Raw genomic sequence first — 543,401 nt, forward strand, 5'->3', positions numbered from 1 at the left:
AGCCTCCCTTCCCTGCGTTTTGGTTGTCAGTGAGGTGTGATAGTAGTAGAAGTGGAAACCAAGAGAGGGTGTGTGTGTGTGGGAGAGAAGAAAGCAAAAGCAAAAGAAAGGAAGCAATGGGTGTACGGGAATTGCAATCCAAAGTAGAAGTGTGCATTGTGTGGGAGCTCGGAATTCTATGGACGATAATACATGATAACAGTGCCGATGGCGCTGTTGTGAGAGTGCATACATGAAGCGTTCTTCTGTTTCGGGAAGCAGAAGAGAGGGGGCAGCCTTAGCTTTATGAGCTGTCCCTCCTCGCCTCCTCGGTGAAACAGCAGATGAGGAGGAGAGGGAGGATTAAAGAAGGGAGGTGGTGTGGTGGTGGACGGCGAAGAGGCCACCACCATCAGATTCCTCGCTTTGCCTCTCACATGACCTCAATCATGCTCTGAAATAATAATAATAAATATACATACATATATGCACGTATCATCTCCTGCCACCACATAGATTACAGTTTAGAACATGCTAAGTATAATATTATGATCGACGAGGAAGATCTTCTCTGTTTTTTTCTTTCCTGAGAACTGAATGGTACGGCGAGATGGAAGAGAAACGAGCACAACACAGGCAGCAGAGATCCAAGCCTGCTACTGTTTTCCTGCCCCTCTCTTTTGTTCCTTTGGATTGCCATGCAAATCCACCTCAAGTGCACGCATCCCACCATAGGATGCAGTTAATTCCTTTCATTCCGTACCATCCATTTTATGGTGAATGCACATTAGCATTCATCGCCCCTCTCTTACGCAAACTATTCACCCCATTCGAGATTCGGTAAAGGATAGATGTTAAGAAAATGTTTCGCTCATACGTAAGAATATTCTCTCCGACTAAATCGACTATAAAATGCCTTTGCTAGAAATGAATGATCACCTTTGACCTCGGTCTTCTTATGGGTTGACTATGGAATAAGCGTTTGAGAGCGATCGAGTTTTCTTTTTGGTCACGTAAGACTTGTTATATCAAATCATCATCGACATCTGCCACGTTACCAGTGAATCTTGTGAGCTTCTGAGGTCTTCCTCCGACCTTAGGCATCTGCCGTGTTGTTCAGATACCTACCAGAGACGTCGCCGAGGATCATGGACGACAACCTCTGCAACTCGTGCCCATCCTCACCCTCCTTGTTCATGCATCATGGATGGATCCCAGCTTGCAGCTTTCCACTCGAAAGATGGCACGAAAGGTACAACAAGTTTTAACTCGAAATTTAGACTGACGGACAACATTTTAAGAGATTACGACAACGAGCTTAGTCCCTGAAAAAGTGGTGCCAGAAGAATCATCATTCGACATGAACTCAGCTTTCCGGTGGATTACATTAAGGCGTGGGTTGTGAATTCTGATCTGAAATCCGAACGAGAATATCTTTTGCTTTTTGGATGCAGAGAGGCTAACTCTCCAGCTTTACCTGTGCCCATCCTCAACACAGACCCACAATATTCTAATTAATACCCTGTGGTGCCCGGTCCTCCGATAAGAAGAAGATGATCGGTGATAGTGCTAATTCGTGACGATGTAAGGCGGATTCATCGACAGGCAAATGCCGATGGATGATGATCGACAGCTCAGTCTCCCACTAATGATTTGCTATGTGACGTAGAAAAGAGCACACAAAATTTTGACTTAAAACATGCTTCCGGTCAAGAGTCCAAACTGGGTTACACTGCCGGTTGACTTCCTGCGTCGTAGCGATCGAGAAACCGATCCTCCTCCTCTCTATTCGGCTTAATCTCCGAATCATGTTTGTCTCTGAGTACAGTCGAATGCAGAAAACACACGTATCAGCTACCGAAAGAATGCGAAATAAGTTTGGGCTGCACATACAATCCAATCCTGGAAAGGCTCTGCTGTCATCATCGTTGATTTGATAGTGGAATCTTGGAACGCTGGCGTTGCTCGGAAGGAGCCTTCACGGCAGGGATATCTGGACAGGGCGTGACGGCCTGTGGGGTTGATGGGATGAGTGAGCTTTTCCTTTGTTTACTGAAGTGATGGATGGATGGTTGGCTTTATTTGCATCATCCTCCACCGGTCTACAGGGACAAATATTTGTATAGGGCCGGACACAGATGCATCCCATATTGGCTGTGGCAATAAAAATTCTCATGTCTGATGTGGTTCATGTGATTCATTTATATGACATCCTTGAAGCTCGATCAGATTATTATAGCTCGAGAAATGGACACCCAACGAGTACATAATGCAAATGACCACCAAACAAGAGTCATAATCACTAGAGTCAAAAAGACAGGGAGTAGTAGACGAGCAACAGTATAGCATGCATACTACTTGTCATTCAACACTGCCGTTCGTTACCAATTCCTTCTGCATCCAAAAAGCAAAGTGAAAGTCTGCTGCAATTATTCTCTTCGGAGGCAAAAAAAAAAAAAAAAGATCTCAGCCTTATCCACATTATCTATCATGTTTCGACATCCAATCAGAGAGACGGTTCACCACAGATTGATTGGCATGAAGGCATGTTTCATAAACATTCACGGTGGCATTATTAGCCAGAGACAGGATCGCAACTCTAGAATAATAAATAACTCAAACCGTGATCACTAATTTTATTAAAAGACTTCAAATTGACATTCTTATGTTGTAGTTTGGGGAGTCAGAGATCAGGCTTACATATATTCCTCCATAAAAACCGAGGATGATATATCACAGCCATGTCACACGGCACAAGCCTTCTTTCAAGCTTGTGACCCCAGTCCCCGAACATCTGTCGGGGTCGAGGCTATGGAATCTAGCTCCGCAACTCGAACAAAAGAACAAATCGTCTACAAATCAGCAAGCAGTAACATAGAGGTCCATCAAATTGGTCAAGAGTAAGCTACTGTGTCTATCAAACAATTCACACGCGCTGGAGGCTTTTACTGATCTGCCGGTGCCTGTGCTCGAGCCTGAGCCTGAGCCTTGGACTGAACTTGATCTCGAGCCTCGTGTTGCTGTTCTAGGAATTTGTGCATGCACCCAAGCAACTGCACCGCCTTTCTCTTGCCTCGATCGGTGCCACTCTCTGTCATTTCGTACAATGGCCCTATCACACCTTGCACCTGTGCCGCGGCCAGATGCTGCTCCTCACTATTACAAAGGTGCACCAAGATGGTTGCTGCATTTTCCTTGTTCGAAGGAGAACCACTTCGGATCAGCTCCACCAGCAGAGGCAGTGCCTCAGCAGCTCCGATTGCTACCTTGCCCTGGGGATGACTCGAAAGGATTGCCAAAATAGCAAGGGCCTCATCGACCATATCTCCTTGTGGATGCATCAAAAGCCCCATTAGAGTTGGCATCACCCCAGCCTTCAGAACCTTCCCTCTGTTACCCGGAAATATGCACAGGTTGAATAGTGCTGCTGCTGCATCCCTCTTGCCCCGTTGGCTGCCCTCATTGAGCAGCAAAACAAGAGGTTCAATTGCACCAGCCTCACCAATAATAACCTTGTTCGCATCGACAACAGAAAGGCTGAAGAGTGTGGCTGCAGCATTCTCACGTGCTTCCATGCTACCCCTCTTCAGCACGTGGAGTATCCCAACCACAGCCCTGGCAGCAATTATTTTGTCCTTGTTGTGCTCATTGATGGAGAGATTGTAAAGAGCAGTGACGGCATGCTCCTGGGTTTGTGAATCAACCGCAGACAGTAAGTCCACAAGGAGAGGAATAGCGCCAGCCTCTGCTATGCAAACTCTGTTGTCACCACTACACTTGGCTAGAAGGCGAATTTCAGCAGCGGCAGTTCTTTGGTCATCAGAGCTCTCGGAAGATAGCTTGAGAATGAGATCAACAACTCTGGCATGCTCTTTAGCAGAACAGAATGAATTGTCAGGACCATGATGGGCGGGGTACTTGAGTAGTTCCATGTCATTTTCCTCACACCATTGGATTATGAGGCCGCGAATCACATGGTTTGGAGTTAATGATGTGCTGGATAACTTCTGTTGTGTCTTTGGGCATGTAACGTGTCCTGCCTTCAGCCACTTCTCGATAAACACACGTTCATAAGTCTGCAAATAGCAACATAAATAAGCCAACAATCTTTTAAGGCATGTGAAAGATGAGATGTAACAAAGGCAAAATTAAGAATGTTATATAAACCTGTCCAGTAGACACAATAACTGGATCTCTCATCAACTCCAACGAAATAGGACATCGGAAATCATCAGGAACGACTGGAGCTTTAGCCATTTCATCACAAGTAAAAACCTTGGCACTTGCTGGAATGCAAATATCAGGGTTCTGAGTCTGCATATAATCCTCGATCTTCTTGAGAACCACAGACATCTTTTTAATAGCCTCTCCAAGATCTCTGTCATCATCGCCCAACAACTCATTCAAGGCAAGTGATTCTTGTTTGAGGTCAGCTATGGTCGTCAACTGTAGCATCTCTGCCAATCTCCTTAGTAAGACAGGATCAACCTTGGCATGGATGCTCATACCATAAACAGATGAAAGATCGTTAAAAAGCTCAGCATCAGAAGTGTCCAACCGTTCTTTGGCTCTTTTGAACTGAGTACGCACAAGCTCAACCTGGAGAGCATGATAGACTAAGCAAACATCGTATAGGGAAAACTAATGAAAGATCCCTGTTGCTCAATAAGTAAAACAAAAAACAAAAGAAAAGCATGAGGGGAAATATGATCCAGCCCATGAAACAAGTCCTTGTTTATCATAATACTGAGGGAAAGTATGTCCAGGTCGATTGTTCTACCTGTTCTCGAACTTCATCTGATATATCAAGCTCACCAAAAGAAATTTCACCCAAAGTTTGTTCTAGTTGAGCTGTAACTTCTTGGAACCTTCTCATCATCCTATCTCTATCCAAAACCTGCAAATACGGAGACAGAGATTGTATGATATTGTGGCACAGAAGAATTTGATATAATAAGTACATGGAAAATAACTGTGGATAGGAAGTAATGATTCGAAAAATTGCCTCTATCTCCACTTCCTAACACAACTGAGTATTTTAACCAAAATTTACACTTTGACGTTGATATAATGAGAAGGTAGGGCAGCTATATACGCTGAAATATTTAACCAAACATTGCCTAATAAATAATCTTGGCATTCTAATCAACTCAAGTGTGCCAGAGCTTTTTTTTCTCTTGAACCGGTAAACTCCATGAAAGCACCTTCAACTTCTAGTGAACTCGATCCACTCCTAAGTTGCACCATTGAATATCTAAAAAAATTGGAATAAATACCAAAAACAGAAACAAAAAAGCGGTATACCGTAATTGTAAAGTACAATAAGTTTCATCACTCAGCTCACTTTGAGAATGTTTATTGATCTAAGACACTCGTCAGATTGCTCTAAAACATAATTGATTCTCTTATATTCTCATATTTCCCATTTCTCCATTTGTTAAGTTCAGACCAAAAGAAAATGCAGCTAGAATTTTAATGTGCTTACACCTCCAAGAAGAAACAATCACCATAGAGAGACAACCCCCCTTACCAAAAGTACACACCACCCACACAATTATACAGACAACCACATATATTCTCACCAAATATATAATTGATCTCAAGAATAAACACATTATTTACAATTAGTTATTTTAACATCTTATGAATATTAAATTGCTAGATCAATAACTAAATGCATCAGATTGAATATGCCTTTGATACTCAGTCTGTTATCATACATTTATGTTTTCACCTTGAGGTATAATCTGCAGTTTCAAATGACTCATGAGTGTGAATTGATATTGCATATTTTGCAGCAAGTCAATAGTACATTACTTTCTTATAAACTGTTATTTAATCTTAAAACACAAAAGAGTCCATAATGCCCTGGTGCTATTAGTTGTACAGCACAGACTTTTTTTAGTCTTTCAAACAATGAATATTACCTAAAAAGATTTTACTAGAAATTTTGTTGTTGTTATAAAACCATGTATATAATCAATCCATAGACAAGCAAAACAATTACCAAAAAAAATCATCAAGATTACAAAATAATATCATTCAGCTAACAGAAGACAATCTTCATATCTTGAATTACATGATAAGATGTCATGTAGTTTCACGAACAGCTTATCTGCATGCTCAATCTTAAATTTCATGTGAAATTTTGTTATAAATATTTATAAGAATATAGTAAAATTTTAAAACAACTGGTTATAAAAACACAGAAAAAGAAAATTCAGGGACCAAAACAAACCAACCAAACATGACATGCAAACATATCCAGCTATAAGATTCCTTAAATGTGCAAGTCAAATGGTCGTCACACATAGCACTAAGTGCAGCTGCAAAGATAGCAGAAAGTCAACTCAATCAGAATAGCCTTTTTTCCCCATGCAAACATCAGGCCTATAACTCCAAAATTCTTAGAGCCCACTTCTTCCTGAATCGACCATAACATTGCTGTCAAACTGTTGTATTTTGCTTTAAATGATACTGAACTAATTGATTACTGAAAGACTGACATATCCTGTTTTCACAGCAGGAACAATATCAAAGAATCTAAAAGGACAACAGTGAAGAACCTGAAGACAAGCATGCATAGGGACAGATAATTATGAGATCTGGCCATACAGATTAGATCATGATGTTTCACCTGATCGGACTAACCATGGACCGTTAATCCGTATATTCCATGACAAAAACGGGAATTTTTGCATAGGATACTATGAAATAGATTTGATTTACATTTCATAGCCAAAGTCACCCTCGATTATGTCCAGTAATTATTTTAACAGAAAACGGATCTACGGCTGCAATGATTGAACATAACACTAACAGCCATTGGCAAGTAGAGACTCCCTTTAGACTAGTACCCCAAATACCACTATTTTATAAACACTGCTAAACGCGTGTACCCTAAAGATCAAGGAACGCCCTAACGCTCCGAAATTACATTCATCCATAAAGACCATATCAACTACATTGTAGATCTCCCCTGTTGCAGCGGAAAAGGAGACAGAAAAAAGAGAAAGAAACCATATTGTAACTATGGAGAATTAATTCAAAATATTTAGCGTTACCCCAGATTACCAATACCGGGTTTGCAGCAGATACTAAAAACAATAGCTACTATCTAACTAAGATCGCTGCTCCGCATACCAGAGAGATCTTGCTCCCCCTGCTACCAAATCGGAGAAGCTCCTTGGCCAAGCCGATCGCCTGTCCGAGCGACGCCAGCGTTGTCACCGCCTTCTCGGAAATCGGCTTCTTGCTCTCCCTCAGCTCCTCGAACATGGGGGCCAGCAGCCTGACCCGGCGCGAGAGGTTGCAAAATTGCTTCTTGTACGCGTTCCGGTGGTAGGAGATGGCGGCGATCTCCTCCACCGCCCTCAACAGGCTCTCCACCACCGCGGCCGCACCCTTCACTTCCTCTTCCATCCCTACCAGAACAACTCAAATCAACCTACAAATCGGCCCTCGCTGCAGCAATCCGCAAACGGAGAGCTCAATCGACGGGTCCGTCGATTATAACGTACAAATATTTACTCCGCATTCGGAATCGATTGCCGCCGCTACTAGCATCAGGGTTTCCGTGTTGGAAGAGGAATCGGACGAGGGAGAGTGAGACCAGACGGCAGCTGTAGCCACCAGTCTTTTCTGGCAAGGCTTTTAATCGGACTTCAACTCGATTCCGAGACCTACCTTTTCTAATCTTGGCGCGGCTTGGAGCCGTCAGCCGTTTCGTGTCTCCCCGAGATAGCCGCTTTGGTGGAACTACCTTGGTGAGCACCGTCTCAGCTACCCTGATTCGCCTACACGGTGGTTCCCACTGGAGCCCATATCGTCTTCACCAACCAGAAGGCAGGTATGAGAAGAGTAAGTTGAGAAAGAAGAAATAAATTAGTAATATCCTTTTCTACTTGTATCTGCATTTGGTATTGATTCAGAGAAGACTTGTTGATTGAATTTGAAATTAGTATTATATATATATTAAAATATCGATTTCTCGACTGAATATAACAATTTAAGTACTTGATTATTAATTAGATTTGATTATGATAATATGACAATTGTGGTTTAGTTAATGGGATTTTTGTTATCGGGTGAAGGATCCTAGTCAACCTGATCTAAATCCAATAAGCAGATTTATGGAATCCAAACAAACAGGAGAAGGTGTTGACATTGCCGTCTTTTACGATCTTAATTATGAAAATTCAGATAAACAAAATGAACTATCATGGCCGGGTTAAGATCTTTGTGCCAGAAAAAAAAGGTAAGAGTGGGAATCCAGTGAGGAGATGAACTGAGTACAGATCATTGCACAGCTGGAGTGGAGAAAGCCCAGACCTGCATCCGTCCCATAAAACATGCTTCGACCAATCGTTGACTCACGATCACGGTCGGCTCAGGTTGGGCCGGCGTGGAGTTTTTGAGCCGCGGCCCCCGCCCGCTCATGGGGTGACGTGTTCGTGACGGCTTGGACTTGGGCGGCCCCCGCTCGCCGCGGTCCGATGAGGGCGCCCTTTTGATGGCCGACTCACTCGTCTTCGTACAGCAGTCGATTCTGATATCATGTCACAGATCAGGATGAAAGGGTAAGATGCGACTGATCTACGGCCGTGAACGGCTGAGATTCATTTCATTTGGGTTTCGAAAATCCAGCGTAAATTTGAGTTTGTATGCTGTAATTCTGCATCTGTGTTATTTTATTGAATTGTAGGTATACCACCCACCCCCATCTTCTTCCTTCCATCCCTTGTGGATAAGCCAAGGCAGCACAGAATTCTTCGAGAGACCGAAGAACGAAGACAGCCAGCTGAGAGGTCAAAGAGCGGAAGACTGCAAAATCTTTTGTCGTTAATAAAAAATAAAAGGACGAGAGGAGAGTTTACGGAGGGAGGTGTCGAGGCAGATGGAGAGTTACGTGGGAGATGAAGAATGCATGCAGGTTTGGTGGGACCGAGGTCCTCCCTCTACTTCAAGGCCGTCTGATCGTGAGACGGGGGACGGTGGATTGCCTTGTTTGGGCTCCATAAATGGGACACGTCGGCATCGATCGACTCCGAAGACGTCGTCTTGTTTGCCGATCTCTGTGTTTTCTGTCTTGTTGGCGAAGCAGAAGAGACAGAGAAAAAGGTCTTGCCGTGGAGGAAACTGCGGACGCGGGTCTGGCTGCAAGTGCGGCAGCGGCTGTGGAGAGGGTAATGAAACAACAGTAGTAATAGTCTCTCTCAATTTGTTTCTATACACTGGTGCTGTAAAATGAATCTCTCTTGTGTTTGACTGTTTTCTCAGCGCAATATTGTTAATAAATCAAGCATATTGTTTAGATATTCTGTTTGTTATTTGTATTGATCCCCTCTTGATGTTTCTGTGGATTATAAATGACAGATGCAAGATGTATTCTGAGTTGACCGAAAGAGAGAGCACCATTCAAACCATGATCGGGCGGGTGGTTGTACCTCGGAAGGGGGGGTCTGTTCCTAACACTTCAAAACATTATTTCTCTTTGTCACTTAATAACTGAGGCAATCGTTTGACGCAGAACGCCACGTCTCAGATGTATTAGTTGCTTGGTTTAATCTGCAGACGACCGGAGGAGTTTGAGATGGCTGCAGGGTGTCAGAATGGGGGCTGCAAGCGTGGATCAAACTGCACCTACGATCCCTGCAACTGCAAACGAGACACGGCAAGAGTTCGAAGAGGGAGACACAGAGCTTTCCTGCTGTCCTTTGTGTTGTCGCCGTGACTCTCTGGCCTTCGTAGCCTGTGTCTGGCTTTGTGCTAGAAATGAAAAGGCCATGGCTTACTGTCCTAAGCCTCTCGCACATTATCCATTCCCATGGCTGAGGGTTATCTGGAGGAATTATATATATATATATATATATATATATATATATATATATATATATATATATATATATATATATTATTTAAACGTGGAAGTGCACATATGCTAGGTAGAACCCTTCACTAAAGTGGGCTTCGATAATTTAATTTTATCATCGTAATTTTTTCAAACAAGGATTATTTTTTATTTTTTGAGTTTTTTTAGAATATATTTTTATTTTTATAATTTGATAAATATCTCTCATTGTCATCGACCAATGTCTTATTGTGTCGCCTACAAAGGTTTCATTGTCATTATCACTACTTTTATAATGCCTCTTGTTCTTCCTTATTTGCTTTCATCTCATGCTACTTGTTCTATCATGTGAGGCTTTCCCTTTTCTCTTTTTTCACATGATCTATCATGTATAATAAGCAATAACTAAGAGGTGATTACATGAAATGGTATCAACCATTAACTTGATTACCGTGGGAATGGGGAAGGCCGTGTGCGGCCTCGCCAGCCACGCCAGCCACGTCAGCATACTCAGGTTTCGTCATCCCACCCACGGAAGTATTATCCAATGGGCTCTTCTCTGCCACTTAATTTATTGGCCATCACGGCTCCGGGGAACCCGAAAGTGCGAATCTCCACGCGCGGGCTTAGTGGGTCCCATCCGCGGTGGCGTCTTCCACGTTTCGCGGATCCATTACCACGAAAACTCTATCCGCTGTTTTAGGAGGAACAACAAATTCTAGCTCATCTCTGCTTGCTGATTCCTGCGGGCCACGCCTTAATCCGACGGCCGAGATCGATCGTGGGTGGACAAGGTCATGTTCGTGATTCGGGGCGAGTCGCCAGATATAAATGAGCTCTCGCCCTCTCTCTCGCCCTCCATTCGATCAGACCAAACAAGTGATCTTTTGGGCTTGAGCAGTAGCACCTCTCGTCGCAGATATGGCCAGAAAGTTTTTCGTCGGGGGGAACTGGAAATGCGTAATCCTCTCATTTGCTTCATGCTTTCGTGCTTTCTTTTTCTTCTGTTAGATCGGAATCGGTCCTTTGCCCTTTCTCTTCCTTCTGCACATCTCGGTAGTCTCGCTTCGCTGGTGAAATTTGCAAGCTTGGCTAGTTTTTTTTTTTTTTTTTCTCGAAGTCTGTCCGATTCGCTCGTCTTCGATCGAAACGCCAGCTTTAAGTTATCCGATCCCGTCGATCTGCATGATTTATGGCTGTTTTCTCACATTTTGTCGCGATTCATCTTAGTGCTATTTGTCTCCACCAAATTTAACTAAATTGATCCCGCTGATCTGCGAACCTTTTCTTCTTTTTGTTGTAGACTCTGAACCGTTTACTCCTTTTTGATTTGTTGGTCTACCGGATTACCCCCTTGCGAATTCTGATGCTTAACGTGCCTTTTCCTGTTTGATCCGCGCGTGCAGAATGGTACCAGCGAGGAGGTTAAGAAAATCGTCAGTACCCTGAACGATGCCCAAGTTGCGTCGGCGGATGTCGTTGGTATGGTTTTGAACTCTACGATTTTGATCATGTTTAGGGACTTTATTTGGGAGTTAGGTTCTCATGGATGAGTTGACTATTTTGACTTTACTGACAAAGAGAATCTTACAAGCTTGTTCTTTAGATCTATTCAAAAGGGTTTCTTTTCTTTCAACATTTGATCTGACTGATTCATGAGCTCGGGTGTTCCATGTAAAAGTTATTACGTGTTTTTTGGATGGTGGCACTTCTGAGGTTACTACTGCGTTCCGAGTTCCTTTTAATTGTCATCTTATTCACAAACCTCGTTTTTGACAAGACTAAATTCTTGAAGCTGAAATAGCTTTGTAAAGTTTGTATATTTTCGTAAAATATGGTCTTAAAGTTTTTTATGATTTAATAACCATCAATTGTTTTTGTATAACGTCTTGAAATTTTGGAACTGTATCTAAACATTAAAACCTTAAATTATGTGTATTCGTTAAGTTGCTTTTCCAGTTACTCTTATGTTCATGTGTTTTGGCAAAAGCCCTCTTGTTAATATAGCAGAGAACGTCATGTTGTCTTGTACGTAACTGTTAAATAAGCTAGTTGTTGATATACAACCACTATAGTCCCATGATACTTGTATTAATATACAAGTATTATAAATATACTTGTATTAATATCTGCGCAGATATCTTGGACATAACTGTTAAATAAGCTAGTTATTGATGTACAACCATTATAAACCCATAATACTTGTATATTACTATCTCTGCAGATGTTGTGGTTAGCCCACCATTTGTTTTTCTGCCTCTTGTGAAAAGTTTGTTACGCCCTGATTTTCACGTCGCAGCACAAAATTGTTGGGTAAAGAAAGGAGGTGCTTACACCGGTGAGATTAGGTATGAATACTATTCTGTGATGAATTCATATTTGTCCATGCTCCCTGAAGAAGAAGAATTGGTGTTTCTTATTTGTAATTTATCATTGACCATATCGGAATACCTGCTAGACCTGATGAAAATTAACACAATATATTTTCAACTTTAACACCATTTATTTGAATTACAATGCATTTCTCATAAAAAACTTTTCCTTTTAATAAGCCATAAACAAATCACCACCCGCTGGTAAGCAATATGTTGCAGTTTATAACTTCATTTATACTGTGACATAGAATAATTCATACTCCAATAAACAAGGTTTCTACTCCTTGGAGGACATGCTACAATCTCGGGGAGTAAAGGCTAATCTTTGTACAAATCTATGACCATGTGTAAGGTAGTGCTTTTACTGTGTAAAGGAAATTCTGCATATCTGCCAAAGAGGACCTTCATTCTTTTAGGGTCCATTCAGCTTATGTGCTGATGTCTCCTCTCCTTCCTATTTCTGTTTATTCATTTTGTAGTACTTCTTTAGGTTTTTATCTTTCCTTATTGACATTAATGGAAATCTTAATTGTTTGAATGGTCATTTCATTTCCTATCTGAAACTACAGGTCATAACAATTGTTGTAAAATAAAACTTGAATTCTTCTAATTAATTAAAGTTTTCCTTGTGCAGTGCTGAGATGCTTCTCAATCTTGACATTCCTTGGGTCATTCTTGGACACTCTGAACGAAGGCTTTTGTTGGGTGAATCAAATGAGGTAAGTTGCATGTAGGCTAAAACGTTATATGCCAATCATAAATGTGCTGTATTGAGGATTAGCCAATTATTTGCTACAGTGCCATTTGCCTTATGGATCTCGTAACTCTTATGTGGTTCTTCTGCAGTAGACATCGGTTGACCTCTATATGAGTATTTATTTGCATATATCTCACTGTATGATGATATCTGTAAACTGCTGAATTAAGCTTTATGGAAATTCTTAATCAAATTAAGAAACTTATGAGAGCCTGTTTTGCTTTATGCCTTGACAATGATGGCCTATGACAGGAATAAATGGAAGTTGCAGTTGTTCATGCGACAAAGAAATTTATCTTTAATTAGGTTCTGGTGTAAATTCTTTTGGTAGAGTTCTTCTAATGATATGAATGTTCACAGTTTATGGTGAAAATCACACTATACTCTTTCTACTAGTAGGAAATTAAGTTTTTAGCTTTTTTTCTTTTAACTAGAGTATTCCTAAAGATATTCATTCACAGTTTATGGTGAAAATCATACTATACTCTTTCTACTAGTAGGAAATTAAGTTTTGAGCTCTTTTGCTTTTAACTATCTTGTCATTACCTCCACTGAAATCAAGGAGTTTTGCTGAAGTTATCGTCAGAATTTTCTAGATCCACAGTATGTTCTTATTTCACATTTATTGTTTTCTGTGGGCAGTTTGTTGGAGATAAAGTTGCATATGCACTCTCTAAAGGTTTAAAGGTGATTGCTTGTGTTGGTGAGACACTTGAACAGCGTGAGTCAGGAGCCACCGTGGAGGTAGTTGCTGCACAGACAAAGGCTATTGCAGGTGCTCTATGCGTCTTAGACATTTGTCATCATTTGACTTCCGTTCTCGGTTTATAGCATGTGTCCAGTGTAAGATAAGCGTTGTCGTATATACATCAGCCCTATTGGCATGGGTAGTGCAAACTATACCATGTTTCAGCTGTTTTCCAGTATGTTTTCAGTTATTTGTTAGGTTGTCATTCAATACATTGTGACTCATTGAGGAATGGTTTGTCAAACCTAGGCTAGGAACTTCGTGTCCTCCATTACATATTTAGTGGTGATCAGAGTCCAAATTTGATGCATGTAACCAAGAAGTGCATGAGCTAATCTTTTGTTAGCAGTGGCTATGTGTTAAGTCTTTGATTATTTTAAAGTTTATGGGACTTAACTTTGGATGAAAAAGGAAAGTTCTATCTGAGTGAGTTGCGCAAGAGCAATAGAGGCGCTGGCAGTATATTTTGTAGAAGGAAAATAAATTCCATATGATTCAAATTGTTGTTCCTCATCTCGGAATGATTTTATCAATCTTGAATGTGATATGAGACAAAAGCTTTTGAATGTGATATGAGACACAAAAGCTTTTGCTACATTTATATGGCTGACGAGTCACAAATCTGTTATTTTCCAAGTGTCCATTGACCCAAAATAATAAGTGTAGTTATGGGTAACATCTCTCGAGTGGAAGAAATGTAGTGAAAAAAATATGATAATATTATATCTCAAGTACAAAATGAACATGTTCCTGTCCTGTATAGCTACATCAACTTATTTGGCATTACATATTGGAGATCAGAGCTGTTGCCTGTTGGTCGAATTGAATAAAGCACCCCCTGGAAGAAGAATCTTGAAATAACCTTATATAAGTGGAAAAAAAAAAAGGATAGCTTCCATTCTGAGGCAAAATATGTTCTTTTACATGGTAGCTTTAACCGCTTTGGTAGAACCAACCATCTGGACCAAATGTTACGTTATCTTTACCCTGTCTTATTGAATTGTATCTCTTACAGAGCGGATATCAGACTGGACCAATGTAGTACTTGCTTATGAGCCAGTTTGGGCAATTGGAACCGGAAAGGTTGCTACACCAGCTCAGGCTCAGGAGGTAAGCTCTGTGGACATGATTCTATCTCACCAGTTCAAGTTCTGTGGATATCATTTTATAATATTTATGTATATGTCTTGGAGAAAAAGTGAACCAGAACACGCCAGCATATAAATTTATTTGGTTACTATGACAATAGCATCTTTATCTCAGAAACCACATAGATGCTTGATGTGCCAGATCAACATTGCCAACAGATTAGAAAGTTCACATTCATCAATCAAATTTGTCTTGTCCAGTTATGGCCAAATTAGTTTGACGTGCTTTATCTACGATTGTTAAAAGACTTTGTATTTGAGTGCTGATGCACTGCAGTTTTGTTTCCAAGTGATTCTGTGATAAACCAAGCCTTTCTCTTTGTTAGTTTATGATTTTACTTTATACGTCTCACACATATCAATCTAAGAATGCTCAAAGTCTCAGGTCATTGTTTTTAGGATATTAGCGAGCCATCTAATTTGGCAGTAATATAAGATCTGAGGTAACAAAAACTGTGCTGAAGTATTTAACTATTTATTCATAAACATGTACCTTGTGTGGTTCGGTCATGAAATCAATGGCAGATTCTTGTAAAAGGAAATATGCTGATGTTCTTTATATTTAGCAACGTATGATCACCACATCTGTTTGAATTTCACAGAGGTGCATTGTTCTTTTTCTAGAGTATGTAACATCAAACTTCGTTAATGTGCATACGTGATGCAACTTAAAATTGTTTCAATATTATAACACTATGGATTTGTATTGGCCATGCTGCCTTATGCCTGTTAGCACCGATCATGTTTGGTTCCTCTTACACGGATTCATGGTTGTTCCAAAACAGCACTAGGATTCATAGTGTGCTTAAGCCATTCAGCATGTTTCCCATGCCAAGCTAAGTCACCTGCATGAGGACATGCTGTGCTACTGACTTTTACCGTGGCATTTGATTTCTTCTAGTGTTCCTTTCTAAAAGACCCCTTTCTATTACTTGCTCCATTGATTCTCAGGTCCACTATGAATTAAGGAAGTGGCTTCAAATAAATGTTAGTGTTGAAGTTGCAGAATCAACCAGGATCATATATGGAGGTATATATTCATTCCTCAACTTGTAGTTCCTTTTCTCTCTCTTGTTTCTTTAAGTTCCTGACAGGTTTACTTTTTCAGTTTGAGTTGTACTGATTTCAGTGATATGGGAGCAAATCTTTACAAGTTACTTCTCTTTGTATTTCCACTTTGGATGAAAGCCTTAGGGTGTATCAATTTATTTATGTTGCTTGTGAAATATGTGGTAATTCAAGAAATGAAATTCTTGCAGGCTCTGTAAATGGAGCTAACTGCAAAGAGCTTGCAGCACAGCCTGACGTTGATGGATTTCTCGTCGGTGGTGCTTCTTTGAAGGTCTGTATCCTTATTTTTCTCCTTAAGGTTCCCATGTGAATTTTATCTCAACTTTAAAGCAATATATGGAGTTCAATACACGCAATTCCTATATTGCTGTGGAATTGATCGCTATTCGTGTGTCCTCCAAAATACTGCATAATTTTATAATGATTGTCACTCTCTGCAATCTCAAGAGTGATAGTTTGATTTTTCTTGGATAGCATTCTTTCTACTTCAACTTGCACAAAATTTTACCTGTTTTGGTGTGGCTCAACTAGTAAGTTGATCCACGACCATAATACGAACAGCATCCACTAGTCGATATAGGAATTCAGGGTTGTCATATTTTATCTCGGTAGCATGTGTCAGGTTGACATGACAGTGAAGATATATCATTTGGAATTTGCTATTGTTGTCGAGGACCATTGACTCTTTATTTGTTCTTTATTGCGGCGCTAAATATCATCTTCTTGCCCTTTCTGTTATTTTGCAGCCTGAATTTGTGGACATCATCAACTCTGCTACCGTCAAGTCTTCTGCTTGAGCAGTCTGGACTCTCTCTCTCTCTCTCTCTCTCTCTCTCTCTCGAGGCTTGTGTATTGACCTCTGAATTTTGTGTTAAAAACACTCTTTGGCCTTCTAGAGTTTCTTGCTTAGAACTGGAGTGAAACAAACACTTGCAGGCATGAATAAGCCATAATCGAGGTTTTCTAACTATCACGATCAACAGTTTATCATCTGTTGTCAATGGTTCCATGATTACTTGCTTTAAGCAAACATGACAAGTAGATGCCTTGTTCCCGATCAATCTATTATCTATTTTCTGTCGATCTAGCATGAGATTTAGTTGAGTGCTCATGGAATGCTTTGTTTAGATTTTTCTTTTAGACAAATAGTAAGTGGTAAAGACGAGATTTGAATTCAGGACCTTCCGATAAAATTATATCTAATTGTGCTTGTGCTTCTGTCATTTATTACATTACGATGATTTATCAATTGTGCTTGTGCTTCTGTCTAAAATTATATCTAATTGTGCTTCTGCATTATATGGTCAGACCGGGGAAGGAAATTGCCGGAAAGAATTCTAATGAAAGATACCGACAACCGGAGGATCCGAATTACCATTGCTAGTTTTGGAGTTGGAAGGCCGTCAAATCCTCCCGGTGGTGGATGTGTTGAAGGGGGCCGTGCTTTCTGCGGCTGCTCATGAAATGGTTCTTCCACCTTCTTCCTCTCTATCTACGTTTGGAGCCGATCTCTCTCCAGATGCGATGACCAAGTCATCTTCTCCACCGCCTCCTCATGTCATGCTCGGCCTATGTATATCTCACTCCTCCGCGAGGTCGTCTCTCACCAGTCATCTCTTCCCCTGGCCTCGTTGAATCCTCCTCTGTGCCTATTTTCTGAGCCTTTAATTTCCCATCTTAATTTGGCGTTTGGATTTGCGTCGAGTCTGTCTCTCGGGTTTCCCGCAGCGTGAGGGATGAAGATGGTGTGTATATTTGCGATCGGGACCTCTACATTTCAAGCAACAGTCACTGTTTGCTGATGCATCATCATCGAGATTCACCAACTCTCACCGGCGAACTAACTGCTCTTCGCCATCAGAGCTCGAATCGGTCGGAAGCCGGAGACCAGTCCTGGAATTCGAGAGATGTGAGAATCTTGATGATGCTGCATCGGCAAATGATGGCTACTTTAGATGCTCTTCGAGCAGATTGCAGCAGAGAGGAAAGAGACCCGCAGAGGTAGTTTCATCCTCAGGTAAAGCAAAGACTCGTCGATGGTAGATTGATTCGTTGCATGGGAAGATGCATGCTGTAAGCACAAACTTCTTAGGTGTCTCTGACCGTTGACCGCGTCGGTGACGCGACGTCCTTTCGGAAGTGGTCACATACTTAGCTTCCTACTGCAAGAAGCTAAGGCTGCGAGACATCCTTCGTGCGTACTCGGTTCATCGACATGTCCCTGTCCCGAAAGCTGTAGCCGGACAGCCCGCGAGTGCCGTGTCTGCTCTCTGCTCTGCTCTCCTCTCCTCTCCTCTCCTCTCCTCTCCTAGCATCAGCAACATCCTATTGTTCACTGTGCTTTCACCATCACATCCGTCGTTCCTCATATATACGTATATCGTATGAGGATTTAATTGAATGCAGCTACCACAGGGCTGTTCATGGACGTAGTAGCCACTGCATGCGGCAGCCAATTAATCTTTTGATTGGGTGGGTTCAAAGAAAGTGATGCCCGTGTCTCTCTACTTGTCTCGGGAACTACGTAAGTCCCGATGGGCCACTCCGGCGACAGGAGGAGGAAAGGGAGGGAAGCTATTTAAGGCTCTTAAGTCGGTCGTTATCCTCTCCATTTTTGCTCCTTCACGTCCCATTGGTCTCCGCAACACGGCCGCCTTTTAATATAGTGACAGTGAGGAGGATTTCTAATTCAAGCAACGGACGAGTGAAGCGGAGCGGCGGGGCTCTCGAGGCAGGCTTCCTTCCCAGGTGGTCATGCCCGCTGCCCACCACCAACCCTCTGCTCTTCTTTCCCCTTCTCTTCATCCGCACTCATTCCCTTTCCTTCCCCCATATCACGCCGATCCTTTCCGCTTAAGCTTCTTCACGAAAGCCTTCGCTTGCTCCTTCGCTGTATCCTTAAGCTTCAACATGGACGAGAAGCGGAAGCTGTCTAAGGAGGAGAGCAGGAACAGCTGCAGCGGAAGCAGAAGAGTAGTGGCGGAGGGATCAGGGCCCTTCGCGAAAGAGTCGGCGAGCGCAAGGGAAGGGCAGAGGGGGAGGACGACGACGGCAAGGTCCTTCTCCAGCCGGTGCGCCAGCGTCGCCAAGGAGCAGAGGGCCAAGTTCTACATCGTGCGCCGCTGTGTCACCATGCTCATTTGCTGGCGAGACTACCCTTGATAGGAGGAAGAGACGTCTGTTTACGCTTCGGATCGCCAGTGCATACAGTATTAGATGTGTTCTTTTCTGTGTATACTTTTTGCCTTTTTCTCACAGTCCACGGAGTGGTTTTTGGGCCTCCTCTAGGCGATGCTCGGGAGGGGGAGATCCACCAGGCGAGTGCTAGGGTTTACTGCTCCACTGCAGTTTCCAATGATCTGAGAGCTCAAGTTAGGAAAGAGAGAGAGAGAGAGAGAAGTGTGGTCCGCAGAGACTACTTTTTGGCGTCCGTCTGGGGAAGGAAGTTGTTTTGGGGTGCTCTGCTACTTCGCTGTGACTGTCACATCCACTTTCAGAAGCACTTCTGCTTGGTTTTTCCGATGTGATCGAATGCATCAGTATATTTTACAGATGAAGGAGAAAAAGAAGAGGCGTGAGTCGATCGAACCATATAATTCGTTTATTTCATGCATTCGATGGTTTTCCCTACAAATAAACGAGTAAGAAGTGGCGCTATGCCCACCCACTGGGGTGTGGGAGAAGGAATCGCACGACCTGATGCAGGGCAGCCTCCATGGCAGGGACGGATGCAGGAGATGTCGGCCCCCTTCCTTTCTTCTCCAGACTGGCCATCTGCGGTTCTTCTTCTATGCCCGGGTCGAAAGACTCGTTCCAATCTCATCGCGACACATCCAGATAGACATTTCTGTCGAGAACAGATCTTTGCATGCAGATTTGACGTCCCTCCATCGTCAGCAGAAGAAACAGGATGAGCAATATGTTGAACCAACAAATCTTCATCTCTGCTGATATGATCTTTAGATCTATCCACTCACGTCTGATCCCGAAAGGAGATTAAAAAAATAGTTCATGTAATTGAATCTCCGTGGATCCAAAGGCTCGGTTCTGCATGTTAGTGATGCATTAGATTTGTCGGACCTCCAATGATGCCTTCATATATTTGTCCGATCGAATCATCCATTAATTAGTTTACTTCGATCCCATTGCTCTCCTGCATGAACGATCCATCAGGAGACCCAGCACGTGAGATTGCATGGATCTTGGGAATCCGAGGCTTCAACGCCAGAAGACGAAGATTTCTTGGTCGAACTCATAGACACCATCGTCGAAGGCAAGGCACATTTGACTGCACCCGAGCAAACGGGGGCCGGCGATACCGGCCGCGACCATCGGATGCCCCGTCGACCAGACAAGGCGCGGCCCGGTCAACGGTCAGCATCGCCGCGATCACGTTCGTCGAAGTGGTGCCGTCCTCGCTGGCGTAGTACGACGGGAATCTTTCTCAGAACAGGGAGCAGGACTTCGGCACACCGTCATGCCCGTCCCACGTGGCTCAACTGGTCTTGGATGGGTCAGTGAACTACTTGTCGTTCCCCCGTCTCCCAGCTGTTCCGTCACGTGGCTCCAAGGTACGTAATAATATGGGCGGCCACCCTCCTTTATTGTAAGTAAAGTAGATTATAGCTTGGAATGGACCTATTAACACAACGTCAAGATGGCCGAGTTGGTCTAAGGCGCCAGTTTCAGGTACTGGTCCGAAAGGGCATGGGTTCGAATCCCATTCTTGACAAATATAATTTATTTTTATTAATTCACGGGCGGATAAAGACGCCTTTACTCCTCCTCTTTCTTTTTGGCTCTTCTCCCTTACTTCCATCCAATCGCAAGAAGGTGCTACCTACCTCAAATCCTTGTGGGTGCATTCAGAGTTGTCGATGAATCCTTCCTTTCTTTTTCCTGTGCTCCGTGATGTGAAGAATCCGCATGGCACGTCTGCCTTTATCCCTCCACGCACGGTAGCAGTGGCTTGGAACGCACAGTCCTCCTGGTTCCCGGATACACGCTAAAGCTGGTGATGAATCATTACAGTGGAATCAAGAATCGGAAGACTTTGTCGGCGAGCTTGAGAAGTTACTGTCGAACATGCATGGCTTACTGCTTGGTGTAGAACCGAACATGTCCTGCGCCACCTGCTCTTGTTCTTACTTGGTCGATATCGTTCTCCACATCCAACCCGCCTTGCGAACCTTTCGAGCAGCTCGGTCAAAATGAAAGCAGCTCTGTGCCTACTTAACCTCGTTGAGGCTGCCGCGTGTGTTCGTTCGGACTCTCGACTGATGATGTTGCAGGTGGGAGTTTGATTTCCTGATGAGGATAGACATACATTGTCAATCATATACATCCAAGCACTGATGGGAATGCAAAGATTCAATAAAGAAGACAGCGCGAGCAGTTGCTCGACATGTGGAGAGGCAAAGAGAGGTCAGCTCGAGCAGATGTTCTCACCCATTTTTGATCCTTGGAGCAGCAGAAACTTCAATGAAGCACAGAAGATTTGTCTTTGACTAATATGTATATCCACATGATCAAAAGAAACATGTTGATTATCTTATCTCAATACACTATGCAGAGAAATTAATTATATATTCACCAGCAGTGAAGTTTGACAGATCCTTCTGAGCGAGCTTCAGGTTGTTAACTTAGTATACTACCAAACATAGAAAATCTATCTAATGGAAGGTTCACATCACATCAACCGAAACATATTATTTCCACATGATACTTGTTTTGGTTCATCAACCGATCCAAAATGATACCTGGTAACAAGTAATGTGCATGAATATCAACATCATGACTACTCGGCATGAACAAGTGAAACCGAGATTTCATCATGAGAATTCAGGCTAATCCTTGTGACTGACATACTGAGACATACAAATAAGAAAACTGGAATCATTCTTGATGGAAGATTCATTTCACCAGCAGGTGATGAAACTCCAAAAACCATCACTTACAATAAACAAACATGACGATCGGCACATGAGATAGCACACTCCATGTTTAAACAAGAGGAGCACTCAGAGTCTTGGTTATGCTGACTGCACAAACCCAGGAAGAGCACTACAATTAATCAGGCAAAACTGGCAGTTTGCAAAAGGGCAGATTTTGGTTATTCAAACGGAAAATTGAGCCAGATCCAACCTGATTCCCTTTTTTTACTTGATTTCAAGGTGAAATCTTCGAGTGTCGTCTGAACCCTAGAAAAATCACATCGGGGTTACTCCCGACAATGCCCCTCTGAAGCTTAAGTCAGTCGACAAGTCGGACAAGTCAGACTTTTTTATGTTAAGTGTGTCGAGACATACCTTTTTATAGTATGTGCTTATTATGTAATTTGTGCAGTAATGGAGGGATGAATTTTGGCCATAATTGTCATCATCTCGCACAAAACCTTGGATTGCACAACCCTTCCCCACGTGGCATTCATCGGGTGCAGCCAACTGGCTTCAGATTGATAGTGGACATGATATGGATTTCAAAGGTATCTTCTGAGAGCTTCCTAATGCAGATTAGATTATAAACAACACAAGTTTCGATCACAAATGCTTATTTAAAATCATGAGTAACTCCTATAAGAACCTATGAATCTAATGAATGAGGTGTATGGAAGAAGCGTGGCATTGCCATCGACAAAATAGGACTGATTACCCAACTATGCATGCTTTTAGAACCCAATTTGGGGATATTAATTAAAGCTAAAATCGAGGGAAAGAAAAATATGATACAATGTTGATAGAAAGCTGCAGAGAGCGAGTATACCTGTCCCTGTATGTGGGTAGAACAATATGATCATGTAAACAAACCAAAAGACAGTAAGCTAAATGATTGATGGAATGTTAGCACATACACAAAGTAAGAAATAGTAGGATAAGCAGCGAGGAGAAAGAAGATATGCAATTAAGGAAGGGTGAATTGAAATGAGATGATTCAAATAATAATCCAGTCTTATAGTTACCCATAGACACGACAGTGAACAAAATGAAGAACATCAGGCCTGGGTCGGTCAGACACGGAAAAAAGAACAGGAAGAGCACTATGATGCCATTCTTCCATGTTGCAACCTAATCTTTACCACCTTTATCTCGTTTGCCCTACCAGGAGAAGACCAAACAGCACGATGCACAGTGTCCTTTCTTGAGGTTAAAGCATGCACTCCCAAAACATCCCCACCCAAACTTGAAATGGAAACAACTAACTTGGAAAAGATGCAATGAGCAAACGACATTAATTGAAAAGCATTAGTCAAACACTGCACTCCATGGATTCCCTCAAGAAATCAAATTGGCAATTACTTACCGACCACCTCAACTCTCCTCCAATCACTCACCAACTATAGCTACACTGTGACAAGTTGCAGAATAGCTAGCTATGGATTGAAGAGAGATGCTGAGAAAGAACAAACAGCACAACTATCAGAAACTGCAGCTAACAACAATAATACATGTCTAAGTTTACAAAACGATGCGTAGTATCGATGCCATAGTAAGATTTAGATGGAAAGACATGATGATGATTTGTAGCAGGAACAAGCAGCATGACAATTGGTTCTCTTCCTACTAAATATTGAGCATGCGAAAGAGGAAGCTTTGGTACTCATCAGTAGGATGGTGGAGCACGCGAACCGGTTGAAGCCCATGCACCGAACACCTCGTGCGGCATCTGACCATTAGGGAGCAGGTTCGGCGGCAGGTTGAGGAGCGGCGGCTCGGCTGCCAATCTAGCATGCGGCTGCTGCGACGAAGAACCACCAACGCCATCTGCCCCACTCCCTCCCGGGCTCTGTTGTGACGGCATTCCCTCCGATCCCGGTGGCGCTGCAACCGTGTCGAGCTCTTCCTCGCCGAGAGGCAACCGTTCGTAGGTGGCGTTCGTGAAGGTGGCGGCTATTATCATCACCGGGCCTGAGGCCACCAATTCCCCGACCACACTCCCACCCACCACCTGCCCTTGCCCGCCGGCGAGGTACACGGTCAGCCCCGTGGCGCCCGGGGGCGACGGCGCCGGAAGGAATGCGCCGGAAAGGGAAAGGATCTCGAACCGGCCATGGAGACTGACGACGGTGCCCGGGGGCGCTGCGGGCTGCCGGAGCGTGACGTTGGTGACGACACCGGTGCCGCTCAGGATCGAGAGGCCGCGCTGACGGCGGCGGGCGAAGACGGTCACGGCATCCATGATGTCGGTGCCGCTCGCGATCTCGAGGACGTGGGAGCGGAGCGCGTTGGGGCTTTCCCTCGTGATGATGACGGGTGGCTTTGGCTTGTTCTTCGAGCCGCGCGGGCGGCCCCGAGGGCGGCGCCCGGAGCTGCCGCTACCTCCTGATCCGGCTTCGAGGACGTCAAGGCCCCCGCTGCCCCCGCCGCCGCCGCCGCCGGAGTGGTCGTCCCCGATGGCGTCGTCGTCGTTGGCGTGGTTGTTGTTCTTGCTGCCGCTACTGTTCGGGGTGGCGGGGTTGTCGGCTAGGTCAAGGCGGTGGGGGCTGAGGTGGGCGTTGGCGTTGCGGAGATGGAAGGAAGGGGTCGAGGGGGAGGTGGCCACGACGGGGTCGACCCCGCCCATCGCCACGCTCCCGGCCCACCACCGGTTCGCCAGCTCTCCTCTCTAAAACAGCAACTCGCAAGGAGAGCAAGGGTGGAGAGAGACCAATCGAGAGAGAAAGATAGAGAGAAGCACCGCCTATCGCCTTCTACGATCCATTCCTTCCGGTCAAACTAGCTTTCTCTCCCTTCTCCTGTTTGATCTCCTTTCGCTCGTAAGAAACTTCAGCTCCCTCTTATCTTTTTCTTTCTTTAGGTTTTTTTGGGAGTCTTGTCCTGTTCTTATGGCTACTGTTTCAGTAGATCTCGTGAAGGACTTGCCATCATCCGAAACATTGTCCAAACCCTAACGCCATTCCAACACCTACCTAGCCAAGTTTCCACCCCTCTCCCTCTCTCTCTCTCTCTCTCTCTCTCTCTGTTCCCTGTTCCTTCTCACTAAGTAAAATCTCGGTTCCCTGTTCCTTCTCACTAAAACAACCTGCGGTCTATCGATCAGGTTGACATGGAGGAAAAGACGGTCTCAGATCCACCGGTTCTGGCAGCGCAAAGTGGTTAATTCTTCCAATTTTCTCTCTCTCTCTCTCTTTTCACGGAAGAAAGCGATCGTTAAATCTAAGGTCGATAAGATCGGGGACAATCTTTTCCTTCTTTTGGCCGGGATAAGATGCTGAGCCTTCTCAGCGCCACCCAACAAACACAGGTCTCCATCTCCCTCTCCCTCTCTTTATTGCGAGTAAGCTCCCATTTTCACCGAGCAAGATCCCAGTTTTACCCCCATCGTTACTTTCTACTCCGCCAGGAGTACGCTTTGCTTGTACTTGTTTGTTTGGCATCCTGATTCGCCTCCCATCTGTTGCCATGTATGTGCACTTCTCACTGTCTTGCCGTGATGATTCCGCTGTACTCTTTCGATCACGATGATGAGTTGGGTCGGCGTTGAAGCGGGATTCACGTGGTGGGGGCAACGTGCGGCGCATTTGCCGTAGCTGGTACACGTTAGCGTCCCGTGTTCCGACACAGTCTCCGAAGAGAAAAGCCCCGGGAAACTTGCATCCATCGGTCTATTCGCAGATTAAAGACGGCCCGGTCTCCTAAACGGCGCCGGCACCCAATCCAATATGCCGACCATCGCAATTTGCACGCTCTGTTCACACGACTTTAACCTTCTGATTTGGAGCGCCATTGCTTCTTTTTCCTTTTCCTCTTTTTCTATCGACAAAATTACACACATATATATCAGACAAAATAATACGTGATTTAGAAGGATGACAAATCCTGCCTGAGATTGTCATGTCAAACTTTGCATCTTTCTGCGACAAGGTGAGATGATCCATGACAGTATTCCTGCCTGGATTCTCTAAATTGCCGAAAATGGAAAGTGTGGCAGATTCATGGCGAGTAGACATCCCCACTCCGACTCCACACTCCGTCCCGAGGTGATGAACATCGCTGTCGCAACCGCGCAGGACTTGATAGCCTCAGCATCCCTTTTCGATCGATGCTTGCGTCTATATTTATGCATACAATGCGAAGATGGATGGAAGCGCATGGTCAGTGGGATGAGAATGGTACAAACGCCTCCTCCCCTTCGTAGTTTTCGACGTCATGCGACGCACGTTGATGGAACCCTCGACCCCGGCTTTGCAAGTGCGCCATCGTACTTGCGAACGCCACCTCCGCTTTATGTTGCTCCGCGCATTCCGTGCTCTCTGTCTACGGACGGGACAGCGTACCGTCTGTCTGTCCCCGGCAATGTCGAATACGGACGGAGAAGATCGGAGGAATCGTCCTCGTCCTTTCCATGACTTCGACACCCGCCTTCATCGACCCACATGCTTAAATCCTTATTATAGTTCTATTTTGTCGGCGATCTGAACGCCGCATTCCCACCGCAGTGTTTGCGGAGACTTCTCCGACCCAACCTCTATACATCTGGTTATTAAATTAATCATGCTAAGATAAATAATGAGAATAGAAGAAAAGTCTCCTCCTCCAGTTTAATTCTCCTGATGTTGACAACATCTTAGCACTCTCATCCAGCTTTGAAGGATCACGGAATACTGGTGTTGTTCCGAGACAGAAACTTTCCTCCTGCTGCGGTAGATAGGTGTCGATACTATGTAAGTTGTTCTTTAGGATTGTGAGCTTTATCTTCTCTCTTCTTGTTGGTTAATCTTTACATCGTGGTCGAGGTGTCAGCACGATTCAGTCCAATCTTAGATACGTAAGATTGTCCACGTGGATGCTCGGGTGGTAGAAGCGAGTTTCCGGTTAGGTTGAGTTCGAGACTCGTTTCTCTATTCTCTCTTGGCGAGTAGACTGTTTCTTCGTCGTTGAGCTCCTATACACAGGCTAAGGTTGGGAGAAAGATTTCTTGATTCGATCCCTCCGAAGGTTAAGTTAGAGTTGAGTGGAATAAGAGAGTTGAGTGTTCGTAGTCCATCGGAGGATTGGTTTTTATACTTTGTGACAAGGCGATCGGTCATACGTGATCCTTTAATGGCCACTAACTCCTTGGGAGGATGGCTCGTACCCTGCAGACGAGCGTCAACCAACTCGTATGGGTCGGCACCGTCTCGAGTTTTGTGGAACGGCCCTAGGTGTCCGATGCTGCTCGGGTCGACGTCGTGCGGCATCGTCACGAGTTTTACAGAATGACTCCAAGGTGTTTGGCGTCGATGTATACGACATCGAATAATGCGAAGGTCGTGTGATCGCTTTATTCGAGTCTGAATTGTCGCTCTATGTTAGCTCTAAGGCCCTTTGTCTACTACCACATGGATGGTGCCAAATTCTTACCTTCTTGTTTTCGTTGGTTCTCTAGCTTTTAGAAAGGTAGGAATCCATAAATTTAGAAAGGTAGGAATCCATATATTCCGAAGTTCTCAATGTATTTTGATGATTTTTTTTAAAAAATTATAAAATACAAATTGGTGAAGGAAAGATTTGACTGACTCGGTATCAAATAGTGATGAAAGATATGATATGATGTCCTACTAGAAAATGGTTATTATCATATGGTAATAAAAATATCATTCACTTATAGTAGTAAATAAATAAATAATAATAATACTCTTATTGAGGTTAATTATATATTATTTTTATAATTAGTTATCTTAGTTTTATACTTTCAAAAATTATATTAAAATACTTTTATTTATGAAGATAAAATATTTAATTGATAGCAATACTATAGGATTTACAATTTAGCATATGATAACTCTATCTTGATTTATCACTGAATATATATGGTATTTTTATTAATAAAATTTATAAATATAAAAAATAAATATTTTATTTGTATAAATATAAAATTTTGATATAATTCTTAAAAATACAAAAATCGAGATATCAAAGATAATACTAAGTTAGTCGATGGACTCAAAGATAGCGAACAACGGGAGGGAGAGAGGCGGAAGATAGCGAACAGCCGAAGGAGATATATCGCCCATGGCCGCTCTCATCGGTAGTCTAAATCTCGTTCCTCCTCCTTCGCTTTCTCCCTTGCCCTCTCTCGTCCCTCACAACTCTTCCAAATGGCGGCGATTCCTCTCGGCCTCGGCTCCTCGCACTAGCCTCTCGCCACCGCAATGCTCGTCCGTAAGTCGAACAAGTCCTCCTGACCTTCCCCTTTTTCTTGGATTCACAAGCGTCGGTGTTAATTTTGATCGAATTTAGGTTGCCGAGCTGGGAGAAGGCTTAGGTCGGGTGAGCGCCGCTGCCCTCCTCGCCGCCTCCCTCTTCTTCGCCGACCCTGCTCTCGCTTTTAAGGTTACCCTTGTCTTGTCCAGAAGCTAAAATCGTTCGAGAATACGGAAATTGGGCGCTCTTGTTCGATGATAGTGTTTTGGAAAATGGCAGGGTGGAGGGCCGTACGGGGCGGAAGTAACGAGAGGGCAAGACCTCACCGGCAAAGACTTCAGTGGCAAGACCCTCATCAAACAAGACTTCAAGACGGTAAATGCTTTCAAACTTGAGATTTTTCTTCCTTTTTCTTTTGGAAATTTCCATATTGCTGTCTGGTTTAGTTGAGGTTGATTATTTCCCATTTGCTTGCTTGCAGTCGATCCTGAGGCAGGCCAATTTCAAGGGCGCAAAGTTACTCGGTGCGAGCTTTTTTGATGCAGATCTGACAGGTTGTGGATTCTTTTTAGTGTAAGAGGCTATCTAGCTCAACAATTAATGTTTGATTTTTGGAAGCGTAGATATGCTTCGACTTTTTCTTTAGAGCTACTTATACGGTTTTACAATTAGTAGAATTTTCAGTTCCGTTTGTATGAAAAAGAAAGGAACCTTTAAGGAAGTTCTTTAAGGTGCTTTCTCGTGTTATCTCAAGACAAAAAAAATGTAGCAAGTGAAGAACCTTGTTTGGAGGTGTAGCAAAGATACGAAATATTGGATTATTTTAGTAAGAAAATGCTGGTGAAATTGGCCTTCAAACCAATATCCATATTATTGTATTGAGCTGTACATATGTTGGCATACTTTTAGTGCATGATTTAGCGATCAACCAGCCCTCATATTTTGGAAGTTACTTTCAGGAGCTGATCTCTCTGATGCTGATCTCAGGGGTGCAGACTTTTCCTTGGCCAATGTGACTAAGGTACTTGATTAATATAATTGCTTCTATACATCAGTTCTCTTCCTTTTTCTTGAGTTTTAGTTTACTATTATCGTTAAGTTGATGTTCCTAGGTCTAGAAAATAGTACATGGCTTTTCATTTCTATATTTTGTGTGACACCTGCCAAGTTGATAGTGGTGGGAAGGCCACAAGTGTGGGAGAATAGATGGAGGGAATAATGGCCAAAGCAGAGAATTGTCAGTGATTCTCGCTCTGTGTTATAGGATGAAGAAGGGCATTGGATGAGACAGACTGACAAAGGAGGGCAAAATAAGAAATCAGTACTGATTACAACTAATAAAAGACGTTAATAATCCACTTCAGAACTTGATGGTCAAGAAACTAGTGGGAATTTAATCCATCTCCTCTTAGGACCTTTAGGAAAGAGAAGTTCATTACACTATGCTTTGCGAGATTCAATATATAACAGAGAGATTCTAATAGTTTTATGATGTTTCTATTTTCTTTTTTCCTTTTTTCTATAGGCAAATCTAAGTAATGCAAATCTTGAAGGTGCTCTTGCTACTGGCAACACATCTTTCAGAGGATCAAATATCAATGGAGCAGGTAACTCCAATGTCAAACTGAGTTTGTATAGATCTTCATCTTGTTTGGGGATAATCATGTGATTAGGACTGTTTTGTGTGTATTGTTGTCAGCTTCAGTCCTCCATCTGGATAAAATTTCCTGCGACAGAATATAACCTTGTATTGGAAAAGAATAACTAACTAATGTCATTTGCAACTTTGAAACATTATCTTGATTCACAAACACCTTCTATTATCTGGTACACATATCCTAACTCTGAATATTGTCAACATTTCCTAACGTTTGAAGATTATTCATAATTTGGATTATAAAAAAGATAAAGACACAAGGAGGCATGTAGTACAGAGTCCATGGTACTAATGAGTTTAAATCCATGACGTTGCAGCAGATATAAGCCAAATAAAGAATTTTCTTATCATTAATTGTCAGCAGATATCATAATTCGAAATTGTGGGGGTTCCGTGGAAGTTTTTTTGCCTTACAATCTGCATCCGGAACCTTGATGGTTAGTGATGTAGAACTCATTTATGAATGATGGTATTGCTTTCCGGGAAAAAGGTCTATAAAGATGTAAGAACCACCGAGGAGCGTTCTTGAATGTCAAAATCCTGGAGAAATTCCAGGGCAGATTGAAGGACAAAGGAAGCAAGCTGTATCTTTCTTCAATCACTTAGTGGATAACTAAGTTTATATCAATCTAAATTAGTCATTAATGTTAGAACAGGAAATGTATATCTTGTATCTTTTGGAGTATTAGTTTGACTGACTTCATGGCTACTTCAAATGGTTTTTAGGTCATCTTTTTTCTTGGGACGTAACTAATGAGGAAAATAGTCCACCGACTGCTAATATTGCTAAAAGTTATTTTGACATTAGAGGCCTTATTTCTAATCTTTTAATCGAACTACCAGATGAGATCTCTGTAAGGTTCAAAGAGGGACATTGTGCATTGACGTGATAATTCAGACTAAGATTGATATAGAGAACCTGGAATATTTTCCAATACTAATGATAAAATTCATTCTCTTGGAAGCCCTTAAGAATGTCCAATTGTAGGTGTTGTAGGTGAATCCTTATATTTTTTTCTCAACCTTTTGGTGTATCTGATTTCAGTGAGATGCAGTTTTTGTATTATCAGCTGATCTGTAGTTGTCCTGGTTTTTCTGTTTTCACTACTACATCGATTGCCGTGTATCATAAGCTCTCCAACCATAGACGGCAGTGATGTATCGAGTGATTCATGGAAAGTATATTCCATGTAAATTTATGAATGTGAGTCGAAACTGTCTCCTGATAATCTTTTTTTTTTTTGGTCAGACTTCACGGATGTTCCCCTGCGAGAAGACCAACGGGAGTACCTTTGCAAAGTTGCCGATGGGTAAAATCTCATTGCATTTCTAATCCACAGTTTCTAAATTCCACGCAACAATATTAGAAGGGTCCTTATTGTGTTAAATGATGTCCACACCAGGGTGAACCCTGTAACCGGAAACTCCACTAGGGATACACTGCTCTGCAACTGATATCAAGTGACATCTCCAGTAAAGCTCCGAGGCAGTCGGCATCATTGGGTGCTGTAATTTGCCTTGTAATATGCTTTTCTGTTTAGATTATTTATCTGTAAATTTTGTTCACTTGCATCATTTGTTCTTGTCAAAGAATTCTTGCATATTATGTATGGTAAAAGTATGTATGTCCTCCTCACAAACGAACTGCTACAGTGTTCTTCCCTACTTTCACTTCTGCCGTTCGTTGAAGTATATTCTCAGCTCATTCTGATACAATGTGAAGCCTCAAATTATTCGGTAGGTCATCGCGGTCGATGGATTGGTTTGAGCCAGTAGAATTATGGGTCAGGCTCCGATCGCCCATGGTTTTCACATTTCTCACGTTCTTTTGCTTTTGTTTACAGATCCTATTGAACAGTCCTATCCGATGGGCGGGCATCGATGTGGCCTACCATTTCAGCATGGTAGTCGTTCATGAACACCTCTGAATGGTTCTTGTGGTCTTCAACTTGGATTTCTCCAGCTAAAATATTAGATTACGATGCTCGAATCAGGTACGCCCAAATCCATAATATATAGCTGCAAATATAGACAATTATGAATGCATTGCTTGTTAGCTAAGTTGTGTGTTTATGCTCGAAAAGATTTCTAATGTAAGCTCTGTTTCTTTCAGAAACCATGCTTGTCATCATCATCTTGTTTGTGACCCGTACTTGGTACCTTCATCATCACTGGATGGTGTTCTTTTCCCCTTCCTCCCAATGAAAGTAACATTGCACCAAAATTTGTGGAAGAATCAGTCTCTGATGGTAACCTGTGATGGTAGTGTCCGGTGAGTGGAGATAAGGGAAAGGAATCTTGTCTTAAAACTGACAAGATTGCTGCTACCCACCTCTGACATTTATTATATTGAAATCATCCACATCAAAAGCATGGATGTATGGTTTTATTGTAGTTGGTAAGATGTCAATGGGTTTGAAAGCTACTGCTTTGTGGATAGCCAGCCACCTCGGTCATCTCCTCTCCCTTCTCTGACCGAGCTTGCCTTGGTTAGCTTCTTCTCAGCAGCTGGCTTCCACTAATCAATCACCGCTCTTTATAACCCAATGTCTCCCCATCTCTCTTCTCTCAAGACAAAACCTCAAAGTCTCCTCCAACTCTCCCGGCCACCACCACCACCACCACCACCACCACCAACCTGTCTCAGCTTTTGTGCTCTCACCATGGAAGGTCTCATTCCGTTCGTCTACAAGGCCATAGTCCGATACAAGAACGGCGGACAGGTTTCCAACATAGGGAGCTTGTTGTTCCACGACTCCCCCTCGGCTTCCTACGTGCGGCTACCGGCCGGTGACTCCGGTAGGTTTCTGTCGTCGGACGTCCGCTTCTTTCCTTCGTCTCCGAGACCACCGACGGCGCCCGCGGCGCCTCAGTCTCCGCGCCGGCGCGTCGCTCAGTGGCGTACTGCATGAGGGTGGCGGAGGTGATGAAGGCGCGTTGCAGGTCGTCTCTGCTTGCTATAAATGGTATCGATCGATCAGTCTCTGTGCTCTTCACAACCTGTGAATTAATATGGTTCTTCCTCCTCCTCTGTTCTAAGGGGTTTGGGTCTTGAAAAAAGGAGTCCCGCTATTTGTTATGAATTATACAGAGAAATAAAGTGAGTTTGCAAGTGTAGAATTATAGATGTATTGGTTGGTTCTTGGAGTAATAAAATATAATACCAGCAAATAATATTGTCAGTATCAGGATGTTCAACTGGTCGGAGTCTTTTCTTACCAAATTTCTGGGTTAAGTCTCTCTCTCCTATTCCCCGAAATTGGTCTTCTAAGAAAAGCAGCACCCACAGCCAAATATAGGAGACTTAACTTGCAAATGAAGAATGCTACTGTTCCTCTCTTGGATGTCAACGAGGGCAAGCGTGCTTGTGTGTTATGGTTGATGCATGCGACAAGAACAGTATCATTATCAACACAAGTAGGAAAAATAAAAGAAATATGTTGCTGAAAAGGGTAAAAAGCTGAAGGAAAAGTCAGCAAACGATGACGGGCGATCATGCTGACCATGAGAGAGAGAGAGAGAGAGAGAGAGAGAGCGCTCGCTTCATTGTTCACGGATTACATCTGGCCCCCACCCCACTTCCCCAAGTTATCATTGCCAAAGGCCACCGAGGTGGGGGGCGGTTGGTCATCAGCTGCTGCTTCACGCAATCTTTAGACCAGACATTGTCTCATTATCAATGGTGCCGAGAAGCCACCATTGGCCGTCAAATACCACTTTCTTTCTCTCTCTCTCTCTCACTCGTGGAAACCAATAAGAAGATTTGTCTCTGAAGAGCTTACTAAGACTACTCGTTATCAAATGGAAAGGCTATGTTATGTAGCATGAGCTCTGTGCATGAATGATTGATTCTACGACACGAGTCTAAACAACAACTTTCGGAGAGATTTTGTTTCAGACAGAAAGAAATACTACCATTAATAAACTATCACATATATTTTTACTTCAGTTAAAAATAATTAATTTTTTTTTATTAACCCGACACACACAACAGTTGTGAATTATGAGCAAACGATTACTTAATTACACTACAAGTAATCAATTCCCGATGATAAACAACACTCATTGTAGGTAGCGAGATCTGCTGCACCAAGTACAACACGAACGCTGTCTAATACATACACTTGAAAAAAAATTGCACCAATCTGATGTTTAAATTCAAAAAAGTTGCATTAGAAAGGACTTGAAAACAAACAAAGTTCAGAAATGGAGCCGTGCGGCAAACAAATTTGACCATAAATATCACACGGTCAAACAGTGTTCAAAGATAATCCAATCATCATTGATGAGTACCAAAACAAAAAAACACTCGGAACGATTAGATCTCGTCGTCCCACAGCTCCTCAACACTTTTGTAAACGCTTTGTGGATGCACGAAAAAGTTGGCCGTCAGTAGCCGTGCCTGTCAACGATGACAAACAAAATATAGTCTTAAAATGGAAAATTGTATTGATTCTACAGGGAGATCAGGAGAGAGGAACACTCTCACACAAGCATCTATGCACATGCATCCTCGATTTAGACGAAGGACGTTTGATACCAAAATATATATATATCGATAAATATTCCAAGCCATTAAAAACCAGAATCTAATGTCTAAGCCATCAATATTTAAAAAAAAAAAACATATTTTACAAAACATGCATGTCAAACAATCTTTCATAAAGATGCATATATATACCAGAGGGAGACCCCAGATTCATGAGTTATGATACTAGCTACTCAACTGAAAAAAATAAAAAGGAAGGACGGATAGAAAAACAATGTGGTGGAACATGTAAAACTTGCTACAGAAATACCCAACTTTAGGTAATCAAACCCCATAGAATAACATACATGCAATCAGAAATGATATAAAAAACATTGAAATATTGCGCCAATCAATGATATATATATAAAAAAAAGGGTATAGTTTAAAAAGAATTCATAGAAAATTTGTAGTTACCTGCTCAAATTCAGAGAACTTGCCAAACAAGTCATCGGGAATAGACCAACCGAATACATCAAAGTTATCCTTTATCCTTGCTTCGGTGGTGCTCTTGGGCAACACGCTTTGACCCATTTGAAGACCCCAACGCAGAGCTACTTGTGCAGGAGTCTTACCCAGTTTTTCAGCAATCATGTTTACAATAGGATGTGTGAGTACATTGCTTCCCTTGATATACGATGTGCCAGGAGAGCCCAGAGGGGAGTAAGCCTGCAAACTCCCCAAGAAATATGTCACATATAAAAGTAAATATGCAAAAGAGAGAGAAGCACTAAAAATAATAATGTACTAGAAAATACAAATTACAACAAGCACATTTTAAACTTACGGAGAGATGAACACCCTTAGACTGACACAAGGCACGAAGCTTCATCTGTTGCCAACCAGGGTGACACTCAACCTGGTCGACGGCTGGGGGAACTCGTGCAACAGAAAGCAGATCTTCTAACTTCTTTGTAGAAAAATTGCTCACGCCGATAGCGCGAGCTTTACCTGAGTCGTACACTTTTTCCATTGCTCCCCATGTAGCAGGTATATCAGGCGGTAAAAAGTTTTCAGGGCTTATGCTACTCCCCTTCTTAACGCGAAATGGCCAGTGAATCTTCAAATCAAATTAAAACAGTAAGACAAAAAACTGGTAATCTGTAGAAACAGGCTCTCAAATTTCATGAGAAATGCAGTTTTGAGCAAAAACATATTGGCATGAAGAGATCTACTACGCAACACCTTTCACATATACACAATAGACATGCACAATGAATTGTCCCTGTAAACTTACAAGGTAGAGATCCACATAATCAAGCTGGAGGTCCTTCAAAGTTAGATCGATTGCAACAGGCACATCTTCAGGAGCATGATCGCTACACCTGCAAAAGTCAGCAAGTCTTTTCAATTTCTTAATTCAGCAATATGCTAGAAAACTAAAACGTCTCAAAGATAACCACTTAAATACTTAATTGCACAAGTTAGAAAAAAAAAAACAAGGATCACCATAGTTTAGATGTGATAAACAACTCTTCACGCTTCACGACACCCTCATCAAATAGCTTCTTTAGAGCCGAACCAACCTAGAACAACCACAAAGGAAATGAAGTAATCAGATGCTCCAAGGAATTAACAGTTTGTGCAGCTGTTCAAATTTCAACATGACTCGATAAACATGTCTTTTGTTTTGTTATCGTTACAAACATAGCATTCTGTTAGTGTTGCCGAGGATACCGTAGTAACAAGTACAAGCGCAAGAAGCAACAAATAGCAATATTCCTATGGGCATACGGCAATTAAAAGATATTATGCGGGGAATACCTCCTTTTCATTGTTGTATACACGAGCACAATCAATATGCCTATAGCCAGCCTGCAAGAACACAATAGGTAAACCAAGTATCAGATGTATGAAAATTGGGATACCATTGCACACGAACAAGTGGTACCTCATCGCATATTGGTTCGAGAAACGAATGTGGAGACATTAATTTCACAAACAAGAATAAGGCAACTAAACAAATGTATCGCATCCTCCACAAGATTACAGAAATTGGAACTTGGGGAAGGGTTTCGGATGACAAAAATCATATCGGCCGGTGTTCTTGAGACGGGCTAGAGAGACGAAATCGGAGGTGTTCTGATGACAATGAACATTTCGTCTGATGTTCTGATAACGATAAGGGTTATAGAAACGAAATTTGAAGCCCATTTGATGTTCTCGATACGGGTTTGCGATAAATGCATTGGATGTTTCAAACGAATGCAGACGGAGCCGTCGTCTCCCCGTACAATCGAGCATTGGATATCTACAACGTTTACAGGAATGATCAACGCACTTGATGGAAAGCAGAGGCCGCAAAACCCACAGATTAAAGAACCAAGAGACTCGGACGGTGGAAGACAGGCGACAAAGCCCTCAGAAGGATCGAGAAACGGAGCACGAATCGCCGCGGAAGATAACAGAGGCCACAAAACCCTCGGAGCTGAAGAATCAGGAAACAGAGCAAGAAGCCCTCGGAGGCCATTAAACCAACCCCTCGGCCTCAACGAATCAAGAAGCGCACAGCGCGCATCTCCATGGTCGAAAACAAAGGCCGTAAAAAGGCCCTCGGCCTTAAAGAATCAAGAACCCTTCGCACGCGTCCCTGCGGCCGAGAACAGGGGTCGCAAGATCCAACGATGAATGCAAGAAACGGAGCACGAACCCCCACGGCAGACAGAAGAGGCCACGACGAAACCGGCGGCCTTCAAGAACCAAGCAACAGAGCGTGCGTGCCATCCGAATGTGGCACGTCCGATCGATAAGAAAGTCATTCTAGGGTTGGTCAAGAAAGGATTAGTACCTTGACGGCCGCGATGACAGCAGCGCCGACGAGACCCGGCGCGGACTGCCAGGTTCCCAGGCCGACGGAAGGAATCTTGGCCCCGGTGTTGAGGGTGAAAAACTTCGCCATCGGCCAAGGAGAAGAGTGAAGCGAGAGAGCGGTCGGAGAAGACGATGGAGGGGGGAAGAACTCCTCCGTCCCGATGCTTTAATAGACGCCGGGACGGATCCACGCCTCCGCCTCGTGCGAGCTCCGTGTTTGGCAAGGCTCCACGGGATCGTCCGATCGCGTCATTCGGTCTTTCCAAGAGAACAGATCCGCCCAGGGTCGGCCGGAACGCAGGAAACTTCGACGCACGCCAGACGCACCCGCTCGCGTCACTCGGCGACTCCTCGGGGAACGCGGGGCCCACGTGGAGAGAACGGAGCTTGTTCCGTGTGGTATAGCTGTCCGCGGGTTCAGTAACTTTGGTATGGGGAAATTGTTCTTATTTTTATTATGGTTAGTATTTATTAGCGAGACGTGAAATCTTGACTTGACATTGATATGTCACATAAGAAGAAGATTCACATGAATAAATAAATGCATATGGGTTTTTATTTATTCTTTTAAATCTAAATTAATGAAATAATTTGGTGGACCAAATTAGGACACGAATGCGACCGTACGCGTGGTGAAGCAGATTCGGGAATGCATGCATGCAGCAGCATAAAGCTGAGAAAAGAATGCCATATATAGTAGGTAGGTGACGCTACTTGCATCTTCAAAGCCTAAATAATTCCGAGTCAAACCACATAAATCAGTCGACCGTATAAAGAATAATCACATACGATCGCATGAGTCGATCAGAATCAATACCTTCCCCATCCAAGCAAATACATTTCCCCCGGATTATACTCGCACTAAAATCTTTCATTATACTCGGTTTGCGGTACAATTGAGGTAAACTAGATTAATGTAAGGGCATATACGGATGATATCCACACCGTGATATCAACTGCCACAGCAACCAACATATGGCAGATGAGTTACACGCACAGTAATCGAAAGCTCGTCGAGACTTCATCACGACCATCTCGTTCTAAATAGATTATTTCGACTGCCAAACATAAAGCCATGCAAAGGGAGGGGATGGAGGACTTGCGTCATAATAAGCTTCCACAGAAATTTTATACCTTTGAACATACATAATCAGCAACTCGTCAAAAGTTCAGCAATTCACCTGCTGTATGTTACACGATTCAAGCACAATACATGGAGTTTAAAATGTTGGTGTGGTAAGATCAGCGATAGAATGCTGAGATGGTGTTTTCTATGAGAAGAAGAAAATCTTGATGAAGAGTGCCAAAGCAAATTGCAAGACTAGAGCGCTGACGACCAGAGGCCTCGTATCACTCCCCTCGGTGGAAACCTTCAGGTTTAGATACACGAACCAAGACGATGCAGAACCAGCAAGAATAATGATGATCCACCTGAAGATCTCTGAAGGCACCACCAAGAACAACTAATACATAGTTCAACAGAAACCAAGATCAGCTGATGTAAGAGCTTTATGACAAGGAACATGAATTTAAAAGTGCAACAAGTGTTTATAGAGTATGTCACAAGCTGTAACCTTAAATCTAGGTCTAGTTTTCTCTTCCCTCTTTTATGTAAAACACTGGAAAATAAATATCCTTTGAACCAAAAAGACCAAGTATACTGCAATGCGTAGCTCAATCCAGTCCACAAGCAGGCTCATGGTCATGTATCTATTGACGGAGGTATGGAATCATGTCCTGCACACACAGGCTAAAGTGATTACCACCGGAGCTTGACTGAACCATTTATCATCCTAGCAACTAATTGTAGGTCTCACCTTTTCAACCAAATCAAACCCATGGATATCTATCTATACATTACAAGGTACATGCCGCATCTTCTTCTTCTTCTTTTTATATTTTTGAAATCCATCTCTGTCAGGCACTTATTGACTCGTAGTTACAATCATGGATCATGATCTTAAGCAAATCGTGTCCCTTTACCAAGCCAATAAGAAGGCAACATATCTGTTAAACCATTAGACCACACAGCTCTAGACACCCATGAATCAAGTTGCCCAATTCAGCTCGAACCGCAGTTACAGATTTTGGTTTTTTTTGTATTTTTGTTTTTTTATTAACAGTGTACAGTGGCTTTCTCTGTAATTATTAATTTATTCAATGTGCTGACTTATATGAAGTCCAATTTTATGATTGACTGGCGTGGCTATTACCGACCAGAGCTAAGTCATGCTGAGTAACTAGCAGAATAAACAATTTATTTATCATTGAAACAAGGGGAAAGAAAAAGATACTTACCGAAGCAGGTATGAAAACGAACAAAGAATAACCCCACATACACCAAAGGCGTACGAGGTTTGCATTAAGTCCAAAATACTGGAGCAAGAAGTAGAAGGCAGCTGGTACAGCAACTGCATAACCAAATACCACACATGCTGCCCAATCTACATAACTGACATCAAATTCCCAATCACCATTTGGTTCACTTCTTTTCTGAATCAGATAAGTGCCATAGTTTCCAAGGGCAGCAAGCATGAAGACCAACGTAGCTGAGATCCAAACAGGGCCGTACCTAATACATTAGATGCATTATCAGCTGAAGCATATGCAACTTACAAAACTCGATGAAAATAGTACAAATTCAGCATGTTACGAGAAAAAAAAAAAAAAAAGGAATTGTGTACTCCATGACTTATGGAGTAATGAATGATAGGAAAGAGGACCAAAGAATTTCTCAGATTTCTGTGGACCAAAACTCCTATACACTGTACCGGAAGACCACTCTAGAAGTGCTACTATTGTGAATATCAATTCTTAGTTTAATATTACATGCATAAACCAGACAATACTTTTAAGAAATGCCAAATATGATAGTCAGGTATTAGTCTTGATCCTCGAAACAAGCTCTCACAAAAGTTATAAATAATTTTCTTTTACAGTACTACTTTAGTTAGTCAGTGAAAGATGATTATTTAGAAGAAAAGAAAAAACAATATTGGCCTGCTCAAAGCCTTCAGCTGATGCATAAAAAGATTTTTCTTATCAATCACCCACAGCCATCCTCCTCTTCTGCTCTTTCTTATTTGAGTTTGGTCATCACTAACAAGATCTGAAACTATAAGCTACAATCGGAATAAGCTTTTAACTCAGATAAGTTTCCAAATAATTATGTACAGCACATAAAAGCTAATGATGGATGCGTAGAGGAGCAACTCACAGATCAGGACTCCCATCGATCTTCCTTGAAAACTCATCCATTGGATACACCGAACTAATGATTCTATCTACAACCACATCAGTGTCAACATTGAAATATGGGGTATATGATGATAAACTACAAAATCCTTTCCAGTTGTTTGCGGCTTGCTCTTCACCACCTGTATAAATGAAAAATTATATTTCGAAAAGGCAGAGGTATACGAAATAACAAAGAAATACAGTGAGCGGAAACATACTTATATATGAAAAGAAGTATGAATTCTAAACTATGATGACTCAACCTTTGACCTCATATGAGTTGAACTGGAGCTACAAAAGCTAAACCTAGCTGAGCCAATTTATTTCACAACATAAGATTGCAAATAGTACAAAAATACACAAACACTAGTGTGCAAATCTGTGGGAGTAAGTGATACATTAAAGGAACATAGAAGGCGAGGTTTCAACCTTCAACACCCGTTCTATGAATCAAACCAAAAGGATTCTCGAATAGAATAAAGTTTGACGCCCATTGCTCATATAACGTTGTTAACTCAAGGGCCTGTATCTGTCTAACAAAGTCTAGCCCTAGGCGTTGTAGATATATGATGCAGATTGCAGCAGTTATCAATCTCATCATCGATATGTCTAATAGAGAAGCATGTTCAGAAGAAACAATAAAATGCTTTCCATGCACAATTATAACAAAAAGAACAACATGCATGAAAAAGGCACAAAATGAAGTACCAAGAGTATGCCTTGTGTGTTTGACATACATACCAAGTGGACTCTCAGGTGGTATGTATCCACCATTGCCAGGCGGAAAAACTTGCAAGTTTGCAGGTAAGGCTGCAAGAGAAATCAAACAACATGCCAAAAAGTTAGATTTTGACAAGGATATTCAGCAAAAGATCCATTCTTTTTTTAATTTTCCCTAGTAGGGAGGACGAATTGAATTACTACATTGACTAGCGCCGGCGCTCGGTTTTTCTTCGGCAATTACAGCCTGCACCAAAAGTTTCAACAGTTTAACTACACATATCAAGAAAACAAAGTTTAAGCGGCAATTACAGAAAAGAAGGTACTAACGACCGACTCCTATCACTCAGATAGTACTCATCTAAACAATCAATGACGCAAGAACGTTTCCAGAACCAAATAAAACTTTAAACAAGCTCTTCATTCTAAATCTCATTCAAAAGGTACGAATGTAAAAGGAAATCAAATTAGCGATTCGCTTGTGGAATTAATCGAACTGCAAGAAAGAGAGAAAAAAAAACCCTAACTAAATTGGGGAAGAAAGAAGGAAAAGAGATCGTTTCGTCTCGTGAAACTAAATGCCGATTGGAAATTTCCGATCAGATCATCAATAGATTGGGGGAAGATCTAATTAATTAAGGCAAAACGATAATCTAAATGGTAAAAACAGCTAAGGAAATCAGGAAAAGAGAAAGACGTACGGGAACGGAACCGAGCAAGTGGCTCGTGGGGAGGCTGGTGTAGCCTTCTTCCATGGCGTAGCACCCTCAGCGGCAGTAGAAGAATCGGACAAAGGGGATCGCCGTCTTCGGATCGACCATTCTTCGAATCACAACCGAACGTTCTTTTCCTCTTCTCCCTCTATTTCTTCTTCTCGGAGGAACCCTAATCTCGGAGAAATATTTTCGCCCTTCTTCCTGTTTGTTTCCTCTCCCGCGACGTGATGGCAACACGAGGCCGTATGAGGCAGCGCCAATCCCTCGAACAATGACCCAAGAAGCAGCTAACGGGTTTTAGTAAGAGAGTCCGACGACAATACTGACGGCCTTGAAGAGAGTCCAAAAACCCGATCAGAATCCGCCAGTAACAATAACGGGTTTGAACTATAGAATCCATAAAGTGAAAAAAGGTCTAAATTAGAGAATCCGACAGCAAAAGAAAACCAGATCCGAATCCGACAGATAGAGAATCCGTTGACCCAAAAAACACAAAAACTGTGTCTGAGCCCGGGTTCGAACCGGGGACCTCTAGTGTGTGAGACTAGCGTGATAACCGACTACACCACCCAGACAACCTGTTGTTGTTTACGTTTTATAATATATATATATTTTACATTCCATGATTCAAGGATTAATGTGCAGAATGTTATGGATCATGTTTTGCACGTCTCATCAATCCTAATATGTCCATCTCATCATTATAAACTCGTAAGACTTGTTTAAAGATACTAACTCATGCTTAAGCCATGCATCGGTGTGTTGCTTGGGACACAGTGTGGAGTACAGGCGGTGGATAGCATACTTAAGGAGTTAATTATGGTGTTCTTATTTCATCGTCCATGCGTGACGGAAAATGAAGCAGAAATGCTGTCTGCGGTGGTGCAAGGGGCGGCCGATCAGTTGGCTTGCGAGGTTGACCAGACCACAGGTCCGTAGACGACAGCTTGTCCGGTGATTTGGAGGATAAGCACATAGTCTCCTTCGCTTGATACGTTCTTGCTGGTCCAAAGGGTCTTGTACTTGTGGTCGTCTACGACGGCGAGCTGCCCTAGGTGATCCAGCCGGAGGAAGCAGTTGAGGCCTTTGCCCGCCGTCCCGGACTGCCACAGAACGATGGTCCCGCCCTTTATCAGAGCCAGGTTGCAGTCGTCCTTCATGACGAAGGTGTAGTCCCTGGTCGCGAGGTTAGAACCACCGTCGAGAACCTGGGACGAGAACAACAGGTTATCCACCATGGGAATGGCGGCCAGCTCCGCCTCGTTGGGCCCGGCGGCGCCGAAGCGGAAGTCAGGGGTCGACCACACCGCGGGGCCATAGACGGCCACTTCGCCGTCGGGTCGGAGGACGGCTGCGTACTTGCCGGTCTTGGCGTTGCCAGCGACCCCGGAGGTCCACACGGTGAAGCCGGCGGAGCTGGTGATGACGAGCTGGCCGCGGTCGCCGAGCGAGAGTGTGCAGTTGACGCCCTCGCCGTGGGTGTTGGACTCGAAGCCGCGGCCCTTGTTGTAGAGGACGAGATTGCAGTCACCTTGCATCACGAAGGTGGCGCCGGGATAGTAGAGCTGGCTGTCGGTGCCGAGGACGTCGCCGGTGAGCAAGACATTGCTGTCATTGGCGGAGGAAAGGGTGGCGAGGAAGAAAAGGACGGAGGAGAGAGCGATCGAGACGAGGAGAAATGGGACTGCCATTGTGAGACCTGCAGCTGTGCTGCTGCTCGACCGATAAGGAGCTAAAGTCTACCGCGGCATTTATAGCGATGTGGATGGATGGAACGTCGATCTTTAATGCGATTGCCGGCTTGGATTTCAACGACGGCGATTAAAACTATTCACGTGGTGGGGATGGGGAATGAAGCATATAGTGTGCCGAGATGAAGACAAATGACAGCTGCATCACCGGAGAGGAGCGAGACTTTGGAGCAAGAAGACGACGAAATCCACGTCACACGTCGTGTAGGTGCGCGAATAATCCACAGGCATACTATTGGATCAGATGGGATTGGATTCTGGGAGTCGGCCTGCCGCAATCCACTGGTCCTTCGAAGATAGGACTGAAAGCTGGCAGAAAGAGTATTATATTAAGAAAGATAAATATCAGAACATGTTTATGTATGCTGGTAGCTTCAATCTCGAGCACCTTTTAACCTAATAGTACAGTTTATGATATATTTTACTTGAATTAAAAGATGTATCATAAATTAAAACTGAAAAAAGAATCATACGAAGAATTTCTAATGGATCATTGGGTGTGCAACCCTGCAATGACTAAGCAAAACTGGAAATGAACTCACATCTGCGAAAGAAAATTAATCATTAAACAATGGACTGAAAAAAAGTACAAAAAGAGAGAAAAAAGGGAACCACAATCTTGGGATGCTGTGTCTCCGAAACTTTCAAGTGTCCACGATTTGCACTACACGACGTTATCATGATCTTTTAATCTATAAATCATTATCTAGACCGGGAAGCAGAACACAAGTGTTAATTCTGAAATGCAATCACCTAAGCGGTCGAACAACAAGCACCCTTTGAGCCTCCAGCAGAGTCAGATACATTGATGGTCGTGCCTTGAGTCGGGGGGGCTGCTGTCTTTGCTGCCACTTTGGCTGCGAGTGCCTTTTTGTTTATGATGCGATAGATCTCCGTCAGGATCGAGTGAAATGCCTTGTCGACGTTGAGTGATTCCAGTGCTGAAGTCTCCAAGAAAGAGAGCCCCTCCTTCTCGGCTAAAACCTGGCCGTCATCCTCTGAAACCGCTCTCAGATGCTGCAAGTCCGACTTGTTACCCACCATCATGATGACGATGTTGGAATCCGCGTGATCCCTAAGTTCACGAAGCCACCTCTGGACATTGTCGAAGGTTTGCTTCTTGGTCATGTCATAGACTAGGAGTGCTCCCACTGCACCCCTGTAATACGCACTGGTTATGGCACGATACCTCTCTTGACCTGCGGTGTCCCAAATCTGCGCCTTGATCGTCTTCCCTTCTATCTGTTATCGAATCAATTTACTGGTCAGAATAAACTCCAAACAAAATAGAACAGAGCAACATCTTTACAGCATTTACTTTGTTGCTTCTGGGAGATTCTCAAGACCGTCAAATGTACAAATGCAACTCGTCCGACACCCATAAAGGCAAAACAAAGATCACAGATAATATGCTTTTGAAATCGTAAAGCATCGACCAAAGCCTCTTTCACTTCTGGTCCGAGGATCAAGGAGAAAAGAATTGTTACTACGGTGAATACAGAATCCAAAAACCGATTGAAATTATCCAACCCAAGTTCACAAGGAGAAAAGAATAATCTGGAGTTGGGAACAAAATGAATGACGCACAAGGATACAAGTCTTCTTTTGTCAACCTTCAAAAAACTCCTCGACCATTTAAAGGTCACTCGTGATCCTGTTTACCCCGATCGAGCTAAAAGCACGCTTTGTCTATTTCCATCGTTGATGTCATGATGACATAAATTCATCGAAATTTTGTGAAATTACAAGATCAAGAGCGTCAAGAAATTCATGGCTTTAAGATATATCTGTTTGTCTTCAATTTTCAAAGCTATTTTTTCATGCCCAGAAAAGTCTTTGGCTAACCGAATTCCATCGGATCCTAAACGCCCACAAGAGAAGAATCAATATTCTGCTATCTCTAGAATTCACTAGATGCTAAAGGTGCAAGCGGAACCGTTCCTCGTCGTTCATCCGCCAGAGGTTAATGATGCTCAGGCACGATCATCCGATGGCACCGCGAGCAGCATAAACGCGATTTGCATGATATGAAGAACCAGACACTCAACGGAACCAACTATTACCGCAAGATCTGGAGGAGGATTAGGGATCGGAAGCAGCTGACCTGAAGGGTCTTGGTGGCGAACTCGACGCCGATGGTGGATTTGGAGTCCAAGCTGAACTCGTTGCGGGTGAATCTGGAGAGGATGTTGGATTTGCCGACGCCGGAATCGCCGATGAGGACGATCTTGAAGAGGTAATCGTACTCGTGATCCACTCGGTGAGCCATCTTGGCTTCCTGCCCCTCGTCCCTGTCCTCCCACCGATCTAGATCATGGGTTGCGAGGAGGTGAGATGGGAGTCGATGCCGACGAGGAGGAGGGAGAAGATGGGAGTACGGATCGGAAGATGGAGCGGCACCTGATTCCGATCGGATCGAACGAATAGAACAGCGAAATGGAGAACTGAGAGGGCGGATTGGGGAAGAGGAACGTCGCACGTCAACGGGTGACCGAGAGAAATTAGCGGGGAAACGGCAGAGCTCACATGATAGATAACAAGGCAACACTATATATACCTCATTTCAATTTAGATTTAGCATATATTAATTTTAATTTTAATTCCGAAATCGATGGCATTTGAGTTTTCAAAATCAGAAATCGAAATCAAACCAAACTTTATATTTTGTTAAATTAGTTATTTTCACATTCATGATTTAAAATGTATGTTATGGGTGTAAAATAATAAATAATTGATGAAATATGTAATGTATTTTTAAACTCAATTTAATAACTGATAAAAAAAAAAAAACTGTAGAATTTCATGTTAAAGAAAAAGAAAGCAAGAAACAGGTTTACAGTTAACATAAACTCCAAAGCAGAATTATTATTCTACAGAGCTGTCATTTAAAGAGCATCGACGACCACAAACACGAATCTGATCAAACCTTTTCAGGTGTTTTCCCACAGCACGAAGAAGACCGGAGTCTGGAGTTTAGTAAGGAAGGTTGTAATGATATAGCCAGGAGAAGGCACATAGAAACACCAGGAAAGTTAGTAGGAAGTTCAGGAAGCATTGCCGGCGCCACAAGCTCCGGTCTGACGACGATGATGATGATGATGATGATGATGATGGCTGTGCAGGCGCCATCGCAGGGTCGTCACCCTCGTTCATCTGCTCCGTGGACGCAGCATCACCTGAAGGAACCACATTCTTTGCAGTGGAGCCACAAATCTCACAGATCCTGACAAGATGAACCCAAGCCCACAAATTAACTCGCTGCAGATGTCCAAGTTAAGCAAGATGTCCTCACATTTAAAGGACAAACATATGTCCTTTAAATGTGAGGACCAGCATAAGATACAACAAATCCAGCGATCCCGGAGGAGAGCTGACACTAAAACATACGACGAACGAGACTTCCTGCATGAATGAATTCTACAGAGTAATCAGACTTGAGCACACCGAAAAAGCTGAGAGTAATGTTTAGAATAAGAAGAGATGACAATTATTTTGTGGACTTGTAGTTTTCTAACTAGCTGAATTGATGACACATTATTTCCTCGGCAGCACTGCTAAGCAGAGGTGCAAGAACACCTCGGAGCAAGTATGAACAGCAGAAAGAACTGTATGTATGTATGTATGCTCCAACACACAAGGAAGCTTATCGGTACTATAGTTTTTTTCAGAGTGACAAAAATGATTGCATTCCACTGTTTTGATCGCACATTCTACAAAGGAAGAGTATACATCATAAATTGTCGACGCCTATGTTCTTCATCGAAACAACATAAAAGATGCATCGAGAAACAGGGCAGCAGAAGCGATTAAAGCAAAGCCCTCTACGTTATGCGTGCATCAGAATGGAAGGAAGGAGCGAAAGAAGGTAGTTTACCTGTTTCCTTTAGCCTCAAACCAAGTTTGGGCGCATCGCTCGTGGGCGACAGCCAAATCATGTTTGCAAGAACAACCCAATACGATGGGGGGGCCCGATTCCGAAGCAGAGTTCTCCAAGGCGAGATAACAAATCCTGCACTCCCTCGCAGCTTTGCGATCTGGATTCACCGAGAGCCCACTCTCCGGATCTACTTCAGGGGAAGAGGGCGAGCCGGAGGAATTTGTGCGCGGCTGTGGAGACGAACCGTCACGGTCGTGTACGCTAACAACCGAATGATTTGGTTCCTCCTTGCTATCAGAGGATCGCGTTGCCTCCGCCATGCCGCGGGAGACGTAGGGAACCCAGCGAACCTGAGGAGGAAGATGCATCAAGTGAGGCAAACAAGAGAGAGAGAGAGATCATAGGTATGTACCAGCACGAAGCGGTCGGCCCGAAAGGCGAGAGAGAAGGTAGGGAGGAGGAATATGGAGGGGGTGGGGGACGGAGGTAAAAGCAGACATCGGCCGTGCCCAGATGCACGTACCCACGACCCTGCCAAAACAACCATTCTTCAGCCTCCGCCACCTGATCCAACGGAACTATCTATGATTCAATGGACATCCACCGTCGGAAAATGAATGTTCCGTTGAAACCAATTCCCACCTAAAAATTACAGGAATCATAGAGAGAGAGAAAAAAAACATTAATATTATTAAAAAAAAACATTTTCGAGATAATCATGGAAATTAATTTAAATCTATCTAATAAATAATCCTCGACTCAAAATCTAATCATAACCACACTGCCCTTTCAAGTCGAAACCTGTTGGGCTCGGGTGAGTACTACTGGTAACACTCTCGTTGTGAGATTTATCGGATGAAAGGGGTCGTCGTTAAATGGTCTCGTTAGTATCTATCCTTTGAAGCCAACACACACACACAAAAAGAAGGATCAACTTATAGCTTCGATGGGTACCGATGAACACAGACAGCATGCATAGGCTTGGTTTGGTTTGGTGTGAAAGAATCCAACTTCACCAGAGACCGCTACATAACACCACCACCACCACCATCGGAAGAGGCACCCCTGAGACGAATGTCGTCTATATAGGCAGCCGTGGATGGTCGATGTGGAGGAGGAGAAGCTGAGCCAAGCGTGTACTACTCCCTTCAAATTAAGGTATGCTGAAAGGAAAAATAAATTATTGTTCAAAGTTGTCTGAATCGTTCAGTTACACTTCACACAGGATTAAAGCATAAACTCCACTGGAAACAGAAACATTCATAAAATTCAGGCGAACTATCGTAACATTTGAATGACATATAGACATCAAATTCTCTACTCTCTACCATCATTCCCCAGTTCACCATATTTATTTATCTTCTCTCCCTCGTGACAGTAAGTCCTGATTAAGCACCACTACCACAGCATATCAACCACAAAAACAGAGAAAAGAATAAACAAAATGAAAAACCATTTTATACTTATTACCCCTGCATGATAAAACTTTCTTATCAACCAAGTGTTATAAGTTCAACCTTATTCAAACTTAACAAGTAAAAGCATGCTTTCATTTCCAATTAATCTGTCCACACAAGAGCGTTTACAAAACGTCGAAAACAAGAACCTAACTCGTTCTGTAATGTCGGCGGTAGCTGTGCAGCAAACACACACAAATTACCTATCGAGAAGGTCCACTAGTAAATACACCATTAGGAAGTGTATATAAAGAAAAACCTGTCTTAAGTACCACAAATTGCAAAAAGAAACTACAAGTCTAAAGTACCAAAATTTCCGAGGTTCTTACAGAGCTCTGATCCATTTGAAGCATATTCACGTGCTCCCCAAAGCAGGTCTTGACAATTCATGGAGTACTTACCTAGACAATGAAATACAACAGCATCATCATCATAATGATGTAGTCATCTGGAACCGCAACAGGACGATGCCACAATGATCAATGGGACAATGTTTTTGCTGTCGGAAATGGATACTCGATACAGTTCCAAGTAGACCTCCGGTCAAACATCTGAATTCTTGTTTTCTTTTCTGATGCTAACCACCGCTTCATCATGCTCACTGAATCAGCTTACATTGCTTTAAGGTGCAGAAATGACCATCGGGATCCTCTTTCTTATGTTAATCATCAGATATGTACTGCTAAATCCACCTGTCTGATGACTAGCATATGGTGCTACTACCGTTCAAGCCACTTTTAAGCCAAGCAATGCTGCTAATATCTTTTACCACCGAGGCCAATTCATGACTTGAAATGGGTGGAGGCTCTTCAAACTCAACAAACTCGGGACCCAACAATGAGCCACTAGAACGACCCTTATCTTGAATGCCACAGCAATCATGCCCACATCGTTGTGGAACCTGAGGCTCACAGGAGATATTGTTAAGGAATTTGCAGATGTCACCACCAGGTTTCAATGCTTCATACAGAGGGCCATCCGGTTGGCCTCGTCTTGCCACTTCAAGACCACTTGGCTGACGAGATATACAAGAATATGGGCTGAAAGCACTCACCCTTGCAATTGGTCGGAAGAGGTAGGGTGGGTCTTTTATCTCAGGCTTGGGCGGTTCATTTCTGACGATGACAACCTCTCCGGAATTGTCGGAAACATTTTCCCTTGAACTAGGGTCTCTTAATTCCATGGACTTCAAGGAATTGACATTGTCAAAAGACGGAGACTCATCTGAAGGACCTTTGTTTTTCTCAATGCTAACTTCCCGAGGAGTATCACATGTTTTATGCCGTTCACCTTCCGTACATCTACGACGCAAAGTGGAATTCCAGTGGTTCTTTATTGCATTGTCAGTTCTCCCCTCTAAAAGCCTTGCAATCGATGCCCATTTGTTACCATGGATTGCATGAGCAGCAATAATGATACGGTCCTCTTCCTCTGCAGCAAACATACATGAGCTTGTTCATTACATGTCGCACCTAAACATTGTTTATAACACAAAGAAGATTGTTCACTCTTTACTTTGGCAGGCCAAAGTTGGTCTTGTAGATTGTTCAGCTATAAACCAGCTGAGATAAGACAGCAATGGCAAGTCTGTCCCTTTAATTTACTTCAACTCTTACTCATTTAAAATCCCACCCATCTCACCTACTTGCCTTAAAATTGGAGACAGAAACAACCCCAGAGATGGGTCCCACATGGGCCCCATTGCCGATTCCAACTGTCCGGCAGCTGAGACAATCAAGCCATAAACAAGTAGAAAAGGCATTGCACTGTAACAGATGAATTGACAGCCTATTTCTCTTCAACTACTCGGACTGTCTACAAAGTGCAATATTAAGACAACAACTCGAGTTCATCATGAAATGCAAGAGTCAAACTAACCAATTCTGTATTCTGTAACAAAAGGATAAGAGAACTGCAACAAAGCTGACAATTGAAAGGCCAAACTCTTTAATCCGAAAACACTGCATATGTTGGCTACAGAAATAGTTTGTCTTGTTCAAAGATCAGATAAGAATAGATGTGACACCATTTGGGGTGTTCAAGAAAGCATCCAAGAAAAAAGAAAGCAAACACATGGTGACAATCACCAGGCCATAGAAAAAGAATTGGTAAAATATACACTCTCATATAAGCTTCTCATTACAAATGACACAAAAAAGCTCATCATGGCTTACTTGAAAACCACTTTCTAAATTATAAATGTCTGTAGATCTTAAATTGGATGCTAGAGACACCTATCTAAACAAAATGAGGTCTGTCCAACAATACAATCTGGTAACGTCTAAACCATTCCGCTAATTAGATAGTTGGTGATAAGACCCAAAAGTCTTATCGTAAAAGAAATGAAAGAAATGGAAGAAAAGGGAATGATCGCGTCGAGGGGATCGGCCTCCTTGATCGTTTCGAGGAGATCGACCTCCTAAGGTTTGTCATAACAAACTGGAATAATATTTCATTGATTGATTGATTTAAAGAAAGGGTTACATCACTATTTATAGAGTTCCACCTAGAGTCCATCAGGACTTGGACTCTTAATAATAATTAAATATTAAATAAACTTCTACCCGATTCTAACTGAACTAAACAGACTCAATAAACAACTGAACTAAACTGACTCAATAAACATTATTCAAAAGCTCAGAAAAAGGGTTCTAACAGTTGGCTAGCAGCCTTCTCCGCTAGGGAAATGATTAACTAGCAGTTTGATGATCTTAATACTAGTGAGTTCTAATAATTTTAATACTGGTGAATGCCACAGAAAATATAATTGCTAGCAACCTGACACCGAATGCACCTTTACTGTAATGTAAGAACTGGATGTCCATCACTTTAAATATTTTAATTGATCACCCAATCAAGAATGTATTCCAGTGGATGCCAGAAGTATTTGAAAATTTCTTTTTTAAATAAATATCATAACAACTTCAAAACTAAAAAAACTGGTGCTACCATCCTGAATGGCACCTTTTTAAAGAGGACGAATGAACATAGAATCGTAATTAGGAGAAAATCTGCTAAAAAAATGAAGTAGCAACTAGCACAGAAACAATTTAAAAAAAAAACCCTTAAATGGCCAGTGTACATCCAGCCATATATAGACAAGCCTGTGTGACTAGAAGAACTACCATCAATAGTATATTTATCCACTCCGTCATGATTAACCACTTTCCAGAATACACGTTAAATTTCCATAAAGAGAGTAATCTGAAGGTTATCATGCCTCCTAAATCCCTAAGTGAGATTTTGGTTTAAGGGTAGCAAAGACTTAAATGGTGGGTCAAAAATTTGTCCTGCCAAACAAAACAGAACATAGGTAGGATAACTTAATCTGGTCACCAAGAAGTAAACCCAATGAACACAAAATATAACACAGTATATCACCTATGAGTGTCTATTTTCACACCCACCGTATATCAATATAACCATCCTTCCCCCAATTTTTCTCCATGTTTTTTCTCGTTGGCTATATTTAACCCAGATAACCTATTTTTAATCTACCAAACAACAGTTTAGTTGAACTGGACCAGCGACTCAACAAAAGTAAGAACGATATCCACACTATCTAGGTTAGGATAATGTTATGCCAATTTTAACACGGAACCAATGCAACCTACAATGCAAGAAATGATCCACTGCTTTAAATTTATTGCTGAACTTAGTGGCAGAAAAAGCAAAAATATCAATACTGCAGGCATCCTCAAACATTTGTGCCTCCATCAACACCCACTCCATATTCGACGCTTCAACTGCTCTCAAACATTTTGTAGTTCAAAGATATTCTTATTTTGAGTTATTCGCACATAAAATGAGGAAAAGAAACATATCCTCAAAGGCTTGACTCCAAAGACAAAATTACCATAGTGATTCTAGTTATTGCCTCATATCTGTGAACTTCAAACTCCTATTCACGGTTAATGGTTCCAAATCCTTGGATGGATTCGGATGCCAATGTAAACCCAGAATCTCAGGATGCTCCGCAATATTGCACAAATAGAAACCGAACCGATACCATCATCGAACGATCCAAAAGAGGGGATGACCGACACGGTAGCAAACGAGGTTTGGGAGCAGAGACCAAAGAACAAACAAGAGAAGGAAGTACCAGTAAAGGGTCGGCGCTTGACGTAAGGGTCGAGTTGATTGCACCAGCGGAGGCGGCAGGACTTCCCGGAACGACCCGGGATTCCCCGCGCGATCAGGCTCCAATTCCTCGCCCCAAACTTGCTCACCAGCCGGCTCAGGATCACGTCCTCCTCCGGAGACCACGGCCCCTTCACGCGGTCCTCCACCGCGGCCCCGCCCCCACCCCCGCCGCTCGCCGGCCCTTCGAGCATCACCACATCGGCGCCGCTCCCTTCCCCCGCCGCGGACGCGGATCCGCCGGCCGAGTCGTCGACGAGGATGGGGGAAGACGGGGATGAAGTCGAATGGCGCGACGGATGGGGGGGAAGCGCGGATTCGACGGCGGGCTCGGCTTTGGTCTCCATGGGGAAGTGAGAGAGGCGATGTCTTCGGCGTCTAAAGAAGCGAGAGGAAAGGAGGAAAGGAAGAGTACCGACCGCCTAACCGCAGTCCACAGAGAGATAATGACAAGGGGCAAATGTTCCGGAAATGAGAACTCCCGAGGCGGTTTCCCTAATGACTACGACTCGTGCATCGCACGTGCCATAGACCTTAGTCAACATGTTGCAATATTATGAAAACATTTATTACTCTCGACTATGCCTTTTGGATATAATATTATCGAAAAACTCTTTTAACATATATTTATCGATAATTTTACTTTCTTTCCCTACAAAGCAAAAATAAATAAATAAATAAATAATATTATTGTTAAAAATTAATTAAAAAATTCTTTAAATCGATTATTCGTTTTGAAGAAGGGTATCAAAACTAATAAGAATTTTGATAATTTATTACTACGAGATTCTGAACTGTAATCCCAATTTCATCATTTACCTTAAAATAAGAGATTTGAGCGTCCAAATATTTAAGCAAACCATATTCTCATAAATTTAAGATGTAATTATTTCTGAGAGACCCACTCACTCACCATCCATTACATCCGGTTCTTGGAATGACCACAAACAAAGTCATGCATCTTTCACAAAGACATAATTTGCTAACATGAGAGCAAAAGTGAGAGCCAACAGTTTTTCAGAGAAAATCAATCATCCATTAATCTGAATGATTCTTAGTGTGGTACAATGACAAAAGGATGGGTGAGAAGAATTAAGCTGCAGATATACAGATAAACTACAGAATAGTTAGTAGTCTCCGGATCACAGAAAAAAGGGTTGATTCCAAGTATGCTTCAGCTCTCATACTCCTTTGCTGATGAATTTGTTTGATTCGATGAAGAGTTTCTTCTGCTTGTAACTGTGAATTGATCCACAAAGATAATCTATATGTTAAACCCATTCAAGCAATATTGTGAGGGGTAAAAAGACAACAGAAGCCTAACCTACCGGGGTTTACAATCTTGACAAACTTGGTTACGGTTTTCACAGAGGCAACACAATCTGGACCTGTCATCATCAAATGTGACGCGAGACAGGTTAGGATAAAGTAGCTAAGCATTAGAAACATATCATGCAAAAGACTTTTTTTTTGGGGGGTCAATGTTCGGTAACCTTGAATGTTCACATCCTTGTCGGAGAACACTTCAATTGCTGTCGAGAGAGGGCTATCTGGTTGATCTGATCTCGAGCATCCATTTCCGGCATCATCCTCGTAACTGGGTTCAGTTTGTAAAGTTAAAAATGCATGAAGAGAAACAATGGAAAAGATGTGCCAAAGCAACACAGAGATGCATGGATTACCTTGGAACCGAATGAACAAAAGAAGAGAGTGGCTGAAAAGAAGTATCCACTTCGCAGTCAAGATCGATATCGGCTAAAAGCTCAGAAAAGGAGAAATCACCATTGAAGATATCTAAATCTGGAAGATCAATGTCAAAGCTCCCAGACATTTCATCCTCAGTTGAAGATGTCGAACTGCCAACAGCCATTGGTTCTTCTGAACTGGAAGTAGCATTAGTGGTAACAATGGGGGCATCAAAATCTAGCTTCCCTTTGATATGCCCCCTTTTGGTCTTTGAATTTAGTTTATATGGTGAAGCAATATGGTAGCTCCGCTCAACAGCATAATACCCCGTATGTTTGATGGGGCTGACTATGATAGTTTCAGAAGCTATTATGGAGCAATTCGATGGACCAATCGGTTTATAGCTGCCACCATCACCGGTTTGCAAAGATGTAACGTCCATCGGGGAACCTGATTTGTCAACTTGACATTGCAGCGCTTGTGGAGGCGTTTTGGGCGACGAATTATTCTGGCAATCAGAAGGCTGCTTCAATAAGCTACTTCCAGCAGATGAAGCTTGAAGTGGGGAATTATTTGTTAGAAAACTAGTGGATGATAATTCTACTTTTTCCTGAACTTTCACGGTCAGCGGTTCCTGAGACGTTAATGCAACACCTGAAGATCCAAAAGACGAGCGAATTCATGTAAAGCAGAGGGCATTGTAAAGGATACTGACATTTGCATATAAATGATGTTGTTACCTTCCATAGCAGACGACAAAACAGGTGATTGAACCCGTTGTTTCTTCGGTTCTGAAGGAAGATTAGGAGAAGGCCTCGAGGCCTTTCTCTTGTTAACATTAGAAGAACTAGGCAGCGAAGAAGTGTTGTTAAGATCTGATTTGTGAGGAAACAAGGTGGATGGTTGCGCATAATTCATAACAGGTGTTCCATTTACCATATGACCTGACATGATTCAGACAAAAGATTCAGTTCGAAGTGATAATAAATCAAACAGGAACTTGCACAGCAGTTTACAGCATGCATGATATCTATCATATTGTATTCTGATACAGCAGCAAGTTCATACACATCATCCATTGTGTTCCCCACAGTTATAACGTGAAACTATGTTGTTCAGAAACAAAGCAACAAGTATTTTTTCTATCAATGGGAAGATGGCACAATGTGAGATTCAACCAAACTCAACAAAGATGGTTTCATCTGTGAACATTGATTGTGACGATTATGTATCCAGCATGCCGATTCATCAGCATGGTGATCGACCAGGGGACCAGAGATAGGCCTATCTCGCAGTCTTAAACACTTCGGATCCATGTATCCTATTGCTGTTTTTTTCCCCCTCTCGTTGGAGAAAAACAGCAAACAGTTGCATGGCATTGGGGAGAAAACACAAGCAATTGCGGAATGGAGAGATTTGGAGCCGGAGGTCGTTTACCTGGCGGAGATCCGCTGGTGCTAGCGTACAATGCGGGAAGGATCGGTGTCACGGGGGTGGCCACAAACTGGGGAGGGAGAAGAGAGGGAGAAGGGGGGAGAGAGGCGGGCCCGGCGGAGTGGTACGCCCGGAGAACCTCCTGCATGCCGTGCAGCGCCATGTCCACCCTCCGCTTCTCCTGGTCCAGCACCACCCGCTGCTCCTTGAGGCTGATGTACTCATCCAGCATCTCGCCCAGCCCTAGCAACCCTTTCGGCACCTGCATTCATCCGAACAAGTCCCTCCACTGTCTTAAGCAGCCACGAGACGAGGAAGAAGACGAGGGAGGACGGTTGGTACCTCTTTGGCCTTGGTCTTGGAGAAGAGATCGGAGGCCTCGGAGCGGAAGGCAGCGAGGGTGGCGGCGAAGTGGTTGTCAGCGAGGTAGCGGTCGACGATGAAGGCGATCTGGACGGGGGTGACCTTCCCCTTGCCGAGATTCTTGGCTTTACTGCTGCTGCAGCCGGCGATGCCGGTGCGGTGCTTGGCCATGGTTGCGTCGAGGAACAGAAGCAGCGGAGCGAGAGAAGAGATGGGCCCATTAGGAACACGCGGGAGTTTTGAGATATATAAGAGGGAGGGAGAGCGTTGAAAGAAAGTAAAAAAGAGGAGGGAAAGAATAGGAGAAGAGGGATGGAGGGTGGATGGGAATACGGAAGGTGGAGATGGAAAAGAGCGCGGCAAAATTTTGAACGCTTCGGGGGAAGGGAAAGGGGAGGGTTATTTGTGGAGGGAAATAAAAGAGGGCCGCGCGTGTGTGATTACTGCGGACGTATCACGTGCCTTCGGATCTGTCCTCTCACCGCTCTGCTTTTACTCTTCGCTGCTGCTGCTACCCAAGTCGGTGAAGTCTCGCACGCCATTAATGGACCTTCCACTGATCGTCGTGCTCCGACCACGAATCGGCACACTCGGATCCACAACTGCGGCGCGACACCGCCGGAAGCTTTTGGTGGAGGCGGTAGAACCGAAGATGACACCTTCTTCGGTAGTGCGAATCGACGAGTTGAAACTCCAATTCCATCTTCTTGTCCGTTTGAAATCACGAGGTGAAATGAAACTGAACCCCCTTTTTTTTTATTCTTTTATGGTTGGAAACAAGCAATCGAATTGGCAAAGACTTTATTCTTCTCCGTGTTGAAACACATTATTACTGGTCTTCTTTTAATTAAGTTATTCTTCCTTCCCGCCAGACATATTTCTTGCATCTTCGATTTTATACAAGTGTTTCTTCCGCTTTGTTATGCAACAACCGTACATGCACGATGCGAGACAATATAAAAAGGCAAAAGAACTAATTCATCCAGCACACCGGTCTTGTTTCGGAAATCAATATTTCACTATACAGAATATTACAATGCACCCTGCTCTTCAGTACATGATTTGGTTCGATTGCTTTACCATCTAACACGTTTTTTTTCAGGTACAATTCTCTTAATACTATAATTATAAAACAGCATGTTTTCACAACTTACAAAGCACATAGTCGAGACCTGAATGTTAAGCCGCAACATTGTTCTAAAACATCATGAGACGAAAAATAGTTTACCTGACCATACAATAACGGCCAGACAAAACCAGTCAGGCCTCTACACCAGCATGACAATCTAGCTTGCAAATTAGGTAGGCTGTTTCCAACCAGGTTCTTGGATGTGCTTCTGTCTGAGCATTTTAGAGATCATGTATCATGTTAAACCAATGGAATCCATCTTTAGCTATTTTGATCTCAGCAGCATGATTAATCCACTGATTTACTTAAAATAAGTTGTGTTAACGCTAACTGAGGTAAATTCACAGCGCTGAGCCAAAAAACAAGACAAAAGAAACACAGAAAAGTTTCAGAAAGATGGTTATATACAACATTGATCACGATACAAACCAAAATCATCAATCAGCCAGGAGGTAAACATTATCACACTGGCAATTGATGTACAATATACCACACGTAGGTCAGACATCTCTATGATCAATTAAAAGAGAAGCTATAAATTCAATAGCAGTTAAAATTAATACATTAGTAACACTTAAATATATGGAACAACTTAATAAACAAGTAATAAGCAGTCATGCGACTGTTATTACAGGGTAAAAAGAATTAAAACAAAGGAACAAATAACAAAATGTGTTAATCTTATATAAGAAACCATGACGTAAAGAAACTGCAATATATCTTACCTAAATCACAATATTTCCAAACAAAATTATAAAACTGAAACATGTCAACAAGATTGCCTCATCTTAATCTGGCATAGAGAACCCCATACAAAGCAAAAGCTTCGTAAAGCCAAAGGTACTCCAAGCCATCTGGGAGCTACCGTCACTCAAACAGCTTCGTAATTAAGTACATGAAAAGGCACTTCTTCTCATACCATCTAAGCGCAAATATCATTCGAGATATTTATAAAAATAATTATTAAAATTCACCTAACAATAATTCATAATTCATAGGGAGTTTATGTTATGATGACAGCATTGCAAGGCCCAGCTTGGGTCGTGGAATGGTGAAAAATATTTCTAGTTGGTATTGCACTCTTTCGACATTGCGGGGTACCTCCTCTTTAGTGTTTCAAAAATATTATAATATCATGGCTGCAGATAATTCCATCTTGTTCTTTCGATAGTATTCAGATATTCATACTTACCATTTCTAAAAGTATATCCTAGATAAGTACAAGTACACCATAACCATCACAAAATTGTGACTGGCTTGAGCAACTGTACAGGATTTCACTCAAGACTATTCCCATATGCCCAGGCAAAAGAAACAGACCGTGTAGTGTCACAGTAGTTAATGCCAAATGCTACAGCCTTTCTATTGCAATCTTAAGCCAGGATGGAAGAGATCAGGTAGCTGATATCCTGTGTAAAACTATCAAACAAACAAGAACACATCTCTCTCGAATGCAGTATCGGATCCCCTGTTCTAAGCTTGTTGTCCTCAATAATCATCGATTGTGGTTGAGGATCTATACGTCGACCAACAAATGCAAGCATAGGCTATCTGAACTGCTATAAAATATAAGGATCCAAAAAGAACATCATGAATCAGCCATGTAGAAATTGTACCAATGTAGAATCTAGAACCAAATAACATAAACAAAAAATATGCAATTTGGAATGATTCTGGACCACAACCTATAATATGATATAATGAGAAGATGCTTTCAGATTAAGATACTCTGCACATAAAATAAGGCATTATACAAAAAAAATCCTAAAATCAAAAGTTAGATTAGATTTGTTACTACATAAGAGGATCCAAGCTACCAAAATGGTAAGATCAGTGATATGATCAAAGACAAGGCAATTCCTGCCAATGTGATGAGAACCCATTGATTTTGGATGAGGAGCCAAAGAGAATCTGATACTTGTAGTGCTCCAAAGAACACCGATGAGAGTGAGTTCAAAATCTCATTAACTTAAATTTCTAAGTGGGTGGAAATTCTTATTGTAACAACAAGTCAACAAAAGATTAATCCTCAGTGAAACAGAGTTATAAAGTTCTGTTGGCTATGATCAAAAGCCAGGTCTGCTGTAACTTGTGCAGCTCAAAGAACCAGGGAGTAATGGATGCTCTGTCATGTTTTGGAAAAAAAAAAGTGGCATCAAATAAGTAATCAAGTTGGATAGCATTAATGCAATAGGACACGACTAAAGTAGCATATTATATGGAAGATAATTAGCTGTCCTAGCAGTTGGAACCTTCAAAGTGCTACTTAGGCATCCTGGAATAGAAAATAAATACATAATGGATGATTTCATGAAGCAAAATTCAGAATTTTAAAGAGAAAAGAATCCGATTGATGAAACATCCATAGCAACAGTTATAAAAGTGCAATGCACATTACAATAAAAACAAAATCATGTGGCATGTATACAGAGATACCATAAAAGAAGCCAAGAACAGTGGTAATAAATAATATATTGAGGATGCAATTATCAGTTGATCGTCCTCCAAAAGAGTTCCAAGTTTACAAGGTGAATTTGCAATTTTGGCAACTAGCAAGTGTAACACCTGATATGCATCACTCAAAGTGCTAACCATGGACCAAACAATTTGGTCGCAACTAGTGCAATTAACTGCATACTGAAATGCATCACGCAAGGTGTCTTTAAATAAGAAAAGCTTATACAGTATTGAAGTTAGACATGACCAATCCACCAACCTCTCTTGTCCTCTTACTCAACTACAAGGCTCTTACCCTTGGTTCTTTCCTCTTCTCCCTGACAACCTCTCCCACCCCCACCCCCAGTCTGCTTTCGACTCTCTCTCCATCCAACAAAGCAGCTGTTAGTCATTGCCACTACTGAACCATGTGGAAGCACTAGATTTCCTTTCTTCACTTTACTGAATAATTCACACTGGCTTCATTACCACCCCCCCCCCCCCCCCCCCCCTTTTTTTTTTTTGCTTTGTCAAGGACTCTTCTGTGCCAACAATACAGCCAATCGCTGAAAGTGTCGGCATGGAATTCCTAGGAACAGTTATTTAAGCAAGGATTTATCAAAATATGCTATCTATCAACCAAGAAGGCAATCATTGTGTAATAGCACTCACTCACTTTCAGAATCAATGTTCATTTCTTTCCAATTTCCAAATTTCGCTGCAGCAACAACTTTTAAAGACTTCTAAAGACCATGCATTAAGATTGCAACTCCAATATTGCCAACTTATTAGATGCCAAATCCAGAGGTTGCGGAATGCTAAATCCTTAAATTCTATGAAAGAAGTGGGGCTTCTTGTTTTACAAAACTACCTTGGGCTATACATGAGATCAATTAATTAGGTAGGAAAATATAAATGTTCCACTACTCTTTGTTGCAACTCGGTACTCACACTAATTGGTGACTGTCCAAAGTATGACACTAACAGGTCTTAACTTGTACTAGTTGACCTTCAGAAAATAATAAAAAAGCCAAAGAAAAAACCATAGCACCCATGGCAGCTACCATTTAGGACCTCTCCCTCCGTGAGCCCAGGTCACTGACGACAGTAGTCTTCCATGCCACATTGAAGGCTTCTATCTGGCATCAATGATGGTAGCAACATCATGATGTACTAACTGCAAATAGTTAGTGGCATCCCGTGAACGGAAGCATCTATTCCTCATCTTCTGTTCTTCTTTGGCTAATTCCAGTAGCTTAATGATTTATAAATGAAGCCAGTGGCAAGTTTATGACACCATCATTCAACCAATTAGAAAAGATGCCTTGTTTGATTCCAAAACTAAGATAATTCCATGGGTAACCTTAAAGCTCGTAAAGTCTGATCTGATTCAACTACTTTTGGTCCGTTTCTTAGGGTTTTTCCAGGACTTAGTGGCCCTATGAAATAGATAACGCAGCTGAGTTTCCCAACCTTGATACAAATGCTATCGTTTACAATTATAGTTCATAAAATTATATTCTCTGCTAGTTCTACAAGCTATTTTTTAACCAAGGGTAACAGTATCCACAAAAACTGATATAAACACATCAACATGGACATTGGCCAAACAAATGTAGCACTGTTCTAGAGAAAAAATATTTAGAAGACTACCAATGCCTTCTCCAAGACTAGCAACCTACAGGTTGCTCAGTTTATCACATAGGTGCTGCTTTGGACCATCGACATTGATTAGATGAGAGCTAATGGACCATGTCTTAACAAGCACTCAAATGTTGTAAATGGATCAGAAGATCACAACTTGGTCAATGAGCTTCAATTACCCATAATTTATAAAATGTTTAGACAAAGATTTTTAATTTTGAATAATACTGTCCGGTATGAGCGGTACATACAGGTCCGACAGCATACCCGTACGCGGACCTCCCGCTACTGGGCGGAACGCTCAATATTGCCTCATATCGGATGATATGAGGGTATATCGGACGGTAACGATCAAAATTTCGACCGTTCACACCCGACACAACTCGATAACAGTCGATTTCGACTGTTACCGATCTGTAACAGTGCTCCAACGATCAAAATGACCGTTGGAGCCCTTTCTCATAGGTTTTTAAACTCATCTTCTCCCCTATTTCACTCTCTCACTCTCTTAAACTATCTCAAACTTATTTTTTCTCACATTTACACTCTCCTAAACTCTACAAAACAATAATTTATTAATTGAAAATTAAAATAATTTTTCTATAAATATTTTAATATTTACAGAAGAGCAATCTGTAACGGATCGAAATACGAACCTTGCACAAGGTTATTCCTCAAAGTCCGAAAAAGATATGTGATACTATTCTTACCTAGTTTATATTGGTTTTGCTAGACTTATACTATTACTATATTTATTTCTAACTTAAAAACTCTATCATATTTTTTTATTTTCAAAGAATTTTACACCTAAATTAGATGTACCACTTGGTACACAGTGCCGTAACGAGTGAAGCTCGAAACTTTGGTACGGTACGAAATTTCAATAATTGGTTTAGACTTCTCTGCACACCTACCAATTGTTTATAAAATCGTAAAACATCTATATTGATGCTAACAACAGAAGATAGAATTAGTATTCCAATGATAACAATACAAATTAAAAAAGGCTTTGATACATGAGAAGAGCATTTCATGGTGGAGCACCGAAATTAACATAAGAACTAGTCAAAATTAATTTTAAGGATGCAACAAAAATAGATTTAACAGTAATATCTATACTAAATTTGACTCATTAACTCAGATGACAAAGTCTTACGATAATTGTCAAATGCAATAACAGGAAGTCAGTGGGTGGAGAATAAAGGACAGAAAGCAATAAAGAAAGGAAGAAATAGGATGAACATGGAAAATAGAGTAGGGAGAGGAAAAAATTACAGGACAACGAAGAACTGGTCTCCAAACAGTATCATTTAGTCACTTTCTCCTCATTATGAGAGAAAAACCTTCTAACATATTGGCTGGCTGCTTCTCCCTCCTTTCCCAAAGAATTTCCTTAGTGCAGTACAATTCAGTCTTGCATTCCAAAACTCATAGTAACAAAAGAGAATAGAGGCACACTTGCTAAGCATGGTGCCTTTTGCAAAAACCCACATTATCAAATCGATTAGGCAATCCTTAGAAATTTATAAAATCACAATCAGCATATTTTTTCCTCTGTCATTCAACTTAATTTCAACCATCTAAAAGTAAAAAACACCTATAGGCAACATACAGCAACGTACTTTTAAATTTTCAATGGAAGCTCAGAACGAGTGTGATAGCATCTAACTGGAACAACACTTGTCATTATAAAGGTTGCCCAGATCTAACAATTTTCAGCATTCCACTGTAAAGGAACTTCACAGGAAAACACTTCACATATGTCAAATAAACATTTTGTATCCATCTAGTATTTCCAGTGGTCCAGTGGTTGGTTAGGAAAGTGGAACAGTATAGTTGACTCACCAACATTATTGAATGTAACTTCAAAAATTAAGATCCATGTTATCCAACTACTTAAGATTATATACACATACACATGTACAAATATAACAAATTCATTAACCCAAGAACCATCTTTGGCAGAGCTACTCGGGGAAAGGAAAAATTCTAAACTGAGACCGAGTAGAAGAAAAACAAACAAAACATGACAAGATTTGTCATGAAATAATTAACAAATACCAGCAGAAAGTACGAATTTCTTTGATGTCATATAAATATAAAAATGGCCAAATAAAAAAAATGACTAACCAATATAAATCTGAGAATATAAAAGTGTAGATTATTACATTGAAAGTCCATGGTTCTATCAACAACTGAATGCCTGAACCTATTAGCACCCTCCAAACTGCAGATACCACAAAACAATTAACCACAGTCACAATAAAACAATTCAAACAAGTTCTTAAAGCATCAAAAATAGAGATGCCCATATCAGAAAAAAAATTATATCAAGTTTATTTGCACAATCTTGATAGGGAAATTTGTAATAGTAAAATGGTCTCTATACCATGAAGTAGACTAGCTTCTGATCAATATATATTAAGATACACTAAACATCATGAGATAAATTAATTAGCTACCATCATCAAATCTAAGGTTCTACACTTCGTACACTGGTACAGACGGACCAGTTCTGGTCCAATCCTAGCTGATATATTGACACAAGATATACTAGTACGTGTCACAGTACAAAGGGGAAAAAATGACAGGTGGAGATAAGCGAGGAAGCAGGCAGCGGAGAAGAGGCCAAGGTGCAAGAAAGGGAATCACACGAGAGAGAGAGAGAGAGAGAGAGAGAGAGAGAGGGGGGGGGGGGGGCAACACAAGTGGGGGTGTATTAGGGTTTAAAAAATTAATAAAAACTGGGAGATAAGCCCAGAACCACAGTCAAAAAAACTTCCATTCCACAGGCAGACCAATACATACCAGAGTTTGCGTTGATCCGCCCAGTTTGTAGAACATAAATCCATTCAACATAGACAAGTTATTCATTGTGATGAATATATTAAAATAGATATTAAATATTCATATTTGTGAATGATTAGGGAACTTGGTTTACTAGTCCATCAAAGCATCAACTATATAGTATATCATTAATTATTGATTTTTTATTATTTTTTCAGTGATACTGGACGATTCTACTTGGTATCTCAGTACCACACAGATCCATTACATTATTGAAACTATTATCGGATATATATATAAATATATATATATATATATACATATATATATATATATATAAGACCATGTTAGAAGCATTTTTGGTTAGAGATAAATGAAACAAACTCTTTAAGATGATAACATTCGTTAGAGACCAATAGATGCATTCAACTAATACTAGTAGTAGATGGAGAGATGAAAGATCTAAAAAAGCTTGAAAAAAGAGAAAACTTAGTAACTCTTCATTTGACTAATGGTATAGCCTTCAACATATCTAAATGACAGGAAAAGGCCATGCAGCCAACCCAAAAATTTGAAACCTAACAGCTTCACCTTGTTGTCTTTGTATTGCTAAAGGTAGTTCCACAAAGGTCCACAATGCTCTAGGACACTAAATAATATGACTCGATTTCACCAAGTCACATATAATGTGGTAAAACAAGTTAAAATTTAGGCCATAATCTAATGGTAATTAAACATCCTTCTAAACACCTATCATTCTTTTAAGCACCAAACCATTGAAATTCCAAGATAAATAATGTCTAATTTGCTCTTTTCTATAACCTAAGATTCAACATAATAGCAATCCAGAAAGGGACTCCAAAATACTAAAACCGTTGCCTCTTAAACAAATAATCAAATCTTATATTGAGAAAGATCTAAAGAGAACATTTTCCAATGTGATAAACATGTAGGAAAAAAATGATCATTCCATGAGCAAGATTTCTACTCGGGAAAGAAACTGGAGCTACCAGTACCACAAACGTATCTCCCACAGAACATGCATCTTCATCCAGATAAAATATAACTACTAAAGCAAGACAATAGCTAACAATTTGTGAAGATCATATAAAAGTTGATGAACATCTCTGAAAATAGCAAAAGTACAACAGCATAAAAAAGATGATATAGCATCAACATATAAAACTGCAAACACAACCATTGGATAAGGGCCTACGACTACTGGTTGTCAAATCAATCCCCACTTGCTGATTCAACTTGCAACTCAATATCCATATCCAACGCTATAGCAGAAACCTAGAAAAGGGATAAACAAAGGCAGTCTGAATATCACAAAAAGCCTCTAAATATGCCAGAAACCAGAGTTCATGCTCACATGATCAAAGGACATAAAATGCCATTTGTATGCATATACAACAGAATGCAGTAGATTACCATGAGTTTTCTGTCTATTTCAAAGGCTTTCCAAAATCTTTCCTTGATTTTTTTGAATCTTCAAGGGGTAAAATACCCTCAGAGACTCTGCAGAAAACACAAAAGGAAAATAGACAATCAGAATTTGCACATTAAAGGTAGTATTTGTTGTTTAATCTTTAAAAAAAAAACTGAATATATTGAACCTTTGCTTCTTGTTGTTTTCTTTCTTAATTGCAAACACCATATCCATGGCCATCTTTTGGTGCTCCCTGGTCTGTGCATGCAGATCCAAGCCCTCCACTGTTTCACAGTCAATGCTGCATATGCGGCACCATCCCATAGTCCCAGGCTTCCTCTTCTTTAACAGCTCAAAGACCTCCATTTCACTACGAGGGTTAAACTGGACAACCACTCATAAAAAAACCATTAAAAAAATCTTCTATATAAGAGGAACAAGGTCAAACAGTACAAGCACAAAGTGCAAACATATGTTTAGTAGACAATGAAAAGTCTGAACTCTGAAATTATTTAAGGGACAACGACAGTCAATGTCATACCGTACTAAACAGTCCAGCTTCATTTGCAAAGTCACGCCCATAACTGCCACCAAGTATGGGATCACCTATAGAAATACGACCCCGACCAAATTGCTCTCCTGCATGAAAAATATTGGGCAAATCTCTAGAACCAAATGTTTCACCGACCAGTATGTTACTTGCAGACACACGTACAGAAAACTCACCAGGGTGCATGTGAATATTCCCATCCAAGTCCTTTCTTATACTGCCCGGAAATCTACCTGAATCAAGTTGCTCCATCCGGAAACTTCTAGGACCATCAGGAATACCTCTTGACCCAGAGCCTAGCACAAGTGGCAAAAAAATAGTGCTCTCATGAAAAGAAATGCCAGATAAATCTGATGGAAGATAAAAAGCTTTTGATATATCAGGGAATCCATGAAGCTCCATAGAATCAATTTCCTTCAGAAATGGCTTACCTGATCCAAACTTACTAGATGAAAGACCACTGAATTCTCTAACTGGACTTCGTGCAGAAGGTACAACATCCATACGACGGCCGAATTCAAGAATAGGCTTGTGCAAATCAGAAATAGCACCAAATTCCTCACGGAAACCAGCAGGCCTGCGTGTTTCTACAATATCTATCATGCGGTGTTCTGAACCCGCTCCACTAGCTGAAAAAGGACCAGCATTACCAGCTTGGAAAGGACCAAGTTGAGTTGCAGGAAGGGCTCGGGGAATTCCATCAGGCCCTGGCAAAGACCTATCATAAGGTCTTGGTAAAGCATCAGAACCAACCTGCTGCCATCCCCTGTCGATGGGCCTCGACGAAGCAATGTAATTATCAAACTTTCGCATGCCTTCACCATCCAATTGGCTTGGCCTAGGAAATTGTTTCAAATCTTCTTCGAACTCCCTACGACCTACATTGTGTCTGCCAGGATCAAGTGGAAAAGGCCTTGGCATCCCATTATCAGGCAATGATCTGAATCTTTCATCTGGCAAAGGCCTAAATCTGTCTTCAGGCAATCCATGAGAAAAAGAAGAATCACGCATGCCATCAACTTGAACTTTTACTGGAATCCCATTAGCCTTAATCACATTTGACTGGACAAGTGGATCGGGCTGCCTAAGATCAGAAAATCCAGGCCTCCTGACATCATATGATTCAGCTTCCAAAGCATTGGCCGGTCCAAGATGAGAAGGACCTCCACGATCTTCTGGATGAAAAGGTCCTCTTGACATCATGGGATTTGATGTATTAAAGGCTCCAGAGTGTGGTGCATGCAGAGGTAATTGTGTTAAAGCTTCACCATGTGAGACTCTCGTACCAGCATGTGGCAGAGGTAAATGACTTCGACCTTGCCCTTGAGGAGAGATACCCTGTTCTGGAAACCCATGTTGTGAAAACCCAACATGTCCAGGAACTCTACCTGTGGTGGGCAAACCTAGACCAGGAAAGGTACCCTGTGGCACATCAGAATGATAACTGCCACCATATGGTTGCCCACTTGGAGGCCTAAGTGGGTCTTGTACAATTGAAGTATGCCCTTGACGAGGATTAGGTTCAGGAAAACTATGACCTGGGGGTCTCATTTGGCCTGATGCCATGTTTTGCCCAGGTACCTGCATTTGATATGGAGGAGCATCCTGGGGTCTTCTATCTGGAATGGGCCCAGGAAGTGGCATATGATGTGGTAATATTCTATCAGGAACCTGATACCTAGGGGTTGTGACTGGAACATTCAGAGGATGACTGTAGGGAAGGTGTTGTGTTGGATAACCCTCCTTACCCGTTAAAGAACCTGATGTTGGAATACCTTGAGGCATACCAGATCCTGGGCCTTGCCAAGCTAACTGAGATGTGTTCTTGTCATGATAAGCAGGCAGGAAGGATGCTTCTTCAATGGATGGAGGAGCACGTTGATGAGCTAGCTGTTGCTGCTGACCTTTATCACTACTAGGAGATGTCAATTGCTGAGGAGGATGAGTTTTACTAGTAACATCCCCAGCAGTCTGTCCTTCACTTAAGCCAAATGACTCCCTGGGAACAGCAGTAGAAATGGCATGCAACTGTGCATTATCATCAGACGATAGTTTCGCCCCTTGGACTTCCACCATGCCACCAGCCTTTTCATTGGGTTTACCTTCTGCACTCTGATTTTCCTCAGCATGTCCATCTTTAGGAACATTCGATCTCTCAGAACCATCTTCTGACAATTCAGCCAATTCCTCCTTCATTGTAAGCTTGGGTTCGGTAAGCTCCACATTTTCCTCTTCAGCATAAGAATCAAGTTTTCTACCATGGCTCAGTGTTGATTCCACCTCAGCTTGAATGTCCTTTTCCTTAAACTCTCCACCAGCTTTTTCTTTATCTGCTTCCAACCCTACTTCCGGAATCTTCGTGACAGCTGTTTCTGATCTTTCAATTTGCCCACTCCCTTCAGCATTCTTTGCAGCTAAATCTGATGATGGATCAGGGGCATGGCCCACTTTATCTACTACCCCTGAATGTGGAGCAGTAGATACAGCTTTCGAACTGCCCTGGCTACCTGTTTGCGGAAGATGAGACCTTTGCGACTCATATGTCGCTGCCAAATTTGTGCCAGGCCATGCCAAGTGACTCTGACTTGGCAATTGTTGATTCAGAGGAGGTTGTGCGGGCTTACCAGGTCCACCAGGAAACTGTTCAATTGATTGATGTGGCATGCCATTATTTGCAATCGTAGGCCTGATGGCTACAGCCTGTGCTTGATGTGTTGCCAAACCATGAGCCGGTGGCACATTTTGCTGAGGATGCATCTGCACTGAAACATGCTGTTGCATATGTGGTGGAACCTGAGGAGGCAATTGCTGCTGTGATGAGAGCATCCCCTGCGGAAACTGCTGGCCAGGATGCAAATGGCCATGTGATTGCTGAGGAGGCAAACCCTGCTGAGTTGCCTGTGCATGCACGCCAGGATGCTGGTGCAAATGTTGGGCATGCTGAGGAAGGGGAACAGGAGGCTGCTGCTGAGGATGACTTGCAGGAGGTCTTTGCGTATGTAGCATCGACTGCTGTTGGCCTTGCATTGGCATATACCCAGAAGGTGGAGGCATCCTAGGAGGCTGTTGAGGTGCAAACTGGTTTGGCAATTGAACAGGATGTTGTTGTGGCACACCCTGCTGTGGTGGCTGCATGAGCATGGGGCGTTGTGGCAGGGTACCAGGCTGGGTTTGCTGAAGCATCTGAGGTTGTTGGTAGGACTGATGTCCTGTCACTGCATGAGCCAAGGGATGCTGAGGTTGTGCCATTGGCTGGGACTGGCTTTGGGGATGAGCACTAGGATACTGGGAATGAGGCTGCAGTTGCATAGGTGGCTGTTGAATGGCAGTAGGACGGGCCTGTGGTTGAACATGTGGATGAGATTGCTGATGAGGGACAGATTGTAAATGCTGCTGTGGCTGAAGTGTCTGTTGATACGGTGGTGCCTGCATCTGCTGTTGTGATTGCACCTGGGGCTGAGGCTGAGGCTGAGGCTGAGGCTGAGGCTGAGGCTGAGGCTGGGGATAGTGTGACTGGGGTGGCTGCCCAAATTGCTGACCTGCTAGTTGTGCTTGGGGTAGTTGATTAGTTTGTGTGTGTGCTTGAGCATAAGGCTGCTGACCAGGTGTATGAGGTTGTTGTGCCTGCAACTGCACAAGTTGGGGTTGAGGTTGGGGTTGGGGTTGGGGCTGGGATAGTGGTTGTTGTTGGGCTTGCATCACAGGAGGCTGCTGCTGCTGCAGTTGCACTTGAGTTGCCTGGGCTTGTGGCTGGGGCTGGGGTAGAGGCTGGGCCGGGGCTTGAGTCTGAGGTTGGGGATAAGGTTGGGTTTGGAGATGAGGTTGAGGCTGCACATATGATGCAGGCTGTGACTGTCCTTGTGTTGCATTCTGAGGAACAACTTGCATTTGGGGCTGGGGATACTGTGGGTAGCCTTGCTGTTGATATTGAGCATACTGTTGATAATGCTGCTGGTAAGCGTCATAGCCAGGATACATCTGATAGTACTGCTGGTATTGCAATTGCTGTTGCTGGTACCATTGTTGTGGAGTCGAAGCCTGGGCTACAGCTTGTGCATAAGCAGTTGCATTAGCTTGGCCTTGAGATGCACCAGCAGGTGTAGTGGTAGTAGCAGAAGCAATAGGCACGGTTGCAGGAGCAGTAGCAGTAGCAGTTGCTGCAGGAGTAGCTGTAGCTGCAGTAGTTGTAGAAGTTGTGCTTGCAGTAGCTGTTGAAGTGGTTGTTGCAGGAACTGCTGAGGAGGCCACGGCAGGATCCTGGGAAACAGCTTGGTTTGATGTTGTCGAAGCTTGACCCTGACCACTATCTGCCTGCTGTGCTTGTGGTTGTAAACCCTGCGTCATTATCCAGAATCAAAATTAAAAACAGATTTACTGACCTAAAGTCAACAAAATCAAGACTGTCGGAACTCACAGGGCATATTTGTGTATGCTCTTGTACTTGCCGATGTATAATCTGGGTACCACACCTGTTGCATACAACAGGTGAATTTCCAAAGGTACAACCAGTGCAATGTGCAATGCATTCAGACAAAGTTCCCTGCCATTGGCATCCACTCCTGTGATAGAGACAGTAAACTGCCACCTTGCCAATGGTCTCCGCAAGTGCTTTATTTGATTCAATCAGTGGCTGGATACAACATCATGCTGCTATCAGTGAAAGAAGGTTCAACTCCTAAGAGAATTGCAAAATAAAAGAAAGAAGGAAACAGAGACCTTAGAATCTGCTTCAGTCACCAGGTATCCATCATAAGGACAAGCATGTGTAGTGGCCACAACATAGGCTAAACATGGTTTGCAGTACAGATGGGTGCACTGCGATTGTAAAGCCTCGTTTGGGTAGATAAGTGTGCGACAAACAGGGCAGAAATATTCACCAGGAAGAGACTGGATGTTCAGTATACACTCGTTATCAAAACCCATTGTGAAAATAACTCCAATACAGTTGAAGTCAACACTATCAAATTATCCTGCAAAGTTAAATGTCAAACACCTTAGTTGTGCTTTAACAAGATGAACCATGAAAAAAATCTTACATGGCATTATTATGTTAATTTACAGGTAGAGAGAAGCTGACTCCATCCGTTGCATAGTAACCATTTAATAATGGATAATAACTAAATCTCACAGCAGAAACCATCAGAACCATCAAAACGAGGGAGAGGAAGTAGGGAAGGACGAAGTGCAGCCATGCAGCAGCTACTTATATAGCATCAAATGATGCAGCAACTGAATAGATCCAACACCATTAGAAACAACAGCAACTATTAACAATATGATCATATGTGAATCTTTACTTACATAATCTAGTAGTGCTCTGTATAGCTACAAAGAAACAAAAGGACCAGCAACATCAAATAACAAACCATTAAACTAACTACAGTAAGCAACAGCTAAATGTCTGGGCGGCATCTTCGGTTATATTCATACAATGCATAAGATTGTCGAACAGAAACCAACGAGAAATCATGCAGACAAAAAAATATATATTACTACTCATAAGCAATATATCCCATTCACATGATGGTACTTTGAGCGCAATACAAGACAAACAGAGTAGGAGGGAACAACTAATCAGGAACAATTGAAGCGGCCTACACAGGAATCAGAAGAGAAAGACCAAAGATCCGCAGGTCCATACAATGCGCAAGATTGCCCTGTCGTAAACCTGCACATAATTGCGTATATATAGAAACCCTACACTACTGCTAAGCACTAGATCATATCCACATGGTCCGTTGAGCGCAGATAAAAAGAACACAAAAAAGACTAGAGAAGGAAGCAACTCGTCAAGAATAATCGAAGCGAACTCGACAGAAATCCGAATCGAAAGAGGAGGAAGGCCCACAATCCGAACCTGGTTCTAGGGTTTCGGAAACGGGCACTTGAATAGGGCTAAAACCCTAGACCGGAGAAGACGAAGCAGGACCGGCCTAGGGTTCCGGCGAGTAAGAGAGGAAACAATGGCGAGATGCGGTTGCTGCTACGTTTCTTTAGATCGGAGGAAAGAGTGGACGTGGCGGCGAAGGAGAGAGAGCGAAGGCTAGGGAGCGAGGGCGAGCGAGGTGGGGAAGAGAGGGCGGAGAAATATGAGAAATAATAGGTGGGGGCCGTCACCCTAAAGCCTCCCTTATATGGAGAGGAGCCGACGGTTTGGATCCCCCTAAGCAAAAATTCACGGCTCTGATTGACTACCGGGTACTGGAGAGGCGGCATCGTTGCGACACAAAATATTTCACCCGATGCTGCAGCCGCTTTGATTCGCTTTGCGGACGCCGCTATGGGGAAGAGCTGGGCCTGCGATCGTGACTTAAGGCACGACTTAAGCTTACGAATTATTAAGCGGACTAATTATATGTTACCCGTAGTTATATAGCTTTAGTATTTTTATCCTTATACTTTAAAAAATTATATTATTTTTTATAATTATAAAAATAAAATATTTAATCCGTTTATTCTAACAATATTAATTTTATTAACGAAAACAAAAAATAAAAGATATATTTTTTAATGTTCGATAATACATGGCGATGTTGTCGGCATCGATATCGATGTAGTTGTCTAGTCGCCTTCCACAACGATGAGATTTGTTTTCACCGCTACGTCACCCATGAGAAGTGTACTATTGACCTTATCACCATCCACCCTCATGTTCCTCTGCATCTATGTCAATATTGATGTAGTTGTCACGACATTTACGACGAATGTGGTGGTTGCCTCACTGCTAACTCATTTTGGGTGGATCTCAACCTCAACTCGAAGCTAGGTTTGTCATAGCTCTATTCGCTCTCTCCTGTTGTCGTGTTAGTTCTGGCACCACGTTGTAGGGAAATCTAGGACGACTTTACATGTAATGAAAGAACAAAAAAAACATAATCCCCAAATTTTTAAAAAGGTATTCATCATCATACGAAGATTTATGCATAAAAATCCATGAAACTTAAAATCACTGGTGAGATAGTTGTGTTACCTAAGGAGATCGTATATCCCTGAAATCCTACAGATATGTATGAGAGGATGAAGGAAATCAAGCGTCCTCTTCTCTAGCGGTAATTCACACAGTAGGTAGTGCGAAGACGCTCCATAAATCGCTGCTCAAATCTCCACACTTGTTATCTAAGGAGGAGAATATAAGAGAATAGAAGAATAAGATGTGACAATCAATAAGAATATAACCTATGGACATTTGGTTCCCTCCTAGAGGTCTCAATCAATTTAACCATAATAGATCCTACCCTATTAAGTACTATATCTTCATTCAACTACCCAAGCCACTTAGATCAGTGGATCTCTATCAAATAATCTCTCATTAATAAGATCCAATAATTCATAAGCTTATTGGATATCCAATAAAATATGGGGTTCAGCGGATATCTTATATTCGAACCTCTACTTATCGCAACACTTATCATATGTGTGTAACTCTCTAAGCCCAATATCGAGTTGGCCGTGAGTCACACCTATCAAAATTTCTTTAAACTCAGTGACTTATTATTCTTATAATAATTTATTCGACTCATCAACTGCAAACATACTATGCTACTATGCCATACTCCCTAGACGATATAGGGGAATCTAATCATTTTGATATATCTGTCCTTAGTTATCGTGTATCTATAGTCCCCTATCCATCTAATATTACAGAGATCGTATACCAGGCATGATATTGTCAGACTCATACGGTTTCTCATCGAGTCTCGCTCTAATCGGATTCTCCTGAATAACTATTTCTCTCTCAATCCAAAAAACCTATGCTAAAGATTTGTCTGAGCAAGAACAAAAGAGATATTCCGCTCATGATACCGAGAGCGGATGATCATCTTTCTGTAGGGAAATATGGGGGTGACATCATATACACCGCAAAAGAACATACAAACAAACTCCCAAATTTCCAAAATGTGTTCGACGTCGTGTGAAGATTGATGCGTAAAATCCGTGAAACTTAAAATTACGTATATGAAAGATTGTGTTAGCTAGGGAGATCGTATATCCCTGAGTCCCTACAGATCTATAGGAGAGGGTGAAAGAGATCAAACGGCATCCTCTCTAATGGTGCCATACAGTAAGGCTGCGACGATGCTCCTCAAATCTCTAAACTTACTATCTTAGGAGGAGAAGGGGAGAGGAGAATAGGAGATGACAACCTAAAAATGATTTAGCCTATGAACCATTGATTCCCTCCTATTTATAGATGTCTCTTATCAACTTAACCTTAATGGATCCTACCCCATTGGATATTGGATCTCCATCCAACTACCAAAGCCTCTTAGATTAGTGGACCTATATTCAATAATCTCTTATTATCTCTTATTAGATCTTATCCATATGATCTAATAATTCAGTGGCTCATTGTATATCCAATAAGATAAGGGCTCCAGCGAATATCTCATATCCGAACCTATACTCATCGCAATTCCTACCATATGTGTGTGACTCTCTATACTCAATATCGAGTTGGTCGTTAGTCATACGTATCAGAACTTCTTCTAGCTAAGTGAATTATTATATTCATAATAATTCACTCTGACTCATCGATTGCGGACGTACTAGGCTATTACGTCGTAGCTTCCAAACGATACAGGAGAATCAAATCCATTGGACATGTCTATCCTCAATTATTATATATCTATAGTCCATCGTCCATCTAATATCGTATATCGAGCATGGTGCTGTCAAACTCATACGATTTCTCCCGGAGTCTCACTATAATTGAATTCTCCCGGATAACTCTTTCTCTCTCATTCTGAATGATCATAGCTAGGGATTTGTCCGAGCAAGAACACATGAAATATTCTTTTTATGACACCGAGAATAGATGATCATTTATTTATACTCAATAATCCTCATAAGATTAGCTACCACTCCTGATGACCAAACGTGTTAGATTTAGAACATTCAAACCTATGAGTCTAGTATTAAAGAGTGGAGTACTCATACAAGACATCATTTGTGTCTCAACTCTAAAGATCAGATACACCGTTAGGACTACGGAATTGATGTCTAATAAAAATGTTTCATCAACCATCCAACATTTCGTAAACGGATCAAACAATGAACCCATTATCTAATGAGCACTTATATTGTATCCCTAGTGTCTCCACACGAGCAGCTATGAGACCGGCTGCATTCATCATATGGATGAATATACAATACACCAGTCTATCCGATTATCTCAATGTCCCTCTCGAGTAACTTACGACCGATATTATTTAGTGTTTGTGTTTAAAGATGAATCAGTCTTATTAATATGATCTCATCATGATCTGATTCCTATTGCACAGATCCAAGGACATCACAATATATACATGTGTATATATAATAATCAATATAAAGTAATAAAATACCAAAATATAATAAGCCAAAAGATTGTGTGTCAAGTCACACGTGTCATCACTCATATGATTGGCTTACAAGACACATATGATTAGCACTATCGACACTCAATAGTCCTCATAAGGTTGGATGTCACTCTCGATGACCGACTGTACTATATTTGAAACTTTCAAATCTATAAGTTCGGTATCAATGAGTAAAGTACTTATATAGGACATTATTGGCGTCTCAAGTCTAATGATAAGATATACCACCCGGACTACGGAATCATTGTTTGACAATAAGGCATCATCAACCATCCAATATTCCATTAGTGAATTAATCAATGAACTCATTCTCCATTGAACACTTGTGCTGTATCCATAGTGTCCCCACACGAGCAAATATGAGACTAACTATTTCTATTATATGTACGAGTACATAGTATACCAGTATGTCCGATTATCTTGATGTCCCTCTCGAGTAACATATGACCAGGATTATTTAAGATTTGTGTTTAAAGACAAATCAGTCTCATTATCATTATCTCATCACGATTCGATTCTCGTTGCAGAGATCCATGAATATCACAATATATATTAATGCAACAAGTAATATAAAGTGATAAAATGTTAAATAATATAATAAACAAAAAGAGTGTGTATCTTGTCACATATGTCATCACTCATGTGATTGACTTGCATGACACCTATGACTAGCACACATCTCGTCAAGCGACAATATTGTCGCTCTACATCTGCATTGACACTAATGTAAGATACAAAGTAACCCTTTCGTCGTTCAGCAATTACGTCGATACCGATACAAATATAAAGCATCGAGATAATTGCTCAATAAGAGGTGGTGCCAGAATAGACGCAGTAACAGGGGGAGCGTTAGAAGCTCCGACAACCTCAGCTTTAAGACAAGGTTGGGATATACCCAATGGGTCAACGATGAGGCGACTACCACCTTCTTTATAGACGCCACGATGATCACCATTATCTGTGTTGACATCGATGTAGTTATCGCTTGGCAACTACATTAGTGTCCACACATTTGTAAAGTGACGCAGGACGAGCGGTGATGTGATTGACTGTGTACTCATTATGGAGGCGGATGGCGTCACGATGAGAGCAGACCTTATCGTTGTCGGAAGTGACGAAACAACGACGTCGTCGTCAACGCCAACAACATTATCGTCCGTCATCGAATATTAAAAATATATTATTATTATTTATTAGTATATTTTTATTGATTTTAAAGGTATGTAATTAGGAGCGATCACAATCGGGGCTCGCACCGCCAAGAATGTGCGTACTTATATCGGATGGTAAACGCGTGGCGTCACCTCAAGATGGACGCTTCAGATCGTGCTATAATAGGGATTCGACTTGCGTCGGTGCAGTTAGAGTGCTAACCGTCTTAATTGCAGCGCCACGACCAGTGTCAGCCACGGTCGGTGCTTATTTCGTTATATATCCATCGTTCCCTTCTCCATTCCCGACCCCACCCGCCACTCTTCTTCTCCGTTCCTTCTGCCCCCGAGCCGTTGCCTCCTCTTCTCCTCTCGCCAAACTTAGGGCTTCGCTTCCCCTCCTCCACCACCGATCTCCCTGGCTGCTTCGTACTCGAGGCTGCGGATCTCTTCCCACGCCCTTTTGGCGCTTGCGTGTTCGATCCGGGCATTGACCGTCGATCCCTCTGCATCTGCAGCGGCAGCTTCGATCCAAACTCGATCGGCGGGTTCGCCGGATTTCGTACCCGCAGCAATGGCAGAGAGAGGAGGCCGTCGGGTGGTTGCTCCAGGTCTGTCCGTAATCAGGGGCCACAGAGATGCTTCTTCACCAAGGCGACTTCTGGAACAATCATGGACAGCTCTACTTCTACATCGTCAGGCAGGAGTTGGAATAGTTGTATGAGATCTTAGATTTATCTGAAAGTACATGGTAACTGTTTGAACTTTGCATTATGAGCACTTAATTATGATTTTTTCCCCATGATAGAGCAATATCTAAATTTGTTTTTCATTCGTCCATAATTCCTATTTAATTAAACTGGACATCGAACACAATGTAGCTGAATGCTATAGCAGATATTGATAGATAGCTAGTCAAACATGTATTATCTTACGTTTTTGAGTTGTTTTCAGCTTTTCTTGCGTCCTTGTTTTGTATTTTAGGACCATCCTTCTGTTTTGCATGCCACAAAGTATATGATGTAATGATCGCTGCTGGAATGCTTTTTTTCCATGAGCTACTTATGCAATTATTGAGTGTTTTTAATGCGCTCATTTAAAGTGCTATTTTCCTGGCTTTACCATATGCATTAATCTTAGTTGTCTCTTTGGAGGTGATCCTTTGTGGTGTTTCTGAGAACTCAATCAATAAGATTTCGCTAAAGGGCTTTTGGGATCTCATCTTATTTGGGTCATTGGATCTTTTCCTGTCATTAAGCTATACCGAGGGCAGTATAAGGACCACAGAATCTTTTTAAAACATTCTAGTGAACTGTTTTCAAGTTCCTCCCACCTATCCTCAGCATTAATCCGAATTCTCATCCCTTAATTGGTGCATTTGTTTTCCATGATTCTGTACGTGTTCTTCAATATACCCCACTTTAGCATACAGAGCTTTTACTGTTTTCTTGTGTCCTGTCAATTTGAGATGGCGCTACATAGTGTCTCACTCTCTCTGACTGCTAAAGTGCCTTTAGTTGTATATGGGAAATCCATTTCATGAATGTTCATACTATAGTGACATTGTTTTCCTTTTGGTTCAACCTTTGGTCTTTGAATCTTTGTGTATACTTGACATGGCGTTCGCTTTCTCGTTTGTTGATTTCTTCGTGTTGAACTGAAGCTATTCTATTCTAAGTGTTACTAGGTGGTTCATATAACTTGTAAAGTTTGAAGGACACTGGTTTTGTAGTGTTCATCGCTGATTTCTAACTTGTAACCTTCTGTGCCTATATATCCTTCAATAGCTGTTAAGCATACAATGTCTCCAATCATCACTAAAACCATTTTATATGCTTTCTGCATTATATTTGCTGGTCGATTCATATATTATTACAATTGAATGGAAATGGTTTTATATAGTGTTCTTAGACATTTGGTTCCAACTAACCACCCTCCGTGCCTAAATATTTATTAGTGACCATAACCTATGATGTTTTTAATCATCACTGGAACCTCTTCATATGATTTTCACATTGTGTTCTCTACGCTTGCATACTCCCATATTTCTTTATTTTATTTTATCTTTACATTTATCCCCTCTCGACCCTGTAATTTTGATTGCTTTAGCAAGAAAAAGCCATGTCTGTCTACGCTCATATAGGTACAAGTACCTTGACAATACTTGCTAAATCTATTTAGCAATTTTTACTCTCTCGTTAAAGTAATTGGTGAAAGTCCGCTTGTCTCTTTTGATCCTTACTGTTATCTTCCGTATACAGACTGCCTTACCAATCATCAATAAATCTTCCCATTATAATATTTGAATGAACTGGTGCTGAACACATCCCAACAAAGGAGTATCTTTCTGAAACATGTTCATGTTAGCAGATTTATTGTGACCGTTTAACATGTGGGTCTCATCATAGTTGAGTAGTTAGTACTGTGACCATTAGCTTTGTCTTAACAATTCTCTGTTATCATTCTAGTTAAACTGTGCACATCTTGTATGTATCCATTATGCTTCGAGTATGTTCTAAGATGCCTGAACATATAAGAAGCCTGAATGATATGTTTGCATGCAGCATACACATTCTTAATATGTTTAGAAGAGTCCTTGTAATTTTTGCAACAGTATCTCTGATTTGCCGCCTATGGATGCATCAATGTGATATCAAGAAGCACATCATGTCTTCATCGAGTTTAATTGGTACGTTTAGGACACCATTAAAATGTCATCTTTATGTTTTGATCACTGGATCCTGTGATTGACTTTCATTAATGTGTGCAGAGGTTGTTATGTAATCTAGGTCGTGCTACCTTTTTCAGATTACATCGAGGAAAAAGTACCATCACTTAAGTTAGAGAGACATTTCCTGCTAACTACTCATGCTGCTGATTAGTATATTATTTGAACCTGCATTTCTTTGCTGCTATAGAATTGCATCTTCAAGATTGTTTCGCTTGGACTGCTGCATGAATGTTGAGATACACTAGCTTTTTTTTATTATCCTCAAAAGTATTCCCTGTCAATTCCCTTATTGCGCAATGAGGACCATATTCATTATACTTTATATTTCTCATGTTATTTTAAGTTTGGATGTGAAGCAATTTCTTTGTTCTTCCTGTAAAAACCATGGAGAATCTGTGTATGTTGGTTCTTCATTAAATATTTATTTGTCGTTTCATATCCTTGCTTTAGCACTTCCTAATCTAGGGATTAGGATTTAAGTTGTTTGTAACAGAAATGCTTTTTTTTTTTTTTTTTGCTCAAGGTGTCATCTTTTAGTTGTAGACGGAGGCACATTGATCAACTTATACTACTACAAAAGTCAAAATTTTAGTTGTTGGTCTTTGATATTTTATATTGGAAATTTATAGTCCAGCCAGAAAGATTCACTAAATATAATTCCCACTTAATTCATGACAGATTTGTGCTGTGGCCTTTGAGAGTGTTATGACAACAAGCCCATTCTGGAGAAAAAGGAAAAAAAAATGAATTTTCCATATGGATCAAAGTATTTATATGAAGAATGCCTCCCCAAAGGTAGGTGGCAGATCAGTTGGTGATCCAGCCCATGTAACTAAATAGTTTTGTTTGTTTCTTTTGATTTTTCTACAATCCATCTATTTTGTGGTTCAGCGAAGTGGGCTTGCATTTAGTACATCATATAGTACTTGATGATGAAGAAAAAATGTCTTGTTTTACAATAGTTTTTCCTCTATCTATCTCTCGAGCATGAAAATTAAAGAAGGGAAAAAGTGGAAGAAAGCAACTAATCCCTGTATTAGTTGTTGTCGATGAACTCTACTACTACATTATCAGTCATTTCATTTGAATTCCATATCTTTGCATTAGATCATTAGATCATTCATCCTGTTGGTTTGTGTCTTGTGGGCAACAAAAAGAGAAAAAATTAAACACTTGAATTTGCACACGAATTATGCATATAATTTTTTTTTACTAGTTACTGCTTCTGGTCGCACCAAAACTTGTTGCTTAATATCGAGTTAGAGCTCTGAGTTCTTCTTAAACAACCTGAATTAACTTCAGAACTAAGCATGAATAGAAGATTGCTGATATGTATTCATTCCTGCAGCTGATTCAGACCCACCGTCGGCATCCATTAAGCAGATGCGAAGGTTTGGCTCAAACAACATTACATGCTGATGAGTCAGGTCAAGGTCAGGTTTGCACTTGCATCAACCGAGGTATCAAGTATTAACCCATCACCAATTGTTTATTTTAGAGTCGATTTAACCTTGATTATATATCTCACGACTCATCCTCATTGGCTTATTACACACTCTCTTACTCGGACGAGGTCATAAATTAATTTTTTTTCTTCTTTTTTTACACTATTTTTTTTGCTGTTTTAAAGGGTGGAATAGTTGAACCCTGGGATCATTCTTTTTTATTCTTTTACTATGAATATATTCATGTATAATGAAATATGGGTCACGGTATAATGATCGGGATTGAATCTCGAAAATAATCTGTATACATAAATATGTAATCGTGTACATTAATCATTCTGGGATTTGCATTTAAGGAACTTATACATTGTTTTTTCCTTCAGAGTCGGACTCATACGTGTGAACACCGACACACATAAATTTCTCAATCATCCATCGTAGTTATCACAGTCCAATGGGAATTATATACGTGTATTGTTTTGAATATGAATGCGAGAGGATGACTCCACCGCCGAGTTGCTCGCCCGGTGGAAATCGCGAGGTGGAGTACCACGTCGAACACAAAGCGACGTGGTGTCATTGACTGCGAACAGCTGTGGCAGATCATACAGAAAGGCCGCGGTGGGAGGGACAAAGGACAGAACGCAACCGTCTCCTTTGTTCGTTCTTCCATTTATCGAAGCGTTTGGCTGTGAATCCGACGCAAACCCTCCTTTTGTTGGTGCGAGCGCCACATTCGTGGCATATCAATAACGGCTGGCCGCCTTATACGTACATCTCATTAATTATTCATTATAAGATCCCAATTTTACCCTGTCGGCCTCCTTTTAGTTTGCAGTTGATTTGACTCCTGCTTTGCGTATCGTCTACAGCATGCATTGCAATCCGCCAACGGTAAGAAACGTTATGACAATGGCACGTGTATACAACCTTAAGTTGTCCTAATATTATATATATATATATATATATATATATATATATATATATATAACATGATATATACAAATAGGTGTAATTTAAGGGGTGGAAATGAATGGAAAGTAGACCGATAATTACAAATATTATTCTCCTCATTTATGGATAGAAAGGTGATCGTATATAAAAAAATATTTTTAACATAAGATGGAATCGAAAACCTCTCATGATCTTAGTTTTCCTCTGACACCTCCTGGATATACACTGCTTGCCTCGTTCGAATTAGATTCACGTTAATCGTACATAGAGAGAGGGAGATAAATCGATGGATGGATCGGGAGACGGCGAAGTCAAAAGAAGCAGAGACGTGAGCGCAAGTGAGCGCTTCTGTTCACCTCACCACGTCCTACGCCGCCACCATTTCCGGGACGCCCATTCACCGTCGCGGCAAAACCAAGGAGAGAGAGAGAGAGAGAGAGAGAGAGAGAGAGAGAGAGAGAGAGAGAGAGAAAAGAAAGAGAGAAGGGAGAAGCAACGGTTCACAGACCCCAGAGATCACCGTCAAGATTCCCGGTGTTGTCTCCACGCCTCTCTCCCCGCCTCCAATCCCTCTCTTCCCCCCCACCCGTCCTCCTCGGTGCAACGCTCTCACACGCCCGGCCCTCCGCTCCCCGCTCCCAACGGTCATGATCGCCGCCGGGTCCGTCCCGTCAAGTGCAGCCGCATCCACCGCCACCAGCCCCATCCTCTCTGGCCCCACCAGGCGGCGGCAGCCGGAATTCAGCGATCCGGAGAGGGCTCTCCAGGAAGACGAGGACGGCGAGGCCCGCGACCATGCAGGGTCCCTCGGAGGATGGCACGGTCTCTTCTCGCGGCGGCTGCTGCTTCGGCACGGCAGGGGCGGGTGGCGGCCGGGGGGTAGGAATGCGTGGATGAGGCTGTTGGCTCTGGCCCTATTCTCCATGCTGGCCGCCACCGTTCTCCTCGGCACCGCACGCATCGGCGGCTCCCAGGAGAACAAGGACGTGGTGCTGCAGATCGGCAGCGTGATGCGAGACGAGTCGTCGAGTTGGACGCTGGAGAACGCCACCAGCATACAGAGAAGGCCTCATCTTCCTGTATTCCCTATCCGCCTTGGTCATACATCATGTCGTTCGCTAGCTTCACAGATTCGTCTTCCCTTGTCGGAAGGCATATATATACGCATGCAACAATATGCTTTGGATGATTCTCCATGGGTTCATTCACACCATTCTCGCTTCTATGATCATTCCATCATCTTCTCTTTACCATTTCTTTCTCTTTTTGATTTGGTTTATGCTTAGAAATGAACCGTTAGCATTGTTGCACTGATTCAAAAAAGATGCTTTGATGTGTTTACAGATTCCTGAGATTTGGATGAATCCAAACAATAAAGGTTACCGACAATGCATCAATCGTCCAAAAGCTAAATGCGGTAAGTCAGTAAGTTTCATTGCGTTCGTATACTTGAGATAGTTATCGTGGAGCGACGCGACCACTGCCATGGAATCTTGCATTTGTAGACACATGCAATGCAACGGTGGGTTATCTTATTGTTCATGCCAACGGAGGACTTAACCAGATGAGAATGGGAGTACGTTATTCTTCCTGTGTTCATTGGACTTTTTAGAGTTTAGATCAATACGTCATTTCGGATGTTGCAATCTTACTTACACGCATGCATGCATGCAGATAAGCGACATGGTTGCGGTAGCAAAGCTAATGAACGCCACGCTTGTGTTGCCCTTCTTAGATCACAAATCATTTTGGACAGATCCAAGGTAACGAACGCATTCCGTATATGTATATATTTGTTTGGGCCAATGCTTGATCTCCATCTTGGCAGTGAATTCAAGGACATATTTGATGTCAAACACTTCGTGGAAGCTCTCAAGGATGACATCTCCGTGGTGGGATCCCTCCCCCGGCGATACGCCAAGACGAAGCCGCTGAAGAGGGCTCCCATCTCCTGGTCTAAGGTAGGTATGCATCCAGATTGCAGCGATTCCAGTCCTTCCTTCTCTCTACCCAACAGGTTTCCTCGTCTCCCAGGCTTCCTACTTCAAGAGCTTCGCTAATGTCTTGAGCAGGCGTCGGGTGATAGAATTCACCTACACAGACTCCCGCCTCGCCAACAATGGCCTTCCCCCTTCGATTCAGAGGCTTCGGTGCCGTGCCAACTACCGAGCGCTTCGATACACGAGAGAGATCGAAGAGCTGGGGAAGACATTGGTCCGTAGATTGAGAAATGGCAGCGACCACTACATCGCTCTTCATCTCAGGTACATACATAGATCGAGCTGTTCTTGGTTGGGGTTATCTCGACTGGACGTGTTATATGACGACAGTTCATGGTGCGTATGGATGAAGGTACGAGAAGGACATGCTGTCGTTCACCGGCTGCAGCCACAACCTGTCGTCCCATGAGGCGGAAGAGCTGAGGGCGATGAGGTACGGGGTGAAGCACTGGAAGGAGAAAGAGATCGATAGCAAGGAGAAGCGGCTCCAAGGCGGGTGCCCCATGACGCCGCGCGAAGCTGCCATCTTCCTCAAGGCCATGGGCTACCCTTCCACCACCAGCATCTACATCGTGGCCGGAGAAATCTACGGCGCGAATAGCATGGAAACGCTGACGGCGGAGTACCCCAACATCTACACCCACCACAGCTTGACGTCCGCCGAGGAATTGGAGGGTTTGGAGGGGTACCAGAACAGGCTTGCGGCGCTCGACTACATCGTCGCCCTCCGCAGCGACGTGTTCGTGTACACCTACGACGGGAACATGGCCAAAGCGGTGCAAGGGCACAGGAGATTCGAGGGATTCCGGAAGACCATCAACCCGGACAGGTACGCCCGCAGCTCCATCTCCTCCTCCTGCTTCGGCCGAGCTTTCTTCTCACGTTTGCGATTGTCTCAGGCAGAGGCTAGTGAAGCTGATGGATCAGCTGGACGAGGGTGTCATAAGCTGGAAGAAGCTGGAAGAGCAGGTGAAGAGAGATCACAAGAACAGGCTCGGAGGGCCGTACGAGAGGAGGACCGAAGGGATCCCCAGACAGGAAGAGTACTTCTATGCGAATCCTCTTCCGGGATGCTTGTGCATGAAGCGACACAGGAGCATCTGAAGCAGGAGGGGTTTGCACCGAGAAGAGGAAGGTGGCAGTTCTGGGAAGCTCCCTTGCTCGATCGCTGTAAAGACGACGAGAGTTTCTTCTGACGGCCTCCTCTGCTTCGGGAATAGAAAAACCTTGCTGTAATGTGAGATTCCGAGGCAGGCAAAGACAAAAGGCATGCATTCGTATAGAGAAGTAGACAAGGGGAAAGCAAAGCTTCGTCATCAGTATATCATCATCACATGATACATATTTACTTTGAATCAAAGCCCAGTTTCAGTTTCTTGAGCAGTCATCAGTATATATCATCACATCGAAATCATCTGCTAAGTGCATGGCAGCGTTACAAGTGTGATATCATCGTCCCATTTCTCTGCATTCCACCACAAAGTAATTAGCTACCTTTGAGTGTCAACAGCTCCCGTTCCATCGTGATCAAGAGCAGAAGCTAACAGAGCTGAATCTATACAAATCTGTGCATTCATATTGGTAAAAGCAAATTGAAGAACAACAAAAGAAAGAAAAGAACTTCTTTTTGTGTATATTACATCCAAAATGTATCACAAATACATGAAAAGTAGCGGAAATATACACTACGACTTGATTACTGTATTATCGAGTCCACTACGAGCATCATATACGTCGTCATTTGATGTAATAATCTAAAAAAACAAGTAGCATAATCTAATCACGGGCTACTTAGATTTTGCTTACAAGTTTACCGAACAACGAATGCCTGCCCTCGGCAACAACCTCTCCCGTTGCTTTGTTCTTGAGTAACACATACGTTCCTGAGTAGCCACCTTTATGCCCCAAAACCTTCGATATGATCTCTAGTTCATCCTGCTTGCCAAAACAAAAGAGGATATGAAGATGGGAGTATAGGAGAAAAAGAATTGCATAAAACCATCCATTGATGGAATGGCAAAGACTCCTCCCACCACCCTCAACTTCGATTAATGATCCCAAACACCTTTCCAATCATCAATTGACCTTTACATTCCATGTTCATGGCAACATGTCGATTGATTTCCCTTGTGCAATATTATATTCCCCATTTTCTCTCTAGACACCCTTTTCTTGCAGCACCAATTTGTATTGTATCTAATAACTTCAACATTGTAATGCAAGCGGATGAAAGCTCTTCAGGCTGGGGATAAACACGGGATGCACCAAAAGTGTACTACTGTTCTTGGGGCAATCCAGATGGCGGCATCCTGGGCAAGGGTGAATGGCACGAATTAACCTTAGATAGACCCCATTCTATTATTGCTCGTGGATTTCAATTGCTTCTGCCACCTTTGGGATCGATAAAAGAAATCTAAGTATGCATCATTCTTACCATGGAAACATCTTGATCGAGCGAGACTCTGTGAATGCAATCCGAGATTCAAGACCATGCACGGAGATGGAAGCAAGGTAATGGCTTATAAATAGATTGCGATTGCTCGAGATCGACTGGGCGGAGACGGCATAAACATTTGGGGGAAATTGCTAACGAGGAAGAGAGGATCTGTACTTACATCGACCTTGGCAGCGCACATGTACGAGATGGACATGTCGACGGAGATCTTCATGTGGTGACCTTCGGAATGGATGACAGCCGCGGCCACCTCATCCACCAGGTTCGCGATGGCTCCCGGCGACAGATTCCCACCAGCATCCTGCAAATAAACGAGTGCATCCAAATCGGGGGAAGCTGGAACATCTATAGTCAACAGATCGCGGCGTAAAGCGAATCAAGAGTCCGTCGGCTGCGAGAGGACTCACGGTGAGACGAGGGGGGACTTTGAAGGTGCAGGAGAGGAAGCCAGGGCGGATGCAATCGACCCGTAACCCTCGCGTGGCGAAGCCCTCGTAGAAGCTGGCCGCGTGTCCGGCGCGGTGGGGGCGGACGTCCAGCCGCGCCACCCGCTCCGATTCTTCTTCTCCGACCGACAGGATCGCCCTCGCCTTCTCCATCTCCCTCTTCGCCTTCGGCCCTTGCTTGGGCCTCGCTCTGCTACTGTACGGGTCGTAAGTAGACCTCGAGACGGCGCATGAGATGTGCCGGAGCCCATTAAGACGAGGAATCCGAAACCCGCAATGGAGCCTGAGTTCGTGCAGGCCCAATAGCCCAGCAATTGTGATCCACATCACCTCCTCGCGGTTGCACTCGTGTAGCATAGAAATTATATATTCTTAATTAATGATGTCTCATAATGGTTGATGCCACATTTCCTAGTCGTAAGATAAGTCGTGCTTGCAGTCGTGCGGTCAGGCCTTCACATGAACGATTCGAAGCAGCATTATATGGTGCAATTTATTTATTTGTAGGTGACGTGGGACCCAAGCTTAGTTGGATAAGCACGGGAGAGGCATAGCCGAGAGTAAATCATAGCCGTTGAATCTTACTTACGACGTATGAACCGTCAGATCCCATCTCTTGCGAGGGAGACTATTGGGTGATAGCCGAACCCTCGCGTGCCCGTTCTTCTCCCTCTCTCGTTTCCCGGCCTGCTCGCCGTCGCGCCCTTTCCTTCAGTCTCTTCCGCCGCCTTGCTTACGCTTTCCTCCGATCATCCAAAGAAACGAGATTGGGGGAACCGCATCCCTCCATCGCTTCCTGTCTACCCCCCTACGGAACCTGGGTCGGTCCTTCCCCGCTCTCCGGTCTAGGGTTTTGACCCTCTACAGGAATCAGGCCTACTTGAAGTCGAAAACCTACAAGGTCGAGGTGTGGATCCTTGGCCTTCCTTGTCTTTCCATTCCGATTCTCGTCGTTGTTGATTTAATTGTTTTACGTGGATAACATAGGATAATGTTAAAATTCTGTGAGGAAATCGCGACAATCTTAAGCACCAAGAGTGATGTCTCCAAAAATATATAAGATTACCATGATCGGTGACATATCTAACCGCACAACACATCAATCTTAAGATTCTAGACGGTTTCTCACTGCTAAAAATCAAACCACAGTGCGACGAGTTGTCATAAATAAACTCAAAAATTTACTATTGAAAGTTGAAAATTGGAAATTGGGAGCAATTGAAGTTTGGTATGACGTAGGCTTATTAGACGCCTGGGAATAATCTGAATATAATTTATATTTTGATTGAAAGTAACACCATATTTATATTGGCTACTGAGTAAGCCTAAGACTAGTTTCAAATTTTAATATTAAAATTATTGAATTATGTTTATTTATAATTTCATGTTGCACTGTGTTTTAGTCTTTGACGAAAATAGTACTTGTTGCTTTGAATTATAAGATTGCATTTTATGCATGGTGTTTATAGGGTCATATTATACATATTAATTGTCACCATCTTATGTGTTGCTAGAGGCACAAGTTTGGCACTTGAGATTGTTCTTGTTTTGGTTTTTTTACTAACGTTTTACGTAATTGGTTTCTGATTGAAAGAAACTTTAATTTCAGTTGAAAATATTTCGGCACTGCACTAGAGCAGCTTACATAAGCGCTTCATTTTGAACCTAATTATTTCATTTAGAAGGGGTCAAACTTTTGGTTGATATTCATTTACGATAGAGTCCTAGTTGATTATTCTTTTGAAATGGTTGGTCGGAGAGCCTTTTTGTGATGCAAAGATAACCCAAACATTTGTTCTTTGTGTAATAACCTGAATTTTCATTTCTCTTGGAATATTCTGGCTGACAAAGCATTTCAGATATCCGAAGTTTCTCCAAGCCCTTTGTTTCCAAATTCTTAAATCAATATTTATTCAACTTTATCAAATTTTGTTGCATGCATGCGTTGTCCATTTGAGCCTTCATAGCTATTCCTGGTGGTTGAAAAAAAAAAAAACTTTAACGTAAGGTATTCGTCGAATCTATTATTTAGCTCAGAGATTAAGAAAATAACATATCTTGGGCACATTGGAACAGGTGCCTTGGCTGCATGCTTGTATAGTATTAGATAGGAAGCTTTCTCTGGTGTAAGGATTCAGGTGACCCTAATCAGTAATTTTGTAACATAAATTTAGCTTGGTGCACATATTTAGTAATTTTGTCTTCTGAAGCGTGCTAGCCATATTTTTGCATGATATAGGTATGGATGAAAAGCCTATCTATCATGAGAAGCAGAGACTGCAGTTTTGTCTATTGCACGCACTCAATAACCTGATGCAGGTAAGTTTTTTGTGTCTTTCTTTTTGTCATTATATGGGATCGAGCAACTTGTAATTTTTTGTGTGCAATACGTGATGTGGTTGTAAAATTCAATTAGTTCTTTGTGGTTAAGGAAAAGGACTCATTTCGTCGAGCTGAGTTGGATGCCATTGCAGAGAAACTTTTGGCCGATGATCCTTTCAGAAGCCAATGGACTCCCCTATCATTAATCTTTAAGCCCCATCACAATGTCTTTACTGGAAACTATGATGTCAATGTGCTAATTGCAGCACTGGAGTCCAGAAGGAAAAGGGTTGTTTGGCATGATCGTCGAAATGGAGCTTCTTCCATTAACCTCGCTGAGGAATCTTTGTTGGGTATAATGCTTAACATCCCTGTTAGGAGGTTCGGGGGGGTTTGGAGTGGCAGGCATTGGGTCTCATTGCGCAATATCAATGGTGTATGGTACAACTTAGACAGTGATCTCGCTTCACCAGTGCCATTCGAGCATCAAGAAGAGATGAGAGAATTCTTGAACAATGTTATCGATCAGGGTGGAGAGATTCTGATCATCCTGCGTGAGAAGCTCTGAGATAAGACCAGATCTGCTGCATTTGGCTGAGTCGTTGTACCATCTGTTACGTTTCGGATAATATCTGAGCTCAAGGGAGTTGGCATCCATAGTGTGTTTGTTGTTTTCGTTGATTCCAAAGGTGTCGTTTGCCAGTCACAACGGTTCTAAAGGCATCCAACAGAATATTGCTCCTGAAAATTTCAGCAACCTCAGATACTGTTTTTACAAATTGATATCCTGTGCCTGAGTTACAGCAAATTGAAAAACACAATGTCATGTTGCCTTTGCCGTGGCACAGTCCCGACATCTATTTTTGAAATCAGAAGTTGTTCGATTCTTTATTTGTAAGTAGATTATATACTTGCCGAAGAACATAACTATGATGTTGATGAATTGTTGTTGTTGTTATTTTTGAAATTAGAAGTTGTTCGATTCTTTATTTGTAAGTAGATTATACTTGCAGAAGAACATAACTATGTTGTCGATGAATTGTTGTTGTTGTTGCGATCAATTCAATTCAACAGCTTATTTTGGACTGTTGATCCGTGTTCTCTTATACCACTTGAACTTCTTTTGGAAGGGAAAGAACGACTATGATCACCCTTTGTAGAGACATCCGAGGGTATGGTTTTGGAAACAGTCACGCAGAGAATCAAGACCTGCGGTATATTATATCTTGGCATGACGTTCTCGTTCGACGTTGATGTCGATGGCGTACCCATCATCGTCTACTCTCCACAGTATCCTCATCTGGACACCGCCCATCTCCTGTTGGAATAACCAGAAGCGTAGTCGATTTCAGGTCGTGCTCCGATGGGTACGAGCGAAGTGCACCCTGTCTCTCGTGATGTCTGCGTGCAGCTGACAGTGTCTCCTCGAAGAGGAAGAAGTTGACGCGGGCAGGCTCGCGAGGGAGCTCAATTCCATCCATGGTCGGGTCAGTGTCGAGTCCCCCAATCACCAAGTCTGGAATAACGTACCGATACGAATGGGTGGTGTAGAAAAATACATGACGGAGTTATTGCGACACCTCATCGGGCCAAGATGGGCTTGGACTGCATCTTGTTCTCCTGCCGCTCGTCGTTCTCCCAGATCCCAAATAGTCGGAAGACCGCCAGGCTTCGTCGGTGAGCACGGCAAGTTGTTATCTTCTTCCTCTTTTTCTTCCCTACGTCATTGTCGTTCCATTGTGAACTCATGCGTTGGAGGGGCGGTGGTGGCCATCGTGGGGGGATCCAGGGCCTGTTGTTTTGCGTTCTTCTGCAATTGTCGGCGACTCTTTTGTGGCATCTCTTGTTTTGACTTTGAACGAGTCCGGTTTGCGTTCGGGTTGGGTCGTCAGGGGGGAAGGGGGGAGGACGAGGGCTGGCGGAGATGGGACTTCAGGCCGCAGGGGCACGCTTGCACCGGCCGCACCTGACGCCTACCAACACCCCGACGGCCTCGCGGGCCGCCTTCCCCGCCGTGGCCTCGTCTCCGGTTAAGCGGCTCTTCGCCTCGCCCTTCCTCGGGATCGGTTCGGCCAAGCTGTGCAGGACCCGGTCGCTGGAGATTCTGTGGGGGAGAGGAAGGCGAAGCCAGGAGCGAGTCCTGCGCCGGGCCTTCAGCGCCAGCATCGAGCGCTTCGCGGTGAAGGGTGGCGACTACGAGGACGAGGACGAAAATGAGGTGTTGGGGCAGAGGCTCGAGGACACGGCCCTCGATCTCCAACGGCAACAAGGTGATGGCAGCAAAGACGACGCGATCCATTCTGAGTCGTGGAGTGAAGAAGGTGATGTGTTGGCCACCACTGCGTCCCTCTGCTCCGATTCGAGACCCGCGCCTTCGTCTCCGCCCGAATCGAAGAAGCAAGAGCCATCGACGGAGCCGCCGTGGCTCCCCGTCTTCCCGGTGTCGCCAGACTGGCGCGACCAGATCGTGCCGGCGAGCGTGGAGAAGAACGCGAACAGCATGGAGCTGCCGCTGTCGCTCAGGATCATAAAGCGGAAGAAGCGGTGGGAGGAGGGGTGGTTCCTGGAGGCGGGCGAGTCGGCCTGCTGCTCGGTGAAGCGGGCCTTCTCGACCATGGTGTTCATGATCCGCGAGCTCCAGAATCACACGCTCCAAATGCGGGAGGTGATCTACCGCGAGGACATCCAGGGGATCCTGGCGCGGGTGCAGCGGGAGATGAACTTCTCCTTCGTCTGGCTCTTCCAGCAGATCTTCTCCTGCACCCCGACCCTCATGGTCTCCGTCATGCTCCTGCTCGCCAACTTCACCGTCTACTCCATGGGCCACCTCGATGACGCCGCCATGGCCACGCCCAATCCGCCGATCCAGTCGATGATCGTGATGGAAGACCTTGGCCAAAACCACGAAGAACGCTCATCCATCAGGTTGTTCTCTTCGATCGGAAAAAGGACTGCTTCCATCGGAGGAACCGGTGCGGGGGGCGGAGGGAACGCGAAGCCGGTGGCGGGGGCCACGGACGATGGGCGATCGGATGACGTATCTTTATCGTACCGAAAAATTATTTACGACGGCACGTCGAGGGCGCCGGCAGTGGTGAACACAGAAGAGGGAGGAGGGGGAGAGGACGCGTTTGTGGCAGAGGCGACGGTGGATGAGGAGGCGGAGGAAGCGAGAGTTTGGAAAGGGATACTGGAGGAAGTTTCGAGGATGAATGCGGACGCGAGGGACGCGGCGCTCATGGACCGGGAGACGCTGCTGCGCCTCGTCTCGCCCATCACGGTGGACCTTGCGCCCGACGACTACCCGGTCTACTTGCAGACGGAGATCATGTACCAGCAGGCCCTGTCGCAAGACCCGGAGAACGCTCTTCTGCTCGCTAACTTTGCTCAGTTCCTCTATCTCGTCCTCCGCGATCACAACAGGTAAAAGGCACGACACTGACTGGTCCCCGCTTCCTTCCCCACTATCGCAAGCTATTTGTCGAAATGTATCAAACCCGGAAAGCGGACTCCGACGGGTGTGGATGACGGGCATGTGACAGGGCGGAATACTACTTCAAGAAGGCAGCGGGGTTGGAGCCGGCGGACGCGGAGGCACTGAGTCGGTACGCGAGCTTCCTGTGGCTGGCCAGGAAGGACCTTGTGGCCGCGGAGGAGACCTACTTGGAAGCGATTGACGCGGATCCCAGCAACAGCGTCCACAACGCCAACTACGCCCGTTTCCTGTGGAACACCGGCGGCGACGGCACCTGCTACCCATTGGACTGCAACGACGCATACCAGTAGTCACTCACCACCACCAACAAGTAACGAATAGCAATAATAATTCACCTTCACTACCACATCAACCCAAGAATAATAAACAGGAAATGATTCCGAGATCTGCTATCTAAATATTATGTATATACAATAGATATATATAAAGTTTGGAATTGCATTAAGGAAGCTGCTGCAAAGACGAGCTACGAAGTAGCAGAGACTTGAGATACCTCACGGACGAGATGGTGAAGCAGCTGCAGCTGCAGCTGCAGCTGCGGCCGGTGGATGCTGCACATCATACTCCTCAACCGTGCACTGCAGCAGCTTCTGTCGTGGAGCACATGGGCGAGTTCGTAACGTAGGAGACGGCGGATAAGAGGTTTGGAGGGGGCAATGCGGAAGACAACACGCCGATCTGAACGAAGGTGGCGATTCGGGAGGGTCACCTGCTGTCCGTAACTCGGTTTCAATGCCCCTTTCTCTTCGCTTTTGTGCACCATAATGTGACGTTTTAACGGGGAGATCGTGACGCTTCCTTGTGCTTCCAACTGCAGGGATTGGTAGTATTCTTCGAGACCCACTCGAGAGATGAAGCCAGCCTGAGAAACTTCACGGTCTCAACGGGACTCCAGAGCGAGCGACGCAACAAGTGATGATCGTTCTCAGCGATACTTCAAACGCAGACAATCTCATGACTTTGGTCGGCAAGGAATGCCACGCATTGTTCTTCCAAACCGTTAGTGTTTCTTGAGTTTTTCTTCGTGTATACTCGTATTTATTGAACTACATATCTGAATAAACATATTATGCGTCCATTAGTGTGGCAGACAAAAAATTGCACGTATGGGAGATTTTGGATAGGCTCGTTTGTGTGTTGGGCCATAGATTTGGGCAGTTTTACTTCCTGTAGTGCGTCATCCACTGTTTGGAAACCTACTTGTGATTCTTTCTGGATGTGCTGTGCTCGTTGATGATATTATCATGTCTCTGCTCACCGGATGTGCCTGTCATTCTTACGTAGGCTACGAGGGAGAATAACAACAAGTAGAACAACACTAAATGGGAAGCGTGAGAATCTTAATCTATGTGTTTGCCATCAGGAGTAGATCTAGTCGTGCCTCGAGACTTGCTCGGTCTGCAGAATGATGGAATACGGGCATTAACAGCACTCCTCATGAATCGTGTCTTCTTTAGTTCCTGCGGTCGAGTATTTGCCTGAAGGTTGGCATCGATGTCGCTGTTCTTCATCAACTTGGACACCCGAGGTTGGCATCAACTGCAGGATGGCAGCAACTCAGCCAGCAATATTCTCCAGCCAAAACAAATTATTAGATGCCAAGAAAGAATATGTGCTCTGTCTACATCTTCATCGGACTGGTACTACCGTTTGAATTCTCTCTCCGGAGGAATGGAATGGAATGCTGAAGCACAAAGCACAGAATGAGTTGCTGCCAAGGTGCAAGCAAACCTGGAAAGCTCCCGCTGGATATCCACAGCATGTCTCGTCACACTATGTAGGAATAGATGGATTTACTAAAAGAATATTTTTCGCTTCCAATTCGATAATTTTATGGAGTTGACGATTCGATTATCTGCAGTTGGAATTTTCTACATTCTCACTGAGCTGACTTCCGACGTCAGTGCGTACTCCTATTTCTCTTCTCTGTGTTTAGTTCGATCTTCCCCCGCAAGTTCACTCTCTTCTTTTCAGGCTTCTTCCCCTCTCAGGGTCCTCTGTCACTTGAGCTCGGGATCATAGAGGTCGATGCCGTCGATTCAAGGCTTTGTGCCACCACCGAAAGCACATCGATGCGTTCGGTGGGAAGAGGATGAGAAGATGTTGCTTTGAGGACGCAGGTCGGACCCTCCATGTTCGTCGGATCTCGGTTCAGGAGATCTCCGATCCAAGACGATGATTCATGGTGCACTGTTGCTCGCTCAGAATAGCCTTTCGCTAGGAAAGCAGCGACGTCAACCCAAGGAACTTTCACTGTGAACCGGGTCATGGAGACGACAACAGCGCGTAAGAAAAGGCTTGACAGATCCATCCTTCGGCTGTCTTCAACATGCCGCATGATCCAGCTTTCTTTTGAAGCTCCGAGTAGAACAGCGAAGCGGACCATCTGCGACCACTAAAGCGTACGTAGTATTGCGCAAGTAGGTGGTGGGCATGTATCGTTGTCGCCCATTAAGAAGGGCCGGAGGACGATGGCCTCGCCTGGCAACCTTCTCTTAATTGGAGGCCGTGCGTGTGGTGGACTCACCTTATCTAAATCAGTGGGGCAGACGAAGAAGAGGAGAGGGATGGCCACAACAAGATGACTAGCTCTCAGTTGTTCTCCGCTGCCTTCTCTCGGGAAGTGAGTGCCTGCAGCGGAGTATTGGCGAGGACGTCTTTTGGACTGTGTGAGCAGGTGAAGGCTACCGTCCTCCTCTCCTCAGGACGGAACACCGTCTTCTTCGTGGTGGTTGGGGCGTTAGCGTCTGGGCGGAGATGGCATTCTCTTTAGATGTACAGTTGCTGCGCTCGTCCTTCTCGCTGCGGTCGTCCTCACGCCATTAAAGCCGTCGGCGTCGCAGGAGCCCACCCCGTCCGCGAGCGGTCCCGGCGCAGCGTTCACGGGCCACGCGCATTCCGATCACCAGATTCAACCATCGGCAGCCACACCCACAGCGCCGTGATCGCATCCTTAGTCCACCCATCTCGATTGGTGGAGACTTTGATGAGTTATTATAAGAGCCTCGCATTAGTCATTGTGAAAATAAAAAGAAAAATTAAGTGTAATATAATGCGAAAAACCGATCATGAACTTGTTGTGGTATGTTTGTAGTGAATCACAAGATCACTACGAGTCATTGTCAAGAGAGATTAGAGTCAAATGCAAGTGAGGAATTTGTCATATCACCTCTCCAATGATGCCATTTGATGTGTCTTCAGCTCCTAATCGAGCTGTTCACGACAATGAGATCGCCATTCACATGCTCTTGCGCCCACAACTTATTATTAGTCCTTGTCGATCCACTGGTGGATGTGGAAGCTCTATAATTAAAGAGGGACACGGCCATATGTGATATGTTTACCATTTGTAATGATCCATTCCAGTAATGTTTTCCTCTTTTTTTTATCTCTGCAACATCATTGGCATCTCTAATCATCACAAAAGTAGGTGGAGATACCCCAAAATAATATATATATCTATCTATATGTATAGAGATAAAGAGTGAGAGAGAGAGAGAGAGAGAGAAGGATGATGGTGGGGATGATGACTACGACAAGAAGATGGTGTGGGCTGGACTGCAAAAGACTCGTACTTGTTGAATTATTCGAGTCGATATATTTATTTATTTGGACCATATAATCATTCACAATTATAATTACAAGCATTGTTCGAGAATAACACCACTAGATTTCATGAAAAGAATAATGGAGGTGGGACCAAAAATCCATAGCAGGTGATGATGGTATCCTCCATATCCGATCCCCGTCGTCATGGGACCATAGCAAGCAAGTGTGGCACCTTTTTCTCCTTTGATTTGAACGTGGAAGGAAGAGAGAGGCCCAAACACCAAATCTCACTCACTTCCACAATTCCTCCTCCCATGGTTTATGTTGACGCCGACATCACGCCACCCTCAACTACTTATCCGCTTTGGCCTCCTCATTATTTACTTGCGATCGTTTGATCATTATAAATGAACACATATTCATGATTTCTTGTTCATACACATATATCATCTTCATTAAGGAAATCATTTCTGTATTTAGAATTTTTTTTTTTTTTGAGTCCGATATGATTGAAGGCATGTTCTAACAGTGGCAATCGATGGCGACACCCATTTCCATCACTGATTAATTTGGAGTATATGGATTGGATCTCCAACCAGATTCTATGGTGCAGTCAACACCACAGTGAAGTATGTATATATATATATATATATATATACACACACGCGCATAGGTACACCGGAGGATGTTTGACCATAATGTCCATGCAAGAGGAAAAGCGAACCTTAATGGGGAAAGCAACCTATGTTTTCCTTTTTTTTCCTTTTCTCTATTCATTGAGATCTCAGTATTGGAGTTGTCAATCCAGCGGATAGCTGTCAGAGAGGAGAGGAGAGGAGAGGAGAGAGAGAGGGAGATGATTGCAGCATAAGAAACCTTTGGGCATAGGGATCCAAGTCCCGGAGAAGCTCCTGACAGTCCCACCGCTGCAGGAGATTGCCCATTCAGTAAACCCAAGAGGGAGACGGCCTTTCCTCTGCATCAGTATCTCCACCTCTCCTCCCTCTTGGTCTCGAGCGCCTGCTTGTTCTTGCGAGGAAGAAAGCGTACACGAGACGACCGGTTCAGCTAAAGGCCTGCCAACAAGACTCTCTATTTCTTCTCTTTCGTGGAGATCGCTGGGAGTGTGGTCGCTAGGTGTTGGGACGAGAAGCGCAAAGGTAATGGATCTCTCTCTTCTTTCTTCTTTCCCTGTCTCTTTCCTTCTTTTTCTGCCACTCTCTTAGTCTACTGGACAACCTGTGCCTGCCGCTACGCTCGTCCAATAATTCTAGTTTACAGTGTTTTAAGGAGAGCGCGTGTATCGATCAGCTCACTCGCAACCAATATATTCTCACTAGACTTGGATTAATCTTATGCAGTAGCAGGTTAAGCTGCTTCGATTCGATTTCTACTCTTCCGAATAGCCTTATGGTTCTTGTTTTGATTGAGGTGTTCTTATCGTCTCATAGGGAGAAGAGAAGCAGGATGCCGCAACAGAATCAAGCAGAAGAAGCTGCCATCGCGGCGAGCGGCATTACTACCTTCAACAACGAGACAGAGCAGGGCGGCGGCAAGGCGGATGACGATGAGACGGCCTCGGTGTTCAGCATGAAGAGCCTCCTCTGGCACGGCGGCTCCGCCTGGGACGCCTGGTTCAGCTGCGCCTCCAATCAAGTACTTGATACTGATTCATGATTCTGATAGCTCGTGAGGGTCGTCTTCTCCGCTGACGGGTGGAGCGGTTGGTGTGGGGTATCGGTGGCGATTTTGCAGGTGGCGCAGGTGCTGTTGACGCTGCCGTACTCCTTCTCGCAGCTGGGGATGCTGTCCGGCGTGATCCTTCAGCTGTTCTACGGCTTCCTCGGAAGTTGGACTGCCTACCTCATCAGCGTACTGTACATCGAGTACCGCACCCGAAAGGAGAAGGAAAACGTCAGCTTCAAGAACCACGTTATCCAGGTCAGGTCCCCCTTGCCGTTCCCCTCCTTCAATTTCTTGTACCCTTCTCTTTCCTCAGCTTCCGCTTCCCCTCCATTTATCCCCACCAACACCCAGCTTCCCGAGATTCCAAGCTAGCAAATCCCTCGGTTTCACTATCTTCCACTAAAGCGACTGAGAGCAGACCGCTTGCCCCTGTTCATTTGTGACAGTGGTACGAGGTGCTTGATGGGTTGCTGGGGCCGTACTGGAAGGCCGCCGGCCTTGCCTTCAACTGTACCTTCCTTCTCTTCGGCTCCGTCATTCAGCTCATCGCCTGCGCCAGGTATCGGTTTCTCTCTTTGCTTCAATTCCCCCTTCCCTTAGGGTTCCGATTTCATCGTTATCACGCATTGCTTGCTTGATCGTGTATTCAAGTTTTGGGTCTTTGATTTGGTGTGGGGTAGCAACATATACTACATCAACGATCGGCTGGACAAGAGGACATGGACGTACATATTCGGCGCCTGCTGCGCCACCACGGTGTTCATACCCTCGTTCCACAACTACAGGATATGGTCCTTCCTCGGCCTCGGCATGACCACCTACACCGCCTGGTACCTCACCATAGCCGCCGCCGTCCACGGCCAGGTAAACATCATCCGCAGCCCTGATGTGACTGGCTTGTCCGTCGATCACTGTTTCTTCCCCGGCTTTAGATGCTCTTGCTCCTATGGACGATGCAGGTGGAAGGCGTGGTGCACTCCGGTCCAACAAAGCTCGTGCTTTACTTCACCGGCGCCACCAACATACTCTATACCTTCGGCGGGCATGCCGTCACCGTGTGAGTGCTTGCTTCACCGCCTGCATAGGGATCAGTAGCAGCGCAAGAGTCTCAATCTTAGATTGCAGTAAAGAAGTGCTCTGTTTCTTGCTGCTCATGTTTGCCATTCACGTTAACTGCTCCCATCTATTATTTCGCGCCGAGACGACGAAACGGCGGAGCCGATGCCATTGCCGGGGAGCTCCATGATGATTCCGGTGACGACCTGGGCACATGGGGCCGACCTCGCATGGCAGGAAGAGACCCTGTTTCACCGATCACCTCTCCTCTTACAGTAGGACGCTGTTTAGCAGCAGCGAAAGCCTTCATATGATTTGTTAGATTATGATCAATTGGAGGAGGGGCTTAAGCAGCACTAGATACTGTAATTTAGGAAGAAAACATTAGGGTAACATGCATTTCTCATGTCGTCGTCGTCATCATCATCATCTATCTCACTGCGTAGAAGATTGTCTAGGTGCAGTTTCTGATGATCCTTTCGACGATAAGATTCTGCAGTCCAGTGGTTAAGTGATGGTGCTGTAACTCAAAGACCTAATTGTTTAAGCTAATCCTCCTGACCCAATCATGGTGGGAGCGGTCCGTACCTGTGTCCCTCATGCATAATGATCGCTGGAGATTTACTTACTGTGTACCTCTTGCGAACCTGCAGGGAGATCATGCATGCCATGTGGAAACCACAAAAGTTCAAGTACATCTATCTGCTGGCCACGCTGTACGTCTTCACGCTGACGTTGCCGTCGGCGGCCGCCATGTACTGGGCCTTCGGCGACCAGCTTCTGACTCACTCCAACGCCTTCTCGTTGCTGCCCAAGTCGCGGTGGAGGGACGCCGCCGTCATCCTCATGCTGATCCACCAGTTCATCACCTTCGGCTTCGCCAGCACCCCGCTCTACTTCGTGTGGGAGAAGGTGATCGGAATGCACGACACCAGGAGCATTTGCCTGCGCGCCCTCGCCCGTCTCCCGGTGGTCATCCCCATCTGGTTCCTGGCCATCATCTTCCCTTTCTTCGGGCCCATCAACTCCGCGGTGGGGGCTCTCCTCGTCAGCTTCACCGTCTACATTATTCCGGCCCTGGCTCATATGCTCACCTACCGAACACCATCCGCACGACAGGTACCGTCCTCGTTGCCCCTGCCCTTAGCTTTAATCTCGATCAATCGTCAGCAACTTCGCTCGGTGGCGCCATCCACGTCCAAGGCTGGCGTTTTGAATGGTTGATGGAGACAATAGCAGCATTTGGTGGGACGGCCAGAAGTCCCCTTCGGTGTTCTTAACCTCTCCTCCATGTCTAAGAAGTCAGGTCTAATCAAACAACCACTAAGACCCCATCGGTCTGACTTCCTCCATCCGTCTTTGTTGCTTGCAGAATGCCGCAGAGAAGCCGCCCCTCGTCCTACCAAGCTGGACGGCGATGTACGTGGTGAACGCCTTCGTGGTGGGGTGGGTGCTCGTGGTGGGCTTCGGCCTCGGCGGCTGGGCCAGCATCACCAACTTCGTCAGGCAGATCGACACTTTCGGTCTCTTCGCCAAGTGCTACCAGTGCCCCAAGCCCCAGCCGGCCCCTGCGCTCGCACCACAGCAGCAGCGCCATTAGATGTAGTGTGACGCCTGCGACTTCCTCCACAATGCTTCTTAATACGAAAGAAAGGGAATGGTCGGGTGGTGGGCTCTAATGCCAAGCCCCATTCGTGTTTGATGCCTTTTGTGTACGTGATTCATCTCCCCTCCCTCGTCTCATCGTTTTCCTTGTCGCGTTGGAACTTTGTCTAGTGTTACAATAACGATTGCTAGAATAACTGGGTTGCAGCTTTTCTTGACCACAGCAACATCGATTGAGTTCTTCTTCTCCATCCTACTTCTCTCACATTTCCCTTTATGCGAATCCCATCCTGGCAGAAAAGCTGGCTGTGTGGTGACGTGGAGCGAATGCAGCATTCATGGAATTTTCATCTCTAACACGAATTATATATATCCGATATATATTAACGCAACATACTAATGTGCTCGTTGGATTATACAACTGAATAAATTAATTACTTAAAAAAGACACATTTATAAGAACAATTTATTCGTGCACAAAATGCACCTCCTTCCATCATCGATGAGGGCGGAGAAGACATGCCGGTGAGGAACGTCCTATTTATGCTCTCCGGTAGACGAACTCCAACGACGGGAGAGCCAATTCTTGCCTTCCATACTAAACAGAGACGAGATCGTACATATGGAGCTGTTACCAAGAAGGTATGAGACGGTCTTCTCTCATGCGATCCACCCAATAGAGCAGGGATTCCGGGGTCCTATAGATTGCGGTGAAACCCAGGCGACGGGCCTTGGCGTTGCTGGCCAGTATCTTAAAAGGTAAGCCGAACAGGGCGTCCAGGAAACCCCAGTTGGCGAGATCCTCCATCCTTGTGGATCGCAAGCCTTCCTTCTCCACGATCTCCTCCCAAGCGCCGCCCTTGTCTCCCATCACTTCCACGTACGTCGCTCTCTCCGACACCAGGTCTTCCAACATTGCGTCCACGTCGCCGCCGCTGGTGCCTGTGCCCGCTACAGCAGGCGGCAGCATCCCGAACTTGGCGGCCAGCAACGGCCAGACCTCCTTCCAAGTGAAAGCGGTGCCGTTGATCGCGTTGAAGGCCTCGCCTTGGCGACCTTCTGGTGAGGAGGTGGCCCACCAAATGTGCTGCTGGGCGACGAGCCTGGCGTCGGAGGCGTCCAGGGACGGCTCCTCCCAGCAGAGCCTGTTGCCGTAGAAGAGGAACGGGAGGCCCAGGTGCCGGCAGATGCTGGCGTACACGCACAGGCTCCCCACCAGGTTGAAATGGGACCTCCGAGATGCGCCCAGCAACAGCCCTGGGCGGTGCACCGACCAGCTTATCCGACGCCCCCGCAGCCTCTCCTCGAGCAGGTCCTCCTGCACGTAATAAAAGTTGCGCACGTCTCCGCCAACCGCCCGGGGGCTATCCTCATCGAAGCAGCCGGAACCGCTGCCGCCCGCCTCGAGGGGTGTGTAGTGCTTGGTGCCGGTCTGTAGGGCAAAGTGCCTGAAGGCGCCACCGCATGAGGGGAGGAGGAGGGCGTCGAGGGCGTTGGAGATCATCGCGCGGTTCTGGTCGCAGCATTCCTGGGAGTTCAGCGGGAACTGGCTCGCCCATGTCACCCAGAAGACGTGCGTGACGCGGTCCCCCAGTGGCCCCAGCTTCGCCATCGTCTCATCGCGGTCCAGCATATTGCACGCCACGAAGCGGTACCTGTCGCCGTGCCGATCACCATCGTCATCGGTCTCCGGGGGACAGCGAGCGACACCGTAGACCAACTTCCATTCGCGAGAACAGGCGGAGAGGAGGAGGGCGGTCACCAGCTCCCGGCCCACCAGACCGGTTGCACCCGCAACCAGCGCCACATTCGCCGCACTCCCGTCGCCATGGATGCCTCCGCCTCCAATCGCCGCCGCTGCTGCTGTCGACGACATCATCATCGTCGTCGTCGCTCGACTACACCGAACAATCCCTGGGTTTATCAAATCTTTGCGGCGCTCAGCCCGCACATGCACCACGTCAGAGCGACCTTCTCCGTCGGAGGCGCCACTTGCTTGCTTCCACTGGCGCAGGATGCCGCAGGTACTACTCATTCACTAATAATAAACGAACTATCACTCCATTATCCCTTACGACCAACTTGCAAATGATAGGTTGACCCTCGGCCCATCGATTCCAAAAGTGCTAGGTTGCGCTCAGCTCCGTCCCAAATTGCCAGCCCATAAGAAGCGACACTGTCGGCGCCGGCAGATCTACCTCTCGAACTCTCCGTAAAAGAACCGACACATGGAAGATTTCATTTGTAAATTACAGCGGAACGTGCGTTCAAAGAAAGTGTTGCGCAGACAGATGGAAATAACAAGAGGGCAAACAACGAGGTATCGTGCCATGATAGTCTTCACATCCTGCACTCTTCCCCACGTTCCAGTAAAGAAATGAGTCTCTTCCATGCCACCTCGGAAGCACCCAACTCAGTTGCTTAACCGAGCTAAAAGATTTCATAGAAGTGAACGCAAAGAACGGCTTTCCTTGGTGGCCTTATCAAGGGCACAGCATGCCTCTATTTAACCTTATCAACGTGATAACGACGTCAGACACGTACCTGACATACCGACCGATCGAGCCCTTAAGATAGTGGGTTGTCTACCCAACACATCAGCACCATGTCATCGACACGTCAAACTCTCGAGTCCCAAAACATGAGTCAGTTAGAGCATGCCGGACTCGATGTATATGATGCTATTATCCTAATTTGACTAAATGATCAAATGCTAATTGTTGGTGTAAACAACTTTTTAAGCCGTGGCCTCGGGATCGACGTGACTTGGTTCGGATTCGGATGATGGGGGATCTCCCTGGGATGCTCCTCGAGACTACTGAGGTGATCGATTACGGTGTTCCGATTGGGACGGGGTTGCTATTCCCTCCGGACAAGAACTCCTTGCCTGTACGTTTAGTGGGTAACCTCCGGCTTCGCACCTGCACAAAGGTCGGGTTGGGGAGCTAGGCCCGACCCGTCCAACGATCAAATTAGTGGATAGTCACAGGGGGTTTTTTAGCTAAGTTACGTCTTCTTATGTGCCTCTCCCTCTCTCTCTCTCTCTCTCTCTCTTTTTCTTTTTTTTTTCTCGGAGCGCGAGGGTTTTTATAGTGAGAATTACCGTTGCCTGATGTGTCTGCTCGCAGGGAGCAGGATCGTACTTCCGGTAGCATCTGACATCGCAGTTGGCGTGGCGTGAGGGATCGAGCCTGGGTGTTAATGTGTCTTGGTAAGCGTTTCGGTCCGCTTTGACCAGGTGCCTCATCAGGTCAACAGAGGTGTGAGGCATCATCTGGAGCAGCTGATGTTACGCGAGTCTTATCGTAATTATTACCCTCGTCACCAATTCCAAACGATGAATTTATCCCTATCACTAACTTAATTGGAGGGGTATTTAATAAAAACGAAAAAATTGAAGTATATGACTTCAATTTTTGCGATCAAAGGAAGAGCACGCCTACATGAGGGCGCCGTGTGGGTCTTGGCGGCGGCACGGCAATGACAGCATTGTCAGCAGCGCCAGCGGACGCCTCATCAACTGCTCCGGGTGCTCCTCCTCCTCCTCCTCCGTCACCCTCAGGGCCAATGAAACGCCGTTGGACACGGACGCGAATGCGGCCGGAGGGCGAGGGTACATCCACGGGGCATCCTCTACACCTCTGCCCTCCTCCTCCCCGTCGAAGCCTCGCTGGGTGGAGATGAAGTATCATGTACCGGCAGCCTTGCACGACAGGTGTTCGCGTATATGTCTTTTAGGCTTTTCCTTCCAATGTGTCGATCTGAGTCGGGAGCGTTCGGAGTAATTGATTTCGGGTACGAAAAGTGTTTTTGTTTTGAGTTTTCGGGTGACGTCGTGCCCTCGTGATGGCAACTGCTAGGCAGGGCGTTTCGATGCGTCCACGTGGCCCTTTCATTCAAAGTTGGAGACACAACTCGGGTCGCGAACTAAAGAAAATTGAATGGGCCGCCTCCTGAGCTACTGTAAGCAGGGAAGGCACGCCCTCCTTTCTCGCTCGACCCTCCCCTCCGACGACGGAGGCGAGGCGGCTCGCCTCTGTCTCCCCCTTCTCTCCACGACCATTTCCCAGATCCGAATGCGATCGACTTGGCTCCCCCGTCCTCCTGCCGAGAAATCGAGTCCCGACGGCGTTGTCACCGTTCCAGGTGAGCAGACAGGAGAGTCAGGTTTTCGCTGGCAGTCTTCAGCTGCTCCGTCTCCACCGTCCACACTCGGCATTCCGCCCAATTGCGAGCTCAGCGTCGCGATCTGCCTTATTTCCTACTTCTATTTTGAAAACGTGTAGCTCGAACGGCCGGGCGATTTGAGTTAGCTTGGAAAAGGTTGGTGTCTTGGACTGGGGGGAAATAGTATCTCGGTGGTTTGATGGAAGAAAGCATGAATCGGAGCCTTAGGAGGCCAGCTCCGGGGCGCACATTGACGAAGGAGACGGACGAGGAGCTCGCCCTCTTCATCGAGATGCGGAAACTGGAGAAGGAGCGAAGAGACCTTCGCCTGCACAGTACCGGCGAACTCGATCCGCCGTTGGGTAAGGCACACTCATTAGGCTTCACTGCCACTCTCGCTATTATTGACCAGTTTCTTATAGAGATTACTTGCTAGCAATGCGTTCATTTTGGTTGCTCTTGTCGTTCTGGACTGTAGGATCTAAACCTGGCAGTGCTCCCAAATTCCGGATTGGCGCTTCAGCACCTGCGCGCAAGGCGGGTATTGATGACTTCCTGAATTCCAACAACGGAAAGAATGACTATGACTGGTACTCTCGCAATGTATTGCTTTCCAATTATGCTTTTTACTTGTTATCCATGTCATCCTTACATGTGGAGTTAAAATCGTCAACCCAAATCAGAAATGTGATTTCTCATCGCCTATTCTATTACTATCAATCTTGCGGTTTGGTTTTCCGGTGAGATGCATTTCGTTGGATGCATCGATCTTCTTTCGTCTTGCAATTTTATATAACTATACCAGTTATGTCCAAGTATTCTTTGTCCATTTGAGTAAAGCTTCACTGCATCAGATTTGAAAGCAGTGGCTGTTGTTGGGCATTCCAATACATGGGAACTGGTGGGTTTGTTAAAGTGAGAGACCTGTGTTGTCTGAGATCCACAAATCTCAGAATCTAAAGATGTACCCTCAGCTCGAGGGCATATTGTTATTCCCCAATAATTTTGGTTTTCTTTTTTTCTTTTTTCCCTTATACTTCTTTCATGTTTGTTATTTCCTCAGTTTAGGTCACCACTTTATGACAATTTAAAGCTCCAAGCTATGTTGCAGCACACAATGCTATGGTTCTTGTTATGTTGTGCTGCAATGCCAAATGACATCACTAGCCTGAACCTATTTGAAGGCTTATCATCCATACTTTTCTTTGAGCTTCTCATCACTTTATGTCATAGTTCCATCTATAATGGATAGGTTGTTGGACCAACTCATTTATTGCGAGTGGCAGCACCAACTAAAAATAAATGAATAGGAATTCGCCTGACAGCTTTGTGTGTTTAATCATTTATAGCTTTGTGTGTTTAATCATTTATATATATTTTTTCCTCGTGTGTACACATGGCACATGGATGACATAGGAAGGATGCCATATGAACTTTATAACTACTGTAAAAGCTTCTAAAAGCTTAAGCTTGTAATGGGATGACATTTGTATATTTATATTCTAATACTCCTCGTGTGTGGGCTGGCTAAATGGTTCAAGCACAAAATATGGAAAGTGAATCGTATGGCGAAGAAAATTGTAGAGTGCAAGATTTGAACTTAGGACCTCCCGCTTTGATGCCAGAGTACTAGTTCATCAAAAATCTTAATCTTGTAGGTGAGCTATTCTTTTATATTCTAACATGGCGAATCACTGAATGGAGACTAAAGTCTGACTGCATGATCCTACGGATCTACATACGACAGAATTCAACACTTCAGATCCAGTCTTCTGAGATATTTATACAATTATCTCTGTCAGCAACCTATTCAGCTGAAAGGGAGGAAGGACAAGAGTGTAGTTATGTGGAGTAATTCATGGTTGATGATATATGATTGGCATTATGGTCATATATAGAGAACAAAGAAGTGTCTACTTGTTTCATGTTTCATATTGCATGATTTGAAAGCATTAATCTTATATTTCCCTGTCTACATTTTTTATTTTCTTCATGGATTTTGATAAATTCTTAAATTGGCAGCATCTAATGTCAGATATTATGATTTCATATGATGGCATGATCCTTGTAATATGTGGACTTGGCAAACACAATTACATATTGTGGGTTCATTCATGTGGTTATAATAGTACCATAAAGATCTTACTTACCTGAGAATTATCCGATTGGCTAATTACTATTTTGTACCTTTTGTGACATAGTCTTTTTTGGCCAGGCTTCTTACACCACCAGGTACTCCACTTTTTCTGTCTTTGGATACTGATTCTGAAAGATCTCCTACGAGAGAGAATGGGATTCCAAAAGCTCATCCCACAGTGCTGAGATCTCGGGTGAGCATTTTAATCTAGAGCTTGCACATCACAAATCTTGTGTATGGGTTAATATTACTTTGAACCCACAAAAGAAATCATGAATTTATGATTCACATACTATTATTACTAAATGTATGGATACGATAGTTTCCAATGGTGTTTGTTTGCTCGAAGAAACTTCACAACAACAATGTCATAAATCCAATTTTTTTGTATTTGTTATGTTGATCTTTTCCTGTCATTCAGCTGCATGCATATAACCTAATAGTGTTTTCTTAACTAAATATCTAATCCTTGGAACTCCTTTGGCCGTATCATTTGTCAGAAAGTTTGTAACAATTTTAATTAGTGCACCTATCACTTTTATGGTTAAGAAAACTTTGGAAAGATTTGCATCTCTTAGACAATTGCCTACCGTAAAAAAGGTCAATTGCTTTTATTGAGTTTATGATATTAAATGCTATTGTTTATGTACATTTTGTTGGTCATACTTCAGTGATGGAATGACTCAGTTTAGTTGTCATTGGACGTGTGTAAAGATTTGAATTGACTTATAAGGACTTGATGGATGTACAATTGCAAATTTGACTTAAGCACTTTTAATCAGTGGTTCAGACAACAAATTTAATAGATCAATTATCCCATCAAACCAGGTCATGGCAATACATCTCTATTTGCATTATATACTAAATTATAACCATACATCTGACCAGATTATTAGTGGAACAAATATCTTTCATATTTGTTGGAGAATGTGTATGCATATATATATTTATGTTTCTGCAATGCGCTTCTTTGCTGCATTTCCTTGATTAAATGTTACTTTTCTGCATCTTTGTTCTGCTTTTTCAGTTAGCAAATGCTCCAAATCCATCAAGGAACCTGTTGGCATCGAGGCAACCGCCATCATACTCTGTCTTGAACTCATCTGCTGCGGCAACTCGCAGGCCATCATCGTCTGGTGGACCCACTCATGGTGTATCTAGACCTGCAACTCCAACTGGAAGCCCTGCATTACCTGCTGTTTCAAAACCTGCCAGACCTTCCACTCCCACTTCTCGAGCTACTTTACCTTCAAGATCATCAGCTCCTCCGTCGCGATCATCAACACCTGTTAGATCATCTACACCAACGGCTAGGCCATCTGTATCAGCGGCCAACAAGCCTGCATCAAGGTCAACTACGCCTACGAGGCGACCTTCTGCCCCATCTACTGCACCTGTCAGTTCTGCTCCACCAAGAAGATCATCTTCTGTAACGAGGTCAGGTTCAACAATATCTAGAAGTTCGGCACCACCATGTGGAAGCTCTCCGACCATAAAACCTCGACCATTGAAACCCTCAGATATTCCTGGTTTTTCTCTCGATACACCCCCCAACTTAAGGACTTCACTATCTGAGAGGCCCTCCTCAGCTTCTCGGGGTAGACCTGGAGGACCCAGCAGTCGATCATCATCTGTTGAGCCTGGACCCAATGTTCGACCAAGGAGGCAGTCTTGCTCTCCATCCAGAGGAAGGGTCTCTAATGGCAATGCTCATAAAGGCAATTCTGTTCAAGCACCAAGCAGGCGGCAAGCACGTGACAGCAACAACTCGAACCCAGTTGTGCTTGGTAATAGGATGGTTGAATGCACAGTGAACGTGAGAAGACTGGCACCCCCAAAGCAAGACAACCAACGACTGACCAATGATAACCTCTCCGGCAAAACTTGTGTTTCACCAGATAGCACTGGCTTTGGGAGATCACTATCAAAACAATCTTTGGATATGGCATTCAGGCATATGGTATTCTGTATTTTCATCCGTATCTTTTTTGCTATCTACCTATCAGAACATTCTGCATTTCTGAGCTTGTTACTCATGTTTTTCATGATTGATGTTGTAACTTGAGATTTATGCCTTTGCAAATGCAGGATATAAGGAGGAGTATTCCCAACAGTCTGAGGCCATTGATGGCAAACATTCCAGCATCGTCTGTGTATAGTGTCAGGTCAGGCTCCACAAGAAGCAGGACAGTGAGTGCTTCAGGCTCTCCTCTCACCACAAGCAGCACAACCAGTTCTGAACAAAGTGTCAACAACAACATGACCTGTCTTGGTCGAAATGAAATCGAAGACGATCTTACCAGTGACAAGGGAGTCAGGTGCTCCTCTGCTCTCTCCATTTCCAGATGACTAAATAGAAGAGTGAGCTCCATCCCAATTTAAGTATGTGCGATCTAGGTGGATGCATTAGTTTCCCTTATGAATTGTCATCAGAATAGCTACAAAAGGAGCCTCTTCTGGGATTATTGGATGACACTACATGTCTATCCTGTTTGATCTGTGTCAGACTGCTTCTTGTTGGTGTTTACGGTTCAATTTAACCAGTTGTTTCCATATTCAACGTTCTGGCATGCAGCTTCGTGACTCATCATTCTCCTTATACGATCTATCACCAATATATTTCATTTCTATGCGTGCTGCAGTTTTCCGATACTATGGACCTTCGGATTTTGTTTTTGTTTCTTTTTGTGCAGCTTCAGGATTTGGAGAGACGATCCAAATCCTATACACAGTGCATGTTATTTTGGGATTTTGGATCATCAGAATTCAAGCTACCGAAACAGTCTTTCTGTGCTTGCTGAAAGGAGGATTAATCTAAGGACGTTGACCATCCACAGATCTCATGTACAATTCTTTAGTAGCATTCACCGTTAATCCATACATGACCCAATCTGTAGCAGAGATCTCACGTACAAAATTCTTGAGCAGCATTCACCAATAATCCATACATGAACAGGAACCTCCAGTAAAATGGTGGAACCGATACCGGTCTCTCAAGATTATGTTCCTGTTGTATATACCAGACACAAGCTTGGCAACCGAGTGGCAGTCATCACATACACGAAGATTCTTTGTGATCCGTATCGGTGCCGGCGAACACGTCCTAAGAAGTCCAAAAGCAATTGCCAGTTTCTCACTGTGTAAACATAGTGCCTTGTCTTTCGCATCATCTTCTATATCCTGCAAGACAAGTTTTCTGTTGGGTACATAACCAGCTGCTTTCAATCTCGACGCCATATCCTCCAACTGCAGATATATCTTCTCCTTCATAGGGTGAGATATATCTCCCACCAAAAACTCATGCACCACACCATGAACTTCTATGGAGCTACAACCTGCCTCCTTCTTGATTGAACCGTCTTTCATCCACTTCCTCAGCATGGCAACAGCATCCCATCTTCCTGATCTGGCATATAAATTAGACAAAATCACATAGGCTCCATGATTTCTAGGCTCCAACTCCAGCAGTCGTTTACATGCAAGCTCACCCAACTCGACATTTTTATGAACGGCACAGGCTCCGAGCAATGCACCCCATGCTGAAGCGCCCGGCGGCATTGGCATGTTCTCCACATACCCTCTGGCTTCTTCCAATCGCCCGGCACGGCCGAGGATGTCAACCATGCAACTGTAGTGATCGGCAGTCGGTGAAATGCCATAGACAGGAAGCATTTGGCTAAAATACAGCCTGCCCTCCTCGACCAACCCTGCATGGCTACAAGCACATAATATGTTGGTGAAGGTTACGGTGTTCGGCTCCACCTTGGCCTCCTGCATTTGCTCAAAGAGATCCAAAGCTTCTCTTCCCCTTCCATGCATTGCCAGCCCTGCAATCATGGCACTCCACACGAACACATCCCTCCTGCTCACACAGCCGAACACATGGAGGGCCTTATCCACGTCTCCGCACTTGGAATACATGTCGATCAGCGAAGTTGTGAGATGAAAATTTAGCTCCAAGTTGTTCTTCTCCATGTATGCATGGATCCAACAGCCCAACTCCAGTGCACCCGATTGGGAGCAAGCTGACAGTGCAGCAACCAGTGTTACCTGATCAGGCGTAGCATCGGCATGCTGCAATTCATGGAAGAGATCTAAAGCTTCCTTCGGACGACCACTCTGTTCATAACACGAGATCAAAGCATTCCAAGAAGCAATATCACGCCTGGGCATTTCATCGAACACTCGGCGCGCGGCATCGAACTGCCCTGACTTTGCATACCCGACGAGCATCGTGGTCCACGAGATGGAGTCCTTGGTGGTCATGCCATCAAAAAGCGACTCGGCGTCCGCCAAGCTTCCGCACTTCACAAACATGTCGAGCAAGGCATTATCCAGTATTAAGCTTTGCTTAATATCATTTCGCTCAATGTAAGAATGTATTCGCTTGCCAAGCTCCAAGTCGCCCTTTTTCCCACAGACTGAAGCAACGCTCACCATCGTCACGTCGTTGGGCCTCACGTTCTCGCCATCCATCTCCTCGAACAGTTGCAGAGCCTCGTCCCAGCGACCGCCCTGCGCCAGAGCAGTGATCGCGGAGTTCCAAGACACGACGTCTCGCTCAGGAATCTTCTCAAACACCCTGAGGGAGAGATTCGAGTCCCCGCAGGCCGCGTACAAGTGGACGAGAGAGTTAAGGACGAAGACGTCGGAACGTAAAAGGGGGGATTTGGCGACCATCGCGTGGAGGGCGGCGCCCTCGCGGAGGGCCGCCAGTTCGGCAGCGGCCTTTATGGCGAAAGGGAAGGTGAACTTGTCCGGCGAGTGGGGGCTGTGGCGGAGCAAGCTGGAGAAGAGGAGGAGGGCGAGGCGAGGATCGGGGGCGGAGGCGTGGGCGCGGATGATGATATTCCAGGTGAAGAGATTGGGAGTGGGGATGTGGTCGAACACCCGGCGGGCGTAGCGAAGGTCGGCGGAGGGGGAGAGGGAGCAGGCGGCGAGGAGGCGGCTGGCCGAGTAAGGATGGCCGAGGAGGCCGAGGCGAAGCATGCGGGCGTGGATTCGCCTGATGCCGTCGGCGTCGAGGCGCCGGTGGTCGTCCAGAAGCGCGATAACCGGATGGTCCTCGGCTTTCCTCCTAACAGGGAGGTTGTTGCTCCTGCTGCAGCCGCTGCCGTTGTTGTTGGGGTCGTGTGTACGAGGAAGCGCCGAAGGATGGGATGGCAGAATCCGAGTCGCCATGGAGGATGAGCTCCTACTGCAAGTGTGGTGTGAATCGGGCGCGAGAACAGATTTAACGGGCGCGTTCGCGTAACTGTCACGAATCGAAAGAATTGCAATATTATTACACCTTTAAACAATTAAAAGGCCGAAAAATCTATTTCATTCGCTTTTCTAAAAATATAAATCGACATATGGCACGTGTCACTAAGCATTATCACACATGGATATAATATCCAAACGGAACATTAGATGGAAATGAAACTCCGGTAGGCCCGCACGCGCGTGGGTGGATGGCGGTTGGCGGTCTTCCATGGATGCGTGCAGCTAAACTTCACGGTCTTCTACAGCCCGATCGGTAACACGATCCACTGTTCTTGCACGCTGTGCTGCTCCTTGGCCACCCATAAATGGTTGGTCTCCGCTCGTCATCTACCATTCAATGACCGCTATTTAGCTGACACCAAAGGCTTTACTTTCTCCAACCCCACCGGACCACTCCCCGGAGATTCCCCCGATCCGTGGGGGTAGCAGTAGCAGCAGAGCAGCAAAACCATGGCGACATCATGGGAGACGAGTGTGACGGAGTCCATCAACGCCGTCTACCTCCTGTTCTCGGCATACCTCGTCTTCGTGATGCAGCTCGGCTTCGCCATGCTTTGCGCCGGCTCCGTCCGCGCCAAGAACGCCCTCAACGTCATGCTCACCAACGTGGTGGACGCCGTGGTGGGCACCGTGTCCTACTACCTCTTCGGTTTCGCCTTCGCTTTCGGCGGCTCCAACCCCTTCATCGGGACCTCCTTCTTCGCGCTCCACCACGTCCCCAACGACTCCTATGACTACGCCTACTTCCTCTACCAGTGGGCCTTCGCGATCGCTGTGGCGGGCATCACCAGCGGCTCCATCGCGGAGCGCACTCAGTTCAGCGCCTACCTCGTGTACTCCTCCCTGCTCACGGGGTTCGTGTACCCGGTCGTGGCGCACTGGGTGTGGTCGTCGGAGGGGTGGCTCAGCCCGAGCGCCGGCGGCGTGGGGCTGCTTTTCGGGTCTGGGGCCATCGACTTCGCGGGGAGCGGGGTGGTCCACCTGGTGGGGGGGATCGCGGGCCTGTGGGGGGCGGTGATCGAAGGGCCACGGGTCGGCCGCTTCGACGCGTTCGGGAAGCCCGTCCCCATGCGCGGCCACAACGCGACACTGGTGGTCCTCGGCACGTTCCTGCTCTGGTTCGGCTGGTTCGGGTTCAATCCCGGGTCCTACGCCCGGATCCTGGTGCCCTACCCGGACGCGCCTGACCAGGGGAACTGGACCGGGGTGGGGCGCACGGCGGTGACCACCGCACTCGCCGGCTCCACCGCGGGCCTCGTGACGCTCTTCGGCCGCCGGCTGTTGGCGGGACACTGGGACGCGTTGGACGTGTGCAACGGGCTCTTGGGCGGGTTCGTGGCCATCACCTCCGGCTGCGCCGTGGTCGAGCCCTGGGCCGCCATAGTCTGCGGGTTCTTCGCCGCCTGGGTGCTGATAGGGCTCAACACGCTCGCGTTGAAGCTACGGTTCGACGACCCACTAGAGGCAGCGCCGCTGCACGGCGGGTGCGGGGCGTGGGGGCTCATCTTCACGGGGCTGTTCGCCAAGGAGGAGCTGGTGGTGCAGGCGTATGAGTCGGGCGAGGTGGGGGTTAGCCGGCCCTTCGGGTTGCTGCTGGGGGGCGGATGGGGGCTGCTCTTGGCGCAGGTGGTGGCGGTGGTGGTGATCGTAGGGTGGGTGAGCCTGACCATGGCGCCGCTGTTCTACGTGCTGCACAAACTACACCTGCTGAGGATATCGGTGGACGAGGAGCTGGCGGGGCTGGACATCTCCAGCCATGGCGGCTACGCTTATGTGACGCACCCGGAAGAACATCACCCACGATTCTACGCGGACTACACGAGCATCGCGGATGGGACCCGTTGACCCGCGAGTTGGAGCGGATGATGGATAGAGATCCGTAGGTGCGAGTTCGCTGGATAGGAGTCGATTCGTTGGTTGATTGGGCCTCGTGTCGGCTTTGATAGCGTTGGTGATGACGAATGTGCGGTCATGTATCGTCGTTCTTTCGTCTGTCAAGCGTGAAGCGTTTGATGAAAAGAAAACTGAATGAACACGACCTAACCGTCGTCGATTAGATTGAATCCGAGTCGAACATTAGCTCGAGCTTTTAACCGGAGGAAAAGGATCTTGAGAACCGAGAGCGCAGGAGGTGGAGCTTCCAACATGGATGGGGGAACCTTGCCCTCTCTTTGTATGTTACAGGTGACAGAAGAGGAGGAGACGAGCAAAAACAGGAATCGATGGATTTGTGAGTCAGTGGAGCTGCGGTGGCGGGCCAGAGGCAGCGGGAGGATGAGGATGCGGTTTGTGGCACTGGTAGCACTTGGCGAAGAGACCGAAGGTGTCGACCTGCTTGACGAAGTTGATCACGCTGGCCCAGCCGCCGAGACCGAAGCCCACCACCGTCACCCACCCCACCACGAAGGCGTTCACCACGTACAGCGCCGTCCAGCTGGGTAGAAAGAATGCCAGCTTCTCCACAGCGTTCTGCAAGGACGACAAAAATGAAGGCTTTGGCAGTCATAGTGCCAGCTAACCAGTAGATAGGGATGCAACGCCTAGTGATTGAGCCCCAACCAAGATGGCAGACAAAACAAGGATGATACCTGCCGTGCCGATGGGGTGCGATAGGTGAGCATGTGTGCCATGGCGGGGATGATATAGACGGTGAAGCTGACGAGGAGAGCCCCCACCGCGGAGTTTATGGGCCCAAAGAATGGGAATATAATGGCCAGGAACCAGATGGGGATGACGACCGGAAGCCGGGCGAGGGAGCGCATACAGATGCTCTCGGTGTCGTGCATTCCGATCACCTTCTCCCACACGAAGTAGAGCGGGGTGCAGGCGAAGCCGAAGGTGATGAACTGGTGGATCAACATGAGAATCACCGCCGCGTCCCTCCACCCTGACTTGGGCAGCAGCGAGAACGCATTGGAGTGGGTCAGAAGCTGGTCGCCAAAGGCCCAGTACACGGCGGCCGCCGACGGTAGCGTCAGAGTGAACACGTACAATGTAGCTAGAAAGTAGATGTACTTGAACTTCCGTGGTTTCCACATGGCATGCATGATCTCCCTGCACACAACGTTAACATACACGATGAGCAAGCAGGTCGATCCACGAGAGGCCATTCAGGTGTCGTTTCCTATGCATCAAACTCACTATGAGACACTATGAGACTCGGACCGGAGTTGATGTATCTTCCTAGCAAATCCCCGGAGGGTGATGAAGTCCCAGCACGAGGCATCTCTCAAGTAGTTTGATCCCTTCCTTGTTCATGCTAGCATCAACCTGATATCACAGAAATGGTGCCTCGAGGTCAAGCCCCATCTGCCTACCATGGTGTTTAGAAAATGTTTCACTTGCTAGGTGAGAAGATTAGTCCAACAATTGGTGTTTGACCACACTCTTTCTTGGTCGGAAACTTGAACCAGTGGTGCAGTCCAACAAGCGGTGCACTCAACCTGTATAAATCCTATAGCCTCAATAATAATAATAACAACACATTCTTATTTTCTAAGTTGGACACGGATGGAATCGACCAAACCCGAATCCAATCCATTAATTATTCTCACGGAAAAGAAAAAAGGTTGTCTAAGATAAAAAAAAAAAGAAGAACATATCATGATTAAGCGCCAGTTTACGTGCACCCCACCCGGGAAAAGAGAGACACCCACCTAACGCACGACCCACACGCCCTTCCTTCTGCCCGCTTCCCCCCCTTTTCGGTCTCATCTGTCGCCACTCTGTCTTCTCTCTCGTTCCACACCGTCGGTCTCGCTGATCGCTCCTTTAATATACGGGCCACAATTGGGCCGACTGACCCAAACAATTTATTATTGTTATTTATTTATTTATTTATTCAGATTAGGATTAATAAAAAGAAAAAAAAATTATAGGGAGGCTTTCACTTACATCATTCTTTGCAACACACAAGGAATTCGATGCAGTCTACGTAGTCTACCCAAGAAATAGGATATACTTAGGACCACGGAGCGGGTGGGATTGACTGACTTCTTCCTAACCTTATCCGCACGGACCTATTCCGATCCCCACCCCCATCTCAGATGTCTACCGAAGTAGACGGGAGAAAAAGCTGCTGTCTTTTTCTGCTTCTTTCCTTCGGCCGTGGCGTCCTTCGATCGCTTTGTTTGTTTTGGCGTCCGTTGCATATGCTCGTGGCCTTTCCGGTTAAGCGACTAGTAATATTCCCGGCGCACCCGACCCGCGTTGGTTGGCAGAACGCGGGCCGGCCATGTGACACGGCCGACACGCGTCTCATAACACCGCCCGGCATCTCACATGGCCGCGCCGCGTGCGGCGGTAAGCTGGCTTCCCGCAGCGGCACGCGCACTCCCCCCTTCTTCCGTGGCTTGCGCTCCTCGGTGTCTTCGCTCTCCGCTCCCCGCTCCCCGCTCCGGCCCCACCGGTCACCAAGTCTCCGCGTGCGTGTATTCCGCCCCCACCTTGGCCCGGGCCGGTCCGCCGTGACGTGCGGCTGACACGGTAAACTCGGGGATCGAGTCTACGAGTGCTGAGACCGCCAGCAATGTCGCAAACAGATGGTCAGTGTTCTTAACCTTGAAAAGAAATCGATGAAAAGAGACGGTCAATATCTAAACCACATATCTTATCTCTAGATAGGAAGCTTCTTCGCAGAAAAATCCTCAGGACAACGGCCCCTCAGCTATTCGACCTAATGCCGCTGCGACGATTCCGTGCCATCGTCATTACGGCCAGTGATTGTTCCCCTAACGGCTGTTGTACCGCATTGAAACGTCAATCCGGTTAGCTCCACGAGCACTGCCGTGCGTGCTGTGTAAGAAATAAAGGAAACATTAATGGAGGATGAGTTGGCGAAAGAAGAATTTTCTTCTCTGGTGGAAGTCGAACCTATTTCTTTCGAGAGCAAACAGGATTTATGGCCCTTACTTTTTATCTTGAAGAGCCTGTCGGTCAATCCACATCCCGAGTTCAGTAGAAAATTCCTCTTTATTTATTTTTTGCTTATTGCAAGAAAATAAATAGCAGGAAGGTCAAAGCACGGACATGGATTTGAACCCCTAGAAGAGCTGCCGGTCAACGATGTACAAGAAATATTCTGACTCGGCTCGGCACCACGACCCAGGAAGACGCCGAAGACGTGTAATGTTTGGGTTTCGAACCAACACGCAGGTCTTCGTCTCCTTTTGCGTAACGTGGTGTGTCGGGGCCACCCACGACGCCAGCTCCAATCACAGGCCTGGTTTGGATGCTGGCTAAATCGAAAGCATGGTCGGAAGAGCAGTGTTGTTCGGATAAGCTCTCGCGCCCGCCCATGGCGTTCTCTTTGGGTCTTTGACATGTCGCCTCCTCGAGTTTTCTTTTTTGCCTTCACCGACCCGCCTTGGAATTCCTCACCCGCTTCCGGGCCTCTTCCTTGTTCCCACCGCGATCCCTTATCTATCATGTGCGTGTATATATGTCTCTCACGTTCGCTTCTTCTTTCAGGGAAAGGATAGGAAGCCTTCTTCCATCTCTCTAGCCCAGGTTTTGATTGATTCATCGAGTTGTTCCCCTCCCCCCCTCTCTCTCTCTCTCTCTCTCTGAAACATCTTCCTGTAGCTTATCTCGATAGCTAAGAATCGGATGGCGGCGTCCGAAATATCGCCCGCGCCTTCCGATGCCAAGTCGAAAGTATGGTCGACTGCTGCTGCTCTACGGGGCCACGATGCCTCCGCCATCGCGGCTTATGAGGACTACCTCCGCCTTCCCGAGCTCGCCAAGCTCTGGAGCTCCAATGACTTCCCTCGGTGGACCAACGAGTCCATCCTCAAGCCGGCCTTGCAGGGCCTGGAGATCACCTTCCGGTTCGTCTCCCTCGCCCTCTCCGACCCCCGGCCATACGCGAACCACCGGGAGTGGAAGCGGCGGCTCGAGTCACTCGCCGCGCGTCAGGTCGAGATCATCGCCACCCTCTGCGAGGAGGAAGCTCGCGCCGGCGGTGGTGCGCCCATCGCGGATCTCAGCTCGTGCCAGGGGCTCCTGTCCCGGGGCAAGAGCTCGCAGGAGGTGTGGAAGGTCCCCGGCACCAGCAGCGTGGTGAGCCGTACCAGCGAGGCGAGCCTGCTGCCTCGGCTGGCCACGTGGGAGAAGTCGGAAGACGTGGCTTCCAAGATCCTGTTCCAGATCGAGAGCCAGATGCATCGGTGCCAGTTCACGCTGGGGTTGGGCGAGCCCAACCTCACAGGGAAGCCTACGCTGGAGTACGACCTCGTCGTCCGCCCATCGGACCTCCACGCCCTGAAGAGGAGCCCCGGCTCGTCGAAGGACCTCCACAACCACGAAGACCAGGCGCTCTGCACGATTCAGCAGATCCTCGAGTCGTGGCTCTTCGCCGCCCGGGAGCTCTTGGCTCGAGTCGATCAGAGGATGGATGACAAGGACTGGGCGCAGGCGGCGAACGATTGCTGGTTGCTCGAGCGCGTGTGGAAGCTGCTGTCGGACGTGGAGGACCTCCACCTGCTGATGGACCCAGACGACTTCCTCCGGCTCAAGAGCCAGCTGGCCATCAAAGCCACCTCCGGCTCGGAGGCGTTCTGCTTCCGCTCTGCGGCTCTGCTGCAGGTGGCGAACTCTTGCAAGGACCTGAAGCGGAGGGTGCCGTGGATCCTGGGAGTGGAGGCGGACCCCAACGGGGGGCCCCGGGTGCAAGACGCCGCGATGAGGCTGTTCCACAGCCGGCGGCGGGGCGAGGGCGACAACCCCGGGAAGATCGATCTGCTGCAGGCGCTGCAGGCGGTGGAGGTGGCGTTGAAGACCTTCTTCTTCGCCTACCGGCACTTGGTGGCGACGGTCATGGGGAGCCTGGAAGCCAGCGGCAACAGAGCCGTGTATACGCCGTCGGAGGCGCTGGATCCGCTGTCGCAGGTTTTCCTGGAGCCGCCGTATTACCCGAGCTTGGATGCGGCCAAGACGTTCTTAGGAGATTTCTGGCAGAACGAGCTCGGCAGCGGCGCATCCAAGACGAAGTGGCATTGACAAAGCGCTCGCAGACGGCTAACCATCATTGAAGTTTTGGCTGAACAATTATTGCATTGGAAGATACAGCAACAACTAGTCGATATATGTTCTCAGATATTTCTATATATTTTTTCGTATAGCCAGCCAGCCATAGGTAGATCGTCTGTTGTATGTTCTATAATCGCTCTCAATTATCCTTATCCTTCTTTGTAAAAAAAAAAAAATGATGATAGATTTTTTTTTTATCGTAAAAAAAATAAATTAATGCTAGTGAATTGATTTAATATTTATTATCCACGGATAATACCCTCATGGGGTACAGAGAGTCTCGAGGCCTTCTTTCGTGTGGGTTTTGTTGGCGACGACGAGTCCTCTTCCTTCGTCTGGTTGATCTTTTCCTGTGCCGTCGAATGAATCAGTTTCGGGTGCCGACGACCGAATTGTAGCTTTTCGCCGCTACAGTGACGCATGGGATAAAGGAGCGGTTCCGATTGATTCGGGCGAACAACTGTGACCACCTCGAAGCTGTATTGACTTATATAGTGCAGTTTCCAAGAACGGCCTCACAATTTGCCTATATAATAAATAAGAAATAGATTACAAATTTCGAAATATCTGCTCGTCATAATTCGAGAATATATAAATGTAATGCATTCGGTTGAGGCGATCGTCCGCTTGAAAAGTTATGGCACGCCTGGCCAATAATAACGAGCGTGCCACCAATCCTGGAAAACCACACAAGTATATTCATACGTACGTGTACACTAGGATTGCGATGATTACAGCTTCGTAGTGGGAGCGAACTACTATTGCGATGAAAACAACTACGAGTTCGATGGATACTGTTCATCGCCTTATAATAAGCGAATTCCTTGGTGTTTTGTTCCCTTTCGGTGTCTTCTCTGCGCCGTCCGCTTTATTATCTCTTGGGGGAAATGAAACCATCAAAAACTTAGGGTTGCGGTCGCTCCCAGGATGCTTTCTCCGCCTCCGCCTCCGCCTCTGCCTCGGACGCTGCTGCCTGTGGGCTGTGGGCGTTGAAAAGTTCTTTCGCCCGCCCTGGTTCTCTCCGTCTTTCTCTTTCGAGGTAAGGAGAAATCGAGCTGGGATTCATGGTTCGCTTCTTTTTCTCTCTTCCTAATTAATACTTTCCTTCTCTGGTGGCTTACTTCTTTTGTCCCTCTTGTTCTTGTTGTAGTTCTGGGCTTCAGTTGCAGAGATCGAGGGATTCGATGGGGATCTGGTGCTGTAGGCCGATCCCATTTTGGCAGCCCATCTGGCTGTAGAAAAGGCCCCCCTTCTTTTGTGTTTTGCGTGGTTTTGGTTGTGAGATTGGGGAGAGAGAGAGAGAGAGAGAGACGATGGAACAGCGGAGGTTTGACAGGGCGGTGAGCTTTGGGATATCGGATGCGGCGTTGGAGCGGGTGATGGCGTACGTCGACGACCCCCGCGACCGGGAGGCCATCTCGCTGGTGTGCAAGAAGTGGTACCGCATCGACGCCCTCTCGCGGAAGCACGTCACCGTCGCCATCTGCTACTCCACCACCCCCGACCGGCTCCTCCGCAGGTTCCTCAACCTCGAGTCCCTCAAGCTCAAGGGCAAGCCCCGCGCTGCCATGTTCAACCTGATCCCCGAGGACTGGGGCGGCTATGCCGGCCCTTGGATCCGCGGCCTCGTCCACGCCCTCGACTGCCTCAAGGCCCTTCACTTCCGCCGCATGATCGTCTCGGACGAGGACATTGACGCCCTCGTTCGGGCCCGGGGCAACGTGCTCAAGTCGCTCAAGCTAGACAAGTGTTCTGGATTCTCCACGGACGGCCTCTTGCTCATCGCCCGTTCTTGCAAGTAAGTACGCATTACACTCGAATGAAGTATCCATGCTTGCTCTTATTGTAGATCGGGGAACTGAAATGTGGTTGGTTTCACTAGAAATAATTTCTGAACGACGTCCATGTAGTTTATGTTGCTCTCAAGTGTGATTAGATAAGTTAGTGTTCATCAAAGACTGCTGGGCCACGTAAGTAATGATAATTAGCATATATTAATGTCAATTTTGCTGCTTGCTCATTTGCCAAGGCCAATCATTCAAGTAACGTCTTTAAATTGTGTACTATGTGTCAAATCTTCAGATTCTTAAGAGTCGAATAAGTATGTCTGTTCATATGTGGTATCATTGATTGAATGGCCTTTTCTTGTTGATATCCACATAGCTATACACATCGTAGTTCAGATTTTGGTTTAAAATGGCACTCTTGATCAGGTTTGTGTGTGCGCATGTGTTCCGCTTCTGGATATTCTACATGCCAAATAAAGTTCATCTATCATCAAGTTCATGATAGATTGGACATGTTATCGAAGCTGATTCGTTCACTTTTAGTGCTAAGCGTTCCTACTTGTGCACTTCTATGTTGCAGTGGAGTGTCTTATGTCGTAATTATTTCATGACCTGCTCTTTGCATAAGAGAAAAGGGATCCATGGTCTGTTGTAGGTGGCCGACTATACTTTCAACTATACATGCTAGAAGGATATATATCTATTAATAATCAGTCATTACTCTTTTAGGCAAAGTGCACAAGTGCCCTTGGTGTTGGATACAGTTGTCAAACTTCATGGATGATCGAAAGAAATATTTAAAACAATGCAAATGTTTGAAATTTGATTGTAGTTTCAGACCTTGACTCTTGATTGAATCATTGGTGGAGGCATGACTATATTCAAAATGATAGGATTCACACAACCAAAATTAGAAAATTGAAGCACCATGGGGACTAATTAAGGGTCTAGTGGAAGGTAAAAGAAGGAGAGGAAACAGAAAGGAGGTATTTGTGATAAATGATTATGAACAGAAAAGATTTCACTGTCAGTTTGCTTGTATAAAGATCGAGCATCTAGGATCATTTATATATGTTATTTTCTGTGCATTGAGTGTGACTTGGATATGTAAGACAATTACATTCTCATAGCGCATAGAGGTTTGGTAATCAATGATCTAAACTATTGAAGTGATCTATACACTTTATCATACCCTCGTGAAGAAAACTAGGGAACTTCAAATGGGAAATCATGAGTTTATCAAGGCCATTTGCTCATATGTTAACTTATCTCAAAATGAACAGTGTAGTTTAACTTTGTCATGTTTGTTTTTTGCCAATTGGTAGGACAGATGGCATGAAATTATGTGGTATTTTCATATTTGGAAACTGAGGTGCCTGGATTCATCCATTCATAAACCTGTGTTTGTTTGTGCCTGTGCATGAATGTTGATGTACGATTGGTTCATTTTGGGAGTTCTACTGAATTGAAGAGACATGACATGAGGACCAACGAACTTTCCTGGAAACGGAAACAAAAAGAACTTTCTTCATGTACTGGAAACCTCTGCATCTTACAAGTTTTTAGCTACTGATCATATTGAAGTAACAATGGAAGAGATGTAAAATTGTCGCTGTTGTTTGTTTATTACAACCAATCTTTGAACTATTAACAATTGGATGAGAGACACTAAACAAGATTTACGTTCTTCCGTGACTGACCTTGGGCATTTTGCCTTGGTCAGCATGTATGTTATTGAACATCACATTTCCTTTTAATGCCCATGGATTCTTTTCCTGCCATGATGCAACTGATTTTCAAATATAATCTGCAGAAACATTACGGCATTATTCTTGGAAGAAAGCTTAATTGTCGAGAATGATGATAGATGGGTTCACGAGCTTGCTGTCAACAATTCTGTGTTGGAGGCTTTGAATTTCTACATGACAGAGCTTAGAGTTACACCACAGGACCTCGAGCTACTTGCTAGGAACTGCAAGTCTTTGGTTTCCCTGAAGATCAGTGAATGTGACATCTCAGATCTAGTTGGTTTCTTCCGTGCAGCAACGTCACTGGAAGAGTTTGGTGGGGGCTCATTTAATGATCAAGTTGGAGAGGTCAACAAGTACGACGTGATTAGGTTTCCTCCCAGGCTTTGCTGTGTTGGGCTCATTTTTATGGGTACGAATGAGATGAACTTATTATTTCCATTTGCTGCTGCACTGAAGAAGCTCGACTTGCAATACACGTTTCTCAGCACCGAGGATCATTGTCAGCTGATCGAACGATGTCCAAATCTAGAGGTTCTCGAGGTAGCATACACATCAACTTTTTTTACATTTTATTTGTTATGCATTTAATCTGACGATGTTTGAATCGGCTCTTGGTTCTTTAAGGTAAGGGATGTGATTGGAGATAGAGGATTAGAGGTTGTTGCTCAGACGTGCAAGAGACTCCGAAGGCTAAGAATAGAGAGGGGGGACGATGAACACGGCCTGGAAGATGAACAGGGTCGAGTCACACAACTTGGGCTATCGGCTCTAGCTCGGGGATGCCCTGAACTAGAGTACCTGGCAGTATATGCCTCTGATATAACGAACGCAGCTTTGGAATCTCTTGGAACTTATAGCAAAAATCTTTGTGATTTCCGGCTTGTCTTGCTCGATAGAGAAGAAAGGATCACGGAACTACCCCTCGACAACGGTGTTCGAGCTCTCTTGAGAGGTTGCACCAAGATTAGGAGGTTTGCCTTCTATCTGAGGCCAGGAGGTCTATCCGACGTTGGTCTCGGTTACATTGGCGAGAATAGTAGCAATATCAGATGGATGCTGTTGGGTAATGTTGGGGACTCCGATGCTGGATTATTGATGTTTTCAAGAGGTTGCCCTCTTCTGCAGAAGCTGGAGCTTAGGAGCTGTTGTTTCAGCGAGCGTGCCTTGGCTTTGGCCGCTACGCAGCTGCCTTCTTTGAGGTACTTGTGGGTGCAGGGGTATAGGGCATCCCCGGGTGGTGGCGACCTTTTGGCAATGGCCCGTCCATTCTGGAACATAGAATTTATTCCTCCAATACAGGTTACATGTGACACCCGCGGCGTAGAGGCCCAGGCTCAGATACTTGCTTACTACTCCCTCGTCGGCAGAAGAACAGATTGCCCGGAGTCTGTGATCCCTCTATATCCAGCATCAAGTGTACATATGTAGGACTCTATAATCCTTTTTTGTTTTTCCTCATTTTTGCTCTTTCTTGAGCTCCGAGCGATCAACATGCCTACGATTAGCTTGTGTCAATCTAACGATCCAAGCAGCCTGTACTGTGATCGGATGTTTAAGTTGGTTTGGTGAAACGATTTTATTAGCCCTCTGCATTTTGAAAGGTCACAGAGCTGAAAATTAAACAGTGGACCTGTTGGGTTTGATAGCCTACCGATCATTTTAACTCGATTATTACTGGTTTTATATGTTGCAAGTTTCTCAAATCATAATCTGTCTCATCGGTCTCACTTGTGTTTAGGATGAGATGTACATTCTGCCCAGGGAAAATTTAGTCACTGAAACCGTGAGTTAAAAGAGGTGCCCACACAGCTGCCTTCTATGCAGTTCACACTCGAGTCAGTCCTGAAGAACTTTTCCAAAGTGGGTTCTTAGAACTGATGTATCTGTGAGATGGATATGTTATCACGCATGAGACACCCTCCAAGTTAAAAAGGCTGTATGTATCCCAGTCAATCTCCGTTCGACACGAAGGCTATTAAACCAGCACCCGAGTGATGAATGAGCCTCCGAATAATAAAGAGTCTTTGATCTCTTCCGTTGTTACGTGTCATGGTGAGTGGACATCCACGAGGCATATATATCGTGCCACCCCCCCACATCTAAAAAGACTGTTGGGGTGTGACGGAGAAGACCGTGCAGATGTGGGACGACACATTTAACAGTAGAAAAAAGGTCATGAAGCACTACTTACTAACGCACATCAAACAAAAGCTGAAAGGCCAAAGGCCAGACCAAAAATAGTGGAACCCCCAGTGAGTGTGTGTCGTCCGCATCTTCCCCAATCCCAAGTGGATCGTTACGTCATTTACCCTCCGCCATCGCCAAGTGACTCGTTCGCACGACACACTTGCCGATAGTTGCGGCCACAGCATCAGTACCTGTTTCTGCCATATCACCCAGTGGCTGCTGTAGCGAGCGCATGAACCAGCACGAGTATTGGCGGAGAGCGAAGCCCCGATGGATGGACAACACACTGCGAATCCACTCGCAAAAGAACGAGTGACACGATGGCCTCCGCGAGTGCTGATCCTTTCTACGTGTTTACATGGCGGTAGCAACTGTTGCTCTTTCTGTCCTACCTCAGGGTTATATAGATTCTTCAGGTCAACTTCCCCACCACGAAGATATGGAGCGAATCCCAAAGAAAAAAAAGTTTCTCGGATCACATAATGCTTATTCTACTGGAACGATGTTCGAACAAAAGGCAATGAGCAATCCCCATTTCTTTCTTCGGTATCTCTCACACAAGGTTTGTGCGGAACAATCATGAGTGCTCGTTATCCTGTCGCTATTCTCTGATGAATGCTAATGTTCAGATTCTTCGAGTAATGCATCCAGAATTTGACCCATGACTCTCCACGAGGCTAGAATAGTCGTCGAAATAGTATTGTGCAAACAGGATCTGGAGATCAACAGAGTCCTGAAGCATCCAGACATGTTTTGATGGATCTATGATCTACATGTTTCGGTGCATGCTGGAAACAGTAAGTCGTGCAAACCAGATGAATGACTCTCTAGAATTGTCTCGAGATTTACACGCATCTATTACATCGGAATAAGATTGATGGAGAGACAAGTTTGGCTGTGTCCGAAACACCCAAGTATTCAATTGCCATATTGGTCTGTTCCACCAAAGAATCCACGACGGGGCTATATCTTGGAATCCCTTGTAAAAGCTCAAGGGCGGAACCTCAAGAAAGAAGAGAATGATGGGAGCATGAGATGCCGAGCTAAGTGGAATGCAGACTCACCCACCCCCCAACCCTAGTTAAGTGGCCAAGCTGAGAGACAAACCCAACCCTAGTTAAGTGGCCAAGCTGAGAGACAAACAGGCAACATGGCACTCTCTGCAACTTCATGATAAATCACTACTAGATCGATATCATTTTGTAAGATCACACACCAACCGCGGTGCGAGAAAAAGCCGTGTGACTCAGCCACACTATATTTAGAGATATAGTTGAATCTTCAACACCTGATTTGGATGAACAATATGTAAAGGTACATAAGCACATCGCACCATCTCTTCTTGCGCCAGCACACAGTAATAATCTGGCGATAAGGTGAACAGTAGGCAAATTGAACAAACAAAAGCAGTCTGAAACCTTATACAAGTTCAGATAGCCCTCAAACAAGCTATCGTCTGCTTCGATCGAGTGACTAAGCAACATCAAACTACGAGAGAAACAAGCATGGCCAAAGAGTCATGGCCGATACAACCATTGTTTTCGTACGAACAGCTTATCAAGAGCTTCAGTGTAGAGACACTACAGAACATCCGACGGCTGATAAACCAGATGGTAAGGTGGTGTTTCAGAACTTCGATTCATACCTGTTTATTGACGACCTTTGTGCCGTTCTGGTTGTCCGATTTCTTTTGAGCAGCACTAGAGAAAGAAGACATTGACACGCTTCGGGCCGTGTAGATCGTGTAAAACCAAAGCGCAGAACAGAACAAGAACCCTTAATTTCAGATCATGATCAACAACAGACCGAGGCTACTGCATTGCTGCTAGTACAAATTTTTATTTTTATAGTGTACAATGGCATACTAGATATCGTAGAAGAAAAAGCACCATATCTTCCATCCTCGACCAAGCCCCCATTCACCTCCTCCGGTTCTTCTTTGCAATAAATATCCAAATACTGACTAATAGAATCTCATCCGTGAGGAAGATGATGACTTGATTGCATCCGAAACAGCAAATTATGGTCGTTAACCAATGGATCACGAAGAGTGCCACTCTGAGGTGCATGAGCTTCTAGCTTCAACCCATAAGCAGCCACTCCGTATCGTGCTTGCATAATTTGACTCACTTGCGCTGATGAACTAAAAGTACCAGTCGCTTCATCAGGTGGATTTGTATCGTGGATCGATGAGTACGGGCTTGACCATATCGGTGCAGGAGCTGAGCACGGCTGAGAGGTAAGAGAAGATGGCTGAGACGGTGAAGGAGGCCTGTTATCCGGCAAATTGGCAGTGGTAATGTCATGTATGCTGGACCTCCTCTTATCTTTGCCACCTGAATTGAGTCTGATGAAGTACTTTTGCGCATGGCTAGCCACTTGAGTCGGGGTCCGAGTGATCACAAAATTTCGAGATATATTTCTCCAGTCTCCTTTACCATACTTCCTAAGACCGAGCAGAAATCGCCTGCACAAACAACACAACAGCTTCCCATCGTCACCCGATACCGTCTAAAATCCCAACATAAAGTTCCCTTGCAAATAGCACTCCCAAGTTTTCTAGGCCTAACAGGATCATCTAATTATGCGTCAAACTGTGAGGTCAGGTCGCATGAACATTAATTCGAGCATGTAAGAACTCAATAGCACTTGTGATCTAACACTCAAAGCAGGAAAAATTCTTATCACAAGAAGAGATTTGGTGACACTTACTTGTGCTAAAAGTATTAATTCGAACGAGCATGTAGGAACTCAATAGCACATCTGATCTAACATTCAAAGCAGGACAAATTCTAGTGTCAAGAAGAGATTAGGTGACACTTGCTTGTGCTACAGTATTAATTCGAGCAAGCATGTAGGAACTCAAAGCACATCTGATCTAACGTCCAAAGAAGGACAAATTCTTGTGACAAGGAAGAGATTAGGTGACACTCGTGCTACAGTATCAGTTCAAGCATGTAGGAACTCAAAGCACGTCCGATCTAACATTCAAAGCAGGACAAATTCTCATGACAAGAAGAGATTAGGTGACACTTACTTGTGCTCCTCTTCCGTCCAGGGGACTCCTTTCTTCCTCTCTTGGTCCGATGCTCGTGCTCCTGATCTCCTACCACCGACGCAGTATGATTGCTTTAGCACTTCGAAGCTCTCCCAGTCCAGCGAAAAAGAAGACGAGTCGTAGCCGGGACATGGGATCCGCCCGGCTTCTATCTGCTTCACATCATTCAGCAAATTCCGGTAATGGCTTTCCACATCCCTCGGCGTCTTGCCAGGGAGAGACGCCGCCACCCTTTCCCACCGGTCGGGGGTCTCTTTGTCGAACTTCGCCAAGGCATACTCGAACCGCTTGTTCTCCTCGGCGGTCCAAGTGCCAGTTCCGCTCCAGCCCCTACTCCTCCTCTCGCCAAGGAACAAACTTGAGCCGGGGTAGCACGGCGTCGTCGGAGGAAGGACTTCCATCGATGATCTTGTCATCGTCCGGAGCTCTCGCGGGCGTTGCCCCTCTTCCTCTGAACTCAAGGCTGGAACTTTAGCTGGATCCTGCAGATGAAAAGATTAACCGGTGCCAAATCCAAGGAGAGGAATGCTAGATTCCCCCACGAGGAATGAGGACCAAACACCAAGAAACCCAGAACTCAAGTAACGATGAAAAAAAACACGATCTCGACGACTCGAGTGCGGAAAAAGATTAGACCGCGAACGAATCAAGAGTACTTGCAGAGAATTCAACAAAATCTGCGGCCTTTCTCGTTGAAATCAATCCAAAACGATCGCGAAGGGAAATCTCTCCAACGACCTCTAGATCTTCTACGAGCCCATTAAGTAATAAATCGGAGCGAGAGGAGGCCAACACAAACACTTGAAAAGGAACAGAACCAGAAAAGCCGCAAGGTAGTCCGGCGGAGAAACCCGTCAAATCCCGAACTAGAAATCAAACGCGACCAGAAATCGAGCATGGAAGGCACGGTAGCCCAAAGCAGAAGCGGAAGCAGCAGCAAATGCGGAGGCAAAGATGAGACCTTTCTGCTCCTTGCCTCTTGTCGGAGGCCTCTGGATGGATCGAGGAAGAAGGGAGGCGTCCGGTGGGGGGTAGAAGGGGGAAGAGTGGGCAAGGAAGGGGTATTTATGCTCATTGGTTCCTTCTTCCACCTTCTCTAGTTTAATCCCTTCCTTTGTGCCACTGTTTGGAGATCTGAAAGCAAGTTAGGAAAAGCGGAAAAAGGTGGACTGCAATTGGCGTCTTGGCGGAAGCAGCAAAATTATATTTTTGATATCTGTGATTGATTAATAACAATCACTCGATCTTAATCCGTATTATTGCCATCCATCTACCTATAAATCCTCTTCCAAAGACAACTCAAATTCGTCAATAATGCTAAAATATTACTCTTAAAAGGGAATCTAATCACTCATGGAGTCAACATGATATTTATATACACACACCAACACTTTGATCCCAGATTAGTGCCTCACCAGCAACATTATCAAATCAAGTCCAACACCTGTCATGTCAGTATTTTACTTGCGATGAGGAAAGATTCAGAGCATTATAAAGTATAAAAATGATCATTGCATACGATTATAATATATGACTATTATAGTCAACTGATGCAGTTTGACCTCCGGAAGAGTCATAATGATATAAGGCTATGATATGTATGCACTGGCCTTCCTAATTTTACGTAAAAATTATGTGTTGTGTTTTTGCCATCCAACATAAATTTTTGGGTCTGCCCAACTTTGAAGTTCGTGCACCTATCTACAGCGGTCATGTGAAGCCCGGTCGCCATGTGATTGGTTCCCCAACTCGGGTGAGGAGGAAGAGGAAGGAGAGGAAGAGGAAGAGGAAGAGGAAGAAGAAGGAGGCGGCGGCTTGGGAATTCAATGCACTCGTAACTTGAACAAAAAGGTTTAATCTTGACGCTGCAAATTCACGTGAAGCTCTGCGCGACACACTTGAATGCAGGCAACAGCCAGCCCTGTTTCCGACTTGAATCCAGAAACAATAAAAGATCCAAGCACTCCAATCAAAATCCGATGATAAAAAGGTAAAAACCCATCCTCATCTTTTACCTATCCCGTCGATGATGATTTTGTTGGTCACTGTTCCTATTTTGTTGGTCACTGTTCCTTGCTGCCGTTCTCTGCATCCGTTGCCGCTCCGACAGCTGTTGTATGAAGGTAGACGCAGGAAATGCGATGCAGACGTACAGAAACAGAGCAGGTCTGGTCCCTGCAAAAGGACCAAAGTACACGACATGCTCTGTTTTGCTACGTCACGGCCGTCGTCTCTACCGAGGGAGGGACGGAGGTGGTCACGGTGTGTCGAGCAATATTGTACCCATTCCTCCACCGAGATGGGAGCGAGTATGGTGCCGGCAGATGAACGGTGTACAGCAGGAGCAGAAGATTGCTTTCTAAAGAGGTTTATTGTGAACGAGGAGACACAACCGATGCACCCATCTAGCTTGCCTCACTCCGAAGCTATTTCTCCTCCTAAGCAAAGATTGTTCTTTGGTAGGTAAAAGCATTAAACTATGTGCGTGATCTGGATTGATCGTTGTATACGGACAGTGTGTGCCTAAATCTTGCACCTAAAAGAAGAAGAAGAAGAAGAAGAAGAAGAAGAAGAAGACCCGTGGACTCGATGGCTGGAGGAAAAGGTGGTGGCGTGTGGGGCCGTCGTCGGGGCAGCAACAAGCCCACGTCACTTGTCCACTCTCGAAGGCAGACGAGGCCGACGCAAGCTGTGGTTTGTCTTTTGGTGCGTACCAAATGGCCTTTCCTATCAGCAACCATTCGGTACTGTTTCGTCACGAGCACAACGATCCAGAGGAAGCCGAAGGCTGAGTTAGCGGACACAACGAAAGCCATCTTCGGCCAAACGCCTACCGCACGTTGAAGGATGATTTCTCTTGTAACAACCGTGGCCGTCTGTTGAGATCCTCGAACTATGTTGTCGCAATTCATCGAGCAGCTTGCGTGCCTGGATGGATGGTCTCTCTGTTTCGAGTGTACACTGGTGATTTGGCTTCGTTCGCCTGTACTTTGAACCCGTCTCCTGCACGCAAACTTTGGCATGTCCGGCGGTGATGTGATTTGGCCCAACCCGTTCTAATCTCGTCACACCTGACTCTTTTTGGTCCCCATTCGGACTCATCCCAAGAGTCGGGTTATATATATATATATATATATATATATATATATATATATAGTGTTACTAATTGATGTCACCGCCTTCTAAAATCAGTTTGGTCAATATCTTGATGGCGGCGTCTCCTCTCCGTCACGGAGTTTATATCGCGTCCCCTATCTCAGTCCACCGGTCCTCTACCACTCGGTATCGTGCGCTTCCACTCCATAATAGCTTCGATGATTCTTGGCCTCTCCACCGGCCGACTTTTGTCGTGTCCTCCTTTCGTCTCATCCGCTCGCGACGGCACCATCCGCAGAGGGGCCACGCCCGGGTTGCCGTCTCCTTCCGCCCAATCCTCCGATGGCCTCCGATCTCGACGCTCGTGGGGGATCCCGCCTCGCCGAGTTGCCCCTGCGGTTCGAAGGCTCACCGCTCCTCCCGCTAGGGTTTCGACCAAGAACGGCGCCTCCGGCGAGTTCTCGGAAGAGAGCGGGCCGCGGAACGCCAGCTTCTTGGAATTCCTCACCTCCGAGAGGGTTAAGGTGGTCGCCATGCTGGGCTTGGCCTTGGCCCTCTGCAATGCCGATCGCGTGGTCATGTCCGTGGCCGTCGTCCCGCTCTCCAGAGCCCACGGCTGGACCCAGTCCTTCTCTGGCATCGTTCAGGTACTCGTATCCCATCTTGTCTTGCAAAGTCGACCTAGGGTTGGGGATTCAAGATCCTCTACACCAGTCGGGGATGTCAACACGACGTGACCTATAGCGCCTACAGATATTTACTCGCTTGACATGTGCGATTCTTTGGGAAACTTGTGTGTTACGCAGAAACCCTGTCGATGCGCATGTTCTTGTTAGTTAGCTTTCTTGGCCTTTCAAGTGAAACGTTTCATGAGACAACGAGCATTTGGCCATTTTCTTGCGCTTTTGCTATACTTTAGTCCGTGAATTTGTGCCTGTGAGAAAGAATCGCGAGTTAGGAAAATCTTGCAGCCTGTAATGTATTAATGACTATTTATAATGATGAACCGATGTTCTTGTGATTATGTAATCTGGAACTTTTGCACCTTAAATTCTTGGTATTTAATTAAGCCAATTTTAATTCGTCCAAGATTCAAACCTACCACCGTTTTCTTCCTTCATTTTTTACTTTAGTTTTTCTCCTAAACCTATAAAACTTGTGGACTTTATGTAACATTTCAAGGTTTCCCTGTAAATAGACTATGGGTGCTGGTTAATTGTTTATTTAGTGTCGTCATCTTTTCCTCTAAATCTGTGTCAGCTTCCCAATGTAGTCATCTTTCCTGTGGGGATACCTCATGTCACCTATCGTTGGAGGAGCTTTAGTGGATTATTACGGTGGCAAGCTAGTCATGGCATGGGGTGTGGCCTTGTGGTCATTGGCTACTTTTCTCACACCTTGGGCTGCAGAGACTTCTTTATGGACTCTACTTGCTATGAGAGTTCTGCTGGGTGTCGCTGAAGGAGTGGCGCTACCAAGCATGAACAACATGGTGTCAAGGTACTTATCTTCTTGTCTGAAAATGTGTCTCTGTCATAATCTTCATGACCAAAAATTTGGATGTGTTACGCTGTGAGTTGCCTCCTTGGTTTTCCAAAGTGTTTGTGCTGGACTTCTTATTCTGCAAGTCCTGCTTGAATATCCATATTGTTTAATCTGAGCTTTGAACTTTTAGGTGGTTCCCTCGATCAGAGCGGTCTAGGGCTGTGGGCATTGCTATGGCTGGTTTTCAACTTGGCAGCGCAGCTGGATTGTTGATTTCCCCTATCATTATGTCACGAACTGGTGTTTTTGGACCTTTTATAATATTTGGACTATTTGGATTTCTTTGGGTGCTGGTATGGGCATCCGCAACATCAAGTACACCCGAGAGACATCCCCAGATATCCAAGTCTGAGCTAGACTATATCGGACAGAGAGAGAAACAACCAGTATCCAAAATTAAGAAACCTGAAAAGATAATGATTCCACCTTTCAAGAAATTGTTATCTAAGTTGCCTACATGGGCCTTGATTTTTGCAAATTCCATGCACAGCTGGGTAAGTTTTACATGCCACTCATATATTGTTAGTTGACATTATTTTGAGGATGATTTTACTTGATGGGGTGCTCTTCCCTTGTCTAAACAGAGAAATATATGTGATTGTTGCTACAGGGCTACTTTGTCATCCTTTCGTGGATGCCAATCTACTTCAATACAGTAAGTATTCTTAGCTCCACTTTGTTTTTCTTGTCTGTGTTTGGTTGATGACCCAATTCGGAATAGGTATATCGTGTTGATCTACGGCAAGCTGCATGGTTCAGTGCACTTCCATGGGTGATGATGGCTGTTTTAGGGTATTTTGCTGGTGCTTGGTCAGACATGCTAATTCAAAATGGGTTTAGTGTTACCTTCACCAGAAAAATCATGCAGGTACCTTTCGTCAGATCTACCCAAATTTTTAATAGCAAGAGAACTAATGAAAAATCATGTCATTCTTTCTAGTGTACATGATGTATTCTAAGTTGTGGATAAGTACATTTTTGCTTGAATGACTGGAGATTTTGTGTTTCCATCAACTCGGAAAATTAAGGAATGTAGGGCCTTGGCAGGTACCTTTCATCAGATCTACCCAAAATTTTAATAGGAAGAGAACTCATGAAAAATGACTGCTTCTGAAATTACTTTAGTTAGAATGCCATGTCATTCTTCCTAATGTACATGATGTATTCTAAGTTTTGGATAAGTACATTTTTGCTTGAATGACTGGAGATTTTGTGTTTCCATCAACTCGGAAAATTAAGGAATGTAGGGTCTTGGCAGGTACTTTTCATCAGATCTACCCAAAATTTTAATAGCAAGAGAACTCATGAAAAATGACTGCTTCTGAAATTACTTTAGTTAGAATGCCATGTCATTCTTCCTAATGTACATGATGTATTCTAAGTTTTGGATAAGTACATTTTTGCTTGAATGACTGGAGATTTTGTGTTTCCATCGATTCTGAAAATTAAGGAACGTAGGGTCTTGGGAGGGTCAGCATGAGTAGCTTTACCGATGTAAGAAGTTTCGTCTATGACTCAGACCCTAGTCACTCGTATTGTAAGAAACACTTTTAATGGATCGAGGCTCGCTCTCTAAAGAAGTTAATTATATCCAAGTACATTTCTGTATGGCCTTTCTCTGCATTCGGTGGCTATGGCAAATCTTTTCCTATTCTTTTGTACTGTATCTTTTGAAGTCATTGCTAACTTAATTTCAAATCTAATGAGGTATGGTCTTTTAACACGATAGCTAGTGTTTTCATATTGTGTATCCTATCATCGGAAATATCTTTTAGGTGAACCTCAAGCCTACTTTAGGATTGGTGTTAGGTGTCAAATGTTTAAAGACGAATTGATGTGATGTGGTACTGGGTTCCTTGAAGAATCTTGTTGAATATGAAAAGAATGAACTTATCTCTCTTAACTACTCTTGGCTGGTTCTTGTAGCAGTATACTTGGTTTTGTTTCTAGATTATAGTTTGGTGAGAATATAATTGTTTGGTATTTACATTTTTTTTAAAAAAAATTGTTTATGTGTTGTTCTTCAACAACTCATGATACCTAATATACCCTGCAAACGTTACATGCAAATGCTTGGGCCAGATTTACCACCTACGCGATAGAGTTGCCCATCATGCTTAGGCTGCACTCCTGGTATCACATACACACATCACATATATTAATCATGTAGAACTATAAATATGGGAGATGGATGACATCTATCGAGCATATTTCTGTTTTTATTATGTAGATGATTGTATATTTGCTTTAGCCAAGAAAATATAGGTTTGAAAATGCGATATCGGTTGAATTTCCATGAAATGACTTAGGTCAGATTGGACCATAAAGAATGGAAAAGTGGATAATAAAAGATAAATTTACAATAATTAAATAAACCTAAAATATCAATAAAAATAAATAAAAAATAAGAAAATTCAGGAAAATGAGAAAATTGAACATTTTTGTCATGATATTTTTTTTTTTGCACATTGTCATATGATAGGAAGAATACATACCTTTTTTTTTTTTTAAGGATTTTGCATGAAGTTCTTATATAGATAGATAGGGCAATTTCTCGAAAAAAAATCCCTATTTTTTTATTTTTCCTGGAAGAAGTCTCGCGTTTTTGGATTTCCCATTTGGTGTCCCCTTAAACCCCTTATACTTGCAATGCCTTTAACTTGACTCTCCAACTCCTGCCCACACCCTTAAAAGACAGTTTTGACAATGTTTTCACATATACAGTGTTTTTGTTGAGGTGGAGAAAAAAGCATAAAGTTTTTCAATAACACTGTTTTTTAATAGAAGCTTTTTTTTGGGAAAAGCCCAAAAAGGGGGGGCCTTTTTCTCGAGAAATCTGTCTTTTTACAATTATATGTGATGAATAGAACCTTTTGATTTCTTTTCTTAAAAATATAATGAGATATACTTATTAAAAAAATAAAACTACACGCATTAATAGTTTCTTGGTTATGTGTACAAGGGATAAAATCTCATGAAGGATTTTCCTAGTGTACATCGCTTAGCTCTTGTGCCCTGTATCATTAAGCAGCTTCTTCTTCATTAGCTTGCAGAGAACTTTTAACAGAAAGGAAAAAAAAAGAAACATTTTGCTTAGTAGAGTTTACTTTTAATTTTGGTGGGGTTCCACTCTGTACAACACCATGAAAAATTGAAATTCTGCATGTGCAAGCTTTTTGGTTGTTTAGCTTTCATTGATGTACAGTACTTTTTTATTAGGCACTTGTAGCAATTTAAAATGCTGAGATATAACTCTTGAAATCATATCTATATGCAGTCGATTGGTTTTTTGGGTCCTGGTATTTCCCTTCTCGGTCTGAATGTAGCAAAAAGTCCTTCTGTGGCTTCGTCTTGGCTTACGGCAGCTGTTGGGTTGAGTTCTTTTAGCCATGCTGGCTTTTTGGTAAACCTCCAGGTTGGTCAAGCGCATGGGGACTGGACTATTTATTGGTTTCCGAAATATCATGATGCGTTTGAAGTAATCCTAACAACTGCAAATTTTTTTTAATATTATTTCAGGAGGTCGCCCCACGATTTGCCGGTGTACTTCATGGTAAGTGTATTTCTTCTTCTCTCATGATATGATTTTGAGTGTGATGGTCTTTGCTAATGCGGCTGGCGGTATCAGGAATGTCGAACACTGCTGGAACAATGGCGGCAATAATGGGAACCGTTGGAGCTGGCTTCTTTGTTGAGAGAATGGGTTCTTTCCAGGGTTTCCTAATTCTGACGTCATTGCTATATTTCATTAGTACACTTTTCTGGGATCTTTTTGCTACTGGAGAGCGCATTGATATTATTATGGATGGTGGTGGTGCTGATGATGAAGAAGAATCTTCTTCCCCAAACTAATTTTGCTCCCTTTTTTTAGTATTATTATATTTCTAGCTAGTGTATCTGATCTCTGTTTTTTTTTTTTTTTTAATTTGATGCGTTGGTAGTAAGTGTGTTTTCCGTCTGTAGGGACGTCATGTTACAGCTGATGGGATACATCTAACGGAGAATTAAATAGCCCTGCCCCCACTCTCTTCACCTTCACCCTTTCATCCGTCGTGCTCCCTTTTGCCTCCCATCTCTTCCCCCACTCTCTCTCTCTCCCCTTCTGCCATTCAGAGATTGCTATTTACATTCATTTACAAAATAATAATAATAATAATCATCATCATCACATTCAACTTCTTCTTCGTATAAGAAGCATGTGTAGAATCCAAAATTGAAATATACTCATCGTGCTCGTCATCATATTGATAAAGCAAATTCAATTTCAGGCTCTGCACAAGACATTTTCAATTATGTCAGTTGGATAAAAAGTGCTACTACAAGATCAATTGTTTATATTAACATGGATAAAACTAACAAATGACAACGCCATTTACAAATGTGCAATGAAAAACTATTGAAAACAATTTAACATTTGATCTATTTATCTGATGGCGGCATGGCCGCTTTGCATCTACTACTGCGTCAGGACTCGAAAACATTCACGTGATGAAAACAGGGATCTACAAAAAAAGGCTTTAAGAACAAATTACACCAGCTTTTATCGATGAAAAGTAGCCATTTGAAGCTAAAACTATTACCAAAATATCATTAGCAAAATGTCGGGAGAGGATGGACAAAATATCATTAGCAAAATATCAGGAAGTCATCAAGTATGACGTTATCCTTCATGTTATTTCTAATTTATTATATTATAGTTTTCCAGTCAAATCAACTCAGCAACACCAACTAAGAAGATCAAACAAACGCAAAAACTGCTTGCTACACGATACAAGAAGAATGTTGGAGAAGGGTGCTATTCAAAAGTAGTCAGGGATAATTTCATCATTAACTGTGAGATGATATTAACATAGTCAAAATTACAAGGAATCCATGAAAGTATATTCAAAACTTCACTAGAGATTTCTTGAAATCACAAGTGAGAAAAAGGGACACAATACAAAAAAATTCCTCTTCGACAGAAACTGGTTACCAACTGTTTGACACAGTCATAACCTTCCATAAATGAAACTAACTTGTGCGGGAATGGGAATGAAATTTGACTCGTTAGGAGAGCTTACCACATCAACAGGAGAGCCCAATACAAACTGAAAAAGCCCCCCAGCACCAAACCTGATAAAAGATGAGTAAAAACAAGAATGTCCAAAAGTGAATGTATATAATTGAACGGTTCTGAAGAAAATAGCAGAGCGACATTAAACAACCCATTATGATGAGACTTTCACTAGTCAACTCGGCATAATTCATTCATTGTAGCATTACGTGCAAAATAACTTGGACCACTCACTCAGGAAAGCCCCAAGTCTCTCCTAGATTGTAAAATTTCAAACGTTCAGTGAGAAACAAATATTTATAATATTAATCACTATTTGTTAAATACAACCTGTCTAACAATTGTCCAATAAGCAATATTTATCACAAGATCAATTGGATTTGACACACTAGTACTTGCCAAGGCAACTAATTTTATTATAATGATCAAGTTAGGATTTCCAGTGGTCAAGAAGTGAACTGGAACGATATGATCTACTGACACCATCTACACAGCATCAGTCAAACCCACAAGTTCAAACATCCATGGATAGCCAACCAGTTGTTTAGCCCAGCAAAAAATTTTCTTGGTCAAAGGAACATCTCCCATGAAAATTTCACCAACATACAAGGATTTAACCTGAAAATAAGGGATAAATATATATCTTTGGACGATCTCAGAATAAAATAATACAACATCTTTAAACTGTCATACCTATCTATCTATACCTCCAAAGTTACCCAACAATTGGGGGTGGCTGTGGGTGAAGGCCTTGGTGTCCGATGGAACAATGCAAAGCTACAATGAATCACAAAGGAAAAGAAGAGACACAACATTGTTAGTTTGGCAAGTCCCACATCAGGAAAATCAAGTTTGATACCTCCTGTTTAAACTATAAATAAGGATTTGGACTTTGAAATCAGATGCACCATAAAAAACCCTAATTGTTTGTTTTAGATTTTTTTTGTTTAATAATTTCGTATTTTATGGTCTAGGAACATCTTTAAAGCATTTATAATAGTACCTCTTTTATAGTAGTGATTTGTTCCTCCTTTGACCGAACGACGTAAATATGATGTTCTTGTCTCCTATTTATTTTTCTGCTTTATTGAGTTGAAATTTGTTTCCCTCTGTCTTTCTTTCTTTTGGTTGACCAAAAATTACTATCAGAAAACGTTGTTGCGTCCTGTATCAGAAAACGTTGTTGCGTCCTGTAACCATGTCTACATAACTGCCATTCTATCTTGTATAAGCTCACAGTAAGTGACCTAAGAACCATACGTGCAGTATTCAGGAGAACAAGCCTGGAAGATCTTAGATCATTCTAAGATCTGTAGCGCAAGAAGAGAGAGATTCTCCGATCTCGATGTTATCGTTTCTTTCAACAAGGAAAGAATCTTAATCGCATCCATCCATTTGACGAGAAGAGCAAACGGAATACAAGCATCGAACAGAAGAAACAAATAGCAATATTAGTAAGTAATGGAAGAAGGGAAAGAGAATCATTCGCCCTCGAAAATCATCACTTCATTCAAGAAATAAGAAACCGTTTTACACATCACATCTACGTGCTTCATTCGGAGAGCTAGATCACTATAAGCATCAAACAGTAGCAAATAACCAGATCGGGAACCAACGGAACAAGTCACGAAAAACAAAAAAAAGGGGGGGAAAAGAAAACAAAATTATTACTCTCAAGAAGGAAACGATTTTGAAGATCGCATCGATCGAAGGCAAATAACAACATTAGTAAGCAATGGAATAGGTAACCATGAAGAAAGAACAAGAAACTCTCGCATCCCAATATTGGCAACCAAGAAACTCCCGAAACTAATACTTCTTTCAAGAAGGATTGAATCCTGAAGATGGTATCTATCGATTTGATCGGGAGAGCACAAAAGGACTTCAAGCATTATCCGATCAAAGAAAGCTATTAGTAAGCGGTGGAACAAGTGACGAGAAGGGATGAAAACCAAGAAACCCTCGTATCTCTAAATTATGGTTTCTTTAAATAAGGAAACAATCCGGAGATCGCATCGCATCGCATCAAATGATCGATCGGTAGAACTAGAGGACTAAAGGCAAGAAGCAAACGCAAATAACAAAAGGTAAGGCGGGTGATCGACAGTTACCTCCGCGAAGCAGCCGGCAATGGCGATGGTCGCTAACCTCCCGACGAAGGCGATCTCGATCTTGAAGCCGTGTTCGGCCATGGCTCGCCGCCACCCGCGGGAGCGAGGGAGAGACGGAGGCTCGGAGAGGGGAGATGGAGGAGGGTCGCCGGAGGAACAAGAAATTGGGGAAGGAGCATTTCTTGGGGGAGGGGGGCTAATAAATAGGGAAGCTAAGATTTGGCGCCAGAACGCCTCGATCCAAAACGAAAACAGATGAGTCGAGCGGCACGGCCACCCGCATCGTGATTGGATATATATGGGACCCTCTTTACATCCACTCACAACGCTGGTGATCTCATGGGTACCGTTGACGCATATTGGAAGTATTCTTGATGTCGTATTAAACACTATATATATACATATATATATATGTATGTATATATATATATATGTATATATATATATATATATATATATATATGTATGTATATATGTATATATGTATATATGTATATATATGTATATATGTATATATATATATATATATGTATATATATATATATGTATGTATATATATATATGTATGTATATATATATATATATGTATGTATATATAATAGCCCCTTCTTATTGCATAAAAGCGATAGGTTGAAGAACACAAACACGCACAAAAGATGAAAAAGAAAACAGAAGCTCATAAGCTGGTAAAGTTTAGAACGCTATCGAATTTATGGGTCAATTCGATACAAGTAGATGGCATCTTTACAACTAGCAAGAATGGATGGATGGTGTTGGATCCATGTCGCTTTTGTTGGTGGGAGTTCCTTTTCTCCTACCTCACCTGTGAGAAGAAGCTATTCCGTGTTTTTGCACTTCCCAAGGCATTGCGAACTTATGGAGACTTAGATGGTGACGATGGCAGGCGAAGACTGTGTGTCCTGTTGGGAGTACAAACTCGAAACATGGAATCAATGTCGTAGGACAGGGATGGAGCTACGGCTGGTTGTGATGGGTGAAGATCCCCATCTCGGGTTCATGGAGGCAGGGCCCTGCATCACCAGCTTTTTGGCACAGTGGATGCATGTATCCACCTGAAATGGAGGGACCAAACACAGAGAATCCTGATCCATTTGTTTTGTTCTGAGTTAGATGGTTGGTCACTTTAGGTCTCGACGCAGATGCTGTCCAAATGGTTTATGAGACTATGGCTGCAACTAAAACAAGAAGAAAAATAAGGATTCATATGTTCTTTCTCATCAAACCTTACAGAACAAAGATGCATTGTGTGGTTTTGGTCTTAGAGTTGAACAGCTTAAATCTGCTTCTCTCTGTATTTAGTTTGGGAATCTCGACATGATGTAGCCTTAGGATGAGAAGAAGCAGCAGCAAACATGGTATTGTTCATATGGGATGAGTATGTTCTGTGGAACAACAACACAATACCAGTACCTTCTTTCCAGCAACAAAATGTGACTTTCTTCATTCCAATCAGCAAATGGGACGCTGACAAGATCCGGAGCAGATCTCCTACACTTTCAAAGGCCAAGAGATTAATTAGCAGGTTTCCGCATGTTGAAATAGCATTTTGTGGTCATGAAGTTTCATGACCACAGAGGATGACGGGAGAAGGATTACTAGCGCACACAGTATAACTTGGTTGTCCTGTATTTGACTTCTTCTGCAGATGAGCACCGAAACCTGGAACCTTTGCTTGCATCCTTGTTGAGATTAAAAAGGAAGAAAGATAGATATAATATGCAAGCAGTACATTAAAGCATACGTAGTCGTGTAATATATGCTAAGAACGCTCGGAGAAGAGACTGCAGATGAGCCAAAGCAAACGATGAGCAAATTACAGGAAGCATACCAAGGCAGAGAGCGAGGGAAGAAGCTAACTCATTTGGAGTTCCTTGCACCGTCCTGGCGAATCATGGAAGGCAGAAGAAGCTGAGGGATCGGTAGATGATGACGATGACTGAATGATGCCATGAAATGGCTGAAGGAGGGATCCAAAAGGATCGCATGATCCAAGCTCGCTAACACGATCGGATGGATGGAGAGAGAGAGAGAGAGTGTGTGGATCAATGCGATCCCTTTGGATGCTTCCTGGAGCCACAGGCGAACACATCAGAATGCAACAGTAAAGAGAGGTGTCCCCCTGGAGAACCAGGAATCTGTGCCCTTTTAAAGACTCTCGCGCCCGATGCTGTAGCTTCCTGTGACGTTTAGTTTATGGTGAAGTTACCAAAAAGCCCGCACATACAATTCATGCTTCTTCACGTCACCACAAGTTAATTACCTGAGGCGATCACATGGGGTTGCAGTCTGTCGAACTCCTCTCCTTCCCTTCGTTTCTCTCCTTGGAGTCATTCCGCGGCATCGATCGTAAGTCGGCTGCTGGTGCTGTTAATTTCAGCTACTGTGCTCTGGACTTGTGACTGTGTCGTCATAATATAAACGCCTGCTGCCATGAAGATTTGGAGACCGTGAACCCTATGCTTCGTTGCGTTCTTAGTCCAAACAAGATTCAACATTCGCAAGATTACTGTTGCGTCCTGTTTGTCGGCAGTGTTAAGTGGAGGAAGACGGCAAGGTGACCACAGAGTGCAGATGGAACTTTTGCGGGTCAATTTGTTGTTTGTCCCTTATCTCTCAGTTGTTTCTCAAATGTGGTGAAATCATTAAAGCGGCGTCCATGGTGGTGGCCGGTGCTGTCGGAGTTGATTTGAAATGGTGGATTCATGGTACGCTCGCGCGGTGGTCATGGTGCCTTCTCGGCTGGACACGAATGCCAGTTCCAGCAACCTTTTGTCGCCCGGCTCTATCACCGCTGGGCCTCACGACCATGGAATCCTGCAGCGTATGTCTTCCCGACATTGAATGTCTTCCTCCGAGATGGAGCGAGCAGAGCCTGAGGCACCATCAAGTTTCAGCTGCCATGTTTCTGCAAATGGAGAAGGTTGTGGGTGTGGGACAACCAGTCGCTTCTCCCTCGCACATGCACTGCAATAAAGCCCATGTACTCCGTTGCCATCCATCGAACGACCAGATGCCGCTGCGCGTCCTAGATACTCACTCTAGCTCACAACTTCCATGCCCACCACTTTTGTATCATCACCACCATTACTTTCCAGTGACGAAGACAATCCCCCCTTTCGCGCTTCGAGCAGGAAAGCGAGGCTCTCCAACAACTTCCATCCCTCGTTTTTCCGGTGTGCCATCATGACGACGCCGGTAAGATAATGTTGAAATGGTTGCAGAGAAATGCCTCGCTTCCTAATTTCCTGCTTCTTGTGGTCCATCTTCAACGCTTGCATGAATTGAAGTGGGCACCGAAGATGCCAGGGGTGGGTCGACCGGAAGGGCCCCTCTCCGCCCCCCCCTCCTCTCAGCAATTGCAGCTCGCTTTTCTTTTTCTTTTTCCCTTGATTGCTAATGATGTGAGGGTTGTCCTTTACACCACCTTTTATCATTTTCTACATGTAAGGATATGCTTTCCCTCTTTAAGTTACTAATAGATGTGGGAACTCCCATGACCATCGCGCTGTTTGTTTACAGCGTGAGGAAGCTCGTGATACATGGCCATCATCTGTGCACACAATCTCTGTCTCTAGCGTGCCATCCTTCCTTGTTACAGTCTTCCTTGTTACATTATTTCTGCATGAAACGTTTTACGAGGTGGATTACCGAACACTGCTGCTTTGTATCGGAGGGTCTAACGTTGCTTGATTATAAGCGTGAAGAAAGCTGTAGGCTCTGCAACGATGATGATTACAATAAGCAACCTGATTATTGAGATGTCGGATGCTGGCTAGTATAAACTCAATTCGATAGTGCAGCAATCAAGATGATATGATCGTCGCCAGCTTTGCATCCTTTGTTTAATGGGTACTAAAGCAAATGCAGATTCGATTTCCTGATCTGATTCTGCAGCGCTCACATGATACATGTAGTATTTGGTCGCTCTACTTAAAAGGTAATTGGCCAAGATTGCAAGGCTGGTACTGCACATGTTCTTGTTGTTTTCAATCGTCTGGAGCTGATCTTTCGGCACAAAAGGGAACGACAGGATGACACATGCTATCTCTGTCCGATGCCAACCTAATGATGAGTACAGGCTATAAACAAACGGAGGGAGACTGGGAATCCGTCGTCCTGTATGCTATCACACACGCAAAGACAACTTGCGGATGGTGTTTGGAGGGATACGTCGAAGATTTGTTGGCCTTGTTTATGAACACGCTCTCTTCGAGCTACTACTACACACCCTCCTACAGCTCCACGAGAGATCCAAGCATGGTCCATCGACCAGCAGCCTACTTGATTTCCAGCCATGGATGGATGGCTCATGGGCTGAGCCACGACGATGCTGCCGAGCAGATCTTGGGCCAAGCGTCGTACGTGGATTCACTCCCACGTCATATCATTTTCTAGCCAGAGAGTCCATGGCGGCTGCCAGAGATCTCGGCACTCGAAATACTAGATCCTGGCATGTGCCATGCACGTATGTTCCCGGAGGAGCTTCCCTGTGCCATCTGCCACACGCACGAGAGGTGAGATCGACCGATGGGGTCATGCAGCCGTATCACTGTCGATCGCCGGAAGTGGCTCACGTGTTGCAGAAGGGAGTGAGCATTCTAGCATGCTTCTGCTTGACGACAACAAGTTGAATCTTGCTATCAAGAGCACCGAGTCCGCTTGATCATAACATAACCGTGTGGGATTTCTGAGGGTTTCATCCTCTCTGCCTCTGCTTGTTAACAGTGTCCAGCTACTACTTTTTGACAGTATGGAAATATGGCAAGCGATTACCTTCTCTAACATTACTACTCTCTCGGAGCTATCTGGCTCGTGACCAGCGGCAACACCAGAACTTTGCATTCGGATTCCTTGCACGCATCAATTTCCTCTTTGGTCTGCGTGCAAGTTTTCATATGCTTTGTGTTCTTTCATCCTTCCTTGTCTGCTAATATGATTGATTAGGGTATACAGGTCCCCCGGACACCATCTTCTGCTCTGCTCTGACAGGAGGAAACAAACAGGACAAACCTGAACCTTATCTCTCGGCCTCGACTCTGTCGGATCTCCAAGCCATGTTGCGGATCATGATCATGACAAGCAGTAATCGAGACGTATCCACCATCTCCCTTTCATGGACAACTCTATAAAGCATCACCATCGTCGTCTGTACCGATCCGCCTGCATTATGTAGCATCCCTATTGTCTCTCAAGATATTTGGCCAATGAAACACCAACACGTAACTGCTTGCTAGAAATTTGCTCTCCCCCTCCCTGTAAAACAATATGTTATCCGTTGAAGAAGAAACACTAACAAGTTTATATCCTACGGGCCATCAACTCCTGTAGAGCTCCTTTAAATATATGAAGTTGTTGAGGACAAAACCAAGTAAACTAGTATGTTATACAACAGGAGAACGTGCATGGCTTAAACATGGTGGTTCTCAAGGAACACAGGTGGTGCAACAATGTCAACCGGCCGCCATAATTTATTGCCGCATCAGTTCCCCATGGTTCGATGTTCAAATGACGTCTTCTCAACGCATCAACCGTAGGCCCTGGAAAGAGAGCAGCTCAAGCTTCATCCGAGCTTAATATGATTCACCGCCGCATGCATGTCTCTTTGCAAAATCCTGTTGGTGGTGAGAGCTACACCTTCGTGTTGTCACTATAAATTGAAGCGGCAGACGCTGATCCACGAGCGACATGAACGCAAACAAGGTCGGTGATTTGCTGGGATCGATCTAAGAACATGAGCTGTCCATTGGGGGCGTGGTTGGTGCAGGTCCCGACAACCACGGCAGCATGTTGGGACTACAGATCGTTCCTGTGTGATCCTGTTAAATTAGAAATGTGAAGAAACTTATTGCCGAGAGAGATTTCAGCAGAGCTCAAAGATTTGTTTAGATTGCGTGGAGAAGAGTCAGCGAGTGAGGTTGAAGCATGCGGCAAAAGGGAGCGTGCGGCCACGACTCGATGAGCCGAGACATGGCCCCATCGCATTCTTAATACTATTTCTCGCCACCCCGCAAGCCTTTTGCTGAGGCCGACGACAGCATCCTATGAAGAGAAAACGAGAACAGAGCAACGGTAGGAAGTAGCAAGGAAGTTTCCAAGGAGGAGGAGGAGGAGTGCTTAAAGTTTTCCGGCTTCTTTCTTCTCTCTTCCTTCTGTCCATGAGGAAGCTGTGGCCCAACCTGGACCGGGAAGATGGACTGGACACCGTCCTGGAGGTGCCAATCCCGGAGGAGATGTTCCTGTCCGGCGACAGCTCCAAGAGCAGCAAGACGCTCTGCACCAACGTGAAGGCCTGGGTGCGGCCGCACGTCGACCGATCCCCGCCGTCGCCCATCGGCCGGGGAGCGGAGCTCCAGCTCATGCTCGGCGTCATCGGTGCGCCGCTCGTCCCGTTACCCGTCCAGGCGTATAAATCCACCCTCATCCGCGACATGAAGGAGGACCCTATCGTGAGACTCCGACCAACGTTTTCTTCGCAATCACGTCTTGTTTCGTTGATGTCTTATGCCTCGTCCCTTTTGCACTGCGAATGGCAGGAAGTCTCCATGGCTAAATATATCGTGCAGCAGTACATCGCGGCGTCGGGAGGGGAGCAAGCTTTGAACGCGATAAACAGCATGTACGCCATGGGGAAGGTCCGGATGACGGCGTCGGGGTTACCCAAGGGGAACGGCGGCGGCCACGGGGACGCCACCGACGGCAAGAAAGCGAAGAAGTGCGGCGGCGCCGGCGAGATGGGCGGCTTTGTGCTGTGGCAGAAGAAGCCAGACCTGTGGTGCCTGGAGCTGATGGTGTCGGGGTGCAAGATCAGCGCCGGGAGCGACGGCAAGGTGGCGTGGAGGCAAACCCCATGGCACCAGTCTCACGCCTCCCGTGGCCCACCTCGCCCCCTGCGCAGATCTCTTCAGGTTCGTATCTCTGTTTCTCTCGCTCGTCGCCACCGGCTTGACTCAAACTAGGAGACGACGCCACGGCGGTCCCTTTCGTTTGAAGGCTGGAACCCATTCATGTCCTGATTCCACGTGCTGAGTGCAGACGGACACCACATGGCGGTGTTCGTCGCTGGGAGATGCGAGGCATCACATGCATGACAAAGCTGAGCTTAATACAGAACCAAATCCAACACACACCTTGTTCGTCGTCTGACACAGGGACTTGATCCGAGATGCACGGCCAATCTATTCGCCAACTCGGTGTGCCTGGGCGAGAAGACCATCAACGGGGAGGACTGCTTCGTGCTGAGGCTGGACGCGGAAGCGGCCACCTTGCGAGCCCGAAGCAGCAGCAGCGTGGAGATCATTCGGCACACCGTGTGGGGCTACTTCAGCCAGCGGACGGGCCTGCTGGTCCAGCTCGAGGACTCCCACCTCCTCCGGATCAAGTCCGCCGTCCAGGAGAGCGTGTACTGGGAGACCACCATGGAGTCGCTCATCGAGGACTACCGCCCCATCGACGGCGTCAACATCGCCCACGCCGGGCGCACCAGCGTGTCCCTGTTCCGGTTCGGCGAGACCAGCGATGGGCACACGCGGACGCGGATGGAGGAGACGTGGACCGTGGAGGAGGTGGACTTCAACGTATGGGGGCTCTCCATGGACTGCTTCTTGCCTCCGGCGGACCTCAAGGAGGAGAAGGAGGGCGGTGACGTTGGCGGAGTGGCGGCGGCGGCCACCAAGAGTGCGCGTCCACCTTTCAGGGTCCAACCGGCCGTCGCTAGGATCGGGATTTCGCAGGTGGCAGCGGTCGACGTAGATGAATCGGACTCGACGTCGACGGAGGAGGAGGATGGGAGCCAATGACTGCCGCATCAGTGAAGAGAGTGATTTGATCAGTGTAAATACTGCATCAATGTAGACAAATTTTGGAGTGCTGGGGATTATTATTAGGCGAAGCTCTCCATCTCTCTCTTCCGGTCTAATCAATTTCGGATGAATCGAGGCAATGTCCAAAGCTCGTCTCCAACATGTAAATGTTATGCGTTTATAGTCATTCAACTTCGGATGTAATTGAATAACCTAATGATTCCAACAATCTCGGGCCACGTTTCGGCAAGGAACATCCACACGATGGATACATCCAAAACAAGATTTGATGGTAGACGTGATCGATTTCGATCAACTCCACAGGGCAGAGTCCTCAACCCTTCGTCTTTGTTGTACGCGTGGACGCGCGACGAAGCCCAAAAGTTAGTAGCTCACCAACCATGGGAAACATATGGGGCGGTCGGTGTGACTCGCGGCCGCCCTTGACCAACATGTAGAGCCAGCTGCCGCGGCAGCCGACTGCTTCCACCGTCGTCATATAAATCCATCGATGGTCGACTACATCTCTGCGTTTGGTCCCGTCAATGGTCGACGACATGAACCGGGTTTGGTCCCCCGACCTGCGAGGTCACGTGGACCGCACCGAACAGGGCAATGCCTTGCGTCGTACGCCTCGGGAACGACGTGACGACGGCGAGAGCCACGGAGCGGGCATTCATGGCTGCCGTCAACAGACCATGGCCATGCATCTACAGAATCGAAAGGTGGCGAGAAACGCGCCGTGAAATGCGCCCACGACTCGCATACGACGAATGCATAGTCATGAGAAGGTAAAGCAGAAAGGACACCAATCGCGGTTGCACTGCCGTCCGATGGTAACTGCAGCCGATTTGACCGGGGCGGAAAGGACAGAGAAGACGGATGGGTAAACCGAAGGCCTCGAGAGCACCACGCACGGCAAGACCCCACGCTGCCTTGGCTCGTCAAGCATCGATCACCTCCGCACATCGCTCGAGAACACTCGTATTCAAAGAAAAGCTGCTGCAGAAGACACAATCGATGTGGTTTGGCGAGCGACAACAAAAAGGAGGGATGGATGTTAATTTCTTGTCGCAAAACACCGATCCCACACTGATTCTTCGCCACAATGACACATCCACGACGATTATTTCCGCCTACGCTGCGGCCTCCTTCCCTACTGCTGTTGCTCCTATTAATACACTAATCTTTTCCTTCTCTCCTACGCGCTATGCTAAGAGCTGACGCAAAACATCAAGAGTGAGTCGCAAGCAAGTCAATAGGTCCACTCCTGGGGGAGTCCAACCTCGTGGGCCACGACTGCTGCTGCTGCAGCGGCGGTCGGCTGGGCTCCGAGGCGGTGGTGCTTCTTGGTCTGATGCGATGGCACCGCGCTGCTGGGACGGATGCGAGCATCTGCCGGACAAACGAAAAGATAATTACGCACGCAATCGACGGACACAAACGCATCAGGACAGTAATTACCATGACCGACCACAAGGCGACCAGGGAAGTCCGGCCGTCCTGCTAACACCTCTAGGTTCAGGCTCGAAGCTTGAACCTTCCTCGCAGGAACCAGCGCGGTCGGACGACCTACCAACATCACGAAACCGCAAAGATGATATTAGGCGATGACGCCAGGAGGATTGAGGGTGTTACGACGCTATGCGCTAAAGACAACAGATGGCTGGCACTGTTTGTGACCAAGGACAGAGGAGGAATGCGGCAGAAGAGAGGCACGAGAATCCTCGGACCCAGGAGATCGTTGTGGCGCAGCGCTTTACCAGTGGTTTTCCTCGGGTCGAGCACGTTGCAGGCGGACCGGGGAAGGAACACGCCGGTGCCGATGGGCTCCTTCCGCGCGTGGGAGCCGTCGAGGAACACGGTCCGCATTCCGGCCACTGGTTGCGGCGGTCGCTGCTTCGGCAGCTGTGGCTCTCGAAGTGGCGGCCACGCGGAGGGCGACAGATCCAAAGGCCACCCGCACCGGCCCTCCCCGTCCCGTCCACCGCAACATCTGGCTTTGCTCTGCCTCCCCCATGCCGCCGACAACTGCTGATTCATCGTTTGCTGACGCTTTAGGTGGTAAAACTGACACAACAGTAACGGAGGCCACAGACCATAAGAACAAAGCAGACACGAGCCCGGGGGGGGGGGGGGGGGGGGAGGGGGGTGGGGGGACAATGGAATGAAAGAGTATGAGACTCACTCGAGCTGCTTGCAGTTGCTCAAGGGTGAAAACCGGCGTGGAGGCGTCGTAGCCGTCATCGATGTTCCTCGAGATCGCGAACGTAGCCGGTAAGGGCAGCCTCGGCGGACCGAGGACCCCACGGTCGTACACGGTACGGTGACGGCCGAGATCGCCGAGCCGTCTTAGCAGCATCACCTGGTCCGCCGCCTCACAGAGCAGGTCGCAAGGGTCGTCCTTGCTGCGCTGCGCCAGCGGGGACGAGGACGGCGGCGACGACACCAGCGAGGGGCCGTTGGGGCTCCCCTTGTTGGAGGTGGACCACGCGCAGAGCGTGGACTGCGGCGACCGCGCCATGGCCTGCGGTAGCGACGAAAACCAACCCCTCCAAATCACTGGATCTGAAGCGGAGGAAGAAAGAAAAACCGGCGACACGAGAGACAGCTCTCTACCTTAGCATGCTCCGGAGCCGCAACGGGGGCGTCCTCGTGGGCGCAAGGAAGGAAATAGCGAGCCATCTGCTGGGCAAGCCCAGCCACGTCGTCGACGGTTTCCCCACCATTCTTGGGTCCTCCCTCGAGGAAGAAGGCATCGCAGAGGAAGTGAGAGGGCAGCCAAAGCTCTTCACCTTGGTACTCTTTCGCCATCACGCACGCAAACAACCGGAGGACGCTTCTTCTCGATCCGGGCGCGGGCGGAAGTGTAAGCGGAGAGGGGGCTAGAAATAGCAAGAGGAGGGCAGTTGGGTGCGTTGGGGGGGAGTGGGTTTGCGGGCTGCGGAAGGAACAATTATGCTACCACTCGCCGCGGCCACAAGTAGCTTCAAGCTCGCTTGAGTCCGCCGGAAATGGTCGGGCCATTCCAATTTACGGCGGTTGAATGAGTGGAGTAGTCCGGGTTGGGTCAACAGATCTCGGACGAGTGGCCATGTGGCTGTGGCTGGTTTGATGACACCATTAGTTTACTTTGCATCGCAGGGAGCGGACGTGACGTCGAAGGAGATTAACCACACAATCAAAAATTATATTACGAAAGAATTGCGCAAATATATTTAAATGAATGTAACATTTATGCGCACGAAAGCTCTCCATCGATGGCGAGAGGGATTATTGCTTCCTAGTTGATGATATATATAAAAATCGAGATTAAAAATGTAAAAGTCAGCAACAAAAAACGAAAGATAAAATCAAAATTAACAGATTGAAGATGATGACAGAGGTTTAACGTGAAGTAGATGAGGATGGGGGGGATTAACAATCCAGTAAACAAAAAAGAAAAGAAAAAGAAAAGTAGTTTAGGTCAACAGAATTCCTTAAGAGGGTTATGATTGAGCATAATAGCACCTGCCTGCCTTTGCTTCACTCTCAAGTTGGAAGATTACAGAAACCAAAGCCTGTTTTTGATTTTTTGGGTCTAAGGAGAGAATCCATCTTTTGCTTTAATAACAACAACCCCTTTTGGTGAATCAAATGATACATCAAACTCTGTATGTTGTTATCATGTACCTGTGCGGCTCTTTTGATCATACGGTACGCCGCCACTCTTTGTCCTAATTATTGTGTTGGGAGCTAAAAACTTGTAAGGAGACTTTAAACCAACCTTTTTATCTGATTATTATTATTTTTTTCTCTTAAGAATAAATGGCGAAGAAACCTTTTTATTTAGTTTAAGATTACTTAATCGAATCTATCATCAAAGCATGTAAGTTTGGGATGTGTTACCATCAGAACATGGAACGATGTCCGGAATGGTTGCTCAACCAAAAGCCACGGTTGACGGGGGTGAGAGCGATCTTTTACCGACGCTCGACCTAAACCTTCTGCATCCAATGGAATAATAATAGGCTGCACATACAGCTTCTTCACAACTTATGATTAGGTCTGGAGACACACTACTTACCCATGTCATCCGTCTTTGCTGTTAGAGTAGAAATTGCAAGCGTGATCCATGTCATCCCCCAATTGCAAGCGTGATCCTTTTTGACTTGCTGCCACTGCAACTCTGGACACAATCAACCATTCTTAATCAGATGATAACTAAGGTTTCAAGGGAAAGTGAGCCAAATGCTTCTGCCGCATGCCTATGAGTACTCCGGTGATGTAAAGCCAACAGACTGCAGCAGCATGAGGATACTTGAAAAAGGGGCCTGCAAATGTTGCAGCATGAACGAATGGCCAACCATGAAAACTTTTCAAGGATCAAGCTTTCCTTTCCCATATACACAACAGCTGCTACTTGTGAATTTGATCAAGCTATTCTTGATGCACTTCGGCACTGCCGTAAACTAAGTTACCATGGCACAATCCAAGCAACCACATTCTGCCTGATCGCTCCAACAACAGGAAGACAGACAGAGCAGCAGTCTAGAAATAGACCGATTTCCCTGCTTATATCCGCTACACTAACTTTGTCTTCGAGGCCAGAACATTAATACCAAACTCTGTGACTAAATCAGTACTGTATACGAGTGAAATTGCTTGCGGCTTCCAGGAAACACCGAAAGAATGCTTACATGCACGCCCATCGATCGACTGATATGTACACATGCATATGGTTGAAAGACTAATGATTCTATCAAAATTGCAATGATTTTCTGCAAAGGAATGTGCCTCATGTTGGAGATTCAGCAACAACCAAGGTATGCCACCAACCGCATGACACGTTCTTGGGCCGGAGGTTCTCCATAGGAACCAAAGCAGGGATGTTTCTGTCGATCGCATCCCCTAAACCAAGCTGCGAACAGAAAGACAAAACACTAAACCTAAATCAAGAACAAAAGGTTGAAGCAGGATTTTTGTTGCACGAGATATGTGATACCTGACCATATTTGTTCCATCCCCAGCAAAATACCTGTCCATCATCTGCAACGCCACAAGTGGAAGAATCACATAATTTGTCAGTTCAAGCTCACAAAGAGATGTTCCAGGAATGTATAGTACAACTTTTGTCAAGAAAACTAGATTAAAAAAATAAAAAAAAACATCGGAGCTGCTTCCAGAAGCGGCATCCGCTGATGTAGTTTAGTTATGGCTGAAGTGCTTCACGAAGAAAGGACATGCATGACTACCAATTAAAAAGATAAACTGCAACAACAAAAAAAGAAAGCTCGCCAATTCTGATAAAACACCTATGTTGATATTGTAGAAGCAGCACATGACAGTTGGAATGAGGTTGTCTGCATAACTTTTGTTCTAAGCATGTTAAACAAATATCAGTAGATACTTTTGTGACAGAAACATGGGAAATTGCTTCTTCAATTAAATTATTTAGTTTTTATCGTGTTAATATGCCTAACATACATCTCACTTGAGTGAGGGGGAGACATTGTACAACCACCATTTAAATTACATTTGACATAAGTTTCTATTGCAAAATTTTGGAATGTGTTTGGGTTCCACAATAACATTCAAGTGTGGAGTGCGCATATGGGTTGGAGCAGTCTAAAGGACAAACTAGCATGATAAGATGGGCTCAAGGTAATACCTGTCATCATGGCATTATGACGTGCTCCACAGGAGACCAATTTGGCGTTCTTGTTCTCCAGACATGGAGCATCCAGTAGCTTGGGTAGAGTCTGTAACCACAAGCATGCTATGAGCACCAATATCAAATCATTGAAAGTCATCTTTATTCAAAAATATCTAAAGTTCTTAACATAATCCAAATTAATGGCCGTAGTTATAGTTCCTGTCTTCGGCCAGATATATTCTAGTTACACCTATGGCTTATAAAATAACCTACAGGAAAAAATTTAAAGAACTTGATCTATGAAAAGCAGCTTTGCTCTTTACCATATTTCCGACCCATTTCTTAGCAAAATTTCATGCTTCTTTTTGGATGCTTTGCATATGATTAGCGCACTGGGTTCCTTTTTTTCATCAAAATAAGTCAAATTGTAGAGGGCGCAGGTTTCAAGTTCTGTGTGGAATCTGTCCACTAATGGAGCATGCTTAGGTCTCTGGTGATACATGTAACTCCTCTTTTTTTCCGAATGGAACATGCTAAAATGGAAAGATCCAGCTGTCAGTGCATCTGTTGAACATTTCAAAAAAAAAAAAAAAAACAATGTTGGGTGCCACTGCAAGCTACATATGGTACTTTAGAGTTTATCACAGTGTTCCTTTATCCTTTATTTTCTTCATGGGTCTGTTATATTTCCACATGCAGGTAGTGCCAAGAGGGGTTTAAATTAGGAGGGGAGGAATGCCGAAGAGGCTTGAACATTTACAGCTTCCACCATATTTCTTCTATTTTAAATTTGGAAGTCAAAGTAGTTGCAAATAAACTCCTGGCATGCTGCAATAGGCAGCCATGAGACATTGCATCTTGCCATTATGCAAAGAATGTAAGAGTAGATTGCAATAGAATTGCAACGAAGACAGACCTCAGCTTGATCAGAACCAGTTCCTAGTTGCCCAAACTGATTCCCACCAAACGAATACACACCACCATCAGCAGATGTGCATACTGTATGCCACAGGCCAGCAGCAACTCCTTGTATCGTGACACCCAAAAGTGATGATACACATGTTGGACTCAGCTCATCATCGGTACTTCCTTGTCCACACTGAAAAAAGGTGGAATATAAGAAGGAAAAGGAAGAAAAAGAAAAGACAAGAATCAGTTAGTTCTGTCCTCAGATATTGAAAAGTAAATCCACAGTCAATATAAAACAAAGACAATTTCCCATGTTACAGTGGACCTCATCTTCAACATTACAATGCTTTTTCTCCATCTTTTCTACAATTCCTACATGTCAATCCTGGAGAGCAGTTAATACTTAAAATAGAGCAAGGATAAGCTAAAAAAGAATCAGATTGAAGAGCAAGATACCCGAATTACAAGGTTATCATATTCCAAACCAGCAATTCCTTCCATGTCTGTGAATTTCTATACTGACTCATTAAGACAATAAAAAGGTAGCATTACCCACACTACCATATCCAACATGAATGAGAATAGAATTGGTTGTTGAACTCGATTTGAGATCAGAATTATGACAATGTCAAGAAATAATCTACTGAAATATCACATATAAACTGTCTTAATACAACCTTGGATTACAGTTAACTTAGATGACCAGGGAAAAGGCAACGTACTCCAGAAAGTAGAAAGCCTTTTATACAGTCACTTGGTATATCTAAAAAACAAATATCTTTTAACATCAGGAGACATGTGAGGATGTCTTTGCATCGATATGTTCACTACAATAACATGAACTATCTTTCTCATTTCAAAGGTGAAAATATAGTAAACTACACCAGGATGATGTAAGTTAAAATGAGCACATGTGCCAGAATACACTGTTCAGTTATTGATTGCAGAATACACAAGCCACCATTTCTTTATGTGCTTGTTTGTATGGACATGCTTACTAACAGTCTCGTGACAAGTTATAGAATTTATGATTGTGAAGCTGGCAGAAAAAGTATGGCTGCACATTCGGACCACAAGTGCTAATGACCTATCGACTGAAGGAATAGGATAAATGAGGCATCAACATAATAACAAATTGATGATTTGTTTAACAATGATGGGATACTAACTAAAGAAAGGATCCAGTAGTGCAAAATACTGACTACACATCAAAATTGTAAAGAACCTCAATTAATGTAAGAAAATAAAGTAACAAAACAACTGTGTGTCACCTGTAGTGACAGCATATTAAGCATTTCTAACCTAAGATGACATCATTTCTTTGTTAATACTGTTGCAGAGTCTTGGCCATCAATCAATCAGCCGGCTCATACAAGTCAGTTGCTATGTGTTTGTGTGTGCATGTATGGGTCATTGGTTTCGTGTTTTTATCCTCCTTTTTCCCTTTTTTACCATCAAAAGAACATAAAAACACCTAGATTTTAACAATTAGCAGACAATAAGAACACTACTTCTTGCCCTCTTTAATAAAGCAGGAATATCTTTAATAATAGGTAATATCTATCATAGTCCCTAGTCCCTACGAAATTCCAATAAAAATTGATAATCACGAGGAAAAATGCCGTAACATCAATTGGATTATCAATCAATCTGCAAAAGAGATAAAGTGGTGGCTAACCTGGCCATAAAGTCCCCATCCGAAAGTAAGTAGGGCTCCAGTATCTGCAAGTGCAAAATATAATAATGAATGGAACTGTAACAGTTAGAACAATGATCAATCAAGACGTGCGAGGAGATGGAACATCTATTAGCTACTGCCAACTCATTATCTGACATCCTAGAAACTGGATGCAGATTAAATTCTAGTCAAGAATTACAACATATAAATTGAATTGATTAACAGTTAGAAGAGTACAAAGTTTTAGAGCTTTGAAGGTAGAGCATATGCAAGTTGTAAAGTGAAGAGAGATCTTTCATTAGAAAAGGGATATGCATAAAAGACAGCAGAAATATGCATGAGTTCGGAACAAAATTTGTTGTCATTAAGAATAATTACCTTTAAAATATTCAACCCCCATCATGTAATTGTCAGCTTTGGAACTAGTTCATGATCTGCTATAAGACATGCTAGATCCTATATTCTCATCCTCTGTCCAATTTTTACAACATCAAGCCACAAATTTGCCTCCATCCTTTGCAATAACAATAGTTCATCAAGTTTCCGTACTCAAACAATTAACTAAACTGAACATAGCTAAAATATAGGAAATAACAATTTTATTTTACGATTACTTGTTAAATCTTGCCTTCAAATTGCTAATCCACAAGCTGTTCACCTTGTCTGTGTTCTCATCTGTCATATGAATTTGCCTTTTAAATCAACTTGCTTTGCTTTATTTCATTAAAGCATAATTTTTAGTAACCATTTACACATTGCAATAGGCAGAGGCCTATTCCTTTGCTGCTAGTATGACAAAAAAAATTGTTGCCAAAAATTAACATGTTGTGATATGCTAAATACCTGCCTACCTTCATCTTCACATATTACTGTCAAAGTAGTCAGCCAAAGACAATTTGTACATCATGCATGCATGGTTGTCCAATTGACACAACACACACACATATACAAATGCATGTATCTACATAAGCAGAATGCAGGAATAATCCTCTCAATTTTTCGAACTAAAGAAATGATTTTTAATAATATGTTGATAGAAACAATTCAAATATCACTAGAAAATTGAGACAATGATGGAAAATTTTGTGGCAGATAGGGAGTAGCAAATGATTGCTAACCTGTAACTGCAACACTGTGACGACCCCCGCAAGCAATGGCCTTCACACAGCTTCCTATGAGTTTATATGCCTGTCCATCTGAGCTTTGTTTCCCTTTGGTAGCTGGTGATGATCGGTCTTTATTGAAAGAAGCTGATTCTATACAAGGTACAGGATGAGGAGAAGACACATTCCGGATACGAGTACCCAAACCAAGTTGCCCTTCTCCTCCGTAGCCCCAACCCCACACCTGACCTACATCTGAAACTTTGCAAAAAATTCAACTCATTAGTAGTTGGTTTTCCTTTAAGTTAGAAACCTAATCAGAACAGTAAAGAAAAAAAGTGAAAAAAAAGGCAAACTACTGAAATACATAGAAAAGTTGATAACTGTATAAAACTTCTACTCAAGAAAATTGACTTACCCGACAATGCTAGTGTATGTCGTCCACCAGCAGCAACACCAGTGATATGGATACCTACATTAAGAGTTACAAGGCATGGAGGTGCCGAAAGAGCTTCTTCACCAGAGGATGAGCTTTCGGGTCCCATTTTAGCTGAAGACAACTTTCTTCGCTTCGTATTCTCATCACCACCTCTACTATCAAAACCTGACAGGGTTCCACTAGCTCTTGAGCCCTGTGATCTGGGACTCACTGTCGTGGAGAAACCACAAATATGGATCTAAGATAATGTCAAATTAATGAAGCTTTCTTTTTCTATCTTGAATCTTCAGAAAAAAGAACTCATATTACCTTGATCACTTAACAATCCACTGTGTCTTTCTTCTTTTTCTGAGGTTCCACCAGAGGAAGACTGATCTCTAGTGATCCTGCCAGTAGGCACACACTCTTTCCATCCCCATGTGTAGACCTCTCCTTGAGCTGGCCTAGGAAGGTAAAATTTAAGTTTCCAAAAAGCTCTACGGTAGGTATATTTGTAAGATTATGCATAATAAAGCATATATCTTTTGATCCAAGACAACGACACTCTTTTTACTCTCAAGAAAATATGAAAAGAATATGGATCATGTCCATCGCAATGTTTCAATTTTGTACTTTTATCCTAATAGATAAGGAAGATCAGATATCAATAAGAAGTAATAGGCATATCACCAGTGACTGCAACACAATGAGCCCATCCTGCTGCTGCCATAATTATGGGCACCTCGGTTGGGAGGTCAAATATTGCCGGAGTCTCCTGATAAACGCAAATGTGAAATTTATTCATTAAAAAATAAATCCAATTTTCAAACAAGAAGAAGTAAATAAACAAAAATATACAAAATTCTGGTTAATTCAAAAGATGGCATGACTACCTCATGCTTCCCCGATGTAACATAGCTTTGACCCATGTCATCGGTAGAACCCCATGTATATAGCTTGCCTGACTCTGAAACAAGAGAGAAGACGGCGTGACAGGTCATTACTCGGTCAACATTCAGTTCTAATAAAATCAATCAGCAAACAAGTTTCTAAGGCTACGTTACTATCAAAGATTACAAGGTCTTCAGATTTTTAAGAAAAACGACACCAAATTTCAAAAGGATTGGTATTGCCATTGAAATGGAAAAGCATTCCCAACTGTGATTATAATGTTATCGTTCAAATAACTGTTTTTCAGCAGCACTTAAGTTGCGCTTAAATCAATTAAGATAAATAAAGTTTTTACTTAAAATCACGAGAAACTAAGACCACTCTGAGCCACACAAAGACTATCCTGCTTGTGAGGATATAAACAAAGGACAATAAGAAGACCATTATTATCATCAAAGACATGCGACCATTATTATCATCAAAGACATGCCTTAATATGGTATAGAGGAAAAAATACTTACAAATATTATCTAAAATAATGGAAAACATTAAAAAAGGAAGGGCAATCGAATTCCAAATAATCAGTTCGATGGCCAAGAGAAGAATGCAACTCAAAGAACGAAGGCTATCAAGATGAGGAAAGCCAACTTCATCAAAGGCAAAGGAAGAAAAATATATCTCGTTTAAAAAAAATGAGGGCTGCAAAGTTAAAAGCCCGACAGATCTCCACGAACAAGCATCTAAAGATCAAGGATTTCGTCTGTGACACGAAAGGAACCAAAAACGAAACGGAAGAGGCAGACAGAGAGTAGAGGCAGAGGTCAATACCAGAGATGGCCATGGCAAATCCGCATCCTCCGCCACTGACGTCCCGCCACCGGTCTCCTGCGGGCGAATCCGGCATTCGGACGGCCACCGGGTGAAGCAGAGGCGATCTCTGCGGCGACACTCCAGGGAGGTAACCCCACATCAGCACGGTCTTGTCCCTCCCCTTCTCCTCCATCGTCTCCTCCACCACCATCATCTCCTCCTTCCCATCCTCCTCCATCTCCTCCCCTCCTCCTCCTCCTCCTCCGCCTCCTTCCTCCTCCCCAACATTCATCTCCCTCCTCCCAATCCACCTATCGCCCTATCAACCGATCTCCTCTTCCCTTTCGCGGCTTCCGTTTTCCCTCGATCTCCTGACGTCGACCTGGAGCTCCGCTGCTGTTTGCACCAACAAGAGGACTCGACGACCACCAAGAGTGACCAAGGGGGGGAAAGAGGCCAGGACAGCCCTAATTCGCCCGCATCCGTTCGTGCATCACCAGGCTGTCCACGTAGGACGCCCCGAGATGTGGGCCATGACAAGTGGATCGACTATAGCCAGGAGTTTGCCAGAAGCTTCTGGAAGCCCACAGGCCCACCTCGGGGAAAGCGGCGGCATCTGCGGCCACCGGTCACCCACGTGGCATCTCCGATTGGACGCGAACGGTGGGTGACGTGGGTTCGTTTCCCCCAATGGGCCTAGTTTTCATGTGGCTGGCCTCGGAAGCTTCGAGAAAAAACGTGTGGCATTATTATTGTTATTATTATTGTGAGAGAGAGAGAGATTTCGTGAGATTGGAGTTTGATTGCAACGTGAGGGGCGAACGGGGACACCGATGTCACTCGAGTACGAGGTATCCTCGCGTCGAGCGGAGAGGGCCGTGAGATCCCGACTTCGTTAGACACCTCTCGAGTTTAATCTCCTCTCTCTCTCTCTCTCTCTCTCTCTCCCCCCTTCGTCCTCAATAAGATCGCTTCCTCTCTCGATGCCTTCGTGCTCCCCATTCCCCCGTCGGGCCACCAGGAATAACGCAGTAGGGAAGTCTTCCTCAAAAGGTTAGTGTTTATAAGATCTTCTATTTTTGTCGATAAATACGTCTCTCTTTTGCCGATCTCCCGGTGCGGTATAGCGGCAAGAGAGGCAATACGTCTCGGATGATCGTTTTTGGTGTGATTAGCAGAAGATTTCTGTAGCGGGACGGTAAGAAAGAGATTCGAACAGGTGTTCCAAGATCATCGTTAACATCATCGATGACCTCCACCACCGAATGCTGAAGGGTGAACGGCGCCGGCAGATGCTATTTGTGTAAACTTCATTTGCATCCGTCTCTGTTGTACGATCACATCCAGGCTATACCTTCGATGCGAACCAAAGACGGGCTTTACCTTTCTTCTGAAACGTCAGAATGCAGTCCGTCGAACCCACCAAGTCAGAGGCCATGGGAATTGTTCCTAAGGGCCTATACGTTGGTTGGGTTCGAGCCCAATTGAATCCGAGTCGAAGTGAACCCCCGAGCCTCGACCCCTTCGCCTAGCAATAGGAGGAGGGAGCCGGTCTCGATCAAATCCAAGTATGAAGGCTGTCGGCGAGTTCGGGGAGCTCAAACCGCTCCTCCTCAGGATCTCCGCCGTCGCCGCCGCCTGCTTGGCCGCCTTCTTCTTCGGCAAGCACTGGTCTTCCGCCTCCTACCCCCAGCTCCCCTTCTACCCCCGCTTCCCCGTCGTGTCCTCCTTCGACAGCGCCACGCCCTACGTCGCCATCTCCCCCAACGCTCACTTCTCCGCAGACGTCTCCTCCCTGATCTCCTCCTTATCGCCTCCTCTCCATGCAGCCTCTCCGGCCATCCCTTCCCACCCTCCGCCCCCACCCCCGCCTCCTCCGCAACTCCCAGAAAGAATCGGGGTCGTAGACGACGAAGGGAACATGAGAGACGATTTCGATGTGGGCGCGCTGGACTCAGAAGTGGTGGATGTCTTCGACGAGGTGAATGGGACTAGCAAGGATAGCGAAGGGGAGGACACGAGGGTTAGGGTTGGGATCAACAAGTTTAAAGTGTGCCCCAGTAGCATGTCGGAGTATATTCCGTGCTTGGATAACGCGGAGGCAATAGAGAGGTTGCAGTCTACGATAAGAGGGGAAAAATTCGAGCGGCATTGTCCTGAGCAGAGCAAGGGGTTGAATTGCTTGGTTCAGGCGCCCAAGGATTACAAAACGCCGATCCCTTGGCCCAGAAGCAGAGATGAGGTTTTCTTTCTCTTGACCTGCTTCTTCAGGCTCCCCAATTTTCTAAGAAATAGTCTTAACCGTTAATAGTCTTAAGGTCTCAGTTGTTTCTAGTTGTCACTCTAAACAGTCCTACTCGTCTGTTGCTCATGGAAGTTCAGTCCCACGGTCAGTCATAGATTAGTAGTTGCATATCATTTTTCTCAATTCCTCTGCAACTTCAGATTATATAATCTCATGTTTTATTGTTAATCGTGTGCAACTGGGAAGTGCAGTGGGAGTTGACGAATATGATATACTTTTAACTTTCTTGTTTGCACCGTTTTTATCATCATATTATGGAGACCTGGATCAGAGTTGGAAACAAGATCCATTTAATCCATTACAAAGCTTACAAATCCCCTGAAGCACGCATGTAGCTTCACAAGAGGAGTATCAAGCATGCATATAGTGTAGAATATCGTGCTCACAAAGTAAATATATTGACTGGTATACAGACATAAGTTATACTTTTTAATTATCAACAAAAAAAAATCCGGGTGGGATGAGACACAAGAAGCTTGAGGCTTCAGTTCCTTCATTTAATTTGTGTGCAAGGATCTGGAAAACAAGCCATTTGTTAGAAAAACAACACCACAGGTGTTCATCGCTCAATTATCTAGATTCAGTCAGGTAGGTGAGATCCAGAACTTCGATTTAAAGTTCATGCCACAAGTCCTATTTTAAGTTAGGTGAGAAGCTAGTGATTCATTTTATTGTGCTAAAAGCCATCGATTTAAATTAACACGAGACTAAGCACACTCATAAAAAGAATATGGAATAAATTCTTTCTAGGGCTAACAAAAATTTGAAACTCAATCTTATGGTATTTTCATACAATTCAGTAATTACATCTAATTTCCTTAATCTCGGATTTAAAGGCATTAAAGTGAACGGTAGGCAAATCAAAGGCTATTCTTTTACCCCTCTTCTATGACCATGATGTGAATTTTGGTTTCTGGAACAAAATTCAAATCAGACTTTCCTTTATGATGTCAGTAGCCATGCATTTTATTTTCACAGATTAATGAACATGATTATTGCTGAGCATAGCATCATATGAGAGTTCTAAAAGAATTTATCAGTAAACTTCTCTTTTTGAAGTTTCTTTAGCTATAAGTTCTATAAACATTGAATATGACTACTGGACATGTTCCCGAATATTTATGCCATGGCCAAGAACTCAATGTAAATTGACGAGGTTTATCACCACACTAAAACTTATGGGTTCAATTAACTACATAAATGTTGTCTTACATGAGGATTAAGGGTTATGATCATTCTAATGTATGTGAAACAACGGTAAGGGTGAAGATGAATTAGCGCCTTATAACTTTATGGGAACTTAATAAATTTAAGAGATGCAAAATCTTGAAACAGTTACCAAAAGATGATATATCATAAGAATAACCTTATGTCATTCTTATAACTGATGCTTATTATGATATTCTAGTTTCTCTAACCAAGCAACCTTTTCTTCCTAAAAGTTCTTTAAGATTCAGTTTGCTGATTTGTGGAAGTTGCAAATAAGCAGACTGATGTTCTAGTTGGTGTGCAACTAAGAGTTCCTTTATGTGCGGCCGAACTGCACTTTGAAGATTATTCAACAATTAGACTGTTGTTCATTGCAAAAATTTCATAGGCAAATTTTTGTTTCACATGGCACTTTGATATGTTCTTAGATTTTTAGTATTTAATTATTCCAGGTATGGTTTAGCAATGTACCTCACACACGCTTGGTTGAAGATAAAGGAGGTCAAAATTGGATTACAAAAGTTAAAGACAAATTCAAATTTCCTGGAGGTGGAACTCAGTTTATTCATGGGGCAGATCAGTATTTGAATCAGATCTCTAAGGTATTTTAGTTTTCTTGAGATACCAAATTCTGGATCTTTTCTTAAGCTTTTTTTCTTTTCTTCTAAATGTTTTTTTTCTACCTGACTGTACAGATGGTTCCAGATATTGCATTTGGTTACCATACAAGAGTAGCTCTTGATATTGGTTGTGGAGTAGCAAGTTTTGGTGCTTTCTTACTCTCCCGAAATGTGATCACCTTGTCAATAGCTCCAAAAGATGTTCATGAGAATCAGATTCAGTTTGCTCTTGAACGGGGTGTGCCAGCAATGGTGGCAGCTTTTGCAACTCGTCGATTGTTATATCCAAGTCAGGCATTTGACTTAATTCATTGTTCAAGATGTAGAATAAATTGGACCCGTGATGGTATGTGACAGTGTCATTTTTACTCACTTCTTAGCTTGCAATAGTTCAACTTAAAAATCAACATGCCATATACCATCGTTCAATAGTTGTTGTCTGTATCCACGAGTACCATGACTTGAATGGCATATTATTTTTAACTTGGACATAAGCATTTTGGACAAATTATTTTGTTAACAAGTTGGTGTCAATTATCCTGTTGGGCCTGGTCATAATTTGAGGTCTATGAATTTGTATGTTTTATATTTATAGTTTTTCACAATTCTTGGTTTCCAATAACTGAAATTCAGAATCCACCAATATGTAAAACTCGTCAAAGATTTTAACCAATAGGGAATGGTACAAAACTTCCTTTGATTGCCAGACCTCTCTTGGAACTGCTTTTCTAATTTGTTTTCTACTTTTGATGAAGATGGAATCCTGCTTCTTGAGGTCAACAGAATGCTAAGAGCTGGAGGTTACTTTGTTTGGGCAGCACAACCAGTTTATAAACATGAAGCGAGCCAACAGAAGGCTTGGCTAGGTATATCCATATTGTACAATTTTCTAAAGAAATTTATAGTGTGACCGATTCTATGTTTAGAATCAATCTGGTTGCAGATTGTGAATGTGAAGGTTCTGTGAATCAACTCTGATTTATTTTATAAACCACATCTGCTGTGGCCAAAACTTGATCACATCTTTGTAATGTTTTCTTAATTATCCTACTCAACCATCCAAAGCTGTTCAAAACTGCATAAAGCTGCTTCTCGTGTTTCTTATTTCCTAAAGTTAAGTTTTTTTCTGCATTCATCAGATGCTACATTGGTCAATGAATCATTTTTTGCTGAGTCTTAGTTTGTTTTACTTCAGTAGCTTATTTTTATTTTTGCTCTTGTGCATTATGCCTAATGGATTAAGGGAATATCTATAAATACTTTAATCATGATGTTGGTTTTATACTGTTGATTTGAATCTTGGTGAGAGAGATTATCTTTCACAGTGACAAGTTTTGTTCATTTTTCTATTTCATTCTTTATAAAAAAAATATTTCATATTTTTGTATGGTGAATGGTCATGTAGATCACACTCTAGACTGAATGCTGTAAGTACATTTTATTGGAGTTAAATTGAGACTGACTTATAGGTTGTCCAAATTATGGTCATTTTGGCTTCCTAGTTTCAGGGTTTTCCTGGTAACAGTGTCACTCAAATTCATGACAGGCTAATGTTCATAGTATGTGATTCACTAATTTTATATGTAAAGGGATAACTTGTTCTTTGAAAAGGATTGGTCCAACTGAAAATTTTGCCAGCAATGGGCTCTTCCCTTGATGATCAGAGTTCTGTATCATATCTGTTACAAAATTTGAGGTACATAAATTGTTCCCAGCTTCATGGAATTTCTCTTTAGATTACCGTACAAACTTATAGTTTTGATTTTTCATATTGAACAAGAACCATCAGGTATGCATATTGCAAGTCAGAAACCTTCAGTTATAATTATTGTGGGTGCTTGTTGTAGTGCATACATTATCATTCATTTGGTCCTCCTTTTTGGTTGACCTGCTTCTACAATCAAAATTATCACATCTAAATTAAGAGTCAGCATTCTGTTTCCATGTTTAACTCATTCTATCATGCACTAATTTCCTTTTGCTATTTATGCTCACAAGTTTAGTTTATGTATAGAGATGCAGGACCTTGCAGCTAGGATTTGTTGGGAACTTGTAAAGAAGGAAGGATATATTGCAATATGGCGGAAGCCTTTAAGCAATACATGCTATGAGAGTCGTGATTCTGGAGCTCAACCTCCATTATGTAATGCAGATGATGATCCAGACAACGTTTGGTATTTGTCAAACCTTTTGCCTTTAATTCTGCTTAATTAAGGGAACCGGTCCACAGCAAGCTATCATTTTTGTGTAGTGGCCCCTCACTCCCTCAGGATAACATGGACAGTTGAGGAATTGTTGACGGATCAGCATATCCATATATATTCTTTATGTATTCTAAGAATTTGTGATGCCAATATTGCTGATAACAGGATATTTTCTTGAGCCCAATGCAAAATGCATTCTGTCTTGTTGACCTTTGTTTCATAAAGTAATCTGTAGATTTTGCTTGCAAATATTTATTATCTTGAATATATTTCATTGCTCGAGACTCCAGCTGGTGTTTTGTTACTTGGGGTACTTGTTTGAAATTTTTTATACATGATATACCAATGAATATTCGGAGTTATCTCCCACAGGAGATTGAAAATTTGTGGTCTAAGTGGAACTTTCCATATTTATATTTATTTTTTGCTTGGCTTTGTTCCCATTCCTTCGACAACCTAGAACATCTAAATTGAATAAGGAGATTCTCAAGCTGATTTCCATGTTGACTCAATACTTTATTTAACATCATGTGGATTCTTTAGAATTTCTAGTTTCTAGAGAGTCTGCATTCCCGGAAGATGAGTTAGGAAAATATGGGATTGAACATCTAGGTTCTTTGACACCAGTAGAGATATTTTTTTTCTTAAATTTAGCTATTACTGTTGCAATTCTTTCTTGTTCTAATTGGTTCTGCATATTCTGCAGGTATGTAAACATGACGGCATGCATAAGCAGACTTCCTGAGATTGGATATGGAGCAAATGTTTCAACGTGGCCTGCCCGTCTGCAGGAGCCACCACAAAGACTTCAAGCTGTTGTGATGGATGCTTATATAGCAAAAAATGAGCTCTTTATGGCGGAATCGAGATATTGGGATGACATACTTGCAAGCTATGTTCGTGCTTTTCATTGGAAAAAAATGAAGCTGCGGAATGTAATGGATATGAGGGCTGGATTTGGAGGGTATTTTCTTTTTCCCATTAGAGGAATTAACCAGAAAAAAAATCTATAATTTGAATGTGATTTAGAAGGGTATATTGAGGTGTATAATAGTATGTATGGATCAATTGTCCACAAAATCCAAGATGGCATACTGTTATGGCTACATAATTAACATAAAGCAAGTCAGGTCAAACTTTAAAATGGATAAGGTTATTGTTTCCACTGAAGTATTTTGTGCCACTCCATTGATCATCATAAGGTCATTTTTTTGAAAACATATTTAATTGAATTTTTCGTTAGAATCTTTATTTTTTCCCTCATGTTTTACAGAATAGTAATGTTGAATGCTGCAGAGTCTTATTAAGATAATATGCACATAGTAGAAGGCACTTGGACTTTGGATAGTAATATCTTGTCCTATGAAAATATATTATATTTATAGTCTTATTAACAACAAAGAGAAACAAGCACCATCTTCATGCTTTTAAATCCATGTAGCTCAAACTGAATCCCTTGAATGGCATACTTTGTGTTGCAATGCTCAGTTTAACTGATCAGCCATCATAAACTTTAATTGCAGGTTTGGTTCCGCATTAATCAACCATCAAATCGATTGCTGGGTGATGAATGTTGTCCCTAATAGTGGACCCAACACATTACCTGTAATATATGATCGGGGACTTGTAGGAGTTACTCATGACTGGTATGGTCCATCGTTTTTTATGCTTATTGCACAAAAATGTTTGCTATATTTCCAGCCTCAAAGATGGTAGACCAGGAACAATTTCTTTGCTGGATAGAGAGGTAGATAGAGAGGACAATTTCACCGCTAGATTAAGATGTATGATTAGCCTAAAAAATGTTTGCTATCTTTCTATCTACCTCTCTATCTGTCTGGCTATCTGTCTATTCACACACCACCTACCACAGAGATATGCGCACAGGTTTGCTGTCGCTTCTTGTGTACTGGTGTGAATATTTTGCTGACACTTTTAGACTGCAGGTGTGAACCATTTGATACGTATCCAAGAACTTATGATCTACTGCATGCGTTTGGCCTCTTCTCCGAAGAGCAGAAAAGGTAAGTGATTATTTCATTTTGATTAATATTTTTCACAATCTCAAAGTTCTCTTTGTCAATTCATTTGTCTGTTATATTGCATCGCTTTCCTTCCCTTTCCCCCCTACTTTTATCTGCAGAAAGGTCTTGTAGTTGAAAGTTACATGGACTATGTGGTCAGTTAGGATAACATGTAGATGTAATCTACTTGGAAAATGAACTCACTATTCCAAGATGTATTCATGATTGACCTTAATTTTTCCTTCACAATTTTCAGTAATAAACTGGTTCAAAACCAATTTGGCATTGAATTGATGGTTCTCATCAGTCAGTTGATATGAAATTGGCACGAAAATATATCTCTTCTGTTGCACATAAAGAATTAGGTTGCTCTATCTTACTTCACTGCTAGATTTATGATAACGATTTTTTTGTTCTAATCATACATTCAGGTGCAACATCACTAGCATCTTGCTGGAGATGGACCGCATGCTAAGACCTGGTGGGCATGCTTATATTCGTGATTTGAAATACATTATCAACGACATTCAACAAATCGCAGAGGCCATGGGATGGCGGACGAATCTCCGTGATACAGCCGAAGGCCCATATGCGAGCAGGAAGATTTTGATGTGCCAGAAACACTGAAACTGAAACAGATGTGGTTTTGTGAAGAGCTCATCATGTACGGCCTGTGGTTTCGAAGTGTTTCTAGCTCTTCTGCGAGTTCAACCGTATGTTTATTCCACAGAATAAGGACCAAATGCTGGTGGCAGGAGCCATTGCTGTACACAGGTAAATTAGGTAACTAAATGAACATATGTTTATTGATTATATTAGTTTCTGATCATTAAGCTCAATCCATGGTCATCGGAAACATCCTCCTGTAATCTTGGTCTCCCAAGTTTCCACACTCCTTGCCTAAATTCTACAATAGACTGGTTGTTCTCATGCTTAAAGTAGCGTCCCGTGCCACCTCAAGATATATCAGTTGTTTTTTTTTTTTTTTTTTTTGTCTTTTTCCTCAAAAGTCTCAATTAGGATAAACTTGAGGTGGACTTATCTTTGACAAATAAGATCAGATGCTAATTTTGTTTAATCATCGACTATGCATATTTATATCTTGCAATATGTTTGTTTAAAAGAGTTGAATTATCAGTTCATATATAGTCGAATTGCTGATGATTTGTTTAGAAATTATAGTCGATGAATTGTTGAAATTATCAGTTCATATATAGTGGAACTATATATAGGGAAGCTAATGATTTGTTTAATCTTTGAATTGTCAGTTCATACGAGTTAGAATTATAGTCGAATTGTCTGTTATTTATATATGGATTAGAAATTTGTATGAATTAAGCGACATATGCGCTAATGCTACGATCAGGTAAATTTCTTTTATTCCCAAAAGATTTTGCTACTCTTTTGCCCACGTAAATTAATGAGGTTTATTTTGATGCCCCTATGTAGGAATCTTAAAGAGTTGGCTTGAATTAATTAAATCGACATGAAAAAGACTTCCGTTATGACATAAGATCAGATTAATCAGAGGTCGTGGACGGCTTTGATGCGTTCGATATTACATGAACGTTTCGATGACGAAGGAAGCTCTTTCCTCCATAAGCGTAGCTCACTCTGCAATCCAAAGGTCAAAAAGTATGTTCTCTTCCCCCCATTGGCTCTATGATCTGTGGATCGCTTGGCGTCAGCCATATGTTATCGGATGATATGATACGTGTGACGAGAGATGCATTTGACCAACCGAGCATTGGTGGGATATGTTATTTGGGAACGAGCATAGTCTTTCTTATGCTGATAGCAACAACAAATACTACCCATCATCTAAATAAAATATATCGACAATTATAATCGACAAATAGAACAACAAAAAAGTGCATTCTGACCAACTCACTAGTATGCCTCGTCCTCACTCTTTCGTCTTTCTCCACCACCAACCAATCATGAAGTTGCAAGGCAACCTAATTCTTGATCGTAATCGTAACTCAGGATTATAATAATAATAGAAGATAAAGAAAACCCACGGCTTGGGGGTGTCACCTAGTCGTCGTCGCCGTCGCCGTCGCCGTCGCCGTCCTCCTCCGCTTTGGCTTGCTTCGCAGGTCGATGACCACCACGCTGATGTTATCCGCGCTCTGCCTCGCCAAGGCCAGCTTAGTCAGCAGTATAGCGGCGTCCGAGCACAACGAATCACCACCGCCGCCTCCTTCCTCCTCTTCGTCGTCGCCGCCCCCCCGCAGGCACATCCTTGCGATGCCACAGGCCGTCTCATTGCTCACCACGTCCCACAGCCCGTCGCTCGCCAGGATCAGGCACTCGTCGCCTTCCTCCCTCTCCGTCACCGTCACCTCCGGCTCCGACACCACGTACGGCTTCAAATAGCTGTCTCCTGTTCCGTGGTTCATGTTTTTAGCGCCCACGATCTTCCCCAAACACAGCAGCAGCAGCAGCAGCAGGAGAGGGGTGTAGGGAATAGACTTGAGTAGATTCCCAGCTTACCTATGGCTCGAGACATGGCGAGAACTCCGAGAACCCTCGCCCCGTCCCAATAGATCACCCGGCCCCCGATGGCTTCGATTCGCTGCAGCTCGTCCTCCCGGTCCGGCTGCCAGATTTACACCAATTTCGTCGGTTCAAATCGTTACTTGGTCGCTCACTGGTGGGCTAAAGCTGAAAGACGAAAAAGGAGAGATTTGTTTTCTCCTCTCCTCTTAGTACCTTGTGATCGGAGGAGATGGGGATGGGCGCGCCGTTGCGGCAGAGGACGGCGCGGGAGTCGCCGCAGTTGGCGACGACGATCCGGGTAGGGCCGATGACGGCGACTACGGCTGTGGACCCCACGTGCTCGCACCTCGGCGGCTGGAGCTCGCACCGGCAGTCCGGGCTCGGTCGCCTGCCGCCACCGTCCACAGCCTCCGAGTCCATCCGGGCGAAGCTCCTCTCCATCGCCACCCTCCATGCCTGCGACGGCGTGCCGGCACACGGCGCCAGCGTCTCCACCTCCTCCGCCACCACCTCGTGCATCCGATCCTTACAGACCGAGGCCACCTGTATGGGGCAGAAGAACAGATCAGCGATCGGAGAAGAGCTGAGAATAGTGAGGAAGAGAGTTGGAACGGAGTAAGGGCGGTATCCCACGTGGGAGCAGCCATGGCCATCAAAGACGCCGAAGAAATGGTGCCTCGCTGGTACTCGATGGTCTCCCCCAACGAAATCGGGACGAATGGAAACGGCGTCCTCCATGTCCCTCCTCCGCCCGCATACCGCCGCCATCCCGAACCTCGGGAAACGATCGGACAGATCCAATTCCTCCGGCGCGGCCACAGTATGCTGGGGACTGGAGCCCCCACCCGACGTCGACCCGGATTTCTCCGCGCTCCCTGCAGCGGCGCCGCCGTCCATCCTCTGCCGCTTTCCACTTGGTTCGTCCTCCACCGCTGGTGCCTCCGACTCCGCGTCGAACCTGAGCCGCCGGATCTCCATCCGGCGCCGCCTGGCCCCTCCCGATCCCGGCTCCGCGGACCTCATCGCCGCCGCCTCGGCGCCGCAGTTCACCACGCCACAACAGATATCCACCATTACCGAGGTACGCACGACGAAATTAAAACAAGGTATCGACCCGTTTCCTTTCTCTCTTTTCTTCGTCGCTTCGATTCCTTTCGAATTCGAATCGGTGGAAGATAAAAAGAGAGGACGGGGGAGGCGATGGTCGGCCGTGGTGGCAGAAACATACGTGTCATACTCGTAACCCCGACACCTCGAGACCTAGTTCGAGAGGGCGATGGATCCACCAAGGGTCCCACACGCAACACGTCGTCATCGCGAACCGAACGGCAGGCCGAACGAGAAACGTGTAGTTAAAGCATGCGTCACGGCTGGCTTCCACGTGCTTCGCTTTTCCCACCAGAACAGACGTATCGCTACCGTCCATCGCTGTCCGTCTGGTGTCTCTCGCTCCGCTGTCGGGACGCGTGGCAAGCGTCGTGGGTTTTTTCTCGCACGTTTGTGGTCCCCGAGGATCCTCGTTTCATTGTTCATACTCCAATCGATCGGTCGGCCAGGACTCGTCTGGCGCTTCGATCGAAGGGTCGCTGATCCCGCAACGTGGAACATCCAGCGCCTTACACGACTTCTTTTCCCCCATTTCTCCCCTCTTTTTTATGTGCGTGGGAACAGCGAACGTGGACGGGGCGAAGGGTACTTCCTATTCAAAGAAAACAATAAGAAAATTTGTATATAAATAAATAAATATATATATATATTATGGCGGTGGATTCTCGGTAGGACACGCGTCCCCACGTCACGTCACGTCACGTCGCTTCTTCCTTCCTTGTTTAATTCACAGATTCCATGTCTTCGTCGCAATAAATAAGATCTTGTTATAGATCTCGACCGCTGAAGACATTTGTCGTGGAAGATCCATCGGACATCGGTGTTGCTCGAGATGAGCGATCGATGATGCAGATCCTGGAGAGCTTACCAGGGCTTTTATCTTTTGCATCGACCTTTAGAGACGATTGATGAGAGGAAAGGCGTATATGAATACATACATACATACATGCATACATACATCAAGAAAATACATAAAAGAAAAAAAAATACACAAGATAGATAGATAAACATTAAAGAGGTTGGAATGATTTATGGACCATCAAAATTGTTTTGTCAGGTAAACAAAAAAAAATTCTCATGTTCAAATGAAACAGGAAATAGAAAACAAGCTTCCCTTCCCCGAAGGCCTAAACAGTCGACATTTGTACAGTCATACTATCGATTCTCCCTTTACAGCAGCCATAAAGACCAACTATTAATTATAACTCCTCTGCAAGGGAAGAAGTGGGGGAAGGGAGGCGCATCAGATACAGCAAACAGCATTCCGATAAAACCACTGTTCGCCTAAAGAATGTACAACTTCCAGCACAAACAACACTTTTCAGCCTCCTATATCAGCAGCCTTACCTAAAGCTGGGAGCTCACACTAGCCTCGGCAGCAGTACAATGTCATCCTCGTGCCATGGATGAGGCATGCTGCTGGCTCTGCAATCCAAGCCTCCTTTCTGCAAAACACAAACAAGTAGCGGGATCAGATGGAGAAGGAACAGGAGGTTAGAGGAGCAAAGCAATACCAGTGCCAGCAGTGGCAAAAAATAGTCAGCATGAGTTCCAGACAAGTCAATGCTGACGACATCGATATAAGTTATATCATGGTCTTTGGTAAATTACACCACTGGTGCTTTTTGATGATCGACTCAAAAACATTTTATCATATCTTACCATAGGCTTCTTTTCATGTGCCTTCTTCATGAAAATCTAACATGGCTGCTCGATAAGGGTTCGTTCCCTTACGAATCCGACATAAATGTCAACTGAATTTAGGGCACATCGAACTTGACTTAACTAGCCAACTAATGTGGGCAGGCCCGATGACTCTTTCTCGCCAACATTTGTCAGGTCAGCAAGCGAAGCCTACCATACACCTATACCAGCTTTTCATCGATGCTTACTATGGAAGCTGGCGATCAACTTGGTCGAAAGGTTAGTCAAGGTTTAGGGAGTAAATTGACCCAAAAAACAAAACAAAACAAAAAAAAAGCTTGGGGACCCTAAACGTCAAGGACTTCTACCTTTATCAACCCTTTGGTCTTTATTTAGCAAGTACAGGAAATATAATCAAACCTACTAAAGGGAAATCTAAAAGAGACTAGTATGCCTTACCCCCTGCGGCAACAAGTTTTTCTACACGTGCAACTATATGCTTTCCGTAAGTATATTTCTTCAGAGCGTTCAAGTGGACCTTTATCCGTGAGAGAATCAACTCACGTTGCTGATCATCACAAGTCTCCAGTACTTTCTGTACAACGTAGTTAGCAAACTGATCTTTCATCATGGCCTGACACCCACAGAGAGGAAAAAATAAGCACCATAGTCTTTTTTTTTTTTTTTCTGTCTAGTTTCCTATTCTATAAGTATCAGATTTCCAACAGATATCTAATAAGGAGAAAAAGAAAATTTTCAAACTGCATGAGCATTTTAAGGAAAAGGCTAGCCCCTGTAGCCATGTTCTTGAAACCAAATGCAGAATATTGGATCTAAATAATTTGGTAACCCCAGAAAACTGCATAATATCATAATTCAGAAAACATTTTGAGTGATAGGAGAAAGGAACCTGGAGGGGCTCATTCTCATCAGTTGAACCAAGCATCTCATTCACCAGAATCTGTCGTTCCTCAAGACTACCAAAAGTCAAACACTTTTCGACAACATTTGAGGCAAACTTCTGCAGACTCATCTGAACTATCTGTCCAGCTAACTTCTTAATGATGCAAGACCTCTCGCTAGGTTTCCCATGCTCCAAAACATGCTGTCAAAAAATTAATTTCAAATCTGAAGAAATTACAAGCATACAGAATAAAAACTGCAAATGCTGCACATGATGAAACATTAACTAAGAGATGAGCAAGTAAAACACAAGCCATGCAGGTTTCATGTATACATATTACACAAGCTGTAAAGAGGAACAGAACGGCAGAATATTTCTAGATCTTCAATAATGTACCAGTTTTCCTGAATTATTGTTTTTTGAACAGCAGAATCTTATTCTCTATCAAGCCTATCTGGATTTCTCCTTAACAAAGGAGCGAAAGATTGAGAAAATTATGTTACTCAAGTCCTCTCACTTAACCAAGAAAAGCAGAAAAACTCATGATCCAAACTATAGAATGAAATTATGATTCTTAAAAAACCAATGCTCTTTCATTATGAGTTGCCATTCATGCCACTTCAACTTGTTTGATAAATGTAACTCATGATTTTGGGTAAGAAATCAAAAGCAGAAAATCTCGGTAAAATATGGCCCACAAAACTTATATGCAGATGCCTATATAAGATTATCATCTAAAAGTATATCAAAAAATGACCTTGTGCAACTATGTTTTTTTCGTAATCACAAAAATATTTGCTCAAGGATATGCTATAGGGAAGAAAAACGTCCCTTTGGTACGTCATCACATTAGTTGAGCAGTGACAACAATTAGAAGGCACTGCATTGGTCATCGTGAACAATCACTAGGACACATAAAACTGCACAAAACTAACAGAAAACGTTATCTTAGATTGAAATTATGGAAGCTAAGAAGTGCTACTACTTGATAAAACATGAACCTTCTCTGATGCAAAATGTCGCTAACTGATGTATTTATGACAAGCATTAAAAAGATAATCCAGATAGAGAAGGAACCTGGACAACATAATTTCCGTACTGGTTTTGGGCCAACAAGCAAACTGATTGCAAGATCTCTCCCATCACAATCTGCTGAGTCTTATTGTCATCACAATACTCCAGGACTCTCTGAAACAAAAGAAATTTGTTAAGCATGAAGTACAGGCAGCAGCATGCACATAGCATCCATATTCTGAAGAATAATAAAACCCAAGGTCAATAAACCTGTATGACACGACAGCCATATGGATGAGTAGATAATGTCACAACTTGATCATAGAAGGTTGATATGATGAACTGAATTGCATCCTGGGGAACACACTCTATACATTTCTGAATAACATGGTTTCCATTCTGGTCACGTACACAACGCATGATGTGTCCATCAAGCTCCAAAACCATTTTTTTCTTCTGGTCCAAATCAGCGACTTCTATGGCCTGTGCAATAGGTCAATAAGTTGATTTTCCAACACTAACTAAGCTTTTAACAAGGAACTTAATGACCAGGAAGTCAAACAGGAGAAGAAGAACTCCAAATACAATTTATTAGCAAATGCTCTCTTCAAAAAAAAAAAAAAACTCGACATTGCTTTTCAATATAGAAAAGCTTAATTTCATCAGTTAAACGTGTATTCATTCAAATATGGGTGATGTGCATTATATGCTTTTGTCTCTCACATTGGTGTAGGATTTTGAAGTTTAATATTACAAGAGAGAAGAAAGTGACTAAAAGGTTTGTTTCCCATCACGGACAAATCTTCACAATCCAACTTTCTATGGAGTAACAACAAAAGTCACAAACATACGAAATCTCAAACAAAGAAATTTGAAATAATCAAGTCATCAAATGTATGGAGCTGTCTACGACTAAAATACCTTTTGAATTACCCGACAACCATACATTTGAAGGCTGAGAGCCAAAACATGTCCATTAAGCTGGTCAGCCAGTTCTCTTCTCTGAGCTGCAGATCCAAGCTCAAGAAACTAAAACAAGACCAAATGTAAGCTATTCTGGTACATATGGGTTACATAAATAATTTAAACTTGACAGTTAAAACTGTTGAAGAGTCTAATTGCTATACCTTCTGTACGACATAATTGCCAAAAACATCAGTCATCAAAGACAGAGCACGGGGCATGATTTCTTCAAAAACCATGTTTTTCTCTTCGCGTGTAGCTGTTTCAAGTTTCTGCTGTATAAAACGACTTCCATACTGGTCACCGCTGCACACATACACGAAAAATTAACAATTTCAATTGACACAATGACCATAACATACTCTAAGAAAATTAAAATGCAAACTAATACTTCAGATCACAGGTAAATGATGGCAAAATTAATTGGCCATTGTAAATGCAACCAGATGTGAACATTTAGTGGGATGATCTGACAATTCATTAGTTGCACAGTCCAATTTAACTTTATAGAAAAAAAAATGATTGCTTACAAAAATTCTAGAAAAATCTTTATTTAACTAAAGTTGATATTTTCTTACTCCATGTTAAATAAACTACAACTAGTTGTAACTATTTTCAAGGCATCTATTTAAGATTCTAACATGAACTTTAGTTAACAATTTGAAATTTATCCAACAATATTGCTAGCTAGACCTCTGTACTGCAGTAAACTAGCTGTTCTGTCAAAAAAAAAAAAGCATATAGACTTGAGAGTAGCATTTGAGTTCGAAATACCTAAACTCAACCACGTGGCCAGCAATCTCAGCAAGTTCAAAGCATCTGGTCTTATTGTTCTTGAACTCCTCTAAAAGTGAGGAAGGAAAATGTTCATCCATGTTACGAGTGGGATCAAAATGCCAAGCTCCCATGATACCTCCATTCAGATTTCTCAACCCGTAAGGAAACTGCATGGAGCGCTCAGCAAGCCTAAGAGGGCTGCCAGGTCCAACTGGGGAATCAATTTGTCCTGCTAAAGGGCTTCCTGGATATGCTAAACCCAGGGCAAAAGCAGGATTGGCATAGTAACCCTGATTCAGAGACCCAGATTTCCCAAGAAGAGGGATGCCATACTGTTTCTGCGATTGAAGTAATGATTCAATGTGAGCTTTCTGGATACCAGGTAAATCTGCACAAGAGTTGCCTGTGTAACCCCTCTCTATGGAAGAATCACCATAGGTAGCAGCAACTTGTGCAGTATATTCAGCAGCCCTAATATGCTGAACATAAAGAGGGTCATTAAGTTGTGCTCGGACAGCTGCTACTGCTGATTGATTACCAATTTGACTGATATTTTGCAAGTCCGTTAGGCCAGCTAAACTTGGTGGTGAAAAAATACCACATCCAAAAGCCCCGGTGTCCATAGCAAGAGATGCAATTGCTGAAGCAGAGGCAGCGCTTCCTAATAAAGGATTCATGGTTCCTGTGCCAATCTGATTCTGCAGGATTGAAGGAAATGAAGGATTAACAGCATAAGCACTCAATCCACTTCCAGAAAAAGCTGTGTCTACACTCTCAAGGTTCTGATAGTAACCAGATGAACCACCAGGACTAGCAACCAGAGGTAAAGGTGCTTTCACATATGAATTGGCAGACGACATAGTGGATCTGTGTGGTTCGCTTGGATCATTGACTCTCAAGCTTGAATTTCTTGCCTCCATCTTACATCCAGCAGTGGAATCAGTGTACAAAGACTTCAACGAATGTGGAGGAGAGGAAACTCTAAAAGAATGTGGATCGGAGTTCTTCATGATAGAGCGTGTTTCTTGATTGGCTAGAGAATCAAAAAAAAATTTCCGGTGATCATCCAACTCACTTTGAAGCTCTGATTGAGATACATTTGCAGCAGTTACTGCACCATCAGTTGACAAGCTAAAATGTGATAATGCAGCTATAAGGTCATCAGATTCAACTGCAGCCGATAGATTGACTTTGTCTTTGTGGCCATCGGCACCAACGCTCAGACCAAAAGGTGACGAACAAGGACTAGGGGCCCTTGCAACCAGCTGAGGGTCAGGAGTGGTGCTTTTCTCAAGGGATGGACCTTCAACAGCTGCAAAACCATGTGGAAGTCCATTGATGCACTGGACGTATTCACCAGTTTGCTGCCTGCCTAAAGCTAAGACTTGATTGTTTAAAGAAAACTGGGAATCAGCAGAACTTAATGCTTCAAGACTATTTGCATATGCATTACGACTTTGCGGGCGTGATGGATGGTTTGATTTGGGAGTTCTGCTCCCAAAGTCATCCTGAGAAAAATAACAGCAATATAACCAGAAGTATAAGTTGATCTATGATTCACACTGTCCATAAAAAAATGAAGTGAAAAAAGGCAAGAAGAAAGGAGAAAGATTTGACCAATTACAAATCCTAGGACAAAATAAATGAATGAAAATCATGAACATATGCAACTGCAAACTGCAACAAATAGATCTAGCACCTTACATATGCAACTGCAAACTGCAAAACCTTGAACAAGTAATGCATGATGACATAGGAGAAATGCTAGCAAACACAATAGATCTAGCACCTTCCAAATTATATGCACTTGCAAAAAATTGAGATTGCATAAGCAGCAATAGCGAAAAATCATGCCAAGTGCTGGAACTGCTTTTTTGTTTCAAAAAAAATACCAGCTATTAATGAATCATAATTCATAATGTGAACAAAGATAAAGACCAGTCACATTAAAAACTTCTGTTTACAACAACTCCAAATGGCACAGTTGTATTAAGTTTAGCCAATTTTGCAATTCAAAATTTTAATTAATAATCATTAATTGCTAGTGATATTACCTGGTTCAAGTTTCAGGAGATTTGGGATTGGGTTTAAACTAAATTCGGCCTCCTGGTGAACTCACTAACACATTCAAATCACTGATAGTATCATCCACATAACATACATAATGTTTTTGGACTGCTTTGCAACAATAACAACCAAGTTGTATGTCACTTGCAATCTGTCTCAAATAACGGACAATTTTAGACATCACAACGGGCAATTGTATTCGCTAATTCCATGTCCACTAAACACACTCCCAATCATTTTCCAGGAATCCAGCAGCATGGTATCTGATGAATACCGCAGTCTTATGGAGAATCATATTGGTCAAATGCCCAGACTAATATACATCGGAGCATAAAGGTAGCTGCACCTAATTTGAGATTCTTCACCAAAGGATCCTTCGTTTATAACCAAGACATGAAAGATCAGTTCGGTAAAAGCTCATGCCTTGTTAATTTTAGAGCAGGAGAATATGCGCTGTAAGCCAAAAGAAATGATATGTGGTGGAAAAGTTGCAACGTATGGTAAGAAGGAAAGAAGAAGAAAAACGAAATTTGGGATGCTAGAAATCACCTGAAGGGCATCAGCAAAGCTCTTCTGCCGACTGAGTGAAAGCCCGATCAACCCATCTCCACCATTATCCCGCCAATTCCCCGAGCAAGGGGCCTTCCTGGACTCCACAGCATGCTCCTGTGAATTAAACAGTGGCTGCTGGGAGAAAAGAGACATATCGACCTGTTCACCCCAACGGTTCGATTTCCTTCTATCTCCAATCCCATCGAGAACCGATCTCCCCGCCTGAAGCCTATGTGTCGACCTCCAGTCCTCTTTGGACAGCACCGGCGGTGGGAGCCGGGGATTCAGATTCACATGAGTATAGTAGTAAGAGAGGTAAGTCGGATTAGAACGGAGCTCCTCCTCGGATAAGAAACTATCTCCATTCTTCGGCTCCGACATATTCGGCACACCGGCGCCAACCTCCAGGCCAAAGAGCCCTCCGACGGCACTCAGGGACCCCTCCACGGTGGGAGGGGCGGAGCCGCTCCGAAAGATATTCAGCTCCCTCTCTCGATCGATCGCCTCTTGCCTCCTCTGCTCCCGAAGCAGCATCCCCAGTTCCTCCAAATCATCGCCGCCAAACCCATCCCCTCCGCTTCCGATCACAGAACGAACTCCCATCTCCGGCAGCACCGTCACAAGTATCTCATTGGCCAGTACAAGAACACAAAGAAAGATAGAACTAAACCTAAAAACCAACCGACGGGGAATAAAGAGCCAAAAAGACAAACTTTATCAGCTCCATGCCTCGAAAACCCAAAACCACTACGACTTGGAAAAAAGATTTGATCTTTCACCATTTAAAGTAGTCTTAACGATATGTTTCGATCGGAAAACCTCACATCCCAACCCCGGCAACGGGAAACCCGTAGCAGGCATAGTGATTCCTGGAGGCGTCCGGCAGGGCCAACGCCATATTTTCGTAAGGAATCCGAGAGACCAGGACAAAAAAGCTGCGATCTTTACAACTCCGAGCTAAAGGCGATCGCTGATCGGCGATCGATTAAGCCAATTCCCATAGAGAAAACACCGGGATACACAACACGAGCCACCCAGAGTCGGGAACGGTGACGAGCAGCGTCGAGATGGAAGCGAAAGGGGGGAGAGTGGGAGGAGACTGATAAAGCACAAAATGAAAACGATTCTGACCGTCTGATCCTGATGCGAACGGCCTCGATCGGACGAGGCGCACGCGAGATCGTTTAGGGTTTTTATTGCAAATATTTAATGTGGAAATGCGCTGAATCTATAGCGTCTTTAAAATATACATATATTTCGTCGGACATCGGAATGCGATGGATAGCTTTTTTTATTATTTTATCCATATAAAGTGTTGAAACTATTTTTATAACAATATTCTTAATTTTAAAAATATTCAAAATATTTTTCACTTATTATAGTATTTTAACATATTATAATGTTTTGATCATCATAATAAAAATACTATAAAACATATTTAAAAATATAATAAATTAATTAAATAAAATAAAAACACTAAAAACCATTTGATGTATCATACTATAATTCAAATACATATTTATAATAATTTATTAATAATATCACTAAAATAAAAATTAAAAATTAATTTATTATAGTATTTTAGTCACTATAATAAAATAGATCAAATTAGACTTGTAATCTCGATCAAACCAATTACATATGTTTTCTAATCAAGAGTACCATGTGACGATCAATTACCCTTTCACATGGAATAAAAATTTCCTATCAAATTAAGGGGTTAATTTATCTCTCGAATTAGCCCATTAATTTGATAGGAAATTTTAGATCTAAAAACTGAAATCAAGATGCCATGAAAAATAAATTTTATTTTATTTTATTTCCACGAGTGTCTTTAATCCGCTGTAACTAACTAACTAACTAACTTGTTCCTTCAACTAAAAAGTACAAGTAGTTGGTGCATTATCGATTTCATACAATAAAAGCAATTTTATCGAGTAGCGGTGGTCACATATGTCATAAGAAGGTTGGTGGGAGTAGATATCCTCCTTTACGTAGCCTATATTGCTATGCAAAGGTTTGTGCCGATGAAGCGAGAGTTGAGGAGCCTTTCTTATTTGTTGGAACATCATGATCAATCTCAAGTATGGCAAAGGTTGTTTGGAGAAGCACTCTTTCTCTTCGAGTTAGCTTGCCATGGCGTTGATGGCCATCAAGATACAAGTGATTCAGCCTTTGGAGTAAATAGCCAAAGAAATAGATTGAAGATTAAAATATATTTTTATTTTACTAAATGATGTATATGATGTGAGATTTATTATTTTATATAATAATATAATATAGTAAGTAGTAATCAATCTGGATATGTATGTAAGTATAAAAATTATAATTATAGTGTAATATACTTAATATTAAATCAAATAATTATATATTTGATTTGAGTCAAACAGTAAACTAATCAAGTCAATAAAAACATTTGTTGTTGGAATGCAACGGGTTACTGATCTTGCATTATCTATTGCGGGTGTTCCTCAACTAGCATAGGAGCTATGACGATCTTCTCTCGACACATCTTTCACGATAAAATAATATTATCATCTAACGCCCACCTATGTCCTACTGCAAGTTATCGTCGTAATCTGTTTGTACTAAATCCCACCATCATACCTTTCATCCACCGTGACATCCATCAACCCCTTCTCGGTTTCCTCTTCTCTATGGATTCCTTCTATGATGCCCCCCTTCATCATGTCACCACCGATCTCTTTTCTCTCGCATCATGACCCAAGGTCGCTAATGTCCTTTCCATGATTGATGGCTCGTTTCATGCAACCATCCAATAAAATCGCATCCACCTTAGTCTTACATCCACCATTACATATAACGACTTCTCCGCCCTCTCATTAAGCAACCAGGACATAGCACAAATATCGATGCTTATACCACACAATGCATCATCGTTATGCTCAACAACAATTACTGCAGGCAACGATGTAACCAATGAACCCCTCTACCATCGAGGGGGTTGATCATCACAGTGCCCAAAACATCGCGACCAAAGCCACATACCCTTGTAGGGTTGTTGCCTCCTTTATCGCCACCCTCAAGAGAGTCAATAAATATAATATTACCATGATATATATAGCTATTGCATGTAGCATCGTTGCCTGCACATCCTCTACCCACAATAAGGCCAACAACGTAGGTAGGTTACAACCTTTAACAATGCTGTCGTGGACAACAAGTTACCAATATAGCCTATTGATCAAGATTTGACAATAACCTTCCGTCCACAATTTTATTTGTGGGCAAAAAAACCTTCGATCATTTGTAAGCAGATGGTTAGGATGGATAGGATAAACAAAATAACTCATATCATACTTAGCAAGTGAAGGGTCATAACACAAAATGGTTAGGGTTGTTGCCTCCTTTATCGCCACCTTCAAGAGAGTCGACAAATACAATATTACCATAATATATGCAGCTATTACATGTAGCATTGTTGCCCACACATCCCCTATCCACAATAAGGCCAACAACTTAGGTAGGTTACAATCTTTGACAATGCTGTCGTCGACAACAAGTTACTAATATAGCCTATCGATCAAGATTTGACAACCTCCTTCCGTCCAGAAGGGCCATAACACAAAATAGATCTAAGGTATTTATTTTTAAAATAAACTTCGATACCTGTTGTAAGTATATTTAATATCATAATATAAAAGTAATACCAATATATCAAATATAGGATACGTAACTTTCAATGTTATTCAGAATAATTTTTTTGATTTGTAAACATACCATCATTTAATGTGAAGGAAATAATAATACTAATCCACGATACTAATCTACGAGAGGAGAATCAAACTCGTCTTATCTTCTCTTTTTATTCTTTATATTTAGGGATAAAAAATAAATCTATAATATTTTTTTATATATATAATTTCTATCGATATATTTAGGAAAGTAATAAGAAGAGTCTTTAAATTATCTCATTAAAAAAAATAATACGATAATTATATTTTTTATTTTTATTGATTGATAATTCAAATCAGAATTCAGATGACATAATATTTGATATTTCGGATTATCTTTTATTTTTGTGAGAAAATTGATCGTAGAGGTGTGAGTATTAGAAAGAGAGAGAGAGAGAGAGAGAGAGAGAGAGAGAGGAGAACGGAGGAAGTTCGAGAAGGCTTCCGCTACAGCAAAAGGCAAAAGCCCTGCCTACCAAACACACGTTGGGAAGGAAACGGCGGAGTCGCCGTCGTTCTAACGGCGCCGGCGCCTCCGCCTCCGCCACCTGTCACCGATGGCTTCTTCCCTCTCATCTAACTGCAGATATTAGTAGACGCCAAGCGCACGCCCAGATCTGTACTCTCTTCTACTTCCTCTTCTTCTTCGTCTCCCTAACCCTAGTAGAAGAAGAAGAAGGCGAAGGGGTATAAACTCTAGTAGAGGGAGAGGGATAGAAGGATGCGCGGTTACGTGACGCTGCCGATTGTGATCGTGCTCGCGGCGATCGTGTACATCTACTGCACCACCGTGTTCGTGGTGATCGACGGGTGGCTCGGGCTGTCCACGGCGGCCGGGATCGCTAACGCCGGCGCGCTCACGGCGCTTACCCTGATGGCGGTGGTCACCTATGGGATGGCCGTCTTCAAGGACCCTGGTAGCGTCCCGGCCTCCTTCGCACCGGATATCGAGGACCCCGAGAGTCCCATCCACGAGATCAAGAGGAAGGTACCCATCTTCCCTGGTGCTCCTCGAGTATTGCTGATATTCCTGTGGTTTAATAGTTATTGTTATTTATTTCGGTCAAAAGCCATGGGTTCGTTTGGATGATCTGATGGATCTGAGCTCAATGTGGCAATAAAGATGATGTCTTTTATTGTGACTTGAAGAAGGGATGTCCGATCTATTCTTATTTGGTTACAAAAAATAAAAAAGGTTTCTTTGATCATTTTCCATATGCTATTTATTGTCGATAGAGTTATTATTGACCTTTGAGCGTTCCTTAGTTGTTGATAATTTTGTAACTGTTTAGATTCATCAACTCGGTCAAGGTTCATTCCGAAGAGAGAAACTTAGAAATTACATCTTTGGTATATTAGATATCGGTATTTTGGTGTGACCTTTTGCTTTGCCCGGATTATCCTCGTGATCTTCTATTTTGGGCCACTTATGTTTTAGTTTCTGGATGGAGCAGTTCAAAGTGTTTTGAGTTATTATTATCTTCTTAAATGGATTAGTTGATTCACTCCGTAGATGTCAGATACAGACTATCAGAGAATAGATCCAGTATGATGAATAGAATAAGATCTGAGTCATCCAATTGAAAACAAGTATTAATGCCATTGTGATATAAAAGAACAAAATTCATAGAATAAGATCCAGTTTCTCTATGCTTCTTTTGGTTCGCCGAATTGGTACACTATTATGTACAATATTACAGTTGTGCTTTGGATAGGTTTAACTTCCTACAGGTATATTGCTGAGAGATGAATTTTCTGCCCACAATTTCTTGAGGTTTGACTGGAAAGAACATTGGAGACCCAAAACATTATATCAGAATATGATAAAAAGATATTTGATTGCTCTTAAGTCCTGACTGCTGTTGTTGTCCTCGTTAGAGTTCAATAGCCTGGGCGGATCCATGTAGCTGGTCCCAAATTATCACGGCCATATGATGTTGTTATTATCAGAAACTTTTCTAAGCTACAAGTTTGGTATTTGCGTTCCAAAAGGAAGAAGTTAATTATCAGGTTAGTGATATATGTTCCAGCATTTGATATCGCTATTTTTCAGGGCGGCGATTTGAGATACTGCCAGAAGTGTTCACATTATAAGCCCCCACGTGCGCATCATTGTCGAATTTGTAAAAGATGTGTTTTAAGAATGGTATGTTGACTGTTTTGTCGTTTCACATTTTAAAACTTTGTTTGCTTTTGACTATTACTCTTTACTGTTTTCAGGATCACCACTGTGTCTGGATAAACAACTGTGTAGGGCATGAAAATTATAAGATCTTCTTTGTTTTTGTGCTGTTTGGTGTGTCTGCCTGTATCCATTCAATGGTATAACATTCATTTCGTTTATGTTATTAGTGAACATGGAACTTATCGGTGGTCAGAATGACAAAAGGTTTACATCGTTTATGCTTTTATAGGTTCTTCTTATTTCTAGTGCTTCTCATGCTCTTCAAAAAGATCAACAGCAGAATGGTGAATCTTTCAATAAATCTTATGTGAGTGACTTGTAACTACCTAACACACTGTTCCGTAAGAGAGATGACTTAGTTTTTGGATCAATTTGACAGATCCTTTGTGGGACTCTGCTGTGTCCTTTAACTGTCGCATTAAGCATCCTTTTGGGTTGGCACATTTACCTTATCCTGCATAACAAGACCACAATCGAGGTATGAAGGTTCTCATTTTTTTGAAATAATTAATGATCTTATAGGGCACTTGATTTCATTTTGCTTCTTCTGCAGTACCATGAAGGGGTAAGAGCGATGTGGCTTGCAGAAAAAGTAGGAAATGTTTATCGACATCCATATGACATTGGTTTCTACGAAAATCTAGTCTCGGTAAGGGGGATGTTTCTTGCTTAATGTTGCAGTCGCTCTTTCTTCGTTTCAGCGGCTTTGAGAATTTTTCGGAACTCGATATATGTTGATTTCAGTTCCTGCCCACAGGTGCTAGGACCAAACTTCTTCTGTTGGTTCTGTCCAGTATCAACGAATGTAGGTTCTGGTCTCCGGTTCCGGACTGCATATGACATTCCGACATCCAGATCACCAATTTGATATAAACACGGCAAAGATATGCAAAGTCCTAAAGATAGAAAAATGTCAAGAGCTAGCTAGATGGCAATGGCATGGGAACTCTCATTGGTGCTGCCGGTCTAAAGTTATCCGGCAGGGTTCCAACTTTCAGGTTACAGGTGTGAGAGGAATGCGAGCAGGTTATGCTTCCAGTAAATCATGGGATTTGTAATCCTATGTTGTGCACAGACCATAATAAGATGTATAATGCTGTAATTTAGTATATTTGTGTTCTTCCTCAGGTAGTAAGTAGTACGGAAACTCCTACTGATCCATAAGGCTGTAAACTGTGCAGTTGCTGATTAATGCTAACATCTCCTTTTGCAATTTTACATGGTTCTTTACTTTGACATACTGCAACTTGTCTCACTCATGATGGGGGGGGAAGATGGCATTTTCAGTAATTTTCCAGAGTCAGTTTCCAGTGTCTCAATTTTACATTATTTTTCATCATCATCATCATCATCATATGTTGACCTGCTGTTGACTAATACTCCGAAGGAAATTGCAGGGGCAGCTCTTGTCGGGTTTGCTCTGCAAGCCTAATTCCATCTCGGATCTGGATTCGGATCCAGATCCGAAACGAGTCACTCCGCCCCCGCTTTCTCCAATATCAATTAAGTGTTTTTTTTCTCCTTTTTTTTTAAATAATCAATATAGGAATAGTCTAATACATTTTTCCTTTTTTTTGTGGTCAATATAAGAAATAAGATCAAAATTGTAAATGATGCCATCATCGGCAACCGAAATATATAAGTTAAACCTGAATGAATCCCCAGATTCATCACAGATCTCATGTGCGTGCAATGTCCAGCATCGGTATCACACTGTGATGACATGTGTTACTGAGTTGTTCTGTTGAAGAAATGATCCCACTCGTGTTCTCCCCCTCTTCCCGTCAGTGCGTACTTCCAACTCTCCTGTTCGCTGAAATCTGGAACTCTTCCGCCCTTTATATCCTTCACCCTCTGAATCACTCCCTCCACGGTCACATCGAAGGCATCGTTCGTCGTCTCCAGTCTGGTCCTGGGATCTGCGTAAACCAACCTCGGTATCATCCTTATCACCTCTTCTCTCATAGCCATCACATCCTTCTTCCCAAATCTCTCCAACACCTCCTCTATCCTCACCTTCCCATCTCTCACCTCATCCTCCGATATCAACACCGAGTACTCGCTGTGGTTCCTCGGCAGGTGCCACACGTACTGCGCGTAAGCCGACCCCGGGTGGAAGAACACCGGCACGCACCCTGCGACCATCGCATCGAACGTCGACCTCCTCGTGTAGGAGTCCCCTTGCGGCTGCAGGCAGAAGATCGATCGCTGGAACATCCCCATGACGCTGCTCGGCGAGTGGCACTTGCTCCGCCCTTTGTCGCATTCCAACAACTTGCACCGCCGAGACTGCCGGCACTGGCCGATGATCTCGTTGCGAATCGAATCTGTTATGTTCGGCCGTGGGGCGCCCGCGAAGGAGAACAGCCAAGGCCTTCTGATCCTCCTCATCCTCTCTTGCCATTGCTGCACCTCGCTGTCTTTGGAAGGGTGGAAATAGGTGGGATACGGTATTCCGAAATCGTTTTTGTGCCAAGGACTGGATTCGATTACTAGCACGGTCATGTTCTTGCCCTCTGGAATCACCAACAGCTTGCTTCCCCAGTCGTCTTCGTCGTCCGTCAACCTTCTGAAGTCCCATGTGATCCTCCCCGCCACCATGAAATGGTCCCTTCCGCCCATCGTCGACCACTCGGGCCTCGACTTCAGCCACCTGATCAGGTCCCTCGATGTGGCGTCACGCACCGAAGTGTTGTAACCCCACAGGTAGCGGCCGATGTCGAGGCCGGCGTAGAAGGGGACGAAGATGGCCGAGGCCAGGGAGGAGTTGGTGGTCAGGCACTCGTACTGCTTCATTCGGTTGTGGAAGATGAGCTCGAGAGCGAACTGGTTGGTGGCGTACCACTCGGCGCCGTAGAAGACCCCTTCGGCGTTGTTGAGCCGGGGACCCAGCCCGGCGTTTGACACGAAGGGGCACATGTCGGTCCACTTGCTAAGCGTGCGGCAGCTGCTGATCATGTCGGAGTTGAACCGTCCCGGCAGGTCGTGGACGTAGATGTATCGCCCAGAGCATCGATCGACGACCAGCGGCGGCGGCGGCGAGCCCATGGACGGGGAAGCCATGGGCGTGATCATCACCTCCGGCGTTACTGCGCGATGCTTATACCCGAGATTGAATATGAAGGTAAAAGAAATGATGATCAATACGGCGCAAGAAACGGGGATGGCGCACCACAAGCGTTTCCTGGCGTTGCCTCCGTTGCGTCTGTTGCCGAGTGTTGCCATGGTCGACTGTAGGACCGAGCAGCGTCTCCTCACAGAGGATCGTGCGCTGATCGCCGAGGAAGGCTCACCAAATACGTGCGTGCAGCAAATCTTCTTCGGAGGAAGGGGGGATGACGCTTTCAGATACTCAGAATCGGACAATATATAGACTCCGTAATTCACTGAACTATTGTAACTTGGGTTTGGACAAGAAGGGCAGCGTCCCATTCTTTGACAACCTACTTAACACTTTCTTCCCTGATAACCAGCGCCGACGGTAGCTCGTTGTGACTCTCCAGTCTTGGATGGCGATTCTTTTGGTAGGGAGTATTCTTTTGGAGGAAGGGGAGGATGAGAGGACCCCACGCCGGAAGCAACCTTCCCCGGAGTCGGCAACGAGAGCGAGTGGCCGTCATCGAGAAGGAAGACTTCCGCGCTCATCGAGTCAGAGTCACCGTCACCTCGGCGGCGACGGCTTTTGCGACCCAGACCCGAACGTACGCCATCCTCATGCTTGATCTTTGGCATGAGAAACATCAGGCAACGGTGACATGGTGTTGGAGATATACTGGATGGATCACTATCTGCTATCACGGCAAGCAATCTCCCCTGTGACACACTCTTTGCATGATACTCTTTGATTCGCACAAAGAGTAGGAAGCTTTCCGAGCACTACTTACTAGCGGACGTAGCCATCCTAAACGATGTGTGTTTCCTGGCTACAACTTAGGATCGAACGTACGTACATAGGTTTACATGAAGGTAACTGAAGTCACATATGCTCCAAGTCAGCACCCACATCAGCACCAAGTAAACTCTCATGTCGGTGTCACATTGGCTCTATATCATTGACCCAATGGAGATCACGGTAAGTAGTTTTACTAAGGTCAAACACCCTTTCCACTAAATAAGGACAATGCCATGTAATTGGCGCTGGCGCGACGTTAGAAGGAGGACTATGATACACAGTAGAATCAATTTACTCTCTTCTTAGTATTGTTGGGAAAAACATGTGAAAGCGGAATATTCTTTTCCCTCTTTGTGTATCAAAATGAGTTCCTCATCAAAATACCAACTTGATATACAAATGAAAATATCAACCAGCACAACATAAACAATAGAGCAAAAATCAATCACACGGTAAGACCAAATCTTTTAACGTGGAAAACCCAATGTGGGAAAAACCACGGGACCGTAGTTCACCTCAAACTTCCACTATCAATAATAAAGATAATAGGTTTACAATATGTCTTCTCTAGAGTAATCAGAGGATCGCAATAATATCAAGATCATAGATCTTGGATCAAGAATAGCATATCATCATCACATAGGATGGATCTTCTCGTAAGAGAATTCTAAGTCTCACAAAGTGAATATCGCAGGAAAGTACCTTAGAGAGGGTAAACTGCAAATCAATGCCGCACGCCACACGCTGCACGCTGCAATATGATCTATTTTCCTCACCTTCTCTCTTCTCTTTTTAATTTCTTTCGTTTGTTGATTTGGGCTCAATAGACCCAATTGTCCAAACCTACATATGGGCTGGACCCAACAAGTATAAGCAATTAGGAGTCTCTCTTCAACCATCGTGGATGATTTACTATACCGGAGGGTGTCTGTCACTCAGATGGCCATTTCTGCTGAGCATTTCACGGTCTCACCCAACAGGTTCAACCATTAACAAGAAGAATACAAATAGTCATTCCATTTCTCCCTCCCTCGATTAGCTTAGCTCAGCTGGTAACCCTATAGAACATCTTTGTTTGTCAACGACCTCCCATGACTTCTTTGCCTCTACACGAGCAAAAGCCAAGTGTGGTAAGGAACTCTCGATCAATCTATAGCGTATGCGGCCTTGTTAGTAAAAAACGTCTCTTAGTATCCTGATACATATATTTTTCCGGATGGAGGCATAGCAGCAAGTGCCTAATATAGTCGTCTTCTCGGTTAAATCATCTCTTATTATTCTACCTATTTCGAGAAAAAAACATACACACATGTGGCCTTGACCTAAGTATCTCTTAATGCTTAATGCACTCTGTCTTGATACAAGTATGCCAAGTGTCTGATCAAAGTATCTCTTGATGATATCCAATGCGTACATATTGAACAATACAAAGTATTTGATGCAACATCCTCAACCAAAGCATCTCTTCATCTCGAATAGAAACATTAAGAATGTCCCGTGCATCCTCCTTAACCAAAACATCTCTTGTTTAATGGTCCGAGGGGGTCGGTTAGACATCCCATTGGACCAACCCAAGATGGGACCTAGAATTCTTCTTTGGTGGCACGTGTTTACGAAAGAGAAGGTCGATGTCGAGGGGGAATGCCCAACTCAACCCCTTCTGAAGCCTAAGTTAATTTTAAAAGGATTTGAGAGTATTTTGTCGGTGTTCGAGGTCCGATCTCTTGGCATTAGCTAGGGGGTCGATTTTAATACATGTTTTCGGGGGTTGAATCTATACGATTAGTTAATGGCCGTCGATGTCTCGAACGGCCCGTCCATACACTCCGCACAGTTTCATGTTATGCAGCACCATCTTGCATACCCTTGGGCAACATAGGATACGACCGCTTTGAGCTCGTACCGTGTGAGTACATCCTATTTGGTTCATGATGATACGTTGGGTCGAAGTATTACGCGTGGCTCGAGCTACCACATCAACCCGAGGTGTCTGCCAACTGGAAGGTGCTAGAATATTCTCTATCAATACTATTTTGACTTGAATTTCTTATATTGCATAGATAGTATCAAAATGCTAGAAATAACGAGAGTATCATGAAATACTTGACCATCTCGAAGAATCGATAAACGTGATGATGAAGGATGAAGCCATGGATGATGCATCGGACAAAACGTCAAATAAAGAATCCTATAAGGAATGTCATAGGAGATACGCGATAACGTTGAGACATGCCGATTTAAACTGTCCACATAGGGAGCATCAGATAGAGGAGGCGCATGAGACATTAGGATGTGCCGACTTGAATTGCTCGTGTAGGGAGTAATGCGCAAGAGGATTGCAGTGTTTCAACTTGAACTTTTTGCATTGCATAGAAAATATTGTATGCTAGAAATAACGAGGTTAGATGCGAACCTTCATTATAAGATTGGAGCAACGAGTCTCTCTGTTCCATCATGTTATCTAGCGACAGTGAGGTTTCGTTGTATTTACATTCCAGTTCTTGTAAGTGCTTGCTTTTCACCTCAATCTGGCTTGCCAAGTTTGCCACAAGCCTATCTGTTCTGCTGGACTCTTCGGCTGCAACATCCCCTGCTCTTGCAACCCAACCACAGATGTTTGAGCCGCGAAATCTGTTGTCTAACCAGTCCCTCTTTCCACGGCGATCGGCTTCGAAATGATTCTCGAATGCCATGGCATCTCTAAAACCAGTCCAATCTTTGGCAAAGTCCACAACAGCATATCCTGTGTGTCCTCTGAAGTTCCACAGAGGATGATGTGCTTTCAACGGATTAAACGGGGAAAGCTGCTGCTTCAGTCTGCTGCTTCCACTTTCACCTATACACCGCCCGTTCTTGAACTCGGTTAGGATGTTAGCTACGACACCCATCCAGGGCCAAACAAACAGCTCTTCCGATTGGCTTTTGGAGCTGCTCGGCTGAAGGACCATCGGCCGGGTGGAAGATGTCGCATTGCTCAAAAATTTTGCCATGGCACGATGCTTCGCCTTCACTTTTCCGCTCCTTTTGGATGCACCTAACGCGGTTGCATGCTGAAGCAACTCGTCTCTGTAGGCGTACTCCCATCTTCTTTTTGCCCACACAAAAGGGACATCGACAAGTGTTATCCGTCTTTCTAACTTTGTATCGTCCTGCTTCAAAACGACGATAAATTTTTTCCTCGTATGCGTCGATCTCTGAGTCATTTATCTCAGACTCTGAACTCTGATCCATCGAGTCTACAAGGAACTGACAAAAAATCAATCAATTACTAGAAAAAAATATAAACTACCCAAAGTTATGGATATGTCAAACCATCGATTGCCTTGAGCACCTAATGCACTCGCATTCATCCACCAAACGATCCAATGAGTAAACAGTAGTCAAGTGAAGTCAGGAATGGAATGTATGATCACAAAACAAAACAAAGCAAAGCAAAGCAAACGATATTATCACAAACAACACGAAAATCATATCAGAGATCATCGAATGAAAGAAGATGACAGTAGTAATAACAGAAGGTGTCGAAATAGAAAATAATGGACCATTTCAGTGAATTAGTAAAGAAAGCTCATTTCACACTCTCCTGGAATGGAGAGATCTTGATCTTCTCCCATGAAATAGAGAACAATAGCAAACACAGATTCGATTCCTCCGATTCAGACAAATTCGATTGCCAAATCAAATAAGACCCACACTAATTTGATAAGGTAAGTATTTAACCCATTAAATGCTAGGCATAATAATTTATAAGGGCCTTCAAATTACTTCTTTTCCTCTTTATGAATTTAAGGCAGATAAAATCTTATATTTAATTGTTAAAACGAAATGATACATATTCCAACCCTTCTTTTCCTCCTATTCGATTATTATAACATAATGATAGAGATTTCAACCTTATATTATTCTAACAAGATATATATATATATATATATATATATATATATATATATATATATATATATATATATATATATATATATATATATATAAGCTTATTTCACACACAATACAATATTATGATGATACACTCTTTCCTAATAATAGTTAGACGGAGGATTTATCTATGTGTGGTGTTTGATCACTCTTAATATCTCCGAAACTAATTGGCCCTATTGGTTCTGCCTTCTCTTGTCATAAAAATTATTTTTTTCATTCATTTATGTATATATTCAAAAAAAATTACATGATAAAAATATTACGATAGACTATGCTCGGAAACTATAGCTCGTTTCATATGGGAGCTTACACTTGCAACTTAAATCACTCACCATAATCACATATAATAATAATAGTATTAATAGTATTAATAGTATGTATCATATCATCAATCTTTGTGTTAAATACCATTTAAACTTAAAAATCATTAATCATATTTAAATTATCATAACTTTAAAAAATATTTTAAATTTATAAATAATAAATCCATGAAGTGTTAGCTCATCTATAAATTTTAATTGAATTGAACCTAATATGTTTTCAATTAGATTCCAACAAATTGACTTCAAGTCCACTTAAAATTGATAAAAAAAAAAATATGTTAAGCTATATAATTAAGTAATTGATTTAATAATTGATAAAATAAATATTCAACCCATTCAACGTTAGACATAATGAGTATAAGAGCTTAAATTGTAGCTCCTTCACTTCCAACATGGATCACTCAACATAATCATATGTCTTATTGTAATAATAGTATTATATCATCAATTTTTGTGTCAAATACGATTTAAACTTAAAAAACTATTAATCATCTTTTAAGTTTTTAAGCATAATTTCAAAAAATCGAGTGCTTACCTTTGTTTGCCTCGCTACGCGACGAAGTTGCCGCTTGGGATAAGACACGCCGGGGTGGGGGCTGGGTGACGCCGGAGTCTTAGTCTGAAATCGTGGGCTACGTTGGAACACGACGTGATCGCTGGTGCTGTGCATCTGGTCATCCTCCGTCCCAACCTTGTATTGTACGATTAATCCGAGAGAGAGAGAGAGAGAGAGGGAGTTGATGTTTCGGGAGTCGACCATTACTGCTGACGTTAATCGTTCGAAGATGCTCGTTCGTCTCTGCTCGTCAGCTTAAACGGGACAGACTAAGAACATTGGAACCGTAAAGGGCTGGGTTTCATTTGATCTTTCTTTTGACACATTTAGGTAGAGAAAGGAAAAAGTTTTTGGATGTGTTGTTGTAATTATCAAACATGATGATACTCGGTGGTCCGATCCTCTTTGACCGCAGCTGTCCTCTCCTACTCCAAGTTGTCCCTTACCAGCTAGTTCGAGGTCGGGTCCTCACCTCTTAAATACGATTTCATTATGCTTCTATGCACCGTCGACGGTCAGTGTAATTATATTCTCTTTTTTCCCTGTCTTTTTTCTTTCTTCTCGATTAGCAATAAGAAAAAACCAAAAAGAGACGGAGAGCGAGAATTAGACGCTGGGAATGCGGGGATAGGCTGGTCCCTCACATCAACCCAGTAGCGTCGACACCAGGCTGGGCCACAGCCTTTAGTGTGTGTTCTCTCTCTCTCTCTCTCTCTCTCGTTCTTGCACTGCTATGTGGAAGTGGTCCGCTCTTACGGGCCTCCAAGCCATTGGCCCAGTGTTGACGTCGGCACTCGTACGACTCTTTCACTCCCGTGACGCAATGGAGTGACAGAAGCACGCCTTTCTCTTAGCTTGGCTTGGCTTGGCTTGGCTGGTGATGAACAAACACTTGTTCTTCCTTAGAGAGCAGATGGAGGGATGCGATCCCAAAGCGTGTCTCGGAGGAGGAAGAGGGACGGAAGAAGAACAAGTTTCGTGTGTCGAGGGGTTCGAATATATCGAGAGGACCACCGCCTCCTCTCTTGTCACCATCAACCCAAGAGAGTTACGCACCCTACTCCATAGACTGGTCTAACATCGCTCCCCATCAGGCCTCGGTGAATTAATTGTGTTCCCTCCCACGTGTTATCTATGTCGTGTTTCCACCAGCGTCGACGAACGACGACGGAAGCATGTAATTTGATTGTCATTCCACATCCACAGTGACGGACAGTGATAGATGCGTCATCGGATGATACACCTCATGCTTCCTGACATCCATGATTTGCTCATGTTTCCCCCCCCCTTCTCTTTTCTAATCGCCACCTCACACGTCGAATGATCAAATGGTCCATGTTTTCTTCTTAGCTGCTACGTTTACTGTATAATCCTTGTTCGTCGGCTTGCCTACACCATCTCTCTCCGTCTCTCGTCGGCTTGAAAGCTGTGCATCACAACAAAGCTTAATGAGCTCGACTGTGGAAGCACGTTGGCTGTATCAGGCTTTTTATTCCATGGGGTGCGACCGCAGCATTGATGTTCCACACCGACTATGATGCAACCGGACTCACGTCATCCGACTATTCATAGCTCCCGCTATCGTCAAAGTGGATCGAGACACACCCGTCATCTTCGCTTGACGTGCCTTGGCTCGTTCGTCCACGGAGGAACGCTGACCACGAAAGCCCACCGGATGCAACAGTCAGGTAGTTCAGTGATCTACGGGAGAAGTCACCTCCGACTCATCCATCGATTACCATGCACCGATGAATGATAATTTGACATGGAGTTTAACCTACGGCATTTGTTGTGGACTTTGACGTTACTAATGTGTCGGATTGCACTGTACGTGCACATGCATGGGCATACCTAATACTATTCTTCTTCTTCATGTACTACATACATATCGCCAATTAGGTGATAAGCTATTATTCTATGGTGGAGTTGGAAGGTTCGACCAAAGTTCTCCGGTCCGCTAAAGAATAATAAGAACCATCCAAAAAAGCTCTTGAAAGGCAGATCATCGGAGACTGTCTGTCATAGGGAGTGGAGAGTCGGATGTGCAACCCATCCATGAACACACATGGTCGCCAAAAGCCTTGTCTTAATAATAAGAATGATGCTGGTGGGATGACACTCTCGCAGACATGTCCTATACGAGTCCATAATTTGAGCGTCCGAACAAGCTTCTTGGTAGGATAACCCTCTCAAAGACTTGACCTATCATCGCACCCATAGTGGCGATCACGTGATCTGACATGTTGTGAAGCCCACCGCTGGGCTTCAGTAGTTGCAAGGAATTAATCTACTACGTGTTGTTGGTGACTTGGCGCATGAGTTGACGACCCCTCGATGGGTCATCACGTAGCAGAAGACCAGTAGTCTCTCTCTCTCTCTCTTTATATATATATATATATATATGGAAGCTGCTGCACAATCACAGTGGCTGGAACCATGGCAGGCTCAGTGGAGTGGGTGGACAGTGGAGACAACAAAGGGAGCGATGAGAGGGAAGGGATGGTGGTGGGACTGCGGGTGGGACGGTGAGAGGGAGGGAGAGGGCGACGCAACCGGTTGCTGACACCGAAGGAAGACAAAGCGCGAAGGCGAGAAGGAAGGAGAAGGTCGAGTCCCCATCTCGATCCGTCCGCGTGTGCCGAGAAAAGCGCGCTAAAACACGACACACATGCTGCTGCAGTATTAGTACTGGTCATCCCTCTGTCTTCTCCTCTCTCTCTCTCTCCACCTTTTCTCCCATTCTCCCTCTCGAATGATGCCTCTTGCCTCACCAGCTAAAGATCGCGTCGTCTACCGTAAATGCTACTGTCTACTATTACCACCAGAATCGACTTCAAAGAAGAGCGACTGTTGCACTCTCTCTACATATATCTCTTTCTATGCTCCTGTAGTTGGTGGTTGGAGTGAACAGGGTTTTCACGGCTTTGACCCACTCTTGCCGTATACCGCGGCAGGGAACCAAGCCGAAGTCAGTGCATCGACGAGGCGAGGGAGAGAGAGAGAGAGAGAGGATTAACGCCGTACGACGTGATGGCTCCGGGCATGACAAAAAATGCTGGCGCAGCAGAGGAGGGAGGGGATAGTCTATCTGCCTACGTTTATTTGTCTCCTGAGTCTCCTCCCATCATTTTCTTCTACTTCTCATATATTTCCATCCGGATTTAATGTGTACAAGAACACGATTCCTATTTGCTTTCTCGTCCAATGTGTGTGGTCGCTAGAAATTTAAATTTAGAAATACTGGGTCTCGCTCTGTGTGTGTGTCTCTCTCTCTCTCTCGCTCGCGCATTCTTCTCTCCGCATCTTCTCCGCCGTACCAGTACTGCGTGTTACTGTAGTAGTAGTGTAAATGGGATCACGGCATCACATTGCCTTCGACTTCGACACCGACGCGGCTCCTACCGCTCCCCATTCTATGTAGGGAGTACTCCTTCTACCCACCCACCTCTGTTGCCGCCTTTCGTCTTTTTGCCCTCGGCGTGCGCTTCCTTTGCGCCACTGTCACTTTGCCCTTCCTCCTCTCTTTCCCTTATATATACACCCACCCACCTCCTCCTCCCTTGCCCAAACACATTCCCTTCTCTGTTCTCTGCCGTTGGTTTTGATCGAAACCGGGAGCCTTGGTCATCATCGAAAGGTCATTTGTACTTGTTTGATCCTTCGCTTCTATGAATCTCATCTTTTCTCCTCCTCCTCCTCTTCTGCTTCTTTGTTTTGCTCGATTAAATCCACCAATTCTCATCGAGATGTTGCGATGAGAATTATGGTTTGGGTTCATATGCCGTACCATATGCCGCATCATAACATATTCTTAAAGTGGTGTATCTGCTGAGTTGGGACAATCATTAGGTCTATTATTCTGATCTAACTATGCTGGCAATGATTACCAACAAATTATTATATTAGTCCTGCCTCTTCTTAGATCTTCTACTTTGCCTTGTGCCATCCGTGATACAGGAAACTCTTTCGGTTCTAGCATCTGCAAACTAGTTAGAAGATTCGGTAGGATCGTCGATTGCTGTTGTTGAATTATATGCGTTTTGATCTCGGATAGGTATGAGGTATCCTCCGGGGCGATGGGATTTGGCCTCTGCAAATGAAGGATAGGCAGCGGTGGAGGGCCGAAGAGGATGCTATATTGCGCGCATACGTGAAGCAGTATGGTCCCAGGGAGTGGAACCTCGTGTCCCAGCGCATGAACGTAGCGCTCAACAGGGACGCCAAATCCTGCTTGGAGAGGTGGAAGAACTACCTCAAGCCGGGAATCAAGAAAGGATCACTCACCGAGGAGGAGCAGCGGCTGGTGATCCGGCTGCAGGCGAAGCACGGCAACAAGTGGAAGAAGATCGCGGCGGAGGTCCCCGGGCGCACACCCAAGCGGCTGGGCAAGTGGTGGGAGGTCTTCAAGGAGAAGCAGCAGAGGCAGCAGAACGAGAGCAACAAAGCGGCGACGAGCCCGGCGGAGCCAGCCAAATACGACCGCATTCTCGAGAACTTCGCGGAGAAGCTGGTCAGGGAGCGGCGGGGAGTCCCACTGCTCATGGCCGCGCCATTCCTCCCGCTGTGGCTTTCCAACAATGGCGGATCCCATGGGCCGCCGTCGCCCTCGGTTACTCTTACACTCTCGTCTTCCACCGTCCCTCCTACGCCTAAACCCTGGCTGCAATCCGAAGGAGGCGCGGACGGTGGCTTGGGACTGGCGATGTCACAGAAGGGCATGGCTTTGGGGGTCTCCGGTTCGGTGGTCGTCGACGGCCACATCATGACGGAGCTGGTGGAGTGCTGCAGAGAGGTCGAGGAAGGGCATCGGGCATGGATGGAGCAGAAGAAGGAGGCAGCATGGAGGATGAAGAGGCTGGAGCTGCAACTGGAGTCGGAGAAGACCGGCAAGAGGAGGGAGAAGATGGAGGAGATCGAGGCCAAAGTGCGGGCGCTCAGGGAGGAGCAGCAGGCGGCACTGGAGAGGATCGAAGCAGAGTACGGGGAGCAGATCGCAAGGTTGAGGAAGGATGCCGAAGCCAAGGAGCAGAAAGTGGCAGAGCAGTGGGCTGCGAAGCACGTGCGACTGAGCAGGTTCCTTGATCAGGTCGGCTACCGACAGTGGCCGCCGGCGGAGACGCATGGGCGGTGAGCAGAAGTCGACTGGCTATGTATTTACTATTACTGATGTGCTTTTTACCTTTCGTGGTCTTCGCCGTTGGATAGTCGGAACATGCATTTGTTCCGTCTCCGGATCTTAAAACCCACGGAACACATATGATTTGTCTTCTTCATGCAATGTCTTTTTTCCCAGGCTTCGGTTCGATTTGATCTTTTAAATCGTTTCTCCGGTCCAATTCACCGATGATCTTATTCGATCTCCGGCCACAGAAAATTATCCCGGTCTCCTCACGACATGTTCAGGCGAAGTGCATTCACAAGGCTCTGATGGTTGCTTTCCAAGCGTCCTTGAATCGGTCGCGTCGATGGCTTCTTCTTCAACAGAGACCTCGTTGGTCTCTGTCAAATGGGTTCCCCGGCTGTCCATCTAATCACAAACCACTACTGTTACAAATACAATATGGAGGAGGAGGAGGAGGAGGAGAATTCACTGCTTTCAACATTGGAAACTAAAATACAGAACTTAGAGAGGATGAGATTTCTTCACAGGCACAATTATCACTAACAATTTTCCTAAAAAGAGAAAAAACAAGAGACTCAGTGAATCAAGTGCTATGGTGAAGGATTCACAAAAGTAGTGTAGGAGTAAAATCTAGCTTAGGTTTTGGTGAAGAAGGTTGTTGTTGTACCTTACGGTGCAACTGGATGCTCATCGAGTTATGTTGTATTCATGATTGGTTGGCTGGCTTCTGTCAGCATTAGTGCAATCAGATCTACCAGGGATTAAAATCCAAGTTGCTTCTCCACAGATTTAAGATGATTGCAGCTCTTTTGGACCTTAAGGAACTGAATTGAAACCAAAAGTTACTACAAGGTTGAAGAACCGAATGACGGTGGTGCTCGAGTGTCTCCATTTTCCCCTCCTCAGTACTCCGACCATCCTTTTTGATCATAGGATCGAACTGAATGGTTCTTTTGTAATCGAAAATCTCATGACATGTTTGGACCGATACCAAAAAACAAACCTACATTTTCTTACCGAGAAATATTAGTATGTTTTCAAAAGACATAAAGAATAATTATTTTGTGTTTCCACTCCTTTCATTCATATGAACTGTGCGAGAGATTTTTATATACAGTCGATAATAGGTGATGAACTAAATCATTTCGATGACAGGTATCAAAGCAAAAGAGAAAATGTACAATATCTTAACATTTCAGCTTCCCATAAGAGTATGTATGGATTCAGGAGAAGCCAAGGAAAGGGTTCTTTTATTTGCTTCCTCAGAACACCTTTTGCCATCGATGGCGACACTGAACAACCTCTGTTCTACCCGGAAAGAAGTCAGCTGCAAAGGCAGCGATTGGAGACCATAAAGATGACACCAAAATTACTGGCAAAGTTTAGAGGAGGAAGTCATCGCATAATGCTTTGACAGAATTGTAGATTGGTCATAGGTTCGAATTGTCGGCTCAAGTGTTCTTTGCGAATATGGAGAGAAATGCTGAAGCAACATGAATGGTTTGGAGAGAAATGCATTATAATTGCTCATTCATGGCATGAACTGTTGTACACTTGATCATGAGACTGACTACATGGACTCGTGCCATGATGGAAGGTTTCTTTGCGACTATGGCAATGGCTCCAAATAGAATAATGAAATAACAATTACGAAACTATTTTCGTAATGGACGGTGCGTGCCTATAGATCAAACAATTAAGCAGTAACAAGAGAAGATTGCTGGTTACCTATTTTCTTGCAGCATCTTCCTCTGTAAACTTCAACAGCTTTCTTGATGTTTCATCCTGTGGAATGTAGCAGCTAGAGGTTAGAAGAAGAGCTTATCAGAATGTAACCATGAAGACAAGAAGAAATATTTATGATTTGATGAAAAAAGCCGATTTGTTTTGATGTAATATTCAGATAACCATCCAAAACAGCCGCAGTCGAGTGATTCACAAATCAAAAGCGACTGAATTCAGTAAAGCGGTACATGGGAGAAAGAGATGGAAGTCAAGGGGACATCAGAGAAAGGTGCTGCTCGGTGGCATTCTCGCCAACGAGTTCCCGACCTGGCCTCGACTTTTGCCTAGAAGACCCAGACGATCGATGTGCTTGCTATTCGGCAAAAATCCCGTCCTTGTCATTTCGTCGAACGACTCAAACGCAACGCACATGGATCTCAATGCGCGTGGCGGTCCAAATCCACAAGGCACAAGCACAGGCTCAAACATTACGGGGCTCCTTCCCATTTAACTCCATTCCGACTCATCTGGAAGCAGGCTGTAGCCGCTGTTCGGGTAGTGGAGGCCAGAGAGCCCACACGGAGGCGGGTCTACGTCGGGACAAGTAAGTGAAGCGAATTGGCAGGGATAAACTACTCCATGCACGTATTATCAGAGCATGGACGGACCGAATGCTGCCGAGACAAACTACATATATAAGGAGAAGGTTACTGCACCGCCATCGAAGCAGCACGTAGGGTTACTATGCTTCGTAAACTAGGGTTAATATAGCGGGGGGGGGGGAAGTGCCCAAAGATCTCGTAGGGTTTGACTCGCTTGGCTGCCTTTTTCCTAGCTCCCAAAGTGAGCCCGTGATCAGTCATCATGCTGCCTGCTTGCTTAGGCCGACGCCATTGACCTTTGGGGAGCAGTAAGGAGATCAAACAAAGATCGGAAATCTAAACAATCATATGATCGTCGTCGACCGTCAACGATAAAAATGCCTCTCTGGTTTTGGTTCGATCAAATGAAAATTCTTTTAAAAAAAATAAAAAAAGATGATTTCGATTTGAAATCGTCGACTCCAAAATCGAAATGATTGGTTCGAGAAATAGAACCGAAACTGTCTGACTCGTTCATTCTAGATATGAATGAAGTCAGGCCGGCCTACTCGGATACAGTGTTACGTTGCATGAATCCCAGTAGCCGCCGCGCTGTTGTAGTTTTAGCTGTAGCACTTGGAAAGCAGCAGTGGGCAGACGAGAGCTACCCGCCAACCGCGCCCTTTGTTCGTTGGTTACCTCTGTGAGGGTGGATTAGATTAGATCGCTGTTTCAAGAATCAACCGCTGTCACTTCCAAACGCTACAATGCTTCGAAATATGCCCAAACATTTTATAAAGGCCAACCGATAGATGCTTAAATGTCGTGTATATCTTTTCGGTCCGAAGCCAAGACTTTTTAGCTGCATTAAATTAGACGAATCCTTCGCCGATGAATTGTTTCCACCACTTTCTATTTTCATTAAAAATATCAAATTATATAATATCAAGATATGAAATTAAAATAATTTTATTATTAAATAAGCATTAATTAACGTAGGCTTTACTACTAAGTTATCTATTCTAAATATCTACCGAGCTAAAACATGTCATTGCCACGGCCGCCCGTTTCGGGTATTCATTGGGCTTCGTTTGGTGTTCCGTGCTGGGGGCCTTCTACCAAATCACGTAGTCGCCCAGTGCTACCAACACCTCACGAGGCACCACACTCGTGCGGTCACCTCCGGTCGCCCGAACAAGGCTTTCATCCTCCACCATGGGCGGCACGCAAAGCGGTGGTGCGATGGGTAGGTGAACGGACCCCAAATCCGATCGGATCACTCCACGGATAATAATAATTAAAACTATTATTCTAATACATACAATATATATATATATAACATCACCACCAGCATCATCATCATGATCATCATCATCATCTCGCACATCTTTCTACTTCGCTTTGCTCTCTCTCTCTCTCTCGCGCACTCAACTGGGCAGGAGACTGGAGTGGGGAGAAAGAAAGCGCAGCAAATTGAAATGGCGGCATCATCTCCACCACCACCTCCTCCTCCTCCGCCTCCTCTCCACCCGCATTTGCGTATTCCCTACTCTGCCCCTGCCCGCCTCCTGCTTTTCCTGTTGCTTATAACTCACCCCGTTTCTTTGGCGGTTAACATCACCGCCGTGCTCTCAGCCTACCGCGACCTCTCCGACTTCAATCGCCTACTCAGCTCCACCTCCGTCCCCGGCGACCTCGCGGGACGATCCTCCCTCACCATCCTCGCCGTCCCCAACGCCTACCTCCTCCGCTCCTCGGCCGCCCGCACCGCCGCGGCCGCTGACATCGCCGACGTCCTCCGCTACCACGTCCTCCTCGAGTACCTCTCGTGGCCCGACCTCCGCCGCATCCCGACCGGCGGGAAGCTCGTCACCACTCTGTACCAGACCACCGGCAGGGCCGCCGGAAACCTCGGCGCCGTCAACCTCACCCGCGACGAGGGGGGCGGCGTCACCGCGCGCTCGCCCGCCCCCTTCTCCGCCTCCAACGCCACCATCCTCGACCTCGTCGGCACCCACCCCTACAACGTCTCCGTCTTCGCCGTCAACGCACTCCTCCTCCCCTACGGGTTCGACCTCGCCGCCTCGGAGACGCGCCCTCCCGTCGGGGTCAACATCACGCGGGTCCTCTTCGACGGCCGCGACTTCAACGTGGCCGCCTCCATGCTCGAGGCGTCGGGCGTCGCAGCAGAGTTCGAGGCCGACGAGCGCGGCGCCGGAATCACCGTCTTCGTCCCCACCGACGAGGCCTTCGCAGATCTCCCGGCCACCGAGCGGCTGCAGTCTTTGCCGGCGGACCGCAAGGCGGTGGTGCTCCGCTTCCACGTGCTCCACTCCTACTACCCCCTCGGCTCCCTCGAGTCCATCGTCAACCCCGTCCAGCCCACGCTCGCCACCGAGGACACCGGCGCCGGCCGCTTTACCCTCAACATCACGCGTGTCAACGGCTCGGTGGCCATCGACACCGGCGTGGTCCAGGCGTCCATCACGCGCACCGTGTTCGACCAGAACCCGGTGGCCGTATTCGCCGTCTCCAAGGTGCTACTGCCGAGGGAGATCTTCCCGGGGGAGACCAGCGGAGCGATGCAGGCGGCAGCCGCTGCGCCGCCGCCGGTGGAGGCGGCGGGTCTCCCGCCGCAGGGGGCCGAGGACTGGGACACGCCGCCGGCGAGGCTGTCGTCGCCGCCGGGCCTCAGAGAGGAGGTTACGTCCGGGGCGGCCGTCCGCGATGGGGTTGCCCTGTCCTGTATAGCGTCGCTCTTTCTAATGCAGCTGCTGGTATGAGATCTGCTTTCTCTTCTTTCATCTAAAATTTTCATCTTTATTTCTTGATGTTCCGTCTGGGGGTTGGGTGGTTATTTTGGATGGTATTCGTATACGAAGATTGGAATTTTAGCTGCAAAGCAGCCATTTTTTTGCCCTTTCCTTCCTACATGTTTTGGGTGATTTATGGCGGCATTCAATTTGGAAATGTCGAAATAATCTGATGGAATTCCGAGCAAAAGTTTGTAGAATCCGATTCGTCTCTTCTCCTCTCTTCTTCTTACTTTCTTTTTCTTCTCCCGTTTCCGTTTCCGTTTCCGTTCTGTGAGGACGACGATGGTTCTTTCCTTCCATCTGCTGAAGAGCGACTAAAGACACAGAAAGCTCGCAGCTTTTAGGGGTCGGCCGATCCAAAAAGAACAAATCAAAACAAAACAAATGCTTCGTTCTCGGTCTTTGCCAAGAAGAAAACAAACCAAAAATCCACCGAAATCTCGAATTGGAGATCAAGAAAGGAGAGTGCATGGGTCCTTGGATAAGAGAGAGTCTCATCCAATCTACTTGGAAGAGAAAGCGTCCCCTTTTCACTGGGATGCTCGAGGACGGGGCTCCCGCCGTCTTCTCTCTGGGGTTGGGGAAAGCCTCAGGTCTTTCCGGGCTGGTTCCGGACTCGCGTGAGCTCACCGGGGTCGGTGATGGGATCGCGCTGGGCAAGTGGGGAGTGAGCTGGCGGCAATGAGACAGCGCATTGCTGTCCGTGACCCACCCGTTAGATTCTGCTCTCTCTGGATGATGACGTCGCCCCTTTGGGTTGCACTGCGTTTGGTTGGATTTGGTTGCGTCGGGCCCCACGTGTGCGCCCGTCTCTCGACGTCCCTCGGCCCCACGCCACCCCCGGCTGGCGCTGCAGTCCTCCCGGGGGTGCGGGGAATGGGCTGTAAGATCTCTCTGTTTAGTCTGTACTGGCGAGACATTGAAATCTTGAGCTGACTTCAATAGACATATATGAACGTACTAAATCGTGCTCATCTCTTGCTGAGTTCAAGCTTTACCTCTCTAGCAAGGATTGGACTCGTTGTCATTGCGTGCATGGAATTCACCATGGAATTTCTAACTCTGCCATCGTGTTCCTTCATTTGTTAAACAATGACATACCTCTCCAAAATTGTGAACCTGAACTTTTGTCGTTCGTCCTCTTTATGGAATTAACATATGGTTACATCTCAGCATCGATTTTGAATAAAGGGCTTGAATCGACGGTGAGAAAAACTCAAACTTTAAATTCTACTTGAAGTCCGAGTCGGCTTTAACCAATATCTGCCTTATATGTTTAGTGATAACTGATCTCGATCAACTTTCTAGTGGATATTTAGTAAAGAGAAGTTTTCTCAAGATTTGAAGAGCAATTGTTAAGGGGGAATATTCATCTCGTCAACCTAGAATGAACTCAAGATGATGCGAGAAATGGAATAGTTACTAAAGATTCTGAGTTTCTTGCCTACTGTATAACCTACTCCTTGTGTCCATACAATCGAACAAGTTGTGATCTGGCAATACTCCATCATGTATGGAAGATCATGGTATTACTTGTACTGGACTCAAAGCATTTAGGAACAGGGCATAGGATATACATCCGAGATAAAGTTCACGTTGATAAGTCTTTTACATATAATTAGTTAGGCATAAAAGTCAGTTCGTATGACAATAAAAGATTCACGATGAGGAGTCTATATAAATGATTCGAGCGCCTTTCTCTAATAATCATTAAACGTGAGACAAGCTAACGGAGGTGTCGATTTATTTCTCTTTAGATTTAAGTGTACGCATCAAGGAGACTAGCTCTTGTGGTCATGCATAGCATGCAATATTTATAAAATCAGACATAATCAAGTAACAGTAATAAAAAAACTCTTGCTTTGAACAGATATTATGGATGCCTAATTCTCATAAGCTCAAGTTATAGAAATTATTGTTCTTTTGGATAATTGTTCGTAACAGTAAGATTTTGTAGCATCCAGTAATGAAATTCATTGATGCACCTCTCTCCTGTTATGGATCTCTAAATTGTCCAAAAAGTTGAGTGCTCGTATATTTTGAAGACAACTTTTTTATTCGCATGTTGTTCATAACAATAAAGATTTCATGAACTTTGTTATCAAGGAAATTTGGTTTGTTTATTTAAAAGAGTCTTAAAGAGATTGCAATAATAGAACATCTCATATCTTGAGAATGATCCTTGGCATAAGATGTAGATTTGTCTGAGCAAATACAAGAACTAACATAAATGAACAATCTGTCAGAGATTAAATGTTTGATAAATCATTTTTAAAATCTGGATATATAATTATTCTTGCTATGGCCACATAGGTTTTAAGGAAAATTTGTTATTACCTATGTTGGTCACCTTAGAGGAATCCCTTTAAAATTCTTTTAAGGACGATTCCCTTTAAAAGTCTTGATGGACTTGTCATTTTGTGAATTGTTGGGACAGAAGAAGGCTGCACAGTGTACTGTCGAATTTTTCTCAAACTGTTTGTTGTAACCTACAATTGTATATTCTTTTTTCTTCTTTTCGTTTGGAGCAAAGCAATTACATTCTAGCTGTTTCTCAATGGTGTGGGTTAATGATAAATCTTTTTGCTCTTTCTCTATGTATTTGTTATTTGTTAGTGAATCTCTGGATTATTCTCAAAACTCTGGTGTTTAACATGCTATATGACTTGGTATATGTCATGGTCTTCAGAGAAAGCAACTTGATAGCCGATCTTACCTGGTGGATCTGGTTCTTCTTTACTTTCTCTTTTTTTTCCTTCTTTCTCAAGATTAAGCAAACAAGTACAATCGAAGGGGCTGTTGAAGTTTCAGTCAACAGGGAAATCTGCGTCATGATTTTGACTGTGTTCGAGGGGCTTTATGATTTTGGGCAGGAAAGGTGAAAAATGTTTTGTACGAAAAGGGGATTTGGATTCACAAGAAGGATACTTGTTCTCACAGGTGGAAGGCCTTGGTGACTCAAATCAGCATTCTATTGCTATTTTAAGGAATTGGGAGATGCTGCTTACCCATTTTTTGTTCACCATGGAGACAGAATATAGATTTAAAGGGAGAAAAAGAATAAAGATATAACTCAGAACTGTGTCTCAACTTGCACTTACGCGATGCGGAGTGGGGCATGTGCTAGAAGTTGCATCAGCACCTTGACGCATGTTGGAGGTTGAGTTTGTGGATGGCACATTGCATCCCAATGTCATTAGACCCTGAGCCAGGGAATTGCGAACCGAGGAAAGCACAACATGTTTTTATCAAGTTTCAGTCACGAGCGCTTTGGTGCCAAATCCTGAAAGATCGATGAAGAATGAGATTTTATGTTAGACATTTTGCGCTTTCATTACTCGTGTGATACTGTAATGCTCTAATTTGTTATATTGGTGAACCAAGTCAATGGAAGATGGATTTCTTCTGTATATGCTGCAATAGTTTTGGCAAACCATGACACCATGTGAGAGTAGCATGAGTTTGGATCACATGTTGAATGTTTTTACTGAGTCCAGGAAATCCTAAAGCATTGGATTTGAGAGTTTGTTCTGGTAGAACAAAATGAGATGGTTGTGGATCTGACCGTGACGACTGAGGCCTAATGCTTCAGCATATGAAACTCATGGTCTAATGTTTGCTGTGTCTTTTGGCTTTGACTTGGGAATGTATATAGAATCCAGAGGATATGCTTGCCATAAGATGAGATTGTCTCAACTTGCTATCCTCTTATTATATGTGCAACTGTTTCAAGTCCTTTGATATGCTGCTACAGTACAGTACAGTACATTTGATTCAGAAAAAAATGAAATGACCCAAGTTGCTGCAGAACCAGATCATCTATTAATTCCTGTGCCTGGTGAGTCCAAACTTGGATCGATCGAGAGTACTTGGGAGTCATCAGCTGTATCTGCAATGTCAGATGTTCCAGGTCATATTGTGTTCCACCAGTGGTCGGCCGGGTCGATTACTTTGCTACGGAACAGCATATCATTCGGGGCTGGATTCAGGAAAGGCCAACGGAGTTCAACTCATCGCAAAAGGTCCAAAGCAGTGTGCTCCATTACCTTACCTTACAGCTGTTGGAAAGATGAGGACAAAGACAGACAATTAGGATGGGAGGTGGAGGTGGAGGGCATGGTACGATGGGTCAAACCTCCTCGCTTTATGCTTGCTCAGTGGCCAACACCATGCTGCGAGCTGGTCGCCGGCCGGCTGTAGAATGAGAATTAGGTTGTGTCCTGCTCGACCATTAATCTGCATCAGATCAAAAGCTAGCCGAGCCGCAGTGAGCTTGCAGACAGCTTACCGGTCATAGTCTGCGTTACCAAATGTTGATCGAGACGGTCACTGCAGAGATGAGAATTGTGGAGTCCTTTTTACGTCGAACACGTGGGGACGTCGAGCATAGGAGGGAGGAACCGCCCCTCCTCCTGCTGCGGAAGGAAGGTTGCCAAGAAGGTAAGCGCTATGGTGTGGTTTGAGGAAGCTGCAAGTCAAGGAAGACATGCACGCATGAGCGAGGAATCAATGGAGTCGGTCAGGTGCCAAGTCAAAGATGGAAACTGTTCTTGTGATCTCACTTGTTCAAAAGCACGAAGGGTGTGAAGAAGAAGAAGAAGAAGAAGGGCGTAAAAGGATTGATGGCTGATGGACTCATTCCACTTTGACCAAATGAACTGAAATATGTGTACAGACGAGCTATGTTTCCTTCTTCTTGACTTTGCAACGGAGTTAGGTTGTCTATGGCTGTTGAAAGTTGATTCAAAGATTTGAGCAAGTGAAAGAAAAAAAGAAGAGAGAGAGAGAGAGAGGACAAGTTCATGTGTTTTGACTCCAACAAAATGGTTCGTCATCCCTCGAAAAAACAAACATGGAATGAATGCATTTGATTTGATTTGATTCCCAAGGCTTCAAGTGGGATGCAATGAAATTTCTTGCAGAGGATTCATGAAAAGTGGAGGAAGCTCATCTCAGCACGCCCCCTCTGACCGTATCTGTCCTCTCCATTATGATTCGAGACAGACATTACGTGAATTGTTTTTGCGGTCACACTTGCAAAAACTCTTTACCGACAAGACAAAGACGATATGATAACGTGATGTTGTGCCAGCTATTAGTCGTTGACTCTATCCACTGATGTCATTGTCATTTGCCCGATTGCTACAGAATACATAATTACATTTTATATTTGATTTATGTACCTTTCTAAATTTCAGTTTCGTTTTTTTTTTTTTTGTATTACCAAATCTAATCTATCTATATGTTCATTCTCAGATTTGTTCTTCTCCTCGCAGGACATGCATCATCTATATACTTCATCAAGGTTTCTGCAAAGTCCAATATGACATTGAAGAGCCTTCACTCCCACCATGCAACATTGACATTTAAGTTAAAGTGCCTCTTATTCAGATTCTATCGGCGAGTAGACCTTTTGACATTTCAACCAACCAAAAAAATAAAATTAACACAAATAAAAAGCACCTGAGAAATCCAATGAGAAGACGACAATATCCAACCAAGAAACAAAATTAATTCCAAGGCCCATCGTCGATGAGGTCAAATGCTTACAGAAGAGTGTTTCTTGTTCTGAGCTGGCCTGTCCTAATTAACCCAATCGGACAAATACCATATCACTCTCTCTCTCTCTCTCGGCCAGCCAACCCTCCTCCGTCTCCTTCGAGTCATCCTGCGATGGGGATGAAGGGTAGATGTACCGCTCCGCATTGATTCGACGCCACAAACGGCTCATGGTGCCATTGCATCATCATTTATGGGCTTTCTCTCGAGCTGCATGCATCCATCCATAAGTATTCAATTCACCTGCAAACTTCCCCTCCCCCAAACAAAAAAGTCCCATCAATTCCTATTATATCACGTTGTATTCAATCAAATCGAGTGTGTACAAAACCCATGCACCTTTTTCTTTCTTCTTCCCGTCTCTCTACGGTCTTCTGGACTCGCAAGTCAGCGGTTCCGGTGGAAATCGGATGCTTCGTCCAGCAACGGTGACGATTAGGCGCACATTGCCTTGCGGCTTCCCGGTCGCAGTGCCGTGTCGTGGTGCTCGCGGGTCGCACGGCCGCCGCGGTTGGCGTCCGTCGGTCTCACGCGTCCGCCGCGGTAGTCGAGGTCGGAAGGAAGCTCACGGCGTACGCTGCGAACTGACACGTGTCGGTCAGATCCTGATCCGGTCGCTTGCGACGGCACGCATCTCCATGCGCTGCCCCGCCTTGACTTATCGCCCGTCCCTCATTAAGTCACGAGCGCTTCGGTCCAACTAATGGAGCGTCCATTTAGAACCAACTGACGGTCTGGATTCAGCGCGCATGCGGGCCCCACTCATCGGATGGTCATCCATTCCTTCGATCACGTCGCTCTTACGCCCTATTGATTAATTGAGGAGTAAACTCGAGACTTTGGTACCTGCTCTGTGGTCAACGCCATCGCGAGATCTCCTCCGCAGATTTCAAACCCCCGCTCTCCCCATAGTCAACGACTCCCTCCATTAATAGACACCGCACTCTCTCTCTCTTCTTCTTCGCCTTCGATGGGCAACGGACTTGCCAGGCTCGCCTATTGCTGCCCCGGCGACGGGGCGCCGACCGGTCGCCGACGCCGACGCCATGGGGCTGTCGCCGTGACTTGGGACCCGTGCGACGAGGGGCTCGGCCATTCCTTCTGCTACGTCCGGCGCGATACCGAGTGCGGCGTCTCCGGTCGCCCCTACGCAGCCGCCGCCGCCGCCTCCACAGCAACGGCCTCCTCTAAGGTCCATCACTCCGAGGAGACAACCACGTTCCGGACCATCTCCGGCGCCGCCGTGAGCGCCAACGCATCGACACCGCTGTCGACGTCCCTCCTCGATGTCGCCGGGCCTATCGCGGCTTCCGCCTTCGAGAGCTCCACATCCTTCTCCTCCGTCGCCCTCCAGCCCGTCCCCCGGTTCTCCGGGCCGCTCTCCGGCCCTCTTGCCGCCGCCGACCGTGGGTTCATGTCGGGCCCCATCGAGAGGGGGTTCATGTCCGGGCCCCTCGACCACCGGGCCTCCCTCTTCTCCGCCCCCCTCGACAAGCCACTCTGCTTCTCCGACCAGCTCCGGCGCAGCCTCTCGCACGGGCTCCCTAGGCCCCGCCGTATGGCTGTGCGATCCCTCATCCGCGGGCTCACCAAGGCCGTAGCGAGGACCGTCTCCACTGCCTCGTACGGAAGCGGATCCATCGTCGCGCCCGTCAAGGGGCCAAAAGACTCCGGCTTGGCCGACGGCGGATTAACGAATCTCAGCGGAAGCAGTGGTCGGCATAGCGTGGAGGCGGCGCAGTGGTCGGATTCGCTCGACTCCTTAAACGGAAACCTCCAGTGGGCGCAGGGGAAAGCAGGGGAGGACCGCGTCCACGTCGTCGTATCGGAGGAGCACGGTTGGGTGTTCGTCGGCATCTACGACGGATTCAATGGTCCCGACGCCACAGATTACCTGCTCTCCAATCTCTATCCGGCTGTGCATCGCGAGCTCAAAGGACTGCTCTGGGAAGACAAAAACGACACCTTTTGCCGCGAGCCCGTCGATGATCCCACCACTCCCGCCGCCCCGGATGAACATAACCCCACGGTTGCGACGAATTGGGCAGCAGACGACCGGTCGAGCAAAGAAGGAAGAGAAAACAAGAGGAAGCCAGTAGGTGCGGCGAGGAAGTGGGAGGAGAACCACCGAAGATGGAGGTGCGAGTTCGAGAGGGAAAGGCTGGAGCTCGACAGGAGGTTGAAGGAGCAATCGAAGCGGTCGAGTCAAGATCGCTCGGTGAACCACTCGCTGGTGTTGGAGGCTCTCTCCGAAGCCCTGAGGAAGACGGAGGAATCTTTCCTGGACATCGCGGACAAGATGGTGTCCGAGAATCCTGAGCTGGCCCTCATGGGCTCCTGCGTCTTGGTGATGCTGATGAAGGGGGACGACGTGTACCTGATGAACGTAGGGGACAGCCGTGCAATCGTAGCGCGGAAGGCGGAACCGGATTCGTGGAGCTCCGTAGGAAAGCCACGGAAGGATCTCGAGAGAATCAACGAAGAAACACTCTTCGAGCTTGACGCAAACGGTGGCGGTGGTCCATCTGGTGAGCCGACAAATCTGGTAGCCTTGCAGCTTAATTCGGACCACAGCACATCCGTCGAAGAGGTACACGTCCGATGTTGGGTGTTCTTTTCCTCTTGTGTTTTTGTGAGTTCGTTTGATCCTTCTTTTCTTCGCCTGAAAGTAACTCGGTTTGATGTTTACGGATCAGGAAGTCGGAAGAATCAGAGATGAGCACCCCGACGACTCTTCTGCCATTTGGAATGATCGCGTGAAGGGCTCGTTGAAGGTGACGAGAGCTTTCGGTGCCGGTTTCCTGAAGCAGGTATTTGCTTCGAATCTGAACTCTTGACTTGTGTTCTTAGCGTTCATAACTTGCATCCAGTCATTTGTTCGTGAACCAAATCCTAAAAGAATTTGTATGCTCTGCCCCATTCAGATCTGAGAATTTATGATGATTAATTGTGAGCACAAAACATCAGATATCACTGGCTCGTCAGAGAATGCCTGACGATGTGCTGCCGTGTTTTTGCAGCCCAAATGGAACGACGGTCTTCTGGAGATGTTCAGAATCGAGTATGTGGGGAACACACCGTACATCACCTGCAACCCCTCCCTCCACCACCACAAGCTCGGCCCGAAGGATGCATTTTTGATCCTATCGTCCGACGGGCTTTACCAATACTTCACCAACCAAGAAGCAGTCGCTCAAGTCCAAATGTTCGTCGCAGCAACACCCGAAGGCGATCCCGCTCAACACCTTGTCGAACAAGTCCTTTTCCGTGCAGCTAAGAAAGCCGGTAAATTCCACAAACATCTATGGCGTTTCTACGAATGCTTAGTTCAAGCAGACTAACATCCCATCCCGATATAAATCTTTGCTGCAGGCATGGACTTCCACGAGCTGCTTGAGATTCCACAAGGTGATCGTCGGCGGTATCATGATGATATCTGCGTCGTCATCATCTCCTTGGAGGGACGAATATGGAGATCCTGTATGTAAATAGGATTACACTGTAGAAATTAAACAGCTATAGAGATTGATTGATTGATTGATTACAACAACAACAACATAAACAGGCTCTGAGGTGGTGGTGGTGGTATAATACGGACTGCAGAGCTACAAAAGCTACTTGGCACCTAAAACCTTACTTCCCTCATCTCCCTCCGCCACATTGACGAAACCTTTCTTTTGTTGGTATTAATTGAATTCTTGGCCATGTCACAAAGCGTCCGATGATCGTTGGCGTCAAGTCCTTTATGCTAAGATGCGAACTTTGACTGGCCATTGCATTCCCAGTTTCGATCAGGTAATGCTTCCTTGGAATTTCTCACACCGAGACAGGAAAGTGGAAGCAAGTCATCCGAAAAATCATAGAAATAATTAACTTGGAACTATGTGAGTCTCTGGTAAACGTTGTGTTGTCGACCTCCCACTTCAGGGAAAAGGAGACATGCTTGACCTGTATCCCCACGCATCATGGTTTTGATACGATTGGAACTGTTACTTACTTATATAAAGATTTCATATATGTTGATATAAAATGGATCGCACTGGTGTTTTCACAATCCTAGAAACCTGTATGATACAATGCTTTTATTGTTGAGATGTCACACGGTATATATACACATGTAAGAGGAGTCGTCCTGCACGCATAGCTCCGGATTCAAGATGGATGGAGGCTGTTGATCTCTTCTTAAGCACTGTGGCAAGATTCATCATCATCAACTCTGACTCATGAGAAGCAAACTGGTGATCTCATGATCCGAGTTGCTGAACGGGTGATCTTCTTTTTGACTCGAGACTTTTCTTCCTTCCTCGCAACTCGAAAGCTTTGGTTCTTCTGCTAAATGCCCGTCTGTGGCACCGATGCTTTTGCTCTCCTCCTTCGTTGCCCGGTATGTCGCCCGTGTCTTCTTAAGCTGTGCACGGGTTCCAGTGTCAGAATTCGATCTTTCCTTTCCGACGTCCAGAATTGGATTCTTCTCCCTCCGTGTGTAATCCTCGTAGTGCGAATTGCTTCTTGCGTAGTCACACGAGGCCGCTCCCGTGGCATGGGATGACGGCCAGCTTAGGTTGAAGCTCCCGAACCCTTGGATCCCACGAGAAATTTTGCGAGCCCGGGCGCGTTCTTCTTTAAGCAGCGGCCCCTTCTCCAGCAGCTTCAGGACCCTCTCTGCTTTGTTCTTCACCTGCAGTCCCCAGTTGAACCTGCGAGGAAAAAGGAGCCAAGAACAGCGACAGGTGAACATGGAATCATGTAGCACGCAGGATAAGGATCGATAATACTCCGAGTCCTCACCCCTTCTCATCGATACACCGAAGGTTGCCTATTCCCTGAATGACTTCTCTGTCGCACTGGAACTCCTCCGATACACTCTCCGGTCCATGAGTCAGGAGATGCTCGACAAGTATCAGAGCCTTGTACGGCTCTCTCCAGTTCTTCCCATCGAACTTTGAGAATCTGAAGAACACCATAAGAGATCACATATGGTTAGGCCTACGCACACAAGAAGGGAGATGAATTCGTACTAACCTCTTGTGCAGAATCTCCACAATTCTCCAGTAGTCGTCGATCTCAAACGCAGCACGCGATATGCGACTCATTGTCATGGCATCAGGTGCCCATGGGTTGTCGCTATCGGTTGCCTCTTCGGTCAGCCTATGTTACCACCAAGACCAAATCTTAGAACCCTCGGAACAGAAAGAGGAGGAAGACGAAGAGGTAGTCCAAATCATCTCAGGTTGGACGAAGTGAGCTTACAGTTCAGCTGGAGTAACGTCGGTGAGAGCCAATCTCGCCGCCCGGACCTTTTCTTTGAGAAAGTAGGACGCCTGCTTCTTGAGCTCATCGAAGAAGGGAGTGCCCATGGCAGTGCGTCCGATCACCGGCATGACTTGGATTGGAAGACTACTAGTAGCATAAAGACCAAGGATTTTGATCCTCGAGCGATCCAGTTCTTGTGGGCGTAAGCAAGAAGAAAAGACGAGTGACTGCAACTGCTCCACCATCGCTCGAGAACCTACTCCTCTGTCATGGGTTTGATGGACCGCCATGCAGGTGGGCGATGAGGAAGTCAAAGGTGTTTGTTCGTCGTCTTGAGTTGGTTGTTTCGATGGCAACATCCTGAGCGGATTGAAGACTCCGTGGTTCTATTGCTCTTCTTCATCCTTTTGTCTCTTTAGGCAATAATTTCCTGAATTCTCCCTTGTATTTTGCTTGATATCCTTCATCGTCATTCATCATATGTTCTCTGTCTTCGTGAACAAGAAACTCAACATTGGTGATGAAACAAAGCCACTAAATAAGTTACATGAGATTACTGGATCTAGCAAACACCAGTCCTACTGCTGACATCTGCAGAAACATTATCTTATTGGATCTTCCGCAAATCCCTGTCACTCATATGAACATTAGGTAGGCATTGCCGAGAGAACAGATACATGAATTAAATACTACTCACGTCAAGGGAGCTTGTTAGATTTGCCTCCCTCCCTGACAAGTCTCCATCTGCGGTCTGTGTTCTCGGTTACATGCAGCCTTATGTGATTGCAGTCTCTTTTCCCACCCCCCCTTGTCATTCCTATTTCCTCCGAGATTAGGTTACTCGAGTCATTATCCATGGTCCCGGTACTGACTTCGCTGCTGAAAGTCCACCGAGAATACTTCGACCTATGACTCTGCTTGTACTTCCTGCAAGTATAAAGTAGATACGGATCCAGTAAACAATTCGACAGGAGGGTTTTAGAAGTGGAAAGTGGTGCGACTGCCAGATATATGCATGAGGAGATGATGATAACTCAAGTATGAGATCATGATTATGAGGGAAGGAGGAAACAATGATGTTATCAGGGTGTGATGTTGTGGGGGGGACTTGGTTCTCTGTGTGGTTTTCCCTTTAAAGCAACAACAATTCCCTGCCTCAAATCTTGATGAGAAGCATGTGCAGCTCTTCGGATTGCAGATGATAACAGAGGATTAAAGGCGATACAGGGAGGAAGATAATAGCCCGAGAGCTGAAAAGAAGAAGTAATGATTACGTGATGGGCAAGATTTTTGCGTCCCAAGGTTGCGTTCCGATAGCTCTTTTTGGATGTCATCATCCTCCTGTAACACAATCCCTCTCTCTTTACTTTACATCTCATGCACCGACTCATCATAGGAGAGAGGCAATGAAACCCAAGGAACTGTAAAGCCACAAAAGATAGGCATTTCGTAGTGCGGATCAGAATGCATACACCATCCAGTCGCCGACCCCTATTTCTGCAAGGCTCATCAAAGAATGCGTGAATAGAGGGGAAGCCAAGAGGCCGTGGAAGCAATCCAGAGATCCCGGGAACGAGTGTTTAGTTCATATGCAACTGTTTCCATTTCTAATGATCTCAAAAGCCCACCGCAACTGAGGATCCCACGTAGAGCTCGCCTTTCCGTCATTACATATTTACTGATGGTTGTTGGTTTAACTTTGTCGGTCATCAACTCTTTTCCTTGTCCCCTATACTGAGGTGAGTATGCCCGTTGTACTGCGATGCGTGTCCGAGAAGGACTTGCGAGTCCATTCAAAAGCGCTCACGATGTTTAATACTCACGTTGAAGAGAGCCCAACACCACCGACCTCAGAAGTAGAGAGAGAGAGAGAGAGAGAGAGAGAGAGAGAGAGAGAGAAGCAATGAAGGAGAAAGAAGAGATAGATCCGGACGAAAGAGAAACAAGTCCGACGTCCTTGATCCACTCTTCTTCTTCTTCTTCTTCTTCTTCTACCAAGGAGAGTAGGAACGAGGAGGAGACGCAGTTGGCCGAAGAAGAAGAAATAAGACAAAGAAAAGGTGATGAAGGTGCTGCCGTTGCTGCTGCAGCTGCTGCTATTGATGGTGATGGTGGTGCTGGTGACGATGATGGGTATCACACGCCGACATCTCCGGGACACAGAATTCCAGAGACTCTCACATGTCCACCGGCGCCCAAGAAGCCGTCTCCTCCCCCGTACTTTAGGTGGAGGACGAGGAGAAGTGAAGCTCGAGGGCAAGGCGATGCAGAGCGCGAGCGTGGATTCGACGACTCCGGTGTGGAGGTGGATGAATTTGCCCCCAAGGCTAAGAAGCGTAGAGGAGAAGGTGGCGTCGGCAAGTGATACCATGTTACGTCCCTGAGACAATATACACTACCAATCACTCTTAATCCTCACTGTATGCAACCATTTCCTCTACTACCTTCTCTTGTTCTTGGTTGAATAGATGTTATTTTCTCAAATCTATCTTCCCCATGACTAAGTGAAGATAGATAGATTCCCTTTTAATCAGCTTTACTCAATTTTTTCAATCATTATACGCATATATATATATTTTTTTGATCGCATACATAACTTTGGGAATTGCGTAAAGGCTTTGACGTGTTCCCAAGCAATCTCGTACAAGCACCAGATCATGGCAGAATCATACGATTCATTTCATTGCTAAACGAGGTTTCATGTACTGATCCCACCAAAAACAAATACCGAATTATTATTATTATTAATTATCATGTAAGCATCACAAGCAATTGAGTTTGTTTGTACCATTCAAAATCACATAAGCCACACTTGTTGGACATCAACCTCTGCGCAAATCTGAGCAAAGAGGATATCAAAGACTCCGATAAAAAAAGAAGATGGTGGATCAGATTAATTGCTTTCTGACGTCCGAAAATGTAAGCACAATAAGATCCTGACGAGCAGATATGTTAAGTCATACGTATCAGCAGAACATCCGAGAAGCCCTACTTAATTTCCGCAAATCTGAGCGAAAAGCAAACACAGACACCACCAATCTATCGAGTCCACAGAAAGCAAGAAACTACTCCACAATGTTACACACACCTGTCTCGAAATTAATAATCATACCAACGTACCACCTCCTCCACTCAGGTGATCTTCTTAATGATATCCTCAACCACTGCATCCATGTCGAGCTTTTTCATCGGGGTGAATGGCCGTGGCATATTCTGCAAGGAAACAATGTGGATGAGCTATTTTTATTTTCATAGAAAAAGATTGATGTCTCCTAGGTGCTGCTGAGCCACCTTCATCTGACCTTTAGGTTTAGAGAGGTGAAAGCACTCAACCAAACTAAGATATGATAGGTTTATTTTCATCTGCATTCATTCCGTAGAATACGAAAATACACCACAAAGCCTTTAATTTTGTAATGACCAGTAGCTCGTTGAATGAAATCGGGTGAGTGCATCCTAAACTTAATACATGAGAATGATAACATACTTCATGACAAAAATTTCAGAAAATAAAAAAAAAACCATTAAGATAAGAATCTGAGGTTTACCAATAACGAAACAAAAACTTGACCATTTTCCTCACGTATCTCAAAGCATCCCCTTCGTGGCTGCAAATATCAAACCAACAATAAGTTTATGCAACAACAAAACCGTAAAGCCCCAGTTATGGGTAGCAAATAAACTTTTTGCATTTTGTTTAAAATTTTTAAACTAAATCAATAAACCCCTTGCAGATATTGCCCGGTGGCATTTTGCTTCATTTGTTTATGTTGGACAGATTATTCTTGTTTGGCACTTTTAGCACATTACAGCCGATTATCTTTTGCTTAAAGCACATTAACTAGGATGAGAATTTCAGAAATAATAAAGACCATAATAGAATATTATCCTAGATGACTCAGTGTTCGGAAAAGATCAATTTAGTTGACCATCTCATTAGTGTTGCTGTTCAGATTATAGAAGCTGGAAGCAGAATACCCAAACGGCCGTGGGTTTCTACATACTAAATGCAATTCTCACAGGATTCATGAATTCTTTAGAGGCCATGCTACAAGTACATGTAGTTCAAATGATTCAAGAAAAAAATCAATAAAAGCATAATGCGAAACTAAAAGAACATGTCGATAGAAATTGGTAATAACTATAGAAAATCTTAATACAATCTAGGACATGTTTACTCTGCAAGGCAAAAGATACCTTCACAAAGTACTGAAAAATCAGAAATTTTACCATACAACAATGGTCCAGCTTAACAACTTTTTTAGAAACAAGCAGAATAAAGCGTTCCAACATTTTTTAACCGATTAGTAATTACGAAATGCAACATCTGAAGATTTAAGCACCTCCTCGATTCTCAAACAAGAAATACAAGGGAAAAAAAGAGCCACTATCGCAGACCAAATTTGCTTGGGTGATTAATGGTGGGTTGCATCGGGTAACAACTCACTGGATTGCAATTTGCATGTGTTCATGTCCAACTACCGGGCAGCAACCAGAAAATCACCAAGTCGAGATATAAAAGCTGCCAAGTGCCATTAAAGACAGAGGGAAAAGAACAAAGAAAACAATTTTTTTCATTGGCCATCGTACTGGCAAATGTATATACGTCATATACCAAACTGACGATCTTAACTGCAATCCAAAGCCAGTGAAGTATATAATGCAGGACTATGCCAAAAGAACATGCATACAAGTAACCATTTCATCTTCACCAACAAGCTCTGTGGCAGTGATGCATCGGCAAACAATGGTTTCCATGCCAACAGGCACAAATAAATGCCTTGACTACATGATAAAGCCACAAACACCCATTTCACTGCTTTGGCATGCAAAGGGAGGATATTTGACAAAGCCCAGGTCAATTTTTAAGAATATTATTATCTTTTCTTTGTAGGATGGTTCCACCATATAATGGCAAGTTCAAACAATCTTTTAAAAATGTGTCCATTATTTATCCAGCAACTAGGATTCTTTTCAACCCAAGCTAGAATTGCTCTAGCGCATCAGGAGGGGTAAGATCACAGTCAGTCCATACAATGGCTTTCAATCTAGAATCACGTCAACAGTCAAAATTAACAAATTTTGTGATAAAAATTCACCGATCATGTTTTTATAAAGCAGAATTGTTTAATGGTTTCAAGATGAAGTTTGAGCTCAACCCCAATATTGACAGCAGAACAATTGGCTGCTACACCAACATATCATTGTTGGACTGAAGTCATCTTATAAAAACAGAAAAATTTTACTAATGATATTTATACATGCTATAAAGTAACTTCGTCAATTCACCGGTTTAACAGAGGGTATAAATTGGCTGAATTTCCTGGTCAAATAGAACAAGTAGGTAGATCATGACTATGCAGTTTATCTAGAATCTATTTGGTTGAACTAAGAATCGAATCACTCTAAGTTGAGATATCATGCAAAATGCTTGAAGCAAGATTTCACTGTAATCAGCTACCAATAAATTATCAGACAGCAACATACCCACACTAAGGAGTAAAACTGAAATAAGCTCAAAATTTATTCCTTTGTTCGAACATAATCGGCTTGGAAGGCCTAGAAAAGAAAATCCCGTAATACACTGGAATGAAATGCAGATGACAAGTGGATCGACAAAGTTTCAAGCTGCCTTTTGTTATTATTATTTTTTTACAAAAAAAAAAACATTTTTGAAAAAGTTCTCACAACAAGGCACGAAAAGAACTTAAATAAATCCAAATATACCTCCCTGGCATAAGCCATCAAATATGAAATGTCTCAGTGCAATGACCAGAAGAAAGATACCTTATCAGGATTAACTGCTACAACAATTCCAGGGACAGCACTTTCCAGGCCTTCCTTCACCCTTACGGCCCTCGTCTTGAAAGAAGTACATTGCTTGCTGAAGTGTAATGAAGATGAATCAATGTAAGTAAATTAGCGGCAGCAGTTTGAAAATGGACATAAACAGACCCAATCACCAAAAAAGGCAAAAAGGAAAAAATAACAGCAGCCCAAGGACCCAAATTATCTCACTCATTCGAAGCTAAGAGCGTCGCCATCGCCACATGAAGTACAAAGATATATTCACTCAAGATGGGTGTCACGCAAACAAATTAGTGAACAATCAATGAGAAATACATAAACCTAGCCCTCAAATCACTGGGTTATTTATTTTACAAAGAATTAAGAAGCATAAAATTTGGGATCGAGACAGTACATGAAGTGAAGAAAAGACTTATGTTTAGGAAATAAATATAAAGCATCATGACTGAGGGTTTGCAGTTAATATATAAAAAAAATGATGATCTCAAACAGAAAGAAAAATTAAAATTCTATTGGAAGGAACTAATTATGCTATGCTTAGACTTCGTGAGTCAATACATGATATCAAGGACCAGAAGAAATGCCAGGGCTTGACGAGGTACACAAACTCGAACGGTTCGAGCAAAGGGGGGAGTGATCCGAATCCCTAATTTTAAATCGGAAAAGGGGGAAAAAAAAAAGAAGCATTTATCGGGTATTTGGTCGAACTGATGAAACTGTTGGAAAGCAGAAACACGCACCACGCCTCGATGATGATGGTCTTGGCGGCGCCGACGGAAGCGGCCGCGGCATGCGGCGGAGCAGCGAGCGCTTCTGCGTCACTGGAAACATCGTCCTTCGCCTTTACCAAATCGGCCTTTTCCTTGGCGCCATCCGTGTCCTCCGCGTTTCCGGCCGTCGAAAGCTTGGCCTTCTTGGACGGCGCCCGCACCCTCGCCGGTGCCACCGCCGGAGTTTCAGCCCGCTTCACGGCAGTGGCGCTTCTGGTCTTCCTCGGTGAGATGGCTGGCAGCGGGGCCGAGATCTTCGCCTTCCTCTTCGGCGGCATCACCTTCGTCCACGCTCGCTGACTCGCTCTGTTTCTTCGTCGTCGACCAGTCTTTTGTGAAGCGTCTCGAGCAAGCCACGCGTCATGGATATTTTTCCCGCCATTGTTTGGTGACATCCGGTGAGAGTAAACCTAGTTCACCGGTACTCTCGAAGCGTAAAATTCAACCAAAGATGCGTAGGTCATCCCACCGGGTGTCCAAGTGGTGGGATGATGTGATTCGACTCATTTGATCAATTTGTCACTACGTGGTGTAAACCCATTCGTCGAATCCCAGAACGGGGTTTGGAGCTGTCGACAAACTGGGCCGATGGTAGAGTTACAACTGGGCTGCACCGGTTCCGGTCCAGCTTATACTATGGCCAGTTTACGCCAATTCCGTGGGGCCCAGTGTTATCTGAAGGACGGGGGGTTTTGAATTAAATCAAGTGAGAATGATTCTTTGTATCGATTTTGTTTTTGATGTAATAAAGAATTTAGTTTTTTCTATATTTTTTTCAAGTTTCAAACCACGTGGATTTTTTGGATATGTTTTTCTAATTATTATTATTATTATTATTATTATTTTAGTTCGAGTTCTCTCTCCCCAACCAACACGGAGTGCATGCATTATGCCTCGTACGTAATCTATTAACGTCACAGCACCTCGTACATATTTCGGACGGTCATCACCGATTCGGGTGAGCGTGTGGCAGTAATGGAGATCGTCTACCAATGTTGACTAGCGTCTCAACCTTGTTCATGATAATAAGTATCACCTTATACTATTAACCTACGTGCTCGCAGCATCTTGGAATCTGATACCATGGGGTGTCATAGAGTCGACACACGATTCTGGTCATGATTGAGTTCATGTGTCATGGCCAACGCCACTGCAGCTCTCAATTCGGAGGAAGGCCAACACTGCAGAGTGCAGAGGGCAGTCTTCGGAGACCCACCACATGAACCAAAAGTTAAAGCTGCCTGCCAACTCTCTCTCTCTCTCTCTCTCTCTCTGCCCATCCAGGTTCAGCTTCCATTTCGTTCGTTCACCATGTTCGTCATCTGCTAGGGATGATGAAGCAAGGAGGGTCATCTGTATGATCTCTCAAACTTTTTTCAACACACTACATGACTTGGCTGGCTGCTTTATTCTCCCCAAGAGAGGCTGCTGCGTTGGAGTTGATGAAAGCAGATGAGAACCCAGACAGATTCCCTGTGACGGGGATACGTAAACAAAGAGGAATTTGATCTGCGGATTTCGCCTTTTCCTTTCTTTTCCTCTCCCTCTGCTGCTGTGGTATTTTTATTTCTCGCCTTCATCTGCTCTCTTTCTCTTTTTCATTGTTTCAGTTCCATGTGCGTCCTTCCATGACTAGCATTGGTTTTAGCTTCTTCTCGCCATCTTTGGCCTTCGTCTTCTCTCTCTCTCTCTCTCCGGTCCTCAGGAAGGTGCATGGAAGTTACGTGAATGTGTGTGCACTAATAAAGTGCAAGTGCAAGCGGATGAGGGAAAGTACAATTATGGAGGTCGTTCTACTCGATGCATCCATCACCAATGGGACTGCTTGCCTTCGGACATGTTGGTGGTTACATGCGTCATATGCCATATACGAAAAGAAAACCTTAAATCCATGGATGAGGGTTCGAATTATCGATGAACATACCAGATGTTGATTATTCTCTGTCCGCATTCCCCCCTGGGAATAAAATAGACGGTGCGATGTTTGACGAGAAGTATTTAAAATGGAATCATCCGACATATAGATTACAAGGTCGAAAAAAATAATCGGGAGGGACAAAAGACCAAAAAATAAAGATGCTATAACAGTCATGGATAGGGTCCAAAGTTCTAGAAATCTAAAGGTAATGTTGAGATGCATGATGACCCAGTTCTTTGACTGCCACTTTCAAGATATTGAAACTCTTCGGTTTCCTACGTGGGTATGCTTCTCAGCCTTCGATTCAGGAACATCGTGTGGATGAAAGATCAAGAAGGAACTTAAGCACCGAGGAGGAAAAGGAAAGAATTGCGCTGCTTTGGTAGGTGATCTCTCTCATAAGACAGACAACTTACCATCTGTTGTAGGGTTCAGGCATATAAAAAGGTGCTTATGTACTCACAATGCTAACAAGTTGCAGCTGGTTAATTCCTATATACATGCCTGTGCTCAAGATTTGTTTGCATGAGAGAGAGAGAGAGAGAGAGAGAGAGAGAGAGAGAGAGAGAGAGAGAGAGAGAGGCAGTAAACGACTGGCTATCAGAAACTTCAGTCTCCGATGATGTCTAGTATCGGACCGGTTCACTGCACGAATTTTGATATTGCAATCACAGCTGTGGCCGAAAGAAATGACGGCAGCTACGATGAACCAAATAACTAGTGCTACAGCACGTAACCATACTGCATGACTGTAATTGCCAAATGTGGTCACATCCGATGAACAAGAAACGATCAGATCGCGTGGTACTTGCGCAAACAAGAGAACGAATCTGTGTGGGACGGCAGTGCTGAGAGGACTCAGAAGCAAGTAGATTTCTACTTGAGCCAATGAATGAAATTACTGTGATTCATTGACCACAACCAACCTCGTTTCAGAGATTACGATCCTCCAAGAGTCCATGCACCCGATTCCTTTAAGCATACCTTAAAAACCACTAAATATATGATAGCAAACGACCACCACAAGGTAGATTCAAAATGAGACACTGACCTACCATCACTAAGTTCTTCGGCAGCCATGGTTCTCTTCTTGTTCCTCAACGAAGATGGAATACTTTCTTCTTCTGCTTGAGCAGACTCGAGCTAGTTGCTGGTTCTCTGAGCCGTGGCTAAATTTTAGCTTCCATGGCTTGTGGCGAGGCCATGAACAGAAAATTATAAGATGTTGCCAGATGAGGAAGAGTTGAAGCCCGAGAGATCTGTGGCCCAACCCCCGCTGCCGGTGCTGCCACCTTCACCACTGATCCAGTAGTGCTCGTTCCCGGGAAGACCCGGGTACTGCCTCGCCAAATTGAGTCCCTGTGAGTTGTCTTCCATCTTCACCGAAGCCAACTGCGAGATCAGCGAAGATCCAGAAACCGTGGGAAGTACTCGACTCGTGATGCGGTTGTTCCCGCTGTCACCGTTGAAATGGTGCAACCCGGACACCGGTTGCACCGAAGGCGCCTGTGCTGACTCCAGTCCTCCCAAGAAAGGGAATTGCTGGATGTGCGGCAACCTCCACTGCTGGAGCCCCAGACTCGAGCTGCTTCCCGCCTGATAGTCCACCGCATCGATGGTTGGAATTCCGGTAAAGTTCAGGCCGAGATTCGAGGCACCATAGTCGGCCAAAGCGTGCATGGTGGAGGCCAGGAAGGGAAAATGGCCTGGCTGGGGTATGCTAGGTGGAATTGGACCGCCGCCACCCGCGGCGGTCGAAGACGAGGATGATGCGCCAGCCTGGCGGTCGGCGGCCGTCGACTTTGACGAGCTCCCCGAAGGCTTATTCCGCTTGTTGCGACGGCAGCCCCCGCCCACGGGAACATTTCGAAGTGCGCCGCCTCGGGTCCAGTAGCGGCGGCAGGTCTTGCAGAAGTGGCGAGGCTGCGACAGGGAGTAGTTGTTGAAGTAGCAGAACTTGGTGTTGGTGGAGTCGCACCGCGGGCACTTGAGAGGTTGATCCGGCTGCGGGATCTTGGCGAGGCGGGCTCGTTCGGTCATAGACATAGGCCTGGGCGAGCCTGCAGCTGCCATGCCAGCTTCCGGTCGCTGTGCGGCCAACCCCGGAAGGAGCTGAGGGATCTCACCACCTCCACCTGCAGCATCCGGAAACTGAAGCTGCTGTTGCTGAACATGCCAATAGAGAGAAAAAGATCTAAGGTATACTAGACAGTATATTCAAGAAGAGCTAAGGAAAGGGACATGAATATCTTCTCCTTTTATTTGCTTTTTTGATCAAGAGGTCAAAAGAAATAGAACCACAGATGGAAGGGAGGAAGAGGGAAGGCAGTAAGACGCACCTGGTTCCAGTTGGGTGGATCCAGATAGACTGGAACAGAAGGGAACACCATCTTTATTTCTTCTTCTTCTTCTTCTTCTTCTTTCTAATACATCTTTCTTAAAGAAGAAGAAGATGGAGAATCAAAGATCTACGAGCAGCAGCAGGCAAAGAGAGGAAAGGCGAGGGGTGGGGGGCGGTAGAGACAGCAAGAGGAGTAGAGGAGTGGAGGGGAAAAGGAGGCGATGGATTCCTTTTCTTTGTGGTGCCTTTTATATTTTATAGGTAGGCTTGGCCGAAGAGAGATGGGGACGGAGGCAGAGTTTCTTGGGCTTTAAGGATCTCAGTGTTAATGAGAGGAACACCACATTAGGCTAGCAGGGGTGTAAGAATTGTAAAGGAAGAAGAAGAGTGTGGAAACCCTAATGGCATGGCATGATAATTTGGAAGAGAGATATTAAACTCTGGTGACAATGAAAGACATGGAAAAGTTTGGCTTTAGTGGTGTAAAATCGTCATAGCACCTCTCCCTCTCTCTCTCTCTCTCTCTCTCTCTCTCTCTCTCTCGCTCGCTCTCCCTCTCTCTCTCTCTCACTCTCAAACACACTGTGACTTTGCTAGAGAAGTGATTTACATAGATGCAATATTCTTAGTAAATGTTGCATAGTGAGTGACACCTATGCAGTGCAGATCAATCACATGTATAATCAAGTTGGTAAACCAGAGCTTTATACGTACATGCATGCATTTACAATGTGAAGAAAAACTTCACTGTGGACTATAAAATAGTATGATGAAAAGTTCCCATCAACAGAGAAAATATCTATTATCTAAAATCGTTCACCACTTTTCACCAAACTGAATGTGCATATATGATTTGATTAATCAACAGCACCCCCAAACATTCAATATTAAGTTATTTGATGGTATCAGTAGCATAGCACATTGTTCAGATGGTCCATATATGATCTGCTTGAATTAACTTCTAGACTAGAAGCCAAGCTAGGTTGAGAGAATGAGTGCCAGCATATATGACATCCAGCTTGATGGGCAAAAGAAAAGAAAATTGCAATTGCTTCTTCATCAGTGATTCCATCTAATGTTCTAAAACAACTGATGTGTTTCAGTAGGCATATTTAGGAAAGTTACATTACCCACTTTACTGGCAATGTCAGTGATAAATTGTAATTAACACGATGCTCTAAAGACAATTAAGTGCCTTTTTCTTTAGTTATCACATCTCTCTCTCTCTCTCTCTCTCTTTCTCTATAGATAAACACACCTTTTCTGCAGAAGCACAATAATAATGTTATTTCGTTCTATTCGAGCCCACCAAAAGATACTATCTTTGTCGAACGAAGTAGAACACATCCATATATGCTGCTGTGCGTGAACCTCGACTTCTAATTCGTGAATCAGTCACAGATCTTGTCATCAGAAGGTGACAACAGAAACATCTGAGTCAGAACTTGGAGTTTAAGCTGACAATCTGCATGCCTTGGCCACGCCTGACTCTATATAGCCAATTTAGGTGGAATCACAGATTTGAATGCTGTGTGGAATCACGGAATTGTGGTTTGTCGACTAATCTCGCCGCCATCACCATAATCTTGACGTTTTTTTATTCGTCCCTTCACCTTTACTGTTTTCCTATGAATTCTCAGCGTACAAAATTAAGCCAAAAGAAAAGAAATCCAATTTGTGTGTGTGTGAGAGAGAGAGAGAGAGAGAGAGAGAGAATCTGATGAGACTCGCCGAGAGAATGACCATCAAAAGCTTCGAGCTTCTTCCGTCAACGTGTCATTTAATTGTCGCCATCAAACTCGACGGAGAAGGATGGGCATTACTTCTTGTTGGCATCGTCGTTTCGGTGAACCAATGGCAGCTCATAGCATGTCAAGATCGCATCTTTTTGTTCGGCAATGGTCTTGATTCCGAATCCTACTTAGCTGCTTTTAGTGTTTGAATTATCTTGCTCGATTACCGGACATGGAGGTTGGTGGGATTGGAGCACTGCGCAGCCGCGTGCTTTGTAGTCTGCAGAACGTTTCCAGTTATTGACCACCCGTAGCTCAAGAGGAGGTACCGTTCAAACCTCGAGAGATATGCTCAGTTCCCTGAGCAGAACAGCTTCATAGATCAAACTTGACAGCTGAGGAAAGGAGATAAAGATGGTTTGGTGGAATGATTTCTCATTGAAATCAACATGCAGAAGCTTCTTCGGACGACCGAAACATATTCCGTTGAACGACATGAGGTCACCGTTTTGTTTTATTATTGCTGCAAGCCAAGTCAATCTGTGGAAACTCCTTATGTACATGGCGTTCATCTTTATTATGATATTGCAATGCTTGGATTTAGATCACACATCATGTGAAGATATATGCTATACAATTATAATGTTATGAACATTAAGTTTTATATTTTTATTAGATCATAATAAATGGTAAATACATATTATGTTTCTTATCCGAAAATATATTTGCCAATGTCTTTCATGCATCTTCGTTGGAAATATTTCTGAAAAGCTTGAATGGTCTCTTTGGAGTACATCATAGCAAAGATAAGTTGGACCACCTCTCTTCTTCCACCTTTCCATCCTCACGTACAGCTTAATTAAATGAAGGAATATTTTCTACAGGCTGCCCTGACTAATCTATACGACGTTTGAGCACAGCACCATGCGTAATACTAGTATTAAAGTCTCACAAAGCGGGCATCAATTATGGTAGTTAGCATAATTAACCAAAAGCACCGAGAACAAGTCTTGTAAGAATAATTATCCTATCCGAGAAGACGAAGAGTGATAGAAATTTTGGCATCAGATGATACAATATCAAAACAATGCACAAATCTTGAAGGCTAAACCAGCGATCTGAGAGAAGAAGGCGCACGCAAGCTTTACTGGTGCTTACTGCATGGGCCGTAAGTGCTGTTTCGTGCACCGCCACCGGGCGTTTGGGTTAAAGCAAAAGGTAGAGGAGGGGGAATAAAACATGGCCTGGGATTCCCTTGGACTTTTGTCTCCGATGTGACTCATCTTCTTTAGGGCGTAAAAATGGAACAAGGAGAATGGCCCCGAGAGTCTCCGTTCCTGCTATTTTGAATGAGGGTTGAGCCATTATAACCCCATGCGCTTTCTTTTCCTGTGTACGCTTTGCTTTGCTTTGCTTTTGGCCGGTGACCCCGTCGGACGGGCGGATGCTTAGGACAAGCATTGCATTTTACAAAGGTTGGTCTGCACCTGCAAATTCATGGCAGAAAGCATTCATGCAAAAGTTGCAAAGCAAAGACAAGATGTAGACACTTCAGCTCCACAGAAGCTTGGCGGAAGAGGTCATGACGACGCTGCTTCTGCAACAACTCCATCCAAGTCTTCTCATCCACCAGTCGATCCAGAAACGTAACTGGGATGGATATGGAGTCCACGTGGAAATCGACCTCTCGTACAGGAAAAGGACAGTTCGTAGACCAACGACATGTACCGGTGTTGGACCTAACAATAGTTTCGCATCCTGTGGCACAAACCGTCTTAAACCTTTCTGCTGTAGACTAATGATTCTTGGAAGTGACATGGAGAACGATCCCCTCGTCAATACGTACAGACCTGTCCAAGTTTGAACCTCCCCAAGAACGAGAATCTTGCTTATATACTTCGTCGGAAACCATGCATCTTGCTTCCGATCAACATGTCTTCGAGGGCCTTCATGGCCACGAAGCCTCACCATCTGTGCCTCCGTAGTTTCCTCTCCTCCGATTCGACCTGAAAGGAGGCGTTTGCTATGCTGTTCGTCCCTCATCAGAGTAAGTTGAAGCTACGTTTACTTGGTCGATGCCTTCCTCCAGCAGAAGTTTGGTGAAGAAACAAACAGGTAGCACACCTCTGCAACAAGATCCAAGAACAGGCAACCCCAGACAAGAAAATAGCATGCCCAGGAACTAGTATTCATCTGGGAGCTTCCTAATGATCACCACCTTCTCTACTTAACGCCAATGGAATCGTAAACAACTGCATCCATCAACCATGGCCACGGAGATTACATTCCGACACCCATGTTTGGATCAGGACATCTCATCGGTGAAGGGGTCCATCTTCGGTCACGAGTCTCGATCCTTATCCGCCTTAAAGCTCGATCGGGTCCAGTACTCTTGCTGTTTTGCTTATTTCCATGTCCAGCTAATCTCTGTCAAACCGGACATTGTTCAACCTGCAAACAATTCCTAGAAGCCATGAACCAGAAGTCTCTTCCGTCTCGCTCTGTCTTCTTCCAATGCTACATTTTGACCACTGCCAACCGTATCTAAAAGCTTTGACTCATAGATGCGACAACATTGTAATGCAGCCTTCGCTCTCGTACCATGTTAAATTCTGAATCAGCATGAATCCATCTGAAGCCTGGGATAGAATCTGCCCAACTAGAATTATGAGCATTCCAATCACCTGCATGCAAATTAAACTTTTTGATCAGCTGCTTTGAGCCCTGAATGAAAGAACACACAGTTTGATGGGCCACAAAGGATGTTGCTCTCTTCTGCTTCGGCAGTATTGTGTGTCGCTCCATATGCTAGCAACTGTCTTCATCAGAGAGAGAGAGAGAGAGAGAGAGGGAGAGAGAGAGAGAGAGAGAGAGAGAGAGAGAGGAACACTCCCATTCCATTAGTAAGATTTGGACCGAATCCAAAGCCCCTAAGTCATGTAAGATTTGGGCCTTCCTATATGTGTCTTACGAGCCCAATGAGGATATAACCTGCCGCTATACCTCCTAGCGATACCCACCTGACTTGCGAGAAAGGCTGTTGTTGGAAGTGGGTCCCACGTGAGTGGCCTTTATAGTCTCCAATCACAAGTCAGGTATGAATGTCGGTTCCTCAGGGTAGAAAGGAATCGTGTTCAATAAGATTAGAGACTATAGGATTCCAGCGAATCCGCAACCAATCCACGACCCAATTGTCTCGTCCGCGAGAGGTCGGTTGTTCGAGCGAAGCAATCTCACGGATCGAAGCAAAAAGGGGAAGACCGTCAGAACTCCTATTTCCTCCGATTCGCACACCTACTCGATCAATTAACGCAACAGAAAGGGTGGAAGAGATTTGAAACCTGTTGACCAATCTCTCACGATGAGTTTTATCTTCGGGAAGCGGAAAACCCCCGCAGGTACGCTTCCCGATCTCAGATCTTCTTCATTTGGTTGATCTTGCTTCATTATTTCATGGGAAACAGGGAATTGCTGTACGTCTGATCGGTTTTCTCCGTAAAACAAGTAGTTTTCTTTTGATATCAGGATTTAGGGTTCCAAGCTTTTCTTTTGATTTTTCAAGCGAGAATAGAATGTTATTTGAGTGATGTAATTCGTCGGTTCCCTGAGAAGAAAGTTGATTTGGATTTGAAGCCTTATGGTTAATCATAATTTTGTCGGCAGAATTGCTGAGGGAGAATAAGAGAATGTTGGACAAATCAATCAGGGAAATAGAAAGGGAGAGGCAAGGGCTTCAAGCACAGGAGAAAAAGCTTATTGTGGAGATCAAGAAAACCGCTAAGCAGGGGCAAATGGTATATTTCCTTTTTGCAACTACTATACATTTTATATATCCGATCATGAGTATTTGTCTGCAAAGATTGTTTTCTGTCGCATGTTTGCTTGATCACGATCCGAATTTCTAATTAGTTGATGCACCAAAACTCTGAATTGACCATAGAAGATGGTTCCGTGTCTTATTAGAAAGTTCTTTATACAGGATTTACATTGAGATTATAATGGTATGAACTCATACCAGTTGACACCAAGAATTAGAATGAAATGAGAAATATTTCTAGAAGTCAAGGAGGAGAAAAGGAGTTGGAATCCAAAAGAGAGGGAAAGTAGTCGTTTACGTGTTAGCCGGTTCATTGCGTCGATGTTAGCTGAACTTTATCTATCGACTAGGAGTGCACAAGTTGACCCCGATCACCGTATCTATGGACTAGGCCTACACACGCTGTGAGGATGGTGAAGCGGATAGCTGTTAATGTCTTTCTAATAGATGCCACTTCTTTGAAGATTTGTAGAATGTAAATTCATTTTGCGTTATACAAAATTCATGAGTTCCCCTTCTTGATCTTTATTGACTAAGCTGCATTTCTGTATAGGATAGTATGCCTCTCTTGTGTCGAAGAAAAAGAGTGGTGTCACTCTGTTAGTGTAGACTATGATTTTCTCACATTTTATAGAGTTATATGTCACTGATCCTGTGATTTGAGTTTTCTCTGTGAGTGGCACATTTCTAGTATATGCTTCACACATTCTTCATGTTTTCCTTGGTTATTTTCTAACATCCTGATAATCTAAAAATCCTGGTACTTCTTTTTGCTGTGACTCTATGTTTTAACTTTCTGTGTTGGTTGGCCATTATCTATGGATGTCATCTGGTAGATGCTTGATATCAAAACTGTTTAATTTCTGTGCACATTTGAGATTAGTGCTAGCTTTTTTGCTGTATGAATTGCCTATTCTTGTTAGATATTACTTGTGACAGGGAGCAGTGAAGGTCATGGCAAAGGACCTCATCCGAACGAGACATCAAATTACTAAATTTTATGCTCTCAAATCACAGCTTCAAGGTGTATCCCTCAGAATCCAGGTAAACAAATGTCATCTTATTACATCTATTGCTTGCCATTCATTGAGATTGCGTAGCTTTTCTCCTTATTATCCTGCTAGATATGTAAATTGCTCAAAGGTAAACGTGTAACATAATCAACCAAGAAACAGTTGCTTCTGAGGACAAAGATGCATGATTGTTGTTTTTTGTTTGAAAACAAAGAAATTGGGTGATTATGGGAGAAATGCCTTTTTTGTGATTCTCCAGACGCTGAAATCGACCCAAGCAATGGGAGAAGCAATGAAAGGTGTTACAAAGGCTATGGGACAGATGAACAGGCAAATGAACCTGCCTGCGCTACAGAAGATAATGCAAGAGTTCGAGCGACAAAATGAGAGGATGGAAATGGTCAGCGAGGTTATGGGAGATGCCATAGATGACGCTTTGGAAGGAGATGAGGAAGAGGAAGAAACTGAGGAGCTTGTGAACCAAGTCCTCGATGAAATTGGAATCGACATTAACGCAGAGGTGCACCTAAATATTAATTTTACGTTCCTCTCCGGCTCATATAGAGGGATTCCTTTTGTTTATTGCATTGAAATAAGTGCGTGGACTGATTGGCACACCTTTGCTTGCAGCTTGTCAAGGCACCTTCAACCGCAGTGGCTAAGACAGAGGCAACTAAAAAGGTTGCCCAAGCAGAAGCAGCTGGAACCGAAGATGGCGGAATCGATGATGAATTACAAGCAAGGTTGGACAATCTAAGAAAAATGTGAGCTGAGAACTGTAGTTAATTCTGTAAAATTGCTACACAATAATTGCATCGCTGTCTGATATTTTGTGCCGCCTCATCAAGTCTGTCTGGCTTGAAAGCTTTTTTATTTCACTCTTTCATGCACTTGTTGGCCCTCCTTGTTTGTAGTGTCATGCGGTCAATTATGACGACCAAAATTCTATTTGATACATAAAATTCAAGACATCTAAGTAAGAAAATTAATGACATGTTACACTGGTGCTTAATGACAAACAGTGGTTAACCCATTGATTTAGATGGTTTCTGTATAACCTGCATGAGCCGGAAAAAGAAAATTAATATACTCATAAATCTTTTATATTATTTGTTATTCAGGCTCTTTATATTAATATGATAAGAAGGTGGAGGGAAGAAGCGAGCACTTACGTGGGGGCGCTCGATCACTGTGCCGTGCTTCTCTCGTCATTCCTCTTCTTCATCTTCCCTTCGATACTCATCTCTCTCCATTGTTTCCATCTATCTACTTCTCTTCCTTGGATCACTCTCCTGCCTCCCTCCCGTCTTCTCTTAGCTGATATCATAGTCATTTATCCTTACCATGCTAAATCAACTAAACTCGTTTTCCACTCCAATCCAAGGCAATACTTTCGACCACTGTAATGTCGAAAATTGTTCGATATCGATTTAGTTTACAACATTTTCGATTTTTAAAATAATTCTTATATTTCGTATAATTTTACTTAATTGTTATATAATTTAGAAAGATTTTTAATTAAGTAAACGATCCAACCGAAGTTGGTTCTGATAATTATGCTTTCAATTAAAATAAATAAATAAATAAATCCGCCCAGTCCGATTTATCCCAATCGGAATTCACGAAATGGAAAGAAATTAAAATCGCAATTTCTTATAATCAAAAAGCCTCTGACACCCAATGATATGATATATCTCTTACCAACTATTTCGAATCTCCAACCATAATTGCGGTGCATGAAATTGGAACCATGCAATATATATATATATATATATTCTTCCTCGCAGCAGCGTCTAACCTTCCATTCTTGCCAGATCTCGTGAAATCAATCAATTAACGCTAATTGCCTCCGTAAACAGATTCCGTGAATCTAATCAGATGAACTATCCGTGATCAGCGACGTTAACTCCCCTCTAATTGCGCCTCCAACCTCTATATATGGTGCCCGACCCCCTCCCACCTCCCTATTCTACTCCCGTCCTTCATAGCTTTACAGTTCGTGCTGTAGTTTCCAATGGCTTCTCCGGCAAAGCTTGTCTTCCTGTCAGTGATGGTTGCGGCGTCGTTCGCCTTCTCCGGCGCCGTCTCCGAACCACAGAAGCACTCCCCTCCGGTGTTGTCTCCTGCTCCATCCGTCCGCAAGCCGTCCCACCCTCCCGTGAATGCTCCGTCTCCGGCCCACGATCTTCCACCTCCATCGCAGTCACCTTCTTCGTCTCCGCCGCCGTCGATCTCCAAGGCGCCTTCGCCATCTCCTTCGGGAACCGCTGCTGCTGCTGCTGCTCCTCCTCCATCGATCTCCATCACCGTCGCGCTCGCAATCGTCGGAGTTGTTTCCTACGTCTGCTACTAATAATAAGCAGCAGTAGTATCTTTCATCATGTCAATAACTGACAATATCACGAAGAATAGTAGCTTTTAGGTGATTCATGCGTTTGTTTTAGTAGTAGTTTCACGACTTTGTAGTTAGCGGCCTCTAATGGTTAGTGGGGATTGTTCTACTTCTTCTTATTGTCAATATATGGACACGACTCCTGAATAGTTCCTTCTTCTTATTCTGACTTATTATACGTAAGTTGCATGGCAGAACACGGCAGTCTTCATGGGATCAGATCGTGTTCGGTGAAGTTTATATTGTTTACTTTTACGAAGGTGCAGATTATGGTAATTTCGATCTGCTAATCGATGAAGTGATGTATCTCTGTTGCATCTCCGGTAGCTCTAACAGTCGTCCTCGAAGCCAAAGGCGTGACCTACTCATCACCACAGTCAAATGATCGATTCCATATTATGTGGGAATAAATATTTTTATCTGTGTTGCTATCTCCGGAGCTCTTAACACGTTCCAAAGTCACGCTCCATGTTGAGGTCTATTCTCTCCGAACATTGACAGCCGAATACAGCTTATTTATCTCACAAGATCGTGAGAAGATTAAATTGAATTTTGTGATTAGAAAAGAAATTATCTTAAGAGTTATAATTAAACTAGAAATCTTAGTTTTAATCCAAGTGCCATCGATTCTGTTCAGTATGACGCGTGCCCGAGGCAGGTGGCCTCCACTTCGCCGGCCGCGTAAGTCGCGCGATACATGCCTCGGTCGATGATTTTTACGTGGGCCTCTTGGGTCCAAACGGAGGCCCGTTTAGAGCCCGTATTCTTCACGGCAACCCAGAATCGGGTGGGTCCCGCTCTCCCTTTGGTGGGATGTTCGGTTGCCGTCGCCATCCCCATCACGTGCTTCACGCCCTGTTCTTTAATCCCTACCCGTCTCTCATGCTCCTTCTCTCTCCCACCCTCCCTCCTCGAGCGGCTAAAGATTGATTCGTCAAGCTTCCCCTTTTTCTTCCTTTTTGGATTCCTCCTTTCCGGTAGCGAGATCTTGAAGGGTTCTTGAAGTATCATTACCTTGATCTCTTGAAGTAAGCAGACTATTAACCTTATTTCCCGTGATTTTGACGATGAATCGCCCCATTTCGGCACTAAAATTTAGATGATTCTGTCTGTCTCTCGATCGCTACTTCGTGGATTTGTTTTTCAAACTCCGGAGTTCGCACGATAAGAATTCGGATTGCCTCATCGTGGAACCCTTCTTGATTTCGTTTCTTGAATTGTAGGTTTCGTCTCCGGCCGTCTTATCACGTCTTAGATGATTATTGTTGTCTCGATAACTACCTGTCGTCCAGAAATGACGAACTATGATGCCATTCCATTAGTGTGAAGGACATGATGAGGAATCGTTGTTTCGTATAGCGACTTGTCATGGTATCTCGTTGCCTCTCCATTGGGTACGGTTGTTGCTACGTATTTAATGATGTATGTACCTTGTCATGGATGTTAAGGATCTCGAAGGGCACAGTTAGAATCAGATCGAGGTTTGGAAACATAAATTGTTACGTAAATGAACGTGGTTCTTGTATGTAAATACTTGGTTGAAAGCAGATGGAGTAGACTTAGTTAATTCCGATTTAGTGTGTAGATCTCATATCATTGTATTGAGGCATAAGCTGCATATGCTGTAAGGCTTTTTTTACTTTCTAGTTAAGATTTTAGGCAACTAAGATAATCTGCGTGTGTGATTGACATGGTCAATATAGAGTGTTACTCAAAAAGCATGTGAGGTGCAATTGCTGTGTTTCTATAGTGCAGGAAATTATCAAAGGTGCCCTGAGTTTGATCCATCTAATGCTCGTGAGAGTTTGTGACTTGCAATTGTCATTCGCTAAGATGGCTTTTTTGGAGTCAGAGAATTCCTTAATTGATCAGAACTGTTTCGTAGGAGAATTGATCAAAATGACTAACTTGATACAATATACATTATAATATCTATATAGGATGCCAGTTGTGCAGATAAGATTATGATACTACATACAGGAGTACCAATATTACTACAGAGAGATGCAAAAAATGTCCATGTTGTTGCAAGATAGTTCTAATATCTATGAATATTTTTAGTTGATATGTGTGTTGCTCCAATAGCAGAAAAAAGATCCACGTAGCCAGCCACAAATAGCTGGGATAATTGTTGTCGCATGTACATTGCTGCTATTTGTGCTTTTACATCGATTTCTATGGTTTTATTTTGTGAAAATTTATCTAAGTTCAGTTTTTAGTGTTTCTAAAGTAGAAGCGAGTTGAATAGTAGTTACACAGATTAAATTACTAAACAAATCCTGATTTTGGTCCTTTTTACAGGCTATGGTTCACAAACTTTGTGTTTGTCAGTTTTTGCTTATTCAGAAAGGCGACATCAACTGTTTGCTGTGAGGCTAACAAGGTGAGTTTTGCTAGATGTCATCATAACCATGTGAGTTGCCACATGGTAGGGGAATTAACTATCTTATCGGCCGATACAAATGTGCTGGAGCTTCATTAGATTGTCTATTCTGCTCTTCATCTATGTCTGATTCAAGCAGCAAGTCCCAATCATTGAACACACTGTCTTCTGAAAATATGCCAAGAAAGGCATTAGTCGCATCCTTTCCCACCAACATCTCGCCTAAGGCTTTCAAAAATCTGGTGTCTTACAAGTTTTCAAGTCAGCAAAGAGGACCAACTGGCCAGATAGCTTTGTTCTTGCTGAAAGTTGCTGCTTTAGAAACAGTACGGAGGTTCTCCAGAGCAAGGTGTCCATTTGTGTGGAAGACCATTCAAGCATTGCAGGTTCTTTGCTATCCACCATTCAAGTGGATTCGCAGATGGACACCATTTGGGATGATGGTTGAAGGCATCCAGGTTTGTCAAATCTTTAAATTGTAGGGTGGTGAAGTCGAATTCTGTACCTGTTTTCACTAATAGAATGCTGCTTCTAGCTTCTCAAGAAAAATAAAAGAAATAGAAAAGAAATTTATGAACTCTTGCACTACAGAAAAGTGATTCTATATCAGTGGCCGTCTGAAGTCTTGCTCTTAATGTTAATTTTGGTTTCTTAGTGAGAATGTGAATCTTTCCTGTTTTCAAAATCCACTGATTCTAAAATCTCCATAACTTATGCAAATTGACAGAAAATATCGAGACCACTATTAGTTCTCTCAATTGCAACAGCGTTCTCTGATTATTCTGCAAATTGTAAGAGTCAAGTTCATTGTGTGGATGATCCTCAACCGAATTCTGACTTACCTAGAAGATCATCGGCTTCTGACGTCAGGTGGGTAAATGATTTTAAAGAAGTATTTCATTTTTGTTACTACTGCTTCTTAGTGCTCTAAGAGTGCGAGCATAGTTTACCTGTGATAAGATACACTAGAATCCCATATTATGATTAATTTAGATGCCTTTTCTGACCTACTGGAACATGTTTCCCAATCATCAGCACAATAAGAACGACATCATGGCAATATCACAAGTCTTTGCTTTTGCTTCTGAGAGAAAATGAGATATTGAAGTATATGATGGTTTACTATAGCTGCATATGATCAAGCAATATTAGTTATAAAATCTTAAGGTGTGTATCGAATTTCAGCAGAGGAATATTGTGATGCAACTCTTTTGTAGGATCAAAATTTTGATTCTTGGTAATCTTTGTCCTTACATGGTATCTTCAAGATATTCAATATTGCAGAGGGGAATTGTATCATCTGATGAAATATGTGATGTACTACAAGTACATTTCTCTATTTATATGAAAAATTATGGGTAGCATTGCAGAGCTGAATGTTGTTTGTAAAAGCATCGTGTTAGTCAATTAGAACTTGAAAAGTTTTCTGGGAGTTTTTTATGCTTGATTTATATGAATATTTCAATGCTTGTTTCACCAAAACATCTTCTGCAGTAGCAGCAGTGATTTCGTCAAGGAGGACTCCAGAAACTGGATGCTTGAACTCATTGCAGAGCTGGAAAAAAAGGGTATTACGATACCTGACAGGTACTTTGTTGATGTTACAGTTAAAAAATCCAGTGACCTGTTTATTTTCTTCTTGCAATTTGTAAAGCAACACATTAGGTGCTTCCATCTCTTTATGTTTTAAGCATGAAACATCAGAAACATAGATGGCTGTTCCACATTAAAGAAAAACTAAATGGTCCCAATTATAGATGTCAAATTACATCTCCACTTTTGCAAATTGCCTGTGTGATTGGCATCACTGCATTGGTGGAGCCTCATGGACTGAGCTAGCCTTTCTTTTCCTTGATTCAGTAACTTGATTCCAAGATGTCATTTTAGGGTCAGCATGTGATGTGTGTCAAAGATGTTGAAGCGCTAAAAATTTAGGAAATAAGTTTATATGGGATGCCATCTCCCAAGTGACATTTTTTGCTATTTAAATAATCATACTAGATCACTGTGAACTTACATGGTAGAGTGTGAGAGAAAAACACTAAAAGAATACGCTCGCATTCTGAAGTTATTCACAATCTAACATTCTCTCGTTTTAAAGATAATTCTCAGCAAAAGATAGCTCAAGTTTCTACCAAAGAGCTTTCTTCATTAAAAGTTGACAAACTGATACGTTACAGAAATCGATAAAGTTAATTCATCCTTGGGAATTTTGTGTTAACAAGAAAAATCTTTGGAATTGATCTTTGTTTAAATAACATGTGTTGAACCATGCATTGTATATCCTATTGTCCATTGACATTAATCAATTTTTGCAACTGCAATTAGTTATGATTCATGACATTATTAGCATTTTCATTTTACATATAAATTTGGAGCAAACATTGATATAATCTATATCCACCATCAGGTCAAGCTGTTCGCTTCATCCCTCTCTGATCTTTCTTTTTATTAGTTGAGTTCATTATTTAATATGTTGGCTTCAGTTATTCACACTTCGCAGCCACAACATGGATGCTGATGTTATCATAAAAGTTCTTCGAATGGACCTCAGTGTTGGACAGAAAGTTCAATAAATTTACCCTTCATCAGAAACTGATTTTAGTTTTATTATGTCAAATAAATTTCCAATATTCAAATTGGAGGTCACTGTTAGTCCATACATTTATTAATATATAATAAGTTTGATTTTTCATTTTCCTGCTTGTTACCTCTCTTATGAATCTATTCACAACAATTGTGCTATTCTAGCTTGAGACCTGAAGTTATAGTATCTCGACAAGGCATGTTCTTTGAAATGTATGGACTCTATTTGTTTGGGTGCTCTTTTTTTAGCTGAAAATTTTTTAATTCGATCCTCGGATTTTTTTTATTACTGCAGGTAAATTTATTAAACAATTAACATTCATTAATAATCACTTTGAAGTTGATCAGTATGTTTGGACATACTTTGGTGGCAGTTTTGTTCGGTTGTGGTTCTACTTAAAGAGCCTTTAAGTGATGGATCAAAATTTGCATTTTAGCCATTGAAACTATTTTTTATACTTGCTCCCTTGTGTTCATCAGTTGGGGGAGTTAGTATGAGAATCTTTTTGACTAATTCTTTTACATGAGAACAAACTGGTGGCATATTCCATTGGTTTTATAACTTAAGTATTTAATACTATTGAGCAAAATTTCTCGTTTGGCCTCATAAAAATTACAGGGTAAAGTTAAGAATCTAAACTTGACAAAAAGTGGACACTGTTGATGTTATCTTTTACATTTTGGAAATCCGACTCTCACAAACATATCGTTTGATTGAAATAATCCTGTGTTTGAACAAGCCTATTTTACTGATCAAATGATGACTTTGATTAGCAGTAATGTAAATTATTTAAATTTATCATGATTAGTATAAGTCCGTATAAGTCATGAAATTTCAATTGCACTTCCATTTACATATTTGATTTTATGCATAGTAAATTTAATACTACGATAAACTATTTCATGGAAGATACCTGGTTTCATTTATAGCAAAGTATTCTAAGACCTTTTTAGAGTGAATGGATGGTGTCACAATTTTCTGCAGGATAAATGAGGATGAGCTTCAAAGATTTTATGATGCAGCAAATGGTGACCTTTCATGCTTGCTCTCATCACTCAAGAAAACAATTCGTTGGAGGGAAACGTACAGTATCCTTTCTTTGCAGGAACTTGAAAAGTGGTCACACTTGGTTTTCTGGCATGGATTTGATGTGATGCTTCGACCTTGCCTTGTTATTCGTCTTGGACTTGCATGTTCTAGATTGGTGCCTCATGAAAGGCCACGATTTACTCAAGCTGTTGGTATGTCTCCTTTTTTTGTTGTCATCTAAGTTTCTAGTAATATATTACTTGAATGTTCCAAGTAGTAGCATTCGTATATGTTGTTGATTAAACTTTGGTTGAATTTGTGTATGTTCTAGATTACATCTTAGCTGCATAGATTCTGATATGAAACTCAAAATTTTGGCAATATTTGACCCGCTCTTGAACTTGTCCTCATGTTACTCATTTATTTTGGAGAAAATAATCATATTGGTGCATTGACCCTTCTTAGACCCTGCATTGACAAGAGCCTCTTGAACTGCCTCCTCCACTCCCTGCGTTACTCATTACTAAAGCAATGAATCTTCTCAACATGGACTTTTTTCCTAAATCCTTTGTTCTGCTTCTATCCAAATCTTTCTCCGTACCACTTGAATTTCCACCCCTTTGTCTTCAATAAGATTTATTTGCATTTTGGGAGCCTTTGTCTTATACAACACTGATTCCATCTAATTAATTAGATTTCTCATACCCCGTGAATCAACATCAATCATCATTACATTTTCCACAGAGAGGTGGTCTCCATTCAGGTTATGGAATTAACATATTTATATGTAGAGGTACGTCTATGCACATTGATTTTACCCAATCCCACATTGGTGTGTGCCTCATCCGCCGGGTTTGTCCCGTTTTTAGTTATTCCAAATGTAGCACTTTAGTTGGCTGATAGAAGGAATGCCTCATTCTATTAGGCAAGGACTCAAAGTAAGAGCAGGATGAAGTTGAGCATTGGATCAACGGCTGGTGCTTTTTTGTAATAGCGGGAATGCGGGATATCCTCCACTTTCCTTTCTTTCACCAAGAAAGAAGCATAGAAGGTGTAAGCATGCTATTCCACAACTTTTCTCTTAGAGAAGCTAAAGTTGCTAGACCACCATTGATGTTGACCCTTACTATGAGTGATCAGAGGATCAGCAGCAAACTTATTCTCTTATATTGTTGCAGTCGCTACTGCTGTTTTCTTTATCTACCCTTGCATTCAAGCTCACAGACATAAATTTTCTAATCTCTTATCAATAAATGTTGAAGAGCTCAATTTCGTGCAATGGTTGTCTGGGTATGGATTGTTACTATTCACATTTCACATGAGCAGTATACAGCACTACTGCTACAGCTACTATTCACATCAAAAGTTTTGGAAATCTTTGGACATGTCAATTCATTTATTATTTATTAATTGTCAAAACTTTTAGCTGTATGTGCTTGTTAAGGAACTATTCATTGTGTGTTATTTTGTCCAGTATTTTCCAGTCAAATCAAAGTAAGAATTTGAACTATCTTTTCAGCTTTTGTTTCTTCTTCTCTCACTAGAGTACTTCTTTGTTAGATACTTTTTTCTATCAGATGAGTTCTGAAGTTATACTGTAGTCAATTACAAATGAGATTTCAGTAGACCTGTTGTGTGAATAGTTCACATCATGTGTAGGACTCCTGATCCATGACTCCTGATTGATGCTAACCTACTTGGCAAGAACATTAACGTGTCAAGTCTATAATCTGATAAATATGATAAATAAATCTTGTTTGTCATTAGCAGCTAGGTTTCAGGAATGTCGGCTTTTAGCTAACATCTCAATTACATTATTGTTATTTTTTGAATTGCTGCAGTTTCTCAATTAGAACATGGAATCCTGCATTTGATCAATGAAGAAGATCCTCGTGTCACTGTTCTAATGGACTGCGAAGGGATCTCTCCATTCAAATTCCCGATGCAAATGATGAGATCTTGTTCCTCTCTTGTACAAGATCACTATCCAAATCGACTTGGTTGCTTATTTGTTTTACGTCTTCCTCCAGTTGTTCGAGTTCTTGCTCAGACAATTATTCAAGTAATTATTGTATTTATCATCGTTGTTGTTCGATATTCTTCATATTTCAATTTCTTATTGAAATTTGCGGATGTCTATCACTAGTAGATGGAACTAGTTTCTGTTCTTAGTTAAACTTCATTTGTCAATCACTGCAGTATTACTAAGTTTGTATTTATGCTCATTTCCTGTTAAGGCTGATGATTTTCTCTATAGAAAAAAAATTAATTTCTACTGGTTTTCTTATAGATTGTTTATCAAGAGTCCAGTCATTTCAGCACCTTTTGCATTTGAATTAACTTGTTATGTTTAATTTTGTACATCAGTAAGATTTTAATTTTTAGGGTGTGCCTTGGTCTCAAAGTTTCAAATGCCTGTTGGTACGAGCAAATCAGCATATTGACCGGTATTTACTGGTCTGAGCAAGGGCCAATACTTGCTTGCTAAACTTCATTACATTTAGATGCTACAAGAATATTGTGATAGTGTCACGAGGTGAATAAGTTGAAGCAACAAATATTTAATAGCTATAATAGCAGCATAGTTGGGGACCAAAGTTAAGACAAATTCTAATAAATTATTATCCAAAACTTTATTTTTTGTCATATGTTCCCAAGAGAAAGATAGGTTGAGGTGGCAACTTGGCTGGAAGCTAAGATTGTTACTTTCAGCTTTTTCCCAATTAACTATAAGAATGGTGACTTAAGCATGAGCACAATGCTAAGTTTAATGCTTGAAGGTTCTTCCTTATATCTCTATTATGTTATACTGCAGGATCCTTCACTGTTGAGCTTGTCCAGTAAATAATGCTCTGAAATAAAAAAAAGCTTCTTTTATCTACTTTTGAGCTGGAATATTGGTAATGCAATAAAATAGGTGAATCATTTATTATTGTATTTGCCTCGAGTGCATATGTAACTTGTTCGATCATACAATTTCTATGCTTCTAGGCCTACATTTGTGTTTCTTTGTTAATTTCTTCTTTGAGACATGCATATGATTTAGCTAATTTGCGGTCTTTGGTGTAATAGGTTCTAAAGCCAATAACTCGGCAGAAGTTACGTATCGAGGGAGAATCTTACCAGAAGGTCTTATCTGAATTCCTTCAAAATGTGCCTGCTTTTCTACGAGGGAATTGCACTTGTTCAAACTGTGAGAACCTTGTTGCTGACTGGCCATCAAGTCGAATGGCTGAAACTAGAATTCAACCTTGTGGGAATGTCTCAGAAGATGAGTCAGCTGGTGATGATTATCCAACTCATGAACTTGCTTTCAGTGGTAACTGTGACCATGTCCTGAGGGCTGCAATCATAGCCTTCCTCATGCTGTGTGTTTTAGTTGCATTTCTCGCTGGTATGTATGATCCTGAATCCCTTGCATCACCACCTTGATGTTGCGTTATTACTTGGATCTCTATGGTATGGTGCCATTAAATTTCTTGTCTCCAGTTGGTAGTGCCATTCTGTGGGATCTTTAAGTTATCGCTTTGTCTATAGGTAGAGCTATAGGCAGGTCTTCTTTGTGGATTGCTACAAATCGTTTGTTTTATCCCTACAACCTTAGCATGACTGAAAGGGTACAAGGGCCCCCCATCATATTTAAGTATACAGGTTAATAAACTAGTTCATGTGTGATGTACATTAAATAGTCCATTGTGCAGTCTGTGTTTACAATAAAGTTGCTCCTGTTTATGTTTGTTCATGAGGATGCTGTTATTGGATTTCAAGTTTATGCGTCAGATGATGAAGATATTTGGTTGATCTTTAAGCAAGTGACATTTAGTTGTGGTCTTGTTGTACCAAAGCATTAGACACGGCAACAAGCAGCTTTAATATTCTATTTTAGGGGGTTTTCTCTTCTGTTTTTTTTTTTTTTTTTTTTTTTTTTTTAATCTGCTATTGAATTATATATACAATAATATCTTTAGTTAAATTAAAAAAACATTAATTTTTATATTATAACTTTTAGTAAAGTGTTTTCTTAGCATTCTCATGACTAATAATGGTCTTGAGAAAAGGGAATTCTTCTCTTGGAACAAAAGTAGCATGCTTCATCAATGTTTTGCCATTTTGTTCGATGGATTAAAGGATTAATGGATTAAAGGATAAAAAAAAATGTGATGATGATCGCCACCATGGATTAAAGGAAACATACCCTTTGGTTCCACATATTCCACTTCCCAGGAGCATGGGAAAGATACCCTCCCACCCACCCAAACAATGAAGTGGGGTGGCTTCAATCGCTAAAGAACAAAACCAGGGTGATGATGATGGCAAGCAGAGAGGACGCTGCAGCCGGGCAGCTGTGCTTTAGCAGCAGTCTGCATTGCCTCCTCCCTCCCATGTACAAACCAGGAAAAATGGGATATCATAAATACTATGGAGTGACAATTGTAACACCTCCGCCTGTGTCTGTTGGACTTTCATGGATATGGCCACATCAAGTCGAACTGATACTTACTATGGTGGACCACATTTGGCGTCCATCCTTTTTTTCTGATCCTCGATACCTATTCGTAGTCGAGGTGGATCATTATTGTTACCAGCAATCTGAATTCCAATTACCATGAAAGATACAAACAATGGAGAGCTTGGGGAAGTTTTGATCCCCCAAATGTTGCAGTCAGGACTGGTCTAGAGTTTATTACCAAGTCCGTGCACCTTCTTGGTAGTAAGAGTGTAGATGATGATGTCTCGAGCATATCTTCTTCCTTGTTGCGGTGGTCTCTGCTCTGCTCTTCTCTGCTCCGCTCTGTACAAATTATCACCACATATTTGGTTGGACAAGATGACAGGCGGCCTCCTTTTCATGCCCGGGGTGCAATGCTCCATCCAGAGCAGTTTCTCTTGCTGCATCTCAGCTTTTACTTTTACCTTCACCTTGATCTTGGACAAGTAACATCGCTCCTCTTTATGTTTCTTCCCCTTCCTTTCTTCATTCTCTGCCGCCCATTGCAGATAGAGGAACAACAAAACTTGCAGATCCAGTGGGAGATTCTACCAAAAGCTGGACATACCTCAAAGCAGTGCATACTCCAACATTTATTTTCCACCACACCGACCAGCCGATGTGTAGTTTACATGGATACTAATGACAGTGAAACAAGCTAAGACTGCTGAAACCAAGGCAACACCGCTGACTACTACCGACATAACTCTACTAAGCATTCGTAAAAGAGAGTAGAACCAGGGTCTTCTTAATGCTTCTTGGGGACACCTTGCTTGAGCTCCTGAGCAGCCAAAGCCGACGACGGAGGTGAAGGATCTGCAGCTTCTTCCGTTGATGATGTCTTGCCCGACCTCGCTGCAGCCTTCTTCTCACCACCCTCCATTGGAGGAGCCTCAAAGCTGGTTAAGCTCTCCGGCAGAGCGAAGACGGTCTGCGATGCCCTCCTCTGGTGACGACTTGGCCTTTCGGACATCCTTCTGTGGGAGACACAGGAAATAGTAGAAGGGAGCAAGGCAGCAGGAGGCGGAGGTTCAAAGTATAAGTAAGCAGAGCTATCAAAGCAGCTTTAATGTCGTTCGGACATTGACCAAACCCTCGCATTAAATGAGAGGAACGAACATGGCGACGCCAGAAGAGAGTCATATATAGATATATATAATATATATGGGAGAAGACGATGTCTTATCCGCCGCCATGAAGTTACATGAATGCCCTGAGCTCGAGAGAAAAGGTGGGCAGATTACCGAGAAGCAAACACTGTATTTTGTTTTCCTTGGTGGAAATCTGAACCATATTATGAACATGGGTGAAATGTACTTGGTCCGATCGCCACCTGATGGAAGAGGAGGAAACATTGATGCCACAATGAAGTAGATCGAGAGAGAGAGAGAGAGAGAGAGAAAACATTGATGCTACAAATGGAAGAGTGATGTATGTATGGATCTTAGGGGAAGTAAATGCATCGAAGAACTCCACACCTCAATGTGAGAGTCAATTAGTCTTCGTGTGTCGGACGGATCCAATGGTATTAAATGGGGAATCGAATAACAGTAAGCGATCTTTCTGCTCATACAATAATTTTCTTTTCTTTTTTGCAGATGACAAAATGATGGATGGGTTACAAATACCGAAAAAGAAAGAGAGATCATTTATTGTTCTTTACGTTCTCCTCGAAAAGGACAAAAAATATACCAAAAATATTTATTGAATCTGTACATCGATATGAATAAGTAGTCTCCCATAAATCTCGACACTACCAACCATGACAAGGAATGTGCAGACCGCAGGAACGCAAATATAACGACGAAAATTGAACAAAATGGCAACAAAAATGAAAGAAATGTTTCATCAATGCCAGCAATCCACCATCGGAATCTCGTCCATGACTTCCGATCCCGGACCGAGCTTGATATCATTCTCCAAAGGCGGCAAGTTCAAGTCCAAAAGCTTCCCTCTCCGCTCCACCGGCTTCTCCGCCGCCAGGATGAGGCCGGAGCCGCCGGTTGTTGTGGCTCTGTGCCGCCTCATGTGGCCTCCCAGGGCCTGCCCTATGGCGAACTCGACACCGCAGATGGAGCACTCGTGCACCCTTCGCTTGGCGGCCGCCCCGGCTTGCGCTTGACCGTGGCCGTGGCCGTCCAGCCTCGGCTTCTTGTGGCTCGCTCGGTGACCGCCGAGCGCTTGGAACGAAGGGAACTGCCGGTTGCATGTTCTGCACTCGAACACCCGCTCCGACGACGACTGCACCAAGTAGTCGCTCTCTTCTGTTCCGCCGCCGCTGCGTCCTCGTGAAAGAAGCAACAAGACGTTGGCCATGTTGATGCAGGCCACTTCTTTCTCTCCCTCTCCTCCTCCGAATCTGCATCTCTTCATGTCTCACTCGAGAACCAAAAGGGTATACAGAGAGAAGCGAAGGTGATGCAAAGGATGAAGCGAACGACTCGAGACTGATATTTAATGCAGGCTGTTCTTTTGTGGCTTGACTAAGCTGCACATCGGAGGACGATCTGGTGGACACGTTAATGGCAGCTGCTAAACGTGAAGTACGTGGTTGCCCCCCTCAAGAAGGAACCCAACGGATCAACACAAAAATGTGATATCGCATGAAACTTGCTTCTAAAGACGACCGTCTGTGTGATCAGAAGAGCCTGCATGCATGCTGCAAATTACTTTTACACTGTAATAATATTAGCTCGCCTGCATCGCCCTTTGAAGTCAGCATGAGCTTCGCTTATCAGATTCTTCCCTCACGAGTCTCCTTACCCGCATGCAGTTACGTTCTTAGCCGAGGAAGGAGACATGTATGTATGATCATCACGTTGGATCCACGAGAACTAACTCGAGTTGCAGCTTCATGTCTTAGATTGTTACTGGTTGCAATGGAACTTTTAGGTGGAAGACATGTAGGTGGATCGTGTTTGACTTTAGTGCGTACTATAATAATGCGGAGTCAATGAGGTGGGGAATCCATTGTTTAAAGTCAGGCTGCGTGTTCTCGTCATGGCTTCCGTAGCGCAGCAATCTTAAAATGCGTCAGACTACTTCTCGTGGAAAGCAAAGGCCAATTTCGGCTTCCGTTTACTAAGAGAGGATGAAACTTCGAGTTATGTTGATGAGGAGGTCAGCAAGAAAACGATGGGCTCTTAGACTCGCGAAAGTCTAAGCGAAATTATAATAGGCGAATGAGAAGGCGTGTGACATGATACGCAATAATGCCTTGAGATCAACGTAAGGACGTTCTGCAGCGAATCATCCATCTTGCTGGGGAACTCCGAGCACCAAAGCTAAGCCTTTGCTTGCACACGAATCCATCTACCATCAATTTCTTTTGATTAATGGATTTGAGCTTTTGCGTTCGAGTCATCGAGCAAACAAGAGGGAATAAACTGCTGCAAGAACACAGAGGAGAGACGTGGGTTTGGTCGTCTCTTCGTTTCTCGGAAGCCAAGTTGACTGCGGCTACTCTCTCAGTCCGTGTCGGATGTTTGTCGGTCTACCCTCAGAATTCCAATTCCAACAGCGCACCGCAAACACCATTTCTTGTTTCTGAAACTTTTTCTCACACAAAGACCACAAGGGGGGGTATAAGACAGGTGTGATCAACCTCCGTTCACGAGTTCCACCCCAGAGCAAGCACCATTTAGCTACGTTTAACTGTCACCAGGTCTACCATGGGCAATCTACAAGCATATGGATCATAGATTTCATGCAAAGGAACCACAGGGCAACGATTTCATTAGCAAATATAAATGATCCATATATATATAAAAAAAGAGAACAATTAACGAGCTATTTGTTCCTTTTATAAATAGACAACTGCTGCTCCTGCCAATTGTCAATTGTCAATTGCCAATTGATCTTATTCTCGGCATCTACTTTTACAAAATCTAGTGCAGTTTTGCATGATGTTGTTTCGACACATTGAGAATGTAACTCTAGCTCACCCCAGGAGTTTTGTGTTGGAAGAGGCATTCAATGCATGCAATTGCAGAAATAAACCACCTCTTGGCCATCAAATCTGACGATAGAAAAATTGAACCTAATTCGATGTCTCTCGATACCCATCTTTCGGCATCCAGGAATACAGGAAGAAAGCAGTTCCCAAACCATTTCAGGGTGGCAATCTACCAGACAGGTAGCGAGACAACTTATCTCGTAGTATGCTTCCATTGTCATCTGTTATGTCACAGAATTGTTGCTTGTAACTCGTGTCATGTTCGTCGGACGACGAGGGCATCACATCTCTGACTTCATCTTCCAAGTCGATTGCTATGTTGTGCAGCAAGCAGCAAACGTAAATTATTCTTGGCAGTCTATGCTTGTCAGGCCTCCACATTTCACCCTGAATGATCTTCCACATTCCTTTCAGCCTTGCCAGTGCCCTCTGGGCCACCATCCTTGTTGCAGAAAGTCTTTTGTTGAACTCGATTTTGCCATCTGCGAGGTCCTTCCCTTGGTAAGGAGTGAGAAGCCATGGAAGAAGTGGGAAGCCTGAATCACCAATTACGTACTCTCTCACTTCTAATTTTTCAGGAAGCTCCACTTTCTCTCCGTTCAGCCTCGTACCTTTCTCGCACATTTTGAAGAAGCCTGAGCTTTGTAACACTGGTACTTCGTTCATGCTCCCAGGCCAACCTGTGATTATGTCTCGGAATCTCAAATCGGGGTCAACAACAGCTTGCAATACCATGCTGTGTTTCTTCTCATAATCAACCCACACCTTGTTAGAAGCATCCACCGAAGGCAGGCACATCATGATATGAGTGGTGTCAATGGCACCGCAACAGTTTGGCAAACCTTGAATCTCTTCAAACTTGGACTTAATATCTTCCATCTCCGGAGACGTTGGCCATTTCAGATGGTAGATACCTCTCTCTTCCATAGCTTCCACAAACCGCCAAGTTACCTGAGAAACAGTTGAGTGGTTCATCCCAAATGACACTCCAATATTCAATAGCGATTCGCCAGAGCCTAATCTTCTCAAAGCAATAGCTACTTGATCTTCTAGGGAGAGGATTTTGCCATCTGTGAAAGCAAAATTTGATGTTCTCGCCATCAAGTCATCCCTGACCAATGAGCATATGTAGTTGAAAGTCTTCCTTGATATCTTGAAGATCGATTCAAACTTTCTCGGTTCTTTGGATAAGTGTCCTGGAAGCATCGAGGGAAGAAGGTCACCATATGCTTGAATCATCATAAGAGCATGGTAGACCGACTAATTGAAATTTCATCACCACATACATGTCCATACATTGTGAAGGAGGACTATCACAAACCAGAGATGATACATGTTGACCACAAAAAACACGGTCAAGAGTTAAGCAGATTGCTTATGCATGAATTTTGCGATTAACATGACAAAGACGGCACTATCACCTTACCTAATCCACACCAAATACCTACAACCAGAGACCGGAGGCAGTTTGCTCCATAAAACTCAATACAGAATTTCGTAAACTAGTTATTGGTCACTTGTTACATAAATATAGTTAGAGACCATAATAGAATGATCTTGTACCAGTCTATGCTCGGACCAGTAAAAGATGGTTGATATGTTGCATGCCTACTGGTATTTGAAACTATACTTTGTTTGTCACAAGACTCACAACCACATCAACTATTGCATAAAGGCGAATTTTCATGTTAAACCCGCCATCTCTTATCATGGTTTTGATGATAGAAAAACAATGATAGGCTGAGGAATTAACTCCTGTAGTAGTTGATTCATCAATGTTTTACATCCAACACAAGGCAACTAATGTGAACAAACAAGAAAAAACCAAACATAACAAGCCTAACAAGCTCCATGGGGGGATGTAGATGACACCCGTAAAGTCTTGAAGATTGATGCTATGAGTTTAACTAGATTGAATTTGTATGACATAAGGCTCAAATAGCTCATATAGGCCAAATACACTCCGGATGGATCATAATTGGACTGATTATTATCCAAAATGAAAGGTCTCAGTACAATGATGTAATGAACAAAAGCGTTATTTTTGTTCCTGATAATTGAGATATACAAGGAATGATTTATAGTAAATTTTATCTTAACTATTTTCTTGTGATTATCAAATCAATAATTTAGACCGACAAAAAAGTTTATGTGAAATAATTTATTTTCTATTCTAGGTTGCCCTGTCTTGAATGTTAACACACTATATATTCCCAATAAGACCAGTTATGAAATTTCCAATGAAATGAATCAAGAGGATAATCCATTTTTCCTGTCTGGAATTTTCCTCCTGATGAGCCAGATCAATTGTTGACGTCCAAATGGAGACTACTATAACCACTAAGAAAATCCTAAACCAACGGAAATGGCTGCAAGAAGCTACCGCAATCTTGCATATGCAAAGTAATAGTAAGTTAAAACAATGCAAAAAATGCTATGCCATAATTCAAATGATTGTCAATTTCACTCAAAACACTATGATAAGTAAGCTAACTGGAAGAAGTAGAAATAATGGTTCTAGACATAACACGTAAAGCCAATATTAAAAGAAAACATTTTACTGAGAGCATACAGCTTATAAGGCAAACTTGTACTTGCTAACATCAGCTAACAATAACGAGAAGTTTTCTAGTCTAATTAGAAAAAGGTCTTTGATTTGATCCCAAATATTCAATCTGAAATATCTGAAATGTCATTAAAAAATTATCTCAATAGATAATTTAGAAATTCTGCAACAGTTATGCAACAGAAAGTCCCTCGATTATGAAGCCTATAGCTGCAAGTTCATATAAATAGTTTGGACATTCATTTGCGGGGAAGATTGGCCAACTGAGTGTAATCAGAGAAAACATTAGTTTACTTAATTAAAAGGTAAAGATGCATAGCTAACATAGTATTTATTTGATGCTCATTGGTTAAAGAACTCAAGTGTGAGCAATAGTGCCATCGTTAGATTGCCCCTCTGTGACTTGAGAGTTAAAAGTTTGAACCATAAAAGTAATCTTTGTACTTGCATAGTTCAATTTACATACGTCAACTCTCCTCAGATTCTGTATTTGCGGAGCCTCATGCATTTGGCTTTCTTTTCAGTTAGAATATCTCAGGGTGCAAACACTGACACCCAAGGGAAGTCAAGAGTTTTGTTTTAGTATCATCATAATATTCAGAACTTCATATGAAAAGTTGATACCATGAACTTGAAATGAGAATGATTTTTGACATCAATGTGACTTTACTGTCTGATAATTGTCAGTCACTGGGCCAGTAAATTATTAGAAAGAAAAACTATGAAAACCAAAATGTGCAGTGGCAGAGACCAAGCTATGTACTACAACAGAGAACCTTGAAGTATTGAACAAACTGCCTGATAGATGGAACTCAATAATAAACTTTATGCTTTACAGTCAAAGATGTAGGACTTCTGCGGTGACTATTTGCTACATGTAAACTTCATTTTTCAGGAATTCTGACAAGTGTCACCTTTTAATGTGCTTGTTCATAAAAAAACACAAACACTCCAGGAACTCTGATTTCTGTGAGTGTCCAAATGTGTGGCATTTACATATCTTCCTAAAGTGTTTATTCAAAGAATACTTTGGTGATTGTGTTGGAAGTATTTGAAGTTTTGAACACTGTTTTTGTTGTCAAACTTCTCTTTTTATTTTTCTTGCAAGTAATATGCCATGTTCATAAGTTATTGAAAGAAAGGATCATTCATTTTTTCATAGTTCTTTGTAAGTATAGCTGAAAGCCCACCTTTTTGCTCATGAAATGTAGAGATAAAACAAAAGGATCACCCATGAAGACATTTTGGGAGAAAACATAAAAGAAAACAGAACATGTTGCACAAGGTAATGTCTGCAAGCAGGCTACCGCAACATATTTTCGCATATGCATATGCATTTATGTCAACTTTATACTTAAAGAAATTATTGGCATTAAGAAAAAAATACAGTTAACATTAGTTGCAAATCATGACAACTTCAATTTACAATGAGAAGCTATGGTCATAAGAAAATCTATGGGATTATATGAATAGGTAGTAAGTAATAGCTAAGCATTTAACGCAATTTTGTCACGTGCAGATAAAAGAAAGAAAGAATCAGGAAGGAGGGAAATGCATATGCAACCTTTTTATGAGGGCTCACACAAGTAAGAAGGTCTCATATGTCTTATGCAACAACGAAACCTCATGTGAAACTCAAGAACACAAATGAATAACGACAATCCACAAGATAAGCAACATCACAGTCAGTCTATCACCAAGGATTACACACGCCAGTGAGGGCTGCACATGGTCATAAGAACCTTGTCGGTTGACATGTACAGTGTCAAACAAATTAGCAGCATAGAGTTTTGGGACAAGGGAATTCCAAAATGGCTTTTGGCTATCACAGAGAGCATGGTAATCCAACATGTGCCAGGAAACCAAAAGTGCCACTGCAACAATCAACTTTTGGCCAACATAAACTGTGTTCATCCTGATTTATCATTGGAACACTATATATTTGCTCCTCTAATTGCAAACTAAAAGACCACTTCTCTTATTTCTCTATTGTTTATCGCTTAGATGAGACAATTCTAGTTTGTTCCGGTAAACTTTATAGCTCATAGCCTTGATGAATCCAAGTGAAATGGGTTCTCAATTTAGTATGTTTTTCATCAGGTTGGTATATAACCAAATTTTAGTTCTGATGACTTCAGGATATGTTTTATGTGTAAGCCTGTGAACATATTCACTTGACATGTATTTGTAATATAACAGTATAATTCACCTATGGAACCTTTTTTGGACACCATCTGGTGTCTTTATAACATCCTCCTTGAACATCTGAACGTCGATACCTGAAGCATGTGCAGAGACATCATAGAATATCTCTCTTCTATGGCATAATTTCATCTAACTGAATTTCAAAAAGCCAACCAAGAGAAGTTTCAGTCAAGCAAAATGAAAAGATCAAAGATATTTCAATTTGAGATGGTACTATCCAGTCAAGCAAAATGAAAAGATCAATGAGAAGCCTGAAATCTCATTGTTGAAGTTGATCTACACCCTTTAAAGTGTCTCCACAAAAATCATGAAATATGAATCCCATTTGTCTGTCCAAATTCTTTCCAATGACTTGTTGATTGAGCAAACATAATTAATCCTTGATATTTCTGATATATGGTACTTTAACAAGTACCAATATGGAATTTTAAGCAAATTAACTGACAGATGATTTTGGAAAAATCGCAACGTTGATTAACAGGCTATAACCAGCTAATAGGGTATTGAGGGCCATGTTAAGTGCATAATCTTTTGGAGTGGATGGAACTGGGCTTAAACGAAGGTTGAGATTTTGAAAGGTGAATGAATGAGCCTAGTGAACCTTTCTTATATAGTGTCAACAGCCTCATGCATGAGGCTTTCTTCCCCCGAAAAGCCACATGTTATTATTTTGACAATGGTTTAAAAAAATTTCACATCCTATTGATGACAAGTCCCAAACAACCAGAGAAAATTCACGACTTGGCAATAAGAACATTAGCAAAATTTTCAAAATTCTGTTAGTAGGAAAAGCACTGGAAGTATGATCAAGAAAAATCTTCGGATAGCATCTGAGGGCTGAGGGTGCTGCTAAGTAGGCACTTCCGGTCTTCGATAATCTCGGTATGTTTGATAATTTAGTTAATTCTTTGAGAAGATCATTCCTTTGGAAAGTGAATGGGAGCATAGATAAGGAACACATGAATCAAAATGCATACATTTTATCCTATTTCATGGAATGCAATTCTTAGAAATATAAGGAATATGCCTTTAAGCACTTATTGGCACATTCCGGATGGTAAATAGTAGAACAGTTAATTTCAGAGGAAGCTTATTATGTTACAGGTACTTTTAATTTAATTTAGCACATCTGAAAACCTAAGCAAGAGCTGAAAATTTAGCGACATAAATCGGTTATCCTGATTATGTATGGTTCAGGAGGCTTAAGAGTGCTACAGAAAATCATGCAAAAAGCATGTGAAATAGACACATTGATGGATCTCCAAGATCCAATTCTACTATTGCTGATAACATAACAGTGTGGCTATTAATCAAAGATCCTAGTAACCCATTCGATGGCAACTTGTGGCAATAACTCGGTGTAGACAAATTTAAGAAAATAAAACTTTTAAGGCCCTCAACTTCTTCCTAGACTTCCCTTCATTTACTTTCGGCTCGTACTATATATGTTTAGGATTTCATCATGTCAAAATAGTCCATTAATGATAAGCAAAGTAACTCCAACCAAAAATGTACATGCTTCTTAGAGATCATAGCTTCCATACAGTGACATAATCATAAAGTTCTAAAGACTGACATCTGATTTAGGTGTTGCTAGAAACACAAGCAAATGAAGTTATTCCTTCTCATTGGACCAATTAAGCATCCACTTGTAAGATTTGAGATGCCAATATGTCCGTGACCTTTCGAGCATTAGCATTTCCTACGTTAAGAAAATCTATAGTAGCAACGATTTTCGTTACATGATCCACCCAAAATTTGGGCAGAACATAGACCGTGCTCTTTGATTTAACCAAACTCCATTTGGGATGGCAAAATAAAGAGATGAATCTACCAGCGATGTTTTACAGCTGATTACAGCATCAAATGCTTGATTCATAACATTGAGAGTCGAAACTGTTTCTAAGGATATATGCAAGCCACTTCAAGAACATAACTTTTAGTCATTGACATGCGGCTACCCCAATTAAAAGTTCTCATGCTAGATGTTAACAAATACCAAGTTTAGGCACGATGATATTGATGGATAAGAAACAATTAACTGAGAATTAAGTTTCTAATCGATACCCATATGCATTACCGAAAGAACTCGAGAAACCCAATCCAACAAGCCAAAGTACATGATACCCATCGACTGTAATCGAACTATTACAACACACACTTGCCCACTCGAGGTCGCTGATCCCACGAGATGGAAGAAAAGATAACGAACGAGAGCAAACAAGAACAAGATCGACGAAAGAGAGGAACCTGTAATCCTTCTCGAGAAGTCGTCCCACCAGTCACCACTTCCCGGCGCCGCAGCCGTGACCCTGGCCGCGGCGTTCTTCTCTGCCCTCTTCCTCTTCTTGAGCCCTCTCACCGGGCCCATGATCACGGCTCTTCCACCAAGAACTCGACACGGAAGCTCCGCAAACCCCACCGACAGGGTCCAGAAAGGATCGAACGACACCAAAGAAATCGAATTAGAAGAAGGGAGAGACGGAGACGAACAGGTCCGCAAGCTGCTTCCTTTAAGACGAGCGAAGAGCAGGGGAAGAATATAAAGGAGATCAGTGGGGACAGGATGTGGACAGCGACCAAGTGTGGCTGGAGGAGGCATGCAAGGCCAGTTATGGAGCAGGAAAGGAGGAGGGAGGAAGAGGAAAAGGTTGGTGGGAGAGCGAATGTTATGGTTGGGGACTGGTGGCGGTGGTGGTGGTGCTGCTGCTTCTATAGCATGCACAACACCACCATGGTTCCATGGATGAGTGGGTACGAAAAGGATTGAGACAGCAAGCAAAGCAAATCAGTATCTAATGAGGACCCTTCATCGTGTGTGTATGAGAGAGAGAGAGAGAGTTACTCCATATGGGCAGTGCAGCCGGCAAATAGGGGAGGAGGGACTCCTTTGCACTGGTTGTACCATGTTGTCAAGGTCTTGGCTTGGACTCGGAGATCTTGGGCCAGACCACCTCCTCCATTCCTCGGCTGGATCATGATCACTGTTTCGTAACCAGGGTTTGAATCGCTGGTACAATGTACATGATGGGGTTCATCTTTTATATCTAGGTAGGTCATCATGAATTGGTAACAGTGTCAAAGACTTCCTTTCTTAGAAAACATGGAAAGACAAGTATTGATGAGATTGCACCCTCCTCCCTCGGGCATGCAATTGGATCCATCCATCGGCTGCCTAGATTTGGGAAATGGGGATCGTCTGCGACGGGCATAGGGTTGGTTGGTTGGTTGACCAGGGTGGCTCAGATTTGGACTGCGGCCTTTTAGTCTATGGCACTGGCGATGCCAGAAATGCCCCCATCACATACAAGTGATGTATGTACTATGCGGACTTCGTTGTGGCATCACCATCATCATGATTTCATAGTATTCGTATTCACATCGTCGATGTTGATGATCTCTCCATGTCATAACTACTTTCAGTGGTAATACGAATGGATTCAGATCCTTACAACGTTGGGGGGCTATGCCGATTATAGCACCCATGTCGCATGCGTAACATAAACACAAGGGTCACGCTTACCACACCGTTGGCCACCACGGCTGGGGATCGTGATCCACCGGTCGACACGTTGTACGCGTGGCACCGCGAGGATGGCACCGGAATAGCCGCCCTCGCTGGGCTCCATCCCTTGATTCCGACTTCCAGGCGCTCTAATCCGCTCGTTTGACCGCATGAAGTACGAGGGAGATGATTAATTAATAATCTAATTAGCATATCAATTAAAACATCGGTGCAGATGAGGAATTATGTTCACATTTCATCAAAAAAACGCAACAACATTAAGCTTAACAAGCCTGTGGCTGTAAGGACGTTGTAGGACCCCGTCATCGGCTTCAACGTCGAGAGCAAACCTTATCCACCGCCCAAAATGGACGCATTCGTTTCCCTGTTACCGTGGACCCGAGCAGGTCAACGTACCTTCGTCGCCATGTCTATGTAATCCCACGATACGAGTTCGTATGGCCCTGGATTAATTGCTCGCTGACTCGGTCAACTTACGCCCTTGATTAATTACATTGGCTGCACCGTCCGTGGCTTCTGGAGACAGCAATCTCCCCATGTCGATGTGGTCCGGTATGTGCAACTTCCACATCAGTATCTCTGGTGTTCTAATCTTTTTCGTATGTGCATTTTAAAGTGGGTGCTTCTCCGAAAAGTTCTTGGTAGTTTAATTATCTGCTGTTAGTGGTTTCTGACTTGTTTTCGCTGGTGATCTGCACAACTCCAGCGGAAGATGCCCGTGTCACCTTTTCAGCCCACCCCGGTCGTGGCATCGGAGTCCTTTATTCGTGTGAGCTAACGAATCTTTCCGATCTGCTGACACAGAGATGACGAAGAACGATGATGCAACAAGTTACGTGAAGCCGAGATAAGAAGGCCGAGTCAGCTACTACATCTCCAGGAAGCAAGGTTATTTTTCCTGCATCCATCAATCTTTTATGTTATATTGTTGACTCTATAGTTTTTGCGATCAACGTCGTGGTCATCGACGAATCGAGTTTCATATCATCGTTTTGGTGATGGATGAAGAAGATCAGATTATTTGTTGAGGCCATCCACTGTTAGCACTCGCAGTGTCCGTCTGCTACGTACCATCGCCGCATGTAGCGTTTACTCGGAAGGAGATTCAAGTCAAACCAGCTCCGCGTGGTCTATGAAGAAAAGCGACAGATGATTTTGGACTCGCGTCCTTCCACAATGTTTCTTCCTACGGTGCGAAGCAATAACGAATAAGCACCAAGTCATGGGAGAACCTTCCGAGAAGCTGCAGCGGTCTGAACCTAGAACACACTCGAAGTTGTTCCCTCTGGACTTTTCTGAAAGTTTCCGGCGTTTTACGCGGCCGTGTGGATAAGTTCTGCAATGTATTAATAGCAGAGCCACTCGACTAATCTTCTACGTTCTTGGTAAGTGTAGAAACATCTCTCGGTGCAAGGCGTTAAGTGAAAGGTGTCGACGCATCGGGCTGCTCGATGAAGCGGGGAATGGATTCGGAAAATGCTGAGCTGTTGCTGTCACTCTCACTGGGCGTTGAGCCTGGGAAGAAACGCCGGAGGACGAAGGCGGCCGACGGCGTCTTCCAGTGCAAGACCTGCGGTCGCCAGTTCCCGACGTTCCAAGCGCTGGGAGGCCACCGGACTAGCCACAAGCGCCCTTGCCGCGTGCACCGGTGCTTTCTCTGCGGCGCGGGTTTCGCTATGGGGCGAGCCTTGGGCGGTCATATGCGGGGACACAAGGCCATGGGTGATAAGGAGCCGAAGCAGAGCGATCAGAAGAAGAAGCCCGACACGGACATGGCTCCTCTGGAGTTCAACCTGTCTGAGGTGGTCCGCAGGAGTAGCTCCCACTCTCAGCTGCTTCAGTTGTTCGTTTAGAAGACCGTGTGATTATATCTTAGAAACCCCATACGTGTAGACAGAATTTGATTGCAAGGAAAATGTTATCTGCTCTGTCAAATCTTCTCTAGCTTCTCATCAACTACGAAAACCAAGTCGTTTCTCTTCTCTGTCGTTGGAGCTTAGACTGCACAAACACTGGTTTTTTTAGCCCATATTCTGCCCTGTTAATTGGTTAACATATTCTTCTCTTCTAAGCTTCAAATTTACCGCTACAAGTTTAATGCTGCTCATGATGCTGAGAAGTACCAGTAACAAGGCTCAGAAGTATCACGTCCTAATCCAATATGCACATGAAGCAGACAATTCTTTAGTCTCGTCTCGGTCAAACACCGGAATGCACTAACCAAACAAGGAAGCAGCATACCTGTCATCCTGTGGAGGTAGTAGTAGACGATGTGCGAGCTCAGCAATTTTTTCTTGCATTCAGGTCTAATGCCATGCCAATTCTTTCCAAGCAACCGGAGACATCTTGTGGAAACTTAAGCTCGGCTGGGAAGCTTCAGCTAATTTCTTGGGTTGACTCGTATCTGATCCGAAGGTTGACGCTCTGCACCTCAAGGTGGAAGCGTCTATGTATGAGTTGCAGTCGAGCATTCCATCCTCGGTGTAAGCATCTTTATACGTGAGTGAGGGTATTCACATACATATTGCATAAGGTACCTGGTCAAATTATCTTTAGAGCATTTCGGTGAAGAGAACGCTCCGAACAAACTCTCTTCCGTGTCTTCTCCTCCTCCATTTCTGCCTTCCGCAGAAATAGAAGGCGATACCAGCCGTTCAGGACGACAAGTCCACAAATAGCCACTGCAGGTGTACAAATACCTCCTCCGCTATCTTCTTCCTCATTCCAACAGCAACACGAGCTCAGTGCGTGCACGCACACTAAATCTTATATAGCCGGACATCCAAAGTCGAGGTAGACGATTACCATGGCAATCGCGAAGACCAGCTACTTGGCGATCGCTTGCCTGTGCTTGCTTCTACTGACAGCACCGGCAACGTCCGATACTATGTCGCCGGCAGCGACGTCGGATGGTCTCTCGCCGCCGAGTGAAACCGTCTCCTCCAGCTCCAACGCATGTCTTCACCAGTGCGTCGCAGCGGGCAACTGGAGAGCGTTTTGCAATATCAGATGCTTCCTCGGGGCGGGCGGCGACGCGAGTAAGTCATAGTTGGCGTTGTTTACGTACCCCTTCTGGCGCTCTCTCACCCCATCATCTCCGAATGAATTACTTGGCTCAAGATTGGTTGTCGTGTTTCCTTGTTCTGCAGAAACTGCCGATGAATCAGGCGACGCCAAGAGTCCGTGAAGAGTTCTCTTTCTTGCTATGATACGATCAATGAATAACAAGTGTCTAAGAGCTGATCGGTCTCCCTGTGATCTCTACTCGGCCGAGGCATTTCATCGTCTTACAAGTTATCGTTGTAAAATTCTTTTTCTTATTGAAATTTCATGGACGTCCCCCAAGTTTATGAACGTTGTTTCCTTGTTTTGTTGTTCTAAGAAGCATTTTTTCGGCGCTGCACTCAACAAAAGTATGGGTTGAAGTGTTATTCTATCGCTTCGGATCAAAATCTTTAGCATCGATCGATATTGCTGAGAATTCACCATGAAACAGAAATCTATAACCCAAGAAAGAGTGACTTGCATGCATGCCTCGCCGTTCAATCTCATGCGTGCATCTTGAAACTCAACTTACTATATCAAACACCAATCAAATGGTATTTAAGGTACCATATATCATCTTGTAACTTACTCCGCCATCATCGATGAGTTCGAATACCTATGAAATAGCAATGGGTGGTTCGAATACTTTGAACCCACTAAGGGTCCATATGGTCGGTCGACCATTGGTGCTAGGCTCGCAAGGAATTATGCACTATGGGTGTATCTGTACGGTTTTACCATTTCAGAACTCATGAGTTCTAAAAAACACCAATGAAGGTAAGAGACACCAACGAGGGTAAGGGAGACCCGATAGATTTATAAGCCCTTAGTTCTCGTACTTCTCAACCAATGTTGGATTAAATGACCTTATCAATACTCATGTGGTTTGAGTTTACTTATCACTTAATTCTAATTATCTTTTTAGACTTCATTCATATAATTTCTTTTTCTTTTCCTTATTCTACTTCTCTTAACTACTAAGGCATATTGTCGGTCCACTAAGGCATGTCGGTGGTGGCATAAAATGATGAAAAAATAGATAATTAAATGAAACAATCAAATAGGAGATAAGAAATAATTTTTTATATTTGTTAGGTTGATTTAATATTTTTAGGGTTTAAGATGTCGGGTTACACACCTAAAAGATGATATTCTAGGTATTTTTGTAATAACCTCATCTTTTGGGTGTCAAGCCTTTTATCAACTAGAAGATAATTAAGGGATTATATTTTTAAAAAAATATATTTTATTATTTTTAAGATGATCGTATGAAGTAAGGAGTTGTGAATAAAAGAAAAATACCAATACTAAACTCCTTTATTTATGCATATTTCAAAGCATCGAAAATGTGGCTATTAAGCTTTGATGTATAAGACTATTATATGAGCATAGGAGTTGATATCGTATTCACATACCTAATGTTTATTGTCCTATTTACGAGAATAAGATCATATAATGATAGGAAATGGAGGTCAGATCAAATTTATGTTGCAATGCTTCAACTTGCAAAAAGTTGGAGCTAAAATGAACATTATTTGCTGGCTTTGTTTTCTTGCAAGTCACATACGCTCGATTTAAGCATATGCGACGCACATCGAGGTTTCTCTCATCACATTAGTTTCCTCACCATTTGTACACGCAAATGTCCAAATTAGATACACGCAAATGTCCAAATGGGAATGATGCCTCGACCAACCCAGTCAAAGCGCTATTAGGCGGTCAAAAATGAGGGGAAACGGTTCGATAGCTTTGCTTAAGGGGAAACGAGGTCCGATTAACCATGGTTAAGAGGGCACCAGAGCTGCTAACTATAGTTAGCCTGGGAACAGAAGGGTAGCCGATTAGGGTTTGGTGGAGCAGAGAAGACAACGAAGAGTACCTCTGCCTCTTGCCTCCGCTATCATTCGTGGATTCAATGTTGGCTTGGTGACTCGATCGAAGATGGAGACCCAATGGATCGCCGAGCTACCGCACGCGGCCACGGACAAGCGCCCGCGGAAGAGGCCCAGGCTCGCGTGGGATGTGCCCCCTCCGATTCCCCCTTCCATGGTCCTCGCCCCTTCCTTCCTACCTGATTTCGTTGTTTGATTTGTCTCCTGGGCACCGATTTATGTTTTTTAACTTTTCGCTGAATCTTTCCGTTGGTATTGCGGATCTCGATCATAAACTCAGGGATTTGATGATGGATCCCGCAAAAAAGGAAACGTATTTTATGCGAATTTATGTTGGACACCGGTGAAATCGTTGGTTTTGACTCTGATCCATGCCAATGTCACTGATTTTTTTGTATGATTCTGGATCTACGAGGCCATATTTAATTGATATCATTTTTTTGAAATATTTTTATGAATTTTTACTAAGAGAACTTCGTAGCGGGGCGATAGATGGTAGGCCAACTATTGGTTTTTGCTTACGACTTCAAAACCTGTGAAATTCTTTTGCACTTAAAGATGCATTTTTTTGTCCTTTTTCATTATTTTTAGGGTTCGTACCTACTTGGTTAAATGCAAACATTTATTATCCTTGAAAGAAGGATAAAATTGAGGATTTTACATGTGCAGTTCTCAGAATAACCGAACTTGGAAAAGAATCCTTGAAAGTTTGAACAAATTGCGTATTGTAGGTTCCTCTGACGCTATACTGTGGGATGGAAGCTGCACAAATGGCTACTATGAACCAGCACTTGCAATCATTCTACTACGGTGGAGTACCTCGATATTGTTCTCCTCCTTGGAGGGGTGACGACAAAGATGGTCATTATATTTTTGGCATCGGCGAGAATCTAACACCAAGATGTAATCGTCCGTAACTTCTGTATATTAACTGCATAAACAGCTGCATCATGTTTCACGTACGTGCTAGTGTTTTAATGTATGTATTCAAGTGCAAACTAAAATGCGCTTTTTATGTGTTGTTGGATGCTTCTTTTGTGCTCATTGGAAGCTTTTTAGTTCGTGTTGGGGATTGTATCTCCCTTTCAAAGCACTTTCTGACATCTTTTCAATTACCTATTTTTCCCGAACTATTTTTTGCTTTCAGTTTCCTTGGCAGGCTTAAAAGTTTTCCCTTTTTCTGTTTCACATAATTTTGCATGATGGTCAATATTCAGATTTAACCCTTTTAAACCTCACAAAATGTTCTTGTCATCGCTTTCTAAGGTTATGTTGCATGGTGTTTACATATTTGGAATAGGCAACAGCGATCTTATCTCCTCCTTGGTCATTTTGTCTCTTGGATCATTTTGTGTCCTTTCCATCAAGTTAAGCATTTTGTATTCTCTGCTACTAACACTTCTTCTCTGTTCATCTATGCAGATAGGATACTGAACAAAATGGGTGAAGGTGAGTTCTTTGTTTTAAATCTTGCATGCCTTAGTTAATGCACAAGAAGGATATTTGTTCCATTTTCTATGCATATTGATCTCTTTGATTTCTTGAATGTCTACTTGATCCTAAGAGCTTAAGCTTATGAGTACAAATGCTGTTTCACCATGAAAAAGGAGTGTGGATCTTTTTTTTGTTTTAAACTGAGTTTTGTCCCTAGATAGTCGTTTATGCATCACATGCTGCAGGAACATTTGGACAAGTCCTGGAATGCTGGGACCTGGAAAATAAAGAACCAGTGGCTATCAAAATTGTGCGTTCTCTCCAGAAATATCGTGAGGCTGCAATGATCGAGATTGATGTACTTCAAAGGCTTGCAAAAGCTGACAGAAGTGGCACTCGGTAGGTCAACCATGTTTCAATTTATTAGTTTATTTCTTGAAACATAGGACTTTAAGAAGGATACAAATCAGGGATATGTATAAGTGGTTCTGCTTATGCAGTTGTGTGCAAATACGGAATTGGTTCGACTATCGCAACCATATATGTATAGTAAGTACATTTGCATCAGTGACTAAACTTTCTGAGTAGCCCAAATATTTATTTTCCAAGCATCTATGTGATCTCAACAGGTCTTTGAGAAACTTGGACCAAGCTTATATGACTTTCTTCGGAGAAACAGCTACCGCTCTTTCCCCATCGACTTAGTCCGCGAACTTGCCGGGCAGCTTCTGGAGTCTGTTGCATGTACTTTTTCGGCCCTTCTGTATATGCAATTTCAGTATCAAGCGTTAGGAGACAATTATGGTTGATCAATCATTTTTCAAGCTATGTTGTCATCTGGAGGATAGAGGGTCTTAGTTTCTTCTATAGAACATCTGGATTACTTGACATGTAGATTTAGCAGCTCTGTAAGAAGCTTCTTCCCCTTGTTCTTGTGGTGCAGTTATGCATGACTTGCGGTTAATTCATACTGATCTGAAGCCAGAGAATATTCTTCTCGTCTCCTCTGAATATATAAAGGTTCCTGATCACAAGGTACTGTACTCGGTCATAAATTGGACATACTTGCATTTCCTCCTGCATCCCAGTAGGCACTATCCATGAACATTTATCTTGTGGGAACAATGCTGCTGCTCATTCTTTTCCTTCAATGACAAACTTATTTGTCTTGATTTAAATTTTTTAATATTTTTCCAGTCTGATTTGGTCCTCTATATTGTTGGTAACACAGTTTCTATCACGATCAGCCAAGGATGGTTCACTTTTCAAGAATCTGCCAAAATCTAGTGCTATCAAGTTAATTGACTTTGGAAGCACGACATTTGAACACCAGGACCACAGTTACGTAGTTTCAACAAGGCATTATCGTGCACCTGAGGTTATTCTTGGTAAAAAGTTAAACTTTCTGCCCAAGAGTGTATTACATCTGTCAGATACTTGCCTATGCTTTTGTCTTTTTATTTTTAATGAATAAGCTACTAAATGTTGACTTTACTATCTTATTTTGTAGGACTTGGGTGGAACTATCCCTGTGATATGTGGAGTGTGGGTTGTATTCTTGTTGAGCTTTGCTCGGTGAGTTCATTCTCACTGATCATCTGATTGTTCTGTGTCTTTCCTCTTTAGTCAATTTCATGTGTCTTTTTGAATGCTTCTGTAATGATTGGCAGTGGAATCTTGAAGTGTGATTTGTAACCATTTGCTTCATATGCTCAAATTTTCTGTTAACGACTCATTTATCTTGGCATTTTGTTGGATAGTTATTCTATTTGCAAACTTGGGCTAATGGGTTGCGCACTTGGTCAGTTTCACAATGATATTAGCTAGAATTCCCAGATCGGATTTCTTTGAGGTCAATGCACATGAATTTGTATCTCAACTCTGGCTGCTCGAGTTGTAACATTAAGGGTATCTCTTGAATCGCATCCTCTCATTTGGGCAAGTATGAAAATTTGGGTTGTAACAAACTTGCATGAACTGATTGTTGGAATTAATATCAAGGCATCTAAATTATTGTGTAAATAGCGTATGTTAGATCTTGCCTTGTCATCTGCATGTTACTCTGTATTCAACAAGTATTATTGGACAGGATGGAAGTGTTTGAGTGCCAGTATTATAGTTTTGAGTTCAATAACAACTGACATGTCTGTGTATGATTAGTTTAGTGGGGGGTTATTGCTTCTCTCCTCCCTTCCCTGTATGTTCCTAGGAGTTACTGGTCATCTCTTGTACTCTTATTTGCATTTGCAGTAAATCGTTGTGGTTGCACGTAAGAAGTGAAAGGCAAGGACAACATGGTAGGGGAGCAGGAATGGTCAGGTTACGTTGAGATGTGATAGATGGTAAGGACACATAAGGATGATCTGAACCTGAACCCACTAATCAGTAATTCAAATTTTCTTGACCAGGATGTGATCTATATAGTTTGTTGGTTGGGTCTGATTGACAGGTAATGGCATGTTCTACATTGTTTATAGGCAAAAAATTGGCTCAGATCAGATTGAACTGGTCGAACCAAGCCATCAAGGCATGAACCCTACCCGACCGAGTCAAGGTCTCCTGCCTTGAACCAACACTGCAAAACAAAGGGGCTATCTTAAATGGGTTGGGTCTGGGTCAGTTTGGGTTCACCCAACAGTTCCTGGACAAGCCTTGATCTGTCAAGGCTTCCTAGCCTTTAGGCAGTTGGCTGGACATCACAACAGCACAAAGAGGCATTACATCACCACTGGAAAGATACGTGATGGAGGTAACTCCAGGTGATGCAATTTATTATGATTCCAAGTGTAATATTTGGCTGAATTCTTTTTGAGTAAACATTCAGGTGAAAGGTAACCATGCCAAAATTTTTGCGCTTCCTTGATTTTGAGAGTTGATCTGAATGGTGAGAAAACTAGTTTGATTTACTGCTTGTACATGTTCTGTATTGTCCGCTCCCCCTCTTATTTTCCTTTTTTTCCATGAAGTTTGATGATATTGAAACTGCATGTTTTTCTCTTATGCCAATTTATCAATGCCAATTTCTACTTTTGAAGGATCAATATGTAGGAATATAACAGTAAATATGATACCTGTCTAAGTTCATGTTTCAAGATGGATTAGCTAAAACATGATATTGTTTAATTCCATAAAATCAGGGTGAGGCACTCTTTCAAACTCATGAAAATTTGGAGCATTTAGCTATGATGGAAAAGGTGTTAGGACCACTTCCACAGCACATGATTGTTAGAGCTAAGTAAGTCCAACATTTCTTCTTTTTTTAATGATATTGTAATTACTCAAATTTGGATGTTCCAGATTCGAGTTCAAATAATTTGACAGCTTATTATACTTGTTTCCTTGAGTGTCCATAATAGCCAGCGTGCGGAGAAATATTTCAGGCAAGGTCGAGGATTGCGATTAGACTGGCCCGAAGGGGCAACCTCAAGGGAAAGCATCAGAGCAGTTTGGAGATTGCCTCGCCTTCAGGTAGGTTGGGGTTTGACCTTTTGTTTCTGTTTGACAAAAAAAGGTACCTTTCCCATGATATTATGTAACTAAGGGATAAAAATCACCCCTGCTATTAACTTCAAAATTTTGTTGCAGAATCTGGTTATGCAACATGTTGATCACTCTGCTGGTGATTTAATTGATCTTCTGCAAGGGCTTCTCCATTATGATCCGGCTCAGCGTCTAAAAGCCCGAGAAGCCCTTAGACACCCCTTTTTCACCAGAGATCTGAGAAGATGTGGTTACTCTTTGAACTAAGGGCTTTACTCTTCTTTCTTAAGTCAAGTTTGTAAGGGAATTGTAAAAAATCTCAGGTATTGCTACAGAAATTATAATTGAATCTTCTAACCTCATGATGGATGGGAAGTTTTTTGTATAGAGAACAGTTCTGTAACAATGACTTCATCAGGCTTGAATAATGCTACTCATTATCTTCATGTCTGTACTATTGCTATGTGAATGGCAGGAATGTATTGCTCATTCCACCCAAACATTTAGCAGCCTGACTGACACCAATATAGGGTTTTTCTTCTCTTGCAGAGTTTCAGATGAACAGGCAGCAAATTCTGTGTACACAATTTAGGGCACATATCAGACGGAAGTTTGGATGCAAGTTCTAAAACATGGTCATGGCTTCGTGTTTTGTTTGTTGGGTTTAACTTTAGCTCAGTGTTCGTAGCATCCCTCTATTGGATCAACCAACCATTGGCTCAAGGTAGGGGAAATACACTGGTTTCAAGCACAACTATGTTGTGATCTGGAGGCTCAAGTAATCATTCTATTCTTTTTGGAGGAGTCATCTTATCATAATTGTGTTTTTTCTTTCGGTAGCAGGTATTGAACGATCCACTCATTCTTCTTTTGGGGCCACCGTATGTATTCTCATCTTTAATATGTCAATTGAGAGTCAATTTGATTTGTTTTGTTTTGGGATTGGAATGTTATTTCTACAAAGAACTTGTTTTCATTCTCGTCTAACATTTAGTGCTTGAAGGTATTAATTAGAATTTGCTTTTGGTATATTGTTTGCTACTTCTGCGAAATTTCTAATAAGCATCGTTAAATCATTTAGCTTGTCATACTATACTAATGATACTAAGCTGAGGTGTAAGACTATTTACTTGGTGTGATAGTAGTCTTCTATCAACATATTTTTTTCAAATATAATTTGATTTCAATCACAATATTCGTTGCTTAGTAATTCTTTAGTCTTACTCTTAAATAGTTAATATTATTTTTCACCTTAAGTTTGTACCAATTATACTGTCTTCCTCCAATGATATACATGTGATGCATTGGATAATTTGCCGGTCTTATGGAAGCATATATTGTGTTCTCCTGAAACTGAATGAAACAAAATTTTGCTGTTTAGTGCACGGTAAGTTGCCTTGTTCTGTTATTATCTATTGCAGATTCTATATAATAGAAGGCTCAACATTTAAACAAATTTATTTTGATATCAGATTCCAGATTCTCTTTATTTTCCGTCATCATGAATGATGAGTTTTGCTGGCCTGATAGTAGGGCAAATGCCGCTGGCTTTTCTTTTAGATACTTCTTCCTAACTCATCTTGGTTGCGGGTGGTATGGTGATGGATTGCATAGTTCTGATGTTCCTTTTCAGCAAGAGCATGAAGGAACTAAAGAGGATTAAATTTGTGTTTTAGACTTTACAATGACTAATGCTGATTGAGATCTTATGTTCACCTGCATTTACACATGTCTATTTGTTTTTTCTTCCTATAAGAGAAGGGTCTTGCGGAAGCATACTGGATGCAAAAGGTAAACCTCACTAATTGAAGTTCTTCGTCAAACAATTATCGTGTACCGCATTAGAGATTTTGCAAGTTGTGTTTTTTTTGGCTCTTTTTTTTTTCTCGGTTGAACAAAAATGGTGTGATTGTGTTACACTTATCGTCGAGGAGGTTATTTCTTCAGTAAGAAAACTGATACTAAGATAAAGATATTTTCTCTTCGAAAGATCCTTTGTTTCCTTTTTTTTTTTTTTTTTTTCTGAATCGTAAATTAATTTTATTCTCTCCTTTGCCTATCCAATTCAGTGTCCATAACCATAAGAAGCCTGATGATGACAAATTCGAACTTATCATGAATTTGGATACAGATCCTGTGGCTACACTAGATACTAATCTGAGTTTTATAAACTGATATGAAGTTGTTTGATACCTAAATTCTGCATTGTCTCCTCACAGGTCAGCCAAAGATTAGCCAAGACAACAACTGGGGCTTTGTATGAGTTCATAACAGGCTCAGTATAACTGGTCAAAGGAACCTGATACAGAGAAAGTTGAACCAACAAAGGATGTAACTTACAAGCTTCAAGGCAAGGGTGAGTTTTCTTGGGCCATGATTTCTCTTCCGTAGAATGTGACTCGCTGGAATTATTGACATGTCCAGATATACTTGTTAAGTATAATACCTCATCGATTTATGTTTGCGGCCTTCGACTGTTGACATCCCTATAAGTGTCTCAATGTGTGTTTGATTGTTCTTCTGGTGTAAGTTTTCTCCATTTAGAGATGACGATATGCACTGGAATCGATGCATTATACTTATTATAACTCTTCTTTTGGGATTTTGTCTGCATCATTTAAGTCCTATAACATGCAATAAATAGTCTACATTGCCAAGTTACTTGTGCTTTGTGCGCTTCAGATTCGCTAAGTGACACCGTTTATATATATATATATATATATATATATATATCAATAGAAAAAAAATTAGATTATTCCCTTGTATAATGGATATCGACAAGTCTCGATGAAGCACTTCAAACGTGACATTGATGCAAATTTTGATATTTTATTCGTTAAAGAACACCCAAATCTCCTTATAATGTTCTTATATTTTTGGAGAGAAAAAGAGGAAGTTTCAATAAATTAAGCCATTGTAGACAGTATGATATCCTTTTACAGACATATATGATTGTGACAGTATAAATGTGATTTGATCAGTTAGTTAGACATATATATACATATATATATACACATATATATATATACATACATATACATAATATATATATATATATATATATATACATACATATACATATATATATATGTATATATATGTGTATATATATATATATACACACACATATATATATATATATATATATATATATATATATATAGAGTGTCATGAGCTTGGTGATGAATCTATGTTTGGAAAAAGCCAAGTTTGTAAAGGGATTTTGCCATTTTACTCGTCTAATCAGTTTCTTTTGTATTGCTTTATTATTATTATTATTATTATTATTATTATTATTATTATTATTATTTTTCATGTATCAGTCATATATTTTGATATTTATTATTTGTTTTTTCAGTAGCGTGGTGGCTTTTTGTTATTTTTATAATTGATGAATGATCAGAGTTTGTGATAAAAAAATTCACCACCGTCCGATGTATTATCTTCCCCCATCAAAGATCAAATCCTGACCATCCACGGGTTACTATCATGACGAGCGAGTGCGTATGTGTAGAAGCGACCCCAAATATGTAAATGTGTCGATCTGATATCTCTTTTAATTGCTTCGCAGCCGCCTCTGCTGTGGTGTGAGTGTTGAATGAATGCTCGCTTTCGCTCTATTCTGGGGTGCGCTCGATCTCCTAGGGTTTCGGGTGACGGCTGCGGAGGAGGCGGATGGCGGATGCTGCAACGGTGACCATGCGGCGCGGTCTGGACGAGGAGGGAACAGAGCTCCTCCTGGTTGAATCCGGCGAGCGAGAGCGGGACCGGGAGCGGTCGTGGCGGCTCAACTTCGATGGCTTGCGGCTGTCGGAGCGGCGCGAAGAGCCTCCGCCTCGCCGCCTCCACGATTGCCTTGGCGCCTTAGGTTCCTTCTTCCCCTTTTTTTTTATCCCCTTATAATACACTTGGGTTTGATGTGCTCTTTTTATTACATATATATGCATATGTTAATATAGCGTTTATCTTATTGTCTTCTGTCTTCCGCCATTGCCTTTGTTTCGACCAGCTGCCTACCTTATCATCAAATTGTGTTTTTTGTTTGTGCCTTTCTTTCTGTGTGGGAAAAGTAGAGTTTTCGATAGGATCGTCTTCTGTTGAGTTATTTGGAAGATCAGATGAACAACTCCTCCTTGGCTCAAGGTATATTTACTTGAAACTTTGATTTGATCATCAAGTTGATGAATCTAGACGTCGTAGCCGATTCTTGTTTCTGCCCGGAGGATTCGAAAGCTAAAGACTGAATCCGGATTCATCCTCCTACAAGTCCTTGATGGCGACGTACCCACTCTGAGTGTTGATTTAGGACTCCTTGAAATGCTGGATAAGAACAGATTGAGGATCGTGGTCATCCTTTCAAGATAATGTTAATTGATGGTATAAAAAGGAGGAAAAAATGCTATATCAACTGTCCAAAATTGGATGTATTTATATTCATCTCATCGAGGACTACTAAAAGACTTCGTTTGTTTGGAATGCCTTCTGTTCTAGACTACCGATTCAGAAGTATATTACTAAAATTGCAAGAAGAAAAGCTGATGCCACAATTTCTGTCAATAACCATAAAAAGAGCAACCGTGTTGAAGAGCTAATTTCCATTTGTCTTTTATATGATCTATTGAGATGGCATACGTTCTTGGAAATTAGTTTTGGAGGCTGTACATTGAATAAATGAAGCTTGCCATTTTTCATTAAAAAGAATGACATGATGGTTGTAGGCACTGGAGATGTGGTGGCAGAATATTACCAGCAGCAGGTGGAAATGCTCGAAGGCTTCAATGAAATGGATGCCTTGACTGAACGTGGTTTTCTCCCAGGAATGTCAAAGGTATGAGTTCGTTAGTTTTTCTTTGTCTTAAAGAGGACAAGTACTTCCTAGAGCAACTATAAGTTACATATGTGTTATCGTTGATTGACATTATCATGTTAAATACAGGAAGAGCGTGAAAGGGTTGCAAAGAGTGAGAAGAGAGCCATCCGACTATCAAATGTTGCCAACATGGTTCTCTTTGCTGCAAAAGTTTATGCTTCAATCAGAAGTGGCTCGTTGGCAATCATCGCATCTACACTGGATTCTCTGCTTGATCTTTTATCGGGGTTTATACTATGGTTTACTGCATTCAAAATGCAATCAAGAAATCCCTACCAATACCCTATTGGGAAAAGACGCATGCAGCCGTTGGTAAGTATTTTTTCCATGCTATTATTTTCCAATTACTCAAGTCAATCAAATGCAGGATTTACGACAGTTGATCGACAGTTTATTTACATCCTTTTCCCCCCAATTATTATGAAAAATTTTCTTGTGATACCTATGCTACGAGCAACAAACTGCAACGTGGGTAATGTCACTTTTGCATTTGTTTGGCCATTTTACTATTGTTGTTGGCACAGTGATTGATGTATTTCTTGCTAAATTGAAATTGTTGTTGTGTAGTATGTTCCTTGTGCATTCCATTATTGGAACTATGTTGTCATGTTTTTCATCTCTAACTGCTGAGTATGCTTTTACCTTGGTAAGTAATACAGTTTCTTTGTGTGGTGAATGACATGATATAAATGCTGCTGTTGCTTTAGCCATGCATTAGCAAAAGCTGCTGCATTTTATGTGGGCTGTACAGGAAGATCGAGTTATTAGGGATATCTATTGGAGCTCTTGCACACTTTTCATATGTGCAAAGGGCTTTGTGTTTATTGCATGGCAAATAATCATCTCGCTGAAGAAATGCTCTGAGAAGCCTTTGTTTGATGTGAATTTTGTTGTAGAAAGTAGCCACTGTATTGCTTTGCTGGTAGCAAACTCATCCTTTTTCTCCTCTTTATCAATTTTTATATTGAGTTACTGTTTGATCATGGTAATAGTTAACAATCTCTTTTTCCTGAAAACAACCTCTTGGGATTGGCTTTATTTTCCGTTCCCTTCTATAGATTGAGGAATGGTGATCAAAGCTTTGCAAACAAAACAGTTTTAAGTAGTACTAGACCAGGTATCTTGTGTGCATTTAGTCTACAACATTGGTACTAGTAAAAGTTCATTTTTTCCTTAAACCTAAAGCTTTTATTTTTTTGGCACTTTAGCCTTGTCCTTCTTGTTAGAGGTATGCCTTCTTAATCTGTTCTTAGTTGCACTCAAAAGATTTTATAATTTGCAGGGCATTCTTGTTTTTGCATCCGTTATGGCAACACTGGGTCTACAGATAATCTTAGAGTCAGTGCGCTCTCTACTATCTGTTGTAAGTGGCAGCACCTCTTAACTTTCTAGGACCATGTTGACCATCAACTTCTTTGACAATAAGATTAGTTTTGACAACCCTCGGTCAGATTATAGAAAAAAATTATACTTTTGCCATGCCTTATCTTAGTGCAGGAGAGATGTTTGCTCTCATAGAAACTTGAAACCTATCCTGTGTAATTAATATTTATCATAGTCAGTTGCCTTAGAAGTGCTGGTTGCTGAAGTCAGCATTACAGCCTCATACTGTTGATGTGATAAAATGCAGGAGAAAGAGTTCAGCTTGACCAAGCAGCAAGAAGCTTGGGTGGTTGACATTATGCTATCAGTAACACTGGTGAAGCTTGGTCTTGTTGTTTACTGTCGTTCGTTCACTAATGAAATAGTCAAGGCTTATGCACAGGATCACTTTTTTGATGTCGTTACAAATGTCATTGGCCTTGCGGCTGCTCTACTTGCCAACTATATCGCAAATTGGATAGATCCTATTGGAGCCATAATTGTAAGTAGGAGTGGCATCATCCTCTTTTACATGCTAATTACTTTTATGTGCTTTTCAATAATTATTCTGTTATCATGTCATACACTTCCAAATTCTTTAATGGATGTCCTGAACTTGGTTCTACCTTCCTTGAGATGTTATGAACATTCTTGTAGGTCGAACCCCTTATTAGGTAACATACAGTTCCAGGAAATATTCATGTAAGCTTGATGCTTTATTGGATAATAGATCTCACGACAATTTTGAAGATCTCCGATCAAGGATTGGACATCAATTGGAATGAGTTGATAGACGGCTCATTGGACAGATACACACTAACAAATCCCCGTAAACTTATGGGAGCTGTCCTTCTCATCTGGTTTTTGAAAATGTGGTTTTAATTTGCATGTCTTTGCTGTATATATTGAGAAATGGTAGGTGTAAAAAGGTAAATTCATTTACTTAACGAGTCAGTTCTTTATATTCTTCCATATTTGTGAGTCGGGTAATTGCTGATGTTGTGTCTAATGTTTCAGCTGGCAATATATACCATCCGAACGTGGTCAGTGACTGTGCTTGAGAACGTGAACTCCTTGGTCGGCCTCTCTGCAGCGCCAGAATACCTACAGAAGATCACGTACCTCTGCTGGAACCATGACAAGGCCATAAGGCACATCGATACGGTTCGGGCATACACATTTGGCTCCCACTACTTTGTGGAGGTGGACATTGTGTTGCCATCAGAGATGCCCCTAAGAGAAGCACACGACATCGGGGAAGCCCTGCAAGAGAAGCTAGAGCAGTTGCCAGAGATAGAGCGAGCCTTTGTACACCTCGACTACGAATTCATGCACAAGCCTGAGCATGCCCAAGCCCACGACATGTAGCAGCGTGTCCGGTGGTAAGAGAGAAGCATTGTTGTTGAGCTTTATGAGGCATTTGGTATGGCATCATGGTCGGTTGCTGAAATCTCAGACTTCTGTGATGGCATATGGTTGGTCTGTATAATTCAAACAGTGGATAGGAGTCGCAGTTGAGCATTGTAATCAATGATTTCTTTTAGCAGGATTTTTTTTTCTGTGACTAAAGAAGCAACACCCTTTGCGTGATTTGCATCTATGACTCGTCATCCCCTGATGTCTCTCGAGAAAGCGATGTTTGCCTCAAAACCATGGCTTTCATAACCTGTTGAAAGCAATCCAAATGCAATTAATTGCACATAAACTATGAAAAGGCGTGCAAATGAGACATGATAATTCCGAAGATGCACGAGAGCGATAATACCACACGAGCAATAATAAATAAATAATACCTCACGAGCAATAATAAATAGCCTGTGATGTCCCCGTCTTCCCACTTGGAAGGTAGAAGAGACACCAAGCAAGTATAGCAATGAAAGATGGTGACGAAGACGAACAATTCGAATTCAAATTCATAGGATGAAATATCATGACGAAGACGATACAAGAGGAACATCAAATTCATCTTAGAAAACAGGGCTCTTTTTGGTTGTTCCCATCATCTATCCTATCCAGTTGGAGAAGTCACGTTCCAAGTGCCGAAAGCAAGAAGCCAAATCATACAAACCTGCTAGCACAACATCATAATTTGCCTGAGCTTTTTATGTCCACTGGTACCACAGTTTCGACATATCCACAATTCACAGAACAAACAAAAAATTGCCATGTAGACAACAAATCTGCAAAAGTCCCCTCTCAACGACAAGCTTAGGATTATAAAATCATCATACAATAATTTTCGAAAGAAAGGGCACCATATAATACCCCAAAGTAAAATGAAGAAAAACCACCACAAACCAAGCCACAGGCGTTGAACTGGTGTCCACCTTAAGACCAAACTAGAAAGAGAACCAAAAGCTACAAGTAAATGGGGTCTAGAGTGTGCCGAAAGGTGGAAAATCCAGGTGAACCAGGTGCAGATACTGATGGTGCCTTTGCTCACTACCATCATGTATGCGACAAAAAGGGCTTTTGTTAGCCCAAACTCAAAGCAGTCAGGCATCCCACAAGCAAAGCTTACGACCTTAAGCAAACCTACCAACCCAAGGAAAAGCCATGACTAGAACCTAAAGTCTGCCTACAGAACAGGCAAGTAGTAAAAGCACGCAAGCTCAGAAGCATTTCCGGTGGACAATTGCTGGGCCAGACTCCTCATACTCTCCCTTTGAAATCCACATCTGCAATTTTGAAGTGTGTCAAAAACATGTGTCACAAATACAACTGTTCAAATCTAATAGCAGTGGATCAGAATTTGGATGTACCTGTTGGAAAGTGCTAAGAGAGGCAAGGATGGATCCTCCGATCCAGACACTATATTTACGTTCAGGTGGGGCAACCACCTTAATCTTCATGCTGCTTGGGGCAAGAGCAGTAATCTCCTTGCTCATACGATCGCCAATACCAGGGAACATGGTTGATCCACCACTGAGCACAATGTTCCCATACAAATCTTTCCTGATATCGACATCACATTTCATAATGGAGTTATATGTGGTCTCATGGATTCCAGCAGCTTCCATGCCAATCAATGATGGCTGGAAGAGGACCTCTGGGCACCTAAATCTCTCAGCACCAATAGTAATGACCTGCCCATCCGGGAGTTCATAGCTCTTCTCCACAGAAGAGCTAGTCTTGGCAGTCTCCAGCTCCTGTTCATAATCGAGAGCAACATATGCAAGCTTCTCCTTTATGTCCCTCACAATTTCCCGTTCTGCAGTTGTGGTGAATGAATAACCTCTCTCGGTAAGGATCTTCATGAGGGCATCTGTGAGATCACGACCAGCAAGATCCAAACGGAGAATGGCATGAGGTAGTGCATATCCTTCATAAATCGGAACAGTATGACTGACGCCATCACCAGAGTCGAGCACAATACCTGTCAAATGATAGCCCAATCAAATGGATGAAATTTTTTTTAGCTTCTCCCTACTCAAACAGACAGATTGATACAAACCAGTGGTACGGCCACTAGCATAGAGGGAAAGGACTGCCTGAATTGCAACATACATTGCAGGCACATTAAAAGTTTCAAACATGATTTGGGTCATTTTCTCTCTATTTGCCTTGGGATTCAGAGGAGCTTCAGTCAGAAGTATCGGATGCTCTTCAGGAGCTACACGGAGCTCATTATAGAAGGTATGATGCCAAATCTTTTCCATGTCATCCCAGTTGCTGACAATTCCATGCTCGATTGGATACTTCAACGTGAGGATACCTCGTTTGGACTGGGCCTCATCACCAACATAAGCATCTTTTTGGCCCATCCCAACCATAACACCAGTGTGGCGAGGTCTGCCAACAATACTGGGAAACACTGCTCTGGGTGCATCATCACCAGCAAATCCGGCCTGTTTGACAAAGACAAAAGAAGAATGAGTCAATTTGGAGATTGTTCCCAGAATTGATGCACAAAAGCACACTTCAAAGAATGAGAATGGCTATGCCAAACTGACTAACCTTGACCATGCCGGTTCCATTGTCACAAACAAGAGGTTGGATATCCTCATCGGCCATTTTCTATAAATCTGAACAAGTAATACGGGTGAAGATATCAGCAATACTACCAGCTACATAAATTTTAGCCCATGCACTGACCGTCGACTTAAAAATGTATTTATAAAGGACAAATGAACCAAAGAGAGGAAACTCTCCATTTACACATTTTTTTTTCGATTATGTGGGTTGTGCCACTGGTAATCAGTACATGTATAATAATGATAAATAGCATTAGCAAGGAATTATACACAAAAATAAAATTAAGAAGTAGAAATGATTTAAATCATCAATACTGTTGAAAACATTTTGTCTATAACCATGTATCTATATAATATATCTAAAAGTAAGAATGATTGAAAACTTCATATGCAGTAATTAAGCACAAAAACACAGATAGGTCAAATTAACCTGCTAGTTCTATCCCATCATCCATAAAGAAGAGGGATCTAATGTTGGTTCTCCAACAAAAGATGAAGCAATCTTGCAAGAAGAGCAGCCAGTTTATGCTTTGCACCCCCCTTTACAGAGGCTTGACCATATACACAAAACCATGATGAGAAGACATGATCGAAACTCTATATTTAAATCTGGCATGTATCTACATTTAATTGATTAGCGAGAAAAAGAATTTATAATGTATAATTACAAATTAGTAAATATGAAATAAAATGACCAAACCTTTTTTACTCGGTTCGCAAAAGAGTGTCTTAATCCAACATCGGAAATAAACATAACACTGTCCTTAGTTGCTTCGCTATTTTGGCTGGTTCTTAAGGATAAAAGAAGAAAGAAAAGGCAGAACAAGAAACCAGTTCACATTTCCGACTAAACTAGCGATGAAGTTCCTCCTCCAGCATAAAAAGACGCAATAAAGAGGTCAGATCCAACAATAAGTAAACAAAAGCTGATATTGAACACATTTCTTTGCATAAACACACGAAACGTGTTTGAAAGAAACCACAAACAGAGGAGCGAAAACCAACTCCAAAAATATACATGAATCATAGCGTGCAGTATCTAGATCTGATCACTCTCCAGGTCCAGCTCAAAAGTAATTCAAAAATCTGTCTTTTTCAAAGAAAGACAGCAGTAGACTAGTTAGATCGACTGGGAAGCACCGATCGGGGTCGACATCACCAGATTCAGACCAGCAAACCGCAAACCCTCGATTTTGGTCAACAAAAGGCCAGGCGAAGAGACAAGAAAAGCACCAAACAACCGATCGAAGAAAGAAACAGATCTACGAGATCGGGATTTAACCTTCGTGGACGAAGGAGCCCGAGGCGATCGGAGGAGAAAGAGTCAGGGGAGACGCCAAAGACCCGAAGAAATGGCAAAGAAACGAGGGGGGTATGTCTCGCATCTATGTTAATTGAATCTCGGTCGGCCCAGAGACAATTGGGCTTAGTTTGGGCCATATTGGCCCAACCTCCTCCTGTCGCACGCACTGCTCTAATCCTATATATATATATGAAAGACCCTGCAATCTTTCCAATTTGCACAATAAGTAGAATAACAACAATTTATTTTATCCTTGGATTATGCATGGTGCTCTCTGTTAGGGTGGAGTGAGGACGACGACAATACTTTGGCATTCCATCACAAAAGAATATGATCATGATAGAGTCTGAAATTAACAAGCCTGAAGAGGACACAGCGAAATATGCCTCGTGACTAACCTTTTCCAGATTCCAACATCTTTTCCGCCATTCCTCTCTTGAACAGATGATAAGTAGACGAGATCGAGTTAAACTACACATTCACACGGTCACAAGAAACACACAGCAAATTGGTAGAGACAGACCACAAAATTTAACGTTCAGAAGTCAACAAAAATTGTCCCCTACATTGACAACGGTCCACCAAATCTTTTCTTGGTTATGGAAATAATTACTAGCACAGTTCTGCTGCGCTACTAAATGCTGTGATCAGTCTTGCGACTCCCTACCACTGGGAGAAGCATGGTGATCATCATCTCCGTCGTCCTTGGGACTAGGGCTCCTCCCATTTGGCTCAGGACTCCGATATCTATCACCCACTGGCGAGTTTTCACGATCCTGGCTCATTGTGCTCCTGCTGTTCTCCCTCACAGGGCTCCTGTTGTAGTCTGATCCATTGTGCTCAACATCCCTACGCTCCTCAGGCGAGGGGCTCCGAGACCCACGCGGGCTCTTGCTACCGTCAGGTGAAAGGCTGTGCTTCCTCCCCTTGGATGGAGGTGGGCTCCTTGACCTCGGGCTCCTGTCGTATCCAGGGCTTCTGGACCTTCTGTCCCCGCGTTCTCTGTTTCGTCCATCTCTTCTTGGAGCAGGAGACCTTGATCGGCTGGTGAGGAAAACATTAAGGTTATAGACACCTTTACAACTGCATGATTACTGAAGTTAAAAAGACCCTTGTCCTTCACAACACATTTTTTCCTAGGTACTATATGGTCAAATATTGCATGGTTGACACCACTCAAGTCGCTAACAATAATTCTATACCTCGATAATGTACAAATTAGTGAACCAAAAATAAGATTAAACAGAAACCAAAAAACAGCTACATCCAACTCGTGTGTGTATGGTGGGATGGCAATGTGATGATTTCTGTACGAGTTGTCAACGGTTACGGAAATATTAACAGTAAAACAACCAAAAAGCAAAACAAGTATCAAGCCAAAAAAAAAAACTGTAAAAGATAGTTGCGTTGCCTTCAGAAGACCTCTCCAGTAAATGAAAACATTTCGTTTACACCAAGGCCATAATATACCATCATTTACCCACAGAGTCGCATCACACAATTACATACCAATTTAGCTCTCTGAAAATGCATTTCTACATACATGTATGTAGAGTTATAGATGCAACAAACTAAAATTTTAAAAAAATCTAAACGGATGTTAATATGTTTGCTTACCTATAACTACGGCTTCTGCTGTAGCTTCGGCTCCTACCACGGCGAGGGGATGGAGATCGTGAATAACTTCTCCCAGGCCTGCATAAAACACCAGTATGATCTCCAAATGAGCTATACCCAGAATGCTGGAGAAGCCATTGCCCAAGAAATAATTACCAAAACGGAAAAAATCGAAGGAAATCCTACTTGAGATTTTTAGGACTGTTATGGCAGTTTCTTTCTATATGGCCTCTTTCTCCACAGCGATAACACTTGTTCTTCCAATCACCAGCTTTGCAGTCTCGAGCCCAATGGCCATCTATGCCACAGTTAAAGCACCTGCCAGAACCAGGTGGAGGGCCTCTTCCAGGATACTCACGTGAACCACCAGAACCACGTGGAACCTAAAGGAATACAGAGTTCAAGTAGGAAGGAACAAGAAATAAACGAGTAAATTAATGTGTCGACTTTGTAGTTAAATCACATACCCCCTTTGCAAATTCCACTATAATACGGCTTCCATCAAATTCTCGCCCATTCAAGCTGTATCTAGCATCATCTGCATCTCGGGGGTCGCTAAATTCCTGAAAATGTTAGGCAAACCGAATATATGGAACAGGGAGACCAAGCCAGATGTAAGAAAGATATCAAAAACAAAAATATAATGACTGCTCACTGGCATCCCAAAACAACAAGGAAAGAAAGAATAGAGATTGCATAAAGAGTAGAAGTTGACATACAACGAAAGCATAGTCATGTTTCATGTCCACATCTCGTACTCTGCGGAAATGGTTGCCAGAAAGAATAAGGCCATCAGAACTCAAGTAGCAGACCATATGATAATTCGCACCTCAGAAGAATAAAACACCACTTTGTCACACGCAATAAGACTACAAAAGAATCGCCAAACTCTCATTAAGTTTGCAAGACTAGCCACCAATTCCACTGAGGGCACCCTCTCACCACAGACCTCCCGGCTGGGCAAAAACCCAACAACCTTCAACAAGATCATTCAAGTTAAAACACACTCACTTTGACTTAACCTTCTCACAACATAATTATATATAAGAATAAACGGCAAAAAACTCAGAACAACATACTGGCTCTGGAAAGTATGGCACCTCCAACACCTTGGCAATTTACCACGACTATGAGACTTCTTGCAAAAGCCAAATGTAAAAGAAGAAAGAATATGGAATAGCTACCATCACAATAAAGCCAGATGGTCAGCATCCTATATCTAGTAAAATAGTGCAAGTAAATTATAGCTTGGAAACAAAGACAGCATCGAACCATGAATGCCACAGTGCGTTAAAAAACTAACCATAAAAACACAAAGAATTATATAAATCGCAAGCCAGTAAAACTGCCTTATTTTACACACAACAAAAATCATACAACAGAGATTTAAAAAAAAAAAGTTTGATCCTACAAAACTACAGGAATTATTCTCATCACTAGAATCAGATCCTGACGAAAAGAACAAAGCAGATGTGATAGCGACTATGGTACCTGCCATATCTGCTGAAAAGGTCTTCAAGATCACGTGAACGAGTACGAGAAGATAGGTGACCAACATATAGGCGTGTGCCGCCGTACCGATCGTCATAGCGAGGCATTCTTGGTGCTGTAAGTCTTCTGCAAGTACCAGAAAAGCTACAGCAGCATTTGCACAATCAGGTGATTGAATAGGCACCAATAAAATAAAAAAGAGAACCAAAATTAGCAATAACTTGTTTAATTTGTCTTATATGAAACAAGACAGATGAAGGTGTAACCATGCACAAGAATTTCATGGCGCTGACTCAACTATATCATTTTAAAGGTCAATCTAAAAGTACATTGTTTTATCTTTTCTCTAATCACAATGCATGAACCGTACAAAAATTTTTACGAACAACAAAAAATAAAAGGGAGTTAAACTGGTGGGTTCGGATGGTCTGCACCTCAGAATAGCTACATAAAAAATTATACTTAGCTTATGTACATCTGAAGTAATTTGACTTACATTGTACAAATGCATGAAAGAAAAAAATATTTCATAAACCTCCTCTCCATTGTAATGCACATTTATCATGTCTCACTTGTACATGTATATAGATAAGTCATATAATCAAGAGCAAGGACATTAATTTTCATGCAAAGAAAGATAAAGAAACTATTAAGAGGGTCATAATCTAGGGTGAATCAAGACGAATTTGAGCTATTGGTTCTATTTCTTCTTTTCTTCAAAATATGAACAAATACTAGAAGTCTAGAAAATAATAAAAATTGATGAAAGAATCATGATGTGGATATTCATATTGCTTCAGCCATGAGACAGAATAATGCAACGTTAAGAACTCTAAAAATCTGCAGTGCGCTTGCCATTAATATTAAATTGTCGAAACTTCTCATACAATTGACAAACTAGCTTTAACCTCATATTACGGCCTACTAAATTCTATCGCACAAAACATATATTTGCTGCAGAAGAAGATAGAGATCTGATGATGTTCACGCTTCAAATCAACACTCTCGCACCAAAGAAAGTGGAAAAAAAAATAAGGAAGGCTAGGGTTTTGAGTGACAATTGCAGGATATTTAGAAACTTGAAAAGGTACCACCAAGTTCTTCAGAAGCAAAAGGAAAAAAAAAACCCTTTTTTAGGGATCTACACATCCCGCAACACTATGATCAAAGATCGAAAGAATCAAGAACCAATCTTTACCATGTCTCAAGGGCTATCTCTACAACGACAAGAAGACAACAGATCGACCGTAATAATCAGATCACGACGAAGCCTCAACACCCGAATACTTCGAATCAAACCCAACAACACGACCGAAACAGAGAGATCTCAGAGCGAAGATACAACTTTAACAACACAAGATGCAAAAGAAAATTTTGTCATGCCATCAAGGGGCAGAATGGAAACGAAACAAATTAAAAGTCTTCGATCGGGAAATAAGAAGGAATCAAGCAACCTGTGAGAACTGAGGGGGGGAGGCAGAGAAGGAAACCCTAGCCGGCCGGCCGCCCGAGTCTGGATAAGAAGTCGCAAGGTCGTATCCGCAATGGAACATGTCGACGATACGAATGGATGAGTTCGTGGATGAACGGTCGAGATGGACATGACTTGGGTCAACCGTGTCATCTTAACGGTGAGATGGTGTGTGTATGTCTTCCACAGGGAGCAAAAGTTATTGTGACGTGCGGGCTCGTACACTGAGTGCTACGTATGCGGCAAAAAATAATGCATTGTCACCTTAACTACGTACAAAATCCATGTTAATTACGTATACGATTCCATTAATATAAGTATAGCATTTTAGCATAGCAAATTATGTACAAAATGTCAGATACTTGGTATGAAACTTTTTTTTTTGTAGAATTAATGCCACTTATGTGCAAAATCTCCACCAACTATGTATAAAGTTTCCAACTTATTTCGCAATGTACATATAGATTCTTTGTCAATCGTGTATAAAGCACGAGTTATGTAACAAATGTAAAATTATGGCTAAATAGGTCATTTATGTATAGAATATTGGATGACTATCTATCTCTATGATAATATGTGCTTAATATGTATAATGTATATGTCGGTCAACCGTGTAAACAAATGTGTACTAACTATGCCTAGAACGTACGTAAATTGTGATTTCAGACGAAGGAACAAGAAAAAGATATATAGCTAAAATATTCTAAATTAAATGACTTTGTTCGATTCGAAGACCAATATATTTTATGTGATGTTTTTGCCTATGATCATCATCTTAAGGTATACAACGAATGTTATACGGAGAGAGAGAGAGAGAGATACATGATTTGAACATTATTATTTGTATGATGATCAATTTTAGAAAAGGTAAGCAATCGAGAAAGGATTCACAACTCTAACAAAGGCTAGACATGTAGAGAAGTGCGATGTTCAAGTTACACAAACCAGGCAACAGTATTCATGGCAGCATCAGAAGTAGGTGAAGTGGGAATTAGACATGGTCACATAATATATGAAGCACACAGAAAGAAGACGAAGCTACAAATGCACCACTGCGAGCTGCTGCACTTAATGGGTGGACTTGGAACGCGAGGAGGACTTGGAAGAGCTGCTGCTGCACTCGTGTTTGGTGGGGAAGAGATCGAGGGTTTTGAGAGGCTTGAAACACGAAGAGACTGTGAGACCGACGTCAGCCCACTGTGGATGATCACCTTCCATGGAACTTGATGCTGTCACAGCTGCTTCTTGGCGTTCACCAGCAGCACTCTCTAGTTTCCCCACCAGATTCATTTCTTGGGTCGTTGCATCTTGGAAACAGCCCTATAATCAAAGAGCATCATCAGGAAGGACGCGAAGCATTAGTTCTTGCGCTTTCTTCCTTTTTCCTCTCTACGTGTTGTGGGAGCTTAACGTGTAAGAATCATGCAAGTTCATACGAAGCATACGGAAGGAGCAATCATGCATGAATATAGTCAAGCATATGATGCAAAACCCTAGAAAAAGAATTACAAGGGAGAGAGAGTCATAAAATATTAGTACCAATGCGATGACAGTGCTCACGATTGGCAATGATGAGAGGAACTAACACGTACGAAGAAGAAACGAGGACCTGAGTCAAGAAGTTTGATGGGTTCTCATGGTGAACGGAAGTGGGAGGAGAAGCCTCCTCCGACGGGTGGGGGAGGTTCTTGTGGCGAAGCTTCTGCCGATCCCTAGCCTTGTGGTTCTGGAACCAGTAGAAAACATTCTTGCCCTCTATCTTCCCATAGAAAGAGAGATGAGCGGTTATCTGCTGTATCTGGGAGGCATTAGGGTTCCTGACGCCGCTCGCATACATCTCCTCCAGTATCATCAGCTGCTCTGGCGTCGGGCACCACCTCGTCGTCGAATTAGTCTGTGACATCTCTACGGCTCCCCCCCACCCCCCCCCCCTCCCCGCGCACTTCACCTAGCCACACTGCGCCTCTCTTTTGTCTCGCGGGCCGACCCTAGGAATGAGTCATTTATATGCACACATAGGGGGTGTAGCCAGAGAAGTAGGTGCATTTGAAGGAGAGGAAGGAAGGAAGCAGTGACACGCGACAAAAGGGATGAGGGACGACGGAAGGAGACATTAAGAGGAACAGTATCGGTGGAGAAGGGGAAATAAAGGTGAATTCTGTCATGCAGTTGTTCCCAGAGAGGCATTCATTTAGGTGCACGAGACCTGCTCGTTCCTTGTTCACCACCAATCTTCTCTTGTTCTCTCTCTCTCTCTCCTTTCTTCGGTTCTCTCTTGCATTGTTACGGTGGCATCATGGCACGGCATTCTATGCACATATATATATATATATATATATATATATATATATACATATATATATATATACATATATATTTATATATAAAACCTCGCGAGTGTTTCCGTCGGCATAAGAAGGAACTAATTAAACCCTAAGAGACAGTGGGTGACACAATTGAAATCCGAGAAACGTATGTCGCGCGTTTCCTCCGTCTATCAGCGCCATCGTCGACCACCGGTCCAAGAAGAGAAAAAGGTCACGGGGTTTTGAGGAATCATGGGCGCGATGTCAAAAGACGTACAAGGAATCACTGGATGGCGTTTCGAGGAACAGTGGAGAAATTAAGTGGCGATAGTCGTACAGAGAATTAAAAGCTGGTGGTGAGGAAAACCAATAATAAATAAATGGACGTGGATGTAAAGTCTACATCCATCGTGGGGGGATCAGATCGAATGCCTGCAACCAGCATCTTTTCTCCAAGTTTCTTCTGGGTGTTGCCGGTCGAATCCATAGAGAGAGAAACCACATGATGTGTGTTACTTACTGATCGACAGCTTGTCTTGCCAACACAGGGTGGATCTTAATGCGGTATTGAATGCGGAACTTAAGATGCTCCTTCATTGCCCCAACTTTTTCAGTTCGATCGTAATGAGAGCCATCTGAAGCGCAGAAAAGAGGAAATGTACGTAAAGAAAAGGTGATGCCGAGAGTGAGGACTTGTGTATCTCCCTCTCTTTCGATATGGGTGATGAACCAACCATATAGGACGTGATCATGATTCCCTCTCTTTCGATATGGGTGATGAACCATACAAGACGTGATTATGATTCCCTCCCGATCACCCTACTAATGCCTCATCAAAACGGAAATGCTTTGATGCAGCACGGTATAGTTGGCAACCAGAAGCGAAGGATGTAGAGGATACAAGGTGGTGATGTGACCTGTCGTTCATCATGCCTGCAATCATCTCATTCTCCTTTCTCATACGCCACCTCTCTCTCTCTCTCTCTCTCTCTCTTGTGGCCTGCCATTGCTGCATGTTATTGATATCATTTGGTACGACATTCCAAGTAAGATCTCTCCATCTCGTTCAAAAGGAAACAGTATCATGTACGTGTTTTGGGAGGACACTGGCCCTTCTGTCGACCATGTTTCAGCCTTGCGTCTTCGCGTGGAGCCCATGGAATTCCAGCGTTTTGACCGTCATCTTGTGACCTGTCTCCATCCTCCTGCTTCTCGTCCTTCCGGGAGTCGTTCCCATGGAAATATACAAGTCGTTTGATCGTGCTTTTTTTCTCTTGAAACGTCGATCAATTTTGAACTTGCTCCATGGATTTCTATAATGAAATGGCAACACTCGGACCGCTCTTCATTCGTTGTGAGAAGATGAAGTTCGCGTGTGCCAAAGAGCGAAGATGAAATAGCCGACTTAAAAGAAGGGGGCAATCACCAGATTCATGTTTGATGCATAACGAAAACTTGCAGCTTATACTTGTCGACAGTCAAAAGGAATTGTGCAGGAATCAATCGTTCCATCCTGGACTCGGAGACTCGCTTGCACGATAGGGATGAAGGAGAAGGTGATCCAAATTCTTTCTCAAGTCAGGAGGGAAGAAGAGAGAGAGAGAGAGAGAGAGAGTATATATGATTGCAATCGTAGATTTCTTTTCTGAGTCGTTGTCGCACGTAGACATCACAGATCATGCATCCTTTGACTCTCAGTTAATCAACTGGATTTTAAAGTGCTTCTACAGCGTCGAACAGAGAGAAGAGGGTGCAGAAGGAACGCCTTGGCAACTCCATTAGACTGCAATGGAGTAAAGGCTACCTGTTGAGCCTTCATGACCATTAAAATTCTTTGACCGGCCACATTCTGATACCACGAGTAGCTGACAGACACTCCTCCACAACTTGTATTTGTTTTATGTTTCTTTGTTATGCTCTTCTCAGCATTATTCTTCACACTCCCTCTCTTACTGTTCCATTGCAACCATGTTGATGACCTGATCTGTTATGGCTCATCGATCGATTGCAAATCATAATGGAAAAGAATTGCAATTACCAAGAAACGGAGCTTGTTGCATGCAACCCAGGTGGCCGGAGAACCTGCTGCTGTTGGAGTCCATTGCTATCTTCGTCTCCTAGATGCTGTTGTAGCGAGTGGCTGGAAGAGCGAAAGTCCAGAGGTGTTGTTCATAGATCGGCATTTATACTGCAAAGATGGTGAATCGAATTGATGGAGAGTGAGCTTCGAAGATCTCGAGTGGCATGAACCGGAGGAATTACTTCACGTTTCTGATCCACCAACGAGATATGGACACCTCGTCAAGGTGTGAGCCTGAGAGTTTACATTCAAGTAAAGAGTGTGAGAAGGATGCAAAAGCACACTGGGAGTTTGCTCCAAGCATCTGAAACAAGTGAATCATATCATAGGGTCGATCAAAAATTCGTTGGAAATACTTTTCTGTCAGCAAAAAATAAAAATAAAAATGAAAACAAACAAACATAGTACTACTACCATAAAGGTGTTCTTACACTGCACACAAGCTTGCGACTCGAGTCTTCCATAACAGCAGGCTATAAATATGCCCAATAACTACGGACGGTTCTAATACCTGCTCAGGAAATGGTATCGGCCAAAAAGAAATCTACTCAGGAAATGGAGAATATTAGTATGGTTTTGGATCTATTGCGGTCAGGCCTTTTGAAATTTAACCAAAAATTTCAAAAAAAATCATCACCAAATGATCTAAATAAGGAAGCAATTGCACGACGAGCTTTATAATATATATAGAAAAATGGCGAAGCGAAATAGCCAAATGCCAGAGCAAAAAAGCCCAAGGCAAGAAAGATTTTTTTTCTTCATGATTCTGCTGATGGAATAGATATCTCAGTTCTTGAATCGTTTCCGGACAGTCAGAAATGATGAAGGAATCATTCATTTCTCGCTACTTCACACCTGTTCTAAATCTTTTTCTCTCGTGTATGTTGTAACATTTCATCCTATCAACACTGGAATTTCTGTACAAGACTTTTCTAATGGTTCCCGAAAACTTTTCCTATACGACCATGTTTTGGCTACCAACATTATCTTGTCTCTTCTCTAGAAGTTCTCCTTGTGGAAATGGAATCGAGTGCTGGTGTCATGGCTGAATTCTTGTGAAAGATCCTTCAGTGATTTTGTGAGTGTGGGAGGTCCACAGTAGAAAACACCTGCAATTCCACAAGTTAAGGAATCTAGACATTGAAGAGGTAGATAGAGATACTAAAAGTTCGAAAATAGTTCACCAATTCGAGCAGCTTTATGGGTGTTGGACAAGTCGGTAAACACTTTCCTCCAGTTTGGCCTTGCAAAGTGTGTGCGTATCTGTCATGCATGAGTTAGAAACTAGAAAAGAGCAAGTCATGTTCTCATATCTTACTATAGGATGAAGGTCAGTTACCCGACTTCCAGATACGATATCAACACCGTTTTTGGCATGTTGAAGTGACTGAACCATTGCGATAAGGGCTGACCTTGCATCGCCTTCTTCATACACACTTGTCAAGTAGTTGTGCATCTCTATGACATTCTGCATATCCAATCATTGTCGATCAGTTATAGTACTATGCAAAATGGAAATCGAGTCAAGTTTCAAGGAAGCAATAAATTTAAGGAAGTACATTGTAGTCTCTCTCAGCAACATCATTCATGACACTTTTGAACCATTCAAAGGATCCTTGTTCCCTTGTCACCCAATAGAAGTAGGCCCTTCCTGGACCATTTCCTTTGGTGTTACTTGCATCTGCATTTGTGTCAGATGCATCTGCATTATGTATTCTTTGCATTTCCTGCATGAGATTTGAGCCTGTCAATGGTTCCTTAAAAATGAAATTATGCTAATAATTTTGAATACAATTTACCTCATTGGTCTTTATATTGTTCAGGAGATCCTTCAGTATACTTATAAATGGAGTTGCACCAATTCCTAGCCCGATGAGCAAAAGAATGTCGTATTTCTTGTAATTTTGAGCTGGTGCACCATATGGTCCATCGATGAAGACCTCTGGAAATCTGAAAAATAGTTATGTCACTCAGTGGATCTTGATGCATTTAAAACTTTTGTGCAGAGTTAATTGTTAACAGGATTCGATTAATACAGAGTTTTGATCACCTTGTATCTTCAAATTGAACATCTGCCACAACTGTGGTTTCAAGTCTCTTTAGATTAGCCTTCTTCAAAGTGACCTGAGACTGGCAGACCTGTAGCAAGAGATTTCTGCTCGATAATTCCGGCGAAATTCTAACATAGTTCTCTTTGGTGACAAAAACCATTTTATTCTTAAAATAACCTTTCCAAACAGATTCCTAAGCTCAGACGTCCAGTCCCCTAGCGTCCGGATGTGAACACTCACATAATCATCTCCTGGTGCAGAAGTGATTGAGAACGGATGCCTGTCACCAAAAAATACAAGCTTGAGTACAGGAAGTCATTTCTTGGTCATGCACGATGTGAAGCTCGACACTTACCATTCGAAGGGTGACACATCCGGGCATTTGACGAAAAGGTACATTCCACTTTTGTATTTGAAACCTGCTGGTTTCTTCATATGTAACGAAAGGACATTACCTGGATATATTGCTGCCTGCATGATACATGGGAAAGCTGAAATCATTTGTATTTGCACTTCTGTTGATCGGCTGGTGCATGGATAAAATTCCGCATCTCGAAGTTGCATATACTCATGAGTAGCTTACCTTGATGATGCTCACATGAAACCTTTTCTCACGAACCCTCCGAATTAATCTCTCACAGGTATAAAAGATGATTGGAATCGTAAGATACATCCATGTCTGTGCACATAAAGTTAAACTATCGCTGTGCCAAAACATATCATGAAAATCATTACTTAGAGATTGCTATATGTCGAATAAAGAGCAGGACTTACTGTCTTCTTGTACCATTCCTTGGTGAGGAAAAGGAAGTATGAGTGTACTATCAGAAGGACGTACACGACAGCCAGAAGATGGTGGGCATACCAAAATGCGTTGAAACCAGATAAATGGTGGAGGGGCGATGGCAGCTTGACGACATTCCTCCTAAACGAATGTGTTGCCAGTGTGAAAGAAAATGCCATGATGATGATCATGAGGATCCCGGTGGCCCCGGGGGCACTTGCCACTAGAGATGCATAAGTGGGTTGCTTGTAGTTGAAATTAGGTCCCAGTGTTCTCATGAATGTCGGACTAGGACATGTTATCAACCTTGGAAAATCACATGTTACATGAGCAATTGTGTGCACTAAAGTTCCGATTGTTATTGCCAGCGCGATGGTCTGCAAATGTTGATACGTGTGAAAGAAAACATAAACGGGCACTTAGAAAAGAAAATTTTCATGGTATGCTTACCATCGGAAAAGCTTGCTCACCTTGTGGAAGTTGATGTTGTCATCAAATGGGATTATTGAACTGAGACGGGTTGATCTGAGCCCCGTGAGGGTGTTGCGACAAACAGGGATGAGAATTAGAGCCATGTTCAATTTGAGGGTCTCAGCTGCAGCCTTGGCCATGCAGACACAGTAGCCCATCACTTCGAATGCTGCTCTCCTTTCGTACTGGAGAAATTTCCATCCAGCTAGGACTAGATTGATTGTTAACCAAAAGGAAATGAACCATATCCTCTTCCAGTTCTCATGAACAAAATCTGTGGTCATGCTGAAAAATCTGGTGACTGGGTTTCTGTATTTCAGCGGTATCATTGTTCTCGCAAGGCTCTGCGAACTTTTTGTTAACTCGGCTCCGTCTGAGCTAACCATCCCTTGAAGTAATGTCTCAAGCTGCCAAAGCTGGAACAGAGAACGTAAGCTGTAAGTCTTGACTCAAGAAATTTGTCCAGCTTATCACATTTCTCTGAAAAATTCACCTCAATGTAACCCAGACCGTCTGGGTCAAGCTCCTCCATTATGAGAGCAGCATAGGTGGCCGCATGTGCTTTCAACTTCGCAAGCTTGTTTGCTGCGGCACTCAGAATGATAATCTATCGAGTACGATAATCCCGGGGTTACTCACTATCCACATTTTATGAAAATAAGAGCATTCCAGACAGAATGTAAGGATAATTGAGAATTAATTGAAAGATTTAGACTAGTTACCTCCTTCACCTCATCTTCTGAGAGCTTTCCATCACCATTCTTGTCACACCTATTTTTGATAACATGAAACAACATATTATGAACAAGTTCATGAGGGTCGGTGTGGAAAGCAGATAAGAGTCGAGAGACTGGTTACATTTCGAAAAAAATCTGGAGTCGAGAATCAAAATTTTGGTCCGTCATTTCTTCCCAAAACTCCTTCAGTTCAGATTTGGTTATACCGTTTTCTGGTTCCAAGTTCCTCCTCCTTGCCAAAGCAACAAATATCTCCCCGGCAAATTCCTTTGACTCAGCCATGCCTGTCAAATGGGAATCCAGAACAAGGATATAAGAAGTACATTCATCCCTAGATCCAATTTCATTTTCCAAAAGACAAAAATAAACTTAGATTTGCGACCTGTCTTTATTTGCAAAGATCAATATATGAGCGCCCCAAAAGAGAGAGAGAGAGAGAGAGAGAGAGAGAGAGAGAGATTTTCGCTGATGGAATGTCTTTTTCCATTTGTTTTCTCAATTCATTGCTTTCTCCTCATCAACACTTGCAAATTATTGGTTTTGTTCCTGTATAATTTTATTCAGATAAATTTGCTTTCTGGACACGATGATTTTTATCCGATCCCAACCCGACAAGAACAGAGGAGGAGGATGATGAAGGAACAATTTAGCTGCCATTAAATGATTTCCTTCACGATGTGCAAGAAACATTCTTTTGGTAGACTATGAATTGCCCGCATCGAGATTCAATTCTCCTCTACTCTAATCTGTAAATTGGGTGGAGAAATGACTTGCAAGATTAAGCTCCCTAGGTTACATATTTATCAGCAGGAGATGGAGGGACTCACCGATGCAGGGGCCGAAGTTCTCCTTGGGAAGCCTCCCCTCGACGGCAAATTGACCGAACCGCTTATCGACGGCCTTCCACCCGTCGTTACCGGCGGACGTCTTATCGAGGAAGCGGAGCCCCGCGAGGCCTATCTGCGTTCTGGACGTCACCCGGTTCATCCTCCCGGCGTTCCTCCTCTCCCTAAGGGCTTGGATCCTGGAGCTGGGGCTCTTCACGGACTCCCTGAAGCTCATCATGATCTTGGACGGCTGGGACAGGAGGGTCCGCGCGAAGCTCTTCGACGACCCGGATGACTTGTGGCGAACCACCGAATCGGCGGCGGCCGTCTGGATATGGTCGCCTTGGACGACGACGCTCTCCAGGTCATTCGCCCCGCGATCACCAAGGGGGCTGTCCATGAACTCCTTCGAGAGCCTCATTCTCTCGTTCTCGCTCTCGCTCGAAACAAAATTGGACGCTATGGGACCAGTAAATTGGTGGTAAATCTCTCTCTCTCTCTCTCTCTCTCTCTCTCTCTCTCTCTCTAAGAGGGAGTTGCAGGTTGCATGGAGCTCGAGAGAGAGAGATTGAAATGGAAGAAACGGTCTAAAAAATTGGAGGTTTGGGCGGGTAGATGACGATGGTCGAGAGAGGGTAGGGGAATTAATTAATAGGTGGGAGAGTCCTGAGGTGGACGACAGGCATCTAATTGGGAGAAACACCCGAGAACGCGGGGGGAGGGGGTGCGCCCCCACCCCGGCGCGTGTGCAGCGGTGATTTGCTGATGAAGCCAACATCGGAGTAACAACCCGATCCGATACACACCGGGCCCGGAGCTGTACTCCAGGATTGGCGACTCCATGGCCCTGCCCAAAGTGAGAAAGCCCTTGCTGGCTTTTTGTCTTGCCCAAGAATCGAGCTTTTTACCCAGTGGAACGAGCAAGAAGAGGTTGGAAGGATGGGAGTACAGTGAAGGGTGAATGCAGCAGACATCATCATCATCATGCCTTTGATCGAGACTCTTACTGTCATCTCTTCTGGTTCCCTCGGTCGGTGTGTCGTAGTCGTCATGCCTTGAGGTACTTCATATATGATTTCCCATTTTTCTTTTGAGAATAAGGAATAGAGTAGCGCTGCCTCGCACACCATCCAAGTGTAGAATCTTGGGATTTAATTCCCCCCACTGGAGAACAAATAATTAATTCCCCCTGCACAACAAATAAGCCCAAAAGCATCAGCAGGATAAATGCATGCATGATATGATGTGGCATCAGGCATACCTCATGCACGGTGGTGTGTGCTCCTCCTCCTCCTCCTCCTCCTTTAGTCCAGCGCTTTACTCGACGGCAAGCGAAGCGCAAACTTCTTCTTGTAGCTTCAAGAAAATCGAAACAGAAACGGATACGGAAGAACAATGGTGGCCGCTTCTTCTCAACTGCAACACCTCGACACAATTGTTGTTGTTAGGTTTGAATCCTTCAACCAACTCTCCTGTTGGATGTCTTGTCACGCAGCAAACTCAAACGACAGAGAAGGCTGCATGGATCCCTTCGCCATTATGTTGGTCACCCAACACTTGCTTCCTTCTTCTCCCATCAAATGGTCTGTGGAGTCCAACAAGACGTTCTCCCAAAAAATGGTCATAGTTTGTTTGACAAGGTCTTCTTCTTCTTCTTCTTCCATGAAGCATTTATGTTGTAGAAAGACTTGGGAATAAGGAATTCTAACCTCCCCCCGTATTCCAGCAGGCTGGAGCTATAGCTAATTGCAAGTGGATCAGACCAAGCTTTGCCAAAGATTAAACTGCACCTCTCTGTATATGACCGAGTCCTGATGCGATTGCCATCTGACGAATGCATCACAAAATCATTAAGATATCAAGGCAAACAAATAGAAGAAATGTGTTGACCATGATCACTGGAAATAAAATTTGGTCTTCCATGCATGAGAATGCGACCTTAAGTCTAAAGAATGTAATTGATATTTGTTTGAATAAGCAAGTCTACTTAGAAGCAACACTAGTAATCGATTTTAATTCAGTCACTCGTTGGTTTACTTTTTGCCTCTCGAGGACCAGTTCTGCACCACCCTTTTAGGCCATGAATCCTGCAAACAAAATGCCTTGCGATCATCTCTCTCAAGAGTCAAGTCAATTTAGTTTCTTTTAGGACTCAACAGATGTAGGACACATGGCATTAGATTATGCAAAATATCATAGGGAGATAGTGTAATAATAAAAACAATTGATAACGATCGATGTGGCTGCTGCTATACATCGGTGTCTGATAATTGCAGTTGAGTGAACGTATCCTACAAAGTCGAAGGAGCATCATAATCAAATCAAGTATGAAGTGAATAACAAAATACAAAAAACCAGATCTTCAGATTTGGTTACGAAAAAACAAGATGTGATGGCTTATGTCAGTTTATTCCTGAAAAAGGGCCAAACTTCACTCGATCTTTTTCTAAAATGTCACCAAGGGCCAAGCTTTACCGTATACGGCTCCTAAATACATCTCTTCTATACCAAGACTAGGAGAAAAACAAACAAAAGGGTTCCGATACTTTTGGATTATCTTTTATATGTAAAATCAAGGTCTAAAAGAAAACAGAGTGGCTTGTTTGACTGGTTTGTCTTAGTATTTTCAAGAATAAATGTCCCCAACAATCGTCAATAAAAACCAATTCCAAGTTTCATCTTAGGCTACTTGTTTCACATCCTCCATTTTGTGTTATATTCCAATAACAGCTCTATGTGTCAAAAGACATGGTTGATTTAACATAAGTTTCTAACATAACAGACCCTTTTTTATATCTCATATAAGGTATTTACCTACTGATTCTAAAACAATATATATATATGTTGTTGATCGGCTGTGAAACAACACACTTAACTGGTTCTGACAAATAAAGAATGTGTCTAAATTTCAAGTTCCGCATTACAAACTATTGAATAAAAAGCTCATCTAAAGAATATACTTGAAATGAATGATTTATAGGTACCCATTCAATACCTAAGTTCAATTTTCTTATAAGTGAAATCAGAGGGAAGTGTCTCGATGAATGCTATTTAGTTGCAAAAGTAGCATTACCAGAGTAGCACAAGAAGTCGTGCTCATGTTAACAAATTTAGCCTTAAAATATAAGTAATACTATCATAACTACAGAATTTGTTTCTCTCCATGATCATAAAAAGATACGTAAAAATGAAGTGCTTATTTTAAAAAAGAGTTGTCTAAACTTCTACGGGTATGCAGGGAACTACCTGAGAAAAGAATCAGCTAATCAAATAACTTCATGTGTCAAAAATTTCTACACGTATCAAAAACAAAAATAATGCTGCATATGTTTCAAAACAAAAAGAATAACAACCACCCTAGAAAAGAATCGGATAATCAAATTTACAAGTAATTTCTGAGAATTATAGAGCTCTTGAAGTCCACCAGTTGCTTTAAGCAAAAGAGTTCTCGAGTGCAAGAATATTGTTCCTTAAAAATAGCAACATGTTCCAAATAATTTTCAGAACATATATTTTCCCAATTGTTCTTTTTTTCCCCCTAAATGGCATGAAATAGTATTAGAAAGCATGAAAAATTTCCTTATGAAATGTATGATGGGTAGAATGTCTCGATGAACATAGGTAACAATTTTTCTCTCAGCTTCTTCTTCATGAAGGTAATGATTACATCGAACGTATATGCAATTCTTCTCACTTGCAGTATAGACCGCAGTATGGCATAGTTTCTTAATTCATATTCCATTGTTAATGGTTTAGCAAATGTTAATTGGCAGATGGAATCAAGTTTAAGGTACATGAAAGAGATATACCTTCGTTCCCAAAGACAAGGAAATATAAGCCAAGAGTTCACCTCAGGCCACCCTCAGTACTCTGGTGCAGTATGTATAATCTAATGTGCTAAAGTGTTTTGATGCTCAGATCACTTCAGCGAGGAAATGCATCATGACGACAACTTGATCTGTTAGGGTAATAAAAAAAAAAAAATCAATTCCTCAAGTCAAAAAGACACCATCCCTAAGCCAAGATTTGAATCAAGATCCAATTGAGCCACAGCTAACTGTCCTGCTTAAGGAGAGTCATACTTGGTGGGGAAGTATTTTTATTCTTATTTCTAATTAGTAACTTTGGAAGGTTTGTTAAGTCCTAATTAGAGTCAAAGAATAGTCCAAAAGAATCAGAAGATAGTTAAAGTGAGATATTTATAGATCAGAAGAAGTGGAATTTCTTGCTTCATCTTCTTTTTTTTTTTTTTTCCCGCTTTTTGTGCCTGTCTAACTATAGGCAAAAACCGCACAATTGTAAACATCAAAGAACATCATTTATGATAGGAACAAAAGCATGGTATGATTTTTTTTTTTTTGACGGAATTTCATACTAAAAACATTCATCAAAGCATGACAAAATCATATTTTCAGCTCCAGAGAAGAATAAAATCTGACGTAAGTTAGAAGACAAGAGTGCTTCGCAGACACGTTATAAAAAATGAAGGTCATGCCAATCCACTACTCGTTGGTTCCTATCATGCTTTCTTTATCGCATCACTTCCACCACATCACTTTATCACAGGCCTTCTTAGAGGCTTATAGCTAGATTTTGGTATATGCGATGCGAGCTTTCGGATATTGGGCTCACTAGAAACTTGCAAACCCAATTGCAGGAGAAGCATGAAAGCTCCCAGACTGGAACCCAAACCCTACATTTCTCCTTGGGGCAAAAGAAAACACTATTTCCAGCCAAACGAGTGGGAAGCGAAGAGTTTCGATTGATTAAAATCAACGTTCGTTTGCCTAAATTACCCGCAAAACTGAAAAAGAAAAACCCCGAGAACATCCATAAGAGGGCAAAAACCATTTCCTTCTCGAGTCAAGATCATGAGCCACAACTGAGAACCCGATCCCCTTTTCCAAAAAAGCAAGCAAGAAAGAAAGCTGCGTTTTTCGCTCACCGGGAAGGAATCGGAGGGTCCGAAGGGCGAAGCAGAGCAAGCGAAAGAGACGAGGGAGAAAGCGAAATGTACCTCAAAAAAGGCCATCGAGAAGAGCTTGCGGTGGAGCAGAAAATCCAACGGTGAGCTCGGATTCACGACCATCCCTTCCTGCTTCCACCTGTGAGCGCTCCATCACGAGGATCGTAACGGAGACCCGATCGATTAAGTAATGACCGGCTCGTAACTGAAGAGGCCGCACGTGCATCGCTAATTACATATTTTGATCGTTTTCGCATTGGGATCGGTGAACTTTTAAAACTTATATTTGGATTTCATGATCAGCACCGCCGCGGCCATCTTCCTTCCCACTGTCTGCTAATGAGTTGCTGTAGGTCACAGCAGAGAAGAAGCCGCTCTAATTGGCCAAGAAAGAAGCGAGTAAGCGAATGGGTCAGCGATCAACGTTGAGAGAGAGAGAGAGAGGAGGAGGCGGAGGATGGGAAGAAGAGTCGTTTACTTACGTAATCAGCGGTTAGCGGTCAACGTCGAGGGTCAACGACCAACTTCCTATTTGCGGATGAAATGTCATACCTACCCTTAGTTACCCGGGCCGAAGGTTGGCGTCGTTTCTGGTTTCTGTGGTGAGGGATTTGCTTCGGTGTTTCCAAAACCAATTTTAATTTACCAGTGGGATTTGGGAGCTCTATTTTTCGATCCCCACCCTAGTATTCCAACTAAGTCCTAGTTTTCCTACCAACGGTGGCTTTTCGTTCGCTAAAAGGGTTGCTTTATAATCACATCTGAATCGAACGATACTTTCTGACATTATGACCATTCCCACTCTTTCACTTCAATAAAATTCGTCAAAATTGCCTTTGACCCTCCCGAGCTCATGGCACAACCAACTTTCTATTAGTCAGCTGAAAACAGGTCACCTTGATTTTTCAATAGCAATTCAGTACAGATATAGAGTTGTTAGAGACCTTCATAGAATATTAATTTGGTTGCTCCAAACAGAGATGGTTTAACCAAAATCAACCCAGTTCCAACTTGAAAGAAACATGACCTGTTTAGATTTTTGTATGATCAACCAGCGCACCCCAAAACACAAAAAAAAAAAGGATTAATGAAAAATCTCAATGTATATCTATATAGCTGATTCAAACAGTTGACAGCAGCAGCTTCTGGTAGCCATCACCATTCGTGATGATGCTGTTATTTGCACCAATTTCTGGCTTCTATATCCTCCAGCAGGCAGACGTGCATTCACAAAGCAGCCTGTATCGATTCGATGATTCTAGATCGAGTTATAAAAAATAATTGCAGTTCGGGATATGATACAAAAATTGTATGATACATGGAGTACAAGCATAGATATTTTACTCCAGCATGGGTGATGTCAGAGCAGAAAGAATGAACCGTTCCAAGAAGTGAATTTGCTTACTTTCTTTAGTTCAGACTCCTCCAGTAGATCAGAGAAGCACTAATCTTCAGGTGAGCATTGACGGAAAAATACATGTTGATGCTGCAAAAGCTTTTGTTAAATCTCTCAACTTATAATTGGATCAGGTGCATACTTCAATTCAGGAAGCTTCTCCACCCTGATGGAAAAGAGTTCATCATTAGGCAATGTATTTATCTTCTGCATAAGGTATTTCATAAGGTATTCTTATCAGAACTAAGGGCACTAAATGAATTTTTTTCCATAATGCTTGCATACAGAACCAATACCTACTCATATTAAAGTCCAGTAGATAAAAAATAACGATATTGGCAATTTGGTTCGCTAGCAAAATTCTTTTGGTAGTTTATTACCGAACCTAATCACAGTGGATAGACATTCATTTTTGACAACATTGGCATGCTAGATTTATGCCATGTTCTGATCATATACCACCTACATATGGTGTGAACCCTTTGTACTTTAGTTTTCGTAGAAAGAATTTGAAACCTCATATCTTTAGTTTATTTGTTACAAATATACAAGAAAATCTTTCACCAGGTTGAGGCGCATCAGTTCATATGAAAGATTACAAGCATCAGACCAGTTGACCATAGATTACAAGCCTGATAACATTAGTTGGCTCCAATTTCGAAAAGGGCAAGAAAGACTAATTTTAAATGAATTTTCAATTGGTTCCCTCACTTTTTGAATCTATTCAATATCTATGCTAATATAGTTAACCATATATTAAATAAGTTGTTTACCTATTAGGAACCTATTCTGATATTTCTAGTCTTCTTATGGCAGGATTATGTGGGTGATGAGATTACTTTCATAGCACAAATTTAATCATATAAATGCCCTTAAGGCCTCGAACTCATGCCATATATATGAAATAAAATTACAATGACAATTACACATCAAACTTTATTCAAATACAAAATAGATAAGAATATTATTCATAATTCTTAAAATCAAGATAATTAAATTGAATATGTAGTTTGAACCAAGAAAAACAAAATTAACACAAAACCCCTATAATTCTTATAGAGAGAATCCATTAAGGAGACCTGCTTAATCAAACTGGTTTACTAATGCTTACTTGTTTATGGGTTGGGAGTCCATGCCATTGCTTTGCTATGGGTTGGGAGTCTGTGTTGTCCCTAATATAGTAAACACTGGTAAACAATGGAGGAGCTTATCCTCCTATAGGAGAGCATTGCACTTCTGGGCCTTTTCTTTTTAGTAGTGAAAACTGGTGAAATGAGGGGATCCACCACCTTGGTTGGCTAGAGTAGCTTCCCCTCGTATAGGGAACCACTTGCTTCGGGGCCGATTAAATAATAACCTTCCCAACATGGTGAAATTCATCCTTCCGTAGGATCTCAAACAACAGGGGAAAGCACCCCCATTGTTGGCACATCATTTTTTACACTCTTGGCCCTTATAATGTTTCCTCAAAAATATCAAAAATCATCAGACAAACCTCTACCTTGGTTTGTCTGCGTGTGTTTTTATTTTTTTAATCACCCATGGACTCGTGTCATGATACACCATTATTATCTAATTGCAAAACATTTATACATGGTCTCTTGTTAATAAATACATAATTTTAACAGATAAATTTATCTTATCCAGAAAAGGACATTTCAACAAAAACTTGCAGTTAAGATTTAAGACCAAAACGCTGCTAATGAGCATGAAATAAATTAAATTAAAAGACCATATTTGCTATCATGTTGATTTATATATGTACCTTTGTCTAACTTTCAGTATTCCAGTTCCAAGTTGCATGGGGATGCCCATTATAATACATTCGCTAACACCCTCTATTTGATCGTCCCTTCCACCATACGAAGCATTAAACAAGTGCTCTGCAGTTTTCTCAAAAGATGCTAGCATCAGAACACTTTCTTTCATTTTTGAAATGCCAAATCTTGTAATCCCAAGCACTTCTCCCTGTTACAAACAATCACAAAAGATTACACATTTAAACATTAAAGAAATCCTTAATTGCCGGGCTGCAGCCAGAAGGTAGATGCATCTAATGCCTTACCTTATAGGTCATTAGATCTGCCAGAAGCATCATATGGCGAGTATCTATACTCATTCCATGGCCACGCATGGTATATTGTATTTCATTAATGATGCATTGCCTTGCAGCTTCAATTCCAAGTGTCCGCTGAACTTCAATGACATGGTTACTTCTTGTTTTACTTGCATCAATTCCTGGAGTACCCATGACAGCTAAAAGGTTTGTACTACATTCAAAGAAGTCCAGAAAAGTCAGCTAATTCTCTCTGTTGCTAAAAGAGCAATGCAAGAGTATCAGGCAAAAATCTAGCCAGTGGACAGAGCAAGGACTAGCATCAAAACTCTGGGCTGCTAACCATCAGGCAGAGGATGACGACAACATTTAACTATGTGACCTAAATCTCTAATCTTTTATAAGGTTGCAAAAAAAAAAATTCTTATTCTTAATAAATATTTAACTATAAAAATCATCATAAGCCCTTGTATTTTATCATGTGTGTTTGATCCCTCTTTATTAACTTATACATATCTATCAAAATTCTGCTTAATTTTATATATTTTTGCAATCTTTAAAGCATACTCATCTAACAGTTGTTTCTTTTTTAACTTCCTCGCACCACCATTAGCTCTCTTTTGAAAATACATATTTACCTTTAGATTCTCTAGGTTCTCCTTTGTCACATTCCTAATTTTAGTGGTTATCAGAATCCATTGTATATTACTACTGTTTATGTCCAAGTTCCAAACTTCTTCCTTCTCCATCCTACCTTTGAGAAGTTTTACATTATTGTCTTTATGGTCCCTCGGACTCTCGTAAAATTACTTACTATCATTTCTCTTTTCTATGTTCTAAAACAAATATTTAAAATCACCAATCTATTTTGACTCATCAAGCTTCACCTAGTATGATTTGCAATCCGTACATGCAACTCTATCTACTAATCTAGTTAAAAAAAGACACTAAACTGGTGTTCACTATTCTAAGATATCAAATGCCCATATCCTTTGTTGAAGGAAATACTAACAATTATAAGATCATAAGACATGGCAATTTGATTTCTAAAATGCATCAAAGTTTAATCAGCATATCCATTGAAAGCATGAGTAATAGCATTGCTATAAATGTGCATTTACAAAACAACAGAATAACTTAACATACTAACCCTTCAACCAGTAGGTTGTATACTCCATTTGTTTCGTTGATGACAGCACGCTCAACAGTCGGAATACCCTAATATTTAGAAACATGATACTATTTCCTTACTTTGATGAAAAATTGTTCGGTCCACAGATTTTTATTGTGAAATATAGTCAGTCTAAAAGGAATTCTTAATGATACCAATACAGCTTATGCAATTCACCTTCACAATAACCTTTGGAAGCATCGCTTTTAGAGAGTGCATTTCAAACTGAAGCTTTCTTCTATCAGCTTCTGGGGGGTAGATCTTCAACTTGTCGCTGCCTATGTTATTTATATGCTGAAAGAAAGCTACCCACTGGAGAATGACACTGGAAAAGATAAGCAACAAAAAAGGAAGTTCCAAGTACGACATTTACCTCAGATTTCAATTTTATTTTTGGATGGTTTAGGATTGAGTGACACACAGACTCAGCAGAGACCCTCATATGTAAGGCCTCAATTAGATCCATGTCAAGTTTGACGACTATGTATGGTCGACTAGATTTCAACACAATCTTCAATGCTTTAGCAACCTGCACAAAGAATGGAGCAAATCAAAATTTTATTCTGATTGTAAATAACAACTTGACTGAAGATTCTGTCTATACACGTGATTCAGCATGATTCAAGATTATACATAAATGAAAGTCTATTAATCAAATGCTTACACAAATCTGAAATTTTACCCTTCTCAAGAAAAAAAGAATAAATAATTGATTTATGTTAATGTTATATATTAATTGTATTTTGTTTCTTCTTTTGTATTTTCTTTTCTTCTAGTTGGGGAGGCTATAAAAAGGGGAAAGGGATTGTAAATAGCAAAACAAATAAATTTTCCCCTAAGTGAGTGTAGAAAGCTTTGAGTGAGTCTAAGAAATAAATTTATTTCTTATCTTCCCCTTCTCTCTTCCCCAATTATTCTATTCCACCATTACATTAATTTCTTAAAGCCTCAAATCTCTGTTATCTTATATTTTCCTTTAACCATACACAATTCACCGAACCACAAAGTGTGGAGAACCTGATGTTATTGAAGCTTTTCGGCATTGAAACTATGCTTGAGGATAATAAATCATCAGATAACATGACAAACAAAAGCAAACAATGGACAATGACTTAAATAGATGGCAAGTTGCACATACAGTTCATAAGGCATGCCTGACACTGGAAAATAACTAACATTGATCTCATTGTTACAGATAAAGGTTAGCCAATAAGACACCACCTCCAATGCATTAAAAAGGCATACCTCCCCTAAGACGGTCTTCTCAATACAGCTTTTCACCACACGAGCAGATAAAACATCACGACCATTAAGAAGTGTAGCAGTAACAATTGGTGTGCTTATATTTTTGGAGGCGTTTATTATTTCCTTGATACGAGGAACACCGAGTGTGACATCTAATGGTTGGTTAAGAAAAAACTTACAATGCGAAAGGGCATTCACAATATTTCAGTAATTAAAGTAAAAAGAATATATCAAGAAAATATCAGAGTCAAACTAAAAGAATGACACCCACAAACACAATCCTGTGGAGTCACATAAGGTGTTAATTAGGAACTAAAAGGTGAGTGATCATATACAAGCTATGGTAAGTACTGGAAATGTTATTTGTTTATGTATCTGAGATGAAAATCAGAGTTTTAAGTTACAAACATGATCAGAAAAGCAATGTTATCAAGGCTTCCATACAGTAATATGCCAAAGTGAGACAGCATAAAATATTTATAGAACTTTTGTGTTAAGAAGCCTATAGCAATGCGACAGAAGGGGCTTTCATTATCATTTTGAACCACAAAAGTAGACCAATTTTAATAAATATGACCTCAAGCTCCAAATTTGATGTAATGAAGAAAGACCATGCACACAAAACATGAGCCATCACTAGGAATTAAACAAGTCCATACAGGAGATAAATATGAAATATGAATTGTGTTTATCCCTGTCAATATTCATATGCTTATAATATATACATATATATACACAAAAGTTTGGATAACAAATCTTTCAGTTTTTTTTTTTGGAAAAAAAAACCTGTTTGATGGAACAAGTATTAGACTACATATAAATAAACACAAATTTGAATAACAAAGCTTTCAGTTTTTTTTTTCCTTTTTGGAAAAATAAACCTGTTTGATGGAACAATTATTTAACTTTATCAATTAGAAATCCTCAACTACTATCAGAGATGACAGATTCTCTAGTTTGTGAAATCACATGTAACTTAAAAGAATTAGACATGAATGAATGCGAGAGAAAGGAAATGGGCTTGAGATTTAGGTTAAATCCATGGAGGAAACAACCACATACACAAACATTTTGACCAAGACTAATAGATAACTTACAAATAGATGTTTCAAGCAAGGTCCGCCGTACCGTACCGTACCGTACCGGAGTTTCGACCCGGGCTCGGTACGGTACGGTACCGGTGTACCGAGCAGTAGCATTGCTACAGTGTAGTACTGTAGCACTATAGCGGTACAGGACGGTCCGCGTACCGAGTACCTGGCGGACCGGTATGTACCGCCCGGTATGGCCGGTACGCTTCGGTACGGCAGACACTAGTTTCAAGTAACATAATATCAAATAAAGGATACTCATGCTAGCAACTCCAGCAAAGTGAAATGTTTTCAACGTCATCTGTGTTCCTGGTTCTCCTATGCTTTGAGCTCCGATTGCACCAATGGCTGCTCCAGCTTCAACTTTTTTGGAGTGATAGCGTGATATACATGTCTCTAAGAAAACCTGCAATAAAATTTAAAATTTAAATATGAAGAGTTTTTCAAATGATCATATCTAAGAAATTTCTCTGACAATACTATATTCGAACTATAGCTTCTCCTAAACCAAGATCTCATTTCGACAAACATCATAAGCATACAAGCAACTCATGGACATTAATTCAGATTTATTATATGCCTATAACCAAGGATCACAAATATCAGAAATATTTACTATTGTTCGAATATTTATAAGCAGTGGACACATCTCAATATTTATTATTGTTCTCAATTAATATATTAGTTTGTCTAAGGACTTCGTTTTACACTGTAGCTAGACAAGTTCAGATGTTAGGACAAGACAATATCTTGGGCTTGTTCTTTTAGGATGATAGAGTAATAGTTGTCAGAGACCATAGTTGTAAAGGGAGCTTGTACATGAAACAAGAAACTCTATCACATTATATAGCATTGCACACAAATTGCAATGTTGATGACAGGGTAGCAGGATGAATATAGACAACTAAAATGTAAAAACCAAGTTAAACCAAGGGCAAGAAACATAGAAGTTTGATGCTTGAATGATTTGGTCACTTATACTATATGTTATCACTTATCACTGTTAAAAAACAAAATGTGCAAATTTGTTTTTCTTTCTCGAAAGAACTCCATTCTTCAATACCAATTTGACATGAAATCAAATGAACTAATGTTTAGACTTCCACATCTGCAAATGATATAAATGTAATTCAACACAGAATGCCAAGACAAACCTCCAGTTGTTTAGAACTAATTCCAGATATCTTAGCAGCAACATTTTCCAACACAGTGGAATCCTTTCTCCCCATATCAGTTTCATCAAGTTTAAGTGATTTCCTCATGTTTGCCAATGCAGATACACGCTTATGAACGAAATCAGAGAGCAATTTCTTGAAGGCAGCAGAGCAACCACCCTCGGGGGACATATCATATTTTGCCAGTCTGTCATCCATAATTCGTAAAGCTTCCGTTGGAGATAACATGTCATGTTCTCTAGGAGGACAGGTAGCCTGTGATTTGGAAGAGATGAGCATTTTCTGGAGATGTAAATCTTTCAGAACTTTTTCAATAGTTGCATTTGAACTATACTAACCATAACTTTCATAAATAACTGATCCATATTTAAGGGAATGCCATCCTTTCCTTCCATCTTTGCTGGATCCATGCCATCATCTCCATAAAGAAACTGCACTATACCTCCACTAGCATTGCGCACTGTCTCATCATAATAAATGGAGAGATCTTCCAAACCTTTCATCAATCTGCGAGACATGTATCCAGTTTCTGCAGTTTTTACCTACTATGCAGCAAATAAGCATAAATTTGATAACTGAAGAAATTTGGCACATATATTACAGCATATCATAAAGTGAAAAAGTATGCTAAGAATTAAAACAGTACAACTCAGAAGCTAATATTAAAAAAAATGAAATTTCCCTTTTCTCATTACTTGAGCAGTGAATTTTGTCAAAATTTATCTAGTTCATTGCCCTCTTGAGAGGAAAAACAAGCATGACGAAGGAGCAAAACAAGGTTGAAGTTCATTACCCTTGAATACCCTTAAACAGAAAAGTTATGGACATTATATGATTCAAACACTCCAAATCATATGTATGCATCAAGTTTGTGTTGCACGAACACCAATAAGAGAATCAGATACAGACATTTTAGTTTTCAGAGGATCCACACATGAAACTCCTACGACAATAGTGTTTGGAAACAAAAAAAGCAACCAAGAGTCCTATACATAACTAAGAGCCTAGGGCTCAATTATGTAGGAACTACAGAACTACAAATAATCACAGAAAACACATGAAATGTTCAGGTGAATGTGGAAAAAGTAAAATAAATAAAGTTTACAAGGAGCTAAATGAAAATCACCAAGTGTAAATTGTGTCCATGTAATAGGTGTCATGTGATCTATAGTCTCATACAACCACCACATGAGTGAGAGAAACTTAGAGCCGAAAATTTTGGAGAAACTTGGACAGAAGAAATAAGCAGGCCATTAGGACAAATTTATGGCACAAGCAATGCATGCCATTGAAATAATTAGAACTGAAAAATTGGAGAGTCAGGTGAGTATCACATCCACTCAATGTTCTGTCCAACTAGCACCTTAGAGATCAATAACTTAAGAATGAAATCTATAAAAACATACCATGTTCATGTTTGTTTTAAGGATTTGTGTATAAAAACAACAGAGAAATAGGTTGGAAACAGTTTACTTGCATGGACATGTCCAAATGTAAGTTGATCAGGATTAGTGATGTAAGGAGAGAGAGCGGGAGACCTTAGATAATGGTATATTGGGTTGACTACTCTTAGTTTTACAAGTGATATTGCCCAAAAAGAGTTCGGTGGCAAGAAAATATCTATGTAACTGATCCTAAACAGTTGAGGCACTAAGGCTTGCTTGTGCATTCATATGCCTACTTGTACATATGTTAGATGAACATATTCCAATATGAAGACAAATGATATAACTTTATACTACAATATTTCCTATCAGACTGTCCATCCAAAGAAAGAAAAACATGAGACCATATCCACACATAGCTGCCCCCTCCCTACTGTCTTCCCTGTTTTGAACTTCAAATAAACCTGAGTGCAGAGAAAACAAACAAGAGAACTGTGCACACATGAAGAGTATCACAGGTTGCCTTTTCATACATAGGTCTGGTTTTCAACCTATTCCAAGTAATATATCTATGTTCGCCCATCTTCATTTCTAAAATTTGTACAAGAGATACATCAGAAGATCCAATATTAGTCACACTAGATAAGTAAGAAATTATGTAAGCATATATGAGATAGCAAAGACAAGAACAAAATTAAAACGTCGAATGAACTTTGAAAATTGGTAAGTAAAAAGCTATTGGACAGTTATCCATACTGCTGTGTCGACAAGACCTTCTCGTCCACCCATTGTATGGAAGAAGAACTCGGTGGCCGTCAAACCAGTGTAAAATGAATTAGCAACAAAACCTTTAGCCTGCATGCCACAAAATAACATCATACAAGTTTGTGGTGTACAATGCTTAAGCCTAAAAATCTCATATGTATAAATCATATTGTCATAATAGGAGCAGCATATGCATTTACTATGATCAATCAAGTGCAAAGAAGTCATAACAGAAAATGTGATAGAACCTTGATGCCAAGAATACAACTAATTCGGACACACATCTCAAAGAACAAAAATATTATTTATACATCATCAAACTTACAGCTGGAGTTTTCGAATTTATAGGGAAGTGTGGAAGAGTTCGATCTATAAATCCATTAGGAGCACGACGACCACCAACTGACTGCTGACCAACACATGAAACCATCTGGCTGATATTGATGGGAGAACCCTTAGAACCACATTGTGACATAATCAAAGGGCTATTTCTCCAATGGAGTTCATTCATACAAACCTGAAATAGAAGAAATAAAGAAAAAACTTACTGAAAACAAAAAACAATGGAAGTTCAGTAATAAAATTTCAAATAAAAGTATGAAACTAAAGAAACCATATTTTTATCCCTTCCTGATCCACAGAAAAGACTTCATTGGAACGAACACAAATATGAGCTTATGGTTAATGTATAATGCTAAATCTCTGGAAACAGAGACTCCAGATAAGTTAAAATAGTGCAAAATAAAAATAACAGTGTCCTCACATTTCCAGCAATAGCTCTAATTTGGTTTAATACACCAGTTATCTTAAGTTCCAAGGTCTGAGCGGCATTGCAACCAGGCTGCAATGTAAGTTTCCCTTTGCCGTATAAGGAAATAAGTTCATGGCATTCTCTATATCCTTCATCAATTTTCTTCTTCTTTTGCTGATTAAGATGTTCTCCTGGCTGGACATCATCAATACCGATTGAAAATCCATGGTTTCCTATCCACCTGGCACTGTAGATGCAAAGCAGTAGTACCATATAAGTAGGTGATCATTATGGATGATACTAGATGATAAAGCTTTCTAGCACATATTGTGTTTGCTATATTTTTTTAACAAAATCAAGTCACAAAGAGAATAATAATAATCATGGAAAAATGAATTTCAAGGACCAGGAGATGAGATCAGGTTTACTGATCTCAGGTTTTGTTCACAATAAAATATATTTACTGTTTAGATCAGGTTTTGCTCTTATGAATGTAGGTTATCATTCTCAAATGGCGCTCATTGAAATTTAAACATTTACAGTGCCATGATTTAGATCAAGATTTCATAGTTGATACAATGGATATTTGTAGTGACCCATACTGGTGCATACCAATGTTTCGACAAGGAATAGAAAGAGGTTGAAGAGGAAGGTCCGGTGGAGGAATAGAGGAGGAAGAAGGAGAAAGAAAGAAGAAAGAAAAGGAGGAAAAGAAGTGCAGCGATACCTAGGAAGCAGCGGCAGCAGCAGCAACAACAACGTTGAAGGTAAGCAACAGCATCACAGTGACAAAGAGGCAGTGCCGCTATAACATCGCAACAACGAAGAGGCAGCGTCATGACGTCTTATGCGAGAAGAGCCTTAATCTGCTTTTTTTTTTCTTTTTTTTTAATGCTGAAATGGGCTAGGGTCCATCATTTTTTATTATTTTATTATTTTAATTCGGATTGCCTGAAACGTGGTGGTCTGCATTTCGGTCCATGCTCGGACCAATACATACCGCCCGAAACGGTATATATATATATATATATATATATATATATAGGCACATAAGCATCCACAACCAAGATTTAAGCCAAAAATGTAATAATATTGTGTGAAATCAGAGGCATTGACATGAATTAAAATTAGACTAGTTGTTCACTTTTATCAGCCCATTTTCCCCTTCCTCACTTTCTTATGCACAAAAAGTTCATGGTTACACACATGTAAACAGTATTCAATAAAATCAATATTAAGATTGTGTTGTAAGTTGTAACCACATCCACATCAAGCAGCAAAAACCAAACAATATTTTATGGACTATAAGGCATTATTTGAAGTGAATGTACTACAATAAAAAGGGTGAACAAATATGAATAAAATGACATAAAAGAAAGATACCTCAATTTTGCCAAACGATTCATACAACTCGCAGCAGCATGAGAATTATAGTCTCTTAAGAGAACAGAGAACAGCCCGTCCTTGTTACCATTACCTTCAACAAATAACATGTTACACATGATCTAAAAGGTCAAGCAATCCCTCTTTTATATTTCAAGTAACATGTATCATCTGAACGTGCACAGTCATATGATAACAATCATACTTGACAAAGTTAAGTGATGACATTTTCTAAAGCAGTAACGTTGACTATTTTTTCGAACACAGGAAGCTCACAAATCAAAAGCTGCTGCTAACAGCATGCAAGTCTAAAAAGATCTCGACATACAATGGTCACAAGAACCAACATACAAAACTAGTATGTGAAAAGTGGAAATACCAACATCCCACCCGATACCCCCTTTTCTACATGCCATGCAGAATGTCCCTGTAATTTAAAAATAAGAAAACATCACATCAGTTAATTAACGGTGTTGAAATTCCACCAGAAAATAGAATGAAGACTGGGCAATCTCGCCTGGTCTGGTCAGGAACAGGGGCTACAGCCGAAACCTATCAAACCAGACTTACCACTCAGGTTTAACAGTCAAAAACCAGGGTACTGGGCAATGATTCTGTCACCCAATACTCCAAATTGCCCGGTCCGATCAGGCACAGGAAGTACCGTCAGTAACTCTATTGAACCAGACTTGCCATCCAGTTTGATAGTTAAAACCGAGAGTACCGGGCAATAAGCCTATCACCAGATACACCTACCATTCTTTTTTTATTCTTTATCGTTATTTTTCTTTTTTTGTTGTTTCCTTTACTTTTCTTCTCCGCCAGCTCCTCTGTCTCTCTCTCACCCTTTATTTCTATCTGTATCTCTTATCTTTATCTCTCTCCCCTTCTTTGCCTCTTCCTCCTCCCTGCAACCTAACCACTGTCACCCAGCAGCCGAATCGCACCATCCTCCATCGCCTCATGTCTCCTCTGCCTCCTCTTCCTCCCACTCCACTTCTCCTAAATCACTGCCTCCTCTTCTTCCACCTACTCCTCCTCCCCCATTCTCCTCCTTCCCCCTCTCCTCAGGTCTCTCCCCCTTTCTCTTGGTCTGGGTGGTACCAAACCTTACTGGGTGTTAGTATGCCAATCCCACCAAAATTGTACCAATCCAGTAGCTGATTGGTATCAGCACCAGATTGGAATTTTAGTCCTTGGTGTATACATCAAAATCCATGTGAAAAAAAAAAGCCCTATAGTTATCAAACCCGCAGTTTGCTTTGACATAACAGTAACACCTACATCCCATTGACCATTATCTGCACATAAGTGGCCAGCTGACATTTTTTTTCTTTCTTTTCCTGTGGGGGAAGGTCAGGCAGGTTTTTTTTTGTTTTGTAAGGGAACAAGGATTTTTTCCCTTTTTTGTTGGGGTGCTTGCAGGGGGTTTCCGAATTATCTCTCTCTCTCTCTCTCTCTCTCTCTCTCTCTCTTTCTCTCTCTCTGTGTCTCCGTCAATGAACTACAGTATGCATCCTTAAAAAGTTAAAAGACTAGAACAACCTTTGATATCATCAAATGTAATGTGCTTCAAGAGATACAAGAAAGCAGAATATTGGTTACTCAGAAAACATGAAAGTTATATGAATTGATAAAATATCAGAATCAGAAATCAAAGAAAAAAGTTCATAGTTAGTCAAGATGATTTGATGAAAGGTTACCTAGAGTAACCTTCCCAAGTTGCCCGCATATAAGCTCGCTGTTACGGAAATATACGTATCCATCACTGGGACACATAGTCTCAGATTTTGTATATATTTTCTCTTTGACCATAAGATTTAAGAACACCTTTGTACGTGCATTAGGGCGTATAAGAACACTAAATAGCTGCTTCCCAGTCCAGAGCTCAATAGGCTGCAAAGAACATATTAAAGAATATGTAATTAGGCACCATTATATTGGCAAATTAATGCGACAAACTAAATACAGCTGGGAGAATAACTTAATGAAACTAAGGTAGTACCCAGTGCACGAGTCTAGGAAGGATCAATGTATGCAGTCTAACTCTAAATATAATGAGGTTATTTTCGTAACTTGAGCCCTGGTCTCCCAGTCTCCAAGGTTGCAAAGGGGCAACCTCTAAATACGACTTAATGAAACTAATGCCTAAAACAACTCATAGATAATTTTTAACAAATTTCAAAGGCAAAAAACTTTTGGCCATCAAAGTCCATGCATTCAAACAAATACAAACTTCAATATTAAAAGAGATATCACTAGTTAATCACATTGTATGACATATAATTTAGACTGAAGAGCAAAAGGAACCTTGCCTTGATAATGGCTGGTGAAGGCAAATCAATGGGATCCATGGAATCACCCATATAGGAGCACATAAGAGAGAATGCAGCTCGATCATAGAATGTGTCTTTTCTTGTAATCAGAAAGGATGACGTCAGGAAGTCTTGAGTGGAAGCAACTAATATTTCTCCATTCTTTGGAGTGCACAAATTATTCTGGACCTGTGAAACAGAAGTACATAAGCTTTAACAATATAAATATATAATCACAAGTGTTACTCCTATAGATAAAAGCTACATTAAATTAAATTTAAATGTCACAACATATAAGGAAAAAATTTAATATGGAAACTGCAAATTGCATATTAAGCTATTTTCTTTCGAAATGTGGTTTTAAGAGATAAATAAAAACAGAAACAAAATAAGTGAAAACAACCCAATATGCAAGAAACTATTAAGAATATTGGAAAACATAGACAACACAACAATATAGTTCAAGTTTTGGGATGGTATTAGTTCTCACCTTTTGTAATTTCACAAATTTCTTGTAAATATCATCCCAAATTTAAAGCAGTTGTCATTATTTTGTGCATTTCTTCCAGCATTTAGAAGATCAAATCAAATTCATTGGGCCTTTAAAAGAAGCGATTCTAGAACCATACATGACCTGTGTGTAACCTGCAAGTTCCTGCAGTTTCAGTTCCATTATGGTATGATGATGGAAGATATGCCCCTATCCTCTAGTGGTTCAGGACATTTCACTTTCAAGGAGGCAGGGGGGATTCGACTTCCCATGGGAGTTCTATGAAAGGAAGTGGCTGACAGATTATCAATAAACAAAAAAGCAAGGTCACCTTGTGTCCTTGAACCGTTGATCATCCTTGGGGCCAACAAGGATATTATAGGAATATTCTTCTATTGTCCATCAACTACACCTTTCGGCCTCAAATCAGATAATTCTCTCAATTTTTCTTGCTTGATCCTATGAAACCAAGGCTGAAAGGATTGAAAAAGTCAGTTACAAATATTGATGAAGGATTCCTTGATTGAGCCACCATTTTACTGTGGTAGGAAACTTAAGGACACAATGCATAAGTGCATTATGCCCATGGATCTTGGACACCCCTAGCACAAGAAAAAATTTCCCCGACATAGATAGGCATTCAATAAATCCACGGTGGCAAGATCTCTCGTAGTACCAGACCCACCAAAGCACTCCCAATACATGCTTGGCAAAAACAAACCAAATATTGCTTAGTATTATACATTGAAGGCAATGATTGATATTGGGTGCTTCCTTGACTGCCCAATCAATGGCAAACCATAGCAGTTACACATCCATCAATAACCATTGCATGAACAAGGCAGTATATACTTACTTTTTGTCATATTTTTAGACTATAGATACAATTATATTAGTCAATATTCCTAATTTCACCTAGACCAGTGCGTACTGCGTGGCATTTAGTAGTCTGCACGTGAACCAGGATGCTAACTGCCCCTCTTCAGGCGGTCTGATCCAAGTCATTACATTTGTTTTCCCTAACTATCTCTCCCACCACCCACCACCGCTAGCCAACCCACTTATTGCTCATGCCACCCTCCGCTGCTGACCCGGTACACCTCCTGCTCCCCACACACCATGGCACATGCTGGTATACCATGCATCGATATACCAGTTATGAACCGAACCCATACCAATCCAAACCTAGTACAAATTCAGTACCCAAGATTTGAGGCCATGATATTAGAAAAAAGTAGCGGCGATGGAAATAATCATCTGATGTCACTTTTGACAAAACTAAAATACTAAATAAATTTGTCCTTTGTTGCCACAGTAGCACACCATCACTGCAACAAGTGCATGAAAGCAACAAACAGGAATGCTACAACCTCAACTTACAAGATTAACCCAGGGTTATGGAAAAATCTGATTCTACAAATAAGAAATAGTTTAGACTGAACAAGACCCTGGCAGAACACAAACAGAACCCCAAAGTTCATGAGAAAATGAACAATTAAATAGTCATTAACCTCCATTTTGCTCATGCATCTCATTTTGCATGTCACAGGCCTAGGAAAATGAACAATGGTCATTAACCTCCATTTTGCACATGCATCTCATCTTGCATGTCACACTAACACAACATTCCTACCGCCCATGCACAGAGATGTGACATGAACTCAGCACTCAAAAGATGCAAGGCATGCTCATGAATATGTTATCATCTTAAGGCCCTAAACAAGAAAATATCGCTATTGGCCTCACTCCGTTCCAATATCACCAACATATTCAGTTTTGCAACCATGAGATGTCTTTATATTGAACCCAGACTAAAGACTAAAGAACAAGCTGGACTCAATAAGCCGGTCTGGAACTCATTAAATCTTGGTGTGCACCAGCTAGATCTTCTATAAAGACAAGTTGCATGAGCCAGAATCGTAATTTGCATTACTACTAGCTTGATTGTGATATGGGGTTTACCAATATCAGATATTGTGCCGCTAATACATAGCTCACAATACCATAAGCATATAAAAGGCAGTGACTGCCAAAACATCTCATTGGATAAACTCACAAAAACACCTACATTCTAAAGGAAATGATGTGAACTTAGGTACTCCAGATTTCAACTTGTTATCTAACAATAACAGACCGGATGAAAGAATATACCCCCATGAGCATAAGAGCTTCAGTACGAGCTTCTTCTGTTTGAGGAACATGTAAATTCATCTCATCACCATCAAAATCAGCATTGTAAGGGTTGCAAACAGATTCATTAAATCTCAATGTTCTCCAAGGCATTATCCTTGCCTGCATGAACAGAAAGAAAAGTGAAGAGATATTACTGAAACTACCTTCCAAGTGACTATCATAGCCACTATACTGATGAAGATTAATTGCTGATAAACATACAAACCCTGTGACACATAATTGACATCCTATGCAGGCTTGGTTGTCTGTTAAAAAGAACAACATCTCCATCTTCTAAATGCCTTTCTACTATATAACCATATTTTAGTTCACTAGCAGCAGTCTTCTTGTCCACATACCTTAAATGCCTACACAACAATTTTCCGCACTTAAACTGTTGCAAATATTATTATGTCACTGCAAACCATGGAATCTACAATAACTAACTACTTACTGCTTCGTGCCATCACCTAATAAAATGAAGTTTGCCCCTGGGTATTTGTCAGGTCCATTGCATATACGCTGCCTTAACTTTTCTATGTTATAGGCAGAAACTCTTTCTGGATAAGTTAGTTTCTTAGCCATAAGCACAGGAATGGCAACCTATGAAGCAGCCAAGAGAAAATTTTATTGAGATACGTGAGGAGGATAAATATAGAAAATATTTTTTTTATTTTTTTTGTTACATGTTTTAAATTGGTTGACCTCTGTAATTTTCAAATTCGGGTCAGGAGAAATCACAGTCCTTCCAGTGAATTCAACACGTTTTCCTGACAAGTTACCACGAAAGCGTCCCTGCTTCCCTTTGAGCCTCTGAATAAGTCCTCGATGTTTTGAATCAGGAACTGAAGGAGCTTCACTATTTATATATTCAACGACTTGAATTTGAAGGTGAGCCCAGCAGTCCTGAAAGAAAAAGCAGAAAAAAAATTCAGCCAAGTGCCCATAATTGATTTGGAACACTCAACCATTGGAAAAAGGATGTTATGGAATTTATCTATGCAGAAAACAAATTTCGTGAGATGAAGGATGCAAATTAAAGCATATTACTATATATTATTTGAAAGAATATAGAAAATCTGCCCAATAAGGATAAATCAAGCTTGCTAAATCCAAGATCAATTTATTGAACATTGAATACACATTGAATGCCTCATGTGATTCAACGACAATCAAGCATGTGCCAAATCATTTATTTGCATTCATCACAAATGGTAGAAAACACATACAAATAATTTTCTAATGCATTGACAGCATGAAATTTTCTAGAAAATATGCAACAAAAACATCACTGCAATATTAATTGTCTATTGAGAACGGAGTATAATATAATGATAGAGATCAACAAGCAAACGAGTGTTTTCATCGAAGGATTTGCTATATCCCAACAATCAGAAAAATAACTGAAAATAGTAAAACAAAGGCATCTATCCATAGCTCATGCCAAGGCTCTTCTGCCAAGACCACCCTGCTTCGACTCAAATGAAGCACTAAAATCAAAGTGTCTAGGACTTGCAAGATTCTGTTCAAGGTCATGGATCCTAAGTTATATTGACAACTTGCTAAGAGATCATATGTAGCTAGCTTTTACCCTTTGCCGATAGTGGATGCAAACAAGATCAAAAAGGGTCCTGAGAAATGTAACTTCTTATCATAGGAACCATACTATTTATAAACCTTTAGCTATGTGAATTAACTTATTGCAAAAATGAAGTTCTCAAGATTGCTTCATATGATAGAATTAAAAAAATTTGTCCTAAGGACCTAAACAAAGTAAAGAGAGTTCTCTTCCTGTTATTAATTTGAATTGGCCTATCCATGCTATAATATTTCAAAATAAACAAATGTGAAGCTAATCTCTGGTGAATAAACCAAGGATACCTACAATGACAACTTTCACTTGGAACTTTGACCCTCATATGAAATAAAATAAGCCCCTGCACTTAACCAACCTTTGATAGATTCGTAATGGAAAGAAAGCCAAACCTATCAACTTAACTTTCAAGTATTTGTTTCAGCTGACTAATTTATTCCAAAGGAGGACCAAAACAGAAGTTAAAGAGTGACAACTCTTACCAAACACTTGAATGGAGGAGCAGCACCTTCAAGATCCTCTCGAAGAATAGAATTGGTGTTGATTATATTTTTCAATATGGTAGTGATACTATCCTCATTGCTGAAATGAACAAAAATTAGATATAGTTACTGCAAGACAACAAAGGAACAGCATGATGAAAAATCAACAGATCAGTGACTAAGATGCATTGTAGAAAGAAAGAACAAAAAGCCCTAGACATACCTTGATTTTCCAAAATCAACAAAAACAGAAGGGCGGACAGCCACGGGTGGCACTGCAATAGTTGTCACGATTAATTTATCGGGTCTATCATAAAGATTAAGCAATTCACAGTCCTGCAGCTCAAGAACGGGGGGAAGTTATCGACAAACAAAAGAAAAGGCAAGAACAACAAATTATTATTTTCTTCTGTAGTTTAACATTCAAAGTTCAATCATTAAAGGAAGCATTTACCTCATCGACCATTCTTTTAAAAAGAGAAAGAACAGTAACTGGACTTAAAACGTGCACAATTTGAAAGGATGATTTAGCTTTAATGTGAGATAATGCAGCACGGACTACTTCTATGCTTTCATCAACACTTCTTGAAAAGTCATGAGCAATGGCGAATGATGATCTTGCTTTTTTTACCACACCTGCATTGATAAGAAATTAAGTTAAAAGCAGCTAAAGCAGGACTTAACTACACCAAATGGATTGTTGATCTTCATTACTTGCATAAATCATGCATATCTTTTACTATCAGCCAAATGTAAAAAAGTATAAGCAAGCATTAGAGAACTTTCTGCCAACAAGGAAGATGGCACTTCAATTATTTGCAATTACCCATCATTAAACTTCATATGGATGTATCAAAGGTAAACAGCTTTTTATCTAATATCCATATACTGTTAAATATAAATACATGAATAAACATGGGCATCAAGTAACTTATAGGGAGGTTCCTCTCGATTCTAAAGAATTTTGTAATGATGCCAATCAGAACTGATCAGTCACAATTTAAAACTTACACAGAAGGCTGTTTAGAGTTATTAATTACGCATTTAATAGAACCATGGTGTAAGGCATGGATATTAACTGTTGAGGCTTTTAAGCAAGGTTCACCACACTGTAGTGTTATCGCCCGGTATGGGCGGTACATACTAGTCCAACAAAGGGTCAGTACCAGGCAATATGTACCAATCCGATAGGGGACCGGTACAGGGAGGTGCACACTGATCTATCGATATGCCCCACTATATTATGTGTCAGTACATCGGTATAGTTCGATGTATACCATACCGATGGCCAATCAGTACACCGGTATGGACCGGTAAGATGAACCATGGTTTAACGTTTTAATTTTCTTCTAAATATTGCATGTTGTCTTATTATTTTAAAGATGACATACTCCTGAAAAGCATCTACAAAAGATAAATGGGTGTGAATATCTAGAAGACCGACAAAAGTGCAAGCAGCTACTTCATGAAGAAAGATAATTTACATCTTAGATGACGAGTATGAAAACGGGAAAACTATGCACAACATATTTCTTTCAGAAGATATATGAAGTACAAAATACATTTGTTCATGATCATGTAAGGTTTAGGATTAAGTACAAAATACCATTCAACAAGGCACCTTCTTCTATGCCAATTACACAGGAATTTTTTACAACTTTCTACAGTATGAAGAAATGAGAGCAAATATAAATTAGTGATCATGACAAAAGCTCCAAGGATGGTGACTTGAGGCACACTTTAAGATGCAGGCATAGGTGACTTGAAAACAGATAGGCTAACTACCCCATATCTGCTCAGCATCATAATCATCAGAAACCTATACTCCAGGAAGGGGGACAACCAAGAGGGACACAAAGATAAAAAGGATATACAAAAAAGGTCATTTAGAAGATCCATCTGAGCGTGAGATGAGATCACATTTGTTTCGATTAGCAGTTGGGCAGAGAAGAGTTAGTAAATGATCTACTCCTTAAGATTGGCTAATTGCTGCCGAAGTTCCTTATAAAAGGAATTAACAGTCAATCATCAATAATTGCAATGCTTTTGATTCTAAACAGACCATGGATTTAAGGTATCAACTTGTGTGGGCAGAATATCACTACAGGTTTTTATGTGTTGCCAAGGGCATCTCAATATTGTGGTTTGGAAATAGACCATGCCAGCCAACACGAAGCCTGTACAAATGTAGGCTGGCCTCCATGTCATAAGCAGATGCCATGCCAGCATATTACTAGAATGCTTCGGTGTGAACTAAAAAGATGATGCCACCAAGAACAGTAACTGCTGTATGTTCCAAGGCATGATAATTGTGATACGGTTAAGAAACAAAGACCTTTTCTTATACTCCAATTTGCAGATGTATGCATTACTTGGATGCAGAGACTTGTAGCACATACATCGCCACTTAGTCCTTAACCATGACGATGACAATAACCAACATCCTTTAGTTTACAGCAATAGTTTGCAACACTAATTGGAACATTGGAACTAGGGATGCAAGCAAATCCAACATGAACAGGTAAACTATTGTTTGCATTTGATTCAAATGAATGTACAATTGTTTTTGAATGGCTTGAGTATAACAATGTCCATTCTAAGTGAGATAAACTTGAAAGAAAAGCAACATGTTGTCAGCTTAGCACGGGTAGAATAATTAAAAAACCATTGTTCAACAAGAAGAAAACAGAACAGAACTCAAACAAGAAAACAAGTCCTTCCACCTGCAAACATGAAAACAAAAAATTGCAAAAATATAAAATACTTAAGAGAATATATGCAAGTAAACATTATTATGAATAACATGAAATCATATATGCTTCTCATTGTTGCCAAAATAAATAATATGTAATCAGCAAGTACTTCGGACTTCAAAAAGTTTAAAACAACACATTGCTACTGACCGTTTCTACTTCCACACCAAGGACAAATAGAAATTTTGCACTTGTCTCTGATTTTCTTCATAAGAGCATTTTTCATGAATATATCAGCTTTAGGATTTCTCATCTTCTTCAAAAAAATTCTCCGATCATTTTCCAACAGAAGTATCCTAGCACAGGCCTAAATAGCATAAATGGAGTAAGTTTACCATAAAAAAGAAGCTCATGACCGCATAGAGGGTTGAACTATAATCCTAACATAAGGATTGAGCAGTATTCAATCCCATCAATTAATATTAAAGGCTCTGAATCGAATATCAACTCCATTAAACATGATCCACAACATTTTTGAAAGCCTCAGCAATGAAAAATTATTTTTTTAAAAACACCCCGATATATGCATCAAACAGGAGGGAAAGGAAGCAGCTATAACATCATAGAATGTGTTTGGTTTGTTGACAGTGTGGAAGCATCAACCAGTTGAAATTTTGTGTGTATTCATCAAGCATATTTAGAACAGCAGCAATACATCATGCATGAACGCTTTGTACACCACTCATTTTGTGTCAGTTTGATAAGCACACAATATATCGCATAAGTTTTAGTTTCCAAACACCATGAACATTGTAGATCATGGACCCAATGTTCAATATAGAGCATCCATGCTTGATCTTAAAATGATAGGATTGCAGCCTCTATTTCTTGAAACAAATCTAGCTCAAGTGTAAAAAATACATATGGTTACAGATGTAAATGCATGTGTTTATAATCCACAATAGAAATGGTGATAAAAGACAATCTTGTAAATCGTAATAGATCATGCCTTAAAGGAAGAAAGTACCTTGCAGATGCACTTCAAGACATTAAGAATAGAATTGAAAAAGCCAACATTGAAAACAGGTAGTGTCAGCTTTAGATATCCAAAATGTCCAGGACACTCAGTGAAATTCCCATGGCATGTAGCACAAACTCCGGCTTTGTTAGCAGCACCCTGAAGATTAGGTTTAATCAGTAATACTGATGATAAAACAATTTAACAATTAAGTATGTTGAAGAATAAAGCATAATCCTAGAAAATGGTATGGATGTGAAATGGCCATGAATGTCACAACCAACTGACCAAAGGGCCCTTTTTTTCACCAATTGAGGTTAGGTCGAAGTCAAAAACAACTAGTTAAGCAGGTCAAATGTGCTAAGTTTTTTAAGTTTGTAAACATATCAAACCAAAAGGGGATGAATGCCAAAACCAAAAGACCCTTTTTTCACCAATTGATGTTAGGTTGAATCCAGAAACAATTAGTTAAGCAGGTCAAATCAGGCTGAATTGATTAAGCCTGTGAAGACAATAAACCAACTTATCCCAAGTTGCATTGGTTTACTATCAAGAAAGCAGCATCATTAATCAAGTGATAGCCTTCAAATGATAACAAATCTTGCAACTTAAGCCCTAAACCAAGGATCAAAGATTTAGCAAGCAAGGATAGCATGTTTGTTAGCATTACCAGCCGATATTGACTTAAGTGCAATGAGCCATCATACATGTCAGAGGGCACAGAAAATATCACAATTTATAGTAACATCATACTTTTCACCGAGCTAGCATTGGCATAAAATCTTTGACAATATGTATCCTTCACCATATATGTCTGTAGACACAGGAGGCCAATGCATCAATTCCTCTTATTAATAAAAATATTGCTTCACTCTTAACCAAATGAGCTTTAAAACAATATGAAAAGTTCTAAGAATTTAATGAAGAAGTGCGACAATCAGCAACAAAATGGAGTTGTGGTATTGCTACATGGATATGACTAATACAATATGAACAACCTCCCTAAATGTGAGAAAAGACTACATATATCTAACCTTCCCTCAACCCACATTGGTCGAAGACTTGTGCAGCTCACAGTCAACCCTTAACTAAAACATCTTCGAAACACTACACAAAACAATTAGGTATAATGACTAATTCTGAAAGAATGATAATTCCATCAGAAAATAGCCTTAACATCCAGCCTCGAAGTTGCAATGTGTACAATGCAATATTCCTATTCAATAATTCATGGAGTAGGAGAACCAAACCTAAAAGAGAAATAGAAGAGATAGATAGTTGTCAATTACAGTCATTTTCGACAGGAGGTTGCAATGAACTTGAGCATCAAAGGAAGACACACGTACAAACATACCTAATTCCAAGTAAAATGGACACAGAAGCAGCTCTGTAATTCTGTAATAATTGTTGTTCTAGATGTCACACATAGGGTACTGTTCAATGGCTCCACCACCATATAGATTATCCTTCCTCTGTGACAAATTGGCTAGCTAATGCTGATCATACATATATAGACACACATATATCCATATAAAGGTTATTCCTAATGCAAAATCTAAGTATGTGATTACGTCTATTGATTGAACAAAAATGATAGATCTACAAAGAACAAATTCCATTCAACCCAGTTATGACCAGAAGGTGCCTCTGGTGCAGCGACATAATAAATTAAGGACAAACCAAAAGTCTACGTGTTAAACCTTAGCCAAGAAAAAGAAAACCCAGATGAAATGCAGATTCCAGAGGATAAAAAGAATTCAAGAAGCAAGAGAGTACCATCTTAGGGTCAAGCAACCCATTCTCCACGGGTCTCAAATCAATCCCATAGATTCGATTGTTCCACACCTGCACCTCCGCTAGTTTCTTTATCTCCTCGCCCGAGAACGTGCTAAACCGAATACTCTTTCTGCATCATCAAGAAAACATTGAGACCTCCGAGATTTCTTGGGGGAGAAGATCAAGAATTTGCAACGATGGGCAGGATTTGCTTCGAAATTACATTCTTTGAGGACCGACGTCCTCGATATAGGGTTCTTTCGTGCACCGCAGCTTCTCCTCCCGCGGCGGCATCGCACAGGGAGAGAGGCCGAAGGAATTCCGGCACGCCGCGGTTATTCGACACAGGACGCACCGGATGAGGAATCCAAACGAGGGCAACAGGACGAAGATAGGTCCGAGATCAAGAACCTAGGGTTTCATGAAGGTTTTAGGGTCTTTCTTGGAACGGGTGGGGGTGGGGAGAGCGAAGCTGCGCTCGGTGGCGAACGGGGCGGGATGTTAGGGGTTCTTGGTGGTCCCATGGGAGGCGGTTCGTTTTATGTGTGTCCGGTCGGGTCGAGTCGGGCGCGAACGGCCTGATTCGATCTGGTTTAAGCATCAAAACAGTTAATTAGAGATTTTTAAATATAATATTTATATATTTACAAATATTATGATTCGAAGAAATTTCTAATAAAATCGATCGAAAACGGAATAATTCATATTATTTAGCTAAAAAAACTAACTTTATAGCAAAATAAATAAATAAATAAATAAATTTAGATTTAAACAATGCAAACTAAGGCTCCCTTATAGCCGGATGTTGTGAGACCGTATTTAGTTGAGCTTAAATTACTTTTCCATAATGTTTAAGATTGATTTAGTTGTTATTGTTTATATCTGATACGTCAGTGGTTTAGATCTAATCGATGTCCAACTTATAAATTTGTCTTAAAAAGTGATAAAGGATGTTGCAAAATTATGTCAAAAAAGGTGTCCGATCTCTTTAAATCAAATAGTACAGAAGAGACGAATGTTGAGTATTGCAAATCGTCCAATAGAGTGCAAACAAACAATCTATCGATGTGAAATATTGAGTCAGAGCACCAACGTCCATGTTGAAATTATATTTTTTTTTATAAAATATAATGTTAGTATCAATAAAACTACTACTACGACGAAAGGGCATACATATCCCACGTAATAATACAATTTCATGGTGACATTCGGACAGTTTCTATACTCTATAAAATAGTCATATAATTGATCGATTCAGAGATTTAATATATTTCATCCTCTTTTAATTTTTAATATTTTTTATTAATTAATTTATATTGTTCAATATGTTAAAAAGACTAATTATATCATTTCATAATTTTAATGCTCCCACCAGACGAGCCTCCCAAGAGACCATGCGAAAGCAAAGCACAGAGGCCACCCCGGTACACTCCTGGGAAAGGGGAACAACCACCACACCACCAGAGGTACAAGTCACGGTAACCCAAAGCAAGGATAGGGGCGCCGTGACAGTGGGCACGAGTTCAGTCGACTACAAACAAAAGAAGCAGACCCAAGAAAGAAGAGTTCACAGCCTTTTAAAGGCCACACAAGCTGTCGGCAGCAGCAGCAGCAGCAGCAGCGGGGAATAAGCTTTCCTCGTAGATATCCGATGTCGGGTGAGCATCAAATGACAAAAGGAGCGCCTACGACATTTTGACCTTTCACTTCGCAAAGCCATGGAGGCTTATCAAAGCAAATGGTCTCACAAAAGCTGTCACCGATTTGAGTGTCGGCAGACTTTTTAGAAGATGATGTCGTGATCACGGACACAAGTGAGTGCGCGTCATCAAATAATACTAGTTAGTGGTTGCGGATGGAGGAGAATGGAAGTGATGGGTGTTGGGAGGCGGCGGCCATTGTCGTGGCAGTAGAGAATCCTGATGATGCTGCAGAAGAGACCGATTGCAGTGGCGTAGGACTAATTTGCCATGCCCGGATGGGGATGGGGAGGGGTTGTCGGGGCCTAACCTCAGCCTTCGGGTGGTTCCTCTTCTCCTGGATTAATTAAATGACATCCCATTTAGTTCAGCAGAAGTGCAGATGATTCCATCAAAATGCTGCTACCTGCGAGTACAGGGTAGATGATTGCAGAGGTGGCTGGGGACCACCCAGTGGTTCCCAGCTGCCTGCCTCCCTATCCGATCACCTAATCTACCCGCAGATAAGTAAATGGGAAGCGAATAAGCAGAGTTAATAAGGAAACTGTAAAAAGAAATATTTATCCTTATGCATATTTTTTTATAAAGAATAAAACAAAGAAAGAATTATCCAATGTGATATGGACATGTTTAAAAAGTCCATAAATGTTTTAATTAGACGACCACCTGAATCTACTGGTATCAGTAGCAATGAGTTGTAGACAGCAACCTAAACTGACTTTATTAGAAACAAAAGGAAAAAAGAAATATTTAGTCGATCTCAAATAATCGGGACACGTTATTATTATTTAATTTGATGAATGAGCAACAAAAAAAAAAACTCACTTAGACTATAAAAAAAACGTACTAGTTTTAAAACTGTTAACTACAAATCCTTTTCTGTAAAGAGAAAAAGGGTGATGAAGGTTTACGTAAAAAAGATGACAACAAAATATGGCACTCTCACGAAACACAATACACACCTTAAATGCCAAGGCCCTACTCGTTCTCATTGTATCTACCGATTAAATAATGATCGAGAATGTCACTATATGAATGAAGAAAAGTAATCAATGAAATATTTGAATATAGAATGTTGTTTTAGCATTTAGGACTCATAACATATATGCTAGTAGAAAAACATGGCTAGGAAGATGATAGGTTTTAAAGCAAGCTAAACCGTCACAAGGGAAAAAAGACTTATCGGTATTAATATGGATACGGAATGCTAATACGAAGAATTCCAAACAACAGAGACATAACAAATAACAGGATCTTACCTCGATGCTGAAAAAGAAGCTCGGACAAGAAGAGGCCCACGAATGAGGATGCTGAGGTGCCATAGCCAAGCGAGGACCAACGTTCAGATAATTAAGGCTTTCAGCCTACAACAGCAAACAAAAGAGGGCATACCAGTGTCACTTGTTAGAAATGGCCTGTGTATATTATACATTAATGGAAGGTGTGACATGAGATCCATGGATCGCCATTGCGGCATCGAGAATTAGTTAATAAGCATGCAGTACAGAATTAATGCGCTGGCAGGTGCACCACAGTGAGCGAGTCCTCGTCCACAGAACCCAAGCACAGAATACTTTACCCTTTTTATCTCCACCTCCATAATCTTGTAGTATACAAATTCATTTGATAGTCGTTACAGGTACTTCGATTTAACAAGTCACGATTCTCTTTTCATTTTTAGGTGCATCTTATTAGTGACATAATTGCAATGAAATGATTGATGCAGCTAAGTTGTTACTGCAACAGTAGCGAAAAGGAATTAGGATTAGTCAGGAGGGGACTTGTATTAGAAGAAAATACTTATAGCAACATATGACGAAATATTCCAAAAAGAGGAAACGGTGGATGACTATCTACCTGAGAATTTCCAGTTTCCATAGCTTCAAATGAGTGGCAACTGAAATTGGCACCACCTGAATTACCATCCCTCTTTGGATAATGGAGGTTGGGCTGAGATATCCTCAGATTGAGATCAACATCCTCAAAAGCAACTATCACAAATAAAAAAAATCAGTTTCACTTGAAGATTACTTGGAAACATGAAAATGTAGAGAGTACATAAGGTAGACTAGCAAGCACAACATATGCTGATGATACCTTCATTTTCAGGTGCCAGAGATATCTCTCCTTCATAGATGCTCGGCTCAAAATTGGTGATGGCCTCCCTTCCATTGAATTTGATAGCAGCCTTGTCATGTGCCCTGAACACCAAAAGAAGAGGGGAAAAAGAAAGAATAGGTTTTGAGCTCGTAAAATCTACAAATCAAAGGTTCATATTAGAATCCACATGTATGTTGTGATAGAGTCAAACCTTGCAGCCTCTATTTCGCTGTCAAATAAGCCAAGATATATATACCTGCAATGAAAATTCATATTTTGAAATGTTAACACGGTGCTTAGTTTTCTTTTTCAGAAAAAAGAAAGAAACACAAAGGTCTTTTTCACCTACTAGAAATTTTCTTGGGCTTAACAAAAATATGTTCGATATACTTTTACACATTCACCCAGTGTTTCACACTTGTTTGATTGACCACCAAACAAAAAAGAAAAGAAAAAAAACTTTGCTTATTCAAATATTTTATGGCCTCTCTAAAAATTTTCTGCGGGATGGAAAACATCTAGACAGCTTGCTTGTAATTCTCTCTTTTATCTATCATATTTTCTCCTTGCTATTTCTACTGAGAATGATCTCTGTGTCATGTCGCATGGTCATATAACTTGGAGTGATTCCTCAGATCAGATAAAAGAATGATGTCAACTTTAAAGACTGTCAAACCACAGAATATAAATTTAAAAAAATATATGTACATAAAAGAGACAAACTCAAGAACAATTCAAGAAAACATAAAAAACTAAAATAACGTCATACTTTTTGCCAAGGAACTGCCCCATGCGAGCCTCCCAACGACCACATTTGTGGAGAGTCACCCCTCTGTATTTGGAGCTTCCCCTTGCAAATCCAGTACTTTGCCGACGAAGTATATGTACAAATTCTTCCTTGGTTAAATTTCTCAGCTGAAATCCAATCACACGACCAGCATACGTGCCTTTAGCCGCACATATCAATCATATAACTTCAAGATATCTACTTCCACGGTTACCTGCTTCAAATCCTCATCGTAATCACTAAGATTAAAGTTGATGTCAGCATCAAGTCCACGGAACTTGATCGCAGCACGATCATATGCTCTGTAAACGAAATCCATATAATAAATGCAACGTTGTTCTTCACAATGCAATGCAATGCAATGATCCACTGAATACATTAGATATTAAGACCATCAAACCAGATACGAGGGGAGGAGGAAATAAGCAAACCTTGCGGCGGCATGGGCGGTATCGAAGCCTCCTAAAGTTTTCATACAAACAGACCTCGACAGTTAAACCACAGAACACAGATGCGATTAGAAATTTAGCCTCGGATCAAGCGCATATAGAGTTGAATTCTTACCCAGATAAACCTGCTTTCCACAATCCCTGCTCAAAATTAGAGGGAAAAAAGAATCGCCACTTGTAAAACTAGAACACAGTAAACAAGTACAAGGAGCAGAAGAAAGAAAGAATCCGCTTACCAAATGTGGGACTCCCATCTCCCGGTTCTCCGGTAGAAGGTGACTCCACGATACTGTGAACTACGAGACCTCGGTCCTCTTCTGTTCTTCTTCACCTGCTGCCGCCGCTGCAGCACCAGGTTGGCCTCCGGCTCCGCCAAACCACCCGTCGTTCCCTTCCACAAGCCAACAGCGGCAAAGCTCAAAGGCGAGGAGGAGGACGAGTCCACGGCTACGTGAGGCTGCATCGCAGCAACCTCCGCGGCCAGAGGGAACAGCTGCCGCGTGGCCATGCCCGGCTCCGGCGAGACGCATCCCTCCTCCTCGTCAACAACCGGCTCAGCGGGACGACCGAGGACATCGGAACAGAAGACGGAGGCAGCGCCGTTGGAGGAGCGCGCGTCCTCGTCTCCGGCGGCGGCGGTAGCGATGTCGTTGCTCGATGACTCAAAGGAGTAGGGCGCCGCAGCAAGGGAGTCGCCGGGGTAGGCCACATTGAGATCGAATTCCATAATATCTCTCGCGCAATCGATCGAATACTTGACCGAGCACGAATCTCGCCGACAAAGTGCAGAAATCTTGGCGGAATCAGAAGGCGGCCAGGAGCAAATATCTTCGGCGGAAGATATGGTCGCGGAAGGCGATCCGGTCCATTTGCGGAGCGGCGGATCGGTGGGAGGCGAACGAGAGAGCAGACAGAAGACGCGAGACAGGGAGCGACGCACGGTGCGTGAGGACGAACCAAAGTGGAATTATATACTTTTTTATTAACCTCATTTTCGGCTTTTACTAAATATACAAAATATTCTTTTAAATTAATTTATTTATCAATGAGTTATTATTGGGATCGGTTTATTATTATTATTATTATTATTATTATTATTTAACAATGTTTAATCGTTCATATTATTTTATTTCTTTGTATCATTTCTATAAACTGTACTCCTTTATTATTATTATTATTATTATTATTATTTATTTGAAAGGACTATTATAGTGATTTAAATTAATGACCGAAGAAGAAGGTATTGGGAAAATTATTAGCGTGGTCCGCGTCGAACATACTACGATCGATCGATCCGCCACCGTCGGTCGGTCGGTCTTCCGGTTTTCCATTCGTCTTTTTTGTCTTTTTTTGTCGGGAGGACACATCACTGTGCGAGTGCACTTGGCAGATGATAAAAATCTTACGATAAAAAATGTTTGGTGACTTGACGAAATGCGCGATCCACTGTGCAAGTGAGTGAACGTAAAACAATCAACGAATGTAATATAGTGTGTATATCACTTGTTCTATAGATATCGATTAGTTTAATCGATATTATTAACACATATGTATACATACATACCATCTTATGTTTAGAAGGTCAGCTCGAGCTTAATCTTCTTTGGAATGAATATTCTTCCGACACACTACTTGAAGAATCAGTTGGTGATGGATGATCTTTTGGGTTCGGCCTCCATCACCATCACCATCGAAAGGGGGAAGAGCGAAAGAAGTCACCGGGGGAAGACACGCATCTTCTCAAAGAAACAGTTGGGTCATACATACATAGATCCTTCGGGTTTGGCTTCCATCATCGATCATCTTCATCATCATCATCGAAAGGGAGGGGAGGGGGGAGGAAAAGTGGTTCCAGAGAAGCCTACTCCTTCCCTACTCTCCAAATTTATCGAGTAGGTAGGTGATGATGATGATGATGCGAAGGTCCCATCGAGGAGGAGAGGTGTAGAAAGCAATGGTCGGAGAAGAATCCGAAAACAATAATTGCAGGCTCAGAATAGAACAGAATGAATGCTTTGCATGGCCAAGGCTTGGGGTGGGGTGGGGGTCTGCTGCGGCTTCGGATGAAGGTAAGAGTGGCACGAGTTCCTTTGCTGCTGATCCACACACCATCCTTCTTCTTCTTCGGTTGGCTCTGTTTGATGTTCGATGTGATCATACTGCGGTGACAAAACAGCGAAGCAACCATGCATGCATTCGGGCCTTCGCTCCTCGCCTTGTATTGTTTAGCCAAATAATTAATTGTACTCCGCCAACAATTTATTATGAGGCGTTTGTTTCTTGTCTAATAATTGTACGGTTTCCTGACTAACTACCCAGCTAATAATTACAACATGCAATTAATCTACAATAGTACGTGCGTCTGGGATTTGGATTAATCTACAATTAATCGATTAATCTACAATATTTTTTTTTCTACTTGTCATGACACTGCACGTGCGTCTGGGATTTGGATTTGGGTTCTGCGGCCTCCGGCAGCACACGTTACCATGGGTCATATAATCTACAATAGTACCACCAGTAAACTGAATTCCCAAGAACAACATCTCACAAAACTCCTGAAACACACAGTAATGATGTAATCACACGAGTCCAAGATTGAAAAGATGCTGTTAATAGGATAGATAGACACTCTACGTTGACCAAAAGCCTAAGAGAGTAACCCAAAATCCTCGTCGACTCAGTCCATGCAAAATCTCACCGGATCAGATTTAATAACCTCTACTGCTAGGAAGCTTCTGAACCATACAACACTTTTTTTGGGAAGCCGCCTCTGTTCATCCGAAGAGTGCATCCAAGTTCACTAAATAGACTCAACAAGTCATGTGATTAGGATGCAACCGAAAATGAAGAATCGCAAACTAAAACAATCGACCATTCACATGCAGAAAAAGTCACCAACAATCATCTCTTTTGGGCAGGAACAAAAAATATAAAACGATAACATTCTACTGTACAATATCAGCAGCAAACGATCTGACTGCAGAATCAAAAGTGCTACATCTACCAGAGTCGTCAGCCAAAATTTATGTCCATTTGAAAGAATAATGCCATGGAGCACTCCAAGACAGCATCTCATCTCAATGACACTTTTACATTATTTAAGACAAGAATTGGGTCCCACCCATTTGTCACAGGAGAAGGTTTCTTTCTATCGCTAAGACTACACACACAGCAACCAGGTACACAAGGCATTCTCATGTTGATTCTTAAAGGTATATCAATAAGAGCAAAACCGAAGTCAATTGAAAGCATTTTACTTGAGGAGAATCCTCTTCGTGGTAGGGTCAGCTTACATATTTCTACAACATGCACTTGAAGTGCTCCAAATCCATTTTCGACATAAATCACGAGGAAAGGTAGTACCTCAATGTTATATTGGGCATGAAGTCTACTGAGATGATCTAGCCAGCTTGTCCATCCACATCGGTGACTGTTGCAACTGGTTTTTCACTTATGACTTCAATAGCATCCTGGACATTTTCTCTCTCTGCTTGTGCTGAAGCAAAACAAGCATTTGCATGAGCATGTATATTCTTCCAAGCCAATGTTGGGCATCAACAAGACACTGACTAATAAAAGATAAAGAGAAAATAGAATGTCAAGTTTCTACTGAGGCTGCGGTTGGTTTGGGGTTAAGAAGGATTAAACTGGCCAAATGCTCAAGGTTAAGAAGAGTCAAATCAATCATGTCCAATAAGTTTACAGGATAGGTTAAACTTAATCATTTTCTTTGATATCCTAGATAATTGGGTTAGTCAGCTACATTAGAAATCAAACAAAAAGGCGTCAAAATTAGTTTCTGGTGCGAATGGATGAAGATTACCTGAAATGTTGATGCCGTGATCCTCTACAGGTGCAGCGTTACCCTTATCTTCTGGTTTGTTTAGAGAACCATCGACTGTTGATGGATCAAGATTACCAGGAATGGTTGTGCTGCAACTCTCTCTGAGTATCCCATCATTTTTGTCTTGGAAATTGGTGTCTGGAGAAGCATCAAGTGTTGAGAGGTGAAAGTTACCAGCAACATTTGTGATGTCACTTTTGTCTTGGAGACTAATGTCTGGAGAAGCATTACACATTGATGGATAAGGACTAACGGCAAGGCATGTGTTGCTGCTCTCCTCTTGGAGATTTGTCTCTAGAGAAGGATTGGACATTGATGGTTTAGGGTGGCTAGGAATGTCGCTATTCTCTGTGAGAATTACATCACTGTTGTCTTCGAGATTGACATCCAGAGAACCATCAGACATCGGTGGATGAAGGTCTCTGGGAAGGCTGGTGTTGCTATGCTCAAGTACTGCTGCATCATTTTTGTCACGGATATTGGTGTCTAGATAAGGCATTGGTGGATGAAGGTAACTGGGATTATTTGTGCTGCTGTTCTCTGTGGGCATTGCATCACTTGTGTCTTGTAGATTGGCATCTGGAGAACCATCAGACATCAGTGGATGAAGGTCACTGGGAAGGCTGATGTTGCTGTGCTCAAGTACTGCTGCATCGTTTTTGTCAAGGAGATTGGTGTCTAGATACGCATCAGACATTGATGGATGAAAGTTACTGGGATTATTTGCACTGCTATTCTCTGTGCGCACTGCATCACTTTTTTCTTGCAGATTGGTGCCTGGAGAACCATCAAGGTTACTGGGAAGGCTTATGCTGCTATGCTCGAAGACTGCTGTATCATTTTTGTCAAGGAGATTGGTGTCTAGATAAGCATCGGACACTGATGGATGAAGGTTACTGGGATTATTAGCGCTGCTATTCTCTGTGGGCACTGCATCACTTTTTTCTTGTAGATTGGTGTCTGGAGAACCATCAGACATCAGTGGATGAAGGTCACTAAGCTCGAGTACTGCTGCACCATTTTTGTCAAGGAGATTGGTGTCTGCATAAGCGTCAGATATTGATGGATGAAGGTCACTGGGATCATTTGCGCTGCTATTCTCTGTGGGCACTAGATCACTTTTGTCTTGTAGATTGGTGTCTGGACAAGTACTGGACATTGATGGATGAAGATCAACAGGAATGTTTGTGCTGCTACTCCCCATGAGTACCGTATCACTTTTGTCTCGAAGACCGGTGTCAGGAGAAGCAATGGACATTGATGGATGAACATTAGCTGGGGTGTTTAAATTGCTCTTTTCTACTGGTAGTGCATCCGTTTTGTCTAGTTGCTTGGAGTCTGGAAAAGCATCAGGGGTTGATGGAAAATATCTAAGCCGATAACTTAAAAGTGATGGCCCAAAAATGCTATACTTCCCTGCATTGCTGAAAGCGATTTCTGCATCAGCACGTCGCTTAAATACTACTACCACACGGTTGTTCTTCTGCTGCACTTCTGTTGCTGCTTCTTTTAGGGGTCCATAACGACTGAAAATTCTGATCAGATCAGTCTCAGAAGGAAGAGAACTTGATCCATTAAAATTCAAAACCAATGCAGTTGGCATGAACTCATCAACCATCTTCTCTTCCACACTAATTATTGGCCTATCTATTGGTGCTGCTTGCCTTATATTGGGAACTATCTTTCCAACATGAATATGTTCTGCACCTTGCAGAACAGGAACCAGTACAAGAGTCGATGACGTTTGTCCTGAAGACTTCCTCTTCTTTCTCTGACTCCGAGTTTGGGCTTCTCCTTTGCTTTTGGCAGGGCCACTGTGAGAAATCAAGTCAGACCAGTAAGAGTCCTGCATGTGATCGAGTTCTGTCATCTCCAACACAGAAAACTGATTGTCAACTTTCCTTTTCCTACCCCTTCTACCCCCAGTTTTCTCGGGATGCTTCTTTTCACTATAAGAAGTAGAAACACAATAGTCCCTAACTTCAGTAAAGAAACTGATTATAACAGATAAGCAATTGTGTCCTTTCACAGGATCCATTGCTGCTGACCATAGCTGTGATAACATTTCATCAGAAGAGTAATCTTCCCAATTTTCTTTCTTATCTCTTGGGCTCTGCATATTCACATCACTGAAACCATCAGTAACAAAAACATCAAATATACTATCATCCTTGGATACATTCTTCAGAGATGCTTCACTATGACCCTTAAGGATAGGCGGAGCCCCAGTAAGCTGGCTTGCAACACGACGGATGCATTCACCAATCTTAAAAGAACTGCTAATAGCTAATGATGGTAGCTTATTTTGCAGATCTCCTAATGAGTCTAGCCTTTTTTTCTTACCTTTCTCTGAGTCAGATGAGTCAGAGTCAGTAGCCTTGCGCTTCTTGTTAGAATAAAGTGAATCTGATTCATCAACTTTTATTCCAAACTCAGTATTTGCACCATTTGCAAGCTGAGAACATTCAACCTCCATCAGCTCAGATAAGTTCTTTTGTTTTTTGCCATCCTCCAATACATTCTTTTGCTTAGCCATGGAGCTCCACCTTCCTCGTGATTTCAGTTTTCCAAACATCATTTCTGAGACAATAGGACCTGATTGCTCAATGGTAACTTCCATTATCCCTTCCGATTTAGAGTCTGAGATCTCAGCATCATTTTCACTTAATCCACTAATGAACTTGAAAGAAGGAAGTTCAGGATAACCTTTAGACCTGAAAAATGCCTTCAACTGAGCATTCACTATCACAAGCTCTAGACTATCAGTCCCACAATCTGGGAACTTAGCTAAAGCCTTAACATACTCGAGAAGTCTGCCAGGTTGAAAATAGCTTAAGATAGCTGACCTGTCAACATTACAGCCATTGCTATCTTCACGAATCCCAGCATTCTCAACCTTTTGGTCACTACTATTGGCATTAGCTGCTTCAGGGAAACAGGAACAAGTCATTCCCAACCCCATGCGCCTTGCAACCTCATCCAATGCCCCATCGATGGCATCCACAAATACATCTGAATTGCTCTGTTTTTCCATCTGTGAGAAATATGTCTCAAAATGCTTCAATTGGGATTCATCACACCAAGCAAATGTCTTGTCTCCAAAATAGGCTACAAGAAAGTTGTCCTTCTTTTGATGTCTTAAGGCTAAGTCTGATGCATCTGATGGATCAAAAATTTGACCAGGCCACCAAGGATGACTCTTGACTTTACCCCAAACTAGATCAGATGTGCAGAAACTATCCTCGTCCTTAGAAGGCAAGTAGTAACAAGGATGTTCATCACTATTTTCAACAGAAATATTAGGTCTTGTGGCCACATGTTCTACTGCTTGCTTGTCTGTGCCTTTTGAGGTCTCCTGTTCATCAACCACCATTCTCTCATTATCATGTGTACCAGCATCAGGACTGACGTTCAGTATACTTCCCCCTAGAACAAACTCCTGATCTGCTTCTAAATTTCTACCTGTTTCCACATTTTGGCAGAATTCAGTTGTTGGAGATTCATCTTCTTTACAAACATTGTACTCTGTCTCCATGTTTTGAAGACTCCCAGGATAACAATTTTCTCCAATATCATTTGTAAAATGATTGCTAGTGGCCAAAGAACTAACATTTTGGGATTCTGTCTCCTGACTTTCGTTGACAACAACATGAGCAAATTCAATGCCTGAGGGTACATTCTCAATTTGAAATGATTCAGAAGTCCTGGACATGCTGATTTCCACAGACAAATTTACATCCTCCATAAAAGTTTGAGATTCTGTCTCTTGATTATCGTAGAGTAAGTGAATGTCTCCACTGTCTGTTTTTACAACTTGAACATTTGCTGCTGTATCAGGCCCAGTACTAACCAAATCACCGACATCTAGAAGATATTCACCCAATGGATTTTTACCCAAGATGTTTACTTCTTTTGGATCAGTCAGGTCTGAATCTCTTTTATCATCACTTATTTTATCAGTTTTAGAGCGATCAACAAGCAGAGGATCCACCTTCCGTAATTCTTTCTCATGGATATCATTTTCTTTATCCTGTATATTCTGACTTAAGGATGCAAAAGACATCTCTGAGAATGAAGCTCTACCTCCATCAGCATCCAGCAGGGACAGTCTACTGGCCTCTGGTTCCCTGTCCAACTCCTTAGACTCATTGTACTGATTGATCGCCACAGTCAGGATATCTTCTGTTTCATCAACTACAAAAGAAGACTCAACAATAAGTTCTTCATTCTGATCAGTATCGCCAGGTCTAAGAACACCTTCTGATTCATGAAGATGTTTATCAACTTCAGGATGATCCACTGCCTCATTTATCAAATTTTGGTTCTCCTTTACAATAGATAGACCATGCCCAGGGAGTTCATTTCCAATGCCAATCTCCAGAGCATCGACCTGGGTTCTTCTCTGACCACGTGTTCCCCCCGAGCTTTCAGCTTCCACTGAAGCAAGAGTAACAAGTGAATCAGATTCAGCAGCCCCCATTGCACATCTTGCATCTAATGCATTAGCTCCCAGGTCCACCGCTGTAGGTTCCAGATGTATGTCAACAAGATCATGACTAATCACCTGACTTGCAATCTCTATACTTGATATACCCTCTCCAGCAAGTTCTTTTCTGTCACTTTCCGCAACCCCAACCTCTATGTCTCCCTGATCTGCTACACCATCCGGCTTTCCAGCTTCCAACCCTACAACATTCATGGAAGAGTCACACCCTGACAGATATGCTGGGTTAGCAAAACCAGCTTTCAGTTTCTCTTCATCAAGAGAATTTTTCTCAAGTTCAGAAACTATGGATCCCAAAGCACTCACTTCAGGTTGCAGCCGTCCATCAACAATCTTGTTCCCATTTTGAAAAGATAATTGTTTCTCTTTAACTTCAGTTTGATTGGTGATCGCTGAAACCCCATCCTGGATAGCCCCTGGGTCTGATGTATCCACTGACATTTCAACATCATTCCTGCCCATAGCAGCAGTAGTCAGCGTTGGCACACTCTCCACAGTACATTCTGCATTAACCATGCTAACTTCAAGTTTACGAGTGCAACTTGAGCCAACTTCCATCTCTGATGATGATAAATCCAGAACATCCAATTTATCCTGAAGATGCTCATCAATTGAATCACAGTCCACTGCACCATTCACCACATTCTCTTCCTTCTCTTTCTGAGATAGATCATCCTCCACAAGCTCAGTTCTGTTCTCATTCTGCACATAATTATCCTTTTCTCCTACAACTGCTTCATTTTCAAGAAAATGAGATCCATCAACTGTGACCTCATCAAGATTAACAGCATTCGTTGTTCTTGCACCCCCAGTAACATTTTCTATCTCCAAAACATCCATTTGTGCCTCTCCTTGACCTCCAGATCCATTTGCAGCTATCAAACTACTTTGGGTTTCTTCATCTTCTGTGGTAGCAGTTTCACCCTCCCCAAAATTACCACCAGCCATCATATCAATCTCCAGGTATGGTTTCTTTACTGAAGAATCAAATTTCTCAACAGTTTCATCTTCATTTCTGGTATTTTCAAACTCGACTGGCTTGATCCTTCCTGGTACAGTCACAACCTCTTCAGTCACAGCCGTTTCAACAGCAGACACCATTGTGCTCCCTGCCTCGACCGCAGCACATTCCAGCTTCTGATCACCTTGGCATCCGTCAACCAAGGAACGGCTTCCCACCTCATCTTCCACATCGTTTTGCTTCTCCACCCAAATCTCTATATCTCCTCCTACGTCAGCGGCACCACCACAACCAACGACCTCAACCCCAGCTTCCGTCACTTTGTTAGCAGCTGTCACGCCATCGTTATCTGCTGCGACAACCATTGTGGCGTTCTGACCGCCGCACGACGCATCTCCCACCTCTGTCGGACTCGAATCCCCGCCATCCGAATCAGCCAAACACTTGCCGTGTCCATCGCCTCCAGGATCTGAAGCCGGCTCCGCTGCTGCGTCCGTACTTTCTCCCTCCTGCTCCCCGGCGTTCAAGTCGAGGCCTCCGGTCTGCTCCGCTGCCAGCCTCGAAGCCATCGGAGGAGCAAAACCCTAGAGATTACCCCCTCCACCTCTTCACAAATGGCCTAAGCTATCGATATGAAAACAGAAACCCTAAGAACTTCCTGTTCACAAAACAAGACCCTAGAATTCGATATAGATCAAAGAGCGACGGAGAAGGAAGAATTGAGAAGAGGAATCTTTCGAGGGCAAATTACCTGGATTTTGTTTGGCGTCGCGGTGCAGAGGATCGGGATTTTGGAGAGATCGGAAGGGGAAGAGCGGGGCGAGGAGTGGTCGCGGCTTCGGATCAATTATTCCGAGGGGCAGAACCGGGAAACGATTTCATGTGTCCACGGGCTTACCTCTCTCTCTCTCTCCCTCTCTCTCTCTCTCTCTCTCTCTCTCTCTTTACGAGCTGCAGCTAGCCGAGGGCGTGCGATCTGACCACCTGCAGTGTGCTTACCTCCGTCTTCTGAGGAACCACTTGAGACACGACGGGCATTTCCGCTACGATGTGTAATGGACGTTATTTTCATTTGTAACGCTTCGTCACCTCTCGAATGTGTCGGTGACATTAATATCCATGACAGTCATTTGACCATTAATCAAGATTATGGACCTTCAAGTCCGGATGATCTTTCATGGATTTTATTTCACACCTTGGGTGATTTATTGTAGTAAAATACAATGAGATAAAATAAAGATGATTTTTCCACTCAAACTACGTATAGATATCGTAATTAGCATTAGTGGTGCAAGAAAAAAAAAATGGAAATACAATAAAAACTTTGCTAGAAATTATAAATATAGACTGACTGTGTGTTGTACTTTGTAACTCACGTTTGACAGATTATAAAGCCATCGTATTTTATTTTAGATGAAACAAAAAATCAAAACCAGTAAGTATGTCCATTTCGATTATTTGTTATATTACAATTAGTTTGTGATAAATCTTCCACACTAAAAGGCACAATTGAGTCATAACTCGCATCCAATCTGATGCTAAAAGAATCATTTCCAAAATATCACCGTGCATGATTAATTACTGTCATCGATCAAATAACAACTACAAATCATGACACCAATAAGATATTGTAATTAAGCATGAACCTAAAAGAAATTAGACCTATGAACATTTTGCTTGAGTTCGATCCATAGGATTTTGTTTATTACACGGACGATCAAGTACGCACCGACAAGTATCCATCTCAAAAGATTCCTGATTGCAGCACCCAAAAAACAAAAACAAAAAAAAGTTGCTGAAGAGCACCATCCGGATATGCACAGCCGGCGCGGTCTATCCAACTTGTCTAGCTCATCATGCTTCTGAGCTGATGATGGATTTCTACGGAAGAAGCTTCAACTCGCTCCAAAGATAACATGGGAGGATATACCAAATGAGGGCTGCTTTACAGGGGAACCAAAATCGGACAGCTCACTCAGGAACATGTTCAGTCTTATCCATTGCCTTCTTCGCTAGCTCGTATCCAGCAAAATTCATCGCACCAAGAGGAGCAATCCAGAAGAACCTCGGAACCGCTCCCTTGAAAAGGCCCAGAGGACCCTCCTTACGAAGAATGGAGAAAGCCACCATTTGCATCGATACTGGCAAGCCCTGTGGTGCCGTCATCATTCGCGTCTTCATCACATCAAAGGGAGTGGTGACCACAGCTGCAAGCCCACCGGACAAAGCCCCCACTGCGACGGTCTCCCAAGGTGCCAGGTCACGGTTAAGAAGGTTCTGTGCAACCTATCAAAGCAATCAAAACCAAACATGCATATTATGCAGAACAAATTTCAGTCTAAGAACACATTCCTAAAAGTGACCAAAGCGTGATTTTTACCAAGACAACAGCAATCAAGTTCTGAAGTAGTTGGCAAATGAAATTCATGACAAAGTTTGTACTATGGTCAGTAATCAAATGAAATTTTAAATATATTAATTCATACAGAAGACTAGTTTAGATGCAAATAATGTAATGAATGATGTATCAGGAGTCCATATGTGAGATCAAGCACTTTGCCTGTAACATCATTGTAAGAGGAAAATTGTTCTATCGAGCAACAATAAGCCACCTTGTAATTCCTTGAGTCAAAGTGTTGGATTGTCTTAAAGGTCCTTGAATGTAACAACTTACAGCATGAAAGTGAGTTTCAAATGCTTTTTTTCTGAAAATTGATATGCACAATATAAGGCCCTAAGCTACTCTTTCGATAAGGTACAACGTAAATTGAATCAGAAATACCGTAATTTTGACAACTGCAGCAGCTAATTCTGATCAAGCAAATGGTTAAAAAATATGAAATATCAACCATAATCAAGTTTCAAAAAATAAATTTAAAGATACATCAGCCGACTCGAATCAATCCCTATCATGCTTGCATTAAAGGAAGACCATCAAATACGGGCGAGCAATTAATAGCACTCAACAAGTCTATATGCTAACCTTTTTGGATTCTGCATATAGGCACATTCCAGCAACATAAAAAGGGACCTCACGGCAAAGTGTGGCACCAGTACCACGAAAGAAACCTTTCAAACCATCTTGATGTAAGGTACCTACAATTGCCTCTCCTACATTATCAAAGATGCCTGCTTGTAGCCGCTGCTTCAAAACCTCGCAAGGGATTCGAACTGCTGTTCCCAAGATTGTGCTGCAAAAGGATGCCATAGATTGCACCTACATACGAATAAGTTCTATTTTCTAAGTCTGCATTAGCAAGTTTATCCTTGATGGATGTTTTTTCTACAAGAAACAAGAATTATTGTTTCAATCAAAATACTGGGAGTGAGATTTAATGCAATTTCTGATTGTAATACTAATACATAGGTGAGAAGGGACAAACAAAGGACCAATGCAAGTGGCCTCATAAAAATAAGTTTTTGGCTGAATCTAATCCTCATAAGAAAGAAAAAGAATATGTAAATATCCATATTACCTGAAGCTCTTGGAGTGTTGGTGCAACATTTATTAGCACAAGCTTGCTTGCTTCAAAGATACCAGTCCTCAATCCATGGCTGTAAAGAAAAATAAAGATAATTTGTCTTCACTCACAATTAACACACAAGAAAAAACCTCCAACCTTGAAAACTGCCCAAGGATTGCTGGTATTGAACCCCTGTATAATCCACGTAGTCCAATTTCTGGAAGCTTTGACACGAGCTCTGGGAATGAAAGGGTTGATGCTTGTACACGTGTCTGATAAAGTACAAATATAAAACAAGTACAATAAATTACATGATAGAAGTAGTGGTAAATTAGAATCAAACAAATGGCATTGAAGATAAATACTTGATCTCGTGATCATATTGTGGTGGAAAAGCTTGCTAATTCTTTTAGATTCTCTTGCTCATAAAATAATTACTTCATGAAGTACTTTAAAAAATACCACTTGCTGAATTCATTAATAAGTGTGGAATGTACCAATAATCCAATTGGCATGGTAAGTATGCTTTCCCAATGGGTGATTAGGTGCATGATCCGAAACCAAAGTTCAGCCGCACATTTTCAAGGTATCTCTATGTGAGCATGACAATCAAATGAACAAACTATACGGATAATCTGTGGATCTTTTTTTGCATAATAATGCCATGTCTTGTATGAAGTATATATTCAATTTGAAACCTCATGCTAAAAATCTTTCTTCCTTTTTTATGCAACCTTAAGCATAACAGATATAAGTTAATCTGTACAGGTTAATTTATTTTGACTTCTTTAAAGTGTGCTTTACATGGTGGTGTATGCTTCTACTTTCTGCAAAGTGACGAGGCAAACCACTCAGCTGGAATTAAAAGAAAAAACAAAACAAAACAAAAGAAGGAACATAAAAGAAGTGATAACCCAAGCTGCTTTGTTGATGCAAAAAACAACTTATCAGCTCCCTCAGTGAGAAAAGGCTCCCAACAAGCTGATGTCTGGTAGCATTCATGTCTCAAGTATCTCCATTAAAACAAACAAATCAAGAGTTATTGATCTATTTCTGTTGGGCTTCCAAGATGACAAAAAGCTTCCATGTGGGCAGAAGTTACACCAAATTCCTACCAAGATGTTTCTGCTTCACCTTTCAACAACTTTCCTGTTGAATTTAATTACATAGGAAACTTTATCCAAAGTTTTATTTGATTCCAAAAATTGTTACAGCTTTCTATCAAGAACCCCATACATGCAGCCAATCCCCTATATCTAGAACCTTACAGCTTTTATATGCGGTTGGCAACAGGATTTTCTTTTTTAACAGAAAGTAGAAGTATACGCCACTTATGTTAAACAGACTTTAAAGAAATTTAAAAAAATTAATGTAGCCAACCCCATCTATCTAGAACCTTACAGCTTCTCCTGACAGAACATGCCACTTTAAATTAGAAGCATATGATTCAAATCATTTTTCATCAATCAAATATGGAACTCTAGAAATATCAGTCAGTTATGAATATCAGCTCTTGTAAATGAAATATGAACAACTTTACTTCAGATCCAATTGACTGAGATCATTCCTCCATATAGTTCAGAGGCATGGATTCAGATAATACCAGCCATGGGTAACACAAAAATACTGATTGGTATGCTAAAAACACAAAAAAAAGAAAACCTCAAGTTAAAAATTTGTAGTATTTAAAAATTTCCTGTATGACAATTTGTTTCTTGAACTAGTTTAAACTGGGCAATTCCAGGAACTGGAGATGGCATGATTTATATTCTAGTAAACTTGTGCTATTAAGTAGGTTGAAACAGTTACCTTCATTGTATCAATAGGATGCATTATAGAAGTAGAAAGTGCACAAGCAAGACCTCCTGCCAAAGCAGACTTTAGAACATTTCCAGTGGATATCTCTACTGGTGGGGGAACAGCTACCACTGTAGCTGCTTCAAACCAGATGTTCCTGCAGATATGAAATTGAGAGCAAAGTCCATCAACCGTGCAACTAGGAACTGACCTTTTGTAAATCACTGCAGAGTAGCAAAACTATAAATTATAGTTTATAAAACTATAAAACTTACCTTTTCATATAAACCGACCTTGTTCAGATTATAAATATGATTACACATAAAGTCTATCAATCAGGTAACCAAACACAGAGATTTGAATTAAATGATCATGCAACAAAATGAGTTCGAGGAATTTGCCTCATATAATTATCATATATCAAGAGTTTCCAAGATTGAAACTATGAACTTAGGAACACGTTGCCCTTTATGTTGGTAATGCTTCTACAAGTACAAGAATTTAGTTCCTCATAATTTTGCCTTTGCATCTTCCCAAGTGTCCAAATTAACAAAGCATTGGCTAGTACAATCTGGATTCTTACATCTATCACAATGCATCCACAAAGGGAACTTATTGATACCTTTGATCTTCGACAAAAAAAATTCAGTTGAGAGACGCGGATTTTTTCGCCTTCAAACTCTAGAACTACCAAAATTCTGCATAGCATATGGAAATAATTGTCACATATAGTTCATAAATTCTCTGCTACCAGTTCTCGTATTTCTTTTTTCTTCCTGCCATCAGGCATGGCATACAATGCCAGCGAGCCAAATCATATCAAAACAGTACATTACTCCCCTCTACTGGGTTTTTTGCGTCTACTCCAAAGAAATTTAACTATGAACTTCAAAATCAACGAAAATCAATTACTGGCCTTTTTGAATTGAATGGCAAGACCAAAATGAAAGAATCTTAGATGTCTGTAACATCCTGAATAAATGTATAATCATTCAGCAAGTAAAGAATTATAGATGCCTGTAAAATCCTAAATAAATGTATTAAAATTCAGCAAGTAACTAAGTTAAAAGACTTCTGTTATATTAATAGATAAGTTTTTGAAAGACGTGATAAATTAAAAGTATTTCTTAGACACAGTCAGAGGCGTTCAAGTTCTAAAGGTATCATAAACAAATAGAGTAGCTCAACTGCTCAAGGCTATTGGTTGTGTCAAGAAAAATCACATCATGGAAGATGAAGAAGAAAATCTCAGAGGTGGTAAAATTCAGCAAAATGAAGACATCACACAACAATACAGAAAACGAAACATGGGATAATCACCTGACATTAACAGCCGAAATATTGACTCAAAGAACATGATATGGATGTCCTATCTAGAAGCTAGTATCTGCACAAACATCTGTATTAAGTTTGAGTCTTCATATGATTGTTAACTGTGCCATACCTAGGATCATCTTCAAGCCTTTCTGAAGGAAGCAACAGCATGAAGTTGCGGAAATGACTATATGAAATTGATCCCTCACTGTCTACATTGAGAGAGCGCATCATAGCAATGGCATTATCTTCACTAGCAGGAAGACCTGCACTTCTTAGTGATGTCAAAATCTGGTTCTTTTGGAGTGTTCCAGACTTGCTAAGACAAAGGGTTGTGTAAGCTCGAAGAATTTTTGGCTCCTTCTGCTCCATCAAGGACAAAAACTGTTTCCACCCAATTGACTTTGCAAACAAGTAGCTTCTTGTACGCCGCAAAAAATCCTTGGCGTACCTCCTTGGCAAGTTTCTCTTTCTCATTGCAATTTCAAGGTCTTCGAGGTTGAGCTGACCATCACCATCTCTATCCAACTCCTCAAAAAACCGCCTTCCTGCAGTAAAAAGAAGGAAGAGACATGAAACCCAGATGCTGCTTAAATCTCACAGAATATCTAAACCAACTAATAGCCTGTAATTATGACCATGAAAACAATATATTTTCATAAGTCTTCGAGGTTGTCAACAAATATACACTAACATAAAATTATTAGCAAAGATAATCTTCACAGGTTGAATCAGGAAAGCAATTGCAATATATATGCTAAAAGATATTTTAGTATCAATAGGGCTAAGTCCTATTCTTAGCCAACTTGGCCTGCAACCCAAACCGAGGACAATCAAGAAAGAAACAGCAGTTTGATCCAACTAGAAATCAAATGACAACTAACCACTGGGAACTATTCAAAGCACAAAAATTTAGCAGGAAATAAAAGAAAGAAAAAATAGAGAAATACGATAAATTAGGAAAGCTATTAGGGAACTGGAAGAAACCTAATATACTTAGCGTATGGGTACTTCAGCTCATAAAAAGACGTGTAAGCCTCTTATAATATCAAAGACTGTTCCTTTTTCTTTTCTTTATTACATAATATTAAGTTATCTTTTTAGTTTGATTAATCTCTTTGAAGTCTATATCTCTCAGTAGAGAAGTAGCAGATAGGGGTGTCATTCCTAATGGCTTAACAGACTCTTCAAACTGGTAGACACCTGCTGACAAGTGCTAGATGGAATACAGTTCGCATAACAAATTTGTAGGAATTTATCTTGTACATTCAACTACATGTCTCTTTCTCTCTCTTGCTATCAAGACCATATGGTGCTTTAACAGACAATATTATCATGCTTAGAGGAGATAGCTTTATTAACAAGTTCAACCTCTAAATTATCTATAGCTTCGTAAATCAGTAAGAACTGTCCTTTAAATTCAACTGCACAATGTCTAGGTGATATTTTCCTTATAAAGTTTTTCACACATGAAATATTGACAGACAAATTATCAAGATTACCAGAAACCCTTAATCGGGCATGTATCATGGGAATTGCACTTAAGAGTGTATTGGTTACTTTTGTACCAACCCAATGTCCTCATGAGCAGGAAATTCAATGAACATGCTTTTAAAGTCACACATATATAAACTTTTAAATTTGTAGCTATCAGGGATTGTTAGAAAAAGTTTAATTTTTTGTTAAAGGTTGGCCAAATTGAAGAACTTTATTATGGTGCATATCATTTTGTGTGGAAACCCACCAGAGCAGGTTGCACAAGAATAAGATAATAAAATTGAGGCATCGGTTCCATGATATGATAAAAAAACACAGTCCAACTGTGAGTCTGTGACCACTAAAATGGTTATATGGTCAAATAAGAAATACTTATCTTAGTATTTACCTTCGACCTCAGCATAACGGAAGAAGTCCTGAACTGAGAACAATTTCTTCTTGTCAGGATAGTCAGTTGCAGACCTCCCCAGCTGGGGGATGAACTCGATCAACTCGGTCAAAGAAACAGTGGAAAGTGTTGATTTTAAGCGCTCAACATTTGACAATGGAATGTTCAATAATCCACTGGCAATATTCTGTGGGGGGCTACTGGCAGTGTCTTCCTTATCACCACTGTTGGCATGATTCTCGTCCTCGGCTTTTGCGGATGGTGTGTCTTCCACGAAGTTAGCTGGTGCCCCTCCAACCCTTGCAAAACTCAGATTCGAAAGGAATCCATCAAAATCTGCCTTCTTTCCATTAATTAACCCGTTGATCATCTTCAAGTGCTCAAATTGTGGAGCCCCGGAAGACTTGGAAGCCACTGGCTGATTACATATCTGAGGGCTGCTGCCCTGGCAAGGCAAATTCAACATTTGAAGATTCTGAACCAAACTTTCCAATGCGATGCAAAGAATCAATTCGAGGGGCAACATTTCTCTGTCAGCCGAAGACGTTTTCTTGGATTTGTCCCAGAACACAATCCTGTATGGAGCTCTCTCGGAAGGTTTCCCATGCCAAGGCTCAGAGACGAAGTCATCGTCATGGCATTGGTCCCCAAAGCACTTCCTAAATGATTTAAGTGGCCTTGGAAATGCCTGCACGAAGCTGTTGAGCATGATCGACCAAGTGACCGCAAAGGGCGAGCAATCCACACAGGATCCATTCTTTTCCTCTTCGTCTCTACCTGTCTTGGATGAATTCCCTCCCCGGCCACGGACGCTGCCCCCGCGGGAAGCGTTTGGAAACAAAGCACCGAGAAGGCCCTGAATTGGGCTTCTTTTCCGCTCCTCGGAAGTCACAACCGTAGCCACCACATCATGGCCCGACTTCCTCTTCATCGATCCATGGCATCTCTTCGGAGACTCCACATTATTGGATCTGTCCGTCGAGTTCAGCCAATGGGACTCCAGATCCTTGGCGGCGCGAAGGAACCCAGACTCCAGCGGGGAGAGCGCATCCCTGAAGGCATGGAGGATAGCCTCCACCGGATCCTGGCCGGAGACCATGCAGAGAGAGCCTCGTGGGTGATCCGATGCTAGGGTTTCCGCCGCCGCTGCCAAGGCGATCCTCGCGACCCGCTAAGGCCCGATGCTTCTCCAAGTGGCATCAATCTCCGAAACAGGGATCGAAGCCAAGCTAGGGCCTCCGCTCCAGGAACAACAGCTGAGACGAGGTCGGAAATGGCAGAGGGACGCTGAGGACAAGGCGAGGCGAGGCGAGTCGATCGAAGGGAGATCAAGAGAATGGAGCAATATTCCACTGCTCGTTAAATCCACCGCGCACGACGACCATGGCGGGGCCCACCGGTGTTAACGTGATTTTATCCATTCATGTTGGGTTGGGGGCTTGCGTGGGTGTGCATTCCGGTCTCTCTTTGGTGGGAATGCGGTGTGTGGATAACGCCTGCGAAAGCTGACGACGGAGCCGAGCAGGCCGAGGACGGGTTGTGTGCTGACGTGTCTCGCCTCGTCGGCTGATACGGCGTAGTACATCGACATCCCATGCCAGAATTATCATCGATAGTTGACACGGATAAGCAATGCTTGGATACATCACGTCCTATCTATCATATATTTTGTTAGTTTAACGCATCCATCAAATAAGACGTTTAATAATCATAACGATAAGACAATTAATTATTACGAAGGCAATTGGCCTCATACGTGAATTGTTCCACCGACCTTTCGTGATTCCCAAGTATGTCTTCGTTGTTGTTCGAGATTAATACTTTCGTATAATAAATCGTCTCGCGAGTTAACTAACTCCCACGTCATGTGTTTTTTGAAGTCAAATAATTTTTACTTAAACATGGGATGGATATTTATCGATCGAACGTACTCCTAATACAATTTTATAGGACCATCCTCGAATCTATTGTGACCTCACCTCACGTATTCCACAACAATCACATCGACGATGAGCATTGGCGTCGCACGAATCTCGAGGTTTGGATATCGAGATCTACGGCTGTTGTCTTGACTTGTTCCCTCTTCCTTTTCTTTTTTTCCGTATTAAATAAAACATATTATGGCTAACGGCATCAGTCGGATCTCTTCTCTCTCCCGCGAATTGGGTTCCATGTTTGGTCCGCAGCGCGGTCAAATGTGTCCTCACCCACCCGCCGCTCCCGGCGGAGCCACCCGTGCTCGTTGCCCGAAAAAGGTGCCTTTGTTTCTCCTTCCTTCCTTCCTTCCTTTGCTTTTGTGTCCCGGCAAAAGATATCCTCTTCGTGCCGACCCGCGTCCCTTGCCGGGATTTCGATCTCTCCCGGAAGGTCTTTCGAGTCTTTCCGGGGGCCCATCCGATCAAACCTCGACGTTTTGATGATCCGAAGTTTGTACAGAGCTTTCAGTTCCGCATTGGAGTTGGAATGAATCTTTTGGAAGATTTCAGGGCTCGGGTGCTGGAAAGTCTTTGATATTTGTCGCCAATTGGATAATTACACATGCCTTTTCGGAGAATGTCACCGATTCGTTGATGGTGTTGTCTTAAACTTTGCTCGGGGATTTGCTGCGGTGGAGGAGAATCGAGAGTGGTGTTCTGCGAAATGAGTTGTTTTCCATGTTTCTCGAGGAGGCACTCCTCGAGAGAGGAAAGTAGTCTGGTCGCAGGTGTCGCCAAGGATAATGAGCTAACCAAAATGCCTGGTGAGCTTTGTCCTTGTTTAAGAGCATACCGCTATTGATGCATGTTAACGTGATTCTTGATTCTACCAAATGATTGTGCAAAAAGAGAAGAAGAAAAAAAAAAAGAAAAGCTTTGTCAATCTTCTTTTAATGTGTTTTTGGTCAAATAGTTCCAGAATGGTATAATATTGACATGATTAACTGAGAACATAACCATATTTTCATCACAATATGATGAAAAGCTGTCTGATATCAGAACATTGATATCCTCCTTACTAGTGCTGCTAGATGCATATAGATGCCAATGAGCTTTTGGGAAGGCTCCAAAGCTTTGCCTTAACAGATGACTCTGGTGATGACAAGCAATTGCTTGTTAATGCTGGATCAGAAAATGCAAAGTTAGGTCGGTCAGAGTCACTTCGAGTCAGCCTGTCGGTTGAAGGTTATTAGCCTGATTCTTACCTTTATTAACCTTCCACTAATAAAACCAAATCAAACTTTAAATCCATCGAATGTTATTGGATGTAGGAAAGCAAAACTTTCTTTTCCTCTTGAGAGACATTTGTTCTGTAATCTCTGTAGTACTTGGGGACAATCTGCCTATCCGAGTGAATTGTATGTCAAAATCGCTTGCCTAGCATGACATTATTAGTGAACACACACTTTAGGGGGTTATGCAGCCAAGAACACAACATCAGTCAGTCAGATACTACTTCTCCTGCCATTACTCTCTTATAGCTTTACTTGGATCATTTCACCATGCAGAGTATCCAACTCAGGAAGCCTCCACTGAAACAACCCAAAATGATGCTGGAAATGGAAATATTGCAGCACAAACATTCACATTCCGTGAGCTTGCTTTGGCTACAAAGAATTTTCGACCTGAATGCCTTCTGGGTGAAGGAGGGTTTGGTAGAGTTTACAAGGGTCGTGTTGAGAAATCCGGACAGGTAATGAAGTCTATCTTTCAGTGTATGAACTTTTTCTTGGCCTTTTTAAGATAACTCTTATCGAGTTATATGACTTTTTCTCATAAGATTCTAATTCTTTTGGAAGTTAGATTGTAGCTGTTAAACAGCTCGACAGGAATGGCTTCCAAGGCAACAAAGAATTTCTTGTTGAAGTTTTGATGCTCAGTCTGCTCCATCATCAAAATCTAGTCAAGCTTATCGGATACTGTGCTGATGGTGATCAAAGACTTTTGGTCTACGAGTATATGCCTATGGGCTCCTTAGAAGACCATTTGCTTGGTACTGTCATTTGAGTAGCTTGGTTTACATCTTCCATCCATGCATGCATATAGTTGTGGCATGTTGGACCTAATCACATATTTCATGTATTTGATTTTTCTTTTCATGAATTGAGCTTTTAGGAAGATTTATTCTAGTGTCCTGCCCTCTTCTATTCTATTATAATTCTTAGCAGGTCTAGGAAAATTTCACCATGTGTCGTAGGTTAAGTTAGCATAAACTGCGATCCAATAGGTAACTTGTGAGGAAGTTCTTTCCTGTTGTATTTGATTTATAAATGAACTAATCCTACACCAAAACTTTTAGGAGTCTTCTTAACTTCAAAATTGACTCCATAGACTACTCGATATTGGTGCAAAAAGACTAGATACTTTTAAAATGACCTGCTCATCAGACTTCAATTATTTGCTGTGACTTCAAATTATAATTCTGCATAGTTAGAAAACCAGTAACAGTTTTTCAACCTTGCTTGTTCTTTTTACAGCTGCTAACACTCTGCTTTTGCTTGTTCTTTTTACAAGGACATGTGGGAAAAAAAGTAACAACTGTTTGAATTTGAAAAAATAAATCTTGATTACTTGGGGAATAATGAGAATATTTTTCTGATTCCAGACATCTCACCTAATCAGAAACCCCTCAGCTGGTATACTAGGATGAAGATAGCTTATGGTGCTGCTCAAGGTCTAGAGTATTTGCATGAGAAGGCCAACCCGCCTGTGATCTACCGTGATCTTAAGTCATCTAATATTCTACTTGACAAAGATTTCAATGCAAAACTCTCGGATTTCGGACTTGCAAAGCTAGGTCCTATGGGGGATAATGTCCATGTTTCTTCCAGGGTGATGGGTACATATGGCTACTGTGCACCCGAGTATGCAAGAACAGGTCATCTGACCTTGAAGTCGGACATATACAGCTTCGGAGTTGTTATGCTTGAGTTGATCACAGGAAGGAGGGTCATCGACACGTCAAGGCCAACAGACGATCAGAATCTCGTCACTTGGGTATGAAATTATCAAGTCTTATCTTTTCTTGATGAAACTTGTTGTAGCTGATACGCATGGAAATCTTTGGAATCATCAAGTATCACATATATCATTGCTTCCTATCATGTTCATTGTTTAGATTATCCATCTTTTTTACATAAACCAACTTGTCTTCTTGACAGGCAATGCCGATGTTCAGAGATCAGAAGAGGTTCCCTGAGCTAGTCGATCCACTTTTACGGGGGGATTATCCAGCAAAAGGCTTGAGCCAAGCAATTGCCGTTGCTGCAATGTGCCTCCAAGAAGAGGCCTCGGTTCGCCCGTTAATGACTGACGTCGTTATGTCACTGAGCTTCCTAACAACAGCATAGTCAGCTTAGCCCTACTTCATCTTCCAACTTCCCATGAACAGCAGAGAGCACATATATTGGTCTGGTCGAAGCAGATGAGAAGGGTGCTGAGGATTGCAGCTGTGGAGGCCGTGGGATCATTCCAGCTCAAGACATTAATGGGGATCCTAAAATGGAAGTGAGTCGTTATGGATCCTATATACGGAGTTTGTTGCCTCTCTGATCGTGTCTCGTTCATCTTAGAACATGATCACAATGATCAGAGACACAGCAGCGGCATGTTGAGTATGATCATAGGGTTTGTGTGAAAACCAGGACTCCTTTTTGTTCTTGCATCCAAGTATGAAGCATACATGTTCTCTGAACAAGGCAACTTTTACCAGCTGTCTATATAAATCCATGAAGGCACTTGTTTTAGACTTGGTGAATGCTTCTTTAATCTGTTAAGAACATTTGATGTTCTTGTTTCAGCAATTATCATGTCAATAGGTAGAAGCAGTGGAACAATCAATATTGCAACAGTAGATGTCCAATAAATCTATGAGCAAGGACAATTTATTTATGCAGATAGTAAATCGTCTGCTTCCTTTATATCTTTTGATTGAAAAATGTCTGCTTCCCTCGGAACAATGACTGCTTCAATGTGTCATGGAAAGCTTCATGTGGAACAACGCTCTTAATCCACAGCTTATCATCAGTATTAGCTAAAGATTATAACACAAACAAGCTCGATAAATGGCATGATGTGCGAACATGAGTATTAGCTAAAGATGGTTCGTTAGGTCACGCTTTGATTAGCTGACGCTCGGATGGATCATATGGCCTTCAATGATTCCACCTGCGTCTTCCCCGTCGGCCCATTCTTCCTGACGTGCATGCGGTACTCGTCGAAGGTCGTCGCCTGGTAGAGCGGCGGCCTCTGCGGCGTCACGAGCTGGCCGACCGGCGCGATCGGCCAGTCGCTCCGCGGATTGTAGAAGAAGGCGAGCGACAGTCTCTCCTGCGCTGCATTCACTGTCACTCGATGTTCCACGCTCTTATACTTTGCGTTACTCAAAATCTGTAGCATTAACACAAGAAATATAAGATATATATATACATATATATATTTACCCACGTATGATTGGAACAAGTGGCAGAAGACACAAGCTGGGTGGTGAGATGGGTCAACGGAATCATAAAGTAACGCTCACAACGAACACCGCAAGAGGAAGGTTGTAAGAGTGAACGAGGAAGGTTGCGGAGGGAAGACAACTTTGCAGACAAGCGTCGTCTCACAGGACATGGTTGAGATATGCTTGCATGTGACTCCAGTTTCCCTGGACGACGTAAAGATCCGCGGGAACAAAACGGCTAAAACTTTGACCTCGAGGAATCGCCGAGAGAGAGAGAGAGAGAGAGAGAGAGCGAGAGCACCTGAATCTGGTCGCCGATGTTGACGATGAAAGCGCCGGCGACGGGCTGGACGGTCACCCAATCGTCGCCTCTCCGAACTTGGAGGCCCTTGACGGAGTCGTCAGCCAGGAGGGCGGTGAGGCCGCCCGGGTCGGAGTGCGGGGAGAGGCCGAGGGTGAGCTCCGGCTGCGGGCACCTCGGATAGTAGTTCACACGGAGGCAGGCGCCTACGTCGTCGCCTCCGAAGGCGGCCTGCAGTTGATCCACGTCCAAGCCCAGGCTTATGGATAGCACCTTCATCAGCGTCCCACACAGCTTCACCATCTCGTCTCCGTACTCCTGCACCGTCTGCCTGTTCAATCACAATCATGCACGTCCATTGTAAATATAGGTCCATATAATTGGGCTTATTCCGTTCTTACTGTCCTGTCATATGAGTTATTGCGCTTGATATGCACCTGCAAGAAGACGGCAGGGCAGGCCATTTGTCTTGGTTCTTAATGGACTCGGGGAGGAGGTGGAGGTAGAAGTAGTCACCCCAATCCAAGATGGCACCTTTTTCGACGCCGACGCGGCTGCCGTAGCCTTCGTAAGTCCTGGGGTTGTTGGCGTACGCTTGCTTCTCCGCCATGGGGAGGCGGAAGAAGCCACGCCATACCTCCCGGACCTTCCTGACCAGGTCCGGGCTCACCCCGTGGTTCACCACCTGGAAGAATCCCCAGGAGCGGCACGCGTCCGCCACGGCGCAGATGGTGGCGCGGCATTCAGCCGCGCCCTCCGCCAGCCCTCCCAGGTCGATCACCGGGATGTGGGGCGTGGCGACGCCTTTGTCCGACGACGGGCGCTCGGACGGCGGCTTAATGTACAGGTCTGGAATCGTCGTCAGAGCGCTGTCCGACAAGGCCTGGACATGAACAACCGGTTCTGGCCATTCCTGAAGGCAGTCCATGAGCTTACTGCAACTCCAAGCTCCAGAAGCAGAGACGATGACAACCCCAACAACAACGGTATCACAGTAGGCGAACTTGTTTGTTTGGCCACAACCATAAGCGTCATCTGGGGGTGCGTATATATAGACGAGGATGGAGAGGGTGAACCGAAGGGAGAGTAGAAATGCCGTGAAAGAGAGGGATTAGTGGTGATGGCGACGGTGTAACGTTTGGCTTGTAATGCTGCGAAAGAGACGCAGAATCAAATGTGTTTAAAATTGCATGCATAAAAGCGTTGTTGCGATTCATAAATGAAGGAGAGATAATCCAGTTGAGGTCGGGGAGATTAGAGCCGATTGGTGTTTTGCTTTGAGCGTATCAACAATTTCGCAAATCATAATGCACAATGAAACATTATCATTCATCGTCCTTTGATTGGGTTGACACACACACACACACAAACACATCATCCACCACCGAGTCATTCGTCTTCGTTGGACATAAACAAAAACACGCAAATCTAATTCAAGCCACAAAAATGATTAATCTCGCTAATTGTCACCGAAAATTAATCTTAGTTGATTCTTCCCTCGTTGTCTAATATAATATTACAGTCATTCATCTTCTCCAGCACGTGTAAGTAGCAGATTCATTGCATCTACGACACCAAGGGAGAGTACGGTCAAAGCTTCGCTTCCTGAGATAGGCATCATCAACTTGCCCATCGATGGTTATCTTTCTGCAAAGCAACGTGTTCTTGATGCGTGTCATTGCGAATGCGGCCGCGCGCGGCGCCAGTGGCAGTGGCAGTGGCCGACAGCCATGGCCAGAGCATTGGTGTGAGAACTCACTCTTCCCGTCACTTCCTCACACCTTTCTCCTGTTCTTCTTCTTCCCAAGCGAGTGGCGACGTGAATATGATGTAGTGAGTGGATATGCATTGAGCCCCTCGGTAGCTTCTTCCTGCTGTCACTTCCACACAGTGCGCTACTAATTAGGGTCGAAAGGGATGAGAGGGAAACGAAAGGCCATGTGTCGGAGCTTATCATCTCTTTGCCACAAAGATAGCAGTGGGGAATTCTAGAAGAACTTCAAATACGAACGCCAGTTGTTTTACCGTTCACTACCGATACATATAATGTAACCGGAACAAATGCAGCGTAGTTTTTGCATCTGCAAAGCAGGACACACTCACGCATGTTACTGCTACGATCTGCACGTTGTGATCCGTAGCTCACAGGATCGACAGGACGTCGCAGAGAGTACGCGGTCCATCTCAATCGGCGTGCCCATCGGTGCTCACAGCTGACACAAGAACATGGCACCATGGCGAGAGAGTCGGTCAGTACGTCATTTGAACTCGTGAAAGTGGCACTTCAAAAACTCCATGTGACTCATTCCAGTTCTTGAACCTTAAAGCTTCGGCAAACTTTCGACGTTGCCGCTGAATTGAATCGCATTTGCGGCTAAGTCAATTTTGCCTACGCCGTATCGTTGTCCTGGGCTACCACTGCCACTAAGGGAAGTCTTCGCCCTCTCTTTCGAGGCCATTGCTCTCTTCGGCGAAGCCCATGGATCATGGCTCAGATCACGGCATGGGAGAGTGCCCCTTCTTTGGGATGCATGTGTGATCACAAAGGACAGCACCATCAATGCTCTCGACCACCACCACCGTAAGAACACTGGAGATGCAATCATTAATTAGCCAGTAAAGTCGATTTCTGGCTCCTCGAGTGTAAATGCGATGTCGATCGAACGTTGGCATTGGATCTCCAGAAAGTACAAATAGTACCATGTATGGGGTGAGGCAGCAAAGTGAGGAGCAAAAGTCAAGGAAAAACCAGTGTGGATCTGCGTGTTGGAGCCTCACACAAAGAAAAAGATGGCAATTATTGTTGCTCTGCGGGTTTTTGTTAATCGAACCTCGGAAAAAATCTTATCAGTATGCTTGTCGTAATCTATTTATGTTCTGCAAAAGCTTGTCATGACAAGTCGCAATACAAAAGCTCAAAACATGTACGACCATCAAAAGTCATTCCACACAAACCCTTATCTTATTGACAACCGAAGCATATTTGTTAAAGATGCAACTGCTGATCTTTAACTAAACGAAATATAAATAATATCCTCAGGATGCAACACAAGCAAACCAGTCTGCTCCACAATACATAAATAAAATACACAAGATACTGGGCTTCACCAACCATTCAAATTATAATTTTTTACATGTCCGTCGATGGACGGATGATCCATACGCATCGATGTGGTGTACCAAGTATCAGGTTTGGTGCTTTAGAATGAAAAGTAATATTGCCTAGAACAGCATATATCTCCGTAAATTTCCGAGGCTCAGCTGGTAGGATGTCCTCTTCTGAACCATGGTCATATTACACAAACAAGCCCCATATGGTACAACACTTGCAGCAAACACAACACATTATACCAGACAGCCTCGATTTCACATGGCAACAAGCACACCACTGCACATGGAAGTCCGCTAACCAAAATAATCAAAATACAAAAATCATTTTGGGCGTAGGAGTGGACCGATTCTCAACAACAGACAAGCAGGGGTTCCATCTGTTCATTCATTGCCCAAGTTTAAGGACCCATCCTTCATTAGTCTGATGCTGAGACTGTTAAATCTTCCTCTTGAGTAGTGCCGTGAAGCCTTTCTCCAATCTGTCCCAGTCTTCATCATTGCCACAAATTCATCGTAGCTGATTCGCCCATCCTGTAAATACAAAAAAATAAAAATAATAAACAATAAAACCTAGCTTGTTAGGAAATGGAGAGGCTGAAGATGAGGCGTCCATGGATGGAAGAGATAGAGATAGCTACCTTGTCAGTATCAACTTCTTGTAAAATGTCGTTTGCAACATCCATGCTATCAGGAGATCCATCTTCTGCTAGTGCCACACGCAGTTCCTCTGGTTCAATAAAGCCATTCCCGTCTTTGTCAAAAAAGGAGAAGGCCCTCCTGATATGCTCATCATTTGCCATTCTTTGTAGATGAAGAGATACAGCTACAAACTCTCCATAATCTAGGGTCCCTTTTCCATTGGTATCAACCTGTTTGGCAAATTTGAAAGTTCAGATTTTGCAGTATAATTCTCTCTGATGAGATCCAGTCCATGTGTTCCGTGAAACTAACTTGGAACTGATTTTTCAAAAAGGTCAATGCCGATCATCACTAAAAACTTTGGAGAGTGTAAGGCAGACCAGACATCAAAGAAAAGCACTGAAATAGATTAACCTTTTTACTTTTGATGCCATTCCACAAATATGAGGCTGAAAATTTTGGGCTTAAAAATATGCGGCTGAACTTCATGCACACATGTAAAATAATAAAATATACTTACAGCTTCAATGAGCATCTGCACTTCAGACTCCATAAGGTGTGAACCAAACTTAGCAAGTCCAGATTTGAGTTCATCATGCGAAACAATGCCATCGTTGTCAGTGTCCATCATCCTAAACATCTCTTTTATGTCTTCAACTTCTTCGTTAGACAAGTGATCAGCAATAACCTATTCAAAATAACCAAAATTAAGATATACACAAATGTGAGAAAATCTTATATATTTAAGCCAGACAATGTGGTGCAACGAACCCTCAATGCTTTCCTTTTAAATCTATTCATCCTCGAAAACTGCTTCAGCCTTGACTTGACAACATCACCAAGTGGTACATTCGGAGCTTTTTTAGCATTTTGAAGCCAAGGATGTTCTGCAAGAATATGTGTACATAAGCATCAGTTCAACATATATGTCCAAAAAAGAAGATTGCACTTGAAATTAGTAGACAAGAGTAGGACATCAAGATAGAAAAAAAGACAATTATAGTTAACACATGATCCCAAATTTTCCATAGCATTTTCATCTAGTGTTTTCAGTACTGCCCGATATGATTTGGTACAGGCGGTATCTACCGATCGGATGACCTATCGATACACGGGTAAACATGAGGGTTTAAGCCTGATACCACGCTTGGTATGGGCCTTGTACCGCCCAGTTTAGCACTTGTACCGGACTTACACCTGGTACAAACAGATAAATATGCCAAGATGATTATCTAGGCAAAAAAACAAGATTGCATTCATCTAATCCTTTGTAAGTCTAATAATTCTCCCACCTTTGGAAAACACACTAAACATGGATATTCAGTCATGATAAACTTCTAAAGAATTATTAATTAGATCCTTCCTTTGGATCCAGCTTCCGAACTTTAGGACTCATTTATCGGGAGGGAATGAGTAAGAGGTGGCAATAATGAGTCTTAAAACCTAATTGTAGAGGGCCACAGACCTAAGGGGTCCTAGAATATTAGTATATGTGCAAGAATTTGTGGAGCTGTCCAAATATGCTCTCTCACCGTGTATAACTTCTCCAACCCAACAGCTTATAAAACAATGGTTTCTTTCAATTTGCAAATTCTGCTCGTCAATGACAATGAGAAACAGAGAGCAGGTAAGGTGATGGAGCATAGCTAATATCAAGTTTGTGAACACTATTATGCAATGTTCAGTTGACAACATAGGACAATTTGTAGTTGTCATAAGCGAGTTGTGCTTGGTTCTTGCTATGCTAAATTGAATCCTTTAACTTTGGCACAGTTACCATATGACTAGAGAAGCATGAGTTGATGAATGGCAAAGAAAATATGTGCCAGATGTTTGACACGGAGATATATCAAGTCAATGCAGAGCGGTGTCCACTTTAGAGTCTCAACTGAGACAGGAGCGACTTCAGTTCAAGTGGCATTTCACTTTCTGATATATAGCCTTTCCAATAAACTCAGATGCAGGCATCATTTACTGCATGTCAGGACATTCATCATTCCTATGCAAGAAGTGTGTTGTCCTTGCAGAGTGAGTCAGTCTATTTTGTTTCTTCTTCACATTCTTACATCTAACTGAAAAATGAATGAAAATCTTAGTTCCTCAATTCAGGTCAGTCATTTAAGAAACTCAAAGCCAACAAATCTAAGTTGTCATGAGATGAACGAATTGACAATGAAATTGGATGGAACCACAAATAAGCAAATGACACCCAAAATAAATCAGAAGAATCTGATGAATTATCTAGATATTTGCCCAAGCATAATTTAACAAAATCATGTACAAACTGGGCCAATGATTTGAATAGCAACTGACATGAACATGCAATGTACCATACCAAGCACTTGCTTTGCCGTTAACCGAAGCTTGAGGTCAGGTTCCAACATCTGCCGAACCAAATTTTTAGCATTTTCTGAGACACTAGGCCATGGTTCACGCTTGAAATCTATAATCCCACGAAGAATGGCTTGTGCAACTCCCTGTTCGGTTTCTGCAGTTTAGACATATATTATATTTCTTATCAGACAGAAAATTTACTTGCAGAATTAACAAGAGATAAACAAATGTATTTAAAAGGCAGTAGATTATATATTTGCAGATGTAGCAGAATGAAGTATCTGAAATATAGGTATATTCAACAATACATGGTGGACTCATTAGTAGAAATCTTACCAGCCCAAAATGGGGGAACTCCACATAGGAGGATGTAGAGAATAACTCCCGCACTCCATATGTCAATCTCTGGTCCATAATTCCGCTTTAGAACTTCAGGAGCCATGTAGTACGGGCTTCCAACAATCTCAGAAAACCTTTCACCTGTAACAGAGAAAAAGAATGCAGATTACTTATTGCATGGATTTAAAATGAAAAGAATGTATGCATTTGCATGATGAAAGGAGCACTCATATTTATAGGCATCGGGCACACCTCACAGTAATTTTGTATGTTAAGAAAAGATCATCCAGGACAATAGAGCAAATTAAAATGGAGATCTGATTTTCTTCCAATCTTTTGACTCGAATATATGTTTGGTCCCTATTGAACGTTTCTGTTGTCCAACCCTTGTCCTCTTCACAGTCAGACATCCCCTACAGTCCAACAGCATCCTTTACACAATTCTTCACATATACACAACAGTCTTATTTGAACTATTTAAGCATCCAAGATATTAGATTCTTCAAGTGCCAATCAACAAAGTCCAGCCTTCGGGGAACCCGAAGTCAAATTCTTCTTATGAGATATCAAACTGAAATTATCATTGATCGGTTGGATGCATCCATCCTAAAATCATAGATCACATAGCCATAAACTAGGCTACCTAGAGAAATAAGTTGAAGGACAAAAGCCAGAATTGCTATGTTGAAAAGCATGGCGACAGAGAATGTGATAACAAAGGTAAGATTTTCAGGATATATTTATCTTAGAACTAGGACTTATTGGCTGCAGAACAAGTGCAACCATGACGGTGATAATCTGCAAGATCAAAGAATACAACACATAAACTAGAATGTCAGAGTGAGACAAGGAAAAGACACAAGTTATGGTAGCAGTGACACAAGGAACAACCCTTACAAGAGTAATCAACAAAGAATTGCTAGGTTGAAAGTGAAGTTTTGGAAGAGCTTTATTCTGCATTGTAGTTTGAACTTCTTTTCTGTTGTTAACCTATTAGGCATAGGTTCACCATTGCCATGGCATAGGACATGTAATAGCATCAACGAGATATACTGGCAACCTTGAACTTGCCAAATTCAACACAACCACAGATATTTCTTCGACAGAAGCATGTGAAGACCAGGATATACTAAGAAATTAAAGCGCCAATTAGGATGGCATTCCATCTCTAAACAAACTCAGAAATTTAGCAGCAGGACGTCTGAAAGAATGGCACAATCGAGCTACTGTAGCACCACAATCAACCAGAAGCAGCGCATACGGATCTGGTGGAGGTGTAGACTCACCAGGCTTAAAGAATATAGACAGCCCGAAGTCGATTGCCTTCAATGGCGAGTTCTCCTTCTTGTTAGCGAACAAAAAGTTCTCCGGCTTGAGGTCACGGTGGATGACGCCATGCCGATGGCACAGCTGCACGACCTCGACGATCGTCTTCATGACGACGGCCGCCGCGCGCTCCGAGTAGTGCCCCCTCGCCACGATGCGATCGAAAAGCTCCCCGCCCTCGCACAGCTCCATCACCAAGTGAACGGCGCCGTCGTCCTCGCACGCCTCCCGCAGGCTCACGATGCTGGGGCTCCTCGGCAGGTGCCGCATTATGGCCACCTCCCGCCGCACGTCCTCCACGTCCACCGCCGTCCGCAGCTTCCGCTTCGAGATCGACTTGCAAGCGAAGAGCTCCCTGGTGTCGCGATCCATGCAGAGGTAGGTGACGCCGAACTCCCCGCGGCCGAGCTCCCGGTCAAGCACGTACCTCTCCTCGACCGCACCCTCCGACTTGGCATCGCTGCTCAGCACCGTCATCCGCTTGGAGTGGCCGCCGCCGCCACCGTTCTGTTGCTGGTGGTGGTCGTCGTCGTGGTCGTGGTTCTTGCCACGGGCGCCGGGGCCGCCATGGTCGTGGCGGGCTCCGGGGAAGTGGGTCTTGACATCCTTCCGGGCCACGGCCGCTGGCGAACGACAGCAGTTGCCCATTCGGGGCTCCGATCCGGCCTCTTTGCTCCCAGAACGCGATCGAACACCGGCGAGATCGCTAGGGTTTCACATAAATTTGGGCTTTTCTTTTTTGTCTCGGGCAAGCTTTAGATTGGGGCAAGCCGAGAACTTTGTCGGTAAATGGGAAGGGAGCAGTGGGAAGGGCAGGGAAGTCGATCGAGAGAGAGGACCGTTGGGTGTCTCCCCCAACGTTCAAAAGAACCCCCCATCATGATGATGGCAAGTGGAGTTGCATCGATATTTTTTGACTCGCTCCAAAGGAAGGTAAGAAGACGAAAGCAGTGTAAAAAGACTGGGGAGGAGCGAAGGCTTCTTTTGCGGGGGTCAGTCTCTGCCTGCCGGATGCGAACCAACGAAAACAAGGAAAAGTGTTTGGTGTGTGGTGGCTTTGTATTCGTGTGAGCAGCTCCTCTTGGTTGTTGCTTCTTGCGTGCGCTCGCCTCCGTCTTCGTCTTCCACAAAGCAAGCGTACCGGAAGAACTCGACCTCTTCTCTGAACCAAAGTATCATGAAGTCATACATTTAGCAGTGAGTATATTGCCAGTAGGGCAGTGATCTTCTTCTTCGGCAACTCTTTCCTTCAAACAGTTGAAGAAGAATGAAAGGAACCAGACATCGAAGGGAATCGACTGTTTATTCCAAAGAAAATAGTTTTCAAGACAAAATGAAGATGCTGTTGTTGCAGCACCATTGTTCAGCAGTTGATGAGACTAGATAATATATTCGCGCCACAGCTTCTTTTTCTTTCAAGTAAAGAAGAGAAAATTAATCGAGTTCACCACCATCGTTGCTCTCTCTCTCTCTCTCCGGATCGCCCAAGCCCATTACAGTAATCGACTACTCTAGTTTTACTGTGTAAGGCATCAAGACACGAACAATCTTCCTTGTGTGTAGAGCGACATCGGAGGCTGGCTTGCTTCAATGGGATTTTTGCTGCCAGCCAGCGTACAGCCGAGGGTCGGTCTGGTAGTAGACAACATCTCCCTCGTCGCTGACAAAGTGATCGACTCTTAGACTCCTGAGCAGAACGCCAAAGAGGTGGAGTGGAAGAGGCCCAGATTTCTCTGGTTCTCGGTAATACTTGCCGAGTACAGGCTTAGCAGCCTTTGTCTGGAACAGAAGAGTGGAAGAAAGAACATGTTAGTGCACAGAATACATCGTCATGGATCGAGGAGAGAGGGAAATGGATTAGGAGCGTGACTGTATGCTTACTGCTTCTACTAGGTTGTAGTGTGGTATCTGGGGGAAGAGGTGGTGCACGACATGAGTTCCGATGTCATGGTGGATGTTGTTTATCCACCCGTAGTCTCTGTCCATTGTCGTCAGCCCTCCTCGCAGATAGTTCCATTCCTACAAGATGGAAGGAAGAAGGTGAAAGGTGATGATGCGAGCTAAAAGGACAAAAGTCTCTACTTAAGTCGATTGCCGAGCAGCATAAACACCATGACTAAATTGTCTCCGCGAAGGTCAATTCGGAGGATTCACAACCCTGCCCGAATTAACTGGTCTTGGAAAGCAGGCATGCATGTGAGAAGCAGGCCTTGTTCGCGTCAGATTTTGATGTTCGAGCCTCAACCTTCAACAAGAACAGTTGCTTTGACGAGTAATGCCTCTCTCTCTCTCTCTCTCTCTCTCTCTCTCTCTCTCTCTCGACCTGTGTGTGTGTTGGGTAATGGGCCCTGGTGAGGTGGTACTAGCTAGCTAGTTGCTTTAAACCTGGGACGTTACTCGTTGCTTTGAATTTGGTTGACTTGCTCGGCACTTCTGTGGAGAATTCCACATCATAACTTGATTTGTCAATCAATTGATGAGTGCCCCACCACCATCATAAGATGCTGAATTCACTACATATAACATGTACGTCTGTATGCAATAACCTATATTGATAACTGGCCGGCCCATCACCATTATAAGATGTTGTCGTGTGCATATATAACCTATAGAGCAGCTCACAAAAAAAGACGAAAGAACCAACTGGACTGTCCTTGAGTTTTATGATGAGGGAGGGGAGCATCGTCTTACCTTGCCACGGTACCAGGGGAGCCTTTCGCGGTGGCCATGGTGGTGCAGGTAAGTAACCAGATCTAACCACATGATGAAGACCTGATCCAAGGAAGTTGGAGATTACTGCATCAGTTGCAATCGCAGGCCATGCTTTTTGTAAGTTAATCGTCAACTTCTCATGGATATATACTATTATTACTCACCAAGTGTGGTACGCCGTAGAATTTGAGCACCGCAACAGGGCCGTACGCCCAGGACAAAATGAGAAGCGATGCCACCATGGCTGACCAGCAGATGGTTGATACCATCACATCTTGTTTCTCCTCCGGATGAAACAGTTTGCTGTTGGGCAGGAAGTGAGAGCCTTCCTTCCCGGGGCTTCTCCACCACTGTCGGATCACAGCCACGAAGAAGAGATTTAAGTTCAAAGAATTGGCAAGGCCTGTCATCTTGGGTTAGACTCGGTGGACTCACCAGGTAGGCAGGGAAGGCAAACAAGGGGAAAGGTAACCTGAAACGCAACGTTCGGCTGGACGAAGCCATTCCCCTGTATGTCTTCTCGGTTAACTGAAACAAAGCACAAGTCAATTCCATTTGGCAAAGCAGATCGACTAATAATTTCATCGAAGGCCCCAATCTATGATGAGAAAGATTACTTGGGAGGGCAAAAAGAGTGGAGCGAGAATCTCAAGTATTGCAGGTGAATTCTTGCAAACTCCATAGCCAGACTCGAGCATCAAACTCTGGAGAGCTAGCATGGATCCTATCGGGTTTAACATGCCATAAATGTCAGGATATGCTGTGATCCAAAGATCTGAGGAAAGATCACGCATCTCTGACAATAGTCTGCCACAAATATCAATCATTCACCTTCAATCAATGACAACACCATCCCACACCTGTGGGGCTCGTTCGTTGTCAGTGACAGGAGCATGGATTGGACAACTCTACGATCTGCATCACCCTGTCCCTTAAACATGAATCCATCAAGTCCCTTAAACATGAATCCTTGATGATGGATTGGGTTGTTCATCGAGAAAATGTAATAATTCCCGGGGTATTTTTTTTATTCCACTTAATCAAAGAATATTCACAGTCAAGTAGTCCTGGGAGATATTACTGTATCTCCTGTCGACTAGTGACTGAACAATATATAATTAGCACTGTGGACTGAAGAAACATGTGAGAGCAGCGCCAAGTTCGCACGCTCCCATAGGAAGAGCGATGGATGATCGGTCATTTACATACTGTGGCATAATTGTCACAAGTTCCCATGTCTCAAGGTCATATCCAGCAGAAAAGTTGAGACGGTGCAGAGGAGAGAGAGAGAGAGAACAGTGCACAGGAAGGAGCGGAGAACAGCTTTAGTGTGGGCTGTTTGCAAGTTGCTCGAAAAAGAGACTCGATCAAAGAAAAAAGACCGAGACAGGTCGAGCCACGGGTGCCTTTTTCTTCTTCTTGAGGCAGAATCCAACCCCTCTCTTAGGGCTGTAGGTGTCAGGCCCCATTCCAGCAAAAAAATAATTCCATTGCTGGATTTCCAACAATCTTGTGGTCGACCGTCGCCCTAGACATAAAATGGGGTCCGACCATCTTCACTGACACGCTAATCAAAACTTGTAGTGGGCTCACCGTTCCTGAAACTAACAGCCTGGAACTCGTCCACTACTAGTTGGCTACAGAATGTTGGGAGTTGTCCTCCGGCAACCAGAGCTACCCTCCTCTCAAGGAACTTCTAATCTTGTTCTAAATTGAACTGAACTGGAGATCCCAGTGTTCGATTCCGATTATCAACTCTACATAGGAAATGCATTACCACGTTTTCCTAAATAGGCTCACCGAGCTGAACAACTTTCAAGCTGTACATAAACTAGAAAGGACTCAGAATCGAATGCCATACGACCGAAATATTCTGAACCAGCTTCTACAAGAACTAGAAAGGATAAACCAGCAAGACGTTTGCATTTGCAATGTTTAGAAGCAAAGAAAGAGATAATTATTACTGACCGGGTGCCACGATTCATCCTTGTCAACGTTCCCATGGTTCTGGTGATGAGTTCTGTGGCTAATCCTCCTGCTCCAAACCCCAACGGATGAGAATAGCAATAATAATAATAATAATAATAATGTGTATACATATCTGCGAACTCCGACCATGGGCTCCTGGTTAGGGAGCTGGAGATGAGGTGGAAGCAAGACTCACCATCCATGGTATGGCACCAGAATGGCGGAGTGAAGCAAGTGCCCCACCACATTGTTCAGCCGCACACTGTCGGAGAAGCTCCCGTGCCCACTGCCAACACAAGTCCTGTTAGTTCCTCTGTTCTGACTCTATCGCACATTCGTTGATCAGCTCACAGCGAAAAACATCATTACATCTTTCTAAAGTCTAAGCTACAGCAATGCGAGCGTAGAAGACAGTGAGATGATGGAGTACCAGTCATGTCCTAGGACAAAAATGGCCCAAAACATGGTGCCTTGGGCGAGCCAATAGACATGCCAGAAGATCCAACTGTTAAGATGGCCGGCGGCTAGCGCAAGCGCGGCGATGACGACGACGTCGCGAAGGACGTAGCTCATGGACCGCCATTTGTCCTTCACCCAGCAATGGCTCGGTATGGCCGCCCGGACGTCGCCGATCTTGAACGGCGGGCGGTTCGCGGACTCGAACTTCCCTTGCGGCTCCCCGCCGTTCACCAGTTCCGCTTCTTTCTTCGCCATGGCTACCATCTTCTTGGGAGCAGTCACAGCCCAAGACCAGGGCCAGATGTAGCGGAGGGAGATCCTGGGACGAGGAAATGAATACAACAGCCTCATGGTTTGTTGCTGGTCTGTGGCGTGGGGAGGAAGGGGGTGATTTGCCTGCGTATTTATTGACGCGCTCTCTCTCTCTCTCTCTCTCCGTTGGAAGCAGCTTCAGTGCGGACTTTGCTTTTGGCCGATTACTCCTCACTAGAATCACATGTGATAAATTCCTAAATATCTCAATGTTTGATTCCTAATAATATACATGGTTAACAATAGCACACTTTGAAAGATTCTTCTTTCGGTATAAATGTAAATAAAAGTCGGGTACAGAAATGTTCGTGCCCGACTTCACTCAAGCCTCGGCTCACGACGACGGGCATGTGCGTAGCTTCTCTCTCTTAGATAGGTTTATATATATATATATATTGATAGATTTGGGTATTGGTCAAGTCAAGCTCGGTATTTCCGATTGCACACAACTGACCCATCCTCACCGTAGCGGTGGCCAGGTGGGGCCTCCACCAGTCCCGCAACTGCTCAAGGTTGGGGGTCCATTCACTGGTGTGTCGTGAGATGAAAACCGCGTGACAAGCCTTGTCGCCGCCCGCTTGAGGCGTCTATTCAAGTTAAGAGGCACCGAGTAATTAAATGGAGATATTGGCGTATGAAGTGCAGTGCAGTAATCGAGGAGTGTCATGTGACCCAGCAGCAGCAGGCGTTGGTATAGTAATGAATGACCCACTGGCCTCGGACGAAAGATGCAGATCTGGATTCTGAAGTAGATCTATAAAATTGTATCCCCGGTACCACACAAGAACCATCATGATGGACGACCATTGGCAGAGTATCCAAAGTAAAGCCCATTCCATGCGTGATTTGGGCACGTAAATAGATCTGATCCTCTCGAGCTTTATGTCCACAGCGAGACAAGGGTGGCAGGATCCTCCTGTTCTCGTGCTTCGTCGTCTATCCAGTCCGTCTACTCGTGCTTTTACCGACGGTTGCACGATCATTAACTTTTTTTTTTTTTTTTCCCGTATATAATTTGAGCACGTAAAAAGGTGTAGGAAAGCTTACTCTTTGTGAGGTGTACCGCACGACTAGAACAATTATAGTCGAGTGGGCGACAACAGGCGCTCTCACTCATGTTCTATCGACCGCTACTGGGAAAGCAGTTGAGTTTCTTGGATCACGCAATCTTGGAAAGTGACCAACGAGTGGAGGCGATGTGGATTTGGCATGACAGGACACCAAGGTTGGGAGCGGGATGTGCGCGCTGCACAAGCAGGGCTCGTTGGCTCGATCGACAGACATTTTGTACCTTGTCTCATCCAATATTCTCGAGCTTCGTTTGCGCAGGGAGGGAGGGAGGTGGGGGAGACCTGCTCGTGGCGAGTCCGTGATCCACTGGTAAAAGCAAGGGCAAAAAGATATAAACAACTCCTCCTTTCCTTCAATTATGGTGGAGAGAGACATCGAGGTGCTGCTGTGCTACCCCTCCTCCTGATCACCATGTGGTTTCGTCGGCGGGTGGGGCTGAGGAGGAAGTCCTAAACCTAATCTCGGCTTGACGATGAGGTGGTCTGCTCGCTAGTGCCGGGGAGCATGTAGGATCGGCCGCCGTACAAGATTCTAAAGTGCATGCCGCGGGATGCAAGATGTGTCATCGGTCGCGAGCGAGATCTGAATCCACCTAAGTTAGCGATTCCGGAGGACGCACACTCCTACAAAATATTCCAAATATTAATTTACACAATCAAGATTGGCTTTAAATCTCTAAAACTTTACCAAATCTGAATTTATAATAAACACATATTAATTTTCATATAATATAATATATGTCTTTCGGTCACCATTAAAAAACAATAAAATTATGTTTAATTTTAACATGTATTATTATGTATACGAGCACATAATAAAAGTAGGAGAACCGTCGAGAGGGGCGGTCACCCGACCTCTATCGGCCCCGCAGGTTCGGTGGAACCATGTTGCATCTTGATCGTCCATCCATCATCCAATGGTGAGAGTTCCTCTCCTCGATTTAAAGGCCAAGTGTTCCCGCCACCTGTCACACCGCCGCCCTCGCTTCCCCAACCGCAATCCTTCTTCCGACCATTGGACCGTTAGATTTCTCCCACTCTCTCTCTCTCCATCTCTCTCTCTCTCTCGCGAGGAATGGCCTGGCTTCGTTCCCTCCCTCGATTCGACTCCTCTCCACCTTCTCCGGCGCCCGGGGCCCAGAAGCCGCGGGTGGTGGTGCTTGGGACGGGATGGGCCGGGTGCCGGCTGATGAAGGGCATCGACACCCGCCTCTACGACGTCGTCTGCATCTCCCCGAATGAATATGAGGTTTCACTTGAATGTTATCTTCTGTATCTTTATGTTTCTTGTCGAATGATTAACTCGATTATGTACTTTCCAACGGTTGTGGCTCCTAAAGTCCTCCCATCGTATTATGGTTTTGTTTAAAGTTGCATGGATCTTTCACTTTTGTAAAAACATCGTATAGATATGAGGGTTCAGACACACAAGTGATGCTTATTCTCATACTGTTGACTAATTACGAGTGATCTAGCTTAAAGAATCTTGAGTTTGGATTCCAATATCATCTCTCCCCTTTGAGATTGTAAAGGATGTTGAACCTGAAAAGATAATTCTCGATGATGGATCAGAGGTCCCATACGGACTTCTTGTGTGGTCTACGGGTGTTGGTCCCTCACCGATCGTTAGATCTTTACAACTTCCAAAATCACCTGGTGGCAGGTATTATCTTCCTTTTTTTTCTTTGTATTGTATTGTTTTGTTTTAGTAGAGTATTGGGTTCAGTTTGTAAAGATGGGAGTGAATAGAGTTTTACATGAAAAGGAAACAGAGAATAGAATCAAAGCAAGACGAATGGTGGAATCGATGGAGAAGAAGAGTAAACAAAATACTTCATTTATTGTTGTTATTCTGCTTCATGAACAGCTATCCTCTTGGTTGCAACACCTTATACAGAGCTGAATCTTGATACAGCTTGTCCTGTGTCAAAATCTGTTTTATTCTATAGTCCTGAACTTGTTTTACTGGAAGTGACTCCTGAAATCAAAAGCAGGTTGCAGAAAGGGAGGGGAAATTTCTAGCTCGTCTATTAAATGGAATTGCTAAAGCCGGTGGAGGCTATGCAGCAAACATAAAGACTTGGTGACCCTTTTGTATATAGGCATCTTGGAAGCATGGCTACGGTTGGAAGATACAAAGCTCTCGTAGACCTTCGGCAAAACAAAAGTAAGATCATCATCATCATCATGTTGAAGTTTTACTGTCAAAGTAAAGCTTATTTTGTAAGCTTTTGCAGGATGCACGGGGGATTTCTCGTGCAGGTTTTGTCAGCTGACTCATTTGGCGATCTGCATAACTAACTCGGGTGATTAGTTGGAGAAATAGATTCTATGTTGCTATCGACTGGCTTACCTACCACCTTTGTATTTGGTCGTGATATAAGCCGCACATAGAAACAGTTGATTAGGTATAGAAAACTTTACTCTTCATTCGATCACTAGAATCGTGTCTGTACATTTATAGTACAACCATCTCTCAACCCATAATTTTACATGTAAATACTGATATAGGGGATTGTACAATACACATCTTAAATAATAACAATAACAATAATAATAAAATCATAAAGAATCGGTTACGTGAATTTTTTTATCGTTATTGAGATCTATAAAAAGTTATATGTTTAGTCAAGTTTAGAATATTTAAATCTTTATTTATTTTTTGTCTTTCTTTGCTTTTCAATTGTACAAGTAACATTAACTATTTCACCTTTTCTTATGCGCATCTAGAGGTCTTATTATATATTAAAATGATACCTAGTTGTTTACGAATATAATTTTTTTTTTATATTTTTTCTTATAATTTTATATATCTATATCAATATTTTGTATCTCAACGATACAAACTTTTTTGTATATGTTGTTTCTTATCAGTCCAACATTTTTATCAACTAAGATAATATTACTAATAAATAACACACATCTATAAGTTATTTATACATCTATAAGTTATTTATATAAGTAATTCAGTAAATTCATCCATTATCAATATAAAAAAATAGAAACTTAATATAGATCTAATCTTATGTTAATAAGAAACTCACTAAACACACTATGTGTAGTTCTAACACTAATGACTACATTCTCGTATATGTTTTTAGTAACATCAATATAATTAATGAATACATATATTTTTTTATATCTAAAACTCACTATAATAAATATCTAGAAATCAGTTTTCTTTAAATCAATAAAAATCATATGTAAATCAATTATTTTTCGTTATTTACATTTTTTTTATTAATTATATTAATAAATAAAAAAAATTATATGGTTGACTTTTCAATCATAAAATTAAATTGATTTTCAGAGATATTTATTTCAAGGTTTATCCTATTTTCGATATTTATTTTCACTAATACGACTTATGATTTTAATTCCTCTATAATTTGAAAAAAAAATTATATCACCCTTATTTTTACAAATTGGTACTAAAAAACTCTTTCTTCATTTATCGCATATCTTTTAGAATCTCATGATTTATTAAATAAGCTAGTTAACCGGGCTACTTTCTTGTCCTTTTATACCTCAATAAGAATACCTTCAGGCCTCACACTTGTAGTTATTTTTATCCTTTTTAATACATATTTTACTTCATTAACTCTAATTTGATGAACAAATATATGATTATTAAATCTAATTTTTTAATCTTTAAAACGTGATCGTTAGTAAAAAATTATTTTTTGAGCTTACACCACCACCGTCTTTTAAGATTAAGCTTGCATTTTTAGTTTCAACAAATTTTTTTTTTGTTAAACTTAATTTTATTTACGATCATTGTTCAAATAATATTAATATTATCTTCATATAAGTTTTAAGTCATCTCACTTTTTATCTCATTTTTAAATATTCAACTTTATTCTTAAAGTGAGTATTTATAATTATAAGATTATATAAAATTAAAAAAAATAAAATCATACAATCATCTTCAATTTTCTCCTCGTAACCTAAAACCCCCCATGCATCCTTTTATATTCATCTATGTTTTCCTTTTATATCATCTAAGCTTTTTCAAAAAAAAATTTTGGTTTGATCATTTAATTCAACTTGTAAATTTTAGAACTATAGTTCTATCTTCAAAATTTTTTACATCTACAAATTATTCTTAAGATCCTTATCAACAATAATTCCTACACCAATTTTATGTTTTACTTTTTCAACGTACTAAATATTAAATCTAGTCCTATCAACATCTTTTTATTTTTTTTCCTATCTATGTAATCTATTGTAAGAAAATAATATTCATGTTTTTTTCTATCTTAGTGTTTATCAATTTTAATTTCTTTTCAGAAAATATTTTTATATTCTGAGTTACTAACTTAGCTCTCCATTCCCAAGTTAATTTTTTACTATCATTAATTTAAAATAATGAGAGAACATAAACTTACGTGACACCGTATCATATCCGAACGTAAATGTGATGGTTTACTTTTAGACAATCTGTGGCTCATCATTTATAATTCGAGATATATAGATGATAAAGATGTCTAGTGTTATTTTCGGACGATAATCTATCTGTATACTAAAATGTATATCTTAAAGTTAAGAAAAAAAAAAAAGAGAAAGAGAAGGCTATACACGTCATGATTTACATCAACAGAGAAGAGAAGCATGAGCGTGGTGCAAAAGCAGATGACGTCGTTTGACATGTTCTTGTATCAGTTTCAAGCGAGAGAAATGACCTGTGAGAGAAGTCATCAAAGAATCTCTGTTATCTGGTTGTTCCTTTCACTCTTCTCCGGTCGTCTCCTCCGTCCTGCCTGCCCGCTGGGGTTTACAGCTCACAGAAAAACATGACATGTAGAAGAAGCTCGTTAGATTAAACAAATATGAGTACGAATCGAAGAGAAAGAAATAGGAAACAACATGTGTTCGTTCGTTCGACACCGAGTACAAAAGAACCAATCATGGCTGGCAGCAAATGCATCGTAGGATTAGCATATCATGTCACATTCATCGTGGAACACGCTGTACCGATTCTGATGGCAATAGTCGGAGGCGTACTCGACTCGATGACATGGTGATCCGCTACTGCGAGTACGTGATGAACCAACGAAGAGCTAAGATGATGTTTCTACGGTTGGTGATTAAATGTCTTATTAATTAATTTTATTTATTTTATATTATATATATTTATTTATTTATTTATATATCAATTATAAATGTACACAATTTAATCGCAGAACTCTACGATGATGGGGTGAAGTCTTTAACAAATAACTTAATTAGTAGGTTCAAAATTTACAGCATAAGATTTGAAATTCTCAATCCATCCATCGCAAATGGGTCGGATGCTTTGGTATAGATTCGATTCGTTATAAGAACTGGGGATCGAGGACCGATTCAAACAAATGCAGGGGCTTACGTGAAAAAGGATCAATGCCGAAAACCCTCGAGCACGTGTGTGTCTCGTGCTTTCTACACGTCCTCGTGCTCGATATAAGTAGAAAGGATTGCCCTAGCCCACAACCGATCCATTACGCCGCCTGCCCGAAGGCCTAATTCCTAAATCGGCGCACCGATTGCTGTGCTCTCCATCTGATTTCTCCCTGGTACCAATCTATTTTGGGTGCTCTGATGATTCTTCTGATTTAATGCTATCCTTTTTTCCTTTTACTTTCTGTGATTTCTTTCGTTTGGTGTTTTTAGGGTGTAGGGTTTAGAGAGATGTCGGATGATGAAGCGAGAGAGGAGAAGGAGTTGGATCTCACCTCCCCCGATGTCGTCACCAAGTACAAGAGCGCCGCTGAGATCGTCAACAGTAGTGTTTCCGACCTTATTTATGATATCCTCCGATGTGAAATTTTACATGAAACAACTTTTAATTTTTGCACCGTGCAGAGGCGCTTCAGTTGGTGACATCCAAGTGCAAGCCCAAAGCCAAGATTGTTGATCTTTGCGAGCAAGGCGACGCTTTTATCAGGGAGTACGTTTTCTTGTTCGTTTTTATGTTTCCTTTCATATAGAACATCAACTTTCTCTGCTTTTGATTTATACACTAGTGCGCAAGTTGAAGTTTGCATTGGTTGCAACAGGCAAGCTGGGAACATATACAAGAATGTAAAAAGAAAGATCGAGAGGGGTGTAGCTTTTCCCACATGCATTTCTGTCAATAATACCGTGTGTCATTTCTCACCACTCGCCAGCGACGACGCTGTTCTGGAAGAGAATGACATCGTGAAAATGTATGTGTTGGCTCGTCTAGATTGTTAGCTTGCTCTCTGCATATTGGCTTGTTTGAGGCAGCGGCCATGTTTATACCTGTTCCGTGGTTCTCTATCTTTCAGTGACATGGGATGCCACATCGATGGGTTTATTGCAGTGGTGGGGCACACTCACGTTATCCAGGAGGGGCCTGTGACTGGTAGAGCCGCAGATGTGATTGCTGCTGCTAATACCGCAGCAGAAGTTGCCTTAAGGCTTGTGAGGCCCGGAAAAAAGGTATCTGGACTTTGGAGTTTTCTAAATGCAGAATAAAGCTGACATCGTTTTTCATGGTCACTGGTAGCTTTGAAAATGTTCGACTTATCAATAGAGTGTATTCTGGTTATGTTATTTTTTTTTTTTAAACTACATGCCAACGAAGTGACCTTTGTTTCATTGCTCGGGGGATGATGCTAGATAGGGTGAATGTCAATAATTGGTGGTTGGCCTATGTTGGATTTTTTATAGTGCAACCTTCTATTACTTGTTTTTCTATATTATGTCATTGCCAGAATGTTCTTGGTTTCTTGTGGTTCCTGGAGGAAGTTGGTTAGAATTTTATTTTTAGGTTCCTTGTTTCCGATAAAACTATTTTATTATTCTTTTAGTTTACAGAGGAAACGACCGTTAAACATAAGGTATCACTTGTGTCTACATTGACACACATGCAGTGTGTTTGAACCAGGTAATGGATGGAAGTCTATGCTGTTGTTCTTCTTGTTCTTTTTAAGTGCCTGTTAAAGACCATATATTTTAAGAGCTGGTGAATAGCGACCGATATAAGCAGAAACCAAAAAAGTGTATATCTTTGTAGATGGACCTTGGGTCAGATCTATTTTGTTTAGATTCATTTGAATACCTTGAAGTCCTTGCCTATACCAGATGCAAGCATTGCGAATTTCTAGAAGATCAGTTGTGATTAGTTGTGTGGACTGTGCAGCTAGTGGATTAAATGTTATATTGGCAATATGGCTGTTTTGTAAATTCAGTTTGGATTTTGTTGCAGATTGTGTGTCTGAGATCTTCCAAATGCTCGCTATCATAATCCTGATAGCTTTATATTGCTTAAGCATTCTATTTCACTCGACCTATTCTAGCTGTCATTGTTCATGGACCGATAAATATCTTACTGTACAAATGGTACAGTTGATTTGTTTTAGTATATCTTAGTGATTTGATGCTATGGAAAAGTTTATTTGAAGGCCAGTCTTCTGGAATTTAAAAATTAGATTGAGATCATCATTAGCCCTTTAGGAAACCTGAGATTATGATCGTTCAAAAATAAATAAATTACAAGATCGCTGGAATTTAGCAAAGAAGTAAAATAACTGAGAAAAGTAGGATCTCTTTACCTTTTCTTGCGCTCCACTTGTTGCACTCATCCTATTTCCTCTTCTCTCAAGACAACCCTCAACGAAGGAGAGGGAGGACTAGTTGTTTTTGGATGGGTGGGGGGAGAACCTTTTTTGAACTCAGTTTGTTTGACAGCGGAACATAAATCCAGCCTGAAGTGGTTGTCATAGGAGTCAATTGACCACCACAGCAGTTGTGGATCTGCACTGGCTTATTTGAGAGGTGCCCAATAGTGTAGTAATTAACCATTTTTTTGACATGTTTAGTTAAAATCTTATTGTTTCGATTAAGACAATAAGATGTTTAACTAAATATGTCAATGGTGGAAAAGGATCCATGTAGCCAACTCCAAATAGTTGGGGCTTGTGGCTTTGTTGTCGTCATCTTATTGTTTTGATTAGATTATGTAAAAGCTTGAAACTTTCCTGTAGTATTCTGACGTATATGATCATCTGTACATTACAATTGATACTAAATGTCCAACGCATCCTTCATTTGGATGGATGTTTTGAGTATGCCATTCAACTGGCCTTGAAATCACTTGAGTTTAATAACTTATGAGTTATGAAACAAAATATCATTTTCTGTAATGGCTAAAGAAATTCATACAAAATCAGTCAACTGGATTTCAAACAATGTTCACCCTCATGTTGTTTAATCAATTGTTTTACAATTGGTATGCCTTTCTGGGTTTTTTTTGCTATCTTCTTCACAGAATATAATCGACTATATATATATATATATTGCATCTGGAATGAATGAATTTTTCATGTTATTTTTAGTGTATTGATTATTGTTTGTGATGTGTAGATTTGTATAATTATGTACCTCCACATGTACTCTTTGATTTGTGTTACTTCCTTTTCCCCCCCTAAATTCTTTGTATAACCTTAAATACTTTTCAGCTACATGAGGAATGGGTTCTAGATATCTAATTGTGAATCTTTTTTTTTATGTTACTCTATTATGCTTATTACAAGCAGGTGCTCCTATGTGCCTTGTGAATTGTCAGCTAGTTTCAGATCCTTATCATGCTTATTTGCTGTGGCAGAACAAGGATGTTACAGAAGCTATTCAGAAGGTAGCTGCTGCCTATGACTGCAAAATTGTTGAAGGAGTGCTTAGTCATCAGTTAAAGCAGTTTGTAATTGATGGGAACAAAGTCATAATCAGTGTAACAAACCCTGAAACACGTGTTGATGAATTCGAATTTGAAGAAAATGAAGTATATGCAATTGATGTTGTGACTAGTACAGGTGAAGGAAAGGTGAGAATGACTATCCGAAAGATGTCTCATGCGATGATCATCACTAAAATTCCTGCCTCTTGATAAATTGCTACTTTATTTGCACAAACCTTAGTCTCATATACTGATTTGCGGTATTTATTATGGTACTCGCAGCCAAAACTGTTGGATGAGAAGCAAACTACAATCTATAAAAGAGCTGTCGATAAAAATTACCACCTAAAAATGAAGTCTTCAAGGTTCATTTTCAGCGAAATAAGCCAAAAGTTTCCAATCATGCCATTTTCTGCAAGGTTAGTCATTTTCTATTCTTTGCCAGAGTTGAAGCAGTCTTTCCTTTTTCTTTCTTTGGCGTGAACTGTGTGCTTCTTTTTCTTCTAAACAGGGCTTTGGAAGAGAAGCGAGCTCGTCTTGGACTTGTTGAATGTGTGAACCATGACCTTTTACAGCCGTACCCTGTGTTGCATGAGAAGCCTGGTACTCCTTTTTTCTCTCTTTTTCTAGAAGACATTTGTATGTCGTTTGGTTGGCCTCATTTGTTCATTGTTCTTTCCTGTATCATGCTGTGAAACTTTCGACAAAGAAGTTGTTAACCTTTTTACTTACTTTACAGGAGACCTGGTTGCGCACATTAAATTTACAGTATTGTTGATGCCTAATGGGTCAGACAGGATTACCTCTCATCCACTTCAACAATTGCTGCCTTCCAAAATGATTGATGACAATGCCGAAATTAAAGCATGGATGGCCTTGGGAACAAAGACAAAGAAGAAAGGTGGAGGAAAGAAGAAAAAAGGTACGAAGACATTTGTTCTTAACTTGAGCGGTGGTCTTTTCCTCCCAAATTCTAGTTTGAAATCATTCAGTGAATTGCTGTCGAGGGTGGGTGGCAAGCAATCTGAAGCTTGCGACTTAGCGACTAAACTAGAAAGTTTTGGTGCACCTTATTTGGCTATACTATACGTGTTCAAAGCATGTATAGGCCATGCTTTGAACACGTGATTTGGCTGATATATATGATTAGGGCGATTTATTCTGTGAATGGATAGTCTTAAAATCTCTGTTTCTTTTGTTTTTCTTTGCTATTGCAGGCAAGAAAGGAGACGCCCAGGATGATGCAGTAGAATCTGAACCCAAGGATAGTGCATCAAATAGCACAGCGGCTTAGCGACTAAACTAGAAAGTTTTGGTGCACCTTTATTACATTTATTAGTGGCTTCCCGAGCGTCATCCTTTCATGAATTTTATGTTTATTTATGGAAATGAAAATGCAAAATATTCTAATTTTGAGTAATGATTTTGGATTTTGTATCGAAAAATCTGCAGAGCTCCGCCCAAAAGATGAAGACACAGAGATTCTCTATTGCTTCAGTTATGCACTTAAAACTGAGTGAAAAATGTTTTCGAAAAATATGTTGACTAAAAAATGATTTTGAGTTTTCAGTTGCTGGTGGTTTATCTAACTTGTAAGACAACAATGATGGTTTCGAAGTTATTTCTAGGGCGGGACTATTATGGATTGTCTGCAATGACACATACCACTACAGTTTTAAAGTAGGAGGCCACCAGCGATGATGTTGGAATTGTATTGGCGGATTGTTATGGTTGTGGTTTCTCCCATGATCGTATTTTTGTTTGACTTGATCCCCATACCTCGCCCTGCTCCCAACCATTTCACCATTGCGTGGGTTCCCGCCTAAACATGTATTGGTGGTTTATAAGAATTCGTGATCTCTCTCTCATGGCAAGCACCGGTCCCGATCTCTGAGTGGAGGCCCCAATAGGCCGAGGACACCGGATCTCGGATCGCCCCCCCCATTGTGGCCCTAGCGGAGGTTGCAGTCGTTACCGGCGAGGAGGACGAGGACGTGCTCCTTGATCTGTAAGTCGGCCTTGATCCTCATCGATGACGGTGTTCCTATCTAATTCTTGTGGGTTCCTTTGTCTGCTTCTGTTGCCGTCGTGGCTGATGATGATGATGGATGCTCCGCTTGAAATGCGCAGATGTACCGATTTGATAAATAGGGTAATCAGTGGAAGGGGAGGGGGACCGGGGACGTGAAGTTCCCGGAAGCACGGTGACGCGGCCGGCAGTCCAAGACCCTCGAGATCACGCCAACAACCATCTTGGTTCAACGCTCATTCCTTTTGTTGATTTTAAGCTCTGCTGTTCTTGCTGCTTGTTTAGATTTTGTTGAGCTTTCGATTTGTCCTCATTTCCCCCCATTTCTTTTCGACTTCGTTTCGCATGCAGTTTGTACCAACGATTAAGATCCAGGAGCATGCCGGCAACGATAAGTCCTACTACCTGTGGCATGGAGCAGTGATGGCGAATTGATGTTCTGCATCATCCGCTTCGACTCTGTCGAAGGTGAGCATCTCGTTCATTCTTTGCTAGCATAAATTTCTTATCTGGCACGAACTATTGATTCTTCGAGTGCCCCATCTTCTTCGAGTTCACGGGATACCACAAGGCGTATACATCTAGCGTCTCTTTTTGTTAGTTTATGTTTATTACTTGATTTGTGTAGTATGATTCTCCGCATCTTTTTGAGTCACCTTAGTTATTGTCACCCATCAAAGAATTTCCAAGTACTAGCATTCTAAGGTTATACCTTTGCCGACTGTTTATGGCTTTCGGTAGGACCTACCTGCCTTATATTCGAGGTGATTGTGGGTCCGATATGGGACGCCCCTTTGCTCCCAATGAGAAGCAAAGGTAGGTCAGAAAGGTAAGCTGGGAAACAGATTGAAAAATTATTATTCATAGTTAAGGTGATACTATGATGATTGAATTCTTATGGTGGTTGGTGGCTGGGGACTAGAGATGGATGGCATGTGGTGAGCGATAAGATAGGAGACGATGTGATTGGTAAAACAATTAGCTGCCCGCCCATGTGAAGACCAGTCGTGAGTTGGAACGATAGCAAGATCATGGGTGTGTTTAAGAAGGTGATTGATTTGATTTGTTTTGTTTATTTCGGTGGCCTGCCTTGGTGTTCTTGTCCTGCTTTTGAGAACTCGGGAAATCGACTATTCTGACTCTCCTCCGAATGTGTTAGTTAATTCTCGACATACACGAGATTGTTCGTTTCCGAATTTTTTGTGTGTTGGAGATGGAAAGAAAATGTGAAAAATAGCCACAAACAGATGGATGGATGGATAAAGTCTCTGTGGCTGCGTCTCTGTCCATCTTTATCTTGTGATTGTTGGACTTGTTGGATTTATGAGCCAATTATCATAGGTCAGTTTGGTGGAGTCGGCCACAGGAATCGCCGACCTTGGTCTGCGGGGGGGGCCGACCACGGGTTTGGGTGGGTCGCAATAAATGGAGGAGGTCTCAAAGTATCATCAACCGACCGACCTTATGATCTATGGGACAACCTCGAGGATAGCTTGTCAAATCTGATGATGGTGGTCCTCATCGTATCACCACCATGTCAGACGATCTGAAGATTACGTTCCCGCAACTACAACAGTAATTTTTTAGGGAAAAAAAACAGAAAATTACTGGTTTTAAATTTGGTGTCTCTGTTTCCACTGTGTTGGAACTCACACGCATATATATATATATATATATATATATATACATATTCTTTCGTCACGGGACAACAGGAGCAACAGATACTTACTGCAGTCCCGAACAAGGGACGGTCTGAGAAACACAGTAAGGTGTGTGGGGGAACCTTAGTACAGTCTGAAAACAATGGCTATGACGGATGCCTTTCCAATCATGCCTGTAGTTTGCACCATCCCTTCTTCACGTCGTATAATGCCAAAGGAGAAGTCCTTTCCCTCCTTCCTTCCTTCGTTCGTGTGCTCTTTGCTCTTTGGGAATAGAGATATTCATAGAATAGGACTCTGGTGGTTTGCAGTCCGGTGGTGATTTTTAATAACCCAATCCGAGTCGGAACCAGTGCAGCTCTCGGACAAAAAGGAGAAAAAGTAAATGAGGAGGTGGAGTACTCAAATGCTACATCAATGCGCTTGGGTGAAAGTGGGGATGGTTGTTGACTTGGGGCTTACCGATGGCTGAATGCTTCGCTTCTTCCTCTTGGTCTGAGGAGGGCAGAGATGGCAGCTCCTGCTCTTCTCTCATGGCCCCTCTGCGGCTGCTTCCAGGGCAGGCCAAACCGGCGTCGGAGGCCAGGGACTCGGCGGCTTTGAGGATCCATAGCGAGGCCGAGAGGAGGCGTAGGGAGAGGATTAACGCTCATCTTTCCACCCTACGGCGTATGATTCCCAATTCTACCAAGGTACGTTTATCCTTCACCTGTGTGGATGTTATTTTAGCAAGGTACAAATGATTCATAAAGCAGGAAATTAAACTTGTCGATGAAAGATGACATAGTGATGGTAGTCATCGACTATCATCCGGTAACAGTCTTCTTCTTCTTCTTCTTCTTCTTCTTCTTCTTCTTCTTCTTCTTTTATTTGTGTGGATAAAATATATGTTCTCTTCGTTTATTTTTGCTTGTCGAGTACATCAACCTTATCTATTTGTCACTTTCTTAATTTTTAACATATGCAAGCTTGTTTGGTTGCCTTTTTCCGCTATAAAACGCACATCGTGGGGTTGTGATCAGTAATTAAACCAGGACAAATGGACAACCATCTTCCTTATCTCTTCGGACAGCGGTCCTGCTGTTGTGTCTTCAGCGTTCGGAAGCTTTTGGCTCATTTTTCAGCTGCAGCAATGCCCCCAAACTCTTGTCTGCTATACTCATTTGTCCTAATCCGGTCTCATCCGCCTGCAGATGGACAAGGCGTCGTTGCTGGGCAGGGTGGTGGATCATCTGAGGGATCTGAAGAGAAGGGCGCTCGACGTCGACGGAACCATCGCAATCCCCGCTGAAGTGAATGAAGTCGACGTGGAATTCGATGCAGGGCATCAGCATGCTTTCCCTGAGGAGGAGGAGGAGGGAGACGACGACGATAAGCTGTACATAAAAGCTTCAGTTTGCTGCGACGATCGGCCGGACTTGTTGGAAGAACTGAGCGATGCGTTCCGCCGGTTGGGGCTTCGAGCTGTCAGAGCGGACATGATGACTTTGGGGGGACGATCGCGGAACGTCTTCGTCTTGTTCTTGAAGGATGGTGATAGAAGCGTGTGCTTGAGCTCCCTCAACAGGTCCATAAGAGAGACGTTGGGCAGGGTAGCTTCTTCGGGTGCGCCGCAGTCCAACGTGTTCGTGAGCAGGAGACGCAAAGCCATGCGATCGCATTAGGGTATTCTATGTAGGACATGCATTATCGTGTGCTTTGATGGCGCCATTCTTGTTATGTTACTGTTCCCATTTAGTTAATGGTTGGACGCAATATGTTGTTTACGTAAAGTATGTAAGTTTTATGTATTCTTAATTTTGGGTTTTCTTTGGTAGGTTGACATTGGTAGTTATTGGAAATAAAAAAGTTTTAATATGAAAATACCAACTAACAAAAACAAAGCGTGGCTGTAGTTTAGTGGTTAGAATTCCACGTTGTGGCCGTGGAGACCTGGGCTCGAATCCCAGCAGCCACAGGATTAACTTCCTTTTTTTTACTTACCTCTCTTTGTAAAAAATAAACATTTTAATCATTCACTTCAGCCGCGTGGAAGGAAGCAAGCAACATGACACTATCCAATCGAATGTTTAAATCCAAAATCTTATTAAATGTGTTTTATTTAGCATTTACTTTAGCCTGAAAGAAAATTTTGATAATAATTAAGAGTTATAAATATTCCAAACTCATATATGTGGAGCGAAGCATTCGGAATTAGTGTGGATTGCATCGATTTGATCACGAGGTTTCATGCTTACAAATCGTAAATTTTATTTTGACGATTGAGGGGGGTTCGTTCAACTACACCTTTGATCAACGTTATCCGGGCTCACTCATTGGTGCATTCTGTTAACTCTCTTATCGTGTTATGTTACTAGTTTTGAAGAGGTTTTTGTCACGTATAACCCAATACAATGTTTGTAAGATCCGATCCCCTATACAATCCTCCTCTCAATCTCTGGATATCGGATCTCTGTAATTAAGTTCGGATGAAGCCATTGACATGTACGGCAAACATAAAATACGATACGGCAAGGAAACTGGCATCTTCTCATCATATCTACGCGACATCCGACATAAAAAGACGAAAATAATACGCATATAATCTCATTTCTACGTGACATGCATGGCTTGGAAGATGAAACCAACCATATGAACCATGAGTGGCCCCAGAATATGAACCATGGGACTGCTTTGCTCTCGGTGTCTCGAACAAACGCAAGGCAGCGCGAAATAGCCACCGCCCGAGCCTCGATTCTAGCAAAACATCAACGCCGAAAACCCTCATCGTCTCTCCCTCAGGCCACAACCTCCTGCTCCGCGGCCTGCGATGATTCACCGAGCGACGCCCTGCACAGCGGGCAGCTCGTCTGAGCCCGTAACCACTCGTCGATGCACTCCACATGGAACCCGTGGCCGCAGCTTGGCAACACCTTCATCTTATCCCCCTCCATCACGCTACTCAGGCATATCGAGCACTGCGCCTCCTCGCCGGTCCCCGATGCTCACCGAGCCTGTTTCCGCCGATGAGCATGGCACCGGGAAGCTACCGATGATCTGCGGTTCGAGGCAGGCTGCCGGCGCCATGCTCACCGAGCCTGTTTCCGCCGTCCTGCGGCTGTGGCGATACGCCCACCTCACGAGCAGGCACAGAAGTGTGGACGACAGGAGAACGGAGACGGAGATGAGGAGGATGAGGTTAAGGAGGGCGCCGCCGTGGACGTGGAAGTTCTTGTCGTCGAGATCGTCGTAGTGCCAACGGAAGGGCTGAGCCTGCTGGGCTGCCATGCAGGCAGGCGGGTGATGGTGGTGGATACGGATTGTGGTTTCAGCTGAACGAGGGTGAGATGTGCGATGGAGTTTTGGCCCGTACCACCTGAGCTCATCATCTCCTCACCTATCTCTCTCTCTCTCTCTCTCTCCTCATCATCTCCCCACCGCCGGGTTAGGTGTCCAAACGGTCGGCCACGCCATCTTGACTCGACCCCATATGGACTAAGCACATGGGAAGTGTTGACATGATGGTGGGCGTTCGGGTTATGCGTGCCTCAGACCTGTCGTTGAGATCGCATATATAGGTTGTCTCGTTCGATCACGAGTAAGCATATATGATGAGTTATGGTGGTCATATAAGACTTTTTAATGTATGAGTGGCGCTAATCAGATATATGATGATTTTAGTTAGACCATCAATTCATTTGTGTAGATCATCTGATCTACCGTTTGTAATTTGATGAGTTTTATAAAGCCTTAAACCGCTACAAAACAGCAAAATTTGTATCGCAAAGTTGTTGGTCCAATTCGAAAGCCTGCGGTGTCTATCTATCATACAAAGCGGAGTAGAATGCAAGATTAAGCCAACCCCACCTACACTTGGGTCTTTACATGACCTCGAGCATCACCCGCCCCGAAGGCCTGAAGCACTCGCTATATAAAGAGGTTCCGCTCCCCAAAAATTCCAACTCCCCCCCCCCCCCCCCCTCTCCCACGAAAAGAAAAAGAGGGTTAACTATGGCGGACAACTTCCAGAAGCAGCCCCTCTGCTCGCTCGTCTCCGACGTCGAGAGCCACCATGGCGGCGACCCTCCCCGCCTTCCGTGCTCCTGATTGTTCCCATCCGATCTCTTGCGTTATTTCGGTGGATGAAGGAATCGATTTCCCCTTCGTATTTTGAGTCCGATTGCAGCTACCGCGACGATTCCGATCTGTACTGAATTGGTAAAGCAAATGTTCGGCAGATGATGCTTTGAAGTTTTTTAGTCCTTTTGTTTCTTCATCTTCCTTCGCTTCTTGCGATCCATCCAGCTGATGCTGATGGAATCCAAAATAGAACTTCGATTTATGGCCTACTTATTTCTACGGTACTCGTTAGATGGATTTCATGGTTGAAACCAAAGCGATGGGGAAGAATGGTATCGGCCTATGCGTCGTGCTTCGAGAAGCAGAAGGAAGTTCGATGAAACCGAAGCCGAGAGTATTACGATCGTGGGGATTCACAAGTATGTTTCGTATTTCCTTTTTAATTTTCGCTGGTTTTGTGATCTGCTGCATGCTTCGGTTAGCAATTCAATTTTATGCATCTTGTTATTCGTCTTCTCTTTGATCTGCGGGCACCATCTCCACTAGTCGCTCTAGTGAACAGACATAAAGGCAGAGAGAGGCGAGTTCCAACTTACACGCTTGATTTCAAACGGTTGTTATTTTGACACATACGACACGCCTAAAACCCCAATTATAGCACGGTCCCTCCATCGTGGTCTGCAAGGGTAACAAGTTACAAAAGGTTCAAAATTAGATGGCGGAGTGTGCCAGAACGCGGCACAATTCCCATGCCAATATGAGTGGGTCCCTCAAGGCAAAGCGTATGAAATGAGGAGGCCCCTCCATCGTCACCAATCCGGTCGTCGGACGGGCTCGACCCGCGAGACAAATAAATCAAAAAGAGAGCAACGGGGCCAAGCTCCCAAGAATAGGAAGCACGAGCCTCCACCCAACATGGTTCATCATTGTCACCATGACATACCCATGTGGCCACGAGAGTTGAGGCCCATCTTTGCGGCGTCAACCAGTAATAACGACGGACAGCGACTCCACTGCAGCGGTTTAGACTTTCTCACCGACCCCCCCAAGAGAGAGAGAGAGTGAATCTGCGTTTCATTGAGACTCGTTAAGATTGAATGATCCATAAATTGGGGTCATGAAGCGTGATTGCTGAACCATTCGATTAGCTCTCTAAAAATACGAGGGGAGTGAGTCTGGAAGTGGTTTCAGTTAACAAGACTTGCATTTAAATAGTAAATGACTTCATTGAAGATGCACAAAAAGGGTAAGGGCACCAAATTTTGGCTTCTCCAAGGAAATTTTTGTTTGCCGAGAACATACAAACTCGGCGTACCATCAATCCGGGAGTGGAGTCTGGCGGGGCGGATGATAATTGCGTAGCTCCAGACAGCTGCCATTGTTGTTGACAATGGAGCACAAATTAGGTCAGAACCACGTTCCATCCATGTTCCTCTTCCTAGCCAACTATTTTGCTCCTCCAAAAAACATTGTAGATGCATGGATTTTACTCATGCTGCCAATAGAAATCTTCGTTCTAGATCGAATTGACGAGAAAAGAATAATCAAGAACAAAAGATGCACATCACGAAAACTATGAAACTTGGGAGCATTTAGACTTGTGCCATGATTGGGCAGCAAAAGAAGCAGCAGAAGAAGAAAGATCTTGGAAGGAAGAAGGAAACTCGACCGTCATTGTTAATGTCACCCTTCTCGTCAAGGGTTGTCATCATCATCCATCGACTCTTTTTTTTTTTTTTTTCTTCTTCCATTTCCTTACTATTTACTGTTTTCCTGACCGCCGGCGTCCATTCCCAGTTTCAATCCACAACTTAAACGCACTAATTGATATGCCTAATTTACAATTACATTTTCCGGCTAACTCTACCAACAAACACAAGGAAAGGGTACAAGAAAAACCTTCTCCTTTTCTTCTTCTTCTTCTTCTTCCAAAAAGAATGGGGAGAGAAGCGACCTCCCCCGGCCCTGCGCTGCGACGTCGATCAGAGGGCCACGGCGCAGCAGTCGGGGCATCGGACGAGCCCGTTCTCGTTGCACTCGGTGCAGGTCCGGAAGCCCCCGCCCTTGTCGCTGTATCGCTTATGGCTGCCGCTGCACGCGGCGCAGAGGACGAAGCGCACGCCGCCGCAGCCCTCGCAGGCGGATGCCACGGTGGGGGTAGCGGCCCCCTCGATGAGGGCCTTGAGCTCGCCGGACTCGTGAAGGCGGCGGATCTCGTCGGCGCCGCCGAGGCAGCGGCCGGCGAGGAAGACCTGGGGGAGGGTGGGCCGCTGGAGGCCCAGGGCGGCCTGGAGCTCGGCGAGGAAGCGAGAGTCCATGGAGAGGTCGCGCTCGTCGACGGCGACGCGGAGGCCGCGGAGGATGGAGCGGACGGCGCGGCAGTCCTCGAAGGTGCGGCGGACGACGCGGAGGGAGGTGAAGTAGAGGACGACGCCGCCGCGGCGGGGGTGGCGGTATGGATCGGAGACGGCAGAGCGGAGGGCGCGGAGGGCGGAGGAGGCAAGGCGGGCACGGTGGAGGATGCGGCGGAGGGTGGGAGATGAGGAATGGGCCGCGTCGTGGTCGTCGCGGAGGATGGCCTGGAGGTCCCTGAGAGTCGGGGAGGAGAAGGTTGGGGAGCGGCAGACGGCGCCGGCGGCAGCGGAGGATCGAGCGGTCTTTACCCACGGCGGCCACATGGGGAGGTGGAGAGAGAAACGTTGGTTTGTCGAGAGACGCGAGAGGGCGGAAGAGAGGGAGGCAAGAAAAGATGCGGGCTTTGTCGCCGTCGTTTGGTTCTTTAAGTAAACCAACTATTAATTAATTCTGGATTGTCCTTAGTTTTGTCTATAATGTTATTATTAGTGATAATAATAACAATAACAGTATTATTGTTGTGATGGAGATCGGGAAGGTACAGGAAAGGCCGGTGTCGCAGCTTTGCAGTCTTTTTAACCTATTATATTTTGATCTTTCGATGGCGGAGATTCCTCCCGATATATACATGTATTTATAACATCCGAATTTAAACGGGCACGGCACTACAGGCTCCCGCGGGGTGAGAGATCAGATGCCGTGGGCGGAGACACGATCCTCCTTGGCCCCACCTAAAAAGCTTGAACAGCAGGCCGCCTCCGTGTGCATTGATGGGGAGAGAAGTTGTGGCCCCCACTGCAGCCGATACAAAAGAAGAACTACCTTTGGATTGGTCTTGTAGAGTATCCTCCGATTAACCTCTTGTTGGAAAACGGGGTCCGGTTCCCACGTCCTGATCATCCCTTGGATGATCGTTTTTGCATGTCATAGACTCGTGATGATCGTTTTCAGATGGCATCACTGTTCATCAAAGTCTGGCCTTCACACTGTGATTAACGAATTCGCTTTGATTTCAGAACATAATGTCATTACGCTAACCATTTGCCGAGACAGAGACCTCCTACCGATTAATATACGGATACAAACAAGTGTCATGGGGGTTGGGAGTAGCAAAAGTAGAACAATTACTACATAAAAGTTGTATTTTTTGCCGGTAGTAAAGGGAATTTAGGTAGTTGCCATGCCCCGCGGATTAGGACGATGGTTGGTAGCAATAATCTAATTATTTGGGTGGACCACGAATACCTTTTTAAAACCCATATATACAGGGATGATAGTTAGTAGCAACAATCTAACTATTTGGGTGGACCACCGATACCTTTTTAAGACCCATGTATACTGGCATCGTACCTCAGCCTTATGAGAGGGACATCAAGTTCTTTATGGGAAGGCACATCCGACTTAGTAAAAGAAATACATTTCATTGTCTTATTAATGATGCCCCCCATGATATGATGACATCCACACCTCACAGCACACTGATTGTTATTCCCAACTAATGAATTTGGTGGAAGAATGGGAAAACATCCTCTTACGTCCAAAGGTTTGAGAGGAAACGCTAACATACGTGGCATGTTTTTTTTTTTTTTTTTTTCAATTTAATCTTCTTTGTTTTTTATTCAAAACATTTTATTTTACCGCTAATAATTATCTTAGTCTTATTTGAAAGATACAGCAAATTTCCAACCGATCGAATGTGGTAAGAGACTTGCACCACGAGAAATGCACTCCACATGACACTGCATGTAAAGATCCTATTCAACCAAGGAAGGATGTGGAAGAAACCTTGCTCCCGGATCAACGCATTCCACATGCTCCGTGGACTCTTCTGCACTGATCTGGAAGTCGACATACCCATTTTGTGATTGCCTAGCACGTGCTTCTATCTACCTTAAATTTGGCTGGATGAGTAATTGTATGTATGAGCTTAGCTCGAGGGCAATACAAAGGGAAAAAGGCAGTTTGATCAAATTAGTTGAATTTTACCACATAAATCTCCATGGTTTGTTGATCATATAGGATGGATTACCTACCTCCTCACTCTTTTGTAGGTCCGAGATGGCCAAACTCGTGATTTTGAACCCCTGACAAAAGGGGGGGGACCGCCACCTCGGCGATACCGCTTTACTATTTCGACCACCACCAGGATGCAGGATGCAGGATGCAGGATGCCGGATGCCCATCCAACTGCAGGAAACATGTTATGTGGTAAAGTAAGTAAATCATGTACTCCCTTTGATAAAGCTGTTGACAACTGGTCACAGCGATGGCCGTGGAAGTGGCAGGCACGATCCCTTCCAACCATAAAACTCATTCAACTCAAACGTTATCTCTGGCTGTTGGCTTCTTGAAAGAAAGAAAACCTGCATGTAATATTTGTATACACAAGTAAGTCTCCACGTCTCACCCCCTTCCCCAACTGATCAAGCACGTCATCATCCTCTGCAAGTATTCTTCACGAAATCAATAACACGTCAACTTTGTTTCCAATTTGTACATATCTTTTTAACCGTAGAACATGTTTATGTAAATCAAAGACCCAAAGAGCATCATGACGTTCAACTTTTATGATATATTGAAATAAATTTAGATCAAGCTCAATGGTTTCATAAATGTCTATTAACACTATGTTTTGTGCATGTTAAAGGTCCTTAAACACTGCATGTTTTATATTTATCGATTCTCTTAACACTGCAGAATAACGGAGGATAGCCTTAATCTTGGTGACAAGATTCCAGCAAAATCTCTCTAAGAATACATCCATGAACATATATAAAGAATATGGGAAATTTCTACCAGAAGCACAATCAAGAACACGTTGCAAAAAGCCTGCAAAAGCTGAGGTATAAAAGAGAGACGCTCAATGACATCTCAACTTTCTCATCTGTTACGATCAATAACATCAGCTAACTTCCTCTGATTATTTGCCCAATCAAGAAAAGGAATTCCTAACTTGTCATGTCCATCTAAATGAGATAAATCAATATAACCAGTGCTAAATCAGCTACTATGGATGTTGAGAACACCAAAATCTGAGAAACTGAGTTAACAAGCAAATAAAAAAAAATACTAACAAGCATAAAAACGTGCAGATCATGTGAATAGAAGGAGGTGCTTTGATGAACAATGTAATTCATAAATATTCAATATGGAGCAGAAAACATGGATCTACTCTATACTGGCTAGCTATCAGTTAGATTACTTCACCTACATGCCTCTGCAGCTCTGAGAATAAGACGGGATTTATAATTGCAACCTGTTATCCATCTTAGTGAAATAAATCAGTAGATCAACTACTACAACTGCCGAGAACACCGTATCCAGAAATTGAGTTAAGCAAGTATACAAACGATATAATATGGTACAAGCACAAATACATGCAAGAGTTATGGAGAACAATACATGAATATACTCTGTAATGGCTTGCATAGATTGGTTACTTCACCTTGATGCCTCTCCAGCTCTGAGGATAAGACGATGGCTTTCTAAAGTTAGACAGGTTTCACCAAGATACCACTCTAGCTCCATGAGAAAAGGCAGGAATACATAAGCAACTAAAAGGAAAAACCATTGCATGTCTCGTGCTTTATTTATTTCCGGTGAGGACATGAAAACTATGCAACTTTGTAATTGTTTAACCTTCCGCAGGTAAGTTTTACTAAATCTTTGGTCTTCTGGACTGGAGCATCGACTATCAAAAGGCACCCCCATCGTGGCAACTTCATTATGATATGAACCACCTTCCTACTCATCCCCGGTCTGGGAAACATGTGAAGACCGGTGTAGATGCTATAGGCATTTAGTTCCTCGTGCTTGTGACAGTGAAGAAGCTTCATCGGGTGATATAAACCAGAATTTACCAATCCTGAAAAGCATGATTAACATAACATGCATCAAATGATCACAAGACCATCATACATTTCTTTAAAGAATGCCTAGTAATTAATTTCACGAGTGTGGAACACTTTCAGAAGCACACAATGGCCCCTGACACTCGAACATGTTCGAGTGAGAGTGAGAGCTAACCTTTCAAACTGAATTGGTTCATCCGGCATCTTAGACATAGTTTCTTGGTACACTCTTCCGGCTTTGCAAGAACAACATTGCTGACAGCATCATCATCAACAGAAGCAGAGGACAGGTCGGTAGCTTTCTCATCTTTCACACGATCTTAGCTCCTGTCTTCTTAGGCTGTAAAATGAGGCACCTCATACATATTATCAACAGAATCAGGTATCTTCTTTGCAAATTTGTTGATGAATCAGCGACTGGGATTATACAAATGTCTCTGCTCTTTCTTTGGATGGAAGCGGGCATTACAAACTATCCTAAGGGTATAACCTTGATATCAAGTAAATGATATGATCCAAACAATGAACAGGCAACTTGGTGTCATGTGACGAAGACAAAAGTTTCGAAAAAAAAAAAGTGGCCAATGAAAAGGAGGAAATATATATTATACACATTTGATGTTGGGCTGACAGCCCATAAATTCAGCCCATTGCTCATCTCATCTTAATCTAATCTTAATTAACATTAGGGGGGTGTGGTGGCTGCGTTTTGGAGATAGAAAAAAAGTATAAATAGGGCAACAACGTGGGAGAAGAAAACAGCCACGGGATTTCGAAGAAAAAGAGAAAAACAAGGCAGAAAAGGAAGAGAAAGAAAGGGAAGAAGACAAATCTACAGAGAGGTTGTTCTCAATCATCTAGCAGTGTTCTCATCTCAGGTTAGATCAAATCTACAGTAGACTCTTGCTGTGATTACTTGGGGAGGTTTTAGATATTGTTGACAGTGACGTGATCCTTGTATCTCAGTTATTCTCTTGTGATTATTACTAGGGTTTAGGGCAAGAGATTGAGATTTGTATCTCAGTTATTGTCTCGTGACTATTTGATTGTGATTTCATTTAATTCCGCTGCATATCATGGTCTTCTAGTATTTGTTCATATACAAAGGTTATTTCGCTTTATATCCCTATCGTTTGACACAAATAATTAATGAAAACGATAATTCTCACTTACTGTCTTCGTTCACCATCATTCTTCTTGAAGCCATTGGAAGAAACATAAGCACCGTCTTCACTTTAGTGAACAGAGAAAATATCCAGAGAGAGAGAGACAATTTTACCTGTCTTTGATGATCCTAGGGCGTGAAGAGCAGATATGAGAAACTGGATGCGGCGAGCCGATGGATCGTCTCCCTCTTATTCACGGTCGGTTGTGGGCTATGCAACTCCTCGTCGATCTCCGACAGCTTGTCGTTCAACCTTTATGCCATTGGTCTGGTTGTTTACCTCGTCCATCGCAGATGACCCCCGCTGCTGCCAAGGAAATCGAGTCAGTCCCTGTTAGCCTTCCACAGTACCGCCTTTTCTTGCTGTTGATACCTTAACCTCAGCACCCACAGATCTTTGTCTCTGATTCGTACACCGCACCACGGTGCCCTAAACCCCTACCGATCCAGGAAGGACCAGAAGCAAGAAAAATGGAAGAATCATCACGAAGATCCGCTGACCCTAATCCCAACAAGATCGCGATGGATCGTCAGAGAGGGCGAGAGATGGGAAAAAAAACGTACCGGCAGATGGGAGTTGGGGCAAGAGGGAGAGATTGAGCAGAATCGCAGCTTTATCATCGTTTGATTTGTATTTCTGTTCCAATTGTTCAGGGTTCGAGGCGAAAGGATGAGACGAAGCTCAATGGAGCGACGGCAAGAACAGCGTCCGCCGTACCGAGGGCCATTTATACGGTAGGAGAGTGGCTGAGAGCGCTCGAGTTCGCGATCGCATTTATATGGTGTCTCTCGTTGAATTGTGGTTATGCTTTGTGTTTCCTCAGTTCTCAAACAAAAATTGAAATAATTTTTTTTTTGTGTTTGCTTTTAAAAGCTTGCCTGCATAATCAGTGGTGTGTTTGATATAGCATTTTATTATTATTATTATTATTATTATTATTATTATTATTATTATTATTATTATTATTATTATTATTATTCTTGTTTTCATAATTTATTGTTTCATTCGTTGAAATTTTATTTGGGTCGACGTCGATCAATGCCACTCCATTATTCAACATCGTTTTATCGTCTAATGTTGCTCAATGCCATAGTTCATCTTGTGACGGCTGTAAATCAACGAAAAAGGAAAACATCACTTAATAAAGAGGAAAACGTTGCTCGATACCACTTACCATTGGATGTCACTAAGAGCATTCTCTCACTACCCATTAATTCATAAGATATAAAAAAATTTAAAATCAAAATAAATAAAATAAAAAAATTATTTAAAATAATTTTATTTTATTAAATTTTGAAACTTAAAAAAATATTTTACACGTGTACAAATTTTATAAAATAGAACAATAACTAGTGATCCTTGAGATAACTAGTGAGTGGACCCTCCTCAAATTCTAGATTGGGGTATCTTACCTTAAAACGGGCTAAGTCGATTTTATACTCGAATTGATACGAGATGACTCTTATCCTCTCTAGGCCTTTTTTACACCCAACAAATACTTATAATCGACAATCACCTCCTCCCGATACTTTGGTATCATACGTCACTCAACCTCCAACTATTCTCTCATATCTCGAGGCAACCTATTGGCTATCACAACTTGCTCGATGAGCTTTGAGTTCATCCTCCATAGCTCGTTTATTGCTCTAGACTTATTTCAGTTGCTTAGCGAAGTTGGCAAGGCATTGCTCAACTTCCTTAAGTAGTCAATCTCGAGTTTGTAGTAATATACCTCGCATTTGTATTAATATATCTCGCGTTGACGAATGTCACCCCTCCACCCACTTATAACTTGAGGTATATTAGTACAAACACGAGTAGTATCACTTTCCCTGTGTTAGACAAGCTTTTATACCTAATTGTAAAGGATAAGAATGAAGTTTGCAATAGCCTTTCTAGTCATAAAGAACATGAAAGAAAACTGTGATTATCTTTCTGATAATAAATGACAAGAATGAAGCTTGCGATTGTCTGTTTTAGATTTTCATCCACATGGGTAAATTTCTGGAGGTGACATTCGTCTTTTCCTCATTTTATATAGGCACCATGTGGTGGTGACGTGTTGATTGATGATTAGCTGACAATGTATCCCCTATCACCTATTATTCCAAGTCACTTATTTTTTTATTAGCTAAAGCAGAAGATCTATAATAATTAATCGATCAAGAGAATCCATCCCATATCACATCTAAAAAAATTATATTATAATGAAACATTTTTATTAATCATATTATAATAATAATCATAATTTAACATTAATTATAAGATATTTTATTTAATTTGATAATATCATATAATGTAATATTTATCGAGCTAACATATGACTAACTGTACCGGAACTGTGTGTGTTGGGCAGGTGATAGTAACATTACGTATGCACGCACATTCTCCATCGGAGGCATTGTAGCTGGAGAAGCAAGCACTGTTATCCCAGTCGCAGATGACAACAGTCGAAGTGAAAAGGCAACATTCCAAAAGGCAGACAAACGGTTGCAATTCTTTCTCCGGTCGTTGAGAAACCGAGGCAACTAAGGCTGTGGGAGTTGTAGTCTATCGAGGGGAAGATGCTTGTGATCGTGTTGCTTAAACGACGAGTGGTGCAGCACTGGTTGGTGCCAAAGCACCCCGTTCAGAAAAGTTATCTGACAAATACTACCATTTTGGTGTGTTCCCTCCGGTAATTCTGATCTCTCTGACGAGACTAATACGAAACAGTCAACAGGAATCGACTTTTCAAGCTCCACTTATTCCATCTGAGGATCCAAGGTGGGAGAGAGAGAGAGAGAGAGAGAGAGAGAGAGAGAGAGACGGGAGTTTGGGATTTAAAGTAATGGTTCAAAGATCCGGACATAATCAAAATATGCTTCAAAGAGAAAGAGAGAGAGAGATGAGATGTCGTTTAATCCAATTTGTTTTATTATGATAGATTCGAGGAGAGCTTTTCTTCTAGCAAATTTTGAGGAAGAAAAAAGAAAAAGGCCCGAAGCTTATCGAGCTCCCCGGAAGGGGTACAGCCATCGGACGACGGTAAAGGCAGGAAGGGATGATATGATATACCCAAGTGGGCACGCATGACTGTAACGCGTCGAATGTCCGATTCGGCTCTGCTTTTTGTGGACAGGGAGATGAGTCTTCGGTGGGGGGTGAGAAAAGCGGAGGGACGGGGCGTGAGAGGAAGGACCGAGCTAAGCGTTGGGCTGCTTGGATTGCAGGCGGGAAGCACTACCACCGTACGGCTCCTCACACTTTTGCTGCTGCTGCGCGCATCTTAAGTGGCAGTGAAAGGGGTCCCCATGTCGGCGGGTAATTGTTGACGAGTAAAACGTATACGAAAACAAAAGGATTCAGCCATGCGGTGCAGAAGACGTCCGGATTTGGTACCTCCCTACTAATTAAACACTTCGCTTCTCACTCCAATTTTAATTGCCAAGTTACAAAACAGTAACGACACCCACTTTAGTTGACATTGTCCTTGTTTGGTTCTAATTACGTTCAACCTTACAAAATTGAAAGAGAGATCCATGCATCCGAGGAGTTATTATATAGTAAGATCTAAATATCGTTACTTGTATAATAAACGTTTGGGTGAGCATCTTTTGCAAACCTGACTATCATCACCGTGCATCCAACTTACGATATCATAAAGTTTGATCCACTCGGCCTCGTGTTGAGGCATCAGTTGCAATGACGATGATATGTTATGAGATATTATGATAAAACATTAAAAGTAAAGAATATGATACCTTGATTCAGAGGACGATGGCTCTCGAGGCTGCATATGAAATTATTATTATTGTATGACGATAAGAAGATGTTAGGATGATGATGATGATGTGTCAGTTTGAGATATCACGATAAAAACACAAAGTAAAGAATATATAAAGTGTTGATTGGGAGGACAATGGCACTGGTGGCTGGCTGTACATGAAATCGTTATCCTCGGTGACGTTACCAAATATGCACGATATTAGAGTAAAACCCACCATATCTAATCTCTTGTGGAGCACCAAAACCTACTCTCTTTAATCGATCCACACACACCTTGGGAAAATAAAAAGGCTGACAACAACAAATCAAACGAAACCTCAATCGGCACGAGAATTCGAACTCCTCATCCATATGGATTGAACTTTTGCCTAACGATTAGGTATCAGTTGGGTCCACGGCAACTCGAAAGTCTTCCCATGATTGATGTGACTGATAGTTCAAGGCGACCTTTTTGGCATGAAAAAAATGTAAACACGATCCGGATTCGAGAAGAATGAATGATTCAGATGGGTAGTTTCTCCTGGCAAGCAACAGATCATCGGAGAATCGATTCTTAAATGCAATGTAAACATCAACCCACGTATGCTGCTTCCGAGGTGGTCAATGAATGTTAAGGATGTTGTCCACTTGGTGATAACACCATGATGCTTGTACTACGTAAAAAAGACATCTCTCTCTCTCTCTCTCTCACGATTTTAATGCAAGCAAGCAAGCTTTTGATATTTACAAAAGTGGTAAAATGAGATCCATGCGGAGCTCAAGTCAAATAAAAAAGTATGGAGTTTTTTAGGGTTCAGAATTACTCGTCCGAAGCCTTGGATTACTAACTATCTACGCTTACGCCGTCGCTCTCCATCTTCAACTGGTCTGCCAACAACAAGTGTATCTATCTATCGGATAGTTTGCATGATTCATTCTTCCGGGCGCTTAATTTGATTCGACAGTAACTTTAGCTTATCCTGTAATAATTAATGTTGTTGAGCGTTATCACTGGGGCTAGAGAATCCCATAACAATATGTAATCCTAATATGTTGATTTGACATCCGTGGAGTAACTTGTCCGAATTCTCTCGAGTCTAGTCTACTTCAGCTCTCATCCCGTCAACAACTTCCGATTACGACGTATCACAAATTACAGATAACTTAGTTTAGGCTTCGATATTGATATCACTATAACAAATAAAATCGAGGTGGCCATCAGAATATTCTAATGCGATGGCCAAAAATAATAGGAGAGATGACAAGCAGCTACTCATCCACCGCTGCTAACACAACTAGTGTTGAAACGTCACTCTTTTTGTTGGTGACGATCGAGAGTAAGAAGCAGCACATCTCTGCTTCTCCTCTCCGTGGCTTTGCATCACTGTTACCAGTCCGTTCTAGGGTGCTGACCGAGGGGCCACCACGTGAATTCCTTCTTGCCTCCTCTTGGTTTTACCCTCCCCCATCTCCACTTTTCTCACTCTTCTGTTGTCTTTCGTATTCTTCCCCATCCCATACATCCATATCTCCCTTTCCTCTTCCGACGTCGGTGCATGGATTCGACTGCACCGGAGGGCGATCCCGTCTCGCCGGAAGGCGATGCCCCATCCCCTTCCTCCGGCGCCGCAGCCGCAGCAGCGGTCCCAGTCGGAACGGCGGACGCGAGGGCCCAGGCGTCGCCAGCGCCGCTTAGCCGGTATGAGGCGCAGAAGCGCCGGGACTGGAACACGTTCCTGCAGTACCTCCGGAACCAAAGGCCGCCGCTGGCGCTGGCTGGGTGCGGCGGCGCCCAGGTGATCGAGTTCCTGCGGTACCTCGACCAGTTCGGGAAGACGAAGGTGCACGCTCCCGGGTGCGCTTTCTTCGGGCGGCCGACCCCGCCGGCGCCATGCCCGTGCCCACTGAGGCAGGCCTGGGGCTCCCTGGACGCCCTCATCGGACGCCTCCGAGCGGCCTACGAGGAGAGCGGGGGAAAGCCTGAGGCCAATCCCTTCGCGGCTCGCGCCGTCCGCTTCTATCTCCGCGAGATCCGGGAGAGCCAAGCCAAGGCCCGCGGCGTCCGGTACGAGAAGAAGAAGCGAAAGCGAGCGCCAACTTCAGCCGTCCGGGACGCAGGCGACGCTTCTTCGTCTGCTGCCACTGCCGCCGGCGCCACGAGTGGTGGCTCAGGGTCGGACGCCGGGGAGGGATCCTTTACTGCTCAGCCGGGTGGGTCATCTATCTCTTGATCGAGTTGTTGTCCTCTTTCTTTGCCGTTTTTGAATGCAGATGTTGATGATGATCATGGTGAGTAAGTTAGGAAGAACCACAAGGGTTGAGTTGCGGTTGAATTCGGGCGATCTTCTTTCATACAACTTTGTTTTGACTCTGAGCTCAGCAATCAATCAAAGATTTCATGAAAGAAAAACAGATATTGCGGTGTCCTCTCTCTTCTACCTTTTTATTTTTGTGTTGACGGAGTGCTTCTTTGAATTATTATTATTATTACTATTTTTATTTTATTTTTGTTTTGCTTTTTTAATTAATTGTGTAACGCTTAGATGTTTGCTTTAGAGTTTAATTCGTTTGCAGATACATTTTAGTAGTGGCGTGATACTCTTTCACCACAGGCCTCCAACTGCTTTCCATCTTTTTGATAGCTATGCGCTGTCTTGAAATCCGAATGCTTCATCTGTTGCATATATAAACTCCGATCACTTCAATCCTTGTTATATGTATGCTCCCTCCGGCAAACTTCCATCTCTTCTATGCTACCCTAAGGGTGCTTCAAAAACCTGATGATGATGATGATGATGATGTCGTTAGATCTGTCGCCTCATTCAGAACTTTCTTGTGATCCGGTGACCAGTTTGCTTGGCTCCTTTGTGGATGATTTGGCTGCTACTCCATCTGGTTTTTTCTTCTTGCTCTTCGTTGCACGATTTAGTAATTTTCATGGAATACTTGTTTCATTTATTATGCCTTTCTATTGATGAGTTTGCTTCCTGCGTTATGGAGCAGACAACTCCACTGTAGGTTTGATCTCAGGCTCTCTTTTTTTACTTCTACCCCATATGAGTGAATGTTAATACTCGCCCTCCATTATTTCTTCGGAATGGCAGCTCCACACGAAACGAAAGAACACTAAAATCAATCGACAACTTCTCCTATTCATTCCTGGATCTTGGCTTTCTTCTCTTCTTGTCATCGGCAGACATGACTGACGGGAGAAGTTTGAAGGGAAGCACCCACACGTGTTCTCTCTCTCTCTCTCTCTCTCTCTCTCTCTCTCTCTCTCAAGGCTTCATCCCTAGCTCAGACTTGCAGTGACACCAGTCTCCCCTTCTCTCTTCCGCTTCTTCTTCTTCTTCTTCTTCTTCTTCTTCTTCTTCTTCTGATCGCCACCAGTTCCAGCTGCCTTGCTACTCTACGCACTAGCTGGGTTTCCTGTTTTCCCTTTTTGGTGTTATGTGTGAGCAATTGCAACTCTTTGACCAAGAACCACTCCAACTCGAGCAATTCTAATGATCTGCACTGTACACAGTACATTTTTCTGCACTGCTCACTCTGAACTGCTTTAGTTCTCATGGCAACCTCTTTACCTGCAATTTTCGCTACTACTGGCGATGGGCCTCCTCTGGATCAGATGTCATCACAAGAATAACAGTAAAAGAAAGAGAAAGAATAACAGTGAACCTTTCTCCCTCGTAGTGGACCAAGTCCTTGGAATACTTTTTTACATTTTATAATAGATTTTGAAGCTGAGCCGAATCATTTCGTTTGGCTTCTCGACCCCTCGTATCTTTCGGCTACTCTGCCGCAGCTTGCCATCAAAGAACATCAATTTCTCTTCTTCGTGATTAGGTATAACAAGACTGGAAAGTGCAGGTCCACTGTTTGCTCAACCATTGCATCATCGAGACCAAAATATGTGCATCATAAATTAAATGTCCGGGTACGTACGTCTATGAGAATCTCCAACTCGAATGTCCGTTTCGAGGCTACCGCATGAGGAGTTCCTTTTATTATTTTCACTTTGTTAAAAGAAGAGAGTCAACAACAAGAGTGTGAAGCCGTGATGTTCCCAGCATTTGGTTCGGCTACCACTAAATTCTACATAAGATAATAGATGTCTAGATAATTCAATACCATCCAGATAAGTGGAGAGAAGGGCATACGTTCCGGGGCAGATATCCACGAGCCTGTCAAGTCCCTGCAGGCGATGGAAACCTTTCATCCGCTCGAGAAACGGCTTGCGCTGTATCCCCATCACACCCCGAAGAGGTTACATGTATGAGGAGAGGGTGTTACGTGTTGTTGTTGTTGCTGCTGCTAAATGATGACAAATACACCACCACTGGACCAATCCAGTCGTTGTCTACGCTTCGCATCACCCTGGGCAGCATTATCATGCGTGTCGACCCTGATGAAAGGAACACACATATACCACTGACGCATTGGCTTCCACGTACGTGACGCCGTTCCCGTTGAGAAGAATTCCTCCTGTCATGAACAGCAAGCTTACACATCTCCAAACAACAACAAGAGAGAGCGAGAGAAAAAGAAAGAAAGAAAACAATGAAGCGACATGATTGGTTAGGTTGGATCCTCTTCAATTATTGTACGGGCTCAGACCCTTAGCATTCATATTCAAAAGAAAAGTGGTTCTCCCAGAAGTGCAAGGTGGGGGCCGTCACAGCTAATGCCCATGATTAGAAAGAATCATCCAGCTCTCCTGTGATATAAGCATCTGATGATCACGATCGATGCACAGTGGTGGCGGAGGACAAAAACTTACCGGGCAAGAAAGATGCAGAAATTAACATGGAAATTTGATCATCGACAAGAGACGTGCGTGTCATGGACGATTGATTAACCATTAACCTGCTCCATGCACGAGCCCTTTCATGATGATGTGGGATTGGTTTAAGATATGGAGAACAAAATATAGTGGGAAAGCCACTTCTATTTCGTGTTAGATGCATGCGTCTCTCAGCTTCTTGGTTGCGCCTAATTCAGATGCCACGCTCGCTCCAGCGGAATATGTCTTTTTCGTAAGCCAAATTTATGTTGTGCATGAAAAATATGCATATCCACGATTGAAATTACATAATATGGTTTGTTTTCTATTCAGCTACTCATTATTTTTCCTTTTATCGTGCTTATTGAGTTGGAACGTAGGATGGTACTCGGTTTGATTGATGGTAATCTGAAGCACAGAAGCGTAATATTTAAAAGCTGTGCTTTTGATATGTTCATTAATGAATGATGCCCTTTGTTTAGTTAGCTAGCTAGCTAGCTTTTTGTATGTTTCATCGAAGAGTAATGGTTTTCAGGTGATAAAAGTAGATAGAATATAAATAAATACCTTTCTCGGAGAGACAAATGTTGTTTGTATGATCCTTTGTTATATTTGTTGGTGTTCCAGTATATATGAGAAGCACTTTTTCTTTAGTAGAAGAAAAACCATTGGCTTCCTCGGACGCTTGTAGGATTGTGCATAATTCTTTTGAGCTCAAGCGAATCGGACATACGAGTCGTTTGGAATTCGGTAAATGCTAAATTTTCCAAACTCAGCATCTTTGAGAGAGTCAGTTAGATGTATTGTTTCCTAATTTCTTTATAAATGAGATCTAAGCAATGAAATAATCGTTTTTTGGCTTTTTGATGTGTGAAATATGGATACCACCGAGGGTTGTTAATTAGGATATTACCAAGATCAGAAATCAATTAGAGAAACTTGCATGAGCAAGAATTAAAAATAAATAAAATGATCGTTTGAGAAAGGTTAAAAGAATATATATATATATATATGTGTAGAGAGAGAGAGAGAGAGAACACAAGTACAGATAAACAACAGAGAGTTGAGTGGGTTTCGTGACAACTATGAACTTGTGAGGAAACTTTAATCCGATTATGACAGAAAACCTCGATTCACTCAGTCAAGTAAAATGAAGTCGTGGTGGTAATTAGGACAGCACTTTTAATTTTCTTATCATGAACAATTGATGGATTGAAAGAAAGTAGGGTCATTAAAAGGCGCATGCATGGTGTGGTCATTGAATTTTGCTTTCTTTTAACATGTTTCAAAAAGCAAGGGTGAATTAAGACACTGATGTGGTTGAAGGTAAGTATTGGAACCAAAAGCAGGTTCTCATACTAAGTGGTCATCATGACAAGGAATAATTTGGCAGAAAATTGAGATACTCTTTGTCCGAACTGCAACTTCCAGACTGAATAAGACATACACCATCGTCCTTCCCTCACTAAGAAGACCTAACTCACAAGGATTTGAATGCGACTCCTCCTCCTCCTCCTCCTCCTCCTCTTCTTTCTATAGCAAAGATTTTTTGATTCATTACTGGTGGGGTCAGTCTACTCTGCAAGTGATAGGATGCTTTCAAATGACGAATCCATGTATCCTTGGTTTGTGAACATGAATGCCCCGTGAAAGAGGAGGTGGTGAGTTTTGAGTTATAGCTTCTGATGACGAGAGGAAATGTTCGACTGAGAGGCGGAAGAAGAAGAGCAGGGATGGATATGGAGTGGGAGATGGGAACAAAGCTCAAAGCAGCATCTAATCATAATGCAGAAGAAAGGTGGAAGCATCCAAAGCGGGAATGATGATCACGTACGTACGCACGCTGTGTGATGCATGTGAACTTGCCGTTGTCGTTGCTGCTGCCGATCATTTTTTTTACTATATATGCACGGGGGGTCATGCCACCGATATTACTCGTTTCACACAATCCCAGCGAGTACCAATTTCGCGAAATGGAAAGATATATATATATCAAATTGAGGAACCAAATCTAACCATCAGCTAGCTGAATCCCTTTCTTTTATCTTCTAGTACTGAGCGAATGGACCGAAGCGCTGAAGCCCTCTCCTAACACTAGTGTTGCTCTGCTAAATCATGCTCCACTTGAGTAGTTGTATCCTAAAAAGAATGTACCGGGCAGCAGGGATTTCACGAGACAAATGACCGGAGACACATATGACCAGTCTGCACAAGCCACATCGGGCAAAGATTTTGGAAGAAGGTAATGTGTGAAATTGCAAGTTCTGCTGGACGAACGTCGTCAATCAAACTTGACACAGCGGAGCCTGTCGTACGTGGTGGCCTGTGAAGATTAGGGTTTGGCTAAGTGGATGCTGCTTGATACGCTAAAAATCTTCTCCAAGGAAAAAACGATGTTGTCCGACGACAGAGGGTGACGAGGAAAAGAAGATGGGAAAACCACAGCCCATTGTCTCTCTTCTGGTTTGGCTGATTGCCACTCCAATTTACGGCAGGCGAACAGATGAGGAGTGAGGTTGAAAGGACGAGGAGGAGGAGTAGGAGGATCATCCGTGAGAGGAAGTGAATCATTTTTTAATGCATCCATCGAATCACACATGCAAGTACTTCCCTTGTTTTCTTTCGAATCTTCCACCATCTGAAAACGAGATCGCTTCTTCATATATATGATGGATGGTCCCTCAAGGCAACTTCGCTGTAATACGATCAGAAAGGGAACAGGAAGGGAAAGTGGAAGAGGAACGAGAAGGAAGGTGTAGCGAGATCAATAGCCTGTCATTGGATCGGGTTCTACACAAAGGGGTCCTTACGAGTGCTTCGTAACTTGCAAGTTCCCAGTTGTCGATGTGCGCCGCATCTACCTGCCGGAGTTGGGCCGCGACGTGAAACACGGGTCGCATAGTTACGTATTAGAGTTCTCCAGATGGGACCCACGTGTCATGTCCGAACCCCCTAACATCCCACGAACAAATTCGGGTATGAAGAAGAACAAAATTGAAATGGCCCACTCGAGTCCCAGATGGGCTGGCACGTAAGAAGCACGGCCCATTTCAGGTCTGGGCTTTTGTTATCAGGCTGGCCTTCATGGTTGAGCCCGCTTGCGGCCGAAGCTTGAGAGGTTAATCGAAAGGACGTTGTTCTTGGTCGTGCAGGTTTAGCCGACTCACATAATATATTTGGCACCAAAAAAATCATTGGATGATGCTCAGATGGCAGACCTCCTCGATGGTTAATTCTTTCAAAGAGCACGTGACCTCCTTTCCTAAATGTCCATATCGACACCATCGAGTTTGCAGTTGCTCAGTCATGACTCACGCAAGGCAAAACACGCATCAGTGTCATAAGTTAATTTGACCGGCTATTGCCAATGTATTAGATTCGATTCTCTGATAACATATCCTAACATCAAGCAATAATGAGCATAACCAACCATCTTTACCATTCCATGTAGACCAAGACATAATACATAAAGAAACTACCTGCTTCTAACACATAAGCTTCAATTACTTCCATGCCAACAAACAGATCGAAGCTTCGAGAAAAGAGACCTCTACCACAACCACAACACCGAAATAGAGCCACCCACATCCTTCCTTCAACCTTATGCAGCATCTCCCTGAAGGAGCATCTGGTCAAAATGCCAAACCCCTGCAAACATACATGTATAGTCGTAAGACCATCATACTAGCTTTAAATATGGAACTAACCGTCTTGTCTGTATGTCGATTGAGAATTAGAATGACAAATTAATCGATTATATGATTGAATTCAGGTAATCCCATTCACATTCCATTCCAAAACCAAATAAAATTACAGTTCGAAGCTGGAGTCTCAATCTCAGTTCCACCTTAGGAATTATCTGCCTTCTTTCTAACTAAAACCGAATACATTTATACACTTGAACTAACATAGATCTAAAATGAAATTAACATAAAAATAATATATATATCGGTTTCAAGAATATATAAATAAATGTCATAAGTAAAAAAACAAAACAATATACTATAGATATCAAATAATAAAATATTTGAATTCTGATGCTAACAACAGAATAAATATCACCAAAAGCCTCATACAATAGCCAATATTAAGATAGAGCATCTCACCATGTCCTTTCCCGACTCTTCTCAACTGAGCAACATATTCAGATATCTTTTTAATAGCATCCACCTGAATATAGAAGAGAAAAACTAAGAGCATTAGTGATTGAAGAACTATAATCACATTATGTAGTTTGATCAGACAAAAAAAAAAAAAAAAAGTCTAACTAACTTATACTAGATATCTAATTAAATAATAGTGCATCTAATCACCAGATAATTCAATGTATTATCATTCCTAAAAACTATCGGATCTTCTCATCCAAAAGAAAAGGAAAAAAAAAGTAAAATCCATTTGAAAAGACTATATATCCAAATGGTAACTACTAACAGTTAGCAACGAATGCAAAAAACACCCAGCTAGTTAATCTTTTTATTTTTTATTTCTTTTGGTTAGGATCATAAGACAAACCAAGGATGGACATTGTAACCACTATTTATTAATGGTTGAGGACTTAACAGCAGTATCAGAAAAATAGCAATATTGGAACTATCAATTAAATTTTGCCCTCAGTTTATATTATAGTTCCAAAAGAAACAGAACATGTTTGAAAAAAATGGAATTCAATAGCATCAAAAATCAAATATGGGGATAAGAAAAGTGTTTCACCTGTTCCTCAAGAAATTCACTCTCGATAAAATCAGTCAGCTGAGCGTCATTGCATCTGTCAGCAACCTGTGCAAAAATTTGTGATACAATGAAGATTTGATATCCTATGCTGGTAGTAACCGCCAAATAATGAAATAGTCATCATAGGTCAGCATCACTTACACTGTGTAGATTAAGTAACTTCTCATTTGTCAGCTTCTCAAGACACAACGCCAATTCCATTGCTAAAAAAACAAAAAATTTGCTGAATCTGTCATTATAATTCAAGATACAATGCAGTATGATACAAAACAAAAAAGATAATGAAGTATAATGGAAACTGCTACTTCTGAATCATCTACTTAATCAACAATCTTAAAGGAACATACATGAAAACAAAAACAAATACATCCGGAGAAGATCACCAATAACTCAGGCAACGTTCCAGTTCAACCATGTTAAAGGAGGCATTTAGCTCCACAAAAAGAATGTCCACTTAAAACGAACAGAAGTGTAGTCAATAAATCCAAAAAAACAGTGAAGCATGCATACCACATAATTAAGATAATTTAATCAGGAACATGTAGACTATAAGATCATCTATGTAATAAAAATATAACCTTGTTTACTTTGTTCCTCTTCTTGGCCAATGATTTGTATTTAAAAACAAAAGCTTTCTTTGGATTCCCGACAGCCACAATAAAAATAAGACTCGATGATGGAGTAGATCAATGGTAAAGTAGTTTGTCCCATGTGTCATACTTTGTTAAAGATCTCCCTTTTTATAGGCACCTAAAGAACAGAGTAGATTCGTGCTCGGTGTCCAAAGTAAGACATACCGTACAATGCATCCCCCTTCTCAGGGTGATCGAACTCAGAGGGCGGCCTACAAATCAATTGGAGCATCACTCTTCCTCCACGCTTGTTCTGACCGCACCAGATTCAGTTTCAATCATCACAAACCAGAAAGAAAGAATAGAAGATACTAATGACGGAAGAAAAGAAAGAACAAAGAAACTATTTACTTGGTATTCCATCAATTTCTCTGCGTGAACCCGTTCCTCTTCGCTTGATTCCTTGAAGAACCTGAAATAAGCAGACACAGGACGGATCTAAGCAATACATAACTAAAGAGGAAGAAAAATAAGAACAAGCACTGGATTTCAAAAGGACTTACTTGGCAAGGCCTTTCAGCGCCACGTTGTCGCGATCGAAGTATGAGAACAGGGCATGATATATGTACGAATTGTTGTATTCAACACTGAAGGAAAAACAACACAGAAAGACCAAAGGATTAAGTCCATAGTAAATAGAACTGACCGCACAGATATTGTAGAAAGAGCTAAAGGAAAAGACAGTAGAAAGGAATCGGGTGAAAAATAGATCCATTTGCCAGAAAATGCGTCATCCGAGAAGAGAAATAAAAAGGGGTAGCACTGGAAAGAAACTAACATATTTTTCTCTCAAAAAAGACCCCAAAAAGACGTGTATAAAGAAGAAGAAATACCAAGGGAAGAAAAAAGCGATCCTTCTTTATACAAAAGACAAGAGCTTTATGATTTCTCCAGATTTCACTTGACATTAAAAAAAAATAGAAAATGGAGCCAAGAAGAATAAGATGAAGTTTGAGAGAAAATAACATAAAAACAAGAAGAAGAAAAAGAAGAAGAAAAAAGAAAAGGAACCGACTTGATCTGTTCGTTAATGGCAGACTCGCAATCATCGTCGTACTTCTGACGGGCGATGGACAAGCCAGGGGCCGTCGGCACGACGGAGAGCTCTTTCTGGATCTCCTCGACGGGCTGAAACACGACTCCCGTGATGGCCTGGTCAGAAGGGGCGGCGGCGGCCACGACAGATGCGCGCCTCATCATTCCCCCCGGAGATCTAAAAGGAAGAAAAGACGCAGAAAAGGAAGGGTGAGGCCCGCGCAGGAGGGCGGCAGGGGAATGCGGCGGTGAGGCCTCAGAGGAGGCGGAGAGGAATGCGAGAGAAGCAGAGGCCTTGAGAAGCATCGTGGTGCTCTGCAAAACAAAAAGGAACAGGAAGAGCAGAGCTGAGGAGAGAGAGGAAGAGGGATTGACGGATGAGAAGACCGAGTAGGGTTGAGGAGGTGGGGGGGGAAGATATATAGAGAAGCAAAGGGAAATGGATGCGAGAAACGTGGACGGTGTAGATCAGTGGGGGAGGAGAGGTGCGTGTGGAGTGCTCGTGGTCGCCGCACGGAGATCCCACTCCTCTGGTTTTGGTGGTTGTGGTTTGGTAGATTCTTTCCTCTTCGGAAATATCAGCTTTTCTTCTTCTCTTATTTTTTAGTGTTTTTGAATCTTTTAAACGAATGTGTTTCTTTATTTTTATTTGTAAGAAAGTTAGATTTAAAAATTACTTAATTCAATTATTGTAGCAAGAATAAAAGAATTAGCGTTTCTAAAAATTAAATCCGTAAGAATAATAAACAAGTCTTGATCGAACAAAGTTAACTAAAAAAATGTGTCATATGATTAGGTCTCGAGAGGATATAGCACCCAAAAAAACCAACAAAATAGTTGATGTATTATGACTGGACCTTGGAAATATGAGTAATTCTTTTCGTGAGCGGATTATTAGATGTTGAACTTTTAATAAAACATGTTATATATATATAATTATTGCACTTAATCCTATTTTGATCATGGCATCTTGGATTCAGGATCGGATCATATCAGTGGGGCCGAATAAATTGGGGAATAATAGACCGATTTTATGCAAGTCGCTTAGAACTGACCTCCTAAATTGATGGAAGAATTGGAGGAAGGATGTGTGCCAGAATAAAGTTGGATTAAATTGAAAGGCGATATGGATGATGTGCAGCACATAAACCATAAACCATCATAGATGCTCAATGTATGTTGCTCCATCGTGCTCACTGCTTCGTTAAAATAATTACAATCGTGAAGGGCACTATGTCTTCTCGGTGCCTTTCTCTGGTCAATCAACCTGGATGTTCATAGACTCAATTTATTCTATTATCTTTTGGAATGGAACGGTACCAATATATATATATATATATATATATATATATATATATATATATATATATATATATATAAAGTATAAGAAGAATATAGTTGTAATGAGGTCTCCCGTGCATTGCAAAAGAAACAAAAGCAATCAGTGAGTGGAGATAGAGATGGAAGAATTACTCCGACAATTGGATGGAGACACATGAATACCTTTTAGATGAGGCGCGTGGTGAGCTCGCGCATCCTGTGGACATGCTTCCACGAGCCCCAGAAGAATCCACACAAGTCGTAGTTAGCCTCCACAACACGTCTCTTCCCGTGTCTCTGCTCCACTCTTCCTTCTTCCTTCTCTCGGTGACGGTAGATTTCCTCCTCAGAAATCGTGCGTTGAAAAGCTTTGGAGAATCCATACACGGAGGGGAGGTCGAGAGAAACGAGACAATAACTCGAAAAGAAAATTGAGAACGGAGCAAAGCCGAAGAAAGCCTTCTTTCCAGAAAACGGACGTTACTTTTGAAGCCAGCTCAAGTTGAGCCGGACGCACAGCCGAAACACTTGACTAATGGCGTGGACTGGACGATGATGAGATCATCATCGTAATTCTGGTCAAAAGATTGCAGGTATAATTCAGGCAAATACATCTCAGGTCTTGTATGGCTGTATACTGATTCTTCATGTATAATTCAGGGAGAAACAAAATGCAGAGAGGATAAGGATCCACAGAGATATGAAATGCCAGACTGGTGAATGGAAACAAAAGATCTGCGAGAAGAAGGAAAAAAACAGCAAACATTCACATGCTCGACAACCAGCGAGACAGCTGGAAGCGCTGCGTCGCCTCTGAACTCTGAAGCAAAAGCCTAGCGAACTGTCTTCTCATCACCCAAATAATTTTAATAACGCAAAATTTCGAAGCTTTTTTGGCTGTCTCATTCATGATGCAAAAACACCCTTGTAATTCCAACAGTTCAAATAAGTGAAAACCAAAGAAGATGAACCTCGAATGCCTATCATCCATCCATCCATCCATCCATCATGCCCTTTTGAACATAATACTTGCAGCATAGGCCCGTTTCTCAGATGACCATTTTGATCCCAAGGCATTTCGAGTACGACATGTTCCTTGCGATTTGTATGATCCAAAACCAGCTGGAAACCAAAGGTTGCCTGTGCGCAGTGAGGAATGAAATTAGACACCAAGTAGGCTGTCCAAAACGTACGAATATGCCATGTTCTCCCGAACAAGTCACCACGAATGCTACAGAGACCCTTACGAAGGGCCTCTATTCGTGCTTTAGTGTCTATCAAGGATTCAGTGCAACCAAAACTACGGATCTTCTTCGTGTCAGAAGAAGAAGAAGAAGAAGAAGAAGAAGAAGAAGAAGAAGAAATATATCATAATTGGTGCTAGGACATCAATAAGGAATTGTGAAAGAAGAAACTTGGGTGCAACACCAGTTGACATGACTAGCATATGAAGTTGTGGTAAAGTAGGCGATTAAATGGTCACATTTGGCCACGACGAAGCCTCCCTAATCCAAGTTTTCGTCATTCAAGTCAGTGAAATATCATTTGCGTTTCCATCGATCTGGTCCTCATTCCTTGCTGATTTACCTCGAAGAAGAGACTGGAAATATTACTTCTTCCCATCTACGCTTGCACGCGAATCGTTGGGCGTTGCTTCCTCATCCGAGTTTTGGTAATTTTATTCGGAGCATACGATCAGGCCAGGAGTACCACTTGTTGGAAAAGAGCTTCCGCTTTTGTTTTGCCCGGTGTGCCACGGGCTGGCATGGTTTTGACGATGGTGGCTGTGATTTCAGCGTGTGTTCTTGTATGTCGTGTTACAAATGGTAGACGCTGGGGGAGTGAGTTGGGTCTTTGTCTTTGGTTCCACGACCTCTTAGGCCCTTACCGATTGATTGTAAACGGATGCTAGATATTTTTTTGTTTTGGGCGGCCTCGTTGTGGTAAGGATCCCATGGAGACTTCGATCCGGACTGAAGTTCTACATGGACGTGCAACTTTTGACATCGACCTTATTCGTAAGATGATATTTGAAGCAGTAGAATTACAGGTTCTGAGTAATGAATGGTTGAAGACAATAATATGTCTGCCCATCTTCTTGCTCACTAGATTGGTGGCAAATGCTACCTTTTAAACAAGCGTGCGGTCATTCGTTGTTCCCACCGGAAGCCTCACATACATTTTGTTTCCTGCCACAACCCCCTCCCCTCGCCTCCTCCACCGCCCCAGAAAAAAAGATGCATGTCTCGCTGCTCCTATTGTCAAACAGTCATTTGCTTCTTGCGTGAGAATCGAGGAACGGAGTAAGTGCCTCTTTCCTTGCATGGGAAGAGACAGACGAACAGTGTCAAGGTTCCCACGTGAGGAGCATTAAATGCAAAAGGGGTGCTGCTTTTCTTAATTCATTCAGCTTGTTGTTCATTCATTAAATGCAAAAGGAGCTTCTACAAGCTCGGGTCATCATCGAGCTTGTCGTTCCAACTTGTACACCCCATCTCCCTTCGAAACAGGCAGCTAATCTCGGATCTTAATCCATTGTCGCATGTAAATAAAAGTCTCCCGCACAAGTTTTTCTTTCTTGTTTTCCTGTGCTGCATCATAAAACTGAGGTATAGGCTTTACTTGAATGTTCTTGTTGTAGAAATACTCGAGTATTGGATGGTAAACTGATCGGATGTTCTGTATATACAGATTAAAACATCGTTAAACCTAAAAGCTTATGTTCACTAATGTCACGTACCAATGATAGATACTATCAACCATTTTTGGTGAAATTTGCATATGAACTCGTATCAACCATTGTGATATGCAATGTGCTCATTGCTCATTAATTATCAATTTTTTTTCTGGATAGTTCTCAAAGACACATCGAGATATAGTATAGATCTTATGCTTGATTTCTCTCTCTGTCCATCAGCCTTGCTACCGTGAGTTGCAAAGCAAGGTTTATTGAACGTGGGGTACGGTGGAACCCCGTGCATGCTGTGCTTGATGGTTCGTTGTTTAGGATCCAAGTTCAGCGTGCATTTCTTTCACTTGGCCTATCGGAAAGATACACTTTTAACTGTCGTTATGGCCATTTTATTACCCAAAAAAAAATAAAAATTGGGGAGACCTTTAAGAGGAGAAAGCGGCAATATCTCCAAGTTCCACCACAAAATGTACTAAAATATATACATCGAGCAGGGAAATAATAAAAAGGAATACTGCCGAAATGCAAGGCTAGTTTGGTGGTGTATTAGTTGGTAAAACAACCACACACAGGCCTCCCACTAATCCCTGATGAGTTCTAATTTCCATGTTTCGTCACCATGTATATATCTGTAGCTGATCGAGATAGATAGAGCGGGCGTGACCATATGCACGTCTGCCGACAGGCTTCCACCGTCTCACTCTTCAGTCGGGGTTCTTGTCCTCTTTCCAATCCCATACCCCAAGAACTACACAAATTCAATTGGCCAAACTCCATGCGTACACACACACACACACACTCTCTCTCTCTATACCTACTACCTACATGAAAGAAGAGAAATGAGTTCTCGGACGAGAAGAGGAGTCAACGAGGAACGTGGGAGTCGCATAAAATACAGCAAAGCAAGCCATACAAGTCCTTATCCTAATAGAGCAGGCCGTCCATTCTTTTCACGCACTCAGCCGGTAGTCAATTCCTCCGCACTCTTGTCTGTTCTCTATGTGCTTCCTAGTCCGATATCATTTCAATTTAGGATCTCCTGGCCTTTGGCACAGCATGTGCTGTTGAGAAGAAACCTATAAGCATTCTTCTTACAGAAAACTCGCAACTGGTTTGCATCTGTCACTCATCTATTGAATATACTTTAGTTCAATAAATTTCTCCTAATTCGTATCTGCTTCAATTCGTTGTCTATGATGTTGATAGAGCTTCTGCGGGAAGAACTCGATGTCAAAAGTAATTTTCGTGTTTGGGGGTTTGCGCCGTATGTCCTCCAATTTAAAACTCGGTAGTGTAGAATGAACAGAAACTGTCCCTTATTTGATCCACATAAAAGTCATGGCAGACACTGTTCGTCGGTCACTGGAAAGCTACAGCAGCGCCGCGGCCTGAGCAGCGGAGCAAGAACAAGTTGTAAAATCAAGTTGAACATCCCAAAAAGATTTGACAATCATTGGAAAGCCAGAAGCAATATGAACTGGACCAAGTGCACGTTCTCTAAAAGAGCGAGGAGTTCAACATCCAGAAACAAGCTGATCTTGTCTATAACCCAGTACGTCCAAGTTGCTGCAGATTAGCCAAGTGCGCACATGCATTTGTATGCACATCACGTTTGTGTTTTCATACTGATGAACAAAGATCCTTGACTTTATGGAAGTAAGATTCTTGTTAATAGACATAAAATATTAAGAAATTATTTATTGGCAACCCTGTATGACTACCGGGGCCAGCATTTGTGACGATCAATGAGCGAAGCATGGTTATTTGTGCTTCTTGGAAACCTAAGGACAGGTTAATTATTTCTTATTTTATTGCCTACCGTTTCTTTCAATTTCTACCTACCTCTCACTCTTTCCCATTATAAGTTATATCAGCCATCACCCTTCGTTATCAAATCTTGCAGTTTGAGAGGCAGCCTATAGCTCGAGCTGCATCTTCCATTGCTCTCGGCCATATTCTCCGTTTGACGTAGGAAAATGGCTGGGGGCTCACCTTGCGCGTCCTGCAAATTGCTTCGGAGACGGTGTGCCAAAGATTGCATCTTTGCTCCCTATTTCCCCCCCGAGGATCCTCACAAATTTGCCATCGTTCATAAGGTCTTTGGTGCCAGCAACGTTAACAAGATGTTGCAGGTTCAGCTCTCTCTCTCTCTCTCTCTCTCTCTCTCTCTCTCTCTCTATCTCTCTCTCTCGCTTTCTCAAAGGCACAAAAAAGCACTCAAGAGTTGTAGTCTCACTCCTATGCTACTGCATAGTGCGTGCATGGAAATTTGACTAACACAGGCACACGCTTCTCTGCATCTGCAGGAGCTTCCAGACTATCAGAGAGCAGACGCTGTAAGTAGCCTTGTCTATGAGGCAAACGCAAGGAAGAGGGATCCAGTTTACGGCTCTGTGGGAATCATCTCCTACCTCCAAAACCAAATATCTCAGCTACAGATGCAGCTTGCTTTTGCTGAAGCGGAGCTCTTGTGCATCCGAATGCAGCAGGAGGGCTCCTTGGCCAACCAACACGTCATAGATATCCATGAGCCATCCTCTCTGTTCTGCGCAACTGCTTCACCAGCGTTCCTCAACCCGTGAACTTGACCTCCTCCAACACTAATGTTGTTCAGGAGCCTCTCAATTTAAGAGAGTTTTCTATTGTAATACTGGAACATTAACAAAGCGATACATGTTACTTATCAGTAGGTTTTCCGGTGGAGATTTGCTTCTCCGATTTGTCACCCCGATGGGTGCATGCTAGAGAAGTGCCGTTTCTATTTTACTTGGTTATCTTTCGGATGTCAACTGGTAATCGGAAGAGTATTATCTGACGGAGAATATGAGATTTGTTGGGCTAATGTGTTAGGTTTGAATTCAAAGATGAGAGAAGGAAAGAGTTTATTCTTTTCATCCAATCTTCTCACACATTAATAAAATTACAGCAGCTATCATATTGTTTTCTCCGTAACCCTAATCAATACTTTGTTCATTTTTCTAAACTATCAAAGTATTCCAAGGCCTACTATGTTCATTAATTCAATCCAAAAGCTTATGTTTATTAAATTATGGGGGTAGACTGAAATGCCATATCATATGACTATTTCAATCCTTTTTTCCAATATCTTTTTATACATAAATATATTTTAACATTCTCTCCCTATTCATCTATGTTTCAAATATCTCCCTCTTAATCGCAAGGATAGGTCGATGGTGTGGCTAATTTCGTCTGCATCATAAGCTTGACTCATTTCTTTTATTGCTCTTTTTTTTTTTTAAAGTCATCCTCATTTCTCTCTCTCTCTCTCTCTCTCTCTCTCTCTCTCCTCTCTTATTTTTTTCAACATTCTCTTTTTTTTATGATTCAAATATGATTTTAAACTTTTTTTTTTACTTGCTCTTATTGCTTATGAACATTGTTGTTTATGAATATTGGCTCTGACATCATGTTAGAAATTTATTAATAATGAATGTGAATCAAATTAGTTAAGAGTTACTATATATTGAGCCAAACATCAATTTATTTCAAAAGTTGAAGTGGTTAGACTATGATTTAGATTCAAATATATATCATCCTACATTTTTCGATATTTATAAACATAAATTTATATTTATATATATTTTAATCTCTTTTCACACATGCATATATTGTAACACGATCAACACACACCGTCATGCGAGGGAACAGGAAAATGTCTTGATAGTCACGTAAAAACAACTGCTCTCACATGAGTGCCGAGTGCCGAGTTCATGGGTCGGTGCCCCACTCCACACAAACGAAGGTGGGAGCCACATCTATTCAAGGAAGAAAAAGGAGCTACGGCATGAGAATTTTAGTTTCCGTTCCATCTCATCCTTGTCGCACCAATATTCTGACAAAACAAAAGCGTCCCGCAGGAATGAAGTTTCCTAGCCTGCTGCTCGTTTTGATGTTTGCGTGTGTGCGTCTCTCTCTCCTATCTCCTCCGTTGTCTTACCAAACTACCGAGCTAGCTTCTGTTTGATTGAAGACATCCTGTGCGTCACCAGGGGTTTCTAATGGTGACTGATGTGACCTTGCCGCTGCTCCAGTCACTCGTGAAGTAAGTAGCAACGTGCAGTCCGGCTCTTGGGATCGATGTGTGTTACTCATACAGTAAAGTCGCTGACGACTCCCGTGGTTTCTGCCCTAATGCCAGTCTCCGTCACAAAATCCGAATCCAAGTACAAAGTATGGGATTAATCCTACAACTAAACTAATGGATGAATGAAAATACCCTTTCTCATTGGAATACGTTTCATATGAAAATGTAGGCAATTCCGATGCACTTGCGACGAAACACGGAGTTAGATGTGAAGTTGTCTCTAGCCACTGCTACTCGGTCAGAGACAAGATAGATCAACTACATGGTAATCTTTCTCATTTGAGGGCTCGAGGAGAATGGTTGCGGAAGATGCCACTTCTCGATTAAGATGATATAGCCCCCCTCTTTTTGTCCTTACACTCTTCTTTTCTATTTCTTCTCATGTTTTTTCAAAGACACAGCACGTGAAGAATCCACGGCTTCCACTTAAAAGTGTTTGAGAAAGTTCTCCCAAGGAAGTCATTCTACTACATCAAATCTTTCTTCTTTCTATTCCACGATTCTACAGTCACCCGCTGAACGGGTCAACAACCCAAACTTAGCTAAAACATCTCAGCTGTTCCCAGCGAGATGTCGGCGGTGCTAATATTCAACCCAACGATTCCTATCGCCTGCATCATTCAACATCGCATGTTACGCCTCATGGTGCCAGTTTCAGCCCTACATTGCCAATGCCATGATTTTTCACATGTTTCATGAGATGGTGGCCAAAACATGTGTTCTCAGTTGGTATCGATGCATTTTTATTTGGTAAAGTAGGTGTACGATGGAAGAACATATATCACAGCCTTTAGCATACTAATCATGGCAGAGTAATTAAGTTGATGAACGATTTGGTGGGTGAATGAGGCCCCCTAAGATTTTGGGACTTGGGGACTTTGGTGTTACAAGTGGACCGAGCTCTACCTGGGTGCTTTTCCATCTCAGCCCATTTATTGAAGTGCCCGTATGTGGATGGTCATAGGAAACCGGAGAAAACGAAGGAGCACAAGCACTCGAACTATTGGCCACGAGAAAATTTGGCGGATGAACAATGGATGATTCATCAGTTAGACTAACTTAGGTGATGATCATGTCATTGTGCTAAGATTGTGTTCCCTATAAGTGAATCGTGACAAGAGAGACAAAGCACTTTGATGCCTAAAATTTGATTCCAAAGAGACACCTCTTCCGTTCATCACCCCCTTCTTCTGATGAATCCCTCTTCTTGGAGAGTTCCGGTGGTTTCTTCTTCTGGATAATTTTGGTATACAACATGAACGGGTTTGGATAATTTTGGTGTAGAGTGCCAGTGGTTTCCTCTGTTCGCTCTTCATCATCCATTCTCTCCTTCCTCGTAGGTCAACCTTCCAACCGAAGGTGCTCGTTCTTCCTCGCCTGAGATAAATCCACATGCATGGCAGCTTGGCCTTTTATCAGCAAAGATAAATCACTTTAATTTCCATATTTAATGAAAAGATACAAATCAGAGTGAGAAAAACAACACGACTGAAGCTACAAGCTGAATATAAGAATGAATCCATACGGAGCTTCCAACCCATAAAGAACATCTAATAACCATATCCTCAATCGTTAATAAATCATCTCGCTGCTTTGAAGATGATACTATAAAGTGACTTGTCCAAAGAAGGAGTATCAACATAATTCAATAATGTGCTACAAAATTCATCTTAGGTTTGATTTTTTGAACCTATTCAACTCCAATACAAAATTTTATGATCGTTTTTTACCTGTGCATGCAGGAAGACGTTCCCTGCCATGAAAGGCCGCCTGGATCCACCACCCCTTCAACAACAACAACAACAATAAGGCTGACCATCTTCTTCCTAGCTAGTTCGATTTCAGCGACGCCACCGAAGTATATTTGTTTTCCATATACGGCGCTGAAGTGAAGGCACTAAGCTTAACCTCCGATGTCGACAGGTTCTGGGTCCAAACATCAGAATGACAACAATATGTCGACACCTACATTACTTGTTCATACATCGTGCACAACTAAGCATTCAATTGACTTCCAATATTCAATCTCATTCAACCATCCATACATCAATTCCTTCTTTTTCTAAACCTATTTAGCCTCTGGTAATTGATGACAATCTCCATATAAAAAGTCTGCACATCGATTCTTCTTATCACAAGACAGTCCCATCAATATCTATTCAATCTTGCATTGCAGTAACGATGAGCTGATCAACTAGTATATAAAGATATCTCAATCCCTCGAGGCACTCACCCGCATCATCCCAAACTAGGTTTTCGTCTCTCGCGGCACTCCATTCCAAAAGCTTCCTCGGAGTTCTGACATCATGAGGAGCGCCTTATTGTTCTTCCTTGCTGCCCTTCTCCTCTTTCCTCTCGTTGTTCACGGAGACTGCGACTGCTCAGCGGATGAGGAAGCCCGCGACAAGAAGGCGGCCCGCCCGTTGAAGATCGTAGCAATATTTTCCATCCTTGTCTGCGGCAGCATTGGCGTCTGCATTCCCATCCTAGGCAAATGGATACCGGTTCTTGACCCCGATAGGGATGCCTTCTTCGTCATCAAGTCATTCACTGCCGGCGTCATTCTCGCCACCGCCTTCGTCCACATCCTACCTGATTCCTTCGACAGTCTTACCTCCTCATGTCTCCATCCTGACCCTTGGCATAACTTTCCCTTCGCGGGGTTCGTAGCGATGATCGCCGCGATAGGGACGTTGATGATCGATACTCTGGCCACCGGATACTTTAGCCGCCCCCACAACGCCGTGAGCGACGAGACGAAGACTGACATAGAGATCAGGCCCGACGTCGTGCATGAAGAGAATATTCATGTGCATACTCATGCCCACGCTCATGGACATCCTTCGTCGCCTCAGCTAATTCGCCATCGAGTCATCTCACAGGTAAACAACTTTCTTGCTCTAACAAAAGGTGGAAATGAATCATTGATTTTAAAGGACAACTACAACAGCTTCAGTCACGTGCATTGCTTTGGTGCCTTGTTCGAGCAGCAGCAGTCCGACGTACGTCGTGTTAGATGTTTCGTTTGTCATCTTAGATTCTCAATTTCTCGAGTGGCATCCACCTGCTGGTTTGTTCTGTATACGTATATATGGCGGCTGACATCGTTGAATGCGCTATGTTGCCACCTGAAACCTAAGTTTTGGCGGATGTAAAAACACAGGTTTTGGAGCTCGGCATCGTCGTTCATTCTGTCATAATCGGGATTGCTTTGGGCGCATCGGAGACTCCATCTACGATAAAGCCTCTTGTAGTCGCTCTCAGTTTTCATCAGTTCTTTGAGGGCGTAGGACTTGGAGGATGTTTGGTTCAGGTATTGTTCCAGCCGCACTTGTGCATCGACTCAAAGGTGCAACGATTGCCCCTAAATATGTTCCTAATCTTGATTCCACACGTCGAAGTCCTTTCTCTTTCTTAGTAGCATCCAAACGCTATCCTTAAGAGACCAATCGTAATCAAGGCCTCCGAACTAGCTAAGTTTGATCAGATCATGTGATCGGGGCAGTGGTTTAATTGAATTCCATTGAAATCTTTTCTTCAATTTTTGCTAGCTGACATTGGACTCCTCGTCGCAGGCAAAACTCAAACCGAGGACAGCAGTAACGATGGGGCTCTTCTTTTCACTCACAACACCGGTTGGGGTAGCAGTAGGTGCGGGATTATCATCTGCCTACGATGAAAATAGTCCTAGAGCTCTCATCGTCGAAGGTCTTCTTAATTCTGCCTCGGCTGGGATCTTGATTTACATGTCACTTGTCGATCTCCTGGCCGAAGATTTTATGAACCCAAGAGTGCAAAGTAAAGGGAGATTACAAGTTGGGATGAATATTTCTCTCCTTACAGGAGCAGGACTCATGTCTCTCCTTGCGAAGTGGGCTTAAACATATTTGTACTTTCGTGAATGAACTCTTTTTCAGCAATTTGCGTACAATAAAATGTAAGCGTTCACCTACATGCGTCCTTGAGTTGTGTATTTGGGATTTGTTCTTGAAAATGTACCGTGCTTGAGGGAGGGGGGGCGGTGTGTGCGTCCGTATGCACGCCCTACCTTGTTGGATTGGTTTGAGTCGATGTACGTGCGTGACTCCTTGTGTTCATTATTTGAAACAAAAATGCTAATGAACTATTATTATTATTATTATTATTATTATTATTATTATTATTTTGGAGTCAACGTAAGTGTTTATCTTCAGCTGCGTACGTGCATTACGTCATCCAAATTATTAAATGTGGATGATTTTTCAAGGAGGAGGATGACGAATAAGGACGTAAAAGATGAAGGAAGAAGACGGGGACTGCGTGTCATCTCATGCAATGGAAGCTATTTCCTTGCTAAAGAGCTCCATCACCCTACATGCTGTCCAAGTTACAACAGCATCCAGACTTTTAATTTTATGAGCATGCATATATAATGTTTCCCATATCAACTTGTTGATTGAACAAAGCTAAGAGCCTCTCATCAGTAATGAGAGAATATTTTATAAACCATATTCTCTTGATTATTTTCGATAGATATGAGCCTCTGCTTTCTGACTCTCTGGATCCAAAATGTTTTTATTTAGCTCTCACATGCCTTCTTTTATTAACTTGATTGTCCAAGTGATATTGTTGAGTATACCACCTAGTGTTAGTCTTGTAGGTGACATTAGTATGGCCAAACTCTTGGAATCACGTCTTGTCTTGAGAGAATACTAAATCACTTGGAAGATTCGATTCTCAAATAAGATGATCGACGAATACTGGGTCGAGTAGGGATCAACGATCGATTCTATTCCTGATTTCCAACGATAAATGAGCAACAAATAAATCACATAATAACCGTTACAAGAAAGGGAGCATATGCCGGAGTACCTGACTGTACTTGGATCTTTAGTCACTGGGAATTGATGAGTCGAGTGTCGTCGAATTCAATCTTCCGATCAGACTCGTCTCTCTCACCATTTCTGAAAGACGAGCTCTTGCTAACAGATGTCTTCTTAACTGAAGAATTTAGTGTGAAATTGAGTTTTCCATAAAATCCTCAAGCTGCATAATATATGACCTTCATGGCTTCTGTTATGCAGATATTGGCACTCTCATTGATTGGCTATAAATGGTTCAAATTAATTTAGGCCTTGGGGAAAAAGAAAAGTATCATATCTAATTCTTTCCACTTGAATTTCTCGAGCTCATATCTTTCCAAAGTATGCTCTGTGGTGACAGACCAGCGGTACAATTTCTCGGGCCAATGTTATTGTGTGCTGTAGAACACCATGGGAGATGGGACTTTGGGCTCCTTTGTGGCGTGTAGCCCACGAAGATTAAGAACTAGTCAGAAGTGAGAATTTGCCGATCCCACAGCAGCCAACAATCCCAGTTTCCTTTTCTTTCCTTGGACCACATCGATCTAATTGATGCCGTCAATATAATCCAGCTTCTTTTTTTTTTTTTGTTTTCTGGCGACAAACTTCCAATCTGCGGATATGATCCTTAAATTTGTGAGATTAATCTCGAGCTAAATAATTAAAACAGAAAACAAAGGAAACTATTAATAGGAGGATGAGACAGAGCACTTGGATATTTCACTCGGGTAGATTCTTGCTCAGGTGGGGTGGGAGTACTCCATCGATCTTTTCTAATCGCTTCCTCCGGGAGCTATTAATCGTGGGCCAATGTCTCCATAAGAAGTCGTCAGAATGCACCATCATGCCCTTCCTTATTCTATCACAAGGCAACAGCACATCAGCATGTTGATCTACCACCCATACATGTCTAGAAATATGTATTCTCAACATGCACATCTATTTTGACTCCAGTCGACAGACAGCCCTCGGAAGCAGATACGAAGGAATATAAGAGGATGTAGTCCCGACCGTACCGTACATGCTCTCTCGATACATATCTAACAAGATTTCTAGTGGATTTCATAGGGAATATATACTTCTTTTTTTCACTTTATCTGATACATGGATATATCATTGTGAGCTTGTGATAAAAAGTATTACGGTCCTTTCTTTACTCCCTACAGGCCTCATCTCTCGTGGGTCTCGCCACAAGGTTGTTTTATAGTATTGGCAGGTTAGGTTTCAGGCTTGGTGTGGACTTCAAGCATCCAAATAGAAGGCGACTGACCCATTTTCTCAGAACCGGAAGAAGTTCGCTCGATGATTGTCGCAACCGCAACACTATAGAGAAAGTTTACTTGGTACACGCAACTCCATATAACCCTGAAACTTCTTTTTCTCAGACGCAAACTCAAACATACACTCCGTTTGATTCTTAGGGGAGTCAAAGAGTTGTAGATTCATGCACCTGTAACATACTGTCATCGAGTGCCTCTTTCATGCCACAGCATATTCCCAGGCGAGTCTCTAGAGCAGCACACGGTTTCTCGAAGACCTAGTACATGGTTTTTATGGAAAATATTATTACTCTGAAAGGAGCCTTCCTTCGAGGAGGAGATGAATCTTCCCGGTTTCCTTCTTAGCTTTCAAGCCACAATAAAGTGTACATTAAAAGAAAAAGATCCGTGAGCTTACTTCGGAAAGGGTATCCTATTGCCACTGGTCTGAATGTAAATTAAAAGAAAAAGGGTATGTTCTTTGTGAGAAGATGCAGGCTAGTTGTTTTCTTCGGATTAAATTAATCAATTATCGACTTTGCCTAATCTAAAATGGTATCTGATACCATACGAGAAGATTCACAGCTGCATTAGATGGTTTCATGTGGACATTAGGTGATCGGGTTATTCCATTACACAAAAGAAAGCAACATCCAATACGTAACAGATGAAACTAAAACCCACAAACAATTAGCACCACTCACTATTAAAAATGTTCGTAGTTAATAAATCTCAGGTTTAAATCGGCATAACAACATCTTATGCACCATTTAATGTAATAATAATAATAATAATAATAATAATAATAATAATAATAATAATAATAATAATAATAATAATAAAAGGTCCATAGCTATGTGTGTACACACATACTATACAGGCATTATCACACTCCTTGGAACAGGCAGGAACAATGAATGCTTGATGACTTCGGCGCTCGTGCACTGAATCGAAAGCCTTGCTACTATTTTCTTCCCACTATCCCGTCTTGTCCGCCACCTTTCTAGAATCCATTGCAACTCTAAGACAACGGGAGGGGAACTGACAAAGTTGAGGACCATCACCATACACTCGCGAACTAAAAACTTTTTCTGTCTGTTCAACCACCACTGTCGAAAACAAAACAAAACAAAACAACAAACTGTTCTTGGGTTGGGCATTTTAGAACCTAAAAATGCACGATTCATCGCTCGCTCACTATGTACTATACCAATTCATAGTGATTTATCAAGTGTTTCACCTGTTTAAACTAGGCGAAGTAAGATCTAACTTGGTGTTAATTAATAGACGCAAGTAGCTATTGCTTATATCACTCGCCCGGAGTCAACGACTTTAGTTAACCGCGGCCGTGCCTGGAAACCGCTGTTTCCATGTCAAAAGAAAACCAGAATAAGGCACAATTCTGCGTTCCAAGTTTAGCAGAAAGTCAATCGTTGACTAGCTTAACGGAGAAGAAAACCTTGGTGGCTAGCAGGCTTCTGGAGCCCCGAGCAAGGATTTGGAACGGGACAATTAAAGGAAAACTGACGGAGAAAGTAGGTGGCCATGATAAATCTGGGGCCGTAAGCATGAGGTGACGGAAGGTGGGATGGGGAGAGGCCTCCTTGCCAACTTGCCTCACGACTTGCAGCCATCGAATCGAAGACCAACCAAGAGAGAGAGAGAGAAGAAGATTGATAGGGAAAAAAGCCAACAAGGAGGAACAAGTGACACGAAGGGGCTTTAAAATTAACGATCCGTTGGAGGAGGCCATCGCAAGTAGCTCTTCTTTATGCCGCAAGTCGAGAGAGAGGTCGCACGGGACGCGTACAAGTGTTTGCAATTGGATCCCAAGCCACCTCTTGGCATTTGCCGACAGTGGAATTAGCTAGCGGATGTACACGATGGGTTCGGTGAGGATATACAGAAAGACATTTTGGGACCATTCGTGCACGTCGGATATGATGATTTGAACCAATTCATGATGGGGCATCCATCATGTCCTTGTAACTTGTAAAGCGGAGACGGTTCCCTGCAGTTGAAGAAGTAGGATCGATGTCGGGTATGACTTCGATGCACGCTTTCAAGCGAATGCGCCATGGCAATCTGGTGTCCCTTGCGCTGCAAGGATGCTTCTCATACCAAAACAAAATAAATAGTGCGAACGAGCACTCATCTCATCCATCTCTGTGAACCCCCATTCTCAGTTCTCGTCATCGTCCACTGCTCAGGGAAACACATACGCCGATCAAGACCACAAAACAGAACGATAAGAAAGAAGCCCAGACTTGTAGCGCATTACAACCAACATCTTTTTCGGCTTTTGTATAAACAAACTAAGCTAAGGCATTTCATCCACGACGGCTTCTTCTGTGACTAAAAAGGAGAGGGAAAACAAAAAACAAAAACGAAATAGAAACAAGTTGGGAGGAGTTTCTCCAAAGTCTTCCAATGTTTGATTAGCTCGGCAATAATAAATAGCACAGCAATGCCGTCGTCTCCTTCCAAGTGGGCATGCAAGAGGGACGGTGGTGGTGGTGGTGGTGGTGGTTGTGGAAGCCATGGGAGGCTTGGGAGAGCAATTTACTTTGTTTCCCGCGGGCACCTGGCCAGGTTCTCGACGGTGCCCGCCAGCGAATGGAGGTTGCAACGGACGATGGTGTCGACGAAGACGCGCGTGTCCTCCCTAGTATTCCCTGCCGGCACGTCCACCACGTACGACTCCACCACCACCGTGCCGTCGTCCCCCTCCGGGTGGAGGGTGGTCACCGAACGGTAGTTGGCGAGGCGGTGCTCCCCGCCGACCACCCGGAAGCTGAGCACGTGACGTTCGTCGTCCAGGATCTCCAGGCGCTCGCGGCTGGTGGCCGCCGGCAGGCCGGACACGACGCGGACCTCCCGCAGCGTCCCGACGTCGCCGTCGCCGTCGATCACGTGGCAGCTCTTCACGAAGTGCTTGTAGGCTTGCGGCTGGTCGAAGCGCCGAACCACCGACCACACTGTGGCAACCGGCGCCGCGACGTGCTGCACCAGGGCCGAGCAGCACTGGTGGGCCCCAACCGCGTGCTCGTGTTGTCGCGAAGTCACGTCAGGTACGCCATGGCCTATGCACCGCACCGAGGCGCCGACGGTGGCGGTCATCGACCCCGGCTTGCCGCCGATGCGGTGAAGCGGAGGGGACGGCTTGGAAGAGGAGTGAGGCATCGCAGCTGCCTGAAAAAAGACGATGATATACGAGTGCTTTAATTTGGTTTTGGTTTTGGTTTTGGTTTTGATTGCGGGGGTGTTGAGAGGTATAGAAGAGGGGGAGACTGATATAGAGTGGTGTGTTGGAACCCGAACTCCCTCTATTGAAGTGCAAATTGCTTACCATTTGATGGTTACTGAAGTGCAAATTGCACATTATTTATGCACCCAATGCGACGAAATGGCACTTGAAGGGGTGTTTTGGTCTGAGCATCCAATGGGCTGTGGAGAGGAAAGTTGGACATGGAAGGGGTGATGAAAGCGGGAACAATGTCGTTGGGGTACTGCAACAGAAAAGGAAAGACGGACGGAAAGAAAGAGAAAGGTCAGCAAGTTGATACCTCCCTAGCCTTTGATTTGCATATTTGAGGCCCCGCACAATTTGATATGTCCATTGTCAATTAAAATCTCTCAAGTAGATAGCAGAGAAGACGGTCGACGTATGAATTAAGAATCTTTCTTTGATTGATTATAAGATATTTGGTAAAAAGAAAGAATCCCAAATCGGTGTTAGAACCACGGACCAAAATATTTAAGTGAGAGTTATCGCAATACATCATGCCCATATAAGTTAATCATATTCATTGTCCACTTCCAATGTGAAACTAATGAGATATTACATATTTTGATAATGATGTCTATATATCTAGATTAAGACAAGCCAAGTATCCTCTTACATCTATCTCTTTGGAAATATTCATTAGGATAAAATCTCATGATTTTTTAGAAACTAAATAAACTTTATACCGTAAGTACAAACTTTTCAAACTTAATCTAAATCCATTTGCAGTCAAAATTAGCCCTCCATCATTTTTCTCTCTCTCTTTTTTTATTTTCTATCTTTCTTCTTTCCTTCTTATATGTTCTCTCTCTTTTAGCCCTCCTCGTATTCTTCTTCTGTTCTCATAGCCGATACCTCCCTTTTTCTCTTTCCTTCTCTTTATATATTTTCTTTTCTCCCTTCTCTTCTCTTTCTCGTTGTTTTATCTTTCCTTCTCTTTATATCTTTTCTTTGATCCCTTCTCTTCTCTCTTTATTTGTCACGGCAGATCCCCCTCTACGTGATCCTCCCTCCCTCTCTCTCTCTCTCTCTCTCTCTATCAATCTCTTTCCTTCTTCTCTATTCCCGTAGTTGTTTAAAATTTAATCCCTACAATATTTATATTTATAAATAAATAAATCATCAAAAAATAGAAATTTTATAGTCTAATATATACATTATATATGGTAGAAAGGCATGCCGTTAGTCTTTAAAGAGGTTCTCATCATCCCTTACTTTTTTATATTTTTTGAACTTTGATATAAATTAAATTAAATTATTTTTTGATTGAACCATATATAATTTATTTTAGCGATTTGTATTGATATATTGATCGATCGTCGATAGATATGTATCAATAAATGTATCATCCATATTGATTTTTTATTGAACTAATATAAATAATTTGTATTGGATGATATGTCACGGAACGATTGACGGTGAAATAGTGAGAGCAACATTATCTTTGTATTTGCGAAATGCTTAGACTCGAGTTTCGATGAAAAGATCCCATACGGTGTGTGTGTGAAACTCTGCTTCTGGATGTGACACTATTTTTTTCTTCTTGACTTAATATTCTCGTTGTGACAGGCAGCAGATCCTGACTGCCTGCATCCGGATCTGTTCCAAGCTCTAATTTACTGTTTTTTTTAAATTATTATTATTGGACTTGATAATCTATCTCTAGTATTTCGGAGTTGTATAAATAATATGTAAGCTTTGTCACAGACGAAGAAGACAAGCAAGTCGACACCGCAAATGAACTCTAGTACCAGATTCCGAGGGGGAGATTTTGCCCACTCGATGGATGGAGGCGGGGCGGCCTCGTGAAAGCCGTCGGAGGAAGTCGGGCCCCTCGAACAGGACGATCGATCGATCGACTTCTCCGCGGTGGTCGGTGGTCGGTGGTCTGTGGCCGCGAACACGAAGCTTCCTCCTCCTTCACCACTGCATCCCACGTGGGCACGTGCGTCCCGTGTTCGTTCGGTCCTTCGATAGGCGGCTCACAAGTCGTGGGTGGATCCATCCATCTTATTGCTCAGTGGAATTGGAAGCACGGGTCCAAGTTATTTTGCGTATACCGTTCGGTTTCTCAAGTGCTAATTAAGAATTATTCCCCTCAAGTAGGGTTTAAGAATTATAGGGATTTTGGTAAGACGGTACTGAGTGCAGTAATTAGATTATTTATTTCATCAAGTGCTTGCTTGTGTCACCTTCCTGCACAGGCATTCGAACGCTCTCTCTCTACTGCCATCCAGACGAGCGTGGTAACCAATGTCGGGCGATGGATGGTTCAATGCACTGAAGGTTGACGACGACTGCTATAACCAGTTGCTTCTATGCCATACCAAATCTCGTAGCAAGGGACAAGAGTCTATCCGAAGAAACTAATGAAAAGAAGTTTTGGTGGGTCGGCGACGGGGATTGTTACTCTGTTAAACTTAGGATGGTGTGCACCACCGGAAATGGCAGCTAAATCCCAGCATTAGGGAAAGTAAGTATTTTGGATGCGTCTCCTTGCAAACTTGCATACGAGACCATTGGACGGCCGGGAAGATGCGGTGCCAAGCCTTATCGTTTGCTCTATTATGCAGGATTAGCGTGGACTTAACTAAGGAGGCTTGTTGTAGGGAACATTGTACTACTTACTCATCATGCAGGTCCTCCAGGAAGAGTTTTAGTTGACAGGAACTTTTAATTCTCCAGTCAGGAAGAAGATACGGATCGAAGCAGCAGCAGCAGCACCAATCATTTGGGCAAGATATCCTTCCTATTCCAATAGGGATCGGCACCCGAGTCTCCACATACATCATCGTCCACAAGAAAATGATCGGGAGTGAAGAAAGGGACGTTGTCAGACAAATCGAAACCTAGAAGAAGAACATGATCGGGAGGTGCATTTGTGATTTTGTTTATCTAGTACTCAAACAAAGGTTAACATTTATCTATCTATCTATCTATCATGCCAGCTCTGTGTCATACATACACTCGGGGATGGGTACACCATTCATTCTATAATGTGGCCCTTTTTTGTCGTAACGCAGCACAGCATGGCCTTCAGCTTTAGTTTACGGCTAAGTTCCAGTGCCGAACATCTATATAACCCTCAGCAGGCTCACAGCAGGAAGCGACGCATGAGGGAGGGGGAGGGGGAGGGGGGGATATTATTAAGTCGAATAAGAAGAAGAGAAAGAGACGATGGGCAACAGCCTCAGGTGCTGCTTGGCTTGCATTCTTCCCTGCGGCGCGCTGGACGTCATCCGAATCGTCCATCTCGATGGCCAAGTCGAGGAGTACAGCTGCCGCCAGGTCTCCGCCGGAGAAATTCTAGCAGCCAACCCGGACCACATCTTAAGCAAGCCGTGCTCTCAAGGCGTCACCACCAAGATCTTGATCGTGTCGCCGGACTCGGACCTGAAGAGGGGCCATATCTATTTCCTGATTCCAGAATCAGCACTCCCAAGAAAAGAGAGGAAGAAGAGGCACCAGAAAAGTGGCAGCACTGCTGTCGTCCAGGAATTGGGCCATGACAGCTGCCTGAGGCAGGTCCTTTCGGAAAAGAAGGTTCGGCACCGCCGGCGGAGGAGCGGCCAGGTGGGCGTCTGGAGGCCGCGTCTTGAGAGCATATCAGAGGACTGAATGAACGGAGAACAAGACTTTAGCATCCAAGTGTCGGTGGGTCGTAGAGGCTTCATGGGGTGACAGTTTTTTTGGTGGTCTCTCAGTGCTGATCGCGCGCTGACTTTGGTTACTTGTTCCCATTTTTCTTTTCTCTCTATTTCCTATGTAGATATAATCGTTGCCACCTTTGATTTTTTTCCTGCCACTTGATGAAAAAGAAAAAGTGGAAGCTGTGAATCCTTTTGTAATCTATTCTTCAGAGAGAAAAAGACACATCAGTTGGAGCAAAATGGGAAAGAAACGTCAACCATTATAGATATCACATTCAAGAGATTAAAAAAGAGTCAAATCCATGTCACGAAACCATCCCATTGCAAAAGCGTGAGATGTTAAATTGAGCTGCCGACAGTATTCCTCAGCAGATTCATTCAACATATATTTCTGGCAACATATCACTTACTAAAGAGTAACTGAAAACATTTTCTTCCAAAAGAAAGCTATTGCATATATTGCCACCAAACATAATCCTATGCTTGATGCACAAATCGTATGCATCTAACATTAAAGCAGCGCTGCTACTCTTTCATTCTCTTGGGAAAAAGAAATAGCCAAATCATACCTCAAAAATATTAAATAGTCATCAGAGAGGAATATTTCCACCTTCAAGTTAGATCATACCTCAAGAACTGCTACTCTTGATTACCAAGACCGTCTACAAACTCTGGAGTGGGAGCCCAATACCGTAGTTGATAAGATCAACTTCTTTGCAGCCTTCAACGAGCCTTCATCAGACTACTGTCTTTTTCAGAGTAGATAATTGAGGTGGCATTGTTACTCGGAGGCCCATACAATTTGTTTGATGGCTATAGGACAGATCTGAAGGTTTTAAATTTTTTGATTGGAAACACATGGGAACATGACTCTGCTCTTCTCAAGTATTAAGTCAATAAACACAAAATATATGGTGACCGAGTGCATGCATCGTGGCTTATGGTAACATATTGGAGTTCATCACGATGCAGCAAGTAGCCCTTAAATCACAAATGTTCAGTCTGCAAAACCTAAGCAATTAATGTTATTGCATATCAACTGGTCAATGATTGCACACAGAGCACGCAAGCAGCCTGATCTTAGATTTGGTTTTCAGGTTTCATCTCCTCGACATCTGGAATAGATTGATTGTCAGAATTATAACTCTCTCTCTCTCTCTCTCAGCACATTTGATTACTGAGCTGCAGATTTCCCTATATAAGAAACAGAGATGCAATATATAATACCAAGGCTTGTCAGCTACAGCTAATTGATTCCTTTCTAGTTTATAGTTAATTATAGCTCGAAATCATCTTGTCAGCAGAGAATCTTTAATATAAGAATGCAAAAAAGCTTGTTTTTATGTGGTATCAGGTGCATCCATATAAAAAATCTTTGTGACAACTAAGAAGTGGGTTGATGGATCTGGCATATTTTCTTAATCATTTTGAAATTTAATGTTCTTAAGCTAGCTGTCAGGCTAAAGTCTCGGTGTGTGGATTTATTTCTTTATTCATGTCAACCAAAAAAATGTTGTCCAAATAGCTGTCAGGCTATGTTCTCAGTTTGTAGATTAATCATGTAGCAGTGCCCAAAAAAAGCCAAAACTTATGCTGACAAAACTAGATTATCAATTACTTCTACAACAGCAAAAATTAAGCATTAAAGAAACGTTTACCAAAAATATGACTGAGCTGGTACCACTTCCGTACTTGATATGAGGTGTGAAGTATTTCGTATTTCCTGCATCAAGATTAGCTTACCATGTACTAAACAAAGATAGGTAGTACCTAAATCCCATTTATCTGAATTTTAGGTACCGACAAAATAGGCTGGGTTAGAAAAAGATATTCATAATTAGTATTTCTAGCAAGATAATTTATTTGAAAGAAATTAAATTAAAGAAAAAATTTACATCCTGTTGACTAGGTCCCTTGACTGTAATTGTGTCCCATTGGCTGGTGCTACTTCAGTGTGAAAGGGTTCATATGAATGTCCCGAAGTCTTCCTCTGCAAAATTTTCTCCTCCTAAATGGATCTCTTGCAACAACAAAAGAAAAAAATTATTCATGTACCATTTTCATGGGAGTAGATTTGGTATGTCATGGCTGTATCTTCATCCAGCAAGCGTGGACTCTCAAATACAGTCCCAGTGCAGACCAATAAGTTTTGGTGAGTTGGAGCAATTCTCCACAAAAGAAGCTACAATTGTGGTAGCACATGGTGACAGATGAATGAGGAGTCTGCATATTACCCTTAAAATTGACCATGACTTTCTTGTCCACTTGAACATGTTCATAGCACATTTCATGTGAAAGTGGGACACATGCCCCAGTGTTAGTTAGGTGTGGCTCACCGTGTTAATGATTCAGGGTTAAGGGGAAAAGAATATCTCTCGCTAAAACACAGAGGAAAACATGTTCCTAAATTGTTAACATGACAGTGCAGCAACTTTCCTGAGGTTTAATACTTTCAGTTGTAGATGAGATTGGTGACTTATTTATTATCACTATGGCTTACTTCATAGGATGCATAGGATCTTGATGGAAGGAAGAGGCACATTCAGCTGGTAGAAGCTTATGGGCATCCTTGAACCCTGAAAACCCTATACATGGAGAAAAGAAAGATGCAACAGTGCGAACAGAGGGAATTTTCTAGTCTATGTTTAGATGACAGATGGAAATATTCACTTTAGAACAGGTTCGGGGCACTTGGGATGTGCAAAAAATTGTTCAGACTTGTCAAACATATGGATTGTCTAAAAGCAAAAATGTAGGGAAAAAGATGGCCATGAGCAGTTGTAGGCTGTCATAAGACCAAGAAACAGTTTGAACATACTCCTGGTTGATTTGCCACATTTTATTCTGGTGTAACAGGATGCCTTTTGTTAAGATACAGCTTTTTGAGAGAAAACATATGCTCCATTACCCAACTAATACTGGTAAGATGCCTGTGGTCCAAAAAGTCAATTGAACAAATATGTGCTTTCAGCAGTTCTAGTAATTGCAGCTAAAACCATGTGGCATGTAAATGACACAAAAACACAAAGGAAATAACAAATGATAGGACTGCATTTATGCAACAAGGAGTTAATGCAAAAGAAGAAATATATTGCCTAGGTTTAGTTTACATAAGATTGCAGAATAAGACTAACCTGTGTAAAAAATTATCTTCTCTCTGGTTGGTTGTTCTCATATGCTTTTTAAAATATCAATGGAGCATATCTCAAAAATCCACTTGTCTTGAAGTATACCAAGTTTGTTGATCCTTTATCATCATATTAATGTAACAACATCAGTGGGGAAATTAAACAATTATCCATATAAGATACTGTATTTGCAGAAGCCATAACTTGGATTAGATTATGATGATCTTGTTCACAAGCCATAACTTCATAAGCCATAAGCTAACATAACTTCCATCTCACCGTTACCTTGTTTTAGATTATGATGATCTTGTTCACCAATAATCATTACATGAACAGGAGCCATCTTTAAAACAGTGGAATCTGTTGTTGTCTCTAACTACAATCTCACGGTTAGTAATGTCTGAAATGAGCTTTATTGCTGCATGACAATCGTTACAAACACGAAGGTTCTTCACTACTCTGATTGTGTCTTCTGGTCCCATACTGATCAGACCAAAAGCAATAGCCAGTTTTTCACTATGATGCCCAAGTGAATGCTCTTTCTCTTCCTCTTCTATGTCAAACAAGACCACTTCTGTTGTTGGCATGTACCCTCTTTGCTTTAACTTCCTACCCAACTCATCAAGCTTAGAGTAAATCTCATTAGACAGTGGGTGGGATATGTCCCCTACATGGAACTCATGAACCACACCTTTTAGCTCAACCCAACTACACCCAGGTGTCTTTTGTATTCCTTTCTCCTTCATGACCAACCTTAGTCTTGCAGAGTCATTCCATCTCTCAGTTGTAGAGTATATATTAGATAGCAGAACATAATTCCCAGAATTTTGTGGCTCTAACTCAATAAGCTTCTTCAACACGTGCTCGGCCAGTTTGGTATCACGATGCAACTTGCAGCCACCCAGCATAGCTCCCCAAACAACAGCATTAGCCTCCATAGGCATCTCATTTATCAATTGATAAGCCTCATTTAACAATCCAGCACGGCAAAATAGATCAACGATACAACCATAGTGCTCAACTCTAGGTGTCAAGCAGTAAACCCTACTGATGCCGTCAAAGTACCGCCGTCCATCTTCCACTAGTCCAGTGTGTGAACAGCTGCAAAGAAGGCCTATGAAAGTATTCCCATCGGGTTGAATGCCCAGCTTCTCAGTCTGAGCGAAAAGCCCAAAGGAGAGCTTCCCATGGCCAGTCATGGCGAAACCAGATATCATTGCATTCCAAACTATAAGGTCTTTTTCCATTATCCTCTTAAAGATACTCCAAGCTCGAACGATACTTCCACATTTGGCATACATATCAATCAGTGCTGTCCCTAGTACTGGGTTCATAAGGAAGTCACTCGCATCCATTAATTGGCTTGCCTGTTGACCTAGTTCAAGGGCTCCTAATCTGGCACAAGCCGAAAGCACTCCAACCATGGTATAGCAATCCGGTCTCACATTAGTATTCTGCATTTTGAAGAAAAGCTCTAAAGCCTCTCGAGGAAGCCCATTGGAGGAATACCCACAGATCATTGCACTCCAGGACACAACATCCTTCACAACCATCTTGTCAAAGACAGCACGAGCCTTCTCCATGCTTCCACATTTAGCATACATGTTGACTAGTGAAGTAGCAACAAACACGTTGTTGTCGATGCCCTTGTCCTCTGCATATCTATGTATCCATTCCCCAGTCTCCATATCCCCTAAATGGGAACAAGTAGTCAGTATCCTGACCAAAGTGAAACCATCTGGCACCAAACCCATATCCAACGAGCTTCTGAACATGTCGAGCGCCTCTTCCAGCTTTCCACCACCAATATAACCACTAATGATCGAAGTCCAAGAAACAACGTTTCTCACGGGCATATCCTCGAACAACTTGTGCGCAGTATTCAATAAGCCGCATTTTGCATAAAAGGAGACCAAGCTGGTCTTCACAAACACATCTACCTGATGCCCTGTTTTTATAACGTGTGCATGAATCTTTGTCCCACCTTCAAGGAATCGAAGCCTAGCACAGGCCTTGAGAACGAAAGGAAATGTGAAGTTGTCCGGAGACGGGCCCCACCGGCGCATAGTGGCATAGAATTGGACGGCATCTTCCGTTTGGTCGACGGAGACGAGGCCGCGGATCATGGCATTCCAATGGAAGATGTTCCGTGGATGGTCGGCAGCATGGAAGAGGAGGCAGGCGTGCGAGGGGTGGCCGGCGTCGAAGTAGGAGGCGAGGAGGTGGTAGATGAGATGGGAGTCTTGGATGAGGCCGAGGCGGAGGGCGCGGGCATGGATGGGCTTGGGAGGATGGCATCGTTGAGGGAGGAAGAGAAGGAGGAGCTGCTTTAGCTCGGACGACTTGGACGGGAGAGGGACAGAAGGGAATGGGAGTGGGCGGCAGACGAGGGCAGCAGCCATTACCCCTCCCACATTTAAATGACCGGATCGTAAGACCCCCTGGCCCTGGGGATATATACTATATACAACACATCGTCTTCTCTGAAGAATTCTTCACCAAAAGGTAGCCTCGCAAATATATACTTGGGAGGAGCATTTCTATTCCTCTAAAATAAGAAGAATAGAATAGAATAGAATAAATAAAAGAAAAGAAAAGAAAACAAGGCTGTCGATCTCTAAACATCCAAACACCACCATCACGGCGTCGAACGTTTGCACCACTAAATCTTGATGGAGTCTAAAACCTGCCAAATTTTCCCCGCTCGCGACCACATGCAATGCAATGGGGACACAAAAGTGAAAAGGTTGAGAGAACACTGTGCCTCGCGAAGAAAAATGAGGCAATGGCTTTTCTAATTCGGAGCCTCAAGCTTTATAGCCTGCTTCAAGCTCCGTGCGATACCCATGGAAAAGATCTAAGTGATATCAATGTTTTAGCCAAATCCTCCAAGCAAAGCAAGGAATGCCTGCTCTTGCAGATCAAATACTACATTTATAAACACGTTGACCAGAAAGTTCAATTTTAGCACAAAATTAGTCGAACGAGTTTTTGCAACAGTCTTCCTCTGATTAAGAACATTAAAGACTTGGAAAATCCCAGGTGACTACGAGAACAGCAACCCTTCCATTCATCATTTTATGGTTTACATGCATACATACATTCATCATTTTACGTTTTACATACACACACACACATACACACACAACATACATACACACATACATACATACATACATACATACATACATACATATAGCTGGCATAAGATAACTGTCGAATACAGATGAACAAGTAGAACAAAAGAAAGGGAATAGTATATACTATATACATGATAGTATAATTTGAGTGGAATAAGGGCCTCCTGTCAGCATTACGTTGAAGCTTAAGTAGACTTGCTGACATTAATATAGCCATGCTCTCGTGCAACTACATCTTGCAGAATCAAGCCATATGATGTACAAAACGAGCATACCTCATCTAGGAGAGCACAACAATTTACAGGAAACAGTTGGTACTCAACAATCACTCCAGCTATCTCCACCGTCCTCTTCATCACTTCCCGCAATTACCTATTTCAAGGAAACATACATGATAGATTGGCCGAAGAACAAACGAGCAACTTTACTATTTACATATCTGTCTATTCTATAGACCAACCTGGCGGATTGCATTTGCTTTCTCCAAGATGGCAGCAACTTTAATGTTCGCTGGATGACCCTTACTGTTTGGCTTTGAAAGAACTGCTGGCTTCAGGCTGTAAGACTGATTAACAAGAAGTGGTCTCTTTGAGCATTAATCGAATATAAGTCTCTAAAGTGGGAAAAAATCTTTAAATTGTCGCATAGCATTCCAACCTTGTTTCTTATCTGCTCCAGTAATGCATCTCTCTCATTTGCCTTCGGCTTATCGGAAGGCTTAACAATCTCTGATACCTTTCTCAACTGCAAAATATTAGACTCCAGCAATGGATCCTTTTTATCTGCTTTTGACTCATTCAAAGGCCTAGCCAGCTCCGGTACCTTCCTTAACTGCAAGATATTAGATGAAGAGAATAGGGAGACGTTAAAAAATGCAACTATCGACACTTGCCAGCGTACAAATGTAGAAGGAAGCAAGCCTGTCACCACACAAATATTACCGTGCTTCTGTCATGAGCAGCAACAGCCTCTATCAGTGGATTTCTGGGACGGTTTCGTATGGAACAGGGTTTAATACTAAACCAATCATCTTCTGTTGTAGGTACAAAACCAAAGAGGGTGGACTGATTCCCTTCCAAAGAATATACCAAGTTAGGCTCAGGTACAACACCTGAAGAGACTGAGAGCTCTGATGACTCTAGAAGGTGCATATTTACACTGCCAAAGCCCCCATAATTACGGTGATGGTTAGCATCTCCTAAAGCAGATTCAACCAAGAAAGGATTCTGAGGCTCGACTGTCTCCTTTTCCAAATTTAGGTGACTGAGATCAGAATAATGAGGTTTCACCAACCCTAATCCTGACCACAGTTGGCTAAGTGGAAATCTTTTATCTGACATCACTTGAATCTTCTCTTCCTGTGATGTGGAATCCTGAGAGATTTGGTTTTCCATTGTTGCAGATGGTGTAAATGTATCTACGAGAGATAATTTTAGTCCATCCTGTGTGTTGCAAGCACACCGACTCATCTCATACTCCGAAGATGACGATATTGATGAAGATGCATTTAATGAATGCACAATTGCATCCCCTAAGGATACATGCTGATGGATCTGATCAACAATAATTGGTGGCAATTCAGACGAACCCAATGGTGGTGCAGTAGGTAAGTTTGCTGGTTTGCTGTCCGATAGTGCCATAAATGTTTTTGTTCCAGCCAGAGATTGAGATGAATTTTCAATTGGTAATAGAGGGCTCAACGGAAGCTTTCGAGATCTCCATTCAAGAGGGGGAAGTGGTGGTTCTTCAGGATTTTGCATGGGGTAGCTGGAAGTTGGTTCATCTGACTGTGGCTCATGGGATAATCTGGATGCACTCTCAGTAACAGTCACATCAGAACTTGACACCAGCGAAAACATCATATCTAATACATTGGAAACAGCATAACCTGCAGAAACTTCAGGAGGACTGCCTTTTGATGAAACAAGGGCTTCTGTACTCAGTTTACCGACCATGCCTGCATTTGGCAGCTCATCCAAATCATTGTACTTTCCATTGTTCACAAAAGCATGATAGTTTGGTTCATATCCATCTGAGGGTTTATCATCAATGTCAATAAAAGGAATGCCAAACTCAAGATATTCACCCTTGTGATGCAAAGATTCTGATTCTACTTTAACTTCATCACCAGCTTGTGACGTAGAGACTCCAGGTAAACTTGCAGGATCAGATACTAAAATGCCGGTCAATAGAGTTGTCTGATGTTTTTCACTTCTCTGACAACCTTGTGCAAAAGATTTTGAACCAAGGTCTGGTTCGCTTTCCATAGGATATTTTAGATGTGCATCATGAGTACAAGTTTGCAGATATGCTTGGACATGCTCTGCTGGCACCATGATGCCTATGTCTCCAAGGAATCCAGCATCATTTTCATTAAATGAATGTTTAGCAGACATTCCAGAGCATGAAACACCAGGGTCTAATGCTGATTGTCCTGCCTCTGAAGTAACTGTCATGTTCAGAGTGTCCGCCTTACCCAACATTTTCACCTTCTTTGGACTATTTATTTCACAAGTCTTTAGTTGATGTCCATATGAAACAGAGGTACTAGTAGTACTATCCTCTAGCAACTGTGACCGAAGGCCAGATGCCTCTTGAGTATACATCAAGGAAGGATCATAACTTTTAGCTTCATCTTTAGACGGAAAATTTTCAGCTGACACATTATCAATGTGAATAATCTGTTCAATCTCTTGAATGTTCTTCTGAGGGTTGTCTTGATTAAACTCATTTGGAAATTTCAAATGATCAAGAAAAAACATGGGAGAATTCATAACCCTATTAGAAATTGTTTCACTTTCAGAACACCAACGCACCTGTTCTTCTGAGTTCATTATGGAAGATTCTTGAGTTTCCTCTGCTGAGCTAACCCTGGGGGACTCTTGAGATTCCTCTTTGTTAGCAAGAAACTCCAACTGCAGTTGCCGTGTTTCAGGCAATTCAACATTGTTTTCTGCCACTCTGTCAGCATCTTTGAAGCCAACTTCTGATCTTGAATAAGATAGATTTTCAACAGCAATTAGATTTTCCATTTCCGTCAAGCAATCTTTATCATTGATGGCAACAATAGCAGAAACAGAAGAGAAAATGGTTTCAGTTGAATCTACTTCTGCATCTTGATTCATCGAATCTGTTCTCTTTCCTATGGTTACATTTGAAAGATGTTGGGGAACTTCAATATAACATGCAAAATCTTTTGCAAGACCACTCTCATGCTTCGTGTCTGAAAGATGATCAGATGTGTCGGGCCTCAGAGACATCTCTTCAGACATTTGCTCAACAGGATTATGAGTGAGATGAAGGCTTTCAGAAACATTGTCATCTTTAGTCTGGACAGATGAGCCTGCCATTTTGAATAACCCAAAATATCTTCAGTCAGATTGCTAAAGTTCCAATGTATCTGCCGAATACCAAATTGTGGTTTGCTAAAGAAAAATAAAAATCATAGATCTCTGCTACAGTTGCTAACTTACCATTCATATTTTGGGCCACACCATCAGTTCCCTTCATATAATCAAAAGATGTTTCTGTGTTTGTTTCTTCAGGATGCTGACCATTGTTTGTGTCTGCAGCTAATTGGTGATGCTGCAAATCCATGCCAGTGTCAGGGACAAAGGCGATGATGGATGTTAAGCTGCTCCCACCTGAATTAGTTACTGTACCTTCTTCTGAGGCAAAGGTTTCAATATCTTGATCCAACGAATGCTGCATCTCTTTTGCTGTGGGCACAGTGGTAACCAATGAATATTCATTGCCAAAATCATCCATGGAAACACTTCTTATTGGTGAACAGGAAAGATCATTGGGCATTTCAAATGTCTCCATCATGTCTTTTAAAATTGGCTCATCCACGTGCTCTGCATGATGAGGTTTTGCAGGAGAATTGCTTCCCAAGTAAGTTGAACCTGTCACATCAAATAATTAAAACAGAAAATGTCATGGTTGTCAATCTGAATAAGAAAAAACACAGTATTTGCTTGACAAGTAAAAAAGATAAAACTACCATCCAAGCATTTTGTTGTCTCATCTGTTCCTTTGGCGTTAAGACCAGCTGAAGCATCATTCAGGAGAGCAGTAACTAATTGCTGTGCATCAAAACTTTCTTTAGGATCAATGTTAATGAGACTAGAAGTTGATTTAATCACAAATGAACTGCAAGATTCATCTTTGATATCTAAATTCAAACCATCAAATGTCTTCCTGTTGCTAGCTTCATCAGACTTGGGTTCAGCTGAATTGACAACCTCATCATGTGGCAAAATCTCTTCACAGCTTTTATCATTGGTCTCACCATGAAGTTCTGAGTTCATAGAAGAATTTGAGGAAACTACCGTCGGTTGAGTTGCTGGCATCTCATCTAAATTACTTAAAGTATCTAGGTAAGGAATACTTGACATTCCACTCTTCGGAATGTTGTTCAAGTTCACTGACACGGCAGAGAGGCCAGCAGAACCTGGTTCCGAAATTTCAGTTTGCATATCCTCTGGTCTTTCAGTGGTGTCAAAATCCATCTCATGAACTTCCTTTCTCAGAATATCAAGATCTGGTTTGCCTTTATTTTCATCATGGGTTACATCACAAATTTCTGAGTCTGCAGAAGAATTTGAGGAAACCACTTCTTCTTGTGTTGCTGACATCACAGCTAAATTACTCAAGGTATCTAAGCATGCAACACGTGACATTCCACTCTTTTGAATGTTGTTCAACCTTATTGACATAGTGGAGACTTCAGCAGAATCTGGTTCAGAAATATCACTTTGCTTCTCCTTTGGTCTCTCAAAATCCATCTCATGAGCTTCCTTTCTCAGAACATCAAGATTGAGTCTGCCTTTATTTTCATCGTGGGTTACATCACAAAGTTCTGAGTTTGCAGAAGAATTTGAGGAAACAACTTCTTCTTGAGTTGCTGACATCACAGCTAAGTTACTCAAGGTATCTAAGCATGCAACATGTGACATTCCACTCTTTTGAATGTTGTTCAACCTTACTGACATAGTGAAGACTTCAGCAGAATATGGTTCAGAAATATCACTTAGCTTCTCCTCTGGTCTCTCACTGGTGTCATAATCCATCTCATGAGCTTCCTTTCTCAGAACATCAGGATCTGGTCTGCCTTTATTTTTATCATGGGTTTCATCACAAAGTTCTGAATTTGCAGAAGAATTTGAGGAAACTACTTCTTGAGTTTCTGATACCACAGCTAAATTACTCAAAGTATCTGGGGACGGATCACTTGACATTCCACTCTTTTGAACGTCATTCAACCTTACTGACACAGTGGGGACTTCAGCAGAATCTGGTTCGGAAATATCGCTTTGCTTCTCCTCTGGTATCTTACAAGTGTCAAAATCTGCCTCATGAGCTTCCTTTCTCAGAATATCAAGATCTGGTCCGCCTTTATTTTCACCATGGGTTTCATCACAGAGTTCTGAGTTTGCAGAAGAATTTGAGGAAACTGCTTCTTCTTGAGTTGCTGACACTGAAGCTAAATTACTCAAAGTATCTGAGTACACATCACTTGACATTCCACTCTTTTGAATGTCATTCAACCTTACTGACACAGTGGAGAACTCAGCAGAATCTGGTTCAGAAATATCACATTGCTTCTCCTCTGGTCTCTCACTGCTGTCAAAATCCATCTCATGAGCTTCCTTTCTCAGAATACCAAGGTCTGGTCTGCCTTTATTTTCATCATGGGTTTCATTACAAAGTTCTGAGTTCACAGAAGAATTTGAGGAAATTAGTTTTTCTTGAGTTGCTGGCATCTCAGTTAAATTACTTGATGTATCTGAGTATGGAACGCATGACATTCCACCCTTTTGAATGTTGTTCAACCTTAATGTGGAGACTTCAGCAGAACCAGGTTTCAAGATGTTAGTTTGCAGCCCCTCTGGTCTTTCACTGGTGTCAATATCCATCTCAAGGGCTTCCTTTATCAGAATACCAAGATCTGGCCTGCCTTTATTTTCAAAATCCATTTCTACTTCCGACTCCATGCTGTTTAAGGCATCCATGAAATTCTCCAGCTCACTACCAATGTCTTCACTCCTGTAGCCATCAGTACTGCCTTCTAGTTTAAGTTCATCCTCTACCAATGTATAATCTACAACGTGAAGAGATGTGGTTTTCTCAAGATCACTTAGCTTATAGTCACAGGCACTACCTTCTGATTTTTTTTCAGAATCAGCAAGCTTTTCGTTTTTTTCCATGAAGTTAAAAATCCTCTGTGGACTTTGTACTTGACCAAATGGTTCATATTGTGCTTCTGACAATTCTTCAATTTCTTCCTTCCAACAATCCAACTCATATGTTGTTAAGACTGGCACTTCTTTTGTAGGAGTCTTGATAGGACTTGCATATCTTGCTAATGGATGGTTTGCTGACACATCCATAACAGTGTCATGCAATTCACAAGTTAATTCACTTGAATCAACTAAATTCACATTTATGTTTAAACGACTTCCAGAATTATCATAAACAACTTTCTGCTTATCTGAATGCAGTTCAAGAAGAAGCTTCCTCAGGTTAATTCCAATGCTTCCACTAGTACCATTTGAATTCCTAGATCTCAACCTCCTAAATTTTGTGGCAGATTTATTTGAAACCTGATCAGAAGTCGTTGGATGCAAACTATACAAAACCAAAGATCAAATTACTCCAAAACTAATGCTTATATAGTACAACTTGATCAGATTGTAGGGACATAAAATGCAAGCTTACTTGGAATTTGCATGTGGCGACAGTAAAGACTCAAGACTTTGACAATTCCTCCAACGTGATCCCTTCTTCTGAGAGAACAAAAAAGGCATAATGATTTCAGTACAATATTGGGATGATTTCTGAACTAAACAAAGTGGAAGAAGAGGAGGATATGATGATTCTTTTTAGATATGAGGAACAAGCAAGCTGTTCCAGCCAAAGTAGGTCAAGGTGGCATTAGTTCAAACGACCTGTTAGGACCAACTCTCAAAAATCATCAGTCTTAGCTAGATGTATATATCAATGATGCATGTATAAACATAATACAAACTATTTCAAAGTTCCATAGCACTCATAATTAAAAGATTTCCCTTCTCTAAGGCATGAACTACCATTCTGAAGGTGAAAGAACCTTAAGAATTGTGTGGTGATAATTTTACACCGAATGATGTGCTGCTTCAAATGGTTGAATTGAAGCCTACTCTCCAATAATGATCAAGTTGCTAATGTGAAGGAGCAGATTTATTAATCGTAACCACAGTGAGACATAAAGGCTGAATTTTCTTTATATTTTACCATCAGTGGCAATAGGAGGGAAATCATCAATCCTGATTGAACGGCCTATTAAACCATACATATGGAATGTCATGGAATGAAGCCTCAATGGCACTCCAGGAGGTTAGGGAGGGGCACATGGATTGATGGAGTGAAAATGTTTGATTCTTCCTATGGATACACAAATGGTCGATACAACTAAATTTAGAAATATATAGTGGCACTTGCTTCACTTGTCCGTTTAACTCAATTACAGACACCATCTTAAATGGGTCTCTGAAACAACAAGCAAATTATTCATGATGTACACCCACTTGCCTTGACAAAGATCTTATCATACTTGGTACCAACTTCAGAGTAGGATTCTTATTGCAAATTAAATCCGCCTGCATTTCTTACCTTTTTCTTTTGGCAAGGAGAAGGGTGATATCAAGTATGAGTTACAGAAGTCCTGCTTCCACCGAAGAGGTGTTCAAAACAAACAAAGAACTCATAACTTTTGTTGCAATTTAAATGAAATTGGATGGACCAAACTAAAAAAGGAATAATCAGACCAGTTGATTTAGTTTCAGATCAAACTTTAAAAATGTATTGATTTGTTTCATTCTGAATTTAGCCTCTTAAGAGCAGACAGAAGGGACAAATTGAAGGGGAGCAGGCACAACACCTTTAACCTTATAGACTCGAACTTACCAGACAATATTGAACCCATTACTAGAGGAGCTTATAAACCTGGATCCACCCTAGTCTTTCCCCGAACCCTCTCTCCTCGATAAAGTCTTCTTCCCTTCTGCGTCATTGGTCCACCCATTCCATGTCTGGCATGCAGGGCACTGCCTCTATAATACTGATTGTATTTGAACCCTATAGAAGGAACACCTCCTAGACGTTTATTCCCCACATTGTTCAATTATACATAATGAAAAGTGGGTGTTATCTCCCAGGAAGGACATCCCATAGTGCCTCTGTCTCCACCAAGATGACTAACAGTATGTTGTGTGATGAGGCCAGTTTGGCATCACAAGAATAGTGAATAGTTACTATCTTGGTTATTAATATTGCCGAAATTGTCATATTCTCTTCAAGTATATTTATTCATAGAGCACAAAGATTCCTTGCCTCCCATCTTTTTTTTCTCTATTTGTAAATTTTTCAGGCTAATTTTAAATCACTACCTTAGATTTTCCACCCGGTGTTTTAAACTGGAGTGACAACAACCTCAGATCTTTTGCCCCTTGTTCTGATTTATATGAATATGTGAAACCTACCCAACACATGATATTAAATCACTTACCTTTAATGGAGTCTCCCATTTTCATTACATTCAGTTTCTGCAGTAATTACCACAAGATGACCTCAATGACCTGAATTTTCATACCTTAGTAATTTAAGAACTTTGATTATAAACCTGGAAATATCTGATCTAGAAATCAGAAATTTTAAGCTTTTGAATTATTCATTTCCTTTGTTCACTAACAAGCCTTCACATATTCTTCTTGCCCTATAGGTCCATCTTCTTAGAGAATGCCATTCCCAGTGAGCCACAATTCAAAGTTAACATTATGAGATAGTCATTGTTTCCATATTCTGGGCGTAATGGGACCACAACATTCAAGTGAGTCAGGTTTGGCTCTTCCAATTAATCATTTTAAATAAGCTTCTTAGGAGATGAAGCTCAGAGCAAAAAACAACAAATTGAAAAAACAAAAGAAAATAGAGAGACTATTTTTGAATCTTACCCTCGTCTTACGTGATTTCTTCTCCTTTGGAATATAAGTTTCCAACAAGCCGGAGGAGACTGATTCCATCTTAAAGAATGATGGATCCGAATACCTTTTCAAACATGCACCAGCACCAGCAGTATCAAATCTGAAGGAAGGAATAATTTGCTCAACATGCAAATTTTATACCTCAAGCAGACAGCACACTGCCAATAATATCATACTTATCCAGGGTGAATAGCTGAGGTGGTCCACGGCATTCTTCATATGAGTCCAATATAAACCGTGGCATATCCCCTTGAGTGATTAGGTTTTGATCCATTTGAATAGTACAGCGCCAATCAATGCCTGCAAATAATGACACAAGCAACTATAAAAGAAGAAAGGTAGGAAATATGGAAAATTAGGGGATGATAATCTTCAGATATTTCATTGCATACACCACAAAAATTTCATCATGTGAAATTAGGAAAACAGAAACAAAACAATTATCCACAGCATTTGACTAAATCAATCTTCTATCGCACCATGCAAAAAGGTAAAAATAGGTAATATAGATTGTCAACATGTAAACAGATGCATAGGTTGTAAATACCATGGGTAGGTTTCATCTCTTCAGCTCTACTGTTATTATTGACTATTGGCATTCCTCTCCTCATCCTTTAGTCTATCATTTAACCTTAGATGTTTTGAAAGTGATTATAGTAAGTGAAACCTTAGATGGGTCCGTCCAGAAGTATTTAATATATTTTATTAAATATTTAGTAAAGTTGATAAGTTCAGGTTGGATCCGAGACTTGGTGTGGAATTTTTTGCTTTTATTTTCTTTTTCCTTGCACCTTAATCAAGACCTGGAATTATAAACAGGTCTGATATTAGACCTATACCCCAACCCATGAGAACTTGTATGAAGGTCATCTGGTCTTAATACCATCAGCACATCTAAATATGGGTTTGATTAATCTGGCCTACCCTATGGGTAGAAGAATTCTGCTCCATCTACCCTAAACATATAAAGCGTAATCCTACATGACAGATTCCTCGATGACATGGTTTAAAGCTTAAGATGAAGAACGTAGCAGTCTGGTTTTGACGGGACTTGTGTGTAAGCTTGTTATGGAGGTGCCAGTTTCCTGTTATCTTGTCAGCAAGTAAGTTATTTGCTGAGGAACTGCACGGCTATAGTTCAATGGTGGAAATGAATGGGTTAAGCATTCTTAGCACAATTGGATGACCCAATTGGACTTGAATATTATACTATCTATCTTCCTGATGCCAAATGATACATTTAGTTTTTAGATCAACCTCTTTAGACTATTCAATTTTATTGCATCATAGCCAATGAATCGTTCAACTTGGATTTTATCGAAAAAAATATATGTAAGAATCAGAACATTAGTTATAAATAGCACCAAGAATGAACATTTACACCGATGGATCTGAGTCTCACTAAAACACAACTGAGACTTATGGGAACCTGATCTCTTGGGCTACATTAATCTCAGATTTAGGTGATCCGCACTATGCATGTGTTGTTCCTTCATCTACTCTTGTCCTAAATAACATTGGATTGCTAAATACAGACTCATGAAAATTTCCAATAAACATATAACCAATTACCTAAATTGTAAACTCGTATGATGAAAAAGTAGTAACCGATATTCCCTCTATATATGCTAGTTTTTTTATTTTTCAATTTGACGCAATGTATCTATAGTAAATACAAAACCATACTGATTAATCTGGGAGAAACTAGAACTAGAGAAGAGATATCGATATTGCAACATAACCTTCTTAAAAAAGACGCTACAAATGTATACTAACCATCATTGTAAGCAAAACTCGAATGACTAGACTGAGATAAAAAAGACTTCTCAACTGATGGAAACTCTGCCTCAAGCTGTTGGACGCGAAGTGTCAAACCATGACTTCTAGCTGCAGTTCCCATAATTTCTTCATGCAAGTCACGAAATATTTCTGCAGCAAACCTATGGCAGAACATGGGAAAAATCACTCATACATGATCTACTGATGCAATAAACTTGAAATGTTTGAAATGTTCATCATAAGGTGGAACTTCACAACAAAATATTCATGAAAAGAATATGCATGAAAAGATATTGATAGATTAACATCAAAGGAAAGCATCACCGAGCTATTTTTGAGAAAAAACAAAAGACACGATACCACTTAAATAGTAAATGCATAAAAAAGAGAAAAAGAAAACGAAGAAAAAAATTGATATTTGCATACATTCATTTAGATGACAAAGTTGTACGAAATTAACAAACCTTTTACAGGGAAAGGGAAAAATCATCAGTATATAATTTGATCACATAAAATTGTTTGTTGGCTATACAAGATGATTTTACTGTAGGACATATGTAAAATCAGAGCAAAAATTCCTCCAGTAATCATTTAATGTGAGACAAGTTGGAAACGCTGTTCTGAAGATAAACCATCTGTTTTCGATCCATCTGAGTGTCTAGGACCAGATGGAGAACGAAATAATGGAACAACATCACTACAAGCAGAAAAGTGGATTCAAGAACTAGGAACAATGTAAAAGTGTTGACTAGTCGGATATTTTGGATTTTGGAATTTATTAGGAAACTGAAGGACCATAGGATAGCTAAAACTCATCTTAATAGTCAATTTAGCTAACAAATATGTCCTTCTTCAGAATCGAAACATTTAAAGCACCCTCTAGAGATATTTTCCTTTCTTTGCTTAAGGATTACTTCGTTCCATGCCTTTGGATATAATAACTACTTATCCTTTCATCAATCTACATACTTCTTCCAATTCTTACACTTGCTTTGAGTTTCCAAAGGAAAAATCGTACCGATGCAATCACATGACATAAAGTCCCTTTATAAAACTAACAAGACTAAGTATCGTTGATGGCACACCAAGGAAACAGTGCCATGAAACAAACTACAATAAGTTGGTTAGTTTCATTGTCTTCTTTTGCTTCCAGAGGGTTCTTCATGCTGTCTTTTCATGGTCGAGTACAAATGTTGTTAATGAAAAGATTTGGTATCTCCTCTAACTACGTTCATCTAATATGAAACAATCAGCATCCGATTCAATTGTCAAGCAACAACCACACATCCCTAAACTCTACTAGAATAATAACGATATTAACCAGAAAAGAAAAAAGAAATAGAACGAAGGCCCCAAAAACCCTAATTCTTTAAGTCTGAATTACCGAATCTTGTCATCTGCAGAACCGAAACCCCAAAATTCCACCATCAAACCAACGAGAAAAACATCAAGAAGCCCAAGAAGAATATTCTCACCCCCACGACGGGTAAGAGAACAAAAGAACTTACTCTGCAAGATCTCCGAGCTGACGAAGTACGCCGACGAGGCCGGCCATGGCCACCCCTTCGAGGATGGCCTCGGGATCATCCTTGTCGGCGGCTCGGTGGAGCTCTGGATCCGCCAACCCGTACTCGTTCCGTATCAGGTATCGAACGGTCGGCATGTCGCCGGAACCCCCACCAAGAACGAAGCAACAGAAGGAGGCCCCAACCTGAAAACCCAAGACGGCGCCCTTCTCCCTCCTCTAGTCTCCCCGCTGCCTCATTTCCTCCATGGGAGGGGCCTCGTCTGCTACCGAGTTCCTGGTACGCAGCAGGCGGAGACGGCGAGGGAGTGGGAGTGCGTGAGACTTCCCTTTCTTCTTTATTGTCCCTTCCGCCGGCCCTTTTTGGTTTTCTTTTCTGCCGGGGGGGGGGTGGGGAGGAATTTAAGGGAAGGAAGATTCACAGTGGACATGGGAGGGTACGAGCGGAGTGTGAGAACCCCCAATACCCCATTTTCGGAAAAGACAGACGCCTACTGTTTTTGTGTTTTCTTTTAATCTGAAAAAAGAAAGAAAACTCGACACCATTTATTGTTGGCATACAGTGTCACGCTTAATCGTCGTCCGTGGAGGCCTTTTTCTTTTTTTTTCCGATTTTTTTCAGGGAATCTAAATTACTTTATATTCTTTTTTTAATGTTTATACGTGGAGCACTTGCAGGGATTCTCGCCAATAATTCATGATGGGCAAAGATTCTCTCCAGTAATCGCATGGATCTAAAATTACGAATATTTAAATTAGTGGTTGGACTCGCGTATCGATCGCTCAATAAATGGTTGTGATGTAGGAATCGAACCGTTTTAATTAAAAGCACCACCGCAGGAGAGTACCTAATCCCCCCCCCCCCCGCCGCCGCTAGGCCTTGCCAGTTAGAATCTACTGGTATTACTACCGCTGCATTCTATAACTGAAACGTACTTCTTTTTCGCTGCTATGTGTTTTGTCCAAAAATGTGGATGTTTCGATGAGTTAAAGAAATCAACATCATCTAACCTCTGTAGCTATCGTTCCTTTGTCGTCGTGGCTGGGAGTATGCTTCGGCTCCAACACAGTGCTGACCCACAGACGCATCAAGTAACGAAGTCGATGCGACAGCAAGAAGCATTTCGCCGAGTGGCTTCATGGCCTAGTAATCATAAAGCAGCGGTCGGAATTAATGGAAAGCCCATCATGTATACGCTTCCAAGTGGGTAATCATCTCCTTCTCATCATCCGTTCACTCGAAAACTAATAATGTACTTTTGATATGTATGTGTTCTTTTCAAGCAAAGGTGGTGTATACAGATAGGCAATGATTTCTTTCTTTTCCCGAGGAATCGCCAACGGGAGAAGATGATATTGTCTTTGATCGGAAGCTACTCTTTGGGCTGGAAAGATGATCGGAACGGTCTGTCTTACGCTGCAGGATCACAACTCTTCAGAGGAAATTTAATGGAAGAAAAAGTTAAAATCAGAAGATTGATTTAAAATGTGGAAAAGACTGCAAGTTTACTCTGCTACAGCCTCCATTACAAAATTATCACAACTCTACATTAGTATATTATCTTCACTTTGTGCAACAGATGGAATAGGCGGGCTCGTGCATGGGTCACAGGCAGATAGATGCCTGTCCGGAGTTTGTGAAGGAGAAGATATATCATGGGAGTTGATCCATATTCCATCCTCAAAAGAGATGGACTGTACTTGGATTGGCAGGGAGAGCATGGGGGTACGTACGGATCTAAATAAAGTTAAGGGGTGCCTTCTTCACGAGGCAGGCAGGCAATGGAGACGATACCAAGCTGGCCACCATCATCCGTTTGCTTCTCACACAGCTTATCCTCCTCCGATCCTATGTATCATATCGATACACTGTCCTAAACTCCTAAGCAAGACAACATACATGAGCAACAGAAAATAAATAAAGCCGCTGGAAACAGAGTGTCACCGACGGCCAACCACGGCAAAACGTATTCGAAGGAGTCAGATCAAACTTCCTCCAAAAGCCACCATATAATAAACCAAAGAAGCAAAGCGATATACATCGTTATCGAAAATTCATTTTGCAAACGTATACGTATGCTTGTTATCAAATCTAAATCTCGTCAGATTCCATCCAAAAGCACAACAGCTAGCCTATAGAATATGGAGAGAGAGCGAGCGAGCGAGAGAGAGAGAGAGAGAGAGAAAGAATATTTCTTTTTCCCGGTGACTTCATCCGATCAGGGGTCAACGAAAGAATGATCATTTATTATGACGATAAGATTAAGTAAAACCAATGCCATCTTATAAATATAACTAAGATTACTTACTTAATACCCTTAATTTAAATCGTTTTTATAGAAAATATATATGTTGATTTTTTGACATTAGGATTGATACGACAACGACAATGATCCTTGTTATCTTATGCAATCGCTCGTCTCTTTTAGCTACCATTTTCTTTGGACCACCTCTCTCCTCCGTTGCTCATCTCACTTCAATCGTCATTCTCTCTCCACCCCCTCTCCTCCGTTCTCACACACATCATCCCTTCACCGAGTATTATAATAAATAAAAAATGAGTTCGAAAAATCAGAACACGGTACAGAATGGACTTACTGTGATAGCAGAACTACCAAATGATATTTTGATGACTAGAAAGAAAAAAAATCAATTTTGGCCTCTCATAAATTCATATTCATCCGCTATTTTGGCCAAGGTTTTTGGCTTGGCTTCCACAGCCTGAAACCTTCATTTGATCCAACATTTATTTATTTGACGTTAGCAACACGCGTGGGTGACCCGTTCGGTGACGTTCCGACGAGTCACGTAGCACAAGTTAATAGATATTTTTATCTGAAGAATAGTCATGGATGGATGTCGATTCGCCTGGTTTGACTAAACTAATGCTTTTCTCTTTCAGTCTGAACTCTTCCCGCAAGGCACCAGAATATTGAAGCACAACAGCCAAATTACTGGGACCAAGGCTGTGGTCCTGATCCTAGAGACGAACACAACTTTTGTAACCCCAGCATATTTATTTGGTGAGTTTCTTTTAATGCCAAAAAAAACAAAAGGTTATCATGGAGGAGTTCACCGGCAAGGAGCAAAAACTCATGGAGTCACGTCCCGAGGACACAATAGTATACATTTTCGTCATTACAAAAATAAAGGGCCAAAAGGATTTCAATAATGGTTGCCCTCTACATCCTCTCCTTTTTGTCAGTAATCGGAAATTTTTTGAGAGGTTTTGTCTTCGTCTACAAGAGACGCATCACGAGACAGCTGTAGGAAAAAGGAAGCTGGTATCGGACGACGAGAGGCGGCTAAATCAATGACTGGGTCTCCTTCGCACATACTAAGACACCGACTTTGGATAATCACAAAACTTGGGTAAAAGGCTGTGATCACTCGCCTTAGATATAAAAGAGGCCTCAACCTCGACCTCGACCCGACACAAATATCCTTCCCGTCCTCCTTTCCTCCGCCGCTGCAGTTCGAACCCAAATGGCAGCGATGTCGACGCCGACGCCGGCAACGTTCGATGGCCCTGTCGTGGTGGTCGGGCCGCAGTTCTGCGCTCCCCACGTCGTCGATCTCACCGTTACCAAGAAGGCCCTCAGCTTGACGGACAGCGACTTCGCCGTGACGGACGTCAACGGCAACGTGGTGCTTAAGGTGAAGGGCGTCTTCTTCAGCCTCCGCGATCGGTGCGTCCTCCTAGACGCCGCGGGAAATCCTCTCCTCACCCTGCAACAGAAGGTCAAACCTTTACCCTTTCTTCCCAGCAACACTGGTATGCGGTCGCAATTCTTCTGTGGCTGCTCGACAAGCGCCCTCGATAGATTTCAAGTTTCGCTGAATTCTGTAGAAATCAGCTTTTGCTTGTTGTTGTGATTCACTTGTCGCGGAGTAGTGCTTCGGAAAGCAAAGCGGTGGTGATGATAATTACTATGATGGCCTCTCAGATTTTGAGTGCGCACCGAAGATGGCAAGTGTTCAGAGGAGAGAGCACAGATTCGAAAGACCTGCTGTTCAGCGTCAAGAAGTCCAGGCTGCTGCAATTTAAGACCGAGTTACATGTGATCATGGCTTCCAACACCAACGAGGAGGCGTGTGATTTCAAGATCAAGGGGAGTTACTTTGAGAGGTCATGCACTGTTTATCTCGGGGAATCCAACTCCATCGTAGCCCAAGTAAGAGAAATAATAATAATTAATTATCATCTGTATTCTCACCATCTAATTGATGATGTATATTGATTTGATTTTTCTGTAGATGAGCCGTAAATACACTGTGAAGAACGTGTTACTTGGAAAGGATACGTTCGGTGTGACCGTGTACCCGAACGTGGATTACGCCTTCGTTGCATCGCTCATCGTCATTCTTGACGAAATAAACAAAGATAGATCGGGGCAAGACTGAGACTGTGTCGGCTGGTGGTATTGGTTTAATCCGTAAAGATTAGACTATCGTAAGATTCCTATCTTTTTATTTATCTTTTGATTAAAATAAAATAAAAATATAAAAATTAGATCGTGTGGTGTCTTTTGCTATGGGCCCGCCCGTATAATTAATTCTCAGATGAGTTGACTGTAACGTATTTTTACTCTGTTATGAGCGCATATAGAATATTGTCTCACATGCTTTTTTATACTATCTTATCTTCTGAATGAAGTTACTAGCGATCTAATATAAGAAAGAGTACATCTCGCACCTGATGCTGATTTAGCTGCCTGCCATCCGATCCTCGTTCGAGAACACGACCACTGTCCTCCCCGACGACTCCAAAGCTGAAATCTTCATCAGTAAATAAAAACAACTACAGCTACATAAACAAATCAACTTCGCCATGGTAACCTTGCAAGTAAACGTCGAAAGAACCGAGTTACCCTGTTTGTGCTGGCTGTGATATCGACAAGGAGCACAAGCTGGCTCTCGAGTTCATGCCGCGCTCCGGATATCGGTACGGGTCCATTATTGAATCCGAGTTTGGGACGGTGTTGGTTTGATGGGAAAAGTGTGCCATGTAGCTCCTGGATAGATCGCCAGCAGTACCAGATTCATGAACCTACTACAGGCTTCTTCCTATCGTCGTCCTCATCCAAATCTCGAACATGCCAGCAGTACCAGATTCATGAACCTACAGACTTCTTCCTATCGTCATCCTCATCCAAATCTCCACGTAATCAAACAACTACATGATTAATGATGATCCTAATCCAAGGGGTCTATGATTAATCTACGGTAAATCACACGCCACGCCACCAAATTAATAAAAATCATAATAAATGTAAATATAGAGTGATAGTTTTATTTTTTTTTTTATATACTCTAATCCTCGATTAATGATTTAAGGATTAATCATCCTATTTTCTCTTTCTCAAACCTATATATATATATATATATATATATATATATATATATATATATATATATATATATATATATATATATATATATATATATATAATCTTAATAAATAAAATCAACTTTTTTCATTCTTCATAGTGTCAAAGCTTCTCTTGTCTCGAGCAAGACTTCCCATTCTTAGTTATCCGGCGATAGCAATCCCTCTCCACTGATCTGCATTCCGCCCGACGATCTTCTTGGCAATCTTCTTCACACGCCATACATACATTCGAAGGCGAACACCAGTCATCGATGCTAATCTCCTCGGCACCGTTTCCTTTGGGTTCCCTTGTTCTTTGCACCTTTGCATACTTCGTTTAGTATGCTACGTGCGCCAACTGTCTGAGAAGCCATCCTGTTACATGCTCCACCCTTGTTCTTCAGCAGGCTCCCTCCTCACACAACATCAATAACAATGATAAATCTGATCGGACAAGCTACTTTCTCATGCTACAAGTAGATCTAATCTACCCTTTACTATACCTACAACCCTCGCTATAACCAATCTGGTCCTTGCTCTAAAGCACCACCTTCTCCCACCCTTCCTCATGCCATCTCCTTCAACCATCCAACAATAATGTCTTCTTCCTCTTCTAGTTCTAACACTCTGGTGATTATTCCTTTATAGAATAATAGTTCCTCTTAATCTACAGGACTATCTTTATCAATGTTACAACTTCGGTCACTTTCAAACTCTTGTGACAACTATACATCATAGTGAGTTTAGTTCATCAATCTTCTATTTGTATATGATTTACTAGGTTACATCGATGACTCCCTTAATTATCCACCCGAAAATATTCAAATACTAGAAAAACTAACCTTAATGATAAATTCTAATCACATATTATGATTAATCAAGATTGTCTTATTCTTAAGTCGTTCAAATCTTAGTTATTGGCTTCATAGCATCGCTAATTTCTTCATGCAATACTATAACAAATGTATGGTCCATGTTACAATCCATCTTTGTCCATTACTCTCGTACTCGTATGCTAGGTATTTTATATCTTATTGAAAATAACCCAAGAGAATTTATATTACTAACTATATAAAAAATCTAAAAATTATTATAAATGACTTGATTTTAATAGATTATCCATTGAGTGATGGAGAAGTCATTATTTATACGACGGTAGCAATTTAAGTACGTGACTCACCAATATCATTTGAAGAACTGTATGATAAGTTGATTGATTAAAAAATATATCTGAAATAAAAATAGAGGAAGACAATACCGACTATCACAACTCAATTCAATCAAAAATATAAATAAAAAATAATCAAAGCAACAATAACTTCAATCAAGGACCAAACACGCCAACTACGTGTTTCTCAAGTTCATACTAATCAAGGACCAAACACGTGATAAATTCAATATGATTATTGATTAGAGATAAATATGGAATGATAATTTTAGATTTACTATATATATATATATATATATTACATGATCACGATTTGATCATGTAATTAAAAAAATCTTTCTTTTAAATCTGTATTAATATGTATTACTTGGAAATCATTCTCTTTTCCCAATATATTCTTCTTAAACCACGTGCCTCCGGCCCATATGTTTGGCCGATCGCTGCTAGTTTAAACTCTACTTGGACTTCCCAAGTACATCCAGGAACTCTCCTCCCCCCTCGTGTTGCCAAAACCAACGGCAAAAACGCAGCTACACTCAAAAAGACTCCTCAGATCTAATCTCCCACGCGTGCGCGCACACACGCACACACTTTGTGCTCAATTCCGTGGGTATTCGGTTCCCCGACGGTCGCCGACCTCGGACAAAGCAACAGAGGAATCGCGAAACAGAAGGCCTCCGGTCGGTGGTTTTTGGAGTGGTCCTGCGGTTTTACCCGAGACCGGGGGGCGCCACATTCCCACCACACACACAACCCCACATACATATATATACATATATAGCTATGACCCTTGCTGCCCCATTATCCACCAAAGCTCAACTCGCAAGGACTGAAATTGAACAGCGAGATCGGAATCGGTTCGGAGAAGATGAACTCCCTCAAGTCATGGGTGGCTGAGCACAAACTCACGAGTATCGGTAAGATCACTACACCTTGTGCTTGCAATGGTTCATCAAACAATTTACTTCTTCTTTTTTTTTCAGCAATCAATCCCCCTTCATTCTGCTAACAATACTCGGAGTAGTAAAGGAACTAATTAGTTACCTCTCTAATTTCGTGCCTTGCGTAGGTGCTGTGTGGGCTTCTGCACTGGGATCATCGCTGGCATTGGCACTTAAGAGGTCGCCGACGACCAAGACGAGCCTTCGGCTCATACATGCCAGGTACGTGCAAGGTGTTCCGATCAGTGTACAGGTGGTATATATGGCGGCTGTGAGCTGCAGCCGCAAGGGTGAATCGATGACTCAGTGGGAACTTGGTTCATGTGCTACAGGATGCACGCCCAGGCGCTGACGCTGGCGGTGCTCTCCAGCGCCGCCCTGCTGCACTACTACGACACCGACGGCAAGATTGCGATGGATGATGGCGAAAATGTGACCCCGCATTCCTTGGCTTAATTAAGTGACGAGTTGGAGAATAAATGGGTCCGGTGGCGGTGGTCAATTCCGGCGCCTCTACGTATAATTATATGCTTATGCTATTGCACAGCCTGCAGCGTGTGCCACCTTAGCTACTATCTGGTCCAGGTTTTACTTACCGCACTGGGCTGCTGGATCACAACTGCTGCTTATGGTTTTTTCGTTTGCGCAACCTTTTGCCCTTTGGGCTAAGATCAACAACTGCTGCGATGTACTCACTCGTTGTGACTTCATGTAGAGCTTACGAGGAGATCATACATCCCTCGTATGCCCGTTTATTCTGAAGATTCGGAAAGTTGTTGGATCATCATCGATATACAACAAGTTAACTTGTATTATTAGCACCTCATAATTATGTGGACCGATCACATTGACGATCCTGTTGAAAAGAATAATGGTGAATGAGAGTTTATAGATGATGGCGGAGGAAGTAGGGACGTCAACATTTAGAATAACAACTCGGAATTGTGTCGGTGGGAATTTGACATGTAACCTAACCCGTGCCTCGTCCCAATAACTAAACCCGACTCTCTTGTTGTCGATGAATGCTAGATTGGATGAGTTACTGGAGTCAAAATTCTTTACATTTTGTACAGAAAGAGAGGCACTATTGCCATCACGATGGCATGAACGGCGAGATTTGGTGTCTGATACGTGCACCAAACCAAAAAACATACACGATTGAGTGGTTAGAGCGTCACCCAATTTTGATGCTCCATTGTTTTCAGGCAGTCAGCACGTAGCAGCAGCCTGTCATACAAAACCTTGTGATCGTAGGGCAGTCGATGGCTTATCCTTGCGATGGACCTCCAAAGTGACAGGTAAACGAATCAACCCCTCTCCTCCAATCTGCATAAATACCAGCTTGCTGAGCTAACAACATCACTTGTTTATATCGCTGTTTGTTTATTGAGGGAGAGGTGGTGTGAGTCGGAAGGTAGTGCTCGAGATGTGCCCACCTCACACTTTCTCCTCTTTCTTTTCTTCTCCGTCTGGGTTGGAAAGTCGCTCTCGAACCTTTTGGCTAATCATTAATTCTTCCTCGAAGCCCAAACTAGTGGTATATATCTATCTATCTATCCTCCATCTCCCGTCAGAAACTTTTTATATGGAGGAGAGGAACCATATCATACCTCCATGTACTTGGAAAGGTCGGAATAGGCCCTCTTCCGCTTCATCCTTCGGTTGGAACTGGGCTTTCGGCATGGCACAAGACTCTTACAGCACGAAAAGAAACATGACCTACTGGATGGAGTAGGCCAGCTAACAATTTTTCTTGTCATACCAATAAAATATTGAGGGAATTTGAGACTTCTGCCCGGAGTTATTTAAAAAGGCAATCCTTCTTATCTACTCAAAGATGAGAGATGAGAGCTGAAAGCTGAAAAAGAACATATTTGGAATCAGTTTGGTTAGTACCCACCACCCTACCCTGACTTGAAAATTATGGCACCTCCACATCTCTCCTCTTTGCCAAATATATATATACGTACATATGCACGCGAGCAAGGCAGAGGAGTTGTTTTCTCTATGAACGAAAAGCAGAGGAAGGAGATATCATCATGGATTGCTGCGTCTGTAGTCCCATGGCTTCTGTTTACAGGCCTCCGAGGAACACCATCTGCGCCAGCTGCTACCAGGGAGCCAGAAGCATGATTGCCTTCCTGAATGAACACGACAACTACATAGAGCATATTACCATCTGTTCTGCCGTCTCCCATGGCTCAAAATCCAGCGCGACAAAGGCAAGCCATCTCTTGTGATTCCTAGTATGATTTTTTTTTTTTTTCTTTCTTCCGAATACATATGATCTTGAGGGCTTACTTTGGTGGCGGTAAGGGGTTGTCTTTTCCGGTGTTTCTTAGATATTGTTATATGAGGAGTTTATTCCATTTGATGATGTCCCTCGTTCTTGGTGTAAAACGATCGTTCAAAGTTTGTATGTTTTTACCTCGAAAGGTTTCGATTGGTTCTGATGACTATTTCAGTGGATTATAAGCCTATTTCACTTTCTTCTGCTTTATCATTCCCCCCACCCCCCCCTCCACCTTTTTTTTTTCTCTTTCGAAATTCTGATACGTAGAGATGGCTGTTCAGGGCATATCACACGCTTTCGAGAAGATGAAGGAGATGGAAGAGAGGGAGAAAGACATGAAGGAGAAGCTGAGGTTTCTGGATGGACTAATTGCGCTGAGGGAAAGAATCCACACGGACATTTTGGTGAAACCTGGAAGTGGGCCTCCTATACCTGCCCATAAAGCTCTGTTGGTGAGTTCTCTCGATCACACCTTCGTCGGAATCTCTTGGTAGAAGAGTTGGCTAATTCTGGTCCGCAGAGCACCTCAAATCACTTTCCTTCTCGCAGGATCTCTCTCTCTCGTCAAAACTAGACTGTGTGCTAATATCCCATATGCACGTTTAACCCGATATTGGTCTTCCATCTTAGAGGACCACTTGGTACGTTGACCCACAGGCCGCCCGACCCATCAAGCGCAGTAAAAGTCTCTGTTTATTTCGTAGTTCCTATGAGACATGATCTGGTAGTTCTTTAATTTTGTAGTGTTTTTGTGGCTTTTTTTGGGGTTGTAATCACTCATTTATATCAAGTGTTGCATCTGTTGCATTGAGGTCCCTATCATTAACAAGTAGCAGCCAATGAGATTAGGAAATTGCCATGTATACCGTGCTTACCAAGGTTCAGTCCCACAGCAGAGGATCTTCTGCTACCAAAGACTGCATCGTGCTCCTCAAAGTTGATCCCTTTTGTAATAAGACCACCTTCGCTCGTTAATTCTGCAGGCTGCAAAGTCGGAGATCTTCAGAACCATGTTAATGTCGGACGAATGCAAAGCCCCAGCGGAAGACACCATCTCGTTTCCTGAGCTAAGCCATGATGAGCTCAAATGCCTTGTGGAGTTCCTGTACAGCGGCAGTTTGCCCGAGTGGAGCACCGAGCAGCACTCCTACTCCATGCTGATAGCAGCCGACAAGTACGACATCCCGTTCCTGAGAAAGTACTGCGAGCATCGGATCCTGGCCGCGCTGCGGCCGTCGAATGCGCTGGAGGTGCTCCAGGTCGCGGAGGTTTGTTCCGACGCGGAGTTGAAGGAGCAAGCCATGAACCTAATCACCAAGCACGCGGAGGACGTGGTGTTCTCCGCCAGGTACGATGAACTCGCGAGGAACAACGCTCATCTATGCGTGGAGATCACCAGAGCGTTGCTGACGGAGATGAAGGACAAAAGAGACGCGGCCACCACGTCTCCAAATGAGACTTGGAGTTAAAAAGAGTTGGGGGCTCCTTTCTTTCTCAACGCCTTCTCGGTTGGGATGCAAACTTTCTCGCATGCAAGACTTTTCGCATATGTGAAACCAAACCAAACCCAAGCGGTAGAAATTATTGGGTTACAAATTGACCAATGAATTTTACTCCCGGGAATCCCAGAATTTTAATTGTTTCTGCTATACAACACAATATTTCTTTTTTGAACTCCTCCTACTTGAGTAGTTCTAATTCTCTCTAGTAGTTGTCGATAAGCCTCGTTCGGTAATAAATAGCAGAGATCACATATTTGTCCAAGGATTTTGTGTCCCCTACAGCCATCTCCACCTCGTGGTTGATTCTATTTATTTTCGCATAAAGCACTGAATGAAAATGGCCCCGTCTTTAGTAGTGACTAATGGCTGACAGATAGGGAGGGAGGACCTGTACTAAAAACATAAAACTAATCTACTCGAAAACACACCTAATGACTTGGAAGTTGAAATATGAGCCCAAGAATGAGTTTGGCCCATGGACATCAGTCGCATTACTCTGGCTGTAATACAGTGCGAGATGAGCTCAGGCAAAATGTATGTGTGTCACGGCATGCATGCATCATAGATTGCTTCAGGGTTATGAAATTGGTCCACGTCGGGCAGGAGGGTGGATGGGTTCTGCTGGCGTCAACCCTAAGTTGACCCACGAATGGGTGACATGTATCATGCATAAGCCTTGTGATCTTAAGCTCCCTCGAGACCCATTCTAAGCAACACCTAGTGGATTTATCAGGTTGGGATTGAACAAAACCCAAGTTACAGCCATGCTTCCTTCACAAGTCGGATCAGCCCTTTTCTAAGACTATCTTACTTACTTGGGATACTTATTAATAATCTGGCATTACACACACACACACTGTCTTTGCCATAGTAAAAGAGTTTCTTATTTGTTGCACATTTTCGAAGCCATAATAACAGAAAACTTTTGTGTCATCTGCTATCATTTTCTTATTACTGTTTTCTAAACCTCTCTTTTGCTCCGATTGTCTTCTGCTCCCTTTAACTTTCCGCGCACTTCTTAACAGCTTGCACCACTACTTGCCTCACCATCTGAGCATCCACGCTTTCATTTTGCGGCTGCGAGGCAAAGGAGAATGAATGAATGAATGCATGCTCGAGTAGAAATCAAATCAGTTGTCTAAATTATGAGTATATACCTTTCATCGAGTATATGCGACTTAATACATCCGTGTGTTTAGCATGGTATTATTCATACTGCCCCACTCGTTATACACATTTGTGTTAATGTCCCATCGTGAGTAAATTAAATTGATCTGTGCATACCTTGTGGCACTGCATTGGAGTTTCTTCTCTATACGTATGAATGAATGCATGGCTTTGAAGTGCTGTGTTTTAAGACGAAACATATCAGTGCTGCAAACTATTATGATAGAGCTTGTTTTGTTGATGTCGTCCTTTGCTAGCCAAAGTCGAAGCATTATTGATTCACGTTGATATGGACAATCATGGCCACCTACTATTATTACCAGCAGGAGACTTGTCGTAGTATATCTATCTTGCATTACCGGATTCATGAGAAATGTTGCACACGTGTGTAGATTATATATATCATAATGCAGTAACAGAAAGCTATATCGATTAGCATATTGTAAAAGCAGACATTTCTGCCAGCTGTGTGAATGACTCTTAAATAATGCGTGTGTGCAATGTGCCAAGAACGCACAGGAGGGCGTATATGACGACGATGCTTACTGGAGAAGCACCACCCGACATAAGTCACCTTAATTCCTTAATATAACATGAGAGAGAGGAGGGGGGGGGAAAGATGCATTAGCATTGCCGTGAGTCGAATAATATGAAGAAGAAGACTGGTTGATGAAATTTAGCTACTTACTTCTCCTCCCACAGCTTCAAGACGAAATGAGTCAGCGCAGGAGATGCTAGCATCCAACACCTCAAGTCCAAGTTCCTCGAATGCCTCGAGAACGGAGACAAGCAATCCCGGGCGGTTCTTATCACAGAATACATTGATTAAGAAACCCTTTTCTAGGGTTTCGACGGTAACCTGCAGAGATGTAGAGTGAGGAAAAATGATTGATCGACTATGATTTACTCCACAGGTCTGTGGCGAATAATGTATACGAATTATGAACCGGGTTTTACTGATGAAGTAACTAGCTATAATCATATCAGAAGAGGTACCATGGGCAAGCAGCTTTCTTCCGCGAGATCTCGCTTGCATGCTTCGATGTTTTGCTTCAACTCTTCAATATATTTCAACGCATCTACTATAATAGATGCTTTGCTTGGCTACGAGGAAAAGGCAGCAAGAAAAAGGAGCATTAGATGATGCTATAAGTGTATTACCGAGTGCGGAACGCATCGGCTATACATCAGTGGAGCAGTGGATTGATACTAATCGTACGCTTGAAACTTATTAATTATAACCTACAGACAACGCATTTCGAATACGGATGTTGAGAAAGAGAGAGAGAGAGAGAGAGAGAGAGAGAGAGAGAGAAGGAAAAAAAATATATAGAGGAGAAAGTAGTGGTTGATTATCTTCATAATTTGTTTAAGCGGCAGGTGCTTCCGATCTTGTTTTCTGCTCAGTTTCGCTTTCCGATGTTTTCTTAATATTTTCTGGTCTCAAAAAATCTAGAAATGTAAGGGAAGAATTCTCATACAAGAATTGCCAAGTAATATCTTTTGCTCAGAGTTGTAGGTGGCAATGTCAAAAGGTTGGCAGCAAGAAACCACAGCATAATATCTGTTCCTCTTGCATGACAAGGACAAATCTGAAGGCCACGAAATCCAGAGTAGGGTCGTCATTGAGCAAACAAAAAAAAAACTAATAGCTTTAGAACATGATCAGAAGCGCGGCTGCACGAATACATCAAGAATCAAAATGTTAATCATCTCGAAATCAAAGCACACCACTACGCACCGCGCTAGAGTTGGCAACAGAACGAAGAAGCTGCAGCCTCTCATGCAGAACCCCTTTCTTTTGCTCCCTCGATGTCATCTTTCTCTTTCGCTTCCCTCCCTCCGCGCTTTTGTGGGTAGGATTGCTCGGAGTAGGGAGGAGCTCTCGCATCCTTATATTTGTCACCTACAGTGTTCCCGAGACACTGTTAGGTGATAAACTAGGTAGGGGTCATGAATTACCAAAACTAATCCACTTGGAATCTTACACGAGTGCCGGACCGTTTCTGCCATGAAAATATAGTTCCTTTTGGATAACCTGCACATTTAACATACAGACAAACTTGGTTGACCTTTTGGATAACCTGTACATTTAACATACATACATAGTTCCTTTTAGATAACCATGGGGACATTGCTCCTCGTTGCTGAGCTGTTTTCTTTTTTCCTGCTCACACTTGGTTGACCTTGGAAAATGATCACTGTACTGCCGCATCAAAGCGATGAATAATTGTCATCCTTTCTTCTATCGCATTGCTATCATCTGGTACGTTGACATCGGGTACATTTAGTAGTAGGGGTAAGTCTGACATGAAATTGACATCGGTTACGTACGCAGGTTACTTCGTGTACGCCATGCATCCATTCTAGGCAATTTTCTTCTTTGTTACGGAAGAAGAACGTACGGTTATGCTGATGTATTAATCTTTCACAGTTTTTGCCATCTTCACGGAACCAATACAGTGGAAAAAATACATTGGCTAATAGTCCAAGCATTACTTTTGTCACGCCAAACATTCTATTGCTTCAGAAAACAAGGAAATCCCATGGTGAAACTAAACCGGTACCATATGTCAACAAGGTCGACATCGCGTTCCCCCCATGGAACTGCTGCTTGTTTGGCTTATCAACACCATTAACTCTGCGTGTCCCCCCACAGCAGCAATAATTGCAGCAATTATAACTAGCGAACCCATCTACTACTTGAGAATCTTCGAGTGCCAGTATCCATACATCCGTCCTGTTCGAATCATTCATTAGAAACGAGGAGAAGGATGCTAACAAGAGTGCTGTAGGGAGCTCATAATGCTTGTAAATTTGCCTGATGCATGAACGCAAGAGGATGGTTAGCAGCAAGCAGAAACTTGGTCCAAAATGCTAAGCACCCACTGACAATCAGTGGTTATAATAAGGAGTATGGGGTAGCGCGGAAAGAGGGAGAGGGAAGGAGAGGAATCTGATGTGGTGCTCGTGATAGGGGCAGAATGGAAAGCGTCAAGGGGAGGTTGTTTGGGCGTGGCGAGGAGGACCTTTGTGGGCAAGGCGACGCCTGTTTTGGATCTTGTTTGCCACGATGAGTTGTGAATGCCTCCAAGTATCGCTCACGGGTTTCGTCAGCTTGAAATCGCCAGGAATTATTATGACTACATTCGAAATGATTAAATTCCCTGAGAAAATAATTTAAAAAAGAATAATTACTTTTAAAAATATCTAAAATATTATTTAGAATGTAATATTTCAAAACAAAAAGAAAGAAAGAAAGAAAGAAATGGTTGCATTTGCTACGATTCCATGTACTTTCAATTATAGATCTTTTAGATCATATGTTTTCGGGAATTACATCTTTTAAATTGTTCGTTAAGGCTAACTCTTGTTTTACGGGTGTCGATAGGTGATGTGTGTTCCAAACGCTGATAACTCTCGGCAAAGATGTCACTTCCAAACTAAATCGTCCGACATATTCGTAGCACAACCACCACTCGGTGAATTAACATTTCGAGTCTAAATCTCTCCCCTTGTTTATTTATGTACGAGTTTTACTTCTCATGGATTTCTAGGAAAAAAGATATGCCAGTCTAGTAGTAGATAAACAACATTTGTAGGCGACCAATTAAACTAAGGATCATTCGAATGAGGATTAATGCATTACTAAAACCCGAAAAGCACTCACTGGATTACTTCCGTCGATGATAACAGCAAGTTATCGGACGGTAATAGTCGTATGTCGGGCGTGAACACAACGGATCGATTCAACGTACTTAAATTCTAAAGATCAATTGTACTTGGTTAATGCTTAAGCTCAGATAGCAATAGTTAAAACGCATGCCAGTCGGAAGTGGAACATAAGAGCATGCATGCACTGTGCCAACAAAACTATTGTCGCTACGATTGGCTGACTATAAAAAAAAATAGCATCGTAGTCATTGTGTTCCAACCAGAAGATGCAGAATCTTTAGCTGATGAACTGGTCTTCGGTCTAACAAACTCTCGGCACGAGCATGACATGATTCATCACAGCAAATATATCAGTCATTTTCAACTAGTATTGTATGCATTATGTCTCAAACATAAGGAAAATGAAAACAGAAAAATAATAATAATAATAATAATAATAATAATAATAATAATAATAATAATAATACTTGAGTAATGTACAAAGTATATGTATACATCTTACTGTTGCCTTGATGTCATCAACCTTAGAGTTGACATGGTTCGATTTAGTCTCGAAGGCACAAAGTTGGTCCATGAGGCCCACGGGGGTCATGTGGGGGCGATCTGAGTGGGGAGTAGACCAAGTTGATGCGACCTGAGGTGTTGCTTATTCGTGGAGAGCGAATTCAACGTTGCCCCATGATGCGCTTTAGCCTTATCAAGGTTTCTTCATAAATAATCAGCATCGACGAGGATGTTCCCTACCTAACCCCTCTGATGGTAAAGTTAATAGAGAATTAAAAATAATCCAACCGCTCCCCTTAAGCCTTCGGGGTTGACTTTTATATTTGAGCGGTCGATGGAGTGAGGCTAACAATGAGTTAAGGTGCCCCTTACGTCGTCCAGGAGCTTATTAATATTGATGGTTGGTGGGCGTACCTCCTTGTGGGTGGCGTCAGGAAAAGACGACTACCAGAGTATCGTTTGTCAAGGCTAGTGCCTAAACAGGAAATAGTCCCTTGCACCATACATCCAAAAAGAGGAGAAGTAAAAACTATGTCATGCCACATGGGATTAATGCCCTTTTATCGTCGGGCGTGTGAGCCTTCCAGAAATTGTGATTGATGGGAGATGCCAAGTTGCACATAGCAGGTGACCCAAGAAAGAAAAAGGGGGTTGGGCTTCGCTACAGTGGGTTAATGCATCCTAGGATGGACTAATGCAACCCTCCCGGAGATCAAGACATGCAGAGATGGATTGTGCTCCTACCGAGGACAACAAAGGAAAAGCAGATGCTCTTTCGACAACGTCATTACGTATATGACAGTTCTTGAATGAGTTGATAATGTCATACTTGCATCGTTCCTTTTCCTATCACACCTGAAAGATTCAAGCATCGTCGATGCCGATTAGGATACGGATGTATGTGTAGCTCATGTAGTGTGCGTGTGTGTTTATATACTTACAGATGGCGACACGAAGATGTCGCAGTATAATAGGCTAAAGATCTCGTGACGATGCCAGGTCAGTGGGTGGTGGATGGAAGCAATTCATGGTTTCGTTGTGTGAGCACTCCTATCTCCTTGTGGCTCGGTGGGTTGTCAGCATGCCATTTAGGACAAACCATGCACGTACTCTTTGGATTCACGTGTCTCCACTTGTAATCATTGGCATGCAACAATCCACTAATTCACTTCTCAAGGGGTTTGTTTATCCTCGGCGCAGATATTTGTTTGGCCACAAATTAAGTTCAGCAAAATATGAACTCACACACAATCAAACCATTGTTCTTGGAGAAATGGATACTGGTCTCGAGCAAACAACTACTCGTGCAGCATGTCAACTATATATCTCGTTAGATTCAATCAACTACATTTTCTGTACCTACCTGTGATCAACATGAACTTTGAATTGGATCTGCAAGGAGAACAAATTTTCCACATCCTCAAGTTATGTTTCATATAACATATGTATATATATATGTTCAGTTGGAGTTTGGGATTATGATGCTAGTTAAGAATGTTTTGGGAACATAGGCGTTGTGTTATCCGGCCCTGGCCTTGTGAACTTGCCTTCTTTTGGCCCATGGATCATCTTCCATTTTCTTTTTCCACTCTGCACATTTAAGCAGGCTAGCTAGTCAATGATCGCCTGTGTTCCCACGTTTAATAGTCTGTGTTTTGTGACATGTTCAGCAAGTTTCTATTGATCATTTCACCGTTCGACGCGGGCAGGCCAATGATTGCTACTTACAAGCGGTAGAACATCAGGAGCATGCATGTGGAACGATCGACGCATGGGAAGAAATCAAATCACCTACAACTTTTTCATGCATCCTAAGGCTTGATTGAGATGCAAGCAAGTGGCGACCAGTGTTGTTTCTTGTCCTTGTCCTTCTCTCTCATGTCGTTGTGGACTTCATGACTATTAGGAAATGCGATGTAGTGGAGAAGGTAAGATATGGTCGACCCCATTTGGATTGCATGATCCACCGAATTAAATGATTGATCACAACCTTTGCACTCGATTAGTTCATAAGTCACGTAGCTTCAATATGATACTTTATTAACTCTTTGAGAAAGAATCAATCATCTATTTATTCTACTTTTTCAAAAGTGATCATCCCTATGATTAAAAAATAATAATAAGCAAATGCTACAGCCAACATAACACAGGCAATGTTGATGATTTTCATACTGCTGGGTGTTCGCTTATAATTGAAGGGCCCACGTGGTGGTGAAGTCGCGGATTAGCAAAATGAGGGTCTATGATCTCAATAACATGAGCTTTGAGTTAGGTCCATAATTTGGATCGTATGTGAGAGAACTCTTACCTTGCCGAGAGTATATAACATGCGATAGATTTCCTTATTCAAGTCTAGTTCTCTTTGTAAATCGATATTATTGTTTCCATCGAATTGAACGACGATAGTGGATTCTTCATCATCTCGATCTTAAATTCTTTCATCGTCACCTATACATGACGAGAGTACACCAAACTATAAATAAATTATTTGATCCCATAGTAATATTATCAAACTATAAATAAATTATTTGATCCGATAGCAACATGACGCCAACAACTTTTTCAGGCTTTTGGATTGGACACGACACTGTTTTTTTCCTTTTTTTTTCTTCGAAAAGGAAATATATTAAAAGATTAAAGAACACATACAAAACGCTCCACTGATCCTATTACCTGAGATGGTGCTTTGTGGTTTTTAACATGCATGCTAGGAAACAGCATCGAAATCACAGTTAGCTCACTTAGTGTTGTTGTAAGGCCAAATGACATGCTCGATAGCCTTCTTGTACACAAATCATGAGCTATTCTGAACACAGAGTTAGCAGACACAGCATGTGCTGCAGTCTGCTTCCTTACTCGAAAAGTCAAAGCACGTACAATCAAAATAATGCACGTCCTTCGCAGATGTTCAACATTGTGAATCATTTGAATGAAAGCTGTTCGACACAGACAAGTTCAAATATCCCGTGATTGTAGCCAAGAATTATTAATAATAAAAAGGGCGTTAGGTGTGCTCGTATCATTCATTACCCCATTCGTTACAGGATGGTGATTAATGCACAGGTACACTTCATTTCTAAGGATGACCGATGACATGCCCTTTCGTCACGAGTGTTTGTTCGATCGTGTCACTCCTTTCAAAAGCACAAGGAACGAAAGAAATAGACCTACGTCTCTCTCTCTCTCTCTCTCCTGCATATGTTTTTACGAAGAGGAAAAGGGACGGTTCCTTTCCGGTCTCTCTTATGTTGGGAAGAAACCTGTTAATGTGGAATAATTCTTTCCCTCTTTGTGTATCAAAATAGGTTTCTCATCAAAATACCAACTTGATATCCAAATGAAAATATCAATCAGCACAGCATAAACAATAGAGCAATAAATCAATCACACAGTGAGACCAAATCTTTTTAACGTGGAAAACCCAATGTGGGAAAAACCACGGGACCGTAGTCCACCTCAAACTTCCACTATCAATAATGATGATAACAGGTTTACAGTAGGTCTTCTCTAGAATAACTAGAGGATCAGAATAACATCAAGAACATAGATCTTGGCTCAAGAATACCATATCTTCATCACATAGGTGGATCTCATCCAAAGAGAATTCTAGGTCTCACAGAGTGGATATCGCAGGAAAGTACCTTAGAGAGGGTAAACTGTAGATCAACACCGTTAGGATTGTAGAGTTTACTACAAGGATTCTCCACATAAAATTTGTGTCGAAACTGACAACGTTTGGCCACCGATCGTCAAGCAGAAAACTCAGAAACCTTACTTTCTCTCTCTATTTCTCTCTCCTCTTTTCTCTCTGCACGCCGTCGTTGTTCACTGTGCACGTACGCTGCACCCTGCACGCTGCACGCTGCTCTCCATTTTTCTGCATGCCCTAATTTGCCTTACTTCACCTTAATTAGTGATTTGGGCTCAATAGGCCCAATTTGTCCAAGCCCACATATGGGCTGGACCCAACAATTCTCCCCCTCCAGCTCATATGGTGGGCTGTACCAAGCCCGCTCTTCGCCTACATGCTTCAAGCTTCTCCTTAGGCAAAGACTTTGTCAACATATCTGAACCATTCTCACTGGTATGTACTTTTTCCAACTGTAATTCTTTCATCTCAAGCACATCACGAATCCAGTGATATCTCACATCAATATGCTTGGATCTAGAATGGTATGTTGAATTCTTGGAGAGGTGAATGGCGCTCTGACTGTCACAGTAAACAGTATATACTTCCTGTTTCAAGCCCAATTCCTGTAGAAACTTTTTCATCCATAAAGTTTCCTTACAGGCTTCAGTAACTGCTATGTATTCTGCTTCTGTGGTTGATAGAGCAACACACTTTTGTAACTTAGACTGCCAAGAGACTACTCCTCCTGCAAATGTCATCAAGAATCCTGAAGTGGACTTCCTGGAATCAGTATCACCTGCCATGTCTGCATCTATGTAACCTTCTAACACAGGTTCATCATCACCAAAACATAAACACATCCTGGAAGTACCTCTTAGATATCTTAATATCCATTTCACTACTGCCCAATGTTCCTTTCCAGGATTTGAGAGAAATCGGCTAACAACTCCAACTGCATGAGCTATATCTGGCCTAGTACAAACCATAGCATACATCAAACTGCCTACTGCAGATGAGTAAGGCACTCTGGATATTTCTTCTTTTTCTTTCTCACTTGTAGGACATTGTTTTGAACTCAGCTTGAAATGACCTGCAAGTGGAGAACAAACTGCTTTGGCTTTACTCATGTTGAATCTTTCAAGAACCTTTTTCAATGTAAGTCTCCTGAGATAGCCAAATCTTCTTTTTCTTCCTATCACGAAGAATCTTCATGCCAAGTATTTGTCTCACCGATCCCAAGTCTTTCATCGCAAAAGACTTACTTAGCTCTCTTTTCAACTTTTCAATTTTTCCAACATCATGGCCAACAATCAACATATCATCAACATATAGCAGTAAAATAATAAAATCATCATCTGAAAATTTCTTCATAAACACACAATGATCAGATGTGGTTCTATCATACCCTTGGCTCATCATAAAGGAATCAAACTTCTTGTACCACTGTCTAGGTGCCTGTTTGAGTCCATATAAGCTTTTCCTAAGCTTACATACCAGATTTTCTTTTCCCTTGACTTTGAAACCTTCTGGTTGCTCCATGTAAATTTCTTCTTCTAAGTCACCATGAAGAAATGCTGTTTTTACATCAAGTTGCTCAACTTCTAAATTCAAGCGGGCAGCCAAACCAAGAACAACTCGGATAGAGGACATTTTCACAACCGGAGAAAATATTTCTTCAAAGTCAATACCTTTCTTCTGACTGAATCCTTTCACAACTAGTCGTGCCTTGTATCTCTGTTGTGAGCTATTGCTTTCAGTCTTCAATTTGTAAACCCACTTATTCTTGAGAGCTTTCTTCTCTTTAGGCAACTTTACCAAGTCATAGGTGTGGTTCTCAAGCAAGGATCTCATCTCTTCTTGCATGGCATTAACCCACTCATTCTTATTCTCATGTAGAATAGCTTCTTGGTAAGTTTCTGGCTCTCCCCCGTCAGTAAGCATAACATAGTCATGTGGAGGATATCTGGTAGAGGGTTGTCGCTCTCTAGTGGATCTTCTTAATGGAATCTCAACTGGTGGTGGAGGTGCTTGTTCAGTTGGTTCAACATCATCAACTGTAGGTGTATCATCACTGGTATTCTCACCACTATCTTCTTGTTCATCTCCCCCATGATCATCATGAACTACAGGTGAAGGAACTGGACCCAAACTCCAAGGAATATAAACAGAGGTTTCTGGCTTCTCAACATTATCACCATCATCAAACAATTGGTCTTCAAGAAACACAACATCTCTGCTTCTAATAATCTTCTTGTTCACTGGATCCCATAATCTGTACCCAAACTCTTCATGACCATATCCCAAGAAGATACATGTTTTTGCCTTATTATCAAGCTTGGACCTCTCATCTTTGGGAATATGAACAAATGCTTTACACCCAAAGACTCTCAAATGATTATAAGATATATCTTTTCCTCTCCATACTCTCTCTGGAACATCACCTTGCAGAGGAACTGATGGAGAAAGATTTATCAGATCAACTGTAGTTCTCATAGCCTCCCCCCAAAATGACTTTGGTAACTTGGCATGGGAAAGCATACACCTAATCCTTTCTTCAATGGTTCTGTTCATCCTTTCTGCCACACCGTTCTGCTGAGGAGTTTTAGGAACTGTTTTCTCAAGCCTGATACCATGGAACCTGCAATAATTCTCAAAAGGACCCCTGTACTCGCCACCATTATCTGATCGAACACACTTTAGCTTTCTGCCAGTTTCCCTTTCAACATTGACATGAAACTCCTTGAAAACATCGAGTACTTGGTCTTTAGATTTTAAAGCAAAAGCCCAAACTTTTCTAGAATGGTCATCAATAAAAGTAACAAAATAAAGAGCACCTCCAAGAGTTATAGTTTGCATAGTACAAACATCAGTATGAACTAAATCAATAACATCAGATCTTCTAGATGATGGATATGTCTGAAATGCAACTCTATGTGTTTTTCCAGCTAAGTAATGATCACAAGATTTAAGAGATGTACCTTGCAACTCTGGTAAGAACTGCTTTCTAGCAAGAGTTTGAAGTCCCTTCTCGCTGATATGTCCAAGCCTCTTATGCCAAAGATCTATACTTTCACCTTTTCGAATTGCATTAATCTCTCCTTTGTGTAGCTTAGCTTCCATGACATAAAAAGAGTTAATCTTCTTTCCTTTTGCCACAATTAGAGAACCTTTAGTGAGTTTCCATTTACTTTCACCAAAATAATGTGCAAAGCCCTCATCATCAAGTCTACCTGTAGATATCAAGTTAAGACGAATATCTGGAACATGCCTTACATCTGTGAGTATCAATTTGCTCCCAATACTGGTCTCCAAGCAAATATCTCCAATACCCACAATCTTAGATGTACCATTGTTTCCCATTCTGACATTACCAAAATCACCAGTAGTGTAAGATCTAAAGAAATCACTATGAGAAGTAACATGAAATGAAGCACCAGAGTCAATTACCCAATTACTGTCCTGAGCTACAAGGCTAACACAACCTTCATCACAGACAATAGTGATATTACCTTCAGCAGCAACTGTATTGGTCTCTTTCTCATTTTTCTTCATTTCATTCTGTTCTCGCTTCCAAAACCTACACTCTTTCTTCATGTGACCTGGTCTGTTACAGTGAAAACATTTGATATCTCTTCTAGACTTGGATCTTCCTCTATAACCATATGGATTTCTGCTATGACTTCTTCCACGTCTTTCTTGTTTTTCAGTAACAAATGCACTAGAAGAAGATTCACCCTGTTCTTTCCTTCTTGCATCTTCATTTAGCAAACTGTCTTTAACCATATCTATGGTTAGAGTCCCCTCTGGCGTGGAGTTACAAATAGTCACCACATACGTTTCCCAACTTTCTGGTAAAGAGCTGAGAAGTAATAATCCCTGCATCTCATCATCTATATTCATTTTCATAGCAACCAACTTGTTTGCAAGACTCTGAAATAGGCTTATGTGCTCAATAATGTTACCACCATCTTTATACTTCAAATTTACAAGCCTTCTGAGGAGAGAAATTCTATTTCCCACTGTCTTTTTCGCAAAAAGATTTTCTAACCTTTGCCAAACAACATCAGCTCTGGTTTCATCTGAAATATGCTCATGCAAGTTTATATCCATCCATCTTCTAATATAGGCAATAGCTTTTCTATGTTGAACTTCCCATTCTTCATCGTCCATAATAGAAGGTTTATCTTTAACCTTGATAGGCTTATACAAATCTTTGCAATAGAGCAAATCTTCCATCAGACGCCTCCAAGTGGAATAATTTGATGAGTTCAATTTAATCATACCATCTGACTGCTCCATTTCAATCACACAAGAAAACTAGCACCAAACAACCTGATGCTCTGATACCACTTGTTGGGAAGAAACCTGTTAATGCGGAATAATTCTTTCCCTCTTTGTGTATCAAAATAGGTTCCTCATCAAAATACCAACTTGATATCCAAATGAAAATATCAATCAGCACAGCATAAACAATAGAGCAATAAATCAATCACACAGTGAGACCAAATCTTTTTAACGTGGAAAACCCAATGTGGGAAAAACCACGGGACCGTAGTCCACCTCAAACTTCCACTATCAATAATGATGATAACAGGTTTACAGTAGGTCTTCTCTAGAATAACTAGAGGATCAGAATAACATCAAGAACATAGATCTTGGCTCAAGAATACCATATCTTCATCACATAGGTGGATCTCATCCAAAGAGAATTCTAGGTCTCACAGAGTGGATATCGCAGGAAAGTACCTTAGAGAGGGTAAACTGTAGATCAACACCGTTAGGATTGTAGAGTTTACTGCAAGGATTCTCCACATAAAATTTGTGCCGAAACTGACAACGTTTGGCCACCGATCGTCAAGCAGAAAACTTAGAAACCTTACTTTTCTCTCTATTTCTCTCTGCACGCCGTCGCTGTTCACTGTGCACGTACGCTGCACGCTGCTCTCCATTTTTTCTGCATGCCCTAATTTGCATTATTTCACCTTAATTAGTGATTTGGGCTCAATAGGCCTAATTTGTCCAAGCCCACATATGGGCTGGACCCAACATCTTCCATCATGTCAAAGTGCCTAACCCTAACTAAGAAAAGGCCATCATAGATGATAAGATAACTCGATCGATTTAAGCAATAGCTGTCCCGGGTCACATTTTCTATTACCTACCTACCACTTAATTTGCTGTCTCCTACTTGAAAAAGAAACGACTGTTTCTTCATCCACTTACAAAGTCAAACAAGCCGGCCATCCTTCCACAGAAACCACTACTGTAGCTGACCCCTTCCAAAACCCACCCAGACACAGATGAATCACTCTCCGAGCTGATTAATCATCTCCCACGTCCTCTCTATCGTTTGATTCCATGCAGACCATTCCAACGCAGTAGGTATGACGAGCAGCCGTCACGAAAGCAACACCCGCTTGCGCATCCCTATATTTGTCGACCGGATGCTTGTGGCCTGGCCATCACAAGTGCTTTCTGTGCAGTCGTCCTTCCAGCCATGGCTTCCTCTTCCAAGGTCTTTGCTCCTTTAGCGTTGTTTCTTCTTCTCCTTCTCGGCAGCACCGCTGCGGAGCTATCCACAAACTTTTATTCGTCGTCGTGCCCCAGGCTCTTTAGCACCGTGAAATCCGTTGTCCGGTCTGCTATCTCCAAAGAGAAGCGGTTGGGCGCTTCCATCCTGCGCCTCTTCTTTCATGACTGTTTCGTTCTCGTAATGTTCTATTACCCAAACAACAACAGCTAGCTTTTCGCTATTCTTTGGCCCTGATTTATAATGTGCGTGCACAGGGGTGCGATGCGTCAGTGCTGTTAGATGACACGCCCACCTTTCAAGGGGAGAAGACCGCGAAGCCTAACAACAATTCCTTGAGGGGGTTCCAAGTCATAGACCAGATCAAGAATGCGGTGGAGAAGGCGTGCCCGGGGGTGGTGTCATGTGCGGATATTTTGGCGGTTGCTTCAAGAGACTCGGTGGTCATTGTGGGTAGCACTCATCATCATCAGGGTTTCATCTATATATATATATATATATATATATATATATATATAGCCATGTCAGTTGACCGAAGCGCTTTGTTTTGCAGCTCGGAGGGCCTTACTGGGATGTGAAGTTGGGGAGAAGGGACTCGAGGAAAGCAAGCTTTTCTAAAGCTAACAAAGATATCCCCCCGCCAACCCTATCACTTAGCAAGCTTATCTCCAAGTTTTCAGCGAAGGGCCTTTCAACTAAAGACATGGTTGCACTCTCCGGTAAGGATCCGGACAACCAAGCTTATAAATTGCTCGATTCAGCTACAGTAATGCAGAGTGGTAGGGGCCGTAATTCTTGAAATTAAATTCAGATGCATCCGATTAAGCGTACCATGCGTCAAATTGCTCAGATTATATGAGGACCACTGATGTATCTAACATGAACTGCACACAGAATCAATCTGCGTTGCGTTTGAGGTGTTGTAGTCTCTATCTCGTACGTCCCCATTTACGGCCACCCCTACCTACCCCACAGCTAGGGGCTGAGAGGTCTCGCTCTGCACTTGACACGTGAACAAGTGACGAAGATCATTCGAATTTTGCTTTTCGACGCAGAAAAAGAAAAGACAGGAGGAATCTGCGATCGAGGGTCGCGAGATTATTAATTCGACATCGGTTGATGGAGACAAAGACAGGAAATTGAATCGGCTACTGGAACAGACACTTTCTTACGATGGGCTTCGCTTTCCTAACCAAATTATTGGAGACTGGGGAGCCACATACCCCGGGATTAATTACAACTCACGATTATTACTTGCATAGGCCGAGAGAAATAAGAACGTAGCTGTTTTTACGTAATCACATGGAAGGTTGGTTTCCTATGTTGTCCAAAAGTCAATAGCTCTTGCTGTAGGGGGACCTTAGTTAGGTCCTCGATTATAGTTTTGACTGAGTCGGTGGAGTCAGCATGAGGGTTGGGCTGAGTAGGTAGGTTGATCCATGAACGACATTTTGATTTGGTTCCTTCTCCCGCTGCAGGTGCACACACGATTGGGCAAGCACGGTGCACCTCCTTCCGTGATCACATCTACAACGACACCAACATAGACGCCTCCTTCGCCAAGACCAGGCGGTCCAACTGCCCTCGTACCACCGGCTCCGGGGACAACAATCTGGCGCCGCTGGACCTGCGGACCCCCACCCACTTCGACAACTCCTACTACAACAATCTCATCAACTTCCAGGGCCTCCTGCACACGGATCAACAGCTCTACAACATCAGTGGCTTCATCAGCTCCGTGGTCAAGGCCTACAGCGGCAGCACCCACACCTTCTTCTCCGACTTCGTATCCGGGATGATCAACATGGGAGATATCAGGCCCGTCACGGGTTCCGAGGGCGAGATCAGGAGGAGCTGCAGGAAGATCAATTGATTAATCCACTACCGTGTTTTGTGTGCAATTTGTAGCAGCGCCACACTGCATGCGTTTCCTGCGCGAATGTGTCTTCCGCGTCGAGTTTAACCTATTTCTTAAGATCATCAATTACGTATGTCTTAAGATCATCAATTACGTATGTACTTTTCAGTTTTAATTCATATAAATAAAATCAAGAGCACCCTATACAAACAGTTGAGATGGCCGAGTTGGTCTAAGGCGCCAGATTAAGGTTCTGGTCCGAAAGGGCGTGGGTTCAAATCCTACTCTCAACACTTAGTTTAATTTTTTTGAAAGTACTTGCATTAACCAAATGCGCTTGCGCGACCAGTGAGAGAACATAATTGTCGGATAAATTACAATTGTCATAAATAACAGCTCCACGATGGCCGAATTCCAGAACGCGACGAGCATCAAACTCCCCGACCTATGTAGAAGATTCTGCTACTTGGACCAAACTTTTAAGCCACCACTCGAACCAGTCATTTTTGTAGAGACGGCCGACGACTTGACGCGACACCCCAACAGAACAGATGAAACGAGGCGGCAGCTGCATGAAACATCTCTCGGACTGACCCTAAACTTACTTAGATTAAGGCAGATGAGAAAAAGGATGACAGCAACCTACATGTGACCAGTCGCCGCATAGCTTATTATAGTAGTGGGATGAGGCAGCTGATAGATACTGTGCAGTTTTAAACTGGGACGACATGCACGAACAGTGGTGACACCTCAACCAAATCTCTCGAGGACCGATTTCTTCTGACGATCACGGCGTCGACGGAACAGACTAAGGCGGGGAATCCGTTGGAGTCGGAAGCACAGGATGGATCCACCAGCCGTTTCTTCATCATCCGGTACTCTGGAAGAGAAGGAATGCTTCTGCCGAGAATCCGAGGATCCCAATCGAGAGAAGGGGGACGATGGTAACGATGACACTGGCGACTTGGGTATCGGCGGATGCGGCATGCATGGCTTCCTTAGAGTGAGCCTTCGGAATAAGGTGGCCAGGTAGCTGAATGACCTAGATGACTTTCGTTGCTTCTTGGCGGCCATAGTCTTCCTGGGGTGGTGGTAGTAGGTGGGTGGCGGGGTGAGGGGCGGGAGCTGTGAGGCGGCAAAGGTGGCTTTGGGGGTTCCCGGCTGCGACTCCCACACGAAGGGCACCGAGGCTGCTGCGACTCCATGGTAGACCCTGAAGGAAGGGGTGGCGGACAAGGAGTTTTCCTTGGAGAGGAGCCTGGCGTAGAACGTGCCCTCTTGCTTGATGCGGATAGGGCTCAGGGGACTGCCTGAGCTTTTGGCGAGCATTTCGTGGCTGGCTTGGATTTGAGAGCCGTCGGTAGCGCTACCGAACAAGGAGACCGGCCGGCTTAAAAAAGGACTAGGCGATCGATCCATACGCGTTGGAATCAAGCGACGATCAATGCATGGTCCTGTTTGCGGACAAACCTAACTTCCTTGATATTAATTAGCGCTACTGCACACGCGCTGCTCCTGCCTCCTATTCACTCGTAGACGTTCGCCAAAACTGGATGATACATCGGAACACAAGAACGATTCATTGTGAACCAAGGATGTATAATTTGCCTATTTCGTGCTGTCTGCAATTGATTTTGCCTCTCTAACCCTTTTTCTCCATGAATTCCGATGGTACATTAGAGAAGCTGGTGGTGATGATAATTAAAAACTGGGCTATTAGCCGATGGCGGTGGATTTCCCCTTTAGATTACGATCCGATGTTTATTGAAATGGTGGATTTCCCCTTTAGATTACGATCCGATCCTTATTGAAATGGTGCCTTGGTGGGGAACCTAAGACAAAGCAAGGAAGTAAAAGCGTGCTGCTGTCTTGTGCACCGACAAGGAACACGTATGCCATCATCAGGATGTTACCATATATCCCTTTCGAGCATTGGTCCAATCAGAGTAAAAGTGTCGGTCGATCGGTTGACATGGATGCGGGGTCACTCATGCTCTTATTAATCAGCAGTAGTACACCACGTACGATTTGGAATTTGGTTTCTGATCTGATCTATGCCGTAAGTGCAGTGCATTAAATAGAAGTCACATGTTCGTTTCTTATACTACGCTCGCAAGTTAATAAACGGAGCACTCGTTGCTGAACACATCTAGCGGTCATTTATTCTTGGATGGAGAAGGAACGCCGGCTAAATGGCACAGTGACTATATATATATATATATATATAGTGTGTGTGTGTGTGTGAGGCGTAAGACGTAACCTTGCATGGCGTTAACTCATCGTTTGATTTGATCCGCGTGGCGGACAGGGCAGGTAAGCGTGCGATCGTGTAATCTCCATCCCTCGAGCTGTTCTCGTGTCTGTGCGATCGTGTGCGGCGAGTACGAGATCCATAACATCTATTGTACCTTGTCGAATCGTTTCTGTCGAGATGAAGAGAGCGGTTGTACGCTTGAATCGAGGGAGCCATGTAGCGGTCAACTCCAACAGGCTTAACAATAAAACACACATAAATGTTTGGGTCCCATGCATCACACGTCCGAATAGAATCCAAAACTCCGCCTTTGTTTGGCGTTTGGGCTGCTCAATCCTTATCGGTTATAATGTAATGGTGGAGTAGGGATCTTGGATCCATAAATCTGGCCCCCGAAAAAATGAGTTGGGATGGAGATGGTGATCCGAAATCCCACCTGGTTGGATGGTGCACGATAACCAGTCACCGCGAACATGGCATTTACTTGAATGAAAAAGGCGTCGAGAAGAAACGTGGAGGCCCTCCCTTCCATGGGTGCAACAAAGACACGAGGAAGTGTGCAGACAGAGAAGAGTCTAAATTGCACGATCAATCTCGTGTGTTGTGTAGAAGGGAAGTTGGGCTATTCGTGAGAGAAGCTATGGTGTATGAGGGAAGTTGGGCTCAGATCGCATCGCAGAAATAAACATTTCTACTCTTGTCGCTTTCGAGGAAATAGTGTGAAACCATTCTTGCCGGAGCAGCTGCTAGCCACGAACACGATGCAGGCGTTGACTAAATTAAACACCAGCCGCTAAAGTCCTTTAATCGACTGATCTGTGGTGACAGTCGCAACGCGCATCTCCTTTCCAACAATTCAGAGTCATCGTGATTTCGTCGTCCTTCATGTCGGGATTAGAAGGAAGGAAAACAGGACAGAGACATCGGGCCACAGGAAAAACAATGAGACCGCAGTCAGAAGAAGAAAATATTTAATGATGGACGGTGAGATGTAGGGGCGTGTGGTGCATGAATTGCCAACGATCAATCAAAAAAAGCTAGCTTGGAGTGGAAGCCACCGCTGCCAACAATCCAAGTGGCATTGCCGGTGCCGAATAGACGTCGTCACCTGCCACCTCGTCCTTTTCACGTGCGCTCCATCAGCGTTTCAACGAAGAAAACAAATCTACCAGCAGTAATTATTTTATTTTTTATTTTTTTATGACTTAATTGAGTTCATATACATATAGATATCCGGATGTGTATTGTGAAAATCCAAACACGGGGTTTCAATTTTCATGTATATATATTATGTTTATTATGAATTTTTATATAATACTCTTATCCTGAAATTTTTATCGTTGCATCTTTTTTTCACAGGGAAGACGTTTGTCACAGAATGAAAATTATGCAATATATCTTATTCACACACGAAAAGAAAGAGTTCAGTTTATTCAATCAATTTGAGGAGGGTACATAAATAAATAAATAAATAAATAAATATACATGATGATATTAAGAAAAGAACGAAACCAAATAAACGAACGACAGAGAGGAGAGTTTGAGAAATACAGGGAACGTTATCTACCGCAGAGAGAGAGAGAGAGAGAGAGAGAGAGAGAGAGAGACCCCCTCCTCTCCCTCCGTCCTGTCTCTCACGTGAGGGGAGGAACGAGGTTGTCGGTACCGCGTCCCGGTAGCTATGCCGGATCACTCCGCCGACTACCTCGCGGGGGCGCCGTCACGCACTCACCATCCTCCTCCGCCTTCGTCTTCGTCGTCGATACGTAATTCTCCGTCTGCTGCGCCGTCTTCTCCTCTTCCTAGCCAAAGTGGCGGCAAGAAGGTGATCGTCGGGCCGTACGAGGTGGGGCGGCTGCTGGGTTGTGGAGCGTTCGCAAAGGTTTACCACGCGCGCCACACCGGAACGGGGCAGAGCGTTGCCCTCAAGGTGCTGTCCAAGCACAAGCTTCTGCGTTCCGGCCTCGCCGGCAACGTCCGCCGCGAGATCTGCGCCATGCGCCGTCTCTGCCACCCCAACATCCTCCGCCTCCTCGATGTCCTCGCCTCCCGCTCCCGCATCTACCTCGTCCTCGAGCTGGCCAAGGGCGGTGAGCTGTTCTCCCGCCTTACCGGCCGCGGCCGCTTGACGGAGGACCTTGCCCGCCCAATCTTCCACCAGCTCCTCTCCGCCGTCGCCTATGCCCACGTCCACGGGGTTTTCCACCGCGACCTCAAGCCCGAGAACCTACTCCTCCTCGACGACTCCCCCCACCCTCGCCTCAAAGTCTCCGATTTCGGTCTTGCCGCCATCGCCGACCAACTCCTTGTTCTTCCTCATCGCCACCTTCCCGATCGTTCCCCTCCCCTCTTCCGCACCATCTGCGGCACCCCGGCCTACGTCGCCCCTGAGGTCCTCTCCTGCCGCCCCTACGATGCTGCCAAGGCCGACCTCTGGTCCTGCGGCGTTGTCCTCTTTGTCCTCGTCGCCGGCTACCTTCCCTTCAACGACCCCAACCTCATGGCCCTATACCGCAAGATCTGCCGCGCCGAGTTCCGGTGTCCCCGCTGGGTTTCCCCGGACTTACGACGCCTCCTCGGCCGCCTTCTCGACCCCGACCCCGCCGTCCGTATCTCCGCCGCCGAGATCGTCCACGAGCCCTGGTTTCGCAAGGGCCTTGACGCCGACCGATTCGCCGCCGTGACCCGTCCCCATCGCCATGACCTTGACGGCCGCATCGCCTCCAAGATCGGCGACAGTGGCAGCGAGGAGGACCGCGACGGAGACCTCAACGCCTTCGACCTAATCTCCTTGTCCCCCAGCCTCGACCTTTCCGGTTTCTTCGCAGGGCTCGAGTTGGCGACGCCATTGCCGTGGAGGGAGAGATTCATCTCTGGCGATTCGGCGGAAGAGATCCTAGCCCGTGTGGAGGCTGCGGTGGCGGGCGAGGAGGGGATGACGGTGCGGCGGGTGGGCAAAGAGGGTCGTGCGGGCGCCGCGTTGGAGGGGCCCGCGGGGGAGTTGGTGGTGCTGGTGGTGCTACGACGTCTGAACAGGGAGTTGGTGATGGTGGAGATGGAGACGGGCGTCGGGGACGGGAATGGAGACTTCTTGAGGGAGCGGCTCCGTCCGGCGCTCGGGGGCTCCGTCGGCGAACCGGACATTCGGGGTTCTGGGTCGACCGGATCCGAACCGGATTTGGTTTTGTTCGACGAGCGGGACGAAGCCAGCTCGACTAGCTCTTCTTAGCAGCTAATGATGTCACTCACCAGGACTAAAATTATAAATGAGAGAACCACGTGTCCTGGTGACTGGACCATCGCCCCAACAGTAGACATCGTCGATCCAGGCAGGATTCGTGACACGACACATATGTACACATTCCCTTGGCCTGTGTATTTACGGGTTCATACACATACAAAATCACAACGATGTCTTCCCTTGTGGCTAACGCTTACGTTGACTTGTGAAAACGATGACTTTTCCACTCCCGTTTGTGATATGATGAGAAAAGAGGTAATCATTGTTGGTTTCTTTTTCATTTTATGATTTTTCAATAGGTCGGAAAGTTCGTTTATATGGCAATAAAATATTATTTTTCTTTCTTGTAGGAGAATGGGTATATTATTGCTGTATTACGCAATCTCGGCTGAAAGATTTAGCATCGAATCTTCCTTTCCAAGCATTCGCTGCAGCACTGGGCGGGAGCGGAGCATCCGATTAACGACGTCTATGGAATTGCTGCAATAGGTATATGTATAAAGAAAATTACAAGCCCACATGTTAAACCTTCCGAAAGCTTGTTTCATTTTTATGTCTTCTTTCTTTTGGTAAATATAAAGAGGAAGAAAATGTTTGGTACAAGCGGATAAAACTCTGGATATTGTTCTGTGGTTCTGAGAGAGGTAGCCCAACATGTAAAAAAGAATAGCAGACAAGAGTGATGGGCTGTACAGGCCGGCCGGAGAACAAGGGGTGGGTGGTGTGATGGCACGGCCATGCGGTGGTGGTTCGTTTCTTTATGCAGTAAATACCAATACGACATCACATGTATGTCTTTTGCGTGTGTGCTTGATACATTTTAGGTTCAGCACGAGGAGGCGGAGGCTCGACCGGCCGCAGCTATTGGGAGTATATCCCGGTGCGTTGTGGTTGTGGCTGTGGCTGTGGCTGTGGCTGTGAGTCGAGGTGAGTGGTGGAACATCAGCCAGATTCTTCCGAGAACACCGATCGATGCGAGCATTAATGCACTGCTCACCAAGTGGGCGTTTAAAATAATGCTGGCGTCGTCGTTATTTAAACCCATCTTACCATGAAACCATGATCGTGTCTTGTCTTTCTTTGGAAAAGAAAATTTTACATTGCCGATCCATTAAATACACGGTTTGCTTTTCCAACGTTTGTCTTTGATTTGAATTCGCGACCCATCGTGGTTCGGGTGGTACAGTGCTCCTCGGGGAAACCTCCACTTACTGTCCTCCGTCTGCCGGAAACCAGGGTTCCTGTAACCAACGCACCGCCCACCCGCCCATCCACTTTGGCATCTCCGCTCCGGACCAGTTCAGCAGCCGCAGTTGAAACACAGTACCCTCCTCCGCTTTCTCCATCCTGATCCTTCCCTGCGGCACCAATTTCTAAAACCCTAAACCTCGCGTTTCACTGCTCTGCCTCTGGCTCCGGAGCCCAAGGCATTTGTCGCCGTGTTCCTTCTTTTCTCGTACCTTTCTTTGGCTCCACCACCCCCGAATCCTGCTCTCCGTGTCCATCTGTCGAAGGTTGTGCTTTTGCTTGGTTTCCTCCTCTCTTTTTCGGGCTGCAACTGATCTCGGCTGCCGGTTCTTGTTTTGGTAATATGTTGCTGCGTGTTCTTCTTTCACAAATCCGCTTCATTTATGTTCTTATTTCCTGCTAGTTTGGGGTTTTGGGACCCTACAAGTAGACTTTTGGTTGCTGCTCAAGTGTTGATCTATCAAGTCCTCGATATGTTCCGTCGTCTCCACGGAAGTAAGACAAACCTTGCAGCTTTTTGACGTTTTCAGGCCTCTAAAGGAACAGTTGGCGTTTCTCTTCTCTTCAAATTCATGGATCATGTGGCACCACCGAGAACCAGCACAAGCTCCTCCGGGTCCGGCTTCCTCTTGTCAAAACTGTGCAAGCGGCGATCCGTCACCGTATCGTCCTACAACGACAACCCAAAACCTAACTACCGCTCTTCCAGTGCCGATGCTGGCACTGGCACTGGCAATGGCCCCGATGATAACCGAGATGGTAAAGTGCATCCCCAGCCACTGGAGGAGCCTCTGACTAGAGTCTCCAAGTGCTCAGAAGAAGCTGTGATCTTGAAGCTATTCGATGCCATTACTGCCCTCAAGTGTGCTTATGTGCAGCTGCAGCAGGCCCATCTTCCTTACGAACCCAAGAAGATCAAGATGGCGGATGATGTCATGGTGTCTCTGCTGGGGACCCTATCTAGTCTCCAGGAAGCTTACAGCTCTCGATCTGCGCTTCACTCGCAGATTCAGGACTGTCAGGGTGTGTTGGCACAGTTGCAATCCAAAGCGCGCATCAAGGATTCCGAAATCCGTCGACTGAGGTGGGAAATGGAGGAGTTGGAAACAGAAAACGCAGCGGTGGAGAAGATAGTTAGGCAAACAGAGAAGGTGGCGCTCTTCTATCCTAACTGGGAGGCGACACCCGCTCTGTTTTCCCGTGTCTGCAGATCCACTGCGAGATCCTTTCACGACTTTGCAAAGCCACTTATTAGCTTGATGAAAGCTTCGGGGTGGGACCTGGATCGCGCCGTCAGTTCGCTCGACGAGTCTCTTTTTTTCGCTCAGAGGGCGCACAAGAAGTATGCGTTGGAAGCATATCTGTGTCGGGTAATGCTCGGCAGGACAGCTGAGGATGAAAGCGATCATGGGTTGAGCATGAATCAGTTGGATCGAGTGATGACTTCTCAGGAACCTTTTGATGCCGTGATGGAGGATCCTAATGGTTGGTTTGGTAAATATTGCCGAGCAAAGTACGCCCTGGCGGTGCCATCCAAGATGGAGCGCTCCTTCTTTGGGAATCTGGACCAGAGGTCATTTGTCATGAGCGGGGGGCATCCGAGGACTCCATTTTATGAGGCATTTGTGAGGATGGCCAGATGGGCTTGGGCGTTGCAGGTGATGGCCAACTCCTTTATTCCAAAGGCGGAGATGTTCTATGCCAAGAAAGGCCATGACTTCTCCAAGGATTTTATGGAGAGTGTAGCCGATGGAGTGATCTGCGAGGAGGAGGGAGGGGAGACGCTTGAAGTTGGATTTACGGTGACGCCAGGCTTCCGAATCGGCAGCACCATCGTGCGCTGCCGGGTCTATCCGTGCAGGATGGCGTCTTCCATCGACGCTTCAGCGCGTGTGCTTTAAACTAGTTTTATATATATATCAAGTGTGTGTGTGTGTGTGTGTGTGTGTGTGTGTGTGATCTTTTTCTGCTTTCTAACTTGCAGAAGCGGCAACTATATATGATCGTACGTGTCAGCTCATACTATTTATATATTTATATTTGCAACACTACTCTTTAACCTTTCTTCTACAACTTGCTACTCCCGTCCCATATATAGCTCATGTTTCCTGCGGTCGTCATGTTCGAGATGCGACGGAACCATAACAGTGTTAGTCCCCATCTTTTGATTTGATGATAGTCTCCGTGCAGCAACGCTATGACCGTAAGAACAGTTCGAGACAAAAGGGAAGAAGAATGAGGGCAAACCGAACCTCACACATTGTGATGTGTACTCATATTGAGAAGTTGTAGCGAGGGATCGATCATCCGGAGAAAGAAGCGTAGCTAGCTAGCGTCTCTGAAATAAATGTTCGTCGTCTTTAATTTCCTCCATATAATTTTTCCGAGTGTGTCGACCTTCTTGGGTTTCCCTTTGGTGTCTTGTTCACGGATCTTTGCAGGTCTTGTTCCCTTCAAATCAACCTTCCTCCCCGTCGCCTGCATATAAACGGAGGAAGGAATGGGAACTAAAGGAGAAAGCCCAGCAACCAAACGCAGTGTCGTCGTGTCTCTGTGATTTATATATTGAACTGCATTCGTCATGCAAACGAAATTTCGTAATATGTTTGTCGGTCTACTCATTTATCATTAGCGGCAAACCAAACGTTACCGATGATGGCGAGTTAATTTTGTAGTGACTCGAGAATTGCATCGTACTTAAGAAGAGATATGCTTATTTAATTATGTAAAATATATTATAAATAATATTAGATTCTAATTATGATTATGGATCAATAAAAAAAAATAATTATGATACGATTCCTTCAAAGATTATTTTGATGAAAAGGACTTTCTTAATTATTTATTATAGATCATCTATTCTCGCTTATAAATAGATAAGATCTCTTAAAGACTATATAAGATAAGATGATACGTGACGTAACATCATTAAGAGATTATAGATCTTTTCTCATCTCTCATTTGTTTTTAATTCATCGCTCATAACGGTTATGTGAAAGATAATAAAAGAGAAAAAGACTAGTTTAGTTCTTCTTGCAGTTCGATATCATTGCAATTTTCGGATTGGGCGACGGTGTGATTATAGATCATACAAAGGTTTTCGGAATAACATTCATCTCTAATTATTCGATTTTAATTTTTGGTATTAATTTTTTTTGTATAATAGCATAATTATAATTTTTTTATCCTAATAATTAGTATCATAATCATGTTTTGAAACAAATCGAATACCTCATATTATAAAAATATAAGCATAAAACCATGATTATGCTATTATTGTAATGATACTATTATGTAAAAAATTTTAATGCTAAAAATTAAAAAAAAAATAATGATTGATCAAATATATGATACATACCTTTCGATGCTAATAAAAAAATCTTTATTTGACTTGTAGGTGCACCGTCATCATATTCGAAAGCTAAAATGATGCTAATCTACAAGAAAGGCTAGACTCTTCTTCTCTCTTCACATCTTTCATACGACTACCATGAACAATGAATTAGAGATAAAAGGGATATGAGAAAAAATCTGTAATCTCTCAATTACTTGGGGAGACGAGAGAAGATTTATAATATCTCAGTAACATCACATCACATATCTATATTGAGTCCCTAGATTGTCTTATCTATTTATAAACGAGAGCAGAGGGGTTTAAGAGAAATAATTAAAAGAGTCCCTCTTATCAAGATTATCTTATAACGAATCAAATATAATTGGACTTCATTCCTATTGATCGATAATAATCTAATCAAATCTATAATTTATCTTATATAGTTAGATAATGCTACATAATATAATATTTTCTCATTTTGCCCATTAATTAGTAAGATATTAAAAAAAATTAAAAATAAAATAAATAAAAAATTATTTAAGAATAATTTTACTTAATTGAATTATGAAATTTTGAAAAAGTATTTTACATATGTGCATAATTTTTTTTAAATAGGCCAATAAATGTAATAATTATAATAATACTATATTAAGTTTGATTACCAATACGAGTCATAGCGATCGCATGTAATCAATGTCACACTTTTTTTTATGTACCACTTATATATGCATTATCATGTGAATAAGTATATGCATTATCATGTTAGTCCTTCTTGATACTATATTAGTCTTTCTTGATATAGTAAAAAATAACTTTTATAATTTATTTTGTCACGATAATCCTATTATCACATTCAACCGTATATGCATAAATGTGAATAAGATAGTAGAGGTAAATAACTTTAGTTACGTAAACAAGAATGACAATTATATATAGATATTAGAGTTATCCAAAAATAAAACGACTAAATAAAATTAATAAGATATTTGAAATGGATGAAAGATTATATTCTTATAATCTTATACTCCACTGGACTTATCAACGAGTTAACATCAACGATGATAAAGACTCAAAGAAATCCTTATACTCCACTGGACTTATCAACGAGTTAGCAAGTGAGAAGTTTAAGATAATGAAAAGTATCGAGCGTGGATTCAGAAACAATGAAGGCGAAAATTAGAGCATCCCATCGTAGACTCACCGTGACGAGGGAATGATGTCGTCCTTTGGGTTCGTTAAGGACCCTAAAAGCGAAATGGAAATCCACATTCGGCGACTTTGACTCGAGCTTAGTCACACAAACAAATGTTGGGGGCGGGTCTGCTGTTGCCCTGCCCGTTTGCCCCACTAATTAGGGTATTTTGAGATGAAATCGTGGATTCACTCTCCCACACCTCGCCGCCAAACCAAGGAACATCTCTTTCCCCTCGAATCCGTGTTCCACAAAGATACCGTGATTTTTCATTTTGTTAATTTGTTTTGCTTTCGCTTTGATCTCAAAATTATGTTTACCTTCTCTCTCTCCACGCTGTTGCTCCTCTCACAAAAAAGTAGTGATTTAGGGTAGGGTGGGTTGATGACGCAGGTTTAAGTTCATGGTAGTTTAAGGCTTCATGCATCGATCGAGTCGTCGTTACAAGAAGAGCAGTTGCATTGAGCTAATCTTATCCTGGATAAAGAAGAAGGAGATGAATTTTCAGAAGCGTACCGCCGCTGTGTATGGATGGCCAACTGTTCGATTACAGTAGCCTGCACTGCGATCTTGAAAGCGGACAGCCTAACAATAACTATTCATTCCATTATGGTAAGTGAAAGAAGGTGTGCAGCACCACCGGGCGGGGCGGGGCGTGACCTCGGTTTTTAATGCTAACTAAACAAACGAATCCCTGCTTGGATTTTCTACTTATTAGCTGCGATCTGCATCGCAGGGTTTCGACATTGATTATTGTTGAAATAAGCAGAACCTGTTTGTTGGATCTTTACACTATCTATCGTTAGACGGAAAGGTGTCCGAGCCTAATGATCAAGGAAAAGGAAGCATAAGACGCATTGGAGCGAAGAGCAGCCCAAACTCAGGGACAATACGGAGACAGCAAACAGATAAGACAACGATGGATCGAGAGAAAAAAACATCAAAGGTTCTGCCGGGTCCTCCTCCGAGAGAAAGGCTCGGCACGGCGATCAATGACAAGTCCTTTTCGGAAAGCCATTACAAAAATAAAAGCACCGCGACCATTTCAATGACAAGTTTTTTTTTTTTAGATACAAAATGCAAATAAATACATTGGGGTCGTCGGTATATCCTGTATTTTCATCTATCTATCTATATATGCATTATTACAAGGAAAACATACTTGATTATCGCATTGTGTGTATCATTATGCATATATAATTGTGACTCCGTCGGGGGTTGACGACAGATATAGCAAGTATATAACAAGCAGACGACGTTCTCCGGAGAAAAAGCAAAAAATCCTCGCCATTTGCCCAGTTTCTCTTGCTAAATAAAGAGAACCATTGGATCTGGTTCTCTGGTTAACGTGAGAGACCACTCGTTCGTTACGTGAGCCATGAGATTTATCTTCCGGTCCGGTTCTTCTCCATGCTGCTCTGGTGCTCTGCTCACCATCCAAAGCCTAGTCGCACATCATGAAATGATCGATGCTTTGATACCACCGAAATCGATCCCCTGCATCTTGCACTACAAATTTTCAAGGGCCTCTACTTCCCAAATGTATACTTGTAATCTCACGCTAATGGCTGCATATGTGCCCGAGGAAAGGAATCAGACGAAGCACTTGGTATTTTTCTTTTAAGATCCATACGCTTATTTCACTGTAGATGGAGTGGTCTACGTTTGTGCCCGGACATGAGGCCCAACCTCGGAGGGAGAACCTGAAAGATATGCAATCTCCCTCTTTGGCTAGGGTCGGTAATGCATCTAAATTTACGTCCGACGGTAAGCCTCTCGTCTCGGGTAGCATCTAAATTGACTGCATAGCTGCATGACACCATGATGCTAAACGGTGAAGACACGGAGGTGGTGCCTAAAATTTAGGTGTAATAGCAAATCAGAAACAGTTGGCTGACAAGAAATCAGAGCTTCCCCAAATAGTTGCACAGTCCAAAGACAAAGACGGGCGGAGAGCTATACGTGAAACAACAATACGTGAGAGGCGAAGCAGATCAGAGTCAGCTTTGCGTGCGGATGGAGGCCCACAAGTGGGTGGCTTCTCAGCTTTACGATTGCTTTTTCCGAGGTAGAGGAAGGAGGGAGGAGGCTGCGACTTGCTACGTAGCTTCCCACGTTATCGACAGCTATCCTATACTATTCCCCCCCCTCCTCCTCATATGTCCAATTCATTTTATGACTAGGTTTTAGTTGGGGGGGTTGGATTTGGGGCCGAGGAGAGCATCAAGTCGACTTACCATTGAGATGGGTCAGGAAACAGGCCCATCTGACCACCGCAACACATCCACTTTTATGTATGTACACACACACACAACACATCAGAAGTCGCACGGAAATGATGCGACATTAATTGTATTGCAGCCGACAACCAAATCGTAAATCACATGCCATCGGTACGTACGTCATCGGGAGGTATAAAAAAGGAGTCGTGTTTCGGGTTTCTTCACAACATGATTTCGGCGGGATCCATTATAAGATTGCTCGATTGCCTCGTTCATTAAATCCGTGGTGGTTTCTTCTTCAGCTTTTGATGTCAGTCAGATCTTTGGTCATTCTATCATCTTAATGGTGATCCAAAAAAAAAAGAAAAAAGAAAGAAATCTTTTCCTTTCTTTCAGTCTTCTTCTTCCTTATCAGACCACCATTATCAAAAAAGGCAACGCTCGGTGTTCTTTCTCCTTTTTACGATCGAGCCGATCGGACAGGCTCAGCCAGATATTTAGGGTTTCAAATGTCGTTGACGAGTACGTTTTTAGTAGCACTGGGAAATCGGGGGAGGAAGGGGGGATGGATAGATAACCCATCCGCGGTTGGTCGACCAACATTACATGAATCTACTGTACCCTCCGACAAGCCGTGAAAAGGAACAATATTTGATGTATGATCCCCGAGTCCTCCGTGTACTGCCTGCACAAACAACAAACCAGCAGCGATGCTTCTTCATCATGATCACACACACCCACATATTTAGTTAAATCTTCTCCGTCTCATCAGCCAAATACATTGCGATACCGAAACCAAACCATCTCATGGCATGGCTTCCTCGTTTTCTTTCTTTTTTTTTTTTCTCTTTTCTCTCTTTACTACGTAGACCCCTCCCAGAGCTACTACTACCCTTAAATCTCCTTCCCTCCCCGCACCTATTTATCTTCCACCTCCTCCCTCCCCTGCCCTCCTCCTCCTCTCCCATGTCGAGAACCATTTCGCACCACATGCGCGCGCGCGCGCACGCACACCGAGGATAACCAGTTAGGCTTTCCTTTCCCTCTTCTTGTATGCCCCTCTACGGTGGCGTTGTCAAGCTCGGCTTTTGCTTGGTCGGCGTACCCACTCTTTGAGGGCACAGGGTCGGAATGTTCTTTTTGAGATGTCTTACCACTAGATCGGCAGCTTCTTGTGCCCATGTCTAAGTCGGTGATCTGCTCTGACAAGGAAAAGTTGGTAAGTGTTTTTTTCTATATTACCACGGAATCGGAAGGCTCTTGGCTCTTTTTCTCCTTTGTGGTGGGTTCAGAATGAGATAAAGCAGGGAAAAAGCACACAGTTTCCTTGGTATTTCTGATGATTTAGTGTATCTTGTGAGTCTAGCATGCTTCCTTCTCCCTGCCCTTTCCTGTGAGTCTAGGCCACTTCCATTTACAAGTTGCTGCTCTTCTTTTTCTTCGTGAACTCGGTTTCCGAGTGATGGGGAACTATAGATTTAGGTTCTCTGACATGATGCCCAGTGCTTGGTTTTACAAGCTCAAAGACATGAGTCACAGAGGAAACAAGAACCACGGCACGCCACACTTCACGGGGAGTGGCTTAGGCGTGCCCTCAAAAACAGCTCCAGCCGCTACATCAAAGCCATTCCCACCTGCAGAGACCGATCTCCTTCCCAACAGAGCCTCTTGTTACTATCCCAACAGAACGGAAGCAGAGAGGTTTTCCTTCTCTCCGACCCACTCCAAGGCCGTGGACACCCATTTCCCCGTGGAAGCTCCGAGGCTTTCCAAGAAGAAAGGCAGGAAGAAGCCGCTCAGATCTCCCACCAAACCTAAGTTGGTCGCCTCCTCTGTCTCTGCTGGTTGTACCTGTAGAGCTTGGAATACGGAATCCATCCCCGAGTTCCCCTCGGCAGCGTCGCTAGAGACTCCGCCTTATCCGCTCGACTACTACGTTGACGTCAAGGATCTTGAATTCCAAAAGATCAATTACTCCGGCGACGACGGATTCGAGGACAACAATAACTTGGCCTCGTGGCAACACTCTGGTAGCTGCAGATTCAGATCCTCTGCCACGGACATCATCATCGATACGGACACCAACAACTCCATTACTGGAAAGCTGGAGCTGGTCGACGAATTCGACTCGGTCTCAGAGCTCAAACTCCGTCCGATCATCACAAAGCCCGGGATGAAAGAACCCGAAGCAGCGAAATCCGAGGAGAACGACGTGGATGACAAGGTGGGGATCGGTCACAACGTCAGTCTCGGAAAGGCGCAGAACAAGGTTCCAGTCAAGAAGTCCTCTCCTGGGCTTCATCGTCTTCGAATGAGAGCCAACTCTCCACGGCTGGCGAGCAAGAAAGTTCAGGCCCACCGCAGCAGGAGGTGCACCGTGTCGACGACGACATCGGCGACGGCAACGAAGCAGAGGATGGGCTTATCGGAGAGCTTTGCGGTGGTGAAGTCGTCGTCGGACCCGCAGAGGGACTTCAGGGACTCCATGCTGGAGATGATCGTGGAAAACAATATCCGGGCATCGAAAGACTTGGAGGAGCTGCTTGCTTGTTACCTGTCGCTCAACTCCGACGAGTATCACGACGTCATCGTGAAGGCGTTCCAGCAAATATGGTTTGATCTATGTCGAAGTATTAAACTGTAGAATCTTAGGGGGATATGGTTTTTTATAATGTTGGTGTCATAGAATGGCTTCTTCGAGTCTAATTCGGTAGAGAGCAGAGCAGAGCAAATCAAGTAAAAAGCACTTGCTCGGTGGTTGAATTCTCTGACAGAACCAAGTAAGTCAGTTTTTGTTTTGTTTTGTTTTGTTTTGGGGTTGTGAACACCCTAACCCTAGATAAGCATTTACTGTAACATGTCTCTCTCATCATTTAGCGCCAGCCAATCATGTTGTATGTACCGACGTTCAACAAGGAATGAAGAAAGAAAGAAAGAAAGAAAGAAACGAGTGAGTGTGTGTGTGTGTCACAGCAGCAAAGATCCTTAATCTTTGGGAGCAGAAAGTTACTTTAAATGAAAAAAAAAAAAAAGAGGACATGTGTAATGACATGATACGCCATGACCTGCTCCTTGACTCATCTCGATGTGGAACCACATATATGGGGAGGAGAGGGTTCCAACCAAGTTAACAGCATTAACTTGCGCATTAAAGCAGTTCCAATAAAAAGATCATTCCGATGGGGCTGCAGCCACTTGTATGGAATGGTCCCATGACAAAGATATCAGAATTTGCTGTCTTCTCATCTCAAATGCAGCACGGAAGGCATTTGCAAACGGCACAAGGAAGCTCAAAGTGAATAGACGTCCTCTTGTCTCACCTATCCAAGGACACCAAATGAAACAAATCTTCCACCTTTCCTCACTGTTTCTTCGTATACATCTCTCACATTACTCCATGGGATCCCAAGGGCAACATTCAACGTCCCTCGTGCAAGATACAGAGACAGACAGAGAGAGAGAGAGAGAGAGAGGAAGAGCTGACAGATTCTGGCATAAACCAACTGAATCAACCGAGGGGACTGTACGCTGTAATTCTACATGTTATAGTCATAAATGCAGCATCACCGTAGCTGTTACTTTCGCAGTCAAAGTCACTGTTTTACCCGCATCGCTCTCTCTCTCTCTCTCCCCTTCTCCGGAATGACTAGGCAACAGATGTACAAGCCTCGCTGAATTGGGGTCAGTAAACGATGCAAGAAAAAGTAGAAGACAGTCTTTAGAACTTTCAAAAATCTGAACTTCCAGAACCATGCAAACAGGAACACGGCCGAGTAAATTTGACCGGACAAGGTTCAGCTCTAGCAAATTAATGGAAGCTTTGAGATCTGCTCGATATCTTATCTACTGTGAAGAGGATTGTTATATATATATATATATATATATATATATATATATATATGCTTTGGGCCCTTGTTTGGTCACCTGCAGTCCATTGGATAAATTAATCAGGTATAGCTTCTGAGACATCCCATCATAATCATAAGATAGGATTCTCTTTTATAAGAGCGAGGATATTTGAAATACGAAACCTAGAAAATTTAAGGATTTGACATATCACATCAGAAACACGGACTCCGAAAAAAAAAAAACAAAAACAAAAACAAAAAAGTGCTTTTCTCAAGACAAGTGAAAACTCGTCCGGGCAATTCCGAGCAACCCATCTTTCGCAATGCCAGTTTCCGTGTGCATCAAAGAATTTCCAACATAATCGCAGCACGCAGTTATTGTTATTATCATAACCAGTTTCTTTTTAACCTCGTCTTGTGGGAATCATCAAGTCATTGTTATTATTATGTTGTTTCGCACGTTCTAAATGTTCTTTGGTCCCCGGTTGTACGTATAGTACTCCATCGCGGTCACCAAGGTTCCCGGGAAATATGTGGGAAAGTGGTCGGCAACTAGCTTGTTACGTGGTGCGTTGCATCTCTCTGCTTGCCTTTCTTTTCTTCCATGCACCTTGCTCGCTCGCACATCTTGGCTGACTCGCTTCTTCTCTACCTGGGTGTTCTCCCCAGTCGTATCCCATTCACGATTCTTGCTCGGTTCTCAACGACAATGCTCGTGTCTCTGGTTGACTTCTTGCCAATACTACTTCACTGAAATTTGACCAAGAGTCAATGGAAGATAAGTACATAGAGCAGGAAAAATTGTCTATTGATGGGAGATCAACCCACTTCCTTTTCTTTTCTACTAAATGAATGAAAATGGAGAAAACATTTTGACTTAATCCCTAAACAATGGTGCAAAGACACAACAAAAACGAACGAGCGGAACTTTCAAGTGTTGACGACGTGAGACGAATAGCCAGCGGTCGTTGGTTGATTTGGCGGTCGTGAAAATAGACATACCGCTGATACGGTAGGGAACAAGTAATTCGGTCTTCTTTTCTTTTTTTCAGTTAAAAATATATATATATATATATATATATACTTTCCAATCGAAAAATATTACTTTTTGTATCCGACTGGAATGGAACAAAGTGATCGAACAAGAGATGTTGGTTCTACGGGGATAAAAATGCCAATCTTGAACATGATCCAAAAATCAACATATATTTTGTTTCGTCGTCGTTGGCTCGCAAATTTCCCGACTTTCATCCCTAGGTTTTAATACAAAACTGATGTAGCTATCAATGAGCGTTGACTTGCGGAGTAATCATAAATCCGGTAAGTAAGAAAAGCATTTTCGACTTATCCGTAAAACTTGATAGAGATGTGATGGAGAATTTAGACAAATGGTTGACAAAAATGAAAATTTACAAGAAGCGTGCCACGAAATTGACTAAAAGCCTTGCAAATATTTGTACTCATGGAAGTAGATTCAATATTATATTTGCAACGATCACAGGATGGTCCGAATCCTTTTTCCCTTCGTCAGCTGTCGGTAACACCGACTCGAAAACTGTGGCAGACTCATTACGCCAACATTGTGGTTGTCCATCAATGTTTGGCCAGCTAGATCGCAGCGTACATGCAGATCCTGGTGTCCCCATCTACTCCCAAACTTTGGCCGCTGCGACTTTTCCTTCCTTTTTCCTGCGACACTGCATGAATGCGCCCATGGCAGTCGCGTAAACACGAATTGATGCACAACCCCGAAATGGGCATGCATGCGATGGACCCACCCAATTGCCAAATCTCATCAAACGTCACTCACCTCCGTGTCCGGCTACCTGCTGCCTGTACCCGTCCCGGTTGATGAACCCCACACGCGCGCAGAGAGAGAGAGAGAGAGAGAGAGAGAGAGAGAGCGAGCGAGCCCACCTACGACGCAGTGTACGCAAGGGGAGGAAGGTCGGCAGGCACCGGCGGTGAGTCGCGCCACCTCCCCCACTCATGAGTACTCTTCGTTCCCCTAAACTAATGATGCTAGTTTATGAGATCTAGAATCTATTGTCTTCTCAAATTAACTGGGGAAGTCAAATTAGTTGGCAAGGAAGTGTTGACCTTTACAAAACAATTTGTCCTTTCACCCCCTTGCAGCTAAAAGTTTGGGAGTAAGCAATCATGAATCGAGAACCGAAAGGAGGGAGGCGAAGAATGGATGGACAACCAATCGACTTGTCCTTCCTTTGCCCGACAAGAGAAGATTGCAAATATCATGTTGTGTACGTCATGAGAAAGGACGAACACCAAGGAAAATTAACTAAGAATAAAAAGAAGAAGAACCCCTTACGTGGTTGGTGGATAGGTGGGTCGATAGATTCCTTTTGTTCCGTAGGTGTTTCTCTCTTTGCCTAGTCCTCAGGGTCGTCACCGTCGTTGGTTTGCTGCCGCGAAGAGCTAAAGGAGTTTGCTAAATCGGTCACGATGGAAGAATGCGGCTTTGAGTGTGGTCGACGTGATCAGACTTGTTAAGTTTCGTTAATATGAATTCTATTCATCCAGTTAGAGGGAAAGATTTTCTATATCAAGATGAATTAGATAGGAGAGATTTTCTCTGACAATTGTGAAAATATTATCTTCTATTATGCTCCCGTAAAATTGAGCTCATACGAAGGATGTAAATTTTGAACCAATGCAATTAATATATTTTATGGGCGAGGATTTTGTGAGAGAGTCTACTAGTTGATCAGCTATATATACGTGAGAAATACGTAATTTATGTTTGACAACTTGATCTCGGACAAAATAGAATTTGATAGTAATATGTTTCATGTATGAGTGGAATACTAGATTGACACATAAGTAGTTGGCTTTGACATTATCACAATATATTGTAGGAGTGCGAATAGAGTTGATATTAAGTTCCTTTAGCAGATTCGTAACTCAATTGAGTTTTGTAGCAGCGGTGGCGATGTCTCGGTATTCAACTTCAATTATAAACTTTGCGACAGTCTTTTATTTCTTTAAACTCCAACTGATTGGATTTGCTCCAAGGAAGATAATATATCTTGACGTAGATATTCTATCAATGATGTTTACTGCCTAATCAGCATCGACAAAGGTATGGAGATGAAGTGATGAGTATTTATGAAGAAAGAGTTCATGATTGAAGGTCCCTTTAAGATATCACATGACTAGTTTTACTACAGACCAATGTATAGTGGATAGTCAATACATGAATTATGATAATTTGTTGACCACAAATGAGATGTCTAGATGCGATGTGATTGTTAGGTTGTGTGATAGGTATAGGTATTGGTGGAGAGTCACTGACACGTACCTGGTCAGACTGAGGCACTTTAGTATCAATAGGTTCAAGAAAAGGCAAAGACATTGATTGTGTTTCTAAGGGTGTTGCTTCATGAATAAGGTGAACTTGTGAAGAAGTAAGTGAAGAAGTAGTGGACAGAGTGACGAGTTGCTGAATTGAAGTTATAATGGAGTGTATATCCTGATGGGAAAGAATGGATGGTATGGTGAGAGGCTTGTTTGATGGGGTCTAAGGTGTACTCAAGTGATGTATAGTTATTGGAGTGGTTTGCATGGTAGGAGACCCATGGTTTTGGAAGAGAAAGGTAAACTCCACAAAAAATGACATAGCGTGATTTAAAGACTTTTTGAGTTTGGGGATCATAGCATCAAAAAGTATTATGTTCAAGAGAGTATTTTATGAAGATGCATGACTTAGATCTTAATGTTATCTTATATGAAGCATATGGGCGTAGCCATGGATAACATAAGTAGTTAAATACTTTAAGTTTTTGAATGTTTAGGATTTTATGAAATAGTTTTTCAAATGATGACTTATACTATAGAACTAGAGTTAACATGCGGTTAATGAGGTAGACTATAGTTTGAAAGGCTGCTAACAAAAAAGTTGGTGGCATTATAGCTTAATGTAGAAGGGAAAGACCGGTTTTAACTATATGCCAATGTTTGTGTTTGGTAGAGCCAACTAGTTGAGGAGTGTGTAGAGGTGACTTGAGGTGTTGTATACCACAAGATGAGAGACAAGATGTTAAGGAGACAGGATGTTAAGGCTTGATATTCACCTCTGCCATGAGAGTAAACTATTTTAATTATAGATTGGAAGAAATTCTTGACCAACTTTCTAAAGTTGGTAAAGACCATGAAAACTTCATATTTACGTTTGAGAGGATGTAACCATATGTACATAGTAAAATAATCTACGAAGATGACATAAAATTTGAAATTATCAAAAGAAGTGGTTGGAGTAGGACCCCAAATATCTGTGTAAATAATTTTAAATAGTTTAGAGCATAATATGATAGATGTTATAAAAGATAGTTTATGACTTTTATTGCGAAGACAAGTATCATAATGAGTTATAATACTACTTGTTTTGAAAGTTGAAAGAAAATAATGAGAAAATAGTTTTTGTTAAATAGAGGACGATGGATGACCAAGACGATGATACCACACAACAATTGAAACTACAACTAAAGAGTAAACTATGGGCTAGGTGATTTATGAAGTTAAAAATTACTTCTAAATGTTATTTTTATTCTAGCTTTAGACTAAGGTTGCTCTCGTGCTCAAATCCTTTACAAGAAAATAGTCAAAAAAGAATTCAATACAGGTGTTATTTTATTTACAGAATTAAAAAATAAAAATGAGGTTCCTTTTAATATGAGGTGCACATAGAACATTATCAAGTGTAAAAGTGGTGGTGTGTGAGTTATGCTAGTCATAGGTGCCTAACAAGCCAATCACGTGAGTGATGGCACGAGTGACTTGACACGAAAATCTTTTTGCTTATTATATTTTAGTATTTATCACTTTATATTAACTTATCCTTGGATCCGTGCAATGGGAATCAGATTGAGAGAGAGAGAGTTCTCTGGGCTTGAGAGAGAAAGAGTTATCTGGGAAAATCCGATTAGAGCGAGACTTGTGCCACTCAAACTTAGATTTTCATTAACTACAAGAATAAAAGTTTTTGATTTGATATACAGTCTCTGGGATATTAGATGGATGAGGGACTATAGGTATATGGTAATTGAGGACAGACAAGTCCAATGAATTGGATTCCCCTGTATCGTATAGGGACTACGGCGTAGTGGCATAGTATATCCGTTGTCGATAAGTCGAGTGAATTATTATAGAGATAATAATTCACTAAGTTAGAAGGAGTTCTGACAGGTATGACTCACAACCAGCTTGATATTGGGCCTAGAGGGTCACACACATATGATATGCATTGCGGTGAGTAGAGGTTCAGATATGGGATATCCGCCGGAGTCCATATCTTATTGGATATCCAATAAGCATCTGAATTATTGGATCCTATGGAGAAGATCCAATAAGAGCCCATGAGAGATTATTGGATAGAGATCCACTAATCTAAAAGGCTTGGGTAATTTGATGCATATCCAATACCCACTAGGGGAGGGTCCATTAGGGTTTGATAGGGGACTTCTATAAATAGGAGGGATTCAGTGGTTCATATGCTAGAGCCTTTACTTGCCTCTCCTATTCTCCTCCCCCTCTCCACCTCAGAGCAGGCCTAGAGTTTTGAGAAGCATCGTCGCAGCCCTGCTGTGTGGATCATCGCTAGAGAGGAGGACGCTTAACCTCGTTCACCCTCCCCTAGAGATCTGTAAGGAAACAGGGATATACGATCTCCCTAGGTAACACAATATATTATATATGTAGTTTGTTTTACAGATTTTTGCACACCAATCTTCGCACTACGACGAACATCTTTTTGAGAAATTGAAGATTTTATTTTCTTATTCTTCCACTACGCATGTGATGTCGCCCCCAAGATTTTCCAACAAGTTAAACATTATGGAACTAGTATGAGTAATGGGGATTCTATTACCATCACTAATGATGATGTCTTCATTGCCTTTATAGTCATTATCGATAAGTTTCGTAGATTAGAGGTGATATGATAAGGAGCATCGGAGTTCACAATATAATTATTGGATGAGCAATCGGAGTAGTCATGATATTTGTCTGAGGTCAATTAGATGTAGCAGTTATTATGATACCTTGTAGTGTATCACATGTGTAGTTAAAAAATAAAAACAGAAATTGGTTTCCCAGAAATAAAATTATATCAAATCGCGCACAAGATCGGGAGTGAAAAACTTATCAAATCTGAAAACTATGTAAAATGTGAAATGATTTCACTTAAGAGATCTCATATATCCCTAAACTACACTAGTCTATGGATGAAGGATATCTTACGTTCTCCGTTCTCCTCTCTAGCTATGATCTAAATGGTGGATAAAGCGATGACACACCTTCTCCCTCGACGCATTCTTTCCTTGCTTTCGCACACCACCACCAACATAGTAGGTAGCAGTCATCTTGCTGCCCTCTTACACTAAGGGGAGAGTCGATTGAGGAAGAAGTAGGGGAGAAGTTAGGAAGTGGCGGCTAAGATTTTAGCTTTATAACACTTTTAGTCACACATCCCTTTTTATAGAGAGCTCCTACTACTAACTTTAATGGATTTGCCCTATTAAGTATTAGATCTATATTCAATTTTCCTAGCATATTAGATATTAGATCTCCATCTAATTATCCTTAGTATAATGAAAATTGAATCTCTATCCAATTATCCTTCTAATACAGTGAATTATCATCTCATGATATTATACCTATCTGAACTCATTTTAATTCAATGAATTATTATCCCATGAAAATTTACTCAACTCATTAATTATGGATGTTCTAGACCATTATGCCATAATCCCCAAACAAGAGGATCTAATCCACTAGATCTACCTGCCCTCAGTTGTCATGTATCTATAGTCTCTCATCCATCTAATATTGTAAAGATCGTATACCAATCATGGTGCTATCAGACCCATATGAAATCTACTCAATTCTCGCTTTAATCGGATTCTCTTAGAGAACTTCTTTTAGACTAGGGATTTGTTTGAGCGAGAATACATGAGACATTCCTCTCATGATACCGAGAGTGGATAATCCTTTATTAATACGTAATTGCCCTTGTAAGGTTAGTTACCACTCTCGATAACCGGTTGTATTAGATCTGGAATCTCCAAACCTATAAGTATAGTATCAAAGAGTATTGAACTCATATAGGGTAGTATCTCAAGTCAGAGGACCAAACGCACAACTAGGACCATAAAATCGCTGTCTGACAATGAGGTATCTTTAACCATCTAACATTCCATCAGCAGATCATTCAATGAACTCATTCTCTATTCAACACCTGCTTTGCATCCCTAATGTCCTCACATGAGTAGTTGTGAGGCTAACCGTCTCTATCATATCGATGGGTATGCAGCATACCGGTCTTTCTAGCTATCTCGATAACCTTCTTGAGTAACTTATAATTGAGAATATTTAGCGTCTATGTTTATATGTGAATTGGTCTCATTATCATGATTTCATCATAATCTAATTCTCATTGCACATATCCAAGGACATTAAAATATATGCAATACACAATCATAAAGTGAGAAAATATCAAATAAGAATAATAAGTAAAAAGACTATGCAATATGTTACACGTGTCATTACTCATATGATTGGCTTGCAAGGCACTTGTGACTAGTAACATTAAGTCAGGGTCAAGATCGACAGACTTTTACAAAGTGTTTGACTTTATCATAATTAAAAGATGACTCTATGTTGGTTTGTATGGTCAGAATGCGAGAGTTACTGATGGGTATCAAAGTTGCCACCTTGATAGTTATTGAAGTTGTGATTGAAATGCTATTTGTGTAGTTGATAAGGATATATTTGTGTGTTACCCATATGTCCAGGAGGCATCATGGTCAATCATTTGTTGATGTTCTTATTGCTTTGGTTGCTCTTTCTGTTGGATTTTTGACTGACTTACGCTGTGATAATTAGTCATGCCATCTATTCATCGCATTTCAAATTTGTCTCATAGTTTGTAGAGTTCATTAATACCGTCAATTCTTTGTATTTGTCTCGTAGGTCATTGAGAGTATAGACTATGACTTCTTCGTTCCTGAGGGAATGACTTACTAAAGTCAAGTCATCGATGATAACCTTTATATTATGCATATAATGAGCCATAGTATTATAGTTTCGACCTCTCGTCTCGTCTTGTCTCATCTCGTTCGTTCGCTAAGTGATTTGTGCGGAGTATTTTCTTATAGCCTTTTATGTATTTACGGACTTCGATTGGTTCGATTTAGTGTTCCATTTTTGCAGGATTTGCAATCATGCCCGTCCTCAAAAGAAAAAAGATTCAGAAGAAGATGATTTCTTTTCTCTTTTGTACTTGACGACAATGAGAGTTGTCGTCGGTAAGACCCACAACAACATACAGCCACTACAAATGCGGGTGAGACGGAGGCGTCGACAGTGACCATACACCCACTCATGCGAGGATGAGATAAAGACAGGCCGCACTCATTCATAGACGTAGGTGGACGAGATCGCAGACGCCCGCGCGTAAGGATTTGTATATGTTGCATTTGGATCACCACCCCCGCCGCATATATCGACCGCGCCATCCCGCTTCGTCGTCTTGCACCGGCGTCAAAGCGCAGTGTCTCTGCTGCATTTGCTTTTGCTTCTGCTTCGCTCTCTCCCTCCTCCAACACTAATTGCATTCCCTGTAATGTAATAGTAGTAGGGGATACGGGAGACGTAAGGTAGCTGGGTGGGTGTAAAAGAGAAATCAACCTTTCCTCACCCACCAAATGTTCGCCTATTGGACCTACTGTCCCTCTTGACAAGCATGCAAGCCTCCTGGATTTCAATATTTGGCATAGTCTTGATAGAATATGATGAATACCACATAGTCTCTCTTAGTTACCGCCTCTTCTTCACTAATTCTCTTCGGAATTAGACGCCGACGCCGACACCGCAGATGAGGGAGAATGCTTCTTGAACAGCCCCGCGAAGTACGCTGGCTTCAATAGACCACATTTGGCTATTCTTGTCCACGACAGCAACCAAATACTTGGGTCATAAGTAATATCCACGCACGCATTCATTAATTATCACAATAGAAATTAGCTCTCTATGGTTTTGCATCTATCATAATAGAAATTATCATTTTTCTCCCATTCTCCGTGTGTAATCAATTATTCCTCTCTTTTCGTTTTCCATAGCCCTTTGTTCACGCACGCACTCACTATTAACGTAATTTTATAGGACCCCGATCAGTCCAGTGGATTTGGTGTTCTACCCAATACCGCCAACAATATTCTTGGGATAAAACATCTGAGTCATCTTTCAAGTTGAACAATAGATTTGCTTTTTTAACACCTGCTTATCGAATTGGTGTCTAATTTAATATATATTAATTCTGATAAGATTGACTCGGATTAATCATCTTAGATTTTATCAAAGTTAAACTACAAGTTTGACTAAATCAATATTAGTTGCACTATAATGAAATAGTCTGACATTATCGAGGATCAAAGGAGATGAGATACCTATATTAGATTTGACCCACAATCTAAAATTTAACTTGGGGGTTAAATTGATATCAAATCTGATGTATATGCTTTCAGATCGCTCAAACTAATAATCTAATCTTTTCAATTTTAGCTGCAAGAAATATAACTTATATCTCACACATGAATTTGCAACAACTCTCACCTCGTTTCTCTCATTTCAATCTTCTTAACTATGATCTTTACATATTCTTAGCTTGATTCAAAACTTGAGTTCAATTTGGAATTGAATTTGTGAATTTTAACAAAGTCTAAATCAATATTTTGAAGTTTATTAATGTATGAGCTAATTACATTATGTAGTAGGTGTGACTTGTTAAAAAGTTGAACATGTAATAAAGAATATTTAATTTTCTTCAACTCATGTCTCATACAAAAAACTCCAAATATACGTATTATATGGTCTAAAATTGATGATTGTATTAAATAAAGCATATTTAAACTTCTAATATACGTATTATATGTCTAAAATTGGTTCCCATATTTGGTCCTCTGTCCCTCGATATATTGCCTTGTCAACCACGGCAAATCCTGTGGTTGCCATTTTATATGGTACTAGTGAAATAGCGTGACAAAGATGTGAAGCCGAACAGATAGGCTCAGGATTGATTTGATGGGCAATAATTGTTGAGGATAGGAGCTAGCTTAGCCTCCCTCTGAACAGAGACTCTAGGCAGTGAGATCCCCCGGTGCACGATAATTGAATCCCAAAAGTCACCATACGTAACACTCACCAACCTTTATGTGATCAGAAATGGTACCCAAGTATGCTGGGATGGACTCAGTTGAACCAGAATAATTCATAGATATATATATATATATATATATATATATAGCGGCACACAGGGAGAACGCGGTGGTATGGTAGGCGACATGCTCTTTGGATGGATGATAATAGTGGCACACAAGAAGCATCCACGGGTTTTGCTGGGGGTTAATATTCCAATCGCCATTATGTGGATGGTGATGGCTTTTTGTGCATGGTTTCGTATTAGCAGAGGCAATTGTCTCCCCATTATGTGGACGGGGATGACCTTTGTGCATGGTTTCGTATTAGCAGAGGCTGGATCTCGGCAATTGTCTTGCGAATTAAAATTCCACTGACGCTCTTCTTTTTCTGCAAATAATAGGAGGAGAGCACGCATGAGTTTAATGGGGGTGAGTGGAAACAGCTCATGTTCTTCCCTCGAACACAGAAAACAAATGTCCCAACTCCATATGAATAAATCGATACGGCGAGAATAGCTCGCTTACACTTCGTTGTCTTATATTCAGAGACGACAGATTCGACTTTCAATGATTGAGGCTGGCATGAAGATCCTTGTGGGCCCTACCACCTCCCTATCGGCATGCATGGGAGCCACTATTCATCACGTATTGCTGATGATGATTCTCTCTCTCCTCTTTGTTTCAAATGAAAAATGAGACGACTGTGTCGATGATGATGATGATGATGGTGATGGCACGCCACAGCAAGACGTAGATAAAAAGGTCCGGCGGGCCTCCTGCTTCCAAGGTCATGTTGCTTTAGCAACAGGAAACCAGCTGTTGTTGAGGTCGGGAAGCCATCCCTACGATTTGTTTACTCGTCCCGTGAAATTTGCAGGTCATAGTTTTGAGTTATTCGTTGGGCGCTGTAGCCATGCCCAGTCACTGCTGAGTTAGATGGACATATGGATGTGGGTGGGAGCCAGGAGAGCTACGAATCCATGGAGGCCGATCGATCCAGTAATGCACAGTGCTGCTGCTCTCTCGTCTCTGTCATCCAAAAGCTACTGCTACTGCAACTGCCGTGGGAAGCTTCTGTCACCCTGTTTGGTCCCTCCCCCTGATCTCACAATGACTATTAAAACTGGTGCTGCAAGGAAACATTGGTAGCTATGCATTCCGCTCTATAGGCCCCTCCACACGTTGATATTTCACCATCATACCACCTTCCACCACCTCCCATATTGCTTCCACCCAATCTTTAAGCTGTTCCTCCACCAAAGAAAAATCATGCCCCTTTTTTTCTATTATTATTATTATTATTATTATTATTATTATTATTATTGTTATTTTGTTAGATAAGAGTGAGACGTACGGTTCACACAATAAAACAACTCAAAATCTCTTCACAGATACTGAAAATGTGGAACCAACCACCGCATCTCAAGCTCAAGAAAAAAAATCTCATTCTCCTTTCATGTTTACAATCATACTAAGCCGACGACCTCCTTAAACTTGGGTGAGGGTGGCGATCCGATCCCATCCGATCAGAGAGAAGGAAGGCCCAGTTGCCCTTCTCCATTTATGCGTCTTACTTACATGAAGATGAGTGTAACAATAACAACAATTGCATTCCATGATTGGGTTCGCGATCATATACCAAGCACAAACGAGGCTACCCCTAGAGAGATGCAGCACGCTTTTAAGCTGAGCTATGGGACGACAAAATTACAAGATACGTAAGATCTTCCTGCTGCGGCAAGCTTTGGCCCTGATATGGTGACCTCAGACCATTTGGAACGGGGTGCAAAATTATTAGCACATAAAATAGTGATTGTACAAAATGATGATGCTATTAAAAAGAAGAAGAAGAAGAAGAAGAAGAAAGAAGAAGAAGAAGCAAAATAACTTGATAATGTCCCATGTGGGCTCATCAAAACTCCAGTAAACAAACTTCATCAGATTAATTGCGGTGGATTTCGTCTGAAATGATGATATACGAGGCCCCCCCACCCCAAGTCTTTTAAAGACTCGCTCTGACTGTAGCCAAAAGAAAGAAAAAATGGATCCTGCACGAAATCATTTGTCGGCGACACAGAGAGACCGACTCGACCGAACACATAGTTTGTGTTTCCTTATTGCTGGTGTGAATGCGCTCAGTGTAGCGCTTCCTATATCGCGATGAGACGTTTTAAAAGAATGAGATCTTGCACCATAATTATGTCCTGCCACCCACCACCGTGTATCATTAATCACTATCGGATCGGATCGGATCGGATCTGCTTTGCCAATCCGTGAATATGGCGAGGTCATTTCGTTTCCAACTTTGCACGATCCTGCTGGTTCAGGCATGCACAGCTCTTGCTTCCCCTTCCGTCATCCAATCTCTACTTGCTCTTCTAATTATTACGGCCCAACATCCACACATTAATTTCCAGCTGCCAAAGGATCCAAACCGATCCAATTTGAGGTCAGCTGTTTAGAATTCGAAATTTTGGATTAATCTCATCACTCAACCAACCAACTTGTGCAATATATATATATATATATATATATATATATATATATATATATATATATATATATTCGTTGTGTAGCCACGCTTGGACTACGTTGCATAGGTACACGTGGGTTGGCCGGGAAAGGACATCTAGTTTGCCTGCCCGACGCATTGGCGGATGCAAGGGGCTGACTCCAATCCACAAATGGGCTTCGCCTAAAGAGCAACATCTGTGTGTGGCATATAAAAGTTTACCAAACCCCTCTCCACAACGTATGCGGTTTTCTATTACCAGCTGGGTATAATTCTCCATATTTTGATGATTTATGATGAATATTTTGAGTTAGACTTTCAGATGGCCCATATTGGTACCGAAAAATTTAAATGATGATGCCAAAGATAATCACCCTCACAAAGATAATTAATGACCCTGAAAGCTTTCGGCTAGCGTTCGGGTCTGGAATACCATAGTACAAACCAGTGGTCGACTCGACTTCAGGTGGGGAACATACTTCCGTTCTTCCAGGTAGCAACACTTACACTCTGCCGAGTTCCAGTTATATACAGGCACACATATGATGATGATGATATATATACAGGCACATATATATATATATATATATATATATATATATATACACACGCACACAAACTTTACATCCCAGGGGGTCCACTCGAGTCCCACCTCGTGAAGGCTTGTACGTATCAGCATCAAACACCACATAACATCAGAGGCTTTCTTGGAGTATTAAGTCTCTTAATTAACCACTTCCACCTGCAGAGCCTTGCGTTTTCTTCCTATAATCTCCTGGAGAGGTAGACAGGCGAGGGCCAACGTATGGCGCCTGGAACCCGATCGATGTTCTCTACCGAGCCGACCGTGTTAAACATGCGCTTGTTGAGCTTCTCAACCAGAGCTTTGTGCAGCAGCTGGCTTCGCACATCTATCATCGATCGGTTCCTCATCAACCGCCGGCTATCGACAGGCCTCTTGCCTCCTCGGACACTGGAAGCCCCCCGGGCCTCTGCCGAGGCGCTGCACTTCCTGTGGAGCTGATTGGTTATCGACTCATTTTCTGCAGGGTCTTCTTCCCGGCAAAACCGTGTTGACTCGTGGCTGTTGGCTATGAGCTGATGTTCCCCATGGTGGAAGGTTCCGTCGCTCTCTTGTTCACTGGCTGATACGTAGTTGACAGCAGAATACTTAGTAGAATGGATGGAGCTCATGTCCTCATCATCCATTAGTCCATCTGTAACTAAACAGTGATCCGGAGATTATATAACCAGAGGGTAAGAACCGTCGATAATGACGACTTGTACATACCTCCAAGCCAGTCTGCTTGGTGATGGTTGTGTTGCTGGCAGAAGATCCCTCGAGAAGAACTCATCCCAAATACTGATGACCCTTGGGAGGAAGCAGGGGAGGAGAGGCAGTAGAAAGGATGACTGCTTCCCTCCTGTTCATCATCCACATAGTTGTACACATGGGGCCAGTCTCCCAGAACACCTTCCTTGCAACCAGAAATCGACGCTGCTGATATCGCCTGGGTGATCATCTCCGCTATCTCTGCTGGCTCTCGATCAGTAATGTCCAGCTCCTTTACCATCTCATTGGCCACATCAATCGGCGTGTCGCTGACGATGTCGAAATGAAAGTATATGTTGCTCGCATTACCTAATACACAAAGAAGCAAAACATCATGCCAAGCATAAAGATGTCATAATTCTACAATGCTGCTAATGTTAGCGCTGTAGCGAGTGAGGTTGAACCAGGTCCAGGCAAGCGATGGAGACATGTCTGAGGTTTCAGGTCGAAGAACATGCTTGTCGGCCAAAGCCTGTAGTGCGATTAATCTGTACGTACATATGCTATGTCGAAGACATGTATGCCAGCAGACTGACTGTACCATCTATTTATTATAAAAAAACTCGTACAGTGCAAATCAACTAAACTCATGTTTGAGTTATGATCCAATATCAGCGTAGAAATATTATCTGAACTCATGAAAGTTATAGCTTTACCCACTACTTCTCACGAGCCCCGAGTGTATGAGAAAGACTTAGCAGCACTAGTTTCAAATTGGACTCTGGGCCGGGTCAAATTGGGATCATGTTGAACAATATCGTACACGAAGTTCTAGATCATGTCGGTAAAGTTACTATGTACGAAGCAGATGGGTTGACTTTAGATTAGCACCTGATCAGCAATCCAAACCACATGCATTTGCAAGGAAAATGAACGTAGAGTTTCCACACCTTCGTTATCAGCAATTTGCACTTTGAGGTAGATGGCGTCATCTTCAGTATTCATTTTGCCAGTGATTGTCATGTCAGTAGTACGCACAACAGGATCTAGATCGTGATGATATGTCACCTGCAAGGAATCATGATTTCCTGATACGATGTTCTTAACGTCATTGGCCGGATTCTTAGGAGCTGGATCTTCAAATGTGAGGAAGGGATCAAAAAGGAGCTCCTTAGCTGAGGATCTACCGGGAACTTTCTGCAGGCACCTCCCGACGAAACGCTTAGCTTCAGGGTCTTGGATGCAGTAAAAAGCATGAGGCAGTTTTCCCTTTCAAAGACGAAAGCCGAATCGAAGTATTATTATTGAAGTACAAGGCAAAACAGTGTAGAGCATGGCATTAATTAAGATCCCAGTAAAGGAATGCTCTTACTGAAGTAACTTTCTTGTAAATTTGAGCAGGATTTGAACACTCGCTGTAGGGGTACTCAGAGGTCAGCATTTCCAGCACTGACATACCAAAGGAATATATATCCGCGAGCTCATTGTACTCTTCCTCGTAGAGTTCTGGTGCCATGAACTCTGGCGTCCCTGCGGCAGCAAAGGTGTAGAGCACTGAGAACTTCAAGCGTAACAGCTGCAGGGAGTCTTTTCTTTCTTATAAATGATTTAATCAACTCTTGCTAAATAAATTGAGTGTTCGCGTTGGAATAATGTGAAATGGAGATCAACAAAGAACCTATATAAAGCCGATCATGGAACCTAATCAAGAGTCAAGAGAGGAGAGGGTATTAGCGATCACCTATGACGCTGTGCTTGCATTGTGCACCCCGGAGCGTTGCAGCCAGGCCAAGATCACCAATCTTGACTTGCCCGAGATGACCATTGACGAAAATGTTGTCACACTTGAGGTCTCTGTGTATCACGGGCGGATCGTGGCCGTGCAGGTACGCAAGCCCCTCGAGGATCTGCCGGGCCCACCTTTTGACAGCCCTTATGTCAACTTGCTGATATCGCTGCCGATACCTGAACCCATCTCTCTCGGATTACTTCGTCTTCCAACTGCATGCTTTTGAATTTATTATTATTTTTCTTCTATATATGCATCATTTTACTTAGTTGGAAGATAAACCGTGAATCTTTTCTATATATGCACCATGTAAAGAGATTTCAGACAACAAAAATTGTAAATCTGTTGAGTCAAAATTCATCCGACACCAGCAAAGTCAAATGATCAAATGAATAACGAACGACAGCACGGCTCTGCTCAGACAGAATGACCACATACAGAGAGCGAGCCCATCTTCCACGTTACTTCGCTAGGCTCAACCTTAGATCACTGAGCCTGCTATCTATCGACCTCTAATAAGATCAACCAAGCCTGAGTCAAATTGGCATGAAATAACAGGAGTTAAGAAAGCCTACTGTCGAAGCGTGCCTGAGGCGAACAACTCGGTGATGAAATTGAAAGTCCTATGCTCTACATCGATCCAGGATGAATGAAATTTGATGATTGATTCATGGCAGAGGGAGCTAAGGAGGTGGACTTCCGAGTACATGCGCTCCAATGCTTCAGGCGAGCGCATCATGTCGCAGAGCATAGCCTGGTTCCATGCCACCTCCGTACCATTCACCTCATCGAAAGCTCTGTAGCTGAAGCTCCTGAATCAAGGAACCCGTGTCACATGATCTACCTTCGCTACTTACAATTTTGTCTTAATCGATATCGATCGGTGGTTCCAAGGATACACTGTCTTCGTCGCTCCTTTACCAAGTACTTCATCGAACTGCAAGGCATGCAGGTAAAAAGGAGACGTGAGACACTAGTCGTTTATTTGAAAGAAAAATAAAATTAGCATGGAAGAATACACAGGGAAAACACTTGTCGTTTTCATAGTATCCAAAGCGAATGCAGAAAATGTTACATTATCATCAGACAACATTCTTAGAATAACTCGGTAATACATACTTGAAAGCTTTATTAATTGGCCGAAACAACCGCCCATGCAAATGCTTTCCTTGATACGTACATTTGGAAGGGTGATAAACCCTAAGTTTAGTCTCTAGGTTGAACTCGCTCATGATCATAAGCTGCCTTGGTTTAACGATGTTTTGAACGTTGCAGGTCTTCTCCAAATATTTGAATTGCATAATTAATCGTTGCACCTTCTTTAAAATGTTTGGTGGATCTCCCATCACTTGTACTCTCAAATATATTTAAACACCTACAAAAAAAATTTAGTGATTTACCTGCCGGCGACTTGGTACGCATTTGATCTCCCGGTAATTACCATTTCACACGAATCTAATTTATGACAGGACACTGCCTATGTGATGCTGAGCAACTTCAAGACCCCTGCAGGCAGTAAGTTGGACATGCCTGGAATGAAACTGTGGTCCTAAATGAATCAGGCTCCATCATTCACTTACTATAGCGTATTGGTCTCACGTCTCTTTCTGCATATATATATATATATATATAAAACCAAAGTGTATGACTGCCATGCTATGATTCGCGGCCAAAAGTTGGCTTCATGAATGATCAAAGAACTGGTCTCATTGGAGATCTAGATCTGGCGAACCATGTATATGATTCTGACACCATCTTAATATTGGCAACACTTGGAAACGTGTGCCCAAGTATATTAGCTGGGAGACAGCTTTCCAGTCGAAGAAAAAAAGACTGTGGTATAACATTAAGATTGAGGAAGAGGTAAAACATCGACATGAAAGCATTCAACGCCATATTTCTCAAGTGCATATCATGTGTACACTCATGGAATAAAGCGTATACAAGCATATATCATTTAGTGGGCGGAGATCGCATAGGAAATACCACCAATAGCAAATTTGTATTTCAGCATGTAGAACACCGACCAGATTGATCACACGTATGTACGTTTCAAATTGCTACTGTATGCATAGCTGCAAAAGGAAACGAGTAGCATGGCATCCAGAGACTGATGCGCCTTCCCGAAAGACAGAAAATAACATGCCACTACCAAAAAGCCTTAATAGCGAAACATATTGCTTACGATTATTTCTGCCACCGTAATATAACGCATAAAATAAAATAAATTGCAGATAAGAAATCTGGGTATTTAATCATCACTTACACGTCCATAGCGGCCGGTCACCGGATCCGTCTCGACGTACCCATTTTCCACGACGGCACGCTCCGCACGCCGTTTCTCGAACATGGCGTCTGCCAGTAGCGTCCTTAACAAAGCCGGATACCAGGAAAAAGAAGGGGAAATCAAGAAAAGCAAGCAAAAGAAGCGCCGGCAGCTGTCAGCTGGAGAGGTTCGGGGAAGGTGGAGGAATACAGAGGTCGAGGTGCCGCTAGATGCGCGGCTTTCCTTCGTGGTTCTCGTAAGAGAAGACGCCGAAGAGCTGCCAGCAAAGCCTCGAGTAGTCGATCCGCAACATGATCCAGGCCATGTTGACAACCCCCAGGGCACGTGAGAAATCGTGGCGGTACCTCCCGATTACCATTGATGTTGTCGAAAACTATGAACCGCACGAAAGGCTCGTCGACCGAATAACTCGAGTTTTGGGTGGGAAAGGACCGATCAGGTCAGGGCGGCGACATCTCTCTCGTGGAGAATTCTTCTGTGCAACTTCTTTGTTGGTGCTTTGCAGTGATTATGGTGGTGGTAACCTCCTCTTTCAGATGAGGTGTAGGGAAATCCTTTTGGCCTGTCACGCGGGTATCCTAAAAAGCAGTCAATCACGATCGAACTAACAAGATTTGGAGAGAGTGCATGCTATGCGCAGGGTATAGTGTTGTGGGGTTCTAAACTTGAAGAATCGATGGTTTCTCTTTGATACCACCATAATTTGTTTGCACGTAAAGAGGAGGGCTGATCAACAAGTAGAATAGGAGCTCTTGGAGACAAATAAGCTTCTGTCGAGTGCAGAGGAGAAAGAACCGAGTAAGTATATGAGATACAAAGAGAAAAAAAAATTGCGAGAGAGAGAGAGAGAGAGAGAGAGAGAGACAGATGGAGGAATGGCGACCCAAAAAGTAGTAGAAAGAGTGGGGGGAGGCGAGGAGGTGGCACTAATTATAGGCAGCTTGAAGACGGCATTGCCACTGGGGCCCACGGGCTTTACCGGTTCCTCGCCCAAGTATCGATGGGAATGGCCTGACGAAGTCAAACATAAGGTCGTCTAAATAATATCGCCGTCACAAGATGATGCAGGTTGGCGATGAGTCTCTTGACTCGGTGCATGCATACCAAATGAGGTGGCCAAGGGTAACCAGGTGGAGTTCATTTTTTGGACCTTCACTGTCGTCTCAATATATTACGTTTTCTGGACAACCATTTAGCTCAATTGATTGACGAAATAGTTCGAGCTGCATCCAACTCCTAATTTAGTTGACTTTGCACCACCTGATGGATGTCAAGATGCATCTACGCATGCACCTAATAATATCAAGTTGGAGCTTGGATTTGTCGAGATTACGTTGTGGGATTCTCTTTGTATCTCATATACTCTATTCGATATGAGCCTCGGTGTCAAAGAAAAATCTATGAACACTGCTCAAAGAGAAAAAGCACATCTATCTTTTTCTCAGCGTCAAAGCCGTGAACACAAAATCACTGTTCAAAGAGCCTCGATATCACGGATGTGCCGGAGGACCCAAAAAAGATGAACAAGTCACGTTCCGAATCTAATTTTTACTCCGATGGGGGAGGGGAGGGCTCACATTTTAGATCATTTCGATAACAATGCCCATCGTGAATGAAACCTCGGAACATCAGAACCACAGTAGCGATTCAAAAGAAAACGGATTACGGAGTTGGCTGTGACTTAATGCCATGCCTTGTGCAATAATTCAGTTCAGGAATGCTTGACCAAGCAATTACGTGTAGCCTTCAGTTAAAATAGAGAGGAAAGGAATAATCAAGAGCGGAGCGTGGTAAACCATGACGTGACTGCTACAAAGGGGATGACCACATGCGACATCTAAGCTAACTGGGTCGTATAATAGGATGGAGGAAGATTAGAACGATATGTGAATATTTAACATGCAATGATTGACAATATCATATTTGTGATGGCGCCATGCTTCGACACAATAATTCAATAAACAAGTTTTGGTCGGTCATGTATCGAGTATGAGGTCAACATCTTAATTTCTTATGCGTATCCACGTACACGTACACGTACACGTACATCTAAGATGCAGTGGAGTGACATCTGAACCAGAAAGTAAAACACAGACCAGCGTTGTTAGTAAAAATTGGAATCGAAGGAAAGAATGTATTGGTTATAAAGATTTTGATAGAAAATACGTCGACATTAATCTTGACCTGCCAACTGGCTGCCACCAAGACACTGATACGAGAAAAGAAAAATCCGCATCACCTTTTCCTAGTGGTAAATGGTAAGGCGGCAACCTACCGCTCCTAGCAGATCGCGGTTCAGGGGAAAGCGGTACGGACTGATAACGAAGCTGGTTTGCCCCCTTGGTTGGCTTGAACAGATGATCATCGTCCGTTTGTCCCTAATGACCGTCAAGATTGGCAAACAGCGCTCCTATATTCATTGATGCACCGTATAAAGTTATAACGATCAACCGTCTATACAAATGAGCCACAAGAGGATGTATGATCGATCTCCATTAACTATCGATCTTTCTTTGTCAATCGCTCAGGTATAAAAATTAATCCCAAGACTTGAACAAAGGATCAAACTTGAAAAATTCTATTATTCCCATTCCATGAAAACTAACTTTTTCATTGAAGGAGTTGGGTCGGAAGATCTCCTCGATACTAACCTCTTGTGTAGGTCCCTGATAAAGTCAAGGCACACCTTGGCTCACCCCGAGAGCACCAAGGACGCTAGGGCCCACCTCAGATCGACTTGGAAGCGATCTTCGATGCTCAGCTATCACCTCAGGATCGCTTCGGCCAGACCTTCCTCGACTCCAACCATCACACATAATAGCCATGTGGGCTATCAGGATGAGATTGTGCCTTCGGGATAGAATCAAGCTGTGTCGATTCATGGTTGGCGGGATCAAAGCAACAATATTTTGGTGCTAAAAAGAGAGCCCGAATGTCACAAGAATATCCACTCGTGAACCCCCTCAATGAGTGCTCTAGCAAGGAGGCTCCACCGCTTACATATAGTACCTTCGGGTAATGAGGACATCTACCCTCCTTCCGACAAGTGGATGTATCCACTTTGGCACAAACCCTAAGGTGATATTGGCATCTATTCAATGACCTCGAGCTCTCCTCTTCAAGGCCAAACACAGGGCACATACTCATTCTTGCCGAGGCCTTCCTAAGCCTCACACATCAGATACAAACGCTAGTTGGGATGATGTAAACTATCGCCCCCCTCCTATCTCATTTGGCTCAACAAGTAGCCCCACCCCCAACACTGTGGCCATCAATCTAGCCCTCGCTCGCTCTCACACCTTTCGAGGCTTCCTCAATTGACTCACTACCAATCCTATCAAACCACTCTCGATCGGTTGAACTATTGTCTTGTCACGAACAGAATCGTAAACAAGATATTTGATGTAATGTTCATGTATGTCCGTGTCTTTCGATTTTATTCATACTTTACACAAATATAGAGGACCGTTTTATAGTGTATCGGAGCGACCATTGAACTAAGGTATTAGTTAATGCCAAAAATATATGTGCGTCATTCAACTATCATCGAGTCATGGGTTCATATGTCAAACCATCAACATTACGATTATGGAGTAACAGTTCACTTTAACGCCAAAGATGTGGTGTCTTATCAGGTTGCCAATGAGCCATAATCTCATATCATATGCCTCATTTTAATGCATAAAAAAGGTTGACAGACAATATTTGTCTAGTAAGCTACTGATCACATCACTAACCACATGGTTGTTTGGAGGTTGACTATAGTCACATCATTTTCTTAACCTTAATTTGATCAATCATATCATTAGAGATGGGTGTTTCATGATTAAATTTGATCATGTCATGGTGGATGAACGCTTCATGATCGATTCAATTATGTCATTGTAAATGAATGTTTCATGGTTAAGTTCGACCAATGTCATCATCAGATGGACATGTCATTAGCGGAGTTGATTATGCAGTCATAGATGGATATTTCATGGTCGGATTCGACCATGTCATCATGGACGGGTACTTCATGATGAATCGTATTATCATAAATGGATGCTTCATGGCTGATTCGACCATGTCACAATAGTGGGATGCTTCATGATCATTTCGATCATATCATTTTACCTCCAAATTATGTGTATCTTACTTATCATTAGCTTTAATCGCTTTGGGTTTTGGCTTATATAATAAACACTACAGGGGTTCATCTATCTGTGTTGCTTCAGTTTTTATAAGCATGTCTTCTTAATTATCATGCTTGATCCGATTTGATTCAGTTTTTAATGATTGCATGGCGATTGTCTTCTAGAAGCTAATTAGGAGTCTACATATTATATTGACATTCAGCTAAATGGTCTCAGTGCTCAATCTGCTATGGCCAAACATATGAATGCAACGCCACCCTTTCAGTTGAACCGTCGGACAAGCATCAGAACTTGAGGATCACTCGAATCGTATACAAGGAGGAAACCATCCTTCATTCATTTGTCTTTTTGTAAATATTTTAGCTTGACATTTCGAACTATTGAGCTTTAGAATACTGACATTAGCTTTCGTCGATCATGAAGATACGAATGATACATCTATGAAGCATCTATCTATGATGATGTAGCTAATTCAAATACGAAGTATTTATTTTTGACAAAACGATCGAATCAACCAAGAAGCATTCAACTATGATAACATGGTCGAATCTTGCCATGAAATATCCACTCTACGATGATATGGTTGAATTGGCCACAATACATCCATCTATGATGATGCGATTGATCCCAAAGCGACGAAAGTCAATGGCATGACGATCAAACCTGAGGCATCCTTATATAATGATGCGATCAAATCTGATCATAGAATATTTCTTCTATGATGGGACGATCGAATCGACCATGATATGTCCATCTATGATGATACGATCGAATCAAACCATAAAAGGTTCGTGTATAATGACACATCCAAATTAGCCATATGTTGACGTGATTGAATCTGATCATAAAACATCCATCTAAGATGACATGATCGAACCTATGATGCACCGTCGATCCCGAACCTTGATTCATGAACCAAGCCACAAATCATTGTTGAATGATGATACTCGACCTCAAAATAACCATTAAACAACATAGGCAATCACGCGATAAGTAAACATTGTTTCTTGTGTTGAAATAAGACAAATATAGATGATACGCGGGTATATTCAATAGAGGCAACCCGATGATATGTCCTTCCTCCTAATCCATACAATGTCGATGTCCTTCCTCCTAATCCATACAATGTCGAAAGATGCACGGCTTCACCTCCAAACTTAGATCATTTAAACAGAACTCCCCTCGTGAATGAGGAGTCAACACCATTTAAGCAACCACCGGTCGAAGCGATGACCAACCGACGGTGGAGAATACCTGAACAGGCAAAGGGTCTCCGTTTATCTCTCTCTAGAGTTGTCCCACAAAACCTTCATGAAAACTTTACTAATCTTGTCAAGAAAACTTGCAAGAGATCCAAACTCTGATGCTAGAGGCTTTATATCACTAAAATAATTCAAATTTAGCTGCAGCTCGAGAGAAAGCATCTCACTTCCAAGATTCATTTGTTCACAAAAAAAATTAGTTTCAAGTACAACACATAAAGGTACAAAAACAATCGCAATAATCATACAGTTAACCAGATGGTAACCGATCCCAAAACAAATCAACAAGAAGATGACAATATCTACAAACTATAAAGACACACCACAGAAATCAGAATCACTGATCTCCTAGTAAAAAATAGGATAAGAAAACAAATGAAATAACTAATAGAACAGCATCCTTTAAGATGCGTGCGGAAGTCAGGCTATGGACAAACTTTCAAACTAAACCTGTGACTTGTAGTTCTGTTAGGAATTGTGGCTGCTCTCACTTGCAGGGATAGAGTTCTCTAGATTGAGAACATTTGATCGAGCCCTTTCTGATGTTTAGACCTGGCAGAACCTTGAGCTGACCCTGCTGCATCATATCTGAAGGCACATCATTGTGATAGAGTTGAGATTGACAAAACTGAGCATGACATTCAAGGCCCTGTGGATGAATTTTTGGTTGCTCCTCAGATGGCATTATTAATGATGAATAGGGAAGATTTAAAAGTCCCAGATTATAAGGCTCGCTTTTATTCACTTTTCCTCCTGTTACAATATGAAGCCTTTCAACTTCCTGCTTCAAAGCATCACTGACACCTGCAGCCACATTGTGGTTGGATTTAGAAAGGATATTTCCATGATAAAGAAATTTACTCTTTATCCAATTGTCCTAGCAGTGTATCTAACAAAGGAAGAACATCATGACTGTAATTTTGACATGAAAATCAGTTTTCTAGGGTGCAAATGGAAACAGCATTAACTGGAATTTGATATCACTAATTTTGTTCATTGGAAACACCTAGAAGATAATCAAAGAAATGCTCCACCAGGAGAATCAACAAATGATAATATTTCTACAAATCAAATCTAAGACCTCTATTCTATCATATGCATGACAAAATAAAATGTTAAAATTACCTTCCATGCCTCGATACACACCTACAAAGAATATTTTGTTGCATGAAATAACACAACACTAATATTATGTTTTCCCGCTCAACCGAAGGTTAAACTGCTTTATGATCAGGCTACACCTATCTCAAACAAAATTTCAGTTGCAAGTAAAAAAATGTTGAATTTTTAGTTGCAAAACACAGATTTATTTGTGTAATTAGATATATCAGGAATAAGTTTTTTTTTTGTCTCTGGTATATTATTTGTTTGGATATTTTAAGAAAAATAACATTAAAAAAGTTAAAAGAGAAAAAAGAAACCAGATAAATCACATTTATCGGTTACTTGGCAAATTCAAACACTGATGGAATAGATGGGGAAACAAACTGCACTGAAGTGACATACCGGGTTTCGGGGAAACAAGGCCCCGTATTAATCTTGTAGACCATGTGGTTAACAAAAATATTCAGTATTCTTCATTCTGACAATCCCCAAACTGAAGAATTTAGTCCATGTTTTAGAAGGCAACATTCTTGAAGCTTCAACCTAGTGCCTACTGCATAAAACTCACATAATCAATTCCAAGAATACGAAATGAAAATTGACCTAATAAGTTCTTCAGCAGTGATCGTCCTTATTTGGCTTGGCCTGACATGAAAAATTGTACAACACATCTGTAAGGCCTGAAAACTTCGAACTGTGCAACAGTGGTTGGTCTTATATTGTAATAAGAAATTTCCATACACTTAATGGATGTGTGAAACTCACAGAATCATTTCCAAAAATATGAAACAAATTTTGACCTAATAAGTTCTTCATCAGTGTACATATTGGTTCGGTCTGGCTTGACATGAAAAATTGCCCTACACCTTTGTCAGGCCTGTAAACTTAGTGCTAAGCAACAACAGAATGGTCTTATATTGTGTTCAAAATATCCTGTACACTTGGAACTCACAAACGATAGAGGAATCCTACATCCTAAGCCATCAGTAGCTTTGGCAGAAATGATGCTTCTCCGTTCCTACTTCTTCCACCAATGACCTAATAATATTTATCAACTCTCAACCATTTCTCTTTGCAGCGGCTAGGAAAAATTGCCCATGTCACCATACCTCATGATGTAGGACGAGCAGCAGTGAATTTCTTTTTGATAATAGAGAGATAAAACAAAAAAAAGTAAATAAAAGATAATAGAAAAAGACTTGGATAACTACCATACTCGCTCTAACTCAAAGAGAACACTCCCAAGATGAAGACCTCACACCTCCACATGTCTCACACGTGGATGATGGGATCATTCCACCAGAAAAGTAACTTGTGGCCTCGCACCACTCATACACAAGGTGGGAAAAGAACTTAATTCATCAATTCATTTCTGTTTCACCATTACAATGCTATATCCCCATTTTATAGGCTCAAGCACAAGAATAAAAAGAAAAGTGAAAAAATAATGAAAATTGCAATCACATCAAATCAAATATATGATATCCTCTTTCCGAAGGTAATATTTCTAACTTGATTTGAAAAATAATCTTCCTCTCTTTACAATATTCTTGATTGATAAACTTTCATCTTTGTAGAGATAAATCTTCAGTCAAGATTTGATTAAAACAAATAGATTTCTTCTATCTTTTCTGCATTTGCTTCCTTTTTCTCCTTGTTGAGTAGATGTTGACATATGACAACTTATTACATATGCGAAATATCCTTAAACTAATCAGATCTCTTTAAATAAATTATAGACTAAATTGGTTCCATGTCACCTCAACAAGGAGAAAATCCCACAACATATATCAGAGTATCCAAGCATTTTGAAATATATTACCCTCATCAAGAAGATCCATCTGTGATTTTTTTTTAGCCTTATCACCAGAAAAGTCCCAGTTTCCTGGTTTGCCAAGAATTCAACCTACAGAGTGCTTCTATTCTACTATATATCAAGTGTCCTCGCTCATGTTCGACTTAAAAATTTTCCATTATACCTTTACTTAAATGTAAGCTCTAAAGTAACATGAGACTAATGACTTTTCCGGTCCATATTCGTTGGTTTTCTTGGTGCCTATATATGCTAAAAATTTGCAGTGATAATATCATCTCTTCTTTACCATGTTCCTTGGTCTCGTTCCCTTTGTTCAACGAAATATGAGCTCCAAATTAACACGACATCCATGATCATTCCAGTCTATAGCTTTTATACGTTTCCATGATTTTCTGAACCAGTTGTCAGTGAGAAACTGCACTGTTTTGCAAGTCTCTTTGAAAATTTTCTGTTGCTTCCATTTTGTAACATTTTAAGCAGACTATATAAACAGACATGGCAAACAGAAATGCTAGAGAACCCACATATTACTTAACTATTTAAGTAAAAATAAAATCCTTAATGTTGTGGTGTATTAACATCTTGCCATGCTCCAACATCTAAAAACAAAATCCAGACTTACTCAATAATATCAGTACTGCTTCCATAAGTAAACAATTACAGAACCATTGCTTTAAAACCAGGCTTTAAACAAAAAATCAATCATGGTGTTTGATGCACAGATTCCTTATATACAGTTATACTTTGCCCAGTGATGTGTTGTGCAGAAGGCGAAAACTTAAAAGGACAGGTAAATTGGATATTTAAGTGGAGAGAATCAGTGACAAGGGAAACTCATATTCACACAAACCTAGAACAATGTAAGCTAAACAGATGGGTTCCAGGCAAGTATTTAAGTCTCAGTTTGTTTAGACCTCAGTGTGATGACAATGATGCCTACTGGATTTTATGTTTTGCCTGTGTCCCATGCCACCTTCACCCTGACAGTGAACATGCATGGATGGGCATGGAGGCAGCAGCTAGACACTTTTTTTCAGGAACTTATATACATCACTATCAAAGAATCAAATATTTGAAAAGAAGAAAGAAAAGAAATAAAAGGGAGGGCAGAATAAATAGGAAGAAGAATAAAAAAAGGGGAACAGGGAGAGAAACAGAAAGAGAACTTGGAAATTGGGATCTCATTCAAGCAGAATATTCAATATTCTCTTCTCTCCCTAATCTTCTCAGTCTCCTTAACTCTCATCAAAGTTGCATCCATATCTAACCCTCGAATATGTTCAATTTTTAAGAAAACATATTGAGGTTACGATCCAGTTCTTGCATCAGGATCGTAGCCATAAAAGGGGGCCTCTCTCTTTGGACCTGTACAAGTGTTGCGTTCGCTTATGCAATTTTGCTAACATGTTTGCAAGTTTATATAAATATATTGTAAGAAATTTTTTAATACCATAGGACAGAAATTGCAAGATACCACAACAGGAAGGCAGAAATTAACTGGTCCATAAAAGGTTGAATTCAAAGATACATATTCATGTACATGTTCTCTTCTGCTAAAAAATTTACTGTAAGAAAGTTGAAAAATCTCACCATCATGCAATTGAGCTTGTTGCTCCATAGATTGTAACCATAACTTCAGTCCTGCATTTTCAGTGGCCAACTCAGATATATCTTTCTGGTAAGAAGAGTAAATGGTGAAGATAGGTTAGTCATATTTTATAAGAAATTATGTTGACTTTAAGTGAAGCGACAAAGTAAATCCTGAAAAGATTTTCCCAGGAGAAAGACTCTCAAACTTGTTAAGTGCAGCTCCATGACATACATGTTCTTCCAAATAGGCAGAGTGAATATTCTAGTCCTTATGACAACTCAGGCAATGAAAAATTTATTAGGCAAATGGATAAGAAAACAGAGTGCATACATGAAGCTTGACAAGTATAAGGAGAGAAATTCGATTAAAATAGGTAGTTTCAATGGAAATGAGAGTTATCCTGATTTTGAATGCATGGGAGTAGACCCTTTTATGGCATAAAAGGCAAATCCTGCTAAAGATAAGTTAAAAACTGAATCAGAACATATAATTTGGTTGTTCAAATCAAACAGAGAAGAGGTTGAAAAAACAATCACTTACCATAGAGAGAACATATAATTTGGTTGTACATGATTAATATCATGTACAATTTCAATTATGACAGCTGTTGGACCCTCTCCTCCATAACTAAACTAACAAACTTCCCAGTTAGAGAAACTTTTATAATATAAAAGAAAATAAGTCGGTTATTTCCTAGCCAACTAAAGATTCCTTCCAACTATTGCAACCGTACCATCCATCCTATAAAACATGAGTCTCATGGGAACATAATGATAAGATCCAATCGTAGCCAAATACATAGTTCTGACTTGATGACTCTTTCTAATTCCTGAATAACCATAATCTAATCAGCCCTTGAAAACTAATCAGATCCAGTTGTTTTTCATTCTTATTTGGGGCCTCCTTTATAGGATATAAAATCAGTGATCTGTGAGTAATCGAAATTAAAACACCCCAGACGATCATTAGAATCTGCTGAATGCAAACTTACACATAGTCTGACTTAAACACAGCCCCGGTATCTGAGACTAAACCAAATCAATCTACCAAATGCAAAACTTGCTTAATCCTCAAACATAAGCTGACAACACTGTGATGTAAGCAAAATTAAATTAAAGGGGCCAGAAGTATGATGAACTTTACACGTCTAGTCCAATCAGAACCAAGATGATTAGTTGTTTTGATAACCGAAGCATAGTAGATGAATCAACTACAAGGCTAAAGTCAGCCAACAATAGCCCATTAAATATATTAACTGCGTTAAAGAGCAAGAAACAACAACTCTTCAAAGAACAAACGTATAACAACCTGAAGCAGCATGAGCTGCGCTGAAAGAGTTGTAGCTTCCGTTTGAAGAGTCTGGACTTTTCTCTCAAGTTCCAAAATATAATTTGCCTTGCGTTGTTTTGAACGAGCTGCAGACTGCCGATTTGCTAGAATTCTGCAAATTGTCATGTCCAACAACTCAAAATATGCTTTTAATAGCAGCACATAAGCTTGAAGGGTAATACATTGATAAATTTATAAATAGAAAACAAATATGCACAAAGCATGTAGTAGTATCTATTTCAATTTTTCAGCATAAGTAATAATTACACTAGAGGGTTGTGGAAGCAAACAGGTACAATCAGGATCGAGTTGCTTATCTTGAATTAATAACCTAACAGACTTAAAATTATTATTTAAGTAAAGCCACACTCAAGTTTCTCATCATCGTAATGTCAATATATGTCAACTATTATGGCTCACTACAAATAAATGCTTGACGTGATAGGATGTAGTATTTTAAACCCAATAATGCCAACAACATAAAAGGTAGCACTGTAAGCTATGCTGATCATGCTTTCAGACAAGGAAGTTGTGATTTACAAAAAGAATTTTCTGCCTTTGATATCTGTTAATTGCCTTGTATTCTTTCTAATTCTTCTAATGGCAGATTAAAGAAATTGCAATTCTCACATGTGGGTTACAATTCAACTACTTGCCACATTTTGATTTTGATTTTTCATTTGATCGATCTTGATATGGTCGATGGAAACAAGTGATCAACAAGCCACTGAAAATTTCGAAGCAGCATTGGTGGTAAACATGAAGCATAGGGGACAGAATCATAACAAGACTGAAATAGTTGGGGGAAAGTACAAACCTCTTGGCCCTCCTTGGGTCGATCACCGCCAACTCTGCAAGTTTCTCGGGCGGCATGGCTTTCTTGGCCTCCATCACGTCCCCGAACACTACCTCGACTCTAGAGCTCGACACATCGACGGAGCTGCCGTGCCGATGCATCGGCCGGGCGTCTCCACCGGCGGCATTGCCTTGCGCTCGAGTCTCCTCGTTCCCCGACGAACAATCCACCGCCATCCGATCCCGAGGAACCGAGTGGCCGGAGGCTTCTAAAGCGGGTGCTGCAGCGTCCTCCACCCCGGATCCGATCTTCTCCACGTCCATGAAGGTCCGGAAGAAGTCGTCCTCGGTGACGGGGCCCAGGTGGAGGTCCTCGGGAATCCGGAAGGCCAGCTCGGAGTGCGCCCGCCTATGGTGAGGTCCTCGGAACTGCGGGGCGGCTGAGCGGGGATCCAGGTCGTCGGCGCACATAGACGACGGCGCATCGGGGGCGTTGCGGCGGGGGAGAGTGGGATTGAGAAATGGGGGAGGGATCAAGGATTTTGACGGCATTTTGCCGCTGCCTCTCCTCCTCTTTAATTTGGTGACCAAGAAGAGGAAGAAAAAGAGGGAGAGGGAGAGGGAGAGGGAGAGAGATCTTCGGACACGGCTGAACTAGGGATGTCGAGAGGGCAGAGAGAGAGAGAGAGAGAAAGAGAGAGATGAATCTTAATCAATGGTTTCGGAAACACCCTAACTAGGGATGGAGAGAGAGAGAGAAAGAGATGAATCTTCTTCATCGATGGTTTCCATAGTCCCGCTCATAAATAAAGAAGCTTCTTTGCAAATTTTAGTATCTTTTTCCCATATGACTACTACTTTTTGTCTTAATAATCGCTCCTCTCCCCTCCTCCTCTCGTTTTGTGGGATGATGATGATATATCTTCGTGTCTTCTCCACGATATGGTTTCCTTTCCTTTAAGTGTGACTTCAAATTGCATGCAGCATTTATGTCCCGACAAACGACGACTCGCACGTGTACAACTAAATGGATGAATTGTACAACTAGAATCGATGGGGGGAGTGAAAAGTCCATACCCAAATAAAATGTAGCGTCAACATCGATCGTCGAAACACCTACGATCACGATGGCCGACTCTCAACAGGAGGAAGCAAGCCACGGCCGTGAATGACCCTTCAAAACACCTCAAATTGGATCACGTTCGAGAATGTGATATTTCTTCTTCTTCTCCCATGCCCAGCCTGAAAGCATAAACCTTGGATTCGCAAGCCATTATTGATCGACCTAGATAGAGAATGCCGTACATATTTACAAACTTCGTATCTGATCCAAATACCAAGTCGATATGAGATTCTCACCTAGCTAACACTCCCATCTCACTCCACATGAGGTTGGGAGACTCCCAAACAGATAATATGACATCAAAAGAAGGCTAAGCTGGCATATCATTACTTTATATCTTTAGATTCCACGTAAGTAGTTACATAGAAAAAAAAATTTCTAAAAATATTTTTTTTGAATTCGGCTATAATGCTTTATCTCTTTCTAATGACTCAATCGTCATGTGTTGAATAGAGATGAATATTATTCTTTATTATTTGATGCTTAGCTCAAGAAGGATGCATCGAGAAATCTTTGATGCTTAGTTCGATAATGATGCATATGTCCGATCCTTAATGTTAGCTTAAGAAGAATGCATGATCTTGGATGCTTAGTCTGAGGATGATACATTGTGCTATCTTTGATGCCTAGGTCGGAAAAGATACATTAAGTGATTTTTAATGCTTTACTTGAGGAGAATGCATAATAAAGTAATATTCAAACATGTTGAACAACCTTTAAAGAAAATGGGAATCTGTTAGTTGCCAAGTGAAAAACCCGAGATACCAAAAAGTTGAGGATAGAGAAGAAAAAAAAAAAAAAAAAAGGTTAGCAAGCAAAGAGACATCTAGAACTATAATGTACCACTTGCATTCGAAAAACTTAAGAGCTCCTCTTTGCCTTTTGCTTTTAGTCCTCTAGTCTCTCGGACCTCCAAAACACTTCATGTTTTCTTCTTCTTTTCTCTTTATGACCTCTTCTTCTTGGTTGAAGTAGTCAAGAGAGTCACTGTCATGAAGAATCCTAGTCTTTGAACCTTTGGATAGAAAAATGAGGCAACTCAAACTCATCTACAACGGACTGTGTCACTCTTACCCGAGCACAAGACTACAACCAAACATGTTTTGTTGTCTTCGAGCCATCGAAGTGAAAAGGAACCTACGCTGTCGATCGAAAGGAGTGCCCACTTACTGTGGCTCACGAGGCTTAATGGTGTGATCGATGAATGTGATCTCACGAGGGAATGGAACTCGATCCACCATCATCATCTCTGATACTACTACTGACATGCAAGTGCAAAAACCCAAAATCAAACATACAGAAACTAATAAATAGAGCAAGCAATCTGGAAGGAATTACATGAGAAACAGAGTGAGAAAGGCTAGCTAGATACCGGATCGAGGGAGGAGGAGATAATAACTAGTAGGGGACCTTTTTGTTTTCTTTTTTGCTAGGTCCATGGCGAGGCATATCAATTCCATCATCGAAAAGCACCAGCGTTGTGCTATCTATCCCCAGTCTTGTGATGTCGATGCCATGGGTGGGGGGGAGTTCCTTCCAACTTACACACCCAGCGCTTAGTCCACACTCGTGAAATTTCTTCCCCATCGGTCTAGACATTAATCTTTGACTTGAACACCGAAAAGATAGTCTGAGGAGGACCCAATCTGTCCTCCATCGTTGGGTTCATCAGAGGAGGACATGACAAGCCGAAGACTAGTGGGTGCAGTCTGGTAAGCCAGGCTTAACATGTTCACAAAGCTTTTGAAGCATCAGCCTCCCACCTCACCATTCTTTGCCACCACTTTCAAAGTTGTTGACTGTTTCTTGTGGCTTGAAGCTTGACGTATGCACCTCTTAGTGAAGCCTGACTGCTCAAACCGTGCCTGATGATCTCATTTACCAACTATATTTTTCATGACCACAATCGTGTGGTAAAACTGACCGACTCATTGAAATCAAGTCTAGTCACTCGACTGACTTTGAACAACGAAATATAATATAATATAATATAATATAGACTTTTCCTAGTCCGGCCGGTCCAAGTCCTCGGGGCATTTGACAATCTTAAGATCATACCAGTCCCAATGACTCGATCAAATTAATCTCCAAGGAAGGCAGCAAAGAAAACATTTTCCGGAACACTCGGCAAACCTGCAGGCGTTGGAAAACAAGGTGGATGCATGTATGCGTTCCGGCCTCCGAAGCGCAAACGAGGATGTACTCTAGAGGAAACAACCGTCGCAAAAGGCCCGATGGATCCTTTGCCGTCGCAGCGTTTGGATTCCGTGCTTCTTGTTAAACCACAACCGTGTCACCTTGCTCCCGAGACTTTGCAGCGATTACCACACCATGACTTGCTAAGTCTCACCTATCTCGACAATGCGGCAAAGGCCCTCGAGTAGGCCAGGCCATATACTATTCCTTCTCCGATCACCGAACGTGTACATCGGCAGCAGCAGCTGCAGCTGCAACAAGAACAACAAAACTCCATTGCTTCCTTGTTCGAAGGAATTAATCTTGTGTGAACATATATGATGATCTGTTCCTTAAAACAAGTTAAAACGACTTTTAACTGCGATACTATCGGCACTTGAAACATTCTTCCTGACGTGCTTGCTGACCAGGTGGCGTAACCCGCAAGACAAAACTGGGAATCATCTGTTGTGTGGTCTTTCTTGAAAATTACCCAAACCTGATATTGATCTACTGCACTTCACCGAACCAAATAGGAGTTCCTTTCCTTTCCTTCCCAGCACTCAATTATTTGAAAATGAACTGCAACTTATAAGTTCCTTTCACAAAGACATTCACGACACACATATTGTACATTGAAAAGTCTCTTCAAAATTCCTGGTTACAAATTTTGTACGTCCACGTTTTGAATCACATCATCGTTTTTGATGTTGCTAAATTTTTTACTATTAATTTTTTTAAAATAAAATAAAATAAAATACGTCCTTCTTTTTTTAATAAAAGATTTTTAATTCAAAAAAATGAAAATAATTAGGGTATGTTATAAACTGGCAGGAAAAAACCCAAAAAAATCCATCAACATGATTGAGGCGGTAAGCGAGCGTTGACCCGAAACACGTCTATGGTCTATGGACCGTAAGAGTTAGTGCTGGCCTTCCGACGTGGCTGTTGAATAATGATACCATGAAAATTGTAGGCCGTTGAAATCTGGAAGGTGGACGATCCGACGGCCATGGAAGTAAACGGAGGACATCCTGTGGCACTTTTGGATATTCTCATCTGTCGACCAGGACAGTAGTGGAATTCGATGATGCGAAGAATGTGGGATACGGAAGGCCAGTCTTGGTTGCGGTTTGACCACTGCCGCTCCCCTCCTCTCTCTCCTCTTTCGTTCCCATCCATTTTCCCCCTCTATTATTATTCCATTCTCCTCTGCTCGATTCCATTTCTATCCCATTTCCTTTCTATTACCATTATTATCATTACCATCATCATCATCTCTTATATTTTGTGTTCTCCTGTTTTCCCCCGCGCTTCCTTTCTTCTTCTTCTTCCTCCTTTTTGTTTTTTTATCCCTTTCTCCTCTCTCGCTTCCTTCCTATATAAACCTCTCTTCCAATGTTCCTAAAAGTAAAGGCATTGTCTATCTAGATCGACCGCAGCGTGGGGGGTGAAGTTGGTTTTCGCCCCAAGGTGGCAACTTTTACCATCTTTCTGCTAGCACGCCTGGTATTATTCGCTGGATCTTCTATTCGCCTGATATTAGGGTACCACTTACACCTTACTTGGTTGTTTCCTCCAGATTATTCTCTTGACCCCGAGGAAGTTCCTTTTGGTCTCGAGGTTCTGGCTGTTCTCTTGGTGTCACGACAGGTTTTGTCGAATTAAGCTGATAAACTTTTGTGTATGTGTGTTTTTGTGGCTTCGCATAATAACGACACAATCGTACCAAATTCTTAGGGTTTGTTTTAAGGCTTCCCTCCGGGTTTTTCCTTGGGACTTCTCGGTTGGGATTGTTTCTCTACGATTTTTTTCTCCCGGAACTAGGAGAAGCTGATTCTGGAGTTACAGTAACTTGCTTTTCATGGAAACGGTGAAACTCATTAAAAGAAGTCGTATCATAAAATTTTCTTGATATTTAGGTCCGGTCCGACGGAATCATAATTTTTCTTGTTGTTGGTAATATGTTGTTTGTAACACGGTGGTATTGTTAAGACAAATGAAAATAGGTATGAAAAGTGAGGAGATAGAGAAATCGCATGACATACACTACTCCTATGGTTATCTTTTATTGATCCTAGCAGATCTGTGGAACATGTTCGTAGGCGGACTATCTTTGGGATTGCCATCTCTGGCTGGTGGTAGTCTACCATGGTCAATTCACGGCAGCTCGTTCTAATTTTTCAATAACTTCTTTAATGAACTGACGGGCTGGTTTAGTGGAGCTTTGAAACGATCGAATCGGCTGGGCTTGATATGTGGCCCGAGGACTTTTTATCTTGACAACACAAATTTGTAGTGTAATCCAAGTTATTGTTGGTTTAGCTTTACAATTCTTTTTATTCGATCCTCCAATAGAATAAAAGTCCCCATTAATTTACATAAAAACAAGAAATGAGGGAGTTGTTTCTGTTTTCTCTTCCGGCTTTGTGACACACTCCTAGATTGATGTATTGAGTCGTGAAATCAGTGTTGCCTTAACAGCAACTCTCAATTTTAACACCAATAACCACAACCAACTGCAGGTTTACCTTTGAAGGACAGCCCTGTCTCTGTTTTCACTGCACAAAGGAGATGATATGTTCAGTGTTGTGAACGATTATATTTCTGGTTTTGCAAATTATACTTATACTTTTCTGCCAAATAACACCACTTGGTTTGTCTGCCTGCTTGCAGTTCAGTCCAACAGTATTCTTGAGATGGGCTGTTTCACAGTCTTGAAATGCAAGAAAAAGAAAATTGGGTGTTTTGGAAACAAGAAACGCATGATCGCTGCAGAGACTGTTACATGTGCACTTCCGGAACCAACACAATCTGGACCATCCCTCCAGTCTGCCCCTCCAAGTTTCAGAAACAGAACAAAACCTGCACAATCTGGCCATCGGATACTCAACAGCAGAGTTCGGGCACTGTCTGCTCCTTCTACCCTCGTTTTGGCAGACCAGTATGCTCTTGCTTCACTAGAATATGATGACCAAGAAGAGTGCAAAGGCAGAGGTATCTCAGTGAAGGACCAACGCTTTTCAAATCCTTTGCCGCTGCCCCTTCCCTCGCCACATACTTTCTCTTTGAGGAACTTGGAAAGTTTTAACTTGAACAATACTAGTGATCCTATTGTATCATCTGGACCTCTACCATTGCCTCCATTAGGGGGAGGAGGCCTCCGGAACTTCTCTTATGAAGAGATTTCGGCTGCTTGTCAAAATTTTTCTGTGGGTCGATGCATGTCAGAAGGCCTTTCAACTACAATCTATAAGGCTACCTTTGGAGATGATAGCATGAGTTTAAAGAGAAGCGAAGCTACAGTTACTCGTTTACTTCCTTCCTGTCAGGTGATATGAACAAGCATCCTCATGCATGTAGTCACACATGTAGGCTTTTATGGATTTATGATAGCTGATACTGAAATTCATGTAGGACCGAAATAATAGCAAGTGTGGAGAAAATTTTGCTATAATTAGCTTGACCTTTTAACAATGTGATCTTTGTTTTATTTCTGAAGTTCAACCTTGCCGATAATACGAAGTAATGATTACAGAGTTTCGGACTTTCTGTTGCCGACAATACACATTAAGCACTCTTCCTAATTTTTTCTTAACTTAAGATTTGTATGTATGCTATCTTCTGCTGCTTGAATCCTTGTTGCTGAAATTTTCAACTCATTTCATGTCATCACATGGAATTTATGTTTTTGCAACTTGTCATTTTGCAATCATAGGTTTGCACATTTGTGTGAGAATACGTTGTCTACATATTGATCAAGGATTTTAATTTCGAATGATACCATCCGTACCAGTCTGCCAACAGATCGGTACGCTGATCGTTCGCTACCGGGCGATATCAACTTGGCTACGGCCTGGCTACGGTGAGGGAAGAAGAAACGTCGAGGGAGAAGAGGGAGAAGGCGCTCGAAGAAGAGGGAGAATCGGGAGAACCTCGATGCTTCCCAATCTGACGTCGCCCTCCCTCTACGATCCTGATCCAAGAGGTAACGGAGAGGCGACGACTCGGGTCAGTTGAAAGTGTAGTTCTAGATGAAATACGAGTTTGGGTCGGGTGCTTGTGTTAAGCAATGAAAGTTCTTGTGTTGACTCAAGAAGAAACAATATCTGGTGAGGAATTAGGATAAGCAGTGGGATATCTCGGTTCTTCTTCACCGAAAGCCGGAGATGCTTGCGGCCTTCGTCGAAGGTCGGAGACGTTTACGGCCTTCTACGTCATTACCGAACGTCGCAGATAAGGAGAAGACCGTGTCTTGTCCTCATCTGACGTGACGAGGAGAAGAAAAGGAGGCGATGCCGCCGAGGTAGCATACGCCTCCCTTTTATATATATATATATATATATATATATACACACACACACACACACACACCGAGCGGTACACCTTGGCGTACCGCTTGGTTTGTCAGTACCATACCATATCAAGCAAAGCTCGAAACGTTGGTATGGTACAAAATTACGAATCTTGATATTGATGGCAAAATTTCAAATGCTTCAACGATTGTGCTATATATTTTTGCACACATGTATCCATGTGCTTTTTGCTAAACGAAAAGTACATTTGCATTAGCATTCTATGGTTAATTAGTATTGGCATCCACTTTGTGGGATTCCACCTCTTCACCGCTTAAATTGTTGCAATGGTCCATGCCAGAAGCTGTCTTCTCTTTATTAATTTTTTTATTTTCTGAACTATGAACACTAAGATTCTCCTTGTGATATAAACTTAAAATGTTTATGTTTATATTTTTTAGGGTTTGAAGGAGTTTTTGAATGAGGTGAATGTACTAGCATCCCTACAGCATCCCTATCTCTGCAAGCTGCTTGGTTTCCATGCTCAAGAGGGGTCTGATGAGCGGATGTTAATTTATGAGAGGCTCTATCATGGAAGTATAGATCAACTTCTTCATGGGAGATTAGATGGTCGATCCATGGATTGGCCTACACGAATGAAGGTTGCCCTATGTGCTGCAAAAGGCCTTGCATTTTTGCATGAAGAAGGGCCTTTTCAGGTTAGTTCATCACACAATTTAATATACCTCCAACCATTCCGCATCAGACATTGTTTTTTTGTGGGAGTTCTAACTTCTGGTTTGATTTCGGATTACTTTGTTAAAATGACTAGCATTAGGGACAATATTGCTCCAAAGAGAAATAGTCTTCAGATGTGTCTCTGACAACCTTGTAAACAACACCAAATTCCCATAGTTGTTGACCTTGAATTTGGTTAGTTATCTCTCAAATATAATCTTTTAAAATTACATTCTCTGCTGATTATGTTTGAGGATGTAGCAGAAAGTAGGGTCCAACATTCTAACAAGAGATAGTGTTTGCTGGAATTTTAATTTTGGGTCTCCATATTAACTATAAAGCACTATAAAATTGTAAACTTTGGTTGTGGAAAATGGAATGGTGATATTTGAGGCTGATTTTTTATAAGGTAAGATGATTAGAAGTGATAAATTTTGGTGGCGAAGGCTGCTCGAATGTGTTGATTTTAGTTGGAAAAAGACATTGTTATGTAGTATATTGATGGTGAATGCATCACTTATTAATTCAATGAAGGGAATGGGAAGTGATATATGCAGAAGCTGAGGATAAAAGCATCAAGCTCTGATGGCCTTAAAATATGATGATAGATAGCCGATACCATATGAACTACAGAAAACTTCTTTTACTGCATCTTTGTAGACTATAATAACACCAAGGGAGTCATAGCCTTAAAATAGTATTACAATGTCATTGGAGTAAGAAGACTTGCCAAAAATCATAAAACCTGGAACCCTCTAAAGTACCCTCTAGTCTCTAAATAGACATTTGGATCTTTCTAAAGTGGATTTCCAGTAGTTTAGGAATTCTTATAATCCAGCCTCTCTGATAAGTAAAGCTTAAAACTAAGAATATTACTTAAAGTAAGACTGTCTAACACCTAGTATGAGCTTTTAACAACATGACCAATGTCAGATACTTAGAGCTCAAATATAATGTTGGTTTTCTCTCATCAACCTAATTGTGTGATGATCGATCACCTAATTAAAATTTTAAATGTGGGACCATAGCAGGACTTAATGATTACTTTTTGGAAGAATCCTTTTGTTTGCCTCTTATTTGAATAATCGTTCACCTAGTTTCTGATTTGTATTTTCACCAGTTGTCAGATAGTGTAGACAACTCCGGGTGACAGACCTATTTTAAATCCTACAGAGGTGCCAAGGTAGTGACTGAAGTAAATCTCACAAAAAGGTTTCATAATAATAATATTTTCTTTTAGTTAATACATAAACATAATCAAGATTTGCTTCCGGTGTTCTATAACTCTGGTATTAACATTGATTTAAGAAAAGTACTTAGAAGATATATTTTTGTGTGCAAAGGCAATATATGTCATTATTATAATTGTATACGTGAAGTCTTTAGAAGGTAATACAAATGTCATATACATAATTATTATCTGAATCCAGGCCATAATAAATGTATATGTTAAGTGAATAGATATATACATGATTGTATATTTGTACATATGTGATTCAGGTGTGTATAGATAAGGCATCCTGAGACTTTTTTATCTGCCTGGCATCCATTTATCACCTCTAATAGCAGTGCATATCTGTGCTTTTGTGCAAAGCACATTTATCACTTCTAATAACAATGCATATCTGGTTGGGTCCACATTAGTACTTTTCTTGCATGTGAGGGGGATTATTTGAGCTTAAATATGATGTTGGGCCCCTTGCTGTTTCAGTCTCTTTTTGGCGTCATATATTATGTACATTGGTCCGCATTTTTTTTATTGACTTTTTCTATTCCAAGGGTGAAAATTTTTTGAGTACTTCAAATGAAACTTCTGGTGATCTTGTTTTGTCAAAAGTGCTTATAAATTTTTCTAAAAGTTTAGAAGTAGGTAATTACTGGTTCCAGAACTTTTATAAACACAGTTCATTTCCTACCATCGGACCATAATAAGCAAAGTACAGTATTGGAAGAATCACACTAGTGATGACTACCACCAAACACAGTTTCTAAAAGCAAAAGCACACAAACAAAATAAATTCTTTTTGTATTTTATTTTGTTTGTTAGATACAAAATCCCATAAAGAACGCCAAATGCAACCTTTAGTGTTTGCGGTAATTGTTCACTCAACTAAACTTCTAGGAAACAAATGATATTTTGTATCATTAAAATTAATGATTTATTTTCCAGAAATTCCTTCCGTGGAAATGGTTGTGCTTATTTTATGGCCTTTTGATTTTGCAGGCCATGTATTATGAGTTTTCAACTTCAAATATACAAGTTGACAAGGACTTCAGTGCAAAGCTATCAGGATATGGATGTGCAAGCTACAATCCAGACGCAGACGTCTCTGATTCTTCTATTGTGAGTGATTTACATGATATAACAAGCATAAGAACTACATCCAATTTGCTAAATCTTGCTAAAGAGAAAAAAACAAAAAAGTTGTTTGCATAGCCAGATTAATGCGTGCAAATTTACTTGCCCCAGAACGGTACTTGCATGTGACCGTGGTCAGATTTTAGCACATCTCTGGGACATGCTGGACTCAGAGCCTGTTCACCCCAGCACATTGCACCACACAACAGGTTATGCGTGCTCAGGACTATGTTTCAATCTACCTTAAAATCTTCTTATGTTTAACACTGTCAGCATCGGCCGCAGAACTCCCTTGAAATTTTAAGGAAATATATAATCATTGTTTGCAGCTATCTCATGCAATACAAATCACAACCCAGTTTTCTACACTGTTAATTTAGTTCTTGGAGTGATTGAGGCCGTGTAGTTATCTCATGCAGCGCATTGCACCCAGTATTCTACACTGTTGCATGCAGCTCTCATGCGATTCAAATCACAACCCAACTATCTCGTCATGTAGCTTCATGCTATACTTTTATCCTGGTGGATAATACATGCATCATGAATATGAAGTTTCTTGTTCTACCATCCTTTTTCTGAATGTATCATTTAGATGTTGATCTTCCATATGATTCTGGAACTGCATTTATGCCTTAACCTCAACAAAAAGCAAATGCAGTTTTTGATTGGTTGGACATCTGTGAACTAGACCTGTGAAAAATGAACACAGCAGACTGGACTAAGTGTGAAGTAGTAATGAACAATTACAAAAACCACTGACAAGATAATATACTCTATGATTTGTTTCAGGCTACTGCAAACCTATCAGCGGAGACCTTGGAGCAGGGGTTGTTCACTCCGAAGAGTAATGTCTGGAGTTTTGGAATAGTCCTTCTTGAACTGCTGACTGGTAGGAAAAATCTGGACAACCGCTATCCCAAAGAAGAGCGAAACATTGTGAAATGGAGTAGACCTTTTCTTGCTGATGATTGTCGCCTATCTCTTATCATGGATCCCCGTATGAAAGGGCGTTTCCCTCCAAAGTCTGCCCGAACTGTAGCAGACGTTGCACTAAAATGTCTCCGAAAGGATCCTTCGAAGAGGCCTACCATGAGGTTCATCGTCGAAGCACTCAAGGATGTTCCTGACATGAAATGCCCTAGCCGTTACCCCCTCCAAGAACCATCTGTCATTGCAGGGAAACGGATGTGCAAGTCTCCAAGTCTGATTGGCATCATTCCACCACAACCTCCTCCCAGTTTCTCAATTTCACCTCCGTCAAAAAGCCAATTGTTGCTTTCTCCAAGGACATCAATATCCATATCTTATCCGCCTCTTAAGTGCACTACTACACGTGCAGTAGAGGATAATAGGATAAGCAGTATCAGAAGCTGTTCGCCTGCTATGCAGAGGCTTGAAGGGTTTTGATATGCCTATATTGATTAGTAATTTGTTGTTTTTGGGTTTTTTTTTTTTGTTTTTGTTTTTTGTATGTTGTGACTTGATGCAATAGAGGATACAAGATGTATATTTTGTTTGCTTATCCACTCCTAGGTAAAGTAATGGGGGTAGGATTACCATTTGTAGGTAAGCGTTCTGTTGTCAATGAATCTACACCAAAATTTTCTGGCAGGCAGGGCCAATCGCTGAGTCTTTGTGTATCCCCTGTGTATTGTTGACTGAACTACTCTTCCCCGAGGAGGGAGGGCGAATGAGTTCCTGTCAAGTCACAGTATTTGCGAACGGCATCATTTTCAACTTGTGAGCTTGACTTGAGCCCACCAAGCCTTGCTGTGGTTTTAGACATGGAAATTGACAGGATTTTGATGGTAGATCGCTTCCTGATGAAAAGTTGTTCCTAATTACATTTAAAGGTACGTATCCTATCAGTGGCAGATGGATGAGCCGTCCTCCTCCTCCTAAGAGTTGCGACGCTCGTCAATTTGCTATTACACCATCGCTTCCGGCTCAGGCGGTGTTTGTTTCTGTGTCTACACTGGAAACCAAGACGAGTGCATCTCTTCCGTAGACGCCGTGAATCACCAGAAGGTGAGCCCCCTCCTCTGCATCTTCTTACGTGAACGATCCAACGCAGACTGACAATTGCAGCAGCTGCTAGCTATTGCGACCATCGAGGCGTGCCGTACCCATGACAAGCGAGCATTGTGATAGTTTGTGCTGCTATCTATCATGGGCATGGGCATGGGCATGGACATGATCTCTGATACTGGTCCCCGCGGGGCCTGTCGATGAATGAACTCGGGGGGGGCACAAACAAAAGATATTAGCGCTTCAGGTGGTGCTGAAGCCGTTTCTCTTCTGCAGAAATGAGTATAATATTCGTCGGCTTCTAAGCGATGACAACAAGTATGAAAAGTTTCTTCAGAGAAGAGCAAAACCTTCAGCGGCACCCTTCTTCGTCCGTCACCGTCGTAAACTTCTAGCCATGAGGAGTGTTTGTTGTCACTAAAAGCAGCTATTTGCGACGGCAAGTGCATCCTTCACCATCTTTCTTTCTATGGATGCATGCGGGAAATATAAGGCGAACATCAAACGAGGATGGCGGCGACGTCTCTGAGCGATGGTTTCATCTGAAGTTGGACATCCGACTCTCTAACAGGTCACGTAAGTGACGTGATAAGGGTAATAATGGCGACATGACGTGCCACGATGTCAGCCACGCCTAGATGACGCTCTGCCCCAAAAGAGGGCAATAATGTCGACGCGATGTGCGCTGATGTCACCCACTCTCAGACAACGATCCCATCGTCGTCTGACCCGGCATGCTTGGCCGAGGCAGAGGAACACGACGATCGAGGTTCGCCCATACCCTGCGGCAGTTCGGTTCTCCACGCAACGCCAATGACCATGTCAAATGCCATCAGAGGTACGATCCTGCCCCCGTCGATAGGCCCGTCAAGTAACCTTAAACTTACCTATAAATACCCTCGAGTCCCAAAAGAAAAAGGGGGGACCGACACAAAAACCTTTCTTCATCTGAAATCCTCTCCACATCAACTAACTTGATCGTCGGAGGGGTCGGGCCGAGCCACCGACCCGACCTGTGTGCAGGTATATGGACGGGATCGCCTCTTCCCGGCGCTGCGGCAAAGCTGTCCTCCCGACGAGACGTCCCGACCGGACCACCGTAATAGACCGTCAGGGCAATCTCGAAGAACGCCGTGCAAGATCCCCGTCATTCGGACCCCAATCAAGTCGCGACGGCCCCGAGGTCACGACATAAAGTTGTTTACACAACATGAGGCTTTTAATTTTTTTTATCGGGGACCCTCTTGGTGACATGTTCTGTGCATGTGCATGTGCATGTGCATGTCTGGCGAAGTTGAGAGAAAGGGCACATCATACGGTCCGGTCCCTTAATAAAGTCAAACGGGAAAGCCACTCCACCTACCACTCTTCCAATCGCTTTAGCTTTACCTTTTCCTTTATGTGATAACTTGTCCTTTCTCTTATTATTATTATTATTATTATTATTATTATTATTATTATTATTATTATTATTATTATTATTATTATCTGAAAAGCTCTACCTGCGGCCACCACCACCACCAGCTCACGGTTCGCTTTACGCCCTTTTTATCATGCAAGGGTGAGGATGGGGACCCTTGGGACGAGAAGCACTTTTTAAGTCTTCCCTGAGCTGGCAAGCAGGCCTGCTGCTTGTGCCCTCTTCCCCACAACGAAAGGGAACGCTTTGCCGGCATGCAAGTCGTTCATTCGATGGAGATTATTATTATAAGCAATTTATGATCTGGAAGTTCCAGTAGCATACATGACCTACCTTTTGCCAAAAATTAAAGCCAAAAAAAAAAAGAAACATACATGAGCTTGCGCCATCAAGATTTATTATGTTTGTCAAAGATAAAAAAAACAGTAATCGCTTCTTCAGGTCAAACTTTGATACTTGGGTTGGGGGTGGGGGTGGGGGTGGGGGTGGGGGATCAACTCACATCCAACTGTTTTAACGCTAAATAATCCTCTCAACCTATTACGAAAGAAAGCTCAAGTATCTCCACCCACTCGATTGTCCTTTCCACCTTTCCAAGTTCAAATGCTGCAGGGACGTGCAGGAGACGTACGCCTTCCTTTTGGTTTTCTTCGCTCTTTATGCCCCCCTCCCCCCACAGCTCACTTTTGCTGCTACCGCGTATCTGTAAGCAAAAGAACACAAATTGAATGATCGATCAGCAGCATCTGCTTCAAGAGGGGGCCAATATATATATACATGGCTAACACATTCCAAATATCTATCTCTCATCATGTTCTACCGCGTAAGATTGGCATATATAACATGATTACTCCCTGCACTGGCTACCTATTGTAATAGGAGACTAGAGGGGTCTCGAGGTTGAAGTTTAGCTAGTAGCTCTCATCTCCCACCTCGACATTTCAACCAATGTGGTGGAGCTCACTTGCACAGCATCATACAGCGACGGCGAGTAAATTAAGGACGAGTTGCATTACCTGTTTAAACATTAACGCTATCTCAACTCTGTTTACTTGTGTCGAGTGAATGCAGAGAATCTCTGCTCAGGTCAACTGGATTCATGTTGCCTGTTAAAAGCAGCCGATGCTCTTTCAGCGGATTACCGTTTTGTCAGCGCGCTCGGTGGTCGCCGCCATGGATGCATGCTTCAATTTTTTCTAAGAGAAAAAGCAGGGCAATGGAACTCGAAACCAGACGAACACGCGGGAATGTAAGATCCCTTCCTCCATGTCCCACCTCCTCCGTTTGCAACACGGAGCTTCTCGATCAACAAATTTAGGATATATACGTGAAAGGTCCATTCCGCTTTTCTGCATTAGAATGACCCATAAACGTAGGTACTTCATTGAAATGTTTTTTTTTTCTTTGGTGCATACATAACTCATCGTATACGGGAGGTGTACGAGTACTTGATGATGAGTACCGTACTGTACTCTCAATGGACGAACGTGGATGGAATTGATTAAATTAATGAAGTTATTATAAGCGAGAAATGTTTTTATGACGTCCCTCCCAGGCGTTGTTGCGTTACAGAAATCTCAGGTTGAATGATCAAACAACATTCCATAAATCTCAAGTTCAATAACCATTACATGCATTAAAAAATAATAATAATAATAATAATTATTTTTTACTATATAAAAAAAATTAGATATAAAAAAATCAGCTAACACAAATCCCCCGAACGAACCCTTTCTACACCCATCTCACATAAATCCCGAAACTCTCTCTAACTTTGCTCAACACCCTATACATACAACCGAAATATCTCAAAATTAGATATATATATATATATATCTCTCTCTCCCTCTCATCGAAACTCATAAGAATTCCTAGTCCACTAATACTTATCGACCAACTGTTATACAACTAGGATGGATCTTATCCACCCCTTGATGGCCACGGGAATCATCTTCTGCCACTTAGATTGAAACAAATAGACTAGTGCAAATCCAGCCTAAATAAGAAACAACCATCTAATAGTTGCAATGAGAAAATATAACACCACCATTATCTAAATCACATGAAGAAACAAGCGTTGACTTTTAGTTTTTGACAATACAAGAGCCCGGTGAACAGGAATCCGGCGATAGAAAGTCCAGCTAGACAATTTAAACACTTCACATTCTGCCCAACATAAGAAACGACCAAAAAACAAAAGGGAACACAAGGCATTTGCATTTCACTCCTCTACTTTTATAGTTTACTCTCCTCCCCTTCGATAAGCAAGCCGGATTCCTTTTCGCCATAGAACTCAATCTTCCGTACGATCTTATGCTGAGGTAACTCACCTCATGTCTTGGACTTCAAGAAAAGCAACAAAATGAAGAGGCAAAAAATTCAAAAATTCAAGTCGATTCGTTCTCGAGGTGCTCCTGTGGGCATCTGATCATTTCCAAAATGCTTACGACTTCACTCATGCCAGGCCGGTTTGATGGGACTTGCGATGTACAGATCAACCCCAACTTCACTACCGGCACACCCTCCTCTGCTGGAAACTTCCCACCGAGCCTCCCATCCACTAGCTCATCAACTCTTCCTTCTTCCAATGCGACCCTCACCACATCACAAAGCACTACCACATCGTCCTCCATGTACTCCACAGGTCGCCTTCCTGTAATAATCTCCAGCAGCAACACTCCAAATCCGTAGACATCACACTTCTCGGTGATCTTCACCATCCGGCATGCAAACTCTGGTGCCATATAACCAAGTGCACTCTGAATTTTGCTGCTAAGCACATAGCGGTCCAGCATCGGTAATAGTTTTGCCAGTCCATAGTCCCCAACTTTGGCCTCCCCTGAGCCGTCGATAAGGATGTTGCTTGATTTGAGATTGTAGTGGATTATGCTCAGCCGATGTAGGTAAGCTAAGCTTCTCGCGATCCCAAGAATAATATCAAACCGTTCTTGCCACGAGAAGGGGTTCGAGGTGGAACATTCATGCAGGTGCTTATATAGGCTCCCACCGGAGACAAACTCGTATATGAGGAGCTGCAATGATTGCGTCCAATAGTAACCTTCAAGGGCCACTAGATTAGAATGTCTTAGTTTTCCCAGCTTTTTAACCTCCCTTTCGAAATCTTCCTGCGATTTCACCAGGCTTGAAACTGTAAGCTTCTTGATGACCACAGGCCTCCCATCCCGGAGAATTGTCTTATAGACCGTACCAAAGCCCCCACGACCCAGCTCGCAGTCCTTGTTTAGGATTGTATGTGCTCGGGTGCTGAAATTAGGATCACTCCCGGAGAACATTACAAGTTTGCCAGAATTTGCATCGGTTGATGGAGAATTGCTGTAGTAGCCATCAGACAGAGCAAGGGCAGCAGCAGAATGGGGGTCAGTGGAGGCCCGGACTCGCATGTTAAGGATGGTAATTGTGATGACACCAAGTGCAATAACAGCAGCAGCTCCAATCGCAATAAGAGCAGATATGCTGAATATGATTTTCTTGTGGCGGGTGTTCTTGGATGAAAGGGAGGTATTGGCAGATGAAGTGGAAGAGTTAGGATTGAGGACTATAGGCTTGGGAAGAACAGTGGGGCAGGAACGGTTCACGACTGAGCCACAGAGACCAGGGTTGTCAGAGAGGGAGGAAGGTGGAATGGCATTGAAGAAGTTTCCAGCAGGGAGGTCCCCAGAGAAGAGATTGTGGGATATGTTGAAGGAGAGGAGATGGGGGAGATTGGAGAGCTGCTTTGGGAGGTTTCCACTTAGTCGGTTGAACGAAAGATCTACTTTGTGAAGGTTGGTGAGGTTGGCTATGGTTTGGGGTAATGGACCCGTGAGATTGTTCTGCGAGAGCATCCTAAAATGAAACAATTTAAACAAAAGAGTCATTAGAACAGGTTTGTGCTGAAATCTGATTTACATTGAGACAATGATACAAAAGAGTGAATTACAAAAATCACCTCTGATTTCGCAGGCAAAGTCAAACCGAAAGCTGAAATAATACCGACTATGTCAAGGAAGAAACAAAATAGTATCTCATGCGACAGGATTACCAATTTCAGAGAGAAAAGAAACATTACGTTGTAAGCAGTTATTTGCGTTATTTAATCACTCCTGATAAACTAACCAAAGTAACATCTAAGAGCAGCAACTGGAAAGGGACATACATATTAAGAAAAGCAACAAGAAAGCTACTCCAAAACCAAATGGATAATCCACGCTGCTGTGACCAAGGCATAAGTGCCCTTTGGCAGAGAATTTATACAGAAAAGCAGGAACGAAGACAGGTTGATCAACGGAGGGCTGCCTCCTCTTATGATGATAAGGGCAACAAATACCATAATTCCAGATCCAACAATTGGAAATATCCTATCTACCACCAAGCACTAACAAGCGGAAAGAACTTACATGGTTGTGAGGGAAGAGCAATTCCCTATCTGTACTGGGATTTCTCCAGTCAGAGAGTTCTTCTCCAGCCTCAGCTCCTTCAGAGAGACTGCTTTCCCAATCTCCAGTGGAATGCTCCCATTAATCAGGTTCCTACTAAGATCAAGGACTTCCACTGTCTCCAGCGCCAGAATACTTGCTGGTATAGATCCGGAAAGCAAATTCCAGGACAGGTTCAATTGCCGCAAGCTCAGAAGATTCCCGAGAACCAATGGAATCGCACCAGAGAAAGCATTTCCCGACAAATCTAAGTAACTCAGACTCCGATCACTGGTTGCGGAAACTCCTACGGAGATACAGCCGCTCATTTTGTTCCCGAACACTGAAATTCGCTGCAACTTCAACTCAAAAACCCAGGATGGAAGATTTCCAGTCAGAGAGTTATCACTTAAATCCAAGTCCGTCAGGCTTCTACAAGCACCAATTGATTCCGGCAAGCCTCCAGTGAGCCTATTTCGTGACAAATCCAGACTTTTAAGAAGCTGCAGCTTGCCAATCGACTCAGGAACTCTGCCGGAGAACCAGTTTCTGGACAAATCAAGGAACTCCAAGTTTTTCATTTCTCCGATCCATGTTGGAACTTTGCCTGAGAACAAGTTCGACGCCAGCCTCAAGTGACTGCACATGGAGAGCCTGTGCATAGAATCAGGAAGGCTCCCGGTGAGAAAATTCACACTAAAATCCAGATATTTCAACAGCAAACAGCTGCCCATGTCATCAGGCAACCGACCAGAGAGATGATTTTGTCGCAAGCTGATTGACCTCAGATTGTATAGCCGACTGATTCCGCCAGGTATCTCGCCGACCAGAGAATTGCCGGATAGATCAAGTGATCGAAGACCATATAAGGACCAGAGCCCCTTGGGCAAAGAACCGGACAGCCGGTTTGAGGAAAGATTTAAAGCCGCCAACGTTAAGCAAGAGCCGAGGCTCGGTGGGATGTGCCCTGTGAAGGCGTTGTTCGCCAATGAGAGGGATCTTAAAGACCTACATTGCCCAAAAAATTCATCCGGGATTACACCGGAGAGGTTGTTTTCGCTGAGGTCGACAACCCGAAGGCTCTCGAGTTGGGAAAGCTTGGGATTGAGGCTCCCGGAGAAGTTGTTCTTGGAGAGGTACAACTTCTGGATGGATTGGAGCTGGAGGAGGCCCCGTCCGATCTTTCCCGAGAGGGAGAAGCCAACTAAGGAGAGCTCAGTGACTCGGTTGGTCTTTGCATTGCACTTGACGCCGGTCCAGCCGCAGGGATCGTCTTCGTCCTCGTTCCAAGAAGCGAGCTTGGACAGGGGATCCAGAATGTCGGCCTTGAAGACAATCAAGCCGAGCACGTCGTCGTTTAGACCAGGGCTTCCTGATTTGGCCAGAAGAGGGCAAAACAACAGCAAGGACGCCAGGCAGAACGCCAGATTCCTCATCCTCCTGCCCAGTAACATTCGGGGTAATGCCTCTGAGACTAGAGGAGGAAATGGTAGGCCTCGTAAACTCAAATTCGCAGCCTTGTTGCTCCTTTGATCGACTTGTCTGCTCTCAAATTTTTCCTATGGATTTATGGAGGAAAAAGAATGCGCACGATGCCGACTATCGGTGGCTGGGGATTACAGCGGATGGAGAAACCGCAATGAAGGAACTTAGCCAAGATTTCATGAAATGGCCGTCGATGCAGCTCTCTGCTTCTGGATGGTCGGAACAAGGTCGATGATCGGGTCCCCCCCCAAGACGGCCGCCACCTTGGGACTCGAGGGAAGATAAGAAAGAGGGAGGAGATACATGATGAGGACCGAGCAAGAAGATGCGAAAGGCTTGGGTTCCTGCCGAAGAAACTTAAAGGCAATGGATGAAGTAGGAACCCCGGGCGACGATGATCGCCGCGTAAACGGGGGTGCGGTTTCGGAGAGGGGATGAGGGCGGTGGCGGATCTACCATTAATAGGGAAGCGGTGAACACTTATCAGGCGGGGAATCAGGGGAGACCTCGCCGGAACTCTGGCCTGACATGATGAAGGGGGCCGGGTGGTTGGCTCTTCTCGGTATCTATTAAATGCTATCTATCAGCACTACTGTTAGCTCTGTTGTTCTGAGTGCCAAAGGTTGGTTTTGTTACTCGCACTTTTTAATGCTACCAAAGGAAAAGTTAGATTGACGGAGAGTGAGTGAGTGAATGAGCGAGCGAACGAGAGAGTGAGAGAGGGAAGAGAGAGAGAGAGAGAGAGCCACAGAGGAAGGTCTCTTTTCTCGGTGGATACATGGCCAAGGTCCGTGGAATACTATCTGACGGACACGGTGGATGCGCCCTTTTGTAGGTTGGCAAGAGTAAGGGTTCAGATTGGCCATGGCGCTCTAAGATGCGTGCGGAAACCTGTCCAAACAAAACAACACAGCCTGAGATGCAGAGTGCGGTTCGTCAGGTAGACTGTTTAATAGCAAATGGTGACTGGGGATGCGCAACCCAAACCAATCTCTGCTCGCTCGTTTCAGCCCTCCCCGGTGGGTCATTATGAATCAATTAACCGACGGAGATGCAGTTGATGGGCGGATAAATGCAGCTTATATCCTCCTCCTGTTCTGGTCGGACACCATGATTGCAGCAGCGTCGCGGGCACAAAGGAAAAGTAACCCGCGATAGGAGCTGGAAAGAAGGAAGCGCCCTCTCCCTCTCTTTTCTGGGTGCGTTATGAGAACCTTTATTCGGATGGGATCCCTTCTTTTGTGAGGCATCCTTCCCTGTGAATCAATCAATTCTCCCTTGCTAAAGGGCATTCGATTCACCCTTTTAATGATTACAACAACGTTCTTTGGTCTCCCCTTCTCACCCTTTTCTGACACCAGATTTTAAAATTTGAACACCCAATGGACCGGCCTGGGTGATGATGGTCTCTGGAGGTGTTTCTGTGGGTGTGTGTCTCCGAGGTAAGGCGTCCCACGTCGGATGCACTGCAGTGCAATAAATACGGACGCAATAAATGAGGCCTGCTTCCCCTATTAAATATCTCCTCCGCCCAAATAAAGAGGCTTTAGATGGATGCAATAAATGGTGCATGTCTTCTTCCTCGGGGCACTGTGCGCGGAGGCAGATGGTTCGTCGGCTGCCTCAGTGTACCCGGAACGTGTTTGGCTGGTCGAACCGAATCACTCGTGAATTTTCCAGGGTGACGTGGTTTGTCACGTGTTGGGCGAGGGAGAGAAGTAAACAAAATTTCTAAATCAAAAAAAAAATATTTAAGATTAATAATCAACGACATATCGAAAAGTGAGACAAAACATTTAACATGACGGAAGTTATGTTAAATGTATTGTCTCACTTTTCGATATGTCGTTGATTATTAACGCAACACATTTCTTTCTAACTTCCGTCCGTCCGTCCGTCCGTCCGTCTATATCACAGAAAAATCTGGCCTCGTCATCAAAGAATAGTTAATCCCATCTAGGACCGAGGGGTAAGGTAGATCGGAAACAAAGGGTTGTTGGTACAAGACATGCTCCCGCCACAGTCATCCGAGTGTGTGGCGTCTCTGGCACGGGCGACACCATTCTGGGTTATGAATAACAAACGTAGCGGAAGGTGGCAAGTGGCATAGATGATGACACCATCGTGTGGCAAAAGGCAGTTTGTATTATCATGTGTGTCGCGCGTGGATTCCAGTTTTTGAGCAGCCGTAGCAAAACGCACTGGCAGCATGGCATCATGCATGTCATGTGGTAGGTAGGCAGCATTCGTTCAATCCCGGTACCATTGGTGTGACGGGCCGGGCCGGGCCGGGCGCCGGGCCGGGCCGAGCCGGTTATTATTATTCCACCCGGTCACGGAGCAAAAGGCAACCCCGCACATGCAGCTCGCCGCTCTTGCTATTTCAATTTCGTTGGTTCCTTCTATTTACACAGAGAGAGAGAGAGAGAGAGAGAGGTGAGGGTTCAATTTTGTCTGGCGCAAACTTTGGGACGGTTAGTCATTCTTCTTCTTCCTCTCTCTCTGTCTCTCTCTCTCTCAGGGACAACGTAAAGAAAGAACCAAATCACCCACAGGACCAAGTGGCTTGTCTTCTCATGGTATGTCGTTTTGCTGTTGGGAAGATTCTATGGAACTAAACCGGAGGAGCCATACTCTCTTGAAAGAAAAATCCAGAAACACGACATCAATCTAGGTGATATTCTATCTTCAATTTATTTGCATGTCTTATCATTTTCTTTGCCTTCACTGTCCCTTAACCTCCACCTCGCCGTTGACTTGCCATTTTGTACAATAGATGATTAAATCAAATCAATCTACCAGTAGCGCATGTTGTATTGCGACACAGTCAAACATGACGGTAGGGCCCGTTGAGAGAAGGTTGCAGAGGCGATATGATTCATTTGCCGGTCTGAGCACTCATTGATGACTCGAGTATTGTACAGATTTGGTCTGGGTCAGACGCGAGGGATGGGGACCGGCTTTTGTAAATGTGAGTGCAAGGGTAATCAATGCTGCTTGTTTGACATCTATCATGAGGTGCCGCAGGATACCATGACATTCAAACTCCAGTGTCCCATTCAGTCTCATAATGGATTTGCCCAGCTTAGAAGACAGTGAAATACCGGTTCTTCACGCAACGAATGAACTATTTTCTATGAAAATATGAAAATTTTATTTTATATCTTTTCACTATGCATGTGATATCGCTTTAGGTTTCCAAACACGTATATCCCTAAAATATTTTAGATCTATGAGTGGATAAAGGAGGTCAACTGTCCTCCTCTCTAGTGGTGATCCACATAGTAGATGCGACGAAGACGCTCCTTAAATCACTGCACGATCTTTTTTTCTATGAGCTCCATGTGATCAAGAAGGGGTCGACCCTTATTACTATCCACACGCCCTAAACTAAGGCTATCGATTGAGAATGAGAGGGAGGGAGGAGAATAGGAAGTGGCAGCTACGCAGCGATAGCAAGAAGGGCACTATGATCTAATAATTTATGGGCTTATTGGACATCTAATAAGATATAGGCTCCAACAGATATCTCATATTTGAATCTCTACTCGTCACAATACCTACCATATGTGTATGACTCTCTAGGCTGAATATCAAGCTAGCCGTGAGTTATACATATCAAAACTCCTTCTAACTCAGTGAATTATTATCTCGATAATAATTTACTCGACTCATCAACTACAGATATATTAGGCCACTACACCATAGTT

At 42.6% G+C, this 543,401-nt stretch overlaps 81 protein-coding genes, 5 long non-coding RNA genes, 4 other non-coding genes and 4 pseudogenes across 161 annotated transcripts; 43 read left to right on the forward strand and 51 right to left on the reverse strand.

Annotated features, from left to right (window-relative positions):
* Positions 1-2,591: 2,591 nt before the first annotated feature.
* On the reverse strand, positions 2,592-7,590 carry LOC135613148 (protein spotted leaf 11-like). Its single transcript, XM_065110202.1, has 4 exons — positions 7,123-7,590; positions 4,760-4,876; positions 4,147-4,578; positions 2,592-4,055 (listed from the first exon to the last, which is right to left on the reverse strand). The coding sequence occupies exons 1-4, from the start codon at positions 7,399-7,401 to the stop codon at positions 2,925-2,927; spliced, it is 1,959 nt and encodes a 652-aa protein (XP_064966274.1). The 5' UTR covers positions 7,402-7,590; the 3' UTR covers positions 2,592-2,924.
* A 3,008-nt stretch (positions 7,591-10,598) lies between these two features.
* LOC103986138 (triosephosphate isomerase, cytosolic) lies at positions 10,599-17,284 on the forward strand. 2 transcript variants are annotated; one of them, XM_065110203.1, is made up of 9 exons: positions 10,599-10,789; positions 11,236-11,311; positions 12,054-12,177; positions 12,839-12,923; positions 13,604-13,736; positions 14,725-14,819; positions 15,809-15,887; positions 16,117-16,199; positions 16,675-17,011. In XM_065110203.1, exons 1-9 carry the CDS (start codon positions 10,751-10,753, stop codon positions 16,723-16,725), a joined length of 765 nt encoding a protein of 254 aa, XP_064966275.1. In that variant the 5' UTR covers positions 10,599-10,750; the 3' UTR covers positions 16,726-17,011. The 2 variants fall into 2 exon arrangements, with proteins under 2 accessions (XP_064966275.1, XP_064966276.1); XM_065110204.1 differs by lacking the exon at positions 16,675-17,011 and adding an exon at positions 17,237-17,284 and having other exon boundaries at positions 10,649-10,789.
* A 3,295-nt stretch (positions 17,285-20,579) lies between these two features.
* Positions 20,580-20,660, forward strand: TRNAL-CAG (transfer RNA leucine (anticodon CAG)). Its single transcript has one exon. It is a non-coding gene; the product is annotated as a tRNA-Leu (tRNA).
* Positions 20,661-23,321: 2,661 nt separating this feature from the next.
* LOC135613150 (AT-hook motif nuclear-localized protein 23-like) lies at positions 23,322-24,860 on the reverse strand. Its single transcript, XM_065110205.1, has one exon. The coding sequence runs from the start codon at positions 24,485-24,487 to the stop codon at positions 23,528-23,530; it is 960 nt and encodes a 319-aa protein (XP_064966277.1). The 5' UTR covers positions 24,488-24,860; the 3' UTR covers positions 23,322-23,527.
* A 2,981-nt stretch (positions 24,861-27,841) lies between these two features.
* Positions 27,842-31,407, forward strand: LOC135613151 (thylakoid lumenal 15 kDa protein 1, chloroplastic-like). 3 transcript variants are annotated; one of them, XR_010487224.1, is made up of 9 exons: positions 27,842-28,068; positions 28,147-28,239; positions 28,330-28,425; positions 28,532-28,604; positions 29,010-29,071; positions 29,576-29,657; positions 30,957-31,017; positions 31,111-31,227; positions 31,361-31,407. XR_010487224.1 is itself a non-coding variant. In XM_065110208.1 (9 exons), the coding sequence occupies exons 1-8, from the start codon at positions 27,919-27,921 to the stop codon at positions 31,160-31,162; spliced, it is 669 nt and encodes a 222-aa protein (XP_064966280.1). In that variant the 5' UTR covers positions 27,842-27,918; the 3' UTR covers positions 31,163-31,210; positions 31,361-31,407. The 3 variants fall into 3 exon arrangements, 2 of the variants coding, with proteins under 2 accessions (XP_064966280.1, XP_064966278.1); XM_065110208.1 differs by having other exon boundaries at positions 31,111-31,210; XM_065110206.1 differs by having other exon boundaries at positions 31,111-31,407.
* Positions 31,408-33,853: 2,446 nt separating this feature from the next.
* On the reverse strand, positions 33,854-37,288 carry LOC103986134 (NADPH-dependent aldo-keto reductase, chloroplastic). The gene is made up of 7 exons (XM_009404035.3): positions 37,024-37,288; positions 36,000-36,050; positions 35,685-35,761; positions 35,473-35,560; positions 35,023-35,295; positions 34,653-34,904; positions 33,854-34,109 (listed from the first exon to the last, which is right to left on the reverse strand). The coding sequence occupies exons 1-7, from the start codon at positions 37,132-37,134 to the stop codon at positions 34,026-34,028; spliced, it is 936 nt and encodes a 311-aa protein (XP_009402310.1). The 5' UTR covers positions 37,135-37,288; the 3' UTR covers positions 33,854-34,025.
* An 857-nt stretch (positions 37,289-38,145) lies between these two features.
* LOC103986135 (uncharacterized) lies at positions 38,146-41,993 on the reverse strand. Its single transcript, XM_009404036.3, has 6 exons — positions 41,705-41,993; positions 41,208-41,250; positions 41,025-41,093; positions 40,264-40,423; positions 39,345-39,618; positions 38,146-38,509 (listed from the first exon to the last, which is right to left on the reverse strand). The coding sequence occupies exons 1-6, from the start codon at positions 41,756-41,758 to the stop codon at positions 38,318-38,320; spliced, it is 792 nt and encodes a 263-aa protein (XP_009402311.2). The 5' UTR covers positions 41,759-41,993; the 3' UTR covers positions 38,146-38,317.
* A 227-nt stretch (positions 41,994-42,220) lies between these two features.
* TRNAV-CAC (transfer RNA valine (anticodon CAC)) lies at positions 42,221-42,294 on the reverse strand. Its single transcript has one exon. It is a non-coding gene; the product is annotated as a tRNA-Val (tRNA).
* A 143-nt stretch (positions 42,295-42,437) lies between these two features.
* Positions 42,438-43,460, reverse strand: LOC103986466 (mannose-specific lectin 3). The gene has a single exon (XM_009404489.3). The coding sequence runs from the start codon at positions 43,408-43,410 to the stop codon at positions 42,619-42,621; it is 792 nt and encodes a 263-aa protein (XP_009402764.2). The 5' UTR covers positions 43,411-43,460; the 3' UTR covers positions 42,438-42,618.
* Positions 43,461-44,015: 555 nt separating this feature from the next.
* Positions 44,016-45,990, reverse strand: LOC135613152 (ras-related protein Rab11C-like). Of its 2 annotated transcripts, XM_065110209.1 has the most exons (3): positions 45,871-45,981; positions 45,575-45,777; positions 44,016-44,712 (listed from the first exon to the last, which is right to left on the reverse strand). In XM_065110209.1, exons 2-3 carry the CDS (start codon positions 45,737-45,739, stop codon positions 44,224-44,226), a joined length of 654 nt encoding a protein of 217 aa, XP_064966281.1. In that variant the 5' UTR covers positions 45,740-45,777; positions 45,871-45,981; the 3' UTR covers positions 44,016-44,223. The 2 variants fall into 2 exon arrangements, with proteins under 2 accessions (XP_064966281.1, XP_064966282.1); XM_065110210.1 differs by having other exon boundaries at positions 45,575-45,990.
* Positions 45,991-46,246: 256 nt separating this feature from the next.
* Positions 46,247-47,984, reverse strand: LOC135613156 (uncharacterized). The gene is made up of 3 exons (XM_065110214.1): positions 47,760-47,984; positions 47,345-47,697; positions 46,247-46,693 (listed from the first exon to the last, which is right to left on the reverse strand). Exons 1-3 carry the CDS (start codon positions 47,892-47,894, stop codon positions 46,444-46,446), a joined length of 738 nt encoding a protein of 245 aa, XP_064966286.1. The 5' UTR covers positions 47,895-47,984; the 3' UTR covers positions 46,247-46,443.
* Positions 47,985-48,865: 881 nt separating this feature from the next.
* Positions 48,866-53,399, reverse strand: LOC135613154 (transcription factor MYB1-like). The gene is made up of 2 exons (XM_065110212.1): positions 52,907-53,399; positions 48,866-50,235 (listed from the first exon to the last, which is right to left on the reverse strand). Exons 1-2 carry the CDS (start codon positions 53,289-53,291, stop codon positions 49,508-49,510), a joined length of 1,113 nt encoding a protein of 370 aa, XP_064966284.1. The 5' UTR covers positions 53,292-53,399; the 3' UTR covers positions 48,866-49,507.
* A 459-nt stretch (positions 53,400-53,858) lies between these two features.
* Positions 53,859-56,764, reverse strand: LOC135613153 (uncharacterized). The gene is made up of 7 exons (XM_065110211.1): positions 56,407-56,764; positions 56,068-56,326; positions 55,371-55,574; positions 54,627-55,284; positions 54,438-54,541; positions 54,273-54,332; positions 53,859-54,183 (listed from the first exon to the last, which is right to left on the reverse strand). Exons 1-7 carry the CDS (start codon positions 56,596-56,598, stop codon positions 54,119-54,121), a joined length of 1,542 nt encoding a protein of 513 aa, XP_064966283.1. The 5' UTR covers positions 56,599-56,764; the 3' UTR covers positions 53,859-54,118.
* Positions 56,765-57,404: 640 nt separating this feature from the next.
* On the reverse strand, positions 57,405-72,498 carry LOC103986128 (uncharacterized). Of its 15 annotated transcripts, none has more exons than XR_010487229.1 (11): positions 72,263-72,498; positions 71,122-71,375; positions 70,820-71,035; positions 66,837-70,740; positions 66,582-66,701; positions 66,397-66,494; positions 66,043-66,239; positions 65,858-65,944; positions 65,640-65,719; positions 63,805-63,863; positions 57,405-57,905 (listed from the first exon to the last, which is right to left on the reverse strand). XR_010487229.1 is itself a non-coding variant. In XM_009404029.3 (9 exons), exons 2-8 carry the CDS (start codon positions 71,326-71,328, stop codon positions 65,872-65,874), a joined length of 4,815 nt encoding a protein of 1,604 aa, XP_009402304.2. In that variant the 5' UTR covers positions 71,329-71,375; positions 72,263-72,498; the 3' UTR covers positions 65,507-65,719; positions 65,858-65,871. The 15 variants fall into 15 exon arrangements, 1 of the variants encoding a protein (XP_009402304.2); XR_010487226.1 differs by having other exon boundaries at positions 65,622-65,719; XR_001978097.2 differs by lacking the exon at positions 57,405-57,905 and adding an exon at positions 58,697-59,112.
* A 4,665-nt stretch (positions 72,499-77,163) lies between these two features.
* On the forward strand, positions 77,164-81,169 carry LOC135611923 (uncharacterized). Of its 2 annotated transcripts, none has more exons than XR_010486685.1 (3): positions 77,164-79,604; positions 80,325-80,441; positions 80,995-81,169. It is a non-coding gene; the product is annotated as an uncharacterized LOC135611923 (long non-coding RNA). The 2 variants fall into 2 exon arrangements; XR_010486684.1 differs by having other exon boundaries at positions 77,164-77,666.
* Positions 81,170-83,725: 2,556 nt separating this feature from the next.
* On the forward strand, positions 83,726-85,506 carry LOC135613157 (O-fucosyltransferase 19-like). Its single transcript, XM_065110216.1, has 5 exons — positions 83,726-83,808; positions 83,874-84,006; positions 84,080-84,309; positions 84,398-84,874; positions 84,945-85,506. The coding sequence occupies exons 1-5, from the start codon at positions 83,729-83,731 to the stop codon at positions 85,147-85,149; spliced, it is 1,125 nt and encodes a 374-aa protein (XP_064966288.1). The 5' UTR covers positions 83,726-83,728; the 3' UTR covers positions 85,150-85,506.
* Positions 85,507-85,654: 148 nt separating this feature from the next.
* Positions 85,655-87,165, reverse strand: LOC135613158 (uncharacterized). 2 transcript variants are annotated; one of them, XM_065110218.1, is made up of 4 exons: positions 86,908-87,165; positions 86,661-86,801; positions 86,480-86,507; positions 85,997-86,354 (listed from the first exon to the last, which is right to left on the reverse strand). In XM_065110218.1, the coding sequence occupies exons 1-4, from the start codon at positions 87,097-87,099 to the stop codon at positions 86,251-86,253; spliced, it is 465 nt and encodes a 154-aa protein (XP_064966290.1). In that variant the 5' UTR covers positions 87,100-87,165; the 3' UTR covers positions 85,997-86,250. The 2 variants fall into 2 exon arrangements, with proteins under 2 accessions (XP_064966289.1, XP_064966290.1); XM_065110217.1 differs by lacking the exons at positions 85,997-86,354; positions 86,480-86,507 and adding an exon at positions 85,655-85,980 and having other exon boundaries at positions 86,908-87,160.
* Positions 87,166-87,573: 408 nt separating this feature from the next.
* Positions 87,574-90,264, forward strand: LOC135613159 (josephin-like protein). Of its 4 annotated transcripts, none has more exons than XM_065110220.1 (4): positions 87,574-87,853; positions 89,023-89,084; positions 89,186-89,265; positions 89,363-90,264. In XM_065110220.1, exons 3-4 carry the CDS (start codon positions 89,188-89,190, stop codon positions 89,834-89,836), a joined length of 552 nt encoding a protein of 183 aa, XP_064966292.1. In that variant the 5' UTR covers positions 87,574-87,853; positions 89,023-89,084; positions 89,186-89,187; the 3' UTR covers positions 89,837-90,264. The 4 variants fall into 4 exon arrangements, with proteins under 4 accessions (XP_064966292.1, XP_064966291.1, XP_064966294.1 ...); XM_065110222.1 differs by having other exon boundaries at positions 87,577-87,853; positions 89,378-90,264; XM_065110219.1 differs by lacking the exon at positions 89,023-89,084 and having other exon boundaries at positions 87,575-87,853.
* Positions 90,265-90,561: 297 nt separating this feature from the next.
* Positions 90,562-93,923, forward strand: LOC103986463 (uncharacterized). The gene is made up of 3 exons (XM_009404486.3): positions 90,562-92,691; positions 92,811-93,478; positions 93,582-93,923. Exons 1-2 carry the CDS (start codon positions 91,193-91,195, stop codon positions 93,052-93,054), a joined length of 1,743 nt encoding a protein of 580 aa, XP_009402761.2. The 5' UTR covers positions 90,562-91,192; the 3' UTR covers positions 93,055-93,478; positions 93,582-93,923.
* A 3,084-nt stretch (positions 93,924-97,007) lies between these two features.
* LOC135613163 (auxin transporter-like protein 1) lies at positions 97,008-100,887 on the forward strand. Its single transcript, XM_065110227.1, has 8 exons — positions 97,008-97,473; positions 97,765-97,969; positions 98,069-98,254; positions 98,446-98,558; positions 98,680-98,863; positions 98,959-99,056; positions 99,709-100,174; positions 100,428-100,887. Exons 2-8 carry the CDS (start codon positions 97,781-97,783, stop codon positions 100,653-100,655), a joined length of 1,464 nt encoding a protein of 487 aa, XP_064966299.1. The 5' UTR covers positions 97,008-97,473; positions 97,765-97,780; the 3' UTR covers positions 100,656-100,887.
* A 173-nt stretch (positions 100,888-101,060) lies between these two features.
* On the reverse strand, positions 101,061-102,678 carry LOC135613165 ((S)-8-oxocitronellyl enol synthase CYC2-like). Its single transcript, XM_065110229.1, has one exon. The coding sequence runs from the start codon at positions 102,540-102,542 to the stop codon at positions 101,292-101,294; it is 1,251 nt and encodes a 416-aa protein (XP_064966301.1). The 5' UTR covers positions 102,543-102,678; the 3' UTR covers positions 101,061-101,291.
* A 1,468-nt stretch (positions 102,679-104,146) lies between these two features.
* LOC135613162 (DNA-directed RNA polymerase II subunit RPB1-like) lies at positions 104,147-109,355 on the forward strand. The gene is made up of 6 exons (XM_065110226.1): positions 104,147-104,806; positions 104,947-105,189; positions 105,306-105,417; positions 107,043-107,157; positions 107,992-108,924; positions 109,053-109,355. Exons 2-6 carry the CDS (start codon positions 105,027-105,029, stop codon positions 109,311-109,313), a joined length of 1,584 nt encoding a protein of 527 aa, XP_064966298.1. The 5' UTR covers positions 104,147-104,806; positions 104,947-105,026; the 3' UTR covers positions 109,314-109,355.
* Positions 109,356-109,726: 371 nt separating this feature from the next.
* Positions 109,727-112,282, reverse strand: LOC135613161 (pentatricopeptide repeat-containing protein At2g29760, chloroplastic-like). The gene has a single exon (XM_065110223.1). It carries the CDS (start codon positions 112,143-112,145, stop codon positions 109,896-109,898), a length of 2,250 nt encoding a protein of 749 aa, XP_064966295.1. The 5' UTR covers positions 112,146-112,282; the 3' UTR covers positions 109,727-109,895.
* A 125-nt stretch (positions 112,283-112,407) lies between these two features.
* Positions 112,408-114,292, forward strand: LOC135613164 (ammonium transporter 1 member 3-like). Its single transcript, XM_065110228.1, has one exon. The coding sequence runs from the start codon at positions 112,680-112,682 to the stop codon at positions 114,072-114,074; it is 1,395 nt and encodes a 464-aa protein (XP_064966300.1). The 5' UTR covers positions 112,408-112,679; the 3' UTR covers positions 114,075-114,292.
* An 80-nt stretch (positions 114,293-114,372) lies between these two features.
* LOC135613166 (auxin transporter-like protein 1) lies at positions 114,373-115,450 on the reverse strand. Its single transcript, XM_065110230.1, has 2 exons — positions 114,818-115,450; positions 114,373-114,698 (listed from the first exon to the last, which is right to left on the reverse strand). The coding sequence occupies exons 1-2, from the start codon at positions 115,337-115,339 to the stop codon at positions 114,465-114,467; spliced, it is 756 nt and encodes a 251-aa protein (XP_064966302.1). The 5' UTR covers positions 115,340-115,450; the 3' UTR covers positions 114,373-114,464.
* A 2,098-nt stretch (positions 115,451-117,548) lies between these two features.
* Positions 117,549-119,480, forward strand: LOC103986118 (nematode resistance protein-like HSPRO2). The gene has a single exon (XM_009404012.3). The coding sequence runs from the start codon at positions 117,837-117,839 to the stop codon at positions 119,226-119,228; it is 1,392 nt and encodes a 463-aa protein (XP_009402287.2). The 5' UTR covers positions 117,549-117,836; the 3' UTR covers positions 119,229-119,480.
* Positions 119,481-120,089: 609 nt separating this feature from the next.
* Positions 120,090-124,378, forward strand: LOC135585530 (coronatine-insensitive protein homolog 1b-like). Its single transcript, XM_065110225.1, has 4 exons — positions 120,090-120,297; positions 120,409-121,056; positions 122,859-123,336; positions 123,421-124,378. Exons 2-4 carry the CDS (start codon positions 120,572-120,574, stop codon positions 124,222-124,224), a joined length of 1,767 nt encoding a protein of 588 aa, XP_064966297.1. The 5' UTR covers positions 120,090-120,297; positions 120,409-120,571; the 3' UTR covers positions 124,225-124,378.
* A 2,365-nt stretch (positions 124,379-126,743) lies between these two features.
* Positions 126,744-130,538, reverse strand: LOC135581104 (transcription factor DIVARICATA-like). Of its 2 annotated transcripts, XM_065110232.1 has the most exons (4): positions 130,057-130,538; positions 129,003-129,163; positions 128,021-128,523; positions 126,744-127,450 (listed from the first exon to the last, which is right to left on the reverse strand). In XM_065110232.1, exons 2-4 carry the CDS (start codon positions 129,114-129,116, stop codon positions 126,958-126,960), a joined length of 1,110 nt encoding a protein of 369 aa, XP_064966304.1. In that variant the 5' UTR covers positions 129,117-129,163; positions 130,057-130,538; the 3' UTR covers positions 126,744-126,957. The 2 variants fall into 2 exon arrangements, with proteins under 2 accessions (XP_064966304.1, XP_064966303.1); XM_065110231.1 differs by lacking the exon at positions 130,057-130,538 and having other exon boundaries at positions 129,003-129,372.
* Positions 130,539-131,232: 694 nt separating this feature from the next.
* On the forward strand, positions 131,233-136,573 carry LOC103986114 (probable anion transporter 3, chloroplastic). 2 transcript variants are annotated; one of them, XM_009404008.3, is made up of 8 exons: positions 131,233-131,784; positions 132,411-132,637; positions 132,813-133,176; positions 133,293-133,337; positions 133,404-133,550; positions 135,960-136,097; positions 136,202-136,235; positions 136,311-136,573. In XM_009404008.3, exons 1-8 carry the CDS (start codon positions 131,356-131,358, stop codon positions 136,532-136,534), a joined length of 1,608 nt encoding a protein of 535 aa, XP_009402283.2. In that variant the 5' UTR covers positions 131,233-131,355; the 3' UTR covers positions 136,535-136,573. The 2 variants fall into 2 exon arrangements, with proteins under 2 accessions (XP_009402283.2, XP_018681693.2); XM_018826148.2 differs by having other exon boundaries at positions 131,645-131,784; positions 132,398-132,637.
* A 146-nt stretch (positions 136,574-136,719) lies between these two features.
* LOC135613168 (uncharacterized) lies at positions 136,720-139,991 on the reverse strand. Its single transcript, XR_010487231.1, has 3 exons — positions 139,847-139,991; positions 137,743-137,794; positions 136,720-136,953 (listed from the first exon to the last, which is right to left on the reverse strand). It is a non-coding gene; the product is annotated as an uncharacterized LOC135613168 (long non-coding RNA).
* Positions 139,992-145,549: 5,558 nt separating this feature from the next.
* LOC103986113 (uncharacterized) lies at positions 145,550-147,895 on the forward strand. Its single transcript, XM_009404007.3, has 3 exons — positions 145,550-146,313; positions 146,401-146,772; positions 147,016-147,895. Exons 1-3 carry the CDS (start codon positions 146,023-146,025, stop codon positions 147,661-147,663), a joined length of 1,311 nt encoding a protein of 436 aa, XP_009402282.2. The 5' UTR covers positions 145,550-146,022; the 3' UTR covers positions 147,664-147,895.
* A 771-nt stretch (positions 147,896-148,666) lies between these two features.
* LOC135613174 (uncharacterized) lies at positions 148,667-152,193 on the reverse strand. Of its 3 annotated transcripts, none has more exons than XM_065110240.1 (6): positions 151,555-152,193; positions 150,286-150,772; positions 149,855-150,193; positions 149,430-149,736; positions 149,141-149,238; positions 148,667-149,061 (listed from the first exon to the last, which is right to left on the reverse strand). In XM_065110240.1, the coding sequence occupies exons 2-6, from the start codon at positions 150,478-150,480 to the stop codon at positions 148,900-148,902; spliced, it is 1,101 nt and encodes a 366-aa protein (XP_064966312.1). In that variant the 5' UTR covers positions 150,481-150,772; positions 151,555-152,193; the 3' UTR covers positions 148,667-148,899. The 3 variants fall into 3 exon arrangements, with proteins under 3 accessions (XP_064966312.1, XP_064966313.1, XP_064966314.1); XM_065110241.1 differs by having other exon boundaries at positions 149,131-149,238; XM_065110242.1 differs by lacking the exon at positions 149,141-149,238.
* An 83-nt stretch (positions 152,194-152,276) lies between these two features.
* On the reverse strand, positions 152,277-159,514 carry LOC135613172 (ultraviolet-B receptor UVR8-like). 3 transcript variants are annotated; one of them, XM_065110236.1, is made up of 11 exons: positions 159,129-159,507; positions 158,303-158,376; positions 158,100-158,184; positions 157,740-157,868; positions 157,410-157,640; positions 157,007-157,252; positions 155,889-155,932; positions 154,218-154,400; positions 153,317-153,407; positions 152,651-152,694; positions 152,277-152,566 (listed from the first exon to the last, which is right to left on the reverse strand). In XM_065110236.1, the coding sequence occupies exons 1-11, from the start codon at positions 159,400-159,402 to the stop codon at positions 152,444-152,446; spliced, it is 1,524 nt and encodes a 507-aa protein (XP_064966308.1). In that variant the 5' UTR covers positions 159,403-159,507; the 3' UTR covers positions 152,277-152,443. The 3 variants fall into 3 exon arrangements, 2 of the variants coding, with proteins under 2 accessions (XP_064966308.1, XP_064966309.1); XM_065110237.1 differs by having other exon boundaries at positions 157,007-157,246; positions 159,129-159,504; XR_010487233.1 differs by lacking the exon at positions 152,277-152,566 and adding an exon at positions 153,625-153,834 and having other exon boundaries at positions 152,648-152,694; positions 159,129-159,514.
* Positions 159,515-159,883: 369 nt separating this feature from the next.
* Positions 159,884-169,203, forward strand: LOC135613170 (probable methyltransferase PMT11). 2 transcript variants are annotated; one of them, XR_010487232.1, is made up of 11 exons: positions 159,884-160,163; positions 160,289-161,352; positions 163,077-163,226; positions 163,320-163,590; positions 164,000-164,110; positions 165,259-165,418; positions 166,155-166,412; positions 166,972-167,094; positions 167,395-167,472; positions 167,904-168,246; positions 168,922-169,203. XR_010487232.1 is itself a non-coding variant. In XM_065110235.1 (10 exons), exons 2-10 carry the CDS (start codon positions 160,681-160,683, stop codon positions 168,097-168,099), a joined length of 2,019 nt encoding a protein of 672 aa, XP_064966307.1. In that variant the 5' UTR covers positions 159,884-160,163; positions 160,289-160,680; the 3' UTR covers positions 168,100-168,311. The 2 variants fall into 2 exon arrangements, 1 of the variants encoding a protein (XP_064966307.1); XM_065110235.1 differs by lacking the exon at positions 168,922-169,203 and having other exon boundaries at positions 167,904-168,311.
* A 91-nt stretch (positions 169,204-169,294) lies between these two features.
* LOC135613173 (probable protein phosphatase 2C 30) lies at positions 169,295-171,704 on the reverse strand. The gene is made up of 5 exons (XM_065110239.1): positions 170,608-171,704; positions 170,188-170,517; positions 169,969-170,074; positions 169,510-169,858; positions 169,295-169,430 (listed from the first exon to the last, which is right to left on the reverse strand). The coding sequence occupies exons 1-5, from the start codon at positions 171,046-171,048 to the stop codon at positions 169,379-169,381; spliced, it is 1,278 nt and encodes a 425-aa protein (XP_064966311.1). The 5' UTR covers positions 171,049-171,704; the 3' UTR covers positions 169,295-169,378.
* Positions 171,705-172,081: 377 nt separating this feature from the next.
* Positions 172,082-180,084, reverse strand: LOC135613169 (pumilio homolog 1-like). 2 transcript variants are annotated; one of them, XM_065110233.1, is made up of 9 exons: positions 179,000-180,084; positions 176,381-177,891; positions 175,771-175,912; positions 175,565-175,672; positions 174,914-175,126; positions 174,707-174,817; positions 173,636-173,830; positions 173,185-173,359; positions 172,082-172,526 (listed from the first exon to the last, which is right to left on the reverse strand). In XM_065110233.1, the coding sequence occupies exons 1-9, from the start codon at positions 179,603-179,605 to the stop codon at positions 172,471-172,473; spliced, it is 3,117 nt and encodes a 1,038-aa protein (XP_064966305.1). In that variant the 5' UTR covers positions 179,606-180,084; the 3' UTR covers positions 172,082-172,470. The 2 variants fall into 2 exon arrangements, with proteins under 2 accessions (XP_064966305.1, XP_064966306.1); XM_065110234.1 differs by lacking the exon at positions 173,185-173,359.
* Positions 180,085-183,091: 3,007 nt separating this feature from the next.
* Positions 183,092-186,095, forward strand: LOC103986107 (probable protein S-acyltransferase 16). The gene is made up of 7 exons (XM_009403994.3): positions 183,092-183,685; positions 184,751-184,843; positions 184,918-185,019; positions 185,112-185,189; positions 185,262-185,360; positions 185,436-185,531; positions 185,640-186,095. The coding sequence occupies exons 1-7, from the start codon at positions 183,419-183,421 to the stop codon at positions 185,748-185,750; spliced, it is 846 nt and encodes a 281-aa protein (XP_009402269.2). The 5' UTR covers positions 183,092-183,418; the 3' UTR covers positions 185,751-186,095.
* A 515-nt stretch (positions 186,096-186,610) lies between these two features.
* On the reverse strand, positions 186,611-187,855 carry LOC135611628 (xyloglucan galactosyltransferase KATAMARI1 homolog). Its single transcript, XM_065107263.1, has one exon. It carries the CDS (start codon positions 187,838-187,840, stop codon positions 186,611-186,613), a length of 1,230 nt encoding a protein of 409 aa, XP_064963335.1. The 5' UTR covers positions 187,841-187,855.
* Positions 187,856-191,059: 3,204 nt separating this feature from the next.
* On the reverse strand, positions 191,060-192,005 carry LOC135586169 (protein INVOLVED IN DE NOVO 2-like; annotated as a pseudogene).
* Positions 192,006-197,088: 5,083 nt separating this feature from the next.
* Positions 197,089-198,881, forward strand: LOC135613175 (transcription factor AS1-like). Its single transcript, XM_065110243.1, has 2 exons — positions 197,089-197,226; positions 197,644-198,881. Exon 2 carries the CDS (start codon positions 197,686-197,688, stop codon positions 198,718-198,720), a length of 1,035 nt encoding a protein of 344 aa, XP_064966315.1. The 5' UTR covers positions 197,089-197,226; positions 197,644-197,685; the 3' UTR covers positions 198,721-198,881.
* A 3,496-nt stretch (positions 198,882-202,377) lies between these two features.
* LOC135613176 (fasciclin-like arabinogalactan protein 4) lies at positions 202,378-208,925 on the forward strand. 4 transcript variants are annotated; one of them, XM_065110245.1, is made up of 2 exons: positions 202,378-203,794; positions 206,523-208,925. In XM_065110245.1, exons 1-2 carry the CDS (start codon positions 202,379-202,381, stop codon positions 206,604-206,606), a joined length of 1,500 nt encoding a protein of 499 aa, XP_064966317.1. In that variant the 5' UTR covers position 202,378; the 3' UTR covers positions 206,607-208,925. The 4 variants fall into 4 exon arrangements, with proteins under 4 accessions (XP_064966317.1, XP_064966316.1, XP_064966318.1 ...); XM_065110244.1 differs by having other exon boundaries at positions 206,602-208,923; XM_065110246.1 differs by having other exon boundaries at positions 206,707-208,921.
* A 428-nt stretch (positions 208,926-209,353) lies between these two features.
* Positions 209,354-213,097, forward strand: LOC135613178 (probable protein phosphatase 2C 4). Of its 2 annotated transcripts, XM_065110248.1 has the most exons (5): positions 209,354-211,982; positions 212,089-212,202; positions 212,413-212,677; positions 212,765-212,872; positions 212,958-213,097. In XM_065110248.1, exons 1-5 carry the CDS (start codon positions 210,363-210,365, stop codon positions 212,981-212,983), a joined length of 2,133 nt encoding a protein of 710 aa, XP_064966320.1. In that variant the 5' UTR covers positions 209,354-210,362; the 3' UTR covers positions 212,984-213,097. The 2 variants fall into 2 exon arrangements, with proteins under 2 accessions (XP_064966320.1, XP_064966321.1); XM_065110249.1 differs by having other exon boundaries at positions 209,355-211,982; positions 212,765-213,097.
* Positions 213,098-213,277: 180 nt separating this feature from the next.
* On the reverse strand, positions 213,278-214,985 carry LOC135613179 (uncharacterized). Its single transcript, XM_065110251.1, has 4 exons — positions 214,643-214,985; positions 214,415-214,540; positions 214,181-214,342; positions 213,278-214,089 (listed from the first exon to the last, which is right to left on the reverse strand). The coding sequence occupies exons 1-4, from the start codon at positions 214,933-214,935 to the stop codon at positions 213,603-213,605; spliced, it is 1,068 nt and encodes a 355-aa protein (XP_064966323.1). The 5' UTR covers positions 214,936-214,985; the 3' UTR covers positions 213,278-213,602.
* Positions 214,986-217,513: 2,528 nt separating this feature from the next.
* On the reverse strand, positions 217,514-221,601 carry LOC103986102 (uncharacterized). The gene is made up of 4 exons (XM_009403987.3): positions 221,194-221,601; positions 220,433-220,529; positions 218,194-218,253; positions 217,514-217,858 (listed from the first exon to the last, which is right to left on the reverse strand). The coding sequence occupies exons 1-4, from the start codon at positions 221,499-221,501 to the stop codon at positions 217,778-217,780; spliced, it is 546 nt and encodes a 181-aa protein (XP_009402262.2). The 5' UTR covers positions 221,502-221,601; the 3' UTR covers positions 217,514-217,777.
* Positions 221,602-224,030: 2,429 nt separating this feature from the next.
* LOC135611924 (dof zinc finger protein DOF5.1-like) lies at positions 224,031-225,824 on the reverse strand. Its single transcript, XM_065107569.1, has 2 exons — positions 225,481-225,824; positions 224,031-225,307 (listed from the first exon to the last, which is right to left on the reverse strand). The coding sequence occupies exons 1-2, from the start codon at positions 225,529-225,531 to the stop codon at positions 224,357-224,359; spliced, it is 1,002 nt and encodes a 333-aa protein (XP_064963641.1). The 5' UTR covers positions 225,532-225,824; the 3' UTR covers positions 224,031-224,356.
* Positions 225,825-230,367: 4,543 nt separating this feature from the next.
* Positions 230,368-232,935, forward strand: LOC103986100 (vacuolar protein sorting-associated protein 2 homolog 1). The gene is made up of 5 exons (XM_009403984.3): positions 230,368-230,613; positions 230,879-231,009; positions 231,972-232,076; positions 232,305-232,565; positions 232,676-232,935. Exons 1-5 carry the CDS (start codon positions 230,577-230,579, stop codon positions 232,811-232,813), a joined length of 672 nt encoding a protein of 223 aa, XP_009402259.1. The 5' UTR covers positions 230,368-230,576; the 3' UTR covers positions 232,814-232,935.
* Positions 232,936-235,325: 2,390 nt separating this feature from the next.
* LOC135613180 (uncharacterized) lies at positions 235,326-244,178 on the forward strand. Of its 3 annotated transcripts, none has more exons than XM_065110253.1 (8): positions 235,326-235,465; positions 236,739-236,820; positions 236,960-237,278; positions 237,548-237,690; positions 238,315-238,407; positions 240,392-240,648; positions 242,278-242,498; positions 243,509-244,178. In XM_065110253.1, exons 3-8 carry the CDS (start codon positions 236,997-236,999, stop codon positions 243,866-243,868), a joined length of 1,356 nt encoding a protein of 451 aa, XP_064966325.1. In that variant the 5' UTR covers positions 235,326-235,465; positions 236,739-236,820; positions 236,960-236,996; the 3' UTR covers positions 243,869-244,178. The 3 variants fall into 3 exon arrangements, with proteins under 3 accessions (XP_064966325.1, XP_064966326.1, XP_064966324.1); XM_065110254.1 differs by lacking the exon at positions 235,326-235,465 and adding an exon at positions 235,815-235,831 and having other exon boundaries at positions 243,509-243,924; XM_065110252.1 differs by lacking the exon at positions 235,326-235,465 and having other exon boundaries at positions 236,791-237,278; positions 243,509-243,924.
* A 2,406-nt stretch (positions 244,179-246,584) lies between these two features.
* LOC135611925 (zinc finger protein ZAT12-like) lies at positions 246,585-247,492 on the reverse strand. Its single transcript, XM_065107570.1, has one exon. It carries the CDS (start codon positions 247,296-247,298, stop codon positions 246,774-246,776), a length of 525 nt encoding a protein of 174 aa, XP_064963642.1. The 5' UTR covers positions 247,299-247,492; the 3' UTR covers positions 246,585-246,773.
* A 1,164-nt stretch (positions 247,493-248,656) lies between these two features.
* Positions 248,657-256,753, reverse strand: LOC135613181 (protein ALP1-like). 2 transcript variants are annotated; one of them, XM_065110256.1, is made up of 3 exons: positions 255,902-256,753; positions 249,922-250,076; positions 248,657-249,831 (listed from the first exon to the last, which is right to left on the reverse strand). In XM_065110256.1, the coding sequence occupies exons 1-3, from the start codon at positions 256,251-256,253 to the stop codon at positions 249,037-249,039; spliced, it is 1,302 nt and encodes a 433-aa protein (XP_064966328.1). In that variant the 5' UTR covers positions 256,254-256,753; the 3' UTR covers positions 248,657-249,036. The 2 variants fall into 2 exon arrangements, with proteins under 2 accessions (XP_064966328.1, XP_064966327.1); XM_065110255.1 differs by having other exon boundaries at positions 248,657-250,076; positions 255,902-256,749.
* Positions 256,754-258,640: 1,887 nt separating this feature from the next.
* Positions 258,641-259,030, forward strand: LOC103986095 (zinc finger protein ZAT11). The gene has a single exon (XM_009403979.3). The coding sequence runs from the start codon at positions 258,641-258,643 to the stop codon at positions 259,028-259,030; it is 390 nt and encodes a 129-aa protein (XP_009402254.3).
* Positions 259,031-259,660: 630 nt separating this feature from the next.
* Positions 259,661-260,527, forward strand: LOC135613185 (uncharacterized). The gene is made up of 2 exons (XR_010487239.1): positions 259,661-260,215; positions 260,327-260,527. It is a non-coding gene; the product is annotated as an uncharacterized LOC135613185 (long non-coding RNA).
* A 1,526-nt stretch (positions 260,528-262,053) lies between these two features.
* Positions 262,054-268,057, forward strand: LOC135613183 (serine/threonine-protein kinase AFC1-like). 8 transcript variants are annotated; one of them, XR_010487234.1, is made up of 13 exons: positions 262,054-262,271; positions 262,846-263,017; positions 263,537-263,563; positions 263,794-263,947; positions 264,049-264,097; positions 264,178-264,292; positions 264,492-264,583; positions 264,780-264,936; positions 265,059-265,123; positions 266,686-266,783; positions 266,893-267,016; positions 267,134-267,351; positions 267,559-268,057. XR_010487234.1 is itself a non-coding variant. In XM_065110257.1 (12 exons), the coding sequence occupies exons 1-12, from the start codon at positions 262,164-262,166 to the stop codon at positions 267,293-267,295; spliced, it is 1,323 nt and encodes a 440-aa protein (XP_064966329.1). In that variant the 5' UTR covers positions 262,054-262,163; the 3' UTR covers positions 267,296-267,474. The 8 variants fall into 8 exon arrangements, 3 of the variants coding, with proteins under 3 accessions (XP_064966329.1, XP_064966330.1, XP_064966332.1); XR_010487235.1 differs by having other exon boundaries at positions 267,578-268,057; XR_010487237.1 differs by lacking the exons at positions 266,686-266,783; positions 266,893-267,016; positions 267,134-267,351; positions 267,559-268,057 and adding exons at positions 265,799-265,890; positions 265,998-266,297; positions 266,373-266,602.
* Positions 268,058-269,247: 1,190 nt separating this feature from the next.
* LOC135613184 (metal tolerance protein 5-like) lies at positions 269,248-274,858 on the forward strand. 2 transcript variants are annotated; one of them, XM_065110261.1, is made up of 7 exons: positions 269,248-269,384; positions 270,600-270,896; positions 271,747-271,856; positions 271,965-272,210; positions 273,181-273,261; positions 273,529-273,762; positions 274,278-274,858. In XM_065110261.1, exons 2-7 carry the CDS (start codon positions 270,704-270,706, stop codon positions 274,626-274,628), a joined length of 1,215 nt encoding a protein of 404 aa, XP_064966333.1. In that variant the 5' UTR covers positions 269,248-269,384; positions 270,600-270,703; the 3' UTR covers positions 274,629-274,858. The 2 variants fall into 2 exon arrangements, with proteins under 2 accessions (XP_064966333.1, XP_064966334.1); XM_065110262.1 differs by lacking the exon at positions 273,181-273,261.
* A 583-nt stretch (positions 274,859-275,441) lies between these two features.
* LOC103986092 (actin-66) lies at positions 275,442-278,606 on the reverse strand. Of its 2 annotated transcripts, none has more exons than XM_009403972.3 (5): positions 278,517-278,606; positions 277,218-277,285; positions 276,715-277,108; positions 276,023-276,636; positions 275,442-275,938 (listed from the first exon to the last, which is right to left on the reverse strand). In XM_009403972.3, the coding sequence occupies exons 2-5, from the start codon at positions 277,272-277,274 to the stop codon at positions 275,873-275,875; spliced, it is 1,131 nt and encodes a 376-aa protein (XP_009402247.2). In that variant the 5' UTR covers positions 277,275-277,285; positions 278,517-278,606; the 3' UTR covers positions 275,442-275,872. The 2 variants fall into 2 exon arrangements, with proteins under 2 accessions (XP_009402247.2, XP_009402248.2); XM_009403973.3 differs by lacking the exon at positions 278,517-278,606 and adding an exon at positions 277,665-277,791.
* A 439-nt stretch (positions 278,607-279,045) lies between these two features.
* LOC135581144 (serine/arginine-rich splicing factor RS2Z32-like) lies at positions 279,046-283,169 on the reverse strand. 3 transcript variants are annotated; one of them, XM_065110265.1, is made up of 7 exons: positions 283,100-283,169; positions 281,646-281,789; positions 280,874-280,913; positions 280,622-280,717; positions 280,341-280,537; positions 280,155-280,232; positions 279,046-279,581 (listed from the first exon to the last, which is right to left on the reverse strand). In XM_065110265.1, the coding sequence occupies exons 2-7, from the start codon at positions 281,750-281,752 to the stop codon at positions 279,185-279,187; spliced, it is 915 nt and encodes a 304-aa protein (XP_064966337.1). In that variant the 5' UTR covers positions 281,753-281,789; positions 283,100-283,169; the 3' UTR covers positions 279,046-279,184. The 3 variants fall into 3 exon arrangements, with proteins under 3 accessions (XP_064966337.1, XP_064966336.1, XP_064966335.1); XM_065110264.1 differs by lacking the exons at positions 281,646-281,789; positions 283,100-283,169 and adding exons at positions 280,984-281,130; positions 281,234-281,613; XM_065110263.1 differs by lacking the exons at positions 281,646-281,789; positions 283,100-283,169 and adding an exon at positions 281,234-281,613 and having other exon boundaries at positions 280,874-281,130.
* Positions 283,170-284,184: 1,015 nt separating this feature from the next.
* On the reverse strand, positions 284,185-285,019 carry LOC103986459 (WUSCHEL-related homeobox 3-like). Its single transcript, XM_009404480.3, has 2 exons — positions 284,726-285,019; positions 284,185-284,436 (listed from the first exon to the last, which is right to left on the reverse strand). The coding sequence occupies exons 1-2, from the start codon at positions 285,017-285,019 to the stop codon at positions 284,185-284,187; spliced, it is 546 nt and encodes a 181-aa protein (XP_009402755.2).
* A 3,133-nt stretch (positions 285,020-288,152) lies between these two features.
* On the reverse strand, positions 288,153-293,294 carry LOC135613187 (putative respiratory burst oxidase homolog protein H). The gene is made up of 15 exons (XM_065110266.1): positions 292,373-293,294; positions 291,667-291,829; positions 291,531-291,579; positions 291,302-291,415; positions 290,808-291,224; positions 290,328-290,714; positions 290,137-290,232; positions 289,909-290,024; positions 289,731-289,833; positions 289,553-289,641; positions 289,302-289,452; positions 289,062-289,229; positions 288,842-288,970; positions 288,687-288,765; positions 288,153-288,611 (listed from the first exon to the last, which is right to left on the reverse strand). The coding sequence occupies exons 1-15, from the start codon at positions 293,148-293,150 to the stop codon at positions 288,502-288,504; spliced, it is 2,949 nt and encodes a 982-aa protein (XP_064966338.1). The 5' UTR covers positions 293,151-293,294; the 3' UTR covers positions 288,153-288,501.
* Positions 293,295-298,422: 5,128 nt separating this feature from the next.
* On the reverse strand, positions 298,423-322,757 carry LOC135613188 (DNA-directed RNA polymerase III subunit 1-like). 3 transcript variants are annotated; one of them, XM_065110267.1, is made up of 28 exons: positions 322,520-322,757; positions 322,297-322,426; positions 320,530-320,679; positions 319,713-319,869; positions 317,264-317,445; positions 317,033-317,145; positions 316,810-316,909; positions 315,439-315,639; positions 315,188-315,336; positions 314,960-315,101; positions 314,713-314,853; positions 312,072-312,260; positions 311,460-311,652; positions 309,757-309,850; positions 308,386-308,620; positions 307,948-308,139; positions 307,614-307,712; positions 305,811-306,014; positions 305,452-305,727; positions 304,556-304,703; positions 303,207-303,358; positions 302,335-302,490; positions 302,139-302,255; positions 301,941-302,008; positions 300,800-301,004; positions 300,500-300,702; positions 298,744-298,900; positions 298,423-298,577 (listed from the first exon to the last, which is right to left on the reverse strand). In XM_065110267.1, the coding sequence occupies exons 1-27, from the start codon at positions 322,588-322,590 to the stop codon at positions 298,849-298,851; spliced, it is 4,119 nt and encodes a 1,372-aa protein (XP_064966339.1). In that variant the 5' UTR covers positions 322,591-322,757; the 3' UTR covers positions 298,423-298,577; positions 298,744-298,848. The 3 variants fall into 3 exon arrangements, with proteins under 3 accessions (XP_064966339.1, XP_064966340.1, XP_064966341.1); XM_065110268.1 differs by lacking the exons at positions 298,423-298,577; positions 298,744-298,900; positions 300,500-300,702; positions 300,800-301,004 and having other exon boundaries at positions 301,977-302,008; positions 302,139-302,266; positions 322,520-322,741; XM_065110269.1 differs by lacking the exons at positions 298,423-298,577; positions 298,744-298,900; positions 300,500-300,702; positions 300,800-301,004; positions 301,941-302,008 and having other exon boundaries at positions 302,115-302,266; positions 322,520-322,741.
* A 914-nt stretch (positions 322,758-323,671) lies between these two features.
* LOC135581149 (APETALA2-like protein 3) lies at positions 323,672-328,260 on the reverse strand. The gene is made up of 10 exons (XM_065110274.1): positions 327,569-328,260; positions 327,448-327,473; positions 327,315-327,345; positions 327,098-327,185; positions 326,866-327,011; positions 326,308-326,352; positions 326,094-326,197; positions 325,854-325,987; positions 325,256-325,360; positions 323,672-324,333 (listed from the first exon to the last, which is right to left on the reverse strand). Exons 1-10 carry the CDS (start codon positions 328,057-328,059, stop codon positions 324,139-324,141), a joined length of 1,365 nt encoding a protein of 454 aa, XP_064966346.1. The 5' UTR covers positions 328,060-328,260; the 3' UTR covers positions 323,672-324,138.
* A 2,255-nt stretch (positions 328,261-330,515) lies between these two features.
* LOC135613189 (uncharacterized) lies at positions 330,516-337,600 on the reverse strand. 4 transcript variants are annotated; one of them, XM_065110273.1, is made up of 3 exons: positions 337,396-337,600; positions 331,159-337,263; positions 330,516-330,831 (listed from the first exon to the last, which is right to left on the reverse strand). In XM_065110273.1, the coding sequence occupies exons 2-3, from the start codon at positions 337,211-337,213 to the stop codon at positions 330,737-330,739; spliced, it is 6,150 nt and encodes a 2,049-aa protein (XP_064966345.1). In that variant the 5' UTR covers positions 337,214-337,263; positions 337,396-337,600; the 3' UTR covers positions 330,516-330,736. The 4 variants fall into 4 exon arrangements, with proteins under 4 accessions (XP_064966345.1, XP_064966342.1, XP_064966343.1 ...); XM_065110270.1 differs by having other exon boundaries at positions 331,159-337,268; XM_065110271.1 differs by having other exon boundaries at positions 331,159-337,302.
* Positions 337,601-338,256: 656 nt separating this feature from the next.
* Positions 338,257-346,434, reverse strand: LOC135613191 (uncharacterized). Of its 2 annotated transcripts, XM_065110275.1 has the most exons (7): positions 345,105-346,434; positions 343,350-343,767; positions 341,918-342,062; positions 340,265-340,380; positions 340,121-340,199; positions 339,628-339,861; positions 338,257-338,930 (listed from the first exon to the last, which is right to left on the reverse strand). In XM_065110275.1, the coding sequence occupies exons 1-7, from the start codon at positions 346,201-346,203 to the stop codon at positions 338,616-338,618; spliced, it is 2,406 nt and encodes an 801-aa protein (XP_064966347.1). In that variant the 5' UTR covers positions 346,204-346,434; the 3' UTR covers positions 338,257-338,615. The 2 variants fall into 2 exon arrangements, with proteins under 2 accessions (XP_064966347.1, XP_064966348.1); XM_065110276.1 differs by lacking the exon at positions 338,257-338,930 and having other exon boundaries at positions 339,644-339,878; positions 345,105-346,347.
* An 889-nt stretch (positions 346,435-347,323) lies between these two features.
* Positions 347,324-350,499, forward strand: LOC103986079 (probable serine/threonine-protein kinase PBL25). Its single transcript, XM_009403957.3, has 5 exons — positions 347,324-347,844; positions 348,589-348,773; positions 348,884-349,073; positions 349,686-350,077; positions 350,242-350,499. Exons 1-5 carry the CDS (start codon positions 347,745-347,747, stop codon positions 350,428-350,430), a joined length of 1,056 nt encoding a protein of 351 aa, XP_009402232.2. The 5' UTR covers positions 347,324-347,744; the 3' UTR covers positions 350,431-350,499.
* Positions 350,500-350,992: 493 nt separating this feature from the next.
* Positions 350,993-352,839, reverse strand: LOC135586379 (jasmonate-induced oxygenase 1-like). The gene is made up of 3 exons (XM_065110278.1): positions 352,263-352,839; positions 351,826-352,156; positions 350,993-351,469 (listed from the first exon to the last, which is right to left on the reverse strand). The coding sequence occupies exons 1-3, from the start codon at positions 352,751-352,753 to the stop codon at positions 351,224-351,226; spliced, it is 1,068 nt and encodes a 355-aa protein (XP_064966350.1). The 5' UTR covers positions 352,754-352,839; the 3' UTR covers positions 350,993-351,223.
* A 2,072-nt stretch (positions 352,840-354,911) lies between these two features.
* Positions 354,912-360,705, reverse strand: LOC103986082 (calcium-dependent protein kinase 16). The gene is made up of 7 exons (XM_009403959.3): positions 359,535-360,705; positions 358,246-358,389; positions 357,911-358,063; positions 356,347-356,462; positions 356,096-356,263; positions 355,575-355,805; positions 354,912-355,467 (listed from the first exon to the last, which is right to left on the reverse strand). Exons 1-7 carry the CDS (start codon positions 360,220-360,222, stop codon positions 355,318-355,320), a joined length of 1,650 nt encoding a protein of 549 aa, XP_009402234.1. The 5' UTR covers positions 360,223-360,705; the 3' UTR covers positions 354,912-355,317.
* A 153-nt stretch (positions 360,706-360,858) lies between these two features.
* LOC103986078 (fatty acid desaturase DES3) lies at positions 360,859-365,116 on the reverse strand. The gene is made up of 8 exons (XM_009403956.3): positions 364,685-365,116; positions 364,451-364,540; positions 364,255-364,321; positions 362,722-362,814; positions 362,451-362,636; positions 362,266-362,346; positions 361,456-361,593; positions 360,859-361,353 (listed from the first exon to the last, which is right to left on the reverse strand). The coding sequence occupies exons 1-8, from the start codon at positions 365,062-365,064 to the stop codon at positions 361,162-361,164; spliced, it is 1,227 nt and encodes a 408-aa protein (XP_009402231.2). The 5' UTR covers positions 365,065-365,116; the 3' UTR covers positions 360,859-361,161.
* Positions 365,117-371,509: 6,393 nt separating this feature from the next.
* Positions 371,510-376,269, forward strand: LOC135613193 (ERBB-3 BINDING PROTEIN 1-like). 2 transcript variants are annotated; one of them, XM_065110279.1, is made up of 10 exons: positions 371,510-371,647; positions 371,745-371,856; positions 371,937-372,021; positions 372,131-372,280; positions 372,383-372,536; positions 374,704-374,919; positions 375,055-375,191; positions 375,284-375,375; positions 375,512-375,694; positions 375,990-376,269. In XM_065110279.1, exons 2-10 carry the CDS (start codon positions 371,763-371,765, stop codon positions 376,064-376,066), a joined length of 1,188 nt encoding a protein of 395 aa, XP_064966351.1. In that variant the 5' UTR covers positions 371,510-371,647; positions 371,745-371,762; the 3' UTR covers positions 376,067-376,269. The 2 variants fall into 2 exon arrangements, with proteins under 2 accessions (XP_064966351.1, XP_064966352.1); XM_065110280.1 differs by having other exon boundaries at positions 371,559-371,647; positions 371,752-371,856.
* Positions 376,270-376,515: 246 nt separating this feature from the next.
* LOC135613194 (transcription factor bHLH30-like) lies at positions 376,516-380,296 on the forward strand. 2 transcript variants are annotated; one of them, XM_065110281.1, is made up of 5 exons: positions 376,516-376,780; positions 376,903-377,028; positions 377,153-377,269; positions 378,774-379,154; positions 379,656-380,296. In XM_065110281.1, the coding sequence occupies exons 4-5, from the start codon at positions 378,927-378,929 to the stop codon at positions 380,124-380,126; spliced, it is 699 nt and encodes a 232-aa protein (XP_064966353.1). In that variant the 5' UTR covers positions 376,516-376,780; positions 376,903-377,028; positions 377,153-377,269; positions 378,774-378,926; the 3' UTR covers positions 380,127-380,296. The 2 variants fall into 2 exon arrangements, with proteins under 2 accessions (XP_064966353.1, XP_064966354.1); XM_065110282.1 differs by lacking the exons at positions 376,516-376,780; positions 376,903-377,028; positions 377,153-377,269 and having other exon boundaries at positions 378,672-379,154.
* Positions 380,297-380,347: 51 nt separating this feature from the next.
* Positions 380,348-380,419, forward strand: TRNAH-GUG (transfer RNA histidin (anticodon GUG)). The gene has a single exon. It is a non-coding gene; the product is annotated as a tRNA-His (tRNA).
* A 980-nt stretch (positions 380,420-381,399) lies between these two features.
* Positions 381,400-381,729, reverse strand: LOC135611629 (uncharacterized). The gene has a single exon (XM_065107264.1). The coding sequence runs from the start codon at positions 381,727-381,729 to the stop codon at positions 381,400-381,402; it is 330 nt and encodes a 109-aa protein (XP_064963336.1).
* A 702-nt stretch (positions 381,730-382,431) lies between these two features.
* On the forward strand, positions 382,432-387,317 carry LOC135613198 (uncharacterized). The gene is made up of 3 exons (XR_010487242.1): positions 382,432-382,659; positions 382,814-382,940; positions 386,928-387,317. It is a non-coding gene; the product is annotated as an uncharacterized LOC135613198 (long non-coding RNA).
* Positions 384,096-386,001, reverse strand: LOC135613196 (uncharacterized protein At5g39865-like). The gene has a single exon (XM_065110283.1). The coding sequence runs from the start codon at positions 385,197-385,199 to the stop codon at positions 384,504-384,506; it is 696 nt and encodes a 231-aa protein (XP_064966355.1). The 5' UTR covers positions 385,200-386,001; the 3' UTR covers positions 384,096-384,503.
* A 16-nt stretch (positions 387,318-387,333) lies between the features above and the next one.
* On the reverse strand, positions 387,334-390,611 carry LOC135613197 (uncharacterized). Its single transcript, XR_010487241.1, has 4 exons — positions 390,457-390,611; positions 390,007-390,330; positions 388,903-389,067; positions 387,334-388,741 (listed from the first exon to the last, which is right to left on the reverse strand). It is a non-coding gene; the product is annotated as an uncharacterized LOC135613197 (long non-coding RNA).
* Positions 390,612-394,968: 4,357 nt separating this feature from the next.
* Positions 394,969-396,215, forward strand: LOC135611926 (protein G1-like7). Its single transcript, XM_065107571.1, has one exon. It carries the CDS (start codon positions 395,197-395,199, stop codon positions 395,869-395,871), a length of 675 nt encoding a protein of 224 aa, XP_064963643.1. The 5' UTR covers positions 394,969-395,196; the 3' UTR covers positions 395,872-396,215.
* A 5,544-nt stretch (positions 396,216-401,759) lies between these two features.
* Positions 401,760-405,216, reverse strand: LOC103986072 (ferritin-1, chloroplastic). Its single transcript, XM_009403949.3, has 8 exons — positions 404,802-405,216; positions 404,290-404,373; positions 404,138-404,198; positions 403,952-404,039; positions 403,296-403,357; positions 403,134-403,199; positions 402,530-402,593; positions 401,760-402,071 (listed from the first exon to the last, which is right to left on the reverse strand). The coding sequence occupies exons 1-8, from the start codon at positions 405,125-405,127 to the stop codon at positions 402,025-402,027; spliced, it is 798 nt and encodes a 265-aa protein (XP_009402224.2). The 5' UTR covers positions 405,128-405,216; the 3' UTR covers positions 401,760-402,024.
* A 5,537-nt stretch (positions 405,217-410,753) lies between these two features.
* On the forward strand, positions 410,754-411,495 carry LOC135611630 (LOB domain-containing protein 12-like; annotated as a pseudogene).
* Positions 411,496-415,186: 3,691 nt separating this feature from the next.
* Positions 415,187-416,938, forward strand: LOC135611927 (zinc transporter 8-like). Its single transcript, XM_065107572.1, has 3 exons — positions 415,187-415,820; positions 416,102-416,251; positions 416,514-416,938. The coding sequence occupies exons 1-3, from the start codon at positions 415,245-415,247 to the stop codon at positions 416,817-416,819; spliced, it is 1,032 nt and encodes a 343-aa protein (XP_064963644.1). The 5' UTR covers positions 415,187-415,244; the 3' UTR covers positions 416,820-416,938.
* A 4,319-nt stretch (positions 416,939-421,257) lies between these two features.
* On the reverse strand, positions 421,258-422,479 carry LOC103986071 (abscisic acid receptor PYL4). Its single transcript, XM_009403948.3, has one exon. The coding sequence runs from the start codon at positions 422,219-422,221 to the stop codon at positions 421,601-421,603; it is 621 nt and encodes a 206-aa protein (XP_009402223.3). The 5' UTR covers positions 422,222-422,479; the 3' UTR covers positions 421,258-421,600.
* A 2,747-nt stretch (positions 422,480-425,226) lies between these two features.
* On the reverse strand, positions 425,227-432,210 carry LOC135613200 (putative pentatricopeptide repeat-containing protein At3g08820). 3 transcript variants are annotated; one of them, XR_010487244.1, is made up of 4 exons: positions 429,388-432,210; positions 429,109-429,221; positions 425,790-427,994; positions 425,227-425,717 (listed from the first exon to the last, which is right to left on the reverse strand). XR_010487244.1 is itself a non-coding variant. In XM_065110287.1 (1 exon), the coding sequence occupies exon 1, from the start codon at positions 431,502-431,504 to the stop codon at positions 429,414-429,416; it is 2,091 nt and encodes a 696-aa protein (XP_064966359.1). In that variant the 5' UTR covers positions 431,505-432,210; the 3' UTR covers positions 429,362-429,413. The 3 variants fall into 3 exon arrangements, 1 of the variants encoding a protein (XP_064966359.1); XR_010487243.1 differs by having other exon boundaries at positions 425,790-429,221; XM_065110287.1 differs by lacking the exons at positions 425,227-425,717; positions 425,790-427,994; positions 429,109-429,221 and having other exon boundaries at positions 429,362-432,210.
* Positions 425,502-426,124, forward strand: LOC103986070 (uncharacterized). Its single transcript, XM_009403947.3, has one exon. The coding sequence runs from the start codon at positions 425,502-425,504 to the stop codon at positions 425,940-425,942; it is 441 nt and encodes a 146-aa protein (XP_009402222.2). The 3' UTR covers positions 425,943-426,124.
* Positions 432,211-432,347: 137 nt separating the features above from the next.
* Positions 432,348-444,975, reverse strand: LOC135613199 (uncharacterized). 2 transcript variants are annotated; one of them, XM_065110285.1, is made up of 11 exons: positions 444,553-444,975; positions 443,042-443,205; positions 441,442-441,565; positions 441,236-441,365; positions 438,963-439,030; positions 436,246-438,872; positions 435,716-436,147; positions 433,184-435,585; positions 432,900-433,073; positions 432,703-432,807; positions 432,348-432,614 (listed from the first exon to the last, which is right to left on the reverse strand). In XM_065110285.1, the coding sequence occupies exons 1-11, from the start codon at positions 444,705-444,707 to the stop codon at positions 432,561-432,563; spliced, it is 6,435 nt and encodes a 2,144-aa protein (XP_064966357.1). In that variant the 5' UTR covers positions 444,708-444,975; the 3' UTR covers positions 432,348-432,560. The 2 variants fall into 2 exon arrangements, with proteins under 2 accessions (XP_064966357.1, XP_064966358.1); XM_065110286.1 differs by lacking the exon at positions 444,553-444,975 and having other exon boundaries at positions 443,097-443,204.
* Positions 444,976-447,956: 2,981 nt separating this feature from the next.
* LOC103986066 (protein LURP-one-related 15) lies at positions 447,957-449,204 on the forward strand. 2 transcript variants are annotated; one of them, XM_018826663.2, is made up of 3 exons: positions 447,957-448,310; positions 448,427-448,744; positions 448,827-449,204. In XM_018826663.2, the coding sequence occupies exons 1-3, from the start codon at positions 448,056-448,058 to the stop codon at positions 448,971-448,973; spliced, it is 720 nt and encodes a 239-aa protein (XP_018682208.1). In that variant the 5' UTR covers positions 447,957-448,055; the 3' UTR covers positions 448,974-449,204. The 2 variants fall into 2 exon arrangements, with proteins under 2 accessions (XP_018682208.1, XP_009402217.1); XM_009403942.3 differs by having other exon boundaries at positions 448,517-448,744.
* Positions 449,205-451,872: 2,668 nt separating this feature from the next.
* LOC135613203 (uncharacterized) lies at positions 451,873-452,833 on the forward strand. The gene is made up of 3 exons (XM_065110289.1): positions 451,873-452,025; positions 452,178-452,271; positions 452,382-452,833. The coding sequence occupies exons 1-3, from the start codon at positions 451,977-451,979 to the stop codon at positions 452,503-452,505; spliced, it is 267 nt and encodes an 88-aa protein (XP_064966361.1). The 5' UTR covers positions 451,873-451,976; the 3' UTR covers positions 452,506-452,833.
* A 1,056-nt stretch (positions 452,834-453,889) lies between these two features.
* Positions 453,890-456,106, forward strand: LOC135613202 (BTB/POZ domain-containing protein At1g01640-like). The gene is made up of 3 exons (XM_065110288.1): positions 453,890-454,271; positions 454,624-454,794; positions 455,326-456,106. The coding sequence occupies exons 1-3, from the start codon at positions 454,089-454,091 to the stop codon at positions 455,809-455,811; spliced, it is 840 nt and encodes a 279-aa protein (XP_064966360.1). The 5' UTR covers positions 453,890-454,088; the 3' UTR covers positions 455,812-456,106.
* Positions 456,107-456,672: 566 nt separating this feature from the next.
* On the reverse strand, positions 456,673-458,894 carry LOC103986065 (transcription factor bHLH61-like). 2 transcript variants are annotated; one of them, XM_009403941.3, is made up of 4 exons: positions 458,753-458,894; positions 458,008-458,115; positions 457,700-457,870; positions 456,673-456,921 (listed from the first exon to the last, which is right to left on the reverse strand). In XM_009403941.3, exons 1-4 carry the CDS (start codon positions 458,828-458,830, stop codon positions 456,844-456,846), a joined length of 435 nt encoding a protein of 144 aa, XP_009402216.3. In that variant the 5' UTR covers positions 458,831-458,894; the 3' UTR covers positions 456,673-456,843. The 2 variants fall into 2 exon arrangements, with proteins under 2 accessions (XP_009402216.3, XP_064963645.1); XM_065107573.1 differs by lacking the exon at positions 458,753-458,894 and adding an exon at positions 458,493-458,746 and having other exon boundaries at positions 456,683-456,921.
* Positions 458,895-470,265: 11,371 nt separating this feature from the next.
* Positions 470,266-472,419, forward strand: LOC135613204 (peroxidase 4-like). Its single transcript, XM_065110290.1, has 4 exons — positions 470,266-470,531; positions 470,609-470,800; positions 470,905-471,070; positions 471,830-472,419. Exons 1-4 carry the CDS (start codon positions 470,319-470,321, stop codon positions 472,222-472,224), a joined length of 966 nt encoding a protein of 321 aa, XP_064966362.1. The 5' UTR covers positions 470,266-470,318; the 3' UTR covers positions 472,225-472,419.
* Positions 472,420-472,421: 2 nt separating this feature from the next.
* On the forward strand, positions 472,422-472,502 carry TRNAL-AAG (transfer RNA leucine (anticodon AAG)). The gene has a single exon. It is a non-coding gene; the product is annotated as a tRNA-Leu (tRNA).
* Positions 472,503-472,959: 457 nt separating this feature from the next.
* Positions 472,960-473,538, reverse strand: LOC135611631 (uncharacterized). The gene has a single exon (XM_065107265.1). It carries the CDS (start codon positions 473,536-473,538, stop codon positions 472,960-472,962), a length of 579 nt encoding a protein of 192 aa, XP_064963337.1.
* Positions 473,539-476,004: 2,466 nt separating this feature from the next.
* LOC103986451 (CBL-interacting serine/threonine-protein kinase 14-like) lies at positions 476,005-477,894 on the forward strand. Its single transcript, XM_009404474.3, has one exon. The coding sequence runs from the start codon at positions 476,145-476,147 to the stop codon at positions 477,690-477,692; it is 1,548 nt and encodes a 515-aa protein (XP_009402749.2). The 5' UTR covers positions 476,005-476,144; the 3' UTR covers positions 477,693-477,894.
* A 161-nt stretch (positions 477,895-478,055) lies between these two features.
* Positions 478,056-481,010, forward strand: LOC135613205 (protein GRAVITROPIC IN THE LIGHT 1-like). Of its 2 annotated transcripts, none has more exons than XM_065110292.1 (2): positions 478,056-478,193; positions 479,483-481,010. In XM_065110292.1, the coding sequence occupies exon 2, from the start codon at positions 479,525-479,527 to the stop codon at positions 480,851-480,853; it is 1,329 nt and encodes a 442-aa protein (XP_064966364.1). In that variant the 5' UTR covers positions 478,056-478,193; positions 479,483-479,524; the 3' UTR covers positions 480,854-481,010. The 2 variants fall into 2 exon arrangements, with proteins under 2 accessions (XP_064966364.1, XP_064966363.1); XM_065110291.1 differs by having other exon boundaries at positions 478,186-478,631.
* Positions 481,011-486,563: 5,553 nt separating this feature from the next.
* Positions 486,564-488,597, forward strand: LOC135613206 (transcription repressor OFP1-like). Its single transcript, XM_065110293.1, has one exon. It carries the CDS (start codon positions 487,163-487,165, stop codon positions 488,342-488,344), a length of 1,182 nt encoding a protein of 393 aa, XP_064966365.1. The 5' UTR covers positions 486,564-487,162; the 3' UTR covers positions 488,345-488,597.
* A 14,037-nt stretch (positions 488,598-502,634) lies between these two features.
* On the reverse strand, positions 502,635-508,497 carry LOC103986062 (probable serine/threonine-protein kinase WNK4; annotated as a pseudogene).
* Positions 508,498-513,171: 4,674 nt separating this feature from the next.
* Positions 513,172-520,539, reverse strand: LOC135613207 (transcription factor RF2b-like). The gene is made up of 4 exons (XM_065110294.1): positions 519,676-520,539; positions 518,838-518,970; positions 517,529-517,613; positions 513,172-513,822 (listed from the first exon to the last, which is right to left on the reverse strand). Exons 1-4 carry the CDS (start codon positions 520,203-520,205, stop codon positions 513,506-513,508), a joined length of 1,065 nt encoding a protein of 354 aa, XP_064966366.1. The 5' UTR covers positions 520,206-520,539; the 3' UTR covers positions 513,172-513,505.
* A 3,536-nt stretch (positions 520,540-524,075) lies between these two features.
* On the forward strand, positions 524,076-531,958 carry LOC135581179 (probable serine/threonine-protein kinase PBL1). Of its 9 annotated transcripts, none has more exons than XM_065110300.1 (6): positions 524,076-524,460; positions 524,534-524,635; positions 525,628-526,283; positions 527,708-527,965; positions 530,209-530,328; positions 531,133-531,958. In XM_065110300.1, the coding sequence occupies exons 3-6, from the start codon at positions 525,651-525,653 to the stop codon at positions 531,748-531,750; spliced, it is 1,629 nt and encodes a 542-aa protein (XP_064966372.1). In that variant the 5' UTR covers positions 524,076-524,460; positions 524,534-524,635; positions 525,628-525,650; the 3' UTR covers positions 531,751-531,958. The 9 variants fall into 9 exon arrangements, with proteins under 9 accessions (XP_064966372.1, XP_064966369.1, XP_064966374.1 ...); XM_065110297.1 differs by having other exon boundaries at positions 524,534-524,604; XM_065110302.1 differs by having other exon boundaries at positions 524,076-524,424.
* Positions 531,959-535,819: 3,861 nt separating this feature from the next.
* On the reverse strand, positions 535,820-540,302 carry LOC135613208 (probable LRR receptor-like serine/threonine-protein kinase IRK; annotated as a pseudogene).
* Positions 540,303-543,401: the final 3,099 nt, after the last annotated feature.

The sequence above is a fragment of the Musa acuminata genome, chromosome BXJ2-5 (genome assembly GCF_036884655.1).
Source record: "Musa acuminata AAA Group cultivar baxijiao chromosome BXJ2-5, Cavendish_Baxijiao_AAA, whole genome shotgun sequence".
Taxonomy (NCBI): domain Eukaryota; kingdom Viridiplantae; phylum Streptophyta; class Magnoliopsida; order Zingiberales; family Musaceae; genus Musa; species Musa acuminata.

Excerpts from the sequence above, each read along its gene's own strand:
- LOC135585530 (XM_065110225.1), top strand. The coding sequence starts at position 120,572 with ATGGAACAGCGGAGGTTTGACAGGGCGGTGAGCTTTGGGATATCGGAT. Across the intron at positions 121,057-122,858 it reads CTCATCGCCCGTTCTTGCAA|AAACATTACGGCATTATTCT; the intron begins GTAAGTACGCAT and ends TATAATCTGCAG. Across the intron at positions 123,337-123,420 it reads CAAATCTAGAGGTTCTCGAG|GTAAGGGATGTGATTGGAGA; the intron begins GTAGCATACACA and ends TGGTTCTTTAAG.
- LOC135613165 (XM_065110229.1), bottom strand. The coding sequence starts at position 102,542 with ATGATGATGTCGTCGACAGCAGCAGCGGCGGCGATTGGAGGCGGAGGC.
- LOC135613161 (XM_065110223.1), bottom strand. The coding sequence starts at position 112,145 with ATGGCGACTCGGATTCTGCCATCCCATCCTTCGGCGCTTCCTCGTACA.
- LOC135613180 (XM_065110252.1), top strand. The coding sequence starts at position 236,943 with ATGTCTGATTCAAGCAGCAAGTCCCAATCATTGAACACACTGTCTTCT. Across the intron at positions 237,279-237,547 it reads TGATGGTTGAAGGCATCCAG|AAAATATCGAGACCACTATT; the intron begins GTTTGTCAAATC and ends GCAAATTGACAG. Across the intron at positions 237,691-238,314 it reads TCATCGGCTTCTGACGTCAG|TAGCAGCAGTGATTTCGTCA; the intron begins GTGGGTAAATGA and ends CATCTTCTGCAG.
- LOC103986070 (XM_009403947.3), top strand. The coding sequence starts at position 425,502 with ATGGGCAACAGCCTCAGGTGCTGCTTGGCTTGCATTCTTCCCTGCGGC.
- LOC135613199 (XM_065110285.1), bottom strand. The coding sequence starts at position 444,707 with ATGCCGACCGTTCGATACCTGATACGGAACGAGTACGGGTTGGCGGAT. Across the intron at positions 432,808-432,899 it reads TGGAGCAGATAAGAAACAAG|TCTTACAGCCTGAAGCCAGC; the intron begins GTTGGAATGCTA and ends CTTGTTAATCAG. Across the intron at positions 432,615-432,702 it reads AAGCAAATGCAATCCGCCAG|GTAATTGCGGGAAGTGATGA; the intron begins GTTGGTCTATAG and ends TCCTTGAAATAG.
- LOC135613207 (XM_065110294.1), bottom strand. The coding sequence starts at position 520,205 with ATGCCGTCAAAATCCTTGATCCCTCCCCCATTTCTCAATCCCACTCTC. Across the intron at positions 518,971-519,675 it reads GACCCAAGGAGGGCCAAGAG|AATTCTAGCAAATCGGCAGT; the intron begins GTTTGTACTTTC and ends GACAATTTGCAG. Across the intron at positions 513,823-517,528 it reads ACAAGCTCAATTGCATGATG|GTGTCAGTGATGCTTTGAAG; the intron begins GTGAGATTTTTC and ends ATGTGGCTGCAG.
- LOC103986102 (XM_009403987.3), bottom strand. The coding sequence starts at position 221,501 with ATGCCGCCGAAGAGGAAGGCGAAGATCTCGGCCCCGCTGCCAGCCATC. Across the intron at positions 218,254-220,432 it reads TAGCAGTTAATCCTGATAAG|CCACGAAGGGGATGCTTTGA; the intron begins GTATCTTTCTTC and ends TGATATTTGCAG. Across the intron at positions 217,859-218,193 it reads AAGTTTTTGTTTCGTTATTG|AATATGCCACGGCCATTCAC; the intron begins GTAAACCTCAGA and ends GTTTCCTTGCAG.
- LOC135613183 (XM_065110257.1), top strand. The coding sequence starts at position 262,164 with ATGGAGACCCAATGGATCGCCGAGCTACCGCACGCGGCCACGGACAAG. Across the intron at positions 264,098-264,177 it reads ATCGCAACCATATATGTATA|GTCTTTGAGAAACTTGGACC; the intron begins GTAAGTACATTT and ends TGATCTCAACAG. Across the intron at positions 267,017-267,133 it reads GGAGATTGCCTCGCCTTCAG|AATCTGGTTATGCAACATGT; the intron begins GTAGGTTGGGGT and ends ATTTTGTTGCAG.
- LOC103986459 (XM_009404480.3), bottom strand. The coding sequence starts at position 285,019 with ATGTCACAGACTAATTCGACGACGAGGTGGTGCCCGACGCCAGAGCAG. Across the intron at positions 284,437-284,725 it reads CATCAAACTTCTTGACTCAG|GGCTGTTTCCAAGATGCAAC; the intron begins GTCCTCGTTTCT and ends CTTTGATTATAG.
- LOC135613173 (XM_065110239.1), bottom strand. The coding sequence starts at position 171,048 with ATGGTGGATATCTGTTGTGGCGTGGTGAACTGCGGCGCCGAGGCGGCG. Across the intron at positions 170,075-170,187 it reads CCATCTCCTCCGATCACAAG|CCGGACCGGGAGGACGAGCT; the intron begins GTACTAAGAGGA and ends TAAATCTGGCAG. Across the intron at positions 169,859-169,968 it reads CGCCATGTCTCGAGCCATAG|GAGACAGCTATTTGAAGCCG; the intron begins GTAAGCTGGGAA and ends ACCACGGAACAG.
- LOC135581149 (XM_065110274.1), bottom strand. The coding sequence starts at position 328,059 with ATGGAATTCGATCTCAATGTGGCCTACCCCGGCGACTCCCTTGCTGCG. Across the intron at positions 327,474-327,568 it reads AGATGGGAGTCCCACATTTG|GGATTGTGGAAAGCAGGTTT; the intron begins GTAAGCGGATTC and ends AATTTTGAGCAG. Across the intron at positions 327,012-327,097 it reads ACGATGAGGATTTGAAGCAG|CTGAGAAATTTAACCAAGGA; the intron begins GTAACCGTGGAA and ends ATTGGATTTCAG.
- LOC135613174 (XM_065110240.1), bottom strand. The coding sequence starts at position 150,480 with ATGGCGAAAGAGTACCAAGGTGAAGAGCTTTGGCTGCCCTCTCACTTC. Across the intron at positions 150,194-150,285 it reads CGGCTCCGGAGCATGCTAAG|GCCATGGCGCGGTCGCCGCA; the intron begins GTAGAGAGCTGT and ends TCGCTACCGCAG. Across the intron at positions 149,239-149,429 it reads CGACCCGAGGAAAACCACTG|GTCGTCCGACCGCGCTGGTT; the intron begins GTAAAGCGCTGC and ends TGATGTTGGTAG.
- LOC135613170 (XM_065110235.1), top strand. The coding sequence starts at position 160,681 with ATGAAGGCTGTCGGCGAGTTCGGGGAGCTCAAACCGCTCCTCCTCAGG. Across the intron at positions 161,353-163,076 it reads GGCCCAGAAGCAGAGATGAG|GTATGGTTTAGCAATGTACC; the intron begins GTTTTCTTTCTC and ends TAATTATTCCAG. Across the intron at positions 163,591-163,999 it reads AATAAATTGGACCCGTGATG|ATGGAATCCTGCTTCTTGAG; the intron begins GTATGTGACAGT and ends CTTTTGATGAAG.
- LOC135613205 (XM_065110292.1), top strand. The coding sequence starts at position 479,525 with ATGGATCATGTGGCACCACCGAGAACCAGCACAAGCTCCTCCGGGTCC.
- LOC135613206 (XM_065110293.1), top strand. The coding sequence starts at position 487,163 with ATGGGGAACTATAGATTTAGGTTCTCTGACATGATGCCCAGTGCTTGG.
- LOC135613187 (XM_065110266.1), bottom strand. The coding sequence starts at position 293,150 with ATGTTGGCTTCATCAGCAAATCACCGCTGCACACGCGCCGGGGTGGGG. Across the intron at positions 291,830-292,372 it reads GAACTTCGGCCCCTGCATCG|GCATGGCTGAGTCAAAGGAA; the intron begins GTGAGTCCCTCC and ends CCCATTTGACAG. Across the intron at positions 290,715-290,807 it reads ACAACATCAACTTCCACAAG|ACCATCGCGCTGGCAATAAC; the intron begins GTGAGCAAGCTT and ends CAACATTTGCAG.
- LOC135613196 (XM_065110283.1), bottom strand. The coding sequence starts at position 385,199 with ATGTGGCCGCCGTGGGTAAAGACCGCTCGATCCTCCGCTGCCGCCGGC.
- LOC135613179 (XM_065110251.1), bottom strand. The coding sequence starts at position 214,935 with ATGGCGGTCCATCAAACCCATGACAGAGGAGTAGGTTCTCGAGCGATG. Across the intron at positions 214,343-214,414 it reads GTGGAGATTCTGCACAAGAG|ATTCTCAAAGTTCGATGGGA; the intron begins GTTAGTACGAAT and ends GGTGTTCTTCAG. Across the intron at positions 214,090-214,180 it reads CGGTGTATCGATGAGAAGGG|GTTCAACTGGGGACTGCAGG; the intron begins GTGAGGACTCGG and ends TTTTCCTCGCAG.
- LOC135613166 (XM_065110230.1), bottom strand. The coding sequence starts at position 115,339 with ATGGCCTCTCGTGGATCGACCTGCTTGCTCATCGTGTATGTTAACGTT. Across the intron at positions 114,699-114,817 it reads GCACCCCATCGGCACGGCAG|AACGCTGTGGAGAAGCTGGC; the intron begins GTATCATCCTTG and ends TCGTCCTTGCAG.
- LOC135611631 (XM_065107265.1), bottom strand. The coding sequence starts at position 473,538 with ATGCTCGCCAAAAGCTCAGGCAGTCCCCTGAGCCCTATCCGCATCAAG.
- LOC135611927 (XM_065107572.1), top strand. The coding sequence starts at position 415,245 with ATGAGGAGCGCCTTATTGTTCTTCCTTGCTGCCCTTCTCCTCTTTCCT. Across the intron at positions 415,821-416,101 it reads GCCATCGAGTCATCTCACAG|GTTTTGGAGCTCGGCATCGT; the intron begins GTAAACAACTTT and ends GTAAAAACACAG. Across the intron at positions 416,252-416,513 it reads TTGGAGGATGTTTGGTTCAG|GCAAAACTCAAACCGAGGAC; the intron begins GTATTGTTCCAG and ends TCCTCGTCGCAG.
- LOC135613151 (XM_065110206.1), top strand. The coding sequence starts at position 27,919 with ATGGCCGCTCTCATCGGTAGTCTAAATCTCGTTCCTCCTCCTTCGCTT. Across the intron at positions 28,240-28,329 it reads ACCCTGCTCTCGCTTTTAAG|GGTGGAGGGCCGTACGGGGC; the intron begins GTTACCCTTGTC and ends GGAAAATGGCAG. Across the intron at positions 29,072-29,575 it reads CCTTGGCCAATGTGACTAAG|GCAAATCTAAGTAATGCAAA; the intron begins GTACTTGATTAA and ends TTTTTTCTATAG.
- LOC135586379 (XM_065110278.1), bottom strand. The coding sequence starts at position 352,753 with ATGGACTGCCTTCAGGAATGGCCAGAACCGGTTGTTCATGTCCAGGCC. Across the intron at positions 352,157-352,262 it reads GCCCTGCCGTCTTCTTGCAG|GCAGACGGTGCAGGAGTACG; the intron begins GTGCATATCAAG and ends GTGATTGAACAG. Across the intron at positions 351,470-351,825 it reads ACATCGGCGACCAGATTCAG|ATTTTGAGTAACGCAAAGTA; the intron begins GTGCTCTCGCTC and ends TTAATGCTACAG.
- LOC103986078 (XM_009403956.3), bottom strand. The coding sequence starts at position 365,064 with ATGAGGCTGTTGTATTCATTTCCTCGTCCCAGGATCTCCCTCCGCTAC. Across the intron at positions 364,541-364,684 it reads TTTGTCCTAGGACATGACTG|TGGGCACGGGAGCTTCTCCG; the intron begins GTACTCCATCAT and ends TTGTGTTGGCAG. Across the intron at positions 361,354-361,455 it reads ACTACAACCTAGTAGAAGCA|ACAAAGGCTGCTAAGCCTGT; the intron begins GTAAGCATACAG and ends CTTCTGTTCCAG.
- LOC135613178 (XM_065110248.1), top strand. The coding sequence starts at position 210,363 with ATGGGCAACGGACTTGCCAGGCTCGCCTATTGCTGCCCCGGCGACGGG. Across the intron at positions 211,983-212,088 it reads ACAGCACATCCGTCGAAGAG|GAAGTCGGAAGAATCAGAGA; the intron begins GTACACGTCCGA and ends TTTACGGATCAG. Across the intron at positions 212,678-212,764 it reads CCGTGCAGCTAAGAAAGCCG|GCATGGACTTCCACGAGCTG; the intron begins GTAAATTCCACA and ends TCTTTGCTGCAG.
- LOC103986114 (XM_009404008.3), top strand. The coding sequence starts at position 131,356 with ATGATTCTTGGCCTCTCCACCGGCCGACTTTTGTCGTGTCCTCCTTTC. Across the intron at positions 131,785-132,410 it reads CCTTCTCTGGCATCGTTCAG|TCATCTTTCCTGTGGGGATA; the intron begins GTACTCGTATCC and ends TTCCCAATGTAG. Across the intron at positions 136,098-136,201 it reads GCTTTTTGGTAAACCTCCAG|GAGGTCGCCCCACGATTTGC; the intron begins GTTGGTCAAGCG and ends ATATTATTTCAG.
- LOC103986065 (XM_009403941.3), bottom strand. The coding sequence starts at position 458,830 with ATGACATCGAGGGAGCAAAAGAAAGGGGTTCTGCATGAGAGGCTGCAG. Across the intron at positions 458,116-458,752 it reads CTGTTGCCAACTCTAGCGCG|CCAAGCAAAGCATCTATTAT; the intron begins GTGCGTAGTGGT and ends TTTTCCTCGTAG. Across the intron at positions 457,871-458,007 it reads AAGAAAGCTGCTTGCCCATG|GTTACCGTCGAAACCCTAGA; the intron begins GTACCTCTTCTG and ends ACATCTCTGCAG.
- LOC103986466 (XM_009404489.3), bottom strand. The coding sequence starts at position 43,410 with ATGGCAGTCCCATTTCTCCTCGTCTCGATCGCTCTCTCCTCCGTCCTT.
- LOC103986092 (XM_009403972.3), bottom strand. The coding sequence starts at position 277,274 with ATGGCCGATGAGGATATCCAACCTCTTGTTTGTGACAATGGAACCGGC. Across the intron at positions 277,109-277,217 it reads ATGGAACCGGCATGGTCAAG|GCCGGATTTGCTGGTGATGA; the intron begins GTTAGTCAGTTT and ends TTTGTCAAACAG. Across the intron at positions 275,939-276,022 it reads CTCTTAGCACTTTCCAACAG|ATGTGGATTTCAAAGGGAGA; the intron begins GTACATCCAAAT and ends TCAAAATTGCAG.
- LOC103986079 (XM_009403957.3), top strand. The coding sequence starts at position 347,745 with ATGAGTTGTTTTCCATGTTTCTCGAGGAGGCACTCCTCGAGAGAGGAA. Across the intron at positions 348,774-348,883 it reads GTGTTGAGAAATCCGGACAG|ATTGTAGCTGTTAAACAGCT; the intron begins GTAATGAAGTCT and ends TTTGGAAGTTAG. Across the intron at positions 349,074-349,685 it reads CTTAGAAGACCATTTGCTTG|ACATCTCACCTAATCAGAAA; the intron begins GTACTGTCATTT and ends TTCTGATTCCAG.
- LOC103986134 (XM_009404035.3), bottom strand. The coding sequence starts at position 37,134 with ATGGCGAAGTTTTTCACCCTCAACACCGGGGCCAAGATTCCTTCCGTC. Across the intron at positions 35,296-35,472 it reads ATTATGTGGATCTCTACCTT|ATTCACTGGCCATTTCGCGT; the intron begins GTAAGTTTACAG and ends TTTGATTTGAAG. Across the intron at positions 34,905-35,022 it reads CTAAGGGTGTTCATCTCTCC|GCTTACTCCCCTCTGGGCTC; the intron begins GTAAGTTTAAAA and ends GGGAGTTTGCAG.
- LOC135613169 (XM_065110233.1), bottom strand. The coding sequence starts at position 179,605 with ATGGGAGTTCGTTCTGTGATCGGAAGCGGAGGGGATGGGTTTGGCGGC. Across the intron at positions 175,913-176,380 it reads GGCCACGTGGTTGAGTTTAG|CGGTGACCAGTATGGAAGTC; the intron begins GTATTTCGAACT and ends GTATGTGTGCAG. Across the intron at positions 175,673-175,770 it reads GCAATTATGTCGTACAGAAG|TTTCTTGAGCTTGGATCTGC; the intron begins GTATAGCAATTA and ends GTCTTGTTTTAG.
- LOC103986128 (XM_009404029.3), bottom strand. The coding sequence starts at position 71,328 with ATGGGTTTTGATAACGAGTGTATACTGAACATCCAGTCTCTTCCTGGT. Across the intron at positions 71,036-71,121 it reads TGACTGAAGCAGATTCTAAG|CCACTGATTGAATCAAATAA; the intron begins GTCTCTGTTTCC and ends TGTTGTATCCAG. Across the intron at positions 66,495-66,581 it reads GAATATTCACATGCACCCTG|GAGAGCAATTTGGTCGGGGT; the intron begins GTGAGTTTTCTG and ends TTTTTCATGCAG.
- LOC103986107 (XM_009403994.3), top strand. The coding sequence starts at position 183,419 with ATGCGCGGTTACGTGACGCTGCCGATTGTGATCGTGCTCGCGGCGATC. Across the intron at positions 185,190-185,261 it reads AATCTTTCAATAAATCTTAT|ATCCTTTGTGGGACTCTGCT; the intron begins GTGAGTGACTTG and ends TCAATTTGACAG. Across the intron at positions 185,532-185,639 it reads TCTACGAAAATCTAGTCTCG|GTGCTAGGACCAAACTTCTT; the intron begins GTAAGGGGGATG and ends TCCTGCCCACAG.
- LOC135613153 (XM_065110211.1), bottom strand. The coding sequence starts at position 56,598 with ATGGCCAAGCACCGCACCGGCATCGCCGGCTGCAGCAGCAGTAAAGCC. Across the intron at positions 55,575-56,067 it reads CACCAGCGGATCTCCGCCAG|GTCATATGGTAAATGGAACA; the intron begins GTAAACGACCTC and ends GAATCATGTCAG. Across the intron at positions 54,184-54,272 it reads TGTCAAGATTGTAAACCCCG|TTACAAGCAGAAGAAACTCT; the intron begins GTAGGTTAGGCT and ends ATCAATTCACAG.
- LOC135613162 (XM_065110226.1), top strand. The coding sequence starts at position 105,027 with ATGGAAGAAAGCATGAATCGGAGCCTTAGGAGGCCAGCTCCGGGGCGC. Across the intron at positions 105,418-107,042 it reads GGAAAGAATGACTATGACTG|GCTTCTTACACCACCAGGTA; the intron begins GTACTCTCGCAA and ends TTTTTTGGCCAG. Across the intron at positions 107,158-107,991 it reads CCACAGTGCTGAGATCTCGG|TTAGCAAATGCTCCAAATCC; the intron begins GTGAGCATTTTA and ends CTGCTTTTTCAG.
- LOC103986113 (XM_009404007.3), top strand. The coding sequence starts at position 146,023 with ATGAGGAAGCTGTGGCCCAACCTGGACCGGGAAGATGGACTGGACACC. Across the intron at positions 146,314-146,400 it reads ACATGAAGGAGGACCCTATC|GAAGTCTCCATGGCTAAATA; the intron begins GTGAGACTCCGA and ends TGCGAATGGCAG. Across the intron at positions 146,773-147,015 it reads CCCTGCGCAGATCTCTTCAG|GGACTTGATCCGAGATGCAC; the intron begins GTTCGTATCTCT and ends CGTCTGACACAG.
- LOC135613176 (XM_065110244.1), top strand. The coding sequence starts at position 202,379 with ATGATCATCATCATCATCTCGCACATCTTTCTACTTCGCTTTGCTCTC. Across the intron at positions 203,795-206,601 it reads TCTTTCTAATGCAGCTGCTG|ATTAAGCAAACAAGTACAAT; the intron begins GTATGAGATCTG and ends TTCTTTCTCAAG.
- LOC135613189 (XM_065110273.1), bottom strand. The coding sequence starts at position 337,213 with ATGGCTTCGAGGCTGGCAGCGGAGCAGACCGGAGGCCTCGACTTGAAC. Across the intron at positions 330,832-331,158 it reads TCACGGCATCAACATTTCAG|CACAAGCAGAGAGAGAAAAT; the intron begins GTAATCTTCATC and ends GTTTTGCTTCAG.
- LOC103986071 (XM_009403948.3), bottom strand. The coding sequence starts at position 422,221 with ATGCCTCACTCCTCTTCCAAGCCGTCCCCTCCGCTTCACCGCATCGGC.
- LOC135613156 (XM_065110214.1), bottom strand. The coding sequence starts at position 47,894 with ATGGTTGTTTTGGCAGGGTCGTGGGTACGTGCATCTGGGCACGGCCGA. Across the intron at positions 47,698-47,759 it reads GGGCCGACCGCTTCGTGCTG|GTTCGCTGGGTTCCCTACGT; the intron begins GTACATACCTAT and ends CTTCCTCCTCAG. Across the intron at positions 46,694-47,344 it reads TTTGAGGCTAAAGGAAACAG|GATCTGTGAGATTTGTGGCT; the intron begins GTAAACTACCTT and ends TCATCTTGTCAG.
- LOC135613157 (XM_065110216.1), top strand. The coding sequence starts at position 83,729 with ATGGTTGCGGTAGCAAAGCTAATGAACGCCACGCTTGTGTTGCCCTTC. Across the intron at positions 84,007-84,079 it reads CTCCCATCTCCTGGTCTAAG|GCTTCCTACTTCAAGAGCTT; the intron begins GTAGGTATGCAT and ends CTCGTCTCCCAG. Across the intron at positions 84,875-84,944 it reads AAGACCATCAACCCGGACAG|GCAGAGGCTAGTGAAGCTGA; the intron begins GTACGCCCGCAG and ends CGATTGTCTCAG.
- LOC135613163 (XM_065110227.1), top strand. The coding sequence starts at position 97,781 with ATGCCGCAACAGAATCAAGCAGAAGAAGCTGCCATCGCGGCGAGCGGC. Across the intron at positions 98,559-98,679 it reads CAGCTCATCGCCTGCGCCAG|CAACATATACTACATCAACG; the intron begins GTATCGGTTTCT and ends GGTGTGGGGTAG. Across the intron at positions 100,175-100,427 it reads GAACACCATCCGCACGACAG|AATGCCGCAGAGAAGCCGCC; the intron begins GTACCGTCCTCG and ends TGTTGCTTGCAG.
- LOC135581179 (XM_065110295.1), top strand. Across the intron at positions 526,284-527,707 it reads GTTTACTTCCTTCCTGTCAG|GGTTTGAAGGAGTTTTTGAA; the intron begins GTGATATGAACA and ends TATATTTTTTAG. Across the intron at positions 530,329-531,132 it reads ACGTCTCTGATTCTTCTATT|GCTACTGCAAACCTATCAGC; the intron begins GTGAGTGATTTA and ends GATTTGTTTCAG.
- LOC135613152 (XM_065110210.1), bottom strand. The coding sequence starts at position 45,739 with ATGGCTCACCGAGTGGATCACGAGTACGATTACCTCTTCAAGATCGTC. Across the intron at positions 44,713-45,574 it reads TCGCCACCAAGACCCTTCAG|ATAGAAGGGAAGACGATCAA; the intron begins GTCAGCTGCTTC and ends ATTCGATAACAG.
- LOC135613202 (XM_065110288.1), top strand. The coding sequence starts at position 454,089 with ATGGATTGCTGCGTCTGTAGTCCCATGGCTTCTGTTTACAGGCCTCCG. Across the intron at positions 454,272-454,623 it reads CAAAATCCAGCGCGACAAAG|GGCATATCACACGCTTTCGA; the intron begins GCAAGCCATCTC and ends ATGGCTGTTCAG. Across the intron at positions 454,795-455,325 it reads CTGCCCATAAAGCTCTGTTG|GCTGCAAAGTCGGAGATCTT; the intron begins GTGAGTTCTCTC and ends TTAATTCTGCAG.
- LOC135613203 (XM_065110289.1), top strand. The coding sequence starts at position 451,977 with ATGAACTCCCTCAAGTCATGGGTGGCTGAGCACAAACTCACGAGTATC. Across the intron at positions 452,026-452,177 it reads GCACAAACTCACGAGTATCG|GTGCTGTGTGGGCTTCTGCA; the intron begins GTAAGATCACTA and ends TGCCTTGCGTAG. Across the intron at positions 452,272-452,381 it reads CTTCGGCTCATACATGCCAG|GATGCACGCCCAGGCGCTGA; the intron begins GTACGTGCAAGG and ends CATGTGCTACAG.
- LOC103986100 (XM_009403984.3), top strand. The coding sequence starts at position 230,577 with ATGAGTTTTATCTTCGGGAAGCGGAAAACCCCCGCAG. Across the intron at positions 231,010-231,971 it reads CCGCTAAGCAGGGGCAAATG|GGAGCAGTGAAGGTCATGGC; the intron begins GTATATTTCCTT and ends TACTTGTGACAG. Across the intron at positions 232,077-232,304 it reads GTGTATCCCTCAGAATCCAG|ACGCTGAAATCGACCCAAGC; the intron begins GTAAACAAATGT and ends GTGATTCTCCAG.
- LOC135581144 (XM_065110265.1), bottom strand. The coding sequence starts at position 281,752 with ATGCCTCGCTATGACGATCGGTACGGCGGCACACGCCTATATGTTGGT. Across the intron at positions 280,914-281,645 it reads CTTTTCAGCAGATATGGCAG|AGTACGAGATGTGGACATGA; the intron begins GTACCATAGTCG and ends CCATTTCCGCAG. Across the intron at positions 280,538-280,621 it reads TAGTGGAATTTGCAAAGGGG|GTTCCACGTGGTTCTGGTGG; the intron begins GTATGTGATTTA and ends GTATTCCTTTAG.
- LOC135613200 (XM_065110287.1), bottom strand. The coding sequence starts at position 431,504 with ATGGCTGCTGCCCTCGTCTGCCGCCCACTCCCATTCCCTTCTGTCCCT.
- LOC135611924 (XM_065107569.1), bottom strand. The coding sequence starts at position 225,531 with ATGGTGTTCCCTTCTGTTCCAGTCTATCTGGATCCACCCAACTGGAAC. Across the intron at positions 225,308-225,480 it reads ATCCACCCAACTGGAACCAG|CAACAGCAGCTTCAGTTTCC; the intron begins GTGCGTCTTACT and ends TGGCATGTTCAG.
- LOC135613191 (XM_065110275.1), bottom strand. The coding sequence starts at position 346,203 with ATGGTCTCCGGCCAGGATCCGGTGGAGGCTATCCTCCATGCCTTCAGG. Across the intron at positions 342,063-343,349 it reads AGGCTTGAAGATGATCCTAG|GAACATCTGGTTTGAAGCAG; the intron begins GTATGGCACAGT and ends TCATATCTGCAG. Across the intron at positions 339,862-340,120 it reads CAACACTCCAAGAGCTTCAG|GTGCAATCTATGGCATCCTT; the intron begins GTAATATGGATA and ends ATTCGTATGTAG.
- LOC135613148 (XM_065110202.1), bottom strand. The coding sequence starts at position 7,401 with ATGGAAGAGGAAGTGAAGGGTGCGGCCGCGGTGGTGGAGAGCCTGTTG. Across the intron at positions 4,877-7,122 it reads GGGGGAGCAAGATCTCTCTG|GTTTTGGATAGAGATAGGAT; the intron begins GTATGCGGAGCA and ends CCGTATTTGCAG. Across the intron at positions 4,056-4,146 it reads TTATTGTGTCTACTGGACAG|ACTTATGAACGTGTGTTTAT; the intron begins GTTTATATAACA and ends TGCTATTTGCAG.
- LOC135611629 (XM_065107264.1), bottom strand. The coding sequence starts at position 381,729 with ATGGCAGCCCAGCAGGCTCAGCCCTTCCGTTGGCACTACGACGATCTC.
- LOC135611925 (XM_065107570.1), bottom strand. The coding sequence starts at position 247,298 with ATGAAGAGATGCAGATTCGGAGGAGGAGAGGGAGAGAAAGAAGTGGCC.
- LOC135613159 (XM_065110220.1), top strand. The coding sequence starts at position 89,188 with ATGGATGAAAAGCCTATCTATCATGAGAAGCAGAGACTGCAGTTTTGT. Across the intron at positions 89,266-89,362 it reads CACTCAATAACCTGATGCAG|TTCTTTGTGGTTAAGGAAAA; the intron begins GTAAGTTTTTTG and ends AAATTCAATTAG.
- LOC135613158 (XM_065110217.1), bottom strand. The coding sequence starts at position 87,099 with ATGGAGAAGGCGAGGGCGATCCTGTCGGTCGGAGAAGAAGAATCGGAG. Across the intron at positions 86,802-86,907 it reads AAGTCCCCCCTCGTCTCACC|GATGCTGGTGGGAATCTGTC; the intron begins GTGAGTCCTCTC and ends GTTTATTTGCAG. Across the intron at positions 85,981-86,660 it reads TGTGCGCTGCCAAGGTCGAT|GATGAACTAGAGATCATATC; the intron begins GTAAGTACAGAT and ends TTTGGCAAGCAG.
- LOC135613172 (XM_065110236.1), bottom strand. The coding sequence starts at position 159,402 with ATGAATGTTGGGGAGGAGGAAGGAGGCGGAGGAGGAGGAGGAGGAGGG. Across the intron at positions 157,641-157,739 it reads TGGATTGTTAAGTGATCAAG|TGAGTCCCAGATCACAGGGC; the intron begins GTAATATGAGTT and ends TCTCCACGACAG. Across the intron at positions 157,253-157,409 it reads ACATACACTAGCATTGTCGG|TTTCAGATGTAGGTCAGGTG; the intron begins GTAAGTCAATTT and ends TTTTTTGCAAAG.
- LOC103986118 (XM_009404012.3), top strand. The coding sequence starts at position 117,837 with ATGGCGGCGTCCGAAATATCGCCCGCGCCTTCCGATGCCAAGTCGAAA.
- LOC103986451 (XM_009404474.3), top strand. The coding sequence starts at position 476,145 with ATGCCGGATCACTCCGCCGACTACCTCGCGGGGGCGCCGTCACGCACT.
- LOC135613175 (XM_065110243.1), top strand. The coding sequence starts at position 197,686 with ATGAAGGATAGGCAGCGGTGGAGGGCCGAAGAGGATGCTATATTGCGC.
- LOC135611628 (XM_065107263.1), bottom strand. The coding sequence starts at position 187,840 with ATGATCAGCAGCTGCCGCACGCTTAGCAAGTGGACCGACATGTGCCCC.
- LOC135613150 (XM_065110205.1), bottom strand. The coding sequence starts at position 24,487 with ATGGGCGGGGTCGACCCCGTCGTGGCCACCTCCCCCTCGACCCCTTCC.
- LOC103986072 (XM_009403949.3), bottom strand. The coding sequence starts at position 405,127 with ATGCTTCTCAAGGCCTCTGCTTCTCTCGCATTCCTCTCCGCCTCCTCT. Across the intron at positions 404,040-404,137 it reads AGAAATTGATGGAATACCAA|AACAAGCGTGGAGGAAGAGT; the intron begins GTAAATAGTTTC and ends TGGTGCGGTCAG. Across the intron at positions 402,594-403,133 it reads GTGAATTTCTTGAGGAACAG|GTGGATGCTATTAAAAAGAT; the intron begins GTGAAACACTTT and ends TTCTATATTCAG.
- LOC103986095 (XM_009403979.3), top strand. The coding sequence starts at position 258,641 with ATGGATTCGGAAAATGCTGAGCTGTTGCTGTCACTCTCACTGGGCGTT.
- LOC135613184 (XM_065110261.1), top strand. The coding sequence starts at position 270,704 with ATGGCGGATGCTGCAACGGTGACCATGCGGCGCGGTCTGGACGAGGAG. Across the intron at positions 270,897-271,746 it reads CGATTGCCTTGGCGCCTTAG|GCACTGGAGATGTGGTGGCA; the intron begins GTTCCTTCTTCC and ends TGATGGTTGTAG. Across the intron at positions 271,857-271,964 it reads TTCTCCCAGGAATGTCAAAG|GAAGAGCGTGAAAGGGTTGC; the intron begins GTATGAGTTCGT and ends TGTTAAATACAG.
- LOC135613193 (XM_065110279.1), top strand. The coding sequence starts at position 371,763 with ATGTCGGATGATGAAGCGAGAGAGGAGAAGGAGTTGGATCTCACCTCC. Across the intron at positions 375,192-375,283 it reads ATCATGCCATTTTCTGCAAG|GGCTTTGGAAGAGAAGCGAG; the intron begins GTTAGTCATTTT and ends TCTTCTAAACAG. Across the intron at positions 375,695-375,989 it reads TGGAGGAAAGAAGAAAAAAG|GCAAGAAAGGAGACGCCCAG; the intron begins GTACGAAGACAT and ends TTGCTATTGCAG.
- LOC103986138 (XM_065110203.1), top strand. The coding sequence starts at position 10,751 with ATGGCCAGAAAGTTTTTCGTCGGGGGGAACTGGAAATGC. Across the intron at positions 10,790-11,235 it reads TCGGGGGGAACTGGAAATGC|AATGGTACCAGCGAGGAGGT; the intron begins GTAATCCTCTCA and ends CCGCGCGTGCAG. Across the intron at positions 14,820-15,808 it reads CACCAGCTCAGGCTCAGGAG|GTCCACTATGAATTAAGGAA; the intron begins GTAAGCTCTGTG and ends ATTGATTCTCAG.
- LOC103986066 (XM_018826663.2), top strand. The coding sequence starts at position 448,056 with ATGGCAGCGATGTCGACGCCGACGCCGGCAACGTTCGATGGCCCTGTC. Across the intron at positions 448,311-448,426 it reads TCCTCACCCTGCAACAGAAG|CTTTTGCTTGTTGTTGTGAT; the intron begins GTCAAACCTTTA and ends TGTAGAAATCAG. Across the intron at positions 448,745-448,826 it reads CCAACTCCATCGTAGCCCAA|ATGAGCCGTAAATACACTGT; the intron begins GTAAGAGAAATA and ends ATTTTTCTGTAG.
- LOC135613204 (XM_065110290.1), top strand. The coding sequence starts at position 470,319 with ATGGCTTCCTCTTCCAAGGTCTTTGCTCCTTTAGCGTTGTTTCTTCTT. Across the intron at positions 470,532-470,608 it reads TTCATGACTGTTTCGTTCTC|GGGTGCGATGCGTCAGTGCT; the intron begins GTAATGTTCTAT and ends GTGCGTGCACAG. Across the intron at positions 471,071-471,829 it reads AGACATGGTTGCACTCTCCG|GTGCACACACGATTGGGCAA; the intron begins GTAAGGATCCGG and ends CTCCCGCTGCAG.
- LOC135613194 (XM_065110281.1), top strand. The coding sequence starts at position 378,927 with ATGGCTGAATGCTTCGCTTCTTCCTCTTGGTCTGAGGAGGGCAGAGAT. Across the intron at positions 379,155-379,655 it reads TGATTCCCAATTCTACCAAG|ATGGACAAGGCGTCGTTGCT; the intron begins GTACGTTTATCC and ends ATCCGCCTGCAG.
- LOC135613181 (XM_065110255.1), bottom strand. The coding sequence starts at position 256,253 with ATGCCTCCTCCAGCCACACTTGGTCGCTGTCCACATCCTGTCCCCACT. Across the intron at positions 250,077-255,901 it reads CTTCTCGAGAAGGATTACAG|GACACTTATCCAAAGAACCG; the intron begins GTTCCTCTCTTT and ends CGATGCTTCCAG.
- LOC135611926 (XM_065107571.1), top strand. The coding sequence starts at position 395,197 with ATGGATTCGACTGCACCGGAGGGCGATCCCGTCTCGCCGGAAGGCGAT.
- LOC135581104 (XM_065110232.1), bottom strand. The coding sequence starts at position 129,116 with ATGAGCATAAATACCCCTTCCTTGCCCACTCTTCCCCCTTCTACCCCC. Across the intron at positions 128,524-129,002 it reads AAGAGGCAAGGAGCAGAAAG|GATCCAGCTAAAGTTCCAGC; the intron begins GTCTCATCTTTG and ends TTTCATCTGCAG. Across the intron at positions 127,451-128,020 it reads TGGACGGAAGAGGAGCACAA|GCGATTTCTGCTCGGTCTTA; the intron begins GTAAGTGTCACC and ends TTGTTTGTGCAG.
- LOC135613188 (XM_065110267.1), bottom strand. The coding sequence starts at position 322,590 with ATGCCGCCGCGGGAGGAGAAGCTGCGGTGCACGAAAGAACCCTATATC. Across the intron at positions 316,910-317,032 it reads GTTGATTTTGGAAAATCAAG|CAATGAGGATAGTATCACTA; the intron begins GTATGTCTAGGG and ends TGTTCATTTCAG. Across the intron at positions 315,102-315,187 it reads TTAGGTGATGGCACGAAGCA|GCATTTAAGGTATGTGGACA; the intron begins GTAAGTAGTTAG and ends ATTGTTGTGTAG.
- LOC103986082 (XM_009403959.3), bottom strand. The coding sequence starts at position 360,222 with ATGGGCAACTGCTGTCGTTCGCCAGCGGCCGTGGCCCGGAAGGATGTC. Across the intron at positions 356,264-356,346 it reads TTAAAAGGAAAGCATTGAGG|GTTATTGCTGATCACTTGTC; the intron begins GTTCGTTGCACC and ends TATTTTGAATAG. Across the intron at positions 355,806-356,095 it reads TGCAGATGCTCATTGAAGCT|GTTGATACCAATGGAAAAGG; the intron begins GTAAGTATATTT and ends TTTGCCAAACAG.
- LOC103986463 (XM_009404486.3), top strand. The coding sequence starts at position 91,193 with ATGGGACTTCAGGCCGCAGGGGCACGCTTGCACCGGCCGCACCTGACG. Across the intron at positions 92,692-92,810 it reads GTCCTCCGCGATCACAACAG|GGCGGAATACTACTTCAAGA; the intron begins GTAAAAGGCACG and ends GGCATGTGACAG.
- LOC103986135 (XM_009404036.3), bottom strand. The coding sequence starts at position 41,758 with ATGGAAGAAGGCTACACCAGCCTCCCCACGAGCCACTTGCTCGGTTCC. Across the intron at positions 41,251-41,704 it reads ACTTGCTCGGTTCCGTTCCC|GCTGTAATTGCCGAAGAAAA; the intron begins GTACGTCTTTCT and ends CTTTTGGTGCAG. Across the intron at positions 40,424-41,024 it reads ACCACCTGAGAGTCCACTTG|GTGGTGAAGAGCAAGCCGCA; the intron begins GTATGTATGTCA and ends TCATTTATACAG.
- LOC135613154 (XM_065110212.1), bottom strand. The coding sequence starts at position 53,291 with ATGGAGACCAAAGCCGAGCCCGCCGTCGAATCCGCGCTTCCCCCCCAT. Across the intron at positions 50,236-52,906 it reads CAAGCGCCGACCCTTTACTG|AGGAAGAGGACCGTATCATT; the intron begins GTACTTCCTTCT and ends TGTTTGCTGCAG.
- LOC135613164 (XM_065110228.1), top strand. The coding sequence starts at position 112,680 with ATGGCGACATCATGGGAGACGAGTGTGACGGAGTCCATCAACGCCGTC.